This window comes from Pelodiscus sinensis, chromosome 20 (assembly GCF_049634645.1).
Source record: "Pelodiscus sinensis isolate JC-2024 chromosome 20, ASM4963464v1, whole genome shotgun sequence".
NCBI lineage: Eukaryota > Metazoa > Chordata > Testudines > Trionychidae > Pelodiscus > Pelodiscus sinensis.
The window spans coordinates 15,597,808-16,174,523 of NC_134730.1; the positions used below are offsets into that span (position 1 = coordinate 15,597,808).

Sequence of the window (576,716 nt, forward strand, 5' to 3'; positions counted from 1 at the left end):
GTAGCCCCTTAATTCGAACTAGTGGGAGGCTAGCCCTCCCCAGCTTTCCCTGGTGGCCACTCTGGCCAACACCAGGGAAACTCTATTGCCCCCCCCTCCCGGCCCCGGACCCCTTAAAGGGGCACGGGCTGGCTATGGTGCCCGTGCCAGGTGCAAGCTTGCCAGCACCCAGCTAGCAGACCCTGCACCTGGCACAGCTCGAGCCAGCCACCCGATGCCCCCCAGCCCTCCCCCTCTTCCCGGGACCAGGCTGGCGGCTCCCGGGAGCTGCCCGGGACCGCAAGAGGAGGGCACCCACCTGGTCTAGTGCGGACATCGTGGACCTCGTCCACGACCTCCGCACTAGGCACAGGAAAGTGGCGGTCTAGGGCAGGAGAGCTGCCAACCTGGCCACCCAGGAGCAGGTGTGCATGAAAATCAAGGGGGTCCACTGAGACCCCCGACCCTGAGCCCTGAGCTTACAATGGCCGTACTGGGTCAGACCAAAGGTCCATCTAGCCCAGTAGCCTGTCTGCCGACTGCGGCCAACCCTAGGGACCCTGGAGGGGATGGACCGAAGACAATGACCAAGCCATTTGTCTCGTGTCATTCCTCTCCAGCCTTCCACAAACTTTGGGCAGGGACACCACTCCTACCCCCTGGCTAATAGCTCTCCATGGACCCAACCTCCATGAATGTATCTAACTTCTCTTTAAACTCTGTTCTTCACAGCCTCCTGCAGCAAGGAGTTCCACAGGTTGACTCTTTGCTTTGTGAAGAAGAACTTTCTGTTATTAGTTTGAAGCCTGCTACCCATTCATTTCATTTGGTGTCCTCTAGTCCTTCTATTATGGGAACTAATTAAGAACTTTTCTTTATGTACCCTCTCCACACCACTCATGCTTTTATAGACCTCTATCATACCCCCCCTCAGTCTTCTCTTTTGTAAGCTGAAAAGTCCCAGTCTCTTTAGCCTCTCTTCATATGGGACCTGTTCCCAACCCCTGATCATTTTAGTTGCCCTCCCCTCTCCCACCCTCTCTCTTCCCCTCTCCCATCTCCTTTTCCCAGTCTCCCCCAGTTTTGTTCAATAAAGAGAGTTTCTATTTTTGAACACACGTGTCCTTTATTTTGTACATCAGGAAGGGGGGGCTAGGAAGGGGTAAGTGGAAGGAGGTGAGGGAGGAATGGGGTACGAACCCCTGACGAGGAGGACTGGGGTGGCTCTGCGGGCTCCTCGGGGTGGAAACTCACCTGCAGCTCCCCGATTGACCCTCCGGATGGCAGCCTGCAGCAAGTGCAGCAGGGCTGATGGCTGAGTGCTGTGATATGCCAAGTGTGGGCACTCAGGGCACTCCAAGCCAGGACTGCTTTGCAAGCGGGGCACCCCTGAGAACTGTCTGTCCGGCGTGGGGGTCGGGTCCCTTTAAGCACAGCCCTCGGCTAGCCTGAGACAGCAGCTCCACGCTCTAAGTCCTAATCTGATGCCCTGCTGGCATTGCTTCCGGCCATCCTTAACCTCGGTTCAGGGTCCACTCAATGTGGACATGCTAGTTCAAATTAGCAAAACGCTAATTCGAACTAGTTTTTAGGTCTAGATGCACTAGTTCGATTTAGCTTAGTTCAAATTAACTAATTCGAATTAAGTTAGTTCGAATTAGTGCTGTATTGTGGACAGGGGCATATGACCGTTTTGCGGGGCCCCGGGCAGCATAACTCCGCAGGGCCCCCCCTTTGCCACGGCGCGTGCGCCGTGACGCCATGCGTATGCGCGGTGGCACCACGGCGCATGCGTGGGGCTTTTTTAAGTGCGGGGCCCGGGGTGGCCGCCATGTTTGCCCTATATCCGCCACTGATTGTAGACATACCCATGGAGACACCCTCAGCATTCGATTTAACGTGTCTTTACTAGACCCTCTAAATCAAACACTGGAAGATCAACCATCTCAGCATTGATCCTCCCACAAGTGGAGATAGCTAATATATACTGCCGCCTGTCATGTGGCAGTGATGTCTTTTTTTCTGGTAGCCCCTTTTCTTGTTAAGCAGCTTTTCAAAGCCTATCCCAAAACAAACCAGGAAATGCTATTCAGCCTCCAGCTACAGTGCCACAAATGTAAAACCTCACTGCAGTGATGAGGTCTGAGTTGTAATGCTGAAGAAAGTTACAGCTCTCATATCGCAGGGGGGAAATTGAGGCTGTGAACTTTTGCGAAGGTGAATATACACAGAACCATGTGAAGAGAACGGAGAGAAAGCGAGGGAAGCCGAGAAAGATTGAAGGTCAGAGCTATCAAGCTTTGGGCGCCTGTTGGGGAAGAGAAATTAGTGACAGTGATATTGAGCTTTTCTGGAGACACAAGATTTAAAAGCTGCAATTGAAACATCAGCACTTGCCTTGGCACTGGGAACATGGCAATTCTTCTCACAGAGATGCACAACAGGAGCAAGAGTCTCGGTCCACCTTCCTCCCTCCCAACTGCTGTAACTTTAAGGGATGCTTTTTATTTCCTTTAAAAAAAAACAACAGTCCTGGCAGATGCTGGACCTGGCACACTGCCCAGTCTTTCCCCTCTTCTCCTTTTAATAGGATCCAAACCCTGCCACCTTCCTTAATATTAGTGATAGGCGATATGTCCGTAAACGTCACAGCTGACTGGAAACAGAAGCCTTTGGGATATTTTCTTGTTGCTCAACAAAACAATTTTGCCTTAGTGGGAAATCCATCTCCTCATGTTAGCCTTTCAGAGCCAATGTCTGAAGGGCATGATACCAATATGTTTCTCTTTTGGTGAAGTTTATTCTAGCTGTTCAGTCTCAGCTTCACTTAGTCCTGTGTGAACAGTAGGATATGTTCAATGTCTATAACCCTGAGGCTAAAAGGTGAAGGGCTGCTTCCTTCTATTAAATGCCTTGCCAGAATTTAATCTAAGCCTCTGCCTCTAATAGCAGCACTCAGCCCGCTTCATATCTCAAGGATGGATTATGGGTTATGAATAATATTTGTGTACAGCAAGCGGGTTTATTTTATATTTACAGAGACTTTGGCAGAGATTTTTCAGAAGTGACTTGTGATTTTTGTAAGCTAAACTTGCAACACCTTAAGAGTCCGATGTTCCATGGAATGCTTGGTCATCTGCTCTCGGAAAATAAGGCCCTTTCAGACTCATTAGGGTGGACTCTCAAAATCATGAAACACTTCTGAAAATCTTGGACTTGATTTTCCCCCTCCTTCCTGGATTTTGAAGCCTTAGACGTGACAGAAGATGGTCTTCCTGTTAAAAGCAGTGGACTTGGGATGCAAGAGATTACAGTGTAGTTATAGAGAGTAGAGTTTCCTGCTCTGACACAGACTTCCCATGTGATCTTGGGCAAGTCACTTAATTTTTCTGTTGTTGGGCCCCTCATCTAACAGTTGTGAGGAGATAAATTCATTAATTTTTGCAGAATTCTCGGTTACCATGGCAATGTGGAACATGTAAATCCCACATAGGCTTACTATGAGTAGATGAACATTAAAAGGAGGTTTGGATATTGATTACTGCTTTGGGGCAAATATGACTTGTAATGTCCTTGCCTTTGTGATGTTTAAACTCCACATTTGAATTTTTCACTTTGCGCACTTGTTGAACATTGAATCACAGGTGCCTTCTCTTTTTCTTCTTGAAGTATTTCTTTTTGTTAGACCTCAAAAGTAAGTTTAGAATAAACTTTTGTAAATATAAAGGAAATCAGCCTTAAAGACAGAAAGTCAGTTAAAGAATATAAAATAGTGAACCTTGGAAAGTACATAGGAGTGCAGAAGAGAATTTTTGGACACTGATGAAAGAACAAATTACCTAAGAAGAAGTACAGGAGTATATAGACTCAGGAGGTTAAACACACAAAGGAAAATGACAAGACAGATGCAATGAACTGCTGTTTATCATATGAATGACAAGGACAGAAGAAGAAGAGAAGCTGTGTTTTATTAAAAAGGAATTTAAAGAAAGCTGGGAAGACCAAACTAATTTTTGCTAACGGTAGACAAAAGAGGTTATCCGAGTGCAATATTTTAAAAAGGTGCTACTATTTTTTAGTTCATAAAGATAGAAAGATGGATCATTTGAGTATGCAGCAGAAATGGGATTGTTCATGTACATTTTAAGTATAATTTGCTTATTAGTAAGAAATCATATTAAATGTTATTACAGTAGATAAAGAGGACTTGGGAAATCTATAGAGAATTTTCTCCAACTCCTCCTGTTTGTTAATTTAAGACCCAGTTGTCTGGTAGAAACCAATGGCAATACTGGCTTTTACTTCCGTGGTGCAAAACCAGCCATTAGGGGCTAATAAAATGAACCTGCCTGAAAAGACAAATGGTCCTGTAGCACCTTACAGACAAACAAAATATAGTTCAATTTATGCCTAGAATATCTGTGCAGCACTTATTCAGTGGCAGTAGAAGTTCCACCCTTTCCTCCCTACACACAGTCTTCCGTCAATGGGCTTGGGTCCTGCCCCACAGTCTTCTTGCTGTGAGACAATAGTTAACAATTCGTGGAGTGGGTGATGCTGAGCTGCCCTCCCCAACCCTGCCCATGCCTGTCAATGCTCCTTAAGACTAGGGTCTGCAGCCGGGACCCTAAGGCTGGCAACAGAGTCTTCAGAGCTGATGGCTGAGCAGGAGTCCGGGTTGGCTACAGAGCCCGGGGTGCAGAGCCAGTAGCTGAGTGGAGCCCTGTGTGCAGGGCTGGTGGCAAAGCCCCCCCACTCCAGCGACCAAGAGGAATACTGGGTGGGCAGTACAGCCCCTAGACTGGTGGTGGGGCCAGTGGCTGGGAGCCCCATATTTGGGGCAGGTGGCTAACACACTTGGGTCAGTGGTATAGCTCCAAGGTCTGCCAGTGGAGTGGGACCCAGGGCCAGCAGCAGAACCCCCATGCAGCAGCAGGCCCAGAGGCCAGGACAGTGGGCACAAAACCCCCGGGTGCTGTAGCACCCCCACACCCGGACTTCCCATGCCTATAATCCTTAGTATATCTTCTTCATGCTGCCAGCAAAGGAGTACACTGGAGAGGTTTTGTGACGTAGTTATGTAGCCAATGAGACTCCATGTTGATCATGAAATAGCTCTATTCCTTTGATTCATAAGAGACATTTTAGGGTCTGCTTTTCAATAAGTTTGCGAGGAAAAATCCCACATGCTTTTATAAAAGGTCATTAACGTGCTGCTTTACAGGGGATGTTTCACAGACTTTTTCTTCTCTCTCAACTCTTTTTGTTTTTAAAGCATCTAGCTAGTTAAGTACCCATATGCACTTTTATTGTGAAATGTAAAATGTTAATTAAATCTTTGATTAGAGAGAGAATAATGACAGCCACCACAAAAAGGCAAACCCAAAATGGCATTTCAAAGTTTTCTCTGGGGCCAGAAATAGCCTTCAAGAAGGAGAGACTAAACAGTATGTTCTGAAGGAATCCCTCCATCAAAAGCAGATAGTTAAGGGAAAAAACTTTTCCTCTTCCTTCCCTCAAAGCATCTCCTCGCCCAAAAGCAATTATTTCTAACAGATGTGATTTTATATCTCTTTCTTTTTTTTCTCTGCAGCTAATTTTTCTAAGCTTTCAAAGGCTCTTGGATGTAGGCCTGGCCAGGAAGTATGGATTATAAAAAATGTTTTATTGGTATGGCCAGAGAAGTTTTACTAGGTGTGAATCACTAATCGGGAAGAGGGGTGGAATTTTGGTGGTGTATTTACCTATGTTTATAGTAGATTGTTATGCATGCTGAATGAGAGCTGGATGAATACAGTGTTTCCTATAAATTAGTGAGCTGTTGCGGTCCTCTGTGTTTTATGTTACTTAATTGGATTTCATTGAGATTTTTACTGTTTGGGCAGGTAGCTGTTGTACATGAATAACCTCAAGTATTACAGAGAGGCTATGTCTATGCTGGCGGGTTGTTGCACCAGTAGTATGCAAATGAGGCTAAGAGTGGAATATCGCCAAGCCTCATTTGCATATGTAATGAGCTGCCATTTTTTGCAGAAGAGGCTCATGCACCAGAAGCAGCATCTACACTGCCCCTTTTTGCGCAAGAAAAACCCTCTTGCACAATGCCGTTATTCCTGAAAATAATCAGCGTAACAGCATTGTGCAAGAGGGTTTTTCTTGCGCAAGAAGGGGAAATGTAGACAGCTCCTTCTGGCGCAAGAGCCTCTTCTGCAAAAATGGCGGCTCATTAGATATGCAAATGAGGCTCGGCGATATAACATGCTGAGCCTCATTTGCATACTTCTGGCACAACAACTCTCCAGTGTAGACATAGCCACAATGTTTTTATACTTGAAAATGTATATAAAACTCTTCGTAGAACATTGTCTTCTGCTATCTTCTAGCTTTGAAAACCCACTTACTGGCATATTGTAGAACATCTGGTTGTTGATCCAAGTCCATGTGATATTGCCAGTTGCCGGGTACTTAGCATGAATGATGCTCAGAAGTTGCTTTTTTATAGTCTATTGTTTGTTTAAAGTTTCCAGATATAACAACGTTTCCACCAAAGATAATGAGTCAACTTCATTTCCATTTTTTAACGACATATGGAGATGTTTGTACAACTTAGTTTTCAACTAACTCCTTTCCCAGCTTTCCAATAGCCCCAATGCCTCACCATTTTGTAATACTGGTGTATTTTTGGCAAATTTGTCTACAGGTAGCTCTTTGTAAGTGAACACAGAACATGTCCAAAGTTTGCCCAAATGTATGATTTATAGGTCTGATAAGTGGTTGTAATATGCAGAGGACGATATCATTCTTGCTGGATTTGTTCTTTGTTATTACAACAACTTTGGATCTGGCTGTCAAAAGCACAGACATGGATTTAGCATCCACCTTCAATTATCGAAATACAGGTGTTCATATTGCATATAATAGAGAACAAATATGTCAGAGAACACAGTAATTACACAGGTGGCTAAACGTGAGGATGGCCCTTTCAAATGTACGGTCCCACTAATAAAATTCCTGGAGTATACGAAGAAAGGATTGTTCCATGAGCAAATGTCTTTTAAGGAAAACAAGCATTTCTCATGGAAGAATAAACTCCTAGGCTGAACTTCTTCAAAGCAGTCTAGCATAATTAAAATAATTTTGCCTTTAAAATTAAGATGTATCTAAATCTGAATCATGGTCTGTGAGATGAAAAGTGTCTGGTCCTTTGATCACATACAGTTAATCAGAATTCAGCAGGTCCTCGAGTTGCGAATGGTTGACTTATGACCGTTCGCAGTTATGACCGAAGCTGTCATAAATGGCGGACCCCAAGTTACGAATGCAATCCGCGCTTACAAACAGTGCGGTAGCATTTAACTCTATGGGGTCCGACTTAAGAACAAACTGAGTTACAACCAATTGCTTGGTCCATAACCGGTTCGTAAGTCGGAGAGAGGCTGTAAAACGATCTGTGCTAGAAGGCAGCATGCTGCATAGTTAGGTACGTCTAAACTACATGCCTCTGTCATTAGAGGCATGTAGATTAGGCTACCAGACATAGGAAAATGAAGCGGCAATTTAAATAATCGCCGCTTCATTTAAATTTACATGGCTGCCGCGCTGAGCCGACAAACAGCTAATCAGCTGTTTGTCGGCTCAGCGCGATAGTCTGGACGCGCAGGTGGCGACATCAAAGGTATTTGTTGACCACCCAGGTATGCCTCCTGGCATGAGGTATACCTGGGTGGTCTACAAATACCTTTGATGTCGCCACCCGCGCGTCCAGACTATCGCGCTGAGCCGACAAACAGCTGATCAGCTGATTGTCGGCTCAGCACGGCAGCCATGTAAATTTAAATGAAGCAGCGATTATTTAAATCGCCGCTTCATTTTCCTATGTCTGGTAGCCTAATCTACATGCCTCTGGCGACAGAGGCATGTAGTCTAGACGTACCCTATGGCTCACTCTTAATATGCACCGAAGGAAGAGAAGAGAGAATGAAGGTCCTAAGATTGACACCGATGACACCTATTGGGATTGATTGTAAGAACACAGAATTTACTGAAATAACATTGACTTGGTGCTATGCAGGAGGCTGTTAGTGTGGAGACAAGTGATCCTGGTTGCATATGTACTAAATATTTGAGAAAGTTTATCGTCTGTCTATTTGTTCAAAAACTCCTACTAAATAGTAAGAGCTAGGACCACCAAATTCAGTACACAATTCCCCTTTATAACTTACTGCAAGGTAAGAGTTTGGTTGTGCCAGGAAAGTGGGATCTTCCTGGAATGGGATTGCTTCTCATTAAACCATACAGAAAAGAGACAGACTCACCAGGTAGGTGAAAGGAGCTGGCTGGGGGCATGCCCCCCATCTGGGTCTTCCCCAGGCCTGAGCACCCTTTGGTGGGGCGGAGGGGGGGAGCTTCAGCTCCTACCGCCACCCCCCAATTCATAGAGAAACATTACTGGTTGTGGGGAAAGGTGCATAGTTTGCTGCATTCCTCACTTTATCTGGGGAGCACAGTGGGCAGATGTATCTGGACCCGCCCCAGGCAGGGAACATGCACCTCTCCCTTCGCTGTGCCTGCTGGAGCTGTAGCAGTCATGGAGAGGCGCTTTTCCTCTGGCCCCAAGTGGCTACCGTGAGAGTGTGCTGAGGTAGTCCTCTCTCCCCAGGGCAGCCTCATTCTCAGTCCCACCCCAGAGCAAATGACGCATAGACATTTTCATTGTATTTTCTGACAAACAAACATTAATTGAATTAAGGACCCGAGCAGCACCAGGTAAATCTTCCAGTGGCATACAACCAAAGAAAAGTCCGATCTAGAAAACCCAAGATAGCATGTTAAAAACACACAGGAGAAAACAGAATTAGAAGTTTGATACCATTTGGGGAGTGGGCATGGAACGCTAGAGGAAAGTTGTACAAAATAATACGCCAAAAGTGAAATGCACTTACAAGAGAAGTATGCTACCATGTGCAAAGACAGCACATAACATGAACGGTGTTAGTATCTTTAAAGAGGAGCCAGCTATGCTACACTGTCTGAGAATGAGGCATATCTTCCTTGCTCATGACAATGCAAAGTTATTCTGAGTGCATATTTCTTGCTGCAGATAATACCGTTTCTATGCGATACTTCAGATTAGGCTCAGATTGATAACCAGAAAATCTTGAGTACATTCCACTTCCCACACCTTAAAACGAATCTTAAAATTTCTTTAAATATTAATGCCTTTCTTCTAAGGTGAAAGCTGTCAGTGAAGACAAAGATTTAATGGACTTATTTTATATTAAAAAGAGAGACATGGAATATGAATCCCAAATCTGTTGCTCATCCTACATTTTTAATTACTCCTCCTAGCAGTAGGTTTCACCTCTGAAACCTGGTCAAAATTCAGTGCACGCATATCTGCATCAGATGGCCGAAGTGGAAAAATTCCTAAATGTTGCAATGCTTTGCAACACAGTCAAAGGTAGAGGCAGAAAACCAGCACTTAAAAGACTCTGGAATTGTAACCAAGATTAAGTGGAGGAAACAGAACACTGCTGTAGTGGCAGTAGTGAAAAAAGTGGAGATGTCGTATCTGCCATGACTTCGAAGTTACCATTAACCCAGCATGACATTCAGATCAGTACCCTTTACCTAGACTAGATGATATATTTGCCCCCTTAACTAGCATTTCTCCAAGGCTAACCTAGCCCAAGACTAGCTACAAATGGAAATATGAGACAGTGAGGGCTATTAAAAGGTTCACAAACTAGCTAAACAGTTACTACCCAATTCCTAATGACTACAGGGAGAAACTAGCACAAACCTTTCTCAATGCCAAATCACTTTTTCCATGTTTCTCTCTCGTTTTAAGTATTTACTTTGTAATGAGCATTCAGAGCAGCTTGAATTGGGCTTTAATGTTGGTAGATGTCTGTCGTGGAGCAAGGGATGCCTGATAAGTTGACCACTGGGTCAATGTTGCTTGAATACATCTCTGTGGGAGCTAACCGCTGTTTTAATACACTTGGGTAGTTTGCACTTCCAATACCATTGTTAGCTACTTGCAGTTCCATATGCATAGGCTTTTATGTTGCATACAGGCCCAATAGACTACTAAAAGATCAGCAAGTGAGTGTAAGATAACACACTGGTTGGTACCTGGAAGGGAGATGACAAAGAAACATCTGAACACTGCAGGTATTAGTATCAGAGCCAGCAGATGGCATTGTTCCTTCTAAATCTGCCTGGAACAAATACTAAGGGGCTGTGCTCGCTGCTTGCTCTACTTGCCACCCCTCTCTCTCAGGGGGTAGGTGTCTGGTTGGGGGGAGGGGCTAGGAGCGTGCTGAGGGCAGGGAATTTTGCCAGGAGGAAGGGCATTTGACTATGGCAAGGTGGCCTGGGGTGGGTGGGTTGGGCTTGGATGGCAGAGGGGATATGGGGAGGCCCAGGATTGGGGTTGGACGTAGATGGTGGAGGGAACTTGGTGCAGCCTGAGGGGTCAGGTTCAGATGGTGGAAGGGTCATGGGGTGGCCTGGGGAACCAGGGGGTTCAGTTGGCAGAGGGGACCTCGCACTGTCTGAGGGGCAAGGAGTCAGGCTCGGATGGCCGAGGTGACCTGGCATGGCCCAGGGTGAGGGTCAGGCTTGGATGGTGGAGGGGACTCAGCCTCAGCAGCTCCTCTCCAGTGGTGCAGCCCCTGGGGCATGAACCAGGAGACAGAGCTGGAGCAGCCCGTGCCCGGGGGGACAGCACTAAGGCTGGCCACAGCAAACAGCTGAGGGCAGAGGCGGCGGCGGGCCATGGCAGCGGCATGAGGATGCAGATGACATCACTCTGATGATGTCACTCTGTCATCCCGCAGGAAATTTTTGTTATATACATAGAAAGATAACAATGCTGTTGAGGGTTGTGTAGGTAACAATCTTGCTAGAGGTGTCACTTTTTTACCTATATCTACGCTACTGCAGAAAGTCAACTTAAGTTAAGCAACTCCAACTATATGAATAACATAGCTGGAGTTGATGTTCCTTAGGTTGAGTTACCATGGGCTCTACAAGCGGGGGATCGATGGGAAAAACTCTCCTGTCAACTTCCCTTACTCGTCTTATTGGGGTGGAGTAACAGGGTTGACAGGAAAGCAATCTCCATTGGATTTGGCTGGTCTTAACTCCATTGACCACCCAGTGGATCAGTCTCAGAGGGTATGTCTACACTACCCCGCTAGTTCAAACTAGTGGGGTAATGTATGCATACCGAACTTGCTAATGAAGCTAGTGCGAACCCCGTGCCGCGCGGCTACACGCGGCACGGGCTAGATAGTTCGAACTAGCTAGCCATTCCGAACTATCTCTACACCTCGTTCCATGAGGCGTACAGATAGTTCGGAATAACTACGTAGTTCGAACTATCTAGCCCGTGCTGCGTGTAGCCGCGCGGCACGGGGTTCGCACTAGCCGGCTTTAAAAAATGGCGGAGCCGGCTTTATGCTAATGAAGCCCGGGAAATTCAAATCCCGGGCTTCATTAGCAAGTTCGGTATGCATACATTACCCCGCTAGTTCGAACTAGCGGGGTAGTGTAGACATACCCAGAGCTTCGATCGAGGCTGTCATGTAGATGTAGCCTACAGATCCAGGCATTGGAACCAAAACACGAAAACTAATGCGTTTCCCTTGGTTTTGTGAGTTGAGCTGGAAGCCAGATGCTATGCCAAATTTCCATCTCCCCTCAACACTCTAATATTTGAAAACTGCATGGATCTGTGTGAACCGAAACAGAAAATAATGTTGGCACGAACCCACGTAAATAAAGTTAAACCACCAGTTCTGTAAGGGTATGTCTACACTAGCCCCCAGTTCAATCTAGGGAGGCTAATGAGGGTGACCGAAATTGCAAATGAAGCGTGGGATTTAAATATCCCGTGCTTCATTAGCATGTTCCCGGCCGGTCGCCATTTTAGACATTGACTAGCCCGAAGTAATTGCCCGCGTCTACACGCGGCAGTGAAATGGGATTCCGAATTAAAGCCCTAAATCGAATTAGCTGGTAAACCTCATTGCAGGAGGCATAACAGCTAATTCGATTTAGGGCTTTAATTCGGAATCCCATTTCACTGCTGCGTGTAGACACAGGCAGTTACTTTGGGCTAGTCTATTTCTAAAATGGTGACCGGCTGGGAACATGCTAATGAAGCGCGGGATATTTAAATCCCGCGCTTCATTTGCAATTTCGGTTGCCCTCATTAGCCTCCCTAGATCGAACTAGAGGGCTAGTGTAGATATACCCTAACAGATCTAGTGTCAACCACAGTGTGCTGGCCAATCTGCACACCTAAAATTCACCTGGAATTTCGATTAAAATACAGTATCTTGTGCTTTTAATTGTAGGGCAGTACTATGCACAGTTAAACAAAAGCTGTTTCAACCCCACAGGTGACATCATTTTAATGATCTATGGATGCAAAATAATTGATCTTCAGGATCTTTCAGGGGGATGTTTATAAATGGGTGACAAGTTTTAGACGGGTAGAGTTGTTAGTCTATATTCACAAAATCAATAAGGAGTCCTGTGGCACCTTAAAGACTAAGGGTATGTTTATATTGCACAAAATAGCTACCCTGCATCTACACAAGTTGCCCGTTATTTTGAAATATTTTTCGAAAAAACGGGTGTGCTATTTTGCCATCCTGGTAAACCTCGTTGCACAAAGGATAAGGGATGGCTTGAAATAGCTCGTTATTTTGAAATTTGGTGCTGTGTAGATGCGCCAAATTTCAAAATAAACTATTTTGAGTTTAGGGTGCTGTGTAGATGCACCCTAACAGATTTATTTGGGCATAAGATTTTGTGGCTTTTGCCCACACAAGCTTATACCCAAATAAATCTGTTAATCTTTAAGTTGCCACAAGAGTGCTCATTGTTTTTATAAACTGTGATCAGGCTCAAGAAATCTCGAGCATATGAGTAAATGAAAAAAAATATTGATGTGTTTTGCAGAGTTTTAACTTTTCTTTCTCCTCCTCCTCCTCCATTTTCTTTTTCCGTCCCCACATTTAATACTCTATGGCTACGTCTACATTGCAGGCTTTTTGTGCTAGAATGGCTGTTCTGGTGCAAAAACTTATGGACCGTCTATACTGCACGCACATTCTTGAGCAAGTAAATTTACAGTAAAGCATCAAAAAAGAGGGCTTCTTGCGCAAGAGTTATTCCTCTCCCTATGAGGAATAAGCCCTCTTGTGCAAGAGCTCTTGCACAAGAAGGCAGTTTATCAGGCAACGGGTTTCTTGCACAAGAAAGCCCTATGGCTAAAATGGCCATCAGAGCTTTCTTGCCATGGACGCACTCTTGTGCAAGACCTTTTGTGCACAAAACAGTTCTTGCTCAAGAAGCCTGCAGTGTAGACATAGCCTCTAGGTTTCTAATACTTATGGGTTCAACCCTGAAGTTCTTACTCAGATGTTGCAGCTCCTGAAACATATTTTCAGTTTTGACAAAATAAACACTTTAGGTTTTTATTTTGGGGCAGGGAGGTGAGTGTGCATGATACTAACAACATAAAACTTGTATTGTGCTTATAGTTATTGTATATGTCTAGCTCTCCTGCAATATCTAAAATTAAGTTGTTCTTAGTGAAGGGTGAGATATTGGGAGTTTCTTCAGAAATGTAAGCAGATGTCGGCTGTAAACCAGACCGTTTGCATTAGTAATTTTAAAGGAATGTTTGTGTAGGTCTGTAGTTGTTGCTCATTAAAAGGTCAACATTTACCAACAACTGGGCCACACAGAAATTGTTTTCCCTCTATATTTAGAATAGAATCTATGATCATTTCAGTTACCATTAGGTAGTAATTGTTTTCAGAAGCTGACCTTTCATGATCTTGTTCTTGAAAGTAAAATCTACAGTTACAGTTTGTGCAGAAGTTGTATTTTTAGTTCAAAATTGTTGGAGTAAAGCAGTCTATGGAAATTGCTTTTTGCACGAACAAACAAAACCAACAACCCCGCCAAAACAAACAAAAAAAGGCTTTATTGTATTCTCCAGGAAACAGGAAGATTGGGTTATACTTAATGGGTCACCTCAGATGTGAAATTCTTTCAGTGCTGAATAATCTACTTAGTGTATTACCCTTTGAAACGTTGTGAGACTCTGGAAAAAATCTTACTCTTTAGTGGGTTTAGGATTAATGCTAATGATTTTATTTTTAAAAAAGCACCCTGTTACTGAAATTAGTTTTCATCAATTCCAGTCAAGTTTGAACATGAATGAAATTTTGTAAGTGTCTGGTTGTCATTAGATATTGGCCCATATTCTTTTCTATTCATATTCGTACACTGCCTCATTCCTGTGCTGGCTGAATTCGCTGTATCCCTATGCTCTTGAACACAGGGGAAGTTTGGCAGTAAATGGGCGGAGACCTACCTTTGATTGCTTATGCCAGTGGTCTCCAACCTTTTTACACCCAAGAACACTTTTTAAATGACAGAACAAGCCAAGATCTACCGCCCCGCCCCTTCCTTGAAGCCCAGCCCTCTCTATTCTCCTCCTCTCCATCACTTGCTATCCCCAACCCTGATACTGCTACTTTTTTCCCCAATTCTTCTGTAGGAAGAAGTTTTTCCAACATTTGGCCTGTCTAGACTGCTCCAAATGTCAGAAAAACCCCTTCTTTTAGAAACCCCCTTATTCCTCGTGGAAAGAGGAATATAGGGGTGACTGAAAGATCATGTTTGCTCTTCCACTAAAAGAAGTGGAAGAATAAATAGAGTTATTCTGGGATATCTCCGGAATCCTGAAAAACTCCTGCAGTATTCCATTACAAAGCTCTCTTAGGCTGCGTTTAGACAGCGGCACTATTTTGGGATACCAGAAGCATCTCAAAATAGTTATTCCGCATCTTTAAACGCGCCCATTCTTTCAAAATATATTTCAAAATAATGGTATTCCGGCATCCTTGTAACCCTCATTCCATGAGAGTCAAGGGACTTATTGGTATAACGCTTTATTTCGAAATTTGGTGCTGCATAGCAGTGTAGATGCACCCTTACATTTCAGGCTTCTGAGGCTAGATTCAGAAGGGGAACTTAGGTGTTGCCAGGCTCGGCTTTATTACAGTTGATTTTTAGGAGCTCTCCCCAAGCTACAAACATCTGATTTACGAACATCCGCACGTACACACAAAAGCTCACCTGCAGCCTCAGGAGAGCAGGCAAGAGGCACAGGTGGCAGTGAGCAGCTCAAGTGCTGATTGGAGGACTCCAGGGTATGTCTACACTGCACACTTATTTCGAAATAAGCTATTCTGGAATAGTTATTCTGAAATAGCGTATTTTGAAAGAGCACATCTACACTACAGGGAAGCCTCAAAATTAGTCCCAAGCAGGTTTCCCTAATGTAGACGTGCTATCTCGATTTAGAGTTCCAGGAGGCAGCATGGCCCTGATGAGGGGCTATTTCAAAATAGCAGAAGTGGAGCGTCTACACACGCCTTTTTTCGAAATAGCTAGTTCAGAATAGGTGTTATTCCTTGTACTGTAGAATGAAGTTTACAGATTTTGGAATAAGCCGTCCATTATTTTGAAATTATTTTGAAATAATGGAATGGCTGTGTAGACATTTCCATTGCTCTTTCAAAATAATGCGAGTTATCTCGAAATAACGGTGCAGTGTAGATGCACCCGGGAGGAGCAAGGGGAGGTCATGCATCCAGCAGCTGAAGAGAAGCAGTGCTTTGAAGGGGAAATGGATGCTTCTCTTCAGCCACCCACTGCATGGCTGTCACCTGTTCTTCTGAAGCCCTCTGGCACATGCTTATGCTGTTGGCTGCCTCCTGGTGGGGGGAGGTTGGCCTGGAGATGGGGGCTGCTGGAGCCAGTGCTGAGCCCATGGGGTGGGGTGGCTGGGTGCTGGGGCTGGCCACAGGAGCCAATGCAAAGCCCATTGAGGGTGGGAGTGGTGGCAGGAGGATGCCCAGAAGTCCCCTTCAGAATCTCCACCGACCTCCTCATCCCCCTCTAATTAAACCTGCTTTTCCTCAAGCACCAAGCATTCAAGGTTACATTACCCCTCTCCCCCATTTTTACTATTTTTCATTGCAAATATACATACATTTCATTCCAGCTACATTCTGCATTCAATAGGCTTTTGTGGGCTAGCCTGGGAACCTAACTACCCTTTATAACGGTGTTTCATTGGGAAAATGGTTTCCACGTTCCAAACAACCAACTTACAAATGAACTTTTGGAACACAGCCCATTTGTAAGTTGGGAACTTCCTGTAATCAGAACCCCCAAATGAGACCCCATGGGCTCCCTGTGCCTGGGGGAGTTAGGCACCAAGAAAGGGCACCACAGAAGGCAACACACTGAGCATGGAGGAATTCCGACCCTTCAAATAGAGTGAGGCACATAACTTCAGGCCTGAGGGAGGCACTTACCTCTGTGAGGATTCATGGCAACAAACCGTCTCCTGACGTCAATGGCTAAGCCAGTTATTTCTCAGGAAAAGTGGAGAGAGACAAGATGGTGCCTCCTTCATACACAGTCATTAGAACTCTGACCCAAGATGTGCATGATGCTGGATCAGCCCTCCCGGCTCAGTGCCTAGATAAGCATTTCATACAACGTGGATGAGTGACAGCTGAAGAGAGATTCAGCCCACAATACCCAGAGGTTAGAGCATGCAGCTGGGCAATGGAAAACCTGAATTCAAGTCCTTGCGCTGAATCAGGCAGTAGAGGGATTTGAACCCACATATGTTATGTTACTGGTGACTAGCTAACCAGTGGGCTATTGGATAGAAGGAGAGGGGGATGCTGCCTCTTCCTTTTGCGTTCTTTTGTACAGGTTAAGCAGCTTTGAGCACAGCTACTGAACTCTCCTACTGGAGAGTTTGGAGGGAAATTCTAATTCCTGAACATAGATATGAGAAGTAGGTATGCAGGTGGTAAGGAAGGACTGCAGCACCCCCAGGTTTTATACTCAGTTTCCCCAAGCCCAGGGGCCAATCCTGCTGCTGACCCGCTGCTGACCCTGCCCCCCAAGGTTCTGCTTCCCCCACAGGCTCTTCAGCCCACCATCTCTGGAGTCCAGGCCACCAGCTCTGAAAGCTCTGCTGCTACTCGGGGTCCCATAGCACTGCTCCTGGCCTCAGCCTGGGGCTCCACAGCTGCCTCCAGCTGTGGATAGGTCGCCAACTCTCCTGTAGCGGACATTTGCAGCAATTGAGTCTGGTTCGGGAGAGTTGGCAGCTCCAGGTGTGATGCCAGCCTGGGGTGGTGAGGGGCACGAACGGGTGGGTGGGGAGGTGTAACTCAGCACCCACACCCTAAAAACAGTTCCAGAGCCACTGTTTAACTGAGGCACCAAGTAGCTTGATGTGGACTGATGTGGCTTTGTGCATGCCTGCCAGCAGAAATGCAGGTTCCTCAGGGATTTTACTAGCGGAAGCCAAGAAACCTCCAGGGTTAGTGGGCATCAGAGCAATGGTTCTTGGGAATGTTGGATTTAGGGTATCTAAAATAGAAGTGAGGCATTTAAGTCCCTCTTGTGAATCTAGCTCCTATTGTGTTGCAAGATATTTTTTTTAACTTTTCTTTTTAGTTAGTAGCTGTTGAAAGATAGGTGATCGAAATGAAAGTGTCTCAGGACTTTTCTGACAATCGAGCTGGAATCTTCTCCATTATAGTGGAAAGATATTTGTGAGGAAGAATGTAAGGCTGAGATTGATAAACAAATATATTTCAGTACCCTTTACAGCATCTAATTACATTTTTTTTATCACCATGTTGGACTGCAACTGCACCACCAACTATCAGATAAAATGATCTATTGAGCTCCCTCTCCACTGTTCCCTGAAGTGCAGGTTGAGTACTAGTTGAACGACCATGAGCCATAAAAATAAGCTTTGCGGAGATGAGTTAATTATACTATTACAAGAATCTAAATACATTGTTGCCTTTGAATTTGTTTTCACCTTAAAGGGTAAATTATCTCTCTCATTATTTGCAAAACTTTGAATAACTGGGGAAGAGAAAATAGATGCACGAAAAAGAGCTTCTTGACATTCTTGTCAAGATGCATGTTTGGAACTGACAGCATGAGAAATTGTCATATTGCTTTAAAAAAAATGAAACTCCTCAGGGCTCTGAAAACAGAAGATGAAGACAGTAGCATCTGCATGCCAAGGAATTGATCTATGAAACTTTCCAACCATTAGAGGAAGATCAGTGACTGCCACACATGCTTTCCCTTCAAACATCACCACAGTAATTAGCATTATGAAAAGCGTTATCATAACGTTGTGGAGGGAGTTTGCAATTCCTTAACACTGGTTCCTTGGCAAGCAATTAAATATATAGACGCATAACAACCCTGGCACAGGTTTCAGAGGACTCTGTGGTCCGTTTTCCTGAGGAAACTGCATAATGCTGTAAAGCACAGTGTAACTTAACAAACTTACTACCAGCCTACGCATTAGCATGGTGTGCAAAGTCACAGGAAAGTACTTACTGCAACACAAGTTAATTGGGAAGCAATTTTGAATATAAGGCAGGGGGAAGTGTTCTATTAAAGACATGCCAAAATGTAACCACTGCTTGCTATGCTCCAGTGACAGACTGTGCTTTAAGGCCCCTACAGCGGAAGGTCGAATTAAGATTCGCAACTCCAGCTATGTTAATTATGTAGCTGGAGTTGACATATCTTAAATCGCGTTTCCATGCCATCCACACAGCTTCCCTTACTCCTCATAAGGAGCAGGAGTATCGGCATCGAAGGGGGTGTCCTCTGAGTTTGATTTAGCAGGTCTGTACTAAGGATGTTAAGAAGCGGGTAACTGACTAATTGTGTCGTTGATACAATTTGTATCGACTACATGCTTAGTTGATAAGGGGAGGCGGGGTCCAGGAGCTACCCCCGCTGTGTCTCTGCAGTTTAAATGTAGTAGGAGCTGGGTGTGCAGGTAGCCTGGCTCTTACTACATTTAAAAGGCAGAGCTGCAATGGGGATAGGTGTGGGACCCAGCATGAGCGGAACTGTCCTGGCTCATGCCGGGTCCTAGACCACCATGCCTCTGCCTCCCCCGCCACACCGCAAACACAGTGCTGGGGGGAACCGGCTTTTTAAACCAGCTCCTTCTAGCACTGGCTCCTGCTTCCCATCCCCTTGCTGCCTCTGATACAGAGGCAGCAAGCGGGGGGGAGAAGGAGCGAGTAGTCAAGTAGTGACTTGAGTACTACTCAACTATTTGACTAGTTGCTTACATCGCTAGACTATACTAGACCCGCTAAATTAACCCTGGAAGATCGACTGCAGCAGTGTTGCTCTTCAGTATACTGTAGGGCTACATCTACATTGGCCCCTTCTCCGGAAGAGGCATGTTAATTTCCAACTTCAGAATAGGGAAATCCGCGGGGGATTTAAATATCCCCCGCGGGATTTAAATAAACATTTAAATAAGAGATCCTCCGGAAAAGGGCTTTATTCCGGAGGATCGCGCCAGTCTAGATGCTTTTTTCCGGCTTTTCCCCAAGCCGGAAAAAAAGCGGTGGCCATGTTTATTTAAATCCCGCGGGGGATATTTAAATCCCCCGCGGATTTCCCTATTCTGAAGTTGGAAATTAACATGCCTCTTCCGGGGAAGGGGCCATTGTAGACGTAGCCTAGATGTACCCTAAATATCTTGATTCTGGGGGATTTCAAGTCAGACCATAATCCTGGTCTGGCATTCCTGGTTTGTTTTTAAATGTGAGTTTTGATTTTTTTTTCTATCTGAGCCCCATCCTGCATGCTACTCAGCATCCCTCAAATCCTACTGAGATCAGTGGGAATTCCCCCGCTATAGGGCTCAGGATTTGGCTCAGTGTGTGCTGACCGTTCACAGGAACTAGCAAGATGTGCTTGGTGGTATTAATTGTGTGTGGTGTGGAGGACAGAGCTCCATGCTGGTTTTTGAGTTATGTCCCTGGACAGCAGTGGCTTGTCAGCCCAGAGGCTGCTGGGCCCAATCCAATCAATTTTTTTTCAATGGAACAATCACCTTATACAAGGTTGCAATTGCTCAGTCTCTCTCAGCCCAGTGATATCTTGCATTTAAATGCCACTCTCCCTTTCATAGGAGCATAAAATGCTCAATAAGCCATAAAGATAATTTCTCCCTTGAGAATCAAATGCGGCTGCCTCTGGGGTGGGAAGATGCAATGGGAAGCAATATAACAACACAGCTGTCAGACTCATTCTTATCTTTGAGCACATGCAGGGTAGGCAAATTTATGTAGTACATAAATTTCAGGCATGCGCTGAAGTAGTCATTGCACTGCTTCTGGCAGAAGGTAAAAACAAAATTGAGCATGATCGTTTGCAGGAGAAAAGCCCCTCTGTTTCTCTCGTCTGAGCATGTGGGGAGCTGCAAAGTAAAAGTACTGGGTGCTGGGATTTTTGTTTTTAAAAGCTCTGGTATTTCTTTACCTGGTGTTTTGCACTGAGCAAATTTCTCCGTGAATCCAGCTGATGGGTTGGTCAAGATTGAAGAGCATACTTCCTCACCTGAGGATACAATGTATTTGAATGCCATTATCTCTATAAAACAAGTGTTACCAAGAACACCTTTTTGATAAAGCTCCTTCATTGCTTCTACCTACCACACAGGCATAAAAGCAGATAAAGGTTTTGTGGTTTTGTGTTTTGAAACTCTTCAAGGTCATTCTTTGAGTAGGAAGGTAATTGGATTTGAGACACCATATGCCGTGGGATGTTTATAACATCCCTAATGAATGGTACAAGGTACCACTTGTTCCAAATAATGTTGAAATTAGCATTGAAATGACTGTTGTCACTTTCAGGTTTAGATATGAAAAACAATTTGCAGCCAGTCTTTTTTTTTTCTCATTTTTAGAATACTTTCGACGCAGCTAGCCACTCTGAAATGGCACGATTAAACTATCTCACTAACTCTTACACAATTGCTCTCTTTATTGTCCAGCTACACTGAAAGGAGGGCAGGAGACACTTGGCATGGGTTTTAATCAGGTCACAACCTTAATACTAGACATATGGGACTACCTGGCAGATAAAAGTGTACAGTATGGGTAACTCCATGCTCATTGAATATCTACCCTGAAGGCTTCCATTAGCCCATTCTTTTTCCATGCTGTCTGACATGAGACACAATTAAAAGCACCAGTCTCAGGTCAGTCTTCCATAAAATACGGCATGTACCCCAAGCTGGTGGCATATTCTATTATAAGATTTCACCTAACCAGTAACACATGTGCTTCCAAAACACTATACTAGTTAATTAGTCTCCATCAGGCCCTGTAGTTCTCAAATACCAGCCATACAAAACAGACTTCTAAAATACACGATTGTTAAACCCAAGAGTCACACACAGAAGGTTCTTCCTGTGCCAAAGCACCACACACACACCACGTCAAAATATGCTTCAGATCTTTTCCTGGTAGCCAGTCCACTAGTAAACTAAACACTAAAGCATTATTAAAGGGAAGGTGAATGCAACCCCTCACTCCCAACACCCAAGGGCTGTGTCTAGACTGGCCAGTTTTTCCGCAAAATCAGCTGCTTTTGCGGAAAAACTTGCCAGCTGTCTACACTGGCCCCTTGAATTTCCGCAAGAACACTGACGATCTCATGTAAGATCGTCAGTGTTTTTGCGGAAATACTATGCTGCTCCCGTTCGGGCAAAAGCCCTCTTGCGCAAATCATTTGCGCAAGAGAGCCAGTGTAGACAGCACAGTACTGTTTTGCGCAAAAAAGCCCCGATGGCTAAAATGGCGATCGGGGCGTTTTTGTGCAAAAGCGCGTCTAGATTGGCACGGACACTTTCCCACAAAAAGTGCTTTTGTGGAAAAGCGTCCGTGCCAATCTAGATGCTCTTTTCCAAAAATGCTTTTAATGGAAAACTTTTCCGTTAAAAGCATTTCCGGAAAATCATGCCAGTGTAGACGTAGCCATCCTTTTGAAGCTATGCTCTGCGGAGGGAATCATTATTTATAGGGATGTTAAAATGGCGAACTGGATAAATTAGTGTTGAATCTGTTAAACCTTTTAATTCAGTTCCTGCTGTTCAGACCCACTGCGGCCGTGATCATGGGATCACACCACGAGCTGAGATGTCCTGCTGCCCAGCCCACTGGCCCATTGTCCATTGTTTGCCGTTCTTGGCTAACGAGGGTTGCAAGTGGTCATACCTGCAAATGCTCAGGTAAGTAAAGTATCTGGCGGCCCACCAGGGGCTAACCCTGGTGAACTACATCTGGCCCACAGGCTGCTTATTGTCAACCTCTCAGTGTGCCACGGCAGAGAATGAGGGCAGTCAGACAAAAGCGGACAGATGTTGAGGGTGGAATTGCAGACAGATGTTGAAAGTGAAATTGTTAATGAGAGGTTTTGCAGTGTTCCGTTTGTTACATTTTGCAAGTTTTTCAGGTCTTTCATTTTAATAGTAGGGTTTTGTGTTAAAGCTTTAGTGAGGGATATTTGTGGCTGTGTCTAGACTATACCTCTCTGTCAACAGAGAGATGTAGATTAGGCATGTGGAATTGCTAATGAAGTGGGGATTTAAATATCTTGCGCTTCATTAGCATAAATACGGCCACCGCTTTTTTTTGAACTGGAGCTTTTTTGAAAAACACCCGGCAGTCTAGACACGGATCTGTCAAAAAAATAAACCCTTTTTCAAAAGATCCTGTATTCCTATTTACTTATTTTAAGAGGAATAAGGGATCTTTCGGAAAAGGCTTTATATTCTGAAAGATCCCCGTCTAGACTGGCGCTTTTTTCCGGCAAAGCCCCAAGCCGGAAAAAAGCGGCAGCCATGTTTATGCAAATGAAGCGGGGAAGATTTAAATCCCCGCTTCATTTGCAATTACAATGTGTCTAATTTGCATCCCTTTCACGGAAAAGGGATGCAGTCTAGACACAGCCATGGTGTCCCCGCTGGCTACCAACTTAAAAAAGGCCATGAGCTCATGCTGATGGTGAAGGGTGGGGTGAAGGGGGTCAGATCCAGATCCAGATTCTAATAATACTTTCATTGACTGGTGTAGCTCCACTGAAGTCAGACAAGTTATTCCAGATTTACAGCAGTGTGAGCCTGCATCTCACTGGTCCATAGTGTTTCGTTGGTCTTTGGTCTGTGACATGAGGCATCATAACAGCCTATCCATCTACCTTAGCTTTATTTGACAGCATGTTTCCTCAGTCTTGGCTTTCTTTCAGATTTGAAGCCCCAGGCACTGGTCTGTGCAGATGAGCCTTGTGTGAAATGCAGTGCACACAAAAGCATAACACTCTTGAACGCCAATTACAAGATTCTGCAGGTATCTTGCCATTTGAAATTCTTGCCACAGAGGTCAGACTCTGCTTTACCCTTTGGTAAAGGGACCTTTCAGAGAGGTTGTATTTTGTACTTTAAAGAGAGCGATTCATAGGGTCTGCCTTTCCTTCTGCCCCTGTTGAAATGCTCTTGTGAATCAGTTGACAGAATGTCAGTAGTTTAGTTCTTAATTCAAGCATTTCAAACTGAACAGCTCCATCAAAGCAGCCAGGACAGCAGTTGGATAAAATTTCATTTCTGTGGCTTTGTCTTCACTACCTGGAACACAGGCATAGAACATAAATGTTTAATCAATGGGACCATCAGTCTGGCAAAACTTTGGCACCGAATGTTATTATTCCTCGTTACTGTCAAATTTCAAATGATGCCTGAAAGGAATCAAGAGCTGAAATCAACATCTCTTACTGCTGCATTATTGTGCCAATAAAACAGCAATACAGGAGAGGGGGAAAGGGAGAGCTTTGCTTTCTCTTTTGTTTCTATCACATTCTGTATTTTTGCAAACATTTCTCTTCTATGCCTCTGTCTTCCTCATTCCCTCTTTATATAGCCTCAAAATAGGGTTTTTTTCAACTATTTTAATAATTAATATGCCATTTTCCAATAACTTCTCATGTCGACATATCTAGGACTATGCAAAAGAGTTATATTGGTTATAAAAATGTCCAGGACCACATTTCTGATGTGTAGTTTACAGCCGCTTATTTCTCCGGGGTAATCTGGTCTATTGTCCAAGAGGCTTTGGAGCAGGGGGAATTGGTTTCTAAACTATTAGGCAATGTCTAGACTGCATTGCTTTTTCGAGATACTGGAAGTATCCTGAAATAGGAACGCTGCGTCCAAGGAATGTGTCTGCTTTTTCGAATTTTTTTCCGAAAGGATCTGCTCTTTCACCATCCTGTAAACCTCGTTATATGAGGAATAAGGGATGGCTTGAAAGAGCACTTTTTTCTGAAATCTGGTGCCGTGTAGACGTGAGAAATTTTGAAAAAGCCTCTTTCGAAATTAAATTGAAAAAGATATGCAATTTGCGTATCTTTTTCTGATTTAAGAGTGCAGTCTATACGTAGCCTTAGTGTCCAAAGGTGAGGGGGACATATTCTTTGCCTTCTCATATGTGCCAACTGCATAAAGAAATCTTGAGGAAAATCTTGCTTAGACCCAAGACTCAAATGTTAAACCATCTCACCTTCCTTTAAGCCTGTTGATTTTTAAATCCAATTTAAAAAATCAATACTAGCAAATTTCCATATGGATTCTGATTCCCCTCCATTCTCTAGGGTTTAGAAATGTCACTTCAGTTTTAAATGTCTTTCTCATTATTTCCCTCTCTCCTGCTAATGACTCAAGCACTGTAAAACCAATTGTGAGAGCTGTCCAGAGTTCACCTTTATACGGCTAATCTTTCCATATAGTTCTCTGCTCACCCTTTCCCCTGTAGTAAATATTGGGCTCTTACCTTTCTGTGGTTTTCTCGAATTTAAAATTTATAAAACAGCTTGATATACTATCTACAAACTGCATTTTTTTCTGCTCATCTTTATAAACCACTTAACTCTGAATTTATTATACAGATGGGGTTGGACCAAAACCTCAGATCGAAACCTGTTTTTAACATTGGTTTGGTTTGGAATCTGGATCTGCAACCAAGGATGAATGTCATATAGTTGGCCCTTGAATCTATTTCAAGAAAAATGACATTAAGGTGGAAGTAAAGGTAAAAGAGTGGATCAGTAATTTATTGGTTAAAAATAATGGGAATGTTGTAATTATCCCCAAAGCAGCCATTATATACCTAGGAAAGTCACAGTAATAGTTATCTTGATGTGTTTGGATTTTTTTTAGTCTAATTTAAGAAATGCATAGTTATGGTGCCTGAATAACCATAACTCTGCCCTATTGTATTATCATACAAAAACTATGCTTATCATTAGGTATTTTAGATTCATGATTAGATTAAACTGATTTTGAAAAAGAGAGAGATTAGAGTATCTGTAATGGATCGCAGCAAGACTCCCTATCCAAAACTTCTCAAAACATGGAATGTTCAGAAGTCAGGTCAGAATTTTGCAATGTGGCCATGGTTCTGATTTACACAAAATGGATATAAGAACATAAGAACGGCCGTACTGGGTCAGACCAAAGGTCCTTCTAGCCCAGTATCCTGTCTGCTGACAGTGGCCAGCACCAGGTGCCCCAGAGAGGGTGGACCGAAGACAATGATCAAGTGATTTGTCTCCTGCCATCTCTCTCCAGCCTCTGACAAACCTTTTAAATTGAGCTTGTCATTAAAGTGGGAGGGATTCAGATAGCACAGCTCTAAAGCTTTATTGTTTCTTCCAGACCTTTTGGATGTTGAAGTAAAAGTCTCTTCTTTTACTGGCTTTTAATTAATCTCTAAGGGTGGAATTTTTTCATGCAGTGCACCTTGTACAATTCTCAAATGTGGAGTGCTCAGTCATTGTAAATCAGGTTCCTTTAAAGTGTCCCGAGTTTAGCCTCCATACTGAGGCCCTCCAAATCACCTAGTCACATCTGGAAGCCTTGCTCCTTTTTGAGTGTGACCACTCCCATTTCTAACGGAGGAGCAGCATTGATAAGAGGCCTCATTCATGTGAAGACACTGCATTCCTGAAAGCCCTATTCATGCTATTAGGGACAGGAAGGGCATAAATGAGAGTTTTTGGTTTGCAGTGGGCATGAACTGCTTCAGCAGATGTGATTGAATGCATCAGCTGTCTCCCAGTATGAAACTCACTGTTTGTGGAAAGTGCTAGGTATGTGTGGTTTTTGTTTAAACCCTCATGAGGAAAAGCTCGTTTAATGAAAACGTGTACAGCTCCACTCGGGCTTTTGTCCATGCTCTAGCTGTGCTTGCCGAGATCTACGATGAGACTGTGCTTGCTGAGATCTACGATGAGACTGTGCTTGCCGAGATCTACGATGCTAACTGTGGCTGAAGTTTTTTTGCTGCTGATCCTGTGGGACCCTTTGGCTAAACTGCCAATGAAGTGACTCCACCCGGCTCATCTGCAGACTGCAATGGTACCTTCCTCTCTCTCCCCAAGCCAACCCATATTCCTGTTTCTCGCTGCATTCCCCTGTGGTTTCTGTCAGCAAGTCTGATCTATGTAGGGTGATATAACTCAGTGCTTTGGCATAGCAGCCTGCCATTTCAGTGTTTCATGTAGCCCTTTGTCTCCTATCACTGTGGCCGGAGAATACACTGCTATCTAGAGGTCTTGCCAATTGGTCATAGGGGTTATGTTCCATGACTGGTTACGTCTTTATGACATTGTCTGTATGCTCACCTCTGTTTGGAGAAAGAAACTGAAAAAATGGAATTGTGACCTAAATGTTTGCAGCTATTGTGGGTATTGGAGTTCAGAGTTTTGATTTGGGCCACGGTAAAGGCTTCTCCAGTTTTCGAATCCAGATACGAATGTTTCCACATGATCCCGTGTTTTAGTTTGGACTTATCTCTACTACATTTTATCATTAAAAGAAATCTTGCCAAGATGGAGTCCATTAGTTTGCAAAATGGATTTGGAAATGTTGACAAATACATTTGCGGTATCCCAGCGTGATTACTGCATTTCTCTATTTGCAAGTCTTCTATATGCCAGTTTCACTTAATCCAAAGCACAGCATGAATCATCACAGGGACCAGCCTTTTCTATCATATCATTCCTTCTTTCTTAATCCCCTCAACTAGCTCTCGGTAAAATACCAAATAGGTTTTATTACTTATTAAAAGTTTTATAATGGGGACCTGGCTTATCTTTCCTACCTTCTGTCACCAGACAAACTCAGATGAGCACAGCTGTCAGCTATTTGTCCAAAATATAGATTGAAACCTTTTGGACTTTGTACTTTTGGAAACTTTGCTTCCCAACTGGAGAACAGTTGCAAGATTAGGCTTCAAAGAGCAAACCCAAACCTGATTCCATTAAAGTTTTTAAACTGAAATTAAAGATCTAGCTATGCAGGGACTTTTAGTGAAGTGCCTAGGAAACAGCATTAGATTACTGGTACTTGTGTATTGCACTGTCAACTCCTGCTAATTAAATAGGATAAACACTGTAATCTTGCTTTTATTTCAACAGTTGATCTTGACTTTACTAATCCACACTATAAATCGAATTGGCATTTGTATGGCTGGACTGTGGATTTATCAGTCTTTGCGTTAGTGTCCCAGTGCAAAGCACACCGATGTCAATAGAGACTCTTGCTGGCTTAAATAGGCTGTGGATAATCAGACCCTTCAGAGCTGCTAGCAGGATACTGCACCAGGACAATGGGCTTGTTTGCCTCACACCTTGCCACGTGCTATTTTCAGGGGAGCTAACAGCCTCCCCAGATCCCTGGGCAAGGAGATGGGTGGGGCCGGCTCTGTGCTCCCAGAAGAGGTGGGGACTTGTGTGGAAGAGGCGGGAATAAGGGAATAAGTGCTGCCTGGACTGCATTCCCCTCACATCAGCACTGCCTGGAGTGCGTTATGCAGCTCTCTCACCTCTGCAGGCAGACCTAAGAGCTTCCTGGAGTGTGCTGTGGAGTACTCCAGCGGCACTTTAAAGGGCTCAGGACTCCAGGAGCTGTCGCAGTGGCAGTAACAGCAGCTGGAAGCCCCGGTCCATTTAGAAACAGAAGACCCAGGGGCAATTGTGTCCTTTACACCCCCACCCCATCAACAGTCCTGGCTGTTTAGCCCAGCCCTAACTCCTCTGTAAGGGATTCCCATGCACTCATATCAAGAAATAGAATTCTGGCTGGTCTCTGTGCAAGTGTGCTAAGGAGAACGGTTGGCCACTGATAGTTTCATCTTTGGCTTTATCATATGCAACATCCCCATTATGATCACAGCTATCACGGTACATCATAGAGGGATGAGACCTGGCTTGTTGAGAACCAACTGATTTGACAACTTTGACATTGGTAATATACAAGAACATCAAAATATGCACACATCAACTTGTTAAACACATTTATTGAGTTCTTGACAGTAACCAAACACAGTGAATGACCATAATAAACAAGAAAAAAGGCATTAGCTTAACTTGCTCAGCTCCTGCTACATCTGTAAAGAAAATATATCCCTTCCAGCAATTTACAAGGTTGAATTTGTGTGTATCAATCATGGCCTCAAACTGGGGAAAGGGTAATTTTAAACTAATGCATTTTCAGTCGTCTTGTACTTCTGGAGCTAATTCTTCTTAATGATGACCCATGAAATGGAATTAAAGTTACACCAGCTTTGTGAAATGCATTCCTAATGCCATTAGCTCAGTTAAACTGGCTGCAGACAAATGAAGTAAAAAAAGAAATGTAAAGCTGCCACAAGTGCTAAAGGCTTATCATTTCAGAAAGGAAAAAAAATAAAACCAAAGCAAGTGTACTAAATTAATTTGTTAAACACATTTATTGAGTTGTTAACAGTAACCAAACACAATGTATGACCTTTGTAAAACAAGAAACAGAAAATGGATCATTTCTGATCTTGGCAAATCCTACTACAGATATGTGACAAAGGGGGGGATATATTTCAATTTCCTTTATATTCTGCGGTGACATATTTACAATACTTATCTCTCAATTTCTGTCCTTTTTTAAATTAAATAAACAGAAGGATCATAACCTAGAAATAAGTTTCCTCTACAATCTTCTTGTTCTGTCTTGTCAGTATCCGTTAATGATATGGATATAATGAGCTTCCCAAAGATTACTTGGCACACAGAACACAACTCCACTTTGATGCTGTACTGAGCCACCTCTTTTATTTTTTCTTTTGAAGGGGAGGAAAGAAAGAATTTCATATGTACAAAGGCTGAAAAGTCTTTCTTTGTGAAGCTAAATTAGTTCAGGAAAACTGTATCAAAATTGTAATCACATTTACTGTAGTTATTGTCTTTTTATTATGATGAATGAATTTTTAGTTGAGTTTCCATCTTGGCAGCTTTTTTCTTGCAGCACGTTTGCACATACTGTCATGAATCCAAAGAGTGAATGAGGCTGGGTGCATTCTAGATTATGTCAATTCACAGTAGTAGCATTCCACTGAGGTTAGGAGTTCTTCCTGTTTGTCTTAATTACTTGAGGAGCCATTCATTTACTGAAAGAACAGTAATAACAGTTATACTTTACCAACCCCCAAATATAAAACTGCTGTTTGTAAAAATTAAAATGCCTTCAATGTTTGTTTTTATAGAAAATAGTTGTTGAGCAATATCAAAATTATGAATTGAGAATGTGTCCCTTAATCTTAGACAATAGACTAGTATGGTCAAAACATTTTAAATAAAAATATTTAATTGAAAAAGGTCTTTTTCAATAGGAAATTACTTTTTAAAATTGAAAAATGAAATATTTAGTCATGCTTTACTTTTTTTCCAGAAATGTTTTTCCTTTCTAGTCCTTCCTCCCCCTTCATTCATTTTTCAGTGGCAACAGAGAAGGGGGATTATGAACTGAAAAATTTGGACTGTTCCAAAAATCATTCCTTTCGGAAACCCGAGCTTCCTATTTCTGACTAGTTCTACTACCATCTTTCCTGATATTAGTGTTTTTATCAAATGTAGTCTGATTCAAATCTACAATGGCACTTGACTTCTCAGCTGAGCTGTTTAAATATTTGTGAAATCGTATCTGCTCACTTTCAAGACGATCCCATTTTTACGAATGTTTATTCCTATGATCTGTGTGGAGCCAACATAGCTCTAGATGCAATAACATGAACAGATATTAACTGAGTTTCGAATACACAGCGCCTCTTATTGTAGGAAATTAGGGTTGGAAGAGATCTCAGGAGGTCATCTAGTGTAACTCCCTGCTCAATGGAGGACCATCCCCAACAATGCTGTGAAAACCAAAGAGATCTCAGCTAGACAGTCAGAGTTTGCAATTGGAAAAGTCATAATTATACAGCGAGAAGATATGATCTGGAAATTAGAGATGTTAAATATAGTTTAATCAGCTAATTGACTACTGAATGGATTTTCCATTGACTAGTCAATTCGTTGATAAGCGGGGGAACCACAGCAGAGTTAGTTCCCAGCCCAGGAACTAACCCCACTGTGGCTCTGCCTTTTAAATGTATTAAGAGCCTATTGGCTCTTAATACAATTAAAAGGCTAAAGCGCAGCAGGAGGGACCCAACGTGAGCTGGGACAGCTGATTCCCAGCTCGTGCAGGGTCCCCCTTTTAAATACACCAGCCTTTTAAATACATCTGATTGAAGCAGCAAGCGGGGGGGAAGTGACTAGTCGAGGGAGTAGTTGACTGATAAGCTTTTGCTTATCGGATAGTCAACTAGTTGCTTACATCCCTACTGGAAATAGCTGAGATAATCAGCATGGAACTTAACACTACTAAGGGCTCATCTCCACTACACCAGGGTTTGACACTGCATCAATCAATCCACCACCAGCTATTGATTTATCGTATCTGCTTAGACATGATAAATAGATCTCTGATGCTCTCCCATTGATGCTGGTTCTCCACTAGGATGAGAAAAGTAGCTGTCGTTGACCGGAGAGCATCCCCTGCTGACCTTGCTGCACACAAGATGCCGAGGTAAGAACATCAACTTCAGTTACACTATTTGTATAGCTGAGGTGATGTATATTAGGTCAATGGCAGGGGTTAGTGCAGACTAGGCCTTGAAGTTACCTTTCAGAGTAAAAATACATTTTATTTTATTTCCTTGTAACCTTTCTTGCAATTATCATAAAGCCTATTCTTTTAGTCCACTTTATATCGGAATCTGCTGTGTGAAACTTTTCCTAGTACAATTACGTTTTGATTCTCATTTGCATGTGCAACACTTCTTTAAAAAATAACAACGTACAGCTTCAAATTGTCGTCTTGTCATAAACTGTGGTGGTGTTATGATGCTCTGTATCATTATAAAACTTCTTATATTTCAGATATTCTAAACTTGATATCTGAAATCTGACACATTCAGATCCTATTACACCTATTTGTACATTGATTCGCTTTTATATGTCTTATAAAAAACATTATACTAAAAAAATATTATGTAAATCAAATGAGGATCTTCCAAGGAAAGAAACTCAATGTAGGTGTAGAAATTATTGTTCTGGACAGTGCCTCATGGAAAACCTACCTCTATACTGTAATTTCTGTGCTCTGTTGTTTGGACAATCTTTACCCTGTAAACTAAAGTTGATATTAGTTCGGATACATCGATTGTTGAGAGGCTGGACTGGTCTGAAATTGTCACTCATGCTCAGAAATATCTGTGATGGCTGATTCTGGCTTAGCAGTCTTAAAGAATGCATCTGTACAAAACACAAAAGAAGGACTTGTAGTATTTATTCTTTGCTGTAAGTAAACAATATTGAAAACTAATTAGATTTATCATATGCACAGTATTCTAATGATATTTTTGTGATTTGGATACTGGGATGTGTTGGCAGTAATTCAGTCTGCACTAAACATATTTCTAGACCCATGGGAAACTGGGACACCTTAACTAAAGACAAAACCATTTCTTTTTTGGTCATGATTTTGTTTCTCTAAGCCCCGTTGTAAACAAAGTACCCAGTTTTGCGCAGAGTACATGGACATGGCATGAGGGAGCCTTGGCCGATCAGAGAGGAAATGGAATCCATAGCGTTAGATAGTGACAGCAGGTGCAAAGAAAGGGAATTTGATGAATGACAAGTGAAAACTGCCCAAAGATGTTAGAGTATCTTCTTTGGCTTGCTACTGAGAAGACAGCTGTGGGTAAAAGTGCCCAGGTCCTGCTTATGCCACAGAATGATTGGCACCATATCTGTATTATTAAAGAAATTAGTGCTGCTGGAAGGCACAGGACATAACAGTCCTGGAGACTGAAGTCTTCTCTGTTCATTGAAAGATCTAGCTTGGTCAATACTAGTGCAATCATCCCTACAATTCCCTTCTAATGGGCTTTGTCTCTCACCTGGAACTCCTTTATGGGACAGTCTTTCCTTATCATGAATACTAATACAGTTGCCAATTGTGGATATGGTGTTTGTAAGGTAGGCAAATATCCACAACCAACCAGTTATCAGTCTACACTAACTTCTGAAGCAGCAATTTAAGGATTAAAGGGCATTTATCCCTGGTGGCTACCACATTAGAGTAGCAGATAAGTGGGGGAAACTAATGAGTGTGGACAGTTTTGAAGAGAACAGCAGTAGGTGGGTTTTGCATGTTGTAGAAGTGCTAATGGCTTCAAATCTTCTGCCTTGAATCAGGTCTGAGTATACTCTATAATTAGTATGTTTTCCATTACATCAGTTTGCAGTACTAATATCATATTATGCATCTAACCAGTAAAGCCTGACAAGGAGTAGCTACCAAGAGATGATGTCCATTGAGGACAAAAGTAGGCTATAGAAACATTCTGATCTTCATTGTGTACTAAACAACTTGCATTACTGCTGAAATAACAAAAATATTTTTTGTAGAAAGCATGCACATTCATCAGGAAGTTTAGTATATATGATATAAATCCTTTTTCACTCAACCGTGTCCCCTAAATTACTCTACCCATGTAGAATAGAAAAATAAACCATTCCCTGAGCCTATGCAGAATTGGACAGAAATAATACAATGCAGGTGAAACACATTTCATGCTTTCTTTTGGTTTCTTATTGACAGAAATGACAGGACTTGAAACCCCAATATGTTCTTTGAGCCCTGATTTCTCAACCTTTATTTCATTTCTTGGACTAGATAACTTCTGCTGTGTTAGTTAGAGCTGCTTTACTCTGTGGGAGGACAGGCTGTGCTTCTAATAGTTTTTAGGGATTCTACCAGGTGAGAAAACAGCTCTCAGATTTGCTTAGGCCAGGGCTCCATAAGAGTCTCACTGATGGAGAATATGCCAGGCGATGAGGTAAATCCTTGCATCCCCTGACAGACACTTCCACTTGTCACAGGGTGGCAGGCCCCAATAAATTAAGTAGGTCCCATGCTCTGTGCCCAAACAGCTCCCCTTTAGTCAATGAAGAGGGCGGGGAAGTACCTGGAAGACAGAAAAGACCAGGCAGAATCTGAGAGAGAAAGAGGGAGGGACCCATGTATCAGAGCTGCCTGAGTGAGCATCAGGAAAAGGCGCAGGGCACAGCTGCCAGGGGAGAAGATGTTTTCTTGGAAGCATGCTGAAGGCAGGAGAACAGCAAATGGGGTATGCCAGCTGACCTCTCCCAGCCAGAGAACCAGAGTTGGAAGGCTGAAGTGAGGAAGAGAGAGCAGAAGGAGCTGCCTGTTGTTTCTAAGCCAGAGTGCTAATACTGAGGGCAGGGGAGCAGCAGAGGACTAAGGATGTTAAGAGGCAGGAAACCGGGTAATCGTGTAGTGGCTATAATTTGTATCGACGACATGATTGGTCGATAAGGGAAGGCACTCAGAAGGAGCGACCCCCGCTGCAGCTCTGCAGTTTAAATGTAGTTAGAGCTGTGCACAGGCAGCCAGGGCTCCTACTACATTTAAATGGCAGAGCTGCAGCGGGGGTAGTGTATGGACCCAGCGCGAGCCGGGACTGAGCTTGGCTTGCTCAGTCCTTGCTCACACCGGGTCCAGTAGTCTCCTTGGACACAGGCTGCTGCCACGGCAGCTCCTATCTGCGGGGGTCCCAACTCCCCACTGAGATCCCCCTGCAGACAGGGGTTGCTACTGGAGCAGCCTTCCCTGCCCCCCTCGCACTGCTGCCTCTGCTCCCCGAAATGCAAGTAGTCGACTAATCAACTACTCTTTTACATCTCTAAGAGAGACTTCACTGCTGACATTTCCACACCAGAGAGCTGGGCCCAGCGAATCAGTGTGAGGACTGTGGGGGAGTGAGGGATGCTTCTCTGGCAAGGATAATCTCCCAGGAGTGAGGCTGTGGGGGTTCCCACTGGGAAGAGAGGGGTTGCACTGTGTTAGAGGGGCTGGAGTAACTGTCCTAACAGAGGGGCAGAAGGGGACCATCCAGAAGCCTTGGGGTGGTGGTGGTGGCATTAGTGGTTTTCCTGCTGGGAAGAGCGGGGTTTTAAGGACTATCTGAACTGGACTATGTATTGGGACTTCTCTTACAAGCTATTAGAACTGTGCTATGATAATCAACCAAACCCAGAGAGGAGTATTATTTAAGCAAAAGAGACTGAAGTGGGGCTTCTTTTGCTCCCTCAGAAGGGAAAGTGAGGCAGGTGCACTGGTAGTGCCACAGCCTGCTGCAAGATGGTGCCACCCATTGACCTTTGCTCTGATTTCCCAGGAATCCACGCTTGAGGATCTGCTGTCTGTGGGTCTCTCAGTAGGAGTAGAAAGCAACTGACCCTGTCCTTGTGGATTTTATACCAATGTGGTCCCAAGAAGGCAGACACAACAGAATGAAGCTAGCCTCTACTCACTACTGACTCTACACTGTTGTGATCTAACAGGAGTTTTCAATCTATCACCTGGAACCAATGGCCTGGCTTCTACATTTTTTGACACAAATGTGCTGGCATCAATCCTGCCACCTTTTCCTGCACCAGAAAACGCAGACTGGAGCCTTCACCAGAGGCTCTTTGTCCTAGCTACAGTCCCATTGCATCAACTGGCTGCCCCATTTCCCTAGGGATGCATCTATTCTGCACTGTTATTTTGAGATAGCTAATATTATTTTGAAATAAATATGCGAGTGTCTACACAACCACTCTGTTACTTTGAAATAATTTCGAAATAATAGCTTATTCCGAAATCTGTAAACCTCATTCTACGAGGAATAACACCTATTCCAAAACAGCTATTTTGAAATAAGGCGCGTGTTTCAAAAAAGCCCCTCACCAGAACCATTCTAAGTTATTCCTCCCCAGTGCCTCCTGGGGCTCTAAATCGAGATAGCACGTCTACATTAGAGAAGCCTGCCTTGGACTAATTTTGAGGCTTCCCTACAGTGTAGACATGCTATTCTGAAACAAGCTATTTCAGAATAACTATTCCAGAAGAGTTTATTTTGAAATAAGCATGCAGTGTAAACGTACTTTAGGAGACCACAATCCTCACTCTTCTCTCACCTACCATGGAACAGTCCCATTTATGCTTCAGCACTTGGGTACTTTTTAGTTATTCTAACACCCCCTTGTGCACAACTTATAAAATAAACATGTTTAAGATTGAGTCTTGCATTAGCCCAAAGTGATAAACTTAATTTCAAGTATGATGCCACAAACATACATTTAAAATGCTTGTTCTTCTGATGACATTTACTAGATGCATTCTATTAATTTTCATTTACCTGCATCCTTGTTATGTAGACGGGTTTGTTCATTATTATCCAACTTGCTGTTTCATAGCAGGGTGGAATGGTCATTGACCCATCATATGTAATGAAACTAGAGGTCTCTGGATAAAGTTCCTCAATGTTAAGTCCCTGCAGTAAATATGCATCATCTAGAGAATAAAGAGAGAAAACAATTTAGATCAAGCAATATTTTCACAAGACAAATTTTGTCGCACATGGCTTTTATACTAGAACCTCAGAGGTACTGAAATAGAAAGTCAAATATATTTTAATATAGTAACTCTGCTTGGATTAAATTCTGTCCTTGGATGCTTACTCGCAGCTCCTTCTGACTTCAGAGGAAGCTCTGCACAAGCACCTGCATTGAGTATTTGGCCCCATTTTAGGCATTTGGGTTTAAAGCTGACTGAAGTTGCATTTCTTGATTTGGCTGCAGAAGTCTTTGGAAAATGCCGACTTACTGTGTTTATGGAGTGCTGAAAATTTCTGCTCAATAAAACCTTGGGAAGGCCAAGAGTATGAAAGCTTAATTACCCTTGTTTGAGAGACGATTGTTCTGCCTTGTTAAGGTTAATGTATGATGATAAAGCTGCTCAATGAAGCCTGCCATGCTTTAGTGAGCACAGTGGGAGGGGATGCAGTATAAACTCAGAATGCTAAAGCCAGAGATGAGAAAATAAGGTGTAAAGAAACTTCATGGGCTTCCCACTTTTTTCATATCCTCTCTGGTATCAATAAGGTGTCCCTTTGTAGATGGCTGTAGAGGAAGGACATGTGCCAGCATATAATTAGAAATGGATCTATTGTTTAAGAGTCATCAAAGCCGCTCAGCCCCTGCTACAGTGTATGTATTATTGCAGTCATATAACACTGACCCGGCAGAACTTTCTGCCAATCTTTCAAAGCTGTAACTCAGATTTTCCAGTATTCTCTGCAGAATTCCAGACTCCAGAAGTACCTTATTACAAACCACACGGGGGTGCTTTACATATAAATTGTTTCTGCTATCTCCTCCACCCATATCATGTATCTCTGAAGAAGCTGGATGGTAAAATGAAGAACTAGTGAAATCTCAGGGGCTGCTTTCAATTGCATGTCGCGTGTTTGATGTTGATTAATTAGTTAAGCAAATACTAGGTGGGCAAGAAACATGTGTTGCCATGACGCCTAGTAATCCCAGTGCTTTTCCGTTCAGCACATTAAAGGGCCTTACATTGACACTGATGGGGGGAGGAGGAGTATGGAAGCAAGTGCAGTGGAAACCAAATGCTAAGATTCCTGGTCATAGACTAGAGGTCTCAGACTAAAGCACATCACTTCTAATCTCTTTGGGTATGTCTACACTACAGCACTAATTCAAACTAACTTAATTTGAATTAGTTAATTCGAACTAAGCTAATTCGAATTAGTACATCTAGACCTAAAAACTAATTCGAATTAGCATTTTGCTAATTCGAAATAGCATGTCCACACTGAGTGGACCCTGAACCGAAGTTAAGGATGGCTGGAACCAGTGCCGGCAGGGCATCAGATTAGGACTTAGAGTGTGGAGCTGCTGCCTCAGGCTAGCTGAGGGCTGTGCTTAAAGGCACCCGACCCCCCCATCTCAGACAGAAATTTCTCAGGTGTCTCTGCTCGCTGGTCTACCTCGCTGAGGGACAGCAAAGCATTTGTGTCTCGGAGTGCTCTGCTTGCCCTCATTCGGGACACCACGGCACTGCAACATGGAACCAGATCTGCCCCATGGGACTCCGCTGCATCTCGTGGACACGTTGTCGGCAGCCTGGCTGCACTGTCTGCAGGCTGCCATCCGGGAGGACCATCGAGGGGATGTCAGGATCCAGGGGGCCCTGTGGGACAGCTTCCACCCAGAGGAGCGCTAACAGTCTCCCCGGTCTACCCCACTGGGGGGATTATGCCCCATTCCTCCCTCTCATCCTTCCATTTACCCTTCCCTAGCCCCCCCTTCCTGATGTCAAAGAAAAGACACGTATTTTTAAAAATAACAACTCTTTATTCAACACAACTGGGGAGAGGGAATGAAACTGTGGGGAGACGGGGGAAAGGAGGCGGGAGAGGGCAAGAGAGAGAGTGGTGGAAGAGGGGAGGGGGAAAACTAGGAGGAGGGAACTGGAAGGGGGAAGCAAGGGGAAGAAGGGGGAGGGGAAACTCAGGGATCAGAGGTGGGGGTCTCGCTGGGCCAACCGCCTCCCAGCACGGCGAGGGAGGGGGCCTTGGTGTCCCTGGGGGGATGGGGTGGAGGGTGTGGAGGTTGAGGTGGGGTGTGTGGACATTGAGGAGGAGGGTGTGGAGATTGAGGAGGAGAAAGTGGGGGGGGAAGGAGTGGGACAGTTGTTGGGGGGGCAGCATGCGCAGGACCGGCACAGGGCACCATGCTCTGCAGCAGGGCCTGCAGGTTAGCGTTTCTGGCTTGGTCCTCAGCCAGCTGCTCCCATCGGAGCTGCAGGTCTTCCCGCATCCAGGCCTCGACAATGCGGTGCAGGGCTCGCAGGGCCCCGAGGTGCTGGTCCCAATACTCCTGCCTTGTGGTGGTGGTCCGGAGCAGGCTACGGGTGAGGGAGCATGTCCCGGGTGGGGTGGTGCGCCCTGCACGAGCAGCTGGTGCAGCTGTAGAGAAAGAAGAGAAGCGGTCAGTTCTCCCTGGGGACACAGTGGATGATGCCTAGCCTCCGCCCCGTGATGTGAGGGCGACCGTGCCCTGTACCATCAGAGCCGCTGTGCTTGCACAGAGGCCATGGTCAAGATGTCTGGCTCTCCCCAGGACTGGGAGCTTCCCCAAGACTGCACCCATGCCCCTGTGCCGTGTATAGTGTGGGCAGGCCAGGGGGGAGATGTCCCCTGCCTCTGTGTAGAGGGGTGTGTGTGAAGGGAGGGCATCCTGCTGGGTCCCGCACCAGGGTCGGGAGCGTGTCAGGTCTCTTCACACATGCATGTGCCTATTGGGCCACAGCCCTGGGTGTCACGCAGCTGGAGCCACCTGCCCAAGGGTGACATGGCATGTGCTCGCACGTGCACAGGTGGCTTCGTGATCCATGGGAGGCATGGCCCACATGCGCGGTCCCTGGTCTCCCTCCCCGCCTCCCACCTCAGCTTACTTACCCGGTATGGCCTCCCTGGATGACCCTGCCGACTCCGGTGCCGGAACAGCTGGCGGAGACCCCTCTGGTGTGCCTGGGTCAGGGCCCTCTGGTCCTGGCTCCCTGCCTCCCGGGCTGGCGCGGACCATCCCGGCCCCCAAGACTTGGTCGAGGACGGGGAAGTGGGGACAGGTGGCAGCCCCTGCTGCAACGCCGCCTCTGGTGGCCCTGGCGTACGCCTGCCACAGCTGTTTAACTTTCAGGTACACCTGCTCCTGGATGTGTGTCCCTTTCGGGCCATGGTGGCCGCTATGTGGCTGTAGATGGCCGCGCGTTCCTCCTCCTAGTGCGGAGATGATGGACGTTGGAGGCCTGCCCCTAAATCTCAATGAGGTCCATGACCTCCGCACTAGTCTAGGAGGGCACATGCCATCTACGGCCCCTGGCTGGCCCCTGGGTGCTGGGGGACTGGGCAGGGGATGGCTGGCTGTCACTGGTTGCCTGGCTCATCCTGGGGCCACTGGGTCAGGGGCACAGACTGCTGGCAGGGCTGTCTCTGGCAAGTGCCGTCTGGCCAGAGTCTACCCCTTTAAGGGCCCCAGGGCTGGGGGAGAGGAGAGGAGTTTTCCTGGTTTGGCCCAGAGTGGCCACCAGGGGGAACCTTGGAAGAGCTAGCCTCCAGTTAGTTCGAATTAAGTGGCTACACGGTCCTTAATTCGAACTACTTAATTTGAACTAGGCGTTACGCCTCGTAGAATGAGGTTTACCTAGTTCGAATTAAGCGCTCCGCTAGTTCAATTTAAATTCGAACAAGCAGTTTGTATGTATGGCCGCTATTAAAGTCAATTCGAACTAACGAATTAACTTTGTAGTATAGACATACACACAGTGCAAAGTCATGACCATTCTGAAAGGGTATCTGAAGTTTCCTATGCAATATTTATTGTAAACGTAACTAGAAGAAAAAGAGTACATTAATGAAAAATAAATGTACAATCAATACATCTTTTAGACAAGGTATTGGAAAAAGAAAAAGAGGGAAAGATATTTTGAAACTGTAAATATTTTTGATGTTCACTTGTATGAAATTCATGCTGAATTTGGCTAATAAAAGCTAAAAATGTTGACTTCAGATGGCTTCACCTTAGATAGCTGGTAAGTCAGGCAGGTATGTCATTTCACCAGTTACTCTTTTCTATGACAGCAGCAGAAGTAGCCATGTCAAGCATGGTCAAGCATGTGAAGACTCAATGGAAGTAAATTACTGAGTTTGACTGGTTCAGTTACAGTATGTGTCTGTCATATAAGCCACATTTCCCCAGGTGCCACTCACAAAGTAGATCAACTTACTTGACTCATGCTCTGCTTTGTGTCGCTAGTATAATAAAGGCTGTACCTACTGTTTCAATATCCTCATTTACAACCATCTTATGTACAATGCAATTGATCAACATTAATGGTATTACTGCACAGTTAAACAATCTCCATGTATTCCTCCTCTCCTGCCTTCCAAAAAGAAAGCAGAAAAGTTGGAATGATTAAGGAAGCGTGCAAACGGTTACAAAAATGTGATATTTCATCTCCATTTGACAGATTGTTGCTAAAATATAAGGCATATTCAGGCAAAATACTTGTTCTATATTGTGTGTGTGCGTGTGTATGTGAGGGGGTACAGACCCTTTCAGATCATAAACACCTGTCTCAGGCAGTAGATGCTTGGGGAGCCCGGGGAATGCAAATGTGATGGTTTCTATCTTGACCAACACACTGAGGATTTAGGGAGCTAAATGCATGAGTTGCTACAGAAGGAACTAAATGGTCCAGGCTCCCTACCTGTGACTTTCTAGATTCACTAGAAAATGGACCTGGCATTGCTTGGCTCCTTAACTCAATTTTTGTTTTTCTTCATTTAAATCTGGAGTGGGGGTGGAGATGAGGGGTTCAGTGTGCAGGCTGCCCTGGGGAGAGGGGACAACTCCAGCCCTCTCACACCGCAGCAGCTTGGGGCCAGGTGAGAAGCTCCTCTCCACAGCTGCTGCAGCTCAAGCAGGCACAGCTGGGGAAAGGATGCATGTCTCCTGGTTTGGGAAGGTCCAGGCTCAACTGCCCCTTGTGCTCCCCAGCCAGACTGAGGAATGCAGCAAACGGTGCAATTTTCCCTCGCTCCCTGATGAAGGGAAACAGCCAGCAATGTTCCTGTACAAATCAGGGTGTGGGGAGCTTTAGCCTCCCTCTCCCTAAAGGGCGCCTTGGGGGTGGGACGCTCAGGGCTGGCAGTCCCGGATGGGGATGATCTCAGGTGCCCCTAGCCAGCCCTTTTTACCTGCCTGGTGATTCTGTCTTTTTTCTGTATGGTTTTCTGAGGCGCACTCCCATTCCAGGTCCATACCATTTTTCTGGCACGACCAAACTCTTGCCTTACGTTATGCTAAGAGGAAGCTGCATACCGAATTTGGTGGTCCTTGCTCTTACTGTTTAGGAGGAGTTCTTGAACAGACAGACAGGTGGACAGACAGACAGCCTCTCGCAAATATACAGTACATATCCCCTGGGACTGGTCAGAGACTGGACACATTCACCAGTCGGTTACACAAGATCAGGCCTGTTATTTATTTAAAATCTTTTCATATGTGATCTTTATTGTTTCTTGGCTGTGAGAAATGTGAAGTCCCGCTCCTTTTTGTATTTGCAGTCAACACAAATACAGTTCCATATATCAAGGCTGTGGTCTACTAATAGAATGGAACACATTGTTACTCCCACCTACGTGACTGAGTCTATCACCTTTGTTAACATGTTCAGCTTCCATTGGCCCTAAAGCTTGAGATTCTGAATCTGGTTCTGAGCCAAAAAAACATTCCAGGTGAAAGTGCAAAACCATCGCTGCAGCATTACTGAGTCAGAATGGCGTTAATTTTTAACAGCTAGAGATGACTGAATACACCTAAGTCCTATCAATAAAAAAATTAGCAGTGCAGCAATAATTTTGCTGGAATTAGTGAGCATGGAATTCATTAATTTTCATGCCAGTGATTGTTTTGTATGAGTCATTACACACCTCTTTCCCCATATGAACATCCTTCTCATTATGTATGAGCCACGAAGACGGGGCATATTCATTCTAAACGATATGGAATCAATGAGACAGTTTCAAACCCCAAGGGGCAAATTCTCTTACTGACATCCATGTGAACTGCAATGGGTTTGCAACTGTTTAAACAAGAGCAGAATTTGTCTTGAAGTGTCTACCTGGAGACTATAAGAAATTAGTGAATAACTGGGATATTGATCATTTATGGTGTTTTTCCTCACATCTTTTTATTTTACCTGCTCTGCAATAGATGGGCACCACAAAAATTGGGTTAGAAGCAATGCAGCAAGGTAGCCAATAGAAGACATGCAGCCAACTTCATTGTTGGAATAAATGAAAGAAATGCTATTTGTCTCAGTGGAACTGCCCCGGTTTATGCCAATGGTGAATTTAGCCCATTATTCTTAACGTGGATTTTTAAGCTGTGTACATGTAAGTGGCCTATACAGTCACCCAGACAACACTTATGATCTAGGGCAGGAGTGAGCCATATAACAAAGAACTGTCCTGAACCCTGTGGGAGCTCTTGCACTCTAGTGTAAGGTCCAAGAAACCATGAGTTCCTAGCAGGACATCTGGGAGCACATGAAGAGCTTGGTTGATGATGCAGTGCCCTTGGGGAGAATGCAGCAAGTTACTCTCACCTCTGGGGTAGAATTGTAGGAGTTAGACCTGGCCCTCTCTGCATAGGTTAGAACTAGCTGTAGAGTCATTGCATTTCTGGAATGCAAGGACTCCCTTTGTGATAAATTTCTGAATCGGGACAGAGGATTCTTGGGCTGTCTACCTCCCTTTTGTACCTATGCAGGAGTCCCAAGCACCATTTATCCCTAAATCATCAGCAGTGTATTTCCTAGTGTGCCTCTCTGTCACTGTAAGATCTATTTGCTGATGTGATGTAATGCACTCACTTAGTCCCATCTGGGTCACTAATAACTCTGCAGATTCGAAATGCAGTTGTACAATAATAATGCTCTGTGTATCTCATCTAAGAAATAAATGACAGAGCTGTAAGGGGAAAGCACAAGGCTGAGGTTAGCAGGAGCAACCAACTGAACATGTGAGTGAGGGTTGAGTTTAGATCAGCAATGGGCAACCTAGCTTAGTGAGTGGACCGCATGAGTGGCCCTCCTTCATCTCAGTGGGCTGCAAGGTTGTAACCCAGACAGTCTCCTGGGATAGGGTAGTTTTGCTCATAGTGCTTGTGTACCTAGAATTTGCAGGGTGTGCCGACTGACCCATAGCAGTGCAGAGGGAGCGCACGGCTCTCATGGTCAGTGTCGTGTGCAATCACATTAGTAAAGCCAGTAAGAAAAAAACTACGCAGACAGAAACTACATAAAAACATAAGAACGGCCATACTGGGTAAGACCAAAGGTCCATCAAGCCCAGTAGCCAACAGTGGCCAGCATCAGGTGCCCCAGAGAGGGTGGACCGAAGATAATGATCAAGTGATTTGTCTCCTGCCATCCTTCTCCAGCCTCTGACAGAGGCCAGGGACACCATTTCTATCCCCTGGCTAATAGCCTTTTACGGACCTAACCTCCATGAAATTATCTAGCTTCTCTTTAAACTCTGTTATAGTCCTAGCCTTCACAGCCTCCTCTGGCAAGGAGTTCCACAGGTTGACTACACTCTGTGTGAAGAAGAACTTTCTTTTATTAGTTCTATACCTGCTACCCATTCATTCCATTTGGTGTCCTGTAGTTCTTTTATTATGGGTACTAATAAATAACTTTTCTTTATCCGCCCTCTCCACACCACCCATGATTTTATATACCTCTATCATATCCCCCCTCAGTCTTCTCTTTTCTAAACTGAAAAGTCCCAGTCGCTTTAACCTCTCTTCATGTGGGACCCGTTCCAAACTCCTAATCATTTTAGTTGCCCTTTTCTGAACCCTTTCCAAGGCCAAAATATCTTTTTTGAGGTGAGGAGACCACATCTATACACACTATTCAAGATGTGGGCATACCATAGTTTTATACAAGGGCAGTAAGATATTCTGTCTTATTTTCTATCCCTTTCTTAATAATTCCTAGCATCCTATTTGCCTTTTTGACCGCCGCTGCACAGTGTGTGGAAGTTTTCGGAGAACTATCCACAATAACTCCAAGATTCCTGATTTGTCGTAGCCAGATTTGACCCCGTCATACTGTACATATAGTTGGGGTTATATTTCCCAATGTGCATTACTTTACACTTATGCACATTAAGCTTCATTTGCCATTTTGTTGCCCAATCGCTCAGTTTGGTGAGATCTTTTTGGAGTCCCTCACAGTCTGCTTCTGTCTTGACTATCCTAAACAGTTTGGTATCATCCACAAACTTTACCACCTCACTACTTACCCCTTTCTCCAGATCATTTATGAATAAGTTGAAAAGGACTGGTCCCAGGACTGACCCTTGGGGGACACCACTAGTTACCCTTCTCCATTCTGAAAATTTACCATTTATTCCTACCCTTTGTTTCTGTCTTTTAACCAGTTCTCAATCTAAGAAAGGACCTTCCCTCTTATCCCATGGCAATGTAATTTACACAAGAGCCTTTGGTGAGGGACCTTGTCAAATGCTTTCTGAAAATCTAAGTATTCTATATCTACTGGATCCCCCTAATTTCGACTAATTTGCCCGGTACTGCAGTTAGAGTTACCGGATAGGTTACAAACCAGAGATAATAGTTCAGCAATTTCCCATTTGAGTTCTTTTAGAACCCTTCGATGAATGCCATCCGGTCCTGGAGATTTGTTAATATTAAGTTTTTCTATTTGTTCCAAAACCTCCTCTAATGACACTTCAATCCGGGACAGTTACTCAGATTCATCACCCACGAAGGACGGTGCAGATTCGGGAATCTCCCCAACGTCCTCAGCCGTGAAGACTGAAGCAAAGAAATCATTTAGTTTCTCTGCAATGGCTTTATCGTCCTTGATTGCTCCATATATAGCTCGATTGTCTAGGGGACCCACAGGTTTTTTAGCAGGCTTCCTACTTCTAATGTAATTAAAAAACATTTTGTTATTTCTTTTTGAGTTTTTGGTTAGCTGTTCCTCAAAATCTTTTTTTGCTTATTACATTTTTACACTTGATTTGACAGTGTTTATGTTCCTTTCTATTTATCTTACTAGGATTGGACTTCCACTTCTTAGAAGATGCCTTTTTGTCCCTCACTGCTTCTTTTACATGGTGGTTAAGCCACGGTGACTCTTTTTTAGGTCTCTTGCTATGTTTTTTAATTTGGGGTATACATTTAAGTTGGGCCTCTATTATGGTGTCTTTAAAAAGTTTCGTAGCAGCTTGCAGGGATTTGACTCTAGTCACTGTGCCTTTTAATTTGTTTAACTAACCTCCTCATTTTTGTGTAATTCCCTCCCCTTTTTTAAATTAAATGCCAGAGTGCTGGACTGCTGAGGCGTTCTTCCCACCACAGGAATGTTAAATGTTATTATATTATGGTCACTATTCCCAAGCGGTCCTGTAACAGTTATCTCCTGGACCTGATCCTGCACTCCACTCAGGATTAAATCGAGAATTGCTTCTCCCCTTGTGGGTTCCTGCACCAGTTGCTCCAAGAAGCAGTCATTTAAGCCATTGAGAAATTTTATCTCTGCTTCTATTCCTGAGGAGACATGTATCCAGTCAATATGGGGATAATTTAAATCCCCCATTATCATAGAGTTCTTTATTTTGGTAGCCTCTCTAATCTCCCTCAGCATTTCAATGTCAGTATCGCCGTCCTGGTCAGGTGGTCGGTAATATATCCCTAATGCTAATTTCTTATTATTGGAGCATGGAATTACTATCCGTAGCGATTCTATTGAACATGTTGATTCATTTAATATTTTTATTTCATTTGATTCTACATTATCTTTCACATACAGTGCCACTCCATCACCCACCTGGCCTGCTCTATCCTTTTGATATATTTTATATCCCGGTATGATTGTGTTCCACAGATTTTCCTCATTCCACCAGGTTTTGGTGATGCCTATTATGTCAATCTCCTCCTTTAATACGAGGTACTCTAGTTCACCCATCTTATTAGTCAGACTCCTAGCATTTGTGTAGAAGCACTTTAAAAATTTGCCACTGCTTATTTGTCTGCCCTTCCCTGATGCATTGGATTCCTTTATATGCAGTTGTTTGTCGCTCTGGCCCATGGTTTGTCCTCTCCCCTCCTCTCTCTCTGACTACAGCTTAGAGAAACTATCAATGGATTCTCCTCTAAGAGAAGTCTCCCTCCGATTTACGTGCATCTCCGCACCAATCGGCTTTCCCCCATCTCTTAGTTTAAAAACTGCTCTACGGCCTTTTTAATGTTTAGTGCCAGCAGTCTGGTTCCACCCTGGTTTAGGTGGAGCCCATTCTTCCTGTATAGGCTCCCCCTCTTCCAAAAGTATCCCCAGTTCCTATTAAATCCAAACCCCTCTTCCTTACGCCATCGTCTCATCCGCGCATTGAGACTCTGAAGCTCTGCCTGCCTACCTGGCCCTGCGCGTGGAACTGGAAGCATTTCTGAGAATGAAACGACACTAGCAGAATCTATCAACCCTGCATGTGGGCAATGGTACAAAATGTCTCTCAGGCCATGCATAGAATCCCAAGAAGCTTCAAGTGGCCCGTGGGCTGCAGATTGCCCACCACGGGTTTAGATCATCAAAAACCAGACACTGAGGTGAACAGGCACAGAGTTTCTATAACGAATGGAAGTAAAAGTTTAAATACTCCAGCACAGACGAAGCCTGGCCTGGGTGACACTCTGAATTCATGTAATCAGTTAGAAATGAGCTATCTACCAGGTCGTGGGGCCCAGTGAGTGGAAAACTTGGGATTGTTGAGTCTGATGCAAAGCCAGGAGCGGCCTGAGGCCAGATGCAGCAGCTGGCACCCTACGCGGGGCGCTGATTGCGGCGCCTCTGCCTGCACGGCCATCAATGGCCGTGACGTCATCATGGGGCGCTCCAGCATCCCGTGACGTCATCATCGGGTGCCCGGGCCAGCGGCGCCCTAGGCAGACTCCCATTGTCTTTACTGGCCTCTAGATCAGGCCCCATACTGCCTTATTTGCATCTCAGGATCCAGCAAGATACAGTCTGATTCTTTGGGGCTGAACCGTTCATGTGAGAATTATTTGCCCACATTGATGTTTAGGTTAAATTATGTTTAAGTGGTGGTCTATTTTTTCCACTTGAAACTCTGAGCAATGGAACCACTTCCACATCAGGTCCACTGCATCTGTTTTCATCTGGAGCATGTTTATGGCAAGAAAATGAACAGTACCTACAGACCCTCTAAATAGCAACTCATGGGTAATGAAAGAAGAGGTAAAGTTTCGCCTCAGGAGAGGGATGAAGAGTAACGAAGGGTTGGAAGAAAATATTCTAGCTCCTCAAAAAGCAAACATTCAGCTGGGTCTTTATTTGGTCCACACACAACTGAAAATGGGCAAAATCTTGCGGGAAGGAAGCACTGTCTCAGTTTTACAGATGGGGAAACCGAGGCATAGGAATGTGGCCTGGAAAAAAACAACAACCCTATAGCCTGTGGCCCCTTATGAATATTTGCCTTGAACCGTCACCATTTTTCCATATTTTAGTCAAGTTTATTTTCTTGTAAGACTGTAACAAAAATCTTGCATTTTCAATAGTAATCGATCACCACCCTTTAATGTGATGTCTTTTTAAATGTCTAACTTTTATTGAAGGTATAGACTTCATAATGTTAAAAGTTATTCTGGGTGAGGTTTCTCTGCATCCTTTGTCAATATCTTTCTTTAATGATCACCTTCAAACTTTGTTAAACGCTAAGCATCATTCCTATCTGCAACCCACACTCTGTTTATCTTGAGCTGCTTATGCCTCAGGATAATTTCTGAACTCATGAACTTTTCTCTACACAAATTACATTTCATTAGCTTTCACATTAATTTACATAAAGGTCTTGACTCTGACAATTTTCTTAACGGATGGAGAAATTCTCATTCTTTTCTCTGCATTTGTTACACTGATTTTCCTAATCCCCTCCTTCATAGCAAGAACCACACACAACAAAATCTTTAAGAAACTACTTAAGCCACTTACTTCCCTTTATGAAATTAAAAATGCAATACACTAAAACGGTAGGACCTAATCCCAGTGTTGTCAGAGACAAATCCCCTTTGACTTCAATGGGAGCAAGCCTGGGTTTTTGAGTCTGGTTAATTAGGGTGATGTTTTACTCAGAATACAGTGTTCTTTAAAAGCAGCAGTTCCCAACTGCCGGGCTGTGGCCCGGTGCCATGCCACCAACAGCTGCCAGGCCGCATTGGCTCTGGGGGCTAGTGCCTCCCCCAGTGCCTCCCCAGTGTGTCCTGCCCTGCCTCTCAGCCAACCAGGAGGCACTGGAGGAGACACAGAAGAGAGATTCTCTGCACAGTGGGAGGGTCGCATGGAGCCTGGCACGGAAGCCTTAGAACAACCATGGCCCAGGCAGCCGTGCTCAGCTAGCAGCTGGGAGGCAGTGCAGGGCTAGGTGAGTGGGACAGGGCAGACTGAGTCAATGAAAACTGGAATACTTATTTGAGTATTTATTTGAGTGAGGCAGTTAAGTGTTAAGGATTAAATTTGAGGCAGTAAGTCTAAAATTTGATAACTTCTCCCTTTCAGATGGCTTCTCGGCAGCACATGAAGACCAAATTTCTGCACAGAATCACTGGAAGCTTAAGTGCTTGTTTTATCTAACGTTAAGGAAAGTGTGGGCTCCTCTACCGGCAAACTAACGTGGCATATCTCAGTTTTTAAAATCATATTGCTGTTTTAAAAGAAAAGAAAACCATCTTCAGCCTCTCAATTGCCTTACTTTAAACTTTAATATTAAAGTAATTTTTTGTAGAGATATTCAGATAATTCCTAAATTTATTAAAAAAAAACGCAGCCATTTCAACCTGTTCAGATCCAATTCTTCGTACTGAGCCAGTGGCAGAAGAATATTCCAAAGGGGAAAGTTACGTCCATTTTAATCATTAATATTTTCTTGTATTGCACATTCCCCTTTTGACCCAGTTTGTCCTTGGACATATAACACACTAAACATCTCTTACTGCTTCTTTAATCATTGCTTGAACTCTCTCACTTACTGTACCTGACTTTGTACCCCATCTGAACTACTCATTCTGGCCATGTTCCTACAGAAGTAATTGCAACTGGTTATTTTGTTAAGAGTTCACCAAGCTGTAGTAGTGAATCTCTAAAGCGCAAGTTAAAAAATCCCACCTGTTAAAAGCAGGACAGAAATTCTTGTAATATATGGAGTAAAATTATTTTTTTCAGCAATGACACTATAATCCATCACCCAAGGCAACTGCAAAATTACTTTCAATACCTTTTTCACATTCTCAATTTGCACTAAAACCACTTCTAATCAATACTTGTTACTGCAGGAAGTAAACTCATTGTACTGCGGCAGCACATTGTGCACTGTGTGTTATCTATTTATAGTTTGATTTTAATAGCTGTGTGAGTCAATATTAACCATAATTCAAATTTTAAAAGAGGTCCAATAACGTTTGACTATGAAATCTAAAACTACCTACAGTTTGCATTTTCACTTTAATGCCTAAACTCATATCTCATCTCATGACCTAAATTCAATGTGATTGGAACAGATATAGTTCAAGCTCTGTTTTCAGAGAAAAGGAAAGCTAATTGCTGAAAGGTTAAAGAAACATGGTATCTGCACACTACACAGAAATAGCATCCCTCCCATGGATTTGGTAGGGGGATATGGAGAGATGGAAGGGCTTCCTCTGTGGCATGGTCCAAATGTCTGTCTGACCCTGAAGAATATTTTGCTGTCCCAAGAATCCATACTTTGGGATTTGGAAAATCAGCAAGGGGAACACACATCTCTTCCCCACCATTCCATATGGAATCCGCAGAAAAGTTAATGCCTTTATTTCTGTGCTGAGATTTATCCTAACTGTCAGGGTAGTCAAACACTGGAATAAATTGCCCAGGGAGGTTGTGGAAGACCCCCAAGTGGGTCTGGCTCACGAAAGCTCATCACCTAATAAACCATCTTGTTAGTCTTAAAGTGCTACATAGTTCTGTCTTTTGTTTCAATGGATCTTTCAGACAGCCTTGGAATTTCAGGATCAGCCTGAAGCAAATGAGTTTTGCCAGACTTTAAGGTTTAAAATTAATCCTAACCCCCTTTGAGGTAGATGGTGGTAAATTTAATTTTATAGATGGGGAAGCCGAGGCACAGATACCTTAACTAACTTGACCAATGCCAAAGAATGGTAAGAGAACACAAGATTCCTTATTGCCAGTCCCCTAGTTAACAATTGAACTACATACACTTTCAGATTTTAAAAACAAAATGCGTCTAGGATTTCCAAGAGAGATTTCATTTGCTCCATCAAGACATGTATATTTTTCTTGCCTTAAACTTACCTTCATTGGTAGCTGACATTTAAGCTTCAGGTTTCCATTCATTGGTATGGAATTACTGAACACGATCAATTAAATTCATTCCGCATTCAGCAAGGGTACAATACTTACTTTTGTGACTTCTTCATACTATTTCCATTAGATGCAGTAGCCATTCAGTGAAAATACCATATTTGTACACACAATTAATAATAAGAAACCATGGCTGAATATCAAAGAAAACGGGAAACAGCTCCTTGCATGTCAGAAACTGGGAATAGGTGACAGGGGATGGATCACTCGGGGATTATCTGCTCTGTTCATTCCCTCTGGGGGGCACCTGACATTGGCCTCTGTCAGAAGACGGGTCACTGGGCTAGATGGACCTTTGGTCTGACCCTGGCCATTCTTATGTTCTCGAAATACATGATGGTAAATCACAGAATTGGGTAATATTTTGTGAATTAAAATATGTTTTCATTTGATAAAATATGTTCTCATTTCATAAAAATCCACATGTAATGTCCACCATATAAAAACAGAATATGTATATTTGGTGAATTTAGTCTGATTAATTTATTGCTCCTTTAAGCACAACACATGAATTTATACTACAGTCTGATGGCTCGATGGCTCTACTACGTTTGAAGAATCAGCAAAGGGAACACACAACTTTTTCCTACCATCCCACAGGGACTCCTCAGAAAAGTTAATACCTTAACTTCTTCATATTGATCACCAGGTCAGCTGGGAATGATAACTGGCAACAGAAACAAGCCTTGTAGTTTTGTCTATTACTTAATGTGTCTCACACCCTGTGGTTCACAAAATATATGCTTTTACATTTAACTACATGCAGCAGATAATCATGGTGAATAAACTTACTTTTATATGTTATTCTTGTTATGGTGTCTCTGTTTAGCATGCGATTTAGAAACGGATTTGATGATTCAGATACCTAAGGGAGAAAAATGAATAATGTCAAAAACTTTGTTATTACAAGCATCAACTTTCAGGAAATATAACTTGTGTCTGTATCTATGTATGTGTACAAAAAGAGAGAGGAAGAAAACTATGAAAAAAAGCACACGTGATTGTGTGCAGAACTTCTGCATTTATTGTAACTTTTGTGGGGAGAGGAAAAATCAGCTATAGATGAAAATGTCTCTACCAGAAGTGGTCAGAAAGTTTGCTTCTAGGAATAAATTTAATGGAAAAGAGAAGGAAAAGTTAACATGTGGATAAAGATGTGAAATATAGTTTTGATCTCAGCGTCATTGAATTGGATGGATTTATAGGTGATTAGAACTGTACTTGGTATTCTATCATAGAATATGTTGTGTCATATTATGTGACATCTTCTATGGATCCTATTTCAGATTTCATGCACCAGTCTCCTCTCTCTCTCGTGTCTATTGCTAGTCTTTTTTATATTTTATTTAGAATTATACGTTAACAGTGAGATTCCAAGTGCCAGGTTACACAAGCTGCAAGAGAAGTCTGACTGAATTCCATAGTGCAGAGGCCTAATATTCAGAATATGACATGGATTAGCAATTTATTTTTGCTATACAGCCTTGGATATTTTGCTTGGGCCATGCCCTCTAAACTCCTATTTATACGTCACATTTATGTAGCTTGGTTGGTTCTGAACCTGACCTCTTGGTATCTTAATTGATTCGCCCTGCTGTCCTGTCCTCTCCGAATTACATTTCTTAGTAATTGGACGGATGCTGCTGTGATACATTCAGTTTTGGAAATGAATTTATTATGAAGCTTGGAAATATAATATATTGTAATATAACCATTTCGGGTCTGAACCAGAGCCCCACCTCCAAACAGCTCCCAAGCACTGGAAACATTCTTTTCTGGATCCTCACCATTGTGGGGACAGGTAACCTCAGAAATCCTTATCACTGAGTTTCCACAGATTTTTTTCAAGCAGGAGATTTGCCCCAGAATCAGCACATCTCCCAATATTAAGAGGTGGCCAGGGCCAGAACAGATTGAGTGGTATATGGAACAGGATCTGGTCCATTCAATGCTTATATCTGTGAAATTGTTTTAAACATACTGAAATATTTGGCACTAGGTATGTTCAGTGGCCATCAAACACTTTGTATACTTCGAGGCACAATTATTTCAGAGAATGAATTACGCTGCCTCCGACATTCAAAACAAAAAATGGGCAGTCAGTGCACATGGAAGACAAAGACCATGTAGTACCTGCGTGAAGGGAAACAACAAATTTAGTTCTACACTTCACATTACTCATTTCATTAGGTGTGCAATTAAAGTAGTACACAGGAACAAGTTCCGTTTCATATAGAACTGAAAATTGTGGGCAGTGTCCACGAGATGGTTCAGTTCTATTCCTTTTCACAAACTACAGTTAACTCACAGGGTTCACCTCACACACTAGGGATGAAAGAGATAACCAGATGATCTTTCTGACAAATACTTCAAGTATTAGAGCTGTACAAAAGGCAGCAAGGGGATCCAACTTTCCAAAATAATTGGTGAAATACATATTTTAGATATGAGGTTGGTGTGTAAGCCCGATCCTTATTAATTCAGACCAGAGTGCTAAAAGGGATTTTTTAAAAAGAAGATTGCCTATATGATTTCTGGCTAGATTCTTTGAGGTGCAGAGTAAATCAGAGCATTGCTCCCCTCGTAGAAACAGCTAATGTTTTGCAGTAAACACTAAGGCAAAGTGTAGGATTCACAATGGTACAACACATGTATTACCATAAGGAGGCCTTGAATTAAGAAGAAAAGAAGATTCTAAAGTATAATTCAGAATATTTGAATAAACAGTGAGCTCTGAGTATTAGCAATAGATGTGGAGGAATGTGGATGGTATGAAGGCTAATGGATAATAATCATATGTTCTTCCACCTGTGTGAAATGCAAAACTCTAAAAGACATCTAGATTTTTAAGACTCTTTTCATTTTGATGATTTAAGTATAATCTAAGATTTAACCTTAGATTAAATGACATTGGTAGGGAAACTCATTTGTTGATTTATAACCAGCCAGTACTCTTCTAAAATGCAAATGTTCTTTCTCCCTACTCCTTACACCCACGAGAAAAGGATTAATTTTAATTATATGCTCACTTTTGCATCTCTTCACACAGATACCTCAAATCTGCAGTATTAATAACTTCCCTGAGCATTTTAATGTGAAACTATAAACTACTACAACTGCTGCTTATTGTACCAAATATGTTTGTTTCACTGCATCTTACCCATAAAACTTTTCCCTCACCTGATATGTTTCACCATTAGACTGCAGGCTCTGTGGAGCTGGGACAGTCTCTTTCATAATGAATGCACAGTGCTTAGCATAATGGGGTCTCTTGATCTCTGACTGAAGCAAAAGCACCGCTGACACAATACAAATGGCGATGAAAAGGGCTGATTCTAAAACTCTGTTCATGGAAAAATAATCTCAATAATTTAAACACTAGATAATATTTATGAAATTTAAATACTTACTTTCATAAATATAGAAACTACCACCAAGCCATTGGGACTTTTTGCAGCCTCTGTGACATTTGTATACAACTCATGGTTATAGTGGATTAGTTGAACCTAAGAGATATGGGGGAAAAATTACAATTAAACAGTGGAGAATCATACTGTATTTTATCGTCAAATATTTTTTATATATTTTATATATGTACACATAACCCCCATCATGCTAGTAAACTTTGTAACACTGAGATTTTTTCAGAGGTTCATGCAACATGCATGATTTTAATAACTTCAGTGACCATCTGCCTCAAACTGGCAAAGCACCAGGGTGTCGTCTTCTAAATTGCTGTTAAGTGAATTTACCACATATGAGGTGCACTGCAGGGGTTGGTATAATTTCCTCTCTACAACAGCAGTTGCCATAGGCATCAAGTAATATGCACTCTTCAGCACCAGCTCAAAGTCAGAGCTGTCAGGAGTGGAAATACTTGCACAAACATGTCGGACAGGCAGTGTGATTGTGCTGCGTAGCTGCTTCAACCACACACGTCTAAAATTCAAGTGACTAATGTCATTGGCCAAAATTTTCAAAATTGGTTGCCCCGAATTAGGCAATGTCATTGTGAACACTCATCATCCCTTGTTTGTTGCACAATCTGGTTGTACCTTGTCTCAATTTAAAATCGGTATTTTAGATTGTCAGATCCTTAGAGCAGAGAATTGTCTCTCTTCCTATATGTCTGTATGATGCACTGCACAAAGGGCTGAAATCTGATTGAGGCCTTTGGATATTACTGCAATATAATAGCCTGATTTTTCAAGGGCGATGAAAACTCTTTATTCCCAATGTAGTTAGCAGGAACTGTGGGTATTCAACATCTCTGTCAATCAGGCAGCTTAGTGAGATGTCTAGCTCTGACCCAAGACTGAAAAATTAGGACCAGTGTTTCAGCATTTTTAAAAGTGGAGCAGCCTGGTATTTGGAACTTAAACCCCAGCCCCTCAGAGGTCAGCATGACTTAAAACTGAATGAGAGAGAAAAATCCACTGGCAATAACAAACAAACAAACAAAAAAGGAAAATATGTTCATGGCATAAAAAATCATTTTTACATCAATGACTGAACTTACTGTGATTCATTGTGTGCTAACTGGTGTGATATATTATGCCAGACACAGAGCATCATGTATGCTATGCAATACTGATAAGACTTTTTTTAAATAGTCACATCTCATTAAGGTCTAAATCTCGGTCCTTTTTGCAAACCCATAAAAAATGGGATTTATGAAGAGGGAGCTCACCGGGGATTGGGTGAAATGATCTTCTCCCAACATCAGGGCATGAAGCATTCTCCAAAGGCACTTCTATAGCTCAGATTTCATAGTGGCCACTGCTGACTTAAAATAGGGACGTTGGGTAGTGGATTCATATAGCTATAGGCCACATGGGCAGACAGAAAAGGACTGAGCTAGTGAATTATACTTCAGTATCTTAATTGAGAATATTGGAATACTTGGACCTAAGATCAGTACAGAAAATGCACAATAGTCCTTAAACTTGGGAATTCACATTTAAACACTGATTTTAAAAGTAAAAACCACTATGTTACATTGTGCATTCTGTTACACTAGTGAAAATCTGGAGTGACTCCTCTGGTGTCAAAGGAGTTACTCTAGGTCCACATCAGCTGGAATGAGATCACAAACTGACTTTGGCATACTTATATCAAATAATGTGGGCAGAATTAAAGTTGGAATTTTGAACTGAAAAGAAACTTTGAGAAGTTTTGTTTCACTCATAGTTCTTGAACTCACAACATTTATGTTCCACTTAGCTCACAATATTAGATCCATAGGCGATCAAAGAATTTCTTTTACGTGCCACATGGCTAATGTCTTCTACAGTTGGCAAAGAAGCTGCACCATAGATGGCTTCCCTCCCCATGAAATGCTCCTATTCATGGGCTTTGTCTACACTATGAGTTTTTGCCAGAAGAGGCAATGCAAATGAAGCACTGATTAGCATATCGTCACACTTCATTTGCATAATCTCCTCCGATGCCTTTTGCGCAAAAACAGGTAGCGTGGACGTGTCTGTTTTGCGCAAACCCCTCTTTTTCTGGCAAATACTCGTAGTGTAGACAAAGCCATAGAAAAAAATCTTGTTAAAATGTGATTTAATAATCACAATGGACTCTGTCCCTATGACAGGTGGAATGCTTAGTGCCCCAGTCGTGCAAGAATACAGTAGCAAAGATTGGTGTAACAAGACCCACCTGACTTTTTATGATGTATTTATTAAAAATAATGTTAAGACCTTATTTTATCACCAAAATACGTGCGCCCATCAATATGCATGCCAGCAGCAATCAAAGTTATGGCATACATTTATAAATCAAGCATAACCTACACAATTACTGTCTCGTTAATCATAACGTGAGAAATTAATGATGCCTTATAAACTCTGGGAGAATTCACATACCATTTTTTCTTTTGTTGCCTTAATATGCCAGGTATATTTTGCAATCATGTGAAAATGTCTGATCTTGCTGTCCTAATTGACAAAGAAAAACACCCAAGCTGCACATCCATGTTCAATAAATATATCATGGTGCTCAGTCATAAGGATATTGAATGAGCTTGTACATTTCTAAAGGGCACACGAAAAATTTTGCTTTAGTACATTGAGAGGACCTGGACCCTTAGCATAGAGCATTGCCATGTACAACTCTCATTCAACTACCCAAAACAAAAGAAAAAAAATCTGACTGTGAGGGTCAAAATGGTTGACAATGTGTTTGTTTTTGACTATTTTTTTCCTCTGCTGGATTGTGAACTATCAGTTGACCTTTTTACAATGGTCACGGTAGAAAATTTTAAGCAAGACAAAACCAAACAACCTGAAAAGAGGAAGGAAAGAATGTCAATGTAGACAATGAAGTCATCTTCTGAACTCCGACAGCCAGCAGAGTTGGAGGAAGCATTAACCATCCTTTTGTGGCATGTCTTCTAAAGGTCTTGTAAAAAATTAATGAGGGTTTTCACTAAACAGCAACCAGAGGTTCCAGGCTCATTAGTCATCAGCTTGTGATGTTATTGAATTTTTATAACATTTTAGCCACAGGGACTCTGCCCTTGTTAACATTTTTAAACTCTGCAGCATATATTCTGATATTATTTACCAGTATTCACTCTAGGAGTCAAAGCAAATTCGTGATGACATAGATCATGAAATCTGCATTAAGTGGGATTTTCTTGTATAGTAAGTCCCTTAGTTACTCAGGTCAGTTTTGTTGATTTAATGAACCAAATTGTAAGTACAAGATTGAATAAACTAAAGATAAGAGAACAAATTCATCTTCCTTTTGTAAATGCAATCCCTGTGGAGGACAACTTGCAGAAACCATGAGAAAACACTCAGTTCCCATTTCAAAAATAGAATGTGTGGGCTCAGGACTAACAGATCAAGTGAAGGAAAATCATAAAATGCTCAAATGGGATTCTACAATCTGTGTCAAATACCTGGGCTCAAATTACAGGTGATCAGTGGACCTGATGGGAAACTGATTACTAGTTAAATTGTCCATGGTTATATAATGAATCTCTCGTTCCTGTAATACACTCTGATCCAGAGGAAAATTGATACTTAGGGTGACCAGATAGCAAGTGTGAAAATTTGGGACACTTTTGTTTTTTGGGGGTCGGGTAGGGTGTATAAATTGCCTATACAGTAAACTTCCGATAATCTGGCACCTTTAGGACCCAGGGGGTGCCGGATTATCAGATTTGCAGACTATCGGAAGGGGGGGCTATGAGGGGTCTCGGGTGGGAGGGGATGGCACCCCACACCCCCCATAACCCTCCCTTCCGATAGTCCGGCTCTGCCCCAAGCGTCCCTGATTCAGCCGCTGCTGGTCAGTTTCAGCAGCGGCTGAATCGGGGACGCCTGCAGCAGAGCAGCTGGAATGCTGCCGGGTTGGTCTGGTAGCACCGACCCTTGGCGCTGCAAGACCAGCCCGGCAGCACCCCAGCTGTTCTTGGGGATGCCTGGGGCAGAGCAGCTGGGGTGCTGCCGGGTTTGTCCCGCAGCGCCACTCCTCGGCGCTACTGGACCAACCCGGCAGCACTCCAGCTGCTCTGCCCCAGGCGTCCCCAAGTCAGCCGCTGCTGATACTGATCAGCGGCTGACTCCAGGAAGCCGGAGGCAGAGTTGCTCTGCCCCGGGCTTCCTGGAGTCAGCCGCTGGTCAGTTTCAATAGCGGCTGAATCCAGATGCCTGGGACAGAGCAGCTGGGGCGCTGCCATTTTGGTCTGGTAGCGCCAACCCTTGGCGTTGCGAGACCAACCCGGCAGCACCCCAGCTGCTCTGTCCCAGGTGTACTCAAGTCAGCCGCTGCTGAAACTGATCAGGGGCTGATTCCAGGAAGCCGGGACAGAGCAGCTCTGCCTCGGGCTTCCCGGAGTCAGCCGCTGGTCAGTTTCAGCAGCAGCTGAATCGGGGACAGCTGGGGTGGTGCCGGGTTGGGTCCCGCAGCCCCGAGGGGCAGCGCTATGGGACCTACCCAGCAGCCCCCAGATGCTCTGCCCCCGGCTTCCCCGATTCAGTCGCTGGTCAGTTTTAGCAGTGGCTGAATCAGGGAAGCTGGGGGCAGAGCAGCTCCAATGGTCCGGCTGCCCGTAGCACTTCCGGGTTCCTGATGGTGCCGGACCATCAGATGCCGGACCATCGGAGTTTTACTGTATAAGGCAAAACCCCTAGCAATGTTCCCTTTAATCTTCTCTATCCATGTGCAGAATTTTTCCATTCTTGTTAGGAATAATTTTATGTGCACCAAGTCATGTGCGAAAGTGCAACACCAGTAGAAAGAAAAAACCTAGCTGTGGGTTCACTGCTAATCAGCTAGGGGACATTTTAATCTCTCCTGAGCCCAAACTCTTGGTTTATGGCTGCTAGTAGTGGAACATCTGATCACCTTGTTTGTTTGAAACCCCCACACCTGTACCAGTGTTTGTTCCCAGCTCAACGTTCCTCTAGCCCTGCACACATATACATGCAGACCATCCCTCCTCTCTGATGGCTCAAACTGTTTCAGGGGTAGTTCCAAATAGTATATTAAAAAAAAGCAAAAGTTTCAACATGAGTTACAGCTGAACTTTCAATCTTGCTAACTATCACATTGTGGAAAGAACTTCTGTTACTGTAGAGTGCTGGCTGAAAAATAGGAAACTCTGTGAAAATCCTTGCCCCAAAACGTGTCCTTTTCCCCACGGGAAAAACACAGAGATTCAATTTTTTCCTGACCAGCTATGCTAAGTAGGACTCTTGATTAATCCAGCTCTCCCATTGGGAAAACAATGGACCGGGGGGGGGGGGGGGGGGGGAGACCATGATGGGAAAGAATTAGGCTTTAGTATCATTATGGTACCATGATTAATCACTCCACCAAAAAGAAAAAAAGTAAGTTGGGTGAGGTGATATCTATTATTGGACCAGCTTTTGTGGGTGAGAGAGAAAAGCTTTTGAGCTCCACTTTTCTGTGGAGATTGAAAACTTGTCACTGTTATGAATTTATGCTGGACCAACAGAAGATAACTCACTCATCTTGTCTCTTTCATTTCCTGGGACCAACTGTGGCTGCTGCGGCAACACTGCAACCAATACATTGAAACAGTTAAAAAATTAGTTTGTATCAACTTTCCCCATTCTCTAAACTTATATTCTATAAACAAGTAATTCGCATAGCAACAAATCCTCCTAACTACCTGTTAATCAAAAAGTCCCTTTGGATGAGTCTGACCAACACACAGCACTGTATATAATAACAATTAAAACCTTCTAAAACATTCGTTTCATTCCCTTTGTTCATAACATATTAATTAACAAGAATCAATTAAAGATTAGTAATTGCTGAATAGTAATATTGGTAATGTACATCAAATGCAATATTCAAGCAAGCAATTTCCTACATCAAAATCAAACTGATAAGCAATTTAGTTAAAATGGGATGCTAAATAGCCCTGACTCTGCTTGCATTCTTTGCGGCGGCAAAACTCCCATGGGAATGGTCGAGTAGATACATCGATCTTAATTCTCATGGTATTAATTGACTATATCAGACATTTTAATAACCAGACTGGTTTAATTTTTAAGGCAACTAAATTTAAACTCCATTTATAATGACAAACCAACTACTCTAAATCAACTGAGCAGATGGGGGATTGCAGCTGCTTCAAATTAACTCCAGCACAAGAAGTTCATTGTATTACAAATGGTTTTGTAAAAAGCAGCTTTATGCTGAAGATACATCCTCATGTGCTGGTCTCCAATAATGGGATATTCAACTAAAGGCTACTAACTAGTTGAGGAATTAGCTTTTGAAAACGATTCCCGAAATATACAGATATATACAAATTGAATAAAGAAGGGGGGGGGGAGGTACGGCAACAGAGGTGTGTGTGTGTGTGTGTGTGTGTGTGTGTGTGTGTGTGTGTGTGTGTGTGTGTGTGTGTGTGTGTGTGTGTGTGTGTGTGTGTGTGTGTGTGTGTGTGTGTGAGAGAGAGAGAGAGAGAGAGAGAGAGAGAGAGAGAGAGAGAGAGAGAGAGAGAGAGAGAGAGAGAGAGAGTATTAATTCTGCAGGTTTTGCCTTAAAGACCTCTACAGAATTTAATAAGGAATGTTAAACTTTCTACAGAATTTTTGAAGGAGCAAAATGCTTGTTAAATGGTGGTTTCCCTCCGATTCAGGGAGACTCAAGTGATGTGCAGCTTCTATTTTCAAGCATCTTCCAGCTTTATCCACTAAGAAAACAACGGCTGCTGCTCTTTGTTCTATTGCTGCTAGTTGATTTGGAAATACCGTAGCCAGCTCCTGTCAATTATCCAATCCGAGGAGGAAGTTCTGAAACAGAGATGTTGTCTAGACTGGGATTTGTACTAATCTCATCCACCAACGTAGCTGTACCAGTGTAAACTTCTAGTATAAAATGCTACAAAGCACAGATTGTACCAGAGCATTTTGCCTTTTTTTTTCAAGTAGGGCAAGATCAATCAGAGCAATTTGCAGTTTACACTCTCAATAGCAGAAATTTGTTCGCATACACATTGCCCTGGTCTATACTAGGGAATTATTTCAAAACAACCCCCCCTTATTTCAAAATAACAACTCCTCCTGCTTTCCATGAAGAATAACGTTAATGTTGAAATTATTATTTCAAAATAGAGATAGTGTGGCCACTCCATTGCTGCTATTTCGAAATAACTATTCCTCAGAGTCATTCAAAGTAATTACTCCCCAGTACTTACTGGGGCTCTAAATTGAGGTAGCGCTTCCACATTAAGGGAGCCTGCATCGGATTAATTTCAAGGCTTCCCTGTAATGTGAACATGCTATTTCAAAATAGTTATTTTGGGAGTTATTATTTTGAAATAATTTCCTAGTGTCAGACATGCCCTTGGAGGGCTACAAATAGCTGGAACCAAGCCAAATTCCCAGGGTTGTAGTGGGCTTTAAGATAACTTCTTGTATGTGCTTTCTGTATTGTTCAGTTTGCATGGCTCTACCATCTAGTGTTGTCCTCTGGATCTAAGTGTGCCTCCCCTGCATTTTTGAAAAGTATTGTCTTGGTGCATGAACAGACTTTCATAGGAGCAAAAAAATACACAGTTGAAATGAGAATCTCAAAAGGATTCAGCTTAAGAGTTTATAGAGAGACTTCCCTACTAGACTCCATCATATACAAAGGCTTGAATATTGATAATCTCATACACATATTACTGTTGCCTTCCTAATGCGGGAGCCAGATTCATCCCTGGGGCAGCCTGTGTTGGCAGTCCTGCTGCTCCCAGGGTGGGCGGAGTGAGAGGGGGGTGGGACTCCAACTTACAGTCCTGCCCTCCCCAGGCCAATGCCCTAAATCTTGGGGAGAGTTCTTCTGTCAGGATGAAGTTTTCTGTTTCAGGAGAGATCCTTTTACCCATTGGTCCAAAAGAGTCCAGATTTTTTTTAACCTTCAAGGCACATTACAGGGCCTATCAATACTCTTGGATTCTTCCAAGAATAACGAGGCGAGAGGTATTTAAGGTGACTCTATAGCTGAGGTAGCTCTCTGCCTTATAGACTTATAGCTTTGTAGGTTGTCCTGTAGATGTTTTAACAACCCGTTTGTATTCTGTTATTTATCCTTACATTGTATGTTCAATATTTGTCCTGTGGAATTGGACATATGATGAATACGTTTAAGTAATAATTATAAAATTGGGGATTTACCGGGGTGTGGCACTAGGAGCCAGATGTGAGAGATTTAGGAGATGGATGAGGACCAGTGCTTCCGTCCACTCAGAAATTGAGTGCAGCTACCAGAAAACAAAGGTACTACCTCTACCCAGAGCTCCCTACATCCCAGCATTGAAGAGGGTGTAGAAGTGCTCAGACCAGCGGTTCAGGATAGAGTCCTTTTCGGTGAGCAGTTCTTTCCCGTCTGCACTCCACAAGGGGCTCAGGATTTGGTACGAGGGGCCATATACCGCTTTTAGAGCTTCGTAGAATCCCCTGTAGTCGCCAGTATCAGCGCAAAGCTGAGTTCTTACTGCGAGATTGGTCCACCACTCGTTCTGAATCTCTCGAAGCTTGCGCTGGAAAGTGCTGCATTCCAGGCGGAAGGCTGCTTTTTTGCGCAGGCAGGATGGTTGGGCCAGGTGGGCCTGGTGTGCTGACCTCTTGTTTGACAGTAGCTATTGGACTTCTAAGTTGTTCTCATCGAACCAATCCCTGTTCTTCTTCGTGGAGAATCCTAGGATATCTTCAGATGTTTGCAGAACAACGGTTTTGATACGATCCCACAGCACTTTTGGAGCCGGAGGCGAGTCTGCTAGGCAGCTCGGTTCCTCTAGCCTGGATCGTAGGCTCTCCTGGAAAGCTGCCTTGACTGCGGCAGACTTAAGGCTGCAGACTTTGAGCTTCTTCCTCGGGGCGCCACCTTTCCTTGGTGCGGGCTCAAAGTGGAAGCTGAGTTTGCAGCGGACAAGGCGGTGGTCTGTGTGACACTCGGCGCTGGGCATTACCCTGGTGTGAAAGACATCTTTTAGATCACGCTGGCGCACTAGGATGTAGTCTATGAGATGCCAGTGTTTTGACCGAGGGTGCATCCAGGTTGTCTTCAGACTGTCTTTCTGCTGGAAGATAGTGTTGGTAATGGAAAGCTGCTGTTCCACGCAGAGTTCAAGTAACAAGCGTCCATTATCGTTGCAGCTGCCCACACCATGCCTTCCAAGTACGTCTTTCCAGGTTTCCGAGTCTCTGCCCACTCTGGCGTCGAAGTCGCCCAGGATGACAATCTTGTCATCAGCTGGAACATCCTGCAGAAGGCTGCGTAGGTCGGAATAAAACTTGTCTTTGTCAGCAGGGTCTGCCTGGAGAGTTGGAGCATACACACTAAACAGTGTGGCATGTTGCTGGTCACGAAGTGGTAGACGCATTGAGATGATGTGGTCAGAGTGGCTGGTTGGCAGGCTTGCAAGCTTGATAGCGATGGAGTCCCTGATCATGAAGCCGACACCTGAAAGGCGTCTCTCTGTCGCTGGTTTGCCTGACCAGTAGAGGGTGTAACCTGCGCCATGCTCTCTTAGACTGCCTTCCTCTGAAAAGCGGATTTCGCTGAGTGCGGCGATGTCAACATCCAGCCTAGTGAGTTCGTGTGCAATTAAAGCAGATCGTCGCTCAGGTCGAGTGCTGTCGGCTGAGTCTAACATGGTTCTGATGTTCCAGCATGTGAGTTTAAGTCCTTTCCCACCTTTTAAGGCGAGTGGGATGCGCCGTTGATTCTTTTATATAGTTCGACCGCATATGGAGATGCCCGTTGACCGCGGTAAGCCAACTGGGGGAGAAGGAGACGAGCTTTGTTTAGGCCACCTTTTCTAGGCCCCTCTCCGTGTGGAGCAAGCAGTGCTGTCCCTAAAAAAGGCAGCTTGGTCACTCAGGGTGCTGCGAGTGATGATGTCGTCTCCAGGTCATCATCAGACGACCACTAGCACCTGAGCCACCTGCATGCAGGATTGAGACTGCGGCTGCCAGTGTCATCTTACACCTGCCGAGTTCGCCCCTTTCCCATCGCTACAGGACTTAGTGAGACCGGGGGGAGTAGACGTGAGTATTTCCTTCTTGCCTGCGCAAAGGAGCTTTCAAGTGGAGTGCAGTGTGCGCAGAACTGGCTCCACCCTTTAAACCCGGGGTTCAGTTGCCATGGCCTAGCAAGCTGGGATGGTGACAGCGAGGTCCTCGGGCCGTAGGTTTTACATCAGAGTTCCTTCTCCTAGGCAGACGGCCTTCCAGGGCTGAAGAGATCCACCTTCCCTGCTATTCCAAACCATAGCTGGTAGGCCACAGCAGCAATCCACAATAATGAAGTGGCGCGCCTTGGTCCCGAACACTTGGCCGTTGGGTCCTAACGAGACCCTTCCGCCCTGGCCGGTGGCTCTGTCGTGGGAGTTCATTCGCCCAGTGATGCAGTGTAAACATCACCCCCTCACATTGTTCAATGCTAGCCGCTCAGTCCAAGAACCAGTGATTGACCGCATTCCACAACAACCAGTGAAAACTGAACTGGATGTGGCACCAACATTACAAGAGACTGAGGAAGCCATTGAACAGCTGAAGAGTGGTAAAGCTGCAGGAGTTGATGGCATCCCTCCTGAGGTATGGAAGAACGGAGGCCCAGCACTGTACACCAAACTCCATGATTTCTTCGTCTGCTGCTGGGAGCAGGATAAACTCCCTCATGACCTCAAGGACGCAGTCATCATCACCCTGTACAAGAACAAAGGGGAGAAGTCAGACTGTTCCAATTATCGCGGCATAACACTTCTGTCCGTCGCCGGCAAAATCCTCGCAAGAGTACTGCTGAATAGACTGGTACCCGAGATAGCAGAAGATCACCTCCCAGAGACACCGTGTGGCTTCAGAGCCAACTGGGGAACCACAGACATGGTGTTTGTCCTGAGGCAGATTCAGGAGAAGTGCTGGGAGCAAAACAAAGCGTTGTACGTCACCTTTGTGGACCTGACAAAAGCGTTTGACACCGTGAGCAGGAAGGGACTTTGGAAAATCCTGGAAAAACTAGGCTGCCCACCGAAGTTCCTCACCATGATCATCCAGCTTCATGAAGACCAGCTTCGACAAGTCAGACATAGCAGCGACCTCTCGCAGCCTTTCCCTATTGCAAACGGCGTGAAACAGGGCTTTGTTCTTGCTCCCACACTGTTCACCATTTTGTTCAGCATGATGCTCCAGCAGGTCACAGAGGACCTGGACGACGCTGATGGCGTATACATCCGTTTTCGTCTCGACGGGAGCGTGTTCAACCTGAGGCGTTTGCAGGCCCACACAAAGACCATGGAGAAACTGATCAGGGAGCTGCTGTTTGCTGATGATGCCGCCCTCCTTGCTCACACAGAGGCAGCTATGCAGCGAATTACGTCTTGTTTCGCAAAAACTGCTCAGATCTTCGGTCTTGAAGTCAGCCTGAAGAAGACTGAAGTTCTTCATCAGCCCACACCCCACGAGGAGCACTATCCACCAAGCATCTTCATTGAACAAACAGAACTGAAAGTTGTCCACCAGTTCAGCTACTTGGGGTGCGTGATCTCGTCTGATGCCAAGATCGACAAAGAAGTCGATAACAGGCTAGCCAAGGCAAACAATGCATTCGGCAGACTATACAAACGTGTCTGGAACAACAGCAACCTCAAAAGAGACACGAAGGTCAGCGTCTACAAAGCTGTTGTGCTGACCACTCTCTTGTATGGCGCTGAGTCCTGGGTCACGTACCGTCGTCACCTAAGTCTCCTCGAGCGTTTCCATCAGCGCTGCCTCTGCACAATTCTAAATATTCCTTGGAGTGACTTCGTCACCAACACTGAAGTCCTTGAGTTAGCGGAGGTCACCAGCATCGAGGCCATGGTCCTCAAGATACAGCTTCGCTGGGCAGGGCACATCGCCAGGATGGAGAACCACCGCCTACCCAAGATCGTGCTGTATGGGGAACTGTCCTCTGGCTACCGTGACATAGAGGCACCACAAAAGTGGTACAAAGACTCCCTGAAGAAGACCCTCACTGCTTGTTGTATCGATCACTGTCAGTGGACAACACAAGCAGCTGATCGCAACTCCTGGAGGCACACAGTCCACCAGGCCACCTCCTTCTTCGAAGATACCCGCAGGGCCTGTATGGAGGACAAAAGGAGAAGGAAGAAGAACCGTGACCCCTCAGCACCTATCCCGGATCAGACCTATATTTGCAGCCGTTGTGGCAGGACCTGCCTGTCTCGCATAGGCCTCGTCAGCCACCAGCGTGCCTGCAGAAGATGTGGATTTCCTTCCTAGATCTTCGTTCGCGAAGCCAAGCCATGATAAAATTGGGGAGAGGAGTAAATCAATGGGTGTTTTGTTATTCTCACAGAATAACTTGATATATTTTCACTGTGCTAACATTTTAATTATTGAGAAATTCTTCAACGTTAGGCATGGAGATCTTTTCTTTCTACTCTGCTATATATTTGAGAGTTTGTCTGTGAGTCTCTCTCTCTTTCCGGAAAAGGGATGCTAATGAGACACTTCGGAATTGCAAATCCGCGGGGGATTTAAATATCCCCCGCGGCATTTGCATTTACATGGCTGCCGCTTTTTTCCGGCTCGGGGTTTTTGCCAGAGAAAAGCGCCAGTGTAGACGCGATTTTCTGGAAAATAAGCCCCTTTCCGGAAGATCCCTTATTCCTACTTGAAAGTAGGAATCCCTTGAAAGTAGGAATAAGGGATCTTCCGGAAAAGGGCTTATTTTCCGGAAAATCGCGTCTACACTGGCGCTTTTCTCCGGCAAAAACCCCGAGCCGGAAAAAAGCGGTAGCCATGTAAATGCTGCGGGGGATATTTAAATCCCCCGCGGATTTGCAATTCCAAAGTGTCTCATTAGCATCCCTTTTCCGGAAAGGGATGCCAATGTAGACACAGCCTCTGTGTGTTTAAGAACTCCTCCTAAACAGTAAGAGCAAGGACCATCACATTTGCTATGCAGCTTCCTCTTATCATAATGTAAAGCAATATAAGGGTTTGGTTGTGCTGGAAAAATGGGACTGCTTCTCAGAACACCATACAGAAAAGAGACAGAATCACCAGGTAGGTGAAAGGGGCTGGAAGGGGATGAACCTCCCCCTTCTGGGATTGCTCCAGTCTCAAGCCTCAAATCCCCCAGGCACCCTTTAGGGAGGGAGGGTGGGGCTGAAGCTCCTCCTCCGCCCCCGATTTATATGGGAACATTGCTAGCTGTTGCCCTTTGTCAGGGAGTAGGGTGGGAGAAGTGCAGTTTCCTCACTCTTGTTTGGGAGTAACAGGGGGCAGACAAACTGTGCACCTGTCCCAGCTGGGAGACATGCACTGTTCCCCTGCCTGTGCCCGCTGAAGCTGTAGCAGCCATGGAGAGGCGCTTCTCACCTGGCCTCATGCTGCTGCTCTCTAGAGCAGCCTGCATACTGAACCCCTCATCCCCAGACAATTTTATTTTATTCTCAAAAAAACAAAAATTAATCGAATTACCTGAACAACACAGAGTAAATTTTCTAGCTATCACTTTGAAAGCGTCCCATGTGTAGCAGGCCTATACAGAAAAGTCTCAGTAAAGAAGTATATCATTGGTATAGAATTCTATAGGATGACTTTAAAAATATAATTCACTCTTAAACACTATAAATATTCAGAATAGCTGCTAGAGAAACTTGTGAAATATACATTGTACTCTGTAAATTTAATCCCTACTATGTTCAGAAGGACTTTTTCTGTAAAGGGGGGGTGTTTAGACTCTACAGAGTTAGGCTTGATCCTTAGACAAATCTCATCTTTCAACTGATGGTTTTCTTCTTTTTTTAAACAGTCAATACAGTGAGGAAAATCCCCTTCAGTTTTGCTTTTGGTTTCAGGGCTCTTAAACAATACAAAATCTTGTTATATGTTACTGATTTCCTTTGGGAAGATTCTCCCACTAAAATTAATTTGCCATAAAACAATAGATAGTTGTTTTCCTTGAGCAACAGAAGTTCAGTTTTTAAGGCAGAGGAAGGGAATTAAGATTAATCTCTTTCATTTTAGTCAATGAAAATCCAAAATGTGTCCTTGTTCCATCACTCCCAAGACTGTGCATTGGACCAGAAGCGCACACAAAACTTTTTAAACATCTGAGGTTGGTAACATTGGGAATATCAGTATGAGCTGACTACAACAGATTAGGAGTAGTTTACTATAAGTATCCAAGGCACTGAATTGTTTACAGGCACTGCGGAGTCTGGTAAGGCTTCCACGATGCAGAATAATATATTGTTGATATTACAGACCAATTTCTGGCTAATGTGTGGGAAAGGCTCTAATTCTTTCCCCTAAGAATCAGGTAAGCATGTATATATATGTGTGCGCGCACAGTGGGGCTGACAGCGATAGCAGGATCTTTTTTGGGGGGGAGGAGGAAGGGGAGCAAGATGGAAGAGGGGAACAGTTCTGCGCCCTGGAAGAGGAGGGGCCTTAGGTTCCTCCTTCCAGCCCTTCAGTGCCATCCAGGGATCCGGCTGCAATTTAAAGGGTCCGGGACTACTGGCTGCCGCAGAAGCCCCAAGGCCTTTTGAATCACTGAGCTCTGGGCCAGCAGCCCGCTTTGCCCCCCTCTCCATGTCAGCAGACCTGTGTGTGTATATCTTTAAAACACTTATTTATTATGCACCTATATTTTGCCTGAGATAAGCTTGAAATATTTATTACATTGCTCATATGTTCACATGTCAGATGCAGTTCTTTCTGGGTGCCAAGAGATGTTCTGCTTGGGGATGTCTAGACTGCATCCCTCTGTCGGCAGAGGGATGCAGATTAGGCAGGTCGACATTGCAAATGAGGCAGGGGTTTAAATATCCCATGCCTAATTTGCATAAAAATGGCCACCACGTTTTGTGACTCAGCATTTTGTCGGCAAAAAGTGGCAGTCTAGAGGGGGATCTGTTGAGAAAGAAAGCCTTTTTCGACAGATCCTGTAAACCTCCTTGCAGGAGGCATAAAGGATCTGTCGAAAAAGGCTTTCTTTCTCAACAGATCCCCCTCTAGACTGCCGCTTTTTGCTGACAAAGTGCTGAGCTGCAAAACGTGCTGGCCATTTTAATGCAAATTAGCCATGGGATATTTAAACCCCTGCCTCATTTGCAATGTCGACCTGCCTAATCTGCATCCCTCTGCCGATAGAGGGATGCAGTCTAGACATACCCCTTGGCTGCGTCTAGACTGGCAAGTTTTTCCGCAAAAGCAGGTGCTGACCTGCCTAATCTGCATCCCTCTGCCGATAGAGGGATGCAGTCTAGACATACCCCTTGGCTGCGTCTAGACTGGCAAGTTTTTCCGCAAAAGCAGGTGCTGACCTGCCTAATCTGCATCCCTCTGCCGATAGAGGGATGCAGTCTAGACATACCCCTTGGCTGCGTCTAGACTGGCAAGTTTTTCCGCAAAAGCAGGTGCTGACCTGCCTAATCTGCATCCCTCTGCCGATAGAGGGATGCAGTCTAGACATACCCCTTGGCTGCGTCTAGACTGGCAAGTTTTTCCGCAAGCGGAAAAACTTGCCAGCTGGCTACGCTGGCCGCTTGAATTTGCGCAAGAACACTGACGATCTAATGGAAGATTGTCAGTGTTCTTGCACAAATAATATGCTGCTCCCGTTCGGGAAAAAGCCCACTTCCGCAAATGTATTTGCGCAAGAGGGCCAGTGTAGACAGCTAAAAACTGTTTTGTGCAAAAAAGCTCCGATGGCGAAAATGGCAATCGAGGCTTTTTTGTGCAAAACCGCATCTAGATTGGCACGGACACTTTTCCACAAAAAGTGCTTTTGCGCAAAAGCATCCGTGCCAATCTAGACGCTCTTTTCCACAAATGCTTTTAACGGAAAAACTTTTCCGTTAAAAGCATTTGTGGAAAATCATGCCAGTCTAGACGCAGCCCTTGAGTTTTCTTTTGATCCTATACCACAGTATGGATATCCGCATATCTCGTCACTTGGAATGCTTCCGTTGTGCCATCTGACCAAAATCACATGGCCAAGTAAGAAGAGACTGTTTGCTGTGCTAGCCTTCCGTGGCATCACAGATTTTATGGCTTCTATTCAGCAATCTTTTAAAAAAAAATACCTGTGAAATATGGTGGTTTAATCTACTGTGCATCTGTAATCCCGTGACAAACATTACAGCACTGCAAGGGGACAATAGAAGGTTCTTTAACACTGAGATATGGAGAAGTATTAGACTGATAGAATTTAAAATCCCATAGTCCATTACACAGAATGTTCTCCTTACTGCTGTGGGGAGTAATGGAAATAACCTTTGTTCTACTTGCAAGTGTTATAATTGAGTATATAACCATCTTGATTTGTAAATGACAAGGAACCCAAGGGAAGGGAATGACAGCAGGGAACAGCTAATCTGTAACTGTAACATTTTTTATTATACTATGCTGCCCAATAAACTGATGTCACACCTGATTTACAGAGTACACAGCACATTTCCAACCCAGCAGGAAGGGGGAAGCAAATTAAATTGCTCCGATAGATAAGTTAAGTGTTTTGATGCAAAATCTTTGCAGCAAGTAACTAAGATCTTGTTAAGGGGGGAAAAGATATATTTTGAATATACAAGGTTTATTAATAGTTAGAAGAACAGATTTAAATTTGAATTAATTGGCATTCATTAAATAATAGAAGTGTAATGAGTTAAAACCGAGATATAAAGTATTTGATGGTCATATCTTAAAATACAGATGTTGCTACAGTTCTTTTAAAACACAGCTTTGGAAAAGGGGAGGTATCAGAATTGTTTTGTCGCGTTCATTCTCTGGATCTGAAATCAGTTTATTGTTCTCGCTTTGTGAGAGAAATTCTGAAATTTTTCTGATGTCCATACACCTCACCCTCTACTTGTTTCAACAAGTTGTTTTTGGATATGGTCTAAATAAGTTAAAGAAACTGTGTCTTCCAATACATTATGGCAACTGGCCATTGAGTGTCAGGTATCGCTTGCTTGCTGCTCCTTCTTGCCAATATGACCCGTCATTTCAGAACCTGACAGTGATACGATGCAAAGTGCCATCTGGCTGATACTATGGCATAAGGACTAATTCTCCAAGGTTCAAGAGGTCCTAAACACTCAATGGCTTGAATGGGATGTGAAGATGATGTGTTATGTAGTCTTCCCTTAATCTTTGTATTCATGCCCGTCAGTGTGAAAGAAGCTATTTGCATATATATGCAACCACACTTAAGATGCGGCCGTCGGCACTCGGCAAGTGCTGTGAGCATCATTGTGGCCCCCGGAGCTTCCAAAGTTGAGTAGCCCTGCTCTGAGCTTTTTTGATGCCTATAGGGATGGCCATAGGTGTATAAAATATACAGAATCATGAGCTGCTGTGGGCAAAACCTACTTCATCAGATGCTCATCACAAAGCTCATGATACTATATATTTGGTTAGTCTCTAAGATGCCACAGGACCACTCATTGTTTTTAAAGTTACAGACTAACATGGCTACGCCTCTGAGATTTCATAGGTGTACAAGAATATCTGTATCTCTGACTCTTTACTATATAAACAACAGAGTCACTATTGGTAAATTTCAGGTCTTAAAAGTCTTATGGGTTTCTTTGAAGCACTGTATTCTTTGGACAATTTTTCATTTGTTACTTCAGTAAGCTCTTTCTTGCAGTGTGCTTGGCACTATATAAGGCACAAAGATCCTGACACAGTTCCTGCCCAAGAGAACCTGCTTTCTAGTATCATGAACAGCCAGCTTTTTGAAGTTATGTAAAACAGAGACAATATTTCAGATGCCTTTTCCACTAGATCAAAAAATCCACCCTGCTTGGTATAAAGGTGAACAAATCCTTAAAATATATAAAAGAAAAGCTAATGTTTTTGTTTATACTGATCTCAAAAATATTTGAGCCTATTAGCCAATAGAGATCATTCTTCCACCTTAGACCCATAGTCATCCTTAATGAACTGCCTTTTTTCTCAAGGAACAACTCAAAAGCCCTTGTCAAATAATGAAGATACTTTCATAGAGTCTTGGTAACTCCAGATCTACTTCAGAAAGGAGAAGGTACTTTACAGTTTGCCAGGCTGTCATAACCCGGAGCTGCATCTTAAGTAATATTTTTGTCCTGTTTTGCTGCTGCCTTGATCCCATTACTTTTTTAAAGAAGTAAAATGATAATTTTAAAAGTTACATACTCCTTTTTATAATCTTTTCATTGAGTGAAACCCTGGCTCTATTGACTCCAATGGTGAAACTCAAAATGACTTCAGTAGAGTCAAGATTTCACCCTTGAGGTCCAATCCTGCAACGTCTCTCCAAAGACAATTCTCAAGGAAATTAAAGGTTGTACGATTGGGCTCCAACTGGGTACTATAAAACACTGCTGACACCTGTATGTAGTTAAGAGTTATGATGCATGTTAGTTGTCTTTTTGTGAAATTGAAACATCTTTCTTTCACAGGGTGATCAACCAAGAAATATTAATGTTGGTCAAGATGCTATTATACACACACTCTTTATTAATTAATCCATACATCTACCTGTCTTTTGAGGTTTTTTTTTTTGCTAAAATCACAGCAGTGGTATGCATTTATAGTGTTGGTATATTAGTGAAATAAATTTTACATGACCACCTAGTCTTCCAGCAGCTTACTTCCTATTTTCATACTACTGTGTGGTTTCAAGATTAAAGTAAATTAAAAAGATTAATTACATTTAATACAGCAAAGAAACAGAATGCCAAAAACATCTGTTTCATATAATTTTATTTTATACATTTCTAGTACCTTTGGTATCCTCTCTGTATTAAAAATAAGGTTGGTTAGACTCTTGGTGACAAATTGTTTTTTATTGCTTTAGTCGGTAATTATGTGTCTTAAAAAAGCAGCCCCACAGAATGGCATCATTAACCATGGATTAATGGTCATCTCATCATCTAAGTACATAACCATATGCCACCAATTACCCTAAATAAATAAGAAATAATAGGATTCTAATGATTTTCCTTTCAAATAGAATAGGTCTAGAAACATGCAGTTAAAAGAGGACCTCTGTTGTTGATTAACTTTTGAAAGGACATTGTATAAATGTACTAGAAGATTTACCTGGAGTTACTTGGGTCCTTCATTCAATTTCTTTTTTAAATAAAATGAAAATGTGCATGTTTCTTTTAAATCATTGCTCTGAGGTGGGGCTGGGGCTAGGGGTTCAGTATTTCGGCCTCCCCAGGGAGAGAGAACTACCCCAGCCCTCTCTCACTGCAGCAGTTTGGGGCCAGGTGAGAAGTGCCTTTCCATGGCTGCTGCAGCTCCAGAGGGCACAGCTGGGGGAGGGATGCATGTCTCCCAGCTGGGGAAGGTTCAGGTTAGGCTGGGTGGGAGCAACAGAAGGACCACCTGTCACTTGGCAACGTCAGTTCTGGGGCAGCTCTGGGTTGGGTACCATAGCTGGGGGGAGATGCCCCCTCCTCTGTCCCCAGCATGGCATAGATGTAGCCAATTGGAGGGGAAAGGCATCCTCTCCCCATCCCTATCCCGGAGCTGCCATGACTGGGAGGGGGATGAGACATCCCCTACCGTGTCCCCAGAGTGGAATTGCTACAGCTGGGAGGTGGGACACAGCCCCCCACGGGCTCAGTACAGTGCTACTGTGGCAGCTCTGTGCTGGGGCTGGTGGGCAGAGGTGGCATTTTCCACGCCTGCCCTGAGCCCCTGCGTTTCCTGAGCCCTCTTTCAACGCTCGTTCAGTTGTGTCAATTTTGAGGACTGTCCTTAATTTGGTGATTCTGTCTCTTTTCGATTTGGTTTTATGAGAAGCAATCCCATAGGAAATGCAATAGTCAGTAATTAATTCTAGACCTGGTTGTGAAACCTACGCAAAAGAGCTATGCACTGGGAATTAATACTTAAGCTGCAGATGATATCTAAAATTTCATTACAGCTAAACTGTGATATGAACTCTAATTGTTTTTTTAAGCATCACCGACTAATGGATAGCAAGCTTTGTCTGTGATTCCCCTGTAAGGAACTAACCTGATGAATTACTTTCATCATGTACTGTATTATGACCATTTAAAAAAATTAACAGTTGTTACATACGTTGCAAGTAATTACCTCGTTATATTGTGACATACAAGGGAACAGTGAATAAACATCTTAAACTTTCTGGTGCATCTGTTTCAAAAAATTGTGAAGGGCTTTTTCATGAAACCATAAAGGCTAATAAAAGTGGAAAACCAATAGGATATGAATATAAATGTTGGTGACTTCCACATCAAGCTTTTGAAAATAGGCTGAGAACTACAATAAACAAACATTTGAAGCACAGCTTGATTAAAAATAGCCGACAGCATTCTGGAATGAATGTTTTATTAAATTATTGAAGTTCCTTTAGGGTATTAATATTGCAGCTGATGAGATGATATATTATGGAGTTAGATTTTTGGCAAGTGTTTTAAAACATTTCACATTGAGGTTTTGTGTTTAAGGTGCAGAATCAGAAACTACGAAGAGTGGGTTAGATCTACCGTACAGGATGCAAAACAATCAATATCCCTAAATAGTATCTTTGTTTGCTCGCAAGAAATGTCGAGGTACGACAAACTTTTTTTGTTTATGTGAAAGAGAGATTTGTAGAATGAAATTGTGAAGGCACAAAAAATAATTGGCACTAGAAACCAAAAGGACTTGATTCATTTACGGGATAACATATGAGAAAATTTAGTTGAAGGCAGACAAAGGTTGATTGTGTCTTACAGCAAAGAACCAAATAAGGGGGGAAAGCAGTTGCTGAATGAACTGGGTTACATTAGACTTACCAGGAAAGAAAACTGGCACTTAAAGAAAAATTAAACATCGGAGACTAAAAGCCTTAAGGTAGTTTCAGTAGGAAATGAAGTAGAAGGCTGAGATCCACTGCTGGAAGAATGCAGTACAGTATCAGTCAAAGGAGCTAAAACTACGTAAAACACACTGAAGCATTTGCTTATTGTAAAAACACATGCATCAGAGACACTGCAAGAGGGACTGACAATTGTCTTTGGACCTGAGACAGAAGGTGGGAAGAGACGTTCACTCCTGCACATTTTAATTAAAAAAGAAAAGGAGAGGAGTGAGGCCTTTTTGTTACCAAAAACTTCCTAATATAATTAATTATATCTCAGTGGCTCCACCTCATGCAGTCAGAGCACAAGGATTCTCTCTTCGGCCCCACCCGATGGAGCAAAGGGAGCAGTTGCCCTGAGGTCTGGTGATTTGCAGCAGTGGTGGCCAGTGCCCTGGGCTCTTTAAATCGCTGCTAGAGCACTGCGCCATGTGCTCCAAGCAGCATAAAGGGCTGGCTTGGGAAATGGGGGGCACACTGCATTCTGGACAGTGCAGAGGGCTGGCTGCCCTTGCCCCCCCCCCTTTAGGCCTTCAGCCCTAGCCCTTCCGGGAACGTAGAGCTGCTCCCCCCCAATCTTGTCTGGGGGCTGTCGGCTCTCATGGCTCTATTGATACTAATTCACAAGTGTAGCTGTAATTTTTAGTAACTGTATTGTATGCAAACTCCTGCAGACTGTTTCACATCAGCCCTCAGAACTCTCCATATGTCCACAGTAATGAGGCTGCTTCAACTTCTCGGTTTCCGCTAAATAAAGAATCCTCCGATAATGGCTCCAAAAATGGATTCATTACACATTTCAGAACAAAATTCACCTTCTTGCTGACTCAGTGATAACTGACTTCTTGGCTAACTCAACACCAATGCCTTCTGCTTCAGAGTTTATTCAGCTCAGGGTACACGTGCATGCTTTTAAACAGGAACCACCCTGAAATTACCTTCAAAATACTTTTGAGAAGGATAACAATATTTTTTTTACCTCCTTAAAAAAATCAGGAGTACTTTGTTTCTTCTTTTACTCTTCTGATGTTAAACTAAATGAAAAAGGATCAGCAACAATTAAACAAAACTATACAAAAAGTTTACATCAAAGTTTGCTATCTGATGTATTTACATATGTAGATCTGATCAATGAATAATGGGAAAGGTGGTCTAGATGGTTTAGAGGGAGGGGACTGGAAACAAGTTACACTTGAAGGCCTCATCATAAAAAACAAATAGCATTAACTGCCAGGGTCAGCAGAGATACCAATGGCTTAGTGGATATGGAGATGAGGACTTACCAAAAGTAACCTGTGAATTTCTTACATTGAGATTAGATCACCAAAACTTTCTTTACCTGGGCTAGCACGTGAGCTTGCTTTCTAAAGAGAGCAAGCTAGCATGAAATGCACCCAATTGGCATTCTGCACTTCACAATGACTGTAAGTTACATTTCAGGTCTAGTTCAAGGAGACTGTCCATCATTTTGAAAGACCTGAATGAAAAAGGGCTAGGCCCAATTGCTTCCATTTTTTGTGTGTTTAGTATGAACTGCAAAATAAGAGACAGATTATATATCCATTCAATCCTTGCAGACTCCACTGAGGTTGCCAGGTAATACAATTTATTCTTGTGATGAAATCATCAATGTAACTCACGGCCAATTCCCCACTCTCATAAATTCATAGCTTACATAGTCGAAAGTATGGAAGAATGTTGGATAGCGCAACTTGGCTTGAAGCAGGGTTGTTTTTCTGACATTCTGCTTTTCCCTGAATTTCATGAAATCTGGCATCTTGAGGGAGAGAAGAGATGGAATAATGCTGATGGTTTTTAAGCAGGTAAAGCAGATTTTTTTTAATGTTGAAAAAATGTCAAGAAGGTTTCTGTTATGCCAATAGGCAGGTGTGTCCTGATTTACACAAATGGAAGTAGAAAGGATGAACTGTTTTGTTAGTGTAGGAAACAGCTGTCACAGAATTAACAGGAAGAACTGGCCAATAATTTTTGTACTGAAATGTGTAATAAGTACATTTTTGAGACCCAATCAACGAGTCCTGTTTTGTTTTCTACATGACATTGGAATGCCGAGACAGGTTCATTTTGTTGTGGGCATATGGGAGGGCACAGGCATGTAACTGGAGCCAATCACAAAGGGAGTCTTTTGACTCTAATGAGCACAAGGACTATTCCACTAGAGACATCAGGCATGATAAAAAGAGGGTGGCAAAGAGGAGCAGGGAGGAGAGGAAGCCAGGTCAGCTGCCCCCACCCCATACTAGTCCTCTCTGCTGGTAGAATGCAGTGTGGTGTGCGGTCTCCACTCTTTCTGATGAGTGGGGCATGGGTCACACTTGCCCCGTGCACCTGGGAGGCACTGCACTCACAAATGGTAGGACAGGCTCTGCAACAATCTTAATTCACAATAGCCTCTGTACTCTGGGTGTCCCTATTTTGGGACTGTCACGTTGCTGAATTGGAGGGAAGCAGCCAGATCGCTGCTGCACCCCTAGGTGGGGGTGTTGGCCCCAGAAATTGGTGTGGGGGGAGCCATGTGGGGTATTGAATGGGAGATTATTGTTTGTTGATCTTATGTACGCTATTTATGTGAGTGTATAATGTCTATGTGTGTAGGTAGGAATCTGTAATCTGTGTGGAAGCTGAATATTTCTGTGAATGTGGTTGAGCATGGCTATGGACAGGCTGAGTAGTGAAGCCCTGTGGAACAATGGCCCTTGATGGCCCAAAGACACACCTAAAGCAGGAGGGCGGAGACCCAAGAGCTGCCAGCAGAGAGAGGCTGAGGACCAGGTGACCGGCTGAGACCAGAAGAGGCCAGGAAGGAGGTATAAAGAGGCCATGCGGTCGATGCCATTTTGTTCTCAGCTCAGCACTTCATCCCAGAGGCAGCATTGCAGGGATTGAAGAGCCCGGAAGACCTGTGAACCCATCCTGATCGTAGGATGTGCAATAAGAACTTTTAAACCAGCAGCTGCAACATCTCTGCTAGAGCCTGCATTGAGGACTGGGAGATTCGGTGCATGTAACGTACTGTACTTTAATAACCTTACTCTCATGCTTTTCTTTCTTGTAATAATAAACCTTTAGATATAGATTCTAAAGGATTGGCCCAGCGTGATTTGTGGGTAAGGTCCAGAAGGTAAATTGACCAGGGATCTGTGGCTGGTTTCTTGGAACCGGACAGGACTTGTTCGGGGTAGGTGGGATTGGGTGCTAGGACCCCCCACCTGTGTATGAGGCCCGGGGCCATCTGGGGCACGGATATTGCTGGGGCGTCGGAGGGGTTTTGCTCGTGAGGCTTCAGGCAGGCTGCTGAAGCGCTCTGTGAGACTGGTTTGTGGCCTGTGTGGAGAGGTCACCAGTCGGGGGCTGTAAGTAGCCCCGGATTCGAGCAGTTCGCCCTGAGCGGACGCCCTCAGCTGTGCCCAGACACGGCCCGGTCCGTCACAGGGACCACCTATGGTATGGGCCCTGGAAAGCGGAGGCGGAAGGCACTCTACCCTTTGCCTGCAGGCTGGGGCAGGCAGAGCTTGGAACTGCTCAGGGTTGGTTCCAGCACGGCTGGGTGCAGCAGGACTCTGGGGAAGGGGCTCCATGCCCCCACACACAGCCTGCGGGGGCATGGCCTGGTGCAGCCTGGACCCCAGCGTGCCACGTGTGCAAGCCAGCCAGCCCTGCTCCCTCCCAAAGCAGGGGGCACCCCCAGGGATGCACGTGTGCAGCCCTCCTGCCCCCTCCAGCAGGAAGCCAGAGTTGGTGCTCCAGCCTGCAGCTGCACATCTGAGGTTCGAGTCGCAGCACAGGCTCCCCACTGTGCACGGGGGAGAGGAGGGACGGAACTGAACTCCCGCTCAGCGTACTAGTAAAAATCAGCACACATGCTGGGGATTATTGACCACTGTGCTAGGTTGTAATGACAGTATATGAACTTGGATTAGTCTTTCCTTGAACTCAGATATTGTCTTCTATTATAATACATTTTGAGTTACGCAGCAATAGTGCAGATGCTCCATTATCTTGATAAAATATCTAATTATTTATCTACATACAAACAAGAATTCGTTTTGTATGAAATATAATATGAAGGGAGCCATTCGACATCTTCCATTGACACTGTACCAATGTCAACTGTTTGCTAGCCTGGTATGAAGAAAGAATCCTATGTAAGATTATGGCAGTGGGAACAGCATGTCATTGAACTGACATCTAACAAAAGATTGATTTCTGATGGAGGTGTGATGACATTAATCAGTGCAGTTTCCATGCAAAGCATATAGTTCACTAACTGTAATTCATTAATTATATTTAATTAAGCATTTACTGTGCAACAAAATTAGGTGTCACCACCATCTTGCCCTTTACGAAGAGAAAATTAAAGTAGCCAGTGTGATCGTAACCAGTTCATCATTGCAGATATAAAGAGAGAGAGAGATACAGAAGAACATTAAAGAAGAAAAGGATAACTCATTTCACTTTTTAAAAATTCTATTGAAACGTAAGCTCTGTTTAGAGACAGAATTTTGTGTCTGCTATGTTCTCTGATATCCCCAGGAAAAAGTTTCTGAATTGTGTTTAAAACTGCCAGGTTCTGAGCAAGCTGCATGAAGAGGTTTTTCTGGGAGAAAAGTTCAATAATTAAAGTGAGTCAATACCGACGAACAGGAGGGTAGTTTGATCTAGTTCAGAAACTGACACTTTCCAGGAGGAAAAAAAACGCAATATCTATGATAAATTATTTTGTATAAAACAGGAGTCAAGTAGAAGAAAATCATCCCGGAAGAAAAGAGGGCAGGTCACCACGGGAATTGGTTTGTTCAAATAATTGTGAGCTTGAACAAAAGAAATGAGATTTCTAGGACATTTCAAGATAGAATCTGTAAGTCTCCTGGGATGTGATGTAAAATTGTATTCCTAACTACTTCTGGTCATTAAAGATCTGATGGCACATTTTCTGAAAGCCGGGGTGTTGACCCTGGTCAAATTCCAGCTTAGGTAATGAATTTTCTGGTTAAATTTCCTCCTGTTGTTTCAGCTAGATATGATGATCCTCTTCACTCGTCCTATGCTTTTGTGCAGTGTTTATTATCACTATCTGTGCCTGAAAACTGGGGATGTACTTGTTAGTTTTACAAACATTAGTGCTTTGTCCTGTCCTTGTTAACCCACTACAGCAGCGGCGCTGGTGAAAATGACCACAGGCTGGCCTAGCAGATACGCGTATCGGGGAGTGGTCTCCATTAGTCCTGCAGTTACACAACACTGCATGAATCCATGACACAGTCAAACCCATTTGAATGGGTAACTGATTAACTGGTTATCTGTTAAGCATCACCCTTATGTGATGCTTACCACGTATTGGTTAATTGCGGGTGGAGGGCTGTCTGGAATCTCCTGCCACAATTTCTGGGGTAGCCCCAGTGCCCGCACAGAGCTTCTTGATGGTGGCGGCAGCCCCAGCCCCAGGGATCCTACTTAGCAGATTAACCGGTTAAACATTAGGTTAGCCCAACATTTAACTAGTTAGCTGATTAATTGGGATTTTACATCCCTAGTGCCAAGGAAGGAGAAGCCTAAGAGTTGCTTAGATCAGAAAAGGGATCTAATCTCTGAATCCTACCTCTCTCATGCACACTTCTCTTGCCACCAAACAGGGTTGCCAACTTTCTCAACTAGATGAACTGAAGGCCATTTCCAGCAAGATGTCCAGTCAGTAACCCTGCCTCCAAAACAATCTTCATGTCTCCCTTCAATCTCTCTTCTCTGTTTTGCTTTTGTTTTTTGTTTTGTCAGGAATATGACTTTGTAAATCTGGTTACCTTGTAAGAAAAAAAGTGCTCTGCATTGTTAATCAGCTGCCGGGCTTTGCCCCAGGGTAAGGATGTGTGTTTAGTTTATGTTTATCTTATAAATTACACATGCAAAGACTATTTTCTAGGAAGCTATGTGTGATCACATACTGCTACACTCAGTGTGTGTGTATGTGTAAATACACACATACAATATCATTTGCACAATAGAAGGAATGACCACAGAGTTACACATTAAAATTATTTTTATAGATCCAATTTGGACTAATCACTTGATCAAAGTCTACTGGGCTGAGCACACCAAATAAAACTAGGCAGTCAAGAATTCTTCTCTAGACACTATTACTGAATTCTGTTGTTGACCTCAGGCAACTCACTTAACTTCTCTGCCACAGTCGACATATTCTGAAACCATCATGCGGGATAATTGCTAGTTATAACACTGAGTTAATTAATGAACGTAAAACAATTTGAAGAAAAGTGCTTATAGTGTAAGCATCTAAGTAATTATAATGTATATGCCGAATGCCTGTTATTCTCTAGACCTGGGCTACTCAACTTGTTTGCAGCCCTCGGTGCGATTGGGTTTACGCAGAGCTCAACAAATGGCCCAAGGGTGGGATCCTTTGAACATGGCCTCCACTGGGAACACGCTCCACAATGGCACGGCATCTTCCAGGTGGGGTGAGCATTGAAAAACGCAAGCGGACGGGCTGGCTGGAACAGATGGGTACAAGGTATAGGCATTTCTAGCCCCCAAGGAGGAGGTGCGCGGAGCACCGGGACATTCTGGGAAGTGTTTTGTATTCATGCCTGTCAGAGTGAAAGAAGCTGTTTGCATATATATTTGCATGAATATGCAACCACACTTAGTTATGGCCCTTGGCATGTGCTGTGGGTATCATTGTGGCCCCTGGGGCTTCCAAAGTTGAGTGGCCCTGCTCTAGACCTACCTTCAACCAAAATTTGGAGGTTTTGGAGCCAGGTTGTTAGTTCAGGCTGATATCTAATCAAAGGGGTGACCAAAAAGGAGCTAGAGCTCCCTCCAGATTTCCACTACCTTTTATTCGTCACTCTGCAAACATTATGGAACAGATTCTCAGATGGATTAAGTGTAGCTTCAATGATTGCACTACCTTCTGCACCAATAACTTTTCCCTAATTTATTTTTACAACAACTTTTTAGATTTAATAACTGGTGATTCACTCTGAGCTGTTGACTGCTCCTTCCCAGCCATGGACCACAAAATAGTGACATTAAGCAAAGAATTAGTAACTGTAGTTCAAGCTGGCCAAAAATGGGTTGATGATTTTAAGCCAAAGTATTAATAGGTTTACGAGGCCACTTGTTCTTTTGGCCTCCAATTGGGCAAAAATGTTATTTAATTTCAAGTGAATGCAAGTTTTTGCATTTTGCAGCATATACACGTTTTATTTTTGTCCAAAGACTAACAAATGTGAGTGTATCATAGATGCAGCGTTGGTTAGTGTCCTGGGTACTGGGCTGGGAAGCCAGAAGTGTTTACAATATTTTTTCTCTGATGCAGCAATTTACAATTATTTATTAACCTAAAGGTTTAGCCCACATTGCTTGAGTCCTTAACTCGAATAAGTTTTGTATTTCTTCATTGAAATCATTGTTCTGGGGCGGGCTTGGGGATGAGGGATTCAGTATTGAAGCTGTCCTGGAGAGAGAGGCCAACCTCAGCCATCTCTCACCATAGTAGGTTGGGGCCAGGCGAGAAGTGCCTGTCCATGGCCGCTGCAGCTCCAGCAGACTCAGCCAGTGGAGGGGTGCATGTCCCCTGGCTGGGGGACAGACATACACAGACAAACAAGCAGACAAACTCTCTGAAATATATAGTAGATAGATGTCCATTTCTCCTGCCCTGGCAGCCCAATGGGGTCCCTTTCTGCCCCCCGTGGTCACTGTATAGTATAATTGTGCCTCCTACCAGACTCCTCCCATTCCATTTGATGAGAAACTAGGAGGCTGTACCCCCTGCTTGCTGTACTCACCAACCCCCCTCTCGCTGGGGGTAGGCAACCCTGGCTCTCTCCCCCATCCACCAGGGAGAACTGGGCAGGAGCCGCTCGAGCCTAGGTCCCTTCTCCTTCCCCCCACTCCGCCAGCCTGGGCCCCTTCTCCCTCCTCCTCGTCAGCCCAGGACATTTCTCTCCCCCCCAAACCTAACCCCCCGCTCCTGGCCACGGCGTGCACCAGGCCCGGCTCTAATCCCAGAGGCTGCGGAGGGCGAGATGCAGGTAGTGCTGTCTGCACCTGGTGCTCCGGACAACCTGCTGAGGTGGGGAAAGCTGTAGTGCGGGGAGCCACTGGGAGCAGAAGGGAAGGAACAGACAGGTCAGTGCGGTTGTTCCCTGGGACGGCTCTGGGGTGCTCTGGCAGCAGCGGTAAATGCAGGAGGAGGTGAATCTCCATGGGGGCAGTAGGGCACTGCACTCAAGCTCCCCAAGACCTTGGCGGTGGGGGGCACCCCCAATAGCTTGCTGCTAGCCCATAACCCCGGCTGGGAGCCCCATTCCTAGCGCCTATCTCTAAGCTGCATTCCCGAGCACCGCACACACACCCTGACCTGGCTGTCACAGCTGCAATGTGAGGTCTGCCAGCTACTGTGCCATGTTTCTTGGTGTTGAAAGCCCTGTGGGATGGGGGTGAAGGAAGGCAAGTAGGGGCTTGGTTTAAAATAGCAATTCCAGGGGGAGCAGGGAGGTCAGGCTCGAGCTGGGGGAGGAGGGAAGAAAGGGAGGAGGCAGGCGGGATGCAGAGTGACGTGATGATGTCACTCTGTCATCCTGCAGGAAAAACTTTAATATATAGAGAGACAATCGAATTCCAGGGACAACCCATTGTCCTGGCACAACCAAACCCATACTTAGTTTTAATTTATGATAAGAGGAAGTCGCATACCAAATTTCGTGGTCCTAGCTCTTACTGTTAAGAAGTTTTTGAACAAACGGACTCATAGATGGACAGACACACAAGTTTTCTTAAATATATAATAGATATTTTCTATACTTATTGAGGAAAAACAGAATCTTAGAGAGGCACCAATTTGCTCAAATTTAAATAGCAAGTCAATATCAAATGGAGGATTAGAATCCAGTTCCATTGTGTTCAGGATGCCTGATTAATATATTGGACTGTAGTGCTTATAGGACAAGTTAGTTAAACTGTCCCAGCTTCCTCATGTATAAAATTCCAGATTTTATACCCTGCATCTCATTAACAAATGCATGGTCACAGCACAATAGTCAACAACATTTGTTTTATTGAAATTCAGCTTTTCAATGTTCATCAAAAGAGTAGACCTACCAAAGCATTCATTAATGAATGGGAAACTTTCTGGAGACTGAAAAAATAGTGTGTGTGTGTGTGTGGGGGGGGGACTATAACAAAAATCAAGGCTATTCCATCATCAAATGTACTTCCTTTTGAAAAGTGTAGTTCAATGTGAATTATTTATAATAATTGATTTTAGGCTAGTAAATGTACATTCTGCTAAGCTATCAGTTTCAGCAATAGAGCATGCTACCATGTTCTACTGTTAGGTCTCTACCAAGAAGTGAAGTAAGATTATTGGGGTTTGGGGAATATCAAAGTTTGGCTGTAATTGCAAATCCCGTTATCGTACTCACCTGCAGCCACGGCATAAATGGACAATAGCAAATAATGTATCCTGCTACACAGAGAGTACTCATTGGGTATAACTGCCTCTAGTGTGGAGGGAATGCACCAGCTCCACATTCACTCAATATAAATCCAGTTAATGGTAAAATGTATTCCTAATACCACTTGAATGATTTAAGACAAAAGTCTAAGTATTTACACTAGGGATGCATTTGCCTCAAAGATTTAAGTACAGCAAATGGGCTTGCAGAAGCTCTCTGCATTACAATAAATGCTACCTTTTAGGATGTTCTGATGAGCTTGCAGGAGCAAAGCTTCTGTTGATTTTGTTACCAGAATCCCATCACAGCTTTTTGAATGCACAGTTCTTTTACTTCATATAATCTATGTTTCCAAAGGGTAACTTGAAATTGGAAAACCAGTAATGGTCAGCAGCTTTTTAACAATCCGGATTGCACTGGTGTCAGATACAGACAGTGGCAACCCTCATTAGTTTTATGGCTATCACATCAGCCCAAGGTCTTGCGATGACATGAATATCCACAGGTAGCGATAACAAGTGGTTACGGCAACTTGCAGTGAGATGTGTTATTTGTGCTTCAAAATTTTGTGACATAAGATTATAGTGCTTTATAACTATAGTTAGCATTTAGAACTGTCTGCTGATTTAGTATGAGTCCACTGAACTTGTGTTTAGATGCTGTAATCATTGAAAGGCATGTTGGGAGCAGCAGCCATCTGATGAACGTGACACAGTGGATTCAAAAACAATGAGGAGTCCTGTGACACCTTAAAGACTAACACATTTATTAAGGCATCAGCTTTGGTGGGCTTCAGTTACTTCATCAGATGCATGAAGTGAAATTATGCATCTGATGAAGTATGGCAGGGATTTATACATAAATATAAGGATGGAAGTGTTACATTGCTATGTGGAAGATCAGTTCAGTTTGTCTCTGTGCAAAAGAACAAATGGACACAAATCAGACATCAAGAATAGTAACATTCAAACACCAGCAGAAGAGCACGTCAGTCTCCCTGGGCAAACAGACTTAAAAGTTACCCTATTGACCAAAAATCCTTCAAAAACAGACTGCAGTGTGAAACTGCTTGAGCTGAAATTCATATGCAAACTTGGCAGCATCAGACAGATCTGAATGGGGCCTGAGGCTGGCTTGCTAATTACAAAAAGTTAATTTTCCCTTTAGGTATTCTCACCTGTTGGAAGTGGGCCACATCCACCCTGACTGAATTAGCCACGTTAACACTGATCTTCCACATAGTACGGCCGGTCGACGAGTTACGAATGGTCGATTTACGACCGTTTGTACTTAAGACCCAACCTCCCATTAAGTGGTCGTAAAGGCTGTCCCTGAGTTACGAATGTGATCCGTGCTTACGAACAGCACAGTCGCATGTAAATGAATGAGGCCCTACTTACAAACCCTTCAAGTTACGGCCAAGTGTTTGGTCCATAACTCGTTCGTAAGTCATGGACCGGCTGTAATATAACACTAGTTTTTGCTGAAACAGTCTAAGGCCTGGTCTACATTAGACCTGTAGGCTCGGGTTAAGGTATTCAACTCCAAATATGTAAAATACGTAACTGGAGTCATTTTACCTTAAGCTGAACTTGGCACCATATTCACCGAGGGAGGCTGACGGAAGCAAACGCTCCTGTCGGCCTCCCTTACTCCTCGCGACTGCGAGTAATACAAGTGCTGACTGCAACCACTCTGTGTTCAATTTAGCGGGTCTTAACTAGACCCTCTAAATCAAATGTCGGAAGTTTGATTTCTGGCACAGCAAGTGAAGACATGGCCTAAGAGGGCTACCTCTAAGAAACAGCAGATACAAGTTGTTTGTTTGGTCTGTCTGACTCTAATTCTGTTTAAAATTGACCTAAATCTATATGTTGTTCAGGATCAGCTTATTTTAACACCACCACCACCATTAATGTCTGGATATGCTGCAGTGCATGCCCTCAGTTCATTCACTTTTCTAGAATGACTAGCAATAACATAACAGGAAAATTTGTTTGCTAAAAAAAGGGCCTCTTCCTACTCATTTCAATAGGGCTGTTAGCATTGTATAAAGGATTGTGGGAACATGCCCTAACTTGGCTTATTAGAAACTTGCTCAGTTTGAAATATTTCAATATAGTTCTCTCTCTTTATATATAAACCCAAGGCTGGAGATTTAAAATATTTCAAACACATATATATTTCAAATAGGCCATAGCATAAAGGATACTTGGAACTTTAGAGACTGATTTTTTCCCCTTGTAATTTTTCCTTTTATTATCTTGCTTCATTTTTTAGAAATCCCATTAAATTAGAATAGCTGTTCATTAGAATCTGGGAGCAAAAGGGTAGATTTTTAAAATTAAGGGCCTCGGGGAACAGTTTTACCAGTTGTGTGGAAGAATAGTTTCTCTACTGTGCCGTTGGTAGCTGAGAAATTGTGGGGAACTGGGTCTGTAAATTGGAAATCTAAGGGGGCAAATTTTCTTAACTAAGCATATTCTTGGGCTTTACATGAACCAGGTTCTTCAGGAAACACAAGATGCTTGGGATTCATTAAGAAAGAGATAGATGATAAGACAGAAAACATCATATTGCCTCTGTATAAATCTCCGCTTCACCAGCTGCTGCCAGTGAATGCAAGGGGAGCCGTACCCCGTTGCTGGTGCTGGAACCCTAGGCTCACTAGTCTCCAGGGCCAAATTGCTTGGGGGAGGGAATTGGAGGAAGAAGCGGGGCAGAACAAGGGTGGGAAGAGGAGGGGAGAGGGCAGATCTGGGGCAGAAAGGAGGTGGAGCAGGCGCGAGGAGAGGCAGGGTCTGCGGTGGAGGGGTAATGTCCCAGCCCTTCCCTGGGCTGCAGGGAGGTGGTCATGTGACCAGCGTCGCCATGTTTCCCCATGCCAGTTGCCCCTGGTCTAGGATGTAAATTCCCAAATATCTATTAAAATCGTTTCAAGGGTGTCTACCCTACTTCTTTTGCTGAAAGTGTCTCAATGCTGCTACTGGTGGATTAGTTTTTTGGAAGGTAATACCATACCAAGAGCTAGCGTAGACACAGTTCTAGCAGAGCTCTCATGTGAACCAGCATTTGTGGGATGATTTGCATGTCAGCTAATTCAGGCAATATTCTGTAGAGACCAACTCACAACCCAAGGGGAAAGTACATAGTACTAGGAGCCAAAACTTCTTGTCTCATCTCTGACTGCTGCACTTAAAGGGCCCTCACTGAAGAACCCCTTATATTTAGCCTTAGTAGAGTAGTGAAGTGTCTCTCTTCAATTTTAGAAATAACTTAGAAGTTGCCTAAGGTCACTTCAAGCAGAGTTGGGATCTCTCATATAGTATCCACTGAGCTGTATCACTTTTCAAAAGTAACAGGCCAGATCTGTGAGTCTGGCTTACTAGTTGAGCATCCTCACATGCCAGAGGCATGAAGAGAAGCCAGAGCTCCTGAGCTGCAGCATTCTACTGCTGTGTTGCATGCTGGCCAACCATGTAGCTTAATAGCTCCCTTAATAGCTTGCCTACGTAAGGGATAACTACTCCTTTAACTTCAATGGTCCATGCCATGGATCTCAAAGTCCAGGGTTCAAACCCTGATCATGATCTTTTGGAAGAAGTTTTGTCCTTATGCTTGCACATAATGTATTCTGCCCTCCCAGTATTAATCCACAGAGGCTACGTCTAGACTGCTGCTTTCTATCAGAAAAAGCTATGCAACCTGCACTTCGCACATTGTAATCTGCAATTTGCGTACCTTTTCCCGATAGTTTTGTCGGAAGAGGCTTTTCCAAAATCTGGCCTGTCTACACTGGACCACATTTCAGTAAAACCTCCTCTTTCAGTAGATCCCTCCTTCCTCGTGGCAGGAGGAAGACAGCGCTTCTAAAAAAGCAAAAAAATGTCGGAAGAGCAGATGTGTTCCCTGGAAATGGCAGAGGTTTTCTGGGATACTCCATAGTCTAGACATAGCCAAAGTGAGAAAACTTCATTAAAAACTAGCTTGTTTATACTATTATGAAGTAAAAATCAATCAGCAGATTGCAACAAAATGGTATAGTTATTGCAGGCAGTCATGGATTCCACCAGCAAACAGAGTAGATGAAGCCTTTCCTATAAAACTACACACAAAGGTGAGTAAGTGTAAATGAAACTATTGAGACAAGCTAAGAACCAGACTATAAAAAATGGCAGAGTATATGCTTATAAAATGTGTGGATGAGACCAAGCTGGGAGGGGTTGCAAGAGCTTTGGAGGATAGGGTCATAATTCAAAATTACCTGGACAAACTGGAGAAATGGTCTGAGGTAAACAGGATGAAGTTCTATGCAGGCTGTCCTTGGTATAAGTCCAAGATACATTCAAAAAAACTTGGACTTTTAGTGAAACAACTTAAAGTGGGGAATTTTTTTCCCGTGGTTAGCTTCCATTTGCGCACAATGGGAGGTATTTTTGGTGTGATTTAAGAGTGGGGAATGGGAGGACTTATAATGCATGAGTTCTTACAAGCATCAACGACTTTAGTGAGGAATGGATATATACGGGGGCAACTTATAGCAGGGACACCCTGTAGAGATAAATGCAAAGTACTCCACTTAGTAAGGAACAATCATTTTCACACATACAAAATGGGAAATGATGGTCTAAAGAGGAGTACTGCAAAAAGGGACCTAAGGATCATAGTGGATCACAAGCTTGATATGAGTCAGCAGTGTGACACTGCTGCAAAAAAAATAAATAATCATCATTCTGAGATGCATTAACAGGAGTGTTGCAAACAAGACATGAGAAGTCTTCTGCTCTGCTCTCGGTTGATTAGGCCTCAACCTGAGTATTGTGTCCAGTTCTGGGCACCACATTTCAGGAGAAACTGGAGGTCCAGAGAAGAGTAACAAAAAACATGACCTATGAGGCAAGACTGAAAGAACTGGGTTTGTTTAGACTGGAAAAGAGAAGACTGAGATGGGACATAATAGCTTTCAAGTACCTAAAAGGTTGTTACAAGGAAGAGGGAGAAAGGAGACAAGAAGCAATGGGCTTAAATTGTAACAAGGGAGGTTTAGGTTGGACATTAGGAAAAACTTCCTCACTCTCAGGGTGGGTAAGCACTGGAATAAATTGCCTACGGAGGTTGTGGAATCTCCCTCACTAGAGATATTTAAGAGCAGTTTAGATAAACATCTATCAGGGATGATCTAGATAGTGCTTGGTTCTGCCATGAATGCAGGCAACTGGACTTGATGACCTCTCAAGTTTCCATCCAGTTCTAGCATTCTATGAAAAGATACAACTTGGGAATGTGTTTTACAGCTTCAGGCCAGGAGGTGTTTTTGGTAGAGCAATCCGTGACTTGCGTGACTGTAAATAACATATGTTGTATTGCTTTGTACTTCTATAAGTAATTATTTTTATTGAACTTATTTAGTATTAGAAACTTTAAATGAAAATTTATTGACCCTTCCTTTTCTTTGATGAGAAAAAGAGCCGAACTGTGCATCAAGAAGTTTCTCCTAAACCTGATTGATTGTCACAAAGTTCTTGGCACTAGTGAGCCTTTTATCCTCTAAGTCAGAATTCTTGATCTTGGACAAGTGCAGCAAGTCATCATTAATACATACTGCCAAATAAAGATATCTTTTTATTTGCTCCCTTATTTAAAAAGAAAAACACACAAGGTATATTCTTGCTTTGCTGGATAACGTGGTGGCACAAAGCATGTGACCAGAACTTAATTTGGAAAACCGTTCCTTTCCTTTTACAAAATAAGAGTTTTAGTGCTGGTAAAAAGGGGCAGTGGTGACTGGCTGGAAGAAAGTCCACAACAGATTTGCTAAGGTGTCAATCCTGACCTGAAGGTGAGAAAAGTCTAGAGGTGAGCAGAGGATTAGCTTAGATTCATGACCATAAATGCTTCAGGATCAAGTTTTGATTAAGCATGAAAACTGAGCTGCCCCTCTCTTCACCTCTAGACTCACATTGTACCCACATGCTTAGAGTTGAGCATGTATTTAAATTCTTATATGATTGAAAAAAAGAGTGCTCAGCCTCGATCAGTGATTGCTGGGAGGCAAATGGGGGAAGGGTTGTTACCGAACAGAGAAAAATGGACCTTTTAAAGAAATGCCCAGTGGATATCATGCTAAATCTGTTTTTTTAAAAAAGCAGAACGGCAAAGACTAACCTGAAGAATATCTGCTTGAAGGGAATGTGAGGGAGGCGATAACTTTTATTGGTCCAACTTCTGCTGGTGACAGAGCAGTTGATGCAATAATAGATATTACCTCACCCCTCCTTGTAGCTCTAATCCTGGGACAGACAAGGCTACAACAACACTGCACATGCTTGAAGGTCTATCACTGCAGTTGTGATTATAGCTGGTTCTGACCAACATTATGTAGGAAAACAGCTCCAAAATAAGTTATTCCATCATTGGGAGTAGTTTACCACCAAGGGGGAAGCCATGCCTTGTCTAGAAAATATAAATAAAAATAGAAGTGACAAGAGAGAAATTGGTATTGATGGGTTTTCCTTTTCTAGCTAAAATATTGAACTTTATTTGCCTTTGATAGAACTTTCTAAGTAACCAGTATATAATCCTTTTCATGTATCTCTAGTAAAATATCAGTGAGAACTTTTTTCTGTCACTCGGATTTTTTTTTAAAAAATAATATGTACTAAAGAGTGACTTGGCTCAGTCATTCCTATCATTGCTTTTAATCCAGATGTGTGCATTAATTTCCACTAGCTTACAGAGAGATAAGCATGTAGCTAGACAAAAGACAATGCAATATTAAGAGACAAATGGACAGAACACTGACTTGGAAGAAATTTGTTCTATGCTAGTCAACTCTAATCCTTTTATAATGTTATTGTGATGCTTGCTTCTTTCAAGTAATGAATAACCTGAAAAACTGATCCTTTACTGTAATCATTTTAGATAGGTTTTATTATTGTAAGTTAGCCAAAACTCAACTTTGCTCTTCTTTATTGGTTTGAAGAATTTCTTAATCCATAATCTTATATCACAGTTTTTGCCTAAAGAAACTGAGCGTCTTTAAAAAATCTTTTCTTTTTAGTTTTCAAAAAGTATCAATAAAAGTCAACTGGGTTGTAAAATAAAAATGCCTTGAAGGTTAAGTATATTGATTTTATGGTATGTAGTATCTGTCTGATTTTAATTAAGAGAGGAGCACAACAGAACTTGGATAAGTCTAGCCCGAGGAGAGTCAAACCAGCATGGCTTCTGTAAGAAAAAAGCGTAGCTCTGCAAACCGAGAGTTCTTTGACAAATGTAATGAAAAGGAAGATGCAGCTGACATGATTTACTTGGCTTTTTAATAAGCTAATAAAATCTCTCAGAAGAAACTATTAAGCACAAGGTAAGAGACAAGTATCTAGTTAATGCTGTTGAAATAAACTGAAAGTTAGAGACTTAACAATAAAGGTTGAAACCTAGACTGCTATTTATTAGTAAATAATTATAATCTGGAGGAGGGAGTGAATGAGGAGATTGAGGATTTAAGCAAGTTTTTGCTAGTAAAAACTATGGAACAGCCTGAGAAATTATGGATGGGTTTAAACATTTTAAAGTGCCCTATTCTCTCTCTAGATGGCATATTCACACTAGCAAAAAAATAAAAATAAAAATCCTTACTTTTCTCACTTAAAAAAAAGGTCCCTGAGGAAAAACTATTGAGTGTGTTCTCTTTTGTGATGTCCACTTTATAATGTATAATATTTGCAAAGATTATTTGCCTACCTGTTTAACTTACAAACCTCAGGAATATCAAGTCTGGCATCCTCTTAGGGCAAGGATGGTTTGGTGCTTAGAGGACTAGCCTGCTATTTGAGACACCTGGGTTCGAGTCCCTGCTCTGGACACATTTCTTCTGTGACCTCTCAACAAGTCACTTAGATTCTCAGTGTCTTAGTTCCCCATTTGTAAAATTGGGATAATAATCCTTTCCAACTTCACAGGGCAGTTAGGAGGATAAATCAAAGACTTAAAGATACTCACAATTAATAATGGAATTCTGTAAGTAAAATACCGTAGCTAAACAGATTGTTGGAGGATCTCTTGGGGCTGTAACGTTTTTAAATTACGGGGCAAGCAAAAGGTTTTCTATCTTTAACAAAGGCTTCCTTTATCAAAAATATTGGAAATAAATATGTTAGTAAAGAATTTTAAACAGTCAATTGTTCAACTTCCTCTCCCTTGACTTTTGCAATATCATCATTTTGCTAGCTTTCCAAGGCAGTTGTGAATTACTAATCAGAAAAAAATGGTGCCTATTGCATCTCTTTTTGCTTCTTTGTGATATATTAAGAAGGCCTGTAAAAATGTTTAATCCACCCCATATGGTTTGTTTTTCAGTTGTCTGAAGTTCACCTTTGTTGAAGCATCACAACAGAAATTTAAAAGCAAAAAGCACACACATGATACGTGAATGAAGGCAGATGCATTTTAATATTCTAACAATGGTATGTCCTTAACTGCAATTTAGTGTTTAGGTTTCATTTTCTCATTTTTTTCATTAAAAGAAAGCTATTATCCAGAGCATAGGAACAAAAATGGGTTTATCCAGAGCAGAGCAAAATTTGGCCCAGGTGATAGAAACACTACTTAGTACTGCCTGTAGTCAGCCAACAGATTTCACGGCCACAGGTCCTTGAGACAAATAATGCATAAGGCTTGCCACAATAAAAAAAATGTTGTGAAACATTTAAGTTATTTCCATTCAATTTTTTGTAATTCTTTTTTAAATAGTTTTGAATTATCAGTCCCTTCATAGTGCAATATAACAATGTCTACAAGTTTCCCCAAACACAAATAATGTTTCTATTCTGTGACTCTTCTGAACATCCCCAAATTTTGAAAAGTTACAGAGTGGCAAAAGTACCGTCTTTCTATTTCCCATAGAATAACTTTTCAAAAGTTTGGAAAAGTTAGAGTGGAAAAATTGAATAAAGAAAGGAAAAAAGTGGTACCCTCTCCCCTCAGACCTTCTCCCAACACAAACTCTAGCCACATTCAGTCTTTGGCATTCAGTGGTAAAAAAGAAAAGAGCTGAAACCAAAAATTTCAAAGTGAAAAGGAATTTTGGTTTAGTATTTTTCTATAGAAAATAAACTAAAAAGGACATTTTCCCTTTGAAATCTTTTTTCCAGTGACACTCCCCTCCACCTTTTTTTTTTTTTTTTTTTTCAGGAAAAATGTTGACCAACTCTCCAGACTATTAATAACACTTGTAGACATTTAGTTTAAGATGACATGGGAAATCAAAGTTTATTCATCAGGCTGCAAAGTAATCATCTGTGGGGGGGCAGTAAGGAAGTTCACACGGCATTAGCAGAATTACATGATTGACTATAAACAGTGCTGAGTGGGGGGTAAATGGAGTCCAGGACCAGAGTTCTGATTGGCAGAATTGTGCCTGAGGGTCCCAATGAAGAATCAGATAAAGATTACAAAATTCAAGAGGAATTTAGAATTTTATCAGTAATAATTAACAACTTAGTACAGGCAGTCCCCGAGTTACGCGGATCCGACCTATGTCGGATCCGCAGTTACGAACGGGGTTTGCTGCCCGTCTCCCTGGTCTGCTGGAGACCAGCAGACCAGGAAGACGGGAAGCAAAGCCTCTGAGGACGCCGGCAGCGGGACAGCCGCGGCGCGTCTGGGCTGTCCACTGCCCGCGTGCTCCGCGGCTTTGCTCCACGTCTCCCCAGACCAGGGAGATGGGGAGCAAAGCCGCGGAGCACGCGGGCAGCGGACAGCCCAGACGCGCCGCGGCTGTCCCGCTGCCGGTGTGCTCTGCGGCTTTCCTCCGCTTTGCTCCCCGTCTCCCTGGTCTGCTGGTCTCCAGCAGACCAGGGAGACGCGGAGCAAAGCCGCGGAGGACCCGGGCGGCGGGACCGCGGTGCGTCTCGGTCCCCCGCCCGCGTCTCCCTGGTCTGCTGGGCGGTGGGGGGAAGGGCGCAGCTAGTACGCCCCCACCCCAGTAGTCCAGGCTTTTCTCCGGATGCCTGTGGTAGAGCAGCTGGGGCGCTGCCAGTTGGTCCCGCAGCGCCGCTCTGGGCACTACTGGACCAACCTGGCAGCACCCCAGCTGCTCTGCCCCAGGCGTCCTAATTCAGCCGCTGCTGGTCAGATTCAGCAGCGGCTGAATCAGGACGCCTGGGGCAAAGCAGCTGGGGTGCTGGTGGACTGGTCCAGTAGCGCCGAGGAGCGGCGCTACTGGAGCAACCCAGCAGCACCCCAGCTGCTCTGCCCCAGGCATCCCCAAGTCAGCCGCTGCTGTAACTGACCAGCGCTGACTACAGGAAGCCCGAGGAAGAGTTGCTCTGCCCCGGGCTTCCTGGAATCAGCCGCTGATCAGTTTCAGCAGCAGCTGACTTGGGGACACCTGGGGTTCTTAAGTTGAATCTGTATGCAAGTCGGAACTGGCGTCCAGATTCAGCCTGTCGAAACTCATCAGAGGCTGATTCCAGGAAGCCCCGGGCAGAGCAACTCTGCCTGGGGCTTCCTGTAGTCAGCCGCTGGTCAGTTTCAGCAGCAGCTGAATCTGGACGCCAGTTCTGACTTACATACAGATTCAACTTAAGAACAAACCTACAGTCCCTATCTTGTACGTAACCCGGGGACTGCCTGTATTTAAATGACAAATCACACAGTCCTCTCTCAGTCAAAACTCCACTGATTTCCATGGAAGTTTAACTTGGGCAGAAGATGTCACAATCTGGTCCACTGTTTGCTAATGCAAAAACATGATAAAGTTTGCATGTGCTCCTTCCTGCATATTTACCTTCTGTTAGTTGTAAAGTGTTTTTGTACAAATAGTTCAGTAAAGACTTTTCCCCTTCCCTTGGAATGTTACATTACAGGCACTTAGGAAAAAATTTAAACTCATAGAACGTATTATGGCAATATCATTACCAGTTACTTAAAAAACACTGTAAAATGAATAAGGTGTTCTGGCTATGGAGGTAACTTGGCTGTTTAATTAAAGACATATCACCATGAAGCAAGCCAAGTTACCCCTAAGCAAATTAAAATAATCTAAAATCAGGTGAAATGAATACTTCATAAGAGACATGAGACGTTTAGTGTACTGAATGTTTTAATGCCCCCAAAGGTTTAAAAGAGCAAATCCTATGCAGCACTTCCATAAGCAGAAAAAACTTGTTTTATGATATTGGAGTTTAGAAATCAGTCACCAAAAGGAATTTAAATTATATGATGTGACAATCCCAGTCTCACTAGTTTGCTTGCCCTTCCCAGGAAGAGTTGGCTAATGAAATATATATTACTGAATTGATCTAATTAACTCAAAATAGTAAATGCAAAAGCTAGTGTTCCATGCAAGGGCATTTCACAGTTTCATACAAGAGACCTATATTCATTGCTAGCTAATATCGTTGCACTTATTTCTAGTACAGGCAGTCCCTGGGTTACGTACAAGATAGGGACTGTAGGTTTGTTCTTAAGTTGAATCTGTATGTAAGTCGGAATTGGCATCCAGATTCAGCCGCTGCTGAAACTGACCAGCAGCTGACTACAGGAAGCCCCAGGCAGAGTTGCTCTGCCCCGGGCTTCCTGGAATCAGCCTCTGATCAGTTTCAACAGGCTGAATCTGGACGCCAGTTCCGACTTACATACAGACTAAAGAACCCCAGGCGTCCCCAAGTCAGCTGCTGCTGAAACTGATCAGCGGCTGATTCCAGGAAGCCCGGGGCAGAGCAACTCTTCCTCGGGCTTCCTGTAGTCAGCGCTGGTCAGTTTCAGCAGCGGCTGACTTGGGGACGCCTGGGGCAGAGCAGCTGGGGTGCTGCTGGGTTGGTCCAGTAGCGCCCAGAACGCTCTACCACAGGCGTCCGGAGAAAAGCCTAGACTGCTGGGGGGAGGGTGTACTAACTGCGCGCACCCACCCCAGCAGACCAGGGAGACGCGGGCGGGGGACCGAGATGCACCGGGGTCCCGCCGCCCGGGTCCTCCGCGGCTTTGCTCCGCGTCTCCCTGGTCTGCTGCAAAGCCACGGAGCACGCCGGCAGTGGGACAGCTGCAGCGCGTCTGGGCTGTCCACTGCCCGCGTGCTCCACGGCTTTGCTCCGCGTCTCCCTGGTCTGTTGGTCTCCAGCAGACCAGGGAAACGAGGAGCAAAGCCGTGGAACACGCTGGCAGCGGGACAGCCGCAGCGCGTATGGGCTGTCCGCTGACCGCGTGCTCCCCGGCTTTGCTCCCTGTCTCCCTGGTCTGCTGGAGACCAGCAGACCAGGGAGACGGAGAGCAAAGCCTCTGAGGACGCCGGCAGCGGGACAGCCGCGGCACATCTGGGCTGTCCGCTGCCCATGTGCTCCCCGGCTTTGCTCCCCGTCTCCCTGGTCTGGATCCGCGTAACTCGTAAGTTGGAGCCGCGTAAGTCGGATCCGCGTAACTCGGGGACTGCCTGTATATCAATCCCAATTCTGCTCATACCAAAAGGAGTCCTGTGGCACCTTAAACAACACATTTATGAGGGTATAAGCTTTCATGGGCTGTATGAAAGCTTATGTCCTCATGAATGTGTTAGTCTTTAAGGTGCCACAGGACTTCTTGGTTTTGCTGAAACAGACTAACACAACTACCTTTCTGAATCCTGCTAATGGATGGACTGATACTCCTACGAGAATTAGGGGGAGTAGTTCTGCACACAAGAAAGTTTTGTAGCAGAGAACTCCAGTGTATTTAACAATAATGAAGCAAGTGGGGAAAAATACTCCATGCGCTTCTTGTCCAATCATCAGATGTTAAGAAGAATAATTTTTCTCCCTCTTCCTTGTAACAACCTTTTAGGCACTTGAAAGCTGTTATGACCCCTCTCAGTCTAAATAGAACTAATTCTTTCAATCTGCTTTCATAGGTCACTTTTTTATGCTCTTCTCTGGACCTCCACATCTGGTTTCTCCACATCTTTCCAGAAATATGGTGCCCAGAACTGGACACAGAACTTCAGTTGAGGCCTAATAAGCACAGAGTGGAAGAACGACTTCTCGTATCTTCCTTACTATAATCCTGTTAATACATCCCAGAATGATATTTGCTTTTTTTTGCAACAGCAACACACTTGATTCATATTTAGCTTGTGGTTCAGTATGACCCCAAAATCTGATTTTGAAGTTCTCCTTCCTAGACAGTCATTTCCCATTTTTGCCCCCCACCGTAGACAAGCCCTGGGGAGTCACCATTTGGGAAGCACAGCCTCCGCTGGTTCTTGCATCTCCTACAGCCCCAGCCCTCTGTCCTGAGCCGCTCCTCATCACTAACCCTGACTCCTGAACTCCCCCACGCCCACAGCCCCATGCCCTAAGTCTCACCACCACTCCAACCCCGACTCCTGCACCCACCACACCCCCAGTCCTCTGCCCTCAGCATCCCACATCCCCAACCCCTGCCCTGACTCCTGCCCCTCCCCCCATCATGCCCTGAAGAGTCCAAGCAATGTCGGGTAAATCTTTTAGTTTATAAATAAAGTGGGGCGGGGGAATGAAAATGAGAATATGGTTAGTGACCTGCACTGATTACATCTTTAGTTTTACCATACTCCCACAGCTGTTGATTTCTGGAATTAGGATAATTAAGAAGGCTATCATATCCACCAAAGAAAAGTGATTAGTCAGCCAAACAATACAAAAGGGAACTTACTGTAGAATCCAAACATATAATATATTAAAGACAAAAAAAATCCCACTTCCTAACATGGGACACTAAAATGCAGTTATTTACAATGACAGAGCACATGAATTTTGCTGTACTGTATAATATTTCATATTGCTGTATTGAAGAATGTTCCTGTCCCCATTTCCAGGAAAAGTAAATAAAAATTCCTCCTAATACAATGCAATAAGCTTGAAAGCAAAATTTTACTTAATCAGAAACCACAGCTATGTGCACTATTTCAATATTTGCCCTTTTGCTGCTTATTGAAGAACTGGATTTCAATACATTATTTTGGGATTGTTATTACTGCCACATATTGATAGATGTTTAGACAATTCACTTCCTGCATGGAATACCACTCATTTTCACCTTCCAGTTTGAAGAAATCTATCCCTCTGCAACCCTCTAGCATAACTTATTATAGGGCAAATAATCTAAAACCTCCCGCAACAAAGGACAGCAAAAATTAATGGAACATGAAATCAAGTAAATGGAATTGAATGCAGTAATTAGTTCATATTTTAATCTGCAGACCTGTTTATTATCCCTCAACAGACTAACAATTCAATCTGTGTTACTCAGATGCTTCGCTGTGTTTTAGGAAAAATGTTTATGGATATGTCAAAGCAAATTAACCAGAGAAATTTGGGAAGCCAAACACATCGTTTAGAGAGCTTTAATGTTGGATCTTACTGGGATATAGATTGTTGTGTGTTATGACATTTATGGATATTTTATACTTTTTTATAGTATTGTACCCATTGTATTAGTTATTCCTATATAGCCTGCAGACCTAAGTGCTGAATAGTTTTGCATGGGTGCAGTATGGGGAAACAACACAGACACATACACGGCTACCACCATGCAGCACTGCAGGTCACAGACATAATGCTAATCCTCCCTGTTTACTGGGAGCAGGATGGATGTCTGGCAAGTCTAACAGGGTGTTACAAAACGAACAAGAGGGGCAGAGCCACCTCATTCATTGGGCAGTTTGGGGCAACTGCCCAGGGCCCTGCATGGCACATGGAAGTTTGGCAGATTAGAAGGGGACCTGGCACTGGCAGCAGGATTGGTCTTGTCCCTGCACACACTGGTGGTAGAGGAAGCAGAGTGACTACCTCTAGCCCACTCTGCTCCCCCCGTTCCCGGCTCCCAGCCACATCGCTTAGAGGGGAGGGACTTGGGGGAAGTGGTGAAACTCTCCCCCTGTATTCACCAGTGCAGGTGACAGGTGAATGGTGGTGACAGGCAGGAGAACAAGGGAGCCAACGAAAGGATTCAACAACGGTAGTAACATCAACTCAAAGAGCAAGGACTTTCTTCACACTCCGGAGAGACGCAAGTTTTACTGACAGAAATGATAGTGTACACATGGTTTTAGTCTGCAACGTCACTTGGGCCATGTCTGCACTATGGCAGGGCATCTTAGGCACTGTACTGCTTTCTTCATGGACAGGTTTTCCCCCCATTGCTGTAGTTAGTTAATCCTCCTCTCCAAGAGGATGTAGCTAGGTCGATGGAAGAAGAATCCTAACAACCTACTGGTATCATGACTGGGAGGGTGGGTGGGTAAGACACCTAACTATAGTACTTAGGATTCATAAATATTCACACCCGAGTGACATAGCTACCTTGATCTACTTCTTAGACTGTCTGCAAGTCCCATTGTTTGTACATCTGAGAGAGTTTGTTCAAGAACCCCTCCTCAACTGTAAGAGCCAGAGCCACCAAATCTGGTATGCAGCTTCCTCTTACCCTAACTTAAACCAAGGTCAGGGTTTGGTTGTGCTCAGAAATCAGGAAGTGCAGGGAATGGGACTGTTTGCCATAACATGGAAAGGAAGGGGGCAGAGAGAGGAGGGATGCGATACTAAGAGTGGCCAATGGAGACAGATGCAGAACCAAAAGAGTGGCCAGCAGGGCTGGGGCTCCGCCATCAGAACCTGCCTCCATCCGCCCGCCATCCCCGTGGAAAGCCTGCAGATCACAGGGGTGGCTGCTGGAGAGGGGACAGCCCCCCCAGAGCCTTACCCCTCCAGACAGCCTTCAGGCTGTGGACAGAGGAGGGTCCACTGGAGGAGTGGAAGGTCCCCAGAGCTTGCCTCCACAGACAGCCTGCAGGCCATGGAGGGCTAGTTGGAGAGGGTCAGTCCTCAGAGGCTGTCCCCCCGACATACTGTGAGGGGGAGGCAGGGACGGCCCGTGACTATAGGTGGACTTGGGCGCCGCCCAGGGCGCCCGATGATGACATCAGTCCATTGATGGCCCTGCAGGCGAGGGTGCCGATCGCACGTCCCGCCAGGGGCGCCAGCTGCCGCAGCCAGCCTCGGCCTGCTCCTAGGGGGAGGAGCTGCTGGAGGACTGCACAGATCCCAGAGCCTGGCTCTCCCCCCAGACAGTGTGCACACTGTGGAGTCACTGCTAGAGGCTGGGGGCAGCCCCCAGAGCGTCGCCCCCACCTCACCAGTCTGCAGGCCCCAGGGAGGTGGAGGTGTAGCAGGCTGGCGGCAGCCCTTGCAGTCTTGCCCCAATATCCTGCAGACTGTATGGAGGCCCGTGGAGGGGGGAGCAGCCTCCGGAACCTGTTCCTCACAGACAGCCTGCAGATCGGGGGAAGGGGAGCCTGCTGGCATGGGACTGCTGCTCCTGCCATCTGGGAGGAGTCGCTGCCAGAGCAGCGCCACCCTTGCTGCCACGGGCGGCCTCAGTAAGCCCTTCTTACGTCCCAGCCCGCTATGCTGAGCACCTGCCTGAGTCCTGCACATCCCACCTGCCTTGTCTTCTGCACCCCCTTCCCTTGCCGAGCCCCCCACACCGCCCAACCCTCTGCCCCAAGCCAACCAACCCTGCCCTTGCTCACCTCTGAACACTCACTTCAGGCTTCCGTTTCCTTCATTTTTGAAAAATACAATCACTGAAAGAAAACATGCTGATTTTTCATTTATTTAAAAAAAAATTACTTCAAAAACCTGAACAATGCTGGGTACATCTGCTAGTTTTATATATATTTTTAAAAGCTTCCACTGTTTTGAAGATCTTTAAGCATTACAGTTCAATTATCTGCCCAGAGTCCACTACGAAGTGATAATTAGGTGCTAAAAGGCAACCAGACTACTGTAGCTCGCTCACTCCCTCTCTCTCCTTTATCACCTAATTAGACCACAAATTACAAATCCTACAGTGGTGTTTGGATCCTAATCGCTCTTCATAAAAAATTTTTTCCTGCAGGATGACAGAGTGACATCATCACGTCACTCTGCATCACCCCTCACAAGTCTTGGCAGAGCCAGAAGCAGAGGCCATGGCTCAGTATTCTCCCCACTCTGCCTCGGGGGACACCCTGGGTTCCCTGCTGGCCCTCAACTCCACTGCAGGAGGGTCAGGGGGTGACAGCGGTTCCTTGCTACGCTCTGGGGCCTTGGCAAGCAGCAACTCTAGGTCCCGGTACCACTGCCTGCTGCTGGGCTCTGGCTCCCACGGCCCGGTGCTCCAGACTCGTGGCCCGCCCCAAGATTAGAGCGCCAGCACCAGTTTCCTATGGGGGGAGAGGAGAGAAAGTCCCAAGGCTCCGCGCCGGATCCAGCTTGCAGGGAAGTGCATGCGCTGCTGCTTCCCTTCCCTCACCTCTGGCTGGGGACGGCAGTGCAGGGATGTGCTTACTGGAATAGTCCTCAGCAGTGTTTAACGCACGCAAAACTCTTTGGACTGAGGGATTGGGCCCTGAAATAGCAAGAAAATAGCCTTTGGTGGCAATAAAGACTTCTAAGCATGTCAAGGCTACAGTCAGGGTGATCAGCATTATTCCAACCCTCCACTCCCAAAACCAGCTCTGCTTTCACCTCACATCTTTCTCCGCACTCAATACCATGTGATGTCCAACGCTCAGTAAAGTGAAGGGAAAGATTCCCATGGACGTTAAAGGGGGCGGATCCGGCCCTTACTGCATAGAGCATGGCTGATAGCCCAACTTACTACGTTATCAGAAAAACACTTCAGACCATGCTCACTAATCAGGTGAGGTTTTCTTAAGTCATGGCATTAGGGTTGCCAGATGGTTGCCAAAAATACTGAACATCCCCTCCCCCACAAAAAAAAACCACCGGGGAAAAAATTCTGTTGAAAAACAAGGGGGGGGGACCGAAGATGTTGAGCAAAAAAATAGAAAGTAACTAATAAAACAGCATTAAAACAGCATGGCCCCTTTCAGAGTGAGTGCAGAGATAGAACAGGGATAGGAACAGGGGAGAAGTTGAGCACTAAGACCCAGGGAAGGCATTGCTTCCCCTTGGTCTTTTGGATTTTTGCCGGAGGCCATTTTGTGTTCTTGTTCAAGCCAGAACTTAGCTTCCCTGCAGAACCAGGTAAGCATAGGGTCGGGGGGGGCGGAGGGGGTGTCGGGGCCTGGAGGAGGGAGGCCGGGGGCTGGGCCCGGGCACTAGGGTAGCCAGGTGTCCAGTGTTTTCACCTCCTGGCTGGGAAAAAAAAACAGAAAATACCGGACATTTTAGGTGTCCGGTATTTTTTGAATTTTTTTTTACCAGAGAGGAGGTGAAAATACCGGACTGTCCGGGTCAATACCAGACACCTGGCAACCCTACGTGGCATCTGTTTTTCAAAGGGGAAGAAAATGGTCACAGGCATAAGTGATAGTTAAAGCTAGCCCCTAATTGTCTAGTGAGAGGTGCAACAGCGCAACTTCCTACCAACGGTTAGCACACCAACCTGCGTCTCCATGGCGGCTGGCAGCACATTTCTGATCTTACTCAAAGGTCTGAGATTCTGGGGAGCATTCCTTACACAGTTAAGTATTTCACCTTGAAAAACAGACACAACTCCTTTTTTACACTCCCCCAAACATCCAGAAACTAATTAACCTAGAGCTTAACTTCTTAAACTGGAAACGAAAGAGAACCATATCTCCAAAAAAAAGTGAGGAGCTTGAGTTCCACAGGAAAAAAAAATCCAACCCTGCACGGTTTTACAAAAGCCCTAAAACTAGAATATAAAACAAACATATCTATCTTCCACATCTTAAAACTGATGATAAAATAGAGACTCTTTCCCACTCAATACTCCCCCCAACCTTCGTTTTGTTGATATATTAATATTGTACTCTGCTGGGTGAAGTACAATGCAAAAACCTCCAGTGCCTGGGAGTGGCACACCACTCTGTGCAAAACAAGTGCCTCTCCAACTAAACCTTACACCCCCAGCACCCCTTCCCCCCACATCCTCAGCCTGCTCCTGCCCTCTCCCCTGCTCCTGCCCCCTCCTCCTGGCCAGGCACCCTTCCCCCAGCCTGCTTCTGCCCCCTCCCACCAACCAGACACCCTGCCCAATCAGGACCCAGCCCCCATCTGGCCACAGCGTCCTGTCCCAGGCCCCCATCTGGTTGCAGGAAGGGCTGGTGGCTGCCTACCTTCTGCTGTAACATGAGTAGGAGGGGAGGCCACAATCCCACTGTGGCAGACAGAGGGGGTTGGCGAGCGTAGCGAGCAGGGGGTGCAGCACCCTGATACATTTTAAAATAGTTTGGCATCACAGGAAGTCCCCGACTTATGAACAGGTTGTGTTACAAAAGTTTGTAAGTTGGTGGTTTGGAACTCAAAACACATTTTCCCATAGAAACAAAGTTGTAAATGGCAATTAGGTTCCCCGTCTAGCCCACAAAAGCCTATTTAACCCATAATGTAGGTGAAATACTGTATGTTTGCAATGAGAAATTGTAGAAAGTTTTTTATTTAACCTGGAATCCTGGTGCATGAGGCGAGGAGGTGGTAGATGGAGATTCTGAAGGGGACTTCTGGGCATCTCCCAGCAACTACCACCCCTCCCTTGCGTGCTCTGTGCCGGCTTCTACCCTGACATTCTCTCCCCCACTCTCTCCATGTGCTGCACCCAGCCCCCGCACACCAGAAGGCGGCGAGCAGCACGAGCGCAGCCCGGAGGACTCCAAAGGAGCAGGGAGGAGGTTGCAGCTATTTCTCTCCAGCCATTGGCTGTGTGACTCCCACTCCCATTTCGGAATCCTCTAGTCAGCATTTGTGCTGCTCGCCAACACCCGTGCCTCTTGCTTGCTTCCCTGAGGCTGATTTTGTCGGTGCAGATGTTCGTAAGTTGGATGTTTGTAACTTGGGGAGGGCCTGTAGTGGTTGAGGTCTTCACAACGGGGAGCGGGATAGCTCAGTGGTTTGAGCATTGGATTGCTAAATCCCGGGGTTGTGAGTTCAATCCTTCAGGAGGCCATTTAGGGATCTGAAGCAAAATCTGTCAGGGATGGTACTTGGTCCTGCTGTGAAGGCAGGGGACTGGACTGGATGACCTTTCAGGTCCCTTCCAGGTCTAGGAGATAGGCATCCCCATTCATTTTTTTTTCATTTAATTTTGTACAGGTTGGACCTCCCTGGTCCAGCATCCTTGGGACCTGACTGGTCCCAGATGAGAGATTTTGCTGGAGCAGGGGAGGTCATTTACAGACCCCCCTGCTGCTGGCTCCACTTCCTGCCCTGCCACCCTACTGGGCTTCCCAGCTCCTCCCTCCCCATCCCTCCCTGGCAGCCCAAATTAATTGTGTGCCAGGCTTCCTGGCTTCTGGCCCACCCCAAGCAGCCCAGATGAACTGTATGCCAGACACCAGCCCTGCCCCCTCCGCAGCCCAGCAAGGCCGCGTGCTAGGCTCCCTGCCTGCCCGGGCAGAGCAGCTTCATTGTGCTGCCCCCTCCCTTCCCCGCAGCATGCGAGGACTCTCTGATCCTGGAACCACTGTGGTCCTGCTGGACCATGAATGTTGCTGGACCAGAGTGTCCCGGTTTATAGAGGTTCAACCTGTACCACCCTATTGTTGTCAAGCTTGTCCTAAGTATTTGCGCAATTACATTGTCTTCACTAGAAAAATAGATGTGTTTGGACCACGGGGTATGAACACCTTTTTTTCCTGTAGTGTGGACACACCTGTAGGGTCTGATTTTTTTCGGAGATGTAAAGCACCCTCGTGCCAAATTCAGCGGGAGCTCAATCAGCTCAGCACCTTGGGGTTTTTGTCTATACTTAAAAGGCTGCAGGAGCACAGCTGCACCACAATTGCTCTCCAATGAAAATGCTGCCTTGTGTAGGTACTTCCCTTCCCCAAGAGCTGATAGTTATGTTGACAGGAGAAGACCTCCTCTTAACATAACTTGAAAGGTTTGCTACTATAACTATGCTGGTGTATGCTCCCAGCACAGAGACAGTTTATACTAGCAAGAGTCCTTTTATCAGAATAACTTTTATCAGTTCCCTGACAGAATAGGCTATCCAGGCAAATGGATCCCCATCACAACTACCAGCACTGCTAGTCCAGTGGTGGGAAAGATGCTCATAATGTATTTGTTGACCTGGAGTAAAGGGGGCTTGAAATTCATGGCAAACAGTTATTTCCTTCATATGGGCTCCAACGTAACATTTCTGGCTTCAGTGCTGCACCTTGATTCTCTGAGGAGTCTTGATGATTTCACTGGGCTTGCATTCGGACACAATGGATTAATGCGCTTGATGATCTGGTTCTAGGCTTGCATTTATTTTCTCTTAGAATATTCCCAAAACACATCAGCTAAGAAGTGCATTTTCTACTTACACTTCTCCTTTGACCCATATTATCCCATCACTATCATGACAGCTATGGGAAGTAGAAGGCCTGAAAGCATATGTAACCCCTGAAAGTTAGCTGGAAATTAACTAGAGTGTATTTCCGTAGTATCACTGCTGGGAATTGTAAACCTTTTAAGTATCTCTTCCTAGTCCTGAGAGCTTATCTAAGATTACTCTGCTATTATAAGTGAAGCTTGTTGGATGCAAGTTTACACTCCAGGTCAAATTCAGATTGCCCTTTGCTGAGAAGTTGTACCAATTCGATATAACTAGGTAGATTTGGCCCTCTCTTGTGTATTATGGGTAGGGTATAGTATGTGGGAATGAGAGTCAGCTACGCAATAATAGATATTTTATACAAGAGAGGTCCAAGTCCAAGCAAAGCACCAACTCCAAATCTTTACAGATTCAGCCCCATGTTTAATTCCTGATTGTCTTTCCTGTCGTTAATAATGACTGAGAGCGGTCATCACTTTTGCCAATAGTTTTCTTCAGAAAATAGGTGTTGTATCCATTGGCAACTACTGGCTTTAATGGTGACCTATGTATTAAGACAGACATATCAGGACTGTTTTAGAGCATTAAAAAAAAAGTTCTGGAGCTCTGGCTATTCTTTTTGTGCCCTTTTGCTTCACCTCTCTCCATTTCACTTCTTGTTTTCTGGTACTCAGACTCGTTAGTGCTGGTTGTTTCTTTTTTAACATGTCAGCAGTGCTCTTTATTTGTTGGTTCTCTCTGTCTCTAACTGCTCCATCCCCCAAGTCCCACTTAATTTACTTTCCTTCTCTCGTCTGTCAGCTGTACTCTCTCCTTCAGCTCTCTTATTTTGTCAAAGATGCTGTTGAATTTTTTTACCACTCTCCTCTCTCCCCCCCCTTTTTTTGCTTTTGCTGCATGGTATTAAATTTTGGGCTGCAGTGCTATACATTCTCACCTTTCATCTCAATCTATACTCTGTGTGACTTTTCCTTCCAAACAAATAATTTATGGCCGATATATTTCTAATCCATCAATCTCTCCGATGACTTTCTGAAACAATACTGATATGCCAAATCGAGTACAGGGCTGTGTTTCTTGTTTCAGCAACCTACTTTATATTGAATATTGTTTTTACTACTTAGATGCGATTAGCAAAATCAAAGCAAGGCCATATTTATTAAAACACTCAATGTTCACTTATGAGTTAAACATTGGATTCAACATACATGTCCATCTATCACAGAAAAACAAGGCATCCAGTAGTTAGTTATGTAAGACATGAGTAATTTTATGAAAACACTGCCACTGACTATATTATACATCTACGTAGCTTTATCAAACAAAGCAAATGATTATCATCAATTATAATAACATCGTTTGACAACCCTGCAATTAATCTGCTGCTCTTCAGATAACTGTTGTTGCACAATGCCAAAGAAAATGCCATGCATTAATTGACTCATCACCAGAGTCTGTGATAGATGGTACAGATGGTAATGTGATTATTCATCTTCAACAAAATAAATAAGTGCTTTGTTGCTGGAAACAATTTCTTTTGGTCTCCTAAAAGAATGACAACAGGGTATTTGAGATGCCTTTGAAGGTAACTGTAATATACCTATAGTGAGATGTAGTTCTTCTGAAGCATTATTTCAATTATTTACTTAGGAATCTGTAGAATGCCAGATATGCAAGGTGCTTCACAGACAGAAATCAAGCTAATGGGTAATGGGTATAAGCAGGAGCTGCTAAATTTCCTAAAATGAGAGGGGACAGCCCTCTCTCCCCAAACTCCTGCTTGTTCCTCTCCTCCTTCCTGTCTGTCACCACTACAGCCTGATAAAAAGCAATGAGACTATGGCCCATCCCCTCCTGTTCCAGAGCCACTAGATACAGCACAAAGTATGGATGGAAGAATAAAACTTTCCCATTCTTTCTGTGTACAAAGCAGCTGAAAATTGCTCCTTTAGAGCTCAGGCCGGTCCATCGTCTGTAGGCATCACCATGTATTCCAAAAATTTGCTCGAAACCAACTAAGGCATTGTCTATGCTAGCACTTTTGTCATTTGGGGGTGTGAAAAAACACCCGGCTGACCAACATAAGTTACATTAACAGAAGCACTGGTGTGGACAGTAATAAGTGGACAGGAGATGCATAACCATCGCTCACTGGGAGTGGTTTAATTACACAAACCAGAGAGCTCTTTTCCATTGGCAGGAGACACATGGAAGACCTTACAGTAGTAAAGTAGCATTGATACAGCTATTGTAGATACTAAGGGCATGTCTACACTACATGGAAGATCAACCCTGCCTCAGTCAATCGTCTGGGGTTCGATTTCACCAATATAGTATAGACCCACTAGATGGAACTCAAAGGGTGCTCCCATTGATGCTGGTAAACCTGCTCCTCATGAGGATTAAAAGAAGTCAATGGGAGCATTTGCTCCTATCGGCCTGCTGCTGTGTGGACGGCGTGGAAATGTACTGTAAGATATGTCGACACCAGCTATGTAATTTACATAGCTGGAGTTGAGTATCTTACTTAAATCTTCCCATGTAGTGTGGACCAGGCCTAAGATATTGATGTCTAAGAAATGTATGGGATTTATGAGAGACTAATGATAACCATGTATGAGATGCCAGGATCACTATTTTACAGTATCTGTTTGCCCACTAATAGAGACAAAATAATAAATCAGGTCCGGTCTCTGCAAAGATGTACTTGTGGGGCTAACTCTGCATCCCTTGAGCAGAAGCAGTGACATCAATAGGACTATTCACCAGGTGTAATGTTAACCATGTACATAGTCTTCACAGGGTTACAGTGTACAGTAGAAAAGATTTAACAGTGGTAAACAATAAAGGTAGAATTTCCTTAGAAACAATCAATCTCTGTTTTAAAGAATGAAAAATATTGTGCTACAATTTTAGAATATTCTTGGAGAGCTTGTTACTATTCTATTAAAGTTCCTTTGCAAATCCCAACCTAAGAAAGGTTGAAGTTCAATGGGATTTAAGCACCGAGGGTGAAATCTAGGCCCTATTAAGATATTGGGAGTTTTGACACTGACGTCAATAATGCAGAATTATACCACTGATTTTCTTAATCTCCTTGCAAACCCCAGCCTTAAGGCCCAACCTCCTAACTGCAATTTTTTTATTCAACATGTGAGTAGCGTGTATCTACTCACATATCCCCGTACTGCATCGTCCACCTAACAGAGAGCATGCTGTGCTTGAATGATACACATGTATTAAAATGCACCATTAAAATATTTCCCTTTTCATGAGCAGCAATTAGAACTCTTATAAATGGAGAGCAAGTATTTCATACTGGTTCATTTTAAACTTCAAGTACATTGACCTACCTCCCCAGAAAAAGCTTGTCCATTAAGTAGATGTTCTGATCCTTGGCTATCTTCACTTCCAAAGTGTAACCGGATCTCTTCCAAGCGGTGACTGTATGTCATGGGCCCTCCAGAGATGTTCACCAAATGCTCTTTGTCTAATCGTAGAGAAACATGTCTCCCCGTATTATACATTGTCCCACTGACCTAAACAAAATGAATAAACAATATAAAATGAAGACGTTTTCCCAAAACCAGTAGAAAGTCCTAGAAAATAATGTTGCAGACTTCGAGCTTTTGCTCCTTTAACACCTTCAGAACAATCCAACCATAAACCTTTAAAAAGCTAAGAGATGAAATACCCAACTGAAGGGTGTATTTCAAGTTCCACTTTTAAATATTATACTTTATATTCAAATATTTTGCTAAATCCTTATGTACATATTTTAGCCTCAGGCATGTGGTTAACACAATGAATATGATTATTATACCTCTAAATAAGTATACATGAGAAAATATTCTTTGTGAGATCTGAATAATGACTTCATTACAGAATTTCTGTACTGGGAAAGGGGAACATTTCAGCTGATGCATAAATAATTCACAATATATTTAAACAAATCAGAAATTTAACTCATTTTTTTCATACTGAAATATTTATAAGAAAATTTGTCTCAAAGCACAGATGCTACAAAAGCAGAAATATAAAATGTAGATAGAAGCCTTCAGCTCCCGTTGGAATCAATGGTAAAAACTGCATTGATCTGTTATAAGGCTTTCACTTTTCACAAGAATGTACTGTATTTTATTTCCCAGATGCATTAGTCACAATGATACAAAATTAACCTTTTGTGAGTTCTATGGCCCATCTTTTATAACTGATCTTTATTAAAAAAAAAAAAAAAGAATGCAAAATATGCTTTGCTTGTAAAATCTACTACAGGTTGAACCTCTCTAGTCTGGCACCTTCAGGAGGTCAACATTGTCTAGCAGTATTACTAACATTTCCACTGTTTACTGGGCTCTTAGAAGACATTTAGAGGTAAATTAGAGCTAAATAACAATACAGAAAACAGAGAGTCATGGCTGGTGGCTTTAAACAAACTTTATGGGACCAGAGGAACCCTGGCCATACCCATGATAAGTGGACATCCTGCTAACTAAAATCATGTCAGACTATGGATGTTGCCAGACCAGAGTGTGCCGGACTAGAGAGGTTCAACCTGCATATATTTGAGAGAAACAAAATACAGAACTATGTAGCACTTTAAAGACTAACAAGATGGTTTATTAGGTGATGAGCTTTTGTGGGCCAGACCCACTTCCTCAGATCAATATGTGGAAGAAAAATCGGCACAACCATATATACCAAACTGATACAATCAAAGAAACGAACGCATGTGAAATTGACAAATCAAATTTTAGAACAGAGTGGGGATGAGGGGGGAAGGTTAGTTTCTGTGAGGTAATGACATAGGGGTGATAATAGGGGAAGTTTCTGTGAGGTAATGACATTAGGGGTGATAATTGGGGAAGCTATCTTTGTAATGGGTGAGATAATTAGAGTCTTTGTTTAAACCCATACATAAAGTGTCAAATTTAAGCATGAATGACAATTCTGAAGCTTCTCGTTGAAGTCTGGAGTTAAAGTCTCTTTGAAACAATATGCATGTTTTAAGGTAATTGAGGGAATGATCAGTCTGGCTGAAATGGCAAGCAACAGCTTTCTCTCTGTGAGAGTCTTATGTCTGTTTTGTGTGCATTTATTCTTTGGAGAAGTGTCTGAGACGTTTGTCCAATGTACATAGCAGACGGACACTTTAGGCACATGAGGGCATAAATTATATTTCTTGATGAACAGGAATGTGTGTTCTTGATCTTGTAACAGGCATGGTTAGGTCCAATAATGGTGTCAGCAGAATAAATATGTGGACAAAGCTGGCACCAGGGTTTGTTGCAAAGGAAAGTTCCAGGGTTGGTATTAGTGTGATATGTCCTGTGGTTGTTGGTAAGAATCATCCTGAGGGTAGGTGGTTGTCTATAGGAGACTATGGGTCTGTCTCCCAGAGCCTCTCGGAGTGTAGTATCCTGTTCCAGTATAGGTTGTAGTTTATTGATAATGCGTTGGACGGGTTTAAGTTGGGGGCTTCCCCAATTATAACCCCTAATGTCATTACCTCACAGAAACTATCCTTCCTCCCTCACCCCCCCTCTGTTCTAAAATTTGATTTGTCAATTTCACATGCATTCGTTTTTTTGATTGTATAAATTTGGTATATATCATAGAATCATAGAATAATAGGACTGGAAGGGACCTCGAGAGGTCATCGAGTCCAGCCCCCCGCCCTCAAGGCAGGACCAAGCTCCGTCTACACCATCCCTGACAGATGTCTATCTAACCTGTTCTTAAATATCTCCAGAGAGGGAGATTCCACCACCTCCCTTGGCAATTTATTCCAATATTTGACCACCCTGACAGTTAGGAATTTTTTCCTAATGTCCAATCTAAACCTCCCCTGCTGCACTTTAAGCCCATTACTCCTTGTCCTGTCCTCAGAAACCAAGATGAACAAATTTTCTCCTTCCTCCTTGTGACACCCTTTTAGATATTTGAAAACCGCTATCATGTCCCCCCTTAATCTTCTTTTTTCCAAACTAAACAAACCGCTATCATGTCCCCCCTTAATCTTCTTTTTTCCAAACTAAACAAGCCCAGTTCATGAAGCCTGGCTTCATAGGTCATGTTCTCTAAACCTTTAATCATTCTTGTTCCTCTTCTCTGTACCCTTTCCAATTTCTCCACATCTTTCTTGAAATGTGGCGCCCAGAACTGGACACAGTACTCCAGCTGAGGCCTAACTAGTGCAGAGTAGAGAGGCAGAATGACTTCACGAGTTTTGCTTACAACACACCTGTTGATACAACCTAGAATCATATTTGCTTTTTTTGCAACAGCATCACACTGTTGACTCATATTCAACTTGTGGTCCACTATGACCCCTAGATCCCTTTCCGCCATGTTCCTTCCTAGACAGTCGCTTCCCATCTTGTATGTATGGAACTGATTGTTCCTTCCTAAGTGGAGCACTTTGCATTTCTCTTTATTAAACCTCATCCTGTTTACCTCTGACCATTTCTCTAACTTGCTAAGGTCATTTTGAATTATGTCCCTATCCTCCAAAGAAGTTGCAACCCCACCCAGTTTTGTATCATCTGCAAACTTAATAAGCGTACTCTCTATCCCAATATCTACATCATTGATGAAGATATTGAACAGTACGGGTCCCAAAACAGACCCTTGAGGAACTCCACTTGTTATCCCTTTCCAGCAGGATTTAGAACCGTTGTGCTGATTTTCTTCTTCTCTTGCAACAAACCCCGTTGCCAGCTTTGTCCACATATTCACTCTGCTGATACCATTATTGGACCTAACCAAGTGAGTTATCAGATCAAGAATACATATTCCTGCGCATCCAGAAATATAATCTATGCTATCATGTGCCGAAAGTGTCCGTCTGCTATGTACATTGGACAAACGTCTCAGACACTTCGCCAAAGGATCAATGCCCACAAAACAGATATTAGACAGGATCACAAAGAAAAAACAGTTTCTTGCCATTTCAACCAGAAAGGACATTGTCTCAATGACTTAATTACCTGCATCCTGCTTCAAAAGGCTTTTAAGACTGCACTTCAAAGAGAATCCTCTGAACTGTTATTCATGCTAAATTCGACACTTTACGCCGGGGTCTAGTTATCTTACCCATTACAAAGATAGCTTCCCCAATTATCACCTCTAATATCATTAGCTCTCAGACATTTACCTTCCCCCTCCCCCCGCGTCCTCCTTCTGTTCTGAAATTTGATTTGTCCTTTTCATATGTGTTCATTTTTTAAAATTGTATCCTTTGGTATATATGGTTGAGACTATTTTCTTCCACTATTTGATCTGAGGAAGTGGGTCTGGCCCACGAAAGCTCATCATCTAATAAACCATCTTGTTAGTCTTTAAAGTGCTACACAATCCTATATTTGAGAGAGTTTGTCTGTATGTCTGTTCAAGAACTCCTCCTAAATAGTAAGAGCTAGGACCACCAAATTTGGTATACTACTTCCTCTTATCTTAACTTGAAGCAAGGCAAGTGTTTGGCTGTTCCAGGAAAATGGGATGTGCCTGGAATGGGATTGCTTCTTGTGAAACCATACAGAAAAAGATTGAATCACCTGGCTGGTGAAAAGGACTGGCTGGGAGTGTGTCCCTGATCCGGGACAGCCCTCAGCCTCTCACCCCCCAGGCGCCCTTTAGGGAGTGTGAGGGGAGGGACTGAATCTTCCCCCACCCCGATCCGTATGGGGAAAATGCTGACTGTTCCCCTTCATCAGGGAGCAAGGGAAGTGCTCAGTTTACTGCATTCTTTGCTCTTGCTGAGGAGTGCACAGGTCAGACAAGCAGTGAACTTTGCCTTACTCCCTGACAGGGACAGGAAGGTAAAGAGCAAACAGCTCTGGTATGAATCTTGGGGGAAGGGAAGCTTTGCCCCCCTCATTCTCCATCCTTATACACACAAAGTCTCCTGCCCAGAGCCCCTTCTTACTCCAACCCTGATTCCTGTACCCTCACATCCCCCGCCCCCTCCTTAAGGACCTGAGCAATGCTGGGAATCTTTGCAAGTAAAATATCGACAAAAGTGATCCTAAAATTACAACCCAGATAATGTACAATGGAAGGAAAATAAATTTAGTGTAGAAAAGTTTTTCATTTTAAATAAAAATATGCTGTAAAATTAGTAACTATATGAAAAATAGAGTAAGAATATCCTTTAATTTATGCTATTGTAGGGAGAAACATTTATTTGAGTGCAGAATTGAACTGAGGCTGACTTACTAACATTCTGCAGCAATGCAAATAGTACATTTAAACAACATTAATATTAATTAGAAGGAAGTGTAGCAATGGTATGCTTTGTTGCACTTCAATTTAAAATTAAAAGCTTGACAATTATGTTTTATATCTATAGCACATCGGTACTGTAGTAATTAACATAGCTGCAGTGGCATTTTATCTTTAATACTAATTACTGTACTGTCTTTAAATGACCTGTTTTGTTACATAGTATGCTGTAAAAAGTTACATTATACAAACTGTGTGACAGAATTAAATGGTTAAGATTAAATAGCGTCTGTTTCTTTATTTTGATACAGGTGTTCTACATTATTTGGTGTTACTTCAATTTAGAATGAGGAAGAAAATATATTTCTCATGTAACGCAGCAAATGTGAATATTGCCATTTATTGCATGTGTCTGGAATTTTTAATATATTCCCTCCTGTGTTCTAGCTTAACTTTAGCACATACAGTAATTAAATATGAAGTTCAGTTTAATATTTAGAAGCAGGTCACTTTAACTGAATCCAGTTACAGTATACTACTTATGAATGACATAACATTGCTAATCCCAAGTAATGTGTGCTTTCAAATACAAATGGTGGGGGAAATTCTTTAAAGTCATTTTACTTGTTCTCTATTTTGGAAGTTCATGCTTCACTCAACAGTCAACTATTCTTAGTAACTACAAAATATTCACAGTCCATTTTCTTACTCTGTTTGATGCAAATCATAAATTAGGTTACTACGATTGCCTCAAGTAACTCTTTATAATATATATGTGAAAAAGTAAGCCGGACAGACTCCTGAAAGGGGATAACAGTCTTTTGTAATTCCATCTCCTTTCAAAAATGCAACACTTATAATGAGGCCATATTGTGAACACCTTGGAATGGAGGTCCTCTAAGCACATAATCGATGCAGCATGCCAGTAGCTCAGCAAACCTTTCTCATTATACCCTCTCTTTTGACTTAGAGGGAGTAACACTTAACTAAGGAAACTGCTGCATGGACATGTACATAGAAACATCAGCCTTATTAGGAAAGACAGAATTGGAGACCTTCAACTCCATATACACTTGCTCCTGCCACATGAACTACCGACTATGTCAAGCTCCTAGCGTTGCTGGGCACACACAGATATACTAAGCCAGTGTGTTACAACGGACTACTTTTATTATTGAGGATGCTGCAATTACTCTCAACTGTCAAGATGAGGTTCTGGGACAGGTACTTGCCAAGCAACAACTAGACAGAGAACTTGTATTCAATTACTGACCTGGAACACCTCTGAATATGTGACTGAGCTATTGACAAAATCCATGTTCCACTAGAGGGCACTTCTTGCCCTCTGGCTTCCTCGTGCAAGTTTCCGCTGTTCAACAGGCCATGTTTTATTGGTGGCTGGTTGAAAAATATGAAGCCAGCCACAAAATATCTGGCTGAAGCTGTTCGAGAAGAGAGAGGATGATGGTATCTGCCATCTTATGCTGCAGAGATGAAATGTAGAGTTCTACATATAGGATTCTCTCTCTCACACATACACACCCTCGCCATTTTAGCAGTATGAGTTAAGGACAGAAGTGATGCATATGAGTCACAATAACCTATTGCATGAATATTCTGTATTTTGGCCCGTTTGTATGAGGTGAACAAATCAATCAGTGAAACAAACAATAAACAGGAAGAGAAATGAGCTTATGTTTGAAACTGTTGGTGAGTACTTATAGCCTCCAGTTCTGTTTGAACCTAAAGTGTAATGTATGTATTTTAGTCTTGCAGAAGGATCATTTTGCTTCCTTAAAAAAGATTTATCTTAAAATTCATGTCAACATTCTGCCTAGATTGGGTTGCTGCAAAGACTGTGTATCTTTGAACAAATATCTTTTATTTAAAAAAAAAAAAAGTTTACACTTACCATTGTGGTAATAATGAAAATATTTCCTTTCTTAGATGAGATATCTTTTCTCATAACATTTTGAAGTCAGGTTTTTGAAATATACTTAGGTTAAACCATCCAGCTCTCCTCCCCATTTCATTTTCACATGGACCACAGAATATAAAATCATGGGGTGCAGAAAAGGAGGGTCTGAGGAATCAAATGTGAGGGTCTATAGGTAGGGTGTAAATCAAAGGGAACAAAAATTCATCCTCTCAACCACTTGCATATATATTCTCAGAAGCTGGGAATGGACAAACGGGATGGATCATCCGATGATTCCCCGTTCTGTTCACTCCCTCTGGGGTACCTGACATTGGCCTGTCAGAAGACAGGATACTGAGCTAGACAGACCTTTTGTCTGAGTCAGTGTGGCCATTCTTATAGACCAAAAGCACTTATGTCAGTTGGCTGATGCTTCAAAGGCATCCTCTGAAGAGCCAATAAAGATAGCATCTTGTATGGTCAATCTATAAAGACCCTTATGAATATGTTAATAGACCATTAAAAGTCTATTAACTCTCAGGACCTGACTAGTCCCGAACTAGGGAATTTGTCAGACTGGGGTTGTCAATGTGGCTGGTAGCAGAGCCCTGTGGCTACTGGGCTGCACTCACAGCTCCCACCTCCAGCGACATGGGCTGAGCCCCTGCCTCATGGCTGCTGCCAACTGCAGGACTCTACAACTGCCCTGCCTCTTCCCCCGAGTGCCTCCTCCAGTCCTGCCTCCTCCTCCTCACCAGAGCGTCTATGCCAGTGGTCCCCAATGCGGTGCCTGTGGGCGCCATGGCGCCCGCCGGGGCATTTATGTGTGCCTGCCTAGCACTGCCCCACCCCCTGGGCACCCGGCGCATGCGCAGCGCCCACCACCCAAAAAGGTTGGGGACCACTGGTCTACGCTGTGGAAGCCCTGGGTGGGGGAGGAGTTACTGAGCATGTAGCCCCTGGCTTTTGCCCGTGAGTGCTCCAGCTCTGATGTCAGACGGAGGATATTGCCAATCAAGGGAAGTACGGTTTAGAGGTTCAACCTGTCTTGCCAAATGATGCTGTTTTGACATTAGGATTCACTTAGTGTAGATTAAATCAGATTATAAGCAAAGAGCATCATTAGCATAAACATCATTTTTAAATGTAGGTTTTAGATCTCTATACTCTGTGGTGCAATGGGTTGGCTATGTTAGTAAAGAAGACTAGCTGTAGGGAAGAGGAGATCTACTTCACTGGTGCTGTGTTTTAAGCAACACTTTGCTATGATCAAAAGGTTCTAATCCCATTTGCTATAAATTTGAAGTCTGGGAAATGAAGGTGCTCAGCAACTGTTGAGATTCACAATTGAAACAAGGAGTGACTGTAAAAACTGACTGGTTCATTTCAGCTCTCCACAAAGTGAGCAATTATTTTGTGGAAAGCAAAGTCACACACATTGCCAAATTCACAACCAAGTTGCACTAATAACGCAAGATAGGAGGGAGAAAAGTGACATCTCAGCATGAAAGACAAGGTAAGTGAGATAATTTCTTTTCTTGGACCACATTCTCTTGGTGAGAAAGAAGCTTTCAAGCATATGCAGAGCTCTTCTTCAGGTGTGAGAAATGTTGTCAGAGCGCCACAGCTAAATACAAGGTGGAACAGAATGTTTAGCGTAAGTAGTTATTGCATATTTCAAGGGATCATTCAAGGCATAGGTGCCAACTAGAATTGTGCAGCACCCACAGGAAAAAAAAGTTAGTGGGTGCTTAGCAACAACCAGGGAGATAAGCTGTTAGCAACTGCCAAACAGCTATTTGGCATGTGCAGCAGCTCACATCAGCTTTTTGACCCTCTGTGGCCAATCAGCTGTTTGGTGCAAACTGCCTATCAGCATGCAGATGCTAACGCTCCCAGCTGTGCTCCCTGCTCCTGCCTCCTACTGCAGGCAGGTTGAGTGCTTTTAATTTTCAGAGCTAGGGGCAAGCAGCCAGGGCATAGCAGCTACCCTGAGCTAGCTGCAGGAGGTAGATGGGGTGGGCAGTTTCTTGTCTGGCTGCAGGGAGTTGCTGGTGGAAGTACCTGGAGAGGGGGTTTTGTGAGGACCAAGCCTGCTATTCTCAGCCCGCCCTGATGTCTCCTAAATTGCTTTTGTAGTTCATTAACCAGTTAAGATTCTTGTATCAATTTAGGACTGAGTAAGGATCTTAACTGGTTAACGCACTGCAAAGGTAATTTCCCCTCTCTTGATAATCACATTTCCACATCAAATGCTGGGAACGAGACACACACACCCTGACTTGATTAGCCTCATTAACACTGGTCTTACACTTGATAAGCAACTTATTTTGTTGTTCTCATCTACACCCCTGCCTCTGTTATTTCAACTCCAACTCATCAGATGAAGTGGGTTTCTCCCATGAAAATCTGGGCCAATCCTTCACTCTGCAGAAGATCAACACTGCTGCAACTGATCTTCCGGAGTTTGATTTAAGGAGTCTAGTTAACTCACAAAATCAAACTCAGAGGGCACCCTGGTGGCTGGTACTCCTGCTCTTGCAAGGAGTAAAGGAAGGTGATGGGAGCATTTGCTCCTATTGGCCTCCCACTGAGGGGTTGCCACCAAGCTTGGCTTAAGGTAAGACAACTCCACCTATGCTTTCTATGTAACTGGAGTTGCGTACCTTAAGACGAGCTTCCAGGTCCAGTGTTGATCTAGCTTAAGATGCCTGTGATGGGGTGGCTGAGCCCCATCATGGCGGCGCAGCCTCGCCCCGCACTCAGCGCACGCCAATCCCCGTCTTGCATAGGGAATCGGACACGAATCCGCCCACCTGTGCTGCTTGCTCAGTGGCCGTGGCTCAGCTGGGTCATGGCGTCAGCTGGAGGCGGGGAAGCAGACAGCAGTGGCGGCGACGGCCGGGAGCAGCAGAGGGATGTGTGGCAGGACTGGGGGCAGAGTCAGAGAGCAACGTGCAGGGGAACGCAAGGTCAGAGGGGAGGGGCCGGGTGGAAGGACACCTGGTGGGAAGATTAAAAGGGTAAGCCTTGGGCACTCAAGGGGGGAGGGGTGTTTGTATGGCGGCGGATAAGTCAGGCCAGGACCCCCTGAGGTGACAGGGCTTCCCTGCAAGGACTTGCCTGTGCTTGAGGGGTTAGGAAGTAGCCCAGGGCAGGGCATTGGAATATTGAGCCCAATGACTGCTGCATTGCGGCTGGAGCCCCACCAGTCAGACCAAACCCAGCAGGCGTTGGCTCTTAGGGCCCTGGGCTGGGACCCGTGAGAGGGGGTGGGCCCGGGTCCCCCTACCCTCCCTCGTGAGGATACCCCTACTTTACTGAACTGGATTGGCCCCAAGGGCCCTGACTCGTTTGCAAAGACTGGGAACGTGAGATGTAGGTGGAGGGAAGCATGGGCAAGGGGGGTTTGACTAACGGAGCAAGGGGTTATGAGGCGTAAGCCCCTTACAGTGCCCCAGGACTCCTCATTGTTTTTGAAGATACAGACTAACACGACTATGCCTCTGAGACTCTTTCACAACTGTTATCTGGGTTTTAGTCACTATTATGTTACTTCCCACAGAATTTTAACATATTTGATGAGACCATTCATGATCTGGTTAACTGCTTATGATGAACAATTACACCACTGCAGACATCTCAGTGTGACAAAATCTTAATGAATGAGAAAAAGGCATGATTTAGCTAAAATAAAAATGCCATATACAAAAATCTCCAAGCTTTTGCACTGGCAAAGGGCTAGCCAGGACTATGACTTGACCACAAGGGTGACAGGAGTCTTGGGGTTGTCCAAGAGTGGCAAAAGGGATTTTCCATATAATTTTATATTATTTCTAAATTCAAAAGAACATTAATGTAAAACATGATTTATTATATTATTCAGATGCTTTTTAGATGAGTAACTTAAAGTATATACACCTACACAGATATTTTCTCGTCTTCACACATGTTCCTTCGAGATAAACAGAGATAGGGCACCTTCATGGAAAAGTCCTATACAATCCATGAAGGATTAAAAATCCATAGGTTTCTACAGAAATTATTAATCCATAAACCTATAGTATTTAATTTTTACACCATTCTCTAGCACTTAAGATTCTATCGGGTAGCTTTAAAAAACAACAGAAAAAAAATCATTCAGCTCTATAATGCACCAGACTAATCTCTGGTGCAACTCTGCCAAAGTCACGGCTTTTATGTTATTTCATGGCATATTATAGAACAACCTTATTTTATGCTTTCCTATTTGACTTCAACAGAGTTGTATAAAATTACGTATGTGCTAAATGCCATTAGGAAAGAAGAGTACCACTTCTGCAACGGAATGAATGACTACATCCATCCTATGTCCGATGGATAAGTCTGTAATAAATAAAAAATCAATAAGAAGCTGTCAGAAATTCAAATCCAATCACTTCAAAGTTAAAGATGAAGCCACATTTTCAATTCACCCCCATTTCATTTAGATATTGAAAACTGTTTCCCTACAGAGGTAATTTTACTTGTGATAAAATCCCCAGGCACAATGGAGCATATATAGGAGATTTTAACCTTAATTGTGTAATAGATGAGCTTTGATCAGTTTTAATTAAATTATTAACATTTTCCTGATACAGTTTTTTTAATTTAATCTCATTCAATTTAATTCTTGCTTCACGGAGCTTTGTGCACATAATTCCCCTGTTGCATTAATACCTCTCTTTATCTTGATGCAACACAGTGTTAGTGCATGCTGCCATTATATTCTACATTGCATTTGTAAATACAGTTTTAATACAGGCTGAATCTCTAGTCTGGCATGATTTTATTTAGCTGGATGTCTATTTATTGTGGGTGGGGCCAAGTTTTTTGGGCTCTCCTTACCTCTGTCTGACATTGGCAGCCGGGATCCCGGGTAGCAGCAGAGGGGCCAGCACCCAGGACGCCCTGGCAAGTGGCCAGTGGCTGGGACCCTGGAGCCAGCATCAGAGCCCCCGGGCTATAGCTGACCTCCCAAGGTTCAGCAAATTCTGTGGTTCAGCACCAGTCAGGTCCTGAGGGCGCTGGACTAGAGAGGTTCATCCTGTGTATGTACAACATCTGTGCAGTCAAAAAAGGTCCAAATTCTGCTCTTAGTGATAGATGTGCATAGCACAAATGAAGTCAGTGGAGATAAATAAGGCAGTAAATGAGATTAGCATTTAATCCACAGTTGTATCTAAAGATTTGACAGATCATTATAGCCATTACAAAGAAAAAAAATCAATTAATATTGTGCTATCTTGATCTTGTTGGACAACTCCCCCCCCCCCGCCCCCCAGCGGTTCCATGATTTAGCAGTTTTGCAAGTGTTTCTTCCTTAAGGAATTAAAACCTCTTAAAATCATTCTCCCCTGCCCTACCCAGTTCTGAACTAGTAACTTTTTCAGAGGAGTAGGCATGTTATCTGTTACTGGAAAAAACTTAAAAAATAATGAATAGTCTTGCAGCACCTTAGAGACTAACAAAAAATGTAGATGGTATCGTGAGCTTTCGAGGGCACAACCCACTTCTTCAGATGAAACTACTGTCAGGCAGACAGCAGGCTCCAGATCAGTTTCCAGCAACATTTCTTATCTAGTATCAATGCCTGCCGGTGAAATAGGAGTGAATATAAGCAAGAAGGAAAATCAGTTGTGTATGCCTGCCTGCTGTAATGTCTTTGGATCCTATCTGCAAGATCAGATTAATTTCTCTGTTAGAAGCTGAAAATTCAAAGGGCCCAGAGAAATCCCAGCACTGCATAGGGAAGCAAACTGTTGGAGGTGTGATAAAGTCCCACTTTTACATCCTGGAATATGCAAGTTTCTATGTCCTGCCACCTTGTTGCTAGCTCTTTTCCTCTGTCTTCTACGCTCCAGTACTACGAAGGGTACACGTCTAGACTACAGGGTTTTGTCGATAGAAGTTTTGTCGACAGATACTGTCGACAAAACTTCTGTCGACATAGAGCGTCTAGACTACATTCAGTTCTGTCGACAAAGCAAGCTGCTTTGTCGACAAAACCCTGTAGTCTAGACACAATGCTACATGCGATAACATCTTCTGTCGACAGAACTCTGTCGACAAAAGGCGTTATGCCTCGTAAAATGAGGTTTACCAGCGTCGACAAAACTGCTGAGTTCTGTCGACGTTATGTCGACAGAACTCAGCGGTAGTGTAGATGCAGGTATAGTTTTGTCGACAAAAGTCCACTTTTGTCGACAAAACTCTGTAATCTAGAAACACCCGAAGAATCAGCGTGGTCTATCCAAGAGGCAAAAGTCTCATTCCAGTAACAGCATCTAAACTACTAATGATACTTAGAGCATCATTAATTTTGGTTTCTGTCATTATACCTCAGGGGGCTGAGCAAAAGGAGTAGCACCAGGAGCTGGCCCACTGATGGCAGTATGGCTTAAGTGTCCTTATACATTATGTATTTACTACTCTAACAGTGGGCCTGGGAGGGGAACACAAGAGCTGGCTCTCTGCAGCATAGGTGTGCGCAGCACATTTCATTAGGGTGTGCACCCAGGGAATTTTATTTTTTATTATTTTTTAAAGGCGAACATTTATGAATACTCAATCATAAAGGACATGCTGCAAGTGAACACGGGCTTTCTATACATTTCTACAACATCTATATTACGCAATTCGGCGCTTATTGCATAATACAACAATCCATACTTTAAAACTAAAAGAGCGTATCATGCGATTAAATTAAAACACAAAGCCACTTTTTTTTTGAGACTTTAGGGTATGCCTGCACACCCAGCACACCCCCTGCACACTCCTATGCTCTGCATGGATGCCTTGAGATCTGCACACACTGTAAATGGGCTTACCTGTGGATTTTCAGGGCTCTATGCAATTAGGTGACTCTGCCTATTCTCCCTTTATCCAAATGAGGATTCCTCCTCCAGTGATAATGCTTCAGGAACTCCACATGGAGCTGCATCAGATTATCAGTTAATCGGTTAAACACTAACATCCCTAGTTGGGGCAAAGAAGGAAATCATGCCAAATATACAGTTTTGCTACTGTGAGGAGGGAGGGTGGGTATAAACATGCAACCTTTCTCCTCCTATATGGTTTTGCATGGAAGAGAGACTATTGTTCCAAGAATGGAGTGGAGCTCCGTTTTTCCATGTTGCAGTAAGACCAGAGGAACAGATCAGCATCCCTCCTAGCAGAGTATTTTTCAAGCACAGAATACACCCCAAGTGATACTCGCTAGAAATTCTCAGGGCATTGCAGGCATCTCCAACTATACAGTTAGCCAGTCAATAGTTCTCAAAGGCTTATCACACAGGGCTAATTTTAAATTGCTATTTCCTGATCTTGCAAGGCATTGATTATCATCTGAAAGATGGTAAGTATTCTCAACTCCCCTTGACTTCAATAAGGGTGGAGGGCAGAGTTCTCTCTAAACTAGTGTTTCCCCATTTGATGTGGCCACAGAACCCTTTTAAACTCGAAAGAATTTTGTGGAACCCCTGATAACGGTCACATATAGAGAGCTGAAAAAGTAGACCACAAATAAGTAAGGATAATAATAAACAAATGCTAAACAAGGTCATGAGATGAACATTTAGTTTAACTGCACATATTTAAAACATTCTTTTTTTTAAATCATAAAATGCTATTTTAATGGAATTTTCTCGGGGAACCCCAGGGTTCTGTGGAACACCATTAGAACACTGCTCTAAACTATGCAGTAGCACATTTTCCCAGGTGATTAATCAGTCCCACCCAGTCAGAAGCTCAGGGCTCAGTGCAAAGAGCTGACGGGGGTGGGGGTTGGAGAGGGGGTATTGTTAATCACTGGTGGAAGGCATTCTGCAACCTGATGCTGGAGCAAGACCTAAAACTGCACTGATGGGATTTGTGAGGCGATCCAGATAATATGTTGTTATTAAAATTATAGCTTTAATTAATACAAAACTGGACCCTTCCATCTGGGGGCAGTCTCAGATTGGTTTGCAAGCATAAAACACTGAAGAGTCACAATACTCACCACCCCACAGTAGGTAAATATGGTAAATATAACATGTAGTCACAGGACCACCCTAGGTTTTATGAAAATTGGCTTATGAATATGCATAACCCAAAGATGCTTTAGACAAAATACCTAATGTAGCATATCATTTTTAATGTTACAACATGCTGAATAGGTATATCCTATTTTTGTGCATGTATCATTCTTGCATGTGAAGTTAGAATATGAAGTGTAAATCTATTTATAATTCTATATGTTCTAATGAGGGCCATTACTGATGCCCCATAAATTTAATGGCTCAGCAATCAATGATCTGTGAAATAGACTTGTTTGTCCTGTAAGCCCAAACTGTGGTTGGTTCTAGAAAGACATGTGACCATATCACCTGGTAATGGAATCCATCTTGAACATGGTACTTTTCCATGGTGATGGAGGGAGGCAAAAAAGGATTTCTGCTCCAGAGGAAAGTCTATTTAAGCAATGGGAAGCCATCAGCTTTTGTCTTCAGCTTGCCTTTGAAACTGCCTGGCTCACCCTAAAAGGATAGGATGGAGAGAGGCTGTTCTCAGTAGTGACAGATGGCAGAACAAGGAGCAATGGTCTCAAGTTGTGGTGGGAGAGGTCCAGGTTGGCTATTAGGAAAAACTATTTTACTAGGAGGGTAGTGAAGCACTGGAATGGGTTACCTAGGGAAGTAGTGGAGTCTCCATCCCTAGAGGTGTTTAAGTCTCAGCTTGACAAAGCCCTGGCTGGGTTGATTTAGTTGGAATTGGTCCTGCCTAGAGCAGGGGGCTGGACTTGATGACCTTCTGAGGTCTCTTCCAGTTCTCTGGTTCTATGATTCTATGATACTTGAAGAACTCTGAAAAGGTCTAGACCCAAGCCAGAGTAAAGATCAACTCTGAATTGAAGCTTTTGCATGAGATAAGAACAGCAGTTTAGGGTAAGAATTTGCATGTAGCAAATTTCTTAGTGGATTAGAAGTAGCTAATTATTTTTTTGTTCATTTTAATTTAGTAACTTATTTTGATTTGTATTCACTTGCAACCATTTAAATCCAACTTTTTATACTTAATAAAAAACTTATTGTAAGCTTAGTGTAAGCGATTGTTACTTGTTGGGGGGAGGAGCAAGGAGCAGTGACTGTACATCTCTTTCTTTCATTAAGTGAACAGACCTTTTGAACTTTTACGGGGGATAAGATGGATTTGTTTATGGTTTTGAACTTGGTCAGTGTCTATGTTGCTCTGCAGGTAGGTGATAACCCCAGTGCTGTGCCTTGATTGAGGGAGACCAGAAGATGTGGTCCAGCAGGACAGAGTGGTGGAGAGCCCAAGAACAGGAAGGCATGTGTCAGTGTCATGATCAGCACAGCAGGGGACAACTGCAAGGGGATTTCTGTGATTCAACTCTATCACAGTATGTTGCTATTACAATTATAGCTTTAATATACAACTGAGTCCTTCCACCTGGTCTCAAAATTGCTTTGCAAGCATAAACCAATTAAGACACAATCCTCACCACCCTCAGGTAGGTAAATACAATTATGTAGTGTGTAACTTTCTCTCCCATATTAAGGCTAGAATGCCCAGTGCCAAATTTCATCCCTTTACTCTTTGGATTATCCCAATTTAATTCTTTTCTTCTCTGGTGTATACATGCTTAAACAGCTTTATCTCCCCTGAGCCAAACTGTGTAGTATTCAGTTCTTTTAATGTTTCTTGCATTTCTCAATTATTTAATTTTTTTTTTTACTGCTTTGAGTTGAGTATTCTTTGAATTGGCCAAGGTCCCAGTGCAACAAAGCGCTTAAGTACTTTGCTGATTCAGATCCCAGATCTGTACCATGTATGCTAGATGCACCCCAGCACGGCAAGAAATTTTCCCCTTCCAGGTGGACTGTGACATGGGACCTCTGCCAACATATCACATTGACTGCTTTAGTCACCAGTTCATACTGGAAACTTATATTCAATTTCCTATTACCTGTATTCATTTTCACTTCTTATCAAGAAATATTACTTTCCAAGTATCCCTTGCTCAGATTTTTATCTTATACTCAAGTAAGCTGCAACTCACTGTTTTAACCACTTGGTTATCCTTCTTTAGACTTCGTTCTGCCTTTGTTGATGTGCACAACACCTTCCAATTACCATTTATAAAATACAGTAAACTGAATAAATACTTATTAAAAGATACATAACATGAACTCAGGCCTAACATTGATTTCTGAAGCAACCCTATTGTATTACCTCACAACACTATATGACTGTTGTTCCAGCTATTCACTTATTACTCTGGTGCTCTATTACGGAAGTACCTGTGTTTCTCCCAATCATTAATGTATTCCTCTTCATACCATCCCTGTAAAGTAGGAATTATCTCCATTTTACAGATGCGAAGCAAAGGCACAGAAAGACTAAGTTTTGGGAGAAGCAGGGATATGAACTCAGATTCCAGTCTGTCCTCTGGGACCACCCCTCTTCTCATTTCCAATTTTTATAACCTCTCCATCAGATTTTAGGCCAGATTATAATATTCTTATCCTAGTCAAGCTGAATTAATTTTATTGTAATGAGTCCCTCATATACAAAGTTTAGACTGCTTGATGGCTTTATGCCTTATATAGGATTCAGTGTAAGGCTACAACAGCTGAAATCTGACAATGGGCATAGCAATGAAACACCATAACAACTCAAGTCTCAAACATAAAACTCTAATGCACTTTGCTCAGTTTTGTGCAACATTTCCTAATTTCAATGCCAAGATTATACACGCGTATGCTTTCTTAATTTAGGACCTATAGCCTCCAGCTGGTCTCAGAAGGAGTTTTATGTTTTTGTCTTGGTTTCCTAACATGTTACTAGGGGACCAAAATGGAGAACAAATTGAAATATTCCATGTTCTCCTTCAGAAGATAGGAGGTTAGGGTTGTAAAATCTTGTTTAATCAGTTAATCGGCTAAATGCTACATTTAACCGAGGTCCTGTGGGCACGGGGCTGCTTTAGCCTGACTGAAGATAAGCATTGTTGTCAGTATAGCAAGAACAAGTATAAGATAAGGGTAAAAGGCAAGAACGCATAAACAATTCTGTTTACCCTAACGTACTGATCACATAAACAGGGACAAAGAACAAGTAGAACTAGATCAGAACCAGATCAATAACGAACAGCTAAGCCTTACATCAGCACGTAATGAATAACCCCTGGAAATTTCCAAACTGCCAAACAAGGCAGGAAAACTGTATTTAAGGCTGCCTCAAAGTCTAGCAAATTGAACCTCACCGATGGGTCTCGGGTACTGGCGCCTCGGAAGCTGAGACAACCTCCCACTTCGTCTGCAGCCTACCTGGGCTTCCAGGCTTGCAGGAAGGGACGTAAGATATGCTGCTTCTTTGTTATATTGTTCTTCCATTTATGGGGCACAGCTCTTAGTTGTCAGAAAATAAACTACTTGTGTTTGACAGATACCTGTGTGGCATATTTTGTACTTTGAGAACCCAGTGTCAGACTTACTCTGTCCGGCTACAAGGTTGATGAAGAATGGGGTCCAAAGACTGCTACCATCTCGTTGGGGAAGGCTATTGCCCAAAGAAGTGCTTCCGTTCATGGGAGCAGAAGAACTGAAGACTGCCAGCCCTGGAGTCATCAGAAAAAGCTCCTTTTGCTCCTCCTGACAGTTATGCAGCATCTGGCCAGCAGCTGCTCTGAGAAGCAACATGAACATTTGCTCGCTAGTGCCCCAATCATGAGGTCCTTATTCAAGCAAAATTTCTATTAGGTGCAATCCTGAGTGAGGTTTATGCAATGGAGTAAGGGGCCCACAAGTCCCAGCAGGCTGCATAAACTACCATACACTGGCCATTGTGGAGTGGACAGAAGGGTGACTTAACCCAGGCCACACAACCCTCTCAGTCTGTCCTCAGGTGCCTGTCTATCATTCGGGCGGGAGCCTGCTGCTCCCCACTGCCAATGGAGAGGTATGACCTTACACAAGCAGGGTCGCAGTCTCTGGGGATCTTGGCATGGCTTTCATTCGGAGCCATGCCTGAATTAGGATTTCAGAATAGGATCCTGGATGGATATTTGTGATGGGGCAGCTGGTGCTAGACTCACAGGTCACATAAATGGCTGAATTTGTCAACTTTCTGAATTCCATGGGAAAGCAATTTAAAAATAAATACATTTTTTGAAGAACGTCTAAGAATCTTAGCCATTTAACCCTTATGGAAAAACCTAGAAGACTGTCAGAGAAAATAGTAACTTTTCTATGCATTTTCTAAACCATCTTTAAGAATGAGCATTTTGGGATAGGACTAGGATAAAAAGTGCAATAGAAAAATTAGTCTAATAAATGTAATCTACTTCAGATATTGAAAAACATGATTTACAGTACCTCTGGCTCTCAGTCTCCTTGGGCTCAGCAATTGAAATAAATGTATATATTCAAATTATTTTCCACTATGCATAATTTCATGCTTTTTAGACTCATTTCAGATATGTTGCCTGCAACTTTTAATTGCATCCAGCAGAGAGCACTGTGGACCCATTACATACTGCCATTAGGTATATGCCATCGTTAATTCCACAGCCAAGAAAAAAAAATTAAAGCACATCTTTTTGGGTGACACACTTAGAATCCAGGGCTTGCAGTTTCATAGGAGGTGGTATCATTGAGACCATAGTGAATTCTGACTCGTGTCATACACATTACTGGCCTGCAACTGTGTATTTTCAGGGTGCAGCCTCAGCAGGATGCTTGAAGGCCATCGGATAAATGATATACCCAGAGTTCCACTCCTGGCAAGAATCCAGCAGATCTTATGCTGTGTTTGGGAGGGGAAAAAACCCTCAACAAAACATTAAAAACTGCCACTTACTGGGAGGGAGCGCCAACATAATTGCTTAGCTTTGAAGAACAACAGGCAGCAGCATAAATATTTGATTTAGAAAAGGGCTGTGTGAAAAATTAATATGAAAGATAAATGTGAGGCTTAAAATAATCTTTTCATCTTTTCAGTTAGAAATTTTAAAAAAGGAATTGATGTTAATGAGCAGAATTAAACCATTTACCTGCCAAATGAAATGCATCATGTTTCGTAATATTTTTTTAAAAGCAACATTTGTGATGAGACTCTTTTTCCTACTCATTACAGTGCATTTTTGGCTGTTTACTTCCCTAAATGATAGATCTGAGAGAAATTTGGAACAAATATAATAAAATTCAAACTTTCTGGTCAACAAGCATAGCCTGTTAGTTTTCAAGGATCAAAATAATGTGCTTCTATGAGCCCTACTCAATTCTGGTAACGAAAATATTTTAACAGAGAAACCTCAAGGTTATCAAGATATAAATTATATGTATAAGAATTAAAGATACGAAACAATTCCTGGTCTATTGTAATATCTGATAGTGCTTATATACTAAATGCATTCTACCATGGATAACATTTTTTATTATACTTCCAACTATACTGGTACAATGATCTTTGCTTGTTAGTGAATATGAAGGCTAAATCCAATCCAGTAGAACCTGCAAAGCATAATCCCCTGACACAGTAGAAACATACTCTACCTTATCTAAAGCTTTCTAGTTATATTACATTAACAGGAAACATTCCAGAGATGTCACTTTATTTTTTCTTAGTATTGCAATATGCAAATGGGAATGTTAGCTTCCATAGGTATGCCGATGCAGCAAAACTGCTTATGGAGTAGCTTACTTGAGCTAACTTCTATATAGCTATCATGGGTTTCAGCCACAGTCGGGGTATGTCTATACTACAGCGCTAATTTGAACTAACTTAATTTGACTTAGTTGAATCAAAATAACCTAATTCGAAATAACGCATCTAGACCCAAAAACTAATTTGAATTAGAGTTTTGCTAATTCGAAATAGCGCGTCCACACTGATTGGACGCTGGGTTGCTTTTAAGGGCAGCTGAAACCGGTTCCGGCTGGGCAGCAGGTCAGTAGTTGCTTTCTGAGGCTAATCTGAGGCTCGTGCTTAAAGGGAACCCCTGGACAGCCGGTTCTCAGCTTTTCAGCTTGCTTGCCTACCTCGCCGAGGGACAGCAAAGCGTTTTCCTCTCCGCCTGCCTGTGTCAGTGGTTTCCATTGGGGATGCCGCTGCAGTTGGCACCATGGAACCAGAGCTCGCCCTGGGCATGCTGCTGCAAGCCTGCCAGCAATGGCTGGAAGCTGCCTGGCACCATCTGGTGCACATCAGCCCCCTGCCTCTCCCCCAGCCTCCTTGGGGGCCGTGGAGGAGCTGCAGCAGTGCCCGGACGCCAGCGTGCCCCGCCGCATCTGGCGTCTGGACACCAGCAACGACTGGTGGGACCTCATCGTCCTGGAGCGCTAGGGAGACTAACAGTGGACCCAGAACTTCAGGATGAAGAACACCACCTTCCTGGAGCTCTGCGAGTGGCTCGCCCTTGCTCTGCGGCAACAGGACACTCGCACAAGGCCCGCCATTCCCCTCCAGAAGCATGTGGCCATCGCCCTGTGGAAGCTCTCCATGCCGGACAGCTACCAATCTGTCAGGAACCAGTTCAGTGTGGGGAAATCCACTGTCGGAGCAGTGCTCAGGCAGGTACAGCACTCACTGCGGGGGGAGGAAGGCTGTAAGGAGGGAATGGGCCACCCCAGGGAAAACGGGGCGGCGGGTGAGGGGGAAGGAGGCGAAAGTGCCCTGCACGGGAGGGTTCGGTCTGTCCCAGCCATACTACATGCCACCCGCGGGGGTTGCTTCCGGGAGTGGGGCACGGGGCAGTGCCTGGGAATGAACACTCCCAACCACCTGGGCGCCCCAATGATTCGCGGTTTGCTGTCTCTCTCTGCAGGTGGTCAAGGCCATCAACGGGGTGCTGCTCTGCAGGGTGGTCCACCTCGCCGACCCGGACGCGGTCATCCAGGGGTTCAGCGCCTTTGGCTTCCCCAACTGCAGGGGGGCCATTGAGGGGACGCACATCCCCATCCGTGCCCCGGAACACCAGGCCTCCCAGTACATCAACCGCAAGGGGTACTTCTCCGTCTTCCTGCAGGCCATGTCTGACCACCAGGGCCAGTTCACGGACATTAATGTGGGCGGGTCAGGCAAGGCACACGACGCCACGGTGTACCGGAACTCCTCCGTGTGCCAGAGGCTGCACGCCGGGACCTTCTTCCCCAACCGCCACATCAGGGTCGGGGACGTGGACATGCCAGTGTGTCTGGTGGGGGATGCGGCCTACCCCCTACAGCCCTGGCTGATGAAGCCGTACATGGGGCACCTCAACCCCCCCGGCAGGCCTTCAATGTCAGGCTCACCAGGGCCTGCATTGTGGTGGAGGGGGCCTTTGGACGCCTGAAAGCCCGATTTAGATGCCTCCTCACCCGCCTCAACCTCGCTGAGCACAATATCCCTCCCGTGGTGGCAGCAAGTTGTGTGCTGCACAATTTATGTGAGTGGAAGGGGGAGGCTTTCCTGCCAGACTGGATGGCTGAGGCTGAGCGTATGGCTGGCCAGTACACGCAGCCCTGCACCACCGCCGTCCGGGAAGCCCAGAGGGGGCTGTTCAGATCCGGGAAGCCCTGCAGGAGAGCTTCCAGGTGGAGGAGGACTGAACTCTCCCTGCATGCCCCACTGGGGCCTTCTTCCAGCCACCCCTCTTCCCCTTTCCCCTCCCTAGCCCTCCTTCCTAAAGTAAAATAAAAACACCTGTTTTACCAAAAAAAACCCTCTCTTTATTGTATATAACTCGGGTGAGGAGAGGGAGGAATGAAGGTGGCAGAGGGGAGAGGGAAACCTGGGAGGACAGAGCTGGAAGGGGGAGGAAAGGAAGGGAAGGGAAAGCTCAGGGTTGGGGGTCCTCCTGGCTCTCCCGTCTCCCAGCACTGCGGATGCGGGGCCATCGGGGGGAGTGGGTGTGGAGGGTGGGGCAGGAGGGACGGGGGGTGCGGAGGAAGCAGGAGGGGGAGCCGGTGTGGGAGGAGGAGTGAGAGTTGGGGCGGCCGCAGGGGATGAAGCAGGAGGAGGTAGGAACCTGTCCACCAAGGTCTGGAGGTGACCTCTGAGGGCATGGCCCTGCTTCTCCAGCGCCTCCAAGCTCTGCTGATGCAGCCGCAGGTCCTCCCGGACCCAGTGGTCCTGGGTGCGGAGCTGGTGCTCCAGTAGCCGCAGGTGCTGCCGTTGGTAGTCCTCCAGGTTCCTGGTGCGCCTGCTGGCCCGGGTGCAGGTGGCTGTTGCAGGCGGGGTGGTGCGCCCTGCAGTCCCAGGTGCTGTGGCTGTGGTGAAACAAGAGCAGTGGTCAGTTCTCCCTGGGGACACAGTGCGTGAAACCCAGCTCCCCTCGGCAAGGCCAGGGCCCCTGCATGACACCCAGCTGCTGCTCCATGGTGGGCAAGGCCCAGGCACACGGTCCCTGGGATCCCTCTCCCCCCACCTCTCCCATACACATAAGGGGAGCATGATGGCACTCACATGTGGAGCCCTCCCCGGCCTCAGACGACACAGCCGATGTGCTCTGTGGGATGCCTCGGGGGTCCTGGGTCCTAGGCAGGCTCCTGGCTCTCGGCATCCTCTTCCTCCTCCTCCGTGTCCGGGACAGGGCCCCCTGCCCCGGGGTCGATCACCACCCGGGGGGCATTGACTGCTTGAGTCCCCAGGATGCGGTCCAGGGCCTCATAATGAGGGCATACCTCCGGGTCGGCTCCTGGCTGGGAGGCCCTGGAGTAGGCCTGCTGCAGGTCCTTTATTTTGCTGTGGACCTGCTCCTGGGTCCGCATGTGGCCTCTGGTGGCCAGGCTGGCAGCCATGCAGCTCTACACGGCCACGTTCCTGTGGCTAGTGTGGAGATCATGGACGTTGGAGGCCTCCCCCCAAACGTCAATGAGGTCCATGATTTCCGCACTAGACCAGGCTGGCGCCCACCTTTTGTGGCCTCGGGCAGGCTCCTGGGAGCCGCCAGCCTGGTCCTGGGAAGAGGTGGAGGACTGGTTGGCAGCGGGTGGCTGGCTCATGCTGTACCAGGTGCGGGGTCTGCTGGCTGGGTGCTGGCAGGCTTGCAACTGGCACAAGCACTGTAGCCAGACCATGCCCCTTTAAGGGCTCCGGGGCTGGGAGGGGGGCAGAAGAGTTTCCCAGGCAACCTGGGAAGGGCTAGCCTCCAACTAGTTCGAATTTAGTGGCTACCCAGCCCTTAATTCGAACTAAGTGTTACTCCTCGTAGAATGAGGTTTACCTAGTTCGAATTAAGCTCTCCGCTATTTCAAATTAAATTCGAAATAGCGGTTTGCGTGTGTAGCCCCTATGAAAGTTCATTCGAACTAACGGCTATTAGTTTGAATTAATTTTGTAGTGTAGACATACCCTCAGATTGGGATAGGAAGCCAAGTTCATACTCAGAATCTGTCTCAGGCTTGTATGACCTTTGTTGAAACCCATGCTCTGCCATCTTCACTGTTATTGTAAGGTCTGCTAGCTGGATTCCAAAAATGTGGCTAGGCTAGCTATATCTTTGATTGGACAAAATCAGGCTTATAGTTTGATTAGGACCGCAGTCCAGATAGCCATCAAAAGTCTGGTGTGTCATTAGTAAGCTATGAGGATTTCGGCCTAACTGTGCTGGCCATATGCACAAGGGTAATGTCACCCTGAGAAATTTGCTGCCACAGTGAAGTTTCCTTCCCGGGAGTGGGGAAGAGTTTAGATGATAACATTAACCAAGATCCATCAGTTTATCGGTTAATCCAGTGGTTCTTAACCTTACTGCAGCCTGCACCCCTTTGGTTCTCAAAATATGTTCTTGTACCCCCCCTTATTAAAAATCGTTGAAGTAGGTCAGTTTTTTAAACCTAAGATCTATCATAAAAATCTGGCATGTCTTGCACCCCCGGAAAGGGCATCTCACACCCCCAGCGGGGGTGCACCCCAGGTTAAGAACCACTGGGTTAATCGGTTAAACACTAACATCTCTAGTTGGGGCAAAGAAAAATATGCCATATATACAATTTTGCTACTGGGAGGAGGGAGAGTGCGTATAAACACTGCTGTGATGTTTATAATTTACAACCCGCACGTTTCAAGACAAACTAAAAAGGTTACATAGATCTGTGCTGGGTACAGGGCTGATGTGATAGCTCTCTCAACAAAAAAAGTGTTTATTGGTTTTCATCAAAATGAGACTAATAAACATCAGCTTCTTTTGTCATATGTATCTTAGTTCTGGTAGTTCCTCATCATACATGTGATCCTTTCTCTGTCTCAATTAATGAAGACAGCAAGTCAATTAAAATATCTGGTCACTATGCTCCTTGTACATGAGATCAAAGCTGACACCATTTTGTCTGAATTCTGCACAACCTCTTCCCTTTGCTTCTCTCTAACCTAATCTACTTGCCCTTGATAAGAATCAGCATCTAGGTGCCATATAAGGTTTACAAATATTCTCAGAGTTCCCTGGATTCACCTCTGTATGGCTTTCATTCTAACGTCCAGGTAATATTACTTAAACTTGTCAGGGTAAGCCATAAGAACACATTCCTATAGCATGTCTCATCCAAACTGATCTCCCATGCACTTTAAAGATTGTACAGTAACAAATTATATAGAAACTGGTTTGCTCACAACCAAAATACAGTCTTCTTTAGGATGAAAGCAAGTCATTGATCATCAGTAGACAACACTAAGTGTAAGCTATATGCATAAATAATAGAAGCTAATATAACTGAACAATTGCAAGCGCTCAAAGAGACATCTTAGGTAGGTCTACATTGCAAACACACATCCGATGCAGCCGGGGCAGCTGAGACAGGTTAAAAAATTGCTGTATAGAAACTCTGACTCAGACAGCCCCCTCGTGGCTACATGTTTACACCTCGATTTTTAGTCCCATGAGCCCACATCAGCTGACCTGGCCTTGCTACAGCTATGCTGTGGGTCTTTATTCCAGGGTAGATGTACTCATTTTCTCATTAAATAGTGAAAAGACAAAATGTGTGTTTTGCTGGGATGATTTCATATCTTCATCAGAAACATCAGTTGCCAAGAACCACCAACAGCTGGAGTGCCCATCAAACTGTATACCATGAGCATATTTTGTTCAATTTCTGAGGTCAACCTCTGTCCACTAATACTCTGTCAGCCATCTGAGCCACAGAATACAACTTCATACAACTTTCTGCTGCTAGATAGACTGACACCCCCCCAACCCAAAAACTTTTGCTCATGTGACAACCTAAAAGTTTCTGAGAGAATACTAGCTGATTTAAAACACTGCAAATGACTTATGTGTATGATGTGTACTTGAATTTCACTAATCTTGATTTTGAAATAGTGCTAAGTCAATAACTAATTGAGAGAACTGAGGTTGAAGAACTCATTAAGCTAACTTAGCCTAGCAATCAGTTACAAACTGTGTCAGCAGCAATAATAGCCTTCAGCACAGAGAGATCCATAGCATTTAGAATAATCACCTTCTTAGATATAGGAGAGAGACAAGCTAGACTGGAATTTTAAGCAAAAGATTTTAAACATATTTCCGAACTGTGATAAAATGGCATAGAGGCCTACAATACTGAGGAAAATGCATAGAAACTAGAAAAAGCTTTACAGTCTTTACCTCATTATATTTGGGGTCTGATGAGCAGTATTTGTGTGTTCCCATGCATGAAGGTCTCAGGGTCTGACTATTACCTTTGGAAAGGTGACCTGAACTGAACTGACATTCTTGGAAATGTAGATCGTTGTTTTATTACTAAGTTCTGACTTTAGAATTACAGTTGGTTGAACTTTATGAAAATCTCCCTAATTTAACTGGAACATAAGATTAATGGGAAACTGAAAAGGATTTATACTAAACATAAATGGTTGTTTGTTGGCATTAGTACCAAAACTACCTGTCAGGAATTATTCACAATAGAATGAGTGGAGCTATGTAAAAGGGATGTCATAAGACTCTGAGAATTGGTGTGATCTACTGCCTCTTGCTAAATTTAATATCCTATTTTGAATTCATTTGTTAAAACTTTCTAAACACTATCTTTATTTGCTTATTCTTATGTTCTCAAATTCTATTTTTGCTACTAAAACATGTACATTTGCAATAATTCTTCATTCAGAAATGTAGCTAATGAACAAAGTTTGAGAACCATGATTAATTGGCACTTAGGTGATGGTTGCTTAATTTTTTTTTTTTTGTAATCAAATGGTATTTTTACCTCATTGTTCTCACACTTCACTAGCAATAAAAGGTTTGTTAGGATACAGAGTAGCATCTTTTAAACTCCAAACAGATATAATCGGTGTTGTAGCAGAGCACATTACATGCAGGATCCCCACTTAATGAAAAGTATTGTTGCAGGTTAATATACTTTGGTAGGAAGAAAACATTTCTATGCCTACCGCTCCCAACTATAATAATAAGATGAAAAAAATCCTGCTGTTTTGCTATTAGAACATTAGATATGACTGAATAATGAATAAGCATATAGCTACCTGACTAAGGTAAGGGAAATGAACACAGTGTCCTTTCCTTTAGTGATGCAATAAAAAAAAAATCACATAGTTAATACTTATGCAGTTGTATAAAATGTGACAAAACAGGATGTTTTATTTCATTCTCTCTTGGAATAGTATCATAGAATACCAGGACTGGAAGAGACCTCAAGAGGTCATCAAGTCCAGTCCTCTGCCATCATGGCAGGACCCAGTACTGCCTAGAAGATCATCCCTGATAGACATTTATCTAACCTATTCTTAAATATCTCCAGAGAAGGAGATTCCACAACCTCCCTAGGCAATTTATTCCAGTGTTTAACCATCCTGACAGTTAGGAACATTTTCCTAATGTCCAACCTAAACCTCCCTTGCTGCAGTTTAAGCCCATTGCTTCTTGTTCTATCCTCAGAGGCTAAGATGAACAACTTTTCTCCCTTCCCCTTGTGACACCCTTTTAGATCCCTGAAAACCACTTTCACGTCCCCTCTCAATCTTCTCTTTTCCTAACTTAACAAGCCCAATTCTTTCAGTCTTCCTTCATAGGTCATGTTCTCTAGGCCTTTAATCATTCTTGTTGCTCTTCTCTGGACCTTCTCCAATCTCTCCACATCTTTCTTGAAATGTGGTGCCAAAACTGGACACAATATTCCAACTGAGGCCAAATGAGCACAGAGTAGAGTGGAAGAATGACTTCTCGTGTCTTGTGTGCCTGAATGTTCTGTAAGTTTTATTAAGCACTCTAAAATAATTAAATGACTGGTAGGCTTCTACTTTCTGAAACTATCTAACCGCTATGGCCACAAAAACAGACTCAGACATGTAAAATGTATTGAATCCCCTCCAGGAACCCAGTACATACATACCTGTTATGGCGTGGACCAGGACCGAAGCCCCCTGCCAGTATAAAGAAGCTGCTGGGCCTGGCAGTTCCTCTCTGGAGCTCAAACTAGGCAGACCCAGGGAGGGAGGGAGGAAAGGTCAGACTGACTGACTGACTGACTAGGCAGCGGTACCCTGGACAGCTCAGCGTAGGCTGGATTGCAGACTCAGCTGAAGCCCAGGACCAGCGGTTAAAGACCAGCTGTTGTAGGCTACAGCGAACTGCAGAACCCTACATAAGAATGGACATATTGGGTCAGACCAAAGGTCCATCTAGTCCACTATCCTGTCTGCCGACGGTGGCCAGCAGCAGGTGCCCCAGAGAGGGTGGACCGAAGACAATGATCAAGCGATTTGTCTCCTGCCATCCCTCTCCAGCCTCTGACAAACAGAGGCCAGGGACACCATTTCTATCCCCTGGCTAATAGCCTTTATGGACCTAACCTCCAGGAAAATTATCTAGCTTCTCTTTAAACTCTGTTATAGTCCTAGCCTTCACAGCCTCCTCTGGCAAGGAGTTCCACAGGTTGACTACACTCTGTGTGAAGAAGAACTTTCCTTTATTAGTTTTAAACCTGCTACCCATTCATTTCATTTGGTGTCCTCTAGTTCTTCTATTATGGGAACTAATAAATAACTTTTCTTTATTTGCTCTCTCCACACCACTCATGATTTTATATACCTCTATCATATCCCCCCTCCGTCTCCTCTTTTCGAAACTGAAAAGTCCCAGTCGCTTTAACCTCTCTTCATATGGGACCCGTTCCAAACCCCTAATCATTTTAGTTGCCCTTTTCTGAACCCTTTCCAAGGCCAAAATATCTTTTTTGAGGTGAGGAGACCACATCTGTACACACTATTCAAGATGTGGGTGTACCATAGTTTTATATAGGGGCAGTAAGATATTCTGTGTCTTATTTTCTGTCCCTTTCTTAATAATTCCTAGCATCCTATTTGCGTTTTTGACCGCCGCTGCACACTGTGTGGAAGTTTTCAGAGAACTATCCACGATAACACACATCCAGAGCCAGAAGGGGGCACTCGAGAGAGGGCGAGCCCCTTAAAACACCTCAATATGAGCTATATTATCTAAGTTCTAGCAAGAGAAATATAGCAATCATTAACCTGAAAATACAGATGAGGGGATTAATAGAAAAAAACCGTAAAACTCATGTTGCTAAGTTTTGTCTGGGGCAAAAATATGTCCATATTTCTAGAAAAACTACTGCAAGTTTCTGATAGTGATCCAGTTGCAAAACATTATTCACAAGTTAAATGTTTTATACTTCACTCTTATTTATGGTAAGCATTTCTGGAAACATGTAAGAATTTTGCTCAGTGACAAAAAGCTGCCACATGCAGAGAAAAAATTGTGAATTTTTAAGTTGAGTGCCAATTACACAGTTGATATCAAGCTGCTTCCAGTGCTACTGTCACAGAACAAAAAAATGCATAGCTAGCTCAAAATAATTTCCTGAGTCCGTTATGTCTGGAGGTTAACTAGCATTTAGATAATTTGAAATTTGACTTCAATAAAATTCATTGTGTGTCAAGACCAACCTTTTTTTGATTGAAAAATCACAAGCTATTCTGCCTATCAATGTTTCAGTGTTCTTTGAGTTGAAAGAGACCAGTTTAATAAGGCCATTTCCTAGTTCTTTAAACAAGCTGAAGAACAATCTATAATCACAAACATTTGAGATCCTGCGTATATAGGGGAGCAGCTGTATTGTTTTCATGATATCTACTTCAATAGCATTCATGTACCCTTTCTCTTGAGAAAATAGGGGAAATTCTGGTGTAAGGTTGGAAGAGACCTCAGGAGGTCATCGAGTTAACCCCCTGCTATAAAGCAGGTTCAATCCAACTAAATCATCCCAGCCAGAGCTTTGTCAAGCTGGGACTTAAAAACCTCCAGGGATGGAGATTCCACCACTTCCCTAGGGAACCCATTCCAGTGTTTCACTACCCTTCCAGGTAAATAGTATTTTCTAATATTTAACCTGGACGTCCCCACTGCAATTTGAGACCATTGCTCCTCATTTTGTCATCTGTCACCATTGAGAACAGCTTCTCTCCAGCCTCTTTGGAACCCCCCTTCCGTAGCTGAAGGCTGCTACCAAATCCCCCCTCACTTCTGTAGACTAAATAAACTTAAATCTCTTAGCCTTGTCTCATAAGTTATGTGCTCCAGTGCCCTTGGCTGGACTTTCTCCAGTGCATCCACATCTTTTCTGTAATGAGGGAGGGGGAGAATTGGACACAATACTCCAGATATGGCCTCACCGGTGCCACATAAAGAGGAATAATCACTTCCCTAGATCTGCTGGCAATGCTTCTACTAATGCACCCCAATATACTGTTAGCTTTCTTGGCTGCAAGGGCACACTGACTCATATCCAACTTCTCACCCACTCTAATCCCCAGGTCCTGTTTAGCCAGTTGGTCTCCAGCCTATAGCAGTGCTTGGGATTCTTCCTTGTTGAACTTCATCAGACTACTTTTGGTCCAAACCTCCAATTTGTCTAGGTTACTCTGGACCCTATCCCTACCTTCCAGCATATCTACCTCTCTCCCTAGCTTAATGTCGTTTGCAAACTTGCTCTGTAAGGCTGAACAAGCAATTTCCAAATTTTGAACTTATTTTTGCTTTCCCCCAAATTCCAACGCTCCCATCCACCTCAATCAGATCTTTGTAAAGTTCATCATCCCTAGATGGCTGCATAAGGGATATTTAAAAGCTTTACCAGTCACTTTGAAAAGCTATAAAAGAAAAAAAATGAAGAGCAAAGACTAAAGTGTAGCTTAATTTAGCATGTGTAAATCATATACACATGTGCGTAAAAATACAGATCTTTCTGAGACCACACTCTTAACATTATCTTTCCTGTTTTCTCGAGGGTCTTCCAGACCACCATCATGGGTCCTCTCTTCTGCTTCTTTCATACATTCACATATGCGCACACCAGTACAATCTCACCAATTCCCCTTGATTTTGATATTGTGTTTGGACTTCATTCCTGAATACACCTCAGGCCCAGCTTCTCTCCTGTGCCTAATGCCCATTTTTTAGGTGTCTCTTCTTGGATGTTTCACAATCACTTCAAACTCTACATCAGAGCTGTTCATGAAATGGCTCCTCCTTCCGCCTCCGAAAACTTTTGGCAAAAACATTTTTCAGCAACTGAAAAATTTTGGCTGAAAATAAGAAAACTTTCAGTCAACTTTCGGACCCCTTTTCAAGGAAAGCAGATAGAGGAAAAAGTCATTTTGTTGAAAATGGTTTGCTTTAGACTAAATAAAATATTTGAGCCCTAACTCAACTGATCTAATACTTACAATATCGATCATTCCCCCAAGGCCTCTTTCCTCTTTCTTTTTTCTCTAATACCATAGACAGTAAATTCTTCCTGCTTCTAAGCTCGGATTGGGATTCAGAAATGTTTTTAGGGGAAAAAAACAGTATGTTTGTTCTTTTGTTTACTCTTCTGTAAATTTCTTATCTTCTGTAATGCATCTAACACTTTGACAGTCTCCACACCACCCTCTTTCCTCACTCTATTCCACCCAAAATTTAATTGGCTAGATTATCTTCCTTTTTCTACCACTGAGAGCTTGGTGACAAAACTCGTTATTTCCTTCTCAATACTGGCTTCTTTTCTTCTCCCTATATTTTGACATGCTACTCCTCTTCTTCAAAAGACATTCTACATAACTGCCATCTATAACACTATATAACTGCCATCTTTTCTTCCTATCGAGCTACCCACCTATCTCTTCTGATCATTCCCTTTATCACCTGTGGTCTTTCTGAACTTGGTGCCATAAATGTGCAGCATCCTCTTACTAAATGAGTACAGAGCGGGATCTCCTCCTTCAATCAGAAAACTTTTGAAGACGACTAGCTCCCACTCCTGTGAACCATCCCAGCTACAACATGTTCACCACTATTCTGTGTTTGATTCCACTGCATACTATCCTTTGTGGCTTTAGACTTCAAGCTCCTTGGTGATGAACTTGTGTACCGTCTCCTAATCTATTGAAATATCTCCATGGCCATGGGAGATATGTAAATAATTAACGTATAATTATTCAACTAATGTGGAAGCCTGGTACACCAAGATGCTGTTTATCTTAAACCATTTCAAGCCTCTCTCTCCAAAAACAGAGGAATGAAAACACTTTTTTGTCCTGCTCACGCAATATATAAGTGCTGATTGTTTTTGTTTTTTTTTGGGGGGGGGCATGTTTTAAAGATACTTACAATTAGACAATCAATAGCATGATATGTAACCATCCGAAAAAGGCCTCAGAAAAAATATTCCCATGTCATATCCATTTGTTTCTTTCTCTTTTATGGTCAGCATATTTGACCAGAACACAGATTGTCCTTTACGCTTTTCAAGATATTTAGATGAAGAATGGAGCTACTTTAAAATATTCCAGACAACTTTGTTGCTTTAAAATTTCCTCCATGTCATTTTCATAGTTAAGTTGGAAGATCACTCATCTCAGAGTATGTTGCCTTTATTTTCATCCTTTTGGGAAAGTCAGCCTCTCTCTCAATTTAAGGATACGTCTTTAAAAAGCTGCATCTCCAATTCACTCTCATTTTACATAAAGAATGTTATAAAATGTCCTTTCATTAAAACACCTGGGTCACAGCACCGAGCACAATAACTAGTCAGATAGGCATCACTAATACCTCTCATTCTTACAAACTGTAAGATTATTTAAGAAAAGGGAGTTTGAGGATTAAAATGGTCTCATGTGGACATAAATTAGAAGGCCCTTGAACCAAGCTTTGAATTCAGTCCTGCATAGTAGGTTTAGAGTTAGATGAGGGAGATGGAGGTGGCATTAGGAATTATGGGATTCAATTGACCAGGTCTTTGACCTGCACAATCCAGTCTTTAATCAGATCAAGATGGAACTTTGGGACAGAGAGCAAGGGCACTCTGGATCATTCCAACTCAGCTGGATGAGAGAGCATCACTCACACATTTACGGTACAAGCAAGTTATTTGCAAACATGTACACAGAAAACCACAGGCTGGCATTTCACCTTCACCTGGGTGAGTGTTCATTTGGTCTTATTTTGCAGGAAGGTATATGCACTAACTGTGTATACCACATTCATAAATACTGAAATAAAGATATTGTACGGAGCACCAGATAGTATCTGAATTTTGACTTTCAGATTCACTTTTTTTTTTAGAAGTATCCACTTTCCGATGTAATGATGTAATGGGTTGAAAGTATGTTATGATTCATGTTTTATCATTTCCATCCCAAATCTTCCTTAAAGACTCTCTGATGCCTGATACACAAGGCATTTAATCATCTTTAAAATGTCAAACCTATTTGATAAATTGAATTTTCTCCTGCAAAATATTGCAATATTGATCTTGGCACACTGTTTTTAATAAACAGAAACTATGCAGAATTGTTTGCTATGACAATCCTGAAAGTAGGCCACTGACTGACTTAATAAGCAGCTGAATTTACAAGACTAGCTTTTACTAAAACACTAATCAGTAATCTTTTGTTGTTAACATTCTTGTGGAATGAAGTCAACCGTACAAATTCTGCTGTACTTAATTCAGTAAAACTCCCAATCATTTCAATTGGAAAATACGCTCTGACAGTAATTGTTAGAGTGATAGATTTAGTATCTTTAAAATAATGGATAAGTGGAATGAAGGTCCAATTCTTCATTCACTAGGCCTCGTATCAGCAAGGTTAAGCACTTATGTAGTCTCATGGACTTCTGTGAAATAACTCACATGTTCAATGTAGGCACAGACTTAAGTACCCTACTGAATTTGCTAAGAATATCAGTGACTGCAAGGGGAGCGTTGCCACGGTAAAGTGAGATTGTAGGCTTGCAACAGGCCCCTAAATGAGTTTTCACAGGTGATGTACAGTTGGGAGGGAGGGAGGATTTACAAAATTTGCAACTGGGGACATGGAAGGAATGTCATGTTTTCCTCAGTTACAAACAAAAATTTCCCTCAAATTGTTCTCTTCCAGTGAGGAGGAATCATTGGAAACATACATAATGTGTAACAGGGAGAAATATTTTTACCTCTGGAAGAGAGTATTAGTTACAACACGTGTAAAATTTCTAATTTATTTTCATGGCTCATCACATTACTCAAATGAAAAAGCCTGATTAAAGAACAGATGATATATAGACATAAGAGTTAAGAAGCAACCATTTGTCACTTTAACAGTAGTTTTCAAGTCTTATGTTTGAAATCATTTTGCTTTTTTGTGGATGTACGGAAGCTTGCCACATTTTATAGAATGTTTAAGCAGCTTCATATGCCATCTGTTCATATCACTTCCTCACGTGACTCAAAGAGAAACCAGTGCTTGTACAATTTATTTGCATCTTTCCATGATTAAATGGACTGAAGACTGATATTATGATAACATAGGTATTTATAAAGCAAACATTTACATTGAAAACAATATAAGATGCCTGTGCAGATATTGGATTATAATCACATACATGTGATGGTAAACTAGTATAAAAGCTTTAGCTTGAGAAAGAATGGTAGTTTTTGTTCTTCCATGCTAGAGTTGAAGTGAGTGTACCAGTGTAATAAAACAACACTGCACTCTAGTTGTGTATGTACAAAATGTGGACAATTATCCAACTACCCAAATGTCCATTTGCATGTCACAAAGTAGATGTATGTACAGGTACTGCATACTAGGGATGTAAAATCCCATTTAATTGGTTAGCCAGGTTAAGTGTAACTAGTTAACCAATTAAAGGGAGCACGCCGGTGCCACCCCTTTCCCCACTGCGGCCAGGCTGGAGTGGCCCCCTTCTCCAGGCAGGGGCTTCTCAAGCCGAGCTGAAGCGTTTCCCCTCCCCAGCCCACTGGAAACATAGTCTGCCCCAGATGCCCAGAGCAGCCCCTGCCTGCGACACACGTAGGTTATAGAAGATGCCTGGAGCAGCTCCTGTCCATGGCAGGATCCGTGGGGCTAGAGCAGCCCCCTGTCCATGCCTGGCAGGAATCTGCTCCAGCCCCCCACTGGTTAACTGGAACCTATAAGCATCATCCATTAAAGGTGATGCTTACTGGTTAACCTTTCACAGTCTTAACGCAAACTCATTTGGAAATTCAGCCCTTTGGCTTTTGTTTACTGACTAGTGTTCCTTCAACATGAAATGACTTGAAGCTTAACTTTATCTGGGTTAAAACATGTATCAGAGCCATCTAAATTATTTTTCAGCAAAATGGAGTGCTTGCGTTTCAGACATAGGCATGATCCTGAAAAGAGCCAACACAGCCATAACTCTCACTGAAGTTAATGGTAAGAACTTTTTAAAAGACACCAACAACATGGTAACAAGTGCAGTGTAAGCAGCTGAATAGGATTTTAGAAAACGCAATCTTATTTCTGTAAGCAGAATGATTCTATAGTTTAAAATTTACCTAGTTTAAACTTTAGACTAAAACAAATCTCAAATCTGTGGAAGTTGTGGTTGTTCAGGATGAATTAGGTGCTCCTAAAGAATAGTAATGCAGACAAAGAAGGGACTGAATCAAAATCTGTGTCCAAAACCGCAGTTGAGGGAGTTTGAGTGATATTCAAATATTCTTGCATGTTTTTTCTTTAATTTATATCTATAAAAATATGAGTATTTCTAAAAAAAAAAAAACCTCACTCAAACTCACAAGTTCCCAGCTCCCTTCTCTCTAAAAAGCTTCCATACTTTGTAAGACAGTGAGTTGTAGGCAACATTTTCACACTCAGGCTGTTTAATAGAAAGTCGCCTGATTTTAAGAGATGTTGAGCCATCATGACTCTGAAAATCATACTACCCTCATGTAGATGCCAGTTTTTGGAAGCCTATGTGTGAAAATTTTAGCCCTTGTGTTTGATTCTTTAATTCCATCATTTGTAAAGTGGTTTTTCCTTTACCCTAAAGTTACTGAAACTTGTTTAGCTTCCTTGCTGTTATTTTCTATAGATGTATAGTCAGCATGGTTATATTTATCAGTTAGTCATGTTAATGATTTTCATAGCACTCATGCCATGGTGCCCATCCACTTTCCAGGTAAATTACATTTATATGGTGATATCTCTAATGTATTTCATGGAGTTTTCTGTTCTACAGAATGTTAGTTTTATATATATTTATGTGACTTTGTGTAGGAGTCCCTCTGAACACAATTTCCCTGCAGTCTGAATACCAGCAAACACACACACGTTCTGATAAGAGCACTTGCTCTAAGTTTACCACACACAGCTGTGAAAGCACTTAAACTAAACACACCAACAAATCTCTCTGCTGATCAAAGCAGCAGCAAAGATAAATTCTTCCCTTTTAAAGATGTGGATCTGGCAGCGTTGCACAGTATACGGCAGGTCAGAGGAGAGCTAGCTTGGTTTCTGAGTTTAAAGCATATTGCATTGTACCTGTACTGAATTTTGTGCCTGATTCTATTCTCAGTTAAATCAATGGAAATGAAACCAGGTAGTAGCTGAATATATAGTGCCAGATATATTTACTCATCTTATAAAATTCCCAATGGAAAACTCCTATGGAATTTAACAGGGACAAAGCCAATAAGGTTTCTAAAGAATTCTTTGCATAATAATAATTAATTCAGAATAACAAAGGAAGAATAAAGGGATTATGGGTGAAAGCCTGTAAATACCTATGTGAGGAACAATATTTGATAATGGGCTCTTCACTCAAGCAAAGAAAGGTGTAACATAATCCAATGGCTGGATTCAGACATATTTAGACTGAAAATAAGATGTAAATTTTTAGAAGTGAGGATAATAAACCACTGGAGCAATTTACCCAGATTTGTGCCCTGTGCTAGATTTTCCATCACTGCAATGTTTAAATCAAGTCTGTACATCTTTCTAAAAGATCTGCTCTTGGAATTATTATGGGGAAATTCTATAGTCTGTGTCCTACTACAGGTTGAACCTCTCTAGTCGGGCACTCTCGGGACCTGACCGATTCTGAACCAGAGACCATGGGAGGACAATATTGTCTAGCACCATTACCAACATTTCCATTGCTTACTGGGTTGTTAGAGGACATTTAGGGGTAAGTTAGAGCTAAATAACAGCTCAGAACACTGGGAACAAGGACTAGTGGCTGCAAACAAACTTTATGAGATCACAGGAAACTTGACCACATTCATGACAAGTGGACATCTGGCTAACTAAAATCATTCTGGAAGAAGGATGTTTCCAGACCAGACAATTCTGGACTAGAGAGGTTCAACCTGTAGTACTGAGGTCAGACTAGATGATCACCATGATCTCTCTGGCCTTGGAATCAATAAATAATTACAGGATTTAATAGATGATGATACACTTTCTGTGAAATATTTAAAACAGTTATTCATCATTTTCTAGGAGGGGTAGAAGTCTGTCTGAGGTAGTTTTGAACTCTCCAAGAGAATTTAAAAGAAGTTTCTATCCTTGTATTGAATTGTATAGGATGATTTATAAAAAACTTCATAATAAAGTTATAACATCCTATTTAAGTCCATGGGACTGCCACAATAATGGTAACAAAACTAATTGTGTGTCCTTCATTGGTTTGCAACTATATTTTTAGTAATTGTTGACCCATTGATATGTTGTTCCTACCACATCATGTATCAAAGATAAAAAATATGTGATTTACAAAGCATGTTCATAGAGAGCTTGTAATGCCAGACCTTACTACCAAAAGGTAGATTAAAAGGATTAGAAAACAATTAAGAAGCTCCTTTGTGTTTCCTAATAACCTTTTGATCTGTAGGGTCTCCACTACTAATGAGGTTGTGTTAGTGAGCTTTCAAAATGCAAACACTATAGAGCTTTCCACTCTGGTGGTTAGATATTTGGGGTGTATTTTTCAGTTTTTGACTGTCAGATATGTTAGAGGGACAAGATGAATGGACAAGGTAATACCTTTTATTGGACCAGCTGCTGTTCACAAGACACGCAAGCTTTCAAGCCACAGATAGCATTACCTTTCCCAGACCTGAGGAAGAGTTCTGCATGGCTTAAAAGCGTTTTTCCTTCCAACAGATGCTGGTCCAATAAAAGATATTATCCCACCCACTCGGTCTCCTTAATATCTGAGACCAATATGGCTACCTCTAGACTATATCCATCAGCAGTGTTGTAACACTCAATGGAACAACTGGACTAGTGAGGAGGGACACTGGTAGCACTTGCCATGTTACCAGCCTCCCCCTACAGGATTCCTCCCCATGCCATTCCTAGCCCAGGGAGGGCCAGGACATCCTCCCCAGGTCCCACCTGTCCCCTTGCTCTGCCTTGCCCCTTCTCTCTAGCCTCACCTAAGTGCCATCGCTTGGGGGACTAGTGGGGGTCTGGCCCTGGCAGTAGGGGTTCTCCTCACACTCACTGGCAGTGATGGGGGCCAGGAAGTGGAGTGATGTGGCCACAGCCTGCTGTGCTCCCCCAGCTGCCAGAGCAATGGCTCTGCTTCCTTCTGGTGAGCGCAGGGGACAGTCCCTCCCACAAGTGATGCATCTGGCAGCTGGAGGAGCGGCCCTGCTTATGACCTTACTAAAGTGTGCAGATGGCCTGTGCTGCATTGCTTAAGGAATATATATATATATATATATATATATATATATATATATATATATATATATATAGTATCATGAGTTTCAGTGGGCACAACACACTTTTTGTTCCACTTATCTGAAAACTGGGTTGGGCTCATGGTATTTTATTTTTGTTAATTTCTAAGGTGCTACAGGACCACTCGTGTTTTTAAGTAATAGACTAACATGGCTACCCCTCTGAGACACTTAAGGAATGTAATGGACTTACCTTCCCACACTGCAAACTGCTGAAGCAGTGTGTCTCCTTACTAGCCTCAGCAGGGGGAAATGGTGCCTATAAATTACCACTAAGCCCACCCTGATCACTTTTCTGATTCACAACAGCTGGAGAAGGGGGAAATTATACTTTTTTTTTTATAAGTTACAGGTTCCTTAATATATCCTAAAGCTTCAAAATAAATATAAACAAAGAATAATTGGGTTACTTCTCAAGATACTTGTGGGAGTATTTAGCAACTTGTGATACCTGTCTATCAGTTAAAAATGTTCTGCATTTTTGTTCCTAGGGAAAAAAATTACTTTGAAAACCATTTCACTGAAAAATTCTAAGCTGCTGTATTCTACCCTGTGTAATGCCCCAAAAGCTGTTGCTCTCCAAGTATGATATATCTCCCTGCTTCCTTAAGACCACTTTAAGTGCTGCGTGGAACATTTTGCAAGTTCAGGGAGTAAGTTGGGGAAAAACTGAATCTGAGATGTTTATCATGCAGCCACTCCCTTATAGTCAGAAAATGATATTTTCCAAACCTGAAGATCAATTCCACTCTAAAATTCAGCCTTTAACTCTGTGAAAGCATAACTACTAATACTGTGTGTGGAATTAATAGTTTAACTTGCACACAAAAGGAATTAACGTGTCCTGTCTGTAAAAAGATATCCAATAAGCAGGACCCTTAAAGCTTCCCCCACAGAGGAAAGCAAATGTGTTTTATCACCTTTGGGAATATTTAGTTGTGAGAAGGATTCAAAGTAGCAGTGTATCATGTGGCAATGGTAGCCCTTCTGAAAATCAACAGTGACAAAGAACTGCTGAAGAATTCTTTTTGAGAAAGATGAAATGATGTGGTTTCAATTAAACCTCCAGAAAGATTCCAGCAAGTTGCATCATTGCTGACTTGCTGAACAGAAAAGGTTGTTGATTCCTAAAACATGTGCTCTAGCAAGAAAATGACAGTCCAAACCAGGCTTTTGACAGCCTACAAAACAAAATAAAGCAAATTGGCTAATGATAAGTATGCCTAAGTGTTGCTATACGTTTATACAGTATTTTTGAAAATGAATCTTTTTCTAATAATATTCCTAATATATATATAGTAGACAGCATAACCTAATGGATAAAGCACTGGATGAAGACTCAGGAGATGGGAGCTCTATTCCTAGCTTGGCCACTGGACTACTGGGTGACCTCAGGCAAGTCACTTCTCCTCTCTGTGACTCATTTTCCCCATCTATAAAATGGAAATAATGATACTGACCTCCTTGCTAATGTGCTTTGAGGCCTACCAATACAAAGTGTTATATAAAAGCTAAGTATCAGAGGGGTAGCCGTGTTAGTCTGGATCTGCAAAAGCGACAAGGAGTCCTGTAGAACCTTATAGACTAACAGCTGTATTGGAGCATAAGCTTTCATGGGCAAAGACCCACTTCGTCAGATAAATATTTATACCTGTCTCTGGAAATTTCTACTACATACATCTGATGAAGTGGGTCTTTGCCCATGAAAGCTTATGCTCCAATACATCTGTTAGTCTATAAGGTGCTACAGGACTCTGTCATATAAAAGCTAGGTACTGTTGTTATATATACCAATTACTATGAGTCATTCTACTATTGTACAAAAATACTACAGTCTGCTTTTTGATAAGATATTTTGAATCAGTGGGCATTTCCACACACATTGGGTGTGTCTAGACTACATGCCTCCGTCGATGGAGGCATGTAGATTAGACAGATAGGCAAACGGAAATGAAGCCGCGATTTAAATAATCGCGGCTTCATTTAAATTTACATGGCTGCTGCACTGAGCCGACAAACTGCTGATCAGCGGTTTGTCGGCTCAGCGCGCTAGTCTGGACGCTCTGTGCCGACCTGAAAGCCTTTTATCGACATCCCCCTTATGCCTCATAGGATGAGGTTTATGGGGGATGTCGATAAAAGGCTTTCATGTCGGCAGGGGAGCGTCCAGACTAGAGTGCTGAGCCGACAAACAGTGATTCTCAGAACAGTATCACTGTGTTAGAAACTGCACAAAGGAAGAGAATATGAAATCAAATACCCTAATCTGGCAAGTTGCTCTGAATGAATGATCCATCACTCCTTGACTTCAGTGTGGTTAGGTTAATCACATGGCTCAAGATTTCAGAATTTTTTAAAAAATGAAGGGAGGAGAAAATGGATACAGCATACTAACAATAGGCAAAGGGAAGGAGGGGAGGAAGACAGGCATTAGTTTTGGTCATTCCAGATGTTTATTCCTTTTAGCTCCAGAAAAAGAGACAGGTAGGGTAAAAATATCAAAATAAGGAGAATGTTACACACACACACGGCTTGCAAACAGCTGGATAAGATATGGTAGGAGTGAGTCTTAGTAGGAGTTTGAAGGACGTAACAAGACTATCATGGGACAGATGTTACATGCATGGGGGCAAATATATTTTACTTAGTTAGTTAAGAATTACACTGCCAATAATGCTACAACTATATGCCTACAAATCAACTAGACAGACAACCAGTGGACTATTTTCTAGACATACTGAGGGCTGTGAATTCTTACTTAAATCAATTGGAATGGTGGATTAGCAGCCCCTTTGAAAGTCAGGCCCCTCATTAAAATTTTGCACCTGTAATTCATTGTGGGCAAGAAGCATAGGCCCAATTATTTGCAGGTACAAAATTCCAGATGCATTAAAGGAAACAGAGTAATGGTTTAGGTAAACACCAAACCCAGAGAATGTTCTATTCATGCACGTTAAAGTCAGTTACAAACAAATAAAAATATAACAATGTGTTGATATGCAAGAAGGTTGCTTTTTACAATGTTTTTTAATCGTGCTTTTTGCTACGAACGGTTTCAGAAATATTTTAAGGCTGTATGTATTGCTTTGGAAGGGCAACTGATAACCAGGTACTTGTCTGCTTTATCTTTCTTAAGGGAGAATTCTACACTCTTAGCCATTTCACAGCCCTATGAGATATGGAATGGAATAAGATGGAATGAAATTTAGGTAAACTATATGAAAACTGAATTTAAGGAATATCTTATATCCAAAATAATGTATTTTAAATACAAAATTGGTGCAAATCCAGTATCATTTTATCACTTTACTACAAGATTTAAATTCCTGTGACCATCTTATTTATCATAGAAAATATGCCTAGCAGCTGTCACATTGCGCTCTTTCAACAGTTATGTTGCACTTGTGTATAAATAAAATGAATGTACATTTTTAAATTATCTTTTGTTTTAATTATATTTATGTTTCTTCTTTATCATCGGAGCTATTCAACTTGCTTAAATCTTTAAGCTAATGTTTAAAAAGGCCATCTGAAAATCTCAAACTGTACAGTTTTGCTGTGGTACACCCTCCCTCCTATTCTGACATATGTAGACAACTGGAGCACAGAACCTCATGTTTCATGCAGTAAACGAGTTTGTGAGAATTACCATATAAACATGAGGTGAAAAATGACAAATCAGGAAAGGAACTCATTTAAGTATATTTATCACATGATTTCTACTAAGTGGAAGAGACTCCAGGAAGTTTTTGCTGTTTATTTGTACACAGCTGGAGTCTGTTCCTTTTCCCACTGAATAGCTACTAGAGCTTGATCAACTGTTCAGTCAGACTGGATTTACACTTGTGTAATTACAATGGATTAAATGGAGTTACTCCTGAGTTACGTCAACGTGAGAGGAAAATCATGCACAATATTCTGTGTATTTTAAAATGGCCATTGAATGACCAAGCACTCAATATATATAGTTATACACTCCTTCCAAAGCTAAGCAGTCATTCTTTAGAACAGGATATTTCACTTTGTTTCCTGTTTTAAACACTTATTCAGTGATCATTTTAGGCAGGCTAGCATAAACCAGGCTCATCAAATATTAAAAATAAATATACGTGAAGAGTTAGAGTGGAGGTAAACTTTCTATCGGCCTTAGCTACCATGGCTGAAAAATTGTGTGTGTGTGTGTGTGTGTAAAACCATAATAAATTTCTACATTTACATACACAGCTCAGGTGGTCATACACCTGACTTTGTCATTTGCATATGCAAATACATGAAATTTGTGTTCAAATACATGTATCTGAGAATTGGGAGTCATTTGGAAATGTGATCAGATAGCTAGAGATGTTTTTGAAAGGAAATAGTAATCCATTGTATTAAAATATTCTGATTTGCTTTCCATAAACATTCCAGAATTCCTTGGTAAGCTAGTAGGAGATGAAATGACAAATGGAGTCCATCACATAACGTGAATCCTGGCAAATCTGCAATCAGTCTGAGAGATTCAAGGATTACTCCCACAACAGTTGGCTTTACAGTTCTCTGCAGTCTCTGAGAACTAATTAATGCCTGAAGGAGATTAGTTGCCATCAATTACTGCCATTGAAATAGGCCTCTAACATGAACAGGAAAAAGGAAACCCTGCTCTTGCAACCTCCTTTGTGTCTTAATTATCTAGAAAAGCAAGAGGATTCAAATGTTGCAAAGGGCCACATGAGGTAATGCAAAGACAACAGGTTACACTGTCCAAAAGGACTAAAGCAGAACCTCAAAAAAGTTGTTCTGAAAGAGTTGTGTTGGCTTCCTGACTGAACACCAAAGGGTCCAGATAGCAAGAAGTTTTATTCCACTGACCCATACCATGGTTAATGTTAACATTTTCAGAGAAGGCCATGCATGCTCTCTCAGGTCTCAGTCCAATCCATGTTATTGGATTGGATTAATGACGTAATCGTGCTCCGGTGTGAAATAAGAACATCCTTCTATAGATTCAAGTGACATATCACCTTTATTACAAAATGCTATCTCTATGGACTCGCCAGTGACAATGTTTTGTCCCAGCCAATCTGTGGGTGACATGAAGGTATCGGCAGTAGTCTGGTTTATTGCTTTTCATGGTACCTCATAAAAAAACCTGCTCAATCCCTTGTGACTTTATTCTTGAATGCCCACCTACAGTTACTCCAGGCAACATCTTATCAACACTCACTTCCAGAGTGGAGGGAGTTCCCTTCAGCTGTCTGATTTCCCCCAGCCTACTATACTCTCATCTTCTGCATCTTTCCCTAACTCAAAACTTTTTCTGTATCTCCCCCTCCCCCCCGCATCTTTCCTCTCCATGGGCTTTCTATTCAGCACTCATTTTTTCTTGTGTTCCTAACACCTCTCTAGCTATCATCTCCACATGGCTCTCTTTGGCATGCCATTCTTTTGTCGGCTTTCTTTGTTTTTTTTCCCTCCCTTTTTCTTAGAAGTTCAATAGTCAGTCACTTGTCATGCAGAGCAAAATCAAAACGTAATCCTGTGAAGTGGGTAGAGATCTGTCCTTTCTTCTATAGCCCTTACATATTTTAGGCAGTCACTAAGAGAATGTGTGTGTGCATGCGCGTGCGTCAATCTTTTTGAAGCAACACTGTGATCTCTGAGCCTTCTCTCTCTCTCAAAGCAGACCCCCCTTCCCACCTTCTCTCTTGGGAAGCAGCACCACTTCACCTAATCTCCATGTGATACTTTGAATATTAGATGCTTAAACACACCTTACACCTTTCTTCTAAATCTAATTCACTTTGTCAGAATTACTGGAGGGTGTCCCAAAGCATGTGATACAGTGTCCTAGGACTTTCAGAAAGCTGTTGACAAGGTTCCTTGCTAAAAGCTCTCACGTCACGGGTGGGAAACCTATGGCTTCCGACCACTTCCAGTCCACGCAAGTCCCCACACTGTGGGCCATAAGCTCTGAGCCGCGGTTTGCTCCCTGCAGGATTGGAGCTGTGAGCGCTGGCTCGCCCCACTGTGGAGGGAAGTCAGGTTGCCGGGCTGTTAAAAGTCTGATGAGCTTAGTGCAGCATCTGGAAGCATTTGATATGTTCCTATGCTGCCCCCACCCCCAGCACTGTCTCCAGAGCTCCAGTGGCTGGGAACCCTGGACACTGGGGGCTGCAGGGGCGGTGCCTGTGGGCACAGACAGCACACATCATGCAGAACGGTCTCGCTTCACCTCCACCTAGGGGCTAGACATTCAAGCTACTTCTGGGAGCAGTGAGGAGCCAGGTGGGCAGGGAGCCTCCCTCAGCCCCGCTGTGTCACTGACCCAGGAACCACCTTAGGTAAGTGCTACCCAGCGAGAACCCACGCCCTAAACTCCCTGCTCTCATGCTGCACCTGAACTCCCTCCCAGATCCTGCATCCCAAACTCCTGCCTCAGCCCCCGAGCCTGCTCCTGCACTCCAAACTCCTTAGCCCCAGTCTGGAGTTCCCTCTTGTATCCCTACCCCTCACATTCCCACCCCAGAGCCTGTGAGCCCCATCTTACCCCGCTGCAAGGGGAAGCCCTGAGCCCTCATGGGGCTGTATGTGGCATGCAATCTGTGGGTCAGTGGTCCTGACAGAAAAACAAGGTTCCCCACCCCAGTCTTATGCAAACGGAGCATAAGAGAGAATGTCCTCTCATGGTTCAGTCATTGCTTAGGACAGGAAACAATGGTTAGGAATAAAGGTCAGTTTTTACAATGGTTAACAGCAGGGTTCCCCCCCAAGAGATTTTATACAATTAAGATTGGGAGAGAAGACTGTCTCTTTCATCACAAACACAAGGAAAGTTGTCTGTGAGGTAATAGCTCCATTAAGATGAGTTCCATATTGTAAAGTTTGAGAACCCACATGGCGACTGCCAATGCCACATGTTCTGTATTGTTGGAGTTTGTTTCTGGGGTTTATTCCTTCTCTTGTCCCCTTGAGAACTACAAGTGGGTTAGTTTCAGGGAATTCTCAGCTTCCCAATGTTCATAAGACTCCATGTGCTCAAGGGCTGCTTCTGGAACATCCAAAACCCTTTCCAAGAGACAGGATTATGGGGAGGTTTTACTCAGTAGTGAGGCAACTTATGTCTACGGTCACCTAGCTTTCTAGGGTCACCTTCCTTTACCTATTGCTAACACTGCTGCTGTACCCAGAGTCTGAATAGTAACATTCTGAGACCTGAGCTCTCATCAAAGTCACATCCAGGTAAAAGAAGCAACACTGAAACTAGATTACAAGATTACAACACAACTAGATGGACTAGGAACCAAAACTTCCCAATTCCACTTCTCATAACAGAAGCATTATTTCTGTTCAAAGCCTCTTTCAAATTGACAGAGACCCAGCTTTTTTTTAATTTAACACCAGAAACTTATAACACTTTATAAAAAAAATTAAAAAACAAAGAATGGTCCTGTGGCACCCTAGAGACTAACCAAAAAATAGAGTATCATGAGTTTTTGTGGGCACAACCCACTTCTTCAGATGACAAATATGGAGCAAGAAGTCCAGGGTAAAAATATATAGCAGAAAAAGAGGAGAGAGGGGGGAGGGAAAAAAGGGTCAAAGCGTTTCTGCTAAATGAGACAGAGAGTGGGCCATTGTAGAGTTACATCTTTCTCTTTGTTCCCTTCCATCTCCTTTAAGGAGAAACTGTTGCCCCATCTCTCAGAGCTCTGACCTATTTTGTTGACCAACAACACTGACCTCCTGCTCCTGCCCACCACTGATCAATGGGAAGCAGAAATGAAGTCTGCTTCTTGCTGTGCAGCAGAGAAAAGAACGAAGAACCAGCTTGGTAGGAGACTTGGAGCGTGGGAGTTTCCCGGGAAACAGGACATCCAAACCTAGATTTACTTTATAAATGCATCCCTTTTTATTTCTGTGTTCATTTTACCAAGGAGCAGATTCCATCATACAAAAGATGAGCAAAACAAACTGCTCTCATTTCATCCTTGGCATACAACCAATGGAAAGCATTAAGTGGGCTATGCCCACGAAAGCTCATGATACCATCTGCATGTTTTGTTAGTCTATAAAGTGCTACCAGACCATTTGTTGTTTTTTTCCTAATATACAGTATTTCTCCCTGATTCTAGTGAATACTTGAGCATCACAGGTTTCATTTATAAACATGTAAACAAACAATAAAAGTAAGATTCTAGCTTAGGTGTGGGGAGAACTGCTTGAAAACCCAAATACATCCAGGTGAGGTTGGTTTTTTAAAATTTATTTTGTACCAAATACATCCAGGTGTGAGTTTGTTTTTTTCCATTTTGTAAGCTTTTGGGGTTTTTAGTCATGACTCGTGATTTTTTAGAAGGTCAAAGACCTCATTCATGTCACCGTGCTCTAGTTTATTCAATTTATGTGTCAAATGTCTAGAGGTGCCTTTGACTTCTATGATTAACAAAGATAATGTCACTGGCAAATTTTCCAGGTCCCTGAGGGACACCAGAGCCTAGATGAACAGATTTCTGAAATCAGCATGTTTGAAAACAGGTGTCTGAAAACAGACCCCTGAAATCAACCCCGGTGCCAACACTGTCCACACATCTACACAAGCAATTTCATCACTGTACCCAAACCCATCAGCCACTACATCAGGGGCTCATTCAACTGCACATCCACTAATGTGATCTATGCCATCAAATGCCAGCAATGTCCCACTGCCATGTATATTGGGCAAACTGGACAGTCTCTACAGGAAAGAATTAACAGACCCAAATCAGATGTCTGAAAAGGCAACACACAGAAAACTGTTGGAGAAAAGAACGGTTACTTACCTGTAACTGTTGTTCTTTGAGATGTGTTGCTCATGTCCATTCGAAGTAGGTGTGTGCACCGCGTCTTTCGGAGCGTTTTCCCTTGCGGTACCTGTAGTGCCGGCAGGGCGTGCTCTGGAGTGGTGCCGCCATGGCGGGGCATAAGTACCCCTGCCGGCGCTGCCCCACCTCAGTTCCTTCTTGCCGGACACTCCGACGAAGGGGAGATAGGGTGGGAGTTGAATGGACATGAGCAACACATCTTGAAGATCAACAGTTACAGGTAAGTAACCGTTTTTTTCTTCTTCGAGTGGTTGCTCATGTCCATTCGAAGTAGGTGACTACCAAGCTAACCCCACGGAGGAGGGGTCGGAGCAGTCATACCACCAGAGTCATGAAGAGAGGTGAACAATAAACGGATTTATTCGAACAATCCAACACTGATAAGACACATATTAAGAACAATAACAACAGGACATATTTACATTACAGATTCGAGGACTGCAGAGCCTACCCCTGCATCCTCTCTGGCCTGCTGTGGTAGCGCATAGTGCGCTGTAAACGTGTGAAGGGAAGACCATGTGGCCGCCCTGCAAATTTCTGTGATTGGTACCTGGGCATCAAAGGCCACCGAGGACGCCTGCGCCCTGGTAGAGTGTGCCTTCACCCTGGGTGGGGTTTTACCAGCCAGTTGATAACATTCTGTGATGCATTGCACCACCCATCTTGATAGCCTTTGTGTCGAAACAGGCGACCCTTTCACCCTGTCCCCAAACGCAACAAACAATTGTTATGATTTATGGAACGGCTTGGTTCTGTCAATGTAGAACACCAGCACCCGCTTGGCGTCCAGGGAGTGAAGCACCCGCTCCTTAGAGGAGGCGTGAGGTTTTGGGGGGAAAAAATGGGAGATAAATCTCCTGGGACAGGTGGAATGGTGATACCACCTTTGGGAGGAAGGCTGAATGAGGCCGTAGCCTTAGGTTGCTATGTGAAAAAACAAGGTAGGGCGGGTCTACAGTTACCGCCCTTAGTTCCGACACCCTTCGAGCCGATGTAATGGCCACGATGAAAGCAACCTTCAATGAAAGGTGCTGCAGGGAACACATGGCCAGCGGTTCAAAGGGGGGTAGCATAAGCCTGTGGAGGACCACACTGAGGTCCCAGGCGGGAAGCGGGGCCCTCACCGAGGGATACAACTTTTCCAAGCCAGTAAGAAACCTTTTAACCACTGGGTTAGAAAAAAGGGAGACTCCTGCCGTACCAACATGGAAGGCGGAAAGAGATGCGACATGGACTTTGATAGAGGAAAAGGACAGGCCACTAGACCAAAGCTGGAAAAGATAGTCAAGAATAGTTGGAATAGGAGCCGAGGACGGGTGTACTCCTCTCCGGGACGCCCAAGACGAGAAGCGCCGCCACTTGGCGGCGTACGACCATCTAGTAGAGGGTTTCCTGCTACTGAGGAGGACCATCTGAACCTCTTGGGAACATTCCCTTTCAGGTTGGCTCAACCATGGATAAACCAGGCCGTTAGGTGGAGAGACCGGAGATCTAGGTGAACCATGATACCCTTGTCCCAGGGTTGAGTTAGCAGGTCCCGGACTGGAGGGAGTGCTATTGGATCTTGGATAAGCATGTCCACTAGAACTGTCTGGGCCACCTGGGGGCTATGAGAATGATCGAGGACCGAAAAGTCCTCGCCCTGGTCAATACCCTGGAAATTAGGGGAAACGGGGGAAAAGCATAGAGAATGCCCTCTGGCCACATGGTCGTCAGGGCATCCCCCAGGGAATATTTCCCCAGCCCCAGCAGGAAACAGTAGTTCCTGCACTTGGCATTGTGTGCCGAGGCAAACAGGTCTAGGTGGGGATAACCCCACCTGCAGAAAACCTGGCGGAGAGCAGAGTCCTTGAGTGTCCGCTCATGGGCTCCAAAGGATCTGCTCAGCGTGTCTGCTAGCAGGTTTTTGCACCCCGGGAGGTATTCCGCCTGAGGTGTGATATCGTGCATGACGCTCAAGTGCCAAAGTCGCAGGGCCTCTTTGCAGAGGGGAGGCGATCGCGGCCCACCCTGCTTGTTGAGATAAAAGACTGCTGCTGTGTTGTCCATACAAACCAGGATCGAGCGGTGGGAGAGCCTTGGCAGGAAGGCTTCGCAGGCTCTCCTCACCGCCTGCAATTCCCGGACGTTTATGTGTAGGGCTCATTAGGAGGCGGACCAGAGGCCTTGAGTCCTGTGCCGCCCCAGGTGTGCTCCCCAGCCCAGGTCGGACGCATCAGTGACCAGCGTCAGGGAGGGGGGAGGGGCATTGAAAAGAACCCCACTGCGTACCACAGTTTCCTGGGTCCACCATAGGAGGGAGTCCAGAATTTCTGGGGGCACCGTAATTATCGAGTCCCAAAGACCCCTGGATTGGCTGAAGGCCTTCGCCAACCATGCCTGCAGGGGTCTCATCCTCATTCTGGCATGGCGGACTGTGTACGTACACACCACCATACGGACCAGGAGCCTGGAGCAGACCCGAGGGGTCGTGATAGGGGACCGAATTAACCCCGAGATCAGCTCCACTATGGAGAGGAACCTGCTCTTGGGCAGGAACGCCCTTGCCACCTTCGCGTTGAGGAGGGCTCCCACGAATTCTATCTGCTGGGAGGGAGTCAGGGATGACTTTTCGATATTTATCATGAGCCCTAACCTTAGGAAAAGGGCTCTTGTGAGTGCCACATGAGCTTCAATCTGCTCGTACGAGCGACCTCGGATCAGCCAATCGTCGAGGTACGGGAACACGTGCACCCCCTGTTTGCAGAGATATGCGGCGACCACCACCATACATTGTGTGAACACCCTCGGTGCCGTACATAAACCAAAGGGGAGCAACGTAAACTGAAAATGGTATTGGCCCACCATAAACCTGAGGAACCTCCTGTGGCTGGGCCTGATCGCCACGTGGAAGTACGCATCCTTGAGGTCAAGAGTCGCATACCAGTCCCCTACTTGTAGCACTGGGATGACCGATGCCAAGGTCACCATTCTGAACCTGTGTTTTATGACCGCCTTGTTTAAATTTCGGAGGTCCAAGATGGGGCGGACTCCTCCCTTCGGTTTGGGGACAACAAAATAATGGGAGTAAAAACCCCTTCCTCGCAGATGCGGAGGAACCTCCTCTATTGCCCCTTTTTCGAGGAGCGCAGACACCTCCTGGCACAGGATGTGTTCGTGAGGGGTGTCCCTTATTAAGGACGGAGAAGCGGGTTTTGAGGGCGGTGGGCCTAGGAATGGGATAGAATAGCCTCCATTTACTATGTTCAGAACCCAGGCATCCGATGTTATTAGGGCCCATGCATGGGCAAAAAGGGATAGCCTGGCCCCAAACGGGGGGCCAGGGTGGGAAATTGGTACGGGACTCTCGAAAAGGGCGTCAAAATTGGGGCTTGCCCTGATGGGAAGGACCGTGGGGACCTCCCTGCTGGGTATCGGTCCTGGGGCGATGACATCGACCCCTAGCCCCCTGGGGGTGCGCAGCTGCCCCGGAACCTCCATCGAAGGCCTGGGAGCGGTGCCTCCAGTAATCCCCCCGGGGGACCTGGGGCTGCGCTCTCCCCTGCTGCCTATAGGACAGCTGCCGACGCTGCGGGCCCGGCGTGTGGATGCCCAAGGACTTCAAGGTGGAACTTGTGTCCTTTAGGGTATGGAGCCTAGAGTCGGTGTGCTCCAAGAACAGAGTTTTGCCTTCAAAAGGCAAGTCCTGTATTGTATGCTGCACATCCGGGGGAATTCCCGAGACGTGGAGCCATGCCCCCCGACGCATAACGACACCAGTCGCCATAGTGTGGGCTGCTGAATCCACAGTGTCCAGAGACGCCTGGGGAGTGGTTCGCGCGATGACTTTACCCTCCGAGGCAACGGCCGCGAACTCCTGACGGTCCTCCGCTGGGAGTCTGTCTTGGAACTTTTCGACGGCCTGCCAGGTATTAAAAGCATACCTACTTAGCATCGCCTGCTGGTTAGAGATGCGGAGTTATAGTGCCCCTGTGGCGTAAACCTTACGGCCCAACAGGTCCAGCCGCTTAGGCTCTCTTGCCCTTGGAGAAGGACCGGGCTGAGGGAGTCTTTCCTTTTGGGCTGTGGCCTGCACGACCAAGGACCCCGGGATGGGTTGTGAGTACAGGTATTCATGCCCCAAGTGCGGGACGTAATAACGCCTCTCAACCCCTTTTAAGGTAGGGGTCAAGGTTGCCAGTGTTTGCCACAGTGCATTAGTAATTTTTGACATCGTTTTGTTAAGCGGTAAGGCCAACCGTGTAGGCGCATCTTCCGTGAGGATGTCCACCATTGGATTTGTGTCCTCGATGACAGGTTCCACTGGAACGGCCAGGATGGAAGCCATGCGCCGGAGCAGATCCTGGTGCGTGCGGGCATCCATTGAAGGCAGACTCGGTGCAGGGTCTGATAGTCCCTCGTCCGGAGACGACGACAACGAGGACTCCTGAACTGGCAGAGGAATGGTTGTCGCCAACTGCGGTGCCGGTTGGGCAACTTGTGCTCCCGATGGGTCCGCCTCCGGTGCCGGCGATTGCGGTGCCGCTGGATCGGGTTGCGGCGCCCGAAGAGGGGAGGGAGGGTCCTGGGACAGGCACGCCGACGGTTGGGAGCGGTGCCCTGAAGTCTCCGACCCCAGAGAAGGAGGCAGCTGACCTTACCACTGATGGTAGGCCCAGGGGGTCCAAAAGGGCAACTGCGGGTGCGGAGGCCACGTTTGCTGAGTGTAGTCCCTCCGATGTCTGGACCTGGACCTGTGGGCCGAGGATGCTCCCGAAGACCCCGATCGGATGGAGACAGCATCCGAGTCCGAGGAGTAATCGGACTCCGGCCAGGGTGAAGCCGAGGAAGAATGTGGGGCAAACTTGGCCATGGATTCAGGCTTACCCGCATGGGTACGGCGGGGCTGCGCTATCTGCGACACCAGGGGACCCAGACCCGGTGCCGAGAATTCTACGGAACCCAGTTGCGGCACCGGAGTGCTCAGGCCCGGTGCCGATTGCGTCGCCAACAGCTGCGGCACTGGGGCGCACAGGCCTGGTGCCGGTTGAGTTGTGGCCGGCGGTTGCGGCACCGGGGTACCTGGGCCCAGATGAGACCACTGCACTGATGCCGGTGCAGATGAAGGCACGGAGACGGATGCCGGCTCCTGGGTGACTTCCATGGAGGAGAGAGGTGTCTGAGTGGACGCCACATGGCTACAGAGATACGGCACCGGTACCGCCAGGCGGGGAGCTGGCAAGGAGCTCATCTGCAGCGAAGTCTGCGCATGGCTGGAAGCTCCCGAGACTGACGGCTCGGCGTCGAAAAGGGTGCCGAAGTAGCGATTGGTACTGACCCCACATGGGGTGGTCCCGACGCATAAGCCACCTTAGCATGCCGACCTGGGCCATGTGGGGGCGAAGCCGTAGCCAGCCGAGCCTCTGACGATGGTGACCTCGACCCTTCCGAGTCAACCGACGATAGAGGGGAGGTCGTGAGGCTAATAAGGTCCTGCGCCGCTTCAAACGTGTCCGGCGTGGACGGGCGGTGTGAAGGCAGGGGACCAGGACTATCGAGGCCTCCTTGACGCCGACGGTGCGCCGGAGGAGATACGTGCACCGGTGAGCCTGCGCCACGGTGCCCGACCGAAGTTGGCTTCTTTGAAGGGGACCTTCTGCGGGACTTCTTCACCCTCTTGGACGGAGGAGAGTGAGACCGGTGCCGAGACCTTGACGCCGACGCACGGTGCCTGTGTGGAGCCTCCCGCGTGGAAGCTGGTTCGCTGCACACCGCAGGCTGCTCCGGTGGTACCGGTTGAAGCGCTGTCTCCATGAGGAGAAGCTTCAGGCGGGAAACCCTTTCTTTTCTGGTACGGGGCTTAAAGGACTTACAGATCTTACAGGCAATAGCCAGATGAGCCTCACCCAAGCACTTAAGGCAACTGTCGTGTGGGTCGCCCCTGGGCATAAACTTCCCACAGTCAGCGCACGTCTTGAAGCCTTGTGGCCCTACAAGAACTATTTACAAACCAATGTGAGAACGGGAACCATTAACTAACTAAGAGACTAAGAGAGATAGAGATGCTCCAACGACCGTCACTGCGGTAAGAAGGAACTGAGGTGGGGCAGCGCCGGCAGGGGTACTTATGCCCCGCCATGGCGGCGCCACTCCAGAGGGCGCCCTGACGGTGCTACGGGTACCGCTAGGGAAAACGCTCCGAAAGACGCGATGCACACACCTACTTTGAATGGACATGAACAACCACTGGAAGAAGAACACTTTAACCTGCCCAGGTACTCATTAATGGATCTCAAAGTCACCTTGCTGTTTCAGGCCAATTCCACAAGCCAAATACACAGGGAAGAGTTGGAACTTAATTTCATTTACAAGTTTGATTCCTATCAGAAAGGAATGAATAAAGATATTGGCTGGCTCGCACACTACCTTCCACATCCTAATGTCTTAACCAACCAACCAAACAATGGGTACTTATAGAGGTGCAAATTGTTCTCTTGTAATTTGAACAATCTAATTCACTTTTTTTTTTCTCATTCTTCTTCCTCCCCCCCCCCAATCTTCCCTTATTTATTCTTGGATCTGGACTTTTAATACTCCAGTTATCAGAAGAAATGGGTTGTGCCCATGAAAGCTCATAATACCATCCTACGTGTTTTTTTAGTGTTTACATTGCTGCTAGACTATTTGTTGTTTTTTAAGTTTTTCTAGTTACAGACTAACTCTGCTTCCCCTCTGAAGACGTCTGAGATTTAAACCAGGCAAGGTGAAAGGTGCGGATGGTGGCAAGAGGAAATATTTTGAAAAACTGCACAAAAAACATTATTTTACCAACAACTAAGGGGCATCAGTTACTAACCTGCAAAATGGTACAGTAGGCTCTCTCAGGATCTTTTGCTGTGCCTAGACACACACTTTTGGATATACTACATAACAAAAGAGAAATCCTCTTTGAAGATGGAAAGTGCTAAGATGCTAGTTTTATCACCTTTGAATGATTAAAACCCTGCATGACATTGATTCTTTACTGACACTGAAGAAAGAGTTTCACCTTCTGAATCACAAACATGATTTCCTATATAAGACCTGCTTCTGGTCTCCCCTGCATGTGTTAACCAGGCATAACCTGGCTTTGCTCTGTGATAGCAACGGCTGAAGATTTATCAGGATCGTAGCCTGAGGTGGTAGCACTGCAGATCAGTAGGTATTTATTGTATATAACTTTGTTTGCACTGCACATCAAAACTAATTATTGGGAGGTCTAAGACAGCAAAACAAATTAATACCAATTAAAAACAGATGTTTTCAGCTCCAATTAGCAAATTATGTTTATCCGCAAGGGGTAAAACTGGAAAATTTCTAAAATAGACAGGTGTGCAAATTAGCTGAGAAGTATCCAGATTAGAGTTTCTTGGGGGGAAAAATCCTACATGCAACCAAAGCTTTTCTTTACAATACTGTGCTCTAGGGGCTGGTGATACTTCTATGCTTTAATTCACCATAAATCATGTAGTCTTGGGAGTCCACTGGCTTAGGAAAAAACCCCATTATGATACTAATTGTACAAACACCAAACCTTCAAAGCACAAATCACGAAAAGTGATTAAACATTAATGGCTGTGGAATCTAATTACTATATATTAAGACTAATCATATAAAGCAGTTGAATAGCCAGATTCCTTTGAGGAGTGAAAATAAAACAAAGTATTTTTGGTACTAAGCAGTAATTTGGTATTGGAAGGCGCCTGTTTGAAATGTCCTTATTCTAAAGTCCTATAGAACTTAATAGATCATGAGAACCTTCTCCCAAAAAGTTTAATCTAATCCTGTAGGATACTATTGCAGGATATAATTCTCTATTTAATTTTATAGACTGAATTAAACATTTTACAATGAAGATAAGATTCTATTAAAGTATCTATAAAGGAACTGCTGCAAAACCCTTTTCAATTTCTATCGATTACTATTGGTTTCATCCCTATTGCATTCTGCAGGAAGTTTTTTCCATAAGGAAAAGATCAGTTTTTCCACTGTCACATAATACATGCCATCACGCTGGTAGCATGTAAGGAGAATCAGAACAAATATTCCAACCTAGGGATGTGAAGGATGAGTCGACTATCTGATAAGCAAATGCTTATCAGATAGTTGACAGGATAATCGACTAGTTGCTCCCCCCGCATGCAAGAGGCAGCAAGGGTGGGGGGGAGTGGAGAGGGTACTTCAAAGCGGAAGCCGTGCTTGAAGCCTGGGGCCAGACCCTGGGCAGCACATGGCGCTGCCGCTTTGAAACGCTACATGCAGCCTGGGGTCATTTGTAAGGGTAAGGTAGCGTACTTCAGAGGCACTGAGGAACCTGGCTCTTCTGGGTTGCAATCTATTCGCCATAGGCGAGTAGATTAAATTCTTTGTCGAGCCCTGATAATAAAGATTAGGAACCACTGTTGTACAGGCGTATAGCTTTAGACCCTAAGGTTGCAGGTTCAATCCCTCCTGCTGACAACCAGGGACTGTTGATTCTACTATTGGGGGCTTGTCTGTGAGGTCTCAGAAGTTCAGGATGCGCTTCCTCAGCTGAGGGAAGTATGTAGCCCAGAGGCACTGAGACCACTGACAAGTGAGAGTGAAACCCAAGAGCCAATTGGCTTTCAGCTCATGTCAAAGAGGCACATGGCTTTAACCCCTAAGGTTGCTGCTTCAATCATTCCTGTCAACCTGGGTCTGTCAGCTTTACTGTAGGGCTCCTGCTGTGGCCATCCTATAAGGCTTGCCCCAGGGCACAGTAGCTTTAATCTGCTATCAAGGTGCCAGTGATACACCACTGATAGACTGCATATACTGAAGCAGCACAGCCCATGGCCATACCCTTTTCCCAGCCAGCATTGCTCCCTGCAGATGGGAAGCTGTTACTGTTTTCTACTATGGTAACATCTCTCTGGATCAGTATTTCTCAAAGTAGTCAGAGAAACCGCTTTGAAATCCTGCTAACTAGCTCATGTGTATTTACCACCTTCACATCCATGGAGCCTACGGCTCCCATTGGCTCTAGTTCGCCATTTGCAGCCTAGGGGGGCCCACGCTGCTTCCCACGGCTCCCTTTGGCTGCAAAGCGCGAACTGGTGCCAATGGGATTCACAGGGCTCTATGGCCATGAAGCCGGTAAATAAACATACTGGAGTGGTCAGTTAGCAGTTTTCTCAGAGTGGTTTCATGGACCACTTTCAGAAACACTGCTCTGGAGACTTCTCACTGCCAAGGACTTATCATTCTGGCAGAACTAGCATAAGACCGGAAGCCCAGACACCGTAAGACCATACAAATCTTGATGGCTACTTGGACCTTCTGTTTTCTCCTATCTGTAACAAGATATAGTAGAAGAAACTGTTGAGATTTTGTTGTTCTCTCTCAAAAACATGACAATACTGTATATTTAAAAGTGTGGAGACTGTGTAAAGACAGTCATGTATACATGGCAATTAAAAAGGTATTGTTACACACTCTCTAGGCAATGAATTACAGTAACCCAGTAAAACAGTGCAGAACTATTAAGGTCACAGAAGAAAACTGACAACAAATTTATGTAGGACTAACTGTATTAGAGTAATTTAATTCCCCTAAATAAAGAGGAAGAATTGAATTAATGGAAGCATTAGTTTGACAAGTTTGGCTTTGGTTGCTAGAGATATGCAAAGTCATTACTTAAGCATATCATTAATTATGATCAAATCAAGAGCAAATTGACTGATAGCTCTTAATTAGGCTTATGTGCACAGGCATACTAGAGGAGTAATAACATTAATGCAGTCTATAAACATGGAAGTGTTATGCAATACTGTTGGACACAAGAGAGGTGGGTGATGGAAAGGGTGTAATATATGTGAATGCATGAGCTTATGCCATTACATTGTACAGCCTTCACTTGTCTTCTGGGAAGTCTGAGGCTTGTATAAGCGAAAAACACCTTGAAGTGCATGCGATTTTCAACAAATGGGTGTGGTTGTGCCCATCACAGTCAGAGATCTCTTAGACCCCTCATGACAGGTAGCTTTGGGAATTGGGGAATTCATGAGAGAGGAGAGCAAGGTTCTGGCAAGTTTGCTGGAAGCTTAAGGAACAAGATGAAAGAAAATGAATAATCTGAATCGTATCAGAAACAAACACAATCCATTTTTACATTAGGATTTTCTTGATTTCCTACTGAGGTATATGCATCTTCCTATTCAATGCTTTCACTTCCCAAATTACCCCACCACACACAGACACTATACTTAGAAAATGAGAGATGAACTTGCATTAACTGATTGGTTTTATAAACCAGGTTGAAATACGCTACTACACAAACACATGCAAACTTCTTTATTGAACTCTTTAGGCAAGTGGATGCAAATGTAAAAGGCAAGTTCAGTATGATGCGCAATGAGCCTTATAGTATCAACTACAGCATCTCTCGTAAAAGTAAACAAACTTATTTGAACAGTGAGTAGAATTGAGTGGACTTGTTTGCTCTAACGTATTAAATTGTTTTGATTTTGAATACAGTTATGTAAAAATAATTCAACATTTGTAAGTTGCACTTTCATGATAAAGAGATTGCAGTACAGTACTTGCATGAGCCGAACTGAAAAATACTACTTTGTTTAATCTTTTTATAGGGCAAATATTTGTAATAAAAATGATATAAAGTAAGCATGCTACACTTTGTATTCTGTTTTGTAACTGAAATCAATATACAGTAAACTTCCGATAATCCGGCACCTTTAGGACCAAGGGGGTGCTGGATTATCAGATATGCCAGACTATCAGAAGGGGGAGCTATGAGGGGTCTGGAGTGGGGTAGGAGGGGATGCCACCCCAGACCCCTCATAGCCCCCCCTTACAATAGTCAGGCTCTGCCCCAGGAGTCCAATTCAGCCGCTGCTGGTCAGTTTCAGCAGCAGCTGAATTGGGGATGCCTGCAATAGAGCAGCTGGGGTGCTGCCGGGTTGGTCCTGCAGCGCCAAGGGGCAGCGCTACGGCACCAACCCAGCAGCACTCCAGCTGCTCTTGGGGACGCCTGGGGCAGAGCAGCTGGAGTGCTGCCGGGTTGGTCCCGCAGCGCCAAAGGACGGCGCTGCAGGACCAACCTGGCAGGACCCCAGCTGCTCTGCCCCAGGGGTCCCTGATTCAGCCGCTGCTGAAACAGATCAGCGGCTGATTCCAGGAAGCCCCGGGCAGAGCTGCTCTGTTTCAGCAGCGGCTGACTTGGGGACCCCTGGGGCAGAGCAGCTGGGGTGCTGCCAGGTTGGTCCCGCAACGCCAAGGGGCGGCGCTACGGGACCAACCCAGCAGCACTCCCGCTGCTTTGCCCCAGGCGTCGGGATTCAGCCGCTGCTGAAACTGACCAGCAGCATCAGTTTCACCAGCAGGCTGAATCCGGACGCCTGGGGCAGAGCAGCTGGGGTGCTGCCGGGTTGGTCCCGCAGCCCTGAGGGGCAGCGCTACCAGACCAACCCGGCAGCACCCCAGCTGCTCTGCTCCCGGCTTCCCCGATTCAGCTGTTGGTCAGTTTCAGCAGCAGCTGAATGGGGGAAGCCTGTCCGGCTGCCCCAGCACTTTCGGGTTCCTGATGGTGCCGGACCATCAGGAGTCCCAGAGCATTGGATGCCGGACTAATGGAGTTTTACTGTAATTGAATATGTAGAAAAACATGCAATATATTTATAATACATTTTAATTGGTATTCTTTTGTTTAGCACTGTAATTAAAACTGTAACTAACTGCAACTACTATTTTACCCTCATGATTACTTGCAACTTTTTTTTTAAAACTGACAGTCCTACACAAGAGTTGGAAACAGAAATTAGTGCCTCTGAAAAGCAGGCCCTAGGAATACAGGACTAACTAAGGAACAAGAAAAATTTAACACTGTAACCCAAATATTATGAAGAATAATATATTCATTACAAACTTAATCATGTTTTATAAACATTTGATACATAGGAGTAATTAATTCACAGTGTTCATATCACCACTACGGTAAAGCAGAGTGGAAGAAAATCTAGAATAATTATGTACAGCTCTGATTTAAAAAACAAAAACAACAAAGCAAAATACTCCAGAGAAGGAAATTAAACCAAAGGCTGAAGGGAAATGGACTAATGACTATATCTTACATTTAAAGTGAAACATGGGGATACAGAAATGGATTTTGAAATCATCTTAGGTAAATGCCAACATTCTTTCATTCAACTAATTGCTAAAGAAAATAAAAGTTTGATTAAGTAATGTTAATTAATGATAATGTCTGGTTCTTTAGGGGAAAGCAACCTATAGTCAAAGAGAGAAATTGCATAAGAAGTTGTCCACCTGCATTTATAACTGTTTATAAATATCATGCTGTCTTTGAAAAGCAATGATCCAACCTGAGACTGATTTAAATTATAGGAGCAGTTAGAAATGGGTGAAATTGTTAATTTTTGCACTCTTGGGCCTGATTTATGGAAAACCTGAGCACCCAGTCCGCTCGTGTCCTAAAATATTTGAGGCCTAGGTCTCATAGTCTCAAACAAAAGAGGAAGTATCCCACACTATTCAGCCAGCATCCCCCTGAAAGAAACTCAAAATAACACATTAGCAACCCCAACATGAGATGAATATACACTATTTTCACAGATGATTAGTGATTTTAGCTGCCTCAGTTTTTGGTTACCCAACCTCAGGCACCTTAAAAATATCTGATTTTCCGAATGAAGATGCTCAATACATGCTGAAAATCAGGCCTTTTTAAAGTGTCATTAGTTGAGTTTACTCAATCTGCGAAGCACCCTAATTTCACTAACCAATTCTGAAAATTTTGGTCACAGAGTAAGAGTTAAAAATTCTGGACAATGTAAACTTAAGTGGGATGAAATTTCAATGAACAATTTCAAGATGACTCAAACTAAGGAGACAAAATATTCAGAAAGTTCAGAAGAGAAATTGCAGCCATGGGGCAACTCCACAGCCCCAGTTAAAGAGAAAGTTTGGAATGAAGTAACTCATCACCATGAGTTCTGTTCTCACTGGCAACAGTTCTGCATACAAAATAGATTTTTTTTTGGTGGGGGAAGGGGGAAAATATCTGATATTGCTCTGAATGTTTCTGGGGATGGGTTTGCTCATCATGAAGCCAGCATAGTCTATATAGTCAGTTCTGCATGCATTGCAGGATGAAACTTTTTAAAAGGATTGAACAGTTCCAATGGAACAGTACTCATATCAGTTGTATGTTGGAAAGACTGAATGGTGCAATGCTAGATTGCAGTTACAGGTCATCAGATACTTCACCTGTGTGTTAATAAATTTCCCACAATGAATGCTTCATCTCCAGGAAATGGATTTTAAATGCCTAGGAGGTAGAGAAACACCGTGGGAATTATGCAGAAGCTATGCAGTATTTTTTAATCTAATTAACTATGGAATGATTTTGCTTCACTGAAACCACAATTGCACAGGCAGATGTGAAAGAAACAGTAGTTTGCTTTCTTGCTATTGATTTCGCAAAGGGAACTGGAGTAGTCAGATATTTTTACTCTTTTTTTTTTTTTTAAATTCACAAGTAGAGGGCATGGGCCCTGTAAAGAGCTTTCAGTGCTCAGGGAAGAAATCTCAAAAATAATGTTTAAATATCTTGTTCAGCTGTTCTCTCTATTCATACTTCAGGTTCCGTCAGTAAATGAGAATATACACTTAGCAGCTATGAAAACAGGCTGGTCTCTGCTGTACCGTTTCCTTTCTGTTCTGTCAGGATGAGTACTGATTTTGCAGAATATTCCATACCTAAATATGCTGTTGATAGAAGGTAACTAAGCCAGACATGCAAGGTCACCTGCATAGGTGTTCAAGAGCGCATTCCACCGCTTACTGTGCAGCCTGTTTCAGTTAAACTGTCACTATATTGTGAGGAACACTGAAAACATCTGCCAGTTTGTGCGCCAACGGGAAGGCCTTTTCACCCGGAACAGCTGCTTGTCTGTCTGACAATGATGCTAAAGTGCCCATACAGCAGCCTGCTAAAGAGGAAACTCCAGGAGCATGCAGACAAGGCTTCCATTGGCCACCACCTCTGCTGATGAGGGCTGACACTTCTATTCTTGCAGAGAATAGCTGCCAAGGGGTAACAGGCTGTACTGAATTTTACATGAATCTGTCAATACAGAACATCAAGCTATAATTTCAATGTGCCTCAGACTAAAACGCCAAGACATCCCCTCATTTACTACACAAAAATCTTTTGCCTTTCTAATATTAATCATATTCTGCTCTTATTTCAGTTCTGTAACTTTTATTTTCAGAAAGCTTAGTTTACTGCAAAACTAAAGTGTCTATGGATTGCCAAATAGCACTTAACACATTGATGGGCAATAATTTTCACGGGGGTGGAGAGGCACTTAATGAATTTTGCTACGTGGTCTCGAGCTGGCTCCACCCTTGGAAGGGGCGGGGCCTGGAGAGGAAGGGGTGGAGCTGGGGTCTAGCCTCCCCTCAGAGATGTCTGGGGCCAGAGGCTTTGAATTAAAAATATAGCAAAGTGCTTGTGGTTTCTGCCCCTGCCTTGCTGCTACTGTGTTGCCTGGCAACCACCCAGGACGGCTATGGCTATTTAAAAGGCTTATGGCTCTGGCCTCTGCCAGGGTAGCGCTGTGATCGGGAGCCATTTATATGAGAGCCAGCTGCCTGAGCCACTGCAGGAAATTCAGTGGCACGGGCAGCAGGATATAAATAAAAAGTGGCCAGATGAAATATGCGGGCTGGATCAAAGTGTTAGGTGGGCTGGATCTGGCGGGGCCACATTTTGTTCAGCCCTGGCTTAACCACTATCAGCACTGTTAAACACGGGAATACAGCCACTCCCCGACTTACAAACACACTGACTTACGACCATCCGTACTTATGACCAACCTCCCATTAACCCCATTATAATATTTTCGAGGTGAGAAACACGTACGTCAAGTTTTTCAAACAGCGTGGGCAGTGCATTTAAGGGTATTTCCAACTAAGACCAAATCAAGTTACGACCAAGTGTTCGGAACGTAACCCGTTTGTAAGTTGGGGACTGTCTGTATATTTCCTAGGGAGGTTATGGACTCTTCATGATTGGAGATAGTTAAGAGAAGGTTAGATAACCTGTCAGGTCTGGTGTAGATGGTGCAGGGGACTGGACTTGATGACCTTTTGAGGTCCCTTCCATTTCTAATATTCTATGATTGTTGCTCTAAAGTACACTGATGTAAAAAGCCAGAACAACACTGATTCACATGGCATTACTCTTGATTAGCACAGGTATAAATGAAGACAGCATTTGGCTTACCATGCTAATAAGACAAATAATATTGTTTCCCAACATACAGTGTATTGCATTCACTTCCTATGAATTTTAAATGGCTATATCTGCAGTTTAAAATATACAAATCAGTATATGTAGTACTGTCTGAAAACACTACAATATGAGCCACTTATTTTTTAATATACACATTTCTGTGTTTAACTGTGATATAAAGGTTGGTCATAATTAAGAGTTACCAAGTACGGAATGTGCCAAATTCTCTTCAAGCAGTTTCACTGACTTCAACATTATTTCCTAAGCAGAAGGCTTATATTCTTTAACCAATTTTCTGTGTCAAGTGAGAACATTTTTGAACCATGTTTCAATGTACTGCTCTACTGCCATCTTTTTCTTAAAATGGAAAATAGCAGAACAAAAACAATCTCACCTTCAGTGACACATACCAGTATAGCTGAAGAAAGAACATGAATCAGCAACTATATCAATATTCCTGGCTTCGAAGTACAAAGGATGCTTGGAAAGCATGACTGTTTCATAGCCCCAAAGGAGAAGGCTTTTTTTCTGAACAAATAATGTGTTTAATTTAATTTAAATTCAGTTGAATAATTAAGTTTTCTTCTGGTCTTAGACTAGTCCGAAGGGGTACAGCAGAACACAGCATGACCTATTATTTGTAGCAGGGGCAGATGACGATTTTGCGGGGCCCAGGGCAGCACAATTTCGCAGGGCCCCCCCCCTTTGACACGGCACATGCGTGGTGGCGCCACGGCGCATGCGCAGGGCTTCTTGAAGCGTGGGGCCCGGGGCGGCCACCCCGCTCGCCCTGCCCTATATCCACCCCTGATTTGTAGTGTGGTAGCATGGAAGAGTCCCAGTCACAGATCTAATACCAAGTGCTGTACATATAGGATAAAAAGGTGGCCCTGCCCCAAAGATATTTTTCCACCAAATATCATGCATATGTGCTCCTGCCATTAAGCCTATGTAAACACAATAGCATGGATCTATGTACTGAGATTGATCCATCAGTGAGCGATTTAGCAGGTCTAGTTAAGACCCACCAAATCAACAGCAGATCACTCTTTATTCAATCTCTCTACCCTAGACAAGAAGAATAAGGGAAGTCAACAGTTTCTCATGTGGGCCTCCTTGTGATGTAGACCATGCAGAAACATAACCTAAGGTGCATTGACTCTAGCTACGTTGTTCACGTAGGTGGGGTTGTGTAGTTTAGGTTGACTTTCTGCGATAGTATAGATGTGGCTTTAGATGAAAACAGGGAGTGGCTTCTGGAAAACCATCTGCTTTACCACCCTGTTCTCACAGCAGCCTTTCATACTGGCTACCAGACCAGCTGATTTGTGCAAATGGAGTTGGTCAAAGAACAGGACTTTTTTATGTACACATTTTCTGGGAATAAAGTATCCCTTATTTTTTATTGAAAAATTTCAGAATTTGTCACTTTTCAACCAGCTCGGTATTGGAGGCTATGGACTAAATGCCTTGGCACGAGATTGACAGTGTTGCCAATTGTCATCATTTTATTGAGTGTTCTTAGGGTTGTCTTAAAGCCCCAGATCTTGGAGTCCTGTGATTATAGGAGACTTTCAGCTTTCCTTACTAAAACAAAGTAAGTTTCTAAATGAGGAAAAATGCTTGAAAACATGATCTCTAGAGGCTTCAAACCCTAAAGGAAAACAAAAAATAACAGATGCTAGCACTGTTTAAAATCCTGCAACTTTTGGGGAGCTGATTCATGATTTTTCAGTCCTCTGAGTTGGCCATATTGCATCCCCCTGCATGACTTAATCATCACAGCAGTTCCAGGAAGCAGGATCTCTTCAGTTCTTACTCTGTCTAGATAGCAAGCTAACTTGTAAAGGGTATGAAGACAGGGCTCTTCCCTCTTCTGCTGAGATGATACATGGTACACTTAGATTGCATTCTATGCACTCCAAGCAGCTCCTTCATAGGTGGTAAGTGCAACACCAACCAGAAGACTCTTGTACATAAAAGCACAAACTTATATCAAGGTACTTGCCTATAGGTGCAACCATACTCTCAATTAAGGTGCAATGTGTGACTAAACTCATGGTTTAGAGTTTATGCAATGTGTGACATGGAGCAGCTATGAAAAATGTGGTGCAAGCTATTTTGAAACACTCATAAGATGCATATGCAATGTTGGCCATATAAATATGACCTGGCGTGGACTATACAAAGTGATATGATAATCAACTAAAAATGGTAAATCAGCAACACCACTTTACAGTGCATGCTACTTGTCAATCCAAGTCATCTCTTAATCCCTATATATCTGAGTGACAGCACAGCATTTCTTACTCCAGAGAGGTGTGGTTACAGTGGTGTAAACTCTGGTATGATGGAAACATCTTCTCTGGTGGCACCAGATCATTCATCTTTTATGCTCACTGACAACTATCCTTAACTAAGGATAGAATGACACACTGCGCTAAAATACTTACAAGCAGAAGAATATCCTGTATAAGAATTCCTCCCGTATGTAGCTAGAGAGTTTGGAAACTTGACTTGTTTCTAAATGTCCCTGGCTGAAGTTCAGACAACTCCAGAAGCATGAGTCTGGTATGGTATTTAAAAACACACCTTCTCACATAACCATCAAATGAATTCTCCCATAGTCTGACCAGTGAAATAATATGTTCATCCACAAATTTATTACAGAGACATATGATCAAATACTTGGTCTGCTGGGTCATTTCAGACAAGCAAATGTGACTTCCCTGCCACTTTGGGTGTATTAATTTTAATTCATTGCCTTCAAAGGTAGACGAGTACAGTCCCTCTTTTTGTTCCACGTGTTTTATGCAGGATATACAACTTTATGATGAAGTGAGGCACTTAAGAAAAAAATCATATTAAAACCCCCATCTCTAAAATAAAAGTGAAGACACAGTTTTGAGAGAAACATCACAGTAGTATAATATGGCCATATATCATGGTTTGGCGATTTGTAACAGATGAGTCAAGATTTACATTACAGTTTGAAGACATCTGCAAAATGATAAAAGAGCAAACATTTGCTTTAAAATGATCCAATATGTTACAATGACTTCTCTGGTGTCACCATAAAGTATTTCATAATAGTGGATCCTGGTGAATAATTTACACAATTTTGTTTTGGCTTGTAAAGAATTAGATTATTTTTCTAGACTTGAGTGAACAATAAATTTCAATTCTAACTAATGGCAATGCAGATCTAGGCTCCAACCCTACTGCAAGCACCTATGGATATAAGGGCAACATATATCAACATACGTAGGGCTCACATTGTGCTCACTTGGGCTATGTCTAGACTGCAGGCTTCTTTCGAAAGAGGCTCTTTCGAAAGATCACGTCTAGACTGCAGGCGGATCTTTCGAAAGAGAAATCCGCTTTTTCGAAAGAGAGCACCCAGCGAGTCTGGATGCTCTCTTTCGAGGAAGCCCTATTTACATTGAAGAATGCCTTCTTTCGAAAGAGGAACTTTCGTAAGAAGGCGTTCTTCCTCGTGAAACGAGGTTTACCGCCATCGAAAGAAAAGCCGCGTTCTTTCGAAATAATTTCGAAAGAACGCGGCTTGAGTCTGGACGCAGGGGAAGTTTTTTCGGGAAAAGGCTACTTTTCCCGAAAAAAACCCTGAGTCTGGACACAGCCATACTGTAGGTCAAACACACTACAATCACATTGCTTTTCAACAGGATATGTTGTACCAGTTTTATAACTGAGGCTGAGATTTTCAGTCACCTACAGTGATTTAGAAACCTAGTTCCCATTACAATTAAAAAGATTTATGCAAATTTAAAATCTCCGTTTTAAAGCACCTACAGGTGTGTGCAGCAAGCTGATTTGCTCAGGTGGCTGAATATACTAATGACAGATTTTCCAAAGAGAAAGTATCAGTTGCCCAAATTAGTCAATTAGCTTTCCCGTTTGTATTTCTGCAAACAGCTGTCAAAGCATTCTTTGTAATATAAAGTTTGGGTCCACCTAAGATAAAAGGGTACAAGAATGACATGATACCTCTCAGTAATATGGGACAGCATGTTATGTCTGATCTCAGTGTCTCAGTCTGCTTTTAACATACTGTCTGCAGGGTCTCTCTACAATGAAATACATGTCCTATTGTTTAATAATAGCAAGCAGATACTAATATTCTCTTTTTTGTTGCATGCAAATGTGTAACAGCACATCTGAATTGTGTGCTATTAGCCTAAAAAAAGAAATGGTATCAGTTTTTAAGTGTCTGCACATTTGCAAGATTAAAAATGCTCCTGATTGACAAGTACTATTGTATACATAATATCGTGGTAAACACTTTATTACTGTAATAACATTTACTTCTGTAATTTTAAAAACCTTTTATAGGCAAGTTTTTTTCATTGCTTAGCTGTTCAGAGTCATAAAGTTAAGAATGATCTGCAGCATGACTGCTGTAGAATAATGAAATACCTACACTGATTATATCTGTATAGGGAAAACAATTCACTTTTCATAGGCAGAGGCCTGGAAACTCTGATTCAATCCACTGTTCATGCCTACGTGGAATGGATTCCTAGTGGACACAAATCCAACTGTAGCATCATAGTGTAAATTAGCATAACTGATATAATCTAGCTGAAAGACAGATAATTGTGCACTTCAGTGCTGCTGTACACTAGCATTGTGAATATGAGTTTCAGCTTTTAATGCTGGATTTTCCCTAATATTCATAAAGGCATCATCGTCCCCAAGAAAACTCTTAAATGCACCATAAAAGAGTATTTAGAATCCAACCATGTCTTCCATGTGTACTTTAGGGATCCTAGCTAATCAGTTAACCAGTTCAACTTTAAGTTTAATCAGTTAACTGATTAAGCAGGATCCAATTCCTGCCCCCCTCACATGCATGGGGATGCCAAAAGCCCAGGCCATGGGGGCAGGAGAGGGGAGGGCAGCTCCTGCTCTGTTCACCTGTTCACATCCCTAATGGGTATATGGGGAATGCAGGATCAGGAACCATATGTGCCTCAACATTTACTATTTTAATTGATAGCAGTTGTTACTGTCACCAATCAGCTGGATGCTGTACAAGAATTAAAAGAAAACTAACGGATCCTGGAATAATAAACTGCTACCCCTTCCAAATAGAGATTTTGTTTTGCTTATTAAATAGATCTAACATTCATCAGCCAATCAATGACTTTAGATGTAAGGTATTTGTCAAATCAATCTTTGACCACTGAAGTGGCAGTTACTAAAAATAATTTGTACAGAGAGTTGTATACTAGGCTGCCTTGTGCTTATTGTGCATAATGACAGTGAAGTCTGCATTGGACACGATGGCCCCGATTCTCCTGCTGCAAGAGTAAACGGAAGTTACTCATATCAAGTAGTGAAAGAATCAAGCTTTGTTTGACAGTGTTACAAGAATTGTTAAATTACAATCTCTCGTAACGTCACTGTCATTAGCACAGCACTATTATTGCTTTCTAGCATGCACAAAGAAATATGCTGAATGGATTCTAAAACTATGTTGGCACAAACTTTTTTTTACTCCTCTCTAGTCATTTTCTTTGTAGATGTTTCTGTAACTTTTCTTTTTTTACGGATAGGCTTGTTAACCCTAAACCAATCACTTTTACCTTGGAGAGAGGTGATCCAATTTGTTTGGTCTCTACCCTTTGATCTGTCCAGTTTGGGTGACCTTTCCAGGAGCTATAGCTCCTGCTGGCATAGCTCTCCAGGTCAATGACGCACAAGCCACCTCACCACAAGGAATGAACTATCTGCAAAGACGAAACTGCGAATCTTCAACACAAATGTGAAGAGTGTGCTCTTGTATGGATGTGAAACCTAGCATACTAAAAAGTGTTCAAATCACAAGCTACAAACATTCATAAACAGATGCCTGAGGTACATCCTTCACATCAAATGGCAAGATTTTGTCACAAATGAGGAACTTTGGAACAGAGCAGGACAAGAACCACTTGACATTCAAATCAAGAGAAGGAAGTGGGGGTGGCTAGGCCACACTCTCAGAAAACCATCATCCAGCATAGTCCATCGAGCTCTTGCATGGAGCCAGCAAGGAAAACGCAAAAGAGGAAGACCTCGGACAATGTGGAGAAGATCTACTGAGACTGAAGGACAACAATTGGGGTACTCCTGGAGTCAGCTAGAAGTTTTGACTCAAGACAGAGTGAAGTGGAGGAGACTCGTAGATGACCTATGCTCTACTCAGAGTACAAAGGTTTAAAGAGAAGTAGTCACTTTGGATTACTTAGTTGCTTTAGTGTAAGTTAACAATTGCTGTAGTAAAGGCAGATATTATAAAATATTCAGTCACCCAAGATTTTACTATTAAATTGGGTTTCTTCCTGCTTTCACAATCACTCAAATCCCAAACAAGTCAAACTCATCTTTACCTGAACTCCAATGAATTTATTAACAGGGCCTATTGTGTCTTCTATATATTTTTAACTTTTCAATTAATCATGGAAGTCAAACACCTTTGTCAAAGATTATTAAGGGAACAGGGAACAATAAGTTCTGTACTCACTGTTCGTAATTAAAGTGACGGCTAAAACTGAAACACAGCTGGTGAGTTTCAACTTGGAAGAAAGTGCCCTCAAATAATGTTTTAAATTTGAGAAAGGGAACTGTGAATGAAGGAACGTTTTTTTTTCCTGATACTGTATTCCATGTCAATTTCACCGGCTCTTCTTCTATTACTCTGCCTTCCAGCATATTCTGACTGGCGATTTACATTTATCTTCTCTCTATGCACAACTCAGTCAAATGCATGTTCAACCCATGGATAATTTATTCCTAATTATTTCCAGATGTTCAGTCCATGCATTTGGGACCATGCTCATTTTCAATTGTTGTTCTTGGTGATTCAAAAATCATGCCATTTTTTCGTGTCTTTCAAATCAATCATTGCTTTGAGGGCTTCTTCTCAGATAGGCCAGAATAGTATTATTATAGTCAGGAATAATTCTTCCTCCAAAATTTATATAACTGAAATTTAACCTAGAAGGCAGTGACAATACAAATAAAATACTGAGGATTTGTCATTAACAGCTATTTAGGAAGAATGAGTGTAAGATCTGTGTGGATATGGATCTTAATAGTAAAGCTAAGAAGGGCATGGCAGCAAAATGCTATGGGACCGGAGATGAAAAAAACATTTATTACCAAGGAGCAAAGTACATCTTTATTACTAGATATGCACAAGTTGCACAATCAGTTGCTTTAAGTGAGCTTCAGCACTGAGAACGTTATCTAAGAAGAGAGAATGTGCTATCAGTCTGTCTGTCTATCTACACACACACACAGCTCGACAAATGAGTCAATCTACTCACCCATGGCAAGTAGATTTTAAGCCGGTGGGGCCGCGCAGCGCGGTCTGCACATGCGCAGCATGCGCTTCCGTGGGGCTGGCAAATGGAAGCCCTGTGTGCGTGTATGTATGTATATATATGCGCTATAAGTAAGGACTTCTGCATATTGACCTTGCTTCAGCAGTGTCATACTTGATACTTAAGTATGGCCATGTCTCCACTTACTGGAGGATTGACGCTCTGGCTCTGATCCTCTGCTCTGATCAATTTTCCAGGGTTCAATTTAATGGTTACAAAAAATACATGCTAAATCGAACACTGAGGGTTCCCCTATCGACCATGTATTCTTTGCAGTCATGAGGAGTAAGGGAAGTTGACGGGATAGTTTCTCCCATCAAGCTGTTGCTGTCAGGCTGGCCAGAAAACTGATTCCAAGTACATCAACACCATCTATGCAATTCACTTTGCTAGAGTTGTGTCTTGCATCGATTTTCTCTGCTGGTGTTGAGCTAGACTATGTGATTAAGCTAGCAAACAAGTAGCCTCATCAACATCTATAGGAACTCTCATCAGCATAAAGTTATATAATACTTAAATATCATGCTAAAAAGAAAAAAAAACTTAAGCAGTGAATGGTCCTGCAAGCACCTTAGAAACTAACAAAAGTATAGATGGTATCATGAACTTTTCTGGGCACAATTCACTTCTTCAGATGAATGGAGCAAGGGGTCCAGAGGTACAAATGAACAGAAGATAAAGAGGGGATGGGGAGGGAAGAGAAGAAAAAAAAGAAAACCTTGTCAATTAGAGTATCATGCTAAAGAGAGGCCTTAGAGACCAAGCCAATAATTGCTCTAGGAATGCTGTAAAAAGGTCAGCAGATTAGACAGTAAAACTGAAGATCAGACACATTCAAAACTGGCAAAGGAAAGTGAAAGAAAAAGATAGCCTGGCACTTCGGAATTATTGTTCTGGATCTGATTTTCAAAGACTCTCACAGCTCCTGTTTAAGTTGAGCTGAATCCTGGGTACACAGCACTCTGAAAATCAGACCCTGAGTATATAAAATAAATGACTTAAAATGCCTTCTTTAACATATGTGCTGGAACTAGAAGTATGTGGGGGGAGTGGTGCTGTAGCACCAATTGGCTTGAAGTGGTTTCCATTATATACGGAATTTACAGTTTGGTTCTATGGCTCTCAGTACCTCCACTGTACAAATTGTTCCAGTCCTGCTGTGCATTAATGATCACAGAACAGGGCAAGAAACAGCATTTGCTTGCTATTAGCATTTCAAGGCACAGGATTTCATTTCTGTGTCTGGTTGCTCAATATAGTATTCTTATTCTCTTCACCTTATTTGCTTCCTCCAGCCAGTGCCAGCCAGCAATGTGAACTAGCCCTTGCAACCATGTAAATGGAACACGTAACAACAATTATCAAACAGTAAAAATCTTTATAAACATGGGATTATAAGTAGCAATGGATGGTTCTATTTAAAGCCCATGTTACATGCTTTAATACGACCTTATATACTGTTTATGAAGAACCAACAGAAAGCAAAACATGCATTATGCTTTAAATCGCTCCCGCTAGTGTAGTGGTGGCTGTGTGCCCAATTCCTACGATTAAAAAATGGCATCAGGGAAAATCACTGAGAGTTTAAATCTCCTGGATTATCAGTATGAAATGTAGCTTTAATATTTTCCTTTCAACACAGTGTTGGCCTCTCGCGATGCAGAAAGAAATTCATTTAAACTTGAGATCTCACATAGTTAAGTTCAGTGTTCGTCAGTTGCACAGAGAATATCAGGTTTCAGGGATTTCTCTCTCAAGCCGGCATTTGGTTGTGATATCGGAAATGTTTTTGAAAAAAAGTGTATCAAATTATCCTGGATGATAAAACTGTTATGAGCCTTAATACAATGATATACCCAGTGCAAAACTACTGACCTCATTTATGCGGAAGGGGCAGGGGAGTAAGTACAGATGGTGCATCCCAAATGAGTGTTATTCTGCAGGCCTAAGCAGACTGCCTGAGCACAAGTAGGGATTGTCAAGCATGAGGAGAGCACAGTGGGTAAGCTGTGAACCGCACAGCACACATGCCCGGGGTCCAAAAGCTGACCATGGCTTTAAGCCTAAGCACCACACCCCCTTGGACACAGATGGGGAGATTTTCAAGAGGCACTTTGAGTTTCAATGGAAACTGTGATCTGAATTCACGTTTCTGCCTTTGACAATTTCTGCTGTCCATTCCCCAGCCTGGCATCCTCAGGTGCAAGACTGCAATCTTCACTGGCTGGTATGTGGGACAAGAGGATCCTTATGCTTTCTGCCATCACTAATACAGAGAGCAGGATTTAGCCTTTATTGTTTAATAGATGTCTCCTCTAATCTAAAGAGGGGTCTTTTAACCACTTCATATCTGGAGGCTGCTCATCTTGTAATTCTGCAGTTGTTTACTGAGGGAGGTAGACGCTGATAACTTCAGCTACAACTGAAAACAATCACCTACCCATATGATGTACACACATACACGTTGGCCAGCAGTGATTGGACTCAGCACAGACCATGGACAAAGCTGTGTTGTCACATGTTATCTAGTAGCAGAGTAGTCTAGTGAACTGCTCCTAGGATTTCCCATAAGGAATTCCCAAATTCCAATCCTGCCTTTGCTATCAACTCCTTCTGGAGACTTTTGGTCAACAAGAACTCAACCTTACTCCCGCTGTAGTAGACTACTGACCTCACTGCTAATTGGAAGAACAACCTTAATCTCTTGGGCTGTGTCCAGACTCCATGCCTCCTTCGACGGAGGCATGTAGATTAGCCACATCGGAAGAGGGAAATGAAGCCACGATTAAAATAATCGCGGCTTCATTTAAATTTAAATGGCTGCCCCGATCTGCCGATCAGCTGTTTGTCGGCAGATCGGGAGAGTCTGGACGCGATGCCCCGACAAAGAAGCCTTTCTTCATCGACACAGGTAAGCCTCGTGAAACCAGGTTTACCTGTGTCGATGAAGAAAGGCTTCTTTGTCGGGGCATCGCGTCCAGACTCTCCCGATCTGCCGACAAACAGCTGATCGGCAGATCGGGGCAGCCATTTAAATTTAAATGAAGCCGCGATTATTTTAATCGCGGCTTCATTTCCCTCTTCCGATGTGGCTAATCTACATGCCTCCGTCGAAGGAGGCATGGAGTCTGGACACAGCCTTGGACACTGGTACTGGCTCAGTGTGCCATAAATTCTCTATAGGAACCTGCTATTATTGGTTCACATCATTATATCCAAGATTTAAACGGGAAAGTTTCCTCAGGATAAGTTTTGTGAGAGAAGTGAGGCCTAGTATTCTAAGTAACAACACTCCACACTGAGAACAGTCTTATTTTTTGTCATTGGCCAGTTTCATAAGGGAAATGGGTTTTCTTAAGATCATGCTCTGCTTTAGTAGCTGAGTTGAGGGACTGATCTCGGCCATTTCGGAAAGGGGGGAGGGGGAAGCTCTGATAATAGGCATAAATCAAATCCTTGTCCATGGGGTTTGCAAGAAGCTCTGATAATGGGAAAGTGGGTTAGGTTCAACCATTTTAAAATTCAGGGGTGAAATCCCCTCCACACCAGTGTCCACAAGAGTTTTGTTGCTGATTTCAAATGAAGCCAAGATTTCACCTCCAGGTCTTCCAAACTCATGTGAGTGTGTTCTCACATCTTTATTTGCAAAACCTGCTCAAGCCAGAGGTGGTTTAAATGCACAGCTTTAAACGCAACATAGAATGTTTCTTTGGCAGTCAACTGAAGCTAGACTATGCAGTGTATTCCTTCTGTTTTGGCACAAACATGCCCTAAAGTCTGAGCAAGTGTCAAGCTGCATGAAGCTCCAATCTATCACAGTGGAGAAGTTTCCTGCACAAAACAGAGCTTTTAATACAGCTTTATGCACACTACCAATCTGAAGTCACCAGAGCACGTCATCGATTCTACATGAGCACAGCTCATCACTGCAGATCACTTTCTTAAGAGACCCACTAATTTTCATTAACAACATTTTATTAATGGTAAACAGAACTGTTGATATAACATTGTTGATTTTAATGTAAATGAGTGTGCATCATCTGCATATACAGGATGAGATTACAGCAGAGTTGATAGTATTTCTACAGTAAGTCATTTGTTCTAATGAATTTAATTTGTTGTTTCATCTTTTTCTGAATAGGATATCTCCTAACCTAATACAGCTGTCATACATTGCATTGCTTTTAATCTTTCATTGTTCTGTGGAGATTATTTGGTTTTGCAGTGACAGAGATTAAATCTTAAAATTTGAAAGGAGACAAAGAGTTAGGCACCAAACTCACTGAATTTCAGGTGGATTTGAGCACCTGACTCCCTTAGGTGACACTGCAGATCCCAACCTAAATGCTTTTATTGACTGCACTCAGAAGGATTTGGAATACAGTAGGTATATGTTTAATGTCTATACATTTCAGCTTACTCCAGGATATATATCCCTGAAGTATTTTACATCTAATATTCCTGCAACAGCGCAGGTGACTTTCAATGGACATCCACCTCAGATGAAGAAAGTTCCCAGTATCATGTAATTTTTGTTGTGGCTTTGTTTTTAGTGTTTACTTTGGTAAAATCTAGCTTGCAAAACAGATGTTTATAATACCACACTAGGAATTCTCTCCACAAGGAGAAATTTGTATTATCTGCTGTGATTTCAATCCTTTGCAGAGTTGTAAATATAGTCAGGCACTACCAATACCACTCTGTTGTTCTGTATACAAATGTGTATACAACATCTATGTGCACATACCATTTTATTCTTTTCTTTTCTTTCCTTTTCTTTTTTAAAATCAGAGGTATTCCCTCAATTTCTTTGTATATTACTCTTTTGGGATCAGTCTAGATTGAACTGTCTCCAGTCTATGAGATTTAATGATGTGTTGCTCTGGGCTCAGGATTTAAACATGAGGAAGTGAAAAAAATTGTGTTTCATGGGTTTATATAATTTTTTTGCCATTACTACTCAAGGTCAGAGGAAACGTGACTGTTGTAAAATTACTCTCTCTAGACAGGTGAGGGGAGGTTTTCACTCTCTTGTAACATATCAAGGTTGGAGGTTTACATATCCATAATTAAAATACACTAGGCATAATTTATATATTTTAAAATATAACATCAAAACTACTGATTTTGGCTTATCTGTTTCTCAGTGTATATTGCCCTCTTCATAAAAGACTTCCCCCCATAAAAGTAATAATACAGGCATCCCCTTCTATCCCTAAACCTCTAATAGCCAACAAAAAGAAGAGTAAAGATGCTCTAAAAAAGCAAGAAAACAAAAAACAACTCTAACCCAAGCAAAATTTTGAAACCACATAATGAAAAGTGCCAGACATCCCATAAAGACCAGGAGGAACTTTGCAATTGCTGTTTATTTTAGGCCAGGGTGGCCAACCTGTTACAGGTGAAGAGCCAAAATAGTGGTGAATACAGTGCAAAGAGCTGAGGGGAAAAAGGAGGGGGGGGAGGTGCGCGTCGCGCCTCAGTCACCGCCCTTTTAAGAGCAGAGCAGGCATTACCCGTTTAAGGTGGCCATTTAAAACTCTGCATGGGATGTCGTGACTCCAGCTCTGTGTCTTTCAGCCAGAAACGCGCTGCCTCTTTCAGAGCCGTGAGTGCGGGTACGGGAGCCTCAATTTTTTCTTTGAAGAGCCACATGCGGCTTGCAAGCTGCGGGTTGGCCACCCCTGGTTTAGGCGGAAGGCACCTAGGTACTACAATAATGGACAGGAGCACAGACAGATGGACAGGCGTTTTGCTTTTAGAATTGTTAATATTCATTCTTTAGACACTACTGAATGAAGGCCGGGATTTTCAAAGGAGCCAGGTACTCACCTCCCACAATATTTCAGTGCAGAACCTGACTCCTTTTGGTTCCTCTGAGATCAACCAGCCTAACTTAGTAAGACCAGAAACAATGGTCAAGGGTTCATCAACTGCTCTACAATCTGCAGGTACCTCTGAGTTCTATCCATAAGGATTCCAAAGTTTCTTTCTTGAGTGGTAATAGCTATTTTAGACTCCATCATTTTTGTATCTATAGCTAGGATTTTGTTTTCTTATGTACATTACTTTTCACAACACTGAATTCCATCTGCCTTTGCCCAATCACTCAGTTTTGTGAGATTCCTTCATAACTCTTTGCAGTCAGCTTTGGATTAGTCGCTGTTTACCCCTTTTTCAAGAACATTTATGAGAAGTTTAACAGCAGGATCCAAACGCAGATCCCTACTGCACAACACTCATTCCTACTTCCCCCCACCGCCATCTTTTAAGTGGAGTAACCGGCAATGTTTTCATGATGATTTAATTACCTGAATAACCAGCCTTTTGTTATTCTTAATCACTTTGTCCCTCCCTCTTTTTATAACAAACCCCTTGCCCCAAAGGCAAAGCTGCAAGCTGCCCAAACTGTTGCATTTAAGGACAGCCTCTGGAATCAGGGCATGCAAACTCTAAGCAGACCTCAAGCATGAAATCCAGAGGTTCATACTGGGGGGAGGAGGAGCTACTGGTTCCCCACCCCCATAAATGGTGTTCCTTTTCTGCATCACCTTTTAATGGGCTCATTTGCATGTTCCTGTAAAGAGATGGAACAGATGCCTTTATTTATTACATTCCTAGAGGGAATTTGAGAATGAATTGTATTAAGAAGCTGTTGATGTCTTGTGGGAAATCTTTGAAAACAATTTATTTGGAAACCATTCTGAATGTGTCCTGTAGCATATTTCATCTATTTCGTCCCTCTTAGTTTGGAATTCTTATGAGAGCAATTGTTGCATTTCAGAGGTGAAGAGTTCTATTGCTGTCTGATATCCGCCAGGATTTCCATGCCTAAGCTGAAGAAGCAATTAATGCAGACTCTGTGCCCATGTCTCCTACAGGCTAGGAGAGTTGGGATTTTGTTGCTGTTTTTTGTACTGATGCAGAATGTTTGACAGGTTGGCTTCCATAGAAGTCACACTCATAGGGACTGGGGAAGAGCAGAAACATAAATGGAGGTTTGTTCCTTTCCCTGAGGACCCGAGGTATTTTATGAATAGTTCCTGATAGCCCTGCTTTGCACACAGGACTTTAAAATGAGGTTGTACTCTTAAATACGACAGTAAAAGTACATTTAAGTTTAAACAATGCAGAGAAGTACTCATATCAAGACACCAACACGCCGTACAAATCTTAACATTATACAAAATCATATTAGACTGCTTGGAGTTCCATATTCATTGCATCTTATTTTTGTTTGTAGACTGAGCAAGATAAAAGTGTTTAGGATGAGCCAACCCTGAAAATCCAACTTGGTATCTAAAACACTGTCTGTTTTTTTTAAACCTTCCACATAATCACAAATACTAAAGACATGGAATTATAAATTATATCTTAAGTTAACATATGTGCAATGCATTTTCTTCAAATTATAACACAGCCTTGTAAGTCCTCAGTTCAGTGGCAGAGAAGTAATTCTGTCTCTTCTGCAGTATCTTTATTACTGGTTGCTACATACGAAAAGGCAAGAAACCAGCTTGACTCACAACGCAGGGTGAGTTTCCAGGAGTGGAAGTTAGAATAAAACAATCTTTTTATTGGTAGATTAATTAAAACCAATATGGAAACCATGAGAAATGGTAAGTCTGAAACCTTAGAATGCCATTTTTACAGTCACTTTCCAGATATGAGCCGCACTTTAAAGTACAAAAAACAAAGCAAAGGAATTAGTCACCCATCCAGCAAACAGTGACATATAAGCTTATCTTTAAGAATCGGAGCAGTTCTCTTGAGTAAAGAGTGCCTATGCACATGTACAAAGTTATCTGTATGTGCAAGAGATTGCAAAATTGAGGCCCTAAAGCATATAGTAGCTACAGGGAATATTATCTTTTTCATTACGCTGACAACATCATCATGCTGATTTTTAAAATTATATAGTTAAGTTGTTGTTGGATATATTTGACCAAATTCTGCCTTCAGCTTCAACATTCGTGGAACCTCATTGCCTTGGGATTGCACCTAAGTAACTGACGGTAGAATTTTTCTTCCCTCTTCCTCCCAGCCAAGGATCTGGCAACATTCCCAATAGCTTCAAGAGGAGCAGGATTAGGCCAGTTGTATCTTTCAAATCCAATAAAAAGCTGCTTTAATGTGCTTTCTGTACAGATTTGATGAAGTTGAACCCAAAGATTCTGTAAACTTACTTTTGTTTCATAACGCTACATTTTATATAAAGATGCATTTCTGGGACTGTTGCTGATAGCTATTATGCAATGGCTCCCAGGGGAGCTATAGTGATAGAAATGTAGCCGTGTTATAGTCTGGTGTAGCTGAAACAAAATACAGGACTATGTAGCACTTTAAAGACTAACAAGATGGTTTATTAGATGATGAGCTTTCGTGGGCCAGACCCACTTCCTCAGATCAAATAGTGGAAGAAAATAGTCACGAGGGGAGCTATGGTTGAAATGAAATCATTTTTATAAAATAAATGGATGAGCAAATCAATATATAAAATAGGTTAAACCACACAAAGTTATACATGCAAGTTGTATAGCTAACTGGTCAAGCATTTAAGATTTACCCCCCTTCACGTTCAGAGTTGCTTAGTAACTTAAGTGTTACTGTGTGTTTAATAATGAATGCTTAAAACCACCAGGGATTCTATCTGCAAAGCACTGTACAAGGCTTATGCACATAATTTTCAAACTACTGCTGTGGAAATTTACCCCCTGGTGGTATTAGTGGAACTTTAGCGCTGCAAGAATATGCTGTTCTGATAAACAGAAGTATAGCTGTGCCAAGTTAAGAAACCTTTTAATTTGCAGAAAGGGATCCAAAAATATCCTTATAGTCACTGATTTCAGTTTTCAGTAACAAAGTGCATGCGCTGAAATATTTACATTATTTAAACCGTGCTGCCCAAGAATGGATTTGGCATTTTTGGAGCATTAATCTGCAACACCCTGCAGTTTTTCTCTTTAATTTTTAAGTGATATAATTATTATTTTTAAAGTTTATAGCTCTCAGTGGCTATAAACATTCATTATACATAAGTGGAATACATTAGATGCCTTTTCAGAACACAGTCTTGTATCCAGAAACAACAGTCTGCAAAAGTGTCTTCGCAGATTGGAAACGAGCAACAAGCAATAACTCACTTCACTGGTACAGAAAATATATTTTAATCTTGGTTTTTTTTTTTTAAAATGAATTCCAGGAGAGTTACAGAAATAAAACCAATAAGGAAACAAAATGAAGGAAAATGGCATTATTACTCCTAGTGATAAAAATGATTGTTTAACACAATATGAGCCTACAGATGAGAGTATAAAGCTTTTAAATACTTTGCAAGTTGGCTGCACCATGGGGTTTCTATAATCTAACCGCTATTTGTCAGTACAAATGTCTTCGATGTGAATGAATGTGACAGTGTAGGAGTAGAAAAGAATTAAAAGGGGGTCAGATTCTCATCCGCAACACAATATACTTGGTGCAGATGATCACAGACTGTGATGGTCCTGATAGAAATTAGAGCAACTTAGGAGCTGCTCTAACTTATTGATAGCTGGTCATGATCTCTTAGTGACTGAATATTGTCAGGGGAGTGAAGTGTGGCTCTGCCTCTTCCTCATTTCTATCAGACTATCACCAGTCTCACACGGAAGAGGAAGTTACTCACCTTGGTGCAGTAATGACAGCTCTTCGAGATGCATGTCCCTGGGGGTGCTCCACTGTCGGCGTCGGGCTTGTCCCAGCGCCGCAGATCGGAGTTTCCATGAGCAGTAGTCAGCCATGCCGCGCATGAGAGGCGCACGCCTCACTCCCTTCGCACCTTTTGATCTCTCACGCGGTCCTGCTCCCGCCAGTTGCTCGAGTCCACCCCGGTATCTGCAAGACATGAGTCTCCAAAGCGGGGAGGAGGGCGGGTAGAGGAGGGGGGGGGGGGGGGACACATTTCGAAAAACCGTCGTTACTGCACCAAGGTGAGTAACTTCCTTCTCTTCTTTGAGCAGTGTCCCCGGGGGTGTAGCAGTACTTGAGTATAAAGAAGGCGGGTAATGAAGTCACTGCTTATTCACAGTCAAGAGCATGGCAGATGCTACCACAGCGTCAGTAGATAAGTTGTGAGAAATTGCGTAATGTTTCATGAAGGTATCACTGGTGGACCATGTAGCCGCTCAACAAATATCCTTAAAAGGAACTCCACAAAGGAAGGCTGTAGAGATAGCTACGTCTCTTGTAGAATGAGCTCTAAGTGTCTCTGGCAGTGGTTTATTTCATATAGCATAGCACTTTTTAATGCAAGTATCCATAAGGTTTGAGATCCGTTGTGATGAGAGGGGTTGGTCTCTGCAGTGTTCCGCTACTGAAATTAGTAGGCAGTCGTGTTTTGCGAAAGGTTTGAGTTCTATCTAAACAGAAGGCAAGTGATCTACGCCCATCTAGTGAGTGAAGCTGGGCCTTGTGACCACTCGCGTGTGGTCTGGGGTAGAAAGATGGAAGTACGATTGGCTCATTTATGTGGAAGTCCGAGCAAGCCTTTGGGATGAAAAATGAGTGTCGACGCAGTGTGACTTTGTCCTTACTGAAGATGGTATATGGTGGCACTGCCATTAGAGCTGCTATTTCTCTAACTCTGTGGGCAGAGGTGATCGCCAGCAGAAATATAACTTTGAGTATCGTAATTGAGAGTGGAGCAGTTGCTATTGGCTCGAAGGGAACACAGGTTAGAGTATCGAGCACCAGCTCCAAGTTTCACACAGATTGGAGAGGCCTTTGAGAAACTTCCTTGTGGCAGGGTGTGCAAACACCAAAGAATCCTCAATTGAACTGTGGAATGCAGTGATCACTGCTAGATATACTTTCTAAGACGCTAGGGCTAATCCTGTTTTTTAGTTGCAGAATATAGTCTAAAATGATGTGTAAAGGCGCTGGACATGGATCCAGTCTTTCAGCAGCAAACCAGGACAGGAATCTGTGCCACTTGTGAAGGTAAGTGGATCAAGTGGATTGTTTCCTACTATGCAATAAGACAACTCTCACTTTGTCTGAACGGTGGAGTTAGCCTTCTTGGAACCAACAATGAGCAAGGCTGTCAACTGTAGCATTAAAGTCCCGTTGTTCTGGGTTAGGAGATTGGGCTACATGGGGAAGCGATAGAGTGGTTGAGGAGACATCTGATACAGATAGGGGAACCACGTTTGTCACGCCCAGAATGGGGCTATGAGAATCACTGTTGCACCATCTCTGTTAAATTTTCTAACCAACTCTTGGAATGAGTGGAGTAGGAGGAAAGGTGTATAAGAGAGGCCTCTCCAATGGAGGAGAAAGGTCATGGATCTTTAGGGCCTATGCCGGCCCTAGAACATTTTGTATTCTTGTAAGAGGTGAAAATTGAAAATAGGCTGGAGGACGTATCGATGAAGCTCCCATTTGTGGTCCAGGGCAAAATGTCTTCTGAGTAAGTCCACAAGTACATTGTTGATCCCTGGTAAGGAGGAAGCGGTCAAGGTAACCACATTATGGATGCACCAATTCTGTAGTCAAATTGCCTAGGCATACAGTGAATGAGTGTGGGTGCCCCCTGTCGATTTATATACTACATTGTGGAGACATTGTTGGTAATTGCCCTCACTGTGGTTCCTTGGATGTGCAGCAGAAAATACCTGCATGCATTTGCAACTGCCCTGAGTTCCAGTATGTTGACGTGCAAGCTAGGTTTCCCTGATGGTCCATAGACATTGGATGGACACATCTCCCATATGAGCTTCCCATCCCATGAGGGAGGCATCGGTAGTAATCTGTGTGGTAGGTTGATCCTGATGGAATGGAACTCCTGCTAGTAAGTTGTTTGGCTTGGTCAACCACTTCAGAGACGCTAGAACGTTGGTAGGTAGGGTCACTTGCCAGTGTACATCCTGCTTCCGACGGGTGTAAACAGAAGCAAGCCAGAGTTGAAGGCAGTGAAAGTGGAGCCTTGCATGAGCAAGCAACCACGTAAGTTGTAGCTGCCATATGACCCATGAATTGAAGACAAGTAAGTATTGACTCTCTGGGGCTGTTTGTGAGTGTAAATACAAGGTCTTGGATTGCTTAAAATCATCTCAATGGTAGGTACGCTCTTGCCGTGGTGGAATCTAGATGGACTCCAATGAACTCTAGGGTTTGTGCAGGTAGAAGTGTTGATTTCTGTTTGTTGAGAATGAGACCTAAGAGATTGAACATCTGTCTGGTTATAAATATCATATGGAGAGTGTCCATATCTGTTTACCCTTTTATTAGACAGTCGTTTAATAGGGAAAGATCATAATCCATTGCCACTGCAGATATGTCACGACAACAGCGAGTGTCTTTGAAAATAGTCTGGGCGCCGATGATAGGCCAAAGGGTAGGAGAGAGTGTTGGAAAGTTTAGTGATCTGAGAGAGCCCCTTGAGGGTGAGGGAGGCAACAAGGAACTGTATATCTCCAGTTTGGTCTGTGATGCCTATCGTGTCTGAGAGTTTGCATCACAAGTGAATGCAGTGAAGGTGTCAGTAATGATGGAGAGGATGAAAAAGCAAGCAGTTCTGGGCTAAGCTCATGTGTTCTTGGTGATTTGTGAGTTGCCTTCTTCAGTGCCGGGGGGCTAACAGCCTCATCCGGTGCTGGGAGTTCTGAGTCATGCCTCAGAGTCGGTGCCAAGTACATCGGTGCTGGTGTCTGCACCATTTGCATTGGTGCCGGTGCCTGTGGGGTCACTGCACGCGGCACCGGTATTGTGGGTGCCATAGATGATGGTGCCGCAGCTCGCAGTGCCGAATGTCTTGCTGCTGCCGCAGTTGTCAGTACCGTACATGGTCCGTGCCAAATTTTCGGTTCTGAGGCTGTTTTAAACTGCAGTTTTGTGGCACCAGCTGTTCCCAGTTTCTCTCCAACACTTATTCTACTTGTGGAGGCCAGTGGTAGTGAACGGGCCGGGGAAGCCCTTTTACAGGCGGGGGCCGCCATAGGAGAGGAAGCCCTCAGTTTTTCTTTTCTCCATGTCAGAGTCTGATTCCGAGGGCAGCAGGGCTTTGTCGAATAAAAACATCCTGAGCTTCATCTCTCCATCCTGCAGTGCCCTCACTGTGAATTTTGCACGAGTGGACTTTTGAGGCACATAGGATTTGCCCAAACATTTTATACACTCTGCTTGGCTGTCGGAGACTGGCATCAGCTCTAGACATGTGGCACACTTCTTAAATCCCAGCGAATCCGGCATGATAAAGGGATCTGTCGCCATGGTGTTGTCACTCTGGCTTTCTTTCCTTTTCATCTTCCTTTTTTTTGTAATTAAAACATTTAACAGAAAAACCTGTGGTTTTTTTTTTTTGAAGAATGAACTAACTAGAACTTGAACTCTGACTAACAATTGAAAAACTGACTGATTATGAACAAAAAATGAATACTAAAATCCAAATTTCTTCTCTGACTAGAGTAACTGAAGAGAGAAGTCTTGCTCCGTCTGTGACCTGGGGCAGCAACGAGGAACTGGTGGGAGATTGACCGTGTGAGAGATCAAATGGCACAAACAGCGTGAGGCATGTGCTGCACCTGTGCGATCCGGCTGACTGCTCATGAAAACTCCAATCTGTGGCACCAGGACGATTCTGCCACCAACAGCAGAGCATTCCCAGGGACACTACATGAGGAAGTAGTAAAGGAGTTGGCTCTGCCAGCTTTATGTTGGATTAAAATTCCTTTCCACCATGGGATTCTCAACTGGTCAATTGTGGCTAGATTACCTGTTTTGCCCTGCCCAGTGAGCACAAAGGACACAAAACCAGAATTGCAAACTCTTTGGGGACAGGGACTGTCTTTTTCTGTGTTTGTGCCACACATAGAACGATGGGGTTCTGATCCATAACAGGTGCTCCCTAGGTTATAGGACAATGCAAATAAAGAAACAACAACAGAATAAGTCCTGAGAATCTGGCCTATGATATTAAAACATATAGATGTAATATATGCATATGAACAAGAAAATACATAATATCTTCATGCTGTGATTTACAATGTTGCACTACCGTCAATGATAAAAAAAAAATCACACTGTAGTCAGGAATGATCTTGTTTATTCCATTACTGGGATAATTCAGTATCTGAAAGTGAGTTTCTTTTCTGAATATTGGGATTGCTCATAACTTTTCAATTATTTTAGATAATTTGATAACATTACCTCAGAATGTGCAAATACTCCCTGTCCTACATGTAGGGAATATTGAAATTAGGATTTGATTCAGTGCTCATTGAAATCAAGAAAAGTCTCTTACTGATTTCAATGACCACTGGAGAAGGCCTATAATTTAGTAACATCATCCAAGACAAAACTGAAAGGGTTTAGAGTGTGATCACTGTATTTGTCCATTACTTTTAATGGAAGTGTATCACTGGAAACCAGTTTTTGAAAAGTCTATGCATTCACGACAGCTACTGTTACTAATTGCATACTTTCAAGCAGTAATTATTTTGCTTTCTTTTCCAGCTGGTTCTGAGACAAACTTATGCTGTTTAAGGAGTTGATTTGTTATTGCTCTCAAATTCAGCAGAGTGATGCTTTGATGAGCATCTCAGAAGTGACTCTTGCTAGAAACGCTAAGCACTAGGCAAAGTCCAGTCCGCATTTGGAAATTAAAAGGTACTTTGCTGATACTCACTATCCAAAGCTTTTATCTTCAGAATAAGTATGCTTGCTTAGGAAGAGCTGTATTGTATCTTAACTGTAGATAATTATGCTGCTAGAGCCTCTGAGAAGAAGGAAAAACTGATCTCGCGAGGCAGTCTCATTTGTTGAGGAATTCACAGTGTAGATACGGAACTGAGTAGCCTGGAAATATTCCAATCTGGATGGCGAGATACACATGTCTCCTCCCAAAAGAGGTGATGTCTTGGGAGCCTTGGTAGATCATAAAGGGGAAATATATGTACCACTGCCCTCAACTATGACAGTATGTTTTAATAGTTTTACAAAATAAAGCATAAAGGTTAGAAAAAATACAAAAAAAGAAACAACTTAGGAAAAAAATTGTGTCTTAAATTCGTATTCAAATGTTACCTTCAATTACATGGAGCAGAAATGTATTTAAAGCATGAAACCATTAACATGTATTTTCAAAGGCAATTGTTTTATGGAGGGTGGAGAAAAACCATGAAAGAATGACAAGAACAAGCCCTTTCACAGAAGAAAAGTTTCTAAGTTTTGAACTGATTATTTATGATAAATGTCTAGTAACTATTATCTTAACAGGAATCATCTGTGCAACAATTATTTTAGCACAGGGTAAAATAATATTACACTTTGCTGACACTAATTTGTCTTGATTATTTATTCTAATGGTTTTATATTTTTATTGGTGCATTGGATTACAGAAAATGCAGTATAATTTAATTTTCACCATCATACAGGAAGAAATCACTGGAGGCATTATAATGAAAGAACAGCTATGCTAATACCACAAAAAAAAAAAGGATGGAAAATGATTTATGCTACTTTCCTCTCTTATTTGCAGTTCATTAAGTCACTGTCTTCTTATAATGACCAAGTGAAAATTAAAGTACTTCAGAGAAGAACTTTAGGTTCAGCATCATTAGAGGAAGAGAAATGGGTTCTTTGATGAACTTGACTGCAGAAATCTATAGAGCACAACTTAATCAGACTACACATTGATCTTTGATGCTAGAAGGCAGGCTTAAGATTGAATGAATCTTTTAAATGCATATTTTGGTTTTTAAAAGTACATATGATGCATGAGAATCATTTATATTTAAAATGCTTTAAATTCAAGTTAAAAAATGGTATATGGTGCTTTCCTTTGTCCTCAGTGTAAAAACAAACCTAAAGCAACCAGTTCCCCATACTGTAAGATGGTTTTAAGACAGTATTTGTGATCATGAAGAACAGCTACCTACCTAGCCCAAGAAAACAACATATTGGTTATTACTAATGAATTTCTAAATCACTCATGATGAACAGCTTTGTTCATCTGATAAATGACTTTGAGACACAGGAGAAAATAAACAGTATGGATAGTATTTTATACCTTATCAAATAAAAAAACCCACCTTTCTTTGGTCATCTTCCCTCTAGACAGATCCTTAGTCTTATATCCTTGTAATCCTACTGCTTCCACAAGATTGCTACAAGGGTGTAACAACTGAATTTGGTCCTCTGTGGTGGGATGCTCTAGTTATTCTGCTCCAATAACACTACACCACAGCAGTGAGCAGGAGAAAAAAATAACGTCCATGCTTTAAGATACAGAAAGAATTTGGGTCAGCAGAATATAACACCAAAATTAGAATTTTGGCTAGGACAGAAGGGTTAACAGTCCTCTTCTTCACTTGGAATGAATTAATGTTTTAGGACAAAATCTTCAAAGACATCGAAGGTCAGGTCTATACTAGACCTGGAAAGCTGGCTTAAGGCACGCAATTCCAGCTACATAAATAACGTAGCTGGAGTCAACATACTTTAAGGCTTAAGCCGAACCTGGCACAGTCTTTACAGTGGGAAGTCAACGGGAGCAAATGCTCTTTACTAGACTGGCTAAACCAAATGCCAGATCAATCAGTCTCTGGCATGACAAGTGGAGATGTGGCCTAACATAGGAATTAACATCCCAGTTCTGAAAAGGACTTAGACTAAACTCCACTGACTTTCAATAACACTGGTTCCCAAAAGCCAGATTTTTAAAGGTGTAGGTGTCTAACTTCCACTGAAATCAAACTGAGTCAGATGCCCAAATACCTTTAATAATCTGATTCTAAATCCCTTTTGAAAATGGGATTTTAGTAGATTAGCAGGAAATTTTTTCAAAAACACAGAACACCCTTGTATGGGATGGGGGAGTAGTTATAGGATAAAAGATCTAAATTCATCCACGCTGAAATGTTACTGACATCAGCATAATTATACAGGTGGAACCCCTCTAAAAGGGGACTCTCTGGTCCAGCAACATCCAAGGTCCAGCAGGACCACGGATGTTCCGGGATAAGAGAGTCACGATGGAAGGCTGGCAAATGGGAGTCCTGCAGGACTGCAAGCTGCCCAGCAGGACCAGGAGCTTGGAGCATGGCAGCGGGGCAATCCAGTGGGGCTGGGGAGTCCAGTGGGGCCGGCAGAGTAGGGGGATTGGTGGTGGGGCGGGGAGCTGGCAGCCAGGCCAGGGATTGGGAGGCCAGCGGCAGGTGGGCCAGAAGTAAGCTCCCTTGGTCCAGCAAAATCCCTCATCCAGGACTGGTCAGGTGCCAAGGGTGTCAGACTAGGAAAAGTCCAACCTGTACCAGGATCGTATTTGGCAAACTGAGTCTCTACTGATTCTTTTGGTTATTTTCTTCCAGGTTAGTTGTCCAGCTACACCAAAAGGAGGACAGGAAACAGCTGATGTGGATTTAATCAGGCTGCAACTTTATTATTGTGTGGATAGGGTTGCCAAACTTTCTAATTCCAGACTGAACATCTTTGCCCCTCACACTGCCCACCCCTTCCCTGAGGTCCCACCCCTTCCCGAAGCCTGGCCTCCACTCACTCTATCCCCATTTCTCTTCGTTGCCTGCTCTCCCCCACCGTTGCTCACATGCTCATTTTCACTGCAAGGCTTGAATAGGCATATTTATAGTTTAGACAGATGTAAGTTCAGGTTTTTTTTTCAGGAAACAAAAGTTGGCAGCAAAATAGCTTAAAGGGGCAATAAAAGAAATGAAATTTCATGAAGGTTTCCACAATTCTTGCCCTCCCCTCTTCCCATTTTTTTGTAACCAGATTCATGTTTTTTGGTCACTGAAGTTGTTGTAATTTTATGCATAGAATTAGGACCACTGTTATCATAGCTGCAATGGGTCCATTCAAGGTCCACTCCTGAAACACAAATACAAACCCATAGGGCACAACCACCAGAATGCACCTATTCAGATATCCTTAAATTTGTGGAAATTGATTCCCACACCTATTTGCAGATACATACATGTATTCATGTATACATATCTAGCATGCACTAACATATCCTTCCACATTATTAATTATTACATTTATTGTGTAGTGCCAAAAGACCCCAACTAAGATCAGGGCTCAAGGGTGGTAGGTGGTGGACATACACATAAAGAGTCTGCAACAAAGTTTATAACATAGCTAGACAAAGGTGATTTGAAATGTATGATACATTGGCTCTTCTGCAATTACTAGGCAACAACATTCACTTTAAGAAATTAATTTCTTTGAGTTCCCTTTTCTTTTAAAAAACTTGTTATAAAATGAACACACACACTTTGCCATTGTGCACAAGTCTGTAAAAGGATTAAAAATCAGAAGGGTAGGCTACCAATTTTATTGACACATGCATATGGCAATACACCCACCTATACAAAGCTACACAGTCTCTTACACACATACAATGCATGTGTACATTTGCCTTCAGAGAGACTTTTTCATACATTTTTCCAGGGATTATCACCTAGCCTGGAGGAAGGTGAGTTGGAGGGGAATGTTGAGGGGAGAGAGAGAAGATGGGGACTGATAGAGGCCAAAGACTTCAGCAGGATGGAGCAGAGAGAGGAGAGAGTGTGGGAGGTATATGGGGTGGATGGGGATTCAGGAGGAGGCTGAAGGTTACAAGCGTATGAGGATGTGTGTGGGGGGAGGGGGAGGGCATATAGGGACATAATGGAAGTGCAGCAGTATATGAAGATGAATGGGGTGCAAGAGAGAGAGGGGTGAGGGACTTGGGGACAGCGGTTCTGGGAGAAGGAAAGGATGGTGGGAAAGTGCTGTATGGGGTACAGAGTTGGGAGGACAGGATGGGATGGGGAGAGGTGCAGTGAAGGGGGTTACACACATTTCAAGCTCCTGAGTGCTGGCGATGGGGTGAAAGACTGAATGTGCAGACCCCACACCACAGCTTGAGCCCTGCCAGAATAAGAGCATGAGAAGATGGGCAGCAGTGGGAGATGTGCATGCCGGTGCCACTATGTGACCCCTCAACAGCCATCTGCTGTATGCTTGAACAGCGCTCCCTGCACCAGTCCTGACCCAGCCAATGGGAGCTGTGCCTGCGGGGCGGGTGTGGGGGGGGGGAGGGAGAAGGAAGAGGAGGAGAAGGACAAGGAAAGCATACGGACCCCTCCCTGGTAGCTCTTAAAGCTAGGAGCCAGATATGCCACCTCAGCTGTGGGCCCCACAGCAGCTAGCAGGGAGCTTGCCGGCAGCTGTGACCCACACATTCAACAGCCCAGTCAGCAGCGTTCTTTCTTGGACTAGATATTCTGGTCCGAAATGAGACACCTGGTCCTCCCATGTCTGGGACTCTCCCACAGATAACAGTATACACACTCCAAGTAATCTCATTTATCCTGCACTTACCCAGGGGGCTGCCACCAGCTCCCCCTCTTTTTCCATCCAAATCCTACAGCAAATCCATTGCTGGGACCTTATCATCCACTCTCTTTTTAGGAGGGGTAAAGGAGGTGTATAAAAGAGGGGTTTGGCTTCCTGCCATTACAACCACAGGAGCCCCAAACCAAACACCATTCCATTCCTTTAAACAGCATTTCCTTTTAAAGGCCTTTACCAAGCCACTTATCTGGTCAGTGGATGCCTTCATTAAGGAGAACCCACACAGAAAATCTGCTCCACATTTAATTTGCAACAAACGGCCTATCACCATAATAGGCTGCCCTGGCATCCACTGTGGGGAAGGCAAAAAAACCTCCACTCCACCAAAACCATTATGATGGTGAGGGGAAAAAAAATTCCTTCCCAGCTTCCCTAAAAAGGAGCCATTTAGCACAGTGCCTACAGCAGGTTCAAACCCCACCTAATTATCACACCCTCAAGGAGAGGGAGGCTGGGCGCTGCCTTGACTGCTCTGTGGAGAAAGGAGCTTTTAATGCCAGGACTTGCACCTCTAAATCCTTCTGCCCTTACAGTCCCAGGGGCTGGTGTTGCAAACCTACCCATCCCCCATCTTTCTGAAGCACTTTCTGACCTTGCACTCTCAACATAAAGCACCACTACCTTCCCCAGCAAACCTGTACCACTATTGGAAGCCTTCCTTGAGCTGTGGGTCAGTGGACACTTATGTCACCAGGCTAAAATAATCATGTTACCTCCACCCTTAAGTCCGTTTGACTCTTCTAACAAAAGCAACATGGAAAAAAAGTGTCATTCATAAAAATAAATAATGCGCCTTTTTTCATTTCCAGCTTCCCCAATTTCCCCATCCTGTTTGCTCAGAGCACACCCTTCTCCATTTGCACTGATGCCGACAAAGCAATAAAGCTGCTAGCTATTAAATAAAAATACAGTGGAGCATTTTTAATCAGCCTAGTGTGTTTTAATTACAGTAAATGAGATTATTTTTATTGCTTTAAGGTACTAAAAGTGCATTATTTGGGCTGTTTAAAATGGGAGCTTTTAAACAGTCCAAATCCTTTTGAAAACATAAAAATCTCTTATTTTTAGTGACGGTATATTATAGCTATGGATGCGCCGCTGACTATGTATCCAGCAGCATTTTTCTGACAAAAATAATTCTTACAAAGCCATTGAAATTCAATTTAATGCTTACCAAAGCCAAGCTGTCTAAACTGTACAGAAACAAAGAACAAACAGCATCAGTGGCATACTGAACCAAAGCATTCTTGTTCTGAAGATATGACACTAAGCTTCCATTTGGAAACTGCGTCCTTTCTCGGTTTACCATGGATTATGTACTAATATACAGCACACTGAGGATCAATCCTGTGATTGGATTGGGCATGGCTGGAACCTAACACCAAAGGCAGAGTCCCATTAACTTCAACTGGGCTCTTCGTGGGTGGCATCATGCAGTGGCAGCAGTGGTGTCCTGCACTCCCTGCAGTGGAAGGAGCTGCGGGAGAAGAGGAGCACACTGGGAAAGAACACTCGTTCCACTTCCTCATTGTGGCAGGAGGTGTGTGTGTGTGTGTGTGTGTGTGCGCGCGCATGCGCCCCTTTCCCCACCATGTCCCCAAAGCCGCATCGTGGGGAACTGGGGGCGACAGAGGGGAGGGGCGGAGTGACAGCAGGAAAGGGCGGGGTTTGGGGGGCCGGTAATGGACAGCCACTCTCCCCCAGAATTTACAATTGCACAGGCTGGGCCGGGAGTTTGAGACCCCCCTGTTCTAAATGATGTACTTGTCTAAAACAGCTGCATCTCAATCACACAAAAAAACCCACTTTGCCAACAGTGATACAGGTCTGCCTATGACACATTTCTAACCAGGAACACCACAAACCTTGGATCATTTTTATAGCCCTAAATTAGCCATTGAAAATACTTGATTTTTTTTTCCAGGTGAAGTTGGCTCTTCCTCTCCCAAGATAAAACTAACCAGCCTTGCCCCTTCATTTTCAATGGGAGGGGTTGTAGTACAGACATGAAACATAAATCTCAAGTGCAATTGGCTGGTGTGGGAGAAGGCGTTAACAAACCTCTTACTGCTGTTTAACAGGGATACGCTTGTAATCAGCTGAAAAGGTTTCATGTCTAGATAATGTACAATCTTGATTTGTGAGAAGCAAGATTTTTTTCAGCTAGAGTAAGTATAAGCCTGGGATTTCATGTATTATGTCTCATTTTGTATGTAAAAACCACAGATAAAGGGCTTTGAAGGCATAGAAAGAGGATGTGCCACTAGCACTACTAACAACTCAAGACTTTTTCCAAATTCACTTCCAGCTGGCACGTCAAACTGATAATCGTATTTCTATGAGGGGAGGCATGGCAGGAGGAGTAAAAAACAAGGCTGATTTATTTGAACAAAACCAAACCTGTTTAAAACGTACGAAGCATCTTTTTTCTTTAAGACATTACACACTAGGGAGGTCTGACGCGGAGTCATTCAAACACTAAGTAGCAAATATCAGCACTTCTTAGTAGGGGGTGTGATCCTGAGGTGAGTAGACTCGGTCCCATGCCCCAACTGATACCTGAGAATAATCTGCAATAGAGGAACACTGCAGGTGGGCAGCTGCAGAATTTTCTTTCAGTTTTGCTGAGGGGATGTGTGGGGTTTTGATCCTACTCTTCCCACAGAAATGAAGGAGGGCTCAGGTCCTCCCAATCTGCTTTGCTTCACCAGAGGCAAGGGGCATCCATGCAGAATGCTTTTCCCTCTGCACCAACTCCCAGCCCTGCCTCTCACCCTTGACAGCATGACTCCGAGTCCTGCAGGAGCTGTGATGTATGAAACTATCCTCACCCACCCATCCCCCCCAGAACAAAGAGTGACTTTAAAGGTCCAAAGAAGGGAATAAAATCACACACAAATTCCTGCAGACTTTGCACATCCATAATCCCGGGCTGTTGCCCCACCTACTCCTCCCCATCTGAAGATCTAGATTTCTGCAAAGGGGCTTCTGCAGGGCCATGGGAAAAATGTTGCACAAGTCTCTCCCTTCCTATGCTACCCCCTTGCCCAAGCTATGGGCTTTTGTTACCTCCTACACCAGGAAGCAGAGAGCAGTATTCAGATCAAGTTCTTGTTTAGTCCTTAAATCAGACAAGTTATTGACTATAAGAAATAGGGATGTCAGGAACCTGGCTCTGAGTCATTGCAATTTGCTGATCTGCTTTGGGTTAACTGACTGAATTGTGTCTCTCCATTACCATGACAAAAACTGTGTTTCCTGCTGAGGGCTAAGTCTTTGCCCCATTACCCACCAAAATCCGCACTGACATCAGTGTGTGTATTCACTGAGGAGGAACACAGCAGGGGTGTTAAAATTAAGCCCCCTAGGACAAACTGAACACTGGTTGGAAATAACAAGGGTTACAACCAGAACAGTGGGCAGCATTATTTTCTTTTTTCTTCAACTAAAAGAGAGGTGTTTATGGTTTTTCCCCACAGAAAAATTCAGACTAAATATGAAGATAAACAGGAAGATGATTTGGTGTTTAACATGCCTCACTTTACCCTTCTGTGAAATGGGGACAATTCCTACTACACATAAATGATGGGAGGTGCATTAACATTAGCAAACCGCCTTCAGATGAAACGTGAAGGGCAAACAATTGACTTTGTTACTTTATGCTATTAAGAAATGCAGAGTGGTTTTAATTTCTGTTAGTCTTCCACGACGTCTGTTAGGTGATAATTTTTAAAATCCCTGTTGCATTTGTCAGGCTTTGCAAATGTTTTCTTTCAGCAATTTACCAACATTTTCTTCAACTGGTATCGCTATAACTTCTCTACAACAGCAGACTGCATCTGCCTCCTATCTCCAGAGAGGTAGCTTTTAACAGCAAAGTACTCAATTGTAACTAAGCACCACGCCCCCATCACAGTCTTCTCTGTTTAGTGAACTAGAACTCTATCAATTTTTCAGAAATAAATCCGTCTGATTATAAGTCTCTGCCAAAAGTGGATTCTTGACATGGACCTCTGCCAGGATATTACTAGGACATGTGAAATGACAACCTGACAGAAAAATCGCTAATGGAGATTTATTCTGGGAAAGACATTTTTGTCATGATTCTTTTACACAGCAGCAAGCATGTAGAACAGGGATATTTCATAAAGAATCACTGAATACATAGGCAGATGAGTTCACACGAACATGTATCAAACATAAGCAAGTCTGGGAATTCCTCCTGACAGACAAGGCAATCAAGATGGGGAAAATCCACTTCCATCCAGTTTTTCTTAAAAGTAGAATTAACATGGTTCTATTGCATAAAGGGAGGAATGAGGCATACGTGGTATGTAAGTACATATACACAAAATCCTACTTGGCAGCACACAAGGCCAGAGTTTGAGCCACCTAGCATGTACAGACCCTTTGCTCCTTCCCTCACAACAGGGCTACGTTAGGTCACTCACTTGACTGAGAGGCTTGCTGGTTGCTGTTATAAAAAAGGATGGTGGTTGTCTACCCTGTGTTCCTGCAGTGCAGCAGAGGGAGTCCCACCAAGAATGCTGAAGTTTCTATGCAACTTGGTTTAGCTGAAGATAGCTTCCCCAATTATCACCCCTGTCATTACCTCACAGAACTTCCCCTATTATCACCCCTATGTCATTACCTCGCAGACACTAACCTTCCCCCTTCACTTCCACTCTGTTCTAAAATTTGATTTGTCAATTTCACATGCGTTCATTTTTTTTTATTGTATCACTTTGGTATATGTGGTTGTGCCTATTTACTTCCACATATTGATCTGAGGAAGTGGGTCTGGCCCACAAAAGCTCATCACCTAATAAACCATCTTGTTAGTCTTTAAAGTGCTACATAGTTCTATCTTTTGGTTAGCTGCAGTGAAGGTAGTTTCTCTTTAGTATGCTAATATTAAAAGCTGAGACATATAGGCCACTGGCTTGGGATGCGGGTTCTATTCCTACCTCTGCAGCTAATTTAGAGTCTCTTAGCGTGCCACTCTGCAAAATAGCAACAGGAGCACTAACTCTATGCAAACTAAAATGTAGCTGTAGTCACAACTTGGCCTCCACCACACAGTATTTGGGATCTCAACGCTCCCACCCTCAGCTATGTGAGGGGAGGTGAACCAAAATATGCAGAATTCGCTTGCAAGAGGCCTGGGTGATGGGCAGAGCTACCTTCACTTAATTTTCTCTCCCCCCACAGAAGCCCCTGTGCAGGAGCCTTGTGGGGATACAGATCTCTGAAGGAGAGAAGACAGATGAGTCACAGGTGAAGCTCTGAGACTCTGCCTCCTGAACTCTTTCTGCCGGAGCTGTGGATTAGATTAACTCAATTTACATCAAGTCTGAGTCTGTAATTTGTGAGACTCTCTCCTGCTTGATAGAGAGCCCTCAAACTGAGTGCGATTCCAGGAAGCAGCAATGCCCCAAGAGAAACACACACCGCAACTATAACAGCTGTGCTTTTAAAACACTGCAATGATGTGATGTGGTTCATATAGACCTACCCACGCTAGCTTTTATGTAGCTGGTACTGGGAGGAAGAAAGCTGTGGCTGAGCTACAAGAGCCAGACTGCACCCAAGGGGAGCACTAGCATGCTCTGTACCAAGCATATTTAAATGGTAAGACTTTGGGCTCAGATCCAGAATATCCACTGTATAGCCTCTGCTGGGTGAGCTATATCCATTCCTTGCAAGGGGATGGATTTGATGATCTTACAGTTCCCTTCCATCTCTCACTCTAAGATCCTATGATCCTATTTCACTATTGAGAACAACAGTGATGCAACCCACAGTCCCTCTCTTTTGTATCTGCTTTCCCCCACCGCTGTATGCATCTCCCTGTAATAGATATGACTGTATATTATTAACAGATTTCAATGAATTTGCTGGTGTGATCAACTGAATTTGAAAGAACAGAAAAATTCTGTTGCATAATAAAAGAGGATTTTTATAGGTTTTATGTGTTAGGTAATCAGCTTCGCAGATGATCAAAGATTAACTTTAAATGGATGCTGCTAAGAAAGAGCCTCAGTCTTAAATCAGCTTTCCTGCATTAAACCTTCCTCTTTAATCCTCAGCTCCAAGTAATTTTATAAATAGATAAAATTGAAAAATCTCTTAAACCACACAAATATAATCAGATGAATCCCGCTGCAATCCTCCTTTTTCTTGGGATTCCTTTAGTTTCTTTGGAAGGTAACAGTTTGTCCTCATCCGGGTTGCACTGTTCCGTAGTAACAAAATTAATAAACAGAACCCAGATCATAAAAAAAATCCCTTTCACCCAGTTCCATAATGTCATCATAGATGTTTGTGTATAGTAAACCCCAAGCACCCATTAGCCCACAAATAAAGCTCAGAAAAACATTCTAGCTGTGCAGCATTTCTGCTAAAATGACCACGTGCAATGCTGTATTTGTTCTGAATAGTATTGGCTTCAATTCTGCCCATACACAGTGAGCTCTGAGAACAGAAGCCTGTTATCTGTTTGGAACAACCATCCTATAATACAGCCCCGTGAATACTTCTGGAGCTAGAAAAATAAAGTTTAGAAATCAAATATGGGTGAAGAAAAGCATGGACTTGGGAAAACAGCTCACAAATTTGTTCCATTTCAATTGTTTTCATGATTAATTTGGAACACAGGGATCAGATCATGATCTCAATTATAGCGGTGTAAATCTAGAATAACGTCACTGAAGTTACCCCCATGGCCTCGCCACCTTGAAAGCTGACGTTTCATTTGGAATGTGAGAGTGTAACTGTGTACACGGTTAACCAATGAGCCTGGACTCATTGGTTAACCTTCACGGTTACACGCAGGCTCCTGGTACACATGTGAAACTGGCTTAAAAGGCGGCTTCCTGCGTGCGCCAGTGCTCAGGGAGCCACCTACCCAGCCTCCTGCGCTGCTGCCTCTATCAGAGGCAGCAGCGAGAGTGAGCAGGCACACATTGGGTATGCCCCTAAAAGCTGGTTCTCCACACACACTGGATCCCAAGAAGCTGCCTTCCCTCATGAGTAACCACGCAGTTTAACATCCCTATGTTTCATAAGATGAAACTGTTTTAAAACTTTTTCTCCTCAGTCCCCTGCCAAATTGTGTGACATGATATTTACACGGCCTAATTTTTATAACTCTTCTTTCTTGTTGCTGTGGGAAAGACCAACACAAACTAAACAGAAAGCTAGTTGAATATACAGGGGAAAGAGTAAAATTGATTACAATCAAAATGTTGTCAAAGACAGAGACAAACAAATTAGAAAAGAAGGTCCTACCTTTTTCAGTTATAATTACTTTTGGTTTTGTTTGCCACCATTATAGATGCAGATGCACATTTTTCAGACTGGAATGTGATTTTAAATTAACAGAATCTCTCTAGTAGAGAATCAATACAGCTGATTTTTATTGTCACTCACACTAGAGTTTGCCCTTGTATAATTCCACTGATTTCCACGGAGCTACATATAATTTGTACCAGTGTGAAAATCCAACCCTGCATATTTTTCTGACTTGACTGCATACATAGTCTCTCTCCCTCTTTCTATATCTATCTTTCTATATCTATATGTCTATATCTATATATATGGCCATATGACTTAAGGAGGAAACAGGATTTGATTACTTATATTCTTGTTACCACTCAGGAAGTCAAGGAACACTTTACTGGGAGTGAGATACAACCCAGAAACCCAGCAAAAAGCAGAATACGCATTTGGAGGAAAGATCCGTGTAACTGTTAAAAAGGCAGAGGGATAAACAACCTACCAGAGCTGCATGCAGTAATACATACAGTCACACCACACATTTGTATTTGGCAATAAAAATAAAGACACAGTAGGAACGGTCACATCATATGGTATATAGATCAAGAAATGTACACACATCAGGATGAAAATGTGCAGGTTTTGGAACATCCCTAGTAAAAAACAAATACATGTAATAAATAATATTGAGGATGGATGTGCGCACTTAACCTAATTTAAAACTCACTCAAATATCCTGGGTTCAAAAGTTCATCCCCTATGTTAGCAAGTCTGTGTTCTGCTTACCGGGAACTATAAATAAAGAAGCAGAGAGGAAATTCCTAACTGACAAACAGAGCACCCACATGTACCAGCCTAGCTGTAGGCACTTGCTTTAGTTAGTAATAATTGAATATGAGGACAAAGCAATGAATCATTTTAACTGATCTAACTCTAGCATTTTCTAATTTATTTTAAAATGGTATATAATACTTGCATGTGTTACGGGAAGGTGGAAAATAGGGGTCATATATCAAGGTCCCAATCCTGCATTCTTTGTACATTTAATACTCCCACTGAAGTAGAGGTATGTTTTGGATATTCAAGGATAGCAGAATCAGACCTAAGCCAATGCAGGACTGTTCCCTACAGTATACTCTATAGCACTTGCTTTGTCCAGTTATGTTTTTAAGTATATCAGGTGATAGAGTTTTGACTACTCCCTCAGGGAATTCTTTCAGAGCCTAGTACATCTCACTGTCAGAAAGTTGTTCCTGATATTCAGCCTCAATTTTCTTTTAATTTCTCCCCATAACTTCTGGTTATGTGGCACTTATACCCCCGTAGTGCAATGCAGGATCATAGCCCTCGTCTTCCCTACACAATTTTACTGCCTCGCCATAATTAACAGGTGGCAAAATTCACCCAGGGAAATACCATCTAAGAAGAGAAGACATTTCTCTATGTTGGGATTGTTACTTGAGTCAGAATAACCTTTAAAAAAAAAATTACTCCTTTTGGTATGGATATAGTGCTGGGCACAGGATCTGCCATCCTGTCTCTACTTTGCCCACGGGTAGTTTGAACTTTATTATGCAATACACATTCAGGGCCAAATAATACCCCAGTTCCCCATTACAGAGCTACTGGGAAGTATGGTAGAACCACAGAAATTGAATAGTGGTGCTCAAAGGTGTTCTGATGGCATAACAGACAGTTCACATTTTAATTTGAGTTTGGGTCTGAATCAGCATTTGAATCAAATTCACAGGCCTCAAAGTTTTTTAAACATCCCATGACTTTAATCCATGCATTTTTTTCTTTCCCACCCTCTGCTATTTATCTAGTGACAACTGATGCAAATCTGTAACCGTAAGAACATTGCTGTGGCAGCTAATTTAATTTATTATATGTACTTGAATCTCATATTGATGCTGCAGAATAGATTGGAACTGTAAGGAAATAAACACAAAACTAGAATGGAAGTAATTATTCATTCTGCCAGCGAGGGTTACTAGTCAGGCATTAAAACCAAGCAAATGGAAGAAAAGATTCTTTTGCAAAGTTAATACACTCTTGTGGAATTTCTACACTGCCAGGAACATGTTTGCACTGGCCAGTTTCACTGGCAGATAAAGCCATTTTATATGGTATCACAGCTGTCTCTCAGACTCTCACAGCACATACACATTTTAATTCTTTTCTTACCTAATAATAAGGAGAATACTAGATTAATTAGTATTACACATCTCTATACTTTAGTACATAAAAATAGAAATCTGGTCTGCTGCTCTCAGGCCTTACATTTTTGATTTAGTGCTAAATTTGTGATTCTACTATGGAACTTTTATCACTTTATTCATTAAAGTTGAACGCCCTGCCACTAAAGTATTCAAGAATTCTTTACTTAGACATGCTGAAGGAAAAAAAAAACCCAAGAAGAAAAATTAACCAAACCCAAGAAATATAAACAAAAAAGTCCTTGTGCAACTAGAGGCAAACAAAAAATGTGTATTAACTGCCGCTACATACAATGATTCTATGGCCTGGTGCACAGGGCACAGAATTGAATCTCAGGAGACCCAGGTTCTATTTCTAGATCTGCTACTGGTTTGCTGGGTAGCCATGGCTAAGTCATTTGGTGTTCCATGCCTCAGTTTCCCCATCGGTAACTTGGGGATAGTAACACCTCCTTTGAAAAGCACACAGATAAAAAGTGCTATATAGATAATAGAAAAGAACGGTTACTTACCTGTAACTGTTGTTCTTCGAGATGTGTTGCTCATGTCCATTCGAAGTAGGTGTGCGCGCCGCGTTCACCATGTCTTCCGGAGCGTTTTCCCTAGCGGTACCCGTAGCGCCGGCGGGGCGCCCCCTGGAGTACCCCTGCTGGCACTGCCCCACCTCAGTTCCTTCTTGCCGGATATTCCGACGAAGGGGAGGTAGGGTGGGAATCGAATGGACATGAGCAACACATCTCGAAGAACAACAGTTACAGGTAAGTAACCGTTCTTTTCTTCTTCGAGTGGTTGCTCATGTCCATTCGAAGTAGGTGACTACCAAGCTAACCCCAAGGAGGAGGGGTCGGAACAGTCATATCACCAGAGTCATAAAGGAAGGTGAACAGTAACAGATTTATTTGAACCAATAAACAGTGACAAGTCACGAACCCAGAACAAAGACAACCAGATCTATATATTTAAATATTCACAACACAGATTCGAGGACTGCAGAGCCCACCCTTGCATCCTCCCTGGCCTGTTGAGGTAGCGTATAATGTGTTGTAAACGTGTGAAGGGAAGACCAGGTGGCTGCCCTGGAAATGTCTGTAATAGGTACTTGGGCACCAAAGGCTACCGAGGACGCCTGCGCCCTGGTAGAGCGTGCCTTCACCCTGGGTGGGGTTTTACCAGCCAGTTGATAACACTCTGCTATACAATGCACCACCCATCTTGATAACCTTTGCATAGAAATAAGTGAACCTTTTCCCTTTCCCCCAAATGTGACAAACAACTGTTGAGATTTACAGAAGGGCTTGGTTCGGTCGATATAAAAAGCCAGCCCTCGCTTGGCATCCAGGGAGTGTAGAACACGCTCCTTAGGGGATGCATGAGGTTTAGGGAAGAACACCGGTAAATAAATCTCCTGGGATAGGTGAAAAGGGGAAACCACCTTCAGGAGGAAGGTTGGATGAGGCCGTAGCCTCACATTATCACGTGAAAAAACAAGGTAGCGCCCTTAACTCTGATACCCTTCTAGCAGATGTAATGGCTACTATGAAAGCAACCTTCAATGAAAGGTGCCTCAGTGAACAGGTAGCCAAAGGCTCGAAGAGAGGGGACATAAGCCTGTGGAGAACCAGGTCGAGGTTCCATTCGGGGTATGGAGCCCTCACCGAGGGGTACAATTTCTCCAAACCTGTAAGAAACCTTTTAACCACCTGGTTAGAAAAGAGAGAGGCTCCTGCCGTACCGACATGGAAGGCGGAGAGAGATGCCACATGGACTTTAATAGAAGAAAAGGACAGGCCAGAAGAGCGGAGTTGAAAGAGGTAGTCTAGAATAGCTGGAATAGGGGCCGAGGACGGCTGTACTCCTCTCCAGGACGCCCAAGACGAGAAGCGCCGCCACTTGGCAGCGTACGACCGTCTAGTAGAGGGCTTCCTGCTGCTAAGGAGCACCATCTGTCCTGTCGGGAATATTCCCTTTCCGGTTGGTTCAACCACGGATAAACCAGGCCGTCAGGTGGAGAGACTGGAGATCCGGGTGAACCATTATCCCTCCATCCCAAGGTTGGGTTAGCAGGTCCCGAACTGGAGGGAGTGCTATGGGATCCTGGGTCAGCATGTACACCAGGATGGGAAACCAGAACTGTCTGGGCCACCTGGGGGCTATGAGGATGATCGAGGACCTGAAAGTTCTCACTCTGGTCAACACCCTGGAGATTAGTGGGAATGGGGGAAAAGCATAGAGGACGCCCTTTGGCCACGTGGTCGTTAGGGCGTCTCCCTTGGAAAATTTCCCCAGCCCCAGCAGGGAACAGTAGTTCCTGCATTTCGTATTGCGTGCCGAGACAAACAGGTCTAGGTGGGGATAGCCCCACCTGCAGAAAACCTGGCTGAGGACAGAGTCCTTGAGCGACCACTCGTGGGCTCCAAAGGATCTGCTCAGTGTGTCTGCAAGCAGGTTCTTGCACCCGGGGAGGTACTCCGCCTGAGGCGTGATGTCGTGCGTGACACATAGATGCCACAGAAGCAGGGCCTCCTTGCACAGAGGTGGTGAATGTGCCCCACCCTGCTTGTTGAGGTAGAAAACCGCTGCAGTGTTGTCCATACGTACCAGGATGGAGCGGTGGGAGAGCCTCGGCAGGAATGCTTTGCAGGCCTTCCTCACTGCTCGCAGTTCCCGGACGTTGATGTGCAGGGACCGTTCGGAAGGGGACCAGAGGCCCTGAGTTCTGTGGCACCCGAGGTGTGCACCCCATCCTAGGTTGGATGCATCGGTGACCAGAGTCAGCGAGGGGAGAGGGGCATTGAAGGGAACCCCACTGCGCACCATGGATTCCTGGGTCCACCAGAGTAGGAAGTCCAGAATGTCCGGGGGCACTGATACTATGGAGTCCCATAGACCCTTGGACTGGCAGAAGGCCTTCGCCAACCATTCCTGCAGAGGTCTCATCCTCATCCTGGCATATTGCACTGTATAAGTGCAAGCCGCCATATGGCCCAGGAGCCTGGAGCAGACTCGAGGAGTTGTGAGGGGGGACCGGATTAGTTCCGAGACCAGCTCCACTATGGAAAGGAACCTGCTGTGGGGTAGAAACGCTCTTGCCACCTTCGCATCGAGGAGGGCTCCCACAAACTCTATGCTCTGAGAGGGGGTCAGGGATGACTTCTCAACACTTATCAAGAGTCCCAGCCTTAAGAAGAGAGCTCTTATGAGTGATACGTGAGCTTCTACCTGTTCGTACGAGCAACCTCGGATTAACCAATCGTCGAGATACGGGAACACGTGTACCCCTCGATTGCGCAGAAAGGCGGTAACCACAGCCATACATTTTGTGAATACCCTTGGCGCAGTACATAACCCAAAGGGGAGTACCGTAAACTGAAAATGGTGACGGCCCACCATAAACCGGAGAAACCTCCTGTGACCGGGCTTGATAGCCACATGGAAATAGGCGTCCTTTAGATCGAGAGTCGCATACCAGTCGCCCAGTTGTAGCACTGGGATGACCGAGGCTAAAGTCACCATTCTGAACTTGTGTTTTACCACCGCCTTGTTTAACAACCGAAGGTCCAGGATAGGACGGACTCCCCCTTTTGGTTTTGGGACAACAAAATAACGGGAGTAAAACCCCTTACCCGCAGGTGCGGGGAAACCCTTTCTATTGCTCCTTTTTCGAGGAGTGCAGGATGTGTTCGTGAGGGGTGTCCCTTATTAGGGACAGGTTGGGGGGTTTTGAAGGCGGTGGGCCCAGGAACGGGATAGAATAGCCCGAATGTACAATGTTCAGGACCCAGGCATCTGATGTTATTCGGGCCCATGCCTGGGCAAAACGGGAAAGCCGGGCCCTGAACGGGGGACCAGGGTGGCAGACTGGTACGAGACTCTCTAATGCCATGTCAAAATTGAGGCTTGCCCCGATTGGAAGGGCCGTGGGGGCCTCCCGCTGGGGATCTGACCTGGGACGACGACGACGTTGACCCCTAGACCCTTGAGGGTGCGCGGCCGCCCCGGAATCTCCTCCGGAGGCTCGGGAGCGGCGCCTCCAGAAGTCCCCACGGGGGATCTGGGGCTGTGCTCTACCCTGTTGCCTATACGGCAGTTGTCGCCGCTGCGTGGCTGGCGTATGTATGCCTAAGGACTTCAGGGTTGACCTAGTGTCCTTTAGGGTATGGAGCCTGGAATCTGTGTGCTCCGAGAACAAGGCCTTCCCTTCAAAGGGCAAGTCCTGGATGGTATGCTGGACATCCACGGGGATCCCCGAGACGTGGAGCCACGCTCCACGGCGCAAAATGACACCTGTCGCCATGGTGCGGGCTGCCGAGTCCACGGTGTCCAAAGCCGCTTGGAGGGCAGTTCGTGTGATGATTTTACCCTCGGAAGCCATAGCTGCAAACTCCTGGTGGTCCTCCATCGGGAGTCGGTCTTTAAATTTCTCGACCGCCCGCCAGGTGTTGAAAGCATACCTGCTCAGCATTGCCTATCGGTTAGCGATACGGAGCTGCAGAGCACCCGTAGTGTATACTTTGCGGCCCAACAAGTCCAGCTTCTTAGGTTCCCTTGCCTTCGGTGAAGGACCGGGTTGGGGAAGCCTTTCCTTTTGAGCCGCGGCTTGCACAACCAATGATCCCAGGATGGGTTGGGAGTAAAGAAAGTCGTGACCCGACTGCAGGACGAAATAACGCCTTTCTACCCCTTTTTGGGTAAGAGTCAGAGTTGCTGGCGTTTGCCACAGGGCATTAGTAATTTTTGAAACCGTCTTGTTAAGCGGTAGCGCAAACCGCGCAGGGGTGTCCTCAGTGAGGATGTCTACCATCGGGTCGGTATCCTCAATTATGGGCTCAACTGGAACAGCCAGGTTGGAAGCCATGCGCTGTAGGAGGTCTTGATGTGCTCTGGCATCCATTGATGGTAGCCCGGGCGCTGGGTCTGCCAGTGCCTCATCGGGGGAAGAAGACGACAACGACTCCTGGACCAACAGGGGTGCCGTCGCAGTCAACTGCGGTGTCGGTTGGGTGGCCCGAGCTTCCGGAGGGGCTGTCTCTGGCACCAGTGGTTGCGGTGCCGCAGGGTCTTGTGGCGCTCGAAGGGGGGCGCCCTAGACAGGGACGCAGAAGGACGAGAATGGTGCCCTGAAGCCTCCAACCCCATAGATGGTGGTGGTTGTCCCTGCCACTGATGATAGTCCCAGGGAGTCCAAAAAGGCCACTGCAGGTGCGGGGGCCACACCTGCTGGTTGTGGTCCCTTCGGTGCCTAGATCTGGATCTGTGCGTCAAAGAATCTCCCGAAGACCCTGAGCGCACCGACGCCGCGTCCGAGTCTGAAGAATAGTCGGATTCCGGCTACGGGGGAGCCGATGAGGAGTGCGGCGTGAACTTGGCCATCGACTCCGGCTTGCCCGCATGTGCACGGCACGGATGTGCCGTCTGTGGTGCCGGGGGACCCAGACCTGGTGCAGCGAACTCCGATGGCGCAGACAACTGTGGTACCGGGGTGCCCAGGCCCGGTGCCGGTTGCCCCGTCAGTAACTGCGGCACCAGGGTACCCAAGCCCGGTGCCGCTTGAGGCACCATTTGCAGCACCGAGGTGCTCAGGCTCGGTGCCGTGTGCACCAATTGTGGTACCGGGGTGCCTATGCCCGGTGTCGGCTGTGTCACCAGTAGCTGCGGTACCGAGGTGCTCAGGCACGGTGCCGGTTGTGATGCCTGGAATAGTGGAACCGGCGGCGCCTGAAGCTGCTGCACCGGGGTGCCCAGGCCCGGTGCCGGTTGCGCCAACTGGAGCTGCGGCACCGGGGTGCTCAGGCCCGGTGTAGCTTGCGTGGCCAGCAGGTACGGCACCGAGGTGCTCAGGCTCGGTGCCGACCGAGTCGAGCCCGACTGGAACGGTACCGGGGTGCCCATGCCCGGTACTGGGGTAGACCACTGAGTCAATGCCGGTGCCGATGATGGCATGGAGACGGACGTCGACTCTTGGGAAGCCAGATAGCCTTGGGAGTATGGCACTGGTACGGCCAAGCGGGGCTCTGGCAACTTGGAGAGCAACGGCCTGCCATGGCTCGAAGCTCCCTGGAAATGGCGACCTGGCGTCGTGCAGGGGCCCGTAGTAGTAGTGGGAGCCGAACCCACTGTGGTTGGTCCCGACGCATACACCACTGTAGCATGCCGACCCTGGTCATGCAAGGGCGAGAGCGGTGCCCTTCGGGCTTGCCCCATGGGCAACCTTGACCTGTCCGAGTCAGCCGACGACGGCGGGGAGGTCGTAAGGCTGATTAAGTCCTGTGCCGCTTCAAAGGTGTCTGGCGTAGACGGACGATGAGAGGGCAGGTGACCAGGGCTCGCTAGACCCCCTCGGTGCCGATGGTGCACTGGAGGGGAGGCGCGTACTGGTGAGCCGCCGGTGCAGTGTCCAGCCGACGCCGGCTTCTTGGACAGGGACCTGCCCCGGGACTTCTTCACCCTCTTAGAAGGGGGAGAGTGAGACCAGTGCTGGGATCTTGACGCCGACGCCCGGTGCTGGTGTACGGCCTCGTGCGTGGAGGCCGGTGCGCTGTGCACTCCAGGCTGGTCCGGCGGTGCCGGTTGAAGCGCCGTCTTCATGAGGAGAAGCTTCAAGCGGGAAACTCTGTCCTTTCTAGTACGAGGCTTGAAAGACTTGCAGATCTTGCAGGCAATTGCCAAATGGGCCTCACCCAGACACTTAAGGCAGCTGTCATGTGGGTCGCCCCGGGCATAAACTTCCCGCAGTCAGCGTACGTTTTAAAGCCTTGCAGCCCTGGCATTCCTTACCCCCAAGGGGGCAAGGAACAAAACAAAGAAAAACCTAACTATCTAACTACACAACTATTTACAAAGTGAGAAACGGGAACCATTAACCTATCTAAGCCTAACAGCTATAGAGAGATAGACGCTCCAACGACCGACACGGCAGTAAGAAGGAACTGAGGTGGGGCAGCGCCGGCAGGGGTACTTATGCCCCGCCCCGCCGGCGCTACTCCAGGGGGCGCCCCGCCGGCGCTACGGGTACCGCTAGGGAAAACGCTCCGGAAGACGTGGTGCACGCAGCGCGCACACATACTTCTAATAGACATGAGCAACCACTCGAAGAAGAACTAGATTCTATTATCATCATCATCATCATCCAAACTTCTCGAGAGTTTCGGGGTATTTGGATATAGCCTTTTGATTTGGGCCATATTCTAATGCTGGTACATGCCTCACATTGAAAAATGATGGATTCAAGTGGACCAAACATTCCCAGCTACTTATCAATCTGTATTTAGTTAAGCTTCATCAACAATTTATTTCCAAACAAGACTTCCCAACCCTAGAGTTTTCTCCCCAATCAAATGTTGTACAGTCAACTCTGAGTATATCAGCATGTTTGAAATACAAACACATTCAATACACACTCTTAAATATGCTTCCCACTCCCCGTCTCCTCCCTTTTGTGGGATAGAAAGAGAGCTGGCATCGGGCACTGGCCTTGTTTGGCAGAGCAAAGCCAAAGTGACAGTATTACTGCTTAGATGCTCATGTTATACAACACAGCAAAGCAAGAGCTGCCTGAAAATAATGGAGCTTTGTTTATTTTGTGCAGGCAGAGCTGTTGCTGCTTTTCTGGGCTACCTCATCTAATTTACTCTGCATTTTGAGGATTAGGAGATGGTGGCAAAGGTGGGAATTATTTGGCTCTGTTTAAGCCTTTCCAGTGACTTGGGACGTGTGCAGGAGAGGATTCGCTTATAAAGGTAATTCCAATTGGCGGGAGATGCTGATCCCAATATCAATTGGCCTGAAATAAAACCTCAGATTCATCCATTCCCAAGCTTTACAATGCCACAGAGCTGGGGGGTTAAACTCTCCTTTGTCTTTCATAACAGATAGACCAGGGAAAACTCCATTAAGAGAACCTTTGCTGGTTTTTCCCCTCTTGCTTTACCACACCTAGCCAATAACATGTATTTGAAACAGGGCAACCTGATCCCTCACTGACCACTTAAGATACATCTACAATGGAAGTAAAAGCCCATGGCCCAGGTCAATTGACCCAGGCTCACAGCATGGGGCTCCAACGAAGGGCAAGATTCTGCTTTTATTTACAGCAATATAAAACAGGGAATAAACCCTTTATTTTCAGTGGATTTACTCTAAATTAACATCAATGTGAATGAAAGCTTTGGGGACACGATGTCTCTCTTTTGAAACACATCAAATCATTGTCAATTAAGCTACAGTGGATTTACAGGAATGTGGTAACCGAGAATAACTTAGCCCAATATTTTTTAGGGGGCGTTACAGTTTTTGTTTCCATATTTAGTCTCTGTAAATACACACAAATATTTTGCCTGTACAAACCTGGAGGACACTCTCCCAGAACAAGCATGTGCCACATAATAATGTGGCAGAATAGATTACATTTCTGAGATTGTAGTGACAAAGAAAGAAAACCCACCACACACCTATAACGGATGCTGCAGGGAGAAGGAATGGCAAGCTGCTCTTCAATCCGGTGTTTTGAAGTGCAGTACGCCTTTGTAAACACCTTTTTAGATATTGGGAGAACACATCATGAGAGGACTGACACATTTTCTGATTTAACTGGAAGGGCGGCAGTAGTTAAAGATTTCACACCATCTACTCCATTCAGAAAATATTTGTATAGTAGGCTGATAGGTAGGTCAGGCTGTTGACAATGTCCCCTCCAACACACGCAGAAATCATCCAATAAATTCTGTTGTCCATTTGAAGGGGCGGGAGGAGGAGGGGAAAGAGGGAGGGAATTAGCTCCCCAAATAGAGAAAACTGAGGGCTTAACTAGTGTTGGATGGGATGGGAGGGTAAGGGCAGAAGGGCAGGTTAAATCCCAGGTAGCACAGCAATAACCCTCTGCCAATAGCAGCGCCCCGTATGTGTGGTGCCAGTGTCTCTGAGCAGGGCCAGCTTTAGGAAGTGCAGGGCCCAATTTGAACCGTTTCGATGGGGCCCGGGCAGCCAGGATTTTTTGTTGACCCCCCCCCCCCCAAAAAAACTCCACCCACACACAAATTTTGGTTGAGCAAAAAAAAACAGCGCACACAAAAAAAGTCACAGCCCCACCAAACCCAGGGGCCAACTCCCCCTCCCGCAGCACAGGGAAACCCCTGCGTTCAACTCACCCCTCCTGCAGTGCACAGAAGCCGCCACACTCCTCCGGGGCCGATGCCCCCACCAGTAGCACGCCTGCACACTTCCGGATTTAGGGTACAGGGCCCTCTTGCTTTAGGGTGCGGGGCCTGATTCAGGGGCATCGGGTGAATCGGCCTAAAGCCGGCCCTGTCCTGAGGCTATGTCTACACCTCAAAGCTAATCCAGATTGGCAGCCTGGTTAGACTAGACCAGGTGTGAGCCTCCCCGCTATGCTACTGTATCCCCACTCATTCTGCAATGGCCCATGTGTGTCTGGGCACCTACCTTCTGGTTCTATGTGCAGACACATATTTGTGAGCCTTTCCCAGTCAACTGTATGAATTATGGGAGAGCTTGTCTGTCCTTCAGGGGAGACGGTGGTAAGAGAATTAGGGAATTATCAGCACTCAAGTGATTTTGTCTGAATCCTCACTGTCACATGAGTGGGTTCTAGCCAGAGTGAAACCAGAGTGCAGCATCTAATGAACCCCAGACAACTGGGCCAGCTAGCCAAGGCTTAACACATCCAAAACAGGTCAGTGTTTTTTTCCTGTGTGGGCTGTGTATTGTAGGTTAGTGCTACAAATTACTGTTGGCTGCAGCGCCACTCAAAAAAGGTGGTGACTGATAGAAGCAGGTCTCTTTCTGCTGTACCAACAATCCTGAACTCTCCTTCCCCAATACTCACCTCTCCTCCTCCTTCTACCTTTGAGATGTGGAGCTTGTTTATGTGTAACTCATGGCTTTCATATCTAGCTTTTCCCATGGGTGGGACAGGAGTGGACTGAAGCAGCAGATCCTTCGCCATCCAGGGACTGCCTTTTCACTGTGTGCCAGGACTACACAGAGACAATGAGCCATCAGCAAGGATCTCATTTAGAATCAGTTTCTCTATTGTGACCTAGCTCTCTTGGCATGCTCTGATTTATGGGTTGTGGCAATAGCATTCTTGCCCTCACATATTACCTGGAAGTGGTTCAACAGTTTGGTTGGGAAGAAAGACATCTAGCTGCTCAGGTTAAGAGGACTTGTGAGAGGCAAAAGGGCAGCTTGTTCTGTTGGGCACGTAGGTGTGGTCTTAACAGCTGTAACAACAGGATTGGGGAAACGTATAGACCAATGGCAGCAGAGCAGACATTGAAGGATTTCATCCAAACAAAGAGAGTTTTCACCCTTTCAGCTATGAACTAGATGCTGCAGCACAAGGCGATTCTCTGGTATTGTCCTGGACTTTCATCTGGATGGTATCCCCTTCTTAGAAGTGGGAGCCAATAATCCTCTAGTATCAGAGGGGTAGCCGTGTTAGTCTGGATCTGCAAAAGTGACAAGGAGTCCTGTGGCACCTTATAGACTAACAGCTGTATTGGAGCATAAGCTTTCATGGGCAAAGAGCCACTTCGTCAGATGCATGTGATCCTCTAGTTAGACAAAGTGTCAGGGAATGAAAACCAGTTGCAAGGTGTGCAGGCAGGACATGCTAGCTCAGCTCCAACTTAGCAGCACCTGAGGGAGTCTGTTTTAGCAGCTGGGGGCCAGATTCTTATGTGTAATGATAGTGTAATTACAGGATGGCAATTGGGCATTGGCATCTGCAGTACTGTCTGACTTTTGTGGAGCTGCGTCACTTCTCCAACCTTGAGAGGCTGGCAAAAGAGTCCAAGCCACAGCTGAACTGTAACACCCTGCAGTGAATTATTAAGTGTATTTTATTGCCTTCTTCGACTCTGGTTTCACTACAATGGAGCCTCAAGTGATTTGATTAGTGTAAACTTATACTTACTGAAGATAATAGGACTTTAGCTTAAGGATGATATCTTGTAAAGGCTAAATACATATATATTCTGTCCCACCTAGATGAGTATAAGCAGTGCAGAATAGATTTGAATGCATAAAAGCTGTTCAAGAAACCACCTTTATAAGCCAATCTCTTCTCTTAAGAGAGGGCCTTAATTTTTCTTCATCTAGGTTAGCAGATCAGCTCCATTAAACAATTGTTTTTTCTTAGTGTGCCAAATTAAAACAGGTTTTTCTGCATTTTTTATGACCGTCTTGTCTCTCCCTTCTTCCTTCTGCATTTTTTTTTACATTATCTTCCTTTTGTCCTCCCCGTCCCCTCCCCCCTTAACTTGTCCAGATGTGCTGTTAACTATGCCATGTAAACTCTTACCTCTTCTTTTCCTCCTCTATTTTGGAGTATTTCCGCTGGGCATGCAAAAAAGGTCCATATCTGGACAGGTGGAGTCTTCCTAAACAGTGGGCTTAATTTTAATGGATGATCTGCCTCTGCCCCAAAACATTAGGGACTGCACTTTTTAAACCAGAAAAAAACACTGACTATGCTATTTTATAATATCCTTCGCACCCTCCCTCCCCACCGCAGTTTCTAGAAGCCACAGTTAGAAGAATTCCTCTGATTCAGGGGGCTAGCTAGTGAGTTATCTACTAAAAAAAATGAACTAATCCAAGCAGTGGGCAGCAGAATGAATAAGAGAAATAGTGCACTGGAAGATGAAGCGTTTCCAGCAATAAAGTGGAATCTGAGAGAAGGTTTGGTTTATAGTGAACATTTGTCAAAAGCTGGGATAAGCCAGTTGACCAGAACAGTGGCACTGTGAACCACCAGAACTGTCCTCAAAACTCAGAAACTGTCCATATTTAGAAAATGATGGAGGATTTTGCACATATGTTGCTAATGATACAAACTGCTAATGCAAATTGCCAGAGGAAAGTGTATCCATGTAATCATCACTTCACAACAGTAGAGTGCACTTTACATTAGGAGTTTAAACATGTTTAACTATATTCATGCAATTTTACTGGCACAAATTGCGCTAACATACACAGGCAGTCTATTTCAAATAATTAGTTCCTGGATTTTAGACATATGAAGCTGATTGTGTTCTCTGGAAGATGATCAAGTACCTAGGACCCAGCTCTTTAATTTTTGAAGCATCAAGAAGAACTAGCCCATAATTTCTTCTCAAGTATTTAAGTTATATTCACCCTCCACTGACATCACAACTAACGATTTCTCTACTCACACGTAGAATTGCTAAGGGCAAGATCTGCAGATACATCTGTACAGGTTGAATCTCTCTAATTTAACACCCTTGGAATCTGACTAGCGTTGAACCAGAGAGTTTGCCGAACCACAGGAGGTCAATATTATCTAGCGGCGTTACCGACATTTCCTTTGCTTACTGGGCTTTTAGAAGACACTTAGTGGTAAATTGGGGCAAAATAACAGTACAGAAAACTGAGAGCCAGGACTGGTGACTATCAACAAGCTTTATGGGACCATGGGAAACTTGGCCACAACCAGGATAAATGGACCTCTGGTTAACTCAAACCATGCCAGACCACGGATGTTGCCAGACTAGAGAGGTTTAATCTGTATCAACATCCACTGAAGGCACTTAATCTGAGTCAGATTATCCAGGAATATAGCACAGCAACAATTCATGCTATTGAAAACCTGCAATATAGCATTAAAAGGGTTAACGAAGACGATTCATGATATTTTACATGACATTAAATGTCAAACTCTGACCAGATTACTCATTTGAGAAGTCCACTAAAGTCGATAGGACTACTAGGGATGTCAGCGTATAGTTGTGTAAACAATTAACTGATATGCTTACACAGGATAGAGAGGCGGCAGCGCAGAGGGTGAGGGGGCAGGCAGGAACTGGTACATGCAGGGAGAGAGTTTTTAAGCCTCTGTGGGAAGATGGAGCAGTCTCTGTCCACAGGGAGCTCTGTTCTACCATGGACAGAGGCTGCAGCCGCTGCCCTGCATCGCTACCTCTGTATCAGAGGCAGCAGCGGGATGGTAGGGGGCTCCCCAGGAGTGGGGTTGGGAGAACGCTGGCTGCCAGCCCCACCCCATGGAACTATCAAATAGTCGTGTAACTACTAAAATTTTGCACAGTTATACGATTATTTATTTAAACAATATGCAACATCCTTAGTGACTACCTGCATGAATAAAAACGAAGAGGATTTTGATCTAACAGTATATGTTCACTCACTTTCTGCAAATGAAAGTGCATGCTAAAGTTGATTAATCAAATTGAATACGTGGAATGAGGAGTTACGGTAGTTCAAATTAGGATCTTTAATTCGAACTACCTACTCTGGGCCGCATGCAGCTGTGGGCACGGAGTTCGGACTAAGGGGGATTTTAAAATGGCGGCGCCCGGGAACATGCAAATGAAGCCTGGGATATTTAAATCCCGGGCTTCATTTGCAACTCCGCTTGCCTAAATTACCCTACCTAGCTCGAACTAACGAGCTAGTGTAGACGTACCCATTTATAGTTGAGAGCCCAACCCTGTAAAAATTTGTGTCGGTTCTTCTGACAATTAAAAAAAAAAATCAGATATAAGTATTAATAGCAGAAACTCCACTAGCAGGGAGTGCCCTCTTTCATACTAATCAGTGACCAGATCATCAAAATCCCTCAGCATCTCCTAGTTACTTAAACAAGCAGCCATTTTTCAGAGGGTCAGAATCAAGAAGTTTATACTGTTCTCAGCTAGCTCCTCCATTTTCCTTGATTGCACTACATTTAAATAGTTAAAAAAAAGTAGTGAAACTCTCATTCAAATCATTGAAAGTTGTGCTTGCTTATTCCAAAGCTGAATTTGGTCCACCACATTAAAATATTACTAAGAAACTCACACATCATTTTTCTGAGAAAACCACTGACATACTAAACAAGAGAATAATAAAAAATTCATGAAAAGATTACCATCAGAGTCTTTGAACATTAGCCAATTAATCCAACTTCACTTTATTTGGTTCATGTTGGGGACCCAATTTACATAAAACAAATCTAAAATGAACAATGGACACATACAAGTAAAATAAAAGGCAGAATAAAAAATTACTTATGAGTTTAAGCCATATAGTATACTGCTAACCTCTTCAAAACCACACAGTGGAAGTGAAAGATGAATCACATAAAAAGAACTGATTTTTCTTCTGCTTTTCCATGAACAATCTGACTTTTATTCCTTCAAAAGTGCTTTAGCGAGCTCTATATATTTTTCTGCCAAGCAAATAGTTTATTAAAATGAACTGTGGATGACACACAAAAAAGTGTTTGGTTTGCAAAGACTGAACAGACCTCTTACTCCTCAAAAAGTAAAAGTAATATAGAGACAGGAACTTCCTATAAGGAAAGAAATTTCAGCGATAGTCTAGTCAGGGTTACTGATCAGGCAGCACTTCTTGATTTCATAACACATTATATTAGTACAACCTTCACTTAAATGTTTTTATAATAGAAGAATGATTCCTCCTAGTCATTTTCATCACTCACAGGACGTATATCCTTGCAGGTACTGGCAAAAGTTATCTTCAAGAAGTAACTTCTTATCTTCAAAGCCAAAGAACTGACAACCATTGACAGGATGGAGTTACTCTCACTAAACCACCCAGGCAACAGATGGCGTTGCAGAGAAATTCTGTTCACCAAAGTTGCTTCCCGCCCACTCCACTTTAAAATGAAACATGCATGGCAGCATAATAAAAATGTGTAAGGTAAGCAATAAATAAATAAATCATTAGTGTGAAAGAAAATTGTCCCCCCAAAAGATGGGGTTTGGACAAAAATTTTAAACAGTTGGAATTTTTCAAATAAATGTTTAAAAATGTTGATGGGAAATTGTGTAGCTTATTTCAAGGTAAAGGTGCTGTGTAGACACACCCTCATTACCATTTTTTAATTTTTCTTTCTAAGTGGATGCTTTCCTTCCTAAGTGGAGCTTGTACTAGGAAAACATTCATATAAATCAAGAGATGAGAATGAGGTAACAACAAGAGACTAGACAAATAATTAGAGTTATGCTCCTCAAGCTGGTAGTTACAAAATACTATGCAGTCAATAGAGAAACTAAAGCCAATATTTATATTTCTTACAGTTATGCAACAGCTGAAACTGACTATCTGAAATGTATCTAGAGAGTAATGACTTTGAAGAGGCATCCTCCAGCACTAGGGAAAACAGAGCAGCTTTGGAGCTTCCAGCAATATATGTTTATTACATACTATTGAAACAATAGCCCCAAACTATTTGCTGGCTTGTTTGTTGCTCCTTAGGAATAATTAAGACAAACTATTGAAAGAACTGCACAAATTACAGCTAGAGCAGTGATAACTTGGGGTGTAATGAAAGGAAATCAAAACAAAAAGATCAGTAGACTAAAAAATCCCCAACAAGCAACTACAAAGGCTGGTTTAAGCTGTGTTCTAAGATGCAAGTTACTGAGGCAATGAAAAGCATTACTGTGAAGGAGTTCTTCCTTTTCATCACTTCCATTAGCTTGTCATCTTTGGTTACTCTAGAAGATGATAGCCAGTAGCCACAGAAGAGAGGTGGGAAGTGATAAGGGGAAATGCAAAGGAAAACAAGGACAAATATTGTCAAATGAGTTTACTGGTGACTTCTCTGGTTTTAGTAGGGAATGGTTTCTACATTTAAATATCTGCATCTATATCTATATTTATATAGATATAGAGAGAGAGGTTTCATCAGAGTTTATCAGTTAAAACTGAAAATCAGAAGCCCTAATCACTAAATAATTCTCCTTGCCCCTACTACAGGTTTAAAAGGTGTTAACTAATGAGCTTAAAAGGCAACGAAATAACTTTTAGCATGGTGAGAATAAGCCCTAAATGGTCACATTGTTCCACTCACAGGCAAGGAATGCGTAATGTGGTCAGCTGGTGTAAGGTGTGGTGCAATGCTGAGGTTCAAGGTTACCTTAATTGCCTTTTTGGCTTTCTGCTTGCTCTTAGGAAATAAAGTAATTCTCCCATTTCTTGGAAAAATCTATTAATTTTAGTGCTGAATCCCAGTCCAATGATCATTGCCAACAATTATTTCAGTATCTGATTTGTAGCAAGATGGCTGAATTTCCTTTGTTTTCTGTTATACATCTGGACAAAAATGAGGCTAATGTAATTTGAAAATTAAAACACTGTAGTATATGTAGTGACATCAGACTGATTAAATTGCAATTTCAGTAAACAAGGTGGCTGGCCTCTGGAATGATTAGCAAAGGCTCACAGAGAAGAAGGGCATGCAAATAAAAACAGTAGCAGCATAGGTTTTAAGCAACTGAGCCTCCAAATGCTAACTGGTCATTGGTAATCCAGCCTACAGCACATCTGGTGTTGTTCTTCTATATCAAATTGTGGGTGTTTGTGTAAAGAAATCATACTGAGAGAATAAGAGAATCAAGTATAATGCAAGGTATTCAACTAATTTCTAATGAAATCGAAATATTCCCATTATTAACTGTGCAATTACAAGTCCAAAAACAGCTTGATGATCTGCAAGTTCTAAATCAATCAGGTTTTTATAAAGCTGGAATTGTTTGCCTTAAACAATTTAGTCATGTGATTAAAATGAAACAGGTGTAAGATGCAAAAGTCCAGAAAAGATATTCTGTTTTTTTGTTTTATCGGCAAAGCCAGCCATCTCATCTGTGGCACCCGCTCTTTTTTAGTAAACATTAATCTGCACAGATGGTGAAACACAGTAATCTCGGCTACCAGCTGCAGAGTGGAATTTTTAATGAAATGGGAATTTGAAGGTTTCTACAGAAAATACTAGACTCTCTTATATTATTTCCCGTGATGCCCAAATTACTTTGACTGTTATTTGACATATACTGTATCGTACACATAACAGAAGCACTGGTTCGGTCATAACCCAGGTATGGCTGTTTCAGCAAATACCTTTGTTGCTGTCAGAAAAGGAAGCTGAAAGCACCTATGTAAGAACAGCAAACTCTTTCACCATTAATACATCCAGCACAAAATGTTAAATTACAATCTGTTATTTAAAATTTTTGTTACCCTTTAATGAGGTTTAAAATAATTTCAGTCTATTTGTACAAAGTGAAATGAAATGTTTAAAGGAAAGGGAAGTGTGAAAAAGAAATTCAGAAAGTTGTCAGAATTATAATTTGGCTCTACATCTTGTGATTTAAAAGCGGATTGGAGAAATCATTTACATACTTAAAGAAAAATCTCTCTCAATTTAGAGAGAGAAACAGTAGTGGTCTGAGGGCTCAATACCCATTCTATAGATCAGGGGTCTCCAACCTTTTTAAGCACAAGATCACTTTTTTAATTTAAGTGCAATCCAAGATCTACCTCAAATATAAATACCCTTGCCCTGCCTCCTTCCCTGAAGTCCCGCTCCTGCTCACTCCATTCTCCTTCTCTTGCCCCTCCTCACTCGCTTTCATCAGGCTGGGGCAAAGGGTTTGAGGCACAGGCTCTGGTCTTGGATTAAGGGATCTGGAGTGCAAGAGGGGCTCTGAGCGGCTCTTAGGGCAGGCAGTTAGGATGTAGGAGGGGGGTTCTAGGTGCAGGCTCTGTGAGGGATGCAGGGGTGCTCAGGGCTAGGGAAGGGGTCGGGGTGCAGGAGGAGGTTCATGACTGGCATAGGGTTTCAGGATATGGACTCTAGCTGGGCCCTGCTTATCCCAGGTGGCTCCTGGGTAGTGGTGCTTTGGGGCTAAGGCAGGCTCACCCCTGCCCTGGCCCTGGCCCACTCCCTAAATCAGCCAGCAAACTCCATCCCAAGTCCTGTTGTGTCCACTCTCCGCTCTGTGGAAACAGGATACAGAGTGGGAGAGGGGGCACCCTGACATCAGCACCCTCCTCTCCCTCCCCTGTCCTGCCTAGAAAGTAGGAGGGTTCCCAGGGGGAGAGGCAGCTCCAAGGCAAAGGGCAGGTGATAAACAGCAGTGGAGGTAAGAGGCAGCTGAAGTACTCGCACGTGATAGCCTTTTGGCCAAAACAATCAGGATCACTTGCCAGAGGCTCCAAGATCTACCAGTAGATCCCAATCTACTGGTTGGTGACCACTGCTATAGATAAAGTTCTAATTCTGGGAAGTTTTCCCACTAGTGCCTGTTACGTTAAACATGTGCTTGAATTCTGTCCTGAATAAGGATGGATTTAAACATACACTTAAGTACTTCCATGAATCAGGGACTAACATTTTATCTGAATTTCCATTATGAGACCAACTTTTTCCCACATACTACAATCCACAAAGAAAAGGGTATTGGCTTAAAACTGGTAAGTGAGCTGCGGTATTAAGGTAGAACTTTCCTATTAACTGAAATGAATTTAGAGTAAGGGTTCTGAATCATGACACGAGGCATTCAGCAGAATTCAAAAATTTGTTTTGCTACTTTCTTAAGGAGAGAGATTAAATGTAATGTGCTCTTTCCTTCTGGTTGAAATCTCATAACCATAATCAAAAATTAGTTCATTAAACTCTAAATTCTAATTTGGAGTTACCAAAAATGTTAATTATGTAAATAGGGAACATCAGCTGCAAAGGATTTAACTGTCAAATGACTGACCAAATTCCCTTTACTAACAGACATCTCTTTGCTTTTCTTAGCCAGAATTTAACATGAAATCTGGACAGCTGTGAGGCTTGCCAACAAGAGCAGTTTTGCCACCAAAACGAATTTCATCTGACAACTTTGTTGCAAATCAAGACACTAAAAATAATAATACCCACCACAGTTTTTCTAATGTTTACTTTTTGTCAGATTCTAGCTTGAGAAAGGAAAGAAAGACTCACACAAGACATACTTTGAAGTGAATAGGAATTTGACACAGTTATGGACTATGGGAGATAGCTCCCAGAATGAAAGGAAACAGAATAATGGTTCTGATGTGCACTTCAGAAGAACTGCCCCATTTAGCAAGTGTTACTTCAGAGTTTGTTGTACCATGGGCTATGGCAGAAAGAGCTTAGAAGGCATAGGGGTTGACCAGTCTATTGGAAGAAGCATCTAGGATGCAGTTTGTAAGAGAGAGAGATTGCAGAATCCAGACTACACATGAATAACTAACATGCAAAAAGCATTCAGGAAGAAATTCTTCCAACTAAAGGAGATTTCTAAAGCCTCAGAACTCAGGAACTGCCCAAGACCAAACCCTGTAGTGTCTCTCAGGTCAGCACTCCCACTTTCTCTGCATATGCTAAAGAGTTTACAGGAGGGCCAAAGATCATAAAAAAACAAATGAAGCCAAGGTGGGCCTGGGTGCGACACAGGCAAAGGCTGCTACGGCTGGGCAGGAGCATCCCCTGCTTGCAAAAGGGGGGCCGTTCCAGCCTAGCTGTGCTGGCGCAGCTTTCCCGTCTATCCCACCCTTTAATCGGTTAAACATTATGTTTAACTGCTTAACCAATTAAAATGGATTTTACATTCCTAGTCATGATAGAACATTTTGTTTGGCAAATCAGTCATCAGTGCTGCAAGCTCTACTCCCACCTGCTCCTGGCACAGGTAACAGGTATATGGGACGTGGTTTTAAGAGACAGATGGAGGAAGGAACAGTTCACTATAGGTTCAAATGGTGGTTTCCTTATCACTCTGGAACTCCAACACAGTCCTCTCAGTGGAATTGGTTCCTTAGCTGGAGGGATGAGGTAGAAGAGACTGGAGAAGCCTCATCAGAATTGGGTGGGCAAAGGCAGAAACACCCCAATATGGGAGTGAAAGGCAGTGATAACTAAATGAATTTGAACAGAACTCAAGGATAATCCATGATTTTAAAATTGAATAAGTAATTGCATGTGTGTGTTATGTGAGACTTGCAAAGAAGTGACTGCAAAGAGTCTTGAAGCAGGTACATTTTTCTCATTGCAGGTTTCTTATGCTATAGCCTTGTCTGTACCTCTAGGGAGCAGTCTAGTTCTATATAAGAGAGCCACTTAGTAACCATGTTCTAAGGTGATGCACTAAGATGCTTGGGTAGGTGATGGATCTGGACTACTAAGTGAGAAGATTCACAATCAGGAAAGGGAAGAGAGAGTCACAGAGACACAAACCAGCTCTGGAAACCACACCTGTCTCGGCTACAGTCATAGAATCATAAAATACTAGAACTGGAAGGGACCTCAAGAGATCATCAAGTTCAGTCCCCTGCCCTCATGGCAGGACCAAGCATGGCCTGTATCATCCCTGATAGATGTCTGCCTAACTTGCTCTTAAATATCTCCTGTGATGGAGATTCCACAACCTCCCTAGGCAGTGTTTAACCACCCAGACAGTTAGGAAGTTTTTCCAATGTCTAACAAAATTTCCTTCCTTCTCCCTGTGACATCGTTTTAGAGACCTGAAAACCGCTATTAGGAGGTGCCATGAGGATGGCTACTAATGTTCCTTGTTTCATTTGCTCAGAACCTTGAGCAGCAGAGGAGTCAGGAGAGAAGCAACCAGCAGTGTGTGCATCCAAGGAATGATTAGGACACATTCTACTGAGGTGCAACTATGCTTACTCCCATGAGCTGAATCTTCTCTTCTTCACATTGGATGGAGTTCCAAGAGCTCTCTCTGTGGATGGCCCCAAGTAAAACATGTCTCCCAGAACACCCTGTTCTCTTCCCACTCACGGTTGATGCTGAAATGTTGACTAAGGGATTCTGCCACCATGTTCTGTAACCTTAGAAGAGATTGTAATTGCTGAGATTGATATGCGGTGTTGATATGCTCCAGTTCCACAGTTTTATGGATTTGGTGAAGGCATTTGCTTCTCCTTGTTGACTGATATACACTGTTGCTCTGTTGTCCATGTTTATAATGGAGCAGTCCCTGACACATGAAAGAAAGAGCCGGGAATTGTAATGAACCATTGTGAGCTACAATGTATTGATCTGGGTCTACTTTTACTAAGCTGTGAAATTCTGAAACCATGCGCCTCATCCTATCAGGGAGACATTGATGGTGATGAGCCTTAAGGTAATGGACTGTAATTTCAGAACTCAGACAAATACTTTCTGCAGATCCTTCCACCAATGTAGAGAACTGAGAACCCTTCACGGTGCAGACAGCCACTGAGATAGAACCATCTACAGTTCCAACAAACACAATCTGAAGGCACCAGAAGTGCAGTCTTGCTAAAGGTGTCTCAAAAAGTACACACTGCCCTATGGTCCACACGTTGAAGGCAAGCTCTTGCTGTGGTTTGTGGGCTCTGTTGTATAGTTGAGATGAGGCTGGATGTAGAGTTGAATCCAGCCCTACGCTAGTGTGCTCTGGGAGTAGAGGAGTCCAGAATGGCCTCGATGAAGTCTGATCTGTTCATTGAGTGGGTGTGAGAATAGAATTTTCCACATTGAGACAAAGTGAGTGGTCTGTGGGCTGCTGTATGAGCTCCAAATGACCAACCTTTCAGGAACCAGTCATCCAGATAGGGAAAAACAATCATTCCCATGTGACAAAGATGCACTGTGGCAACTGATAAGACTTCTGCAAAAACTTCTGGAGCAGTCTAAAAGCAGAAAAGGACACTGCTGGTGGTCTCTGCCCACCGCAAAACACAGGAAACATCAGTGCAAAGAATACGTGTCCATATGGAAATAAGCATTCCAGCGGTCAAGAGAGACAAAACCAATCTCCTGGGGCAGAAAGGACTGCTTTCAAAAGCACTGCTAGAGACAGTTCCCATGCGGGTGGAGGGGGAATATATGCAGCTTAGAACCGAGATCACGCGGGAGACACTGATCCTCAACCAATGGGCTGAAATGACAGTTTTGAGGAAGTCCCCAACTGGAAGGTGGCAGTAGAGGACAGTCCTTTCCTAATGAACCTACGTTTCTTCCTGGTGGACTCAGTCCTCTTTGCGGACTACTAGTGTACTGGATAGGGTGACCAGATAGCAACTGTGAAAAACTGAGATGGGGTGGGAATAACTGGTGCCTATGAAAGAAAAAAGCCATGACTACCGGGACTGTCCCGATAAAATTGGGACATCTGGTCACCCTCAAACCAGGTGAGACAACCAAGCCATCTGTATTTTTTCCCCACCTCATGTGTATAGACACCAAAATATTGCAGCAGCACCCAGGAGTTCTCAGAAGAGTGAAGTGATCCATCTGTGGCATCACTGAATAACCCGGGTCCCTCAAAGAGAAGGTCTTCGACAGTATTTAGTAAATCCCGAGGCAGACTAGAAAACCACAGCCAAGAAGCTTGGTGCATGAGAGCAAATGGGTCAGCGACATCTAGTGAGGGTTTGGAGATAGTCAAAACTTTTGTTAGGAGGGCCTGAAATTTCTCCCTTTGATCCTGTAGCAGATGTTCAATAAATTTCAGAATCTGGAATAGTCTATAAAATCATATTTAGCCACCAGGGCTTGGTAATTGGCTACTGTGAGTTGTAGTGTGGCCAAAGAGTAGCTGTTCCATCCCATAAAATCCAGACTTCTTTACTGGATGGCATACAACAGAACTGGCATTGTCTGTTCCGGATGTTGATTGCCTTTAATGACCAGTGACTTGTATGAAGGATGGAAAAAGTAACATTTTGATAATTTTGGTAGGAACCAGTTTTTTATATCAGCCTAATTACATATAGGTGGCATTGTAATTGGGGTTTGCCACATAGAACATGCAGCACTAACAGAGCATCACTTATTGTCAACGCGATTTTGCCATGAGGAGATGTATGGAAAATCCAATAAGGAGCATTGGGGTTCCTGTATATCTGCCAGTGACATATACAGGGTTTCATCTGTATGTTTCATGAGGTCCTGAAAGGCCTTGAAATCATCAGCATAAGACGGCATTTCTTCTTCAGGTAGCTCTTGGCTCTTTATACTTTTGAGGGTACACAGAAATATTTCCAATTACTACCAACTCAACATCCTTACTGACCTCTGGCACCAGTGCAAATACAGGACCCCCTTTGGCCCTCATTCTTTACTCAATCACCACTATCAAGATAATTGAATTGACACAGAAGATAATAAATAATAATATATGGAGATATACCTATCCCATAGAACTGGAAGGGACCTTGAAAGGTCATTGAGTCCAGTCCCCTGCCCTTGGGGCAGGAACAAGTACCATCCCTGACAGATTTGTCCCAGATCCCTAAATGGCCTCCCTCAAGGACTGAACTCATAACCCTGGTTTTAGCAGGTCAATGCTCAAACTACTCAGCTATCCCTATCACTTCAGCTGATTCAGAAGCATCTCTACAAGGTCTGTTACATGTGTATAGGCCAGAACCCTGAGGTTCTTAGTCAGTCAATAAGAATTTGACCTGAATAAGGATAAAAACATTTGACCCAGACCTTATAAACTCTGTAAAAGAGTTAGTACTCAAAGCTTTCATCTATAGGGAATTGGGACTCGCAGACAACAACAAACATGCTTGGTTAACCTGATCAACATCAAAAGACTGGAAGTACACAACAATAACCTAAGGGTAAGATAAACAGTTTTGAAACAAATCAAGTAAATGATTTGTGTGGTGTGCATATGCATGCCCTGCATGGGAAAGGGTCCATCAAAGTGCTGGTCAAATCAAATCAATCTGTTAAAATGCTGTAAAATATAGATGCAGAAGGAATATATCAGTGCTCCATGTGAATAATAAAATATACTGTAAACTAAATGAAATAAATCAATCTTCCTTTCATGCATCTACTTCAAAGCATGGTGCATTTCATATGAACGGTGATGAGTACAGTGCAGATGAAAACACAAGTGAAGAAAATGAAGAATAAAGAAAATATTTACAGTAATGAAAGAATGTTACATAATTTAATGGAGGATAAAACTGCCATCAATGATTAATTACTTCACAAAAGACTAGAACTAATTAAATTTTTTTGTTTTCAAAACATTTTTTATGGAAAATGGGCTTGTTTTCCAAAGGGAATATTTTCATAGGAAATGGAGATAATTTACTTGTAACTGGAGACTCTTTGAGAAACATGGTCCCTCTGTGTATGCCATACCTGGGAACTCATGCGCTTCATGCACTTGAGACTAGGAATTTCCAGCAAGTAGAGTCCCTTAGTGTGTATTTCTGTAGTTGCTTCCATCCAAAGGTACATAAGTTGGCACAGACCAACATCTCTCCAGTTCTTCTCTTACTGCAAATCAGAAAGACTCGAACCACTAGGGAAGGAAGGTGGGTACTGGAGTAGTGGAATAGCAACACACCTCTTGAAGAACCTCCAGTTACAAGTAACCTATTTTGACTTCTGGTCTCTTTGTGTACTTCGTATGTGAGTGATTGGCAAGAAGTATTTAAAGCTATGGAAGGAAGGGAAAGCAAGGTTGTAATGGGTAAAGGTAACCGTAATACTGCCCTCCTGACAACTATATCCACTGAAGAGCCCTGGACCAAGGCATATGCGTAGAGTATGCACAGAGATATGTGTAGAGTTCCAGTTAGATGCTTTACAAACAGTCAGTACAAGTAATTCTCAGAGATGCTACAGATGTTGCCTATGGTCTAGTGGAATGGGCCTGCACATTGTGCATGGGAGAAATATACATCCGCTGATGATAAAGGAGGATATAAGCCAGAAATCCAAGTAGTCTCTGAGCAGATGCTTTTTTCATGCCATAGTAATGAGCGAGTGTTTTCCTAATCGATTTCGTTCTTTGCAAATAGATATCAGATGGCTGTTAGCCTTCAAGAGAACAAAATCTCTTCTCCTTTGGAAGCACATATCTATTTAGAGAAATGTCTCTATTTGGCTAGGTAACATTTCTGATAAAGTCTAGGTAACAGGCTCTGGAAGAAGAACATTCTAGGTCACTCACCCATTCAAACACCAGGCTGTGAGATGAAGTGGGTCACCTTTGGGATCTCTGAACTTGACACTCACCTGAGTTAACAGATCCAGGAAGAGGCAAATGATAAGACGACGACATTCATAAGAAGTCCAGAAACCAGAACGGTTTGGGACAGTTGGAGGCAATGAGAATAATCAAGCCCTCTCATGACAAATCTTTTACGGGATTGGTGGTAACAGTGATGTGAGGAAAGGCATACCCTGAGATTCTCTGACCAGGATAACAAAAGGGCTTTTGGAGTCCCTGCCCAATGCTGCTCTGAGCAATATAGATGGAACAACTTATTTGTCCAGGAAACAAACAGGTCCCAGCATGGCATTCTCCACTGAGTGAAGATTTTTCTCCAGGATGGAATTGTGAGAGTCTCTGGAGAAGAGCCTGCTGAGACTGTCCGCCATACAGTTCTGTACACCTGATGGCTGTGTCTACACTGGTCACTTATTCCGGAAAATCAGCTGCTTTTCCGGAATAACTTGCCAGCTGTCTACACTGGCCCCTTGAATTTCCAGAAAAGCACTGACGATCTACTGTAAAATCATCAGTGCTTTTCCGGAAAAACTATGCTGCTCCCGTTCGGGCAAAAGTCCTTTTCCGGAAAACTGTTCCAGAAAAGGGCCAGTGTAGACAGCACAGATTTCTTTTCCGCAAAAAAGCCCCGATCACGAAAATGACGATTGGGGCTTTTTTGTGGAAAAGCGCATCTACATTGGCATGGACGCTTTCCCGGAAAAAGTGCTTTTTCCAGAAATACTTATAACGGAAAACTGTTCTGTTTTAAGCATTTCCGGAAAATCATGCCAGTGTAGACGTAGCCGATAGGTATATTGCTATGTGTGAGATATGATTCCTGATTCACCAGTTCTATAAGCTGACCACTGCTATGTATAAAGGAAGAGATTTCATCCTGCCTTGTTTGCGTGTGTGACAGTCACAATATCTGATGCTATCTGGAAGTGACGGGGCCATATGAATGGGAGGAATGCATAGAAGATTAGGTATATTATCCTGAATACTAGTAGAGTGATATGCATTTCTCAGTTCAGACCTTCTCTTAGGTATACAGCACTTATATGTCATTTCAAAGAGCATCATCTGTTTTAGACGTAACATCACCAACATTCCACACACAACTGGTGCCTTCTCATTTGTACTGCTGAAATTATTTAAACTGGAAACAAAGAATTACTAGAAATAAAACAAAGAAAATAGTTTACTTACACTAAAGGTTTGACCTCACTGCATTTTGAGTTTTGCAAATGAGCAGATGTGTGTTAACCTTTGGGTCTTTGATATGTATCACAGCCAACATCTGTATCTTGGAGGAGTGAGAAGTATGTCTAGGATTCGGTGGAATAAGCTGGAGTTTATAGAACTTTTGGAAGTAGCTTCTCAGAGGCTAAAAGTTCTCAAAAATTCACCTGTACAGATCTTACCGCATATTAGGCTGATAGTATTCACACTACCTATGCTTGTATCTGGGAACAGGTGGCTTCAAATTTCATGGGAAGAAATGTATATTTTTGTACCACCACCATTATTCAAGTCTTTGTTTCCACAGTTCACCACACTATTCTACCTCTTTAAAATGTATTGTTTAAATTGTTCTTCCTAGTGGGAATTGAAAACATTTTTGCCACATATAGTGAATTATTGTCTATGTCTGAGGACTTAGAGACTATTGTTTTAAAAGCTGGTTTCTTTTTTCCAGTGTGTTATGGTATATCTACAACTTGATTATTTTGGAAAAAAGAGTTTATTTTCACTGCTTTTTGTCAGCTTGTTATGAAATTTATTCTCAACTCAAAGGCAGTCCATTTGTTTTGTATATATTGAGTCTCAGATCTCCTGTACTTTTTGTGTAGATATTTTTCTATCATCTGTTTTTTCTTAGCAAACTAATGAGAGCAGTGAAGTTTCTGTGAGGGAGAATAAGATGTTACACATATCTGCATTCAGGAAAACTTCAGTACATGTTTTGAAAAGAGGTTCTTCAGTTTTCTGACCCCTTCTTCCTCATTAGTGCTTTCGACTGCATGTAAACTTTAGTATTGTTATTTTTCCTTTCCAGGCGATCATGAGATTATTATGACACCACTAACTGGTACTGTATATAAAGCGTTCCGCGGAAGAGACTGGAGAAGGGAAGGGATAGCATATACAACTCCTACCAAGACTTTTGGGTGTAACATTTTTTGATTGAAGATGTTGTGAATCTTCAATCAAAAAATGTTACACCCATACGTCTTGGTAGGAGTTGTATATGCTATCCCTTCCCTTCTCCAGTCTCTTCTGCTGAACGCTTTATATACAGTACCAGTATATAAAGTTGAGAAGGCTAAAAATATACCGGGGCTCAAAAGAGAACTACATCCAGTCCATGAAGGATAGATCCATCAATGGCTAATACCCAAAATGATCATGACATAATTGTCTCTACACTAACTGCCAGAAGCTAGGAGAGGACATCAGGAGATGGCTCACTTGATGAGTGCCTGTTTTCTTAATTCCCTTTGAAGCACCAAGCATTGGCCAGGGTTGGAAGACAGGATACTGGGCTAGACAGACCACTGGTCTGACCCCTTATGGCCATTCTTAGGTGAGATCTGTGTACATTAAATGTTAGGAAAGCCCTTCAAAGAGAGGTTATTGAGCAAATATCCAACTGAATACACACACTCTGCAGTTCAGCAAAGCAAGGGTCCATGTAAATGTATATGGGCTTTCCATTAATATTCCAGTTGGAAGCACAAAAATGTGTTTTGCATGAACTATGGTGAGATATTTACGGTGAGATATCCCTTTGCTCTTCAATATTGTGGTAGACTATTTCCATTCTTCGTGTAGGGTCTGCAGCTGGTGTGTTCATATTAATACTTTTTCTAGGGTCATCGATGAAGCCATATTTAATGAAATTGTCAAATTTAATTCTTCTCCTCCGCTTTTATTTAAATCCTCTTTTAAGCTGTTACCCGAACACGTAATTGTTCTAGTGATTATAACGTTAGAAGGTAGGTGTAGCTGATTAGAGCAGCTGTTAATCAAATCTCCTTACAAAACTATTTCCATTTACATCAGCTCCTTGAAACCCTTTACATATGATCCCTTATTAATAAAGCTGATTACAGTAACCTTCTCCTGATGATTAAGTGTGTTGGAGACTGTTACTCTTTAGTTGCATTTTTGCCTCCCATTACAAATTGCTCACTACTAAAAATAAAATTACCATAATATTAATGTAATTTTCATTTAAGATAAGGAAAACTGAACTGCGCTAGCCATTGGGGCAATATTATAATACGTAATATGCTAATTAATCGTTTTTCACATTTCCGCATTGTTATGATTCTAGGATGTGGAAAAGTATGAACTGACTTGAAAGTAAAGGGCATTAAAGTACCTCTTAAAAACAGCACCCAGCAAATTTTATTAACAATGGAAAATGCTACAGCACTGGCATAAAACAAAGCAATTTACATAAGACTGAATAATTCAAAACATTACATCCCTCCCTAAAACCAGTAGTTCACATTATTTTAAGATACAAGGACTACATTTACTAAAGCTATCTAAACATGTTTGTTACATGGTCAATTCAGTGCTTTGGAAAAGTCATTTTAGAGCAGCAGTATAAAGTCTGACGATGAACCTCAGAAAGGAAAAAAATTAGACCCATCTATAGGTCTGTTTATTAGTACCAGAGGCACCTTGCTGGATGAGGACTTTTTTCAATCACTATTACTGTCTAAGCAGGGGTGTTTTGGTTGTACCAAGTGCCCAAGACAGGAGGAGAGAAGGAAGAAGAGGTGGACAGGAAGACAGCCTGAGAATAACCCCAAAAGTAAGAGAAAGAAGCCACATATGAATACTGTATCTGCAATTAAAAGCAGCTTCTCATCCACTGCCCATTCTCCCAGAGCAACTACCGGCAAGAGGAAGAACAACACAGACAGTCACCTCAGCCATGTTGCAGCTATTTGACATCAAACAAGAAGATGCATGTCACATCTTGTTCTTTTCTCTACAAGTGTCAGCCAAGAAACAAAAGGTGGTCAGGTGGTCTACCAGTACACAGATAATATCTACATGGATTAGACTATGGTACTGTAACTATAGAAAGATTAAATGTGGAAGACTGGAAGTGTCTCAGAGGTGGCAATTAAGCTAGGAAGGTCATTATTAAACTAGGAACACAAGGGTAAAGAAACCAAAAGAACAGAATTTAATTAAAGACCTTTGTCTGCCCGCAGAACACAATTTACTATGCAGAGGCCCATATATTCATAATGAGAACGTTTCCTTCTATGTGTAATCCTATTCAAAATCCTAATGAAATCTTTGGAAACACAAACTTTACAGTGACACCAAAAAGAAGCCTTACCTCCACTACAAAGGAAAAGCAAAACAAACAAAAGGACAAGGACACACACACACACACACACACACACACACACACACACACACACACACACACACACACACACACACACACACACACACACCCCCCCCCCCCGAGTGCCCTTTTGGTTTGTGGCTTATTTTTCACTCTATGGTTATCAAGTGGGAAAGGGGCAGTATCAAGAGAGCTCATCTCCTCACTCTAGTGCAGGGGTGGGGAACCTTTTTTGAGTCGAGGGCCAGTGACTCTCAGAAAAATAATTTGGAGGCCACACATGAGTGAGAAGGAAAAAAAAACCCTCTCCAATCATAAAAGGCAGTGAGAAAGCAGACACACCAGTTCACCCCAATAGCTGTAGTAGATGGCTATCCTCAACACCCAGTTGGGCAGATATCAAGATCCTCAGGTCATAGAAACTGACATAGCTGGTCGACACTGCTGAGGCTTCCCAACTTAGGGTACAGCCACACAGCATGTGAGAGATAATTCCAAGCTCAGGTAGAGAGACGCATGCTAGCTCTGTTCAACCTAGTGCCTAAAAGTAGCAGTGTGGCTGCAGCAGCATGGGCAGCAATTGAGGCTAGTCCCTGAGTGTAACTCCATCTAACCCCCATTGCTACACACTTGGGTGACCAATTTGACCTGCTGCCCATACCACAGCAGTAAAATTGCTATTTTTAACAACCTAGCATGAGCTGAGCCAGCTTTCATAGGTCTTTCCTCCCCGGTGAGGTGTAGAAAAATGCTTACTCTTTGCACATACCCCTTTCAGCTTGATCCAACTGTTCTGGATCATGCTTTTTAGCTGAGGTTAACTATGCATAATGTGTAATTATTATACACTCAGGCACCAGATCTGTGTCTCAGTAAAATTGGTGCAAATCCAGATTTATGCAGCTAACCCGAGACAAGAACGAGTGACAATATTTTAGTGACTATTAGAGAAGCCTACATATGCATTGTTGTAGATTAGTTTGTACAACATATATTGCTTCCATAAAACAATAATAAATGAAAACAAGATGAAAGAAAGCAATTTAGTTGAACACCATTTTGAATCTCTGACCAGTCTTTTGTTCAGACTATAACTTGATCTGATGACTGGTGTTTTAACAATATATGGTTTGAAGATATCCTTCCACTCTGAGAAATTTCTATTACTCTTTTCAGATTTGCTTTTGATGAAAGATATAATCCCAATGACTGATCTATAAACAAGAAACTCTTCAATGCAGTTCATAGAGCTATATAGCAGAAATGCTTTGTATATGTGAAGCACCATGAAATATTAAGGATTCCATCTTTTTCTGGTTGTAAAATTTCCATACATATCAACAGAAAAATCAGGATCTGATTTTGTAAAAGGCCTTAACTTGGTATCTATTTGTAGAGCCACAATTTTGTACTAGCAGACAATTGTGGGCACAAATAATATCAAGGTGGTGTCTAAACTATCTGACATTTCTACCACCTGACTTATAGAAATAATTGTGCAGACATTTGAGTGCTAGTATTTGTGCCCATAAATAACTTAGGATACAACAGTGCAGCTACAGATATGAAACTATTTTTCATTTTCACCTTTCATTGAAAATCAACAACAATTTTGCAGTAGAGTTCATTGGGAGTATGATTAGATGTCTAGTCTATACATTCAACGAAAAATGAACACATGTAAAAGACAACCATTATATTTAGAAACCATTATATTTCAGGTAATCAGTTAATAATGACAAAGAAAAAGAAAAGGTTGTTCGTTGGTCAGAGATCAGTTATGTTACAGAAATAGTGAAACTTGTATAGATAAAGGTCTTACAATAAGAAAAATAGTGTGCCCATTCCCATCTCCAACTTATTCATATGTGTCTGAAAGCCTCAGGCTCAAGTATTTGTCATAAGACAACTTTGAAGTGCTGAGAAAAGTAAAGGCAAAGAGAATGTAAGAAAAAGCAAAATATGAAGCATAGAGAATTGTAGCAAGAGCAGAAAAAAAGTTGGGAATAAAGGGAACGCTTGTGGAGGAAAAAATGACTGTCATGAACTTCCAAATTGATTTAAAGGGAGAGGTTTCACTGCTTTTTATCCAGAGCAATTACACTGGAACTATCTCCTGCTCCACCAGAAGTGACACTGTGTAAAACACCCACTTTATTAAAAATGAGAAGGAAAGATTTATTCAGCCAATTGAAGGAATGTATTAGAAGGCAGCACTGCAGAACTTGCCCAGCCCTCACAAGGCCAGGCAAAGGAAAAGCTTTTTATTTAATGCTGTGTCTTGTAGAGCCAGGCTTATCTTTGTGGCACTGGACTATACTTACCACAAACAGTTTTGGGGTTTCTGAGATGCCTTGGCTTTGCTTCAGTGTGTTTAATCGCCTGCAAAAGCTGTTCATTGCTCTGTGTACTTCTTCACCGTGAACATTATCTCTTAAGCATAAAGCATGATCTGTAAAGACTGGGCAAAGCTGGGCCAAATTATGTATGCTGCAGCACTACTGCAGTAATATGCCTGCACAAACAATACCTATCCTAGGGACAATGGATCATGAAATGCATTCTGTATTCTCACAAACAGAAAGAAGCAACAATAATACAATGGTGTGCTTTCCTAGGCACACTGCTCTCACATTCTGCTTAGCCATTAAAAAACCACACAGGCTTGTTTGATGAAAGAGCGACAACTTCAGATGAAACAATCAAAATAGGAAGAATGTGTTCCACAAGACAGCCATAAAGGGTCATTGAAGATAGATCCAGAAAAGTCATCATGGAATAAATGCTGTAAACTTCAGCTCAGCATTGTTTTAAAAAACTGCAAACAAGACAAAGATGCTATAGCAGGGAGAGAGAATATAAATCAGAAAGGTGATACTATACAGAGCACTGGTTAGATCCAATAGTCTGCAGGTACAGGAACCCTATCTTAAGGAGGAAAACGCTATAATGTGCAAGGCACTCTACAAACACAACAAAAAGACAGTTCCCTGTTACGAAGTAAAGGCTGAAGAAGTTGGGCTGAAATTCCTTCATAATGGGAGGGAGGGGGAGAAACGATAGTTGGAGTCAACTTAGTGTTTTCAAAGTTACAAAGCAGATTCATTTGGATAAGGGACACCGATGAATCTGGATAAGAAGTAAAAAGAAAAAAATAAGAGGCACGTTGACCTCCAACTGCGTGATCTGCCTCTCACTGAAGTTAATGGAAGTATAGCCATTGTCTTCAATAGAAGTCAACTTAGCCCAAAGTGCTAGAAGAAGAAATACGGAGAGTGACTAGCATACCAGAGAAGGTCATTGAGATTGACATGCAACCACATAAGCATTTCTAAATCCCATCTCTATTATATTCCAGTCAAATTGATGGACTTCACTGGGGTCAAGATCTGGCCATCTTTTAAGAGGAAGGGAACAGAATAAATGTGGTGAGCAAGATGGAGGCTGCAATTGGGATAACGTTGTTGGACTACATGGTATTTCCTTCTCCTGTGTATTGCAAAGTTCCCAAGCAGAGCTCACTGGCTTCCACAGGACACAATATGGACCTAGGGTCCATCCTAATGGAGAAAAAAATAAAATCCAGCAATCCTAAATGAATCTTTGAATTGAATGAAAAGTCAGTCCTAAAGGAAAGTCCGCTAAGGTTATCACCAAGATCTATTCTGCTCCTCTGGCAGCTGCTATGCACCATAGTGGAAAGCCTGCCACACAGGTGAACATCAGTGATGAGGTCTAGTATGGGGGAGAGAGCAGCAAAAAGCTTCAACACTGCCCAGCTGTTGGAGCCTTTCACTGCACTGAGGAAAGGTTAGGGGTGAGAGGAAGGCAGCAGGGAAAGGCTGAATCCAAGGAAGGGTTCCAGAGTGGGGAAATGGGCAGTCTTTCCCACTGCCTGAGCCTTTCCCTGCAGCAGGGAAAAGCTTCGCAATGGAGAGCTGCCCAAGCCTAGCCTTTCTGCCCCTATCCAAGCCTTTCCCTATTTACAGAGTTTTTTCCTGCAGATGGGAAAAGCTGCACTGCAAGAATGCAGTGGAACTCTGCACTGCTAAAAAGGACAGCACTGGAAGAGACGCAGAGTTTAGGTAAAAAGAGAACATGCAGGGTTATGCACTGGGACATACCCACCCGTTTTTGGCATGCTCTACTCCACTCGTGTAAGTTATATCTCAGCGGCTACAATCTAGTGTACGGTATATTTGAGTGAGTTTGTGTATCTGTCTGTCTGTGCCACTGAAACAATTTCAATAAAGAAAAACAAAACTTATTTAAGTTAGGGATCTGAGCAACGCTATATATTCCCATGGAAGGGGGACTATATGGAAATGTATATGACAGCCAATAAAAGAGATGTGCAGTGCAGATATGCCTGTAGAGAGTTAAGTGTCAAAAAAGCACTGAGCGTATTTTAGCTTGTGCTTATCAAGAGGGGTGTAATTTAAACAGTCTAGGCATAAGAAAATAAAAGCATCACAAGGTATTATTGATGATCAAGGCTATAGCAAGGATTTCACCATCTGATGCCAGCTCTTCATTTACATCAAACTTACGGGTTTTAAATTAAAAAATAACTTACCGCAAAAGAGTAAAACCCAATAAATTCTAGTCAGAGAGGATGTCAAGCTTACAAGTTGAAACAAAAGACAGGACTATGCAGCACTTTAAAAGACTAACAAGATGGTTTATTAGGTGATGAGCTTTTGTGGGCCAGACCCACTTGATCTGAGGAAGTGGGTCTGGCCCACAAAAGCTCATTACCTAATAAACCATCTTGTTAGTCTTTAAAGTGCTGCATAATCCTGTCTTTTGTTTCAGCTAGACCAGACTAACACTGTCACTAGGCTTACAAGTGGATATAGATATTGATACAGAGATATGAAAATTCAATTAAACAAAAATTATCAGGAAATAATACTGAGAGCCTAAAAGTGCAGAAAACGGAAATCCGGGGGGAGTGAATTTTTTGCATCAACTATGAACTATTTTTGAGGTATCAGGAAAAGCAGAAAGATGCTTTTAATAAACAGTAGTTTAACTGGTTAATCCCAGACCTCTTTTATCCTTGGATCTTTGTTGTGTGATGTTACAAAAAAATACTCAGTTGCAGGTTAAAACAAAAATATTCTGCAAAACAGATTATTTAAGGGTCTAAAATACAGTTTTGCTTTGTTGACAAGAGAATAAATTGCCATCAGCAAGCTAACAATGGAACTTTAAACTAATAGTGTCAAAATACTCAAAGTCTGAGTAACTCCAGATTAAATAAAGTTTTCTATAAATCCTACTCTGTGGTGATGAGAAGTCCAGTCAGATCCGGCATTGCTACTATTTTTTGTGAAGGAATCCTTAATCTTATCAAACTCACTGAATTTTATCTCCATCTGTTCATAGACACAGTTTTATTTGAAACCGTCTAATTTTGGTTAAAAAAATGTCCAACAGTCTGAAGTGTTTTGACTGCAGAGAAATCTCTCAGTTTGAGAAAACAGGCGTGTAATGCAGCAAAGAACACAAATCAGAATTCTGCTCAGCTAATGCAATGTCTTCTAGTGCAGGCAATGAGGATCATGGGGAGTAAAAAGGGAGAAGAACGAATGGCAATTTCTGGCCCCAACTGTGAGGCATAACACGGCTTGTAACCCTGCTCTCTCTGTCCCAGAGACCTTGGGGGGCAGATCAGGGTGCTCATAAAAGCAACCCCTTGCTGGTTCCATGCAGAGGAAACAACTGCAGAATGAGTGATGTTTTTTAAAGCTGCTCGCAGGGTTTCTATGCACCACCTGGAGAGAGGGCGATAGGAAATGGCCCCACCTGTCCTTTTCGCCATCTTTATTCAGGCAAACTCCCACTGGTTTCATTGAGGATGGAGCAAGGGCCTTATTGCTGTGGCCTTTGGGTTGTACTTCTAATAATACTGCCTACGTGATGGGCATAATTTTAAGGCTTGGAGTGAGGTGGCAGGCTGACAACCCTAAGGCCTGAAGTTCTGTGATTAACCCACAAAACAGAGAGAGATGGCCAGGGGCAGTGCCTCAGCTGAGACCTGAATAATAAAATCCAAGAACTGGAAGGGACCTTGAGAGGTCATCGAGTCTAGTCCCCTGCCCTCACAGCAGGACCAAGCACCTCACTCAAGGCGTGTTTCTGGGAGGCTATTCAGTTTTTTGGGGCTTGCAGGATCCCTGGCACCTATACTGAGGCTGCTAAAACATGGGACCAGTTGTGATAGAGGTATCTGTGACACTTGTCTATTAGGATAGGACTTAGCTGTAAGATTCATTTCACACAGACTACTGAATGGTTATCAGCCAGCTACAGCCTTTCATGAGAACTGACCTCATCTGGATTCAGGGGATTTTGACTGCCCTTTTAAAATCCATCAGCCGTGATAAAAGAATAGGCATCTGACAAACAGTAATGCCTGGTTAATATACCTTTGCTCATTAGCTGTACAGTACTTACTTTCTTCTTTGCTTATAATTAATACCGTTAAAGTCACATTTGTTACTTTGCCTTACTAGAAATGAATTGAATTTATCACTTAACTAAGCATGAAATTATCTTTTCAATACTAATTCAATAGGTGCTGAATAAGCTGGAAACAATTACATATCGCATAGGAGGATCAGTTTTCACGCAAAGGTATCAAATTCTAGTCACTAAATACAGTAATTGTCCAACTACAGCATATCATGACAGAGAGCTGATAGCTAACTTATCGGCAATGAGTCACTGGAGGAGGAGTAGAGTTATAAAACTTATTGATCGGAATCAAAATAATATCAGCAAAAGCTAATGAAATGTAACAGACACATAATGCCTTGCTAAATATCTGTATAATCCTCTGTACTACAAGGGCACAAGAGCCCTCCCACCTCACTGAAGAGGCATATTCCATTTAAGGTGCAAGATTTATGTCTAGCTGCTGTGTGGGTGTGCAAGGAGCATTGTCCCTGAAATAGGTGTCACCAGTATAAAGGGTGTGTCTAGACTACAGAATTTTGTCAACAAAAGTGGACTTCTGTCGACAAAACTATACCTGCGTCTACACTACCGCTGAGTTCTGTCGACATAACGTCGACAGAACTCAGCAGTTTTGTCGACGCTGGTAAACCTCATTTTACGAGGCATAACGCCTTCTGTCGACAGAGTTCTGCCAACAGAAGGTATTATTGCATGTAAGGTTGTGTCTAGACTACAGGGTTTTGTTGACAAAGCAGCTTGCTTTGTCGACAGAACTGAATGTAGTCTAGACACTCTTTGTCGACAGAAGCTTTGTCGACAGTATCTGTCGACAAAGCTTCTGTCGACAAAACCCTGTAGTCTAGACGTACCCAAAGACAGGGCTCAGTCTTAGTCCTTGTGCTACTCTGCAGTTGCCTTTCATATAGCTAAGGGGGCAGGGAAGAATGTGGCTATGTCTAGAGCCCTATGCAGATACAAAAATGGTCTATGCTTCAAAAGGGCCTGAGGCTCCTGGCCTCTGCTATTGCAGCAGCTGGAGTCCCAGGCCTTTTAAATCTCCACTAGAGCCTTGGGCGGCATGCTCTGGATGGTGCTGAAGGGCTAGCTAGACCCCACCCCTTCTGCATGGAGCCACTCCCCCCCCCCACCACCACCATCCAGCAATTCTGTCAGCTTCACTGCTTGATATGAATAGATTTTGATGTCTCTTGGCTCATCCACAACCAACCCTGCTGCTTCTTCTGCAGGGACCAGCCCCACCCACTTACTCCCTCTTGTCTCCCCAATGGGATAATGTGGGAAAATCTGCAAGGAGCACCTTGATGTTTCTGCCCCAAAGGGCCACTCCCCAGGAAAGATGGAAAATGCTAAGCTGATAGACGGACCAATGGAGCAAATAGTTGGTCCTCTTTCCAAAAGGATTGGCCGCCTAAAAGTCATAAGAGCCAATAGAACTAGGTAAAAGGAAAAGCTGAATGGGATCATTTTAATGTTAAGGACTGCAAGCAAAGTTGGACTATTTGACTAAAGGTGTGATGCTGCACTGATTTAGTTAAACTGGAGGGAAAGGGGGGAGGAGAGAAAGAGAGAGAGAGCGTGAGTGTGTACAGGAATTCCTATCTACTATATATTTGAGTGAATCGGTTTGTGTGTCTATCTGTGAGTCTGTTTGTTCAAGAACTCCTCCTAAATGGTAAGAACTAGGACCACCACATTTGGTATGTGACTTCCTCTTAGAATCATAGAATATTAGAACTGGAAGGGACCTCAAGAGGTCATCAAGTCCAGTTCCCTGCCCTCATGGCAGGACCCAGTATCATCTAGATCATCCTTGATAGATGTCTAGCTAACCTGCTCTTAAATATCTCCAGAGATGGAGATTCCACAACTTCCCTAGGCAACTTATTCCAGTGTTTAACCACCCTGACAGTTAGGAACTTTTTCCTAATGTCCAGCCTAAACCTCCCTTGGTGCAGTTTAAGCCCATTGCTTCTTGTCCTATCCTCAGAGGCCAAGGAGAACAAATTTTCTCCTTGAGACACCCTTTTAGATACCTGAAAACTGCTATCACATCCCCTCTCAGTCTTCTCCTTTCCAAACTAAACAAGCCCAATCATAAAGCAAGGTAAAGGTTTGCTTGTGCCAGGACAACGGAATGTGATGGTTTCTTAGCAAATAGAGATGATTGTGATAGCAGAGACAGTTATACTCCAGAATGACCACAGCTGGAGAAGCCAGCATGAGGGACAGTTATACTCCAGCGTGATCACTGCTCCCACTCCCTGCCTTGAGCCACCAGCCCCCCGTTCTGATCCCTGCCCCACCCAGCTCCAAGCTCTGAGTCTCTCACATCTCCAGCCCCTTGCTCTGAACCCCCCCCCCCACCACCAATTCCCAAGCACCTACTCTGTGCACTGGCCACATCTCCAGCCCCCTTCTCTGAAGGACCCAAACAATGCCAGGTAGATGTTCTAATATCTGTATAACGTTGACCTTCACAGTGTCCCATTAACTAAATGAACATCACTTTTACAGCGATCACCATCAGTATATGCCAAGTCATATGTCCTATTCTCTGGTCTAATAATCTAACCTGTTGTGTTGGGAGATGTTTAAAACCTGCTGCAGCCACCTCTAGGGTGAAACATATTGTAATGATGAATGAAGTAATTCCAGTATATAGTTTGTATCTCATCTTGTAAACCCATTAAGGATGAAATTTGCTGTATAAATGAGGTAATTATTATTATCATCATCATCACGGCTATTCTATTTCTGAGTTCTACGCATATGTAAATGCTCCAGTACTTGTGTATTTCACTTTACTATACTAACATGAACATAATTTTCTCTTCTATCAGTTTTCTCAAAGAACCTTTGCAGAAGTGACACCAATGATTCTGTAAGGAGTGTGTCACAGAGTATAATTAAGGATTTTTATATTGCAATGCCTTTATCCATCATCAAACCCTTCAGGGGAATCAAAGAAATCTCAGAAGTAAAATGCTTGATAGCTTTGCCATTATGGACAGGCAACTCACCAAGGCTGATCTTTTTGGTTGAACAGGACACATTCTCTTTGTCACTTCCAGAGACGCACCTGCATTAACTCACGCTCTGGCAACATTTTTTATTTGCTGATCCTCTCCTCTTCTCATGCTATCAAACAATGCACCTAAGCTAGCAGGAATATTCATAAAATTTGTTGTAATAGTTTGGTAGATGCAATATTTCATACAGCACAGAGGTTATATTCCTCCATTACATACATTAAGGGTATGTCTAGACTACACGGCTCCGTCGACAGAGCCATGTAGATTAGGTTTCTAGACATAGAGAAATGAAGCAGCGATTTAAATAATCGCCACTTCATTTACATCAAAATGGCTGCCACGCTGTGCCGCCAAACAGCTGATCGGCACAGCGCGGCAGCCATGTTGATGTTAATGAAGCGGCGATTATTTAAATTGCTGCTTCATTTCCCTCTGTCTAGAAACCTAATCTACATGACTCTGTCGACGGTGCCATGTAGTCTAGACATACCCTAGAAGCCATAATATTGTTCCTAATCTATATATGGAGTGTTCGGTTAAAGGCTGCCACATACTTTCATGTAACGTGGAACTGGCATGTGATTCAAAAGTGCAAACCCCTCTCCAACAATATCCTCAATACTATTCATAATAAAACAATATACCCAAATGTGCTAAGGATAACAGATTATATCTGTCATAGGCATAAAGAAATGCAAATTCCCTTTTCCACAGTAATCCCTCTTTCTTTCAGTACAACCCTTAAAACATACCACCCTGTAGTGAGGATGATTATATAAAGGTCATAAATGTACACAGCATCAGAAAATAGGTGACCCTGTGTCAGACGCACAGACAAGTCTCAGCATGCACTGTCTTATGTGCTTAAATGGATATAGAAAGAAAAACATATTGGGATATGGTCTTTATAGCTGACGTGCTCCCAGGAACAGGGGGAGTGAAAGGAGAGAGGGAAGACACTAACAACTATGTGCATGGATATCTGATGTAAGCATCATCATCTTAGAGTTGCAAATGAGTGGATCAGGACTAATGTTTATGGAATAAGAGAATCTGAATGCTTCTTGATTTGGTGGGCTGAGTTCTGGGGGAGAAACAAACCTCTGGACTCCCATTAATATGCATTTTACAGTTCTATACTGGTGCCTACGACCACAGTCTCTGAACTACTAATCTGGGGCTCATTTTGAGGAGGAAGCACACTCACAACTGGTATTATTGTTAGCGCTCTCAGCCGAGATGCCATGACCCAAACAGACAGGGTATGTCTACACTACAGAGTTTTTCCATAAAAACAGACATTTTTGCGCAAACACTTGTGGAGCGTCTACACTACAAGCCCGTTTTTGTGCAAGAAAAAGTACAGTACATTGTAAGAACACAGGGCTTTTTGCGCAAGAGTTATTCCTCTATCTACGAGGAATAAGCCTTTTTGCGCAAGGGCTCTTGTGCAAAAAGGCATGTGAGGACAGGCAACAAATAGCCATCAGAGCTTTCTTGCACGAGAGAGCATCCAGAGAGCATCCACACTGCCATGGATGTTCTTGTGCAAAAGCACATGGCAGTGTGGACGCGCTCTTGTGCAAGAACTTTTTGCGCAAGAACTCTTGCACAAGAAGCCTGCAGTGTAGATGAAGCCACATGGAAACTGAAGAACCTTCACAACTGAAGGGTGGGTTTCTCCATGCCCAAAGTCATGCCTTCATTTTAGTGAGGAACATCTGTAGCAAGACAGGCCTACCACCGCCTCTTGCTGCTCTTCCATCATATTGCTCAGTGTAAAGCGGGAAAGGAAGATGATAAACCACTTGGTATACAGAGATGCTAAGTGGCATTTGATGTATTCCAGGGGGCATGAAGTGAAATCTCACTTCAAATAGTTTAAAAAATGTTGCATTTGAAAAATATTAGTCTACTGAAATACCCCGTGAGTACCCAGGACATTCACTCCACCACTGTAGAAGCTTAGCTACAGCCTATTTCAGGATAAGGCAGTACAATATATTGTATATTACGCCACACATTATATTAGTCCTTATGGGTACAAGTGTCCTCACACTAGAATTTACAATGCCTTTCAGAAGATTTCACACTGCATGTTCTCCATTTTGAGTTGATCACACACTCTTCAGATAACAGCAGTGTGTTTACATTCAAATGTTGCCAGTATTTCCACAAGCTAAAAAAAAAGCACCTCATTTGCAGAAATGCGGGTCTTACATTCTATTTTGTTTTTGAGCCAGCACTTGAACATTCTTATCAGTTTTACAGAACTTTTTGCTTACGATATTGAATTTTCAGCAATTCCTCTCTCCCAGAGATAATAAAAATGGTAAATTTCAGCTGTAGAAAGGAGCAGCCAAACATTCAAATGCAGAGCTATGGTACCATTGCAACCTATAGGGCACATTTGCACTATGAACATGGCAAATGTTTTTCTGCAATAGCAACCTTAACCTTTAATGCACGTCTAGCTATGCAATTGCACATTTCGTACACCACACCTTCTCCTCTAAGGCTCCTGCCTCTATAGGAACATGATTAAATAAAATATGCCTATGACAAAAGAGGCTACAATTAACATTCACAATAGTTTCCCATTCCAAAGGTCCTGCTGAAGTGTCACAAACTGGACACTGGAATCACTTATCACTGAAATATTGCTACCTTTGCTACTGAGGAAAATCTGGGTGATAACAGACAGGAGTTTTGCACAGTATGCTGTGTAGTATTTGAGGACTGGTGAATTTGAATGATAGCCAAGGATGCTGGTGCATACCCCTGTTTGTTCAAAAATATACAGTGGGATTTTTTAAAAATACCCACGCAGAAGAATTCAGCACATGTACCTTAGACAAGGATACAACCGATATCCTAGAGATGAGCAGGGAACACGTTACATTGAATAGATTACGGACAGAAGGTATAAAGAGGTGACACTTGAACCTGCAGCTCCGGGCAGTCTAGATACAAGTAAACCTGATGATTAGACCAACAGGGCATCATCTACAAGCTAACTGGGAAAATTACATCAGAAGAATGAAGTGCTGAAAAAAATCTTTGCACTGCTGCATGAGCCATAAGAGGCCATTGTGTCAGGAGGTCCATTACACAACATTTCTATACTTCTAACTGACACAAAAAATTAGTGACAGCTCCAAACTAGTCGAATGGGGATTTACCTGACAATCTGTCAGGGTGCCAACCGAGTCTTAGCAGTGTACCATTGTTAATAATACACATTTTTTTTTCGAAGACTCTATACAGTATGTGTATTCATAGCAGACACTGTGATGGCAGAGAAAGAGCTATTAGTGTCCATCAAAGATATAACAGGAGTTAAGAAACCAGACACAAACATTTACACAGAAGAGTTGTGATGGAGTCTGAAGGGGGCCAGCGCATGTATGTGATGAGAAAAATGTACATTTTAAAAAGTAGCTGCATGACAGACTGAAACAGCACACTGGGTAAACAGATTTATATGAACACTCAGATGGAGCAGAAGCTCTGCTCAATTCTCTCCTCCACTTTTTCTGGAGAAAGCATGGGGAGTATATGGGGACGCATTATCCTTATCCGGGCACCCTCTTTCTTTCTGCACCTTTGACACAAAGCGTTCAAGTGAAGTTTAATTTAGAGAGGGCCGATTCAAACCTTGATCTGAAAAGCCCTCAATTTGAGAGACATTTGCATGCGACTCCAGATCTAGAATCTGCACTTTGGGATGCTTACATCTATAATGGGCTAAATCAAAATCCTGGACAGGAAATTCTTTCAAACAACTTTGAGTACGTTTTTACCTTGCCTAAAACTTTGCTACTAATGGCATCAAAAAACATGAGAATTTAAATGAGAGCTCCAAAAGTTACACATAAAGGATACACCATCCTGTAACTACTGTATATGGTTGTGGGCTAGTCAAAAGGATTTATATCAGTGGTGGGCCCTATGCAGCCCATTGGGATTCTGTGTGTGGTCCAAAAGACATTTTATTTACCATTGCCCACATGCAGGGTTGCAAGACTCCGCTGATTTCCATCCATGTAGGTTTTTCCCTAGTGGTATTACTGAAGTGACATGCATGTAAAGCAAGGGCACGGGAAGTGAGTTGAGTGCTGATGGCACACAACATTGATGGTGAGAGCCCTGCACTCCCTCTGCATCCAGAGCACTGCTCCGGTTCAATTAGAACACCACACAAATTCTAGGTATGGCTGTGCAATAAGCAAAACCACCCAATCCCAGGAGGCCATCTTGGTTATAATAATCTTGTGGCCCACTGAAATGAAGGAGGGCTACTCATGCAGCTCATTCACTAGCCTAGGTTGTCCATCACTGAAGAACAACATGGATCTTTGAGGTATGATGCACATTAAAATCCCTTGGGCAGGCACAATTTGCAAAGTATATTGAAATGCTCAGATAAAGATATAAGTAGTGCAAAGTATTATTAAAATCATTATTTCCTTGATGTTGTTCATCCTAGTCATAGCACAATTATCATGGGAGTTATAATAAAATAATGTGAGATTTATTGAGAACTATTACAGTCTGACAGATCAAACACATAAGTGGATAATTATCGTGTATTAACACTGACTCAGGGACTTCAGAAAAGCCATTTATTTGCCTACAATATTTGCAATATTAGATAAATTACGGTTTGTGTTTCTATTTTACCTCCGGACTCTCTCGCTTTTTTTCCTGTTTTAAATCGAATAATGTTATTTTAACAGATTTCGGAGTGTGAATTGTTTCTTTTTTCTGCTGCCCTAGTATGGAAACGGATATTACAGACTAGTCTATTTATCATTCTGACAGCTCCTGGCTGCCAGAATAGATTTAGTTATGAAGTTTGGTCCCTCTGAAACAGATAAGCTTCGGCTCTCCTTACCCTTCGCCTGTGTTTCAGATACTTCTCAATACTCTTCTGCATGGCACCCCTGGAGTTGGCATTGGTCTATGAGACTGCTGAAGGGCTACCATACATTTAAGGTTTAATCCTGCACAGTGGAAGGAAGGAACATTACATAGGGAGATTAAATGGAAAAAGTTAGAGATTAGTGCAAAGAGCAGCAGAACCTAGTAAGAGTGCAAAATTATTTCTATCCAAAATGAAGCAGGAGGAAACCAGCCAATGGGAGGTACAAGGGCGATGCAGGTGCAGGCAGCATGTGAGGATCCACTCCTCAAGGGAAGCCCAGGCAAAACTTGCCTAAGTAGCCGTCTACTTTAAGCAGCATGTGGGGGTATGGCAGGCAAGCAGATTGCCTGAGCACCCTGCTGAGTTGCTGGCCGGGAACCACAGTAAGTGCCTCCCGGCCAGAGTCTGCACATGGCACCCCTTCTGGCACCCTAACTCACCTGCTATAGGTCAGAACCCCCATATCAATTCCCTCCCAGACCCCGCATGCTCTCCTGAACCCCAATCCCCAGGCTGGAGCTCCCATACTCCCCTAAAATTCTGTCCAACAACCTGCACCATCTCCATTAATCTAGTAGAAAAGGTGCCACTCATGACCACGTACCAAATTCTTGCCAACCCGTCTAGACTCTTGTGGGGTATAATTCTCATATCTAATTCCAGTAGTTGGGTTTAGTGTATGGGCACAGGGGTGTAGGGGTCCCGTGATACATAGACGATCAGACTGGATGATCTAATTTTCCATTCTGGTTTTAAATGCCGACCAGAAGACTGTTTTTAAATAATGATTCAGGAAGTTTCATTCTTCCATCCACCTGCTTAATCAATTAGCAATAATCATTTGACATTGTATGTAATATCAGATATTTATCCTACAGGGGAGAGGATGAAGCTGCAATTCTGTTGATTTTCTATACTGATTTCACTAGAATTGAACATTTTAATTGGATACAGTTCTCTAGCTTCCCAAAATAAATGTCTTGGCTTCCCCTCAAACTTGTGTTCTATGAATGCCTTGGCTTCATTTCATTTTATACGCAGGAGATCATTATTCAGTTACACACCACAGAATATCAATACTGCAATCTGTATTCATGCCTCAGTGGGACTACTGGTGTGGATAAGGGTTCACTGGGCCCCATCTTATTTGCTAGCTTTATCTCCTCATGGGCACACATTATAAATGTGAAGCTATTTTCAAACAGGCAGGTCAGATAAAATACAAATTCAATAGTTTTGGTATCTCTGGTTCATGTTAACAAGAATCCGAATGCAGTCTACATCCCAGCATCAGTTTCAAATTTACATGACTTTATGTATTTATTCCTCCCTAGAAAAATCTTGAAAATAATATTTAACCTTCCTCTGCTGTTTAAATATTTACTTATTGAAGTATTAATCCATATTTGGTATCTTCAGATCAAGTTTATTTTTCTAATAACAGTAAATTACCTTTTTCAAGCATCTGCCACACAGCATATTTATCATCTGTAATATTCACAACCATTATATGTAGTGTTTATTACATTTTTAAAGGCAGATTATCCAGTGAAAGCATGGGAAAACATAAAGAGCTCTAATTAGAACTGGAGGAAAGCTGGAAGGCATGCTATTTTCCATCTATTCATCCTACTTATGTCAACAGACAATAGGATCTGGAGAAAAACAGTACATATTTTTGTAAGAACAAAATTATAGTGCAGAGAAGAAGAGATGGAGCATATAATTTTCTAATATCTTCAAGAAAGAAAACTGATGTTAGCAGAGACATCAGCTTTTTGATATTTTATAAGGCTGCCCACTTTCTGAGTGGGTCTTTATATGCCTAGATGGTTATCCTGTAACTGTCTCTTCTAGCAATGGATAAATATTTCAGCCGGTATTTTTACCTCCATGATTCTAATGAGGATAATACATCTAACAAAAGGCCATATGATCAGACGCATACTTCTATAATGTCATATGGGGAATCAATGTATGTGAATCCTGTTGGACATAACTGGGTTAAATGTTTTTATTTATATGGTTGCCATTTTGGCTGAACTGCCATCTTGAATTGGTAAAAGGACAAAATGGCCTCCATCTTAGTTCCCCTTCTCCAGGCTTTTGGCACCCTTTACCAGTTTGGCGCCAAAAACAGAGGAAAGGCGGGAACATGGAGGGCCACATGACAGTAAATCTGCCTAGCTACTGGAAAGTATATAGGGGAATGTCTGTCACTGACAGGGCTGTGTCTCCTTGGATGCTGTGCAAGCAGGTCATCCCAGTGGGGCACAGAGACCTCCCACAGTGAGCCAGCCTTGTTCAGAGCTAGAGTCAGGGGAGAGAACATCTAGAAGGGACCCTTTAACTTACATCCATGCACAAAATCAGATGGGGAGTGTCCACATACCACACATAGGACCATGTGTCAAGAACAGAAAACAGGTTAGAAGATCGAGGGAAGTCCACTTACTTATTCCAGAGGTTCCTGGAATCCAGTTCCTGGTGTGTCTGTATCCTCCCATGTCATCCCAATATCTACAGGACATGGTATAGTCCTTCCGTATTGTCTTGCTTCTCTATTGTAAGGGTCTAGCTCTGGAGTTCATCTCCTAGGGTAACATCTGTGCCATTATTGTTATGTTGCAGGGAGTCCTAGATCATTTATTTGCGTTATCTAATAAAGATCTTGTTGTTTTATCTCACCTTCCTGCATCTCAACTACACTAAACACCAATGATAGATGCGGAGAGGGTAAGATAATGCAGACAGCTCATCTTCTGATCAGTAAAGCCATAGATCTAACTGTTTTGGGCTCACAAAGCCCATTGAAATTGGGGATTGGGAATAAGGCTGAAAAACCATCCACCTCATTTAACAGCTAAAAGACCCTTGTCTGCAAGAACATCACCTGATTTAGACTGCACTATTGGGGAGCGGTTTATGAGGGGGTGAGAGGAAGCAGCCACTACAGGAAGCAAGCTCCCACGCAAACCTACCTAAGCTATGTGGCATTATCCATGTAAGACAGTGGTGTACAATGCAATATTCACTCCTGATCAATGGCTTCTCTGAGACACAAGGTCATGAGCAGCAACAGTACTGTAGCAGTACATCCAATAGAAGGTTTTGGTCCGTGCAGCAAGTGACAGATTAGGTTCCAGAAAGGCTTGTATTGATAGGATGCATATGATTAGGTCCTGATCCTGCTACCTGCTTCAGATGGGCCATCTCCTGCACACCCACAGAGCCTCACAGTGCAAGCAGGGGGGTTGAAAAATTATTTTCAGTTGAAAGTTATCCACAGTGAACAACGATTATAAATCAGGCACTCATGCACCTGACAGAGAGAACTGGCATACAACTAATCAATACGAGGATGATACATGGTTTTCTGTCACTCTTTTTTGTATAACAATATACTCAAAATAAAAATGCAGAACAGATTAGGCATTCAACTTGTGTTCTCCTGATCTACTTGTAATTCTTACTCCTGCAGCCTCACGACCGGATACACCATCCCTCTCGTAAGTACGGTTTATTATCCCAAGTGATGCATATGTTCTTCCCATACTTGTTATCTACTGATGTTTCCTTTTTGGTTTTGGAGTGACACTGAGCTCAAATTCAGCATCATTTTACCACCAGAATCTCTTACTTGAAGGGTAGCTGCTGATCCACAGATCTGTGATTTGTTTTTTACTATTAAATGCAGTAGACTGACCACCTCTTCAGTTTTATCCTTAAGCTTCTTTCTAGTTTCTAATCCCACAATACATAGTTTAATTCTATCTATAAACATGCTCTGTCTCCCTCATCTGCAATCAGTGACAGACTTTCAGTTCTTTCTAATACCATGATGTTATTCAGAATATTGAATGGCACATTCTACAGCTACAGCAATTTGTATTCCACACGGCCAACTGTGGAATTTATTCCCAGCTTGTTTTAGCAGAATTGACATGTGTTCATTATCAAGTAAAGCATTCTAGTTGCAGAACAGGCAAAGAGCTTTGACAAACTCCATGTGCTTTCTTGATACAAATAGAGAAAATTAACAGAAGGAGCCCTGACCAAGAGAACAACTCCTCAAAGCTGGAGACCCAAAATCCACCTCATCACTTAGGGCCCAGGTCCACACAGACCCGCCGACAGGAGAAAGGGGGCACGACAAAGAGGGCAACTGCCCCAGGTCTCAGTGATTCAAAAAGGCCCAGGGCTCCTGGCCACCAGTGCTGGCTGTCACTGCTCCCACCCCTTCCAGCTGAACCCCTACCCCTTCCAAGAGCACAGAGCCAGTCCCCCCCACACCTTTCCCAGGGGTTGTCAGCTCCCCTGGTTCCACATGCTTGATTTCACGCATATGTAGCTCCACTGAGGCCAATGGGAGTAATCAAGTGTGTAAAAGAAAAGCACAGGCCTAACTTTGTAGGACTGGAGGCACAAGGCCTGATTCTCCACCACTGATATCAAAGTTTTTCCACTGTCCTCAACTGGTGCCAGACTGAGGGGGTGGTCACTATGCCACACCCTCACTTATTAACAAGGATGGTGCATAACTCAACTGTTTCAATTGACATATCACAATAAAGCAAGGTCAAAAGAACTCATAAGAATTACCGTATTTATCATCAGTATGAAATACTATGTACAATTTCAGAGTGGGATCACATTGATGACACTGAGCTAAAAATATAAAAAAGCAGCTTATAGAACGTCTTAAGGTTTGTGTAAATTATTCCTAACTATTTTTGAAACTGTTAAAATGCTGGCTTGCAGCATCTATGGAGTTAGCTATTTTCATTTGATCTTATTTATTGCCTGCAACGTGTCATTGCCTCAAAGGACAAGTGCTTCATTCCAATAATCAGAATATCACTAATATTTGAAAATAGGCAAATTTCATATACCTTTTTCAAACTTAGTGAGAAAACTTTTCATCAACATTCAGTCAATGATTATAAAAAAGTCTGTTTTAACTCTGAAATTTGCTTCTCACATTAGCCTTTTTCCGACAGCTACCCTCTATGAAATGACAGAATATTGTCATTCATTATGGCAGGTGTCAGTATAAAAAAAATTTCCTTGATATTGAACCTAAGAGATCAGCATGCACAATATAATTGCACACCCTTTGTAACAAAAGAGTAAAGGATGAAATATCCATCTGAAACCCATGACGTGTTTTAATGATTCTGAAATTCAAATTATAATTCTATTTGAACCACACATTTCTAGAGACCTATTCACTCTTATTGTGAGATCAGAATCTATAAGAAAGAAAAAAAAATCCTCAATTTTCTTCCATCTTTCACTCAGACAGAATCAAATGAAAATAATAATAATAATAATAATAAAACAGATTTTATGTCAGAGTGTTAAAATAAAAATCTGGACTTGTGCACAGATTTAAAGCAGGATGGAATAAACCCAAAAAGCATATTATCAAAATACTGCATCATGTATGATGCTAAACAGAAAAAGGGCATAAAGAAATAACAATGTGATATTTGGATCTTTTTTATTCCCATTCACTGGATTTTTTAAAATATTATTTGAAAATGAGAACATCCCCTTTTTTTGGTTAAGTTACCCAAACATGGTTGCATTTCTCATTGATATAAAAATGATATAAAAATGACTGCTAGGGTGCGTCTACATAGCAGTTATTTCGAAATAACAGATGTTATTTCGAAATAACGTGAGTCTACACAGTAATTCCATTATTTCTAAATGAATTTGAAATAACGGTCAGCTTATTCAGACCTCTGTAAACCTTACTGTACGAGGAATAACGCCTATTCTGAAATAGCTATTTCAAAATATGCCCCACTGCTGCTATTTTGAAATAGCTCCTCCCTAGGGCCATTCAAACTAATTACTCCCCAGTGCCTTTTGGGGCTCTAAATCGAGGTAGCATGTCCACATTAGGGAAGCCTGCCTCGGACTAATTTTGAGGCTTTCCTGTAGCGTAGAAGTGCTATTTCAAAATAGACTATTTTGGAGTAATTCTTCTGGAATAGCGAAATAAGTGCAGAGTGTAGACAAACACCTAGAGTAACATCACCATCAAGTACCGCAAAACTATATAATGACAAACAGAAATATCCAGGGACATAAAAAATGGTCTTGATCCACACCTTCACTGACGTCGATAGGGCTATGCTGATGTATGCTATTTTTGGATGAGACATGATATTGTTTAAATTCATGTGGGCTTCCTCAACTTCCAGTAGCTCCCCTGCACAAAACATATGGGAACGCATTGCCCTCGTGTTTCAAGTGGACTAACAACTGACATTTTATGCTGCCTTTCACCCAAGAGAATCAAAATCTATGAAAGACACAGACCGATGAGTATGTGAGGATGAAACTTCTGCCTGCAAGTGCAAGTCACTTCAACAGAGCCACTGAAATGTTAACATTTTGCACAGCTAGGGCAGATTTGGTTCTGACCTGACACATGCATATTAATATTTGTTATTTGTATTATTGTAGCAGCTAAACCCATTGTGTTAGCTGCTGTACCACAACAGAACTCAAAAGTCTCAAAGGGTTGTAACTGCGTTAGTTTGTAACTTGAAAATCAAGGAGTTGTCCTATAGCACTTTAGAGACTAACAAAAATATGTATATAGTATCAAAAGTTTTCATGGGCAAAACCACTTCTACAGATGAGCTAAAGTGGAGAAGAAAGGGGGGGACCATCAGAATTAATAACAGAAAAAGAAGGGAGAGGAGGGAAAAACTCCCCAAAAATGTCAGTTGTAGTGCCGATGCTAATGAGGCTAATTGACTGAGCTAGAAGTATCTTATACTTAGCTTTTGATGACAATGAGCTGTTCTAAGGAAAGCTGGTTTTATAATGGGCCACCCAGTTCAAGCCTTTGTTCAGGCCGAGGGAAACAGCATTAAATTTGCATATGAAGGTCAATTCTGCACTCTCTCTCTCTCTTTCTGTAGCTGGCTTGTGAAATTTCTTTATAGAAGAAATTCCTTTGCAGAACTCACAGACAATCCCTGACCCAGAGAATTTGCAATTTAGGTGCAAGACAAGCGGTTAGAAATGGATACATTCTGACTAATACGGGGAAGCCACGATAGGTTCTGATCTCAGTACACTAGCAGTATAACTATTGCCAAGCTCTGCTTTTTAATAGGCCTCATGGCAGAGGTGAGTTTTTGAAGGAGGATAATGAGTTAATTTTGCAGGTGCTTGTGGGGAGTTTCTCTGAAGAGCAAGGGACAGCATGAGTGAAAGCACAAAGGTGCTGGCTTTATAATTTAAAAGGTGGCCAGTGGAGGCCAGGTGCATAGGTGGATCAAAGATGGGAGCTGATTTTGAGATTCTAGATGAGAGATAGAGCAGGGACTGCTCATGAATGACCCTGGAAGTGAAGATAAGTAGCTTGTGTCTGAGAAGATGGAGCCAAAGAGAGATGTGAAATGGCCAAAGCAACAAGCTAGGGAAATGCTCTTTTCTGCAGTCTTCTGAATGGATAGGAGTGGGGAAAAATTGCCGTTGTCAAGCAAGATGAGAGAAAAGGAGGCTGCAGTCATGAATATATGAGATGAGAGCCTAAACAAGGTTTAACTGTGTGGATGGATGTTATTCAGAATGAATCTACAAGATTTAGAGATAAATTAAGCTATGTTTAGAGATAAACAGGGAAGGTTTAGCAAGGAAAGTGCTATTGACAGGCAAAACTTGCCAAAAGTGAAAACCAGTCAAACTGGTTTTTCTGCCTAAGTAGTCTGAGGGGAAATAAAAAATGGCAACCAAGACTGTTCAGCCTAATTTTGCATCACTGGGTATTTCTGGATTTACACAGACCATCACAGATTAGGAAGAGAGATCTGAAGCGTTAAAGAACAAGAGAACAATAGAAGCCAAATTCAGCTGCCTCTTTTTTCAAGTCTCCTAAATTTTGCCTCACTCCCATGCAACATGATTCAATTTGAACCTTGTTTCCTTTCAAATATTCATTTTATTAAGGAAGTCATATTTAGTTAAGGGATCATAAACTTGTACAATTTATATGCCATGAGGCTGTAACTGTGGGGTAACAAGGTAAGTAATGAGAAGATGCTACACACTGCAAGGTGAATATATTAGGTGTTATCTTTGCATTTTACTTCAAAGACAATGATGCTGGGTCTTATGGAGGCACTAATCTCAAAAAAGATTGTATATCTAAACATCCTGTATGCAGAGAGCCTGATCCTACACACCAGGGAGGCAGAATTCTCAGGACCAGGCTCTGTACTTTTAAATGGATTAATCAAGTCACCTTCCCTTTTTTAGGTTTTACAAGTCCTCCTAAAGTTGTCAAATTCTCAGAGGCTCCAGGCATTTCCAGAACAGGATTTGTTTTAGTGAGTATGGCAAACTTATACAAATCCTCCAAGTCACTTAAATCTCAGTTAAGGATCATCCAAGTGATAAGAAAATAGGACCTTGAGGATATGCTCACAAATATTCCTTCAGCATGCATTTTCACATATTTTACAAATAGTAGGAGTGAGTTTAAAAATTTCTTACTCTCCTGTAAAATAGCAAATGACTTAAGTCTGACATGCAAAATTTAGTTTAACTTGCCAAATGTATTTTATACTCTTATGAACAGAGTTCATACATTGCTGTAGGTGTATTAAGGAAGATACATTCTTTGTTTAACTAGTGATAGGATCTCATTTACATTTTTTATCCATTTAACTTTCTGACAGTTGTATTATACTTATTAACTTTCCGATCACACTATACATCAAAGCATCATATTATTAAGTCCTCTAAAATTCACACAAATCAGTTTACAGATGACACTGATGTCTTATTGCTATTCGTTCCCCCTGGACCATTTCTAACAGTTAGTTTTTCATATTTCTACTGTGCTGAAATATGGTTCAAAACAGTATCTGTCCTTTTAGTAATCAGCAAAGCAAAACTTGGCATTTGTCATATATTACACTCTTGAGAAAAATGCTAGTAATACTCAGAATTGATTGAACAGCATGGAACCAGAACCAGCTGTCAGGGAAACCATTTCACTGATTTCAGTTTCTCTCCCCACCCTATTTTAGGTTAGAAAACTGCTAAATAGTATCATTATTTTGTAGCATGTGCCAAATGAATCAATTATTTATAAATATATTATTTTAAGTATACACAATTGCATTTCTTAACGTTCTGTATAAAAGAAAAGATACAAGGGATCCAAGTGAAAATGTTTCATTTACACATATTGCACTACAGAGTTTACATAAATAGCTTTAGGCCAGTATACAATGACTCATTCATTCCCAATAGATCAAAATCAGAGAAAGTAGTTTTTAGCCAACATAAGAAGGCATTTTGCAATAGAACATTATGTGCTTTTAAAAATAAGTTAAGTTTTAAAGCAGGACTTAAAAGGACTAGTAACACATGGCATCACTAAACTGACATGGTTTAATTGGTTAGGATTCACACTATGGGTGTGTTTAGACTACAGGGTTTTGTCGACAAAACTATACCTGCGTCTACACTGCTGCTGAGTTCTGTCGACATAACATCGACAGAACTCAGTTTTGTCGACGGCTGTAAACCTCATTCTACGAGGAATAACGCCTTCTGTTGTCAGAGCTCTGTCGACAGAAGGCGTTATTGCATCTACCCTGTCCTTTGCATCTGCTTTGTCGACAGAATTGGATGTAGTCTAAACGCTCCTTGTTGACAGAAGCTTTGTCGACAGTATCTGTTGACAAAACTTCTGTCAACAAAAGCCTGTCGTCTAGATGTACTCTGTGTGTCTAAAGTACAGGTGGGACCTTGCTGGTCTGGCACCCTTGGGACCAGAGAGGTCCTGAACCAGATTTTGCCTGACCAGGGGAGGTCAAAGCATCCTTCCCAGTTGTCAGCTCTGTTCCCTGCCCCCAGCTGGGGCTGTGCTCCTGCCCGGGTTCATGGCTGCACTCCTCACCACCTGGGGCACCAATCTAGGCTGCTATCCTGGCCACAGGCTCTGCTGTCTCATGCTAGGCTGGGGCTTCTCTTCCTGCTGTGCTGGCTCAGCTAGCGCTGGGCTCCCAGGCCTCACAACCTCCCGCCTTGGGGGTGGGTGAGGTCTGATCTCTCGGGCACCAGCTCTGCTGCCCTCAGCCCAGGTGACACTGCCCTTCCTCTCACAAGCCCCAGCCCGGGCTATGATCCTCACAGCACCAGGCCCTGAACCTGACCAGCTGGGGCTCCTGGTCCTCCCAGACTACAGATGTTGCTGAAACAGCATCCCAGATTTTAGAGGTTTAACCTGTAAATACCATTATTCTAACATGTTGTTAGGGGAAAAAAGGAAAGATGGCAAATGGTAATTTCAACAGCTGGCAAAACATATGGTCTTATGAATTCCATCCAAAATTAAAAAGCACATCAGAGTAATAAAGAATTCTTGAAAATGGGCACTATTAGCAATATGAAAGGCAATATACCCATGCAATGTCTAATGCCAAGAAATTAAAAAAAAATCAAAGTAGAGGAGTGAGACTAGGGACCAGAAACAGTATGAAGGTGAGTTAAAATATATAGACACATCTCTCTCACTCAGTAATTAGGCTGCTACTGTGACCACCGCCAACCACCAGTACTGTCTCATTGGATACAGCCATATAGGGGTGAACAATCTCATTTAATATTTAGTGCTAGTTGCTTGGGGCAGAGACTATATTTTTGGTCTGTGCATCTATAGAATTTGCACAGTGTAGTGTGGCCCATGATTGGGGTCCCTAGGTGCCACAGTAAGATTCATTCTTTATGATTATTAAACTCCATCACACAATGCTCGTTTGCTGCTCAGCCTGGCACTGCAAGGCACTGGGCATAATCTGTGCTATAAACTATGATTTTAAAACTATTTAAGACCCTGGTCCTGAAGAAAAGGGAAAGCTCATGTGTAAATTTAATCACCTGGATAAATGTTGCAAGTATTTGCAGGATTGAGGCCTATCATTTAATAATGGTATCATTTGCATTATATTGTCATTTGCTGTTGACTTGCAGATTATACAAATTAGATATCCACTTGGAGCCAGATTCTCAGATGGTCTAAGTCAGTTCAGCACCACTGGCTTCAACGGAACTCAACTGGTTTAACTAGCTAAGGATCAACTTTTCTTTTTCTTTCTCTTGGCACTGGGCAACTGTATACTTGTTTCTAGTTCGGGCAAGATACCGTGTCTTAAAGTACAGGCAACTCTGATTTAGTAAAAAGCTACCTTGATCACTGAAATTCTACTGATAGTAATTTTTCCTTTCACTTCAAGATCTGTATAGAATAATGGCTTTGGCTTAACAAGCAGGACCAATAGAAGTGTAATCATCAAAATAAAATATTCTAAAGTAACCTCTCTCTAAAAACAATATAAACAAAATAGACGGTGTGTAAAGGTTGCATAGGCACTTGTTTGGGAATCAACTCCCAAGCTACTGTAATTAACAGCAGCCTTTCCTTTAGAACGCCACAATTTGTAAATTTTGGAGAAGGGGCAACGGTGTGAGAAACCACTAAAAAAAAAAGTTTCTCAAGCTGAAAATGTAAGAATGGAGGAAAACTCTTTTGGATATAATATTGGCCAGCACTTCCTAGCTTCAGAAAGATCAAAGTTTTCGATTTAGTAGGCATAACACCAAGTACTATTTCCTCATCTTATTAAAAAAAAAAATCTGAGTTTCTCCAAGGTCTGGCTTAAAACGGCAAAATACGTCCAAGTATCCCAACGCCTTTTCCTTTAGCAAGGCATCCCTGATAGCAATAGACCAAATCCCCATAACAGAATTGAGATGCATAGATTTTTAAGGCCAGAATGAACCTTTATGATTATGGAGCTGAACCTGTTGCATAACGGACTAGAGAATACCACTCCTCTTACAGGTTACTTACTCCCACTCACATTTTAGCCATCTGATATCTTGTTAAAAGAGGTGGATGGCAATGTTCTCTCTAATCTTTTCCATCCATGTGTGGATTTTTTCCCATCCATGTGTGGAATACATTTTGTTATGGGCACTGAGGCATGTATGACTGTGCACCACCAATAGAAACAATAAAACCTAGCTGTGGGTGTGCTGCTAATCAACTGGGCGGCATTTGATTCTCTCCTGAATGGCCACACAAACACTCAGCTTGGGTGGTGGAGTCCTGCTGTCAACCTGCTACACAGGGTCATTCTGTTTTAATGAGATTTTGTGGCCCAAAGTGCTTGCTGCATGAGTGACACCAGATTACACTAATCTCAGTAAAATTATTTTGTTCTTTTGCTGATTGCTGCAGTGCTTATGTGGAGTGAACATAAAGAAAACCAACAAGTGAAATAATATATTTGCAGGAGAGTGGAGGAGCGCGCGCTGTGTATTTAATAAGGGTTTGGATTGTCTATTAAAATGGATTTTTTTTAATCTCCAAAGGGAGATTGTTAAATTCACTAAAATTTATAATCAAGAAACAAAGCCAGGACTATGAAAGAATTGCAACATGTGAAGTGTCTGCAACAACAGCATTCTTACTGGGGCATTCATCTGTATGTAAACTCATTAAGCAACTCAAGCTGAAATTCTGGATCTTGGAATCCAATTATCTATACTAGTGATATGCAGCCTTTTGGAGCTGGAGCCCTGCTTTGCCATGAAATAGAGTAACGGAGAGGACAAAATAACTGCAGAGTGATGCTGGGACAATACCTTGAGATGTCCACATCATGAGTTGGTCACAAAAAAGTGCTCTCGTGCATACAGAGCCATAGGATCATTCAGAGCAGTTGCCTCAGGCACTGTGCTTTGTGGGGCCCACGGTACCTGTCTCAACCATCCTACAGACAGGGCCTGTGGGGCCCAGGGTGGCCCGAGGGATTGCTAGGACGACGTGGCACGAGGTTATTATAGCCAGTGTCTCAGCCTGCTATGCTCTGCAAGAAGCAGGAATGTCCCTCCCCCAGGGTGCTCCATGTCCTGCCGCCACAGTGAAGTGGAGTGCAGTGGCTTGGGAAATGAGTGGCGGGGTGGAGCAGAGCAGGCTGCTGGATCGCTCTGGCTCTCATTGCATGAGGCCGAATCTTGCTACTGCCCTTGCCAGGCCTCCCAGTACTTCCCCAGCTTGTGGTGCTTGGGGAAGGGAATTTAGGGCAAGGGGCACAATGGGAGCAGGGCAGGGGTGCAGCTTAGAGACGAGGTGCAATGGGGCAGGGCCTGGGCCTCTCACCCCCTAGGGACAGTCCTGACTGCAGGGCAATGGTAGGACACCGCATAATGGATTCTTTTTGTGGCTCATGAACATCATTTGAAACAAGGAGCCACATTAATCTTTGGAATATCTCCCCGGGCGCTGGATCATCCATGGCACATCCCATTGACTCCCGGATGCTGGGGGGGGGGGGGGGGGGGGAGGGTGGGAAATGAATGGGAAGATGCACAGATGATCTGTGCTTGCTTATCATGGATGAGCACGACCCCGGAACAGCTGGAGTGATGAACCCCACAAGCAGCTACCCCCACCCTCCCAGTCCCTGGCAAGCAGTGACCCCTTCCTGAAGTTGTTCCTCCTGCCTCTGCCTCTCCCTGCTCAGCTCTGGCTTAGCTAACTTTCAGGGAGAGGGGGCCTGGCCACAAGATGTGACAGAGCAATCTGGGGAGAAATATGACCACTCATACCCACCAGGTGTCGCCTCTGGAAAATGCTCCTTCTCCCACATCCTCTTCAATTTATTCGGTCATTTTAAGGAGAGATGGAACCTTTAATAGCATCTCATCTGCTTTCCTATATATCACAGGTGTCTCTTCACCCCTTCCTGTATCTTGGGAAAGACAAGAGGGAGGATGTTCCTCCAGTCTCCCTTCCGGCTGTTCCTTTTATTTAAGAACAGGAGAGTTATCTTAATGAGAAAGACCTTTTCCGGATGAAAAAGAAAGTCCACAGATGCTGACTGAGCTGTCATACTCATAAAACAGCCGGGTTGTATGTCCCAAAAAGGAGCTAGGACAGGAGAGAAATCTGAAGTGAAGAGACTGCCTGGAGCAGAGGAAAATGTCTGGATACATCTTAAGTGGAGGGGGTTGGAAAACAGTGAGAATTTTGTAATAAAAACTTTTAGAAATATTGTCACTTTTATTGGTTATTAAAAATATGGAAACCTTTTGACCACTAGAGCTAAGCTACACAGTCTAAGTCAACAAAGCACTGAAAGGACAAAGAAATCCTAACAGGTAGAGATCCTGAGGTGAGAAATCCTATGCTTTTTTTACTCAAAGTCCAATTAGTCTTCTAATGATTTTCCAGTTATAAAATAAATAGATCAGAACAGTAGATAAAAAGTGATTGTATTGTATTCCAGACAAAACATGGACCAGGTTTTTCCACTGACTGCAATGGAGTTATTCCTGAGAGGAACTTAGCTCAATGTGTTTGTTCAAAAGCTCTAAAGTTTTTGAAAAAAGACTGAAACAGTTCTTGCATAGCCTACAATTCCTTTAGCTCTCCCAGGCATAATGAAAGGACAAAGTTTGTTAGGAGGAGGCCAGGAGATAAACAATTCTGTGTTAAAAGTGAATTCCTTAAGCTTGTCTAGATCAACAGTCAGTGCATGGCAAAATGTAGCATAAAAGCTACAACACGCTAATGGTCTGAATGGACCATACTACGGCATGCTGAAAGAGGAGTACAGGATCTTTTGAAAAATTGCCATGTTGGAAAAACCACGTCTAAATCGTGGTTTCAGTTTTGAAATGGTGCTTGTTTGAAACAGCGCCAGGATGCAATTATGCAAATGAAGCATAGGATATTTAAATCCCCGCTTCATTTGCACTTTTGATGTGTCTAATTTACATCCCTCTGCCGACAGAGGGGTGTAGTTTAGAGACACCCCTAGTGAGCAGTAGCATGGTCCGTGCAGACAGTTATTGTGTGGCATACCAGTGCATTATATAGCTTTACACCTCAGCACACACTAAACAAGCCCTTAGTTCTAAAGAGAATTTAATTGAATTATTTTAGAGCCATTATGGTCTCATGCTTCTGAATCAGATCAAACAGGCATGTAGCTTCGATGGTTGTGTGAACAAACTAAATTTGCATTTAACAATGGAAGATGTCAGGAAATAATAACAGCACGCTCAAATATGTTACTGGAATTGCTGCAAAAGCGGGACCTGAATCATGTTTCCGCTATGCCAAATTCTCAGTTGATTTCAGCCTTCCTGAAAGCCATCTTCTTAAACCTCCCTTGAACATGGTTGTCCCCCTATAAAGTTTTTAGGCCTAGGATAGTTTACTGTATTTTTTAAAAAGTAATTACAATGTTTCTTCGATTTTAAAAGTACAAGAAAATCAGTTGCCCTTTTACATACCTGAAAAAGACCAGCTATGTTCCTGTTACAAGAACTGATAACTTCACCTGAACCTTCCCCTCTCTAATCTACATCCATGTACCGTAACCGCTAGTTTTTGAAGATTGTATTTAATTATTTTAATTTCACTGCACTACTAGTAGGTTTTCTGGTTCGCTACTATGGGTCTAAGCTAGTGCTTCCTTATCTTAACTCGTGGTTGGAACTACGAGAAATCCTATTTATGATCTCTTGTTATTTGCACTTAATTTTCTTAGTATCAATTCCATAAAATCCCCTACTGCATAATGTGATAATCACAGTTAAGTGTTCTCAAAGCAACTCCTTGGCTGATATCTGGGTTCATTGCCCTGTAAGCTTAAGTGCTACAAGCCACATAAAAGCCACCTTTTTCAACACGGAAAAAAAAAAATCTAGCTCCTGCCAAACTAAATCCTCTGCGTAAAAGGACCATGAAGACTTAAGCAACAAAATCTGTTGAAATATACACTGTGAAAGATAAAACCTTTCCTCCCATCTTAGAGCAATGACAATCAATTCAGTGAACAAAGTGGAGAACTGTTCAGGAAAATGTCTGGATTTTTCCCCAATCTTAAAATCTGAAACCAAAAGGACTATTTGTTATTCCTTTTGCTCAACATTTTTATCACTCCAAGTTCTCACAAACAACAATACTCAACGCAAAACATATCAGTGGTTAAGAACTGATGTATTCCAAGCCCCAAAACAGTAATTCAAGCCAATAAATAGGAAAAATAAATGCATGGAGTTTACTCCAGTTTCACATTTGGACAGCATCACACCAAAAAGAATGCTAGATACTTCAGCTTCTGCCTTCCAACAGAAAATTCAAGCAAAGATTTCTAGCTTGACTTTTAGCAGCTTCGGACAAGCATCAAATCCCTTGGTAGAATTTCAGTAGAAGAACTGCACAACTCACCCGGATTTAAAATACTATGAGAGCTAATGCTCAGATTCAAAGGCAAGACATACTCTTCTGGGTGTCAACCACAGCACTGCTAAAGTAGCAGCTATGCCGGGGTTGGGAAATAATTTTTTGAAGGAGAGCCACTTCATGAACTTCAGAAGTAGTCGCAGGCCTCTGGCGGAAGGGGCAGCTTCAGGAGATTTCACATGCTCCCCCCACCCACAGACTCTTATTGGCCTGGGGGTGGGGGAGCACATGAAGACTTAGCCTCCTCTCCCGCACCACGGCAGGGGAGCGCAGTGGCTTGAGAGAACCATCAGCTGTGTTGAACAGCTAGCAGTTTCCTCTAGGCAACATGAGCCCATGGCAGCAGGAGACTTTGCATGCACCCCCTCCCCCAGGCAAATCAGGGTCTTTACCCCCTGCCCTGTCAGGGGCAAGTGGCACCTAGAGATAACTGCCAGCTGCTGAAAACAGCTGGTGGCCCCCTCTGGTGCCATGTGCTCCTGGCAGGAGGGAGGAGACTTCGTGCGCTCCCCTGTCCCCAGGTGTCAATTGGCCTGAGGGCGGGGGAGTGGCAGAGAGGCCACAGGCTGAATCAAAGGCCATGGCAGGCCGGATCCAGCACACAAAGGCTGTCTTGTCCACCCCTGAACTACTGTATTTTCCGGAGTATAAGGCGACTGGGCGTATAAGACGACCCCCTAATTTTCCAGTTAAAACATAGGTTTTGGCCTATACTCGCCGTATAAGACTACCCCCCCTTCCGAGGCAACACCATTTAATAACATCAGATTTGATTTAAATAATTTTAATTAAAATGGTTTTGACTTACCGGTACTTAAAATCCTTCAAAATCCTCATCATGTTCATACAAAGCCTGCTCGGATTGGCAAAGGTTGTAATAGCCCGCCTCTCTGACTCAGCCAATCCGAGCAGGCTTTGTATGCATTAATAGATGACACCGCTTGCCGTGATTGGCTCAGCGCGGTACATACAGTATCAGCACAGGGACATTCTGTATGTAGCCGAAGCTACAGTACCGAATTAGGGCACATCCAGCAGGCTAAAAGGTAATAATAGGAACGTTCTGTATGTAGCCGAAGCTACAGTATGTTTATACCTGGTGTATAAGATGACCCCCAATTTTTGGGGGATGTTTTTTAGTATAAAAAGTCGTCTTATACGCCGGAAAATACGGTATGTTGTAATTCCCAATGCAACTTCTTGAAAGTCATCAAGTTTTCTAAAACATGAAACTGCACTAGGATTCATATATCTAGAGTCATGAGGGGAAACTATGGATTCTGTGAATCACAATTTGTACTGAAGCTGGATCAATGCAGAGTCAGATAAACATGCCCATAGCCGGATGCTTCCTTCCCTATACATATAGCTTTCCTTTATTTGCCAGTTCATGGGTGTGGGTTTATGGATCAAGTCTCCTTCCTGCCCAATGTAACTTTCATGCCATGGGACCTGAAGGCCCACCATCCCCCCAAGTCATGAATACAAAAACCTAGTCACAATCTGGCCCTGAGACTAGAGTTTCTTTTCTACCTTCACAGTTTGCCCGTTTTAGCAGTTTTTTGTAGAGGCGCGCACGCACACACGCACACACACGCGCCAAATGCTGATCTAATCCATGATAGTAGCACATATTCTTATGTGCATGAGGCAAGCACGATTTGGCCCACTGAAGTAACTCCCATGACACTACTTCTCCTACAGTGTTTTATTAATACCAGAGTTGGTCAAATAATGTAATTCCCATCCTGTAGAAATATCTGAGATTGCCAAATTTTGTGGTGTTATGAATTAGGATGAAAAGTAGAAATTTTGGAGTTTTTTCATTAAATGAAATATTTTGTTTCAGCATTATGAAGCATGTTGTGAAATTTAGATACAACTGTTTCAACTATTTTTTATAAATTGTAGCAAAACATAGAAGTAAAAATAAACATGCAATCTTTTGACTGTAACAAATGAAGAATTTTCATGATTTTGTATAGAAATTTTTGATGAAATCAATACATTCCCTGAAACATTTGCTCTAGTCACAGCAGCATTTTTCAATGGAGAAAAGTGTTCCAATGGAAAATTTCTGACTAGTCCTAATTAACTGAATTGACATAATTGAGTAGTGCATTTTCTCATAATTTGTCACAGATGAAATTGATTTTCAATTCTGTCCATATAAACATTCAGAGCCTCTATGGAAATATATTAAGGACAAATTTAACATGTCCCACATTGTTTCCAACAGCAATGCGCAAAAGAAAAATCACTGCCCAAAACAAGAGGTGAAGATAAATCACTTCAGAATATCTATATCATTGGTTAGAGACTCTCCATCCTCTACGATCTTGGTTGTTTTATTACCTCACATTGTCTATTCATCCATATTATTCCATGCCACTAAAGGTCTGAACAAAATAAGAGAATTACTGTACCGATGTATGTCATGAAATATTAAAATACCATTTTAAGCACTCTTCTGTTAATGGATAATTTATTCTTTCATAACATTTTATTTCTGTGATTGCCAACAGGCTTTACCACATCAATATATTTTATTTTAAAATTAATCTTGAAAAGCACCATACCTACATTTGGTTATTTCCTGTGTTTTTCTTAAACCTTTAGCTGAATACACATTTCTTAGGAGCAATAATTCATTCAGAGTAATCATTAAAATCAGTTTCTGCCTGAGATATGCTTTCAAATAACTACTCACTTTTGAATGGCAATTTTGATAAAAAAGACATTTTTAGAAATGAATTGAATGTGGCTCAGACTTCATCTATGCATTTTTAAACATGTCTGTTCCCATTTGCAGAGTTTTGGGGTGGGTTTCTTTAGTAATCTATGTATATTTATTTTTGTTCTTTTAACAAATGTAAAATGGAAAGAATCAGATAACACATCACAGCTTCACCTAGAACTAAGTGGACGCTATTACTATAAAATTTGTATAATAAAAGAAGTCCTTAGCTATGTTACTAATACCACATTAGATTATTAAAACTGAAATGATGCTTACAATGTAATTTACTTTTCACTTTTTGCATTTGTCTCATTTTCTACGTCGCACATAAAATAATTTCATTTCAGCTTAAAGGATTCAGTTCAACAAAGCACATATGCAAATGTTATGTATTTTGCTGAACTAGAATCGTAAATAATTTCTGACAAATTTTACTTCAAAGTTTTTAAACATTAGTAACAATGCTATGCAGGGCTGTCCCTAAGGGGGTGCAGAACCCCCCCCCCCCCCCGTGCCCCAGGCACAGGGCCCTCCCAGCCTCTTGTCCACCCTTACCTAAGCCTCTCCTTCTCCACCTTCTTGACCCCTCCCCTGAGCTGCAGGAGCCAAGGTATTCACGGTTGCTTAGCACAGGATAGCAGGAGGGGTCCCCTCCCGCTCCCCTGCGGCAGCAGGAAGCCAAGCCAAGCCAAGCCAAGAACTTTGCTTTTTGCTGTTGTGTGAAGAAGAGCACAACGGGCAAAGAGAAGGCAGCAGGACAGAGTGGAGCAGGCTGCCAGGCCACTCCGGCTCTCACCAATGCGCTGAGTGCGGGAGCAGGGGAGTTCGAACCCCTTCTTCTTCCCTACGCCAGGCCCCAAGGTAATCCTCTGTGACCCTTCCATAGGAAATTTAAGGCACCTGCAGCAGGGCCCCCCAAACTGTGGGGCCTGGGGTGGCTGCCACAAACCATCCTATGGACAGGACACCCCAAACCGCAGAACCACAGTGGGATTTGATCCTGGCACAAGCCGGGCTGCCTGCCTAACGAACAGCAGTCCCTGTCTGTGCGGGGTTCCAACTCCCCACTAGGATCCTCCTCTGACCCCTTTGCTGCCTCTAAGAGAGAGGCAGCAAGAGGGGGGGCAGAGACTATGCTGAGGGGAACTGGCTTTTAAGCCGGTTCCCTCCAGCACTGGCTCCTGCTCCCCTCCCCTCTGCTGCCTCTGATATAGAAGCCGTAAGTGGGGAGAAGTGCGAGTAGTCAACTCAACTACCCAGTAAGCCTCGGCTATCGGATAGTTGTCTAATAGACTACTATCTTACATCCCTATCTGTACCCCACCCCCTTGCCGCTAGCTCCCTTCTGCACCCAACCTCAATCACAGATCCTGCACCTCCTACATTAATATCATGAAAGAGTGTAGTCCATGACCACTTTCAAACTCTTGGAGTGGCCTCCAAAATCATTGCCCACCCCTGAGCTGAAATCTAATCCAAGCAAGCTTGATCTATTGGAGTAGGCATGCCAAACACTCTGTCTCAGGCGGAGGTGAATGAGGAGGACTGAGGGTGGTTTGCCCTTGCACCTCTGTATAGCCTAAGCACAGTGCACAAGGATATGTAGGGCACATGCTTGGGTTAAAATGGGCATTGTTACCTCAAATCTCCATTTGAATGTGCATGCACACTAACTGAAGGAGGGAGTAATACTGGAACAATTTACTGAAGATTTTTGAGGTCACCATATGTCCCTACAAAGCGTCACTGTTTCTGTATCTGCATAAGTAATTGACATTATAACATCTTAATAAGGTTCACAAACCCCTCAATAGTCATTCTGACAAAAACCCAGCGCAGAAAAAGAATACACCACTTGTTAGTGATATTGAAAACCCAATCAAATGAAAATAATTATAGATAAAAAGACAAATCAACCTGATAATGAAAAAAATTAATACAATAAAATTCAACAATCCCTCAACGAAGCATAGAGGGTTCGAATGGAGAATCAGGTCTATAGTTTTTAAAATGTATGCAACGTAAAAGCTGCAATTTATTAATAGATTGTGTAGCCAACGTTACCAACACAATGAAATATCCTGACAGAGATATTTACCAATTGCCTCTGATAAAACATGTTTCCCTTAACTATTTTATATTTAAATTGAGATGAAAGCAGTTTCAACCATATCTTCTAGTAAGCATGAAAATCCTCTTAAATTCACAACATTGAAATAATGTGTAAATATAGTTCTCTCATGGGCCTGCCCTTTTCATAATATCTAATCATCATGCAAAATAAATCAAAAGATAATACAGAAGAATAAAAGGCAATGCTAGAAAAGGTCAGGAGGTGACTTACATTACCAAAACATACAACCTGTGTTATGGAATTGTTAGTAGAGACTCTGTAGCTAAGGCTACATTGAGATTTGCACTAATATCTGTCCTGTTTCATACTTCAGTAACACAGAGTGTAATCTCCAAATTGGCAGAATAATATTTCAGACAGCAACTGAATTTCCATGTAAATCATTTTTTGTTTTTGGAAAAATATTATAAATTGCTAAATTTGCAGATTTAGATTAGAAAACCAAGCTGTTCTAGTAATTACACTGCAAATACACCAATGGGCCAAATCTTGCTCATCTTATTCATGAACATAGTCTTCTTGAGTGCAGGTAAGTAAGGTAAATTGTCATTGACCCATCTTTTCCATCGGATCTAATGTGTCCTAAGATTTATTATACATACCTGTGTATTTTTTCTAATCAGTGTATGGCAGAGATTCTTTGCTCCAGTGTAATTTGGTTTTAGGAGTACAAATTCCGATAATCTCTAGAGTATTTAGGAGAGTAGACTGTTTTCTTAACAGACTTATAAGCCTGCCTCTTTCTCCCCAGCTTCCAAAGTGAGCCAAGTAAAACCTCCATTTCATAACATTTAAAACTTGAACCTTCTTTCCTCTTTACTTACAGAAACATTACTACTCTGATTTCAGTGAGTTACTCCTCATATACACCAGCAAAAGAGGAAAATCAAGTTTTCTAAGGCAATATTTGTACTCCTGAGGCTTGAAAATCCTACTTCTATTGCAGGGCAAATACCACTGATTAGAAGCGAGTTTCTATAAACGACAAACACACTACTCACAGGTGACTTTAAAGGAATCAATATTATGTAGCAATTAAGAAGTGTGTCACGAGACCCAAAAGTGTATGGTTTTAATCACTGGTTTTGATCACCCAAAAGTGTATGGTTTTGATAACCATGTGTAATTTGCACAGCATTACATTTGTTAATCATTCTGCCTAAGAGCTCATTGATATTACAAAACGCAAATACTTTATAAATACAGGGAGTGGCACATATTCTTCATCTGTTAATTGTGTTTTTATATCAAGACACGTCAGAAAATTTACCTTTCTGCCTCCTGTGTTTATACGAAGTGGAGTTAAGAAAGGGTCAAAGATCATATGGCTGGTTTCTATATTGACTGGTGATTGCCTTTTTCCAACAGAGCAGAGATTCCAGGCTGAGTTCACCAATCCCCAAAAGGAAGGAACTATAAAAGGGAGAAAAAAAAAGTTTAAGAAAGTATCTGGAGTGAGGAAGAAAAATCCACACAAAACAGATGTGGAAACAATTAAATAGCTTCTTGTATTGTCTGGACTCACAATATAATCAACACTCAAGAAAATTAATCAAGTAACTGAATTTTAATGCATGATGCAGACACTCAAATCTGAGATGAGACATTTTAATATCAACAAAGGAAATTTTCTTTGGCCTCTCTTAAGCTATGTGGAGTTAATCATGCCTCATGTACCTGTAAATAGTTCATCATCATTCATGGTATAGAATGTTTGCTTTTTCTCAACAGGTACTTGAATATCTCATGTCCTTGTGCTCATTTTACATGCATAGACTGCACTTATTCCTTGGACTGAGGCCAAATATAGCGACTAAGAAAATTAAAACAGGTTTCAATATTTAGTACATGTTGACAATAAGAATAATGTATTAGAAAAAATAGGGACATATCACTATTCCACAGAATATTAATGTTCCATAGAGAAGATTGATTCATCTCTTTTTGGTTCACACAGTTCACATACACTTCCCTATCCTCCCCATTTAAGGCCTTAATTTTTGAAAAGACTAGGTTAGAAACATCAGATCTCATTGGCCAGGATGTGCATAAGATCTCAGACTGGCAGCTTTACCACTTGCTTCCCTTTATTGAGTTTAGGACAACATTCATGAAACCAAAGGCCAGAAGTCACCACTGTGATTGTCTTATTTGACTTCCTGTATAACACAAACCATAAAACTTCCCCAACAATTCCTAGACAGATCTTTTAGGGCTCATCTAGAATACGCTAGAGTGTCAAAAGAGGATATGCAAATTCTGTAGTTTAGATGCAGCTTTCTTGGAGACCCCCCCCCCCCCCCCCCGCCTTGTCAAAAAGCCACATAAGCCTCATTTTTTAAGGAAGAGCGGCTTTTCGACAAGGGGGGGGGGAGTCACCAAAAAAGCCGCATCTAAACTACTTTCACTTTCAAAAGTGAGATTGGAAGAAGATATGCAAATTCCCACGGAATTTGCATATCCTCTTTCGACACTCTAGCATAGTCTAGATGAGCCCTTAGAAAAATATCCAATCTTGATTTTTAAAATGGTCAGCGATGGAGCCGTGCTGGCCTCCACTTCCCAGAGCTCCCATTGGAAACAGCAGCCCCTAGGAGCTCTGGGGGGCAGGGCTGTGGAAGGTCAACGTCAGACCCTGGGCTCCACACGGCGCTGCTGCTTAGAAAAGCCACGTGCAGCCTGGGGCCAGCTGGGGTGTCCACTGGCTGCACGCGACATTTCAAAGCGGCAGCACCGCATGGAGCCTGGGATCAGCTAGGGACTCCCTCACTGCCCCCAAGCTCTGTTCAGCACTGCTGCTTTGAAATGCAGCATGGAGCCTGGGCTCAGCAGGTGAGTCTCCAGCTAATCCCGGGCACCACAGGACACTGCTGCTTTGAAGTACCCCCTTGTTTTCCCTCTACCCCTTGCTGCCTCTTTCTGAAAACACAACTCTGCTACCAACTACCTTTGGCATGGGAATCAGAAGACTGAACAAGCACTCTGAGTTTCCAATTCCCTGCAACCAATTCAAGGAAAGAGGATGGCCTATGACTTACAATTTTCTTCCTCAGAGAAGTTTGGCTCAGATGGAAGAAGGCTGTTTATAACTGGTTTGAAAAGTCTCCCCAAATAAGTTTATAATCATACTTTGGCAGGGGTTGGCTCCTTCCTGACTATGAGAACACAGGTGCATCATCCCCCCCCTTGGAAGCATTATTTCTCTCTGCCTTCTCTGTGCCTCCCCAATTTTACATGCCACAGAAGAACTCCTAATTATACTAATGACTGAGGGACCGCTTCAAATGAACGAATTTTACGAAGTAGCAAAATCAGGAACAAAATGTACTTGTACAAAATATATTTTGGAAATTGTAGTTTAGTTTTAAATTAGGTGTCGTGCTTCCTAATTTACTATTAAATGCGCTGTAGCATAATTTCTGGGAAACAAGTGACATTTTAGTACTACAAGGCCTCATTACTCTATTTAAGTTGTCTGGAAGACAGAAAACTCTCATTTTTTCATGCGGGTTATATGCATTCAAGTTTAGCCAAATTCTCATTGATATATGCTAGTAGTATAGCAACTAAAATAAGACTTTTTGCATTACCATGTGCTAATGCAAAATGCATTAGTACTAATGGCGGGACTTCAAACCTATAACTTCAAAGGGTTGGAATATTCATTAGGAGGTTGTAGCTATTGGAATGGCTCCTCAGAATTACTAAGATTTCTGAAAATGAAATGCAGTTGCTAAAGGGATTAAAGACTATACAATGAACACGGTACAATTTTTTACAAGCTTTACAAAAAGGTATTTTATAGATGATGGATAATGCAGTAAAGAACAGCAAGCAAAGTACAGAAGTGGTGGCTTTCATGTTGGCCAATTATTTCAAGAATTAATGATGAACCTAGGAACATCCAGAAAAAAAGAGCATGGAGGCACTATGAAAATGGCTACCATAAGTGCTTATTTTATTATGCTCTTTGTAATTTTGACAGGGCAACCTTGCACCTTATATGCTGCCCGTCACAAAAATGACACCATGCTTTATATTAGTGTGGTGCTCAGCAAAGATTGCGTGCATCACCATGACATTAAATCTGTCTTGCAATTTCTGATTTTTTCTTTACTGCCAAGATGGTTCACTCCTAAGAGCCATACTTATAAATGTATATAGCTGCCTCTATTTCATTTACCATTGCCCTGTCTTCTTTATTTACATTCCCAGGGAATAGAAGGTTGCCCTGGAGTCCTTTCATGAGTACAATGACAGTCTTAACTGAGCAAGTAGTGCTCCTCAAAGGGCAAATCCTCCATTCTGGGTTGTTCTTCACGGGATAAACATAAGAAATGGAGCCAGGACTCCCTGTGCATAATGACAGCAACTGCCATCAATCTACAGCAGTGACTTTCAATCTTCTTTCATTCGCAGACCTCTAAAAAGCTTGGAATTGACAGGCAGACCTCTTCTGACATCTTAGTCTGCGGACCCTTGGGCTCCGCAGACTACAGGTTGTAAACCACTGATCTAGAGGCTGTATTTGTTGCAGCTACTGTAGCTTGCAGAGATGATCTGGCTATCATACTGCCTTCATCAATAAGGGCTTAGAACAGTACACAGTCTTCCTGAGTGTCTGTCCAAAAATTCCAAAAACTTAAGGGTAACTAAGGAAATCATAGTTTGCAAGATGCACCTGATAACAGAACTATAGACTGAAACAAATATTTCTCTCTCTCTGTGGTCCAAGTATTTGGCCTGCTGAAGAGGTACATCTTCTCTGTCTATTCCTTTCTATAGCAGCCTGAACAAGCAGGGAGTTGGGACAGTTGTGTGAAGAAAAACTGCTCTCTGGGGCAGAATAAACTATTTATTTCCCACCCAGTAAGTTGTGAGAGCATTTGATACTGAAGCATGCCACACCACTTTGGCTCACTCTTGGATAGCCTTGTTGCCTACTCTAGCAGGCCTTGTATTCTACAAACCATCCAGGAACCTTTGGAATAATTCTTGGATTTCTTTCAGGGGAATCCAAGGGGTTTTAACAATCCTTCTAAACAACCTCTGAAAGTGTTTGTGATTGTTCAGTGACAAATGTAATGCCGAGGCAATTGTCTTGTCAGGAAAGAGAAGACTAAATGTCTGATAATTTGCCGCTAAATCTGGCTTTTACTTCCTCCTCCCATGGGTTCCAGAGAAAATTCAGGTTGCCTCTCAGTGGAGAGGGATGGTAAGATTCTCACTGAGTAAGTCCACATTAAGGATAATACCTGTATGGTTTCACAGGCCCCAGTATAAACAGTGGGAAGAATCCAGTAGGGGTTTCGGTGGACCCCAAGGCATAGAGTACCAGGATTCCCAGGGAGTGAGGTAACCCAGCTTCCATGGCTGGATCAGGCCCCAGAAGATTCTAGAACATCTATCTGTGCTGCTGGCTCTTGGAGGAGAGGACAACTGAGGAAGAAACAACCTGATTAGTAGAGGGAATAGGAGACTGGCTTCTTTCATAATGTTCATGGGCTCAGGGTGTCATGAACACCCTTGTAAGAATTGTTTCTGATAGTGACTGATTAGAGAGTCAAGATCTGGCAGGGTGGTGATGTCTTCTAAAGTGTCATATTTGTGGGGTCATTGGGGGTCTTCTCCCTTTAAATCCTCCATGTTCGTGCTGATGATATATGGAATGTCAGTCTGCCCTTTCCTGGTACCATCAGTGTTCCAATTTAAGCTCACAAAGCATTTACTAATTTGATGTTGGAGAATCACGTCTTGGAAAATAGAAGGTTCCATCTCAGACCATAAGATAATAAGAAAGTGCTCGAGATGGTCCATGATTTTTCTTATGCTTTTGGATCAGAGCACAGGCACAGACCAAGAAACTAATACAAAGAATTTTTAGTCTCCGGCACAAGGAACACATGCATATCAGTGGAATGCACAAGGAGAACAGCACTTGAAGAAAGGACTGGGTGGATATTGGAAGGCTAGGTAGCAAAATCTATGACTAGCGCATGTTGTGATGGCATAGTCAGGGTTCCCCCGATCCTGCACCCCTGTAGCAGCCAGAACAGTCTCCACCAGCCAGCAGAATAGAGAAGGGTTTATTGATTTTCCAGAATACAGCACAGCATAGATGTGATATGGCAATAGGAGGGGGGCTAGGATACTCCAGACCCCTTAAGGCGGGGTGCCTGAGGCCCTAGTCTCTAAGCCCCCTCCCTGGGCTGTCTCCATCATGTTTCCAGCCCCAGACAAACTCTTCCTGCCACCACATACTTCCTTTGTTCCAACCTCCTTCCCTCCCCCGAGTCAGAACCAGTCACGGCAGTGTCTAGCTCCCCTGCTGGGCTGTGCTCACAGACAGGGCCAGAAGGGGACAGCCCAAGCGTAGCGACCAGCAAGATGCCCCACTACATCGCACGTGTATATTACTGCCCTCTGCTAGACGGAATAAGAAAAACTCAACTGTGGGAGGTAAGAGGAAGAAGGATTTTCCATTATACAACTAAATATTTGTGGATATGCATTTGGATCAGGAAGATCTATTTCCTCCCCCTGTTACTATTATGAATAGTAATCTAAAAATAAAAAGTCATATAAAAATGGAAAGTAGGACAAATTACGAAGGATGAATATAGGCAAACAACACAGGAATGGAAGGGCAAGATTAGAAAGGCAAAGGCACAAAATGAGCTCAAACTAGCTACGGGAATAAAGGGAAAGAAGAAGACTTTTTATAAATACATTAGAAGCAAGAGGAAGACCAAGGATAGGGTAGGCCCACTCGTCAGTAAGGAGAGAGAAACAGTAACAGGAAACTTGGAAATGGCAGAGATGCTTAATGACTTCTTTGTTTCCGTCTTCACTGAGAAGTCTGAAGGAATGCCTAACATAGTGAATGCTAGTGGGAAGGGGGTAGGTTTAGAAGATAAAACAAAAAAAGAACAAGTTAAAAATCACCTAGAAAAGTTAGATGCCTGCAAGTCGCCAGGGCCTGATGAAATGCATCCTAGAATACTCAAGGAGCTGATAGAGGAGATGTCTGAGCCTCTAGCTATCATCTTTGGAAAATCATGGGAAACAGGAGAGATTCCAGAAGACTGGAAAAGGACAAATATAGTGCCCATTTATAAAAAGGGAAATAAGAACAACCCAGGAAACTACAGACCAGTTAGTTTAACTTCTGTGCCAGGGAAGATAATGGAGCAAGTAATTAAGGAAATCATCTGTAAACACTTGGAAGGTGGAAAGGTGATAGGGAACATCCAGCATGGATTTATAAAGAACAAATCATGTCAAACCAATCTGATAGCTTTTTTTGATAAGATAACAAGTCTTGTGGATAAGGGAGAAGGGGTGGATGTGGTATACCCGGACTTCAGTAAGGCGTTAGATACGGTCTCACATGATATTCTTATCAATAAACTAGGCAAATACACTTAGATGGGGCTACAATAAGGTGGGTACATAACTGGCTGGATAATCACACTCACAGAGTAGTTATTAATGGTTCACAATCATGCTGGAAAGGTATAACTAGTGGGGTTTCGCAGGGGTCTGTTTTGAAATTGGCTCTGTTAAATAGCTTCATCAACGATTTAGATATAGGCAGTCCCCGGGTTACGTACAAGATAGGGACTGTAGGTTTGTTCTTAAGTTGAATCTCTATGTAAGTCGGAACTGGCATCCAGATTCAGCCGCTGCTGAAACTGACCGCCAGTTCTGACTTACATACAGATTCAACTTAAGAACCCCAAGCTTCCCCAAGTCAGCTGCTGCTGAAACTGATCAGCGGCTGATTCCAGGAAGCCTGGGGCAGAGCAACTTACCTCGGGCTTCCTGTAGTCAGCGCTGGTCAGTTTCAGCAGCGACTGACTTGGGGACGCCTGGGGCAGAGCAGCTGGGGTGCTGCTGGGTTGCTCCAGTAGCGCCGCTCCTCGGCGCTACTGGACCAACCCAGCAGCACCCCAGCTACTCTGCCCCAGGCGTCCTGATTCAGCCGCTGCTGAAACTGACCAGCAGTGGCTGAATCAGGACGCCTGGGGCAGAGCAGCTGGGGTGCTGCCAGGTTGGTCCAGTAGTGCCCAGAGCGGCGCTGCAGGAGCAACCGGCAGCTCCCCAGCTGCTCTGCCCCAGGGTCCACAACAAAAGCCTGGTCTGCTGGGGGGAGGGGCACACTAGCTGCGGCCCCCCCCCCAGCAGACCAGGGACACGGGGAGCAAAGCGCTGTCGCGCCTCTGAGGCTTTGCTCTGGCAAAGCCTCAGAGGCGCGGGACCCCGCCACGGCTACGGCTTCGCTCCCGGTGCCCCTGGTCTGCTGGAGACGGCCTCCAGCAGACCAGGGGCACCGGGAGCAGCTTTTCTCGCACCGGAGGTCGAGGTGGCGGATCGCTGCCTGCGAGCTCCGGGGCGAGAAAGCCCCGTTCGTAAGTGCGGATCCGACGTAAGTCGGATCCACGTAAGTCGGGGACTGCCTGTATTGGCATAGAAAGTACACTTATTAAGTTTGCAGATGATACCAAGCTGGGAGGGGTTTCCAACTAGTCTGGAAGATAGGGTCATAATTCAAAATGATCTGGACAAATTGGAGAAATGGTCTGAGGTAATCAGGATGAAGTTTAATAAAGACAAATGCAATGTGCTCCACTTAGGAAGGAACAATCAGTTTCACACATACAGAATGGAAAGCGACTGTCTAGAAAGGAGTAAGGCAGAAAGGGATCTAGGGTTTATGGTGGACCACAAGCTGAATATGAGTCAGCAGTTTGATACTGTTGCAAAAAAGCAAACATGATTCTGGGATGCATTAACAGGTGTGTTGTTAGCAAAACACGAGAAGTCATTCTTCCGCTCTACTTTGCGCTGGTTAGGCCTCAGTTGGAGTATTGTGTCCAGTTCTGGGCACGGCATTTCAAGAAAGATATGGAGAAATTGGAGAGGGTCCAGAGAAGAGCAACAAGAATGATTAAAGGTCTAGAGAACATGACCTATGAGGGAAGGCTGAAAGAATTGGGTGTGTTTAGTTTAGAAAAGAGAAGATTGAGGGGGGACATGATAGCAGTTTTCAGATATCTAAAAGGGTGTCATAAGGAGGAGGGAGAAAACTTGTTCATCTTGGCCTCTGAGGATAGAGCAAGAAGCAATGGGCTTAAACTGCAGCAAGGGAGGTTTAGGTTGAACATTAGGAAAAAGTTCCTAACTGTCAGGGTGGTCAAACACTGGAATAAATTGCCCAGGGAGGTAGTGGAATCTCCATCTCTGGAGATATTTAAGAGTAGGTTAGATAAATGTCTATCAGGGATGGTCTAGACAGTATTTGGCCCTGCCATGAGGGCAGGGGACAGGACTCGATGACCTCTCCAGGTCCCTTCCAGTCCTAATATTCTATAAAGTCCTCAATGGTAGGAGCCAAAGAACTCAGTACAATGACAAACATGTCCAAGATGGTCATAGCTTTTGGACAGTAGCAGCAAAACTTTAATCAACTGATCACTCACATTATTAGTGTAATTTTAAAAAATGAAAAATGATTGACAGGATTTAGCAGGATATACACAATATGGAAAAACAAGACAATAAACTTGCATTTTGCTCACAAACCAAGTTACTATGTTTCACTAATGAACTTGAGTTTGTCAACGGTATTTAACAGAGAAATAGAATTGCATAGCTCATGTAAATAAATTTACATCACCCTCTTTATAGGAGAATATTTTAAATCTATCATGGTCAACATCCTGAAGCACACAACACCCTACTTTGCATAAGGGCAAAGCTACCCTCTCATGCTAATTTGTATGCAGTCCACACAGACACTGCAATCTCATTTAAACAAGGTTTTCTAGATATTGGTAATTCTGCCAAAAGGTTCAGTATACCAGTCATGTCATCCCTGCCATCAGCTATAAATCCCAGTAAATTCCCTTTGCTAAAGATCCAGTTTGCCATAGAAATGCGCCAGGCATGCATAATATGTTATTCACTTTTCCAATGCAGGACCCTGGCCAGCTCAAAGTATATCCATTTTTCAGAACTGAGGAATAAAATGGAGAAGTTAAGAGTCTAAAGCTGGCACAAAGATGACTGGTGATGATTTTGACAGTCTTATTTGAATACTGGATGAAAGGGGGAAATCATTTTTATTAGGCATATGCAAAGATGCTGGAGACATTTATCCATGGCCTGCACTACACTGCAGCTGCTGTTTTGATAAATTTGCTGATAGCATATTACACTTTGGGATCAGCATACCACAACAGAATTAAGAATTCTGATCCCTTTTACCAAATTTGAACATGATGTGGATGATGGATCAGTGTCCAGAAAACTAAATAAAGGATAAATTGCTATTCCAGTAGTGATGTATAAAGGAATACTGACTAAGTAATGCCTCTCTCCCCACCAAATGGCAATCAGGGAACAGAGTCAGGTACTTCTACTCCTTTTATAACTATAACAAATACCGAGCTAAATATAATAGCCCAAGTTTTTGGCACCATTCAGGTATGGCCACAAACCAGGAGCATATTGATAGCACACATACAACACTGTGCCTATATTCTGGCAGCCTCTTTCTTTCCCTCCCAGTTATTCCTCTTGGGGCTCAGAAGAATATGTATTTGGACTCTGATTAAAAAAAAATCCAACTTTAAGCCAATGTTTAAACTTGGTTGATTTCAATAAGACTAAGCAAATGCAAAAGTACACTGCTGAAGCGAGGTTTCAAATGTCCAGGTCACAGATGTCTTCAGACCCCTAAGCCCACTCCCAGAATCTCTCTCAGCATCCATGGAGCTCTTACAGACAGTTTCTGGAGGAAATCAGCAGGAGCTAGAATTAGAGCAGAATACTTCCACCTTGTGTTCCTCTACCTGGCTACTACTTTTAGAGCATACCAACAGGCAACCTATAGCTAGAATTTGGCCCATTGAATCCAAGAAAGTATTAGAAGCACCCTGCACGGATTTGTGACAATGAAATACTTGTAGACTGAAATGGACATCCTGACACAAAGGGGAATGGATTCTATGGCAAGTTCATTTTGCGTACGCTGCTCCAGACACAGCTCTCCCTAGAACTCACAACGGGACAGTGCACCCTATCCCAGTTCCAGCTTTGGACTACATTTGTCTGCTACATTCAGACCCTAAATATAAAGTTGCCCATTAAGTGACCAGTGTCTGCTGTGAAAGCCTTGAAGGACATACTCTACCTGGTAGAAAAGTCTCACCCCATCACCTTCCAAACACAAAGCTCTCAACTTCACAAGCTATGGAGAGACGAAAGATATTTGCAGTTACTTTGAAGTATGCCTGCAGCTGGTGAGATGCTGCTCTGCGGGGCTTCTGCATCAACAACATAATCCTCACTTCTGAGCCATAAAACACACAAGTTTTTATTTAAAATTAAAATCACATCTCTCTTTCCCTCCCATCTGCTGATTTACAGTCCCATTCTCAGTCATGATTAATACCTGTTAGGACACATTAATAATATGTTTCAAGTCTAAAAAGAATCCTAATGTTCCCTCCCTTAATGTTCCAGCTCACTGCTCAGATTCACAGCCCTCCCTGTTTTCTGTCCCACTTCATAGCTTACAATTTTTATTAACCCTTTCACCCTTGCTCTGCTGCTGACCTCTTTTACACCTCCCATAAATGCTGTGTCTCAGTGTAAACATTTCATAAGTGGCGAACCTTGTACATATGATAGCAAGAAAGAGAGAGGTACTTTAGCCAGCAAGGAAGCATTTATAATTTATAATAAATACATGTTGTGCAAATGATGTCTCATTCCCAATAGAGCACAATTACATGACAGCTCCAAAATATTCCAAAATCTCTCCATGTTGATGCCAAGCTCACAGTTCAACACCATTTTTTACATGAAGTAAAATAGCATATTTCACAAAGACTGCTTTTCAGGATGCATAAGGGGGGGCCTTGAAGGGAGGGAGGCAGGCAGGCAAGGGGGCTCCTGCAGTGGATAAGGTACCTGCCTTCAGAGCCAGAGGTCAAGGGTTCAAGCTCAAAGAAAGAGCTAGTGAGGTAAAGAGTAGCACAGAGAAATTAATATTGAAGAAGAAAGAAATTTAGACATAAGATATGCTGTTAGAGGAAGGATGGCCCATTTGTTAAGGTGCCAACATATGTATTTGCATCCTTTTTCCACCACAGGCTTCCTGCGGGACACTAGGCAAGTCACTTAGCCACCACTTGCCTGTTTCCTACTTGTAAAAAAAGCCACAATAGCAGCACTGCCCTATTTCACAAGGGTGGTGGTGAAGTTAAGCACATAAGAGTTGTGAGGCACTCAGGTATTATAGCAAAGAGGGCCATGTAACTACCTACAACCATGTCTTCACTACACAGTTAACTCCACTTGACTCCTCTCACATCAGCCTTATTTCAGTGAGAATGGTCACAGTGTCAAAGACCACAAGCAGCAGAGTGATTCAGTAGCTGACAAGTTAGGGAATTCACAGGCCACAGTTCGATGCAGCCTAACAAGCCATGCACTGAGAGGTAAAACCAGCCATATATGCACAGTAAGGGGTTTTGTATGTGTATAGGACTCACATTAGGGACAATTCTCAAGTTAGAACCTCAGGTTTACTAAGCAGCTGTAGCCAGCCAGGAACCCCCCCGTAACATCCATCTTTGCTTGCCTGGAAGCATACAGGGCACACACAGCAGTAAAATCAGCTTAGTCTTTGAAGCCTTGACAGGAGGCCCAGATATGCCAGCTCACCCAGTGACCCTGGACAACTGTAAGCAGAGATAAGAGGGTGGTCGAATTAATAGCTGAGCAAGAGGATGCCGAGGAGTGCCCTTGACTGAAACCCATATTGATACGATAACACACTCGTGCGGGGGGAGGAATCTCCCACCCAGAAAAGAATGTCCAGTACTCCTAATTTAGTTCTCTCTCTCTTAAAAGTGTAAATTATTTGAAACTCTCTTGTAAGAACTGGTGCCACAAAAACAGACCAGTACAATTTGGCATCTTAGATAAGAAAGAGGATACGGGCCCCCTAGGGGTATAAAGGTGGGTCCAGCAGCACACTCACTCTGAGCTTCGATCTGCCATCTACCTGCTGATCGGGTTAGGTGTTTGACCTCCCGAGGTTCCATGGGGACGCCCACCTCGTATTTATCTTTCTGAGGAATTGAGGGACCGACACTGGCCTGACCCACTGGAGTTGAGAGGCACAGAAGGGGGTAAAAATTGTACCTGGATGTGTCCTTTGTTTAAGTATATACATAGTGTTAGAGATCTTTAAAGATTAAGCTGTCACTTGCTACCATTATTTTTTATCTTCCTTTTTCCTTTGTAACCATTTTAAAATGTATATTTGCTAGCAGTTAAGAAGCAGAGCAATAGCCATTGTAACCACATGCTTTATAAGCCTTTTTAATAAACCTATAACTGGTTAAGTTTTAACCTGACTCCTTCAGTTGCTGTAACAGAACCAAGCACAATTTAAAAGAACTCCAGCCAGTCATAAGAGTCAGGAATAGGGAGATCCGGGGCGTTTGGATCGTGTCGCTTCCAGAGGACAGATCCGTGGGGCATCTCTCAGCCTTCCCTAGGCTGCCTGCTGCGAAGGGATCATGTATCCTAGCAGTCAAAATCTGAGGTGTAATAAGCTCTCCCTGTAAACTCTGGGGCGTCTGTCAGTCTGTTGGCCCCCCGGTCAAAAACACGGATGTTAAACTTCTCGGGGCACCCGTTAGCCTCCCTAGGCTGCCCGCTGCGATGGGACCTTGCGTCCCAGCAGTTGAAGACTTGGGTGTAACACACACAGTGCCCTGACCATCAGCTGACAGCAGCACAGACAGTCCATTAGATAAGTCTCAGATAAGTGTTAGACAGATGGATATGGATGGTACATTCTATAAGGCAGAAAGGTACTGAACAGCCTTCTGTGTTGTGGCAGCTCCGGGGGAGAAGGCCGTTGTACCTGAAGTGCCCACCGTGGAACTGAGAAGGAGCTAATGTGAAAACATCTGGGTTGTCATTTCTCTCTCTCCTGTGCAGTCCATTGATCAGGCACTGCCATCTCCTTGTGTCAGAGGATTAAAAAGAAAGTGAATTTTGGGGCAAGATTACAGGAGCTCACTCTCCAACTGGAGAGGTGCAAAATTTCTGGTCTTCGTTTTGTGAGGTTTTGCAGCATACGTGGGACCAGTCTCTCTCCATTCTCCTCTGTACATGGGAGGGACCATGTGGCTCAAGCTCTCAATTTCCAACCCAAAAAGAGAGTTTAAGGGTACTAGTTATTATGCTAAAGTACACCTATTCTTGTTGTAATAGACTTCTGCTGCGGCACTGCATTCTTTACTGTGAATACAGAGGATCAATACCTAATGCCCTCAATGCCAGTGCGCAAGCATGATGTCTTGAAAGAACTGTCAGATGGTACCATTCTCCCTGCAAGTACGGGAAGTGCCACTATCCCCATTTTACAGATGAAGGAACCAAGGCAGGCGGACTAAATGACTTGCCCAAGGTCACCCAGTATGTCTGTGGCATAAGCAGGGAAATGAGGTCAGGTATTCTGGGCAACAAGCAAACACCACAGACATAGGATCATTCTTCCTCTTCGCAGCTGAATTTCAGGGGGAGGTGGTGCATTCTAGCCTGCCTTGAGGATGTGAGATAAAGGAACATTTGATCATCATTATGAACAGACCATTATTGCCATGTGCATCACAAAGCATCAAAACTGATCACAGAGTGCAAATATTGACTTCCTTAACACAGTGATGTGCTGTGTGTTCTCTTGTCTCTGCTGGTTTGCTGTAGGTTTCTGGGAGACGATAGAGCAGACTCTTAAGATCACCATGTACAAAAATTGAAACAAATACAGGTTGAACCCCTCTAGTTTGGCTCTCTCGTCTGGCAACATCCGGGGTGTAGCATGATTTTAGCTAGCCAGATGTCCACTTATGATAGATACAGCCAAGTTTCCCATGGTCTCAAAGTCTGCTGGCAGTCACCAGTCGGGGCTCTGTGTTCTGTGCTGTTAATAGAAGATATTTAGCGGTAATTAGAACTAAGAACCCAGTAAGCAGTGGAAGTGTTAGCAATGCTGCTAGACAATATTAACCTCACGTAGTTCAGCAAATTTTCTGGTTTGGTAATCGTCAGGTCGTGAAGGTGCCAGACTAAAGACGTTCCATTTGTAGCCCACTAACTTCAACTGTCTTCTTGGCATTCTTTGGTTTTCTCTCTTCTCAAATTCACAGCAGCATATTTTTGGGCTATCCATTGAAGTTCTACTCATGAGCTGAAGGCATCAAGGGCTTTAAGAGACACTGTGGGATTGCCTCGTTATCTTTAATGATCTCACAGGGTATTTGTCAAACCCTTGGTGACATGCTTTTTTTTTTATAATTAGAGAAACCCCTTGAATCAACAGCCTAAGTTTTATCTGTGATCAGCTGTCAGGCTGTGGGCTCCCAGAACTAAAGGGACACAGAACTATTATGCTGAGTCATCCTGGTAGGCTAATCAAAGGAGTTTCATTAGGTACAAGTATCAGAGGGGTAGCCATGTTAGTCTGGATCTGCAAAAGCGACAAGGAGTCCTGTAGCACCTTATAGATGTATTGGTGCATAAGCTTTCGAGGGCAAAGACTCCTTATCTCATTAGCTACAGTTCAGGAATATAAGCAGCCAGGAATAACTCGGACTCTAGATGGAAATCATTATTTGGAGAGACTTAAGGACAGGCAGCTCAGCCTCAGGTTTAGGCTTTTAAGTGTAGTCCTAATTCAGGGCTTTGTTACAGAAAGACAACCACCAGAAAAGGGGATGTATTTGGACCACAGGCTTTGGTATGTTTGCTGCATGGACAGCCTGGTGGGAAACACCTGTTTTATTGCTGTTTACACCAGCAGTTGTGAACTCCCAGCAACAACTATCTAACCTAGCTCTGGAATCTGACCATGTACTCCAAGGATGGTTTCTCTAGACTGCAATTACTGCCTGGTTTGAATACTAGTATCAACTTCCTCCCTCCTTCCCCATCTTTCTCCCTAAGTCCACAGACCAAAACTGCAGCAAAGGACAGCAGGGGAGAGAGACATGTTTCATGATGGCTACAATTAATTACACTCCAGGGACTGCAACATAATGATTTCAGTATAGGAGCTAGATGAGGCTGTTTTGCTGCTGTCAGTGTGACAGGTAATAGCAGTGTGCCAATGCCAGAACATAAACTGTGTGGAGGCTTAGAGCAGAGAGAGAAGGAACTGAAATAAGAAAGAAAAGATAAGGTAAAGGTTGAAAGGAGAAGTAGGAGATTAAATCCCTTCCTCCCCCCAAGAGAAATGTGAGCACAGGATTTTCACTTCGCTACCTGACACAGAGGTTTAGGTATCCTATTGACAATGAGCCAAATGCTGACCTCAGCAGCGAAATCTGTAGGACTTAGATGCATGTATCAGATTGCAAAATTTGGCATTTGCAGGAGAACAATATATAGTCATGTATTTTCCTAGCATAGCATGTTTTATTTTAGGGAAAGTTTTTAGGTACAGAAGTTGGCATTAAAAAGTTAGTATCTCCCAACAGTTACTACACAGTGATATCAGAAATAATGTAGTTATTCAGCTTTACAGTGCTAGACCATTCCATTCTTCTCATGCTGCCCTACAGATGAAATGCCACAATCAGACTGTATCTGTGCATCAATTATTCTTGCCCCATGTTGTTATTGGTCCCTTAGATAAAACCTGAAACTAATTTATTGAAGCCAAGAATTGAAACCACAGATAGAAGAAGCTATCTATGTACATCAATAAAGCAGTCCACTAATTATTTCCACCTACTCAACTTGACGAAAATTACCATGCTAATGCCTTTGGATAAGCAGATGACCTGCTCTGCTTTAACAAAAGATAAATGTGAAGTCAAGACAGCCTTAAATTGGGGCACCGAGGAAATGACAGACTGTAGAATGGCATTCATAAAAGTAATTTGTTATAGAAATCTCCAGTGTACAGCAAGACTAGATAATGTTGCCGTAGCTAGGAAATTAGAGAACTCAGAGAAGGAATTCTGATTCCTTTGTAACAGTCCAAGAATTGAAAAACAGTCCAGAAAGCATAAGAACAACATGCCTCTTTCCACCTGTGCACCTTGCACCAAACCAAAAAGGGGGAATATATGTACCACTATAGCTGTACCATATTGTGGATTTTGCTTTCATTCAGCCTGGTACAAATATTTAAGTTCAAATTTGTGCACAAAAATATTTTTTGGTGGTGAGCTGGGTAAGATGTGCAGAACAGAGAAGGAACAATTTAATCACCTTTTTAAAAGAAAAATGAGGAACAGAATTAGCATTGCACTTTAAGAGATGGTAATGGGGCCAGTTTGTGAAAGAGCCAAATACCTTGCAGAAATAAAAACTTGCTGAAGAATGCTGCTAGACAATTGGCAAAGGAATATGAATGCCTGCCTGGAACAGTTACTTAGCACACAAAGAAAACAAGAAGAGGTCTAGGTTTGTTCAGTGGCATTCAAAATGCTATTCCATATAATGCATTTATAATTTATACAACATGTATTATAATAAAACTTTGATAATCTACAGTTCCATTTAGCCAAGGATTTTGAGGAGTTCAGCAAAGTCAAATACCCATCAATGATAGGTAAGAAATAAATGTGAACAGAAAGAGTAATTATTTGACAAGCATCATGCAACAAATCAGTGTTAGTCAGGAACAGAAACCAGGGTCCAAATTCAGCATTATATAGTTTATATGTTTTCTGATTCAGTGTCCTCTTCTGAAACTACTCTGATTCTTTATCACAAGCAAGTCTTAGTGCCAGATATAGATCTTTGACTATGTTTGTTTAAATTAGAAAAGAAAAATAAGGGGGGAAAAAAAGAGTGGAGAAAACAGAAAAGGGAAACATTTGCCAACTAATATGCTAAAAATGTACATGAAAAAGTATGCTCATTCTCTGTTGTGTAAGAAAGAAATACACACATACAATGGAATGTCCTCTTGACTTTAACTTTTAATTATACAGAAATGGTAGTTATAATTAAGAGCATTACCTGGGAAAATATTTAATCATCACAATAAGTGATCTTTGGCCTTGCAAAGTATGTGCTTGTTTTCATCTATGCATTGATGCTTCCAATGTAGAGCACAGAAAGAAGCATTTCTTCCATTATATTGATTGAAAAAGACTAATTCCCCTTTATAAATTGTGTTAATCATGGAAGAAAAAAAAGCAGTTACACAACTTCATGTAATTAGAATGCTTGTGCCTCAATATGATTAGATTTAATTCAACATGAAGGTTAGTATTTGTAAGATTACTTTAGTGAATTCCAACAATTTAGGACAATTGATTCAAATTTTCTTGCATTTTATTTAGAGGAGCCTGTCAAAATGGCTACAGGGAAGAACCATCTATTATGCATTCTCTCAGTACACTATACTGCCTGATATGCCAAGTAGTGGTGGATTTTCCCACAAATGGAGAGGAGATCAGATCCAGCTTTGAATAACTTTGCTAAGAATATCTCTTTTTGTGTTGCCATTGCTATTACTTTGATATTTCTAACATACTTGTCTCCAATTCAGAAATATACTAATCAGAAGGCAAATTTAAGTATCTATTTGAAGAATTTCAGAGGGGTAGCCGATTTAGCCTGTAACAGGAAAAACTTTAAAAACAACAAATAGTCTAGCAGCACCTTAAAGACTAACAAAATATATAGATGGTATCATGAGCTTTCATGGGCAAAACCCACTTCTTCAGATGACCAGAGTATAATAAGTCCAGATCCAAGAATAAAGAACGGAAGGGGAAGGGGAGAGAAGGAAAAAAGGGAGGGGAGGAAGAAAGAGAGAGACAGTGAGTAGATAGTGCAAATAGTTACAAGAGGCTGTTAACCACTAGCACCTCCATTGTTTGGTTGGTTGGTTAAGTCATTAAAAGGTGGAAGATAGTGTGCAAGCCATCCCATATCCCAGTTCAGACCATTAGCATAAGAATTAAACTTGTGAATGAAGTTAAGTTCCAGTCCTGTTCTGTGTATTTGGCTTGTGAAATTGGTCTGAAAGAAAACAGAGACTTGGAGATCTTGGCGTGACTTGAGGAGTGTTATTATACTCGGTTCCCAATAGTTTTATCACATCTATTGTGATAAATTGAAATCGCAGTAGAAAAATGCCAACTCCTGATGGGACAAGTTTGAGAGACTTTGATTTAAAGATTAAAAAGCAACTGAGATATTCAGTGGAGCTAGCACACACTGGTCATCAGAGAGTCAATCTCTGGTGGAAAAACCCTCTAGGTTCAGACAGACAGAAATCTGGATCACATCTCAGTTCTCTAGCCAGTCACACATCAGGCTCTCTTAGTATGCCTGCCAGCGCCTTGGATGCTTGAATTAGCAACTAGCCAGATCAATGACTTGCCACTCAGCTGGCAGTTTCTAAACAAGTATGGTCAACCACTCAGCCATCAATCACTGACAGGGATCAGAATGAGCCAATAATTGATTTGGCAGCTCAGCACCATCTCCCTGTAAGAGCCAAACAACAAGCTGGCAATCACACAGAATACATTTGCCTGCCATTCAATTTAAGGGAAGGGGAGAAAAGAGGGTGAGAAGAGATCATTGGCAAGAAAAGTAGATTGAAAGGGAAAGAGAAGACATGGAAAAGACTCAAGGAGGCAGACTGGCCTGGTGAATACAGCAAAGCACTAGGACATAGGGAAACCTAGTTTCTGTTTCCAGCTCTTCCACTGACTTCCAATAGGAGTTTTGGCAAATCACTTCACTGGTTTATTTCCCCTTCCACCCTTTCTTTGATTACACTTTAAGTTCTTTGGGGTAGAAAGTCTCAGCAGGGGCACCTGGTCGCTTCTACAATAGGAACAACAACAACATTATTCTGTGGCAAGGTAAAGAGTATATTTTTGTAACTGGGGCATGGGCTGTGGGCAAAGAAAAAAGATGGGCAGGGGAAAAAGCTCAAGAGTAAATAAGAGCCGTAGAGACAGGAGTAACATGAGTCTTTTGTTATTTAAGGAAAGGAGGAAGATTGCTCATCTGGCAGACAGTAGTGTCCTGTAGGTTCCGCTTTATTCTGATGTATTTGGGATAGTTATTCCTTAACTGAAGAGTATAAATGAAAGGAGTGAATTTATTCTGGTAAGCACACTTATTAAACTACTATGTTCTCACACCAAATCTTCTCAGGGCAACAACAACTATGTTAATAATCTAGAAAGCCCTCCATAAGAGGTTTAAAATAGGAAATTAACTGTCTGTAGACCAAACCGAATTTAAGTGAGGCATCTTTCCAATAGCATCAACAGTATGAACCTCCCATTCATGAGACTGTAGGAGTTTACAAGGATTCAACCTGGAGAAAGCAGGCATAATCGGATAAGGATCATTGGTTTTGGCATAATCGGATAAGGATTCTTTCCAAATGGCAGTGAAGTATTATATGAAACAAGATGTGTTATAAATGTCTTGCACTCCAGAATAGTTGGTAGAAAAAAGTTTATTAGAGAGTCCTCACAAGTTTCCCATGAGACTCTAAGAGGTACTGACATCAAGCAATGCATAAATTTCCTGGCTCTGTAGACTTGCCATCTCTTAATTAGGTGGTACATACAAGCAGACACAATGAGATCTTAGTTCATCACTGAGTACTGGAGTTACCTTCTGTAATCAGAGGACCTGTCAGTTTAAAATGGCAGCCCTGAAATTCTGTAGTCTGATATTGTCTGGAGTATTCAAATTTTCTTGACCCTTATCTACTGAGGCTTAGAGCTGGAAAGAGGACAGGGCCTGCATTGGTGTCTTCAGGAAGGTGATCAAATCTTTGTGATAGATGGTCATTTTGCAAGTGAGCCAGCAGTTTTGTAGTAAAATCAAGTAAAAGGTATTGCTGGCTCACTGATAGATCCTGATATGCAGGGCTCGACAAACAGCAAAGAAATCCACTCGCCAGTCCCGCACTACGCATGCGCCAGACCCGCATTGCGCATGCAGGCACTGCCGGTGAACGTGTCGACTGGTTGAAATCTACTCACGACAGGTGAGTAGATACACTGATTTGTCAAGCCCTGCTGATTTGTCAAGCCCTGCTGATATGATTGAGAAAAATTGTTTGAGTAGGTTTCTTCTCAGAGAGGTCCCACATTGAGGTGCTGAATATCAGTTCATTTCCCCGAAGGCTGTGTAATTTTAAAAAGGCTGCAATTTTTTCTTGTCTGAAGCAGATCCTACCACCATTATTGTGCTCCAAAAAGACTACAGCGGCTTTCTTTTCTGTTCTGCTTGCATTTAAAAATATTTATTAATTAAAACCTACTGTGACAGGGTGCACAAGCCTGAGGCCCCCTGCTGGAGGCCTTGTGGTTCTGCCATAGTCTACTTCAGAAAAAAGGCAGTCGAGAGGTCCTCCAATCGGGCTAGAGTGGCTGCAGAAAAAGCAACCAATTATGGTCCAGGAAGGCCATAGAAAATGAGCTGCAGAAGAGTGTGGCAGTTAGTTGCTGTGTGCAGCTCAAGGAGTGAAAACTGGCTGGCTAGAAGAGTAGCAGCGTCATGGATAGCTCAGTGAGGAGAGCTCATGGCAAAAAGACATGCCATGAGGTAAGGGCAAAATAGACACAGGGCAGCAGGGAAGTGGCCCAAGGAATTAGAGCAGCAGTGGAACAGACATAGCAGACAGCTGCTACCTACAGGTTCCCTGGGCTGGGGCCCACAATAGAGGGCAGAACTGAGTCCCTCTTAATTCCCCTGGAGGAAGTGGCCTGAATACTGAGGCACCCTGCCAAAGAAATGGAATCAGAAGAGCCCTGAGAGGGTGAAGACCTTGCCTCCAAGAAGGAGCCCTGGGGAGCACCACTCCGTTCCAGGGTGGGAACAAAGAGAGATTACAGAGAGCACCAAAAGTGTGTCTGTTAGACTGGTACCTGGAAGAGTTTTGTTTTATATTTTGTGCACAGATTGTGAGAGACTCGGGCAAAGGGCTGAGTTAACAAAGAGTTTCCATAAACAAAGACAGTGCAGGCGCACACACTTGGCCATGGGATGTTGATGAGGGATGAGTGCAACCCTGTTCCACCTACATGATTAAAGATAACTTTGCTTTTTATATTTTTGTGCTGGCTGATTCAGATCAAAGGAGATATTCCAGGGAATAGTCCATCACTTTGTGTACCAGAAAGAACAGAAATCAGATGTTCTTGGTAAGGCACCATCTACTTTTGAGTTTGCTTTCCCTATGGTTCTAGGTGAACCCATGCTTATATTAGTGTTTGAGTTTATCTACATACTTAAATAAACAGCCTCATTTTCAGAAATATAAGAAACGAGGTAGAGATGCAAACTTAGCTTCTCGAATAAATTGGCCATTTATGTAGATGCCTCAGTTCAGGTACTCTCTCAATTTCCTGGACTAAAGTGTGATAAACTATAAACTATTCTACTGTAAATGGCAACCATATCAATCAATAATGAATTATTCAAAATGTAAAGGAACTGGGCTGGTACAAATCAATCTGAAAATCCCAAAAGCATCTGAAGAAAGATTATATACCACTAGCAGATTTACCCAGCATTGCTCAGGTCCTTAACTCAATATATTTTTTTTATAAAAGGAAAATTTACATTTATTTTTAATTGATTGTATTTTTTTAAAATACAGTGTTATTTTTATGAAGTTAATTTTAGTAATTTTTTAAAATGGAAATTCTATCAAGTATATTCTTGTCTTCATCCCTATAAACTCTTATCATTCACTATATTTTAACAAAAAAGGGCTATAAGTCAATTTGGTTTACAATAACACTGCCTTCTAGTTTTCAAACTTTAAGCATTGATTTAGCTGAGCCAACAAAGAGCATTACTCCAAATGTCTGTTTACTGTAAGCTTCATTGAGAAGAAATCCTATTCCAGGTTCATCCTATTTTTCTGGCTCATCTTGGCTCAGTCTCTTTCAGAATTTGCTCAGTGATGTCAATTTCTGAGGACTGTACTTGATTTGATTATTGTTTTCTGTTTGGTTTTCTCAGAAGCAATTCCATTCCAGGTACATCCTGTTTTCCTTACACATCCAAACGCTTATGCTGCTTTAAGTTACGGTAAGGGGAAGCTGTATACCACATCTGGTGGCCCTAGCTCTTACCATTCAGGAGGAGGTCTTGATGAAACAGACAAACTCTTTAAAGTAGACGTCTAGAAGATTTATCTAGCATTGCTCTGGTCCTTCGGGGTAGGAGGCCAGGGGTGCAAGAATCAGGGGAAAAGCAACTTACCTTAGAAGCTATATTTTCACATGACAAATGGGCAAGTTAAAACAAGGCTGAGCCAGTCTGGGTGCCTCCAACTCTTATTCAGCATAATATGGCAACATCTTGATGACTTTTGTACCATATGTGAATAGCTTTTACTCAAGTGAAAGCTCCATATGTTGTCACAAATATATTTTTACTCACCAAGTCAAGCAGATTTCTTGGTTTTCTTAACCTTTAGCAAACAATGTGGTCACTTCAAGGAAGCCTCCCCCTGCTATTCAGACCTTTTATATTTTAATGTCCATATGTATCTTTCTGAAATATACCAGAGCACTAACAGCTACAGGATTGTGTTTCACACGATATTTGTTCCAATCCACTGAAGAGACTCTGCTCTGATGAATAGGTTTTGTACCCAAATGTATATTTAAGCTTCAGGACAACCTTGCTAAAGTCGCAGAGGCTGCTTTTGGAGAAAAACAGAAACTGCTCAGTTCTTCTGCCAAAAAGGAAACATTTTGCAAATACATTGGCTCTCTCATGGACACAGTGCAATTTTTAAAATACCTATCTACTGCTATATTTAATAGCATGGGTATGCCTTTTCTCGTTTGATTTGAAGACTCCAGAGCAGCTAGTCAAAACATTGGACTATGTTCTCTGAAACTCAAAGAAAAAAGAGTAATTGTTAAATTTCCCAAGATTGCTTCTTCTGTGTACAGCAGCCATGGGCAACCTAAGCTAGTGAGTGGGCTGCATGAGTGGCTCTCCATCTCAATGGGCTGCAAAACTATAGTAACCAAGATGTCTCCCGGGACAGGGTAGTTTAGCTAACTCTGCTTGCGTGCCTAGGATTTGCAGGGTGTGCCAGCTGAATCATAGTAGAGCTTTGATTAGCTGCAGAGAGAGCACGCAGAACTATCAGTCACTGCCCTCACTTCAGATGCCCTTGCTTTCAGTGTTGTTACTTTAGTAATACCAGTAGGGAAAAAACCTAAGGAAAACCTGTGGAATCTGTCAACCCTGCGCGTGAGTAATAGTAAACAAAATGTCTTATGGGCCATATACAACCCTGATGGGCCACAGATTTCCCATCACTGGTGTATAGAAAGACACAAAATGTACCAAAACGTTACCAAGTATTTCTTTTTTCTCTTGCTTTATCTGGAAAACCTTAGTGAGGAATTCTTTTCCCTCCTCCTCAGTGGGGATGTTCTATGCATTTTAAGGCTTGAGACACACAATGCCTGGTAAAAGCCATCTAGTAGTAGAGCATGCACGTAAAGTGCTTGGGTACAGAACAAGGATGATGGCAGACAAGAGACTCTTCTCCATCCTTCATGTAACTCAGGAGTGCTCGCTCAGCTCTCAACTGGAATAGCAGCTATTGGATCTGTGTGTGACGGGGGGAGGGGAGGGCGTCAGCAGTAATGGGAGTATTCCTAGTCCTTTACGTCTCAGAAAAGAACTGTGCATCTCTGTGTTTTTGGAAGGGGCTTGGCAGAGACCACAGAATTGAAAACCCACTGTTATATTATTTTCATACTCTGTTTTTCATGCCACTAACTGACACCCTTCAGAATAAGTAAATATGTAAAAAATGTAAAATCTGAAATTTGATGCCCAGTATGTTAGGCTAAGTATCTGGCTTGTTTCTTTTTCATGCCAACATTTTTTTTCATTTTATTCTAAAAAAAGGAGGAAACCCCTCCAACACTAGAACTAGTGGCTAAATTAAAGACCACACGTCAGCTAATCTCAATCTTCATATAAAGCTAGCCCTTACAGAGTAGATGATGGTCTAAGTTTTTAATGTTCTGTCTGTGCTATGGAGATGAACAATGCAAGCAATATTCAGATGTCTCTGTGTCACTCTGACATGCTTTTTGACATTCTGATTGTACCTGAATGCACCATTCAAATGCACATAAACACTGGGTGATGTTCCAGGATCTCTCAAGAAGTGTGTTATCAGAGCTAACAATCAAACCCAGTTTTCTTACGTCGTAGTCCAGTGTCTACCCACAAAATCATATTTTTTCTGACTGATGCGTCAGTGTTCATCAGTGCAACACATGATGATGCATAAGATCAAATGAAACTCGGGCACTTTCCTGAGCTTTTCTTGAATTATAGATAAGTTATCATTTCCTATATAGCTCACCCTTCACTCAACATGACGGAAAACAAAAAATTTCCAACTTATATACTGCAGTTCATCTGACCCAACAAGCCAGGGTGAAACAAGTTGAGCGAGGCAACACCTCCATTATGCTCCCTGTGCAAAATGATTTATTCTAGGTTAAGTAAAAAAAAAGAGAACATACGGACTCTGCTAGAAAGAAAGCAGAGCGTGTGGTGCTCCTGGCAAGACATCTCTGCCCTGCATGGAATAGCGACACAGCACTACTTTGCAAACGTCAGCCAATTTGCAGAGGGGCTGCTTGCATTTAAAGATGCAAGGCACAACATTCACAACAACATCTCTTACATGCCTACAGTCCATGATCTACTTCGCAGTGGTTTGTCAGAGTGCATGGAGGACTTGTAGCTCAAGAACTCTCACGACAGCCCATCTCTCTCTGTCTGAGACTTTTACAGCTCAGAAGGAATGAACATCAATTGCTTCCAGGGGAGACATGTAAAAGATAATATATGTTACCTTTTTGGCAGCAAAGATCCACCAGGAGAGTGTGCCTGGGAGGCTTTATTACTTGTGACCTTCAAACAGAACAGAATACATCTTATTTTCTGAGTTATTCTAGCCTGTGGATATAGCATTTGATGGCCTCTCTTATACCCTAAGAATAAAAATGTACACTCCTTGGGAAAGAAAGGATTAGGGGGAACAGAATGAAATGATATAGTCCAAATAGAATGGGAAACGTATGCCTACACAGAGAAATAATTTTAAGCTAACTTTAATGTGGAAAAATGGAGTAAAGCTTCCCCTAATGCTTCCAGACTCATACCTCATAAAATTCTTTTGCAGATATTTTGAAGATTAAAAAGATTAATTTAATAATGTAGCTATGCAGCAATATATCACCTAAAAGCCAAACGGTCTCAGAAGTGCTCAATATTTTCAAATGACCTCTATTTCACAGCTTTGCCACTGACTCTAAGAAAGGTAATATGGAAGGATATGAACCTAGAAAATCCATGAACTGCCACAGCTGAAGCATCTACTGCAGAAATCTTTGCCCTGAGATTATTAGGTTTATTATTCAAGAAGGTGGTCTTAAAAAGTACACCTCCTGGAAAAGATTTCAGTGGTTTTGTTACAATAGTTACACCACTGAAACATGGTTTTTTGCAAACATTGATGGACTCCTGCTTGATTCTGGAACCATGTATCTAATAACTATTACGTCCTCTGGCCTTTTCATAGCATGCTTGCCATTCAAAAGCACTTTGCAAACATTAGCGAATTATTCCAATTGATGCTAATTCTGGTCTACTCAAATCTGAAAAATTATGTTCCCAGTTGATGGGGATTTGCCATGGGTGGTTGTTAAACATAACCAGCAAAGGGGATGGTGGTTTGTGAAGCCAGCATAATACAATTAAGAAAGTTTCAGTCTAGTTCTTCTTGGTTCTCATTGACCCTTTCAGCTAGTAGTCATGGCAGTTTAAGTCCATAAATCCAAAAAGCTGCAAGCACCACATATCTCTTACGAGAGATGTAGTGGTCGCAAATGTTACTGGTAGAGACAAGATCCAGATAGAATGGCATACTACATCTAGCTGAATTTGGGTTGTGTTTGGTAAAATTTATTTGTAACAGATGTGTAACTTTAGAGAAAATCTGTTGGAGTAAGAGGCTCTCCAAACTTTAGTCGAGGTCAGAAGAGCGCTTGTTCTCTTTAATGATTAATGCAGTTGAAATTTTAAATGTGAGGCAAACTGTGTCCTCTCTGTTAATTAGCCTGACCAATCCAGACAGAACTGATATATTAAAAGACGGAAGAAAAGAGCCTCCAGTTACTCAAGATCACAAGAAGCTTTGCTAGTCCTCGTTTTATCTTTACACTTGCACGATGGAGGGAAATGAATGCAGATAGTAGCCTGGTAACTTTGACCACATCTACACTAGAAAGTTACCAGCAGTACAGCTGTACCGATGCAGCTGTGCTTCTGCAAGATTGCTCATGTAGCCTCCATGCCACCAGGAGAGAGCTTTCCTGTTGATAGAACAAAACCACCTCCATAAGAGGTGGTAGCCATGTTGGCTGGATAAACTATGCCACGGATATAGCACGGTGCACACCAGTGCTTCTGTCAGTGTAAATTATGTCATTCAGGGGTGTGTTTTTTCACACCCCGAATGTCATGAGTAATACCAACAAAAGTGGCAGAGTGGACCTGGACCTGGTTACCAGATTTTGGTTCTCAGCTGTGACATTGCATTAGGGACAGATCATATATAAAGATACAGGAACAGAGAAATGGGCTGCATCCAGCTCATCAGGACATCAAAGAAATTTATATTCTTGATAATTCTTCGATCAAAAACTTTACAAAGAAATAAAAATTCACTTGTGAATTTTCCATGCTTATACAAAACTGGAAGGGAAAAAAAAGTGATCCTAAGGACTTCTCTCCATTTCTTGAAACATTTTTTTTCCTGAAATGTCTAAACATTTTGGAATAACACAAATAAGTTTGAGTTGCTGCTGTTGCATGTCAGGGGAGGGAGGAAGCTCCTGGGGGAGGCAGTAGAGGGACATGCTTTTGTACTATAACCCTGAGATTCTACCATTCTACCATATGGATCCCATTATGATGTTGCTATCTTCCTATATAATGCTACGGTTACACAGGAGAGCTGTAATGATTATAATACAGGTTCATCTTCTTTAGTCCATCCACAGGCTACAGACCGAGAGCAAGGAGAAAAGAAACAGAAACAAATGCCCATTCAAATATCCCTTTCCTGCCTTAATAATTATTCAGAAACAAGCCCAAACAACCACTAAAATAATCCAAGTCAGGTGGCCTGAACACTGGAATCTCTCTTTTGCAGAAAGGTATCAGAAGTCTAAGACCAGGTTCCATAAGCACAGGGCGGCTTCTGTATCAAGGGAAGCAAAATGGTGGATACTCTTCCATTGTGAATTGTTTTCTGAAATGCTGTCCTGTGGTCACCGCATGAGTAGAAAACCAGGTACCTAAAACTAACAACCCTAGTCAAGCCAGAAAGAGCCTGCTGTTGAGCCTGCACAATGCTCTCTGATCAAGAAGACAGCAGATGCAGTGGTAGACTCCTGAATTTACTGAGTGTGTTGGCCTCTCTCACCGATGCATCCGCTCTGTAAGGACTGATTTTCAGCTCACCGGTTGTGCTGATCATCCAGGCACGGTAGAGGCCAGTAATACTCTTGTCAAAAAGGGTATGAACTATCATAGCAAAGGTTTCTTGAGAGATCAGCCATTGTCTCTCACACTTGACCACAGAATGGGATTCCTCCCATGAATAAGACACGATCTTTGTGTTGGAATAACATGTTCCGTGTTCAAGGATGAAGCATGAGTCAACTTGGCATGCAATAGATTGTATTAATCTGGTACAGCTTTCCTGAGAGACTTAATAGTAAAAGCATCTCAAAGAAGATCTGACAGAACGATGTGCACTAGGACATACAGAATGGAGGTTGGCCAACAGTTCAAACAGCCATAATTACTAGTAAGGAGTAAACTCAGCTTCATGCTGACAAGCTGAGTGTGGCAACATTCAGCTGGTGCAACAAAAACAGAACACACACCCCCCCACACACACACACCAGATGTACAAAGGAAAGAAGAATCTTCTTCCCAAAACGTTTGAGACAGTTTTCGTATCAAGAGAATATGGAAAGAATTTCTTGCTGGCTTGCCCCATGAAGCTTCAGTTGTTCATTTCTTGGATGAACTGCACGGTCATCCATAAGAAATAACTTACAGCAACTGGCAGTCAGCTTAACATACCACACAGTAAGAGGAAGTTACTCACTTTGTGCAGTAATGATCGTTCTTCGAGGTGTGTCCCCGTGGGTGCTCCACGTCTGGTGTCAGGCTGGTCCCGGTGCCAGAAATCGGAGCTTGACAGAGCTGTGTGTGTGTGTGTGTGTGTGTGTGTGTGTGTGTGTGTGTGGCCGGACCGCGCACGTGCAAGCCGGTTTTGCGCCTTTCATCTGCCGTGCGTGGCCCGGCGCCCGCCAGTTCATCTCACCGCCTATCTGAAAGACAGAAAGACAAGATTCCGAAGCAGGGAGGAGGGTAGGTCGTGGAGCACCCACAGAGACACACCTCGAAGAACGATCGTTACCGCACAAAGTGAGTAACTTCCTCTTCTTCTTCGGGTAGTCCCTGTGGGTGCTCCACGTCTGGTGACTCCATAGCAGTAATCTCAGTTAGATGTGGGCTTCGGAATCAGGCTTCTGAGCAGCAGGCAGCACTGCCAAGGCTACCACTGAGTCAGAGGCGAAGTGCTAAACAATTGCATAATGCCTTGAAAAGGTGGAAGTAGAAGACCAAGTCGCCGCCTGGCAGATGTCCCGGAGAGGGACTCCTTTCACGAAAGCTACAGACATAGCAACTGCTTGTGTTGAGTGTGCCCTAGGCTGCGACGTGAGCGGCTTCTTACAGATAGTATAGCAAGTCGTAATACAAGAGACAACCAGTTTAGAAATGCGCTGGGCGAATAAGGGCTTGCCCGTAGAAGGCCCTGATGTCGAAATGAAGAGGCGATCCGTCTTACGTAGAGTACGGGTTCTGTCTATATAGAATGCCAAGGCTCTACGAACATCGAGCGTATGCAGGAGAGTGTCACGCTGAGAGGTATAAGGTTTTGGATAGAAACATGGCAGAACGATTGGTTCATTTATATGAAAATCTGTGCAGACTTTAGGTAGAAAGGCTGGATGAGACCTCAGTATCACTGATTCCGCGTTGAAGACTGTATAGGGAGGTGTTGACATCAGTGTGGATAATTCGCTCACCCTACGTGCCGATGTTATGGCAAGAAGAAAGAGTACCTTCATTGTAAGCATCGACACTGGTACCGTGGCCAACGGTTCAAACGGTGGTCAAGTTAGGATATCAAGCACCAGGTCAAGACTCCATGCAGGTGGTGGAGGCCTACGTGGTGGGTTGAGGTTAGCCAATCCTTTGAGAAATCTAGTCATCATGGGATGAGAAAACACCGACTTGCCTTCAACGGGGTAGTGAAAAGCAGCTACCGCCGCTACATGGACTTTCAGTGATGAAATGGAGAGTCCAGTTGACTAGCTGGAGGACATAGTCCAGTAAGACATGCAGTGGTGAAACCAGAGGGTCTAGAAGCTTAGGAGCGCACCAGCGCACGAATCTAGACCACTTGGACCGGTAAGTTTTCCTGGTGGAATCCCTCCTGCTGTGCAAGAGAACACGCTTCACCTGGTCCGAACAAAGATTCTCAGACTCGCTGAACCATGTACTATCCATGCGGTGAGGTGCAGAGTATCCAGCTTCGGGTGAAGAAGGGAGCCTTTCTGTTGTGTCAGCAAGTCCGGTAGGTAAGGTAATCGGCGCGGTGCTCGTACAGAGAGCTACAGAAGAGTTGAGTACCATGGCTGTCTGGGCCACACTGGGGCTATGAGTATCACTCATGCCCTGTCCATCACGATCTTCTCGAGTACTCTGGGAATAAGTACAACAGGGGGGAATGCATACAAGAGTGATGTGCCCCAATGAAGGAGAAATGCGTCTCCCAGAGAGTGACCGCCCACTCCTGCTCTGGAACAGTAAGCTCTGCATTTCGCATTGGCACGTGTAGCAAAGAGATCTATCACTGGAAAGCCCCACCGACGGAAGAGAGGTAAGAGGACAGCCATGTGGATAACCCACTCGTGGTCTTGAGGGAAATGCCTGCTCAGCGCATCTGCCGTGGTATTGTTCACACCCGGTAAGTATGACGCGACTATAGAAATGTTGTTTTGAATTCACCATTTCCAGAGGCGGATCGCTTCTGCACAAAGTGAACGGGATCGGGCACCTCCCTGTCTGTTCACATAGTATATCGCCACTACATTGTCTGTGAGAATTCTGGTGACAGTGTCTCTTATGTGTAACTTGAAGTGTTTGCAGGCACGAAACACCGCTCGTAGCTCGAGAAGATTGATATGGAGCATCATCTCCGTCATGGACCAATGACCCTGAACTGTTTTTGCGCCCATGTGGGCACTCCAGCCGATGAGAGAAGCGTCTGTGATTATCTCCACTGACGGTTGCGGTGCGTGGAAGGGGACTCCTGACAGCATGTTGTTGTGATTGGTCCACCATAAAAGGGAATCCTTGACACGTGCTGGAAGCACCACAGTCTTGCGGATGCTGTGTGCCTTGTAGGCTTGTACATCATGCTCGGCCAATGCTGCAGACACCTGAGGTGTAGCCTTGCGTGGCGCACTATGATTGTCGTCGAAGCCATATGACCCAGAAGCTGGAGGTATACACGTACTGGGAGCGTTGGAGCTTGCAAGACTGTTTTTATCAGGTCTTGTATTAGTTGAAAACACTCGACTGGCAGATGAACTCTCTCTAACTGGGAGTTGAGACGCGCTCCTATGAAGTTTAGAATTTGTGCTATTGCGGACATGATTTTTGAATGTTCACAATAAGGATGAGGGAATCGAACAAATCCCGAGTTGCGACTACCATGTGATGTGCCTCTGACTGGGTGCGTCCCTTGAGGAGGCAGTCGTCGAGGTAGGGGAAGATAGAGACTCCTATCCTTCGTAGATGGGCAGCCACTACCGCCAGTGTTTTGGAGAACACCCTTGGGGCTGAAATGAGGCAGAAAGGCAGCACCCTGTATTGAAAATGGTCGTCGCCCACTACGAATCTCAGAAAACGCCTGTGTGCTATGTGTATTGTCACATGGAAATATGCGTCTTGCAAATCTAGGACTGCGAACCAGTCTCCTTTGTTTAGTACTGGCATGATCTTGGCCACCATGGTCATTTTGAAGCGCTGCTTTTGGATGAAACGATTTAGACCCCTCAGATCGAGGATGGGTCTCCACCCCCGGGATTTTTTGGGGACTAGGAAATACCTGGAGTAAAACCGTTTCCCCCAGAATTCGTCGGGTACTCTCTCTATGGCTCCGATCTCGAGAGGGTGAAAAACTTCTTCTTGAAGAGCGGCCCCGTGAGATGGGTCCCTGAGAAGGGATGGGGTGGGAGGAGTAGTAGGGGGAATTGAAGCAAATGGAATCGTCAGGCCTGATGATATGACCTCTAGGACCCGTCGGTCTGAGGTAATGGTGGCCTATTGACGAAGAAATGGCCTCAGGCGGTGGTGGAATAAGGTGGTGGCGTGCTTTAGTGTGTTGACTGGTGGAGATGTGTTCGAGTCCCCCGCACAGGAGTCGAACCTGCTGCTTCTGGGAAGGCCGAGCTGAAGAGCGATTCTGCTGCTGACGTTTGTGTTGAGGGCGCTGTCTAAATCTAGGCTGGTCGGATCCACGTTGCTGTTGCTGCTTATAGGAGAAGTAATATCTCCTCTGGAAGGGATAGTACCGCCTGCATTTGAAAGGTGGCGTGTACATTCCTAGAGATCGAAGGGTAGTACGCGAGTCCTTGCCAGAATGGAGAACCTCATCGGTAGTAGAAGCAAAGAGCTTTTGACAGTAAATCTTCCACTTTGGACTGCAACTCCTTAAGGGCTCCCGCTGACAATAACCAGGAAGCTCTTCTCATCGCAATACCTGTTGCCATCGCTCAAGCGGCTGTGTCGGCAATGTCCGCGGCGATCTGAAGCGATGTTCTACATGCAGTGAACCCTTCCTGGACAACGGCTTTAAGGAGAGACCTCTTATTGTCAGTGAGATGTTGCATAAGTTCTGGGAGCTTGGAGTAATTGTCAAAGTTATGGTTTGACAAAAGAGCAGCATAATTGGCAACCCGCAGTAGCAAGGTTGAGGAGGAGTAAACTTCTCGACCAAAATAGTCCAATTTCTTTGTATCCCTATCCGGTAGGGAATTCTTAAATTGGGACATCTTGCTCTTATGGTGAACCGCATCCACTATCAGGGAATTCGGCTGCGGGTGATTGAAAAGAAAATCTAAGCCTTTGGATGAGACAAAATACTTTTTATCCATTTTCTTATTGGTGTAAATTCTTAAATAACTTCTGCTGCTTAACCTGGGACTCAGTAAGTTGCACCTCCTGGGATTGCGCGACACGTTTAAACAGGTCTTGGAATTCTTTAAGATCGTCCGGAGGTGACGTCTTGCCCAGAGACAGCGGTTCATCCTTAGAAGGCAACGGTGAACAGGTATTAGGAGACATGTCTGGGTCAGCTTCCGAGAGTTGCCCTTTCTCTAGGTCTGACATTTGTGATCGGTGCATCGGCGAACGAGAAGGTATCGTACGTCGTAGCGGAGAATGTTTGAGAATCTGTGAATGCACAGAGTGTGGGCTAATTGACCGAAAGGAACATGGAGACCTGCGATGAGATCGAGAGTGACTGCGATGAGATGATTCAACATAGTCCGGTCTATGACGATGCGTATAACACCGATCAGACCCTGCAGGCGACGAACGTCTAGAAGATCTAGCACTGCCGTACCTGACATAATAGGTGCTTCGTGGTGAACGAGTTGGTGAGCTTGAGCGTCTTGCAGGAGAAGGAGATCTAGAACATCTCTGGTGTGAACAGCTACGCTCTCTGTAATAATGGTGACGAGATGAGAGACTGTGGTGATGATAATCCCTGTGATCTCTTGTATGGTGCGTAGAAGCACAAGGGTGAGGAGATGGGTCCCAATACGACACTGGGGGGTCCCAATACGAGATGGGTCCCAATACGACACAGAGAGGTTCCCTGGGTATTTGATTTTGCTGCTGCTGGAGGCTGTGCAGAGCCTGGAGACTGAAGGGTTAAAGGCTCAGAAGGAAGCATCTGGGCAGGAGTATGCTGTTCCCCTGCCAGTGCTGAAGACAGCTCCCTGTGAGGAGCAGTGATTGCAGGCATTTCAGCACTCAGCACCAATAAGACCGGTGCCGCTGTAGCTGGCTCTTTAAGAAGCCCCGGTGCCGGCTGCGGCTGCGGTGCCAGGGGCTGTCGAGATTGAGAAATGCCGGCCTGCTTCTTTGTTGAAGGAGCACGGGTTACCCTCAAGCGAGAGGTACCCGGCTTGTCACCTGCGCTCACCCGCGATTGCGGAGCAGCTGGCAGGGAATGAGCAGGAGAGGCTCTCTTCCTTTTCAGTGAAGGCATAGCCTCAGAAGGAGCCTTCCGCTTTTCAGCCGTGGGGTCTGAGGCAGAGGATCCTGAGGCAGTGGAAGGCATGAAAGCCTTATTGAACAGGATCTCTTTTAAACGATGTTCCCACTCCTTGCGGGCTCTGGTTGTTAGGCTGGCACAGTGGGTGCACTTTTGGGGGAATATGTGCCTCCCCAAGGCAGCGGATACAAGCCAAGTGCCCGTCTGACACCGGCATTGCCTCAGCACAACTAGCACACTTTTTAAAACCGGGGGAGCCCAGCATTTTGAACTCTGAAGGGCTGAGCGTTCGCGCCTCCTAAGTGCCGCCGCTTTGTGTGTGTGTCCCCGGCTTTCTTTTCGCTTGTACTTCTTTATTACAACGCTTTGTCCTCTCTTTTTCACTCTCTCTTTTTTTTTTAAACCAGTGAAGTTAAACAGTAATGATAATGGGGAGAGCAGTGACTGGGGAGACACGTCTCTCCGCGGTTTGCTTGTTTGGATTTTTCTAGGTATTATTTTTCTTCTTGAGGAGTCAGTGGAAGTAACAACAGCAGCTAACAGAAAAAAACACTAACACTACATAGAAGTAGAACTGCTCAATCTCGGTTTTAGGTTTCTTTTCCTCTTTTCTCTTTTTTTAAATGAGCCTGCAACCCAGGCTAAACGAGGAACGATTTTTCCTCTTTTTAACTTTTAAACTTATTAACCTTCCCCACAGACAACTAACTGAAGGGAAAAGGGGAAACTGCTTGAGGAGAAAGGGGGAGCTCCATCTGCGACCCAAGGCGGATGAGAAGAACTGACGGGCGCCGGACCACGCGCAGCAGATGAAAGGCGCGAAACCGGCTTGCATGCGCGCGGTCCAGCCACGCGCGCGCGCGCGCACACACACACACACACACACACACACACACACACACACACACACACACACACACACACAGAGCTCTGTCAAGCTCCGATTTGCGGCGCCGGGACCAGCCCGACACCAGACATGGAGCACCCACAGGGACTATCCGAAGAAGAACAATGGTTGCCACCGGATCAGTAAGGACACTACCAACTTCCTTTCTGGATACAAATAGGTCTTGAGTAAGGTGAAGCATCTCATCTTGAAACTAGCCTGAATTTGAGGCAACTGAGGTTCAACTATCATAATAAACTGTATCAGAATTATTCTTTCCACGAATTTATGAGGAACACAAGCAAGAAATCTGTTTCCTTCGGTGTAGGACCTGGAGGCCCTTGGCGCTCCTTCTGCCCTGCGGCCTGCACCACTATGGATCCCGGTGCCGGGTGGTTAAAAAGATGCTCATGCCCTGCTTGGGGTACGTAGTACCTTCTCTCGACCCCCTTTTGGGTCGGCGCAATGGAGGCCGGCGTCTGCCACAGAGTTTGACAGTTTGTCCACCGTTTTATTCAGTGGGAGCGCCACTCGGCCAGGGCCCGCTGCCGCTATAATGTCCACCATAGGATCTTGGTCCTCGTGGACCTCCTCGTGCTGGACCGCTAGGTTGATCGCCACCCTTCGGAGCAGCTCCTGGTGCGCCCTGGTGTCCATTGACGGGGCCTGGGGCGCAGGGTCAGCCAGGCCCTGGTCTGGCGAAGATGAGAGCTCTCTTGAGGAGACTGCCTCCTCCTCGCCAAGCTGTGCCCCTGGTTCCCTTTGGGCTGAGATGTCCATATAGACTGAGCTCGGCTGGGACATAGCCTCCTGCCTTTGACGACTACCGGAGGTCTTGGCATCGCCACCATGGACGAGCTGTCTCCAGGCGGAGGGGCTGTCAAAGAGGTGGTAGATGGGGTGCTGCTCCTACGGGACGACCCCGCCACCAACACCGTAGGGAGAGGCCCCTGGGCCTGGTGGTATGCCCAAGGCATCCAGAATGACCACTGAGGTTGCCCCTGCCACTGCTGCTGGTCCACTGGTTCCCGGTGAGATGATCTGACCGATGAACGAGACCTATGTTGGGATCGTGACCTGTATGATGACCTGGCCGATGCCACCGATTCGGCCTCACTCCCCGAAGAGTACTCCGATGACGACCAGGGAGGGGCCAATGAAGCCTGCACCTTTCGCTGTGCTGCCATGGCCGATGGCTTACCCTGTGCACCGCACACGGTGCTGGTGGGGGCATAAGTGGAGGTCCTTGCTGTAGCAGTACCGTGCCCAGCTGCATTTGATAGGCCGGTAAGTAACCCACCGGTGCCGCCACGTGCTGCGGCACCGCAGCCTGCTGCTGGGTTGGCACTCCCAGGGTGTAAGCAGGGATCGGTGTCGGGAGAGGCATCAGCGTCGGTGCCATGCGGGGCGCCAGCTGTGGCACCGCAGTCGGTGTGTAGTACGGTGCGGGGCCCTGCACCGCCCAAGGGCCCGTCTGCGGCGCCGGTGCCGCTGGCACCGCAAGTGCGCTCACTCCCGGTACCGCTGCCTGTGCTGCCAGGATGGGGCCCGGGGTCTGTGCCGGTGTTCGTCCCGGCGCTCTTGCCGGCACCGGGAAAAGCTGCTGCTGGGCAGAGGCCTGCCCTTCGCCCAGAGGGTCCCACGACCCGGCTGCCATATCCTGCTGGGGGGCACTTGAGGCCGACGCCGGCGCGGTCCACTCCTGTGGCACCGGGCCCTCTCCTTCGTCCACAGCCATCTGGATGAGGTCCCGGGCCGTCTCGAAGGTTTCTGGGGTGGAGGGACGACGGACCTCTCCTATCCCCGTGGGCTGCCCCGGGCTCTTGCCCTTGTCTGGGCTGTGCCTCTTTCTGGAGGCCTTAGAAGAAAGGTGCCCCTCCTTAGGGCGCACCTTCTGGGCACTCCTCTCTGCCGAGCGTCCCCTCGAGCTCTTGGAGGCCTCTGCACCAGGGACTGCGATCTGTGCCTCGGGGCCTTGTTGGTCTCAGGACGATGCTTGGCCAACACGGGTGCCGCGGATGGTGCGCTGCAGACAGAGTGAGGCCACTCCTCGATCTGAGGCTGCAGTGCCGACTCCATTAGTAGGAGTTTTAGCCAGGAGTCCCTCTCCTTTTTGGTCCGGGGCTTAAAGCAGCTTTCAGCTCGATGGGCCTCACCCAGACACTTTAGGCAGTGGGGATCTCCGCAGGGCATAGGTTTGGAGCAGGAAGCACAGGGTTTAAAGCCCTGGGGCCCTGGCATGCCCTCCCCTCATGGGGAGGGTTCCACTGTGCTCCCCTATCTAACTAAATATTTACAGCACTTAACTACTTAACTAGATAAAAATTCAACTAGAACTATAATACAACAGATAAGGAATACAGCTGCTAAGAGACAGGCTAGCAGCCTGAAAGCATGCTCCAACTACCGTCAGGGGCGGTAAGAAGGAACTGACGGGGTGGAGGGGCCAGCAAGGGTATATATGCACCGGTATACCGGCGCCACTCCAGGGGGCTCCCTGCTGGCCCTATGGATACTGCTAAGGGAAAAAAAGCTCCGGAATCCGTGCACATGGCATGCGTACACCTAATCAGAATGGACATGAGCAAGCCCTCGAAGAAGAACCAGAATACACAATTAGTGAAATAAATACCACTATTAAGCAGCAAGCGGCCATTGAGAAACCAAAGTGCCAGCATACATGTGCCAGGATGGAGTGATTTCAACCCAAGCAACTTAAATTGCTGCTTAAATCATTTTTTAAATAATCAATTTTAATCTAGTTTCTCAATTGTACGTTTGAGCTCTTTTCCTAAAGGAAAAATAGTGCCCATCAGTTAGTTTAATTTGGTACTTCTTTTTGCTAACCAAGAAGATACATACTAGCTATAATTTAAGCAATTATATATCCTAACATACAGTTATTCAGTTTCTTTTTTGTGTTACAATATAGCAAATGATGCATGTCTTATTTACGAATGGATGAACTTGTGATTTATGTCATGCTGCTTTGAACAGAAACTGAAATTAAAATAAAAACCGATTTTAAATTGTTTTCATTATTTAAATAAAGTCATCTTGTATGTGCTGGATACATAAGAAAAAGTAAAGTTATCAACATATCTTCACATTAAAACAGATTCATTGAACAAAGGAATAAGAAGCCCAACATAGTTACATATATAGTAATGTGCCTTAGTATTAGTTAAGCACTTTTGTACAAACAGCTTACAGAAGGCTTATTAAGCAAAGATTAGCTATCTTTAATTCCTTATCTCTATTTAAACTTTCTTTAATACAAGCTATCAAGGCTAAGTCAGTAATCATATTCAATTTTATTAAAATCAGACTCTACAAACGTGTCTTCACAGTATCTAAAGAGTTTTATTTTCATTTAGTTTCTGCAGTACAGGTTGAAACTCTCTTGTCCGGGACACTTTGGTCCAGCAACATCCATGGTCCAGCAGGACCACAAATATTACTAGACCAGAGAGCCCCTGGACCAGAGGGCTGGATGACCATTGGGTTGGCCACAGCAGCCTTGGGATAGCAGCACTGCAGCAGTGCTTGCAGCCTCAAGGAGTGGAGCCCTGGTGGTTCTGGGGAGCAGAGCTACAGCTGCCGCAGGAGTCTTGAGCCCTGGCAGCGCTGAAGCCGGGAAGCTGCAGGATAATGGAGTCCTGCAGCTGCTTCCTGGCAGCCCCAGAGCCATAGCAGCTCCAGCACCCCAGGGTTGTGGCAGTACTGGTGCCTGAGTGCTGCAGCAGCCTAGGGACATTGGAGTCCCAGCAATCCCTGGGCATTGGAGCCCCAGCAGTCCTAGTGCGAGCGGAGCCTGATGGTCATGGTGCAGTAGAATTATGGTGGCAGGGACTACCCATGGGAGTACCCTGGAGACAAGGGAGCTCTACTAGGTCTGTTGACAGACCCTGGGAGAGCCTGGAGTCCTATCAGCAGAGGGATGGAACTGACCTCCCTTGGTCTGCAAACTCCCTCATGTGGGACCAGTCAGATCCCAAGGGTGCTGGACCAGGGAGGTCTAACCTGTACATGCATTCCCTGGAGAAAGGAAAGGAATCAGGATCAGCCTTATTTTTCTCCTCCTTACAGAAATAGAAGACTTATTTCAACATATAGGAAATTGAATCTTCAGGGGGTAGCCGAGTTAATTTGTACAGAAAAAAACAACACAGTCTGGTAGCACTTTATAGAGTAACAAAACATGTAGATGGTATCATGAGCTTTCATGGGCACAGCCCACTTCTTCAGATAACCGGAGTTTTGAGTTTAGAATGTGCAGACCCAAAATAAATGGGGGGGGGGGGAAGAGAGAGAAGGGAAAAAGGAGGGGGGTGGGAGACAGGGAGCAGAGGGTATAGAAAATCAGAAAGGTAGAGGGAATCAGTAAGTATCTAAAGATTGGGTAGTTGAAACAAAGCAAATAAGAATCAAAGTCAATTGATAGTATCCTTCCTGACATAGGAATCTACACAAACAGCTGTTTGAATCTTCATTGAATGTTAGGTTGATAGTGACCCAACCATCCTTCATCGCCATTGAGTCCATTAGCATGAGAATTGAATTTGCAGATGAACTCTAATTCCAATGCTTCTCTGTATATCTGGCTAGAAGAATTGGTTTGTGACAATACAGCCGCTTGAAGATCTTTTAAACAATGATTAGGACAATTAAAGTGTTCCCCAACAGGTTTCTGTATGTTCCCTTCACGTAGATCTGATTTGTGTTCATTGATTCTTTCCCGCAGAGACTGTCCAGTTTGTCCAATACATATTGCAGTGGGGCATTGCTGGCATTTGATGCAATGGTGATGAAGGATGGATGGGACACTATCAACCTAACATTCAATGAAGGTACAAACAGCTCTCTCTGTAGATTCCTATGTCAGGAATGATACAATCAATTGACTGATTCTTATCTGCTCATGATACCATATACATGTTTTGTTAGTCTATAAAGTGCTACCAGACCATTAGGGAATGGAATGAATTTTTATAACTCACAAGGGTTAATAAAACTTAATAAAAATAATCAAAGGTTCTGTCTTGATCCACTCCAGCAATGCATGCAATGACTGCGTGCCTGGCCTTTAAGGAGGACACAGAACAATTCAGTCCTTAGCCTACCTTTCAAAGAGTCATGGAAAATTGTTTACACTGTAGGTGTGTGGAAAAACTTTACTTACTTCTCAAACTGAGTTCAGGATTTAACTTCAGGAAAAATGTCAGTAGTGGTTTGTGACCTCAGCCATGTGAGGTGGCTGAATTTTTAAAGTTACATGAACAGGCACAAAGCTAAATAGAAATGAACAGGAGAATTAAGTGAAGGGGAAAAAAGAAAGCCTCATTAAACCTCAGCAATTAATTTTAAGAACATATTACTACAACAATCCCATGACTGTCATTAGGAACCCTTTCATTTGTGTTCTGTACTTCTATTATCGAGAGCAATTCAACAAATTTGTTCTGTCCTGTTACGAATAGCACTCTTACACCTAGCCAAGTAAACAGCTTTCCATGACAAACAGGCCACACCTTTGAGCCTCCCAGTTAGGGACCTGGCAGTGGTTAACCTTAGCTTCGTTGAGAATTATGCCTTTCATTCATCCTAGTGTATTAATTGTCAATTCAGTGACTGATTTATCTATTATACTATAGAAGAAAGCAAGCAGAGGTGATAAAATGACAACATTTGGACACTTATCACAAGCTAATGTATTTTTGTAGCATAACTTCAGCCAATTTCTTAAACAAATGGACTCCCACATAATCTTGCAAGACTTAACCCAGTCATTTTCTTTATGCTCTTATCCCACAATATGGATTAACGGCTTTTATTGCCTTTTTCATTTAAACACAGAAAAATTCTTAAATACTATAGGAAGTGGCTACACTTACAGGGCAGTAAATTGTTGTTACACCAATGATTTGTTATGATATGAAGTGGACAGATCACTCATTCTATTGTTATCCCACTGTGATTTCAATGTGCTCTTCCACCAAAAGAACACAGCACCACTGCAGTGGAGAGTGAGCCTCCCAGCACAGGTTCACAGATTTGCACAAGTGGGGCTAACAGCCTCAGATGCAATATCAAAACATATGCAACATATTTTTGCACATCCTCTAATGTGATCTATACCATCAAGTGCCAGCAATGCCCCTCTGCTATGTATACTGGCCAATGTGGAGAGTCTCTACGACAAAAGTTAAATGGATAAAGTCAAATGTCAGAAATTGTAATACACAAAAACCTGTCGGAGCACATTTTAACCAACCTGGCCACTTAATGGATTTTAAAGAAGCCATTATTCTACAAAATAATGTCAGAAACTAACTACAGAGAGAAGCTACAGAACTGGCCTTCATATGCAAATCTGACACTCTCTCTCATGGCCTGAATACAGACATGAACTGGATGGGCCATTATATTCAACACCCAAATGACATCAAAAGCTAAGTATGGGATATTTCCAGCCTACTCAATTAGCCTCATTAGCACCAGCACTACAATTTACAGGTATTTTTTTCCTCCTTCTCTCTCCTCTTTTTAGAACATAAGAATGGCCATACTGGGTCAGACCAAAGGTCCAACTAGCCCAGTAGCCTGTCTTCCAACAGTGGCCAGCACCAGGTACCCCAGAGAGGGTGGACCAAAGACAATGATCAAGCGATTTGTCTCCTGCCATCCTTCTCCAGCCTCTGACAAACAGAGGACAGGGACACCATTTCTATCCCCTGGCTAATAGCCTTTTATGGACCTAACCTCCATGAAATTATCTAGCTACTCTTTAAACTGTTATAGTCCTAGCCTTCACAGCCTCCTCTGGCAAGGAGTTCCATAGGTTGACTACACGCTGTGTGAAGAAGAACTTTCTTTTATTAGTTTTAAACCTGCTACCCATTAATTTTATTTGATGTCCTCTAGTTCTTCTATTATGGGAACTAATAAATAACTTTTCTTTATCCGCCCTCTTCACACCACTCATGATTTTATATACCTCTATCATATCCCCCTCAGTCTTCTCTTTTCTAAACTGAAAAGTCCCAGTCGCTTTAACCTCTCCTCATATGGGGCCCCTCCCACACCCCTAATCATTTTAGTTGCCCTTTTCTGAACCCTTTCCAAGGCCAAAATATCTTTTTTGAAGTGAGGAGACCACATCTGTACACAGTATTCAAGATGTGGGCGTACCATAGTTTTATACAGGGGCAGTAAGATATTCTGGGTCTTATTTTCTGTCCCTTTCTCAATAAGTCCTAGCATCCTATTTGCCTTTTTGACCGCCGCTGCACACTGTGTGGAAGTTTTCAGAGAACTATCCACGATAACTCCAAGATCTCTTTCCTGATTTGTAGTAGCCAAATTAGCCCCCATCATACTGTACATATAGTTGGGGTTATTTTTCCCGACGTGCATTACTTTACACTTATCCACATTAAATTTCATTTGCCATTTTGTTGCCCAGTCGCTCAGTTTGGTGAGATCTTTTTGGAGTCCCTCACAGTCTGCTTCTGTCTTGACTATCCTAAACAGGTTGGTATCATCTGCAACGTTACCACCTCACTGCTTGCCCCTTTCTCCAGATCATTTATGAATAAGCTGAAAAAGATTGGTCCCAGGACTGACCCTTGGGGGACACCACTAGTTACCTCTCTCCATTCTGAAAATGTACCATTTCTTCCTACCCTTTGTTTCCTGTCTTTTAACTAGTTCTCAATCCAAGAAAGGACCTTCCCTCTCATCCCATGGCCATGTAATTTACACAAGAGCCTTTGGTGAGGGACCTTGTCAAAGGCTTTCTGAAAATCTAAGTATACTGTATCTACTGAATCCCCCTTGTCCACATGTTTGTTAACCCCTTCAAAGAACTCTAATAGATTAGTAAGACATGATTTCCCTTTACAGAAACCATGTTGACGCTTGTCCAACAAATTATGTTCTTCTACATGCCTCACAGTGCTTAAGCCACAGCCAACACTAAAAATGGGTGTGTATGGTGCTTTGGAGGCTCACAGGCAGAACTCCAGTGGGTTATGGTGCTCAGGTAGCTGCTTTACTCTAGATAAGGGGGAAGCATGCATTACCCCTCCATGTCTGATGAGCTCTGCTGACTAGCCAGGGCCTGTATTCTCCAGCGACATGGTTGCTGCCTTCAGGCAGAAGAGGAGGGAGTTGTTCTCTCAAAGTCCTCCCCCTCGTTCCTTTGTATAGCCCTCTCAAGCCAGCCACGAAGACGACAAATACGGATGGTAATTTCAATTGCATCACCCATACAGTGGTGACTACTGGAATAGGATATCGACTTCATGAGATACTTCAACAACGTCTTGTGACAGCTACTTCATAAGGTACTTAGGAAGCAGCCATTCAGCACTATGGAGAGCATTCTCCCTGGGACTGTGCAGGATCCATACAAAATCCATAATAGTACATGATATCGAAGAACCAATTATATTTAGTCCTATTTCAAGACAGCTAAGACCTCTTAAATCCCTATTTCCCTTATGACACACCTCAAAACATATAAAAGCCAATTTCAAGTTTTTGATGCATGAAACTGATTAGGCAACTGACTGCTGATAAATAGCTTTTAACACTCCCTTCCCTGTTTCTAAGCTGTTCTATCTTCATCCTCACAACATGATCTTTCAACAATTATTTCTTCAGTTCAAGTAGCACAGGACTCACTGTCCTGTGGATACGTTTTAACAAAATAAATTATATATATATTATATATATAAAAATAAAATACAGCCAAAAAAGAAAAGTTTCTCAAGACAGAAGTGTAAAAATACATTAATTTAACTTCTAAGCCTTCTCCCACTGCCATTTTTGTGATGGATGAAACCTAATTAATTCAATAGCTCAGTGGTTTGAGCATTGGCCTGCTAATCCCACGGTTGTGAGTTCAATCCTTGAGAGGGCCATTTTGGGATCTGGGGCAAATCTGTCAGGGATGGTACTGGGTCCTGCTGTGAGGGCAGGGGACTGGACTCAATGACCTCTCAAAGTCCCTTCCAGTGCTATAACATGGTATAAGATTGCCAAAATAGGTTCCTTAATTCCTCAATCTCTCAATTTGGTCCTTGTTATCATTTCTACATCACCCCTTTTTTTAAACTAAGGAAAGCTTATTTTCTTATTCTGAATCTGGAAGCAAGTTCCACGGGTAGACAACAGAGTTTTATAATGTCTTATGTAATGTGCTTAATGGCCCATAATAGGCAGAGCTGGAACCTTCGCCAGCTCATAGCACACACTGATGCATGCTGGGATCCAGGACAAAATACGCTGGGCAGACACAGGCTGACCCTTCATCTTATCTGCTATGAACACAAACGGGGGGGGGGGGGGGGGGGAAGAGAGAGACTTACAGAAAAGACCTAGTCCTCTCTAACTAAAAAGCTAAAGCGCGCCTCGTATCAAGAGTGCGCAGAGCCTGTTCTGTCCCAGAGCTCTGGGGATTAGGGTAAAAAACAAGAAGGAAAATGTCCTGGTGGGAGTAAGAGACCATTCCTGGGCAAAAAGGCAGGGTGGGGACGCAAACTGACCTTATCTTTAAAGATGACCGCACATGGGGGCAGGGAGGGGATGTCCATAGATAGCGTCCTCAGTTCAGACACTCACCTGGCCAAAGTAATGGCCACCAGGAAGGACACCTTCCAGGAAAGGTGCAGAAGGGGGAGACCCATGAGCCTTGTCAGGAGCAGGCTGAGGTCCCAAGAAGACAAGGGCTCACACACCTGTGGGTAGACCCTATCCAACCCCTTAAGAAAGCAGTGCACCATGGGATCTGAGAAAACAGTCCTGCCACCCTAGCCTGAATGAAAGGCTGAGATGGCTGGTAGGTGCACTCATCCTGAGGAAGGGGCCAGACCCTGGAGCCGAGGTGCAGGGAGGTAAATCCAAAATAACCAGCACAGGGGCTTCCATAGGAGAGAGCCCCTTCCCTTCTGACCAAAGAACGAAACGTTTCCACTTTGCCAGGTAAGAGGACCGAGTGGAGGGCTTATGGCTTCCCAAGAGAACTGCCTGGACCTGTTCCAAACACTGACTCTCCATGGCCGTCAGTCATGGAGCTTCCATGCCATGAGATGCAGGGAGCGCAGGTTTGGATGCCGAACAGCTGAGAGTTTAGGTCCTGGAACAGAAGGAGGGTTAGAGGCCACTCTACTGAAAGCATGAGAAGTTCCGGTAATCAATGCTGACAAGGCCATTTAAGGGCTGTCAGGATTACGGAGGCCTGAAATTCCCTGACCCTGAGAATCACTTTGTGGATCAGCGGGAAGTGGGGAAGAGGGAGGCATACAGCAGGCCCCGAGACCAAGGGATCATGAGAGCATCTCCCAGAGACCCCGGGCTGTGGTTGCATAGGGAGCCAACGTGGGGACACTTCCTGTAACCGCAGGTCACAAACAGATGCAGGTGGGGAAACCTCAACCTGCGGAAAATAGACAGGGCTACGTTTGCCCTGAGGGACCACTCGCACCCCTCAAAGGACCTGCTGAGGTGATCTGCCAACCCATTCTGAGCCCCGAAAAGGTAAGCAGCCACCAGGTGAATACCGTGAGCTACGCAGAACTCCCAGAGTAGGAGAGCCTCCCTGCACAGGGGATAGGAGCGATCACCACACGGTCTATTTATATAAAACGTCGCTGCTGTGTTGTCCATCAAGATCGAAACACACTTGTTATGAAGCTGCAGCAGGAAAACAGAGCATGCAAGGTGAAAAGCTCTCAACTCCCTGACACTGATATGAAGGGAGAGATTCAAAGGGCCTCACATACCTTGTGTCCACAGCTTCCTGAGGTGGGCTCCCCAACTCATATCGGGAAGCGTTCGTCACCAGCTGAATGGACGGGGAAGTACTGAGGAATGGAATTCCTTCACAGACCACCTCCTCGCACAGCCACCACTCCAGGGATCTCAGCACGTCTGCAGGCACTTTTACCACCGCGACGAGGAGTCCTGTGGCACCTTATAGACTAACTGAAGTGTAGGAGCATAAGCTTTCGTGGGCAAAGACCCACTTCGTCAGATGCATGACATCTCATCTACATGCATCTGACGAAGTGGGTCTTTGCCCACGAAAGCTTATGCTCCTACACTTCAGTTAGTCTATAAGGTGCCACAGGACTCCTCATCGCTTTTGCAGATTCAGACTAACACGGCTACCCCTCTGATACTTTTACCACCGTGTCTGTAAGCTGGAACACTGGGTTGTGAGTCCCTGTCAGCCAGAGCTGAAGCAGTTGTAACCTGAGCTTGGCATGCTGTACAACGTAAGTGAAGGCTGCTTTAATGTCATAAAGCGCTCCCTGGAGGCTTTGGCCCTCATTGCATCCAGGAAAGCCTCCACAAACACTATCATTTGAGTGGGGACCAGGGTGGATTTAGCCTTGTTTAGGATAAGGCCCAGCCTGAAAAGGGCAGGGCTGTGGATGCCGAGGGACCTGAGAGTTGCCCTAGAGTCCTTTAGCTGTGGAGGCTAGTATCAGTCCACTCCGCAAATAAGCTCCCACCCTCAAAGGGCAGGACTTCGTGTTCTGGACTTCTGGTGGAATGTCAGACACCTGTATCCATGTGCCATAGTACGTGCTGCTGCATCTGTGGAGTCCAGGGCTGCCTGGTATGCCACCCGGGACACTACTTTGCCCTCCTTGGACAAGGCCCTTGTCATAACCACGAGGAATGGGCAGCAGCCTGGGGATTAAGGGGTTAACCTAGCCAGGTAACAGTCAGCCAATAGTAATGCAGGTAGGGATTTCAAACTGAGAAAGGATTTTTAACTTTTCCCTCCTTTGTCTCTGGTCAGTTGACTCTACAGATACGGAGGGGGGACATGTCTCTCTCCAAGAAAAGACTCTTCACCGTCCATAACTAGGGCAAAGTCTAGATAAATCTGTCAGGTTTTATTGTTTTCTGGTTTGGGAATTTGGATCTAAGGTCTGTGCTGCTAGAAATGTTTTTTCTCCCTTCTGTAACTAAGTCCTGAATCCCTCATGAGTTTATTAATTTGTGACTCTTACCATCCAATCACCTTAATCATGTTTGCAACTGTAATATTGTTTTGGTAATAAAAGGTTATTTTCTTTTTCTAAGTAACCGGTATTGGTTCATGTGTATGTCCTGGAAAATCTGTGTGTATATCTACCTGCCTGACAGAGAGGCAGCCACAACAGACTGTAGTTTGTTCTTGTCTTTTTCAAGCTCTTTCGGGAAGAGCACTTGGGGTAACCCAGGGGTTGGTTTCAAGTGTCTATTCCTATTTGTGATTTCAAAAACACTTGATGGTGGCAGTGGATTTTTATCCCCAAAAATCTAGGTTTTTAGGATTTGGGGGGAAGTTTTATACCAAAGCCTGAAGAGATAAAGTTTTGGGGTACTTTTGCGGGCCCTCACTTCTGCATATATTGTGCCAAAGTGGGGAACAGCCTTGACAGACCTAAACTCCTGCCTCGACTCTTGGAGCAGCGACTCACTAAATTTCTTCTACAGCTGCCCACAAGTTGAAGGTATACCTACTCAGGAGGACCTGCTGGTTAGCAATCCTGAGCAGGAGACCCCCCTGACGCAGAGGCCTTCTGACCCAACAGGTCTGACCACTGGGTCTCCCTGTTCTTGGGGATAGGGCGGGTTGGCCTTGACACTTGTGGTGGTTAGTCTGTACCACTATCAAGCCCGGTGGCAAATGCGAGAACAGGCGCTCATGGCCTGCCTGGGGGACAAAGTACCACCATTCTGCCCTCTTGTCTGAAGGTGGTATAGATGCTGGCATCTGCCAGAGGGCTGTGGTGATTTTGCCCACCATCTTATTCAAGGGCAGGGCCATACAAGATGGCACCTCTGCACTGAAGATGTCAACCATCACATCGGAGTCCTCAGAGGCCTGCTAGAGCTGAATCCCGAGACTTCGAGCCAGCCTCCAGAGGAGATCTTGAGGGGCATGGGAGTCCATGGCCAGCATTGATGAAGAGGTCAACCATAGGGCCTCATCCGGAGAGGATGATGAGTACTCACGTACCATTGAGTCCTTAAGTTCATGTGGCCACTTCAACGGCCACCACCCTCTGCCAGTGGCTGAGGGGATTCACCCCATTCACCGCCGAGGCCTGTGGTGCTCAGGCGCTAGGTAATGTGGTGTTCAAGTGTAAGGCCCGGATCCCCAAACACAAAGATCCCACCAGGAAGGAAGTGCTCCCTTGGGCCTAGTGGTATGTCCACATGATCCAAAATGGCCACTGGTCTGGGTGCTGACACTGCGGGGGCCAGGTCTGCAACTGGCCTGAGATACTGTCATGATGCTCGCAGTGCCAGGAGTGGGAGCGGTGCCATGATCTGCACCGATGCCGGGACCTAGAACAGCGCCGGGAGTCTGAGTGGTGCTGAGACTGGAAGCTAGATAGTGATATTCTGGACTGCACCAACTCCACATCAGAATCCGTCACGTAATCAGACTCTGAACAAGGTGGGGCTGAGGCTGGTCCTGGGGAGTGGTGCCTCTCCATGTGCCAAACCATGGATGCTGGCTTGCCCCCATGCCACACTGATGGTGGGAGCATCAGGTGCCTGAGCCACCGGAATAAGGATGCTGAAGCGCTGACTCCATTAGAAGTATCTTCATGCGTGAGTCTCTCTCGCGCTGGGTCCGGGGCTTAAAACTGTGGCAGATTCTAAAGTCAGCCGGGACTTAGGACTCACTCAGATACTTCAGGCATGAATCATGCAGGTCACCAAAGGGCATAGGCTTGGCACAGTCAGTAGTACAGGGCTTAAAGCTGTGAGGCCCTGGCATGCCCCGGGGGCTGGGAGGCAACTGGTGAGTCCCAACCCAAAACCAACTTATCTAACTATCTAAACAGGTATTTAACAGGAAAAGCAACTTAGAAGAACTGAGACACTTAACTACATGCTAACACTGAAGACTTATGAATACTCCTGAGAGCACACTTGCGAACAAGCGAGAAAGGAGCACCAACGGCTGTCACAGGTGGTAAGAAGGAACCGAAGTGCTGGAGGATCATCAAGGGTATATATGCACCAATATAGTAGCGCCATTCCAGGGGGCTCCACTGCTGGCCCGAACGGTACCGCTAAGAGTTAACTCTACGACAATCTGTGCATGTAGCGCGCGAAAACCTACCATAAATCAGTTAATGTAACCCACAGGTTATCCATGTTTTTACCAATCACGCCTTCCCCCCTCCCTCGCCATGGGGTATACATATCCACATCTTATGCAAGTTGATTTTTACTCATATTAAAAGACGACAAGACCAACATGATAAAATCAGCCTTTTATGAAGGTGACAGAAGTCTCTGTGGGTTATGTACGTCCGCGGGTAATCTAATTTTTTTTTAAAACACAATAGAAAAACCGCGGGTAATACACGAATGCATGTTATACATGGACACGGGTTATGTTCACTAATTTACAGTAAGTGGAATGGACATGAACAGGCACTCAAAGAAGTGGTGATGATTTCTCCATCTCAATCTTTTCAAATACAGACTAGATGGTCTTTATGGAAGATAAAGTTTAGTCAAGACAGGAGTAACTATGTTCAAATCTACCCTGGTGGAGACAATCAATGAAAAATTCACTACTCCAGCTGCATGAATTGTGTAGTGAAGATGACCACCTTGCATCGATTTTCTGGGGTGGCATGAGGTCGATAGGAGAGACTCTCCTTCAACATACTCCTCGCGAGAGCAAGGAGTACTACGGTCAACAGGGGTGTCCTCAGTATTCGATTTAGTGGACCTTTATGAAATCCGCTAAATTGAACCCTGGAAGATCCATCACTGGAGCATCGATCCTCCAGTAAGCAGAGACATGGCCTTGGTGAAAATTTATGGACTGTGTTAAATAGGTAGTTAGACTTAGCCTGATTAATGCTCCAATATCAAGTCTACATTGTTTCCCCTTTAAAAGGAAAGGCTGGTACCAATATCCTCGGTATGATCAAATTCCTTTATTCTCCAGATAGCAACCAGAATGCTGATGTTTTGGAGGGTTTTTTTGTAGCATCGTTTCATCTCCTTAGCAGGCTATCTTCCTGTCACTGTTTTGCACTGTCTTCTTTCAGAAATAATAACCCATGCTCCTTCATTCAAAGTGTTATGTCCTATTTTGCTATGCTGAACTGCATGAGACATTTATCCACCTTTTAAACCAAAATTATTCCCATCATTTGTAATTTGAGAATCTATCTTTGCTGCCAGTTTTTGTGTCATCAGCAAATGTAGCCACTATTGAAAGCATTCTGAATGAGGGTATTCATAACCTAACCTTCTGTTTTCACTCTAAAATACTACTCTCTCACTGACACTTTTCCTTGTATCGTCAGGAAAATTCTGAATTAAATTTCAACACAGGCTCTTTCAAAGCACCCTGCTAATTTTGATCAATTTTTGTATGTTGTACAATATTAAAAGCATCTGGAAAAAGTTTCTGAAACCCAAATATATTCACTGCAGAATATTTCTTCTTTAGTTTATCAAATAACGTACTTTGCTTAAATAACTCAAAGCCTATTTGAACAATCCTTTTACATGCATCTTAGCCTAGCATTATGTAGAACATTGTATAGTTTCTTCTCTTGTATTTTTATTTATATTTCATTGATTTTTAAATCTTATATAAAAGACAAAGAAGCTCTAGTACATCTCAAAAGATGACAGCCAGATTTTCGGAAGTGCTCAGCACCGATTTTGGTACCTTAAAAAAAAGGTTTAGGAACCAATAACTCCTCAATATCATCTTATATGAAGTGAGTTTTGCCCAAGAAAAGCTCATGTTTTTTTCTTCCCCCACTCCCTTTATTTTTATATATATATATATATATATATATATATATAAAATTTATTTATGTCAGTCAGTCTTTAAGACCAGATGTACTCCGGGAATTATTTTGAAATAAGTTACTTTGAAATAATTTCAACATGTGCCACAAGACTACTTGTTTTTAAGAAGTTACAGACTAACATGGCTATCCCTCAGACTTTTAATCTCCTCACTGTTTTTCAAATAGATCAAATTTAGCCTTAAGCACACCTTACAACTGGATGAGATCCAAAATTACCAGATGGATTCTTCTGTTCCCTCTCTAGCACTGATTCCTTTCTTTACAAATCAGTAACTTCAAGATCAAGTTCATTAAAACTTTGTCATTTGTTAACACTGTATATGAAAGCACAAACAGAATTCTGTTCTCTGCCTCTTTGCCTTTAGAAACTGTCCTGTATCCTCGCTTGTCCTCATCAGACAACACCAAATTCATCCATTGTTCTCAATGACTTACATCATCATGTAAGTTCAGCCCTGGAGGATATTTTCTTCTCTAAATTAAAGGTGCTACTGGTCCCTTGTCCTGAGTTTTGGCATTGCTTCCTCTTTCCTTGGACATCATACATATCTAGCAAAATTTGCCAATAGCTATTGGCTCAGCTCCAGTCTCTCTGAGGTATTATGAAGTCATTTATATCATCTTCAGTCTCTTGACAGACCGTTAACACTTCCAGGAAATATCTGTTCAAAGGACCTTCCAGCACTGCATTTCACTCTCCAAGAAAATGTGGGCAAGGGCATGTGAAATCTCTGGTCTAAAAATACTATTTGTGTGTTCCTGAACAGCAGTGAAGATTTACTCCAGTAGAAAGAACGGCAGACAAGCACTGCACTGTAGACAGCTGCCATCCCTCAGCAATTCTGAGCTCCATAGGTTCCCCGCAAAGGAAACTGATGTACTGTATAAAGCATGAGAAAATCCTGTTAATAGTCTTTGGGTTAAGTTTAAAGGTGATGTCATGATCAAGTGTCTATTATAGACCACCAGATCAGGTGGATGAGGTAGATGAGGCTTTCTTCAGACAACTAACGGAAGCTTCCAGGTCACAGGCCCGGGTTCTTATGGGGGACTTTAAATCATCCTGACATCTGCTAGGAGATCAATACAGCAATACATAGATAATCCAGGAAGCTTTTGGAGAACACAGGGGACAACTTCCTGGTACAAGTGTTGAAGGAACCAACCAGGGGCCATGTGCAGCTGGACCTGCTGCTCACAAACAGGGATGAATTAGTAGGGAAAGTAAATGTGGGTGGCAAGCAGTGATCGTGCAATGGAGTTCAGGATCCTCACCAAAGGAAGAAAGGAGAATAGCAAAATACACACCCCGAACTGCAGAAAAGCAGACTGACTCCCGCAGGAAACCGATGGGCAGGATCTCTTGGGACACTAACATGAAGAGGAAAGGAATCCAGGAAAGCTGGCAGTAGTTTAAGGAAGCTTTATTGAAGGCACAAGAACAAACCATCCCAATGCACAGTAAGAAAAGCAAATATGTTAGGCAACCAGCTTGGCTAACAGTGAAATCCTTGACAAGTTTAAACACAAAAAGGAAGCTTACAAGAAGTATAAACTTGGACAGATGCCCAGGGAGGAGTATAAATATATTGCTTGAGCATGCAGGGGTGTAATCAGGAAGGCCAAAGTACAATTGGAATTGAAGCTAGCAAGAGATGTAAAGGGTAACAAGAAAGGTTTCTACAGACACGTTAGCAATAAGACGATGGTCAGGGAAGGTGTGGGACCCTTACTGGATGAGGGAGGAAACCTAGTGACAGATGATGTGGGAAAAAGCTGAAGTACTCAATGCTTTTTTTGCCTCTGTCTTCAAAGACAAGGTCAGCTCCCAGACTACTGCACTAGACAATACAGTATGGGAAGAAGGTGGACAGCCTCTGGTGGAGAAAGAACAGGTTAAGAAGCATTTAGAAAACGTGGACATATGCAAATCCATGGGGCTGAATCTAAAGCACCTCAGGGTGCTGAAGGAGTTGATGTGATTTCAGAGCCAGTGGTCACTAAAACTCATGGTAATTGGGGGCGGTCTTGGACAATTGGAAAAATGGAAATGTAGTGCCCATCTTTAAAAAAGGAAAGAAGGACAATCCAGGGAACTACACACTGGTCAGCCTTACCTCAGTTCTAGGGAAATCATGGAGAGGATCCTCAAGGAATCCATTTTGAAGCACTTGGAAGAAAGGAAAGTGATTAGCAATAGTCAACATGGATTCACCAAAGGCAAGTCACTGCCTGATTGTCAACGTGATTGTCTTCTGTGACAAGGTAACTGGCTCTGTGGATATGGGGAAGGCAGTGGATGTGATATACCTTGATTTTAGCAAAACTTTTGATACAGTCTCCCACAGTATTCTTGCCAGCAAGTTAAGGAAGTATGGATTAGATAAATGCACTGTAAGGTGGATGGAAAGCTGGCTAGATTGTAAGGCTCAAGGAGCTGCTGAACACTGCCTGATGTCTGGCTGGCAGTCAGTATCAAGCAGAGTGCCCCAAGGGTCGGTACAGGGGCCGGTTTTGTTCAACATCTTTATTAATGACTTGGATGAGGGGATGGATTGCACCCTCAGCAAGTTTGCAGATGACCCTAAGATAGGGGGAGTGGTAGCTACATTGGAGGGTAGGAATAGGTTTCAGGGTGACATAGGCCAATTGGAAGATTGAGCCAAAAGAGGTTCAACAAGGACAAATGCAGAGTTCCGCACCTGGGTCAGAAGAATCTCAAGCTTTGTTACAGGCTGGGGAGCAACTGGCTAAGCAGCAGTTCAGCAGAAAAAGACCGGGGGATTACAGTGGATGAGAAGCTAGATGAGTCAACAAGAAGCCTAATGGCATATTAGGTTGCATTAGGAGGTGCACTGCCACCAGATCTAGAGAAATGATTAATCCCATTTATTTGGCACTGGTGAGGCCACATCTGGAGTATTGCATCCAATTTTAGGCCCCCCGTTACAGAAAGGATGTGGACACAGAGAAAATCCAGTGGAGGGCAACCAAAATGATTAGGGGGCTGGAGCACGATTTACGAGGAAAGGCTGAGGGGGTCGGGCTTATTTAGTCTACAGAAGAGAAAAATGGGGGGTATTTGATAGCAGCTTTTTACTACCTGAAGGGGGGCTCCAACGAGGATGGAGAGAGACTGTTCTCAGCAGTGACAAGTGACAGAACGAGGAGCAATGGTCTCAAGCTGCAGTGGGGGAGGTCTAGGTTGGCTCTTAGGGAAAACTATTTTACTAGGAGGATGGTCAAGAAGTGGAATAGGTTACCTGGGGAGGGGGTGGAATCTCCATCCCAGAGGTTTTTAAGTCCCAGCTTGAGAAAGCCCTGGCTGAGAAGATTTAGTTGGGGTCAGTCCTGCTTTAGGTAGGGGGTTGGACTCAAACTCCTGAGGTCTCTTCCAACTCTGTGAGTCTATGACATATTCCCCAGCCTTGACCACCGTTTGGTCAGCATTATCTACTTCTGGGATTCCGCTATCAGCATACCCTGAGCGTGGTGTGGTCCTTTTACAATCCTTCCTTCAGTCCCTGTCCTCTTCTGCAGCTGAGAGCCCTGTCCTCAGAAAAATCTAAGCCTGAACCCTCTATAACCAAGGGTCTTACCCTCAAAAATTCTAAGTCACACTTAGGCAGGAAAGCAGAAGCCTGGCTGAAAATGTCTTTTAGAAAAGCAAGTGAATGAATGTGGTAGTGTCCGTTACTCTGCTAACAAATCTCCTTGTGACCATCCCTATTCAGTGCAAAACCTCTAATCGACATCCTGATTTAAATGACATTAAAACAGCTGGATTCGTATTTCATAATTATTTCCACTAACGTGCTCTTTTGTTTAAGAGATGTTAAATAAAGATAGTCAAGAAAGCCGTAGGCCAGCTTACTTGCAGTACCGTTGTACACTAATTAAACATTTTAGTGCAGAGATCAGCATAATTAAAGAATTAGCAAACAATGATGAGAGCACGGGATAATTTGTAATATCGGTGCATGGATGCACTGGGCCTAGATAACGTAATTTTATCAGTAGTGCTTTATTAAATTTTGGCAGCATTTAGGTAGGCTGGGAGCTCCTTTATGAAGCTCTAGAACATTAATCCAAGCTCCAGCTCTCGTTAATACTGATGAGTGAAGGCAGTTAATTCAATTATGTATGAAGTACTGCTGATTAAGTAATATTTCACTCCTTGCTATAGAATTAGCACTGCTTTATTAAGAGCCACTGTTGTCTCTAACACAATGTCAGAGGGACCTTTTCTCAACCATGCCCTTTGATTTTTGCCATCTGTTCCACCCTCCTGGTTACCTATGTACCACTGGTAACTCCTGTCTCTTTGTGCTAGCACTCATTGGCTTTTGAGAACTTCTGCCATCATTCCCAAATGTTTGTCTGATGTCTCAAAACGTTTATTCCCCCACAGAATATACTCTATATGCTTTATAGAAATCTTTAACTGAACTTACCAACACAACATTTTCCTAAAGGAAAAGGAGGAAGTAAATAATACAGACTCTCACATTTCTGACATGTATCATCTTATAAAGTGTAACAGCAGTTTAACTTGTTTTACTATAATTTGAAGGCTCACTGTGCTAGATGCTGTTCGATTACATAACACCATGAAAAGACTGCTTGCGGTTTAAGCAGACAAGACAGAGTAAGAGAAAGGAAGTATTATTAAAATCATTATTATTGGGAAACTGAGGCCCAAAGGAATTCAGTCAACTGAGTCACAATGGAAGTCTGAAGCACAAGCAGAAAATAAACCTGGATCTTTCAAGAACCTGTTCAGTGTCTTCACCAGAAGGACTAAGTTCTGCAATCTGCTTTGACAGATCTTTGTGAATGATCCAAAAGAAGTCTGATTCAAAAGAAGTTAATTTGTCTTTTAAAGGACTGTATGCATTATTAATATCAAGGTATGGGGTTGAGTCTGATCCTAATTACACCAATGTAATTCCATTGATTTCAATGGAGATATTACTGATCTATACTGGCACACGGATTTGGACAATGAACACACAAAAGGTTTCTATGAATTTTTCAGGTGTATGGCAACAGAAATAGCCTTAGTAGGAAATGGAACACGATAAACATACTAAAGAATCATAAATGGGAATACAGAAGATGACTAGCATCAACCACCATGCTAAAACCAACTGCACTAGGAGCTGTACAAAATATTATTTGGTGGAATACGGAGTAAAACTTTTCCCACTTTTGGGTAGCTCGTGAGGAACACCAAATTCAATGGGAGTTGAGGTCACTCAGCACTTGGTAGTATCTATTGCTTACTGTTCTTGCTATAACCAACTCTTATTCAACAGGAATATTCCTGTGATGAGCTTTCTGGTTATGGGTCTGTTCCTGCCTATAGTGATCATGGACAAATCTTCCACTGTATTCAGTAGAAGCAGGATTCAGTCCCATATGAATTTGTTTGTAGTGAAATAAAATACATGCTAAACACTGCAATGTACAGGTGACAGAGAAAGGAAGACATGCAATTCTGTTTCATAAATTGGTAAAAAATGTCAAGTATAATGAGAATACCACAATATGGTATTTTTCATGTATTGCATAATGATACAGGAGCAGCACTGTCCTTGAACAGTGACTTTTTAGAACAGGAAGCCCACAGCAATGACACTCTCTGTACTTTCTTTTCAGTGTAATTGTATGCTGGGCCCCCAATAGAACCATCCTTTGTAATTCATATAAACCACACAATTGAATGAATGGTATGATTGACAGGCAGAGAGGGAAACATTTACTGAACAATTGTTCATTTTGATGAATCAGACATTTCTTAATCCAAACCACAAGCATATCAACTGTTGGGATTAAGGAGGGGAAAAAAGATCTTTAATTAATGTTATTAATTGCTTTGACACTGTCTTTCCCTAGGTAATCTGATAATTAAAATGTTTTGAAAGAGAACTGGCAGCACCACAAACAATGCAATTTTAAGCCTGCTTTGAGACAAATATATGACAAGAGATCACGTTACAAAAGAAATACAAGTTAATGATGCATACATTAGTATCATGCATCTGAGACAGGCAGCATGGTAGATAGGGTACTTCACTACTCAGAGTCCAGAGACCTGGATTCTATTCCTAGCTCTGCCACTGATGTACTGACCTTGAGCAAATTACTCATCTCTACCTCACACCCCATATAGTGCATGTCAGCTCTATTTACATGCTAAGCTCTTCAGTGCAGAGACAATCACATGTGAGACTTGGCCAGTACACTAAGATACTGTCCTATACAAATTTCCTTATTAAAATCTACTATAAAACCTCCAAAAGAAACAAATTGCAGACTAATTATTTTCCACATAGTTTCCATACATTTTGGCAACACCTTCCACCATAGGGAGAGACATGATTGTGCATATGTACTCAATGAACTCAAAATATTAGTTCAATTCAGGAACAGACTATTTTAGCATTGAAATCTAGATCTCTGAAGGCACATGCATTCATAAAAATATATTTTCCCATTTCCTTTCAGTATTTCATTTTTACTGGAATCTATGCAGAAAAACAGTAACACAGAAGTGACCCATACACCCTCACAATCAAGCAAATCAGAAAAAAATAAAATAACTATCATCCTTTGCAATGGCAACCATTTCATTTTGACATTGCTTCACAAGACTTCATTACTCCTTACAACTCCCTGCCTGAGCGAGACAAGTATTTCCTCATTGCACAGGTGGGGAAACTGAGACAGTGAAAGCAATCGACTTGCCTAAGGCCTGGAAAAGAGCTAATAAGAGTTCAGGAAAGCTATTTTGTAATCCTCTGACCAGACTATAGAAATATGCCTCTTGTTTCAAGATGAAATGATATCCTTTACTCTATAAAAGCACTATTTATTAGTAGTAATTAAATCCCTTCCTAATAAATGATGGAACACACCATGATTGGTATTTTTCTTAATTCAAGTTATGGTGAATTTTCATAAATCATAAAAATAAATATTCCACGAGCAAGGAGGCAGAAGGACAGCAGTTGGAAGGCCTTAACATATCTCTCCCTAGTATTAAAATTGCTTAAGAAGAAATATTTTATAGGCACTGATGATTACAACTTAAAGATAGAAGGCTGACTGACAACTGTCCAGAGAACAAAGGAATTAGCTACAGCATGGGCTTAAATGTATTTAATAACCTCCTTTGGATTAACAAAAAACATTCCCAGAACCACTCACAGGAGACACATACACAAATCCCAATTTATGCTAATAGAGTCTTAGCTACACACACTGGCTCCTGCTCACCAACAGCAAAACACATCCAGGAGAATAATACAAAAACAAATTATGCATGGAACCAACAAATAGTTTGTGCACCTCATTACAAATGTAGCAAATTCCTTCACTGATTGCAGAAACACCACAAGCCCACCACCACCACATCAGATATGGGGACAGAATGGGTGAGAGAGAGAAAAGAGTGAGGGAGGTAAAAAGAGCACATTTCCCTGGAAACCCACGTGATCAGCAGAGCCATCTCACCTTGCCCCTGTCTGCTAGAGAACAATTACATTTATCATTGAATAAGGTACCAAAGGGGCCATTCTGCTTTACCATTCACAAGCCATTCAGAAAGAGGACGCAGAAAATTACTTAGATTGTCTCTCATCACCTAAAACTTGGCACACCTTTAAAAGAAAAATTTACCATATTTATCATAAAAATGTGCAGCGAGGTAGCAAGCACTCAAGAGATACAGATGGCCTACGGTCAGGAGATGTACAAAAAATGAGGTGCTTAGTCACAAACCAGTCATGCTGTACATATGAAATTCAATAGCTGCAGTATTTGAAGCTAAATTTAATATAGTCAGTGATTACTACAAATTCAGTAGTCAGATTCCATGTGGTTAATTTTTTCCTTTAAAATAAAATTTAAAAGTTCATTTTAGAGATGATCTGTTCTTTTTAAAATTTAAAAGTTCATTTTAGAGATGATCTGTTCTTTTAAAAAAATAAATTTGATACTGTTGGGCTTGAATAAAGACATTAAACGGTTAACACATTTTAAAGCCAATTTCTCCTGCCTTTAACATCTGCATTCTCACACCAAAAGCTATGAATGGGACACATCAAGTCCACTTAAATAGCCTAATTAACACAAGTCCTAACGACAGGTACTTCTTTTGCTGATTATCTATATCTATGTTGGTTTCTGTTATTTCCACTCCAACTCATTTAATGAAGCAAGTTTTACACACACAAGCTCATAATACTATATATTTCTATTAGTCTCTAAGGATGCATCTACACTGTACCCGTCGCTCCAAATAAGCTATGCAATTAGCGTTTCGCAAATTGCATAGCTTATTTAGAGTGTATTTCGAAAGAAACCAGTATTCTGAAGTGTTCCTTAATCCTTGTGGTATGAGGTTTACAGGGAAGTCGGAATAGCAAGCCCGTTCTTTTGAAAGCTATTTCAAAACAACGGGCTTGTTTTAAAGACGCAGAATAGCTATTTCAGAATTCCGGAAGTATCCCAAAATAGCACCAGAGTGTAGACATAGCCTAAGGTGTCACAGGACTACTTGTTTTTCAAGTTACAGACTAACACGGCTGCTCCTCAGAGACTGTTCTTTTTAAGTCACTTGATTTAATTTTAAATCTGCTCCTCTATGGTCCATCTTTATGTTAAATAAAAAGCCATCTTATTTTCTAGTTTTGTAGTCAATTTCATACCTGATACATCTTCACTGAAATAAATGATGCATACTTACAAGCAGGGCTAACTTTTGGCTTTCACTCCTTCGCCACTGATGAACCAAGAGAAACATGCACTGAAACAGAATAGATTTGGCAGTCTAAACCAGCAGAGGGTCCTGATGCAGGCAATCATGCAGCGGACGGATATCTGAATAGCTGCAGTTATCTGCAAATCAGTTACAACTGCCTGTCAAAGAGTAAACTGGAAAACTACAGATCAAAAACTGTAATGCCATATGAAATAGGACTGCTGACGGTGCTATAATATTACTGTTAACTTGACTACTAAACTAGCAACTATCTGGAGAAATGCTTACATGCTTAAGAGAACAGTATTTTAAAATAATTACTTTTAATGTGTTCATTACTAAGTTTTGTCTTTACAAAAGCAGTTGACCCAAAATGATGAGAAGAGCTTACAGACAAAAGGAATCTCACTAGTTTAAATGTTAAAATATAACTTTACCTTTGCCAAGTATGGACTATTTAAAATACTTTTTTTTTTTTTTGAGAAATATAGGATCACAGGAAAAGGAGATCACAAAAACAGCCACTTTTATCTTCGCTTTTATTATTATTATTCAGAGTTGTTGACTCAAGTCCGACTTAAGTCACCTACGTGACTCGACTTGAGACTCGATTCGGGTTCATTGTTTGTGACTTGAGACTTGCTAATTTTGTTAAATTGACTTGGTGAAAAAATTGTCTGAAAATGCCGATATTGATGGCTTGTACAAAAGTGGCTTGACATTTTTAAAATTAAGACTTGAGATTTGATTTGGGACTTGACTCGAAAGTGATTTTAGGGACTCGAGACTCAACTTGAGATTTGAACTATAGTGACTAGAGACTCTACTTAGACTTGACAATGACGACTTGAAGACAACACTGATTTTTTTTATATATATATATATATATATATATATATATATAGACTGTTGAAGAATCCAAACCATACCCTGATTCTCCCTCTCATTTACAGCCATGTTAATTTGGAGTAACTCCATTGAAAGCAATGGAGTTATGCCCCTGTAAAACTGATAAGAGGGGAGAATCAAGCCCACAGACACTATGCATTTAGCATAAGGAATATGTAGAGAACAATGTAGGCTGCAATAGCTGATTCATTTCCTATGGCAGAATTATATTTCTCAAACGTCAAATATCTCTGAAAAGGTTGCTTCTACCATCTGAAAATACAACAACTTATTTTTAGAGAAATGCCTTGCCTGCATAGCAAATCGGGCATATGCTCCTGAGTCTATATGCCAGTTTTGCAAGAGTTCAAAATTTGTGATTTTTGCTTTAATTAACCAGAATGAATTTTCCATTAATTCCATGAAAGCAAAAAAAGCAGTCTGAACAAAACTGCATTTTACCTTGGACTCAGTTCCCAGCTCCTCAACTACAGATGAAGAGCAAATTGGAGACCCTTCCACTGTTGATGTTTTTACACTGCTGAGAGAGATTCTCTCTCTCCTTACAAAGATTCTGATTTACAAATTAAATTAAGCATACACCTAACACTACTTCTGCCCAAAGTGGACATGCTGCTCCTAAACTTGCCAAGACCTCTAACTCCGTCTTTTCTTCAGCACTATGGCTCTTCCCTCTGCCTGCACAAGAAAACTGTGTACTGCCAGTGCACTTTAAACAAAAATACAAATGTTCACCATCCTATGAACTTTCATCAAATGAAAAATCTAACACCACCCTTTTAATGCCTCTCCCTGGGAATTCCTCATACCAGAAACCCAAAGAGGAGAACTTTTTTAAAAACTGAAATATACTTCTCCTTCCTCATTCCTTTGATCTTTTCTTCTCTCTCTTCTTCCCCTCCCCATTTATCATTAATTAAAAAACAGGACTTTTATCTGTGTTACTATCATCTTCACTGAAAGTTCCCTTGAAGACACTTCTTACTTGCTACACAGAATATTTGTATTTACTCTCTAAAATATCTTTCAGTGAGCCTTTATTTAAACCATTCCATGGGAAAAAAAAATCTGTTCTTAAAGAAAAAAAAAAAGAATCACAAAGTCGTTTAATTCCAGCTTGGTGAAATGTACTCCTTTTTAATCAACTTACTTCAATTATAGACTAGATTTATTTTGCTTCATCTACGGCTCACAAGCCAGCCAGGAAGTTGACAGTAATCATATACATGTCTTTGATTTCTCTCCTTTCACTAGCAATGCACTGAATCTCTCTTTTACTGAAAATGTAATGATGATCTCCACGCCCTCCCCACTACCCCGAAGAATCAGGAACAGTTTCTGGTTAGCAACCGAAGTTCTCAAAGCCGGGGGACCATCACTGAAAGACAAGTGGAAGAGGTTGTGGTCGAACAGTGAGATCAAGACCTGATCACTGAGCCTGCAAACCAAACACCTGGCTTCACCATGCCACGCAAAATACAAATCACAGAAAACAGTGTCAGGGTCATACGTGGATACTGCAGCTACCTACCACACAATGGAACTTGGAGGAGTGACTAATATGTGAATAAGAACAAGACACTCAAACCATGTACACGTGAGAGATGTGAAATCCTGTTTAACTGGCCCAGCTCGGCCGGAGCAGCCCCCTGCCTGCAGACAGAAGTTGCTCCAATCAGGATGGAGCAGTGTGTCTGTCCGCGGCAGGTTGGAGCATCCCCCGCCCATGGCAGGGAACTACTTCAGCCCCCACCCATTAATCAGAACTGTTAAGCATCATCTGTACTGGGTGATGCTTATTGGTTAACCTTTCACATCCCAAGTGCATGTAGCCAACCACTGTCCTCTAAGATCTTCTCCAAAGGAACATCCTTGATACGTTCTGCCACAGTAAAGTGGATGACAAACTTGGATGTCGACCTTTAATGTTGATTTTCAAGTTCCCATACAAAAGTATAACGCACATATATATATATATATATATATATATATATATATATAGACTTGTGGTGGTTTTGTTTCCTAGGTGCTAATGGGAACATTTTCTTCAGTTCTGAGCCATGAAGGTTCAGGAGTTTTGCTCTGAGTTTCAAATTCCACATCAAGACAAATTCTCAAAGCCCTCACCTAGTTTTACTACAAAAATTCCAAATGTTATCAAATCAACAAAACGCTCTAGACACATATTTTTTGAACAAATTGAATTATGGAACCATAATAGACATCATGGACACCATCCACCCATTCACATGTGGATAGAGCCCCTGTCCTCCTCTACACACTCATGTAGCATCCCAATGGCAGTTACAACAACTGCATATATGGAAATTAATATTAAAAATAGATTCCTCATGTTAAAAATTATCTGCTTGAGTTATTCTTCATAAGAAAAACTATGGGCAAAATGTTGAAGTCCCACAATTCAGAGTGCAAAAATAAAGTTTTAGGGATCACTAATACTTTGGATCAATTATAGCAAAAGTTAATCAACGTTAAATAATGAATATTTGGAGTTAATAGACTGAATGCCACTTTGCTACAGCAGAATCCATCTGCTGAACACCTCTGCTGATGCAAACCAAGGGGATTTCACCTTCTGTATTTATCAATGCCCAAAACAACAACTGTATTACACAATGTTCTCTCTCTGAATTGGACACACAGGTCCCTAACATTCTGCCCTATGGAAAGATCCACATGAGGTGAAAGAAACAAAATGGCTTTTCCATTTAGGCACCATCCATGGACCATGGAAAGATTTGCATATGCACAAAAAGGGCAGAGGCAAACTTTTCCCTGATGCAACATAACCATCTCATGAGCCACATACACACTGATAGGTGAATATCAGTCATGCCTCTCACACAGTCCCACAGTGAAGGGTAAAGAAAAGAAAGAGTTGAACGGGCATTGGGATTATTCTGAAGTTAACAGGAAGAGATGAAGTGCAAAGATGCAGAGAGGACACTAAAGATTTTGGTGAAAGCACAATCTCCACCCTGCAGTATAAATAACAAATATTATGATGATGGATTTTTGTTGATTGACATGACATCATATTGCGTAAACTCATCACATTAGCTCATTTTCCTGTGGCTTATTTCTAGGAAATTCATTTCTGAAGGCTTAAATCCTTTCAGAAAGGCACTCACAGTACTTACTCGTGGAAAAATATAAAACCAAATATAAACAGGCTGAAAGTCTCTTGCCAGGACCACTCTGGAAAGAAAATGTGCATTTCAAGGGTCTTTTCCCATCTTAAATAAATAAATCAGAGACTCTCCTTATGATACATGTGCACATATAAATGCAGAAGTGTCCTTTATCATTCACAATGTAATATATCCATCCTCACACATCATATAAATTCACTGAGTTATGATTCCTCTTATAGTATAATTTACAACTCTTGCTTTTCAACTACTAAATTCTAATCATAGGTATACCTTTTCCCCTGTATTACTTCTTAGCTGTAAGCTTCACAAAATAAATGTTACTGATAAATATGATTTAAAGATTAAAACACTATTTACAAGTTAACATACATGTTTTTTGTATATATATCTACTATATATTTGAGTACCTCTGTCTGAGCTAGCAAGTCTGACCATCCATCTGTTCAAAACGCCTCCTCAACAGTAAGAGCAAGTACCACAATTTGGTATGCAACTTCCTCTTACCATAATTTAAAGTAAGATAAGGGCGTGGCTGTGCCAGGACAATAGGATGTGCCTGGAATATGATGGTTTTTCCTAATACTTAAAGGGAAGGGGCTACTAGAGGGACTGTTATGCTATGTAATGACCACAGTGGGGCAGCAAGAGGCCAGAGACCCCTTGGGGCAGCAGTGGGCAGAGGTGGAGGCAAGTTTCTTGCCTCCCTTCCCAGCCAGCATGGCCCCCATGGCTCTCACACACCCCATGCCTCCAGCTTCTTACTCTGAGCCCCTCATAACCCAAACCTGCATCCAGTACCCTCCCTAAACACACAGCCCTCTGCCCTGAGCCCTCCTCACCTCACAACCTTGACTCCTAGAACCCCCCACTCACAGCCCCCTGCCCTGAGCCCCTACACCTCAAACCCTAACTCCTGCTCCCCCACACCCACCCAGCCCTGAGCCCCTCCTCATCCCTCACTCCTACACTTCACACATCCCCAGCTCACTACCCTGCACCCCTCCCCTATGTCCCCAGACTCCTGCCCTGAAGGACCCAGGCATCACCAGATAAATCTTCGCAAACTGCAGATCCTTGTAATAAACTGCATTTATGATTAATCTATAATCTTATTATCTGCACTGTGCCTGCTAGCCTATCTGCCTAGGACTTATTCTAAGTTACTAAGCTTTTCTGCAACTTCGAACTACTGACATTTTCTTTTTTAGAAAAAGCCCAAAATATTTCTATTTCTCCTGAAAAGTGGTATTTTCCTCCCAAATTACCTTGCTCAATAGACCGTCAATGAATCATAGAAATGGAAGCCTGGAAGGGTCCTTGCAAAGCCATCAAATCCAGTCCCTGCAATGAAGCAGACCAAGCAAACCCAATCTCTGGCAGGTATTTGTCCAACCAGTTCTTAAAAACCTCCAAGAATGAGGATTCTATAACGTCCATTGGAAGCCTATTCCAGTGCTTAACTACCTTTATTCTTAGAAAGTTCTTCCCAGTATTTAACCTTAATCTCACATGCAGCAAATTAACTCTATTCCGTCTTGTTCTACCTTCAGTGGACATGGAAAACAACTGAATACTCGCTTCTTAACAACAGAACCTAACATATTTAAAGAATTGTCCCCCAACTAAGGCCACATCTTCACTTGATTGTGGTGGTTGATCTTCTGGAGTTCAGTTTAGCGAATCTAATCAAGACCCACTAAATCAAATGCTGAGGGCATTGGAATACCTACTCCTCATGAGGAGTTAGGGAAGTCAATGGGAGCATTTCTCCCAGCAACTTCTCACTGTGGAAACAGCGCCAGAGGTCAAATAAAGATAGCTGGAGTTGAGCATCTTAAGTCGACCTTCCAAGTGAATACAAATCAAGCCATAGTCTTATCTCAAGACTAAATATGCCCAGCATTTTTAACCTTTATCTGTAGGCCAGGTATTCTAAGTCTTTCATCATTTTTTGCAACTCTCTCCCAGACTCCAATTTTTCCACATTCTTTCCTAAAGCATGGCAACTTGAATTGAACAAAGTACTGAGACGAGGCCTCACCACTGCTGAGCAGAGAGAGACAATTCCCAAATCTTACATGCAACACTCCTGTTAATAAAGCCCAGAATTATTTTTTCACAATTGCATGACACTGTTGATTCATATTCAGTTTGTGATTCCCTACAAGATCTTGGCCCTATTCTGCAGCAGTATCACCAAGCCAGTAATTTCACATTTTGTAGCTGTGCATTTTATTTTTCCATCCTATGTGAAGTACATCACAATTTTTTTTTTTACTCGATTTCATCATGATGAATTCAGACTAATCAATTTGTTAAGGTTCTGTTGAATTCTAATCCCTTTCTCCCAAGTCCTTTCAACTCTTCACAGTTTAGTATCAATTGTACATTTTATAAGCATAATGTCTGCTCTACCATCCCCAGGCATTAATGAAAATATTGGGGGCTTCCCAGGACTGATCCCTAAAGGATCCCCCTAGTTACACTCTCCCAGTTTGACAGTGAACCACTGAACCACTTTTTGAATACAGTCCTTCAACAAATTGGGCACCCAACTTATGGCAATTTTCCTTAGCTGAATTTTAGTAAGGCTTTTGATACAGTTTTATAAAACAGTCTCATAAGCAAACTAAGGAAAATGTGGGCTCTCTATCACATCTACTGCTAACCCCCATCTTGGCCAGGAACCCTGTCAAAGGACCCATGTGCATGCTTAATTACAATGAAGAGTACTATGCAGAGTCCAAGACTGTAATGGCTCTGGAACAGATTCAGGGTTTGATACTCCATCATCCATTGTAAAGGGGGAGTGATGGGGTGTATCTACCCCGCACTAATGGGCAGGGGGGAGTTGCCCTGGCCCAGCTGGCCAAAAAGGCCCCACCCCCACAGCCCTTCTGGGGATGCTCCCAGGGAAGCCAGGGTATAAGCCCAGAGAGCCACTCAGTCAGGGATAACTGCCAGAGGGGAAGGAGCTCAGGCCTGAGCTCCAGAGCACCGGCCTGAGCTCCAGAGCACCTCTGGCAGAAGCAGCTGCAGCCGCAGCCACTCCCGCAGCAGCAACCCCAGCAGCAGCAGCTGCTGTCGACTCAGCAGCCAGGGAGGCCATCTAGGAGGGTCGGACCGGCTGAGCGATGCCCCGAGGGCTAAGCAGCATGTCGGGAATGGTAGAAAATAGCTCATGGCGGAGGATTATCCCCGGGAGTTCGTCGTGTTCCGGCCAGCATCCCTGCTGAGCAGGCAGCGGAATCCTCCACTGCCAACAGGGACCTGGGCTGGGTCCCCCTACCTCCCCACCACACAACAACCCTGCTCCCTAGAATTTGGGAGGCTTCCCTTTGGACTAGGGCTCTAGGCCATAATGACCCTGATAGAGGGAACTGTGCTGTGTCTAGGCCTCGGGATTGTATATAGCCTGATGGAGGTATATTAACTATGAACTGACTGTGCCAGCTGTGCGCGCCCTGCAAAAAGGGAGCCCTGACCCAGACTTTGGGGACTCCTGGACCATCAAGGGGGCCTGCCCCTCAACAGGGGCATTCCCAGCTTATATTGAGCACAAAATACTCAGTATGAACTGAAAATATACTTCGCACAAAATACTTGCTTGTAGACCGGGAAGATCCTTAGATACTGGAATTTATATCTTCCACAATAGTAACAGGATGTATGGAGAAATGTCTTTGGGAAATTGTAAAAGGTTACTGAAATTTTTTATTTGTAATTCTCTCTCTGCGCCCTGCATATTTGGATTGATGAAACAGAGTAGCCTGGGATTTAGAGAGAGGAATACAAAAATCAGCACTTTGTCAAGAACCAGGTCAATGTGAAAAGGTGCAGTAATTTCCACTGATTCACCAGAGCAGTTCCAAACCAGGAATCGAGTCTCTCTGGAAGCAGAAGGACCTACAAAAAGATCCAAAAGTTCCCAGCAGAGAGAAATCCTAAGCTGAGCTCAGGTCAAAGTTTAGGCTGAGGTTTGTTTTATTAAGCTTACAATAAAGGCATGACCCAGAGAAGTGGGTGGATGCTAACCCAGAAGGCCTGTGCTGTGTTGAGGAAGGGATGATGACTAACATCCATTCACAAGAGTCATGGGGGTGTCCATATTTTTTATGAGAATATAAATATGGCATATGTGAAATACCATTGGAAAGGCTGTTCTCCGCTCAATATGATTATCCCATTTCTATGCATGTATCATTTTTGTAGATCCAGTTAAGAATATTAAACTGTGTATCTGTAACTGCATATTCACTGCTTTAGGTTACTCCCACTGTGCGGGAATGGTCCATTAGCAAGAGACAACGGAGCTTAACCTTCCTGTAGACCTGTGGGTCAGCCCTTGAGGTATGGAGACAGGGGCCTTGCAGAAACATGTGATTACCAGTATGTCACCTGATACAGGAATCAACCTTAAACTCTACTTTTCCATGAGAATCTGGGAGGGGGTCAAACTGAAACACAAGACTCCCATCTTAGGCAAATCCAATTTAAGGGTGGGGAGGGAGGTAATCCAGGTGGTCAATTCTCGCTGGCTACGCCACCCAAAATGACAGCTAGAAAAAACTAAGACTGAACTTGGGGAAGGAACTGCGTCCAGGCTGGAAAGGTGTCTGATCTATGAAGATGACTATTAGAACAACTTTTAGGGTTAGAGATTACATAACTAGGTGTTATTTTGATTTTTTTTAAAAGAGTATTAAGCTTAATTTGCATGACCTGCTTTATTTTGCAGTAACACGCGTTGTTCAGTGTGCTCTTTTAACTTTAAGCCTACCTTCTATATATACTAAAGTCATTTACATAAATCCCGTGTAACTACTGTTGCAGGAAGGGGGGAAGGCAAGGAGTCCATCATCTCTCTCTTACATTGAGAGGGGGGAAATTTCATGAGTTTATACTGTACAGATTTCTATACAGCATAAGACAGATTTATCTGGGGTTCAGCTTCCAGAATGGCTGTGCATTTGAGTACTGGGAAAAGGTCTCTGACTGTGCTGCTTACAGTGTGTCTGCAGTCTTGGGAGTATGGCCTTGTCCGTGTGTGTTGACTGAATCAGGCTGGAAAACTGGGCTCTACAAGACAGGTTTACAGACTGCTCAGAGAAAGCAGACTCAGTGGGGGCTCATCACATCCGGTAACTGTTCTACGGGGATCCCAACCCATCACAAGCACACAATATTTTCCTCAAAAATAAAATATCTCTAAAGTTGATTCTGTGCAATGGGCAACCATTACACAATACACAATGGTGAGGTGCGGTATAAAGATTTTGCAGGCACTCATTTGGGATTGTGGCATAGCGCCATCTTGGGGATACCTAATACATCTATTTAGGAAGTGCAGAGGTAGGAAGAAGTAGACTAGAGAAACACTGATTCTCTGAGTAAGACAAATTCTGGTTCCTTCTGTTACACTGTTGTTATAACAGTTAAAATATTTTCACTGAAATCCATGGCCACCTGGCATCTTTGAAATACAGCAAGGATGACCTCTGGTGCTACTCAGGCATGGCTCTACACTCACTTCAATAAAGGTTTTATACCACTCCATCTTAGAGAACATAGATCAGGTCAAATCCTTCAGTGCGGTTTAGTTACAGACAGTGGATTCTGACCATAAACCAGTGGATTCTGACCATAAACCAGTGTTCTCAAACCAAACAGGAACACTCTAGCGAAGGGGGGAGGAGGGGGGGAAGGAAGGAAGGGGATCTCCATTAGCACAGAGACACTCCTATGTTACCCTTCTTCCTTCCAGCCTAGAAAAGGGTGTGATCAAAATGTCCATGTGCTGCTGTACCACTCCATGGCTACAGCTTTGTCTCCTTAGGCCTGTTAACAGCTAGCATAAATGAGAGCTATCCCTAGACTGCTTTATTTTATGTGGGGGATCTGATTGTGTTCACAGAACTCCCAGGATCATAGAGTACAGAGAAATAGGCCTTATACCCCGTTTTCTGTCATGCACCACGGGCATGTCCTGCTCACAGCTGCAGTAAATTCCAAAATCTGTCTTGTCTGTCTAGAAAGTTAAGCCACAAAAATAATGCAGATGATCATATAGTAGAATGCACTGTAGTTTAGGAAATGTAAGTGCAAGGATGCAGTGGATAACAGGAAAATACATCTTTGGAACATGGATGAAGATACTTCCTTATCAAAAGCAATAGACATTCTGATTGTACACAAGTATCCCTTCTTCTCCATTTATAAACAGCATTCCCACAAAACCTCTTGCGCTAAATACACATCCTAGCAATAGCAGCATGAACTAACTAGTGAAAGGTATCTTTATGTGTATTATATGTAAACACTGGAGCAGCTCAGGTTGCATAACAAGGTCAAGCAGGAAATTGAAAATTAAATGCCAGTATTATATTAGCAGTTTTCTAAAGGGCACTTAAAACAGTTTGTCAGAAATCGTCCTAGTTTACCAGAAGAAGTAGTAAAGTCATTCACTTTTATTCATTTCATCATACTTTCTATGACATTCAACGTTCTCAGTGTTTCCTTTTAATGTTCTCTGGGTTTCCTTTTAACATTTTTAAAGTAATACTCAAATAAAATGAAAAGAGCAGGGAATGTTGCCCTATGGATCAAGGCTCACATTTTCAAAAATGCCTAATTGATAATGGAGACTACGGCCAGGTCTACACTAGACCCAGCAGTTCAGGCTAAGGCACACAACTTCGGCTACATATTCTACATAGCTGGAGTCATCTTACCTTAAGCTGAGCTTGGCAGCATCCCCAGAGTGGAAGGCCAATGGGAGCAAACACTTTCATCAGCTTCCCTTACTCCTCGCTAGAGCAGGGGTACCAGATGCCGGTGGGGCATCCACTGAGCTCAATATAGTGAGTCTTAACTAGACTCACTAAATCAAACTCCAGAACAGCAATCATGGTAGGGACGATCTTCCACAGAGCGAAAATGTGGCCTCAGTTAAACTTTCAATACTGACCTATATGGCTCTTTACGGAAGCCTATGCCCCACTGACTTTCAGTGAGACTTAGGAACAGATTTACAGAGGATGTGAGGTGCCTAAACATGCAGCTAGGCACTTTGGCAAATCCCAGTAGGCACCTAACTGCATGTGTAGGAATCTTTGTAAATCTGTTTCTAAATCTCAAGGAAAGTCAATGTTGAATATGGGACTTGAGAACTTTTGCAAGTCTGATCCCAAAACATTTTGATTGAATTTACTGAGGCAAGGAGAAAGCCCTGTTACAAAGCTGAGTCTGAATTAAGTTTCCATTTGCATCATGATGTTATAAATTCTGTGCTCTGGAGCTGCTGTAAATCGTACTCATCGAGTTCTGCAGACATGACCATACACAAATGTACAAAGAATTGCAGCCACAGCACAATCATCCTTAAACACCACCAGTGGATCTCCATTAATTTCAGGAGCCATTTCAAGATTGCTCCTAATATATTTAAAAACCTTTATGGGCTTGCTCCCACTATCATAGATCCTCTTTCCCTGTCCCCTCCCTCAACTAGCACTGGCTTCTTTTCTGGTGCTCTACACAATCTCAACACAATGGTACAAGTGTCCCTAATTCAGGAGAGCATTCTTGTAGCTCTCAGGCTCCCATCTGATTTCAAATATCAGCTGTAAACCTGTTATCTTCCCCCACCTTCTCAATTTCTAACTACCTCTGCTATTATTTTAATTTAACTGTGCCCACTTATTGCACCAAAAATACTACAAAGCATTTGGGATACAGTTTGTATTGAAGATGCTACCTGCAAGAGTATTTGCATTTGGTTGCATTCCTCACTAGGTAAAGAAATCTAAGTGATCGAAGACGGCGTGAATAAAAGGACTATGGCCCAGCCCAAAGACCACTGAGGTCTACAGGAAGACTCCCATTGATTTCATCGGGCTCTGGATAGGCCCCATCTTCTTACACTCATTCTCTCTAGATTTACTAAGCCACAATCCCTGCCTCATAGTAATATGCCTATAAAAATGTTAGAATTACAGCAAGCAATAAATTCGTAAGACAATTTCCCCTACTCATTTTAATTTATATTCCTGTTAACCAATGTACTTTAAAATACTTGGGAGTTTCAAGTCCCTGGATAATTGTAACGAGTTCAGTAGCTTCCTGGATCCTGGACAGGACATGCAACTTAATTGTTTTATGTCTGTCGTAACACCATTAGAATCAAAACACAAAATAAATCACTGGAGTAAAACCCATGGAACAGCTCCAGTGCTCCGCTGCAGCATGAAAGGGTGAGGAGGATTATTCAGTTCCAGACCCAAACCCACTGGGAGCAACAGGATAAACTTTACTAATGGATTCAGAAGGATATTCTGTACCTCCTAGGGTCTGATCCCACACTCCTCACTAAGCATTGAGCTCTCTGCATCCTACACACAGGCACCGATATAAAACTATTAACCTCACACAACATTTTACAGATTGTACACTGTCTCCCTCCTTTCCCAAATCCTCGAAAACAAAGGGTGCTCTAAAATTCCTGTGGAGGGAATGTCGGGAAAGGGAATAATTAGAGACAGGATTGACACGTGAATTTATTGTCTTAGCCCAGTATATGGAAAACAACCTAGGATTCAATATACAGTTGTCTAAATCATGAGTGATTTCTCATGACAAAGGAGTTACACAAGTTTAAATCAATGTGAGAGGAGTCAAGCCCAATACACATTAATGGATTCCTATAGGACCGACTTCTGTTACTCTCACTCAAATCAAGCAGAGACTTTCTCTACAAGTAAATCCTACTAATTTCAGTGGAAACGACACAGACTAAAATAATATTACAGACATATAAGAATGGCATAATCTGGTCTTTTCTTACAAAGATCTGGACGACTAAATTTAGCTTTCAAATTTAGTTTCAGTTAAACCAGACTAGCCAGATTCATTTCAAAGGATTTACACAATTATTAAGCAGAAATTGGCCAACTGTTCCTATAGGAAAACACAAAAGAATCATTTTCTTCTTCTCAGTAGCTAGTAACTTTTATGGAAATGTTATTGCATTGGAGCTCTTGAACACACTGGTCTCTTCTAAGGATGTCAAGGACTAGTCAACTAGTCGACTATCCGATAAGCATTTGCTTATCCGACAGTCTGTCGACTATCCATTTATGAGATAGAGGCAGCGGGGGGAGGGGGGGGCGAAAAGGGGTATTTCAAAGCAGCACCACCGCACAGCTGATCGAGGCTCAGCTGTGCGGTGCTGTCCCTTGAAAATGACAAAGAGCCTTGGAGCGGCATTTCCCCAGAACCCAGGGTTAGTTGGGGACTCCCCAGCTGATCCCAGGTTCTGGGGAAATGCTACACAGAGTCCAGCAGGGTCTCCATGGTGCTGCCCCTTTGAAACACCAAGGCAGCGTTTTAAAGGGGCAGCATCACAAAGCTGAGCGGGGAATCAGCTGTACAGTGGCTGCCCCTTTGAAATGCTGCCTCTGTGTTTCAAAGGGGCAGTCGTGGAGCCCAGGGACAGCTGGGAATTCCCCAGCTGATCCCAGGCTCCCTGCAGCATTACAGCAGAACCCGGGGTCAGCTGGGGAGTCCCCCACTGACCCCGGGGCTCCATGGCTTTGAAATGCACAAGAGCCCCTGCTGGGGACTCGTACATTTCAAAGCAGGCACCCAGGTGCATCCGGGAGTCAACAGGACTTCACGCTGACCCTGGGCTGTATGTGGAGTTCTGCATTCCTCCTTTGAAATTTACAAGAGCCCTAGCAGGGACTCTTGTAAATTTCAAAGGAGGAATGTAGAAGTGCCTATCAACTAGTTGATGGAAATTCCATCCACTACTCAATGAGTCAATTAACCGCAATTTAACATCCTTAGTCTCTTCAGGCTTCTATCAGGTTGACAGATCTGGCTTCTTCCTCTATTGTTCTGTGTAATGTTTCGCCAGGTGTTCCTCTTCCCTCCTCCTCCCCCCCCCCCCCCACACACACACACGTGGTGCCCATATTGTTATATGGTGTGGAAGTCATGTTGGTAGCATTCTTAAAGCATGTCCTCAATATGTCATCTTCTTACTATATTTAATGCTTTAGATTGGTTTTCCTCTGCTTTGAATTTCTGAAACTTTTGGATTCCAAAGATCTACAACAGGGATTTACTTTGGAATGAGTTCATCTTATCAATTTCTATTGTAGATTTCCATGACTGCATAAAGAACTGACATAATGCAGATGCTAAAAAGCTGTATTTTTGAGTCAGTGCCAATCATGCTACTTTTCCAAATCTTTTCTACTTCATGAAAGTTATTTTATGCTTTTGATATTGGTTAGTGATATTGTGCTAGATGTCAAACATGACCACAAATTTCACTCTAGGCAAATAAAATAACTTACCTCTTTAGTGACTGTAGCCAGACAGGAACCCCCCCTTCCCGTAACATCCATCTTTGCTTGCCAGGAAGCATACCGGGCACACAGAGCAGTAAAATCAGCATAGTCTTTGAAGCCTTGACAGGAGGCCCAGATATGCCAGCTCACCCAGTGACCCTGGACAACTGTAAGCAGAGATTAGAGGGTGGTCGAACTAATCGCTGACCAAGAGGCTGCCGAGGAGTGCCCTTGACTGAAACCCATATTGATTGAACACACAGCCATCCGCGGGGGGAGGGGGAGAGGAATCTCCCGCCCAGTAAAGAATGTCCAGTACTCACAATTTAGTTACCTCTCTTGCAAGTGTAAATTAAGTTGAGACTCCCTTGTAAGAACTGGCGTCAAAAAGACGAACCAACACAATTTGGCATCTTAGATAAGAAAGAGGATACAGGCCCCTATGGGTATAAAGATGGGTCCAGCAGCACACTTACTCTGAGCGTCAGTCTACCATCTATCTTCTGGTCTGGTTAGGTGATTGGCCTCCCGAGGTTCCATGGGGACGCCCACCTCGTATTCGTCTTTCCTAGGAATTGAGGGTCCGCCCTGGCCTGATATGCTGGAGTCGAGAGGCACAGAAGGGGGTAAAAATTGTACCTGGATGTGGTCCTTTGTCTGAAGTGTACACAGACTTAGAGCTCTTTAAAGATTAAGCTGTCACTTGGTACCACTATTTCTATTTTCTATCTTTATTTTCTTTGTAACCATTTTTAAGATCTGTATTTGCTAGCAGTTAAAAAGTAGAGCAATAGCCATTGTAACCACATGCTTTATAAGCCTTTTTAATAAACCTGTAACTGGTTAAGTTTTAACCTGACTCCTTCAGTTGCTGTAACAGAACCAAGCACAATTTAAAAGAACTCCAGCCAGTCATAAGGGACAGATACAGGCAGAGCTTGGCATTTGGATCGTGTTGCTTCCAGGGGACAGATCCGTGGGGCATCTCTCAGCCTTCCCTAGGCTGTCCGCTGAGAAGGGATCATGTATCCTAGCAGTCAAAAACTGAGGTGTAATAAGCTCTCCCTGTAAACTCTGGGGCGTCCGTCAGCCTGTTGGCTGCCCGCCGCAAAGGGACCTGGTCCTAGCGGTCAAAGACACGGACGTTAAACTTCTCTGGGTGCCTGTCAGCAATAGCCATTGTAACCACATGCTTTATAAGCCTTTTTAATAAACCTGTAACTGGTTAAGTTTTAACCTAACTCCTTCAGTTGCTGTAACAGAACCAAGCACAATTTAAAAGAACTCCAGCCAGTCAAAAGGGACAGATACAGGCAGAGCTTGGCATTTGGATCGTGTTGCTTCCAGGGGACAGATCCGTGGGGCATCTCTCAGCCTTCCCTAGGCTGTCCGCTGAGAAGGGATCATGTATCCTAGCAGTCAAAAACTGAGGTGTAATAAGCTCTCCCTGTAAACTCTGGGGCATCCGTCAGCCTGTTGGCTGCCCGTCGCGAAGGGACCTGGTCCTAGCGGTCAAAGACACAGACGTTAAACTTCTCTGGGCGCCTGTCAGCCTTCCCTAAGGCTGCCCACTGGGACAGGACCTTTTGTCCCATCACTTGAAAACTGAGGTATAACAGTCACACACACACTGCCCTGACCATCGGCTGACAGTGACTTCTTCATGCACACTAATGGTTATTTCGGGGATAGGGAGCAAAAATAAATTTCCAAAACTTGAAATCCTCAATGACATGGAAATTACCTTTTCCACTCACCTCTGAAGATTGTATTGGGACAAAATGGAGGCTTAGCATTTACTACATTTCTTTGTTTGAAAGTAAAGGGAATTGTTATTTAGGAGAAGCTTTATTACATCTGTGCACTGACCTATGATTGAAGTACTCTGGTGGTTTTGCCTAACATCTCTCCCCTTGCCACTGCATTATGCTACTTATGCCCACCCACAGTTAAATGCATCTATTTTAGCTTGCATGGAGACTTGCTTTGAGAAGTCAACGTATACTCAAAAAATGAAGGCAAATTTTCCCAGACTATCTTTGTCCCAGTCTCTCACCTGTTTTGGAAAAGAATTCTTCCTTGGTATTAATTTTGGTTACAATGCTAAGAATAAAGCATAACCTTTTCTGAACTAAATCCATGTTTGGCACTGTATTTTAAATACTGTTTCTCAACAGGAACATGCATCGATTTTGGAGGTAGCCGTAGCCATCAGTTCCTTATGGCTAGACTCAAGTCTTTGGAAAGAAGTTGCATACTCTTGTTTGGGGGATATAATTTCTGGCCCAAACTGTCAGTTCACTCTTGAGAAGCATTCACTTCTAAAGCAACCCAGAATAACGAGGGACGTGCTTTTAACACTGTCTGTTCTATTCAGGTTCTTACGTTTTTCTTCTCCTTAGTAGTTTAGTGTCTTCCATTATTGTATTGAGAAAAATGAGTAATATTTGTCATTTGTGGTTCATTCACTCTCACATGTCTTCCTCTGGGGAGCAGAGGAAGACCTGTATGTGTAATGTATTGTTTGTTTTGGTAGGGGGGTTATGTGGTTTTGTTTTTACTTGTAAGCTGCTATGGGTTTCTGACAGGGAAGGCAAGGTCAAAGGAACGTGCTTTGCACTTGCCTGTGAAGGGCTTGTTGATCTACACCCTCTTTTTCCTCCCTCTCAAATATCATTCATTTTTTATTGACTAATTAACTGGAGAAGACTGAAATTTCATTCAGAACCTTAACACTTGAAATAATTCTCTGCAGTCACATCAAAACATACTATGCATGAAACAGTATATGAAAGATACTAACAAGTTCACAAACATTCATGACCTTATGTTGCATTTGCAAACAATCACCTTTTCAAGGCCTTCTGCTTCAAATCCCTATTTAGAACACTCCGTTGCAGCCCTTCCTGGAGTATCCGTCAACAGCAGGGTGTTGAGTGACAGGGATGTCTGCCTCAGTTTCCCATTCTGCTGGCCATGAAATAGTTCACAAAGACTTTCCAAGTACATCTCATCCTTGTGAAGGAAACTTAATACAAAAGAAACCCCCGTGCACGTAACCATAATGGAGGTCAAACCACGATGCAGAGATCCCCCAATTTAAGTCCAAGCAGTACATTCAATCTTCAAATTCCAAAAGCACATCAATACACAAGGTACAACTCCAGTATCTCTCACCATGTTCAGACTCCCCAGTACAGCTCCAATGTCTTTATACTCAGCTCTCCAGCATCTCACACCAGGCTTCATCCCTGGCCTCAGCCCTCTGCAGCTTAGAGTACCAGAAGCTTTCTTCCATAAGAGCAGCCATATTGAGTCATACTAAAGGTCCAACTAGCCCAATATCCTGTCTTCCAATAGTGGCCAATGTCAAATGATTCAGAATGAAGAAAGAGAACAGGTAACCATCAACTGATCCATCCCGTCACCCATTCTCAGCTTCTGGTAAACAGAGACTAGGTACACCCTGCCTTGCCCTTCCTGGCTACTAGCTATTGAGAGACCTATCCTCCATGAATTTATCTAGTTCTTTTTTTCAAACCTACCTTCACAACATCCTCTGGCAAAGAACTCCACAGGTTGACAGTGCATTGTGTGAAGAACTACTTCCTTTTGTTTGTTTTAAGGCTGCTGCCTATTAATTTCATTTGGTGACACCCCCCACCTTCTGTTCTTGTGTTATGAGTATATAGCATTTTATCATCTACTTTCTTTAGACCAGTCATGATTCCACACACCTCAAACATATCCCCCCTTTTTCATTTCTTCTTCCAAGCTGAAAAATCCCAGTCTTAATAATTACCACTCTTCATACAGAAGCCATTCCACATCCCTAATAATTTGTTGCCCTTTTCTGAACTTTTTCCAATGCAGCTCTCTCCAGCCTTTTCTTATCTATGGCTCTCTTGCTCAGAAAGGTCAGCAGGTTACCTCCTGCATTGGTCTCCTCACCCTTAGCCATATTCAGCCTTTTGGCAGTGGCGCTGTGGCTCAGGAGGTAAGCAGTCTAGCCACTCCACTGGTTTCCCAACTATTCTTCCATATTCTGCAGGAAAGTTGTATGGAGCTTTGTGCTCTTAGCAGTTTCTCTCAGAGATCTCCTCTAGTCTCATCTCTGGCAGCTCTCACCTAAAAATCTCCCAACTGATCCTCAAGCTACTCATTTACATGCCCTGGGTGCCCTCTCAAGACCGATTTAGGAAGCAGCTGATGAGACAACGGTGCATGGGTCTCACTACCACTTTAACAGGCCATCCTCTATGACACTTATCAAAAGAACTTACAGAGGGGCAGGTGTTGTGCTGAGACCACTTTCTGTCATACCACCCGGAGCGGTTTCCCGCGTACATCTGTCTGCATAGTTGCACTTAGAACATAAGCTTTTTGAGGTAGAGAGGGTCTTTGTTCTGTGTTAAGTTTCCTTTGATGTAACCTACTTGAAAACAGGAATAGATCAAAAGTGCACTAGGGAACTGATGGAATTCAGCAGGTGCTAGTGAGAGATAGATTTGGACCCTAGCTTGCTGCAAATTAAATGTTTGTGCTGACAACGGGAGAGCAAACGGCACATGCTGCAAATCGGTGGGTCCAGTGGACAGCCATTCTAAGGAAAGGTTTCTGCAATGTAGGTCAGCACTGAGCAACTTACTGTGCGATCTGGTATAGTTTTGTGCAGACTTCAATGTTTCTCTTTCTCCGTTGGCTCTGCCTGTTTTGTAGGCTGTTATGTACACATGATTGTGAACTGTGGCAGTGCTATTTGGACAGCTGTAGTCAATGAGGTGTCACATTTCTCATTGTGATGTTACACATTAATTTTCGGGGCTTTCTGTCCTCGGTGTAAAGCTGGTGACAGCTTGGACTGGAAATTATTATTGAACTACTCGTTTTGTAAATAAAAAAATGAAAATGATTAATAAAAAACCCACATTCTCTACTTAAAACCAAAAAAGTGACAATTTCAACTAAATATTCTTGTCACTAGGGAAAAAAAATCAATGTTCAGGAAGTTATCACTTCCAGCTAGCTTGACAGTTTGACTGCAATGCAGTTTACATCACTGGTCAGCTAAGCAGGTGGCTGCACTCAACAGAGAGTGTTTCTTTGCAAGAGATACTAAATCCCTCTCCAGCGGATTGTGCTGGCTCTTCTCACCAGAACACTGCAAGCACCGGGTGGCCATAAGTAGCATAATGCAGTGACAAGGGGAGAGATGTTAGGTAAAATCACCAGAGTATTTCAATCATAGGTCAGTGCACAGATGTAATAAAGCTGCTCCTAAATAACAATTCTGTTTACTTTCAAACAAAGAAATGCAGTAAATGCTAAGCCTCCATTTTGTCTCAATACAATCATCAGAGGTGAGTGGAAAAGTTAATTTCCATGTCACTGAGGATTTCAAGTTTTGGAAATTCATTTTTGCTCCCTATCAGAAATAATTACGACATTCTCTGTGCAACAGATCTAAAGGAAAAGAGTTTCTAAAGGAAAACATTTTATTTTGATCATTTCAAACCAGTCCATCAGGTGGGATTTTGAAGAAGTGGGAACCGAAAGTTGCAATGGAGGGGGGAGCCTCAGAACAGGTGCTTCTAGGCACCTGGAACCGTGGATTCTGGAAACCCTCGGGTCCCTAACTGTGGAGCAAGTCTACTTAGAATGCTGCCCCACAGGTGTAGCCTCTGGAGTCTTCAAGCCTCAGGACTGCTCACCTGGAAACTACCTTGGAGCCAGACACTTTAGCAGCCCAAGGTTCTCAAGAGCTAGCTACGTGAGTGAATTGTTAGGAAACGAGACAGATTTTGAAATCTGCCTGGCAGGCAGGATTCTGCAAAGATGCTGTTTATTTTTCAAAGGGACGTCATCAAAACGAACCCATCTCCAAGGAATGTTTTAGAATGTGCAAAGTTTCAACAACAAAAAAAACCCCATAGACAGCATTTTTCTGATTAGCTCTACTCATCATTATATTTAATGATATCTGAATACAAAATTGACTTTTTAGAAAGATGTGTCCTCTTCCAGGAAAATTTTCATGAGATACAGTGAGCAATTTCATGCTGTCGAGTCAACAGAGATCCAATAATGAAGGCATCTAAGTAACCTTCAAGATGATAAACCATAAGTAAGTATTGCCACAAATCTGTGTCAGCCCATTTTTCAATGGCCAGGTCTCAGATATCTGCTGCTGCAATTAAGCTTCTCACCTGGAAATATTACCTCCAAGACCACCTCCCTTTGATCCCTTGTTACAAGTACCCCAAGATAAACATGATAAATGCTTTTCACAGGATGCTCCACTCCAGATTCAGTTATTGAACTTATAATTTACTATTTGCAATTAAAACTATTTGCAATTAGAACTCTGGTACTGACTATCTAAAAGAGCTCACAGATCTTTTCAAGTTCCGTTTACGGTTCTTTCATAAATCACGAAGTCCAATCCACTCCCAACTGGTCTCATTGCCACTCTGTGCCTGGGCCTCTATCAACCCTGAAGGACTAGTCTCTAGAGAGACCTTTTTTGGGAACGGCAGCAAGCAGGGTCCAAACCACCTATGCTAGCAACTCTTCACTTCCTCCTTCAGTGTTGTCCCTTCTCCAACTACAAACTATCAAGTGAATATTCTATGATAGCACAAAGCAACATAATGGGCCCTCATGAAATCCTCAGTTTCAAACCATTCTCTGACTTGCTTTCACATATTTTACCTCTGAAATACCTCTTACTAAAAATATAACATGCATTGTAGCACCCTCCAAGAGTACATATTCAGTAATTATTTTTTTTTATAACTAGCCTGCAAAAGTTATCTAGTGCTTCATATTTACAAAATAAACCATCATGGGTTCTAACAAGAGTATTAGCACAATGTGTCAGGTTGTCTTCACTTATGCAACTGTACGATTTCCTTTTCCATTTGGCCTGCCCTCTGCATTGCCCCACCAAACTCAACGCTAAATTACATTAAACTGTTTGTGGCAGGCATATTAATAATACTGAACACTTCCACAGTGCTTTTCATCAGCAGATCATCACTGGAAGTCAGTGGTGGGGAAATGAGGCACAAAGTATTTAAGTAACTTGCCCAAGGTCACCCAACAAGCCAGTGACAGGGCTGGGAACAGAACTTAGGAGCTTGTCTCAAAGCAGAGCTCCAACCACTGAGCCATACCTACACTTCATGGTGCAGGAGTTCTCTCTGAGAAGCACACATGACTCTGCCATCACTTTTATCAGAGCAAATAGAAGTTAAAGACTGGTACCCTTTTTCCTATACAGCGGTAGAAAGATGAGGGCCTGAAACAGAAGCCCAAGTAGCACCTGGCGGGAGGCCTAAAGCCTAGCCAACAATGGTCAAGACTTTGCTAATATAAAGCAAAGCTGAGTTGCGATCAAGAGGCAGGCCTCTGCTCACGGAAGTTGGCAAAAACAGGGATGCTACTGTCAAATGGTAATAGGAACAGGTGTAGAACAGTCATTGGTACTAGGTACTGGCTGTAAAACAGAAATTAGTACTGGGCATAGGTGGAAAGCAAATTCCAGAAGAATGGTAACACCACCTTGTTAAAAAGGACCTTGTACCTAAACACTTCCCACAGGTAACAGGGACTTACTGACCCAGGTTCAGGAAAGGGTCTAAAATAACAGCATGATAAAGTTTTGATGATATCACCATGTGCAGGGTGATATTTAGGTAACGTCAACTGGTGGCAACCTGATACACCAGGAGTGATGTGTAACATGTTTGTACCTGTGTATAAAGTTTTGTCTTGCAGGGTGACAAGGCTGTTCTCCACTCTGAGAAGAAGGTGGGGGCCCACAAGAGACATTAGACATTTGCCTCTATAGGCTTCTGCTTGAAAAAGCTACCCGAGGTCACAGATTCCCTGGCCTTGGGAAGTAGCTGCCACTATCAAAAGTAAAACACAAACAAAATCCTTCTTAAATCCAGGAAGACTTGAAAATTTCTTCTAGGGAGGTACTACCAATCTCTTTTACCACATGAGAGCTTGGGAAAAAAACCCACTACTGAAATCTCTGATAGCTGACCTCTCAGTCTAGGCATGCATACACAGACCACCTGCTATCTTCCAGGACACAAGAATCAAATCACCTTCAAAATGAGGTTTTACTAACAAAACAAAAAGATCTACTCAATAAAGCATACGTGGTTGCTAGGTGTTACAGAGCAACTGAGAAAAGAACAGATTAAAACAGAGAAAAATAGTATGGAGTTTAGATACAGTGATGGGGGACGGGGAACGACATGGACTTAGTACAGAGAAGTTTAACAAAACAACAAAACAAAGAAAATTACTTGATCATGACTAAACATACATTTTTTTCCTACTTACTCACCATCCACTTCAAGGTCCAGTCCATTTCCACGCCCAGATTTTCTTGTAGGCATGGTAATTCTGCCTGGTTCAATTCACCTTGTTTTCCCCAGCTCCTCGCTTAAAACTCACACAAAAAGAGCAGCAGGCAGGTATATATTTTCAATTTAAATGTTAACACTCTCCCATTGGCTCTCCTGGCTCCCTGCCAACACCCCTTAGCTACCTGAGTTTAACCCGTTAGTCACTGAATGCTGGCCAGCACTACGCCTACTTATCACAGAGGGGCTGTCTTTGTCCTTCTTAAGGGGCAGCAGGATCTCCCATGTGCTGAGCTGGTCCATTGTCAAGGGGTTTTCATATGCATAGTGGTTTGGGAAGAACCTACTGACAACGATTACTGTACTTCACCTAACAATAAACCTGACCAGGCACCTTCAATACCTGTCTTAGGGTACGTCTAGACTACATGCCTCTGGCGACAGAGGCATGTAGATTAGGCTACCCGACAGAGTAAAATGAAGCGGCGATTTAAATAATCGCCGCTTCATTTAAATTTACATGGCTGCCGCGTTGAGCCCACAAACAGCTGATCAGCTGTTTGTCGGCTCAGCGCGATAGTCTGGACGCTCCCCTGCCGACATCAAAGGGAGTTGTCGACAACCCAGGTATGCCTCCTGGGATGAGGCATACCTGGGTTGTCGACAACTCCCTTTGATGTCGGCAGGGGAGCGTCCAGACTATCGCGCTGAGCCGACAAACAGCTGATCAGCTGTTTGTGGGCTCAACGCGGCAGCCATGTAAATTTAAATGAAGCGGCGATTATTTAAATCGCCGCTTCATTTTACTCTGTCGGGTAGCCTAATCTACATGCCTCTGTCGCCAGAGGCAGGTAGTCTAGACGTACCCTTATTCTGCAGTCTTTGGGGGCTCTCAGAGTCTGTTGTGTTGTATAGAGTTTACACAAATAGTCAACACACAGGAGGAGTACACACACACCCCCACACACTCGAACAACACCACTGACGAATCAGGAGACCTGTCAGGCCACCATAACAATGTTGTCTGATTACTACGGTAATCAGATCCTCCATTGAATGGTGGACAAGAAAGTGCTCAGAACAGGCTGAATCCTCAATCCTCTTCACTCCTAGGGTATGTCTACACAGCAAAGTTATTTCGAAATGATAGCCGTTATTTCAAAATAACTGTACCAGCGTCTACACAGCCAAACAGCTATTTCAAAATTAATTCAAAATAGCGGAGGGCTTATTTTGAAATGGGTATACCTCATTTCACGAAGAATAGTGTCAATTTCGAAATTACTATTTTAAAATAAGTGCTGTGTAGACGCTTATTTCAAAATAGGGGGCCTCCAGCACTTCCCAGGGTGCCCAGGTGGCCACTCTGGGCACAACCAAGAAAACTCCTCCCCCCTGTGCCAAGAGCCCTTAAAGGGTAGACTCTGGCCACAGTTCCTGTGCTAGCTCCAATCCTGCCAGCCCAGAGCCAGCAGTTGCTGCACCTGACCCAGTGGCCCCAACATGAGCCAGGCAGCCAGTGCCAGCCAGCCCTCCACCACTCCCCAGGGCCAATGTGCCAGCTCCCAGGAGCCTACCACGTGCCTGAAGCAGCAGGCACCTGCCTGCTCCAGTGCAGAGATCAGGGACCTAATTCAGGTTTGGGGGATGCCTCCATCATCCATGATCTCCACACTAAACAGAGGAACACAACCGTCTACAGGCGGATGGCTGCCAGCCTGGCCACCAAAGGCCACATGCGAACCCAGGAGCAGGTACACATGAAAATATAGGAGCTGCGGCAGGCATATGCCAGGGCCACAGGGCAGCTACCAACCAGGGGCAGACTCAGACCCCTACCCCTATTTTAAAGCTGTGGACCACATCCTGGGGGGCAGGACGATCCGTACCCTCCAGGCAGTCATTGACCCTGGGGCAGAGTTTGGATCCTCCTGCTGCTCCAGCCCCTGCTGCCTCCCCAGTTACCACACCTCCTCCCACTCCTTCTCCCTGTCCCGCTTCTTCCTCGAGAAGACCCTGAGGGACACCGAGGCCCCCACACCTGTGGTGCTAGGAGACAGTTGGGCCAGCAAGACCCCCAACCCTGAGCTCTTCCTCCCCCTTCTTCCCCTTGCCAGCTCCCTCCTCCCAGGTTTCTCCCTCCCCAGTCTCATCTCAGTTTCATTCCCTCCCCCCCTCCCCAGTTTTGTTCAATAAAGAGGCTTTGTTGTAATGAACACGTCTTTTATTGTACAGCAGGAAGGGTGGGTTAGGGAGGGGTAAGTGGAAGGACATGAGGGAGGAACAAGGCACAAGCCCCCAGTGGGGCATACCAGGGAGACTGTTACTGCCTGCAGAACATGCTGCCAGGCTTGCAGCAACACATCCAGGAGAAACACCAGAGTGCCCAGGGGCGGCTCTGGCTCCATGCTGCAGAGTGCTGTGGTGTCCTGAGTGAGGGCAACCAGAGCATGCAGAGAAAAAAAATGCTTGGCTGTCCCTCAATGAGGTAGGCAAGCAAGCAGGGAAACCTTAGAACCAGCTGTCTTGTGGGGGTCCCTTTAAGCATAGGTCTCAGATAGCCTCAGGCAGAAGCCACACAAGGTAACTCCTGACCTGATGTCCTGCCAGAACCAGTTCCGGACGACCTTAAATGCAATTCAGTGTCCTATCAGTGTGGATGCACTATTTTGAAATAGCAAAACGCTATTTCGAAATGCATTGTGTGTGTAGATACATTATTTCGACATAAGCTATTTCAAAATAACTATTTCAAAATTACGTATTTCGAAATAAAGCTGCAGTGTAGACATACCCCACAGAAATACTATTTGGTTTGTTCAAGCTGTTCTAGGAGGAAGAAATCAGAGTAGGTTTTTTGGTTTTGTTGCTAAGAGCAACACAAACCTCAAATCCATGGGCCTTGCAGTCAGACATTCTAGGAAAATTAAAATGATAGTCCTTAGTGCTATTGTTTCATTTCATCCAGTACTTTGGGGGAACGGAGTTTTAAATTACCACAAGAAATGCAAACTCACTTTATAGCACAGTACATTATAGCACTGGGGGAGCAATTACTGCTACCATCCGTCTTGTGCAAAACTGTGAATCAAAAGGATAAAGGTGTCACAGCAGAGCGCTGATCTCAGATAATTAATGTAAGAGCCAATATTCCAATAAACTTCCATCCCACATGCAGAACTATGGCAGATGCCATGATTGAAGTTCCTTTTGGGTTATTAGCATAGAAAAGCTCGTTGGGCCTCCGAGACAAAACAGCTGAATCAAAGCGAGACACACCGATCTATGTAGCATCCCCTCGTGAGTAATTTGTCAGTACAAGTAGCTCAATAACAGAAGGCAAGCTGCATGTTCTACTCAGCAGTGTTCAAGTTCCGGTAAAAATCTACTTTGGCCAAGCTTTAAAAATTCAGTTCATCTTCATGCTTTTGTTACAGCAGTGAATTTGTTCTGCACTCTAATTCCACACATCTTATTGTTCAGTACATGCAGCCAGTATCATTACAAAGATAAAACAAGAAATCCTGCGGCTCCTTAAAGACTAACCGAGTTATTTGGGCATAAGCTTTCGTGGGTAAAAAACACTTCAAAAAAGATGTCTCCATGCATCTGACTAATCCACTTAGTCAGATGCATGGAGACATCTTTTTTGAAGTGTTTTTTACCCACGAAAGCTTATACTCAAATAAATCCGTTAGTCTTTAAGGTGTTCCTCATTGTTTTTGCACAAACACACTGATGTAATTGAAATCAGGAGGAGGAATATGGTCTGGCAATTAATGCAGTGAAATGAGGCTCAGGGGAACTGAGTTCATTTTGTGGTCCTACCACAGACTTCCTTGTCCCACCTCAGCAGATCACTTAATTTCTCTGTGCTTTTGTTTTATGTATGTCAGATTTGAATAACAACATGGTCGTACTTTCAAGAGCTGCTGTGAAATGCTCAGATAACACGGAGGTACCAGGGACTTGCTCCACTTAAGAAAGTTCTATTCTATTTCGCTTTGCCCCTTTGCCAACCTAATATTCCTGGCTGCCTGATATGCCGTCTCCCAGTAATCCTGCCAGCCTTGTAGAAATTAGCAAGTTCCTAGTTATTAATGACTCAATGAAGAGGCAACATTTCACCTTTTTATCTGTAACAGCTTGATGAAGCAGGGGAGAGACTTTTCTTGTATTTTTCAGCTATATGCATGAGAACTGCTTTGTCATCATAACCTAAAATAAAAGCTGGGGGCAGGGTGGAAAAATCAAAAGATTCCCAACTATACAGATTTATTTATTTTTAGCACAAACCAGACCTTTATAATGCCTGGTGGTATCAATGATGGTAATACATTACCTGCACGCAGAAATGTATAAGTGATCCTGGCCTTTAAACACAGGCATATGAGGATACATTCATCTTGACATGATGAACCTTTCAAAGATGATACAGCAGGATTTGCCAGCCTTTCATTCTTACCTCTGAGTTCCAACAGAGATGGCATAACATTTAATAAAAAACTGTAGCTATATTTAGAGACCACACTATTTGAAGGGGGGGGGGAGAATATTTAGGATGATGGAAGAAAATGGTTCAGTCTGAGAGGCGGAGCGGAGCTATATAATGGCCAACAAATGCTTGCAGCCAGCATGGTCACGTTGTGGGTTAGATCCTGAGTGCTCATGCATGGGAGTACTCCTGCCCCTTGACACTCAGCCTCTGCAGAGGGTACATCCAGAATCCTGCATTTCTTGGATCAAGTGGTGAGTGGATGGAAGAACTTTGCCACTAATGCAACTAGATAACCTAATAAGGATGAGTCCCGTGGCCTCAGTCTCCCCCTTCTACACAAGCCAGTGAGGTGGAGACACTGAAGAGGGGCATTCTGTCCCATGTTACATGCCAGAACATGTGACTCCTAGAGGAGTCACCAATGCACTAGCTGGAGACAGTGTGCCTGCAAATACCCTCTGCAGTCAGAATGCCTTCCAGAACTGTTACACAGGTGCGATGTCCACCAGTTCACTGGCCTTTTTTAAATCTGGCTTTACAGCTGCACTATACCCTTTCTTCATACTGAATAGAGCTAGTTTCTCAGCAAGGTGGAGTCTTAGGAGTAGGAGTTACTTCTTACTAAATAAGAACCCTACGCACCATTACTATCATTTCATGCGCTGTTCAAAAGTACAGAACATCCACAGAAGATTTGACTGTCTATGAATTCAAGTCTTTGGCCTAGAATGCTGCTGTTTCCTTGTGCCAAACAATGGGGAAGCTTACAATGAGAAATGCATTCTGCTGAAATGATCATGGATATTTACTACATTTAACAGCCATCTGATTGAGATAACACAGCTATGTGCATGTATTCCCCCATCGACGCGCACAATCTTTCTCTCATCCACACTTTGTTACCACTCCAAATTGTTTCCTCGCTATCCCTTGCACCTCTGTGGTTCAGACACCACTATATAGCAGTGAGCGCAACTGCAGCATAACAGCCTACACCCCCAAAGAGTCCAACTGACAGGAGACCTTCTGATTCCAAAAACTGATATATAGTGCATGGGATGCTAGGAATGCCCTTGCACATCTCAGGACTTGCAGTCTCCATACAGTGGCCGGGGGAGACTGCAGAGCTAATCGAACGAATGCAGCTCTGAGAAAGTTGCTTGGTGACTCTATAAAGCTAGCTGGAAACTGAATAGCAGGAACAAGAAGATCTTCTGTGCTACTGGAGGAGACTGAAGACACTGTAGAGGTAGAAGTGCAGGAGAAGACAAATAGCATCCCAATAGCAAGCATTGGCTCAGAACACAGCGTGTGTATAACAGACTAATAAAATCTGTGCTGCCGTCAATCTCTGGTCAGTAAAAAAAGGAAACAGCCTAGTAGCTCTGTCAGCGAAGATAACTATCCCTCTTTAGCCAAGTGGCCTTTGCTTCTAAATTTTAATAATGTAAATGAAAGCTAAGGATTCAATATTGCTGAGCACCATGGTGAGGATAGACAGACAAGCATTTAAGATAAAAAGGTACTAAGTATTACTGACTAACACAACTTAATCTAACCAACCAGTCCGATGTAAAATACCTTTTACAATGCAGGGCTCGATTACATGGTATTCGGTGAGATCATGCCCATAAGATCGTTGAAACACCTATAGAGCTACTCTGTTGGGCAGCAACTTGCAGTTAGTCTGTGTTTTGTCTTCTGGGTAGTTTTTAAACACATATATTGTCTTACTTTCAAGTGCCTTCTAAAAATCACTTCTGACACTGCTGCCTTGGTAACCAACTGCTGTTTCCACTTTTATTGCAGTTGCTAGCCAATATTATAGAAAAAATATCAAGGGTTGATGTCCAACTGCTACAAAACAGTTCCATCTTAGTTAACACGGCAGAATTCTCAAGCCCACAGCTAGGCAGTGGGCTCTGTGCTCTAAAAATGTGATGTAGTGAGTCTTTAAACTAAAGCGATAAAAACAGCTGCTGCTTTCCCCCCCCCGCATCACCTGATCAACATCAAGACGTGAAGAAACGATGAACCTCCGCAGACATGAGGCCTGGTGTACTAGCTACATAACCTCCTAACAGTGTATTCCAACAGCATGCTATTTGCATGTAATAATCACCTCCCCAAGGAAGGCCAGCACGCTCGCTCTACATTTTTTTTTTTATATATATATATATATATATATATATATATATATATATAGAGAGAGAGAGAGAGAGAGAGAGAGAGAGAGAGAGAGAGAGAGAGAGAGAGAGAGAGAGAGAGAGAGAGAGAGAGAGAGAGAGAGAGAGAGAGAGAGAGAGAGAGAGAGAGAGAGAGAGAGAGAGACTGACTTTTGCATAACAGTTGTAGAAACCATTTCATATTTGGCTAGAAGCCATCTTGTATAACAGAAACCATTTCAGCTTTTCTCTTTGGCACATAGACCAGTGAACTTTGTCACCCCGTGAGAAGAGGCCTACAGGATGGGCTATTGGAATGTGTTAATTGGACTGGCTGAGACAGGAGATGTACTTCCTCGTACCTGTCTGCCATCTTGTTGATAAGGCTTTGTTTTTTCCAAGTTTAATTGATGATTTCTGTAATTGGATGCCCTGACGTCAGACTGTTTGGCTAAGGGTACGAGGATTGATTGTATTAGCGAGCCTTACTGGGCCCGGCTCTGCTGGGACCACATTTGGCTCACTTGGCTTTACTGATCAATAAAGCTGTATGTTTAGCTGCATAAACTGAGTGAGGCTTTTGCTTCGACACAGGGATCTAGTAAAAAGGACTTCTCACTTTATCTGAGAAGAGAATCCACAATGACCATTACAACTTTGAATATAAAATGTATTGTTTCCTACCAAATCAAGACTATTAAAGTCATAGAAAGCAATCAAGGAGAATATGGTCTAAAGCATCAGGGATCAATAACATAAAAGAAAATTGACATGAATCTTTTTAACAACTCAGGAGAGAAGAGTTCTAAAGCAGAAAACACAGATGTGATTCTGATTCCAAACATTCTGGTTTTACTCCAGAGAGGACAGTCTAAATCTGAGTAAATGCTAATTAAACCAAAAAGTAAACCACTGATTTACACTCACATAAGGGTCCAATCCAGCAGAAACTTCAACACCCTCGAGTCACTTATTTAACCTAAGAGGATCAGGCTCTAGTAATTCAGAATCTGGCTGCAAGTTATCAGCCTAATCATGCTACCAGAGAAATTGCCTTTCTGACTCTATGTACTGTTGTGATTGCTCAGATCAGCTGAGACTTTTCTACCGACACTTCCTGCATTTGAATCTTTGACACCAGCAAGCAGTGCTCTTGATGAGGGCCTGGAGGTTATAACACTCATCTCCCCATCCCTCCAAGCTGTCTACTACAACCCAAATCTGCGACTTCTTTTTAATAAAAAATTAAGTGTGTTTTATTTTCAATATTCATTCCATTTTGTAAGCTCATTTCTAGCAAAATCTCCTCCAGACCTTTTCACTCTGCAATGCATCCCAGTGGGTTTCTGTTGACAGTCTACAAGAAAGAAACATGCACCATGTTGATTGCTTTAGGCTTTAATTAAGGAATCACTCAACTCAGAGCAAAATTATTCTCATTTCAGGCTCACTTGTCAGCAATGAATATTTAGCTCCACTTTTAAATCTTAAAACATTGATGAGTGACTTGAATATAGACTAAGATTTAGAGTTGTCGGTATTCAATTGCTTTGTTAAAATAAATGGGAATTGATAAGGAATAAGATGTACAGATTCAGCTTTTCAAGATAATTGTCTGTTTTCTCCAGACATGATCTTGCATTCTTTATGGCCTTCCATATGAGATCAGCCTAATAACTGTAACACTGTGTCCCACTTCAATGTCAATTGAACTAGAACATACACAGCACAAACACTAAGCATCAGATTACTTTGGGGAGATCTCAAAAGATCAGGAGAACATTTTTTATAATGAGCCTATTATTGAGTTATATTTCCATCTGTCCATTAAATTCCACATCTAGATTTATATTTAAAGGCAGGTAAATATAGAAAACTTCAAATTGTTGCATACGTGGTGTGCTGGAAGCAGAAGATTGAGAGTCAATATTAAAATATTCTTCTCTCTGTATTTCAGCGTACTATGGTTATTAGGTCTATCACCATTTTATTATGTGATGTTGGGCAAGTCACTTAACCTCTCTGTGCATTAATGATCTCTCTCTGAAATGGGTATACCTCTTTCATAAGGGTATTGTGGGGCTTAGACAAGGCCAAAACCTATAGACCTTGCTCTGGAAAAAAATGCACCAACATCTGATTCAGAGTTAGTTCACTGACCTGCATATAACTCAGTTTAGTTAGATGATGCATTAACCATCAATGTGGCCCAAAGTGCATCCCATACAACAGAACTTGCTCATGCATGTACAAAAATTAATTTACAATGAGAAACGTGTTTTGAACAAACCATGAGATCCAAACAGCTCCCAAACTTGGGAAAGTTTAGGTATGAATCTGCTATTTGTAGGGTACCCTCATTTGTGAGAAGGTTGAAGAATCCCAATCCTGCAGACTTTTTCTCTCTTGAGTCACATAAAGGGCAATGGTCTGGCTCACACAAGTAAGGCTGCCCTTTGGGGCCCTTCATTGAGATCTGAAAATTTGGTTCAGCTTTTTAAGAAGATACAAAACAGGTACCGCCTTATCTAAGGTAGCTTGTAACATGCTCTGTCTCACCTAATCTGCTTTCCTCTTCAAAAGTCTCCTGGTTCTGTACTGCTCCAAGGAACGATGCACATAATTTTTTTGAAAATGATGCTGATTTGTACTTGTGTGGATTACTTTCTTTTTAAAGCAAGTTGGCTTGGATTTCCTCCCCAGCCCCATTGTCTGTGTCTGAAGAATTAGTTAAAACAAACACAAACTTTTGCTGTAAAATTAAATTCCTCCAGGAGCCTTTGAGTGACCAGCAAAACTGAAAGATTATTTAAACATATTGCCCTAAGCACCAAATCAATAAGTGATTTCCAGAAACTGTACTCCATCACAGTGTTCCATTATACAAACTTGTAAAAAATATGACTATGAATATTCCACTAAATGATTATAATACACAAGCATCAGTCAGGATGATGAATTCTTCAAAACTTCTCTGTCTTGTTAATTCTTAAGATCATGTGCAGATTTAGAACACTATGGAGGATCAGGAAGCACTTTTTTCTACTGACAAACAATGCATACACAAGTGACAAACTCTCCACTTGCTGTGAAGGCTTCAAATAAACATCGGTGATGTTTCTGGAAGATATGCTAGAGCCAAACACAAACAGTCTCATCCCACAATATCTGGATACAATTCTATGGTGGCATTATGAAACTAGTCAGACTAGATGTTCTCATGGTTGCTTCTGGCAAAGAAATACACCAGTTAGATTAGAGAACAGGACAACACAAGGCACAAGCAATCATGTTCACCCTTCCAGAAATTATGTGGGGAGCTCAGATCTTGAATTTTGACTCAGTCAATCAGGCTACATGGGCCTCAAATTGGACCTCTACACATGAGGTTATTTCACACATCTTTATAAAGACGTTCAGTGGTGATTGAAGCATACTGTAAAATCAAGTTTCCAAAGGAGAAATCTGGAATACTTGGACTGGCTGTCTCAATGCAGAACACATGAACATACTAGAAGGATTGCAGGTGGGGCTTTGGAAACTGGGTCCAGGGCTAACAATTTTTAATCTTCCCCTGGGAAATAACTAGGGATGTAAGAGACTAATTGAGTCACTACTCAACTACTTGTTCCCCCCAGCTGCCTCTGATACAGAGGCAAAAAAGAGGGGGGGGGGAGACCAGGAGCCAGTGCTGGGGGGAGCCAGCTTAAAAGCTGGTTCCCCCCAGCACCGTCTCTTCAGAGGGAAGCAGGAAGGGGCATGGGAGGCAGAGGTACAGCGGTTGGGGACTGGTGCGAACCGACAATTGCTTCAGTCCTGGCTCACGCCGGGTCCCCCGCTGAGGCTCTTAATACATTTAAAAAGCAGAGGTTTAGCAGTCCCTGAGCAGCACAAGCTAGGACTACTCAGTCAGCTTACGCCGCCCCCGGGAGCTAGCCCCACTGCAGCTCTGCAGTTTAAATGTAGTAGGAGCTGGACTGCCTCAAAATTTCATCGACTACTTCATTAGCTAATTAAGTGTTACTTAGCATCCCTAGAAATAACTGCCAACTTTGTACTATGCACCTCACCCTCTTCGAGTGCTTCACAAACATCAGTGATTTAAACCTCACAGTGGCTTGGGACTAAGTATTGGTGGACATTTTCTTTGCAGGAAAATATGCAAGTCTCAATTGTACCGTAGCAGAACCCATAACTGAGAACCGTGGAAGTCCTCCGATCTAATGGGTGTCCCAATGGGACTCTATGCCTCAGGCATGCACAGTGCCACCAAAAACAAACAAGAAACATGGCTAACGTTCCACCTTAGGATTGACTATGTCTTTAATGACTAGTGCAGAGAAGCAACAGGTACTATCCCCGAGCAATCCTTGCTCCCTTCCATAGCAAAATAAGGCTCAAAAGTAAGCTTACTCAAGTTATTTCTACCATCAATAATCAAGATGAATGGATACTTTCTTTAGTTGGTAGGCTGAAGCCTGTGGGAGGTCATATACTGAATTAACTCCACAAGTTAATGAACCAGTTTTTCACTTGCACCTTCCATGTTAACGATGAGCCTCTGATCTCTAGAAATAATGAATTTAAGAAAATATCAAATACTCAGTTTACCTCTTTGTGAGCTAGCCTAATCACGTGTAACCTACAGATAACTGGTCAGTATTTCTACTTCTGATATTGCAACTAGGAATTTCAACCAAGAATGAATGTCTGGTTTGACTGCTTCTTGGATATGACTGAAACAAGAACTGCAGTAGGCATCTGTGTGCTGTGCGGTCTTGCAAATGAATTATTGGAGAATTAATTTTCTTTAATGGAGGAAGAAGGAATCTTGAAATGGCTCAAAAAACCACTCTGACTCTGCTGCATACATCAACCCTATTACAAAGAAAAAGCCACAAGGTGTTATTTTGCAGCCCTTATATAAGAAAAACTTCCACTGAAGTCCCCTTTATTTGAAATTTAGCATAATTCTCACAAGAGAGACCAGACAGAGTGGCTGCTATTAAAAAGTCAACACTTTATTACTGACCATAATGTGGAACCTAAGAAATTATAGCCTCTTATTGTAATTACAGAGGAAAGTCATGGTTTATCAGCTTTCACTGTGCAGCCTCTGGCTTTTTAAAATGGCAATCCTCGCACCTGAAGAAGGTGCTACACACGTGAACTCTATTATTAGAAAAGCCCAGACTATTCATATTTTACCTCTGAAACGCAATTAGGAGTAACATCCCCAAAATATCCTTTTTTAAATTTTTCCCGTGTTCCTACACCAATATTGCTCAACTGTTGTAGGGCCATGGCACAAGTTCATAACAGCAGCAAAACCAAACCAAAAATCCACTTCAAATAATATTTATTTTCATGTGTGTATACCAAACACTTCTGTTACGAAGTCATCTTTGCACTCCTGACTCTTTTCAGCATGTAACAAATTAAAAAATGGAGTAATGGATTATTATGCAAATATACAAGTATGAAGAAAAATCTCCTTCCCTCCTCCATTTCACCACGTTTTTTAAAGTACTTCAGTTCTTGAATTAAATTATATTTTAGAGCATTTCTTGCATTCCATTTTTCTTTGCTTTATTTAGATGTTTTGGTTTCTAGTGAGGTGTAAAGAAACATTGAAGATGTTTTCAGAGGGATGGGCTGTAATCCTCTGGAACAATACCAAAAAACAGTGATAAAATATGGTTCAATTATATAAAGTATTCAAAAGACAAAACTTTGTAAGAGCTGGTGCATGAATACAGATTTTTTTTACTAAAACAGGGCTTTACTTATATGCGTCTGAAACAGGATCAGGGATGTAAGCAAGCAGTCAAGTAGATGACTACCTGATAAGCCTAGACTTACCAGGTAGTCAAGTCAACTACTAGCTCTGCCACACCTTGCTATCTCTTAAAAGCCGATCCCCCCCAGCACTGTCTCTATGGTGCTGCCTGCCCTCCCGCCCCATGCTGGTGCCTCTATTAGAGGCAGCAGTGTAGGGAGCGTAGGAAGGTGAGGCAGGAGACGGTGCCACGAAGCAGCCTCTGTACGCGGGAGGTGCTGGACCCGGCGCGAGCCAGGACTGAGCAAGCCCGGGTCAGTTCTGAGTCATGCCGTCTCCAGGGCTACCCCCGCTGCACCTCTGCAGTTTAAATGTAGTAGCCAGGTTGTCCGCACTCCCAGTTTCTGCTACACTAAACTTCAGCGCCGCAATGGGGTAGCTCCTGTACCCGACACAAGCCAGGATTGAGCAAGCCTTCCCTTACTGACTAATTGTGTACTCGATAAAAATGTTATTGACTACACAGTTAGTGGATTATCCACCTCTTAACATTCTTAAGCAGAATATCACATTAAAAGATCTAGGACCAGAATATTCTAACTTGGGCACTTTATGTTAGTCTCCTAAACCTATATGTAGTCCAGAAAAGCTTCCAAGAATTAACTCTGAGAATTTGCTTTATACCATATCCGTATGCAATTAAGTTTAAGCTCTACAGATGCTGTTTTTTTTTTTAATATAGTACATGGATTTCATGTTCAGAAACCCCTGGTTTAATAAGTTTTGTTTCATTTGTACCATCACTTACGTCAACATCATTTATCACTCTTGGGTTGTCATTTCTAATCTGATCCTCAGATCATACCTGCTGCTTTAACAATGAAGATATCTGATGCCTGATCAAGTTGCAGATTCTTGTTTAAAAAAAAATCTTGCACAATATGTTATTTTCTAACTTGGAGAAAAAAGTTTAGGGGTCTCTTTTGGTACTATGATACTGTCATAAAATAGTGTCACTGTTCCTGATTTCCACTAGAAAAATGTGAGCAGACATACCTTTCAATCATATTTAAAAAAAAAAAAACCTTTAAAAATATCGAAGCAATAATGGCAACAGCTGCCATTTTAGCCATCTACTTCCACAGTGACAGCAGAAGATTAAAGAACTGAACCATAATGAACACTCCTGTTCCACAAACCATTTATCTTACAAGACCATTAATTCTCCAGTCTTACTGAGCTAACAATTACAGAAGCAGCACATATATCAGAGTGTTCCATCAAGAGCATCATCAGTTATGCACCAGCCATTATAGCTGTTGCAAGGTAAATATTTCCTGAGGTTGCTGTGTCCAATGCAGGTTAAAATAGTCACATTTGCTAACAGAGATACATTCCAGTTTTCATTCTTACCTTCCCACAGTTATCATGAGCACTTCAACCACTGAACAGCACAATGTTATATATATTACTACATTTATAACAAAAGTTGGGAAAAAGAGAAAAGACACACATCTCTAAGATTAAGCTACTTGTATCTTTTCACAGGTGTCTCCACCAAAGCCTTATTGTGATATTCTGACTAACTGGTCTTTGTGACTTTTGTGATTCTAACTTATATGTGTTTTGGTTATACCTGGATTCAGCTGGTCTCAATTGTCTTTTGCCTTATTAGTATATCCCCAAGACGCTGCTTGTTTATATCCCTCTAGCATATGCTACGCTCCCAGTGTTTATTGAATGATATCATTCAATTATTATTCAATTATAATGAAGTTAACTTCATGGAACAGCCTTACTCCAGTAAGGGCTGCATCAGAACATTTCTTTTCCACAGTGCTTTTATTTTTTTTTACTGAAATAAAAAACAATGGACCCTGTCACTTCTACAGCAGAGTTATGTTTTCCTCCTTTGCCTTTGTTAATTTACTATTAGGTTTGTAGAGGCTGCTTTGGCTAATACAGACTTGTATCCATAAGCTAAATTCAGCCAATTTACAGTAAGGATGTAAACAAGTAAGTCTTTCCAGGTGATGCTTACAGGGTATTGGTAAACTAGTACCCAGGAGCAGCCCCATGCCTGCAGCCCGCTGTAGGCAGGGGGCTGGTCCAGCCCCACAGTGGTACCTGGCAGCAGAAGTTGGCAGCTGAACATGCAGGGTGGCTGGCAGGCAATGGCCACCCCATGCATGGGGAGACTGGGAGCAGAAGTGGGTTCCTCCACTCGTCGGGCTGCCAGCTCCTGCTGCCAGGTAGTGGCAGCCTGGTATGGGGAAAGAGAAAGAGCAGGATCCCGCTTACTCAGTTAACTGGTTAAACCTTAGGTTTCACATGTTAACTAATTAACCAGGATTTTACATCTCTAATTTACAGTCAGACTTACCTGTCCTCTTTCTCTTCACAAGTGAACGGAGTGTGAATTTTGTTACATTAGCATGAGAACAGTCACCACCAAGATATAACAGTGGCATTAACAATGGTGCACCTTCTGCTTATGAAGAGAGCAATGTTCTTCAGCTGATGCACCAACAAACGTCAAAGAATTCACTCTAATATATTGGTGTACACAAATGTATTTGTCCACTGTGTAATGTAAAAGCACAACCATATATGAAAAGCTTGGACTTTAAAATTGCACTTACCTGGAACAAAGCTGCCCTGGACCACCTCTTTATAGGCCCACCAGCCCTCATGGATTTTTGGTGAATTCTGTTGAGCTAGAAGGAAACAACCAAAGAAACTATAAAACTAGGGCAACATTTAAGGAAGAGTAACACGAGCAATTTCAAAACTATAATAATAAAATCATCATCATCAAACCTAAAGTGACCTAAGACTTCTGTAAGTTGGACACTCAAATTAATGGAGCAGAAACTCAGATGGTCCTGTGTAGATCCCAAATACCGGAGGTAACCAAGTCTCTGCTAGTAACACAGAGTATGGCACACAAATGAGCCATTCTGAGTCCACATCAACAGGAGAAGCTTGGCATGACTGAATTTTATTATACTACATATTTCATCCAAAAGAATTTCAAATTGCTTCTGACATATGCACCAAAATACAGCTGCTTCTGGGCTGGATGAAAGCAGTGGTTGATGGAGGAAGGAGACACTGAATTGCACAAGAGGTAACTATGAGGCTAGAAAAATCATTCAAAAATGGCCAATTGGCTACGTATAGATATGCCTGCTAGGTGCAGAAACTACCAAGGCTTTTCAGATAATCATTCTGAGAAGCGTCGTGCCATTTGAAACACAGTTTCACATGTTCATAGCACCAAAAAGTAATTTGGATCAATCATTGGGTTTTAATGCATTGGGATGGCAGCAAACACCACTTTTCTTCTGCGCCATTGCAGGGTGGAGGCTAGTCATCGAAAGGGAAATAAAAAGGGGAAAGGATGAACAGGGAAAGGGCACGTGTGAAGTGAGGTAGAGGTGAAAAGATTGTGATGAACAAGAAAGGGGACGGTTAGAGCAAACCAACAGCCAATCAGCACAGGGCAGAGGAAATCGGAGAACATTTTACAGTTTTGTTTTGACTGGAATGTCCTGAGGGCCCAAGGTTCCTTCTTTAGCTGCCTCTGACGTTTGAAGTCTCTGGCTGCTGTTAACAGCTATCTACAAAGCCACATAATGGGGGAGAAAGGGAACCCAGTAGCTGGGTTCTTGTCAGGAGTCGGGGGAGGGGAGTCTCCTACACAGTTCAGGGTGAAGGGAGACCACTGCTGAACCCTCTTACTCTCTCCACTCCTCCATCCAATGCAGCAGACCCTAGGTTGGCTCTTTCTGGGTCTACAGGCTGAAGTGTCATATAAAAGAGTATAATTATGCACCTATTCCATAGGCCGTTATCACATGCACAAATGAAGATACAGCTCATTCATGCATAATCATCTGACTATAATAGCTAGACATATACAGACCCGTCCCCCCAGATAATTAACTGCATCCAGTCATGAGAATAATCTTTTTTTTTGGTGTGTCCCACTCACACTTCCTAATATGCAGAGTTGTTGACTCGTCCCCCACGACTTGAACTCAAGTCTGACATAACTCGCCTTGATACTCGACTCATTCATTGTTTGTGACTTGAGACTCGACTTGAGACTTGCTAATTTTGTTAAATCAACTTGGTGAAAAAATTGTCCGAAAATGCCGATATTGATGGCTGGTACAAAAGTGACTTGACATTTTTTAAATTAAGACTCGAGTCTTGACTTCAGACTTGAACTGTACTGACTTGAGACTCAACTTGGACTTGGCAATGATGACTTGAAGACAACACTGCTAATCTGGGTCACAACCCTGCCAACACTTATATCTAGGTTTGTCTCAAATGTATGAGTAGTTCTACCACATCAACAGGACTACTTATGTGAATAAAGTTAAACATGTGAATAATTCTTTGACACGATTAGGGCCTAAATCTCCTTGATTCTATTAGTAAAGGAACATCATTTGTTACCTGCAGTCATTAGATTTTTCAGTCCATGTGTATTTGCCCAAATTGCTTCAGCATCATTAACTGACGGTACAGAAGATTCCCACGTACTGCCCCACCCCTTTTCTTGGTACATTATACGTTCTGTTGAACAGGAGTCGGGAGTGCAACAGACTCCATAAATCACAGTCTATGAAAATGGTCTCTGAACTACAAGTAGTCCTGAGGTGCCTTAGAGACTAATCAAAATATATAGAATCATGAACTTTCATGGGCAAAACCCACTTCATCAGGTGAATTGGAGAGCAAATAACAGAATCCAAAAGATCTATAACAACAGACACCATCATCTTCTTCTTAAACCTTTGTACTACGAGTGGAGCATAGGTCATCTACAAGTCTCCTCCACTTTACTGTCTTGAGACAAAACTTCTAGCTGACTCCAGGAGTTTTGTTGTCCTTCAGACAACAGCAGAAGTAGTACCAGTAAACTGTAGGACCTGTGTTAATGAGGCCAATTGAGTAGACTGGACGTGTCTCATACATAGCTTTTGATATGTAAATGCAGATGTTAATGGCAGGAGAAATTGGCTTTGTAACAGGCCAACCAATTAATGTCTTTGTTTAGGCCCAGAGAAACGGTGCCAAATCTGAAGGTAAATTCCGCTCTTTATCAGAGACACAAAGGCTGCATCAGATCCTGTACCACTGAAGGAAAGCTCTGTGCCAAAAGGAGGTAGGGGAGGAGTCCTACAGTCAGAGCAATACCCTAGGACAGTGGTCACACCAACCAGTAGATCAGGATCTACCGATAGATCTTGGAGTCTCTGACAAGGGAGTCTGGTTCAGTCAAGAGGTTATCAAGTGCCAGCAGGAGCCTCCTGCTTGCTGTGCTGTGCAGGGGATGGAAAGGAGGGCGCTGATGTCAAGGTGCCCTTTCCCACTCTGTATCCTGTCTCCACAGAATGGAGAGGGGGCACAACAGGACTTGGGATGAAGAGTTTGCTGGCTGCTTTTGGGAGTGGAGCAGGGCCAGGACAGGCGTGAACCTGCCTTAGCCCCACTGCAGCACCACCCAGGAGCCACCTGAGGTAAGCAGTGCCCAGTCGAAGCTCACATCCCGAAACCCTACCCCAGGCATGAACCACCTCCTGCACCTGAATACCCTCCCAGAGCCTGCGCCTAGAACCCCCTCGTACACCCCAACAGCCTGCCCCAAGAGTAGCTCAGAGCCCCCCTCAAACTTCAAATCCCTTAATCCAAGAGCACAGCCTGCACCCCAACCCTGTGCCACAGCCTGTTGAAAATGAAGGAGGATGGAGTTAGCAGGGGGCAGGCTTCAGAAAAGGGACACAAAGGAGGCAGGTCAAGCATATTTGGGCTTGAGGTAGATCTCGGATTGCACGAATTCAAAAAGTGATCTTGTGCATAAAAATATTGGAGACATCACTGCCCTAGGAGCTCTGCAGTACCAAGGACAATCAGCATGCACAAATGCACTCCCAGTTTTTTTATTTGTACTAGACCCTGTCTTTGGTTTTTTCTTTGCTTATCGAATTTTGCTTCATCAGATTTTGAGAATGAACATTATCTAGGTAGCAACCGTTTCTGACCAATGTGATCGTCTGGAACCAAAAAATTTAAACTAGAAAAAGGTACTTGTGGGGGGGGGAAAAAACCAAAAACATAACCTTTTGTTTGGCTGTCCCAGGCCTTCATCTGTGAGGTACAGAACAGACCCATCTCTCCTTGAATTCAATCAAGGCACTGTAATGATAGGGATGCTTATATGCCTACAGCACCACGGTATCTAATAGCATCCCAAACATTAATTAGAACCTCTCAGGGATGCACAAGAGTTTCATTATTCTCATTCCTTATACTGTAAACTCTTTGCCATACAGTCTTTTACATTTGTATAGCATAAAGCAAATACTCATTTTATAGATAAGTCGCAGAAGGTAGCCATATTAATCTCTATCTACAAAAACAATGAGAAATCCTATGGCACTTTAAAGACTAATAGATTTATTTGGACTATCTTTTGTGGTTAAAAACCACTTCATCAGATGCACTGGAGATAGACAAATAAATATAGATAAACCAAAGTACAGAGCTATCATGACCAAAGTTTTCAAACCAGGATTCAAAAGGTTATGTTCACATGTTATGTTCACAAAAGGTTACGTTCCCTATTTCATTATCAGTGGGAAATAGGTCAATGGAGGGATGATAGGTGTTACTAGAGAGAACTTTCTGGGTGTCTGGCTGGTGAGTCTTGCCCACATGCTCAGGGTTTAGCTGATCGCCATATTTGGGATCGGGAAGGAATTTTCCTCCAGGGTAGATTGGCAGAGACCCTGGAGGTTTTTCACCTTCCTCTGTAGCATGGCGTACAGATCACTGCTGGAGGATTCTCTGCATCTTGTGGTCTTCAAAGTATTTGAAAGCTTCAATATCTGAGACATAGGTGAGAGGATTATTCTAGGAGGGGTGGGTGAGATTGTGGCCTGTATTGTGCAGGGGGTCAGACTAGATGATCAGAATGGTCCCTTCTGACCTTAAAGTCTATGAGTCTATGTAAAAACTGATTTGGTTTTCAAAGATTCTGTACACCTGAAGATCTCTCTGAGTTTAATGGGATTTATGGGTATTCAGCACTTCTGAAAAATCAGGCCGCTTCTAATTACTGTTCAAGTATGCAATTTAGAAGCTGAAATTGAGGCACTCATATGGGAAAACTTTGGCTTTAGTGACATGTCTAGAGGAACTGAGTGGCATAGCCAGGAACTGAAATCCTACCCTGAGTTGTAGGTAGGGATGTAAGTTAGTAGCCGAGTAGTTGACTACTCTGCTATTGCATTTCCCCTCCCTTGCTGCCTCTGTATCACCGTGTTGCCTGCCCACCGCGCTGCAGCTGGAGCAGCCTCTGTCCACAGCCAGCCCCAGCTGCCACAGACAGGAGCTGCTTCGTGGCAGCAGCCCCTGGCCGTGGGGGATCCCAGCTCCCTGCTGAGACCTGCACTGACTGGGGCTGCTGGACGGCGTGAGTTGAGACTGACCAACCCCAGCTCGATCCCAGGTCATGCTGGGTCTGGGAGCTAACCCCACTGCAGCTTTGATTTTAAATGTAAAAGCCAGCTCAGTCAACTTAAATTGCAGAGCCATAGCAGCGGACCTGGTGCAAGCTGGGACTGAGCAAGCCCAGCTCAGTCCCAGCTAACACTGGATCTGGGACCGTTGCAACTCTGCATTTTAAATATAATAAGAGCCAAGCCAGCTCTTACTACATTTCAACTGCAGAGCTGCAGCAGGGATAGCTCCGGAACCCAATGCGAGCTGGGACGGAGCACTTTCCCTTATCAACTGATCGTGATTAGCCAATTACCTGCCTCTTACATCCTTAGTCCTAGGTCAGAGTCCTAACCACCAGGCCATTACTCCTCCTTGTTCTAAAGCAAATGAGACTCGCGCCAAAAAGTTTAATCACCACTGTGTGAAGCTTCTGTCAACTAAAAATGGGAATGTCCAAATTGCCTGGAGAGTTACAAAAAGACCTAGAAGATAAAGCAAAACACTTACATATGTTCCTGACTTCAAGTATTTTCATATGTTCAGAGAGTTATGGAAACATGAGCTATCCCATGTAACGTTATACTGCAAAACGTAAGCTTGCGTTTATTTAGAAGCTTTTGTACAGTGAGTGACAACTTCTGAAAGCAGACTTGCAGTCTCAAAGAATGTCGGAGTTAGCAGCTTTTTGTTAGTTTCATCTTGAGTTAAGATATTTTCTACAAGAGACTCAATTACCCCTGAGAAAATTCCAGGACTCTAATGATACTACGTTAGTTGATTAAAAATTACAAAGAGGTTGTAACAATCAGACTAAAGAGGTTAGAACACAAGGATCATTACACATTGTTCTGTCAGTCATAGAAATGGTGTTTATTTGGTTTCTCTTGACGATTTAAGTGACTGATTGCAAAGAGCACAAATGAGTGGAACTGAACTCAGTTAATGATACTGACGAAGACAGAAATCTTCTGGTTATGAGAAACCAAAGCACAGCCATTATAACACAGGAATTGAGTGGGGACCCATGGTTCTTGCAGTATTGGGCCTGTGTCAATAAAACAGGAGACATTTAATTGGAATTGCTATTCCACTGTGCACTCTTTATATTTATAGCACATTATTCAACTTTTCTATTGCAGTCTGGAGGCCTCAGAACAGGTGGGGCTTCACTGTGTTAGGCACTGTATAAACCGACAATGACAGGATCCAAACCAAAGAGCGCACAGTTGTTGAACTAACTGGATATCAAGTATTCAGATCATAAACATAGACCCTGATTATGCAGTCTGATCTGTACAGGTGGATCCCTACTCCTGCATATTCCAACAGCTCTGCAGCGCAGGTCCATATAGCCATAGGGTTCCAGCCTGTCCCTATGAGATTGCAGGAAAAATATCTCACTTGGGTAAAACTATGTCTCTACTGGGGTGAAAACGTCACAGCACCTACAAGAAGATAGAGACATGGTCCAGCAGGAGATGTCCTTGCCTGCAAGTCCATACAGAAACAGCTCTCCCCTTTGGTGCAAAGGGGTTCTGAGAACTGTAATTAAAAATTCCATGATGCTTCAACAAGAACAGAGATCAAATTTACAAATTATTCTGTTACTTAAACTCTCACCACCATTTAAAATCACGCTGAACCAGTTTGTTATACAAAGATGCCCAAAAGTGGCCACATTTCAGTAATGGATAAAGTGATACCCTTCTCTCCCCCCCCCGGTAAAGATCTTTGGGATGAAGGGCACTATGCAAGCACACATTATTTATTATAACCAGTATCTGTACACAGAACAGCGAAACCACCAATCCTACCCATTCTACAGCCAATTCTGGAGCTGAAAATACTATAATCCAGGGCTACTCAGCTTTGGAAACCCCGGGGGCCATGGAGATACTCACAGCACATGCCGAGGGCCGCAACACACGGGCTCCATTTAAGTCAGTTCTGATTATATTTATAAAAGGCAATATTTACTCGATTTCCACCTATATGACAGGCACTTTTAATGAGCAATGACAGTCCAGAAATTTAACTACTAAAACGCATATAAACAGAAGACCATTATATTGACTACTTTTCTGTTTTGGATCCCACCCACGGGCTGCAAACAGGCTGGGGGCCGCATACAGCTCATAGGCCTTGTGCAGAGTAGCCCTGCTGTAATCCATTTTAGACCATACGGGAGTGCGGGGGACAGAGATGAAGGATTCAATAGAGTCATCAATACTATAAAATTAATATACCAAAACATACAGACACAGAGATTCTGCTGTGATGTGTCCGACCTTCTATTCAATAAAGCTAAGATGAGAAAAAGCAAGATATTTGCCATCCTTCTCAACTTTTCTGCATTAGCATGGAAAGCCATCTCTCAGCTGTGTGAAATGAAGAAGAAAACTAGGTTATCAAGGCTTTGTACTTAATAATTGGATGCCTGTGCAACTGTTTCAGCTACAGGAGAAGGGCACGACCTGGCATCACTCCATGTATTTCACAGATATCAGATCTTTATCAGTTCAGCACACATGAAAATTACACACCTAAAGACTCGCTCAGGAAGCAATGTTTGAGATACTGCATCACATTCATTTAAAACACCCAAGCTAAGGCAAGAGCCCTGCCAGGCCCCATTGCTGAATTTCAGCAGCCTGTAGCCACCAAGGAAATCAAGAGGAAGGCAGATGTGTTACTTCTGGAAGGCAGTTAGGGATACAATCTCTAGGGCCACACTCTTCCCTGAACCCTGAAACCTCAACATTTAATACCAGATCGGGCAAAACATCATGCAAAAATTGTGCTGAGAAGGTCACTGAACATGACGTTGTGCTCTGCTGCACAGCGGAAGCCCGCCCTGGTGCCAGAGACCTGTTTTAACAGACTCCGCAGGGACTTGCAATGGAATGGTAAAGGAAAAAAACAGACTCAAAGCTTTTAATTCACAGAATGAAGGGGGGAGAGGGAAAAAAAGAATATGTATGCACAAACTCTTCCCCCTCAACCCCATGTGCCAATCACCATGATGCAAAAAGCCAAAAGGTCGTATTAGATAGGCAAGGATTCTGTTCTTTCTTTCTGAAACTTAATCACAACCAAAGCTGGATTAGTAATGGAACTGTGCTATGAACACCGAACTGTTAAATAAAGAACAGGCATATGGGCACTCCTTGTTGGCAATCCTATCTGTGATGCTTGCTTACACCTGACGCACATCCAGTATGGGGTCTCTGCTACCTACAGTCATGCCCATCTGACACGATGGCCTTACGCCTCTCTCAAAGAGATTTGACTTCATGGCTTGGGGATTAATCGCCAAGGAATGAGGATTTTTACATCTGCAGCCTGCATGATGCTGCAAATAGCAGCATTCCCTCAGTGTGCCTCATTTAATCCACTTGAAGGAAAAATGCAAATAAATGTCCCCCTTTACTTTATCAAACTCCTACACCGCTGTGCCACATCAAGGAGACCCTTGGCTTTATTTATTTAGGTATTTCTAGGTTTCCTGCTATGGTAATTAGGCAGTTAATTTCATATGCATCTTAAATACATGTCATAATGTCTCTTTCCCTAGTGGCTGGCCCTTATGAAGGATAAAGGACTGCTACTTATTCATAATTAAAAGGAGTCACTCCTTTAAGCTCAGTTTTTGCCGCTGATGGTTCCAGGTTCCATCCTCCACTTGCATGCATTGTTTTGTGCTGTTTAATCTATCAAAAGGCTATATAATATATTTATGCACAGCACATACATTCATGCATACACAGTATGTGGAATCATCCAAAACCAATTATAAAGCAACAAATGGGGGAGGGGGAGAGGAACCTATACAATTCAAAGGAATATCAACTCACACTTTCAAATTCTCCTTACATGAAATTAGCCTACAACTGTTAAGATGATTTTAATAATAAAGGACAAAAATGAAAGAAACAAAGAACTAAGAGGAGAATGTCTGGAATGACAGTTTGGCACAACTGTAGCCACTAGTTAATATTTTATTTCCAGCAATCCTCCATCCACCCTGTTCATTATTAGGATTACTTTGGTCAAAACATCAACCAACTTTCCAAAAGAAAAGGTCACCTTTAAACAGTGGGGAATATGGGCATGACCACCAATGTAGCAATGTAGGAAAACATTTAGAAGAGGATGTATTTGTGAGGAAAGTTGATGATGACCAATGTCAAAATATCTAAAGCGGTGTATTGTACAGAGCCTTTAGACTTTCCCCCATCCTGGGAAGCATCACTGAATTTGTGGGTCCACCATACAAGTTACTGGCAATTTGGAGAAACTGCCTACCTTTACGAACAGACTGGCCCAGAAGTATTTTTCCAAGAGTGATGCTAGCATAAACATTGCAGTCTGTGAAGACCTTTTGCAGAAGCAATTCCAAGCGCTACATTGCTGTTTCTCTGTGAGGGGGACAGGACAGTGCAATGATCTCCATTTGCCACTAAACTCCCACTCTCAGGACAGAAATCTGAGGTGTCTGAACGCAAGTAGCTGTGTTAGTATACTGCCATTATGTCAGATCCCTGCTTTCAATGCAACCGTATTGGAGAAGTGGGACATGTATACAGAAGAGATATGAAATACCTGTTGCTATTTCATCAGATTACTGCAGATGCATCTCATTTTGGAGGAAAAAGTTGAGGTATGTCACATGGGCAACCTACCTTCAATTCCTTCTCTAGTTCCTTCTCGAATGTACAAAAGGGGAGTCTCAGAGGGAGTCTCTTTGGGAGGCCTAGGGGATAATGGAAAGCCCCATCATTAACTCATCTAGTCCACAGCAATGGGCATGTGTATGCTACTGTACCTGTAACCTCTGAGTCAGGAAGGATATTGGGACCATGCTTGGCTGACCATAAACCTGACCACCTGCCTTCACTACAGAGTCTGTGGATTTGTTGGGCAGTTCAATTGGAGCCTGCTGTACAGGCTAGAGATGTAAAAGTTTAACCGGTTAACTGTTATGCACCAGCTTATCAGTTTGTTAGAGTTAAATTTGCACAATGCAGCTAGCTCCCTGGGAAGAGGGCGGGCAGCCAGGAGCTGATGCATGCATGCAGCTGGCTTATAAGCAAGCAGTCTTCCGGCTGCCAGCCCCACTCCTGGGGAGCCAGCTACTGCCTTGTGCTGCGGGCTCTTATATTGCAGAGCTCAAAGCACGAGGCAGCCGGCTCCCTGCAATCACTGAAAAGCAGGGGTGGGCAATACTTCTGAAGGGGGGGCCACTCCAAGATTTTGGAAAGTGGTCAAGGGCCACGCTCCTCCAGGATATTAATGGAGGAATTCTGGGGTCTGGGATGGAGGCTGGGTGCAGAAGGGAGCTTGGGGTAAGGGACTGGGGTGCAGGAAGGAGTGTGGGGTTTGGGACGGAGTTTGGGTGAAGGGGGCAGTTGTGACCTAGAGCAGGGGACTGGGATGAAGCGTTTTGGGATGTGACCTTAGCTAAGAGGGGAATGTGATCTGGGGCAGGAGTTTGCGGTGCCACATCTGGGAAGGGGCAGAGGATTGGGGTAGAGAGGAGCTGGGGTTCCAGAGGCAGGCTCTGGCTGGGAAACACGTACTAGTAGAAACCTGAGGCAGACTGACTGTTGCAGGCTGCTCACTGCTCCATGTGACTCTGCTCCAGGCACTGGGGGGAGGGGGGCGGAGAGAAGGGGGTCAAGGAGGAAGGGAGAAGGCCTCCTATACTGCCTCTGCACCTAGCAAAAATCCTCAGCTCCTATTGGCCAGAAACTAAGATTGGCCAACGGAAGCTAAGGTTTTGCTGAGGGGCAGGAACAGCATGAGAAGTCTCCCTCCTCCGTTCCCATCCAGAGCAGAGAACAGCTGGATTTTTAAAGTGTGAGCTGTTCTCTGCCTAAGGGTTCCAGGTGAGGAGGCCACAGGCCGGATGCAGCCCGCTGACAGCCTCTTGTCTACCTCTGATGTAAAGACCATAAACAGTTTTGACAGTTGGGAAAAGATCCGCCTCTGGCAGTCACCATTTCAGGAATATACTGCGGAGAACCTGGATGTCAAATCCTGTGAGAAAGGCCTGCTGAGAACACCTGCAAAATCTGGATTGGTACACAGGGTGGAGGATCCTATTGCTCCATGCTTGTTGATACAGAACATGCGGGATATATTATCTAGCATAACAAATGTTATGATTTTGTCTTGGAGATTGGGGAAGTCACAGAATCTGAGACTTCAGCTCATAGCTGGGAACTGTAGGGACCTGATATCTTCCACAGCAGCAGGGAGCTGGTAAGGTGCCCCTTTTACCTCAGGCAGCAGGCCTCTGACCTGCCCGCCATCTGCAGTGGGACAGGCGGCACCCTGGCAGCTCCCCACCAGCTGCTGAAGGGCAAGGTAACCCCTAGAGTGCTGAGCCCCCAGGAGTAGGGGCCCCAAAGCCCCCAATTACCCCCACAGCTGCCCAGTTCCTTCCCATTTTGTCATGTGTAGTAAAATTCAGGGATAGGTCACAGGCTTCCATGAATTTTTATTCACTTTATTGCCTGTAACTCCCTATCCACGACTTTTACAAAACATATCCATGACAAAATCATGCCTCTTATGGATTGGCCCCGCTATGGGGTAGAAATGAAGGCAAGCATTCCTGAAAGCCCTGCATTCCAACAAGCTGATGTGGAGACTGGATTCTTGAGCTACCCAACGACCCTAAGAGTATGGAGGTGGGCTCTCCCTCCTAACAGAGGAACTGCTGTTGTAAAATTCAGATGCGGATGGGCGACAAAGGAATACTGGCACAGACTCGGAGTTGATCCATCCACAAGCCTAAAGAGTCTCTCATTTATAGAGGAACTGTTTCCGGTTGTCCAAGGTGTAATTGAGGGCAGAACAAGTCATTCTGGATCAACTCTGGAAGTCACAAAGGAATCAACCGCCATGTGTCTCAAAAGAGAATTATTGTGACTCCATGGCTCCCTTGAATTGACAAGGTTACAAACCTCAGGGAAGATAGGCTCTAGCAGCTAACAAGTCCACATATGCCCCTGTAAACTGTGCATTCTGTACAGGGGCTAATGTGGACTCTTTTATACACACACACACACACACACACACACACCTGCAGACACAGATTCTAGAACAGAGCAAGGGTTCTCAAGGTGTATGAAAGCACAACTTCATAAGAACAGCCCTAGAGTAGACAGTTATTATAGTACAGGAAGACTAGGATCACTTATTGTCAGAGGTAAGCAGCCACTACTACCAGGACTTTTGAGAAAGCCTCTGGGATCAACGAGAGACTGATGGGAATAAATGGGTAATGGAAGTGATCCTGAAGCTTGTGTTGTTATATGGAAATCGGCATCTGGTTTTCAGCCCTTGACCTCCAAATCTCCTTTCTCTAGTAAAGGAATTCTAGTTGCCGGAGTCACCACGCTGAACTTTTGAGACTGTACAAATTTGCTTAGAAGTCTTAGATCTAAGACTGGTCTCCACTCTCCATCTTTCTTTGAGACAAGGAAATTCTCGGAGTTAAATCCCGAGCCTTGTGAGGAACAGGAGGCGGCTTTACTGCTTCAAACTGAAGGAGAGTTCACTTCTTGTCTCAATAAAAGGATGAGAGCGAGCCCTGCAGAGAAATGGGGGAAAGAATGGAAGGCAGGGAGTGACAAAATGAATGACACAGCCTTATGTTACCACCTCTATGACCCATTTCTCTGTAGCAATCCATTGTCAAAATGTTGAAATAGGCAAGGTGGTTTCCAAAAGACAGGAGAGCTAATGGGAGCAGCTGTAAATCCAGAGTGTGGGGGAATTCAACCCCTGGACCAACCCATCAGAACTATTGCTTTCATGGTATTTGGGTGATCTTGGAGGATGAATGGAAACAGAAGTGGATTTCAGAGATTGAAGGAACCCAGAAAAATTAAGCAGGATGTAATCTCTGGACAGTTTGCAACCTACTAAATGTGATGGGGTGTCCACACCCAGCACCTCCCTGACCGCCATGCCAGCCCTGTTTGGGGCACCGCGAGTGGGGCCACACGCATGTGCGGTGTGTTCGGCGTCCACAGCTAAGCTGTGGGAGGGAGCCGGCTGGAGGAGCATCAGGAAGGCAGATCTGGACAGCGTGCATGCGCAGAGGCTCAGGGAGCCGAAGATCAGCTGGGAGGGCGGAGCATAAGAGGCGCAGGCGCAGCGTGGAGAGGTGAGGAGTTGGAGACAGGGCGGGAGTTTTGGAACGGCCGGGGGGAGTAATCCGGGAAGGTACGGAGTGGAGGGACTGGCAGGTAAAGAGACGGGGAGAGAAAGCAGCCCAGGGTAGGGCAGTTGATTGCCCACGGGCTGGCGTGTTTCGGCAGGACACCCCATCAGCCAGACCAGATAGTGGAAGGTCTGTGACCTTAGGGCCCTGGGCTGGGGCCCATGAGTGAGGGCAGGCCTTGGCCCCCTCTCCATGATGATTGCTGGAAGTCTCAATGGGAGCAATCCCGCTTCAAGGCAGGGAAGTGACAAACTGGAACTTTCTGAACTAGGACAAACGGGGACACAAACAGAACGACAGCGGTAACTGGTGGGGGGATGAAAAGGGGGCTCAACAGGTGAGCACACCTTGAGATCGTTACACTAAACCTTTTCTCATTTGTAGGTGAAGATATGCCCAGGAGCCCTAGAGTCCTTCAGAGAGTGCAAAGACTCGTCCTATAGTTATGGAGAAGAGTTAATGACTGTGGAAAGGGAGATTCTCCCATGATGTTCTCTACTACTCTCCAGCCCAGCCCTCCCAAGAGATGTAGCCACAGTGTCCTGCATGTAAACACTGCAGCATCTGCAACACCTAAGGATGCATGAAGAGCAGTTCTGGCCACCAGCTGGATTGCTGAGATGAAGGAGTGGACTTGCTCCCTATGATCTTGTGGTAAGTGTTCAATCAATTGTGAAAATCGGTTTTAATTTGTAAAATGATTATATGGCTCAGCCATAGTAATACTTCCTTATTTTACAGAGGTGCTGGAAGGCTAGTCATTGGAGACTTATTCTTATTTAAATTAATGTCCCTTTACACCATACAGGCAGAACACAAGAGGTTTTTGAAATGAGTGTCAATTACAAGTGTGCCTGATTTTGAGTTTCTTTCCACTGCCTAAGTGTGTTAAATGGGCCTTAATGTAAACGAGAATCATGCCCACTAATATTAGTAAAGAGCCTGAGATCTTCAGATGGAAAGTTCTGCAGCGCTACTTAATACGAGAAATTGCATACATACATTTTTCTAGGTCTGGATGGTCACAACTGGTAATGAGCACTTTTACTCATGCTTAAAAGATGTGTGCCACATCACAAATTCTGTGTCAGTATTCTTATTAACGAATAAAGCCAAAATTTTTAAAAATCAAGCTTTTAGCTGGAGACAGCCAAAAATGCTTCTGACTCAATTTTCCGAGTACTGAAGGAAATGATGGATTGCACGGCAGGATGCACCATTTTATGTCACTGCACCCAATTTAACAAGAGATCTTGCGCCCTGTAAGTCCACTTATAAAACATCAAGCCTTGCCATCAAACCACTGGGTTTTTAACGAGGCTAACAAATACCTGTGAAATATACATGACGACACAGAAAACAGCAATTTTATCCAGTCCAAAAACAATAGTGTTTAGATAACGTGGGGATAATACAAAAGTGCTTTTTGTAAATGTCACTTGCAGACATTTTTGAAATTTTAGTCAAGTACTTTAACGTTGGGTTCAGAGCCTAAGTTTCAAGCAAACCCAAATGTCTACATAGCTATTTGTAATGTCGAAGCATGAGTCCCCAGAGCCAGATTCTAAAGATTCACACTCTGAGATTCACTTCCATGGATTTCTGCTTCACATATATCTGCACCCTCCTATCTATGGTGGCAATGCTCCATACATGGCTAAACCAGAACACTCTGTGTTGTGTAAGCAGAGGCAATGCCTAACTTGTAGGGATTTATTCAATTATGCCTAGATTTAATGTGGGAAAAGCTTTGGAAGATGATGCTATAGGAAGCTAGGCATATTTTGGCATACATTTCACAACAGGCCTGACCTATAGGATGCTGAGCACCCTCAACTCCCATTAATTTCAATAAGGGACGGGAGCAATCAGCACTAAAGAAATGTCCTCAATAACCTTGAGTCTTCATAGTTCAATACCTTGTTAACACTAATTAATAGGACTTCTTTTGCAAGGAAACTATTTTAAGTCCCTGCCTGAGAGGGCACAGGAGTTATTGACGTCTTGTCAGAGTTCCACTCGGCCTTATTTCCTGAACTTACAGATGTTATCTCTTCTAAACAAGGAAATGGTCAACAGCATATTGCAGCTTTCCATACAAGAAGAATTGTGCCCCGTCACGTGTTATGTACATGTATTCTCTTTCTTTTCCCAGCTCTTCAGCCACAGTGAATGGAAATGGTTTCTTCAGATGTCCTAAATCTTATACAGATTGAACCTCTCTCATCCAGCAAGCCTGGGATCTGTCCGGTGACAAATCAGAGAATCTGCCAAACCAGGGGAGGTCAAAATTGCAGTGAGTGACTCTCTATTTTTATTTCACTAAGGCAAATTAATAAGCAGCATTGCTTTTCCATTTACGTGTGACCATACAGATACAGCCTAGAAGTGCCTACGCTTAGATAAGGCTGATCATCTCAAAGCGTTAGTAGTGATGTTACACTATTTTACTGTATTGGTACAAAGAAATTGGATTCACTGTGCTTTATCTTCCTGAAAAGGTTTGATTGCTCCTCTGGTAACCAGAAACTCTAAGTAAATGTGTATGTGAATACAGGTTGAACCTCTCTAGGCCAGCACCCTCAGGACCTCATCAGTGCTGAACTAGGGATGTTAAATATTGGTTAATTGAATAGTCAATATCAGTTACTCTACTATTCTATAGTCCCCGGGGGTGGGGCCGACAGGCAGTATGCTCCAGCCCCACTCCCGAGAAGCTCCCTGCCACTCCTGACTGCTGCCTCTGTATGAGAGGCAGCAATGTGGGGTGCCAGGAAGGAGCTGGCACGTGAGGGGAGCCAGTTTAAAAACCAGTTCCCCGCTGTGGACCAACTGCCTTTCTCCCTGCACTGCTGCCTCTGATAAGGAGGCAGCAGTGCAGGGTGGCAGCAGCCCCTGTCCAGAGGGAGGGTTGAGCTCCCGCTCCTGGCACGAGCCGGAACTGAGCGGGGCTGCCTGCCTGCCTGGCTCCTAATACACTTTAAATGCAGAGATGCAGGAGGGGTAGGTCCTGGATGCAGCTAAAACCAGGATTGAGCTGGGCTGCTGGCTAGCCTGCTAAAAATGTACTGGCAATGGGACAGGGAAATGTGTGTGGTCTATAGCATTAACCGATAAGCTTTTGCTGAACCACAGAATTTACTAAGCCACAGGAGGTCAATATTGTCTAGCAGGCATTACCAACAATTCCACTGCTTACTGGTCTCTCAGAAGACATTTAGGTGTAATTTAGATAAATAGCAGCACGGAATTCTGAGAGTCAGGACTGGTGGCTGTCAAACTTTACAAGACTGTGGGAAACTTGGCCGTACACCCAGTAAGGGGACAACCAACTAATTAAAATCATGCTGGACCAGAGACCGCTGGACAAGCTTGTACATACAAATTCAGGTATCCATCGCTATTGGAGAAAGTTCAGTGAAAAAAAAAAAACCCTCAGGATTAATCTCAATACTATAGTGTCAGTATTAGGTGCCCAATCCTGCGAAGAATTTAGTGTCTTCTCACAAAGCACCACCGCCTTCAAAATCCATGAACATCAATAGCACATCTGCCCATCTTCAAAGATTTGTAGCTCAGCTTAATTCATAAGTAGAGCCACTGCAAAGATCCAAAATTTGTATCCACATCTAATCTGTGATTCACAAACATGATCCACGGATTTGTGGGGCTTTAGGTATAAAATGTCGATCTGCACCTTTTCGCTATTATCCACAAATATGGTCCATGGAAGCAGACATCCGCAAATTTGCAAGGCTTTACTCACAAGCAAGCTTTCTTAAGAACTACTATGTGTTGACTCTTCAGAAAGACTTGCCCAATCCTGTAAATATCTACCTTAGGTAACGTTACAAGAAACACTTTTAAATAGTAATAGAAGCATACCAAATCCATCAACTACTGACAACTATAAAGAGCACAGGCCAATTATTGTCTGTGTTTTACTAATTGTGATTAATGCAATAAGAAACACTGTCGCAGAATAGAAAGTCATCTAAAACCATAAAGAAACAAAAATCCCTCAAAAGATAGAAGCACAGAGGTGATAAAGTGATTTTGATCACACTGAATTGATTTGATAGGCCTTGGTTTTTAACCAAACTATTGCTGACACATGGCACCAATCCAAGTCACCTCAGTCCAACAGACTGCTTAAATCCTCCAGCATTTAAACCTTAAGTCCTGGCTTTTTTAAGATCACAAAAATAAAAATTATTCTGACCAACTAATACCAGCTTTGCTAGCTTCATTCGGGAACTGAATTTCGAGATGAAGCCTAGGTATGGATTCAGTCTAGTCACTGGTGTAAAGGCAGAAAATTGGAATCGGAAATTTGTGCAGCGAATGCCATCAACATAGCTACAGTAGGTCTTTGTCCTCTCCTATTGCAGTTTCTTAGCGCTAATCAGTGACTTGCTGAAAGCACTGCTGGATATGACTTCAATAGACTGGAAAAATCTGGCTCAGTGGGACTGTTTGCTGTACTACACTGCATGAGCAAAGGTCTCAGCCATATGGCTCTTTCAAAGAGCCCATCCAGGAAACCAGAAATATCTTTAATACAAAAATAAAGCCCACCTTGGCTAGAACAACAACATTTCTGATGTCATCATTGTGACACACTGTATCTTGGGGGGAGGTGCTCGGTAAGCCCCCTATTCCTCATTTTTATATCACCATCTAACATATAAAGTATGCCCTGTAAGGTAGCATGAGCTGCTGAAAGGCATTTCTCTATCCATATATGTATGTCAACGCATATGAAAATACGTGAATGTATGGCATGGTTGTCACTAAAACATGCAGGGTTGGGGAAATTACCCAAATATTAGCTTCCCAGAGACAACAGTAAGGAGAGTAACCAAAGCGCGGGCATGATGTCAATGGCCCCTGTCCAGCAAAGGAGATACAATCCAACGACTCACCTGCACGAGGCCACACCACGGGGATTGTTCCACTTTGCCTGGAAAGTCAGCAATGCCCCCAGACTTGTTCGGACTTGTGCTACTCAAGCATATGGACTGAAGGAATAAAAGCCCAACACAGTGGCCGCTCTCCTGGCCCTCCATGCTGCAAGCAACAAGGACACACTGAAGACTTCAGAAGGGACTGGCCCAGGTTTCAAGGGTGAAATCTGTGTACAACGGATTGCGATATCCAGTGGGACAAGAGACTCCTTGATCTAGTTGTTGCGCAGTCCAGAGTTTAGGACTGCTTGTTTATCTTTTCTTTTGGTAACTTTTTTTTTTTTGGTCTAACACTTATGCTCACCTTTCTTTGTAGGAAAACTTCTTTTGCTGTTTATCTTTCCCAGTGATTTCATATGAAGATAAACTTAAACCAAATCGTCTGGTAGTGCAAGATTAGACTAAATCGGCTATCCCCTGAAGCTTCATAGCATGGCAAATCTGCCCCAGTATAAAGAAAAGCTGGTGTATGGTCCCTTCCCATAGATAAAGTGGTGAAGCAATTAATAAATGAGACAGTATATTGCTGTGATACATTACTGGGAGCTGGGGTAGGTGGAATTTGGCTGGTACCTTACTCTAAGATTTGAGAGTGGCTCTGGGAGCACCCATGCAATCTGCCTGGGTGTGGGACCTCCACATGGGGTTGTGCTTAGTGATAACAGCACCTAGAGGGACTGCTGCTGGTTACTTGCAAGACACTGAGGGTATGTCTGCACTGCCACCCTAGTTCGAACTAGGATGGCTAATGTAGGCATTCGAAGTTGCAAATGAAGCCCGGGATTTAAATATCCCGGGCTTCATTTGCATCTTGCCGGGCGCCGCCATTTTTAAATCCTCGTTAGTGCGGATTCCGTGCCCGCGGCTACACGCGGCACGGAGTAGGTAGTTTGAATTAGGCTCTCTAATTTGAATTACCGTTACTCCTCGTGGAATGAGGTGTACCGGTAGTTCGAATTAGAGAGCCTAATTCAAACTACCTCTTCCGTGCCGCATGTAGCCGCAGGCACAGAGTCTGCACTAATGGGGATTTAAAAATGGCGGCACCCGGCAAGATGCAAATGAAGCCCGGGATATTTAAATCCCGGGCTTCATTTGCAACTTCGAATGCCTACATTAGCCACCCTAGTAAGAACTAGGGTGGCAGTGTAGACATACCCTGAGAGACAGTCCAGGCTGGAGAGAGTTAAGGGTCCACAGGAGTCAGAGTCCTAGACTGTACCCTATAGTATGGGAAACGTAGGCTAGTGAGTGGGCCGCTCAGTGGGCTGCAGACTGTCATAACCAAGATGATCTCCTGGGACAGGGTAGTTTTGCTAACTGCACTTGCACACTTAGAATTTGCAGAGTGTACCGGCTGAACCAAAGCAGCACTTCGATAAGATGCCGAGAGCGCGTACGGCTCTCAATGTTGTGTGCAATCAGCATGCACCTCACCTCATGTGTCCTTGCTTTACATGTGTGTCACTTTAATAATATTGGTAGGAAAAAAAACTAAACCAACAAACCAGAAGAATCTGGCAACCCCTTGCATGGGCAACAGTAAACAAAATGCCTTGTGGGTCACATACAGAATCCCGATAGGCCACATGGGGCTCGCAGGCTGCAGACCACTGCCCTAGGGGGATCCTACCACAATGCTGACCTTTCAAAAGTGTTAAGAATCTGCAACCAACAAGAGCTCTTTATACTATTCTGGCAGGTAGAAGGCCTTCAAGTGGACACACAGTTACTCTACTTAAGGCCCCCTTTATAAGAACGGTCACAATGGATTAGACCAAAGGTCCATCTAGCCCAATACTTTTTGACAGTGGCCAATGCCAGATGCCCCAGAGGGAATGAACAGACCAAGTAATCATCAAATGATCCCACCCCCTTCACCCACTCCCAATCTCTGACAAACAGAGAGTAAGGACACCATTCCTACCCATCCTGGCTAATAACCATTGATAGACTTATCCTCTATGAATATATCTAGTTCTTTTTTTTAAACTCTGTTAAAGTCCTGGTTTTCACAACATCCTCTGGCAAAACCAAATCAACCACAACATGACTTGAACCCTCAATATTCTGATGTAAAATCAGACATTTTATCCACTAGACCACAGTGTCATTTTATCCTGTCAAAGCAATATAAAGATGTAAATAAGACTGAGGCTCACTGGTTTTCATCACTACAGAATATAAGTGCACTAACAGGACCATGAAGTGATGTGTTTGTTGCTTACCTAATAATTCTTTTATGACAAAAACTGAAGGCCCTTGTGGCCAATTTGATGCTATCAAAAATCACATTGGTTTCCTTTGCACCAATCATTCGAAGAACTGAGAACAGACCTATATTATTGGGGGTGGGGCAGAGGAGCCAACAAAGTACATTGTGCTCTATTTCCAACTGGCAAATAAGTCCCCATTGAGATCACAGCCAGGTGAAGCAGGTTAGAGCAATCCTCCAGAGTAAATGACTCCCAGGCAGCTCTGAACAGAAGATTCTGGCCATGGGTATTAAAAACTAGCTAAGATTGCAAAATGATAACAACCCATTCACCTGTCACACCATTAACAAAGTGCAAGCAATGGGAAGCAAAGAGTGAAAGACACCATAAAACTTACACAGACCACATGTAAAAATAGATACATATTCTGCTTCAGTAGCCGTTTACACAAATTTTTCATCACTAAGTGAAAAAAGAGTAAGGCAGTGGAGAATGAAGCCAGATATTCCCTTCAAGGGATTGATTCTGGCTCCCATTCTCGTTGATTATTCCTATTCACTTGAATAATGCAAGTTCAAGTCCCAATTAATAAACAATGCATTTCATCAGTATAGAAGTGACTGTAAATCACAGCAGAGCAGAGAGGAGAAATATGGAGGGGACAACACTCACCCCTCTCCGGAAAAGGCAGATCTAACGCTAACAAGAGAGGATGATACTCAGGAAAGCTGGGGAACAGAGCAGCAGTAGAAAGAGAAAATAGTTTTCTGTAGATCAGCCACCATTTGCCGACCCAACAGATGAAAAAGAACATGCAACATCCGACACAGGGCAGCATCTCGTTGCCTCCAGGGCAGTCACATCAGCAGCTGTAGGACGGATTTCAGTTCAGGAAATGCTGATGCTCTTCTGAACAAGTCTAAGTCATCCAACTGCTCTTAGTTCCAGACAATAAGGATAATCTAATGAATAGGGAACTAATTAAATTCCCCAGTCAGCCACATTTCCTTTGTTAAACTGAGTTATTTGATTTATCCTGTTCCTCAGGTCCCCATCTGTAAAACGGGATAATATTTGGCTCACAGGTGAGTTGAGAATAAAATTAACTATCAGTGTGCATAAACTGTGATGATGGCCATATAGATACAAGATAGAAATTGGTGTTGCTTTTTTTTTTAAATGGATTGCACTCTCTAAAAGTTCTCCTGATCTGGCTGAGTTCTTGATTTATCTCAATTGTTTCAAAAAGACGGAGAATAGCGGTCCTCTGCTTTCATGGCTCCTGTGAAGTTGGCAAAAGGATAAAACACTCCCTCTCCTCCCCACAGTTCTGTTGAATATCCCTCAGAGATTACTTCTATCATCCATCTGTTCATTGTTGTGTTTATCCACAGAGCTTGAATAATGGATACCTTCCCCCGTATCTGGGCCAACTCCTGAGAAGATGGCAGTATTATTCCGGCACTCGGCAGCTATTTTGGTATTTGAGAGAAATGCATTTTCCACACCCAGAAAAATTAAAAAGCCATCCCTACTGATGGGTCGACAGTCTGCTTGGCTAAAACTGACAGTTCTTACTATCTTGGGAGACTGCATAGAGGGCAGCTTATTCTTCTGAACCTCACTATATTTCTTGCTTCACCTATGTCCCTGCAGCTTTTGCAAAGGTATCCCCAATCTCCTCTCATGGAGTCTCTTCTTCAGCCATTATTCAAGGCAATGATGCGGTCCATTTCAATCTCCCCCTTATAAACAAGCTGGAGTGTATTTTCCATTTGCTGTATTGGCCCTGACAATTCCAATTTACTGTTCTAGGATCTTAATCACTTTCTTAATCACTGGTCCAAAGTTTCCATGTGGAAAAAGCCTAACCTGGATATTCTCCCTGCTACAGTCCAGAGTGCACTCTCTTTAAGAGATGAGCTGCTGGACACCAATAAATTCCTTCGTTTGCTTTTAAAAATATTTTGTGCTTCTTAATTTTTGGGTGGGGTGGGGAAGAGCCTCCAGGGAGCTAGATAAAGAAATATGCCTCTGCAAAGATTTCCCCCCTTTTTATGTATGTGGTCCCAGTGCTTCCTCTCTACAAAATCCACTGAAGTTTTGGACAGACAAATCAGTCTCACACTGGAAGCTGCAGCTGGTGTTGGGAGATGAAGGGAAGAAAATAACTCTCATTATCAGGGTAAAATTGACTCAGGAATGGAAACTGCAATTGCAGAAGTTAAATGTGTGTTGCATAGCTCCACGTTTGTGACTTGCTAGGTATACCAAATGTGAAGAGCTATGGCAGTTTTCAATCCCTTTTGAAAACTGGTCATGGATTATAAATAGGATAGGGCATGTTGTACTTGTTATTGAGGGAGACAGCTTTCCTTTGCTTTACCTCCAGCTTTTTTTAGTGCTTGCTTCTATGCCATGGCAGAAACCTGGTTACAACGCTCAATTGCAGAGGAGCTTGGCCTTAAGCCATGTCTACACTATGAGGTAAGATCAAATTTATTAAGATTGATTTTTTTAGCACCAGATTTGGTAGAGCAAAGGTGCACGTCCCCACTATGCGCAAGAGTTCGAAGCAGTGCCTCCTTGGGGGGTGGCCACCATCGACTGTGACAGTAATGTACTGTGTGTAGCTATCCCACGGTTCCTGCCATCCCTTTGCATTCTGGGTTAGGCTCCCAGTGCCTGATGGGACAAAGACAATGGGTGGTTCTGAGTACATATCATCAGCATCCAACAACAACACTCATCTCCTCCTTCTCTCCCCTTCCCCCGCCCCAACACCCCATTTAAAAGCAATGCCAAACAACCTTGGTCATCCATGTAGATGCCATAGCAGAGCAAGCAGGGACCCCATTCAGCTTCAAATTTCTATGGCAATCATTGCAAATCTCACCTTATGCTGTGGTTTGTCCAGATCCAAACCAGGAGTATCCAGAGGGAGGAAGAACAAAGAGGCCACGAATGCAGACATGTATAAAACACTTGTCCGCTGCAATGTGCTGCAGAGCACAGCACATTGCAGCGGACAAATGAAAATCACAGCATATGGCACTAAGCCGGCACACCCAGAAAATTCAGACATCCACCACTAGGAATGTAATTTCCACAAATTAGGGATGCAAGCGACAAATCGACTAGTCGCTCCCCTTTCCCTCCCATGCTGCTGCCTCTATCAGAAAGAGGCAGCAAGGAAGGATAGGAGGGAATGCTGGGGGGGCAGGGAGAAGCTAGTTCTCCCAGCTCCATGAGTGGGGGCAGAGGCGCAGCAGCGGTGTTCCAGGTTCCATGACGTGCCCAGTAGGGACTCTTGTGCATTTCAAAGATTGAAATACCGTGCGGAGCCCAGGGCCAGTGGGGAGTCCTGCTAGGGCTCTTGTACATTTCAAAGCGGAAGGACCGCATGGAGCCCGGGGTCAGCGGGGGACTCCACATGGCATTTCAATCTTGGAAATGCACAAGAGCCTCTGCTGAGAATGCAGCGTGGCACTTCCGCCTTTGAAATGTAGCCCCAACCAGGCTGGCTCTTGCTACATTTCAAAGAAGAAACACCCTTATCAACTAATCGAATAGTTGATGGAAAATCCATTGATTATTCGATGAGTTGATTAATCTAATTTTAACATTTCCTACTGCAAACACCACCTGCATTCAGTTTGCAAATTCTGTTGTCCAAGTGCCCCAAACCAGGTTCTCAAATCCTCTGCAGAACACCCAAACGGTGGCCCTCTGAAAACTCCCTTGAGCACAACTCACCTACAGCCACAGAAAGCCGGGGGTAGGGGCAAGAACAGAACCCTGGTATCCTTCCAGTCTTGTGCTCTAGCCACCGGAGCTCACTGAATTTTATACATAGCACTACATCCGTTCATCCATGCACAAAACTTCAAATTCACTAGAAATAACTTCCTGTCAGACACAGTATAGGAATAAACAGCTTATTAAAAAAATATTGGGAACGTTGAGACTAATCCCTTAAACAAGAGAGTGCGACCAAAGGAAAAATAACCTGGAATCTTATTTTTGAAGCTAAGACGCCACAACTCCAACTAGTAGAAATTGATTAAATATACACATTTCTGTTCTCCCCTTCATGGAGATTCATTCTACACGATCCAATTATAGAAGCATTGAAAATGTTCATGAATAACAAATGAGAATTTAAGTTCATTGTATCTGGCTGGGTGGTTATACAATTATACAGCAAACAGAGGCCGCCCGCTCTGTAAATTTGATTTTGAACTTTGCTAGATTGATATTATAGGAAACACATTGTAGTGGAGGTATCTTTCCACTTTCAACTTCATGGTAAGCTGAAGCAGCACACAAAATCTTGTTTCAATTCTGCTGCAGTGTAAATGGACTTACACTATAAGAAGATGCCTATTTTATTTTATATTTAATCAAAATGATGTTCACTTACTCACGATTGCCTGAAATATACCCACGATTGCCTGAAATATAGCCAAGTACATACCTCAACGGAGCCAGGTGTTTTCATAAAAGCATACGGTTATGGTACGTGGTGTGGTATTTTTTAAAAATACCTTTACATGATGAACAAGAAAAGCTCTAGTCCACACACACACTGTTTATTCCCCCTGAAAATCTGAATAGGTTGCAGAAAAAAAATTAATGCCAGCAATATGCTCAGTTGTCATGTAATAGCACCGAAGAGCCCAGTGACAGGACTCCATTTTGTTATATAAACATAAAAACAAAAAAACAGTCCCTTTCCCAAAGAGTTTATAGTAATCATAGAAACACAGAATCATAGGGGTGGAAGAGACCACAGGAGTTCATCAAGTCGAACCCCCTGCCCAAAGCAGGACCAACCTCAACTAAATCATCCTATACAGGCTTAAAAATCTCTAAGAATAGAGATTCCACCACCCCCATAGGTAACCCATTCCAGTACTTCACCACCCTCCTAGCGGAACAGTTTTTCCTAATATCCAACCTAGACCTCTCCCACCTCAATTGAGACCATTGCTTCTCTTTCTGCCATCTGTCACTACTGTGAACAGCCTTTCTCCATCCTCTTTGGAATCTCCCTTCAGGAAGTTGAAGGCTGCTACCAAATCATCCCTCACTTTTCTCTTCTGCAGACTAAACAAACCCAAATCCCTCAGCATCTCCTCACCCCCTAATCATTTTGGTTGCCCTCTGCTGGACCCTCTCCAATGTGTCTACATCCTTTCTGCAGTGGGAGACCAGAATTGGATGCAATATTCCAGATGTGGCCTCATCAGACCCAAATAAAGGGGAATAATCACTTTTCTAGATCTCTGGCAGTGCTCCTCCTAATGCACCCTAGTACACCATTAGCCTTCTTGGCTACAAGAGCACACTGTTGATTCATATCCAGCTTCTTATCCACTGTAATCCCCAGGTCCTTTTCTGCAGAACTGCTACCTAGCCAGCTAGTCCCCGGCCTGTAACAATACTTTGGATTCTTCCGTCACAAGTGCAGGACTCTGCACTTGTCCTTGTTGACATTCATCAGATTTCTTGTGGCCCAATCCTCTACTCTACCCAGGTCACTCTGAACCCTATCCTTGTCCTCCAATGTATCAACCTCTCCCCTTATCTTAGTGTCATCTGCAAACCTGCTGAGGGTGCAATCCATCTCCTCCATCCAGGTCATGAATAAAGATATTGAACAAAACTGGCCCTAGAACCAATCCTTGGGGCACTCCATTGAAACCAACCGCCAACCTGACATCGAGCCTTTGATCACCTGTTGGGCCTGACAATCTAGCCGGTTTTCTTTCCACCTTACAGTCCATTTATCCAATCCATACTTCCTTAACTGGCTGGCAAGATTATTATGGGAGACCGTATAAAAAGCTTTGCTAAAGTCAAGGTATATCACATCCACTGACTTATGATGAAGTAACTGGCTCTGTGGACATGGAGAAGCTAATCAGATTGGTCAGGCATGACTTACCCTTGGTGAATCCATATTGACTATCCCTGATCACATTCCCCTCTTCCAAGTGCTTCAAAATAGTTTCCTTGTGGATCCCCTCCATGATTTTTCTGGGGACTGAGTTAAGGCTGGCTGGTCTGTAGTTCCCTGGATTGTCCTCCTTCCCCTTTTTAAGGATGGACACTACATTTGCCTTTTTCCTGTCATCCGGGATCTCTCCCAATCTCCACAAGTTTTCAAAGATAATGGCCAAAGGCTCTGCAATGACATTTGCCATCTCCCTCAGTACCCTTGGATACATTAAAACCGGACCCATGGATTTGTGTATGTCTAGCTTTTCTAAATAGTTCTTAACCCGTTCTTTCTCCACCAACGGCTGCCTACCTCCTTCTCATATTGCGTTGCCTAGTGCAGTAGTCTGGGAGCTTTCCATATCAACACTATAGTGAGAATAAAATAGAACTTGATAATGAAGCTGGTTGCAGTCGTTAGGCCTGATCTGGCAAACAACGAAAGGCACAGATGATATTACTCGTGTAAGCAACTCTATACATCAATGGGACTACCCTTCTTTCCCCACCCATGTAATCTTATAAATCTCGCCAATAAAGATGATGTTAAATTTAGTCCTGGATCCTGTAATACATCAATAGGCCTGTTGTCAAGGCTTTTCCCCACTATGGCACTTGAAGTGCAGAAGGCAGGGGCCTAGAAGAAACCTTAAAATACCTTGCCATTAAAGGCTTCTGCTTAAAAACTCCCCAAGGTCACAGATTCCTTGCCCTTGGGTGATACACTGCTGCTGCGCTGCCTACGTGCAAAACCCTCCTTCAAAATTTGGAAGACCCACTTGGGAATTTCTTCCAGAGGGATATCCCAAGCTCTTTTACCACAAGAGAGCCTGAAAAAAAAATTAAGTAACTGTCCCCTCTAGCAAGCACAGAGCCTCAGTATAGCAGCAAACCTTTAACAACATGAGGTAACCGACGTCAGCATTAACTTGGGAAAACACCACAACTCGGATTCATAGACCAAACATGAGCAAAGACCCACCCCTCAGCCACGAATCCCCCAAAGTCACAAAGTCCAACACCCCAAAAGTCTCTCCCCAGGGTTCAAAAGTTCACCCAGCAGGGTTTTACCATCCCAACCTGGAGGGGCGGGGATTGATACACCTTACGTGGTCCACCAATGGCTCCAATAGGGTTCTGCCGCCGCCGTCAACGTGAGTCACTCCGCCACACTCCACCTGTTGTCCAGTGAGCCGCCTCAGCTGTCTCCTGAACTGTCTGGCTCTGCCAGCCATCTCGGTCCATGCCCCTGGACGCCAGCTGGTTGCTCCTGCAGCTGCTCCACTGGCTGTCTGCTACCGCTCCTACCAGCCACAGGTCATCCCCACCAGCTGCTCTGCTGTCCGCCTGCACCCACCGGTCGTCCCAGTAAACCACTCTGCTGTCTGCCTGCACTTGCTGGTTGTCCCTGCAAGCTGCTCTGCTAGTAGCTCAGCAGCATAGCACCAGGCTCCCCACAGCAATAGTGATTTCAGCTCTTCCGCAGTATAGCACCAGGCTCCCCACAGCACACAGTGATTTCAGCTCTTCAGCAAGTTCAGCTCATAATAGAGGAGCCTCACTGCTAGTGCTCCACAGGCCCACAGAGAAGTCAACACTGCAGCTCACAACTAGACTCCAAATGGAATCCAAATTAGTTCTGATATTCCATAGTGGAGAGAGGAGGGGGTGCAATCAGTGTTGTTTAGGCTCTCAGACAGGGCCCCACCACCAGGTACAAGGACCTGTCCCCAGCCTCTCTCAATTTGACTGAGTTTGAAACCCATGCTCCTTGTGTAGCGAGTGCTACTTAGTTTATGGCGAATCCCTCTCAAACAGTTCCACCATTCCATTGTCCCTGATTCGCCTAATCAGGGTAACAACACTTTTATCCCCCCTGCCTCAACAACAGAGAGACTGGGGATTCCACAGTGGCAAAAGTGACCATTTGAGCTGCTGCAAACACATACTAGACGGGGTGGATGTGTCTATGCAAATTGGGATCAGCCCCTGAAGTCTCTTTGCACCACTCACCACAGTTCACCACCAGATGTCAGGGTAGAGCTTACCCTGACCCCGCTTACAATAATATATCCTACACCAGTGTTTCCCAATTTTATTTGGCTGAGGAACCCTTTTCAGCTTTTCAAAATTTCAAGGAACCCCTAGGTTTGTCAAGCAAAAAAAAAGGGGTGGGGTGGGGCGGGGGAGGAGAGAGGGACCCACCAATTCATGAAATTCACATTCCTTCCCCAAGACACCCCCCCCCCATCTCCTTTCTGTGAGGCCTCATCCGCTCTGTTCCCCTCCTCTCCATCACTTGCTATACCCAGCCCTTATACTTGTCTCAACCTAGTGAGAGTGAGGTGTGGGAAGGGGTGAGAAGTACAAGCTCTGGGAGGGAATTTGGATGCAGGAGAAAGGGCTGTTGACTCAGGGAGGGGGCTCTAGGCTGGGGAGTGTTGGGTTCAGGTGGAAGGTTGGGGTGCTGAGCAAGCCAGGGCTTGTGGGTGTGAGGGTGCAGGAGTTTGGGCTGGATATGTGAGGGACTCAGGGCAAGAAGTTTGTGAGTATGATGGGCTCAGGACACAGATTTGTGATGTGTGGATGGTGGAGGAATGTTGTGGCAGAAGACTCAGGATGTGGGGATGCAGGAGTGTGGGGATGTAAGAGGCTCAGGACAGGGGGTTCAAGTGTATGATGGGGTCAGGTGGTGCAGGAGTGTTATGTTGCAGTGAAATGGGGGTTTGGTCCCAATTGGGGGCTTGTTGGCCTGGCTTCATTTTTAAATAAAATATTATGTCAAACTCATTGTCTTTTTATGTGAGAGGGGTGAGGAACCTGTTTTGAGTCAAAGGTCACTGACCTACAGAAAAGTCAGTTGGGGACACACAAGTGAGATGCAAAAAAACCAAAAAAAGCTCCACCAAAAACCCCCACACCTCACTAATATGGTCCCAAATGTGCTGGTGGGGGTAGGGGACAGAGTGCTAGTGGGTGCTGGCGAGAGGGTGCTGCTGGGTGGAAGGATGCTGGCTCAGGTGGCAGGGTGCTGGGGCAAGGTGCTGGGACAGGCAGGTGGCAGGGTGCTGGGGTCAGGGACATGGTCCTGCTGGGCACTAGGGTGACTGGCAGGGTACTGGAACAAGGAACAGGGTGCTGCTGGGTGCTAGCGTGGATGGCAGGGTGCTGGGGCTGAGGCCAGGGGCTGGGGCCAGGGCCAGGGCCGTGCTGAGTCCTGGGGTGTGAGGCAAGGTGCTGGGGCCAGAGCAGTGCTAGGGTGGATGGCAGGGCTGCCAAGGAATGGGATAGGGATGGGGTGCAGGATCTGGGAGGGAGCTGGGGGGGCGGAAGGGGACAAGGTCTGGGTAGGGTGCAGACCAGATAGGTAGGGTGCAGAAGCAGGCTGGATGTAGGGTGTCTGGCTACGAGGGAGGGTGCGAGGAGGGGACTTGGGTAGGAGTTGGACCTCCCTGATCTGGCACCCTCTAGACCTGACTGGTCCCAGATGAGGAATTTTTGGACCAGGGAAGGTCATTTCAGGGCTCCTGGTCCCCCCCCTTCCTCACTAGGCTTCTTTGCACCTCTATCCCCTGCAACCGAACTAAGCTGCCCACCCCTGCTGGTTCCCTGCACTTCCCCCCAAACCATCCCTCACAATCCAAGGGAGTGCAGCACCAGTTTCCTGCAGCCCCTCACAGCCCAGCTGAGCTGCCCGTCTGTTCTGTATGCCCTCCCCCATGCACCTCAGCCCAGCTGAGCACTGCACTGGTTCCCTGCATGCCTCCCCCACAGCACAGCTGATCCCCGTTTCCCTGCACCTCCTCCAAGCCCCACAAAATTGCTGAGCCAAGAGCCAATTCCCTGTCCCTTCCTCCCCTTGAGTCTAGCCCCAGTTCCCGGCACCTCCCTCCTCCTGCAGTCAAACTGAGCTCTGAGCTCCACACACACCCACACCCCACCCCACCGCCCAGCCCAACAGACCTCCCCACTCTGCAACCCAGCTGAGCTCAATTTCCCTGCACCTTCCCCCAAACCATGTAGACATGCTGAGCCAGTGCTGATTCCCTGCCCCTGCCTTCCTCCCTCCCTTTGGCTGTGTCTACACTGGCATGATCTTGCGCCAAACTGGCCGCTCTTGCGCAAAAATTTGCTGCCTGTCTACACTGGCCATGTGTTCTTGCGCAAGTACACTAACATTCTCATGTATGAAATCAGGGCTTCTTGCGCAAGAACTACGATGCTTCCACTCAGGAATAAGCCCTTTTGAGCAACTATTCTTGCAGAAGAGGCCAGTGTAGATAAGCAACATGAATTTCTTGAGCAAGAAAACCCTATGGCTAAAATGGCCATCGGCACTTTCTTGGACAAGAGTGTCCACACTGCCATAGATGCTCTTCTGCAAAAGCACAGTTCGCACATGGAAGAGTGGATGTGTTCTTGCACAAGAAACAACCAGTGCAGACATAGCCTAAGAGTTTCCTTACATGAGCAAAATGAATTGTGTTGTGCACCAGTATTGAGTTCACGTGGCTTGTTTGGATGTGCCACCCAAGTTATTAATAAATATTTTTAAACCTCTACCTTTTCCCTCTGCTGCCATGTCAGCTCCCCTGGTACCTGCTGCCCCCCCGACTCCTCACCCTCCTCTGCTGTCCTGACTCCTGCTCTTCTCACTGTTCTCAGCCCTCCTGCAACCTGCCCCTCTCCACCAACCCTTCTCCTCCCTGTGCCCACTTCTCCAGTAGCCCCACTCTGATCATGTGAGCTACCCCTCTTCATCCCTTCTTCTAACACCTCCCTCTACAAACCTGCCCTGCGTCTCTCCTCTGATGGTGATCCCTCCAGAATCCCCTGGCACCTGCACCTTCTCTTACCCCTGCACCCTTCTGGTGCCTTCCCCTTCCCTCACTTCCCCTGCCCCCTTTGCTCCATTTTTCCCTGATGCCCACCCCGCACCACCCTCTGCCCCCATTCCCCTCATGCCCCTGTACCCCCTCACATGACTTGCTCCATCCCAGCCTTCCTCATGCCCACCCCTTCTTTCAAGCCTTCTCCCAGCATCTCCCCTCACCCCTCTAGCCCCCAGTGCCCTTACCCTCTCCCCTCCCACTAATACCTCTCCTCCTGCCCTTTTCCTCATTGTCTGCGCTTGGCCCCTGCCATTTGTCTCTCCTCCACCCCTGTACCTTTCGCCCGCCGGAGGGCGGGGACACTTGCGCCCCCACGCCGCCCCCCAGCGCCACACGCCCGGGACTGGTGCCCCCCCCCCAAGTGCCCAGAGCGCAGGCGGCCAATCTGCGGCGCTCCCGGGGTGCCTTCCCCTTCCCCTCCGCACAAGCACCTTCCTCTCCCAGCCCTTCCCCTTTCCCTCTGCACAAGCCCCTTCCCTTCCCTCTCCCTCCCTTTCCCTCTCCCGTACCTTCTGCCTTCCACTTTGTGGGGCCGGAGTCTGTGCTCTGTCCCCGGACTCCAAACCCGCAACTCAGCCATGCGCTCATCACAGCGCCCAGCAAGTTTAAAATCCCGGGCTGACATGTTATGTCACCTCCGGGCATCTCTCCACCTGCTGGTTTGAGTGTGCTGCGCAGGGCAGCAGCAGCCAGCCAGGGGGAGCTCAGGGAAGGTCGCGCACGGCAGGGACGGGCTCTCTCTCTCTTTTTTTCCAGAGGGGGCGGGGGAGCACCGGCTCCTCGTGGAATCCCTCGTTGTTCCAATTGGGAAACACTGTCCTACACCACAGAGGACAGGAAGACGTACTCATGCGAAGCTGCGCTTGTTCTATAGATATTTAAAAGACCTGCTTTTCAAAGGCTTAGTCCTGCTCTCACTGAAGTCAATGAAGAAATTCAAATTGACTTCAGCAGAGCAGAATTTAACCACAAGTGCACACCCAACAATTATTCGAGAACTTGCTGAAATGGAGTCTCAAGTTGATATTGTCTTTAAATTTACCATCAAAATATGCCATTAGTCACCAAATAATGATTACTGGTAGCATATACTGCCTTTTTAAATGCCATGTCTTCTACACATCCTATAGGAAATCAGAAATTTATCTTCTCTCACACACAATGTAGGAGTAATAAATATATAATATACCAGTTCCCTAGCAAGGCTACAACAAGATGACAAATGTGACAAGTACATCCTAACAATCTCTTCCATAGTCAGTTTAGCTTATCTACAATATACATTATTTGATGAGAAGTCTCAGCCGTGTTAACCTTTAACTTTGTAACTTATCTGATCACGTGGATTTTACCCACAAAAATTCAGGATCCTATATATTTTGTTAGTTTCTAAGGTGCCATGGACTCCTCATTATTTGATGAGCTACTATAAACAGGAATTGAACTTCAACATCACAAGCTCCCAAGAAGGATGATTCTACTATACAGATTACATATATGCTAACAAAAAATCCCTTTGCCTCTTTACTGACTTGAAATCATCGGGAAAGGTCTGTATGCCTTTTAAACAATGTAGGGTCAAATTCTCCTTTTATACAAAACAATGTAACTTGACTGACTTGAGCAAAATTATTCCTAATTTACACTTATAAACAGAAATAGGCCCTGATTCTTCAAGCATCTATAAATCGGTTGTACTTGGTCCCCCATTAGCGGCTTAGACTGTGTATAGAGGCTAATGAATATGCACCTGCCTGAAACCTACCAATTTATTTCGAGCAGTAAAGGCACGTGCATTTATGCAAAGGTCCAAGGCTCAATCCCCACAGGCAACCCACTAAAGGGCCGTACATCAGGGACGTAAGAGTTTAACTAATAAAGCATCCAAGGGAGTCGGCTGCTGCCCCGCACTGCAGACTCTGATACTGATGGCTCCCAGGGTACATCTAAACTACACCCTTCTGTTGGCAGAGGGATGTAAATTAGACATATCGAAAGTGCAAATGAAGCCGGGATTTAAATATCTCGCGCTTCATTTGCATACTGGTGGCCAGCGCTTTTCCCCAAAACAGGGCTTTAAAAAAAAAAACAGCAGGTTACTAATACAGGTTTTTTCGAAACGGGGCAGAATCTGTTGAAACTAGTACAGGATCTGTCGAAAATGCTCCGTCTCAACTGCCGTTTTTTTTTTAAATCCCCGTTTTACATCCCTCTGACAAAAAGAGGGGTGTAGTTTAGACACACCCCCAGTGTGCCCTGGCTGCCAGCCCGACTCACAGGGAGCCAGTAACACAGTCTCTGCAGAGCCCGCAGCACATGTAACTGCTAAGGTTTTAACAATTACACAGTTACTTTAACACTGTTTACACACCCCTATTAACCATGAAACTCACTGACAACACTCGTGTACATAGTTACTCCTGTGAATACATGGCTGCAGAATCAGGAGCATAAGTAACGTTGGAAACAGTGTCTCAAAGAAAAAAAAAGAGTTTGTGTAGATAAATAGCAAACAGTGGTAAATTCAGAAATCTGGTGTGGGCGGTACACACAGACTATCTTTTAAAATAAGTGTTATCATAGTCATATAGAAGATATGACTTGTTTGGCAATTTTTGACCAACTGCACCTCTTCCAAAATAACCATTTAAAGTAAATTACTGTAATATTTCAAGTAGCATTTACAGTGTGCCGTGCATCAGACCACACCTGATTATTCCAATAAATAACCAAAAAAAGGGGGGGGGGGGAGAAATAAACAAACATTCAAAGAGGAAATCAATGTTTAAAAACATGCTCTCAGTTCATATGCCCAGAGTCAGATCCAACGCAGTCAACAGCAGGCCAGAGTTTAAATTGTAGGCAAAGTCCTGTTCAGTCCCAGGATCGAGCATGCCCAATGGACAGAGCTCCCTATAAGCTGAGCACTTGGGCAGCTGCCCAGGTGAGAATCAAATGCCACCGAGCTCATTAGCAGTGTACCCCCAACCTCTCACTACCAGCAGCATGTGTTTCTATTAGTGGTGCACATCAGCACATGCCTTGATGAACATTTATTCTGCACGTGGATGGAAAATGGAACATTGCTACTGGGGACGGAATTTTAAGGAAATCTGGATGATAAAAATCTAAGAAATCTACTGTGAACATGAACAAATTAGAATTTTTCAAAGCCTCATAACACAGTTAATATTTAAGTAGATTTTCTTGGAAAGGGAAAAGGCATATTCCTGACACACAGGCCACTCCCTCACCCCTGAAAAATTTTAAGTCCCTGCTCCAAAGTATGGGGAACAAGAGCTGTTCAAATAAAAAGTCATCTTTTTTTCCCCCCAACAGGAGTACAGCACATTTTTCCTTATACTCATTTTCAGAAACAACTCAACAGATTTGGTTGAAAATTTCCAGCGAAATTCAGCCTGATTCACCTGCACAGCATGGAAGTTTTCAACCCAAATGAGTAAAGTTTGTACTCAAATGGGAATCGAATCTTAAAATGGGAAATGTCATACAACCTTAACAGGCAGTGCTAGCAACCATGACTGCATTAAAAAAATGTTTCAAGAGGCAGCTTGAAGCAAAACACAATGATTTCAAAAGCCAGATTCTAGTCTAAATTACTCCAAAATGAATGGAGTTGCTCTGAATGTATAACTAGTGTAACACTCTTCTGAATTCAGCTCAAAACAATTTCCTTTATTATGATAGTATTTTGGGCCTGCTACATTTCAAGTTTATCGAAAAAGTCTGCCTATCCTCTCAAGTGCTGACTGCACCATTCTTTTACTACTATTAATTGTTACTTTATCTATATTCATATTCCCTGAAGCCACATCACTGTGCATGATGTAAGCATTGATTACCTTTAGAAGCAAGTCACGGGGCCTGGACTCTCACTACTGTAACGCAGAAATTAAATATATAGCAGAATCAGGCCCATGAGCCTATCACTGAGAAAGCTACAGCTCATAGGACAAGATCCTCAGCTATGGGAAATCAATCTCACCTTATTGAAGTCAAAGCAGCAACTCTGAATTGCATCAGCTGAGGTTTTAACCTCTTGGTTGTGTCATGTCATCATCATTATTTAGTATTTACATTATAGTAGCACCCTCTGATCCACAATTAGGATCAGAATCTGTACAGCCGTATGAACACCTAGAGCAGGCATGGGCAAAAGGCCTCTGTGGGCCAATTAGGGCCTGGGGTCAGGGGAGCGTGCGAAGCGCCCTCCTGCCCTGCCAGAAGCACATGGCACTTTGAAGCGCTGTGTGCTGCTCACAGGACCCAGGGGGCTGGGGGGGGGGGGGGAGAGGGGCAAAGAGCGAAGGAAGGTTTGCACACTCCCCTGCCGCCAGGCCAATCAGGCCCTGGGGGTGGGGGAGCTGCGGGAGGCTTCCTTTGCCCTGCCCCGTCCCCGTGAGGAACCCGCGGCACTCTGTGTTCCTCTCAGGGCGGGAGGAGGCTTCCCACGCTCCCCCTCCCCCAGATCCTGATTGGCCTGTGGGTGGGGGAGCGTGCCAAGCCTCTTCCAGGGCATGGGTGTCTAGCGGGAAGAGGGGGCAAAGAGGCTCTCACCCTCAGACCAATCATGTTCGGGGGGTAGGGTAGCCTCCACCCCCTTCCCATTTAGGCCCCGCCTCTTCCCATTTAGGCCTCGCCCCTTCCAGGGTGGCCCAGGGCTACTTAAAAAATGTTTTGAAGTGGCACCCGGACAAATATTATTGCCCACCCCTGACCTAGAGTCACACAGTCTGTCCCAAAGATCCATGCAAGGATACAGTTACATGCTTCTAATTGGTCCTTCCTTGAAATGGATCCAGATCCAGAATCTGCAGCCTGCAGCTGACTGTTTGCTCCACCAGTCTGGAGCAAGGGAGTTGGTTTTTCCCATCCCCTGCGAAGTGCAACTGCAGCCAATATGCCAAAGGATATAATTCAAAGTCAAATATTAGTATATAATACATACCTTCATCAGTCAGCCCTTAAATACTTGGTAGACTTGTCACTTACAATCCTCCATAGCAAATTTGCTTTCACTCTTTCAGTTCAGTGAACCCTCTCACAGCACTGGGTATGTCTACACTTGCACCCTCTTTCGAGAGAGTGATGCAAATGAAGACATTTGAAATTGCAAATGAAGCTGGGATTTAAATATCCCATGCTCCATTTGCATAATCGCATTGTGGTGCTATTTCGAAATAAAAAACGCGGTGTAGATAGGTGTTCTCCTGAAAGAACCGTTTCTTCTGAAATAACCCTTATTCCTCAAAAAATGAGTTTTAACAGTTATTTTGGAAGAAGGGTGTTCTCCTCAAATAACCGCATCTAAACCGTGATTTGTATTTCGAAATAGCGCCATAACGTGATTATGCAAATGAAGCACGGGATATTTAAATCCCTGGTTCCTTTGCAATTTCAAATGTCTTCATTTGCATCTGAAGCAAAAAATAGGACTATGTAGCACTTTAAAGACTAACAAGATGGTTTATTAGGTGATGAGCTTTCATGGGCAAGACCCACTTCTGGCCCACGAAAGCTCATCACCTAATAAACCATCTTGTTAGTCTTTAAAGTGCTACATAGTCCTGTTTTTTGCTTCAGCTACACCAGACTAACATGGCTACATTTCTATCACTATTCATTTGCATCACTCTCTTGAAAGAGAGTGCAAGTGTAGACATACCCTCCGGGACTTCTCACTGCCTTTAGAAACACTGCTCGCTCCATCTACCTATTTTGGATGACATCTTACACAGCCTCACCCCTGCACTCCTTTTCTGGAGGAAGGTAGGGGTAGGTATTGTATTGGGTATCTGTTATCTTCCTCTTCCTCTCCCCTCTCAGTATCAATTGAGAAGTCTTTTGCGGGTGGGGTGGCCTAGTGCTTATTGGTCTGCCAGAATAGCTTGTCTTGCTGTGTGTTCTAGATAGCTTTTATTTTGTATTTATTATTTTCTTACGTATTATCAGATATAAGATGCTTTGACTTTCAATGAGACTGGGGCTCTTATGTGCCCAATTTAACTTTTGAAAATGGAACTTATGCTCTTAGGGTCATTTTGGTGTTTCTAATGCTTCACCCACTATGCCCTGAAAGTATTAAAGATTTTCGGAGGTGTTAAATCAGTAATATTATTAATATATTAAAACAGACTGTGTCCTACACAATTCAGAGTACACGTGACTGCAGACCTAAAGAAAAGAGGTCTCTGTGTAAGCTTCAGTATTATGTTATTAAATAAAAGAATACACTGACTTGTCGGTTCATGGTAGAATACGGGTTGCTTGTTCGCTCGCTCTGAATAGGCCGATCAATACAGTATTTGAGTGTATTCCGTGAATTAGAAATCAAGTATTTATACTGTTACAATGTCACCCTTCATGTCTACAAATTAAATGAAAAATAGGTTGTGCCACGAAGTGTTCAAACAAAAGTACGGTCAACAAAAGATACAGTGCAAGTAGCACAGTAGTACTACAAATTATGTCTTTAGAAATTACATACAAAAGAACTGAGAACAGAAGGAATAGATGGGGAGGAAGGAAAGTTATATTTTGACAAACAACATCTTTCAAATCACCGTTAATAAGTTATTATGATAAACACACACCATAACACTGCTAGAAAGATTGTAACCTCAACCTCACAGGTTTTCTAGATCTTCAACACACCGGCCTGCCTGTCTGGTCTACTTGAGGCATTTATCCAATAACGGATTCGTCTTCTGAATACCCATTTATGAATTCTTAATATTCTCAAGCCCATACCCTTAATAGCACTAGTAACTTGCACTATCCTTCAAGCAAGAACTCCACTCATCATTACAAAAGCTGTCACGACAAATATTAAAAGTGTCAACCAGTGTTCTCTGTAAGCTGAGTGCTTGGGTGGCCATCTAGGAGAAATTCAAATGCTGCTCAGCTGATTAGCAGAGTGCCCACAAGCTCTCTCAGCCAGCAGCATGTGTTTCTATTGGTGGTACACATCATCACATCCCTTGGTGACATCTGTGCGTGGAATAAGTAACAAAATGTATTCCACACTCAGCTGGAAAAAAATAGAGGGAACATTGGTGTCTATGGAAATCATTCAAAGATTGACCAAAGATCAACAAGCAAGCTTCCAAGTTCAAATGGGTTTGGCATTTCCACCATCTTATGAACAATAGCTTGTTGAGCGGTTTCCTTCCTTCAGGAAGGACTGTGTTAGGTAAAGTGCAGGGGAGAGGAGACCAGGTAAAACCACGTGATGCTTCAGCATATGTTTAACCATGCAAAGGAAAAGCAGAGTGATTTCTTGGCAGGAAGTCACTGTACAAGCCCAAATGAAATAATCTAAGTAAACCATGACCTCCCCAAAAGTGAACCACCATGTAGAGAAGACCTTCAGAGCACTTTGGTTGTAGATGCCTTAAAATGAAAGAAAGTGTTTTAATAACTAATCTGAGTTTTGCTGGCTAAGATTCTATCCTGCCACTCTAAATTCCATAACAGCTCTGACTCTTCAGAAGTTTATACAGGGGCCTCAAGTCTTCTTCGTATTGACATCAAGTTCCTCTTGACTTCCGACTGAGCACTATGGAAGCCAGGGAATTAGTTAAGTGGAATTAGACATACACCTGTCAGGCATGGTCTAGATGGTGTTTGGTCCTGCCATGAGTGCAGGGGAATGGACTTGATGACCTTTCAAGGTCATGATTATCGTTAATGTTCCTATCCCAACTGAACTAATTTAAAACCTAATATGCAGTCTCTCCCAGTTTTAATCCCTCCCTTTATTCTCCTTCATTCTCGTAACTAAAATGTGTGTAATTTGCTAACAGTGTAACTGCTGAAAATTTCAGTGGTTATATGCGGGAGGGCAGCAGCCAGCTCTCCAGGAACCAGTGTGCACCGGGAACCAGATTTTAAGCTGGCTTCCCGCGCATACCAGCTCCCACCTGCTACCACAAGTGGCTGCCTCTGATACAGAGGCTTATGCTTATCAGTTACCCGTTTAAACAGCTACACTCTTAGGGTGTGTCTAGACTACAGGGTTTTGTCGACAAAAGTGGACTTTTGTCAACAAAACTATACCTGGGTCTACACTGCCGCTGAGTTTTGTCGACTGCTGTAAACCTCATTCTACGAGGAATAACGCCTTTTGTCGACAGAGTTCTGTCGACAGAAGGCGTTATTGCACCTACACTGTCATGTCGACAAAGCGGCTTGCTTTGTCGACAGAACTGGATGTAGTCTAAACGCTCTTTGTTGCCAGAAGCTTTGTCGACAGTATCTGTCAACGAAACTTCTGTCGACAAAAGCCTGTAGTCTAGACATACCCTTAGGGCTCACCTAGACAATACTGAAGGAAAAGCGTCTTTTCAAAAAGGGGGGGGGGGGAGGGTTCACCGAAAAAGCTGCATCCAAACTACTTTCCCACGGAATTTGCATATCCTTTTGGCACTTTGGTGTAGTCTAGATGAGCCCTTACATCCCTGCTATTAAACCCTGTCATGCATTCATCCCTCCTCTCAATTCATTCCAATCCACATTCTTTATCACATCCTCACCACTGCTTGCTATCTTCTTCTCATTTTCCAACCCTTTTCCCTTCCACCGTCCCAGAACACACACTTCGTGACTTTGAGAAAAAGACAGAGAAAGGTCTCACGCACCTGCTCTCAAATTTGTCTAGGTAAAGATCAGATGCACTCATGCAACATCCAATGAAATTCTGCCTCCGCAGAAGTCAATGGCAGAACTCCCAGGGACTTCAACAACAAGATCAAACCTCTGGCTGGAACCAAGAATCATTTAGCAACTTTACTCTCCTGTGCATTGTGACTGTTTTAAAAATCTGATCTAATCTGTACTGGTGTAAATCCAGAGTAGTTTAATCGAGTTATTGCAACTCTGCACCAGTATAAATGAATTCAGAATCTACTTTATTGTTTCTATTTATCTATATCATCTACCTCCATGCTAACAAAAGTCAGTGCATGATGTAGGTCTGATCACACTTCTGAGCACTGTACACATTTGTCTGTATTATGTGACAATCTCTATACATTGGCACAGAGCAATGGTGTTAACCTCACTGCACTTCTCTCAGCAGAAAAGCAGGCCTTAATTCTTGAAAACATGTATCTTATGGGAAGCAGAACATCGGACAACTTGTTAGTCAGTGGCTCATTTCCAAGTGCTACTCAACAGCCCAACAAGCTTCCCTAAACTGGATTAACCACTATGGAATCTAAGTCTCTAGGATGAAAAAAGCCACCTCATAAATCTGACTCTAAATTTGGGAGCTTCAGGGTATGTCTACACTACAGAGATTTTTTCGAAAAAACTGCCATTTTTCTGAAAAAACTTTGATTACGTCCAAACTGCAATTACGTTCTTTCGAAAGAAAATCAAAAGAACAGAGGGGTTTTTCAACATTGGTAATCCTCTTTCTATGAGGAGGAAGCCTTTTTCCAAAGAGCCCTTTCAGAAAAAGGTGTGTGGATGGGAAAGAGGGACTTCTTTTGGAAGAAGAGGAAAGAGGAAAAAGCACAGGTGCTCCCGTGGCCACTCCATCCATAATAATCACAGCTTAAATGTGAGATAGCGTCCATTCAGTGTGGATGCTATCTTTCGAAAAAGCAGATGACTTTTTTAATGCACTTCGGCAGTGTGGACACTCTTCCAAAAAAAACTTCTTCCGAAAGAAGCCTGGAGTCTAGGCGTAGCCCCAGATCTCAAGGATTACCTTCATACAGAATTTGCTTCCTCATCCGACAGTGTAGAGGAAATAAGCACTCAAACAGCAATTTTAAAGTTCTAGGTAGAGAGGACTCACTATTACAGAGAAGTTCGAAATTTACTGCTGATTTACAGAACATGAGCATTGTAGAACACCACGCCGAATTAAATTACTGTTTCAAAACTAGCCTGAAATCTTGAGATCTAAAATACATTGGGATTTACTTACCAACTCCATTTGTTTTTAAAAGTATTTTAGGAAAAAGGAAATAATTTCTGCCACTTGTGCACTTTAGAAGAATATAATTTTCTTCAATACCGGGGCTGCAATTTGCTTAATAACCGCTGGTAAACTACATTTCTGATCTTCTCTTCTAGGAATATTTTAAAACACAAGGGCATCTTTGATCTGTGGGAGACACACTAACCTGATCACAATACTCAGTAATTAATGGCAGAGGGAGTCTCTCCAGCTTAATGCCTTTAATTAAACTTACTCTATTCAGAAATTAGCAGCAGCTGTATAAATCTGAGAGAGACCTACATCAGTGGAGCCTGGGGCAGCTGGAGTTCCCACATCACTCACCTGGAGGCCACGTAGAGCCACTTACAAGAAACAATGTGAAAGGCAGATGTGGCAGGAAGCACTGGCCAAAGAGGACAGAACAACAGCACTGCAGCCCTGTACCGAGATCCAGGGCCAGCTCTAGGCACCAGCAAACCAACCTAGGTCCCTGTGAAGGACAGATGCAGGCACCCTCCCCAGACAAAAAAGATTTTTGAGGCCTAACTTGCACTGGAATGGACAATTAACAAAAAAAGGGGGGGCGTGGCCAAAATTTTTTTTGCTTTGGGTAGCAAAAAATCTAGAGCCAACAGTGCTTACTATTTAACCATGAAGAGTGCACTAAGCAACCACAAAGACTTCTAGCTAGCCAGGAGGACAGGGCCTGACACTGCTTTGCAATCACTAGTCTCTGACCCCAGTCGGACGCTGATCCTGACTTCAGCCTAGTAACCACAAGGACCAGGTTAGTTTGCCTCTCTGATCACTTAACAAGAGGATTTTCTTTTCCAGATTTTAAAATCCAAACTGTGGGAAAGTCTCAGAGGGGTAGCCATGTTAGTCTGCAACTTTAAAAAAATAAAGCGTAGTCCTGTAGCACCATAGGGACTAACAAAAATATATATAGTACCATGAACTTGCATGGGCAAAACCCACTTCCTCAAATGAGAGTGGAGAAAAATAGGAAAACCTCTCAATTTATAAAAGAAAAAGAAGGGAGAGGGGGAGAAAAAGAAACACCTGCCAATTGTCGTGTTGGTGCTAATGAGGTTAGCTGAGTGGGCTGTGTCCCATCCTTAGCTTTCAATGTCATTTATGTTGAATATAATGGCCCATCCAGTTTGCGTCTATCTCTCAGGGACTGAACAAAGTGTCCGATTTTGTATATGAAGGCCAGTTCTGCAGTTTCTCTCTATAGTTGGTTCCTGAAATTCCTTTGAAGAAGAATAGCTACTTTTAAATGAATGCAAAGATAAGTTAAAATGTGCTGCTTCAGGTTTTTGTGTATTAATATTTCTAATCCCCGACTTGTATCCATTTAACCTTTGTCATAGAAACTGCCCGGTTTGGCCAATATACATGGCAGAGGAGCATTGCTGGCACTTGATGGCATATATCAAATTACAGGATGTGCAGAAGTGAGGTGAGGACAACACAGGCAAGCTTATATTAAAACAAAATACCGGGGGAGGAGGGCGCAGAATGAAGTCAGGTAAGTGGCACTCTTCAGCAAATAGACCCTGTTGGAGTTAAATGTCTTTGGACACATTGGGTATGTCTAGACTGCATCCCTCTGTTGGCAGAGGGATGCAGATTAGGCAGGTCGACATTGCAAATGAGGCAAGGATTTAAATATCTCATGCCTCATTTGCATAAAAATGGCCACCACGTTTTGCCAACAGTGCTTTGTCAGCAAAAAGTGGCAGTCTAGAGGAGGATCTGTCAAGAAAGAAAGCCTTTTTCGATAGATCCTGTAAACCTCCTTGCCGACAGAGAGATGCAGTCTAGACATACCCATTGAGTAAAACTGGTGCACAAGCCTGTGTAGTAGACACACTTATTTCAATTTATTGTGGTTTAACCCTGGTTTTAATCAACTTAATCTAAATTGATATACACCAGATTCACATCTGATCACACTGCTATTTTTGCACCAGTGTAACAAAACACTGATACAACTTTGCATGTAGATCAGCCCTCGAGCCAATCCAGAATAGTAAAGATAAAAGGATGCTACTGGGATAGTTACTGAATTCCCACTTCTCATTACACCAAGAAATGGAAGTACAATCCCAGTGGGATAAATAGAAAGGAACAAAAACCCTGTCAAATTAAGTGTAAAAATGTAAAAAGAAAAAGAAAAAAAGATTGAGGAACAGTTAGCCAAAAACTAAAAAAAAAACAAACAAAAAAACCCAGCAAAATGTTTAAATACATTAGCAGCAGGAAGTCTGCTAAAAAACCAGTGGGTCCCCTAGACAATCGAGATACAAAAGGAGCAATCAAGGATGATAAAGCCATTGCGGAGAAGCTAACTGATTTCTCTGCATCAGTCTTCATGGCTGAGGATGTTGGGGAGATTCCCAAACCTGCACTGTCCTTTGTCAGTGATGAATCTGAGGAGCTGTCCTGGATTAAAGTGTCATGAGAGGAGGTTTTGAACAAATAGAAAAACTTAACGTTAACAAATCTCCAGGACCGGATGGCATTCACCCAAGGATTCTAAAAGAACTCATATGGGAAATTGCTGAACTGTTATCTGTGGTTTGTAACCTATCCTTTAAATCAGCTTCCGTACCTACTGACTGGAAGATACCTAATGTGACACCAATATTTAAAAAGGGCTCTAGAGGTGATCCTGGCAATTACAGACTAGTAAGTCTAACATCAGTATCGGGCAAATTAGTCGAAACAACATTTAAGAATTAAATTTGTCAGGCACATAGAAGAACATAATTTGTTGGGCAAAAGTCAACATGGTTTCTGTAAAGGGAAATTATGTCTTACTAATCTATTAGAGTTCTTTGAAGGGGTTAAACATGTGGACAAGGGGGATCCAGTAGATATAGTATACTTAGATTTTCAGAAAGCCTCACCAAAGGCTCTGGTGTTAATTATATTGTCATGGGATAAGAAGGAAGGTCCTTTTGTGGACTGAGAACTGGTAAATTTTCAGAATGGAGAGGGGTAACTACTGGTGTCCCCCAAAGGTCAGTCCTGGGACCAATCCTGTTCAACTTATTCATAAATGATCTGGAGAAAGGGGCAAGCAGTAAGGTAGTAAAGTTTGCGGAGGTTACTAAACTATTCAAGACACTCAAGACAGAAGCAGACTGTGAAGAACTTCAAAAAGATCTCACCAAATTGAGTAACTGGGCAACAAAATGGCAAATGAAGTTTAATATGGATAAGTGTAAAGTGATGCACGTTGGAAAAAAATAACTCCAGCTATACGTACAGTATGATGGGGGCTAATTTGGCTATGATAAATCAGGAATGAGATCTTCGAGTTATCGTGGATAGTTCTCTGAAAACTTCCATACAGTGTGCAGCGGTGGTCAAAAAGACAAATAGGATGCTAGGAATTATTAAGAAAGGGATAGAAAATAAAAGACACAGAATATCTTACTCCCCCTGTATAAAACTATGGTACGCCCACATCTTGAATAGTGTGTACAGATATGGTCTCCTCACCTCAAAAAAGATTTTTTGGCCTTGGAAAGGGTTCAGAAAAGGGCAACTAATGATTAGGGATTTGAAGCAGGTCCCATATGAAGAGAGGCTAAAGCGACTGGGACTTTTCAGTTTGGAAAAGAGGAGACTGAGGGGGGATATGATAGAGGTATATAAAATCATGAGTGGCGTGGAGAGGGTGAATAAAGAAAAGTTATTCATTAGTTCCCATACTATAAGGACTAGAGGACACCAAATGAAATTAATGGGGTAGCAGATTTAAAACTAATAAGCGAAAGTTCTTCACACCGCATGCAGTCAACCTATGGAACTCCTTGTCAGAGGAGGCTGTGAAGGCTAGGACTATAACAGAGTTTAAAGAAAAGCTAGATACATTCATGGAGGTTAGGTCCATAAAAGGCTATTAGCCAGGGGGTAGGAATGGTGTCCCTGGCCTCTGTCAAAAGCTGGAGATGGATGGCACCAGACAAATCGCTTGATCATTGTCTTCGGTCCACCCCCTCTGGGACACTTGGTGCTGGCCACTGTTGGCGGACAGGCTACCGGGCTAGATGGACCTTTGGTCTGATCCAGTACAGCCATTCTTATGTTCAATCGGAAGCAGTTCAAACATGGAAAGGATTGACATACTACTTTTCATTGCCACTGGCACGAGCAACAATAATTCCCATACCGGGCCCTGCTGTGACCTCTTTATCCCTATCAGCATATCCATTTCAAGTCAACATTAAAAAATCAAGTTAAATCCTAAACCTTTCATAAACTGTAAAACCAAGAGCAACCTTTCTGGTCTAATGATGACTAAAAATAGAGTCTTCAGAGAAATAAGTTACTATCACCTTATATCTGGTTGTATCCATGTGTTTGGAATTGCTCGCCAGATCCCATCAGTTCCAAGCCACAGTAATAAAGGAGCTAAAATGAGAAACCTTATCCACTAGTTGGATTTTTGCATCTCTCACCACCAATATGAAACAGCTGGAAACTGAATTCCACTCTGACAATGACTTTTGGACTCGCACATCTACAGGCAGCATCTGTAGCGGCAGACATTCAGTACTGAGCGTCTAGACAGAACATCTACAAATTTACCCCATATAAAGTAGGGGGGGAGAGCAAGAACTCTGGTTCATTATAGCCAAGACAGAAACACGCAGGACTGTAAGACTATGTCTAGACTACAGGCTTCTTTCAGAAGAAACTTTTCCAGAAGAGATCTTCCGAAAAAGCTTCTCCTGAAAGAGAGCCTCTACGCTGCCAAAGCGATCTGCTTTTTCAACAGATAGCGTCCACACTGCATGGACACTCTCTCACATTTCAGCTGTGATTGCTATGGGAAGAATGGCCACAAGGCACCTGTGGTTTTTCCCTCTTCTTTTCAAAGAACTCCCTCTTCCCCAGCCATACATGCCTTTTTCCGAAACAGCTCTTTCGGAAAAGGCTTCTTCCTTGTACAAGGAATTATCAATGCCAGAAAAACCACTTTGTTCTTTCGATTTTTTTTTTTTGAAAGAACACAATTGCAGTGTGGACGTAATTGAATTTTTTTCTGAAAAAAAGCAGTTTTTCAAATAAAAACCAAACAACCCTCTGTAGTATAGATATATCCTCAATGAAGTAGCATCAAGAAAAAGAAAGAATAGTGCTGATGACATTTGTATACGGGCACATGAAAATAGGCATCGTGGAATTCCACAAGATGAAAAAAGTCTTACTAAAATACTTGGAATGTACATTCTTTTGGTCAGGGAGCATCTTTTTGTGCTGTGTTTGGAAAACACCTAGCACAATGGAGTGCTGGTACATGCTGTTGTAATAAAAGTTACAATAATAAAATCCAAAGGGCTCAAAAACCTGAATCACAGGACTAGCGATGATTCCATTCTCAAGTTTCTTAAAAAAGACTGACTCACCAACTTCAGATTTATTATTAGCTATTATTGATTTATACTGCATTGTACCAGAAAGGCTTAATTGTCCTAGGCTCGTTACAAGGAATACTGGGGTATTAGACAAAGGCAGGCATTTTGTACTGCAGGTATTTTTCAGCCTTCCCAAGAGTTTGGATTGTCTTGAAAGCCAGTGTAAAAATGAAACCAGAGGGATACACTGCCACTTTTGTGTCTTGTAAAAGGAAAAAGCAACTAAGGAAAAGAAGCCACGGCACAGGGAGGCATAATACTGCTGCTTCTCAGAGGAAAGACGGTACAATCCTACCCAAATCCATCAGCCCCCAAACAGTGCAACTGAGTGTCGAAGGTAGGAAAGTTTTCATTTTCCTTCAAAGAAAATAAATAATGTGAAAGGGCAGGTCTCTAGGAGTACATCAACACTGGGATAACACACCTGCTGCTGACCCATAACACTGACCCAGATGCACAGGGCTCAGACTGTGGGTCATAAAATTGCAGTGTAGACATTTGAGCTTGAGCTGGAACCTTGGCTCTGGGACATTCACCCTGGAATCCAGCCTTAGCCCGAATGCCTACACTACAATTTTACAGCCTAGAGGCCAGGTCTTTGACCCACCAGCTGCAGATGCTTTACTGCAGCATGGACAAAATACAACCCTCGGCACTTATAAGGATGAGTAGCTGGCCAGCCAACAGGGGGAGGGCAAAGGGAGCAGTTGCCCTGGAACCTAGCGATTGTAACAGCAGTGGTGGCTAGGAACCCAGGCCCTTTAATTCGCTGCGGAAGCACCCTGCCACGGGGGAGGCGCACCACCTTCTCCAAGCTGCATTAAGGGCTGCGGGAGGGAGCACAATGCACTCCAGGGAGCGCTAAGGGCTGGGGGGGGGTGGACACATTCTGCTCCAAGGAGTGCCCCCCCCAGCTAAGGTCTTCTGACCTCTCTCTTCTACCCTCAGCCCCACCTCTTTCAGGAGCCTAGAGCCAGCCAGCCAGCCAGCGCCTCCTCTCCCCCCCCCCCCGGCCATACACACCTTGCCAGGGGCCCGATAGAAGCGGTTTGTTCCCCTGATGATGAGTATCTTTATTTACATAAAGAACCATAGCGTTGTTCTCAGCACTGAGAGCTGGACATGTGTAAAAACCAGGATCTATCTACTTTAATGCTGCAGAAAAGCAAGTCTGGGGGCGGGGGAAGAGTTTAAACATTTTCCTACCAAACAGCAGGTACCTGAATATGGACTGTATTAGAAACATCGCACTGAAAGGTCTATTACACTACCATGGCACACCACACACACACCTGTATTTCTAGGCACTTACTGCAGGAAAAAGGTAAAATTCCCAACATTTCTGCAGTTGCTGCAGAGGTGTAGAGTTAGAGTTAAAGAGCAGCACATACCATTTGTTAATGATGCCTTTAAGAGCAACTAAGAAAACAGCGATACCTACAGGGCAGGAGATAGCAAAGGCTTTAAAAATGGACCAGCAATGGAATGTTTTTGCAGATATCAGAAAAGAGGGAAGGAAAGCAGCCAACCTTTTATTTGGCAACTGTTAGGATTCTGAAGTGAGTTTTAAAACTGAATTAGAATAGTTGTACCTGTTATGCATTTGGGCTAATGAAGTCAGCTGGACTGTGCTGGAAAGGCTGGCTCATGGTGACCAGCCACTGGATCGGATTCATCACTGCCTTAGACCTAGGACATTGAGTTCAAGGAAGCTGTGCCAATTCGACCCTTGTTTAGTAATGTGTTAAGTGCATATAAACTAGCACCATTCTGATTTGGCACCATTTCTCACTTACCTTACATAGGTGTAAATAACTACTCTAGATGCATGGCAGTACCAATACAGGACCTTGGTTAGAGAAAATTCCAAACTTGTCAACGGCAGTGCAGACATGCCCAAAGAGTCACAGTGGGTCAAATTTGACCCGACCTCGTCTTTACAGACAGACCAACACAATTGGATGTCTCTGTTTACTTGCACCCACAACTTCAAAAACAACATTAAAGCTATCATGGGCTAGGGTATGGTGAACCACTGAATATTCAATAAAGGGTTATCAACACTAAGCAAACCATGCAGTATCCTTGCAGAAAGAAAAATTACTCTGTACCACTTCATCAAATAGCTGGGTTGTTAATACACCACAAGTTCACGCTGATTAGGCAAGTGCTAAACAAGGAAATGGGTTCAATTCCCTCCTCTGCCACAGAGTTCCTTGGTGACCAGGGCAAGTCGCTTAGAGAATCTCTGTGGCTCAGTTCTCAGTCTGTCAAATGGAAGTAACAGGACTTCCCTACCTCATAAGGGTGTTGCCAAGTACACATTAAAGATAATGAAGTGCTCAGATAAACACGCTGTAGCTCCTATCATCATGCTAAGTCTGCCAAATAAACAGGGGTTTAATTTTTTAATCTTTGTTCATTGTATGACTCTTACCCAAGGGTTCTTCACAGCAGCTTGGGCTAGCTGCCCAAGCACATATGTAGGACTTTGGATGGGATTGCTAGGGATGTAAAAAATGTTAAATAAATTAACCATGTAACCAACCAAAATTCCATCGGATACATGGTTAAATGGGCTCCCCAGACTGCTGGCTCCATGGGTTCCAGCAACTCCACAACCTGCTGGTCACTGCCAGCCTGCACTCCCTAGAAGAAATGAACTGCTAACAGGAATCAATAAGCATCATCCTATTGGTTAACCAGTTAAACTCTTACATCCCTAGACTGTACTTGGGTGGCTAGCCTGTACCACCACATATAGACTGTTGTTACAGTAAATTATCCTGGATGCAGCAAGTATGTGTATGTCTAACTACACAGGGAATCACACCTCCCAAATGCAGTGCAGATGTCCCCGCACTAAGTCACATTGGGTCATATTTGACCGAGCCAGGTCTTTAAAGCCAAAGCAACACAACTGGACCCCTCAGTTTATTTGCACCTACAACTTCGCAAACACAAACCACTTGAAGGTACAAATAAGAGCATTTACATAGCTAATGAACGGATTCCTCACACAAATCAGATACTTCTATGCCTATTATTGGCACCTGCAAGTGTATGTGCAGTCAAAAATATGGCCGCATGGAATACGCTTGCATTTTTAGATATAGTTTTAGAAACTCCTACCTCATACCTAACTCCTTCTGTTGGACTGAGGTTTTTAATGATTCCATGGCTCTCATAAGAAGGTTTTATGTATAAAAATAGCCTCTGTATAGTTCCTGTGGTGCTTTGATTTCAGTTTGGTTGATACCTGGTATCCTCAGTGTTTAGGGGAAAAGAGGTCACTCCTCTCCCAGACTATAGCTTTTCTCGTCTGATTTCTTAAAATTACCCACCTTGGTAACTGAAATTGTTGTTTCTGACCATGTAGCAACCTCTGTTTTCCCAGAGGGAGAGGATTACATTTCCTAATAACTGGCAGTGCAATAATCCCCTAGGGCAAGACCTTACCTTTCTCAGCCACACACACTGCGGTCTTAAATAACTGTTCTTGTTTTCCCCCTGCCGTGTTTTGAAATATTATGAAAAACGTGGGGTTTTTTTTTGTTTTTTTAGGGCAAAATAAAAGATTTTTGAGGCCTAACTTGCACTGGAATAGACAATTAACTCCCAAGAGAAACAAATAATTGGAGGTCCATGGTCAGCCAGTGTCAGAGACAGTTTGAATTATCTTTGGCAACAGTTTACCCTGGACATCTCTTCAACAAGGAAAGCTTTAAAAGTTGTATGCATTTGTTAATCATAGGTGTTATCACTGAGGTAACCATCAGGTATACTAGAATTGGCCAAGTCACAAGGATCAGACACAGAGATGCTACATGATAAAGTTTATTTAATCTAGTTGTAAAACCCACTAATAGAATGATAGCAAATTATAAGATTATTCCAGAACTATTTCTATGCTGAAGTATTTATTCAACAAGTTTAAGGCTAATCCTCCTAAAATTTCATGCAAGATTGACATGCTTTCAAGAAGATGCATTTTTCAAAGGACGTTATTTTGCGAGTCATTAATGTATTGTTTAATGAAGTCTCCACTTTGCTGACTAAAATAATGCAAAACACACATATAGGCCACAGCAGCAAGTTGCAAGTGAAAGTGCCCTCTCACCGATACACTGAAGAGTATATTTCCTATGGTGAATTAAAAAGCAAAAAAAGAAAATAGCCTAGCTTTAATATAAAAACAATGCTCAGGAAAACTGCAACTTTCATAGAATCAAAGAATACTATAACTGGAAGGGACCTCAAGAGCTCATCAAGTCTAGTCCCCTGCCCTCATCGCAGGACCAAGCATTGATCATCCCTGAGATGTCTATCCAACCTGCTCTTAAATAAATCCAGTGATGGAGATTCCACAGCCTCCCTAGGCAATGTACTCCAGTGTTTAACCACTTCAGGAATAGGAACTTCAGGTAGGAATAAGAGATCCTCTGGGAAAGGGCTTTATTCCGGAGGATCACGCCAGTCTGGACGCTCTTTTCCGGCTTTTCCCCAAGCCGGGAAAAAAAGCGGTGGCCATGTTTATATAAATCCCGTGGAGGATATTTAAATCCCCTGCGGATTTCCCTATTCCAAAGTTAGAAATTAGCATGCCTCTTCCGAAGAAGGGGCCAGTGTAGACGTAGCCCAAGTGAGGCCTAATCGTCGCAGAGTAGAGTGGAAGAATGACTTCTCATGTCTTCCTCACAAATGCTCCTGTTAATGCATTGCAGAACAACGTTTGCTATTTTGGCAACAGTGTCACACTGTTGACTCATATTTAGCTTGTGGTCCACTATGACCCTTATATCCCTTTCTGCAGTACTCCTTCCTAGACAGTCAATTCCCATTCTGTTTGTGTGAAACAGATTGTTCCTTCTTAAGTGGAGTACTTTGCATTTGTCCTTCTTAAACTTCATCCTATTTATCTCAGACCATTTCTCTAGTTTACATTAGTTAGCCACAATGCAACAGCTTCAACACGAGCTAAAAATGTTATAAGGTGTCCACCACTGTCAGCTCTTTCCCCGCTTTGTGTTGAGCGAGGCAGGCACTTAACTCACCCCACAAGAAACACCTTTGGCGTCTACTCCACCTGACGCAGCAGTTCCCACCTGTGGATCACTAAGAAGAGCTAGGAATCCCTGCAGCCTAGATTTGGGTGCCAATCTCACAGAGGTGGGCAAAGTTTAGCATGCACTACTCTTGTTGGCATCTGAGGTAAAAGTGGGCCAATATGGTACAGTGTACCGGTAAGAAGCAGCCATTGGTACTATCCCATACACGGCCAACGTTAAAGTGCTGCCGCAAGAGTGCTTTAATGTTGCTACCCATTTGGCTCACTATCATCCCAATCAGCAGTGCTGCCAAGACCCTACTGGGGCTCATGATCAAAAAGGGCAGCTGCCCTGGAGCCTGAGGCTCCCAGCCACTATACCAAAGCAATGGCAGCCAGAGAGCCAGGACTTGCAAACGGAAATGGCAGCCACGAAGGACTAGCAAGGGGAGTCTGACCCCTAGTCCCACCGCTTCCACCCGAAGTGCTGCCCACTACAGGTCCCCTCCCCACATTTCCCAGGACCCCAGCATACCAATAAGTCCAGGCACTTGCCAACCAGGGGAGAAAGTATCTCCTATTGGCCAGCTTAGGCAGGGAGCCGATTCTTGTGGATTGCCTTTTAAAGCAACTTCTTCACCCCATGCATTTGTATAGGGAGCGTAGGCACCCAACTCAAGCTTTCTGGACAGCAGTGTTGTTTCTGTAATTTTTACATGCCTAAATATGCACTAAGCATTGCAACGCCCAGGTCCCTATGGATCCAGGCCTCTGTAAATCAGATGCCTTTCAACCAGCATACAAGGCATGGCCCAATTGAACTATTTCTTATGTCAGTAGCAGCAGAACCAGGCATTCTGGCTGGTAGGAACACCACCACCACTTGAGCTTCACAGCATGGACTAGTTTTATCCCTACCAGGCAAGCCAAATTGTGCCTCCCGTCACCAGCCTTGGCTGCCACACCCAAAGGAGTGAGAATTTCAACTACAGAAGGTAGCTTTAAACAATGCTGGAACTCCATAGGAGACCTGACAAAGGACAGAAGCAGGGATGCACTGATTTCAATGCAGCCAACATCTGTCCAAGTAACTCTCCTCCTCAGCTAGTGCTCTCCAATGTAGAGGTTGTTTGCACTGGCTAAATGGGCCCAAGAAACAACAGCCTACTTCTGACATTTTTAATGCCGGGGCCTGCCTAGTTTGTAGAAAGTGGCAAAAATTGGCGCTCTAAAATTAATCCCAATTGTCTCCTAAATCGCATCGGGCTAGTCTCATCCTACAAAAACTAGCTCCACGTAATTTCAAGTCCATTCCGCTCATGCAACCTGATCAAACATTTTAAATGCTGTTTCAGTTATTCATGCTTATCTTCTACTTTGTGCTTGCCTAAACCCTGTTTTAATGCCAACTTGTGTCCCTATGCAATATGTCTTCCCCCCTCCCTTCCATGGTTTGTTTAAAATAATCCTCTTTAACTCTGCTATAGAAAAATATAAAAAGGGAAAAGGGAAAAATAAGTTTCACTTGCACACAAGGATGTCACAGCAGATTAGGACTACCAAACAAACAAACCAACAAAAAAGGAGGTGTATAAAGTGAGTTATTTTGGCCACATGAAAAATTAACAGATTGTAAAAAGTCATGGAAACATGATATCAACTTCCTAGTGCTTCTTAACTATTCATAGATTTAGACAGTTTAAGAACTGGGAGCTGTGGTTTAGTGGATTAGTCACAACAGGCTATTAATCTCTGCATCCTCAGCATTAATCCAGCCATGAGCAAACTGACTGAAAAATAGTTCTTATGTGACCAGAAAAGCACCTAAGCAATGTTCTCTTACCTACCTGAATCCCAGCAGTTGAGGTCACAGCTTAATGACACTGTTCACAAAAAGCCCATTTTCCTTTTCTGCTTACTTCCCAGAAAACCTGGGGCCAGAATGATCTGGAAGAGTATCGTCTTGCCCAGTTTTAAGTTTTTCATTGTAAACTAAGGTTTGAAATTTTAACGGGAAATAGGAGGGAAGGGTCGGCGGGGAGGGGGAAGGCATAGAAGGGGGCTGTTAGTTTTATATTTCATTTCAATTTCTGTTCACAAAGCGTCCTTTGTTTCCCTGACTGAAAACCCAATACACGTTTCATTTAGGACAACTCTCAGAATTACACGTGTCTAGAAAAATAAAATTCTAAATAAATGTACATCGGTGTGTTTCCAAACAAGTGCCTATAAAAAAAAATCTGACATCAGGTATTCTGCACATGTCACAGTCTATGGATAGGTCTACACTGCAGTCACAAAGTGTGATTGCAGAACATGCAGACACAGAGAGAAAACCTGGCTTGAATAACAATAGTCATGAAAGTGAAACTACATGGGCAGCAGCTATTCCACTATGTATTCATGGTCCCTGGTGGGCAGAGTTAGAATGTCTACAGATGGTGCAGTGAAACCTTACACCTGCAGGACAGACACACCTTAATTAAAAGTATTGTAGAGGGGTTGTTTTAATGTAAAATCTGGTACTGTGTAAAGCCTTTGTCTTAACTTCTGTGCCACAAAAGATAACAGAGCAAGTAATTAAGGAATTCATCTAAGGGTGAACATAAGCAAACCATACAGGTAGGCAGGGACAAGATTAAAAAGGCAAAGGCACAAAACGAGCTCAAACTAGCTACAGAAATAAAAGGAAACAAGAAAACCTTCTATAAATATATTAGAAGCAAGAGGAAGACCAAGGACAGAGTAGGCCCATTGCTCGCTGAGGAAGGAGAAACAACAGGAAACCTGGAAATGGCAGAGATGCTTAATGACTTCTTTGTTTCAGTCTTCACCAAGAAGTCTGATGATGAAGGAATGCCTAACATAGTAAATGCTAGTGGGAATGGGGTAGGTTTAGAAAATAAAATTGAAAGAGAGCAAGTTAAAAAAATCACTTAGAAAAGTTAGATGTCACCAGGGCCTGATGAAATGCATTCTAGAATACTCAAGGAATTGATAGAGGAGATATCTGAGCCTTTAGGTATAATCTTTGAAAAATCATGGAAGACAGGAGAGATTCCAGAAGACCGAAAAAGGGCAAATATAGTGCCCATCTATAAAAAAGGGAAATAAGAACAACCCAGGAAAATATAGACCAGTCACTTTAACGTCTGTGCCAGGGAAGATAATGGAACAAGTAATTAAGGAATTCATCTGCAAACACCTGGAAGATAATAAGGTGATAGATAATAGCCAGCATGGATTTCTAAAGACCAAATCATGTCAAACCAATCTGATGGCTTTCTTTGATAGGTTAACGAGTCTTGTGGATAAGAGAGAAGCAGTGGACATGGTATACCTAGACTTTAGTAAGGCATCTGATATGGTCTCACATGATCTTCTTATCAATCAACTAGGCAAATACAACCTAGATGGGGCTACTATAAGGTGGGTGCATAACTGACAGGATAACCATTCTCAAGAGTAGTTATTAATGGTTCACAATCATGCTGGAAGGGCATAACAAGTGGGGTTTTCTAGGGGTGTGTTTTGGGACCGGTTCAGTTTGATATCTTCATCAACGATTTAGATATTGGCATAGAGAGTACGCTTATTAAGTTTGCAGATGATACAACGCTGGGAGGGGTTGCAAGTGCTTTGGAGGATAGGGTTATAATTAAAAAAACATCTGGACAAACTGGAGAAATGGTCTGAGGTAAATAGAATGAAGTTTAATAAGGACAAATGCAAAGTACTCCACTTACGAAGGAACAATCCATTTCACACATACAGACTGGGAAGCGACTGTCTAGGAAGGAGTACTACAGAAAGGGATCTAAGGATCATAGTGGACCACAAGCTAAATATGAGCCAACAGTGTGATACTGTTGCAAAAAAAGGCAAACATGATTCTGGGATGAATTAACAGGAATGTTGTGAGCAAAACATGAGAAATCATTCAAACATACTGCCTATTAATTTCGTTTGGTGACCCCTAGTTATTTAATTTTTCTTACTCACTTTTTCCATACCAGTCATGATTTTATAGACCTTTATCATCTCCTCCCCCCTTAGTCTTCTCTTTTCTAAGAAAAGATTTTTTAATCTCGCTTCATATCAGACCCATTTCAAACCCCTAATCATTTTTATGCCCTTTTCTGAACCTTTTCCAATGCCAATATATCTTTTTTGAGATGAGGCGACCATATCTGTACACAATATTCAAGATGTGAGCGTACTATGGTTTTATACAGAGGCAATAAGATATTTTCTGTCATTCTCTATCCCCTTTTTAATGACTCCTAACATTCTATTTGCTTTTTTGACTGCCACTGTACAGTGAGTGGATATTTTCAGAGAACTATCCACAGTGACTCCAAGATCTTTCTCTTGAGTAGTTGTAACTAAATGTTTGATAAAAATAAACTTCTATGAATTCTGAATCCGGTACGGTGATGTTCTAGACTATTCTGGTATCAATAATGAAGCAGGAAAAGATGTAGATGACTGTAGATGACAACTAAAGACTCAGATACCTCCTCTATCAGCTCCTTGAGTATTCTAGGATTCAAATCACCAGGGCCTGATGAAATGTATTACTTTCCTAAGTAATTTTTAACTTGTTCTTGTTTTATTTTAACTTCTAAACCTACCTCATTTCCACTAGTATTCACTAGGTTAGACATCCCTTCACCATCAAATTTCTCTGCATTGCCATTTTTTGCTTTTGTTTCTGGTACAGTCATGAGAAAATTGGTATGTATTTCATTGGTGGCCTCTATTAAGTCACGGTACAACTACAGTTAATACATCTGTTTCAACATTTTGAACACACTTGCTCCTACCACATTATTGAAACCAGAATAGTCTAGAACGTTACCATACCAGATTCAGACTTCATAGGAGTTTACTTTAATCAAAATATAGTTTCTGCAGAACTTTGGTAGTTTGATCAAGGGTGGTGCAAATTCCATCTCACATCAAATCATGGAAGGATGGGACATGGAAGGGATCTCAACTGTTCACTAGGTCCAACCACATGCACTCAAGGCAGGACTACATAATAACTAGATCATTCCCAACAGGTGTTTGTTTAACTTGCTCTTAACCTCCAATGATTGAGATCTCCTGTACTCCATAGGCAATTTGTTCCAGTGCTTGACCACCCTGACAGTGTTAGAAAGCTTTTCCTATTGTCTGAGTTAAACTTCTCTTCCTGCAATTTAATCTCATTGCTTCTTATTCTATCCTCAGAGCTTAAGGACAAGTTTTCACCCTCCTCCTTGTAACACACTTTTATTTACTTGAATGCTTATCCCCCCTCAGTTCTCACTTCTCTAGACTCAACCTCATTTTTTTCCCCGAGTCTTTGATCAAAGGTCATTTTTCTAGGTCTTAAGTCATTTTTGTTGCTGTCCTCTGGGCTGTCTCCCATTTATCCACATATTTCCTGAAAAGGGGCAACCAGAACTAGACACTACTCCAGCTGAGGACTTATCAGCATGGAGTAGAGTAGAAGAGCTACTTTTCATGTCTTGCTTACAACACTCCTGCTTACATCCCAGAATGGGCACTTGCAAAGAATTTGCATTTAATTGATATTAATTATTATATTTATCATTTTTAGACCTCAGTTCAGCACACCGTTTAAGCTTTTGCTTAAGTACCACTGACTTCAATGTGAATTAAGCACATGCTTAAATATTCTGCTGCTTCTGAGTGTTAGTGGAGGCACAATAAAAGCTAGATGAACATACCTGTATTTTTAGGATATAAGCATGAAAAACTTACTCAAGGCTTCCTATTAAAAATAAACTACATTATTTATTACTCTATTTTGTATCCCATTCTCCAGCAAGTTAAATACCTGTGACTCTAGGACAAAGCCACAATTACATGAGAAGTCTCGACTGGCAAAGATGTATTGCTGACAACTAAAAAGCAGAGTGCCAGAAGGTTACAGAGGATAAAAATTATGCACCTGCAGATAACTTGTTGTCACATGGCACCCTCAGGTTGATCTAAGCAGAGAGGAGATGTCTGTGGAGACTTTGTAGATCACTCTGTTTTCCAGCAGGAATGAAAACATATTAAAACAAACAATGAGAAATTGCCCATTAGAATTGCCCTTAGAAAGTGTGAAGATTATAGTAGGAGTTATTCAAACAGAAAATTAGATTAATATACTGGAAACACAGACATCATGGGTGAAATACAGGCCATTTTGAAGCCACTGAGCAAAACTCCCAGTGCCACTGGTTTCGAGGTGATCAGTATTTCAACCCACAGTATGCGTGTTAATGGACCAAAGACCAAAAGAGAATAAGTTAGGGCCTGATTTTTCCATTACCTGTACTTCGTGCTGCCATTTACACCAGCGTGGAAAGTAACACACTATCAAATCTGAAGGGCAATAGCTTACATGACCTTTTAAATGATGCATACACTTTGTGTACACACACTGCCTGAATTGGAGTCAATCTTATCTTAATAGCTCATGGCCATTAATATAGTTAATGGCAGTTAACTGGTTAAACATAACATTTAACCAGTTGACTGTTTAAGCAGAATTTTACATCACTAGTTTACATTAGGAAGCAGGTGAAGATAATTCAATGGGTGTAATTACACTCCCCCACACACTCCTTCCTCATACCCAATTTTCCCCCTTCCTGCCAGAAGCTCAAGATTTGGGGCAGGGAGAGAGGAGAAGGATTTTGGGGGTCTTTTAGGTTCTTTCCAAGTCATTTGGCTTTTGGGGGTCAATAGCACAACACTTTTTATCCGCTCCATACCTAAAAGTTTGTGAATAGAACCCCATATTATAGAATCATCAAGCTGGAAGAGACCTCAGAAGGTCATCAAGTCCAGCCCCCTGCCTATGGCAGGACTAATCCCAACTAAATCAACCCAGCCAGGGCTTTGTCAAGTTGAGACTTAAAAACCTCTAGGGATGGAGATTCCACCACTTCCCTAGATAACCCATTCCAGTGCTTCACCACCCTCCTAGTGAAATAGTTTTTCCTAATGTCCAACCTAGACCTCTCCCACTGTAACTTGAGACCATTGCTCCTTGTTCTGCAATCCGTCACTACTGTGAACAGCCTTTCTCCACCCTCTTTGGAACCCCCCTGCAGGGAGTTGAAGGCTGCTATCAAATCCGCCCTCACTCTTCTCTTCTGAAGACTAAACAAACCCAACTCCCTCAGCATCTCCTCATAGGTCATGCACCCTAATCATTTTGGTCCCCCTCTGCTGAACCCTCTCCAATGCATCCACATCCTTTCTATAATGGAGGGCCCAGAACTGGACACAATACTCCAGATGTGGCCTCATCAGAGCCAAATAAAGGGAAATAATCACATCTCTGGATCTGTTGGCAATGCTCCTTCTAATGCACCCTAATATGCCATTAGCCTCCTTGGCTATAAGGGCATATTGTTGACTCATATCCAGCTTCTCATCCACTGTCATCCCCAGGTCCTTTTCTTCAGAACTGCTACTTAGCCAGTCGGTCCCCAGCCTGGAACAATGCTTGAGATTCTTTCGTCCCAAGTGCAGTTCTCTACACTTGTCCTTGTTGAACCTCATCAGATTTCTTTTGGCCCAGTCCTCTAATCTATCTAGGTTACTCTGGACCCTCTCCCTGCCCTCCAGCATATCTACCTTTCCCCCAGCTTAGTGTGATCTGAAAACTTGCTGAGGGTGCAATCCATCCCCTCACCCAGGTCATTAATAAAGATGTTGAACAAAACCGGTCCAAGAACAGATCCTTGGGGCACTCCGCTAGAAACCGACCACCAACAAGACATCAAACCGTTGATCGCTGCCCATTGGGCCCAACAGTCTAGCCAGCTTTCTACCCATCTGACAGTCCATTTATCCAATCCAGATCCCCTTAACTTGCTGGTAAGAATATAGTGGGAGACCGTATAAAAAGCTTTGCTAAAGTCAAGATATATCTCATCCACTGACTCTCCCATATCCATAGAGCCAGTTACCTCATCATAGAAGCTAATCAGATTCGTCACACATGTTTTGCCCTTCATGAATCCATGCTGACTATTCCTGATCACTTTCCCCTCTTCCAAGTGCTTCAAAATGGATTCCTTGAAGATCCCCTCCATGATTTTTCTGCGGACTGAGGTCCCTTCTGCCAGGATAAGTTAATTGCAGCAAGGGCTGGGTTCAATATCTAGGGGTCTCCTCCCAACAACATAATACAATGCTGGCTCGAGCCCCCACCCAGTGACCTGGGAAATCTTACACACACCCCTGGGTGCCTCAAAGAGGCAATTCTTCCCCTCTCGCAAGCACAGAGCCTTGGTATAGCAGCAAATCTTTAACACCACAAGGTAACCGACATCAGTATTGAAGTGGGAAAACACCACAACTCAGATTCATAAACCAGACATGAGCAAAGACCCACCCCCCAGCCAGAAATCACCCAAGGTCTCCAGAAGTCCAACACCCCAAAAGTCTCGAGTCCAGCAACCCAAAAATCACCCAAAGTCCGACACCCCAAAAGTCTCTGACCCGGGTCAGTGCCGCCCCACGGTTCAGAAGTTCACCTGGCAGGGTTTTACCATCCCAACCTGGGTACAATGGAGGGGGCAGGAGTTGATACACCTTACGCGGTCCACCAGCGGCTCTGCCTCTCCGTAGGTTTCTGCTGCCGCCGTTGACGCAAATCACTCCGCCACACTCCACCTGCTGTCCTGTGAGCTGCTCCAGCCGTTCCACAGAGCAGCGTCTGCTCCGCCAGCCCGCCTCAGTCCACGCTCCCCGGCCACCAACTGGTAGGTCCTGCAGCTGCTCCATCGGCCTCCCGTCGGTCATCCCCGCCAGCCGCTCGCCTGCGCCCACCAGTTTCCCCCACAAACTGCTCCACTAGCCATCCCACCATCTGCTCTGCTAGTAGCTCAGCAACAGTGATTTCAGCTCTCAATAGATTTCAACTCTTCAGCAGTATAGTACCAGGCTCCCCTCAGTACACAGTGATTTCAGCTCTTCAGTAAGTTCAGCTCACAGTAGAAGAGCCTCAGTGCAAGTGCACCATTGGCCCACAGTGAAGCCAGCAAGAGAAAAGGAGATGCAATTGGTGTGTTTTGGGCCTCAGACAGGGCCCCACCACCACCAGGTACAAAGACCTGTCCCCAGCTTCTCTCAGTCTGACTGGGATTGGAACCCATGCCCCTTGTCTAGCGAGTGCTACTATTTTATGGCAAAACAGTTCCACTATTTGATTCACATAATCAGGGTAACAACACTTTATCCCCCCTGCCTCAATAACAGAGAAACTTGAGATCCCAGAATGGCCAAAGTGACCATTTGGCTGCTGAGAGCGCATACTAGGCAGGGTGGGCGTGCCTATGCAAATGAATCAACCCCTGAAGTCTTTTTGCATGACGTGTCACAGTTCACCCCCAGATGTCAGGGTAGAGCTTATCCTGACCCTACTTACATGTGTATGTTTAGCTTTTCTAAATACTTCCTAACTTGTTCTTTCCCCACCAAGGGCTGTCCACCTTCTTCCTATACTGCGTTGCCTAGTGCATTTGTCTGGGAGCGGACCTTGTCTGTGAAGACAGAGGCAAAGAAAGCTTTGAATACTTCAGCTTTCCCCACATCTGTCACTAGGTTACCTCCCTCATCCATTAAGGGCCCCACACTCTCTCTGATCACCCTCTTATTGCTAACATGCATGTAGAAACCTTTCTTGTTACCCTTCACATCCCTTGCTAGCTGCAATTCCAATTGCGCTTTTGCCTTCCTGATAACTCCCCTGCATTCTCGAACAATATAGTTATACTCCTCCCTAGTCATCTGTCCAAGTTTCCACTTCCCATAAGCTTCCTTTTTGTCTTTAACGTCACCAAGGATGTCCCTGATAAGCCAATCATGTTGCTTACCATATTTGCGTTTCTTGCTGCACATTGGGATGGATTTTTCCAGTGCTTTTAATAAGGCTTCTTTAAAATACTGCCAGCTCTCCGGAACTCCTTTCCCATTCATGTTAGCATCCCAGGGAATCCTGCCCATCAGTTCTCTGAGGGAGTCAAATCTGCTTTTCTGAAGTCCAGGGTATGTATTTTGCCACTCTTTCCTTCCTTTGCTCAAGATCGCAAAATCTACCATCTCATGATCACTGCTTCCCAGGCTGTCACCCACCCTTACTTCCCCTACTAGTTCCTCCCTGTTTGTGAGCAGCAGGTTAAGCTGCATATGGCCCGTAGTCAGTTCCTTCAGGACTCGTACCAAGAAGTAATCCCCAACATTCTCCAAAAACTTCCTGGATTGTCTGTGTAGTGCTGTATTGGTCTCCCAACAGATGTCAGGGCGATTATAAGTCGCCCATGAGAACCAGGGTCTGCCATCTGGAAGCTTCTCTCCGTTGTCCAAAGAAAGCCTTGTCTACCTCATCCACCTGATCCGGTGGCCTATAGCAGACACCAACCACAACATCACCCCTGTTGTCTCCACCTCTGAACTTAACCCACAGACTCTCAACAGTCTTTTCTTCCTTTATTAGGATAAATATACTGCATGCTGAGATTAATCATGTAATCTGCTGACACCTCTTGCAAAGTGTTGTTCACCTTGAACTCCCATTGAAGACGTGCAAATGGGCCCAGGGATTCAAGGCTTGCCCCACATCTAGCACGGTCAGACGGCTATCGACATTATTATTTATACCATTGTGTCTATTTTAATCCTTGATTTCTCAAAGGTGGTGTTTGCAAAATAAAACTATCATGGTATTTTACTGCCAAATATTTACATTATGCTACACAATCCTGCTTGGATATTTAGTCTCAACATTTACTTTATTACAAAAATAGAAATTTATAATACCTCTATAAACTGAAATGCTTATCGGTTACCCAAACAATCAGACACCAGCTGCCATCCTGCACACCAGCTCCCCAGGAGCGGGGCCAGCCGCCAAGAGTGCACTGGTGGCCAGCCCCATTACCAGGAAGCCAGCATGTAACCTCTAAAATTTTTAGCAGCTACACGTTTATAACAATAACCGGGTTTAACATTCCTAAAGCAGGCTGCATGTGGCCCACTTACTAATTGTCGCTGCCCATCACTGGTTTGCCTTGAGACTCGGGGTAGGGATGCAGGAGGAGCAGAACTTTAGGGCATGAGAGGGGTTGGGGTGCCAGGTGCAGGCTCCGGCCAGAAGTAAGGATGGAAAAACCAGTTGAACTGGTAAACTAGTTAAATGTAATGTTTAACCATGTAACCGATTAAAGGGGGGGCTCCAGCCGGGCTGGGGCTTACCAGTTAACCATTCACATCCCTAGCTAGGAGGTGCTTACTTCATGTGCCTCCCAGCCAGCAGCGCAATGGAAACATCAGGCAGGCTCTCTGCCTTCCCCCACACTCTCTGAGGGCTCATCTAGAGTACAGGGAATGGTCGAAAGAAGATATGCAAATGCCAGAGGAATTTGCATATCTTCTTCCAATTGCGCCTTCGAAAGCAGAGCTTTCGAAACTAAAAGTAGTTAAGCAGCTTTTTCAGCGAACCCCTCCCCCCTCTGTCAAAAAGCCATGAAAACCTCATTTTTTGAGGAAGAGCGGCTTTTCGACCAAAGGGGGGGAGGGGTCACCGAAAAAGCCCTGTCTTAACTACTTTCACTTTCAAAAACTCCGCTTTCGACAGTGCAATCAGAAGAAGATATGCAAATTCCGCAGGAATTTGCATATCTACTTTCGACCGTTCCCCGTAGTCTATATGAGCCCAGCGTGATTGGCTGCAGGATCCATCTGCTCTCTGTATCACTTGGGGGAAGAGGGACCTCTGTGTACATCCTGTACTGCAAGCACAGCCCAGGCAGCTCCAGCCAATGGGAGCTGAAAGACTGTGATGGGGGCAGGGATAGTTCATGAAGCTTCCTCTCCTCCCCCTCCCCGCCATGGGTACATGCCACATTCAGACTCACATGGCCCCCTGCAGCTGGCTATGAGTAGTGTCGGGGGGGGGGGGGGGGTAAGGGGATGTGCAGTGGACAGGGAGCCATACTGAGGCTCACACTGGACCAGGGGATGGTGACGGGAGAAATCCGATGGTTTGGTGGGATGGATCTGGCCCGTGGGCCATATTTTCTCCACCCCTTTACTACACCAATACCATTAGTTCTAGTAGTGCCCCCAGCCAGTGTGTGTGGACCCTTTTATACATAGATGGAGCCTCATTGAGGTCAGAGACCGCACAGGGATTTGCCGTGCAGAGCAGCTTGCCAAATGAGGGCGTGATTCTCACTTATCCCAAAACCCATTTCCATCATAACAGCAGAACAAAGGGGCTTTATAAAATGGGTGTGAATGTCATTCCATACAACCTCAAGCTTCCTCTAACTGACATGCCAACAATAAAGCCAATGATCTTAAGAAGAATTTTTCCCCATGGGCATGAAATTGCCCAGTTAGCCAGTGTGGGGGATTTACAATTGCCTCTGAAGCATTCAGTACTGGCCACAGTCACAGACCGAATACTAGATGAAACAGACTAGTAGATTAATATGATACAGTGGTTCCTATAGTAATTAATACCTGCCTCCAGCACACTTCACTGGAGGACCTCAAGCCACTTCACAATCATTAATGATTTAAGTCTCACAACATCCTTGTAAGTTGCCAAAAATCAGCAAAAATGGTATTCTCTTTGTCATACTACAATTAGGCACTCTCTTTCTTTGGGTCAGCTTGTAAATAGCAAATTACAATAGACTGTTAGTACTTATAAGGAACACCATTCCTTTTTGTTTCCTATTTGTTGTTACCATTATTGTTTGTCTACTATAATGGAATTCTGTTTGCTAGCTGGAATATTTGATTGTTGACAACCACTTTTCAATATGATTGTTTGCACTGTAATATCATCAAACAATGCAAACACAACCACTCTAAAAACAGAAACACTGAATTGGAGCAGTCCATTTAAATCAGGGGTGGGCAATAATTTTTGACCAGGGGGCCACTCCAAGATTTTGGAAAGTGGTCAAGGGCTGCACTCTTCCAGGATATTAATGGGGAAATTCCTGGATCTGGGATGGAGGATGGATGCAGAAAGGAGCTTGGGGTAAGGGATTGGCATTCAGGAGGGAGAACAGGGTCTGGGAGAGAGTTTGGGTGATGGAGGCAGTTGTGACATAGGGCAGGGGACTGGGACCTAGGGTAGAAAGAGATTGTGATCTGGGGCAGAAGACTGGGGTGCCAGATCTGGGAGTGGGTATGGATGCAGGAGGGGGCAGAGGGTCAGCAGAGGGTTGGGGGAAGGGCTGGGGTGCCAGATGCAGACTGTGCCTTGGAGGCACTTACTAGAAGAAAACTACAGCAGACTGCTGCTTGCTGCTCCATGTGGTTGTGCTCTGGGCATGAGGGGAGGAGGAGTGAGGAGGAAGGGAGAAGGCCTCCTACACTGCCATTGCGCAGAGCAAAAATTCTCAGCTCCTATTGGCTGGAAACAGAGAGATTGGCCAATGGGAGCTAAGCGATTTTGCTGGGAGGGTGGGGGGACAGGAACAGCATGACAATTCTCCCTCTCCAGCCATCCGAACAGAGAACAGTTAGCTTTTTAAAGTGTGAGCTGTTCTCTGTCTAAGGGTTCTGGCGAGGCAGCTGTGGGCCAGATCTGGTCGCTTGGTGAGCAGGAGTTGGCCTGCTCATCCCTGATTTAAATTCTTCATTTCTACTTTCTACTCCTCCAAACATGAACTAGAAATAGAATTTAAAAGGGATGGGGAAAATAGGGAATTTATCCCCATATAACAAAAGTTGGTTATAACTGTGACTCTTACCCAGCTCTAATAATGGCACGAGATTGCAGTAAGTATATGATAAAACAAATATATAAACTTTTCTATCAGCAGTCAGGTTTCGAAGGTACTGTCAGGCTTGGACTCTACAATGACTGCAAGGCCTTAAAAATTATTAGCGTAGGATCCAAAGCGCCAAGAGAACAGCAGCTCTGGTTGCAAGACAAAGATATGAAGCAGGCTTAATTTGTCATATCCAAAGAGAAGAATTTATTTAGATGAATATGATTCTGACCAGCAAAGAGACTCAGATTCCACCCTCCCCCTTTTTTGGGCAACTACCACTATTATGGCCTACTATTACCATTTATGCAGTGAAAATAGTACACTGCTTGCCAAAAGAATGTCAATTATCAATGGGTCAGCAACAATGCACAGCTTTAGCTACAAGAAGCCTCTGTTTTCTAACCTTTACGCAGCTGTAATGTCACATTTTACTAATCACAGAAGAGTAGTTGAAACACTAGTCTTATGGTATAGGTTGAACCTTTCTAGTCCTGCACTCTCTGGTTTGGCAACATCTGTGGCCTAGCGTGATTTGAGTTAGCCAGATGTCTACTTATGGGTGTAACCAAGTTTCCTGCCATCCCATAAACTTTGTTTACAGTGCCTAGTCCGGACTCTCAATGTTGTGTTCTTTAGCTCTGATTTGTCCCTAATGGTCTTCTAATAGCCCAGTGATCAGTGGAAGTGTTGGTACTGCTGCTAGAAAATATTGACCTCCTATAGTCCAGCAAATTCTTTGGTTTGGCACTGCATAGATCCCTAGAGTGCCAAACTGAAGACTCCTTGTTGCTTACAAGTTGCATCTCATGTGGCACCTTATAGACTAACTGAAGCATTGGAGCATATGCTTTCGTGGGCAAAGACCCACTTTCTCAGATGCATGCATGAAATGAAATGATGCCCATGAAAGCTTATGCTCCAACACTTCAGTTAGTCTATAAGGTGCCACGTGACTCCTCGCCGCTTTTGCAGATTCAGACTAACACGGCTACCCCTCTGAAACTTGTAAGCAGTTACTCCTTGATCACTGGTATACAGGGAATAGTCATGACACAAAAGCGATAATATCCCCTATTTAAACGCCCTATTCAACATCCAGGTTGTTTGCAAAAGGTATTATGACTGAAACCGCTTGTGAATCTTGAATAAAACCAGAAAAACTAGCATTTGTTGAATAAGAAAACAACTAACTTTAAAAAGTCAAGAGCATCTTCTACATCTATGATCGCTTTCAAGCCCTCCAACTGGGATTGTTGATTATTATTTTAATTTGGTCTTGCAGGCTTTGTTCAGATTCATTAACAAATGAGACAGCACAGCAAGGCCAAAAGATAGATACAACTTTAGGAACAGCAGATTTTAATCATCTTATTTGCAAAACAACTGCAGAGATGACAGCTCTCTTCCCTTAGGGGTATTTGTCTGAAAGAAAACAGTTTGTAATAATATGTGGAAGATTATTCACAATTCTCCATTACCCATATATTCATACTAGTAAAAAAATAAGTACATCATTTTACCACCTAACTGATCATGTGTTCTAGCCAGTAAGCTAATGAAACAAATAGGATAGTTGGAAATAAAAAAAAATAAAAATAAAAACCATGAAAATATTTATAAAAGGCTATTTCTGTAACATTTAAAAACAGGAGCAACTTAACAGGCTTTTAAAGAAATGAAACATCCGTGGCACTTCCAGCACGAGGAAGCATTCAAAACACTCCGAGCATCAGAGCTACAGCGGTCGAATTGTACAACTAGTTCCAGCCTGAAAGTCTTAGAAACCAAAAGCCCTTCCTAATCCCTGCAAATATCTGGCCTCAATCCTTCAGACTGATAAGCACTGAAGGCCCTGAGCCAATGCAGATTTCCCACTACCTTCAGTGGTTCTGCACAAAGCTAAGGGCCTGCCCACACACTTTAGATGACACAGGACTGGGACCTAGAACATCCTACACACATACACCGTGTCTCATGATGGGAGGGTATGCAACTGGTATGCCATGTATGTGCAAGGAGAAAGAACTACACTGTTTACTTATCAGTAGCCCTCTGCCTTCACCAAAAGCAAACCCACTTTTGTAGAAATATTTGAATTTAATCTCCTAGATTTTTGGACCTCAACTATTGAGGTACAATACATAAAATTTTCTCCTGTGACTTACCTCACTTGTACAACATTGAAATTCCACTGATCACAGTTGACATACTTCTGCAGTACACTTGTGGGGGGCAGCACCATCAGGCCTGGCAAGGGAATGTCCAGTAGCTAGTTCAACCACAGCACAATCCAAAGCACCTTAAAAGCTATTCTGCATTATGCCAGTGGGTGACAACTCCCCAAAGACCATAACACCAGCATGAAGCAGTGCTCTAATACTCCCTCTCTGAATCAAAGGGTTGGAAAGGACTTCAGGTCATGGAGTCCAGCACGCTCCCCAAAGCAGGTCCAACCCCAACTAAATCATTCTAGCTAGGGCTTTGTGAAGCCAGGACTTTAAAAACCTCTAGGGATGGAGATTCCACCATCTCCCTAGGGAACCCATTCCAGTGCTTCCCCACCCTCCTACTGAAATAGTTTTCCCTAATATCCCACCTACATCTCCCCCACTGCAACTTGAGACCATTGCTCCTCATTCTGCCATCTGTCACTACTAAGCACAGCCACTCTCCGCCCTCTCTGGAACCCACCTTCAGGTAGGTAAGGCTGCTAACAAATCCCCCCTCACTCTAAATCAGCCAAACTCCCTCAGCCTCTCCTCTCCTATGTCATGTGCTCCAGCCTCCTAATCATTTTGGTTGTCCTTCTCTGGACTTTCTCCAATGTGTTCGCAATCTGTCTGTAAAGGGTGGCCCAGAATCGGGCCTCAACAGTGCTGAATAAAGGGGACTAATATCTTCCCTCCATCTGCTGGTAATGTTCCTACTAATGCACCCCAATATGCCATTAGCCTTCTTGGCTACAAAGGCATACTGTTGACTCATATCCAGTGTGTCTCATCCACTGTAGTCCCCAGGTCCTTTTCTACAGAACTGCTGCTTAGCCAGTCCCTTGACAGCCTGTAGCAGTTGAACAAAACTGGCCCCAGAACCAACCGTTGGGACACTCCTCAATACTAGGGAATGTTCTCTCAGCTTTAGACCACTAAGGAATTCCTGCGTATGGGAAACCTCAGCTGCCTGCTGGATTGTTGCAGAAGGGCTATGTGTGTCTGGAGAACAGCAAAGTCTTAGCAAGGATAAGACTATTCTCAAATAAGGGTTTTGGGGACTTGCACGTGCATTTCGTTTATATAAGCTTTTCACTGACCAAGGACATGATCACAATTACAGTATGGGATGAAATACCTGAGCACGGAGGTTCCACAAACTTGCCTACTGAATGGACCCAAAGAGACAGTGTTTAAGGAGAAACCAGAACATTAAATGACAACTTCAACTTTTCCCTTTTAAATGGAACATATTGCAAAGGTTTGAAAAGAGCATCTTCTATCACTCTTGGTTGACAAATGTCTAAGAATATTACACAAGGTTTATGTAATATACTAGCAAATGAGGAAGCCATTATGTGAGCAGCCACATCCCACCCATAGTTGCGAACATTGTAGCTAATTAATCTACAGTGGTAATCACAAAGGAAGAGAATTTTGGCCATGACAGCACAGACCATAATCCCCTTGCCTCTCGGTGTGAGGATTATCTGCAACTCCACTGAAATAACATCCAGAAGGGATCTTATTTTAACATCCTGTCTAAAGGACAACACCTACATTGGCACTTCATTCTGTCAGTGCCATTGCTGCAGCATCATTAAAGGACAGGGACCTGTGAAAATCATCTGAATCAGACAGACACTATTTACAAAAGAATAAAAATACACTGGTGCATTTCTAAAAGAGGGATGTCATTCCCTTCTATGGAGTTAACATTATTTTTTATTCCAATAAGCCTCTTCTTATTTTATCATTCACACAGACAAAGCTTAGTTCTCTTTAATAACCAGCTTCAAACAGCAAAAATAATAATTCCATGTTCCTACAAAATAAAAGCATCTAGCTTATGAACAATATATGCAAGTGTGCAAACTAAAATACTTGTGAAAAAGTCACTAAATCAAACACACAAAAAAACCACAATTGTTTTACTTCTGCATTCTAGTACCATTCCTCTCAGACCAATCCAACGGAGGCACACAAAGTTAACTGATGAATGAGATACATAGGTGGCAATTGACTGACAATAAGTATTTATTCTTTAAAAAAAGCATACTTGTACTTTTTTAGTAAACAAAATACTGTGTCCTTATCCAAAACACCACTAACATGCTATCAAAATTAAAGATGTCTATCACAATATCAGAGATTTAAAAGATTGTTCCTATTAGTCTTCCTTCTCAACTCAAACTGTCACATGAAAGAGGGGAAATTATGACATCAGAGGGTGGTATGCATGTGCTAACTCTTCAATCTTCATGTTAAATATGAAATAGAAGAACATAACTGGGAAGAAGAACTGGGCTATGATACTGGGCTCTGCTCTAGTCGGTGTTATGTTCGCAAAACATCATGCATATTCAGTACAGGTTTTAATTTGAAATGCATATAAAACTGTCTGAAATACTGTTGAATATATTTCCTAGACAAACATTTTTATTTTATTAGTATAGTCAGTCAACAGATAGGGTACGGAAACCTAGCTTTCCGTATTTAGCTGAAAATCCATGACGTCACTTTGCATTGTAGCCTCTGTAGATATCAACTACATGAAACACAGTCCAATCCATCATTCATTGAAGTTAATGGGAAAGATTCACATTCACTTAAATGAACTTTGAATCAGGCCTTCAGTAACTGCATGTGAAAGATACATATATTCAGCAACAACAGATAAAGTAGTTTCATACTCCATTGCTAAAATAAGCGTCCAAGAAAAATGCTATAATATAAAAATAACCTATTTTTGTGATTTGCAATAAAAGTATTTCTGGAGTACTTTCCTCAATTAGTTTCTTTCTGTGATTATCATACTGACCGCACAACACAGGTTACAAATATAAGGTTGTGGAATAACCTAGAAAAAAAGATTCTGCCATAAATGTTAATTTGGGACAAGTCTCCAGAGGATTCAAAGCCTTCTTGAACCTCAGCATTATTGAATGATCACAGTGTATGCTTCTGTAATATGCTACAGAGCATAGTGCAAGAAGGCCGAAGTGAGGGGGGGAGGGCAGAAGGGAGAGCTGAAGCATTAGTGTCAGGCAGATATCTGCAGATCTTAATCCTTCTTTCCGCAATGACAAGTACTAAGAATTCATGAAAAAGGAGGATTCCTAAGGGGGAAAAAAAAAGTATGGAATTGAAGATTCAATGTATGTAAACAACAACAAAAACAATGAGGAGTCCTGTGACACCTTAGAGACTAACAGATTTATTAGGGAATAAGCCTTTGTGGGTAAAAAAAACCATTTCTTCTCTAAGGTGCCACAGGACTCCTCATTAGTTTTGAACATACAAACTAATAGGGCTATCCCTCTGATTCTGTATGTAGTTGAAACAAACTGAGCCCACAAAGCAAAAATTAGCCTATGGCTCATTGTATTTTTTTTAATCCAAAGAAGGAAGGGACAGAAGGAAGAGATGAAGAGCCAAGAGAGCTCCTGTATGGCTGATATCACTCAGTTTCAGGACGGTTTTACATGACCAAGAATATTCCTCCTTCCCATGCTCACGCCAAGGGGCTCATTATTGCACTGCTTTTTTTTTTGGTCTTTTTTTTTTTTTTTTTTTAAAGATGACGTATAATTTGAAAAGTGCCAGACAGCTGGCAAATCACACTGGGTGAGACAGCAACGTGTGAGGCTTAGACGGAAGAGGCAGTGGGGCGGGTCATGCCATTCTAAGGAGCGGGAGGGCGGGTTACCCAGGTAGCACAGATGAGAGTGGATTAGCATAAGGGCAGCCTGAGATGCTGCCACGAAGATAGGATGCACCACCCAGATGCAGAGGGTGCCAATCTGAATGCCTGGGGTACCAATGCAGGCAGAAGGGGCTGGATTGCTCAGTGGGATGATTCAGGAACTACCAGTCTGGGCACAGGGGGGAAGGGAGGAGATAAGAGATGAAGCAGGTGCAGCTCATGCAAAATTATGTGGCTACTGCCAGTATAGGGGGTGGGGCGCAAGGCTAGTGTAGATGATGCCTGCCCAGCAGTTGAGAAGCAGGACCAGACCAGGGACAGGTGCAGGGAATGCCAGTGCATGCAAGTGCTGCTCTGGAGGGTGCAGGTGCTGACACTCCAGTGAGGCCTCAGTCCAACCTCCCCTGGGGAGTTCCAAGTTCCCTTAAGTGCTCCTAGCTCTGCACTGGAGCTCACGGGGATCTCCCTCTCTGCACTGGAATAGCTGATGCTGCCAGAGTTCCCATTCGCAGGCTTATGCAAGGACTCCAGGGCAGGGAAGAGAAGCAGATCAGGCAGCTTGAATCCCCCTGGTGCCATCCCAAACTAGAAACCTAGCTGCCTCTCCCCCACGGTCCGTTCCTGCAATATAATTATTCCAGCATGAATGACCTCATAAATTAATGAACTAGCCAGAGCTTCTGAAGTAGAAAAGAAGCCCCCCCTCCCCCCAAGAATAAATTGTTCTAATCCTTAACACTAGATATCCTGCTATGCCTACTCATTAATTGGACAGGCTCTGGTGACAACTGAAATTATCTGACTTCTGTAGAATGGAGGAGATCTTTGCAACCTTGAAACTAAAGAGCTTGATTCCCATCCACACTGTTGTTGTCTGGGATTTGTGAAAAAAAAATCCTTTACACAACACAACAAACCTGCATTAAACAGATGCACACTGCTCACTGTTATTCCATCTTTTGCAACTCCTAAAAACTGCAGCACACCAGACCATGAAAACCATGTCAGTTAACTGCAATCTTTTTTAACCCCCCCCAATCAACCGAGTTTTAGGTCTGTAAAAGCCATGCCATGCTGGGATTACTGCAATGTAGCCATCAATTACTGCACTCGCTGTATGTTGGGAATTACTACCCGAGTGTCACCAAAGCGCTACAATTAATTACTGCAACCAATTCACCGTAATTAATGCACTGCTACCGGAGTAAAGAGTGGGGCAAAAGGCACCTAACAAATCTTTTCAACTAATATAGACCCCCTCCATTCCTAGCGCTATCTTTGCCATTTTTTTATTGAATTTCTCAGACTTCTACGGACGGGGAAACCCGAATACACTGCATGGTATTTTCTCCCCTTCCATGTTTGCGTACCTGAAATGCAGACGATGAAATTAGCTTGCAGAAGAAAAAGCACCTCCCAAACAATTTCCATCCTCCGATTCTCATGCCAAGTGCATCCCTCGGCGAAAAGAAACAACAAAGATCAATATCGCAGTTTGAAGGATCCCAGCAAAGCTCCCTTCGGACTCGCAGACTGTATTCCCCAGATGTGCTGACAACACATGTCCGAGCGCTCTCGCTGCACAGCTCAAGCGAGATCCCTTCCCTTCCCTCGCCCTCCAAAAATGACCAAGACGAAGGCAACCCGCGGCTCCGGGCTCTTCCTCCAGGAGCGAGAGAAAAATCCACCAACAAGACATAGACGAGCAACGCCAGCTGATCCGGTCCGGAGAGCCACTATTCCAGGGCAGCTGGCTGCAAGTTACCCGCGAACTCTTCACGCCTCGCCGGGGCACTGCCCCAAAACCCCATGCTTTGGGGAGGGGGTCCTCTCCTGCTTCTACAAAGTGATCAGAAGGAGATTAACACACGGTGCTACGCGGGAGACCCCACCCCACGCGCGTTATTTCGCGGACATCACACGGACTAGAGCAGAACCCAGGATCCCAGCCCAGTCCGCCTTCCCCAACGCTTCGGCTTCGTTAATTCCCCTTCAAGCCTTTCCGCAATACAACTGCAGGGGTCGTTCTTCCCACGTCTACGGACTTTCCCTCGCCTTCTTTGCAGGCTGGGGGGGGGGGGGGGAGAGAGTGGTGGCCTTCGCCCTCCACTCTCGGATTTGCATTTCCCCGTTTGTCCACGTTCATTAAGCCCTCCAAGCGAAAAAACAACGTAGCTGGGGGGTCGTTTTATTTTAAAGATTCCCCCCATCACCGCCTTTAGGGCTTTAGCAGCGGTGGGGGTGCAGCCCTATGCAATGACCTGCCGGGTGTATACGGTGCAGACATACAAAGAGAAGTCTGCGATCCCATTTTATAACTTTAAAAAAAAAAGGCAAACACGTTTGCACAGATTGGTGGGGCGGATGGGTGGCAGAAGGACCCAAGCAAGAGTTTGCAAAAGTAGTTGCATTGCAGGGGATATCTAATTGCTCTCCTGAGTCCCCACGGCTTCTACCTAATTGAGCCTCCCACCAATACACGCACCCTGTTTAGGGCAAACTTTTACTTACCCCGCCAAGCGTCCGTCTTTTCCCCCCTCAGCTCACGTGGGATTGGCACTCCTGCCTGCAGTCCAAAAAATTAAAAAGAGGTCAAGCTCCAAGCAGCTTGCTTGCAGCCACCCAGCCAGCCCCTTAGCGTCTGTGCACAAGGGAACGCGCAATCCCCCTATTATTACGGCTGGTGGGGATGCCTTTGCACGGAGGGGAATATTTTGCTTTGAGTTGCAGGAGGCTCCCAACCTGCGACGCTCAGCAGAGCTCCCAGGACGGCTGCTTGGCAAGGCAGCGCGCGCGCACAGGCGCGAGCCGAGCCAGCGTTCCACCAGGTGGGCGGCGCGCGAGCAAGCGGCAGCTGCAGAAGGGGCCGCCCCAGGTTAGCAGCCGGGGCTGGAATAGCTCAGCGGCCTTTGGGACAAGATGGGGGGGAGGAGGGGTGGAAAATACAAAGTACTCGCTGCTGTTTCTGTAACCTCGGCTCTTCGTAGGCACAGTCCAAAAGCTTCTCCCCACTTGGTTTAAAGCATGCACGCTATTTAGCGTTGCAAAAAAAAAATATCGTTTCAGCGCGTTTTATTGGAGTAGGAAATGGAGACGGCGTTTAAATACAGGGGAAAGAAGAGCAATTTAGCCTAGATTCCGGAGAGAGTGAGGATGCATGAGGTGGAAGACGGTGTGTGGGTTATAGATTCAGCGGCGAACGAAGGGCAGGTGTGCAGGCGTGATATTGCATGAGGCTTGAGCCTACCTTTGATGCACGCATGATGGATTGATCATAGGATGAGCCTGAGGGAAGGGACTGGGCTTGAGGTGATAAACAGAAAATCCCAGCTCATGGCAGGTGCGCAGAAGTGATATTGCAAATGCTCCAGCTGAGGGTGCATTCATAGAGATAATTGATAATACAAATGGGGGCGGGGGGAAGAGAAAGGACGAGGAGCTTTAAGCTAAAAATCCTAAACTAGGGCAGGTGTGCAGAGGTGATATTGCAAACGTTTCAGCTGAGGCGCTATGCATAATGCATGGCGCAGAGGGCCGAGGAAGTTATGCACACAGCACCAATCCCAAAGCATCGGTTTAAAATGCAGCTTTGCGCCGGGGATTCTACTAAGAAACTGAGCATGTCTGGATCCCGGGCTAGAGTAGGGTAGAGGCTTTGGGCAAGCGCTTTCAAAGCTCAGGCAGGTGGTTGGTTACTTGTGGGCGCTCTTGATCAGGAACGTGCAGGACTGATCAGAGCTACCGTGTGTTCAATAGCGGTGACGCAGGTTGGCTGAGTGCAGTTCTCTGGAGGCCTTGCTCTAATGGAAATAGAGCAGTCAAATCGGAAACATGTTGAAGGAATTAATCAGGCGCCTGGTAGCCAATATTATTATTATTTGCATTTATTTTGCTATTTCTTGTGTGTGTCTAACTGCCGGTGAGACTGCCGTAGCCTTTTCTTATGCAAAAAACTATAAGCCTTAAATATACCAACTTATTTGCCAATACTTCCCTTCCAAAACTATTGTGTGGATGCATGGGGACCTATCTTTCTGGTGCCTTTAGAGAGTTGTGAGTTGATAGAAAGGAATTACAATCATTTTGTAGAAGACTTTTAGAAAGAGGCATTTCTCTTTAAGGTGATTGAAGAAGAGTGGGTGTAATCTGACTATATGTATCTCTTAAAAATAAATTAGGAATTGTTTTTCTTAGTTTGAAAATTCCTAGGATTTGGCAAAGTGAGACATCATATAAGGAAAAAGACAAATAGTTTGTGTCACTGTGTTAAGAGGGCTGTAATAATGTCCTCAAACAGTTTTGAAAAATGCTAAGACCAATTTTAAGAAAAAATATTCTGACTCATCCCTCTGTAAAGAAATAAAGATGGGAGCAGCCTCTTAGATTCCTATTTATACCATTACCTTGCTGAAGACATGTCTGGAAGAAGTAGTATGGAGTTTTGAACATGAATTTGCAAAGTATTTTGTTCTGTTTTCAGAACACTAGAAAATGTTACCTCTGCTTAAAATTTGTGGTGTGTGTAGCTTCCCCCCCCCCCCCCCCCCCAAGAAAAATCATTTGAAGTTGCATTATAGAGGGAAAGTATCATCCTCTGTCTATTTTGCTGTGCTGGTCATGTTTATGAATGCCCTAGGAGAAACTCTGCAAACATTCCCACTGTCCTCTGCTATCAACCTTTGTTCAGAGGTGTTTCCAGAGTCTCTAATATGAAGCTCCATTCAGATCGATGTTCATCTTCTTTAGGTTTGGCTGTTTGACCTCCTTTGGGGCTTTCCTGGCTCACTTCTTACAATGTCATCCAGGTTCAGAACAAAATAATTGCTTGGAACATGCTCTAGTGCTCAAAGTTGGAGATTTTGAAATAAAAGTTGCAGTTTTCTGTGGCTGAGGATCCACAAGGATTACAACAGATTGACTTATCGGAAGATACTTAAATAGAATGTTAACTTCCATAGCCCAAGAGTCACAGACACACTAACATTGTCAATGTCTTGGCTAGGTTAGGTACCTATACTGCCTCAACCCCACGTTCCTTTTACAGACACTGAACTGAAGTACAGAGTAGCTAAGTGACTAGCCCAAAGTCATACAGGACATCCAGGGCACAGGAGATCTCAATTCAAATCCTTCTTATGTCCTAGGATATGGCTTTAACCACTGCACCATGCTTCCTGTCTGTTATTGCTCATTGAGCCCTCATAAATCCAGCACTACAGGTAGAACCTCTCTAGTCTGGCAGCTTTGGGACCTGACTAGTGCCAAACAAGAGAATTTGCCAAACCACAGGAGGTCAACATTGTATTGTGTGGATTTTTTTTTAATTTTACCGAGATGAATGAATTGAACAGCTCTTGCAATTCTGCTTAATAATGTATGGCTGTACTAATACACCCTGTATAATGAAGGGTTATCAGCTCTCTTCATAAAGTGTTAGTGGTGTATTAAAATTATGTAACAACATTGGCATAAAGAAATAAATAGATAAAGCATGACAAACATGCTTACATCTAGCAGCATTATCAGTACTTCTAGTCCTGGCTGGTCTCTTAGTTGACATTTAGGGTCAACTTAGAACTAAATAACATCACAGAGCACTGAGAGCCAAAACTGGTGGCTGTAAATAAACTTTACAGGACCATGCAAAATTTGACCAGATTCACGATATGTGGACATCTGGCTAACTAAAATCATGCCAGATCATGGGTTTTGCCAGACCAGAGAAAGCTGGACTAGACAGGTTCAACCTGTTGCTACTTCTATTCACCTATCTATCCAAACTTTGCCATCCGGTTGTCGTGATTTCAAGAGTAAGAACACCTTTTGAGGTATTTCTTCCCATAGGCTGACTCTCACTGAAGGCTCTATTCAGTACAGAGAAATGCCCCCAATGCAACTTAGGATGTTTTCAGACACAAGTAAAAATAAGAAATCTTTGTTGAGATATTCCATGAAATGTAATACTATGGTCCATGAAGTCCATCTGATGTTTAAGGCTTTGGATGTGGTCGGTCTGGATTCAGTTCCTGCTTCTGCCATGTGCTTCCTGTGTGAGTGCAGACAAGATTTTTAATGTTTCTGTACCTAAGGTCTTGTCTATACTTACGTGGAGATCAAGGTTCCGGAGATCAATCTTCCGGGCTTTGATTTAGTGGAGCTGGTAAGAGCTAGCTAAAGCGAATGCTGAGGCCCTTCCCCTTCCCTGTCAACCTTCGTACTCTACAGGGTTATAAGGAATAAGAGAAAATGTCCCCCAACCTCCCACAGTGGGGCCACCCCAGAAATTCAGTTTAAGGTTAAGTTGACTTCTGCTATGCAATTCTCCTAACTGGAGGGCTGCGTCTAGACTGGCAAGTTTTTCCGCAAAAGCAGCTGTCTACACTGGCTAGCTGTCTACACTGGCTGCTTGAATGTGCGCAAAAGCACTGATGTTCTACTGTCCGAAATCAGTGCTTCTTGCGCAAATGCTTTGACGATCCCGTTCGGGCAAAAGCCCTTTTCCGGAAATGGTTTTGCGCAAAAAAGCCCCGATGGCGAAAATGGCGATTGGGGCTTTCTTGCGCAAAACTGTGTCCAGATTGGCACGGACACTTTTCCGCAAAAAGTGCTCTTGCGCAAAAGCATCCGTGCCAATCTAGACGCTCTTTTCCACAAATGCTTTTAACAGAAAAACTTTTCCGTTAAAAGCATTTGCGGAAAATCATGCCAGTCTAGACGTAGCCGAGTTGTGTATCTTAAATTGAATTGCTTTCCCAATGTAGACCTGGCCTAAGATTCCCAGCTGTAAAAGGGAATGCAGTATTTTTCTATATTACCAGGGTTCTGAGAGGATAGATTTGCACATTTATGAAGTGTCCGTAAATTACAGTGATGGATGCTGTGTTTGTAGACAGGCTGCAGAGTGAATATACCTAGCTGTGTCTGAGTGGCTGCTTCAGTCTTCTCAAGATTTCCGTTTACTGCTCTCATTTCTTTATGATGGTGGTGCTCCAGTAGTGCCTCAAATCCCTAATCAGCTCTGAGGCCTTCTTTCACTAGTCACTAAATGAACAAAAGAGAAGATGAGTGCTTCAGAGCTGGGACAAATAATCTAAAAAAAGGACAGACACAGGGGTCTCACAACAAACGAACAAACAAAATATCTTTAAAGTTGTTCTTTCTCCTCAGTTTTCCACATCCCATCCCTAATATACCTCTCTCCTATTTTTCTCCTCTTAGCTGCCCTTTGTGTTTCAATTGGGCAACAGTGATATTTTCTGTCACAGGACTGTATTTACATAATTTGCTATAATTAAAATACCATGCCAGGAAAAGTTGCCCAAACTTTACTTATCTCTTTCACTCAACAGCTGAGACATGGTTTAGGCTAGCTCTACACTAGACCTGACAGCTTTGCTTAAGGTACACTACTCCAGCTACACAGAATACAGTGCTGGAGTCGGCTTACCTTAATCCGAGTTTGGCGGCATCTTTACAGCAGGAGGTCAACAGGAGAGGTTTCCTTTACTCCTGGCATGAGCAGGAGTACTGGATGCCCACGGGAGCATCCTCTGAGTTCAAATTAGCTAGTCTTAACTAGATTTGCTAAGTCAAACTCCAGAAGATCGATGACAGCAGCATGAAGACATGGCCTTAGTGTTATTGTTTGGATCAACAGCTGTGAATAGTGACAGGCAAATACGAGGAATAGGATACACAGTCTCATACTACCAGTGAAACAGGACTTCTTACAGAAGAACCAGGAATGTCCAAAATACTGTAATGGATGATGAATTGGCACTTTGGGACAGCAACTAATTGGCACTTTGGAACATAATTTGTTGGACAAAAGTCAACATGGTTTCTGTAAAGGGAAATCCTGTCTTACTAATCTGTTAGAGTTCTTTGAAGGGGTTAACAAACATGCGGACAAGGGGGATCCAGTAGATATAGTATACTTGGATTTTCAGAAAGCCTTTGACAAGGTCCCTCACCAAAGGCTCTTGTGTAAATTACATGGCCATGGGATAAGAGGGAAGGTCCTTTCTTGGATTGAGAACTGGTTAAAAGACAGGAAACAAAGGGTAGGAATAAATGGTAAATTTTCAGATTGGAGAGGGGTAACTAGTGGTGTACCACAAGGGCCAGTCCTGGGGCCAATCCTTTTCAACTTATTCATAAATGATCTGGAGAAAGGAGTAAGCAGTGAGGTCGTAAAGTTTGCAGGTGATACAAAATAGTTTAGGATAGTCAAGACCGAAGCAGACTGTGAGGGACTCCAAGAAGATCTCACCAAACTGAGTGATTGGGCAACAAAATGACACATGAAATTTAATGTGGATAAGTGTAAAGTAACGCACATCAGGAAAAATAACCCCAACTATACGTACAGTATGATGGGGGCAAATTTGGCTACGACAAATCAGGAAAGAGATCTTGGAGTTACCGTGGACAGTTCTCTGAAAACTTCCACACAGTGTGCAGCGGCGGTCAAAAAGGCAAATAGGATGCGAGGAATTATTAGGAAAGGGATAGAAAATAAGACCCAGAATATCTTACTGCCCCTGTATAAAACTATGGTACGCCCACATCTTGAATACTGTGTACAGATGTGGTCTCCTCACCTCAAAAAAGATATTTTGGCCTTGGAAAGGGTTCAGAAAAGGGCAACTAAAATGATTAGGGGTTTGGAACGGGTCCCATATGAGGAGAGGTTAAAGCGACTGGGACTTTTCAGTTTAGAAAAGAGAAGACTGAAGGGGGATATGATAGAGGTCTATAAAATCATGAGTGGTGTGGAGAGGGCCGATAAAGAAAAGTTATTTATTAGTTCCCTAAATAGAAGAACTAGAGGACACCAAATGAAATTAATGGGTAGCAGGTTTAAAACGAATAAAAGAAAGTTCTTCTTCACACAGCGTTTAGTCAACCTGTAGAACTCCTTGCCAGAGGAGGCTGTGAAGGCTAGGACTATAATAGAGTTTAAAGAGAAACTAGATAATTTCATGGCGGTTAGGTCTGTAAAAGGCTATTAGCCTGGGGATAAAATGGTGTCCTTGGCCTCTGTCTGTCAGAGGCTGGAGGGGGATGGCAGGAGACATAATTTCCCTTTACAGAAACCATGTTGACTTTTGTCCAACAAATTATGTTCTTCTACATGCTTCACAATTTTATTCTTTACTATTGTTCCGACTAATTTGCCCGGTACTGAAGTTAGACTTACCGGTCTGTAATTGCTAGGATCGCCTCTAGAGCCCTTTCCAAATATTGGTGTCATGTTGGCTACCTTCCAGTCATTAGGTACGGAAGCCAATTTAAAGGATAGGTTACAAACCACAGATAATAGTTCAGCAATTTCCCATTTGAGTTCTTTTAGAACCCTTCGATGAATGCCATCCGGTCCCGGAGATTTGTTAACGTTAAGTTTTTCTATTTGTTCCAAAACCACCTCTAATGATGCTTCAATTTGGGACAGTTCCTCAGATTCATCACCCACAAAGGACGGAGCAGATTTGGGAATCTCCCTAACGTCCTCAGCCGTGAAGACTGAAGCAAAGAAATCATTTCGTTTCTCCGCAATGGCTTTATCATCCTTGATTGCTCCTTTTATATCTCTATCGTCTAGGGGACCCACATGATTCACTTAAATCATTGCTTTGAGGTGGGGTTGGGAATGAGGCTGCCCCAAGGAGAAAGGACTGCCCCAGCACTCTTCCAACTGCAGCAGATGGGGATTGATCAGCAGCTTGGGAAGCATTTCTCTATGGCTCTTGCAACTCCAGTGGGCACATCTGGGAGAGGGGTGCATGTTTCCTGGCTGGGGAAGGTTCAGGTTCATGTTCATGTTCATTTACCCTCTGTCCTCCCCAGCCAGAGTGAGGAATGCAGCAAACTCTGCACTTCCCCTAAGTGCCCGACAAAGGGAAACAGCCAGCAATGTCTCTGTATAAATGGGGGAAAGGGAGCTTCAGCCCCACTGCCCTCCCTAAATGGTGCCGGGGGGAGGGAGGGGTTGAGGATGCTCAGAGCTGAGGCAGTCCCAGATTGGGGGGTAGGCATGCCCCCAGCCAGCCACTTTCACCCTGGTAATTGTCCCTTTCTTTATTAATTTTTTTTGCATAGTTTCATGAGAAGCAATTCCATTCCAGGCACATCCCATTTTCTTGGTGCAACAAACCGCTTAACTTGCTTTGTTATAGGAGGCAGCTGTACACCGACTTTGGTGATCCTAGCTTTTACCTTTGAGGAGTTCTTGAACCAACAGAAAAACTCTCTCAAACATATAGCTGCATTGATCAGTTAAATGGGGCTACAAAGGTAAGTAAAAAATAATTGCAAAGGGAGAAAGAGACAAAGAGGAATACACAAGCTAAACAGATTTTTTCAGAAGAAGAGCTGATGAGACAGATGCCTGCAGATACAACTGTGGATGACAAGTGGCACTTCCTCTGTACAGTATATTGGATTGCAGGATCAATGTTGCTCCCGGTGCATTGTGGCAATTTCTATGTTTCGGCAATAGATAGAAAACTTTTATGTCAGTATGGCAAGAGAAAAAGGAGGTCAATGCGAAATAACCAGAGGATGGTTGGAGCAAAATTAAGAGTCTTAATTTCTTATCCTGTCCATGTGTGACTGGTCCCAGTTATATTAATGGAAGTGTTTGCAGGAGAAAGGACTAGTCAAGTGAGTAACAGGGTTGCAGGATCCAGTAGTAACTATGAGGAAGAGTTTCTCCAGATGGCAAGCCTGACTTTAGTATCAGAATTGATCTGCTGCTGAAAGGATGTGCTGTCACTAATTCCGTTTTCTGCTGGATTAATGGATGGGGAAAAGCCTCAAATTTAGCAAAGCATTTAACCATGTGCTTAAATATGTTCAAGCGCAGCAAGTCCAACTGATGGCAGTGAGACTTCTGTATGTGCTTAATTTTAAGCCCACGCTTAAGTGCTTTGCCAAATCAAGGCCTAACAGATGATTTCAATGTATGCATAGTGAATTCTCTCTCTCTCTCTCTTTTTCCTACCATGCAACCAAATGACATCATCAGTCTCTCTGGCCGTGAAAGCAGTCAGAGAGAGGGGGGTTGGTGAGCATAGCCAAGAGAGGGCTCGGGGCCAGTGGGGGGGAGGGGTTGGTGAGTATAATGAGCAGGGGGCAGCCCCCTAGTATATTCTTAAAAATCAAACTATGTGTAACGCAGCATCTAGGGGGTCACCGAATGAAAATAGGGAGTAGGTTTAAAACAAACAAAAGGAGGTATTTTTTCTACACAACGTACAATTAACCTGTCGAAATCCTTGCCAGAGAATGTTGTGAAGACCAGGACTTTCACAGGGTTCAAAGAAAGAGCTAGATATATTAATGGCGGATAGATCAATCAATGGCTGTTACCCAGGATGGGTGGAAATGTCATCCCTAGCCTCTGTTGGACAGAGGCTGGAAATGAGTGAAAGCAGATATATCACCTGTTAGTTACCTGTTCTGTTCATTCCCTCTAGATCACTTGGGTTTTGCCACTGTCAGAGACAGAGTATTGGACTAGATGGACCTTTGGTTTGACTCCGTATGGCCAGTCTTCTGTGAGGCCCAACCAAAACTAAATTATGAGGTTTCTACTTTTTAGAAAAATTATTTAAGCAAACACAAGGAAAATTTAATGTCTGCTTTATGGCCAAGTGCCCCAATTTTGACTTACGTTTTTCCTCCTGGATTTTTTTTTTTTTTTTTTTTGTAGAATGAGTGTAAAACCATTTTCCTTCTTTACACACCTTTTATGTGTTAATTCACAGTGGCCTAACCAGAAGGGAATAACTTATGATCTCGCAATGATAACTACATTTTATTCTTTAAGCAGATTTATAATAAAGGAAAATTGGCAGCTGTCCTTTGAAATCACAGACCATAAGAACAGCCATAGTTCTTGTTTGATCAAATGTCCATCTAGCTCAGTATTTTGTCTTTTTACTGTAGCCAATGCCTGGTGCTCCAGAGGCAAAGAACAGAACAGGTAATCATCCAGTGATTCATTTTTGACTCTCATTCCCAACTTCTGGCAAACAGAGGCTAGGGACACCAGCCCTGCTTATCCTGGCTCATAACTAGTGATGTCCATGAATGTATCTAGCTCTTTTTTTTAACGCTGTTGTAGTCCTGGCTTTTACAACATCCTCCAGCAGAAGAGGCTAAAGAAATAGGCTATTTTGTCATTTCATCTAGAAAGATTGTGGCCCTGAATGTCTATCTTTAATTACAACACCACTGACTGCTACTGAGCCTTACAGACTGGCTTTGAAGTCATTAAAGCCATATTGGTTCCTGGCAGAAGTGGTACAACTACATACGAGTTTGGGTCCATAATGCTGAATGGCTGTAAATAGAGGCCTAATTCCAAATCCACTGAAATCAGTGGGAGTCTCTGCTAAATTTGATGAGATTTCAGTTGTGCAGAACTGGTCACAATATTTTTTATCTAAAAAAAACCCAGATCAATACAATATAGTATTTTTAGGTTAGGAGGAAAGAGTGCTAGGATAAGAGGATAGCGCTCTTGTGTCCTGCCAGATGCTGCAGAACTATTTGTTGTTTAAGTTTGTGTACTACAGTTTTAAGTAGAAAATAGATTAAAAAGTTGGCTGTTGTACTGAATCAAGTTCCATCCTCAACACCTGCTATAACTCACTAAAATGGACGGTTTCGTTATTTACTCTGCATATTAAATTTATATCCTTATTTGTGTGGTTGTCTAGACTTGAGGAAACAAATTAAGATATAATTCTGTCAATCTTTCAACCCAACTGGAGTCACATATCTGGAGACTGTAGCGAGTGGTAAGTGTTTTTAGAAGAAGTCTCAAGTATCGCTATAAATTTTTAAGCAAGAGGGATTCATTGTCTAGACACGGAGGCGTACCTACTTATTGTCATGGTCCCCCATGCTTTATGAACATTGACTTATGGATATGAATGCACAACAATCAAAGATGCTTTATGCAAGACAGGTCATGTAACATCAATTTTGCAGTTACAGTCTGCATACCCTATTTTTTTGCATGATCGTTCTTGTAAGTGAAGTTAGAAATATGAAGTGTAGATCTCTTTATAGTTTTAAATGTGCAATATCAGTGATACTTTTAAGTACTTAATGACTCAGTACTCAAACCAACGACCTGTGAATGGTTGTGTTTGTTCTTTAAGCCCAAACTGCTGTTGGTCCTAGAAAGATATGTGACCATACCACCTGGTACTAGAATCCATTTTGAACCTTCTATTTTTCCATGTGGATGGGAAGAGTGAAACAAAGGATTCCTTCACTGGAGAAAAGTCTATTTAAGCAACGAGAAGCCATCAGTCTTTTGCCTTGTCTTCAGTTAGTCTTTGAAACTGCTTGGCCCACCCTAGTAGGATATGTGAAGAACTCTCAGAAGTTGTAGGCCCAAGTCAGAGTAAAGATCAACTTGGACTTGAAGTTCTGTACCTGAAATAAAAACATCTCTTTAGGGTAAGAATTTGCATGTAACAAGTTTCTTAGTGGTTTAGAATTAGCTAAACATTTTTGTTAATTTTTAATTTAGTAACTGACTTTGATCTGACTGTTTTCACTTGCAACCACTTAAATCCTAATTTTTATACTTAAAAAACTTCTGTTTATTATCAGACCCAGGCTCATCTGTTAACTGTGTACTTAGATACACATTCACATCCCTACTCATTGATAAAGTAGGCAGGCCTTATGAGCTTTCTCTGAGTAAAACTTTTACCGAATAAGATGGATTTATTTGGGGGCTGTGATCCCCTTTGGGAGTTGGTTTCCTGGGGCCGAGCCCTTAGAATTCTGTGCATTGTCTGGGAGAAGATCAGAGAATGTGGCCCAGTGGACAGCATGGTGGGAAGCCCCAGAGAGCAGGAAGGTGGGAGGCATGTAAAATCCTATGTAATTGGTTACCTGGTTAAATGTTCTGTTTAACCCATTAACCAACTGAACAGGGTAAGTGGGGGCCTCCCCCACCTTCCACAGCCAGGCTGGAGCCTCTCCCCTGCTCCACCATGACTGGGCTGGAGCACCTCTCACCCACAACAGGTCCCCTGGGGCTGAAACAGCCCCCTGCTCAAGGTGGGGGATTTCTCCAGCTGCTCCTCCCTCCCAGTTAACTGTAGTCAGTAAGCCTCACCCTTAGGGACGTTGTTAAGGGCCCAAAAGCAAACAATTCCGCTGTGTAGGAAAGATAGAAAATATGGCAAAAGACCAGCTTGGCTTAACAAGGAGATCTTGCACGATCTCAAAATAAAAAAGGAGTCATATAAAAAATGGAAACTAGGACAACTAACAAAGGATGAATATAGGCAAGCAACACGGGAATGCAGGGGCAAGATTAGAAAGGCAAAGGCACAAAATGAGATCAAACTAGCTACAGGCATAAAGGGAAACAAGAAGACTTTTTATAAATACATTAAAAGCAAGAGGAAGACCAAGGACAGGGTAGGCCCACTGCTTAGTGAGGAGGGAGAAGCAGTAACAGGAAACTTGGAAATGACGGAGATGCTCAATGACTTCTTTGTTTCGGTCTTCACCGAGAAGTCTGGAGGTGTGCCTAACGTAGTGAATACAAGTAGAGAGAGGGTAAGTTTAGAAGATAGGATACACAAAGAACAAGTTAAAAATCACTTAGGAAAGTTAGATGTCAGCAAGTCACCAGGTCCTGATGAAATGCATCCCAGGATACTCAAGGAGCTGATAGAGGAGGTATCTGAGCCTTTAGCTATGATCTTTGAAAAATCATGGCAGACAGGGGAGATTCCAGAAGACTGGAAAAGGGCAAATATTGTGCCCATCTGTAAAAAGGGGAATAAGAACAACCCAGGAAACTATAGACCGGTCAGTTTAACGTCTGTCCCAGGGAAGATAATGGAGCAGGTAATTAAGGAAATCCTATGCAAACACTTGGAAGGTAATAAAGTGATAGGGAATAGCCAGCATGGGTTTGTGAAGAACAAGTCATGCCAAACTAATCTGATAGCTTTCTTTGATAGGATAACGAGCCTTGTGGATAAGGGAGAAGCGGTGGATGTCATATACCTAGACTTTAGTAAGGCATTTGATACGGTCTCGCATGATATTCTTATTGATAAACTAGGCAAATATAACTTAGATAGGGCCACGATAAGGTGGGTGCATAATTGGCTGGATAACCGTAGTCAGAGAGTTGTTGTTAACGGTTCTAAATCCTGCTGGAAAGGGATAACAAGTGGAGTTCCTCAAGGGTCTGTTTTGGGACCCGTACTGTTCAATATCTTCATCAATGACGTAGATATTGGGATAGAGAGTACGCTTATTAAGTTTGCAAATGATACCAAACTGGGTGGGGTTGCGACTTCTTTGGAGGATAGGGACATAATTCAAAATGACCTTAGCAAGTTAGAGAAATGGTCAGAGGTAAACAGGATGAGGTTTAATAAAGAGAAATGCAAAGTGCTCCACTTAGGAAGGAACAATCAGTTCCATACATACAAGATGGGAAGTGACTGTCTAGGAAGGAGCATGGCGGAATGGGATCTAGGGGTCATAGTGGACCACAAGTTGAATATGAGTCAACAGTGTGATGCTGTTGCAAAAAAAGCAAATATGATTCTAGGTTGTATCAACAGGTGTGTTGTAAGCAAAACTCGTGAAGTCATTCTGCCGCTCTACTCTGCACTAGTTAGGCCTCAGCTGGAGTACTGTGTCCAGTTCTGGGCGCCACATTTCAAGAAAGATGTGGAGAAATTGGAAAGGGTACAGAGAAGAGCGACAAGAATGATTAAAGGTTTAGAGAACATGACCTATGAAGCCAGGCTTCATGAACTGGGCTTGTTTAGTTTGGAAAAAAGAAGATTAAGGGGGGACATGATAGCGGTTTTCAAATATCTAAAAGGGTGTCACAAGGAGGAAGGACAAAATTTGTTCCTCTTGGTTTCTGAGGACAGGACAAGGAGTAATGGGCTTAAAGTGCAGCAGGGGAGGTTTAGATTGGACATTAGGAAAAAATTCCTAACTGTCAGGGTGGTCAAATATTGGAATAAATTGCCAAGGGAGGTGGTGGAATCTCCCTCTCTGGAGATATTTAAGAACAGGTTAGATAGACATCTGTCAGGGATGGTGTAGACGGAGCTTGGTCCTGCCTTGAGGGCGGGGGGCTGGACTCAATGACCTCTCGAGGTCCCTTCCAGTCCTATGATTCTATGATTCTATGATTAATGGATGAGACTTGGCTGTTAAACATTCACACCCCTAGTCAGTGGCATAAGGTTGTCCCCTGGTGTGCTGATTAAGGGAACTTCTGATTTCAAACCTATCATGCTTATAAAATAAGAGACACTGATTTGGATTAAGCATGGAACCTTAATTCTAATCCTGATTATGCTAAAGTTTTGCTGGGTGATTTTGAACAAGTCCCCTCATTGGCCAGTTCTCAGTGTCTTGTTTCTCCCATCATCCTGTCTACAAAAAGGGTATTATATCACTTACCTAATTTAAACCCCGAGTTAGGAAGATACTTAGGTAGCTACCCACCTTTAAGCACTTAAATACTTCTATTGAATAAATACACACCTTAAGTACTCTTGATTCTAGGACTTTATTAGTTAATGCTTGTAAGGCACTAGGAATGTGTGAGATGCTAGATAAGTGCTAAATATTGATACTTAGGAGATGAGAAGCATTGTGCAAATACTAAGAATTACTATTATTGTTTCATTTTATATATTGCTACAACCATAAATTTTTATTTTCTGAGAATAATGTAAATATTTATAAATAGTGCCATACGCTCACTAAGAAAAGTGATAAAATCCAACATAATCATTATAAAAAGCAGCTTCTAACAATCCATCAATACCAAGTACATTAAGGCAATAATCTTCCTCTGTTTATGGTCTTTATCAAAATTTAGATGAATTTATATTTTACTGGTAAAAAATACCCAATTGATTTACAAGTTAAAGACATTGCTCAAAATAAGATAATGAGGAAGCAGATTGACAACTACTAAGATAATCAATGTTTGTTTACCTGTGAATTAGTCTGCAAATTATTATCATAAAGGCAAATTGTCAGTCCAATTTACTCTTTCATGTCTGTAGACCATTAAATAGTGCGAAGAGACCAAATGTGTGTGTGCAATAAATAACATTCCTTTAATTTAAAAAGACAGAAGTAAACTAGTGCCACTTAGATTTTCCAGAAGTGAGATATTAGAGATTCAGAGAAGTATTTAAAGCATTACATTTTCTTACAGTCCTTATGCAGGGAAAATTGTGACTTGGATGAGAGTTTTGGCTGCTTACAGACTGTGGGAGGAGTCCTTATTGAATAGGACATATGGAGAGGGAAAATTCGTTTGCTGTTAGTACTGAAGTGTCTGGATAAATCTGGATTTATATCTCCAGAAGATAGTGTATCAGAAAACTTTCCTGTAAAAAGAAAAATTTAATACTATGGCCTGAGTTATAGTTGAAGTGTGTTGGGGTATGGACGGGGAAACATTTGTGTGCCTTAAAAATGGCTTTAAGAAACCGTTCCACTCATGATCCAGAGTCCAGACCAAACTGATCTTCTTGAGCAATTTAGAGTGCCCTGAGGGCCACTGTAAATTATTCCAGTTGCTAGTAACTAGAAGGGGGTATTCCAGCCACCAGAAGTAGATAGGTGTGACGTGGTGAGGGTGCTGCCTGCTTTGTAACCTGGTGTCCCCACGTGGCTGTGCTGTGATTCCCAATGACTCACCCCACATGTGTATTGGTCCAGACACGTAGGTACCAGCCTGAGCAGTTAACAAGGCTCTTCCCCAGAGGGAGAGACAAAGGAAGGGAGGCGGGAAGCAGGAAGAAAGCAGACTAAATCCAGTACAGGGAGGTTTGGGGGCCTGTGAACCCCCCCCCCCTCAAGAGAACTAAGGTTGTCTGCTCTGGCTCCTATGTGAATATTGAGCCTATACTGCGGTGTATCTCTGAGAGCCAAAAAAATCTCCTATTCGACTGGCTGACTGAGAGTCACATCTGGCTGTGGACAGGGGTTCAGGGTCTTCCTGATGCATCGTCACACAAGGATGACTCATCCATGACTTCTTTCCTTGGGCTGCACACTGGCGTCACCCATTGGGAAGTGGTATCATGTAAGACTCTTCAGCCCCTTTGACTTACCCAAGGATCCTCTGTGCCGCCTTTGCCACATTCACAGCAACTTTGTGCATGAAGAGAAGCATGAAGCTTCCCTATTGCTTCTGACCATTTCTAAGGTTCCTCTTGGAAGCTGCAAGAAATTTCTTTTACTGCAGACAGAATTTTCTGCTCTTGTTTTTCTACCTCCATCCTTTCCCCTTTCAAGCAGAGATGAGAAATCAAAAGCAATATACTATTTTGAGTATGATGATTTCTTAACTACTGTGACGGGGTCCACTATGGGCGCGAGCTCATGCCCCTCCCCGAGGGTCACTGCCCAGCGAGCCCTAGTCCACCCCTTCGGTCCGGGAGGTGTCGGTCCCGCCTCCCAGGGGTCACTTCCTACTCCGGGTCCTTGTCTCTAGTCCCCTGTGCGGGAAAGTGTGCTGCGTTGCGGGCGGGGGCTAGGGGGACCTGGGCCCGCCCTCTCCACCGGGTCCCAGCCTGGGACCCTAAGGGCTTGGGGGTTACCACTCCCTCACCCGGCTGACGGGGTTCCAACCCGTAGCGCGTCAGCCCACGGGCGCCAAAAGGTCCCTGTCCCAGGCTGCTTCCTAGCCGCCCCCGTGGGGTCGTCCCTGCCCCCCGAATCGCCTGGCCTCACCTCTTCACCCACGGTGCAGGGTCCTTGGATCGGGTCCTCGCCCGCTGTCCTGTTCGTCCGGCTCCACCTCGGCGGGTGGGATCGTCTCCGCGGCGTCCCTCCTCGATGCCGGATCCTTTTAAATGCCCCACTTCAGCCCTCGGCGGCGTGGGCATCCCCGCGCCGGCACAAAGGGGGCGGGGCCGTCTCTCGGCGCGCCCTGCCGGAGCCGCGCATGTCCGGCTCGCTCCGCCGGCCCCAGCTGCCTGCACCGGCCGCCAGGCTTTGCTCCCCGCCGCAAGCGGCGGGCGCGTTTCCCCACTGGTGCACCAGCGCAGCCGTCCCTCCCGGGGTTTCGGTCGGCGGCGGGGCTGTTGCCCGCCCCATTCTAGTGCGGGCCGCCGCTGGCCCGTCACAACTACGAATGTCCACAAGTTGACTATATGATCAACCAATAAACCTAGGCTTGTCGACTACTCACATTTCGTCCCTCTGATACAGTGGCAGCAAGGGGTCAGAGGGAGAAGCTGGGGACAGCTAGCTTAAAAGCTGGTTCCCCACAGAACCAGCTCTGTGGGGCAGAGGCAGCAGCGCTGGGGGTGAGGGTAGGGGAGGCTGCTGCAAAGCAGTCCCTGTCTGGGGGTGGGAGAGGGAGAAGGGGAGTCTGAGCTCCCCGTGGACAGAGGTTGCTTTGTGGCTGCAACCCCTGACAGCAGTAGGTCTGAGCCCGTTTGCATGGGGAACTGGCTTTTAAACTTGCTCGTTTTGCGGACCGGCTCTGGTCTCCCAGCCCAAAAGTGGGGCTGGCCCTGCCCCCAGGGACTATTGAATCCTCATGTAGCCATTAAGGTTTCATGCACTTACACGACTATTCAGTTATGCGATACCTAACATCCCTATTCTTAACAGCTCATTAAAAGCAGAGGAGATCACGCTGCTAATATTGAAAATGGTTCTGATGGGGAACCGATTCCTTATTAGAGTTTGACTTTCAGTTGTCATCTGGTGACTATTTCACATGGCTTGTTATGGCATTTAGAGTAATATTAATTGGCTAAAGCAATTACTATTGTACATATGTGATTGTTAAAGACTCTATATTAAATTTCAGAACAAGGCAAGCTTTCTGATTCAGAATTCTCTGCCATTTCTTGCCGTGCTCTAGGGGGAGAAATAGTGTGTGCCCAGTAGCAGGTTGCTTCCCCCGTGTGTTGTTGGTGCACTGGGTGGGAGTGAGGACTGGACTCCAGCCTCTTTCCATTCCAGACACCTGCATGCCCGTACATCTCCTGATCTCTGCTGCGACCTACCAGATATCTAGGCAATCTAGGAGGAAAAAGATTAAGGCAAAGGGCTATCTTATACTGTTTGCCATTTCTTTTAGGGCTACAAAGACAATGTAAGATTGAGTTGATAATATTGATACAGGAAACATTTTTTCCTAGGGAATTTATTGCCATGATAAATATAATTTAAAAAGAAGGAATTTGGTTTGCTGAGTAGCATCATTCAGTCTCTTGGGTTTTTGGGGGGCTTTATATTTTGCATTCATGGCTTCTTGTTTTAACTCATGCAGGCAGATGCTTCACTCAAAGTTAAGACAAAGTCAGCCCACAGAAACCAGATCTGAAACTGATCTGATTATGGAGTTTGTTCTCAGCATTTAGAAATTGTTTCTTTCTACTTTTGTTACACAGGCAGTCCAGAGAGCATTGAATGGGGCCTGAATCTGCTACCATTGATGCCAAAGGAAGTTATGCCTGTTGACTTCAGAGAGCAGGACCCAAATCCAGCAGAGCTCTTAAACACCTGTGGAACTTCAAGCTTACCGTATATTCCAGCGTACAAGACAACCTCTGATGTTAAAAAACATCCCCCAAAAATCGGGGGTCGTCTTGTACGCCGGATGCCCCGCCGCCGGAGCCCCTCCGCGGCTTTGAAAGCCTCGGGGGAAGCCGGCGAGGGGCATCCCAGGCGCGCATGGGCTGCCCCCCCCCCCCCGCCGGAGCCCCTCCGCGGCTTTGAAAGCCTCGGGGGAAGCCGGCGGCGGGGCATCCCAGGCGCGCATGGGCTGCCCCCCCGCCGGCTTCCCCCAAGGCTTTCAAAGCCGCGGAGGGGCTCCGGCGGGGGGAGGGGGGGCAGCCCAGGCGCTCCTGGCAGCTTTGCTCCCGGTGCCTCTGGTCTGCTGGGGACCATCTCCAGCAGACCAGGGACACCGGGAGCAAAGGAGGCGGAGGGGCGCTGGGGTATAAGATGAAACCCTATCTTTTAATTATACGCCGGAAAATACGGTATGTGTAATTCCATTGCCTTCAGTGGAATTATGCACATAACATTCAGCGTTTACACGAATGCTCTGCTGGGTCAGGTCACAGTCCAAAGTGATGCCAATTTTCCCAACCAGACACCGTTGCGGCGAATAGCATCTGGCCTGTTCAGTCAGGCAAGCTGGCAATTGTAGGCCCAAGAGGTGACCTGCAGTGTACTATCTTGTACCACTCATGGCTAGAGGCAACATGGTTGCTTGCAGTTGTGAAAATAGAGTAGTTACAGAACCACTCTCCCTCAGCTAAACCCCAACCCAACAATACCATTCTAAAGGAAGACAGACTTCTCCCACACAACGGCTGAGAGGAAACTATTCCTCTCCTTTCTCCTATATGCTTCCCAAGCACTGAGTTACTCAAACTGGAGGCTTGGTGTTACATTGGCCCTGCCTCCTTCTCTTATTTCTTCTGCAAAATGGAGCTAATACTTAGCAGATTGTTTCTCATGGAGACAGAAGACTCAATCAGTAAATGAATGCAAAGTTCTCTGAAGAGATAGAGCACTACTTAACTGCTAAGAATTGCTGTTACTGAAATAAAAAGAACAAAAAACAGGACTGTGTAGCACTTTAAAGACTAACAAGGTGGTTTATTAGGTGATGAGCTTGCGTGGGCCAGACCCACTTCCTCAGATCAAATAGTGGAAGAAAATTGTCACAACCATATATACCAAAGGATACAAATAAAAAAATGAACACATATGAAAAGGACAAATCAAATTTCAGAACAGAAGGGAGATGGAGGGGGGGAAAGGGAGGAAAGGTAAATGTCTGTGAGCTAATGATATTAGAGGTGATAATTGGGGAAGCTATCTTTGTAATGGGTAAGATAATTAGCGTCTTTATTCAAATTTGAGTGTAAAGTGTCGAATTTAAGCATGAATGACAGTTCAGAGGATTCTCTTTGAAGTGAAGTCTTAACAAGAAATTTGTGCCAGACAGCCAGTCAGTAAGTTATTAGTAGAATTGCAGGACCAGTAAAACTTAAATAATGTATTTCTCTAGAAAGAGAGTGGGAGTTGGTATCTAGCACAATTCTAAGGGTGAGAACAAAACCTTCCGGCAGAAAATTCAGCTCTTTTATTACATTTAGAAATCTTTGAAACCAATACTAAATGGTGTTTATAAATACCTTGAAGGAATCAAAACTTAACTCCTCTCTGTACAGTGAACCACTTAGAAGAGAGGAGATTTGAACAACTGTAGCCCTAGAATGTTATGAACAATACCTAGGACCAAAGGGGGCTGTAAGATGGAAGCTTTCACAACAAAGACATCATTGTCATCTATCTAGAAATGTACACAGTTGTTGTAAATGTCACATAAACCTACAGCTAAGTGATATATCACAACTTTTTGTATTTTTCAAGTACTCCTGTTGAGGAACATTTTAACTCCTGCACAAATTGATAACAGTCTACATCGGTTTTCCCAGTGCTTGCTTTCTGCCCATGGATCTAGCATCACTGACAAAAACCACACTGAATGTCAATCCACCACATACAGAATGTAAAAATTCAGCTATGCTCTGCAAAGACAAACATAATTAAGAAGGAATTTGAAAAACTGCAAAACCCATTTATAATTTTCATAAAATTTCATTTTAAAGCTGTGGAATCCTCCCTCTCCATTTAATAGATACTAAATGGTCTGCTAAGCTATTTGTTGAGATTCAAGGACTAAGTTCTGCCCCTATTTAGGCCTTGATTTAACACAGAGTGCTCTTAAGCATGTGTTTAAATACATCCCTATTTAGGCCATCAAAGCATGTGCTTGGATCCCACTGGAGACAAAGTTAATCCTGTGTCTGTGTGCTCTACTGAATCAAAGTGATATTCTCTTTGCAACACTATGAAAATCAGTGAGTTTGCACAGAATGTACATCAGGGTAGGATTTGGCAGCTTAGAGCCTGATCCTGCAAACACTTATGCGTATGCTTAACTATTACTGAGTGGTCCTGTTGAAATCAAAGGAACTACTCATAAGAGCAAAGTTAATCACATGCACAAGTGTTTGCAGGATTAGAGCCTTATTTTTCAAATACAGTCAATCACATATATGTTGTCTCACTCTCTCCTGCTCTTATTACACATTGTGGGTATTCACAAGATCATTACAAAGCGCAATGGAAGCAGGCCAAAAGAGGACATATTAGGGTAAACATTTTCAAGTGAGCCAAGGTTTGTTTTCCCTTCTCCTTTTGTGTGGGTGTAACTTATCTGTAACTTGGTTACACATAAGTACCTACACATGGAACAGAAATGTGGTAAGAAGGCTCTTCAAACTAGTAGACAAAATATGACAAGATTCACTGGCTGGAAGCTGAAATGAGGCAAATTCAGATTAGAAGAAATAAGGCATCAGATTAGATGATCACAGTGGTACTTCTTTGACTTTGAAGTTGTGAAAGTAATATTCAGACTATGTCTACACTGCAGACTTTTTGTGCAAGAACTTTTTGAGCAGGAGTTCTTGTGCAAGAGCGTGTCCACATGCCATGTGCTTTAGCGCAAGAGATGTGCTTTTGCACAAGAGCATCCATGGCAGTGTGAACGCTCTCTTGTGCAAGAAAGCTCTGATGGCCATTTTAGCCATAGGGTTTCTTGCGCAAGAAACCCCTGTCCCCGTCCACACTAGCCTTTTTGCGCAAGAACTCTTGCACAAAAAGGCTTATTTCTCGTGGGGAAAGGAATAACTCTTGCGCAAAAAGCCCTCTCTTCTGACGATCTGCTGTAAACTTTCTTGCACAAGAACAGGCTTATAGTGTGGATGCTCCGCAAGGTTTTGCGCAAGAAGAGCTTTTTTTGCGCAAGAAGCCTGCAGTGTAGACATAGCACAGTGTAGACAGTGCTAAGGGCTGTCCAAACAGAAAAAAAGACCCCAATCAGTTTTGAATCAAGGTTAAGCATATTCCCAACTGATCAGTTCATTAACATTTAGGGGACTAATCAGGTGGTTTAAACTGGATGCATATACTCAAGTGCCTTGCTGAATTGAAGCTTAACTCGTTTTTTGTGTTTACTGACTGAGCCAGCATGATAAAGCAATCTAAATTTGCCACCAAAATCCTGACTGATGTTATACCTTCTTATCTCAAGATTTGATATGCTGCCTTTTCCATTAAAAATGAAAAAGGGGTTTATATTCAAGGCCAAATCCTGATTGCTTTACATGTAGAGTTACATTTAAAGTCATTGACTCTTTATAAAAACTCTGGCAAGCAGGACTTTTGCCCAGTGCAAGGGAATATTTTGCAGGATATGTTTTGAGTAATGAGGACTAACAGTGTTAAAAATATAGAATGCAAATTCTCTCCCCCCCCCCTCACACACACACTAAAGAAAGGAAGAGCTGCATTTATTCTATTTTAAATGATATGCAATCACCTTCCATTTTTTTCAAAGCCACAAGGACAAAAAAAAGCCATTTGGTTTCTAGGAATACAGAAAATGAGATGCAGGATGGCAATTTAGTAATCCCTGCTAAAACCCATTTTAAAATAATTAGCTGTTGCATGGTATCTAGATCTACATTAAACCTGCACCCTTGCATATCACATACTTGTTAATACAAGTCTACAGAGCTAGGGACAGGTTCTGCTGTCAGTTACATTAGTGCAAATCCAGTTCACTTAAAATCAAGGAAGTTACAGCAGATTAAGCCCACCTTTTTCAGGTATCAATCAGCTACTATCTCACACAGCAGAACAAGCAAGAAACGTGTATTTTGGAAAAAAGGCCCCCAATTCAGCACCTTTTAAACTCAAAGGCTATGTCTACACTGGCACGTTCTCATGCAAAACTCTTTTGCGGAAGAGTTCTTCTGCAAAAACTCTTCCAGAAGAGAGCGTCTACACTGGCATGTGCATTTGCGCAAGAGCATCCATGCCAGTGTAGATGCTCTCTTGCGCAAGAAAGCTCTGATGGCCATTTTAACCATAGGGCTTTCTTGTGCAAGAAATTCATGTTCCCTGTTTATATTGGCCTCTACTGGAAGAACTCTTGCACAAGAGGGCTTATTCCTGAGCGGGAGCATCAGAGTTCTCGCGCAAGAAGCCCTGATTTTATACATTAGAACGTCAGTTTACTTACACAAGAACACACAGCTAGTGTAGACAGGCAGCAAGTTTTTGCACAAGAGCAGCCGTTTTTGTGCGAGATCGTGCCAGTGTAGACACAGCCAAAAAGTCTTGCCATGGACTTACTCAGGTACTGGATCAGAAACTGAACTTTGTCTTCAGAAGGTCTAAACTGGCATAATACCATTGTCCTTCATTAGTTCTTAATCAGCTGCAGAGTAGCCCTGACTGTGTTGATTTACAGCAGCTGTGGATATGGACCATTGTTTGGGGATCTTTTCCCCTATTCCCATATTTCTTTGTAGCTCCCTTTTCCTTCTCTACATTCCTCTTCCTATACCCCCTTGGTTTATGCATTATGGTTTATACTATCTTCTTACAAGCCTTTTTTGGACAGACTAGGTAGCTATTATTTCATTAGTGCAAATTTGGTGCTAGCTTCTCAATTGCCCTGCACCTCATTTAGGCATGCACAACCATGTAAAGTAGATATAAAATGCACCCTTCCAATGTAGCCAAATGAGTTTCATTTCCCATTACATTTCATTCAAGCCATTATCATTGTGATAACCCAATTTTTGCACATCGTGCTTCTCTTTTTCCCCCCCAGGTGTCTCTTGTATTTACTATTAGCAGATTTACCTGGCATTGCCTGGTGGAGCCAAAACAGAGCACTACTCCAAATTCCTCAATTTTATCTCTTTTCTGTGAGACTTATTGAGAAGCAATCCTATTCTATGGTCTGGTTCAGTCTCTTTCAGCATCTGCTCAGTATGTCAGTTTTGTGGATTGTACTTGCTTTGGTGAGTCTGTCTCATTTTTGTTTGCTTTTATGAAAAACAATCCCATTCTAGGCACATCCCTTTTTCATGGCACAACAAAACCCTTCTGTTGCTTTAAGTTATGATCAGAGGAAGCTGTATACCATAAGAACATAAGAATAGCCATACTGGGTCAGACCAATGGTCCATCTAGCCCAGTATCCTGTCTGCCAATAGTGGCCAATGCCAGATGCCCGAGAGGGAGGGAACAAAATAGGTAATCCTCATGTGTGTGTGTGTCCCCCCCCCCCCCCCCCCCCGCTGTCAACCATTTCCAGACAAACACAGGGTAGGGACATCATTCCTACCCATCCTTTGTAATAGCCATTGATGGACCTAACCTCCATGACTCTATCTAGCTCTTTTTTTGAACCCTGTTAAAGTCTTAGCCTTCACCATATCCTCTGGAAAGGAGTTCCACAGGTTGACTGCATGAAGAAACTTCCTTTTTTTTGTTTTAAACCTGCTGCCTGTTAATTTCATTTGGTGACTCCTAGTTCTTATATTGTGGGAATAAGTAAATAACTTCTCCTTATTCACTTTTTCCACTCCAGTCATGATTTTATAGACCTTTATCTTATCCCCCCTTGTCTCCTCTTTTCTAAGATGAAAAATCCAAATCTTTTTAATCTCTCTTCATATCGTACCTGTTCCAAACCCCAAATCATTTTTATTGCCCTTTTCTGAACCTTTTCCAATGCCAATATATCTTTTTTAAGATGAGGCAACCACATCTGTATGCAGTATTCATGATGTGGGCATACCGTGGCTTTATATAGAGGCAATAAGATATTCACTGTCTTATTCTCTATCTCTTTTTTAATGATTCCTAACATTCTATTTGCTTTTTTGACTGCCGCTGCACACTGAGGGTACGTCTAAACTACATGCCTCCGTCGACGGAGGCATGTAGATTAGCCAGATCGGCAGAGGGAAATGAAGCCGCGATTAAAATAATCGCGGCTTCATTTAAATTTAAATGGCTGCCCCGCTCTGCCGATCAGCTGTTTGTCGGCAGATCGGGGCAGTCTGGACGCGCCGCGCCGACAAAGAAGCCTTTCTTGATCGGCACAGGTAAGCCTAGTGAAACTAGGTTTACCTGTGCCGATCAAGAAAGGCTTCTTTGTCGGCGCGGCGCGACCAGACTGCCCCGATCTGCCGACAAACAGCTGATCGGCAGAGCGGGGCAGCCATTTAAATTTAAATGAAGCCGCGATTATTTTAATCGCGGCTTCATTTCCCTCTGCCGATCTGGCTAATCTACATGCCTCCGTCGACGGAGGCATGTAGTCTAGACACACCCTGAGTGGATGTTTTCAGAGAACTATCCACAATGACTCCAAGATCTCTCTCTTGAGTAGTTGTAGCTAAATTAGTTGCCATCATATTGTATGTATAGTTGGGATTATTTTTTCCAATGTGCATTACTTGACATTTATCAATATTAAATTTCATTTGCCATTTTGTTCACTTAGTTTGGTGAGATCTTTTTTAAGCTCTTTCCAGTCTGCTTTGTCCTTAACTATCTTGAGCAGTATGGTATCATCTGCAAATTTTGCTACCTCGCTGTTTACCCCTTTCTCAGGATAATTTTCAAACAAGTTAAATAGGATTGGTCCCAGTGCAGACCCTTGGGTGAGCCCACTAGTTACCTCTCTCCACCCTGAAAACTTACCATTTATTCTTACTCTATGTTTTCTGTCTTTTTTATCCGGTTATCAGTCCACGAAAGGACCTTCCCTCTTATCCCATGACAACTTACTTTACTTAAGAGCCTTTGGTGAGGGACCTTATCAAAAGCTGTCTGGAAATCTAAGTATACTATATCCATTGGATTCCCCTTATCCACATGTTTATTGACCCCCCTCAAAGAACTCTAGCAGATTAGTAAGGCATGGTTTCCCTTTACAGAAACCATGTTGACTTTCCCCCAACAAATTATGTTCATCTACGTGTCTGACAATTTTATTCTTTACTATAGTTTCAACTAATTTGCCTGGTACTGATGTTAGACTTACCAGTCTGTAATTGCCAGGATCACCTCTAGAGCCCCTTTAAAATATTAGCATCATATTCGCTATTTTCCAGTCATTAGGTATGGAAACTGATTTAAAGGAGAGGTTACAAACCACAGTTAATAGTTCTGCAATTTTACATTTAAGTTCTTTCAGTACTCTTGGGTGAATGCCATCTGGTCCTGGTGACTTGTTACCATTAAGTTTATCAATTTGTTCCACACCCTCTTCTAATGACACCTCAATCTGAGACAATTCCTCAGATTTGTCACCTAAAAAAAAAAGGGATCAGGTTGGGGAATCTCCCTAATATCCTCAGCCATGAAGACTGAAGGAAAAATTAATTTAGCTTTTCCACAATGACCTTAATCTTTGAGTGCTCCAAATTTGGTGGCCCTCGCTCTTATTGTTTAGGAGGAGTTCTTGATCAAACAGACAGATAACCTCTCTAAAATATATAATAGAAAGGCTGTTTAGGAATTGCCTCTGACCATTTTGTTGTAGTTTACAGTATTTTCCCTCCTCCTAAGAGTATTCCAGAGACCACTTAAGTATGTACAAATGTCCCTCTCCCTATGCATGACAGTATTTAAGCACATGTTTAACTTGAAGTATGTGGACATTGATTTTAGTGGAATTTAAGCACATGCTTGAATATTGATGCTTTCCTGAAATGGGTTCTCTTTTCTTTTGTGCCTTTTCTCTTTTAAAGCCTTGCTGCTTTACTGCTGAATATTATTTTGTGCTCTGCTGTCCCATTTATTTATTACAGATAATTTCCCTGGCTTATGTATGGCACCTCTTATTCTGTCACCTCATCTCCGTTAGTTTAAAAATTTAAATTCCCTTCCCCTGCTCTTCATTTTATATCTTTTCAGCTATCAAGTTTTGTTTACTTTTTTATTTGGATGTAACCAATCCCACTTGTGTAAACCCAATTTATTCCAAAAAGAGACTTAGTGCACCATAAAACTAACAGGAATATTGCTCTCAAGGTGCTCAATAAGCTGACACAGCACACAGGTTATGTTTTTATGGCAATATCACTTCATGAAATACTACACCCTGCACTGCTTGCAAATCACACAATAGTTATCCATTTGAGGCTCTTAATCACCAAGGCAAGTCACTTTGTCAATAAACAAGCAAAAATAAACTTGAAGGGTAGGAAAAGATAACTTATAAAGACATCCAGTAGTTGGAGTCCTTTGAAAGTTCTCTGCAGTGCGCTATCCCAAGTTGAACTCGGCAGCTCAGACACAGGAAACAAAATAGACTTGACCAAGAAGTTTAGGTTGCATCTATTTGTTGTTAATTTTCCTCTGCGCAAAGCCTTATTATGTAGTCTTACTAGTTAATTCTCCCTTGAGATCTGGCATTATGTTGTCAAGTGTTTTGGTAATTTAAGATTGGAGTGAGACATTATTGCATTGAAATCATAGTATTCTAAGGGAAGGCACCATAAAAAATGAAAAGAGCTGTAATAACAAAAATTGGCAGGGAAAAGGACTGATATGAAGCTAAGAAGAGGAATAGCACGTTCTTATTTGAGTCATGCACATTAACAGCACCACAGCAAATTAAAACACTAACTATATTTAGCCTGTTCAAAAAACAAACACCTACAAAAATCACAATCAGTAGGTGATTTACCAGCCATAATGCAAACAATTTTTTCAATAACATTCATGTATCCAAATCCTTTCCTTCTGACTCAGCAGTCCTATCTTCATGCTATACTATTGGCATTAAATGTCTAGTAGATGCAGTGGCTCAATAAACCTAAGAATCATCTTCCATCTTTCTTTTGATGGGGGAAAAAAGAGAACTACTGGCACATGTTCATTGCTAAATTTGTATGTAAAGAGTTGAGCCAAATAGAGCAACTCTTTCTTACTCTGCCATGACTTAGGCCCACTGCTTAGCCAGCATAAACATCTTGGATAGCAGAGTCCTTGATGCACAGGTTAAATAGTTTACCTGGAAAATGACAAGTTATGGTGACAAGCCTTTCTTGGAATAACAAATATTACAATTAAAAGACTTGATGCTCAGACAAAATTCTTGTTAACACCCATGGGAATTTTGCCTTCAAAGAACAGACAGTTCAGATCCCTGTAGTCCTGTTGTCTGTGATCTCGAATAGTATCACATTTCCTGTTCTTTACAGGATTTTTGGATTTGACCCTGTTTTATTTGCACAGCCCAACCTCCCATTGATTTGAGGGAGTATTGCATGCAGAAAAATAGGGATCCGTGTCCTGGTTATGGACTTACTGGTCTGAAATATCTTTCCAACTTAGACTTCTATGCTGGCAAAATCATGGCTATTACTTACATTATTTCAGGTTTACTTGGGAAGTTATTTCACTGGTGTTTGATCCTGTCATTGTCAAGTCTTATTTATTGAGAAGGGGGTTACTGAATTGGAGAATGGTCACAAAGATATCCAATCCCTAATTTCTGTTGATTTCAATGGGAACAAGGCACCTAAATACTTTTTGAAGATCTGGGTTGGTGTGATTACTAAACTAATTTCCTCTTTTGACCTGTGAGCTCAACACAAAAATAAAAGTATACTGCACTAAAGCAATGTACCTCTTTCTACTGGAAAATAGTGATATAATCAAAAATACTTAAAGCCTTCTAGAAACAGTGATTCACTGTGTATTCTTCTATTAGAGAATTTAAAAGGCCAGTAATTGTACAGTTGGTAGAAGACACACACCCCCAGCAAGACTTGCAGCTCTATCCTTAAAGTTTGTGTAGTAATTAATTGATCCTGCAGAAGATGACACACATGAAATCTAGTACAGTCTAATAATTAGAAAAGGGCCTGGAAAGTAGAACATTTATTTAGGTTGTATTTCCCCACTCTGCCACTGACTCATTCTAAGTGCTTGGTCATGTCATTTCAGCTCTTTAGCCTTAGTTCCCTCAGCTATAAAATGATGCAAATACTTACTCAGCTTTATAAAGCACTTTAAGACCCTTGGATGGAAGGAGCTGTATTAGTGGTTGTTTCAGCACCATTGGTATACTCTGTTGTTATAACTCACCTTGAACATGCAAATACAAACCTTGGGCACACACAAATGGGTGCCCAAAAGTGGAGGATGGCTGATAATCTCTCCCATTACATATCTCACATAAACCTTTTAATTCACCTTGAAAATGTGGCCAAACTGAAACTGACTTAAATAGTTAAATTAGAATGGAGTTATTCTTTTTCAGAATGTTTTTTTATTGCCAAATGTGCTTCATTAGATTACTGCCTGAATATGCTTTATGGAGGGTGTATTATTAGAATATGGGCATATGAAACCATATAGCATATGGATACTTTCAGTGCACTGTGAGTCACAAGGCCTATAAGGATGAGGGTGAAAAAAACCTCCAGCATCTGAAATATAGAGATATTTCTGTGAGGCTGCACACCCTGAGATCTGTTTTTTTTTCCTACTCATAAAATGGTATAAATATGTCATCAACCCTATATCTTACTGATTACTGGTAATCTCTCTGTGAAGTGTTGTGACTTCTTAGATATAGTTGTGTGGGCAGCTGCATAAAAGGAGAAATAAATTGTAAGAGTGGGAAAAATTTGTTACCAGAATATTAAAAGCAAAGCTTTGGAAAAGGATGCTCGTAGTGAACCAGGATACAGCAAGGATATTTGCTCTGTGCTAGGATTCATGTGCTTTCCATCTATACACTAGTTTTATCCTGAAGACTCTTCTAAATCTTGTCTTTCCCCCTCCCCCCTCAACAAAATTTCCCCCCTAAGTTTTAATTTTAAGCTTGGCTCTCCATTACAATTTTGGAAACCATTTCCATAACGGCAGGGCTATGAAGCGGAAATTCCCCAACTAAAGGCACTTCAGATTAAGAGAGAGACCATTCAGATACATGATTCTTTAGAGAATTGTCAGACATGAAGCCTAAAATGGTATAGAGATTGAGGCTTATGAAGGACAATATAAGAATAACAGAAGATTTACCCAGTGCTGCTTGGTTCCTTAACTAAAATAAGTTTTGTTTGTATTTCATTTAAATCACAGTTTTGGGATGGGCCTGGGGATGAGGGGTTCATTATGCTTGCTGCCCTGGGGAGAGAGGATAACACCAGCTCTCTCTCACCGCAGTTGGGTGGGGCCAGGTGAGAAGCACCAATCCATGGCTGCTGCAGTGGGCACTGGCTGGGGGAAAGACAGACAGATACACAAACAGATAAACTCTCTGAAATATATAGTAGATAGCTGTTCCTTTCTCCACCTTTGCCCCCTGCTGGCCCAATGGGGTTATAGTTATCCTGGTCCCCAACTCTGCCCCCTGGTGCTCATTCTACATTATAACTGTCCCTCCTACCATATCTTCCTTGATGTTTTATGAGAAACAATTGAATTCCAAGCACATCCCATTGTCCTGACACAACCAAACTCATATCTCGCTTTAAGTTCTAGTAAGAGGAAGCTGAATACCAAATGTGGTGGTCCTAGCTCTTACCATTTAGGAGGAGTCCTTGAACAAACGGACTCACAGACGGGTGGAAGGCGCTTCCAACAGACAGCCTAAGTTTCTAAAGTATATAGTAGATAATTACATAACAGTCATACTAGGTCAGACCGAAGGTCCATCTAGCCCAGAATCCTGTCTTCTGATGGAAACAAATGTCAAGTGCCCCGGAGGGAATAAGCAGAACAGGTAATCAGCAAATTATTCATCCCATCACCCATTCCCAGCTTCTGACCAAAAGAGGGTAGAAACACCATTCCTGCCTATCCTGGCTAATGGCCATTGATAGACCTAACCTCTATGAATTTATCTAGCTTTTTTTTTTAACACTGTTAAAGTCCTGGCCTTCACAACATATGTTCCCAATTAGTTTCCCATCTCGATTCATGCCCTGCCCAAACTGGGATCAGAAACTTGTCAACTATAGCTACGTTTCAACATGGTTGTTGCTAGCAGGCTAGTCTTACTCTTCTCAAAAGGGACAGAAGCAGCTCTGTTTCCTCAGAATACAGGAAACCCCTGACTTCTGACTTCCCTAGTTATGACCCCCCACAATTACAACCATTTTTGTAAGTGTGGAAGGGGCTGAAAACCCCAGACTGCACGGTGCTTATCGTAAACGAGGGTTCGAGTTACAACGCCCCCAACTTGCGACACTTCCCCAGGAACCAATTGCATTGCAAGTCGGGGACTACCTGTAATTGGGATTTGCTCCTACTACTTACAGAACTTAGTGACTTTTACTGCCATCTCATCATTCACTATGCTTGAATGTGATATTCCTTTCTCTTATCCTTTCTCTCTCTATTTAGACGATAGGTCCAGCTCCACAAAGGTAATTAGCAGCGGTGCACTGAGAGATTTTCAGTCAGGTGTGCAGTTCTACACTTGCATGCAAAATGGTATCCTGCATGTTATGTGACCACACGTGGTATGTTTGAGGTTTTGCTGTCCTGAGGATGCCATTGTTCTACAAAATGGCATACTCCATTCACATGGGGGAGGGCGGGTTGGAATTGTCTTGTGGGCACAGCCAGTCCTGGTGCATGCAGTACATCTGTTACGTACCCATATGGCACATCACTGGTAATTAGGCTCCTAACGGCCATTGAGGTGAATGGAAGTCAGGAGCCTAAATATCTTTGTGGACCTGGGCTTACGCTCTTTGGGGGCAAGGAATGACTCTTTGTACTGATCTTAGCACACTGAATCCTAGTTTTGCTTGGCCTCTAGGTACTGCCATAATTAACCTAATACATAATAATATATACTACTTCCACTGATAAATGTGGGTACTTCACTCCTTTAGCCTGCAAGTCTGACAACTACTGAGATCTCAGTAAGTGCAGGTGACAAGGTTGTTTCTATTGGTTTCCCTTAACCAGGACTGACACAGAGTTGCCTCTAAAGGGTGTGTGGGTATGTAAATTGAACAGTTCAGACAGGAACAGGGCTCAAGTGAACATGGCATCAAACTTTAACTTCACAGAGATTTTGCAAAAGGCCTTCTATGATAGGGAAGAAGAGGAATTCTGGGAAGTATAGTTGTAGCTAACACAGGGCAGAAGTCGTTTGTTATTTGTATGGAGTTTAAGGCCATAAGGGACCATTAAATTATATATTCTGATATCCTCTATATCACAAGCCCTTGAAAAATTTCAGCCTCTGAGTGAACATTGAAAAGCCTTAGGTCACTATTACAACTTTTTCAAGTTGCACATCTGACTCCGTTTATCTGCTCTGTGGTTTAAATGTGGTCACTCTGCCCAGTATTTTGCCCTTTAGCCATGTATCTTAGATTATGTCTTAACTAAGGGATATGGGAGAGGCTTCTTTTGTGTAACTCTCCATTACCTGGAAAATATCTGACCATGAAGAATACATCATTTGTAGACTCTGCCTGTGAAGTCATCCCTTGAAAACTGGGGGAATCCCACAGCAAACAAAGTTTCAGGAATAGCTAGTGTCCCACTATTCCTTCTATGCTGTTTGGATCAGGGAATCCTCACAGCTTCATTTGAAGGTGTAGAAAAGCTTTGTTTTAGTTTTTAAAATGTCTTATATCAATAAATGTTAATAATTAAGCTAGTAAAAAGCATAAGAAGATTTGTGAATAGATTTAGTCTATCCTGCCGCATCAAGCTACATTCACAATGCATTATATTAATTTATTATTTAAAATGGTAGGAAGACAATGCCTTAATGTCCTCTACTGAATGTGGAAATTAATTCCAGATATACATCTGAGCTGGGACTGCAAAATCTCATTGAGCTATTCTAGTTGTCTGCACCCTCCACCACAGAAAAAAATGTCATCGTCCTCAAAGGCTCATTAGACAGAATTTTCTACTCTCTTCCCCCTGTATTATAGTGAGACTTTTACTTATGTAACAAGATGTTTTGATTGATTGTATTGTTCTTTCATTTGCCACATCTTCCTTACTTGCAACGCCAGAGGTGCAGATATCTAATGGAGCTAGGCAACCTGATTCGCTGGTGGCCTGCATGCTGGGTGGTCATTTCACCAATGCAAAGTGAGTGTAAAATTGCTTCATTTCAGATCTGGTAGCATTTTAATCACTTGGCACGGGGGGAGGGGGGAAACAGAGAATCAAACCCAGTGTTTCCTTACATGGAACCTTTTATCAGGAGCACCACTGGGAATGTCTACACAGCATTTTGGAGCAAGTCTCCCACCCTGAGTTGACAGTCCTGGGCTAGCTGGGCTCATGCTAGTGCTCTGAAAATGGGAGTATAGATAGTACTTTGAAGTGTTGGCACAGGCCTCCAAAGGCTAGGATCATACCCAGTAAAGCCCCAATCTTGCAAAAGCTCATCAGCACAGCTAAATCCAGCACCCTTATAAAGCCAAGATAAGGTCAGAGGGGCTCCTGATGAGTATAGAAGTCTACCCAATTCAAAGTGCTGTGCAGGATCAGGGTCAGTTCCAGATTTGCCACAAGGGAAAGAGAGGTAGAGAGAGATTAAGTGATTTGCCCACCCCCACGCACAGGACATTTGTGTCTCGGGGGGGTTGCCGTGTTAGTGTGCATCTTAAAACAACGTTAAAGCAATGAGTGGTCCTGTAGCTCCCTTAGGGTATGTCTACACTACCCCGCTAGTTCGAGCTAGCGGGGTAATGTATGCATACCGCACTTGCTAATGAAGCCCGGGATTTGAATTTCCCGGGCTTCATTAGCATAAGCGGGGAGCCGCCATTTTTAAATCCCCGCTGCTTCGAACCCCGTGCAGCGCGGCTACACGGGGCTCGAACTAGGTAGTTCGGACTAGGCTCCTATTCCGAACTACCGTTACTCCTCGTGAAATGAGGTGTACCGGTAGTTCGGAATAGGCACCCTAGTCCGCACTACCTAGTTCGAGCCCCGTGTAGCCGCGCTGCACGGGGTTCGAAGCAGCGGGGATTTAAAAATGGCGGCTCCCCGCTTATGCTAATGAAGCCCGGGAAATTCAAATCCCGGGCTTCATTAGCAAGTGCGGTATGCATACATTACCCCGCTAGTTCGAACTAGCGGGGTAGTGTAGACATACCCTTAGAGACTAACAAATATATATAGTATCATGAACTTTCATGGGCACAACCTGAACTTTGTGGACAGCAAGGAGTAAAACCTATCCCCCTGTCCAGTTCTATGCTTGGGCCATGTAGCAGGGGCCTTATCCATTTCAGCGTAGACCCCCACCACAGCTCCGGTTTCTCCTGCTTGACCTGAGGATCACTCTCCACCCTGAAAATACTTTCCCAGAAGTGCAGTGTTTGTAAGAATCTGGTTCAGAACCACACAAATCTTCTACCCAGCCTATGCAGCTGGCTCATCCTCTTGGTACAGAGGTTCTTAGTCTTGCCTCTGCTGATGCTTTCTTTATGGCAGGCCACTACACCATTTGCCCAGCCCTCCTGCACAGTGTCTTTCTCATTGCCCTCCTGAATGTGGGAAACTGTCCCTTATTGACCTCAGGTTGTTCTTACCTCTCACAGCAGGCCTGGGTCTGATTTACATGCTCCATCATTTCATCCTCCTATTCATTCCTTGTTCCTGGGGAGATGGTCTAAGCCCAGCACACGTGAAGCTGAGCCCCTCAGGGGTCTGCTCACCCTGTAAGAAGCCACTTGATCATGTTTTCTTTACATTTGTTTGTTTGGGTATACAATGTGTACATCGGAAGTCAAATGTAGACAAATACTTGTATTTAAGTATTAACAAAAAAATCAAACTAATACGCATATTTACAAAGCCACCGGTTAGCATTACTTTTGATAGCCTCAAGGCCACTCCTAATGCTTTACATTTGCTTTCTGATTTTACTGCCGGTAAATGTACTTCTTAACATGAAGGATATACATGGAAAATAATAGCTTCCTATTAAACAATATACACTATTCACAAGCTCAGCTTCCATTAGCTTACCATTACTGTGGCCTTCAGAAACCTAACTGACTAATTCTCTTTCCTAATCCGCATCTGACTTTTTCTGAATTTTCAGCTATACTCTCAATCCATTCCTTCCCACTGCCAGCACAGACATAATTGTGAGGATATTAGTATCATGCATATCACCGTTGCATTGGAGATCTAAGCAACCCACTTGCCTCCAGGGTACTATCTGTTAGACTTTCATGCCTTCATAGACTTTAAGACTAGAAGAGACCGTAACGATAATCTAATCTGACCTCCTACACAACATGGGCTGAAGAACCTCACCCAATAATTTCTGCATCAAGCCTCAAGGATAACCCATTCTTCCTCAGGGCTTTGGCCTTGCTCACCATTTTCCTTCATCCTTCAACACTATGCCTACATTCATCAAAGTTTTTGATACAGTCTCCCACATTATTCTTGCCAGCAAGTTAAGGAAGTATGGAGTGGATAAAGTGGATGAAAAGCTGGCTAAATTGTTGGGCTCAACAGGTAGTGGTCAATGGCTTGGTGTCTGGTTGGCTATCGGGATCAAGTGAAGTGCCCCAAGGTGACAGTTCTAGGGCTGGTTTTGTTCAACATCTTTGAATGAGGGGATGGATTGCACCCTCAGCAAGTATGCAGATAACACTAAGCTAGGGAAGAGGTAGATATGCTGGAGGGTAAGGATAGTGTCCATAGTGATCTAGACAAATTGGAAGATTGAGCCAGAAGAAATCTGATGAGATTCAACCAGCACAAATACAGAGTCCTGCACGGAAGAATCCCAAGCGCTGTTAAAGGCTGGGGACTAACTGGCTAAGCAGCTGTTCTTCAGAAAAACACCTGGGGATTACTGTGGATGAGAAGTGGATATGAGTCAACAGTATACCCTTGTAGCCAAGAAGACTAACAGCTTATTAAGGTGCATTTGGAGGAACATTACCAGCAGATCTAGAGAAGTGATTAATCCCCTTTATTCGGGAGGGGTGAATCCACATCTGCAGTATTGCCTCCAATTCCTGGGCCCCTATTACAGAAAGGTTGTGGACACATTGGGGAAAGTCCAGCAGTGGGCAACAAAAATGATGAAGGGACTGGAGCACATGACTTACGAAGGATTTGAGAGATTGGAGGGACCGGAGACTGAGGGATTTGGACTTACTTAGTTTATAGAAGAGAAGAGTGAGGGAGGATTTGATAGAAGCCTTTAACTACCTGAAGGGGTATTCTAAAGAGGATGGAGAGGGGGCTGTTCTCAGTAGTGAGAGATGATAGACTAAGGAGCCAGGGTCTCAAGTTGGGGGAAGTCTAGGTTGGATATTAGGAAAAAACATTTTATTAGGAGGGTGGTAAAGCACTGGAATGGGTAACCTAGGGAGGTGGTGGAATATCCATCTCTAGAGGTTTTTAAGTTTCAGCTTGACAAAACTTTGAATGAGGAATGATGTGTAACAGTTAACTCGAACTAAAGATCAAGCCATTTGTCTCGTGCCATCCCTCTCCAGCCTTCCACAAACTTTGGGCAGGGACACCACTCCTACCCCCTGGCTAATACCACTCCATGGACCCAACCTCCATCACTTTATCTCACTTCTCTTTAAACTCTGTTCTAGTTCTAGCCTTCACGGCCTCCTGCAGCAAGGAGTTCCACAGGTTGACTATTTGCTTTGTGAAGAAGAACTTTCTGTTACTAGTTTGAAGCCTGCTGCCCATTCCTTTCCTTTGGTGTCCTCTAGTCCTTCTATTATGGGAACTAATGAAGAACTTTTCTGTATGCACCCTCTCCACCCCACTCATGCTTTTATAGACCTCTATCATATCCCCCCTCCATCTCCTCTTCTAAGCTGAAAAGTCCCAGTCTCTTTAGCCTCTCTTCATATGGGACCTGTTCCAAACCCCTGATCATTTTAGTTGCCCTCCTGTCTCCCACCCTCTCTCTTCCCCTCTCCCACCTCCTTTTCCCAGTCTCCCCGAGTTTTGTTCAATAAAGAGAGATTCTATTTTTGAACACAATTGTCCTTTATTTTGTACATCAAGAAGGGGGGCTAGGGAAGGGTAAGTGGAAGGAGGTGAGGGAGGAATGGGGTACGAGCCCCCGATGGGGAGGACTGGGCTGGCTCTGTGGGCTTCTGGGAGTGGAACCTTTCCTGCAGCCCCCCAATTGCCCCCTCTCCCCAGATGGCAGCCTGCGGCAAGTGCAGCCGGTCTAATGGCCGAGTGCTGTGATGTGCCCAGTGTGGGTACTCTGGGCAATCCAAGCCAGGACTGCTTTGCAAGCGGGGCACCCCTGAGAACTGTCTTTCCAGGGTGGGAGTCGGGTCCTTTTAAGCACAGCCCTCGGCTAGCCTGAGACAGCATCTCCACGCTCTAAGTCCTACTCTGATGCCCTGCTGGCACTGCTTCCGGCCATCCTTAACCACGGTTCAGGGTCCACTCTGTGTGGACATGCTAGTTCGAATTAGCAAAACGCTAATTCAAACTAGTTTTTTTAGTCTGGATGCGTTAGTTCGAATTAGCTTAGTTCGAATTAACTAATTCGAACTAAGTTAGTTTGAATTAGCGCTATAGTGTAGACATACTCTATGAGTTTGCTCTACGCTCTCCTGGTGTTTCTTCTGCATGGCTATTTTTGTTGTTCCTCTTTCCCTCTAAACTAAGATTTTCCTCTGCTCTAGAGTTCTTCCTTATTTCTGGCACTTACAAAATTTAAATTGGCCTAAGTCTAGACACAAGATTGGAACTTCAGAGTGTGTTAGGTCTTATTGTTACAAATGGCCCATATCATTATAATTGTGGAAAAAATAAAACAGATAACCCCACCTAACCACAAACACGTGGATCTGAGCTCCTCTGAACTTGAGATGACGGCTCAAGATTTAGAAATAGATTTTGCAAGTCCCCATCTCCAGGTTTAATGCTGCTGCTTTATTGCTACCCTGATTCTTCCAGAACCTATCAGTGTGCTCATGATAGCTCATTGCGTGACCGTGGGACTGTGAAAGGCACTGTCACTGAACATCACTCTTCTCATCCCGTCCTTGCAAAATAGCACTGCATGCAACTCAAAGCTCAAAAAGTTGTTTCTTAAGGAATTTTTTAATCTCTAGGCCCAGATTTTCTTCTCTAGTCTCTAAATGTCCCCACCGAGAAGTTCAAGTGATATGAATGGGTGGAAGTGCATTTTGTAGCAGTTAAATGTCTACCTATCTGATGCTGTATTATATTTATTTATCATTTATACTGTGATAACTGTCAGAGTTTGTAACCAGGTAAGGGCCCTGTTGTGCCAGATTCTGTACAAACAATATAATAAAAGATAGTCCATGCACCAAAGACCTTATCATGAGTCCTTGAATTATTATAAAATGCTCCCATAATGATTTGTGCATGCAGAATCACGCCTATGATCAATCTGGGCCCGATTCTGCCATCCACATTCCAAATGAGTTGCATCTTACTTTGCAGAGAGTCAGTTGGAGCTCAGTGGGATTATATAGCAAAGTACAACTCAACAAGAATATCCAAACCTGACTCATAGTAATTGCAGAATTGAAGGATGCTTTTACAAAGCAGAGCACTAATATTTAATGGAATGAATGACTATTCTTCAGGCTGCAATTCTTAACCAAATAGAATATGTAGGATATAACTTACACCGGGGGTTTTCAAACTTTGGGTCGTGGCTTGTAAGGGTAAGCTGCTAACTAGCCACGAGAGCGACCAGGAACAGCTAACAGGAGAGTTTGGAGAGGGAGTTCTCCAGGTAAAAGAGGAGTAAAAACGGGACCCTTGTGGTAAGTGGCTGTCTGGAGTGTGTGTTTGTGTGTGGGGGAGTTATTTGCAGGTTGCTGAGCTTGTTTGTCTGTTTGGTTTGTTTGTTTGTTTGTTTGTTTGAAGGAGCTTCTAAAAGGTTTGAAATCTAGAAGCCTCTATTAATTGGCTGAGCCTCGGTCAGGGGGAGGGGCTACCAGAGCTATATAAGCCTGTGACTCAGCGACCAGGAACAGCTAACAGGAGAGTTTGGAGGGGGAGTTTAGAGGGGGAGTTTAGAGGGCACTAGTGACTTCTGACCTTCTTTAAAACATAATTCTTAGAATACTCTATATTCCAGAGGTTTAAAAAGAATCCCAGTTTATACTTAAACTTATTCATTAGAAAAATGGAGACAGAAGCCCAGCAGCAGAGTGGGGGCTATCCTGTTTATTGTGTCGAGTGTAACATGTATGATTACCTGCCCTGTGGGCGGGTGGCGTATGTGTGCATCCGTTGCAAGGATCTCCTGACCCTCAGAGACCGAGTTCGGGCTTTGGAGGCCAGGGTGGCTGAACTGGAGGAGCTAAGGGAGGTAGAGAGCTATGTTGATGAGACTTTCCGGGACACTGTAGTACTGTCCCACCTCCAGTCTGAGAGCCCCAGTGCTCTTAAGGAGGATGAAGTCTCAAGGGAACAGAGCATTCAATGGGAGCAGAGGGAAACCATCCCATAGTTGGGACCCTCCTCCCAGAGGATGCTGCGGTATCCTCTCGCAATGAAGATACCTCTAAGGGGGAGGGAATGCCAGTTAGGAAGAGGCAGGTGTTAGTAGTGGGTGATTCGATCGTTGGAAACATAGATAGTTGGGTTTGTGATGACCGGGAGAACCGTATGGTCACTTGCCTGCCTGGTGCGAAGGTTACGGATCTCTCGAGGCATCTAGACAGACTTATGTGTAGTGCTGGGGAGGAGCCGGTGGTCGTGGTACATGTAGGTACCAATGACATAGGGAAGGGTAGGAGAGATGTCCTAGAGGCCAAATTTAGGCTGCTAGGAAAGGGACTGAAATCCAGGACCTCTATGGTGGCATTCTCAGAAATGCTTCCAGTTCCACGCGCAGGGCCAGGTAGGCAGGCAGAGCTTCAGAGTCTCAATGCGTGGATGAGACGATGGTGTAGGGAAGAGGGGTTTCGATTTATTAGGAACTGGGGACACTTTTGGGAGAGGGGAAGCCTATACAGGAAGGATGGGCTCCTCCTAAACCAGGGTGGAACCAGACTGCTGGCACTAAACATTAAAAAGGCCGTAGAGCAGTTTTTAAACTAAGAGCTGGGGGAAAGCCGATTGGTGCGGAGATGCACGTAAATCGGAGGGAGACTTCTCTTAGAGGAGAATCCATTGATAGAGATTCTCTAAGCTGTAGTCAGAAAGAGAGGAGGGGAGAGGGCAAACCATGGGCCAGAGCAGACAAACAACCGCATACAAAGGAATCCAATGCTTCAGGGAAGGGCAGACAAATAAGCAGTGGCAAATTTTTAAGTGCTTGTACGCAAATGCTAGGAGTCTGACTAATAAGATGGGTGAACTAGAGTACCTCGTATTAAATGAGGAGATTGACATAATAGGCATCACTGAAACCTGGTGGAATGAGGAAAATCTGTGGGACACAATCATACCGGGATATAAAATATATAGAAAGGATAGAGCAGGCCGGCTGGGTGGCGGAGTGGCACTGTATGTGAAAGATAATGTAGAATCAAATGAAATAAAAATATTAAGTGAATCAACATGTTCAATAGAATCCCTACGGATAGTATTTCCATGCTCCAATAATAAGAAATTAGCAGTAGGGATATATTACTGACCACCTGACCAGGACAGCGATACTGACATTGAAATGCTCAGGGAGATGAGAGGCTACCAAAATAAAGAACTCTGTAATAATGGGGGGTTTTAATTACCCACATATTGACTGGATACATGTCACCTCAGGAAGAGAAGCAGAGATAAAATTTCTCAATGGCTTAAATGACTGCTTCTTGGAGCAACTGGTGCAGGAACCCACAAGGGGAGAGGCAATTCTCGATTTAGTCCTGAGTGGAGCGCAGGATCAGGTCCAGGATATAACCGTTACAGGACCGCTTGGGAATAGTGACCATAATATAATAACATTCAACATTCCTGTGGTGGGAAGAACACCTCAGCAGTCCAGCACCCTAGCATTTAATTTAAAAAAGGGAAATTACACAAAAATGAGGAGGTTTGTTAAACAGAAATTAAAAAGCACAGTGACTAGAGCCAAATCCCTGAAAGCTGCATGGAAACTTTTTAAAGACACCATAATAGAGGCCCAACTTAAATGTATACCCCAAATTAAAAAACATAGCAAGAGACCTAAAAAAGAGTCACCGTGGCTTAACCACCATGTAAAAGAAGTAGTGAGGGACAAAAAGGCATCTTTTAAGAAGTGGAAGTCCAATCCTAGTGAGATAAATAGAAAGGAACATAAACACTGTCAAATCAAGTGTAAAAATGTAATAAGAAAAGCAAAACAAGATTTTGAGGAACAGCTAACCAAAAACTCAAAAAGAAATAACAAAATGTTTAAGTACATTAGAAGCAGGAAGCCTACTAAAAAACCTGTGGGTCCCCTAGATGATCGAGCTATAAAAGGAGCAATCAAGGACGATAAAGCCATTGCAGAGAAACTAAATGATTTCTTTGCTTCAGTCGTCACGGCTGAGGACGTTGGGGAGATTCCCGAATCTGCACCTTCCTTTGTGGGTGATGAATCTGAGGAACTGTCCCAGATTGAAGTGTCATTAGAGGAGGTTTTGGAACAAATAGAAAAACTTAATGTTAACAAATCTCCGGGACCGGATGGCATTCATCGAAGGGTTCTAAAAGAACTCAAATGGGAAATTGCTGAACTATTATCTGTGGTTTGTAACCTATCCTTTAAATCGGCTTCCGTACCTAATGACTGGAAGGTAGCCAACGTGACACTAATATTTAAAAAGGGCTGTAGAGGCGATCCTGGCAATTACAGACCGGTCAGTCTAACTTCAGTACCGGGCAAATTAGTCAAAACAATAGTAAAGAATAAAATTGTGAAGCATGTAGAAGAACATAATTTGTTGGACAAAAGTCAACATGTTTTCTGTAAAGGGAAATCCTGTCTTACTAATCTGTTAGAGTTCTTTGAAGGGGTTAACAAACATGCGGACAAGGAGGATCCAGTAGATATAGTATACTTAGATTTTCAGAAAGCCTTTGACAAGGTCCCTCACCAAAGGCTCTTGTGTAAATTACATGGCCATGGAATAAGAGGGAAGGTCCTTTCTTGGATTGAGAACTGGTTAAAAGACAGGAAACAAAGGGTAGGAATAAATGGTAAATTTTCAGGTTGGAGAGGGGTAACTAGTGGTGTACCCCAAGGGTCAGTCCTGGGACAGATCCTTTTCAACTTATTCATAAATGATCCGGAGAAAGGGGTAAGCAGTGAGGTAGTAAAGTTTGTGGATGATACCAAACTGTTTAGGATAGTCAAGACAGAAGCAGACTGTGAGGGACTCCAAAAAGATCTCACCAAACTGAGTGATTGGGCAACAAAATGGCAAATGAAATTTAATGTGGATAAGTGTAAAATAACCCCAACTATACATACAGTATGATGGGGGCTAATTTGGCTATGACAAATCAGGAAAGAGATCTTGGAGTTATCGTGGACAGTTCTCTGAAAACTTCCACACAGTGTGCAGCGGCGGTCAAAAAGGCAAATAGGATGCTAGGAATTATTAGGAAAGGGATAGAAAATAAGACCCAGAATATTTTACTGCCCCTGTATAAAACTATGGTACGCCCACATCTTGAATACTGAGCACAGATGTGGTCTCCTCACCTCAAAAAAGATATTTTGGCCCTGGAAAGGGTTCAGAAAAGGGCAACTAAAATGATTAGGGGTTTGGAACGGGTCCCATATGAGGAGAGGTTAAAGCGACTGGGACTTTTCAGTTTTGAAAAGAGGAGACTGAGGAGGGGATATGATAGAGGTCTATAAAATCATGAGTGGTGTGGAGAGGGCCGATAAAGAAAAGTTATTTATTAGTTCCCTAAATAGAAGAACTAGAGGACACCAAATGAAATTATTGGGTAGCAGGTTTAAAACTAATAAGCGAAAGTTCTTCACACAGCGTGTAGTCAACCTGTGGAACTCCTTGCCAGAGGAGGCTGTGAAGGCTAGGACTATAATAGAGTTTAAAGAAAAGCTAGATAATTTCATGGAGGTTAGGTCCATAAAAGGCTATTAGACGGGATAAAATGGTGTCCTTGGCCTCTGTCTGTCAGAGGCTGGAGAGGGATGGCAGGAGACAAATCGCTTGATCGTTGTCTTCAGTCCACCCTCTCTGGGGCACCTGGTGCTGGCCACTGTCGGTAGACAGGCTACTGGGCTAGATGGACCTTTGGTCTGACCCAGTACAGCCATTCTTATGTTCTTATGATGCTTTGTTTGCCTGAGCATCTGCAGGCATGCCTGCTTGCAGCTCCCAGTGCACCACTGTCACTATTCCTGGCCAATGGGAAGTACAGGAAGTAGTGTGGGCTGTGCCACCACTTCTTGCAGCTCCCATTGGCCGGGAATGGTGAACCACAGCCACTGGGAGCTGCCAGTGGCTATGCCTGCAGACATTCAGGTAAACAAAGCACCTGCGGCCAGACAGTGGCTTACCCTTCCTGCAATCCAAAGTTTGAAACCTCTTGATCTAGACCTAACAACCATTAAGTACTACTAATATCTCTGTGTGCAAAACACTCAAGTATTATAATATTTTGTTGCAAAACAGAAGACACAAAGTTAGCTGCAAGCCAGACCCACCACCTAAGCAATGAAGAGGATTGATATTTAAATGGAAGGACTTGCAGTCTGTGGTTAGAGCGGGGGACTGGAAACTAAGATTCTTATGCTCTCCTTTCGGCTCTGGGAACCACAGAAAATCATATAATGTCTGTTGAGGGGCCTCATCTCTAAAATAGATATGACAAGGCAAGGGAGTTGTGAGTATGAAATAATGTTTTGAAAGCATTTTGAGCTCCTTGGCTGAAAGGTGCAATGGAAGCATAAACTACTGTGATTATTATAAGAAGACTGCTTCCAAACTACCCCTTTTTAAATCCCTGAACAATTTAAATGCTTCAGTATTCCCAGTAATTTCTCTGATCCTGCAATTATCTTGGTTTCTTTATTGAATATGTTCCTCAGTGAATAATAAGACAGAAGGAAGAAATAGTAGGAATGATAAATAAATCCACACTATGTAGGTATAATTGTGACTAAACCATAATGCATAGATATGGCTGTAATGAAGTGTGTGCCTGTAATCATGAAGTCTGCAAGTAAAATGGGAAATTAACATCAAATATTATTAGGTGAACTTGATCACCATTATAAGTAGATGTCAGAATAGCCAAAGCTGCAACCACGCATGTTTTCAATGAAATGTCTTGAATCAAAGGCCTTCAGATGTATCTGAAGTTCTGAAGCCAGTTAAGTAATTCTTTTCTTCAGAAAGAGTCATTGATAGAATAATGGATTATTTAAATTTTTAGATAAATGCCAAACATGTTCAATCACTGATCACAAACATTATCACTTTCCCCCTCTGACACAGAGAACATCACAGATACCAGAAGAACAAGCCTTAAACACAACTGCTTAACTGCTGAACTATAAAGTGTCTGTGATTTATATGTTTGAGCTGAATAGTGAGAGAGCCAGATTAAATGAGATCACAACAGTTGTAGGAAGCACATACTGTTTGAGATAATCAAAGCCAAATGTGACAGTTTATATCTGAATACAACCAGCTGTTGAATGGAGTGTTGTGTTTTGTTTTGTTTAAATCAACTCTGGTAGAGGCTCATTACTTGGCTGTAATGAAGTGTGTGCCTGTAGTATTATATTTCTCAAGAATTGGGATGCTTTAAATCTTGACCATGGAATGATTAGAGTAATGAAAAGTACATATAAGATTATGACCTTTAAGGTGTACCATGTCATATATGGACAGAAGAGGTTAGTAAACCTGATTTTGGCAAAAGTTCACAATATGGACTGTAATATATTTTAACACCATGTAATACATTAAAAAAATTCTCTTACACTCAAGTTTTATGAAAGAATTTATATGATGTTGATCTCTGACCACGACTGGAGATACTTGCTGTGCTATCACTATGTCAAAATCACCACATGCTGAGATCCTTACACAATATTCATTCACTACTTAAGTCCTGTTTTGAGAAGGTAAGTGGTGTATCAGCCTGCACAGGCTTTGTGCACGAGAATGAATTTCACTATAGGTGGTGCATGATCAGACTTTTGAATGTGTGTCTTTTAACATGTGTTATGTTGATATAGCTTTAAATGCTCCACTCAAAACCTTTAAATGAATATTGCTTTTGTGGGCGAGGTGAGAAACTGGACAAATTTTCAGAGCAAGAGCAAGAGCACTCCCATTAATACCGATAGGAACCATGCATCTGACTCCAAAGCCTGCCACTTTGAAAATGGCCTTTTGCATCCTGCCTTCCACTCCCCGAGTACACTATGCTCAGAAACACAAGCTCTGTTTAATCTTTTTGCTTATTTCACAAATGGACAGAACTTAAAATCAATTGGAAGAAATTAGGCCGAAGGCTTAGTGCTTTCATCACCTGAAAGAAAAATCTCCATCTTTGCCTGTGTGGACTGGAGAGTGTTATTGATCTTATAAAATGGCTTAGTAAATTTTTAATAGTCTTATATTTTAAATGTTATATTCCAGATATTCTTCCACTCCTAAAAGAAGTTCTTGGCAGGATGGTGAAACCCAATCTCTCTCTCTCTCTCTCTCTTTGTATATATAAATTCCCTACGGAAAGACAGTGATGTCATCACATCACCAGCGTCGCCCCGCCCCCAGCACGAAGCAGCTCCTCTGACCCTTACATTGCTCCCTCATGGGGGGGGGGGAGGTCATCTTAGGCCACCACCACCAGCTCCTGCCCTCACCCCCTGGCCCTGGCTGCCTTCCGCACTGAACAGCCTCTTCCCCCACAGCCTGCTGACCTTCCTCACACTACGCTACCAGAACAGGCCCGGAATGTGCACCTCCACCTTGCATGCTGACTGGCGTCTTCCCCCACAGCCCTACCGGCTGCAGCCACTCCATGCACCACACTAGTATCACCTCCGGCCAGGCCAGCCCCATAACCCCAGCCTTGCGTCCTGCTACCGTTGCCACCAGCAACCTTTCCCAATGACCGGCCTCTTTCCCTGAACCCCTACTAGCCACAGCCCCTCTGTGCACCGCCCCCAGCCCCCTCACACATCACCATCCAAGACTGCACACCCCCAGCCCCTGCACTCACCACCTCAAAGAGACTGCACATCCCCAGCCCCCTCACACAATGTAGTTCTACTTCCTTACCCCAATAAGAACTATTCCTGGAGGCTATTTTCTTTGTTTCAAGATGAGTAGCCAACTCGAACTACGGTAGAGTATCCAGAGCCTGAGTGATGGACAGCTAATTTGGTTAAGGGCAGGAAGCTGGGGGACATCTTGATTTAGGCCTGAATCCAGGCAGGAAGGCAGTTGCTAGGGGCTGAAACAAGGTAGCCATCTTTGCTCTGGGCACACCACAAAACTCAGGTATTTTTGACCATACATGACTTCCTTTGGACAGGGCAATATATGAATGCGTAGCCTCAGCCATGTACCATATATTCTGAAATGGCTGTGCATTGCATACCTTCACTCTGCCACCTTCATTGTTTGCACCAGAACCTGAACTGCTGGCAACACACACAACGTTAAAAAAATTGTAGAATATTGTTAAATCAAGATATTAACTTGTTAAATCTCTCTCTATGTATAAATATTAAAATTTTTTCCTGCAGGCTGACAGTGACATCATCATGTCAATTGCATTGCTCTCCTTCCCCACCATGGCAGAGTCAGAATGGGAAGGGGCATCCATGGCTCAGGGATGGACAGGAACCCTTCACTGTTGGGGCTGGAGGGATTTCCCCTCCTCCCCTCCCCCAGGAGTGAGGCAATTCCAGGTTGCATAACTAGCTTAACTAGGAGCACCATGAACATGTCCAGAGGGCAGAATTAGACCCATAATAGATAGGTGGCTTCCAAACTTTGTGAAGTGCTTTGGGATCTTCCTCAGCAAAGGCCTGTTGTGAAAATGAATTTGTATCATTTAAGTCAATGGGAGTTGTGCCACAGACTTTGACAAGCAAACGATGAAGCCCTTTAGACCAACGTCTGCAGTTATGTTGATGTTCCCCATCACAGTGATATGTCTCCTGCTGTCACTTTCCCAAAGAACAGGCCTAGGAACCAGAATAAAGAAAATTTGTGCTAATGGCAAGGTGCACTCACCGCACTCAACCACATTAAACAAGCCGAGGCGTTCCAATGTACATTTAGAACTGGCGAAAAATCTTCCTGGATGAATGCCATTATGAACAGCAAAACAAAACCTTCTTGACATGAAAGGAAATACAAACTGCAAATTGTGTTCCACTTCCCCCACTTGATAAAATGTTTCAAGGGATCAAGGTACAGTGGCATTTTTTTGAATGCTGTTCAATTAAAGGGATTTCTCTCCCCCTCTCCAGTTTTTCTTACAAAAGAACACATCACATTAAGAGATTTATTCACTCTCTCTTTCTCTTTTTGTACAAAAAAATACCCTATTTGATAGTCCTCCTTTAGGCAGCAGCTTGGGTTTTGTCCAGCACACTTAGGGCTACAGTATCGATGATGGTGGAGAGAGTAACCTTGGTAGAATGAAGAACAGGAATGATTTCCCCATCAAATGTTGCATTACTGGAGAATGACATTGTTTGATAACTCCAACTTTTCTGTAATCTTGTCTTTGTTGGCAGAACACCCCACCTCTGGAGCCACAAGTGAAAGAAAAACAAACATTATACCCAGAACAGATAAGCCATTGCAGTCAATTTCACTCCATAGCACAAGGTCTATATATTTCTGTCCCCCCCCATAGTCTTATTTTCAGGCCACTGATGCTTTATTATAGGGAGATGGTTTCTAGAGTAATATTGTAACACAAACAGACCCTGGTTATCTGTGGGTGGAATTGAACCTGGGACCCCTGGAGCTTAGTGCATGAGCCTCTACAGTGTGAGATAAAAGTCAACTGTTTATTAGCTAAGGCTATAGAGCAGACTCATTCTCCCTGTAAGGGTGTGTCTACACAACACTGTAAACTTGAAATAAGATATGCAATTTGCGCTATGCAAATTGCATAACTTATTTCAAATCTATTTAGAAATAGCTTATTTTGAAATTTGGCGCATCTATATTTCAAGCCATCCCTTATCCCCCATGCAACAAGATTTACCAGGATGGCAAAATAGCACAGCCTTTATTTCAAAAAATATTTTTGAAAAGCCCTTTTTCCGGAAAAGCGTCTGTGGCCAATGTAGACACGCTTTTCTGGAAAAGAGCCCCGATCGTCATTTTCGCGATCGGGGCTTTTTTCCGGAAAAGACTACTGGGCTGTCTACACTGGCCCTTTTCCAGAACAGTGTTCCGGAATAAGGACTTATGCCTGAGCGGGAACAGCGTAGCTTTTCCGGAATAGTGGCTGATTTTGTTCAGTAGAGCATCTGAAACTGTAAAGCCACAGAAGCAACATTTGCATCTGAGCATAATTGATGATGATGTTAAGTCATGGAAACAGACCTGCTGTCAGTGCAGAGAGAGAGAGAGAGACACACACACACACACGCAGAAAGAGAGACACACACACACACACACACACACACACACACACACACACACACACAATGAAAAAGTTCAAAACAGGCCTCCATTCTCCTGCCATGTATGCAGTCTGTGACTTGAATTAACAGCTCCTCCTCACCCTTTACATTCTCATATTTTATTGAGGAGACAATGCTATTACACAGGAAGACAGTGCAGCACCAAGCAATAGAAATAATACATTAAAACACAAAGGCCTGCGATGCATAAATATAAGTGAAGGTAAAATACAGCCATATTAAAATTGCTGTATTAAAAAATAAATAGGCCTGAATCTTACTTGTTACCAAGGCTGCCTTGTACTGGCAGAGTATTGAGGCCCTAAAGTAAAGTGTGCATAATTGCAGTTATGCCTTCTTTTAGGACCCTTTAAATTGGCACATTGGAATAAATGTGAACCAATTGTAGGTTCCTCTCAGTTCCAAATGCATAATACAATTTCAAGCAGAAAGGGGAAGTATATCTCATAATTCCATGGAGGATGTGAAGATCACTGTGATGGATTTTAAGGGTGCGAGCGCCTCCCCGCCAGCAAGGGGGAGAGCCCGGCCGACCCACCATCTAGTCTTTATAAGGGGTCTGAGCCTGTGATGGACTTTTAAGGGTGTGAGCACCCCATCCCAGCCAAGAGAGGGGCCCAGCGGATCCACCGTCTGGTCTTTGTTAATGTTATGGGGTCCCTTGCCCCTTTTACATGGCCCCTCCCCGGGGTCCATGTTCTAGTGACCTCTGGTCCTGTGCTCACCTGGACTCGGCGCCCAGTGTTGCACGAGTGAGGGCAGAGTGATTGGGGGAGGGGGGGTGAGGAGGAGGGGCTAAAGGGACTCTGGCCCGGCCCTCTCCACCTGGTCCCAGCCCGGGGCCCTAAGGGTCAGGGAGTTAAATCCCTTACCCAGCTGATGGGGTTCCACCCTGAAGCACGTCAGCCCACAGGTGCCAGAAATGCTCTGTCCTGGGCTGCTTCCTATCCCTCTCCCTGGCTACCAGCCTGGCTGGTGGGTCCCAGGGGTTTACCCATTCACTGTCTTCCTCGGGCTCGGTAGGGCTTTGCCGTGTTCGGGCGCTCCCCTTCGTGCTCCTTCAACGTGGTATCCCACTTGGAGGCCAGCCAGCGGCTCCTTCCTTCTGAGCCGCCTCACTGCCTCTGTCCCAGCTGCTTTTCAAATGGCCCGGGTAAGGTCAGGGCACTGTCGCGCCCCGCCCCCTGGGCATCCTCACGCCCTGGGACATCGGGTTGTGAGTTCGGGCTCCCACCCTGAGGGCCTTTCCGGGCCAGCTGGTGACGCGGAGGCCTCCTCCCTGGCAGGACTCACTGCGCCTTGCCGTGCTCAAACTCGGCCCCAGCAGGCCAAGTACCAAGAGTGCCACTGCCCCTCGCTGCCCTGCCCTGTCCCTCTGCAGGGAAAGAGGGTGAGGTCCTCCCAGGGGCAGTGAGGGTCCCGACGGGCCCGTTACAGTCACTAAAGTGAAATTCTTTTCTGCTTTACAGGTTATGTAAACCAACTGGACATGACTTGTGCACTTCCTTGAACCTTATGCCATCATGAAAACCTGTAAAAGTTGGTGTGGAATACCACTAAACTGCAATGCTAGCATTTGATACTGAGGATGTTTAGTATCAGATAATTGACTAATCGTTCCCAGAGAGTAGTTATTAATGGTTCACAATCCTCCTGGAAAGGAGTAACAAGTGGGGTTCCTCAGGGGTCTGTTTTGGGACAGGTTCTGTTCAATATCTTCATCAACAATTTAGATATCAGCATACAGAGTACGCTTATTAAGTTTGCAGATGATACCCAGCTTGGAGGGTTAGCAACTGTTTTGGAGGACAGGGTCAGAATTCAATATGATCTGGACAAATTGGAGAAATGGTCTGAGAAACAGGATGGAGTTCAACAAGGACAAATGCAAAGTGCTCCACTTAGGAAGGAACAATCAGTTTCACATACACAAAATGGGAAGTGTGATAGAAATGTAGCCGTGTTAGTCTGGTGTAACTGAAACAAAATAGAGGACTATGTAGCAATTTAAAGACTAACAAGATGGTTTATTAGATGATGAGCTTACCAAGCGACTGTCTAGGCAGAAAGGGATCTAGAGGTTATAGTGGACCGCAAGCAAAATATGAGTCAACAGTGTGACGCTGTTGCAAAAAAAGCAAATATGATTCTAGGATGCATTAACAGGTGTGTTGTGAGCAAGACACGGGAAGTCATTCTTCCACTCTATTCTGCGCTGATTAGGCCTCAGTTGGAGTATTGTGTCTAGTTCTGGGCACCACATTTCAAGGAAGATGTGGAGAAATTGGAGAAGGTCCAGAGAAGAGAAACAAGAATGATTAAAGGTCTAGAAAACATGACCTATGAAGGAAGACTGAAAGAATTGGGCTTGTTTAGTTTGGAAAAAAGAAGATTGAGAGAGGACATGATAGCGGTTTTCAGGTATCTAAAAGGGTGTCATAAGGAGGAGGGAGAAAATGTGTTCTTCCTGGCCTTTGAGGGTAGAACAAGAAGCAATGGGCTTAAACTGCAGCAAGGGAGGTTTAGGTTGGACATTAGGAAAAAGTTCCTAACTGTCAGGGTGGTTAAACACTGGAATAAATTGCCTAGGGAGGTTGTGGAATCTCCATCCTGGGCTCTACATGGCGCTGCTGCTTTGAAATGCTGCGTGCAGCCTGGGGACATCCCAGCTGGTCCTGGGCTGCATGCTTTTCAAAAGGGCAGCGCTGAGTGGGGCCCTGGGGTCTCCCTTCCCCCCTTGCTGCCTCTATCAGAGAGAAGCAGCAAGGTGGGGAAGCGAATAGTTGACTATCTTGTCGACTATCTGATAAGCATTTGCTTATTGGATAGTCAACTAATCCTTCACATGCCTATTTGATACTGCATAGTTTATCTGCTTGTAATTGGCTACTCAAGGAGAATCAGGGTATGTCTACACTACCCCGCTAGTTTGAACTAGCGGGGTAATATATGCACACCGAACTTGCTAATGAAGCCCGGGATTTGAATTTCCCGGGCTTCATTAGCATAAAGCCGGTGCTGCCATTTTTAAAAGCCGGCTAGTGCGAACCCCGTGCCGCGCGGCTACACGCGGCACGGGCTAGATAGTTCGAACTAGCTAGCCATTCCGAACTATCTGTACACCTTGTTCCACGATAGTTCGGAATGGTACAGATAGTTCGGAATGGCTAGCTAGTTCGAACTATCTAGCCCGTGCCGCGTGTAGCCGCGCGGCACGGGGTTCGCACTAGCCGGCTTTTAAAAATGGCAGTGCCGGCTTTATGCTAATGAAGCCCAGGAAATTCAAATCCCGGGCTTCATTAGCAAGTTCGGTATGCATACATTACCCCGCTAGTTCGAACTAGCGGGGTAGTGTAGACATACCCTCAGAGCCATTGACTCTGGTGGAATCATACAATAGGTAAATCAGTTTAGAGGAAAGTTGCAGATCATGGGGATGACTGAGCACCTCAAAAACAAAAAGAAAATGTTGCAGCCAGGCAAAGTAAACCTTCTCTTGCAAAATATCTGAGGCAGAAATCCACCCTCAATGTGCATGGCTATTGAAATTAAAAAGAATTGTAAATGAGAGCAGAATTGGGCAGCAAACCCATAAATCAGTACTTCCATCTATTCCATGACTACAAAACAGATGATTAAAGTTATCTGTCACTTAAGTTCCATGATACTTGGAATTCTATCAACAGGGTTTGGGCTAACTCCTTAGAATGTCTCAACCTCAGGTTGACTCTAGGCCCTGGTGTACACTAGGGTGTTATTTCAAAATAACCCTGTCGCGGGGCTCGCCCCCGCCCCTCAGCTGCACCACAAAGTTAATGCCTCTCTGCCGGGGGTAAACGCGGCTCTAACAGCCGAATCTCCAAAGTCAGTGACCCCTCTACCAGGGTAAATATGGCCTTTGAGGCCTAGCCGCCCAGAGAAGCCTCTCCTGGACCAGGGGTTGATTGTCCAGGGTAGGGAAAATGGGTGGTAGGGGACCCAGGCCCTCCGTCTCCATCAGGTCCTAGCCCAGTGCCCTTTAGGCAGGGACTATGGCTCCTTCCCGCTCGGTAGGGAATCCAGCCAATACACACCTACCCACACTATCCGTCCTTTGCCCTGAGCTGCTTCCTACCACTCCCTGGTTCCCCTGTGGTCTATTTGTCTCAGAGTTAGTACTTGCTAGGGCTGCCATCGGGGTTGTGGGTGCGCTCCTGGTTCCCTGGGGTTGGCGGCTGCTGGCTCTTTTTCAGGGTCGGACACGGGCAGCGACTCCGGTCTCAGCTGCTGCAGAAACACCAGTGCGGCCTGAGCTACTTCTTCATCCTGCAGCCACAGAGGCTGCAGGGCTCTCTCTGCTTTTATACCCTGGCTCTGCTGGGAGCATGCCCAGCAGGGCTGGAGGGGTGTGGCCTTCTCAGCCAGCTGGGCCTGGGCTACTCCCTGCCCTTCAGTGTGGGGGCCTGTCCACCCCAACACAAACCCCCCTTAGGTTGAACTTATAAGCGGAGCGTCCATACTACCAAGCCCTTTATTTTGAAATAATGGGCCACATTTTGAAATCTGTACTTCTGCTTTCCTTGGGAATAACACTAATTTCAAAATAGTTATTTTTAAAATAGTGTTAGTGTGGACATTCCGGTGCCGCTATTTCGAAAAAACTACTCCCCAGTGCTTCCTAAGGCTCTAACTCAAAGTAATGTGTACACATTAATGGAGCCTGCCTCCACCTAATTTTGAGGCTTCCCCATAGTGGGGTCACACTATTTTGATTTGGTAAAATCAGCAGTTAAGCTGAATTTAGTTATTTCAAATTAATTTCCTAGTGTAGACATGGCCTAAGAGTGCTCTAACGTGTTGAGACCAAAAGATGTCTTTGTTTCATAGGATAAGGAGGCTTTAAGCATTTTTGTTCCAATGGTTTACAAAATGACACAGCCATAGCAAGTTTCAAAAATTTTTAAATGCATTTTCTTAATTTTGATCACCGAATCTAATAATATCCCTCATGAGTTTCAAAATTATATCTGTCTCCTTGCAGACTTGCCATTTTGTATTTTGCTGGTTCAGGATTTTCCATTTTGTATTTTTTTGGTGCCCCTCTGCACAAGTGCTGATGATTCCTGTAGTGGAAATGGCAGCGGTCCCACTTGGAGCTGCAGTTATGGTTGCGTGTTTGAGTCTGCAAAGCTATCAAAAGGGCCAACGACTATCATATTGGCAGCATCAATTCATAGCACCAGTCTGAGGGTGTGGGGGATTTGAAGGCTGCTTTCATAAGAGTTCTTCCCCTTGTACATTTTCTTTTGAATGAACAACTGGCCTTCTGTGGCAGCAGTTCTTAGAGATCAAAAATGTTGAATACCATGCAGAGCATGTTCTCAGCTTACATAATAAATGTGACTCTCTCAGAGAGCTACATTTAAAATAAAAAAGAGCTCTCTGGGGATTGGCTGAGGTCAGAGAAGCTGGGGATTGAATGAAAATTTCTGAGAAGGACACTGAAAGGCAAGTGGGAGATGCGACCTTTCAAGATTTTCCTTTTGTCACTTCCCTTACCACAATAAAATGCGGGCAAGATGTGTGCAACATTTCACAACTCCAATGGCTATTGTTGAAACATCCACAAATTATACAAGCTCTGTTGCAGTATAAAATGTGCTGGCATGCTCAGTTAAATAGCTCTGGCTGCTTCTGTGTGGGTTAATGAAATCCCATCCTTTGCCGTTGGTACAATCCATTAAATGGTGACCCACTGCTTTACTCAGAATACTAATATTTCTAGATCTCCCTCTCTCTCAGTGGAATGACAAGGTTTTGCAAAGAGGTTCTTATATTTATTGAAGCAAAATACAGGACTATGTAGCACTTTAAAGACTAACGAGATGGTTTATTAGATGATGAGCTTTTGTGGGCCAGACCCACTTCAAAGTAGGAATAAGACCCTCCGGAAAAGGGCACTTTTTCCGGAGGATCGGGGCCAGTCTAGATGCTCTTTTCCGGCTTTTTTAAAAGCCGGAAAAAAGCGGCGGACATTTTTATTTAAATGCCGCGGGGGATATTTAAATCCCCCGTGGATTTCCCTACGACGACTAGTGAAATTTACATGCCCCTTCCGGAAAAGGGGCCAGTGTAGACGTAGCCTAGGTGACTGTGGTGCTTAAAAAACAAAGGCTAACACAGTACCCATCTACAAAGGAGACCCAGCAGAAACAGAAGTAGAGCCCTGGTCTAGACTAGGGAGTTATTTCAAAATAACTCCCCTTATTGCTAAACAACAAGCGGAGCGTCCACACTACCAAGCCCGTTATTTTGAAATAAGGGGCTGGTTATTTCTAAATAATAACTCCTGCTTTCCACAAGGAATAACACTTATTTTGAAATACTTATTTTGAAATAGTGGTAGTATGGATGCTCCACTGCTTATATTTCAAAATAACTGCTGCCCAGAGACATTAACAGTAATTACTCCCCAGTGCTACCTGGGGCTTTAAGTTGAGGTAGCACGTCCATATTAAGGGAGTCTCCCTCGGACTAATTTCGAGGCTTCCCTGTAGTGTGGACATGCTATTTCAAAATAGTTATTTTGGGAGTTACAGGTGACCCGCATTTATGACCACCGTGCTCCAACTGCCGCCCCCACCTGCCACAGCCCCCAGCCAGCTTTGCGAGCAGCTCGCGCCGCGCCACCTCCACCCGGCACAGCCCTGGCTGGCTCTGCGAGGAGCTTGCACCGCGCCACCTCCACCCAGCACAGCCCCCAGCGCGCTGGGGACTACAACTCCCAGGAGGCAAAGCGAACCAGGAACAGAACCTTCGTTTTAGCACCGTGCCTATGGGAAATAAGGGTTCAACTTATGTAGGCTCATCCAAGAACCAATTAGATCGTAAGCGTGGGGGTCACCTGTATTTCAAAATAATATCCTAGTGTAGACATGCCTTGAGCATTTTGTTCTTACACTGGAAGGGGAGGTGGAGGGAAGAAAACCAGCCACAGCTTCTATCTCTGTTTGAGAAATAGCAGTGCTATGAGCTTTGACCTTTTATTAACAAGCAAGTCACTTCCTAGGGGACAATGATTCATTGCAGGACATCTTATCTGCATGTGAACAGACTCAGCCCCAAGGTATTCCTTTGTCATATATTGCATGTGTAGATGGCAATAGATTCTATGTAGCAGTGAAAGTAGGTTTACAAGTTTAAAGTGCTACTTTACTCTATCTGGAATAAGGAACAATCATTAATGAATTTTAGAAAATTACAGTGAAAGCCGAGTTTGACCTTTGTAAGAACACATATAGAACCATTGCTAACCAACATCAGTTGTCATGATCATCTCAAGAGACTTAGGGATATCCTTCTTAAATTATGACAGCAGTATTTGAAGGTGGTATGAAGGCTGAAATCTCCCATCTGCATGGGACTGAACAGAATGGCTCTATTGATCTTACTAAGTACATTTAGCAGCCCTACTCGAGGAAAATTTTCTCCTTTGTATCTACTATTGTCCACCCTGCATGTAGATAAAAATACTGTTCTTCAGTCAGGAAAACAAATCATTCCTATTACCCTTTCAGGAAAAGCTTAAGGTGCTCTTATTAGGAACAATGTTTTAGGGCAAATAAGTCCCTCCGTATTTTGTACTAATTAAGTAACTTAAGGAAATATGCTAAGAGGTATGAACTAAACAATGCAAAAGTAACCCAAAGGGGCTAGATACAATTCATTTAAAAATTGACTCATGAAATTATCAGCATTTATGAATAACAATGCTGCTCTGGCAATAACAATATAATTATGATTGCTAGGATATTAAATTAGGTGAAAGTTTTCATAAATAAAAGGTTTAGTTTGGTTCTCAGCATAAGTTATTAGCTAATTGTCCACTTTCTAATTCACTTTCATATAAAAGATATGATCAGTCTGCTTCCCTTATACAGTTCCCATGGAGAGAAATTAATTAAGTGGAATTTAGGTTCCACGTGAGACTTATGATTTGCATAGGAATGAATTTCTCTTTGGCATTGAATCTCATCTTAATTTTCAGTGAGTGTTAAACTTTGCATACGTGACATACTGGCTAATGTATTTGTTCTGCTCTGCTGCCTATTGGATGGAAAGTCAGATCTGCTCAAATCAATAGAATTATTCATGGAAATTGATATTGCAGAATTGGGTCCTTATCTTCTAGTCACTTTGTGCTATGAATACGTACATCCAATGATATATATGTCAATATTGCTTACTAGAATCTATTAGAATCAATGTTTGAGGATGACCTAAGGTTGCTGAATGTTATACATTATTCAGATAGACCATGATTCATCGAAGTACTGAAGTGCATGTTTTGCCTTAAGGCAGGGGTGGGCAATAATTTTTGCAGGGAGAAGGGGGGGCACTTCACTAATTTTGGTACATAGTTGCTGGCCACTTCTGGGCCCCCAGATGGGCAGGGCCTCAAGCAGAAGGGGTGGGGCTGGGGGCTAGAGAGAGAGACACACACACAGAGTTTGTGACACAGATTGAGTGAGTGCCGCAGTATGTATGTGACAGTGGCACAGAGACAGTGTGTGTGTGAGAGTGACACAGAGAGTGCATGTGCTGGTTAGGTGTCTGAGAGAAGCCATGTGCTGTCTCTTTAAGGGAAATTTGTTCTGGTCTCTTGTCTCCCCTTCCCCTGCTCTGTATTCCTCTGAGTCACTTAACATCCACACTCCACGATGTGTCTCCCTCTCCCCAACCCCTGCTGTGCAGAGATGGGGTACAGGGGCACGGGAACACCATGGCTACGGCTACACTGTAGCCTTCTTCCTTATTTTTTCAGGAAGAACAACGCTTGCTCAAGAGGGGGTTTTTGCGCAAAAAGGAGCCGTCTACACAGCTCCTTTTTGCACAAAAGCCTCTTGCGCAAAAGCGGCTGCTAATTAATTATGCAAATGAAGCATGGCAATATTCCATGCCATGCTTCATCTGCATAAGCTTTTCCCGAAGAAGGCTACAGTGTAGCCGTAGCCCATGACTTCAGCACACTGCTTTCTCCTCCTGCCCCCTTCCAGCTCTGCACAGCTTGTAGGAGAATCCTGGGAGCAGCTTGGCTGGAGCAAGGCAGGGAGAGGTGCAGATGAACACATGCTGCAGGCTGTAAGTACCCATGCTCTGCTAATCAGCTGGATGGGTTGGAGACAAATGCTTGGTGGGGTGGATCTGGCTCATGGGCTGGATTTTGCCCACCCTTGATATAAGGCCACCCATAATCCCATCTGTATTCAGGCAGAAACGGGGGGGAGCAACTAATTGACTATCCTGTTGACTAATCCTTCACATCCCTACCATTGAAGGTCCCTCTGCAAGGATCCCAGAGACATGTATGGATCTAATGTAAGTGTTTACAAGGCACTTTAGTTGTTGAGAAGGTGAGTTAATGTCCATATTTTACAAAATCCTCGGTTTGGTGTCAGAGGATACTGGGTTCCATTCCTACCTCTGGCACAGAGCTCTTGTGTACCCTTAAGCTAGCCATTTAACTTCTGGGTTAGTCACTCATGAATTTCCTGAATACTAGACATTCTGGTATCACAGGAATGGTGTTGGCTGGCGTGAACTGGCTTGCATAGTGCATGCAAAGTCATGCCTCACGGAGGATGCCACTTTGAAAAGTGTGTGGCTCTGTCCACAAGCGTGACCTTCTGTAATGCTGGCAAATCCTGCTCATCTGTAGGCAGAATTGAACCTGGACTTCTGGAGCTTAGTGCATGAGCCTCTATCGCATGAGCTAAAAGCCCATTCACTATTAGCTAAGGCTGTAGACTGATTACTCTCTCTGTAAGTGATCTCAGTGTTATTACATGAGAGAGTACCCCACACAAAAAGTGTGTGGGTGACACTTGCACGCACACTGTGTACGAGAGGTTACGCTGGACGGGGTAAAGTGCCACGCACTTCAAAATGGTGCCCCCCACCATCTGGTTTTGGCTCAGTTCCAGCGGGGACAAGCCATCCAAAACCAGGACAGTCTGCTTTTAAAGCAGATGAATGGCCAGCCTATCTGTGTGCCCTGTTGCCTGCTTTGTAAAATATTACTAGTGCTTACCTCAATTAAAAGAAAGCTATGAGGCTAACGGCATTAATTAATTCTGTACCATGCTCTGAGATCCAGTCCTCAGAGGGAGATATTGTATCATACTCTTTTATGAAAGAAAGATTAATCCACCACTTAGAAGCTCTTTTTAGTGTCTTTGCTTTTTCGCTCTGCAGTAAACAGGGCCGTCTTTACCCATACACAGAATATGCAGTTGTGTAGGCACCTGAACATTTGGTGTGCCACAGGGTCTTAACGTCTACTCACCCACCTTATACTATCTCTGATCTGTGGCTCTGCTTCCTCTGGAGAGGATCTTGTTAACTTAAAAGTGAAAAAGCTGGCCAGACCTATTAGCAGACATTGAACCTATGAAAGAGCCATTTAAGAGGTAAGAAGTCCATTTAAGAGGCACTTGCCAACCTCCTCTATATACTGTCATTTTCTGAATTTACCGTGTCAGTTTACGGGACTTTGGTTTAAAATTTGCGTAACAACTATTCCATTAGAGTGTTACTGCCAATTATAAAATCACATCTCTAAAAAGTCATCATTCTCCTCCCCCCAAGGTTGCCATTGGGCAATAGGGGACTAGCTTAATAGTACCGTGTAAGGTCCCATGAATCCTAAGGCTAGTGTTGAAGTGAGGGTCAGATTTACAAAATGTTTTAGTACCTGAAGATGTAGGGCAGTGGTCCCCAAACTTTTGGGGCTGCCAGACGCCTGGGGGCAGGGCCACTCACGCGCTGCGCATACGGGGGCGGGGCCACTCACAGGCCACGTGACTGGGGGCGGGGCCAAACATGTGCCGCACACCAGAGGCCGGCAGCGGCATGTGCCACGATCCTGGGGAGGGCCTGCTCAGGTTCCGCGCAGCCGGGGCCGGTGCGGGCACGCACGGCACCCCCAGGGCCAGGGCCAGGGCCAGGGCCGGCAAGGGTACGTGCGGCGCCTCCGGGGGTGGGGGCAGAGGCGGGGCCGGCAAGGGCATGCGCGGCGCCTCCAGGGGCGGGGCCGGGGCCAGCGCCAGGGCCGGCAAGGGCACACGCGGCGCATCCGGGGCCGGGGCCGGCCATGCGCCCAAGGCTGGCACCTGTCGCATGCCCGGGGGCGGGGCCAGCCCAGATTGCTCCGCAGGCGCACGTAAAGGGCCCGGCGGGCGCCATGGCGCCCGCGGGCACTAGGTTGGGGACCACGGATGTAGGGAGATGCTTAGTGAGATTTTCAAAAATATCTAAGTGAGCTAGGCATCTCACTTTCACTGACTGCCAAAGGGAGTTAGACACCTAAATTGCTTAGGTGCTCATCTGCATCTTTAGGCACCCAAATACCTTCATATAGGCAGGCCCCAAGTCACATCCTTTGCCTTAAAGACAACTGGGAAAATAAAATTAAATGCTTTAACCATTTGAAAATATAGGCTTCTCTGCTATAGTAGATTAGTATTTTTAATATATATATTTTGGAGTGAGACTTGTTAATATCTCCCTCCACCTTTTGTTTCTGGTCTTCCATATGCACTGGCAGAGTTAAAACCATTTCAGTGTTGACCAGTTCCGTAAATCAACTCATTTAACTTTAGAATTAGGTGGACAGGAGCAAGGAGATTAAAAACAAGAAAAAATATAACTATCATTTATTCAGATGCAGGTTCCTTTGGGATGATGAGTACCGAGGGAGAGTTATTCCCTTTGATTGGAACAATGATATGTTGCTGGGGCTGTAAAAGGCACTTATCCAACTGGAGGAAAATTCCTCCAGTCCAGGCAATATGTTATACAGCCCTTTGCAAGTTCTGGAGTGGCTGGGGCATGGAAGTGGAGTCCCCATGGCATAAGCTATTTTGGGGGATAGTCTGGCTGCCCAGTGGAAATGGGCTATAAGTCAGAGCCACATCTGGCTACTCTGCTTTAGTGTGTTGTGTTGTGTATCAAGTCCTCCACAGTAACCTACAAGCAAATATCAGAGGGGTGCATCTGACGAAGTGGGTCTTTGCCCACGAAAGCTTATGCTCCTACACGTCAGTTAGTCTATAAGGTGCCACAGGACTCCTCGCTGCTTCTACAAGCAAATGAATGCAACAGTGGTTTAAAGTTTCCGTTTCCTCTCTTCTTGCTGGGCTGTGACATGCTTTTCTGTCTAATTGACCTTCTACTAAAATCAATGGCACCTAAATACATTTGCAGATGTAGATCTCAGATATTGTGATGATTAGCATTGTATATAGAAGCGGGGGGGATCGTCATTGTCAATGATTTTGGTGTCTTGCTGCATGGCAGAACTAATGCTTGCTAGAAGGAAAGCAGATCGCCAATAGATTACATAGCAGTGAAGTGCAAGATAGGGATGTTAAAATGCGATTACTTCCCTAATCGAATAGTCAATAGATTTTCTGTCAACTATTCGATTAGTCGACAATGTTGGCGTGAGCAGTTGTGGTACTCAGATTGACTCAGTTTGGCTTGCACCGATTCACAGCAAAATCTCCCCAGTTGCACACATCTCTCTCTCTCTCTCTCTCTATGGGTATGTCTACACTACCCTCCTAGTTCGAACTAGGAGGGTAATGTATGCATACCGCACTTGCTAATGAAGCCCGGGATTTGAATTTCCCGGGCTTCATTAGCATAAGCGGGGAGCCGCCATTTTTAAATCCCCGCTGCTTCGAACCCCGTGTAGCACGGCTACACGGGGCTCGAACTAGGTAGTTCGGACTAGGGTGCCTATTCCGAACTACCGGTACACCTCGTTTCACGAGGAGTAACGGTAGTTCGGAATAGGACCCTAGTCCGAACTACCTAGTTCGAGCCCCGTGTAGCCGCGCTACACGGGGTTCGAAGCAGCGGGGATTTAAAAATGGCGGCTCCCCGCTTATGCTAATGAAGCCCGGGAAATTCAAATCCCGGGCTTCATTAGCAAGTGCGGTATGCATACATTACCCCGCTAGTTCGAACTAGCGGGGTAGTGTAGACATACCCTATGTGTGTATGTGTGTGTGTGTGTGTGTGTGATATGAATGAAAAGATCTGAGGTAGTCCCCTTTCATGGGGAGAATTCATAGTTATTTTGGATTTATACATTGTGGAAAATGGGTAGCTCTTTTATATACATTATTTTGATCTGGACCTAGAAAGGGACTTAAGTGCTGCATTTCACTGAATGTTGCAATATAGAGATGCAAGAGTTTAACAAGTTAACTGATATAAATTAGCTTATCGGCTCCAGTACCAACAGCCCACAGCACCGGCAGCCACTGGGAGTTGTGATGCTTGCAGCATTTAACCAAGTAACTGATTTAATTGTAATTGGTTACACGGTTAGTAATTATTTTACCATTTTTACATCCCTATAGCAATGGCGACCATTTAGGTGCTTAGAAAATCAGAACAACACTGTGTTGTTGGGTTCCTGAATTGGGCTCCTCTGTTCTCTATGTACTATATGGGGAAAGATAAGTGCCTCAGAGAGCCATCGACAAAAGCCACCATGCTAGGTAGGGAGCCATCTAAGCTAGCCAATGGGCAATGCTGACTAAAGGAGTATGTACTAAACCCCACCCCTTTCAAGGAGTTAGGCACCTATCACTGGGAACCCTCTTCTGGAGTCAGGTTGCCTAGGTGCCTAAGTTATTTCTTATAAGAAAGAGCTGGGTGTCTGCGTTGCTCGTCACAAAATGGCTGGAGGAGGAAGTGGCTAAGGCACTTGTCTTTGACTGAGCAGTGCTGGGTTCAATTCCTCTCTGCCTGAGAGGGAGAAAGGGTCTGAATAAAGGTCAGACTCTCCTATAGCTCATAGGTTATGGGGGCTCCTTTAATCTCTCCTGCTCAAGGTGCTATGTTCAACTGTGTCATGGGCAGCATGTGAACTGCCCCGTTGGGGGGAGGCTAGCTCCCCAGCCTGGCTCCTTCTGCCCCAGGCCACACTCCTCCCCCACCAGAGTCAAGTGCTTCCCCACTATAGCCTCCCAAGTGCACTCAGCCCCAGAGCACCGGGCAGGTGGGGCAGGCCCAGAGCACCAAACAGTGCAAGCACCATGCCCAGCCACCCCAAGTCCCAGCCGTAGGCTGCCTTAGCCCCAGGTGAGAGGAAGAACAGGAAGCCAAAGAGGCCTGGAGCGGCGTGAGGGTGGGGCCTTCACAGGCTGTTTTGGGAGACTTAGCCTTTTCCGGCCTGGATACCAGTGTTAGGATTGAAAGTTTTATTCTTTTTATATTTCTTATTTTAGGTATAATAATATAGTAGTAATGTAGCAATAATATAGCAACATAAGACACACACACACACACACACACTATATATATATATATATATATATATATATAATATTTTACAAATTAAGTCCTTTCAGTTGAAGGTGTATTTTCTTTGTTCTGAAGCTTAGTAAATGTTCTAAAGTAGAAAAACAGTTCCGGGTATTGTGGCTGTGTTAATAAGATTAGAGGAATTCTGCTAATGTTGAAGGCCAAGCCTTAATTGTTTAATTTTCAATGCTTTTGCTTTGCCATGCAGATCTGTAACCACGGAAAGCTGTGGATGTAAGGAGTGTGAATGTGTCAAGATAAGATGCAAAGTTTTATATGGCTTTAGAACCAGATGGCCAAAGAAGGGGGTTGAGCGAGTATGGGCAATGCCAGAGCACGAGACAACCTGGCTGCAGAGGAGCCATTTATAACCATCGGTGTATACCCCTACTCACAAGAAGATTGGATAATTGGCAGATTGACGACCTTAAAGCGGAGCAAGCACTCCGAAAGGACGATTGATTACAGGATGAACCTTCGAGAGATGTTTTGGGAACGATTGACATCAACAAGATAACATTCCGGTCACAAGGTGACAGAGCGGGATCCATGGATTTCAACAGAGAAGAAGGATTATAAATAGCAGGGTGCTTTGCTATGGAACTTTGGGTTTGTCTGCCACACTGTCTCGAGAGGAGTATCAGATCGATTGACCGACAAGGTCTGGCTCCCCCCTGTGCTCAATCAAGCTGGCCACCAGATTGACACAGACTCTGGACTGGTAACTATGATATCATTTGGCAGAACTGTGTATGCATGATGTTTTGTGTGTGTGTGTGATTGAAAAGCATACACAACTGTGGTATTCTCAATAAATGCGGCATACTGCCTTTTCCCCCATAAAAGATCTCATGTGCTTCATTTAAGCATAACACCGGCTGGCCAAGAACTGTGAATAAATAAATAATTATTAGAGCAGGGGGATTAAACCACAGCTGGTCTAAACAAGGAGAGCCTTCCTTGTTACCCTAACCGTCAGGCAACTGAGTCATTCTCTCTCTGGCTCACTGATGAAGTATTTACTAACAGAGAGACAGCAGCAGAAAGAAAGCTGGAAAACCCACATCAGAATAGCTAGTGGCTCAGCAGAGCATTCACCTGAGAGGTGGATCACTCTTATTGAAATCCTTCCCCGCCCCCCCAGGCAGAAGAAGGAATTGAACCTGGATCTTCCCCATCCCAGGGAAGTGCTCTAATCCCCAGTTGGAAAGGTATGAGGTATATGAAACCCCATCCTCCTCCAGTGAGAATCTGAATGGGACACAATTCAGTAGGTAGTCTTTGAGCATGGCTACCAGATAGGCAGGGGAACTCCTATCTTCCTCTAGTTCATGGATTGCTCTGGGGTTTAGGCGAGGGAGAGGTGTACAATTACTTGCAGTGGGCCAGGAGTATATGAAACCACAAGGCATCAAGAAAACTGGCTAATTTGGCAGACGTAGAGTTAAATATCTGGACAGTGTTGCCTGATGAGCCACAGGTGGAAACCCAGCAGAATACTCAGAGGGTAGTTATCAGGCAAACAAGCTTGTTTGGGTGAAAGTGTGGCTTGAAGGTTAGAGAAGCAAAAAGAGGATAAAGGTGAGGTTTACTCAATGCCTTTTGTTGAGTGCTGGGGCTGTTTGTTTCAAACATAAAGCCATTGTCTTTTTGTTATAGTAACCTCTCACTGAAACTTGTACCCTTTTGGATTCACTGTGCTTTATCTTCCTGAAAAGGATTGTTGCTTTGCTGGTGGGTTGCTCTGATGGTAACCAGAGACAATAAGTAAATGTGTATGGAGTACAGGTTGAACCACTCCAGTGTGGCACTCTCAGGACCCAAACCAGAGAATTTGCCAAACCAGGGGAGGTCAATATTATCTAGCAACATTACCAACACTTCCACTGCTTACTGGGCTCTTAGAAGACATTTTGGGGTAAATTAGCACTAAATAACAGTATAGAACACTAAGAGCTAGGACTGGTGGCTGTAAACAAACTTTATGGGACTGCAGGAAACTTGGCCTCACCTATATGTAGACATCTGGCTAACTAAACTCACGCCAGACCATGGATGTTGATGGACCAGAGAGTTCTAGACTAGAGAGGTTCAACCTGTACAAGAATCTAAATAAAGTTTTCCAGGTGGTAGCACCGTTGTAACTGATATATGGGTTTCTTGCATGGGTTTGAAAATCCACTCATGAATGCCAGAGCTGATCATCTTTTACATGAAACCATCTTAAATGCTTGCAGTTCCTTGTTATATGTATGAGTCACAGGGAAACATACTGCACAGATTCACAATTAAAAATAAGATACATCTAAAAACACATACAGTCAGGATTCTAGAGGAGAATTCTGTGACTTTAAAATCTAAAATAATAATCCAATAATCCTGATGAATACACAGCTACATAATATCATTGATGTGGTTTCCCTGGAAAAACATTATTAGCTGTAATGGAAGTTTTGCATAAGTGTGCACTTCAGTATCCAGCCTTCTTGATGGATTCTACAGGCAGCCACCTCTACTTAAAATCTGGGGAGAATGGAAGGGAGGAAGAAAGGGGGAAGACAAACTAGTGGGTGTGGTGGATGGAGTTGTGAGAACTTGCAAAGATTTGCCTAGATAATTTTATATATCTCATGAAGTGAAGAAGATCTTCATTATAGGTGCTGCTGTTACTTTACATTCATTCCTTCTTTGATGATGCATCTGTAGGATCCTGCTCTGATGATGCATGCAAAAGAGTAGGTATATTTTTCTTTCTGTTTTATTTCTTTGCAAGAGCTATTATGACTTTTATCTCTGAATATATTAGTTGACTTTTAGGAGAACCTACAAGGTCAGTGGTTTGAGTGACAGCTATCTTGGTCATAAATAGACTAATAAATGAATTTGATAAAATGGGGGGGGAGGAGCAAGGGAAGGAATCAATGGCTCTAAGGCTATTGTACTATGAGCTTCCAACAACACAATGTTAGCTTCAGTAGGAGTAGAGCAGGTATATGAATCCATATGGGGCAAGTTCCTTTCATTCTTACTCAAGTGAGTAGTCCTATGTAAGTGAATGACCCTACTTTGTGTGAAGGGTTTGGCTCATTCTCTTTTATTATACTAAACCTAACTTTAACTGTACCAAAACAGGTTAATTGAAGCTGAATTTCCAAAAGTGCATAGTGATTTTTTGGTAAATACTTGAAACATGTTAGATAGAGCAGGTGATAGGCATTTTCTGAAAATCAGGCTCATGAAATGTGTCTGAAGTTATGTACCCCAAAATCACTTGTCACTAAAAAATTTAGATTTAAGCATCCTTGTTTCTGTAGTCATTTCATGCACTGATTCATGGAAATTAGTGTGTTCTCTTGGTAGAAATCCTAGAAGTTCAGGCCCATGTCTCATAGACTCATAGACTTTAAGGTCAGAAGGGACCATTATGATCATCTAGTCTGACCCCCTGCACAGCGCAGGCCACAGAATCTCGCCCACCCCTCTCAGAATAATCCTCTCACCTATGTCTCAGATATTGAAGCCTTCAAATACTTTGAAGGCCCCAACATGTAGAGAGTCCTTCAGCTGTGATCTGTGCCCAATGCTACAGAGGAAGGCGAAAAACCTCCAGGGCCTCTGCCAATCTACCCTGGAGGAAAATTCCTTCCTGACCCCAAATATGGCGATCAGCTAAGCCCTGAGCATGTGGGTAAGACTCACCAGCCAGACACCCAGAAAGTTCCCTATAATGAATGGTCAATTAGTTACCAAGATCATGTTATTTCATCCAACCATCCCCTTATCATAGAATCATAGAACTGGAAGAGACCTCAGAAGGTCGTCAAGTCCAGCCCTCCGCTCTAGGCAGGACCAATCCCATCTAAATCAACCCGGCCAGGGTTTTGTCAAGCCGAGACTTAAACACCTCTAGCGATGGAGACTCCACTACTTCCCTAGGTAACCCATTCCAATGCTTCACTACCCTCCTAGTAAAATAGTTTTTCCTAATATCCAATCTGGACCTCTCCCACCACAACTTGAGACCATTGCTCCTTGTTCTGCCATCTGTCACTACTGAGAACAGCCTCTCTCCATCCTCTTTGGAACCTCCCTTCAGGAAGTTGAAGGCTGCTATCAAGTCCCCCCTTACTCTTCGCTTCTGCAGACTAAACAGACCCAAGTCCCTCAGCCTCTCCTCGTAGGTCATATGCTCCAGACCCCTAATCATTTTGGTTGCCCTCCGCTGGACCCTCTCCAATGCGTCCGCATCCTTTTTGTAGTGGGGGGCCCAGAACTGGACACAGTACTCCAGATGTGGCCTCACCAAAGCCGAATAAAGGGGAATAATGACATCTCTGGATCTGCTGGCAATGCTCCTCTTAATGCATCCTAATATGCCATTAGCCTTCTTGGCTACAAGGGCACACTGTTGACTCATATCTAGCTTCTCATCCACTGTAACCCCCAGGTCCTTTTCTGCAGAACTACTACTTAACTGGTTGGTCCCCAGCCTGTAACTATGCTTGGGATTCTTCCGTCCCAAGTGCAGGACTCTACACTTGTCTTTGTTGAATCTCATGAGATTTCTAGTGGCCCAATCCTCCAATTTGTCTAAGTCACTCTGGACCCTATCTCTGCCCTTAAGCGTATCTACCTCTCCCCCTAGCTTAGTGTCATCTGCAAACTTGCTGAGGGTGCAAGCTATCCCCTCATCCAGGTCATTAATAAAGATATTGAACAAAACCGGTCCTAGAACCGAACCTTGGGGTACTCCACTAGAAACCGACCGCCATCCTGACATCGAGCCATTGATCACTACCCGCTGGGCCCGGCCTTCTAGCCATCTTTCTATCCATCTTACCGTCCATTTATCCAATCCGCATTCCCTTAACTTGCTGGCAAGAATATTGTGGGAGACCGTATCAAAAGCCTTGCTAAAGTCAAGGTATATAACATCCACTGACTTTCCCATGTCCACTGAGCCAGTTACCTCATCATAGAAGCTAATCAGATTGGTCAAGCACGACTTGCCCTTTGTGAATCCATGCTGACTATTCCTGATCACTTTCCTCTCATTCAAGTGTCTCAAAATGGATTCCTTTAGGATCCCTTCCATGATTTTTCCAGGAACCGAGGTAAGACTGACCGGCCTATAGTTCCCTGGATCGTCCTTCTTCCCTTTTTTGAAGATGGGCACTACATTTGCCTTTTTCCAATCATCCGGGATTTCGCCCGATCTCCACGACTTTTCAAAGATAATGGCCAAAGGCTCCTCAATGACATTTGCCAACTCCTTCAGTACCCTCGGGTGCATTAAGTCCGGACCCATGGATTTGTGTACGTTTAGTTTTTCTAAATATTTCCTAACCTGTTCTTTACCCACCAAGGGCTGTCCATCTTCTTCCCATCTTGCGTCGCTTAGCACAGAAGTCCAGGAGCCGACCTTGTCCGTGAATACAGAGGCAAAGAAAGCATTGAGTACATTGTGAAGAGTTTTATGTACAGTGTCTTTCCATGTAGATTTAATGTTCAATTAAGATTTATTTTTAAAACAATCTTTCCTTGCCATTCTTAACCACAAACTTTTGATACCCAACCTTTTGGGGGAACTTCACAATAGTTTCAAATGTTCAAAAAGCAAACAAGACAGAGTTCTTTCCAGAAAAGTTCCTCTCCTTTTACAGATTTCAGCTCATCCCTTCTGCCTGGGCCCAGCTATGCAAATTAAATGAAGATGTCTGCAGTCACACTCAGCTGAGGTAGGAAAACAATGTCAACAGTAGGTAAATTTGATGTAAACCCACTGAGTTGACAAACATGAAGTCATGAATTGAATCCCGATTGAGATACTTAAAACTAGACTGTATAAAGCATTAGAGAAGCGTAAGCAAATGACAGGGAGGGAGAAAGATTATTTGAAGATACAAACATGTTTAAGCGGAGAGGAGAGGAACAGGGAACATTTAAGCTGAGTATCAAGAAATCCTTTTACTCCATAAAGCTGTGGAATAGTATTGAAAGTGAAGAGGTGGAAGTCACACTCAATGACTTAAGATGAATTTGGAAAAACATTAAAAAGTGTACTGTATCCTTCACTGAGAAATAGGCTGTCTAGACTGCATCCCTTTTCTGTAAAAGGGATGCAAATTAGACACATCGCAATTGCAAATGAAGCGGGGATTTAATTCCCCCCCCCCACTTCATTTGCATAAACATGGCTGCCGCTTTTTTCCGGCTCGGAGGTTTGCCGGAAAAAAGCGCCAGTCTAGATGGGGATCTTTCGGAAAATAAAGCCTTTTCCGAAAGATCCCTTATTCCTCTTAAAATAAGGAATAAGGGATCTTTCGGAAAAGGCTTTATTTTCAGAAAGATCCCCGTCTAGACTGGCGCTTTTTTCCGGCAAAGCTCCGAGCCGGAAAAAAGCGGCAGCCATGTTTATGCAAATAAAGCGGGGGGGAGGGATTTAAATCCCCGTTTCATTTGCAATTGCGATGTGTCTAATTTGCATCCCTTTTACGGAAAAGGGATGGAGTCTAGACACAGCCATAGTGTAAATAACTTAATATGCCTTTCCCATTCTGATCTCCTATGGACCAGATTCTTATAGCTGGTAGCCCCACAAGTGGAGTGAGGTCCTGTGATTCTTTGACCTTAGTAGTTTATTAGAATAACTTTCTGGAAAATCCCTAGTTCCAGTTGTGTGCATTACTACGTTGCACACTCTTAATTTCATAAAAGAAAATGAAACCTTTGTCGGTTCATTTGTATTCTAGTAACACCCTACTCCATGACTGAGACTCAGTTATAGTGTGCTGTGCTAGAGCGACTGCCCCACGCTGGCTGGAAGGGATTAATGAAGGCTAGAGGGAGCCTGTGCAGAGCCCTGGCCAATTAGGGAGAGGCTTTTAAGAAGCCAATATGGTTATAGCTTGCTGGGGGAGCCCTGTATATATGGAGCTGCTTAGGAGACAGTCAGGCTCTGACCAGGGAAACTGTAGGACGTGGTTCCCTCAGAGAAGGCACCTTCAAGAGAGCAGTGCTGGGCAGGCTCAGGGGGGCTAGAGAGTGAGGTTCCAGCCTGTTACTTGCCAGGCTGCTGACCTTGTTACAAGGACCAGGATGGCACAAAGGGTCACAGGGAAAGTGGCCTAGGGAACAAGAGGCAGTGAAGACGAGGAGGCCAGCCAGAAGGGGGTGCCCTGCTGATGAAAGAACTAATTCCCCAGAGCTACCAGCAGGAGGTGCCGCAGTGGTGAGTCCCACCCAATGACGTGTATTCCAAGATACAGCTCTGAATTCTAGGCTCAATCCTCAGCTAGTGTAAGTCAGTATAGCCCTTTAGCTCCCCAGCACAGGCCACACGGGCTGAAGGTCCGTCCCTGCAGTTTTCTCCATCTTATACGTTAGTGCATTTTCTTTCGCATGTTTGAAGCACTTTAATTCATATAACAAAAATCGCCCGGGCATGTCAATTCTGAAACTTATGGAGTCTGCTGTCTAAATCCCCATGAAGTGTGACAAGATTCCTTTCATCCCTGACTTTTAAAATTGAAAAAGCAGGCGACGCAGAGAAGGGCTTGAAGGAGAATATGGAATCGTCTCGAGCCATGTCAAATCTTTTTTTTTTCTCTTTTTTGACTTTGATTCTTTCTCCTCTGCAATGAAACTAAACTAATCAGGAACATACAAATCAACATGACCCATGCAGGGAGAGAGTGACTAAGTACTAAAGAGCTGCGTGTTTTGTCAAGTCCTTCTCTGCTGGTGTTAGTCTGCTTTAATAGTACCTTCCATGCTGCAGCTACAGTATTGGCAGTGGAACCATTAAGGGCAAATGTTTCTGAAAACTAAGGATGCTCTTTATTTTTGCAAGATATTATTAACTGATGACTCCTCTAAAAGCAATTTAGAGGCTTCTAATCTTTGCAATACAGAGGATAGTGGCTTGTACCACTGCCCTCTATTGGAATATAATAACTCTGCTAACATATGGCACTTCCTTTGATGATCTAGACAGTGGAACATCTCCTTTAGCTTTCAGCATTTGTTGAGAGCCAGAAGTCCTGTCCCTAAATGCAAGGGGAATTCTAGTACACAGAATGTAATTACCAGAGTTGGCACTTGGCCAGGACGCTGGGGTTAACAGGACTTCTTTTAAATAGTGTTCCAGTAATTTTAATAACCAAAGGTTTCTTATTAATACTTACTGTACAACATGCATTATAACAGGCAGATGCAGTTCGGTTCATGTACTTTTCTCCATATGTGTTAAATATTAATAATTTAATATTAGCCAAAGCAGGTCAAATAGTATGACATGGTATAGAGATTTAACTAAAGTAAGCATCCCATAATTATGGCAGGGATTTTATTGGTGCTATAGCATGTAATCAACGGTACTATAATTCTTTTCTTTAATCCTTAAAACAAAAAGAGGAATACATACAATATTTTAATTCCTATTCAGATACAGCTATTGTAATGGAATGAAAATGTTTGCCTTGTCATATCTAATAGTTTGTCAATCTTTTTAAAATAGATCTTTCGTTAAAAATAACCTTAAAAGCATTTATCAATGATTGCTTGTATAGCCGCAGATGAATTGTTTGAATACTGTGTGTGACTAAGGTTTCTGTAATAGATGGTGAATTTAATTTCAGGATTTCACATAAGAACATTGCTAATGTAATAATGGAACAATTCTCCAAAAAAAGGCTCTAAATTATGATTATTCTATTGTCCTGGTAGTTCTGTGTGATTAAATGATTTATGGGCAGTTAGTTTCCTAAGCTTCTGTGTGCCATGCTGCATGAACTATGTCCTTGGGTGTAAAACTTAAGGGTTCTCAGTTGTTTCCTGCTTCACTTCTAGTTAATGGGGGTATCCTTTTAGCTGTTGTAATTCTGCCAGTGAAGACTTTAATGCATCCTGCTTGATTATGAGAGCTTTTTGTCCATAGTCTGGAGCCTTAGAACCTTCTAAAATGTCACTTGCAGGGCTGGTGCATAAGGGAAGTTGGAGAGAACTACTCCTCCACCCCCCGAAAAGGGGTCATTGCATTTATCAAAAAAAAATTAAATAAAACCCTGAAAAAATCCACCAGCTTCCTAGAGCAAACTTGCTTGAATTCTCCCAGATGAAACTTTGATGCGTGTGTGTTTATTAAGTCTGGAGATGTGGTTATGTCCTGCAGAGCCTTGATGGAAGGTCAGAGATCTCCTGTGCAGAAAAAGTCAAAACCCTCTGCAGAAGCCTCTCTCCCAAGACTGGGGTAGGACTGTGCATGCAGGTGGGTGCAGGACATACATCATACCCACCTGGCCCCATAGAGATAAGGTACTAACTATTTTATATCTCTCCCCTTCTGTAAAGCCATGGGGACGGGGAGGAATAGCTGCAGCCCACTTCATTGGAGATGCTCTGCCAATGTGTTAAAACTTGCACAAAATTATGCCTGTTTGTCAATAGTTGGTTCAAAACATGCCCAAAACCTCAAACATCTCCCTGCAGGTGGACCCAGAGGCCCAAATGGAGCACTGTTGACTTTAGTGGGGCCCTAAATCCCCCCACAACTGTGTATAGAATTGGGGCATATGAAACACCTTGGTTTTTGTGGGGTTTTTTCCTATACATAGCTAATGATATCTTAAAAGAATGGAATTTAATGCAATATTACCACCCTGCTCTGGCCCTTTGGGGTGCTGATTCTGTTCCTATTAACTCAGATGGCAGCGGATTTGAGCTCCATGTGACATGCTACAAAACAGAGAATGAAAGGAGCTTCCCAGACTAAGTTGGGAACAGGTTTTTAACTTGAATGTTTGATTGGCGCAGTATGTTAACAAAACCTCCTGTGGCTCTTTGACAACTGCTTATAAGAGTTTGCTTTGTGCATCTCCTACAATGAAAGGTAATTTATGTGCTTATTTATGCGTCTTTACATCTGTAGCACAGCTTAGAAATGTTAAGTAAGGGTGCAAAGAAATAAGGTATCAGTCACTAGAGGGGAGAATAATGTACACTTTTAAGACTTGGTACTGCTGCCATCGGCTGTTGTTGGCTGCCTTGAAGCTTGTAAACTACCAGAACTAAATAGTATCCCTGGACTGTACTATATTTAATAGATGACAGTTGGAGACTGGTTCCCTCTTCCACAGTAGTAAGCTGTTGGCAACATTGTGACATTCTTCCTGCATCAATTGTGAAGGAAACTAAAATGGAGGGGTGAAGCATTTAATCACTCACAACTGTCAGGAGTCATTAGATCAACCTCTGATATGCTGTGTGCTCTTCCTGACGTGGCAAATGAGACTGCGGAAGATTTTATTCATGCACACGATTCTGTTCAGACCAGTGCTTTTCTTACTGATGAAAGAAATCTTACAGCAAGTGCTGCCGTCCAGTAATGATAATGAAAGCTATCAAGATGGAATCATGGAAACAGATGATTGTGTGTGTCAGTTATGAATACAGCAAAGGAGGCAGCTCAGATCCCGCATTCACTTAATGCTGCAGAGCAAAACTTCCTTTAATTGCCTATGGGTGGCTAACCACTTGTCACCTTTGGGTGTTAGGACTAGACTTTGCTGTTGTGTATTTACCTTTCCGTGCTAGATAAGGAAAATAATCAAATATTTTATCAAATCTAATAAAGAATGTTCATGTTCTATGGGTTGTTCTCGGTGTGCCTTGTGACTCTATAAGCCAGCTGAGCTGATGAATAGTTCACCTAGAGATCCCTCACCTCTAAGGAGAATCCCTGACACAAGAGGTCTGTATGCCAGGCAGAGAACTAGCTCTGCATTTCTAGTTCAGCCTTAGGTTTTGGCTATCATTCAGTGTGGGACAGGGGCACAGTGGAGTGAAGTTGTATTGGGGGTGCATTGGGATATAAAAGGTGTGGCTGGATCACACCAGCACGCTTGCTGTGATTCTTAGGAACTACTGAGGCAAGTATGCAAGTTATTGCATCCTCAGCACTGATGGTGGTGAACTGAACTGCTTCTCAGAGCCCCTGCATAGGGGATAATTACCTGATACCCTTACATAGCCTTTATCTTACACATGTAGGCTACGTCTATTCTGGTATGATTTTCCGGAAATGCTTTTAACGGAAAAGTTTTCCGTTAAAAGCATTTTCAGAAAAGTGCATCTAGATTGGCAGGACACTTTTCCGCAAAAGCACTTTTTGTGGAAAAGTGTCCGGGGCCAATCTAGACGCGCTTTTCCGCAAAAAAAGCCCTGATCGCCATTTTCGCGATCGGGGCTTTTTTGCGGAAAACAAATCTTTGCTGTCTACACTGGCCCTTTTGCGCAAAAGTTTTTCGGAAAAAGACTTTTGCCCAAATGGGAGCAGCATAGTATTTCCGCAAAAGCACTGACAATCTTACATGAGATCGTCCATGCTTTTGCGGAAATTCAAGCGGCCAGTGTAGTCAGCTGGCAAGTTTTTCCGCAAAAGCCGGTGATTTTGCGGAAAAACTTGCCAGTCTAGACACAGCTGTACAGTCACAGCTGTTGCAGAGTTATATACTGCAATGCAAAAAAGTAGGCATCTGATACAAGTGGTTTAGCTTTCCTTTCCAGCATACTCACCCATACTTCATCTCAACAGGATTATCCTCTGGATGCAAAGTTAACCAGAAACCTAAATGATTGCAGGAGCTAGATCTTGTGGTAATGAGATGCAACAGCGATGGAAAGGCTGGAGCATTTTGCCTTCTGGAATTAAGTCTTTAGGGTTAACTTGCTTCATATTTTAAAGCTTTACTCTGTGGCCATGGGGGCATGGAAACTTAATTGGGGGGAATAAGCTGAGATTCACTTGCAGTGTCATGATTCCAACATCTGGAGCTTTAAGTAAAAAACAGAAATCATTTCATTGGTGATTTCATTTGAGCTGGCAATGCTGTAAATAAGACGGTCTAACCTATTCCAAGTTTTTTCCCAAGACTTCTCGCTTTAGTGCTGCCTTGGGTCTCTGCATGTATTTTTCTAGCCTCCTGAGGGGTTGATGGTGGATGGCTACCAGGAGCCCTACAGATTTCCATCCAGTTTCTCCAAGTTCATGAAGCTTTCTCTTGGCTCTATTCCTTACTTTTTTCTGTCTAGTGCACAGGTGTTGATGCAGTAACTTGAGCACTGAGTGACTCACTAGACTGGTGATGGCCAATAAGCGGCCTATGGGCCAGACAAAGTTCACAGGATTAGCTCCTGGTGGGCCTCCAGAAGCTTCATTCACCTGTGTGTCCTCAGGTATGGCCGCTTGAAGCTCCTGTTGGCTGCATTCTAGCAGGAATTTCCCGCAGCTCCCATTGGCCAGGAATGGTGAACTGCAGCCAATGGGAACTGCAAGCTGCTGTACCTGTGGGGACACAGGTAAAGAAAACGTCTGGCAGCCCATTGGGGGTTAACCTGGGCAAACTATATCAATCCCATGGCCTGTTTTTGCCTGCACTAGTTAAAGTGCATATGAAGTATTTAGATTGCATCTTAAAAGGTTAGGGCTTGACCCAATCAGCAGAAGTCTCTTCAGGACTTTGATGGGCTTCAGCTGTAATCCTTCTGACCTGTTCTTGATACAAGTATCAACATTATATCGGATGAAATGTGTCGGATCACCTTGTGTGCACCTATTTTAGGCATAGATTAATTTATAAAATGGCCAGTCATATAATACTGAAAGTTTGGAATTCTTACAATTCTATTTTTTTAAAAAGTCTCCATTTGTTGTAAATTTGTTCTAAATTGCTGGTCAGTTGGAAGCTTGACTAAAATTATATGAATTAACAAAGGAATTATAACATGAAAAACACAGATTGCTGAGGTTTCTAGATCCATTTCTTCACAATTTACTATCTTCAAGGGGTACAATTTAACATTTAAAGAGAAATTAAGCTAATTGCTGTGGAAGAAAATTAACTTGAAGAGGCTTATAGCAGATTACTTAAATTCAACGTGTGCCTAATTTTTGTTGGTGGTTTCAGCAGTTTATTCAATGTCACACACCTTTTATTTCTTGTACATACTCATCTCACAAAATAATTATAAATTCAGCTATATAAATGGAATCTTTACTACAGGTTTTAAACAGATTACAGAAAAAAAATCGGGATAGAGTCTTAATGCTTCAGGTAGAGCCTAATAAAAATAAAACCTATTTCCCTCGTAAGAACGGTGCACCGTTGAATATATTTGCATAATATTGTACTTAGAATTATGTAATCACAGATTTTTGTCTGAACACAACTAGCTGGGTGTAGATACTCACTTTTAATAAGAAATTGGCAAAAGTCCAAGTAATTGTTTCTGTTGGAAAAAATGTCATTATCTCTCTAAGGAATTACAAGATGAGATGAGGCAGATTGAGGGCAAGCATGTGGTAACAAACAATTTTTGAATAATTTCATTACCATTCGGTGATGACTTTGAAAAGTTTTCAGACAAAACACAAACTTTTAAAGTAAAACACAGAAACAATCTGCTCAACAACTTTAAACAAAAATTGTTATACTACTATTTATGGCTAGGAAAAGCAGGGCAGTCTAAAACAGGGTGTGGAATCTCAGGCCTGGGGGCCAGATGCGTCCCCCTGCTTGCTTGGATCTGGCCTCCAAGGTGCTCCAGTCTCCCCATCCACTGTCCCCCTATGGAGCTAGAGCACACAAAATCTACTAGCTCGGTTCCCCCAATGTGCTAGTAAAAGGGGAATGTGAGGAGTGTCTTTCTCCCTCTCATTTGGGGGCCACATCATTTTTTTTAATTTGCTTCTCACTTGGGTGCGACACCCAACTGATTTTTCTGTGGCTTAGTGGCCCCCGACTCAAAAAAGATTCCCTACCCCACTCTAAAATACAGTTCTCATTATGAATCAATAGATAATTTGACTATCCAGAAAGCCTTTGAATTACTTCAGTACATTCCTTTTCTGAAAGAAATAACAAACACAAAACCAATACCATACCTTTCCCAATTAAATTGTCTTACTATTTGTTCAGTGATTACTTCTTCCTTCATTTAGGTGAAATTTTGCAGGTGGTATATTTATTAGGCAAATCAGGCACTTGAATATTCATGTAAATTCTCAGTAAGGAGTAGTCCACTCAAATTCTTCTGAACATGCCTTAACAGTTGCCGTAGAAGTGTAAACCATCTGACTTCATCTATCCACCTTTGGAAGAATCCAGGTTTTCAAACCTCAGGCTATGTCTACACAGCAGCGTTATTTTGGAATAACTGATGTTCTTCTTCGAGTAGTGTCCCCGTGGGTGCGCCACTGTGGGTGTCGGGCTCGTCCTGGCGCCGCAGTTCGGAGATGTTTTAGCCGTTGTCCGCCAGACCTCGCATGCCCAGTGGCCATTTTGTGGCTTTCGTGTCATTTCTGCTTGCGCAGTCCGGCCCCTCTAGTTCCTTTTGACTGTCTTCGGGTGCAGACGGAGAAATAGCTCCCTCTCGCGACCATTCTGTCAGGATTCAAAGAGAGGAGAGTTTGTACATAGTTTATTAGTTAGTTAGTGTTTTTATAGTTTCTATACTTGTTAGTTTAAAAAAATTAAATTAGGATTAATTGTTGTTTAGTTTCAACTATGCCCGGGTCACCGGGCTTCAAAAAGTGCCTAACATGCTGGGACTCTATGCCTCTTTCAGACGGGCACTCCTCCTGCATCAGGTGCCTTGGGGAAGGCCACATTCCCCAGAAATGTCAGTACTGCTCACGGCTGACGGCCAGAGAACGGCACGATTGTGAAATGCGCCTTAAGATGCTCTTATTCGACAAGGCACTCCAACCTCAGACAGGAGCTGAGGAGCAAGTGGCTGGAGCTCGCCAGCCCTCTTCTGTGGCGACGAGCTCTCAAGCAAGTTGTTCCCCTTTGCGTTCCTTGCCAGCGATGGGGTTGAGCTCCGGAGACAATCCAAGCACCTCCTATAAGGTGGCAGCTCCAAAGCAGTGCAAGGACAAGCCGGTCCGAAGTATATCGGCACCGAGCTCTATGGCACATGCGGCGACGAAGCCGACCTCGGCGCCGACGCCAATTTCGTCACCAAAGGCGACCGCAGGACCAAAGGCGACCTCGGCACCGAAGGAGGTTCGGGCAACTCCAGCACCTCTCCCCACACCGGCACCGAGATCGGCACCAGAGGGGTTGACGACTCCGCATGAGAGCTATGTGCAGGCACCGTTACGAACAACTCAGTCGGCACCGGCATCCCAAGCACACCTTACCGCGTCTTCACACGTGGCACCGGAACTGCCGGCACCGCTGACACACTTGACGACTCCATCATATTCTCGGAGGATCTCTACACCAAGCGCTTCTCCACCCACACCCTTGATGCAGGCGTCTCCCTCCTCAATGAGTGGGCTACCACCAGTGAGCCCAGGACTGATGACTTTTTCCCCAGAACCACTGTCTCCACCATGGCACCACGAGCGACACAGTGTTTCCTCTCCATCAAGACACTGCTATTACAGTCGCTATCGATCGCCATCTCCTTGCTGCTCTCATCACAGGTCTAGGTTTCCGAGATCCCCCTCCTATTCTCGTGATTCCAGATACAGGGACGACTACAGGCGCTCACATTACTCTAGACATCACGACCACTGAGACTGCTATTCCCGCTCGATTCGTTCATCGCCATCTCCGGCTCCATCACGTCTCACTCGCAACAGTAGATCTTCCACTCTGGCGACACTCAGACCACCTACCCCATCCGGTGACTTACCTCCCACGCAACAACCCATAGCGGAACCACCACACGTTCCTGAGGTGGAGGCACCACAACAGCTCTCTCCCACTGCTTCCTCTTCTCTGGACGACGCCATCCTCACTGGAGATACGTCACCCTTTGATGACCTCAAAGAGTTCCATGACCTTTTCTGCCGGGTGGTGGACACACAAAACATAAAGCTCACAGAAGTTCTACAGAAGCAACACCATCTGCTACTTAACCTACACCCTTCTTCCCATGCTTCTAAGGTTTCATTGCCTCTGGACGAGGCTATATTTGAAATTGCCAATGCTATCTGGCAAGCACCTGCCACGGCCCCACCAACAAATAAAAAGGCCGATAAGAAATATTATGTCCCAGCCATGGGGATGGAATACTTGTTCACCCATCCCCAACCTAACTCGCTGGTCGTGGACGCAGCACAACAACATGCCAAAGCTCCACAATACAAGGCAACTGCTGGGAACAAAGACAATAAATGCCTCAACCACCTCGGGCGCAAAGTTTACTCTTCAGCCACTTCCATTCTCCAAATGGCCGACTACTCTGCGTTGCTGGCCAACCATAACTTCAACAATTACGTGAAGTTGGCCCAGCTACTTGAGCATTTGCCAGATACAAAGTGCCAGCTGCTTAAGGTCATCATCCAGGAGGGCTATACGGCTTCCCGTTCAGCGCTAAACATAGCCCTTGACACAGCAGATGCAGCAGCTAGAACAACGGCAACATCCATTGTCGTGCGTAGGGCCTCCCAGGGAACTTCAATCTAAAGTTGAAGATCTGCCTTTTGACACCCAGGGCTTATTTGCGGAAAAAACAGATCAACTTCTCCATACTGGCAAGGACTCACGTACCACCTTGAGAACCTTAGGCTCACATTACTCTAGACATCACGACCACTGAGACTGCCATACCGACACAAAAAGTATACACCTTATCAAAGACAGAGGCCGTCCCCCTTTGCACAGACACGGCACTATGAACAGCAGCGCTTCAAACAACGTCCTCAAAAACGACGTCTGCAGGCTCGAAGACCGGCAACTCGGCCACAATCCAAGCAGCAAGTTTGACGTGCTGCTCGAGGGTTTGCAAACTATCCCAACTCTTTTTGCTGCAAATGCCAACACTTCTCTTTTCCATCACCGACTCCGGCCCTTCCAACATCGTTGGACCGCAATAACAATGGACAAATGGGTCATGCAGCTCATAACAACGGGCTATATAATCCCTTTCACTTCTCATCCACCTACCACACTTCCCTGTTTCTTTTCAGGGACCCATCTCACGAGCTCCTCCTCAAACAAGAGGTGGACCACCTCCTCAGCATTGGAGCTATACAGAGGGTACCTATACCTTTCCACAGCAAGGGATTTTACTCCCACTATTTTCTAACACAGAAAAAGTCTGGTGGCTGGAGACCCATATTGGACCTCCGCGGTCTCAACCAATACGTACGGAGGCAACGGTTCAAGATGATAATTCTCACCACCATCATTCCGGCATTGCAACAAAAAGACTGGTTTGCATCCCTCGATTTGAAAGTCACCTATTTCCACATCACAGTCCACCCCACTCACAGGCGCTTTCTTCGCTTCCTCGTAGGTTCCGAACATTACCAATACAAAGTTCTCCCATTTGGTCTTTCATCAGCATCAAGGGTGTTCTCCAAGACACTTGCAGTTGTGGCAGGTTTTCTGCGACGTCTGGGAATTATAATCTTCCCTTACTTGGACGACTGCCTCCTCAGGGCTCGCTCCTCTCATGACGCTTCTGTCACGGTGTCCACGACAAGACTACTTTTCGACAGTTTAGGTCTGATAGTCCATATCCTGAAATCGTCCCTCATTCCTCAACAGTCTATAGATTTTATAGGCGCTCGTCTAGACTCGGTGATGGCACACGCCTACCTACCCGATACCATGATCCAAGACCTGGTCCAGGTTCTTACTACCAGCCGCACAGTTCCGGTCCTCACCTGTTTGCAACTGATGGGGCATAAGACGTGACTGCCATATGTCGTCGCGCATGCACGCCTTCATTTCAGATGTCTGCAACAATAAATAGCAACTATTTACACACATCACAAGCGCAACATGCACAAATTGGTCCCTGTACCAAATGCAGTCAGACAGTCCCTGAAGTGGTGGAATAATCACCGCAATATGCTAGCAGGCATACCATTCCACACCCCCAGCCTACTGTCCAGATTACCTCGAATGCCTCCCTTCTCGGCTGAGGAGCCCATATGCACGACAAACAGGTAGAGGGCCATTGGTTGCCACAAGAATCGCTCTGCCACATAAATCTCCTGGAATTACGAGCAGTATACAATGCTTGCAACCACTTTCTTCCCTGGATACCGACCAGTGTGTGCAAGTTCTTACAGACAATATGACAACAGTCTATTACATAAACAAAGCAGGGCAGAGCCTGCTCCCGTATGCTCTGCAGAGAAGCTGTGCATCTCTGGGAATGGTGTATATGCCACAACATCATAATTACCGCCGCATATCTCCTGGGAGACGACAACACCACAGCAGACATGCTCAGCTGACATTTTGCACAGCAGCACGAATGGGAACTACACCCAAAAGTTTTAGAGAACATATTCCAACTCTGGGGCCACCGAACTACGGATCTTTTCGCCACGCAGTACAATACAAAGTGGAACCATTCCTGCTCCAGAGCCGGCATAGGCCGAGAATCGAAGGGCAATGCCTTCGTCCTCCACTGGGGCCTCCTGTATGCGTTTCCACCCATTCCCCTAATACACAAGGTCCTAGAGAAAGCAATAGCAGACAGAGCAACTCTAATCCTTGTAGCTCCATTCTGGCTGCGCCAGATGTGGTTTCCTTACCTTCTCCACATGTCATCTCATCCACCGTATCGCCTTCCCAATTGGCCCAATCTTCTGACGCAGAAACGAGGGCAACTACTTCATCCGCAACTAGATCATCTCGCTCTATCTGCTTGGTTCCTGACTCCTGCCAACAAAAAAGATTAGGGACCTCGGCAGCGGTCGACCATGTGCTCCTGCACAGCAGGAAAACTTCCACTTACCTGTATAAATGGAAAAGGTTCACTCAATGGTGTGCACACAAGAACATGGACCCTCATAACGTGCCACTATATTCCATTCTCGATTACGTTTTACACCTCAAGAGCAGTGCGTTTTCCCTATCGTCCCTGAAAGTCCACTTGGCGGCCATCACAGCCTTTAGACAGCCGATCGAGGGCTATACCATTTTCTCGCATCCCACTACAAAAAGATTCCGCAAGGGTCTACTCAACCTCTTTCCAGAGCGCAAACCATCCCCTGATCCGTGGAACCTTGAATTGGTTCTAGATACACCTATGCGGCCACCCTTCGAACCATTGGCCACGTCCGATTCTAACTCTCTCACCATGCAAGTTGTGTTCCTACTAGCGATTACATCTGCTCACAGAGTAGGGGAATTGGCAGCTTTATCAGCATCACCCCCTCTACACGATTTTCACACCATAAGCAGTCATTCTACGACCACAACCAACGTTCTTACCCAAAGTCAATTCCAGCTTCCATATAAATGAACTAATCATTCTACCGGTGTTCTATCCTAGATTGCACACCTCTGAACACCATACTATACTCGACTCGTTGGACGTCTGTAGAGCACTCGCATTCTATATAGACAGAACTCGTGAGGTATGGAAAACTGACCATCTATTCATCTCTGTAGATGGCCACACCAAAGGCCATTCATTATCATCCCAACGAATATCAAAGATATTTGTGTCATGCATCACCAGGTGCTACCAAACGAGAAATGTCACATTTCCCCATAGGGTCAGGGCCCACTCTACCAGGGCAGTATCATCCTCAACAGCCTTCCTTAAAGGAGTCCCTATGAAGGACATTTGCGAACCACTATGCACTTTCCAGGGTCATCGCCTCAGACACCGCAGTAGCCAGTGCCGTCCTTTCTTCAGCGGCACCAACTTGACTCCGACCCTCCTCCGTGAGTTGGCTATTGCTGTGGAATCACCCTCAGTGGAGCACCCACGGGGACACTACCCGAAGAAGAAGAAGAAGAAGAAGTTACTCACCTTGTGCAGTAATGATGGTTCTTCGAGGTGTGTGTCCCCATGGGTGCTCCATGTCCCACCCTCCTCCCCTCTTTGGAGTCTCTTGTTTTGTCTTGCAGACCTCGATGGTTGAGAGGAACTGGTGGGGCCGGACCGCGTGAGCAGAAACGGCACAAAAGCCACAAAATGGCCGCTGCGCATGTGCGGTCCGGCGGACAACGGCTAAAACATCTCAGAACTGCGGCGCCAGGACGAGCCCGACACCCACAGTGGAGCACCCACGGGGATACACACCTCGAAGAACCATTGTTACTGTACAAGGTAAGTAACTTCTTATTTTGAAATAACGTACTGTGCATCTACACAGCAAGCCATTTTGAAATAATGTCAAGATGGAGGACTTCTTACTCCAACTCCTGTAACCCTCAATTCATGAGGAGTAAAGGAAGTTGAAGGAAAAGTGTTCCTGCTGTGTAGACCGCGCCAAAAGCCAAATTAAGGTATTTTGACTTCAGCAACACAATTGACATAACTTAATCTATGTATCTTAATTTGACTTTTGCCCTGCTGTGTAGATGTGTCCTTACTTTCCACCATTTGTTGCTGCTTCTCACACTGAGGAATTTTGATACTGTACACAAAAGTGGGCTGGTCTTAGAAAGCTTGCATTCAAAAAGGCATATTGCATATAATGCCCATTTTATAGATGGGAAAATTGAGACATGAAGGTTACAAGTTATGCCCCATTGTCTTAGAGGGGCCAATGACAGTGCCCGGAATAGAACTCTCATTCATTATGGAGCCTGGTAACCTAGATACTGGAAAACACTCTTACTCTTAATTGATCCAAAATTAGACTCTAAAATTGGAGATAATTGAAGAGAATACATTGTCATCATTCATCAAATCGCATTTTTTTCACTATATTTTACTGCTTAAAAAAGAAACACCCAGGCTGAAATGACAGGAGTTAATCAAGAGAGGGGACCTTGCTGTGAAAGCAGCAATTAATCACTCATTTAACTCTGCCCCATGTTAGCCAGTGATCCCATTATAGACTGCTATATTATAGGAACCTTTTGTGTGTGTGGCATTATGTTCCACTATCTACTGGGCCATTGTGGACTCTCTTATGAAGACATAATATGTTCTTTCACCACCCAAACAGCTACCTGCCCTCCTTGCCTCTGGAGTTTCACCGGCTCTCAGAACCATAATTAATACATAAGAACATAACATAAGAACGGCCGTACTGGGTCAGACCAAAGGTCCATCTAGCCCAGTATCCTGTCTACCGACAGTGGCCAGCACCAGGTACCCCAGAGAGGGTGGACCGAAGACAATGATCAAACGATTTGTCTCCTGCCATCCCTCTCCAGCCTCTGACAGACAGAGGCCAAGGACACCATTATATCCCCTGGCTAATAGCCTTTTGTGGACCTAACCTCCATGAAATTATCTAGCTTCTCTTTAAACTCTATTATAGTCCTAGCCTTCACAGCCTCCTGTGGCAACGAGTTCCACAGGTTGACTACACTCTGTGTGAAGAAGAACTTTCGCTTATTAGTTTTAAACCTGCTCCCCATTAATTTCATTTGGTGTCCTCTAGTTTTCTATTTAGGGAACTAATAAATAACTTTTCTTTATCGGCCCTCTCCACACCACTCATGATTTTATATACCTCTATCATATCCCCCCCTCAGTCTCCTCTTTTCTAAACTGAAAAGTCCCAGTCGCTTTAACCTTTCCTCATATGGGACCCGTTCCAAACCCCTAATCATTTTAGTTGCCCTTTTCTGAACCCTTTCCAAGGCCAAAATATCTTTTTTGAGGTGAGGAGACCACATCTGTACACGGTATTCAAGATGTGGGCGTACCATAGTTTTATACAGGGGCAGTAAGATATTCTGGGTCTTATTTTCTATCCCTTTCTTAATAATTCCTAGCATCCTATTTGCCTTTTTGACCGCCGCTGCACACTGTGTGGAAGTTTTCAGAGAACTGTCCACGATAACTCCAAGATCTCTTTCCTGACTTGTCATAGCCAAATTAGCCCCCATGGACTTCAATACCATGGACTTCAAAAGAGTGCAACCCTCCTTGCTAGCCTGACTCATCTCTTTGGCTAAATCCTTCATGTGGAATTAAGAGGTTGTTCATATTCATTTTCTTCCACCCCCTAACTATTGCTCTCCTTGTTCATATTCCACATGTCTTCCAGGACAGTACCTGAGGCAATCATGATATATTTTTGCTTTTTAGTAGTCCTCCGCTATTAACTTTCCATTTCTACAGCAGGTAATTTTGTCCTCTCAGCACATCACCATCCCTTTTTGGATGTGAGTGGTGGAGTTAAAGCAACGTCCATCATTCATGTCACTGCTTGCAGGAAGCAGATGCCATCACAGTGGAATCAAAAATGAACATTGAAACAGAGGTAAAAGATGGGGGAGGGAGAATATATTACCCTGGTGCCATTATAGCATCATAACAGAGAAACTGAGAGGAACAAAATGAGATCTTATATTTTCCTTAAGTTCACTAAACCATTCTTCTTCACTTTATGGATGTGGTGAACATCGATAAGATTGATTAAAAAAGGCAGTAGGATGTTAAAATTATACTGAAATGCTTGCAGCTTCAGTATTATTCATGTTCACAATGGGCCATTACCTATACATTGTTCCTCACGGAGGAAAACAACACATTAATTGCTTCCTTTTTATCTAGCCTAAAGTTTGTCAACAACTTTTTTTGTAAAGGTTGTTGCAATTACTATTTGCATAGTGAAGCCATCTTTTTCAGCTTGGCAGAAACTGTACCATAAGTATGGCCGTACCATATTAAAGGTCCATTTTGGTCAATTTCCCAGTTATGGGATTTTTAAAATGGTAAATGTTATGAGTTCAGATATTTAAATCTGGAATTTCATGGTGTAATTGTAGGGGTCCTGACTCAAAAAGGAATTGCGCGGGGATTGCAAGGTTAATGAATGGGGTTTGTGATATTGCTACTCTTACCTCTTTGCAGCTGCTAGCAGCAGCATTGCCTTCAGAGCTAGGCAGCTAGAGATTGGCATCTGCTGGCCAGGAATCCAACTCTGAATGCAGAGTTACCACCAGCAGCAGCAGTGCAGAAGTAAGGATGCGGTTAGCGGTAGCTGCTTGCAGAGCTGGATCTGTATGACATCAGCCATGCTCTGGCTGCCCAGCTCTGAAAGCAGCAATGCAGAAATAAGGACGACATGGGTTTGGTATTACTGTACAATGCTCACTTCTACGATGGTCCTGGTGTGGGGCTGCTTTCAGAACTGTGAAATCAGACAACATTGCAATCAACGCTCTCCAGCTGCCCAGCTCAGAATACAGCACAGAAGTAAGGGGGGAGAGGCAATACCCCATTCTCCTTAAAAATAACCTGGGGATTCCCTTGCAACTCCCTTTTGGGTCAGGACCCCCAGTTTAAGAAACGCTGGTCTCCCCCATTAAATCTGCATAGTATAAGGTAAAAGCACACAAAAGACCAGATTTCATGGGAGGACACCAAATGATCTTTTTTGCATGGCTGTGAGTTTGGCCAGGCCCTTGCCATAAGCCTGGTTTCTCCCAAACAAATGGCTTTGCTTACACGCCACCTGCTGCTGTTTGCTTGGGATATAAGGGGTAATGTGTACCAGGGACAGACTGCAGAAGCTCAGGGAAAGAAACCAAATGGATCCAATCTTGTCCCTGCTGAATGTATTTGAAGTGTTGGTGTTAATCGTAGAATACTAGAACTGGAAGGGACCTCGAGAGGTCACCAAGGCTATGTCTACACCACGCTTCTTTTTTGGAAAAAGGTATGCAAATTGCACTCTGCAGTTTGCGTGCATTTTTCTGATTCTTTTTTCAGAAGAGGCTTTTCTGAAATTTGGCCTATCTACACTGGGCCAGATTTTGGAAAACCCTCTTTTGGAAGAACCCTTCTTCCTCATGAAATGAGGTTTACAGGGCTTCCGAAAAAAATTCCATGTGGCACTGCCGCTTTGAAATGCTGCGGGAAGCCTGGTGTCAGGCTCCTCATGTCATTTCAAAGCAGCAGTGCCGCTTGGTGCCCAAGATCAGCTGGGGATTCCCTAGCTGAATCCAGGCTCTGTGCAGCGCTGAGGCTTTGAAATGCAGCAGGGCCCCAGCCCAGCGTCGGGCTTCCAGCGGCACTTCAAAGCGGCAGTACCAGGTGGAGCCTGGGGTCAGTGCTAGGTCTGTTGCTACACTTCAAAGGCGGAGGAGCCTTATCAACTAATTGAATAGTTGATGCAAAAATGCATTGACTACTCGATTAGTCAATTACCCAATACTTAACATCCTTAGAATGGGTGCTCTGTTAATCAGCTAGGCAGCACTGGGATCTCTCCTAAGCGGCCACACAAGCACACAGCTTACAGGGAACACTAGTTCTGTCCCCATTTATCACATGCAAAGAGATTGCACAGAAGGTTCAGTTTCTGTGTAGATCCACCTTGGTTACTGCAACAAATGGCTCATATTTGTGCCAGTTCAGGCACATTATAAGATTGAGAGTGTGTCTCAACCTCAGGGAATTAGGAATAGAGGAGGTTCTGCATGGAGGGATCCTAGGAAAAGTCAAAGTGATGGAGAAGCTGAGATGGAGGTCTGTGTAGTTTAAATTAGTAATTAAGATGACTTTCTGTGTGTGTATTATGTTAAGAGCAGAACAAGAACTCTTCCTGACTTCTTAAATGTTTCACTGCTTTTCTGTGGTGATGAAAATATTTTGGAAATAGCACTGTGTCCACTTAAATTCTACCTTCCCTCTGCCCTCCTGTTTTAGTGATAGAATTGCCATCATTTCTTGCCATAAATTGCACAGCAAACATTGTTTACAAACAGCAAATAAATACTAGCAGACAGCTGTCATATTTTGTTTCAGAGGTGGCTGCATTTTACTGTAGGTGAAGTGAGTCATTCATATACTTCATGCAGATATTGGGAATCCATGAGAATGAAAAATACTATTGAGCTCTTTAGAGGTGTTTTTTAAGGATTTTTTTTAATTGCCAATAAGCGGCCCAGGCAATTTTCTTTTCCTTTGTTTTTTCTTCATTTAAACAATTCTTGATAATTCCAATTCTCCTTAGGAATCCAGCCAGACTCAACAGAGAGTTCTGCAACCCATCCACGCTTCAGACGAGGCCTGGGGGCCCGTGGGCCAAACTCCGAGCGACGCTGGCCCTGGGGAGGGGGCAGCCAACAGGCCCAGTGCGGAGAAGGGCCCAGGGTGGGCAGCGCGCGTGGCCCTCACTCGGGTCTCTCAGACCCCTCCCCTGGTACCCGGAGCTGCAGAGAGGGGAGCAGCTCCAGCGCTCGGCATCGCTGTCCTGCCTCGCTGCAGCAGGCAGGCCCAGGACAGGCGGCTGCGGGGCGGGGTGGCCAGTGCTGCAGGGCAGGGAGTGGGTTCAGACTCAGACAACAAAGTAACCAATTCGGTATTTTCATCACAACACCCGCACACACATACACACACAGACAGAGACGTGATTTCCTAAAGCTGGCTCGTATGCTGGTTCAGCGTTACCTTTCTATGTATTCCTGCCATTTTTATTGTCATGAGAGGTATTTAGCCTCTACCACTCTAATTAAGATCACTAGAAACCATGGGTGGTCAGCAGTGCTCAAAGTCAGGACCCTTAGTATCTCAGGCTGGAATTTACAAAGGAACTTTAAAGAGTCAGATGTCTAACTCCCTTTGACTTTGAATTGGAGCCAGTGCCTAACTCCTGAAGGCATCTTTGACAATCTCAGCTAAAGTATCTTTACTCTTGAACTCCCCTTGCACTACACATTGCACCTAAGAGCCATGCTTCCCTCCTTTTCCAGTGGGGTTTCAGTGGTTTCATGAAGGCTGTTTATAGAAGTGCTAGGAATTCTTGTGTGATGGTTATGTATTTTGACATGCTCCTACTGCACTATGTGACAGGGCATTAAAAATGCCAATGAAATTAAAGTTTAAAAGGCATAAATAAAGAAACCAGATTTCTCTGTAGCAGTTAGGACAGGTTCATGTTCAACTGTATCAGCGTCTGTGGAATGGAAGAGTTCTTATAGAGCTAGCTAGCCAAAATGTTTTAGGGCAATTTAATTTGCTTGACTAATATAGGGCATGATCCTCTGCCCCTTTAACAGAGAGTGTAATTACAGCCAGGTTTCAGTGGTAAAGATGGGGCATAAGCCAATGAAAACTAAATTCATCCTTTTTAAGTGACTTTACTGGCAAGGTGAATTTGGATCCAACAACTAGTGACAGCTTTATGCTTATCCCTTCCTTCCCCCAAACATCTGGAGCAGGAGTATAGTGTAATAGCAGAAGAGAAAAGACTGATGAAGTCATATGGGTGCCTAAGTCTCATTGTCTTAGGTCTTCTCTAGAAAATAAAAAAAGTGGGGGAAGAGGAAGCCTAGGCTGTTAAGAGCAGTGACCATGATTTTTAAAGGTATGACAAAAGGAATAGCAATTTTTTTTTAAAGTACATCAGAAGCAAGAAACTGGCTAAACAACTAGTGGGGCTCCTGGATGAGCGAGATGCTAAAGGAGTGCTCAAAGATGATAAGGTCATTATGGAGAAATGAAATGAATTCTTTGCTTCGGTCTTCACAGTTGAGGATGTTAGGGAGATTCCCAAACCTGAGCCATTTTTTTAGGTGACTAATCTGAGCAATTGTCCCAGATTCAGGTGTGACTAGAGGAGGTTTTTAACACTAATAAGTTACTGGGAACAGATGGCATTCACCCAAGAGTTCTGAAAGAACTCAAATGTGAAATTGTGGAACTATTAACTATGGTTTGTAACTGTCCTTTAAATCAGCTTATGTACCTAATGAGTGGAAGATAGCTAATGTGACACCAATATTTAGAAAGGGCTCTAGAGGTGATCCTGGCAATTACAGACCAGTAAGTCTAACGTCAGTACTTGGCAAATTAGTTGAAACTATAAAAAAGTATAAAATTGTCAGACACATAGAGGAACATAATTTGTTGTAAAAAAGTCAACAAGGTTTCTATAAAGGGAATTCATGCCTTACTAATCTGTTAGAGTTCTTTGAGGGGATCAACAAACATACGGACAAGGGGGATCCAGTGGGTATAATGTACTTAGATTTCCAGAAAGCTTTTGATGAGGTCTGTGACGGGGCGGACAGGCCCCGCACTGATGAACAGGGGATAGCCCAGGCCCAGATGGTGGAGAAAGCCCCGCCCCTCTGACCCTGCTGGGCATGCTCCCAGCAGCGACCAGGTATAAAGGCAGAAGGAGCCCTGCAGTCAGGGAGACCGCAGGGGGAGGGAGGAGACCAGGCTGGGCCAGTGTTTCTGCAGCAGCTGGGACCAGAGTTGCCGCCTGTGCCTGACCCTGACACAGAGAAGGCAGCCGCCGACCGCAGGAGTGCGCCCACAACCCTGGCAGGTACTGCCTCAGAGGCGAATGGGCCCCAGGGGAACCAGGGCATGGTAGGAAGCAGTCCAGGGCAAAGGATACAAAGTTTGGCTCGGCGTGTATCAGCCGGATCCCCTGCCGAGCCGGCAGGAGCCATAGGCACTGCCTAAAGGGCCCTGGGCTGGGACCCGGTGGAGAGGGAGGGCCTGGGTCCCCCTACCACTGATTCCCCCTGCCCTGGATAATCAAACCCCGGGCCAGGAAAGGCTTCTTGGAGCGGCTAGACCTCTAGTGCCATATATGCCCTGATAGAGGGACCTAGACTTTTGTGTTGGGACTTTGGGTACCGTATATACCCTGATAGAGGGACCTAGACTTTTGTGTTGGGACTTTGGGTACCGTATATACCCTGATAGAGGGACCTGGACTTTTGTGTTGGGACTTTGGGTACTGTATATACCCTGATAGAGGGACCTGGACTTTTGGGACTTTGGGGTACTGTATAGGCCCGGACCGAGACACGGGCCAGTAGGAGGGGGCCACAACCTCCGTCAGGGGTGTACTCCCTGACAAGGTCCCTCACCAAAGGCTGTTAAGTAAAATAAGTTGTCATGGGATAAGAGGGAAGATCTTCTCATGGACGGATACATGGTTAAAAGACAGGAAACAAAGGGTAGGAATAAATGGTAAATTTTCAAAATGGAGAGAGGTAAACTAGTGGTGTCCCTCACAGGTCCATACTGGGGCCAGTCCTATTCAATCCATTTATAAATGATCTGGAGAAAGGGGTAAACAGTGAGGTGGCAAAATTTGCAGATGGTACTAAACTGCTCAAGGTAGTTAAGACCAAAGCAGACTGTGAAGAGCTTTGAAAAGATCTCACAAAACTAAGTGATGGGCAACAAAATGGCAAATGTAAAGTAATGCACAATGGAAAAAAGAATCCTAGGTATGCATACAATATGATAGGGACTAGTTTAGCTATAACTACTCGAGAGAGAGATCTTGGAGTTATTGTGGATAGTTCTCTGAAAATATCTGTTCAATATGCAGCAGCAGACAAAAAAAGCAAATAGAATGTTAGGAATAATTAAAGGGGATAGAGAATAATACAGAGAATATCTTATTGACTCTGTATAAAACGATGGTATGCCCACATCTTGAATACTGTGTACAGATGTGGTCACCTCATCTCAAAAAAGACATGGCAGTGAAAATGGTTCAGAAAAGGGCAACAGAAATTATTAGGAGTTTGGAGTCGGTCGCATATGAAGAGAAATTAAAAAAGACTGCGAGATTAAAGGGGTATATGATAGAGGTCTATAAAATCATGACTGGGGTGGAAAAAGTGAATAAGGAAACCTTATTTACTTGTTCCCAAAACATAAGAACTAAGGGTCACAAAATAAAATAAATAGGTAGCAGATTTAAAACAAACAAAAGGAAGTTTTTCTTCACGCAGTGCACAGTCAACCTATGGAACTCCTTGCCAGAGGATGTGGTGAAGACCAGGACTTTAACAGGGTTTGAAAAAGAGCTAGATAAATTCATGGAGGTTAGGTTCATCAATGGCTATTAGCCAGGATGGGTAGGAATGGTGACTCTTGCCTCTGTCAGAGGCTGGAAATGGATGAGAGGAGAGGGATCATTTTATTTTCCCCTGTTCTCCCTTCCTCTGGGGCACCTGGCGTTGGCCACTGTCACAAGACAGAATACTGGGCTAGATGGACCTTTGGTCTGACCCATTATGGCCATTCTTATGATAGAAGAGGCTTTGTCTATCTGCATGAGTCCGAGTGTTTCAGATCATGTTAGGGTACGTCTAGACTACCGCGTTTTGTCGACGGAAGTTTTGTCGACAGATACTGTCGACAAAACTTCCGTCGACAATTTGCATCCAGACACATGGAGTTCTGTCGACAAAGCAAGCCGCTTTGTCGACAGAACTCTGTAGTCTGGACGCAGTGTTACAGGCAATAACACCTTCTGTCGACAGAGTTCTGTTGACAGAAAGTGTTATGCTTCATAAAATGAGGTATACCAGCGTCGACAAAACCGCGGAGTTCTGTCGACGTTATGTCGACAGAACTCCGCGGTAGTGTAGACGCTGGTATTGTTTTGTCGACAAAAGTCCACTTTTGTCGACAAAACTAGGTAGTCTAGACACACCCTTAGATAAATTGATTTTATTTTTCACTTGAAGATTTATCTGGCGTTATTCAGGTCTGTAACTCGGTTAATTTTTCTTTTTTAGAAAATAAAATAAAAATGTACATGCATCATTTAAGTCATAGCTCTGGGCTGGGGCTGGGGATGAGGGGTTCAGGATGCCGGCTGCCCTGGGGAGAGAGGACTACCTCAGCCCTCTCTCTCACTGCAGCAGTTTGGGGCCAGGTGAGAAATGTCTCTGCACGACCACTGCAGCTCCAGGGGCACATCTGGGGGAGACATGCATGTCCTCTGGCTGGGGCAGTTTCCGGTTAGTTTGCCCTTTAAGCCCCCCCAGCCAGATCGAGGAATGCAGCAAACTCTGCACATTTTCCTCATTCCCTGACAACAATGTCCCCATACAAACTGGGATATAGGAAGAACTTCAGCTCCCTCTGCCCTTCCTAAAGGGCACCTGGGGGATGGAAGGCTTAGGGCTGGGGCAGTCCTGAGGAGGGCACCCCCAAACAGCGCCTTTCACCTCCTGGTGATTGTATCTCTTTTCTGTATGGTTTTCTCAGAAGCAATCCCATTCCAGGCACATTCCATTTTCCTGGCACAACCAAATCCTTGCCTTGCTTTAAGTTATGATAAGAGGAAGCTATATGCTGAATTTGGTGGTCCTAGCTCTTACTATAGAGGAGGCATTCTTGAACAGACAGGCAAACTCTGTCAAATCCATAGTAAATTATCTAGCCAAACTGCTAGATGAATGCATTTCTCCTGAGCTTTGGTCCAAAGGGCACGTGTTTCCTGTTCAGCATGACTAATTTCCTGCACACAGTGTGCACTCTCATCATCTAGAGAGAGCTGACCCAGCATCATCAAAGTGATTTGTGTTTTGCTGCTGACTCTGTTTGGCACAGCATGTGGTCATCAATGTCTTCTTTCCAAAAGAGCCCTTTTAAATTAGACACAGCACAATGCAGATTTTTCCCCATCAATGTCCAGTACAAGAACCTGCCCCTTGTGTCATTAGACCTAGAAGCAACAACAGTTATTAGCAAACCGCCTCAAACATTCATTCTTTAGTGTCATAGGCACTTTTCTTTTCTCACCAAAAGCAGCCTAACTCCACTTCTGTTATCAGAGGAAAGTAAAGGAGAAACTCTATTCTGGTTCAAGAACAGAACATTTCATCCTCATCCCTTACCAGCCTTCTTTACTAGCATAGCTCCTGCCTCAATATTCTTGGGAGAAGTCCTTGCTCTTCCAAAGAGCAGTGTTTTACATCCCAAGTGCCGTCCTACTTGATAACTTAAATCTTCCCTGTTTAGAGTCTGATGCTGCCTTCCTGAAGTCAATGGGATACTTACTATTGACTTCAGTAGGCTCTGGATACATGAAGCCAGAAACTGAATATTCCCACAACCCCTCAGACATTTTAAGTAAAGAGCAACAAGTCAAGACATGAGGAAAATGGGGGAATGAACAATCAAACAGGAAACTGTTAGAAAAGGAAGGAGATATTTTTATAATGCCCTAAGCATGCTTTGTACTTTACCGGCCAAATCAAATGGCATGATCAGTAAACAAGGTTGCTGCCTGATGCCGATGTGAAACACCCTTAGGGAACAGCAGTATATGAGAGAAGCCCCAAGCAAGACATGGCAATGTAATTTGTGAGTCTCATCTTCAAAGGGCCTTCCTGTTTGCTATAAATCATTGTGACTACATTTGTGCAGTCTAATGTCTAGGCTGAGACCAGTGTTGTTCCCTGTAAGCCAGTGTTTCTTGTGTGCCATGAGGCAGTTGGAGGTGTGCCACGGAGAACAGAATTCAAAATGGCTGCCCTTAAACTTAATAACTTTTCCCGACCCCTTTTTTCCTTCAATATAACTTTCCCCCAAACCCTTTTTCTCCCCAATCTTCTTTTTTTTCCCTCAACAAAAAATCCTTGGTGTTTCCCATTAAAAAAAAAATTGTTTGGTGTACCCCGGTCTTAAAAAGTTTAAGAAACACTGCTGTAAGCTGTGCACTTGTGCATCTGCTGAGGAGAAAGTCAAATGTCACCCAGCTGATCAGCAGAGCCCCCACAACTAGTTTTGTGTTTCTACGGGTGGGGCTCATTTGCACATGCCTCGGTGCATATAAAAATATTTATTCTGCACATGGATGAAAAAGATAGACGGTAACATTGGATGAGACTCTACTGAAAATCAAGCCTTGCTTGTCATATACAGTTGTGAATGTTTTAATTGAACACAGTAGTAGGATGTGATGATGCAATGTTGATATGCTCTGATATGCTGGTAGCCATTCATTCCTCTTCTTGCTTCACTTCAAGTTGAGATGTGCCCACTATTTGTGGCCTCAGGCAGCTTGCCAGAGCAGATGTTCATGGGCATTACTATTTGGGCTGGAAACAGAAAATCTGGCACTGAGCAATGATGAGTGAATCCAGTAAATTTGCAATGCTTAGTTATACAGGTCCAAGAATATTAGGAACTCAGTGTGGGTGAGCAATATCATTTTATTGCACCTACTTCTATTGATGAATGAGACAAGCCTTCCAGTTCAATGAAGCTGTCCAGACCTGAGTAAGAGCTCTGTGTAACTGGAAAACTTGTCTCTAATGCTAACAGAAGTTGTTCCAATAAATGGATTACTTACATCTATAGTCTCTGATTCAGTGTGGCTGTTTTGGAGGATGAGTCTCTAAATGAATTCTTTGAACATGCTTTATTTTAGTATCTTCTTGGACCTCTTAGAGGAAAGCCTAAAACTGAGTAGAGAAAACACTGTCCTGATTTTCAGCAGTTTTTTTGATGGACTACATAAATTTGGAGTCTGCTTCTACTTCTACTCATGCCAGTATGACCCTGTTAACTTAATCTAAGGCCTTGGAAGGTCAAATTAAGATATGGAGTAATGTACCTTAATTTGCGTTTCTGCATGGTCTCCATAGTGGGAGGTTGACAAGAGCAAATGCTCCCTTCAACTTCCCTTATGCCTCATGAGGAGCAGAAGTACGAGCACCAATGGGGGAGCCCTTGGAGTTCGACTTAGCAGGTCTTTACTAGACCCGTTAAATCAAAGTCTAGGAGATTGATTGCGGCAATATTGATCTTCCCCATAGTGAAGACAGGACTGAGTGATTCTTGCTTCAGATCAATATAAATTGTTTAATCATTTGTATTAATGATTTAGGCTCTAACTGAGATTAAGATGGGTCAGTACTAGGCACCATACAAACACACAAGGAGAGTCACTTCAAAGCTTAGAATCTAAGGTCTTGTCTACACTACAGGATTAGGTTTACTTTAAAATAATTTTTAACCCGATTTTGTAAAATCAAAGGTGCATGTCCCCACTGTACACAAGAGTTCAATGTAGTGTGTCTCTAGCTGCCCCTTTGCATTCTGGGTTAGGCTCCCAGTGCCTGATGGGATAGTGGGTGGTTCTGGTTACATGTAATTAGCGTCCCATAATGCATTTATCTCCTCCCTCCTGCATGAAAGCAATAGCAAACTATCTTTTTATGACCTTTTTCCCCCCTGGTTATCCATGCAGAGGCCATAGTAGGGCAAGCTGGACCCTATTCAGCTGCAAAGTGGTATGGGAATCATTGCAAACACCACACACTTTGTTTTTCCAGAGCCTAGGCAAGAGCAAAGAAGAATGTGAGGCTGGACACACAGACATATATGAAACACTTGATTGGAGCAATGGGCAGATGCTGGCGGCAGTCAATCCTTTTGACACAGTAAAACATCGATTCTGGTGCTGTCAGACAAGCAGGCTACGTCTACACTGGCCCCTTTTCCGGAAGGGGCATGTAAATTTCACGAGTCGTCGTAGGGAAATCCGCGGGGGATTTAAATATCCCCCGCGGCATTTAAATAAAAATGTCCGCCGCTTTTTTCCGGCTTTTAAAAAAGCCGGAAAAGAGCGTCTAGACTGGCCCCGATCCTCCGGAAAAAGCGCCCTTTTCCGGAGGCTCTTATTCCTACTTCAAAGTAGGGGGGCCAGTGTAGACGTAGCCGCACAGACTGGTGGGATTGCATAGTTATGCAGCTGTGGGATGATCAGCAATGGTGGCAAAACTTTCACATGTGTACGGTCACTTTCACTGAACATTGCAAATAGCTTTCCCCCAACCCTGAAGTGAAGTATCAGAGTGAGACCTGCTCTGATAATTGATAGCTCAGTAGCATAACCCTCTGGAAGCTTGCAATGCCAGGAGAAGCCGGTCAGTTGGGAATCATTTTGGAGTGGGGAAATCTACAGTGGGCGCTCTTGTGATCCAACAGCCAAAGCATCAAATACCCATCTGCTATGAAAGATATTGACTCTGGGAAATGTGCAGGGCATGGTGGAGGGCTTTGCCACAATGAGGTATCCTAACTGGTGTGGGGCAATAGATGGAACGCAAATGCCTATCTTGCCACCCGATCACCTTGCCAAAGAGGTACTTCTCGATGGTGTTGCCGGTACTGCTGGGTCACCAGGCCCATTTCACCGACATCAATGTACGATGCTCAGGAAATGTGCATGATGCACGCCTCTTTAGGTACTCTTCAAAAAGCTGCAAGATGGAACTTTTCTTCCCAGAACAAAAAATTACCATTGGAAGTGCCGAAATGTCAATAGTGATCATTGGAGACCCAGCCTATCCCTTGCTCCCGTGGCTCATGAAATCATACAGAGGCAGCCTGGACCTCAGTAAGGAGTGGTTGAATTACAGTCTGAGCAAGTGCAGAATGGTGGTACAATGTGCTTTTGAATGTTTAAAGGGAAGGTTTTGCAGTTTATTGACTAGGTTAGACCTCAGTGAAAGCAACATTCCCATTGTGGCAACCTGCTGTGTGCTCCATAATACCAGTGAAACTAAGGAGGAAAATTTTATTTGTGGGAGTGAGGTAGGATGGGGAGGGGGGGAGATCACTTGGCCACTAATTATGAGGAGCCAGACATTAAGGCAACAAGGAGAGCACATCAAAGGGCACTGCAAATCAAAGGCTTTGAAAAGCCACTTTGTGAATGACTATATAGTGATATTACAGTTATGTATGTTGCTCTTAATGAGGTACCCCCTGCATTTAGTGTGCTGGCCTGTATATCCTATAAATTACCCCTTCTCCCCACCCCCTTATAATACAAGCAATAAATATACTGTTTTTGAGAAGTCGTGCATTTTTATTTAGGGAACACAAGGAAGCAGAGTAAAAGAGCGCAACTTTCCTTTCCCTCGGGAGCCTGTGAAGGGAAGGGTACAGGTATGGCAGCAGGGCAGGGTCTCATATGATCACCAAGAAGCCTGTGCGGGAAAGAGGATGTGGCCATGGCCACAGGACAGTGGCCCAAACCATGCTTTGTTGGGGGATGAGCAAATTGAGGTGTACTGCCTGAGTGGTATCCGTTACATAGCTTCCCGTGCTTCACCCAGGTGGTCATGCACAATATCCGTGTTCTCTGAATCACACAGAATGATGAGTGGATTCTGACTAAAAGTGAACATAAGAATGGCCAGAGTGGTCAGACTAAAGGTCCATCTAGCTTGGTATCCTGTCTTTCAACAATGGCCAATACCAGATGCCCTGACAGAGTGAACAGATCTAATCAACTGATCCCTCTCCTGTCATCCATTTCCAGCCTCCAACAGAGGCTGGGGATACCATTCCTACCCATCCTTGCTAAAAGCCATTGATTGACCTAACCTCCGTGAATATCTAGTTCTTTTTTTAACCCTCTTAAAATCCTGGTCTTCACAACATCCTCTGGCATGGAGTTCCACAGGTTGACTGAGCGCTGTGTGAAGGAAAAGCTTTCTTTTGCTTGTTTTAAACCTACTGCCTATTAATTTTATTTGGTGACTCCTAGTTCTTATGTTTTGGGAACAAGTAAATAAGATTTCCTTATTCACTTTTTCTACTCCAGTCATGATTTTATAGACCTCTATCATATCCCCCCCCCTTAGTCTCCACTTTTCTAAGCTGAAAAGTCCCAGTATTTTTAATTTCTCTTCATATGGGACCCATTCCAAATCCCTCCTCATTTTTGTTGCCCTTTTCTGAATGTCAATATATCTTTTTTGAGATGAGGTGACCACATATATATGCAGTATTCAAGATGTGGCCATACCATGGTTTTATATAGAGGCAATAAGATATTCTCTGTCTTATCTATCCCTTTGTGGGATATGTGGGCAGACCTGGATCTTATGCTGCTATGCTTTGTATTGCAATGATGCCGGATCACTTACTGCTGGTTTAGCATGGAAAGATGTCCTCCTGTGCAGGATTAAATAAGGCAGGCCTCCCCAGAAACCTTTTGAGAATGACGAAAGAGTTCCTCTGAGAGCTTTATGGAGAGGTAAAAGGAGGATTCCCACTTCATCTCCAGACATGTTGTTAAACTGTTCTGAGGAGCCTCCTCTGTGTAGGAAGAATGACCACTACAGATTGCACCCAATTGCCTTAACCCACTTATAGAATGATTAAAAATGCACCAAAAGGGCCCAGCAGCAACATATTCTAGAGCATAGGTTCCCAAACTGGGGGGCATGAAGAACAGGAGGTGACCTAGACCCCGCTGTCAATCCCCCACCTCCCAAGAAAGAGCCTGGTCTGTCCGATTAAAAAAAAAATCAGAAAATACCATGTGAAATGTCCGGTATTTTCTGTTTCTCCTGGCTTCGGCATCCACCGGAACATGCACAGCTTGGGCTGGCTGGGGCGGGGGGAGGATGGAGCATCCCGGGCAGACTTCAAAATGGCTGCAATGCCTGCTCTGCTCTTAAAAGGGCAAGTTTTTTTTTTTTTTTGGCTCAACAAGTTTTGCTGCTATTTTTTGGGGGGAGGGGGATGAGTATCTCTCAAAAATCAAAAAGGGGGTGTGGTGCTGAAAAGTTTGGGAACCACTGTTCTAGAAGGAGAGGACTGGCTCCAAAGTTCAAGGTCCTGACATGTTTGCAGCAATGACCCAGATCATCCATTTGCTTCCATTGTATGCCTGCCTGAGCTCCTTTATTTTTATGTGGCACTGCTGGGCATCCCTGGTGTATCCTTTTTCCACCATGCCCTGTGCAATCTTTGGCATAGATATCAGTGGGGTTTTTTTTTTGCTGCTTTGTAGTTCTTCCTGCAGAGATTGCTCTTCCCACATAGCAGTCAGGTCCAGGATCTCCTGCACAATCCATGCTGAAGCTCGTTTGCAACCCTGGGCTTTTATGGGCAGGTATGCTGCTGGAGTGTGCTGCCTGCTCTGATGTCTTCTCATCACACAAGCCAAATAGGAAATGAAATCCAAATTTTCCTGGGCTTTTCCTGTGCTCCTGGAGAGCAGTGGCCAGAGTGGGGAAATCTGTGGGAAACCTGCCAGATTCCAAGAATGTTGACTTTCACAGTGCTTCATCTGCACTACCCGAAAGTCTGATAGGCAAAGTCAAATTTACCATTACTCCTTGCAAAAAGCATGATTGATTTCAACAGCCCTTAAAGTCGGCAGGACATGTTTGGTGGTATGGATTCAATGTTTAGAAAATGGACCGAATGTGGCTAAGTTTGATGTAAACTCATAGTGTAGACCAAGCCTAAGATAGACAAAATGTGGGAAAAGGGAAGTATTACTCTTATCTTAGTAATAGGGAGCTGAAACACAGTAAGATTTAAGGTTGGTTTCTCAAATTATCCTTTTGGAAAATAGAACTTAAATGCCTTGTCAAGGTCACCCAGGAAGTCAGTGGCAAAGTTAGGAATTAACTCAGGAGTTTTGGAGTCAGATGTGGCCCCTGGGATACCTGTTCAGTGTCCCTTAGGATGCCTGTAGTAGAGTGATATAATGCTCAACCCCAGATAGGTGCATGAATAGTCTGTTAGCATGCTACTTTCCAAAGCTGTCAATCCAGTAACATGATCAACTTAAAAATTAAATGAAAAAGAGGGGAGTCTGTTTACTGTCATGGCTTCTTCAGTTACCATTTCTATTGAAATGGTAACTACTCTTTTTGTTTAGCACTATCTTTATGTTATGCAAAAATAGACATCCAAGTTATTCTATTAAAAATCTACATGAATTTTTCATGTTGGGAAAGGCTTGATTTTTCTGCTTGTTTACCATACTCAGAGAATGTTTTGGTCTGTTTCCCTTTAATTGTTTGTGCTGCTCTAACATTACTTTTTTTTCCCTCTGAACACAGTCGCATTGAAATCAGTTAAATTATTCATTTCAACAGACTTTGCAAAATAAAACTTCTCTGGTGCAGACTGTAAAATTTCATTTTTTTAAATAAATACACTTAAATTGCTCTTGACAAAAAAAGCCTCAAACTAGAGGCTCCATCTGTTTTTGTTGCTTAAATAAAAAATGCTGTAACTGATTTACAAAAGTTACTTATAGGAAAACTTGCCTCTGCAACAGCAATCAAATTTCAGCCAGATGTGTTCTGAAATGGCTGCTACAGCATGATGATGAGAAAGCTGTAAAATGTTAGTAGGGCTGGGATGTAGAGGAAGGAATTAAATGATACTTTCAACCAACAAGATGTGGTGATACTATTGTGCAGTAGTCATTGATTAATGTAAAATTATTCTGGTAAGATCATGCAGGGATGTAAAAGGGGCAAAGGCACAGGGAAGACAAAATCTTTACATATATTTATTTACAGAATCTTCTATAAAAACACTTATGTCTCTACAAAACTACACATCCATCAAATCATATTAGCAAACAAAAGCTATTGTTAGTCACAGTTAAGGATGAGACAGGGTACTCCTCATCTCTTTCTTCTAGCTCTTGCCCCCAAACAACTCTTAACTTCTTATTTTTAAGCTTTTGAAGGTAAAGTCTTGTGCATTCCTTTCTACCCTCATATTGCATACAATACTGTCCGTACAGATGATGCTCTAATTGTCCATTACAGTCTCATGTATATCTCCAATATATATCCAAAATCATTATGTACCCCACCTTCATTTGGCGTGCCTGCTAATGCAAATCTTTAATTATGACCCCATATACGTCTGTATCAACTGTGATCGGATCAGAGCTGGGGAGCTCTGAGTGTGGTTTTAGTTGGGCATTAGGAAAAACTTCCTTTCAGGATAGTCTAGCACTGGAATAAATTGCCAGGGAAGGTTGTGGAATCTTCATCATTGGAAATTTTAAAGAGCAGGTTAGATTAAACACCCAGTAGGGTTGGTATAGGTCGAGGGCTGGCAATATTTTCAAAACAAAGAGCTAAACTACATCAAAATTCAGAACAAGTGGTCAACAAAGAGCTGTATAAGAATGCCCATTTGCATGACTGAAAATCTACAACTTAATATTATTGATAATTGACATAATGATTAATAATAGCATAAATGAAACATACAGACTTTATTTAACGGGACTTCTGCTGCTGCATCTTTTCACACTTTTCTTTGAAGTTTACATCATAACTGGTCAAATCCAGGTTCATGCACACATTCAGGCTGTCTTCTGTCAATCTTATGGCAGGGTCTGGGGATATGAGGGTGTGTGAATCTGGGTTGGAGTGTATGAGGAGCTCAGGGCAGGGGGGTTCAGGTGTAAGATGGGATCAGGTCACAAGGTTGGGGTGTGTGGGGATGCAGGAATGTTATGGCAGGGTGTTGGAGATGTGGGAGTGCAGGAGTCTGGGTTGGGGTGTATGAGGGGCTCGGCATATATGTGGGGAGTACAGGTGTTATGGCAGGGGACTGGGAATCTGGGGGTGCAGGAGTTTGGGGATGTGGAAGTATGAGGGGGGCTCAGTGCAGGGAGTTCAGGTGTATGATAAGCTCATGGTTGGTGTATGTATGTTGGTGGGGTGGGACAGGAGTGTTATGATGCTGCAGCCAGATGGGGGCTAGGTCCCAATTGGGAGCTTGTTGGCCAGGCTTCATTTTTAAATACAAAAATATTATGTTTAACGCAAAAGGTGACCAGAGGCACAGAATTGGGGTACAGGAGTTTGGATTATGACCTAGGCAGGAGGGCATTGCGATCAGGGGCAGAGGATTGGGGTGCAGGGTGTGGAAGGGTGAGAGGGTATGGGCTCAGGAGGGGGCATAGGGTTTGGGTTATGTAGGTTGGGGCGGGGGAGAGAGGAGCTCAGGTGCCAGAAGCAGGCTCTGTCCGGGAGACTTACCAATGAGACTCCAGAGCAGCAGCTCAGCATGTTTCTCAGGAGCCTGCCCTGTCCACCGCACAGACTGCAGAGCCATGTGCTCTGTGAATAAGAGCCTGAGGGGAGGGTGGATTGGTGCTTGGCACACTGCCTGTTCTTAAAACAGGCAGCTTCCATTGGCCAGAAACCAGCCAATGGGATTGTGCTGGGAGCGGGAGCAGCTGTGAAGCACCACGCCCTTCTCCCCTCTGGGCTCACAGTTTGTGACTTTTCTGAGTGGGGTGCGGGGGTGGGGCAAGCAAGGGAGTCTGGCTGGGGCCTTCCTACTGGGTCCATACACTGGATTGTTTTGCCTAGGCCTGCTGTAGCACCAGCGTAGGCTCCCTGCTGTGGGGGAAACAAAGGGAGACTGGGCTCAAGCTTCAAAAGAGCCACATTTGGCTCCCTAGTGAGCCATATTTGGCTTGCAAGCCATAGGTTGCCGACCCCTGGTCTCGATGGTGATTGGCCCGGCAATGACTTCAGGGGATTAGATTAGATGACCTCTCAAGGTCCTTTCCAGTCTTATGATTCTGTGATTTTAGCCACTGAATGTTGAATGCAGCAGACAGAAATGGGGAGATGGTGGAGGCCAAAGCGAAAGCGGTTATAGTAGTCCAGGAGAGGGAACCATAATATGAGGCCTTGAGTAAAATGGGCCATTCACTTACATTCCCGTGTCAGCATGTTTTGGAGGGTAGTTAAAGAGAAAGATAGGCTGGAAAGTTGCTCAGAGCTAAAATGCAGAGCAGCAGGAAGATCCGATTCATTGTTGAGACCTGTTCTAGGAACTTGTGACTTTCCTGCCCTGTCTTCTGTGAAATATTAATTAACCAAGGGATGAATCTTGCTGCTATTAAAGATGCTGGGAGTTCTGCCTTGTGTTTAGCAGAACTATTCTTTAAAAACCTTTTCACCACTTTCACTTTAGTCTCCACCATCTCCCCATTTCTGCACACTCTTGCAGCCTTCTGTACGGGCAGCTGTTAGAAATATGGGCTGTAACAGGTGGGACCACTTCCTGCCCTTGTCTGAGAGCAGGCCTGCCATCTGCAGAGGGAATACAAAGGAGGCAACCGCCCCTGGGCCCAGTGATTTAAAAGGGCCTGGGGCTTTTGGTCACTACTGCGGCACTGGCCGCAACCTCTGCCTCTTTAAATCACCACTGGAGCCCCACACAGCATGCTCTAAGCGGCACTGAGGGATGCCTGGGGAAAGCTAGCTCCAGCCCTGCTCTTCCAGGAGTGCAGAGGCTCCTTTCCCCATCTTGCCCATGGGCCCAGGTTTTTTGGTCCCAGTGTGTGAGTTTGCTATGCTGCGTGGGCATCTCGGGGCAAAATCATAAGCCTTGTCTATTTCTCTCTACTCATTCATTTATTTGTTAAGCCAGAAGGGACTGCTACAATCATTTAGACTCCCCTCCTGCAGAACAGAGGCCACTGAACTTCCCCCAGTGATGGTGGCCTCAAGCCCATCATTTCTAGTTGAACTAGAGCAGTGTTTCTCAACCAGTGGTGTGAGTACCCTTCGGGGATACTTGAGAGACGTCTGGGGGGTCCATCAACACAACTGAAATTTGGAGAAAACTGAATTTTTGTTTTAAGTTTTACAGCGTTTTATTATTTTTGTACTTTTTACACCCGCCCAGCTATGATTAAGTTGTTTAAACAAATGTGTTGCAGCGGTTTAAAAAAAAAAGCATTGTGTGTGTCTGAAAACTGTAGGTACTGGGGGTACTTTTTTTTTATTTAAAGGGGGTACTTTATGAAAAAAGGTTGAGAAATGCTGAACTAGAGCATAAAAAATGTGCAACAAATGTCCTAACTTCCACAAGAGGTATTGGAGGAAGTCAGCTGTTGATCTTTTACATGCAAAATAGGATCAGCAACGTTACTCTTTCTACCCATTCTCTCACTAAACTTTACAAATTCCAGCTAAAAATAGACAAAATGCTCCATACTGTGCTACCACAGGAAAAATGGCCTCTTCTGGAAATCATTTATTTATGTATAGTTTCATCATCCAATCACAACTTAAAACCTCTTTTTGTTAAGTGGCAGCTACAATTAATTTTTAGCTTTATGCTTTTCCCGTGTTTCTTATGAACAGGTTTCTAAACACACTTTGGCTCTTATCACTCTTTGGGAAGTCATGTTCCCCTGTTCTTTCACCAGTCTCTTCTCGCAGTCTATCCAGTCCCCCCACCCATTTTGTTTTAGATTCTGTTTCAATTCCACACATCTGAGGTGGTCTAATTGTTGTTTTGTAGATGTCCGTTTTTTGATTTTTTTTTTTAAAGGAGAGCACTTACTTCTCCTGAGTACTCAACTTAGGAGCTTGATTTGAATTTTACAGCTCAGATAATTACAAAGTGATTTTTTTAATGACTGCATTATACAGTCATTAATAACTACTGCTTTCTTTAATGACTTTCCAATTTAAATTGTATGCAACTTATTTTCACTCTATTATGGAAAAATATTCCTTTTTTTTGACCAATGGCTTTCAACCCATTTTCTCCCATTTGCGGATCTCTAAAACATTTAAAATGGAAGTGTGACCTCTTTGGCAGTCTTAGACATATTCTGTGCATTCCCAGAGGTCTGTGGACCATAGGTTGAAAACACTGTTCTAGACTGTTGTTGCAAGGGGATGTGGATTGCAACTGCTTTAAACACTAAGGAGAGGGGATCACCACATAGGAGTGTAAAGGATTTGTTTATTCAGTTAAAACTGAGAAGGGAGGGGAAATCTTACTCATACACTCAACCACACTTACAGTCCTAGGCAGGATGATAAGGCGAGCAGAAGGCAGTTCATGTTGTTTGATCTTCCCAAGTTGACTCCTAAGCTGGTCCACTGGCCAGGCGATCTGAGCAGAGGGTGTTCTGGGAGGCTCCACTTGATGGTCAACCCTCTATGTCTCTGTCCCTCTCTCCTTTAAGGATCAGCCACATGCAGCTTCTGAGTCTCTGGGCCTCTTGGGGCCGTGTGCAGTCCCTGCAGTGGGGCATGTGCACTGTTGTTTACTCCTGCTGTTTACCTCAGAGTTTTCCACCTCTGGTGTCCACCTCAGACATTCTTCTGCATTCACTCACGGAAGGGGTAGGGGATTAACCGATAACACTTCAATGGTTTAGGGAACCAAATAACATCATTAACAGGTGAGAGAAAGAACAACATCCATTTTAACTCTCCCCTTGCTCCTCCTTTGCCTCCAACAACTGTAACTGCCTGAACATTAATTTCTTTCTATTAAAAGCTGAGTATTTTTAAAACCAGTCCTCTGTAGATTTAGCATAGCATTTATGGAAGGACTCTACTTTAGCTGCTTCCTTTGCATAAATTACAATATATGCTCATTTTACCACAAGGTAAACAACATTTACAGGTAAGTTGATATGAAAAAGGAAAAAGATACGGGAGCAGTTGAGATTCTCAACAAAGGGATGCGGACAAGAAAGTTGCTACCATGGGCTATTTCTAGTCTCCTTTCTGACTTCAGAATTTCTTAAGAAGTACTGGTGTCAGAGGGATAGCCATGTTAATCTGTATCTGCAAAAAACAACTAGGGGTCATTAAAGACCAACAGATTTATTTGGGCGTAAGCTTTTGTGGGCAAAGACCCACAGAAGCTTCATGCCCAATAAAGCTTATGCCCAGATAAATCAGTTAGGGTATGTCTACACTTGCAGCCTATTTCGGAATAGGGCTGCAAATGTAGGCATTCGGAATTGCAAATCAAGCCCGGGATTTAAATATCCTGCGCTTGATTTGCATCTTCCCGACCGGGCACCATTTTTGAAATTTACAAGCCCGGAATAACTGCCCGCGTCTACACGCAGCAGTGGAATGGGCTTTCGAAATAAAGCCCTATTTTGAACTACCTGTTGTTCCTCCTGCAATGAGGTTTAACAGGTAGTTCGAAATAGGGCTTTATTTCAAATGCCCGTTTCACTGCCACGTGTAGGCGCGGGCAGTTATTCCGGGCTTGTAAATTTCAAAAATGGTGCCCGGCCGGGAAAATGCAAATCAAGCCCAGGATATTTAAATCTTGGGCTTGATTTGCAATTCCGAATGCCTACATTTGCAGCCTTATTCCAAAATAGGCTGCAAGTGTAGACATTCCCTTAGTCTATAAGGTGCCACAGGACTCCTTAAGAAGCACCTATGTAGTTTATGCTCTAATTTTTAGTAGCATTCTAGTCCTGCCTGCTACAGTGCATGTCTACTTCTTATATTGATGCTTTCTTTGTGACGATTATATGGTCACAAAACCCTGTAAACCAAGAACCCAAGCCTAGATTGTGCTTTGGGGCACGATGCTGCAATACTTAGGAAGCAGAGGAGCACTGACAGAGGAGCTTTTTAACCGCTACAGTATTGGGGTCCTAATTCAAGGAAGTTCTTAAATGCTTTAAATAGGTGTTTAAATTCAGTTTACTTCAATGGGCCTTAAGCACCTGCTTAAAGTTAAGCAGATGTTTAATTGTTTTGCTGCATCAAAGCCCTAGCCATTGCTCCACCCTTATTCCTCCTCCTTGACAGTGATCACATGAAGAAATGGCTGGATTTCCCGGGCATATTGTGACTGGCTCCTGCACAGTGGACCCAAGCAGGGGAGCAGACAGCTATGCCAGGCATCTGGGTAGGATGGGGAGGGCCGGCTCTGTGCTTCCAGAAGAGGCGGGCCCTTGGCAAGAAGGGGCAGGGTTGGAGTCAGCCAGCCTTCAGCGCTGCCCAGAATGTGCCACACCAGCTCCCCCAGCTCTCAGAGCCACCTGGAGCACACTGAGCTGTGCTTTAGTGACGATTTAAAGGACTCAGGGCTCTGTGCATCACTGTTGCCACCGCAGCAGTAGCTGGAGTCCCAGGCCCTTTAGAATTGCCAGGCCCTGGGGCAACTGCCACTTTTGACCCCTCCTATCTATGGGTCTGGACCCAAGTGATTAGGAAAAGGCTCTTTGCACCATGTCCCTCCAGTTACACACCCAGAAAGGGACTGCATAATCTGACACTAAATATTTGCAACATAAAAATATCCATCATGCAATGGTGCATTTCAGTCCTAAGATAAATTACAACAACTTGTTTTTTGTGTGTTGTCGGTTAATATGTAACGTGAACATGAAATATTGTACAATTCATGAAATGAATAGTACAGAATCTGAAATAGTTTTGAAATACCTGGCAGGGAGAAAATGTAAAATAGGATGATTATGTACAAATAAGCTAGCAGACTTACCCGGCCTTATCTGGGTCATTCAGGGCAGGGCCTTGGAGATGTGTGGGGTACAGGAGGATGGGGTCAGGGGTGTGTTCTCTCTTCCAGGAATCCCCAGCTCACCAGGGCCTGTTCTTTCATCCTCCAGAGGCCCTGCCTGTTAGAAGCCTGTTCTCTCCTCCCCCCAAAACCCCTTCAGCCAACCAGGGGCATGTTCTCTTCCCCCCCACAATCTCCCACTTGCCAGGTGCCTGTTCTCTCCCCTCAGGGTCTGCCAGGGTCCTGTTTTTTCCACCACCTGTGGTGCTGCAGCCAAGGGCCAGGGGGAGGGGGAAGGGTTTGGAGCAGGATGGCTACTTACTCGGTGTACTGGTAGGCAAGATGGCAGAGCCCCAGCCCTGCTGGCTGCTTGCTTGGTGGTATGGTTGCTTCCAGTGGACACTCTGCAGGACAGATTTCCCCTGCAGTCTCGCTGTCCCCAGTGGCTACTCATATCACATCCCTCTGAACAGCAGCCCCTCCCTTTGCATGCTATGGAAAATAGTCCTTTTCCTGGGGCTTCCGGTTGTCCTGACACAACCAAATTGTGACCTTGCTTTAAGTTAGAGGAAGAGGAAGCTGAATACTGAATTTGGATGTCCCTAGCTACCATTTAGGAGGAGTTCTTGAACAAAGGGACTCAGAGGCTGTGTCTACATTGGCATGTGCCTTTGCGCAAGAGAGCATCTACACTGGCATGTGCCTTTGCACAAGAGATGTGCTTTTGCGCAAGAGCATCTGTGCCAGTGTAGATGCTCTCTTGTGCAAGAAAGCTCTGATGGCCATTTTAGCCATCGGACTTTCTTGCGGAAGAAATTCATGTTGCCTGTCTACACTGGCCTCTTGCACAAGAACAGTTGCGCAAGAGGACTTATTCCTGAGTGGGATCATCATAGTTCTTGCGCATGAAGCACTGATTTCACACATTAGAACGTCTGTGTTCTTGCTCAAGAACTCCCTGCCAGTGTAGACAGGCAGCATGTTTTTGCGCTAAAGCAGCCACTTTGGCGCAAGATCATGCCAATGTAGACACAGCCAGAGAGACATACACACACATATTGTGACAGACCCAGACCAGCCATCTGCCCTTCACTGGTAGAGGGAATACATGCTGGAGCTTGAGTAAACAACTTTCTTTTCCCGGAGTTTAAAAAAAGGCTGAAGCCTAAATCCAGCATAATCAGGCAGGCAGGCACCTGGTGTCAACTGGAACTTGCTAGAAGCCACAGACTGATTAAACACCTGCAGCCAATTAAGGTCTGTGGTGCTGCTTTAAAAAGTTTCTCTCCTCCCCTCACCCAGGCAAGGAAATGAAAAAAAATTGAAGAAGAGGAAGAGCTGTGTGTGTGGAGGACTGATGAGCAGGTACCAAAGGAAAGGTCCTGGGCGGGGGGGGATTGTTTGGGGAAGAGGCCTGGGGAAAAGATGTCAGATTGAGAGTGGCAGTAATCCTGCCTGTTAGTGCTGCCTTAGAGTCCCTGGGCTAGAACCCGGAATAGTGGGCAGGCCTGGGTTCCTCCCAACCTCCTCACAACATCTCAACCCCTGCCTCAAGAAGGGAGATCAGGACTCCAGAGGGGATTTTTACCCCAAACTGATGAACTAGCTTGTGATGAGCAGGGCTCAACAATTAATATAATCTACTTGCCATGGGTGAGTAGATTACAAGCCGGCACAGCCGCGCAGTGCGGTCAGCGCATGCGTAGCGCGCCGAACCGTGTGGCTGGCGAGCGGGGCTCACCGCGGTTTGGTGAGCCCTGGTGATGAGTATGGGTCAGTAGGCTGTGATGCCTGCCTCTAGTAAAGAGAAAGAGGCTGTGTGAAGGGCCACAGAGGCTAACACTGTCCACCAGTAGGGTGAGGCCCACAGAGAATAGCAGGAGCTTTTTATATTTATCTGGAGAGAGAGATTCTTACACTGTATATCAGTCATATTAGAATAATGGAAAAAATAGTGACTTTTCATATTTAAATGTGTGGAGTGCATGAAGGGGATTATGAAATGTTATGAAGTGTTTTGTACAATTCAGTGTCTGAGTCAAAGCCGAGACACACATGTTAAATAAAGCAACTTTCAATTTCTCCTTGGAGTCGGTACAAGCCACAGAGTTTGAATATGGAATTTCATATGGATTTCTCCAGACTTTGAAGGTGCTGAGATTGACAGCTTTAATTTGGGCTCCCTTTTAAGAACCCACTTACATGTATGCTTCATTTTAAGCCTATGGCTGTAAGTCATCGACTGACGTCAATGAAACTATTCATACACTCACATGCTTTGCTAGTTTGGACAACCCCTGAACTAATCTCGAAACACATTTGTTTTTCATGACTTCAGATTGATTTGATCTAACTATTAACTGCAAAATAGTTTAAATTATAGAGCTAATGGTAAAGCAGCTTCTAATACCACAGCACAAGGTCAGCAGAGTTCGAGATGGACGAGTAACTTAGCAATTGCAAGGAGCTGAGCCTACAAGATCCTGAGCAACTTGGAAGAGGTGCTGCATGTCTTCTATTCCCATTGAAGTTAATGATAGTGGAAAATGCTCAGTATCTTGCAGGAATGTGGGTCCACAGTGCCAGGTAGGGAATGTATCCGATATTAAGCTGTTTCTGCACTGTATCTTGCCCCAAAAGCCATGCTATAAAATTTGTTGTTGTTGTTGTTGTATGAAAGATTCAATTGCAGCATTAATCTTGTCAAAGGAAAACATTTTATGTGTTGCATATAACAGCTGCACATCTGTTCTTCCTTATTAAAGTTTCTGTGCCCCCAAAGGCTTTAAAATAGTTTTGTAAGAAAAAAATAGACTTAATTGCATTGCCTTTTAGGGTCTTTTTTCTTTCATAACTTTTCAAAATACTCTTTAAATTAAGTGACATTTTACTTGGAAATTCCTCTATCATGAGATAATGATCACTGGAGAATAAATCAAAGTAATTGACAAAAATAAGTTTTATACTGGGACGTTAATTGTCTAAGCTAATGAATCCGATATAGTGCTTGGTCATATCACCCGAAAGAAAGGAACAAGACTCCTTCATTTTTAATATCAAATTCCTTATTACAAGAGTAGATTTATAGCATAATTGCTCTAAATTAATCACTCTCACCCTATGTCTACACTACCACAGAAAGTGAATGACCTAGCTGGAGTGGACGTACCTTAAGCTGAGTTACCTCACCCTTCTCATTGGGAGTACAGTGCGCGGGGGATGACCACAGAGTGATTTACGATCGTTTTGGTGGGTCTTCTCTATATCCACTAAATCAGCCACCTGTGGAGCAGTCTCAGAACGTTGATCCCTACTGTGGTGTAGATGTAGCCTCAGTTAGTCGTTTTCAGCAGAGATGGTCAAACTAGGGATACTTACTAACAGGAGTGCCTATTGGATTAGCAATCTTGAGTTCATTCAAATAGCATGCAGGATTGGTATGGGAAGGTTCGTCTGTATCTGCAAAAACAATGAGGAGTCTTGTGTCACCTTAAAGATGGACAGATTTATTTGGGCATAACATTTTCATGGGTGAAAACCACTTCATCAGGTGCATGGAGTGGAAATCACAGAGGCTGGGGTATAGATATGTACTAGCCCTTCAAAAGAAACATTACTTATCAAGTGTTAAGAAGCCAATTCAATCAGGGTGGATATTGCTCCCTCCCAGCAGTTGATGGGAAGTTCTGAATACAAAAGAGGAAAAATTGCTTCAGGAGTACTACAGAAAGGGATCTGGGAGTCATAGTGGACCACAAATTAATATGAATCTACAGTGTAACACTTTGAAAAAATCAAACAAACATCATTTTGGAACATATTAACAGGAGTGCTGTGAGCAAGACACAAGAAGTCATTCTTCCACACTGCTCTGCACTGATTAGGCCTAAACTGGAATACTGTGTCCAGTTCTGGGCACTACATTTCATGAAAGATGTGGACAAATGAGAGAGGGTCCAAAGAAAAGCAACAATAATGATAAAAGATCTAGAAAATATGACCTATGAGACAGGACTGAAAGAATTGGATTTGTTTAATCCGGACAAGAAGACTGAGAGTGGACCTAGTAAACATTTTCAAGTACATAAAAGGTTGTTACAAAGAGGAAAGAGGAAGATTATCTTCTTAACCTCTGATGATAAGACAAGAAGCAATGGTCTTAAATTGCAGCAGGGGAGGTTTAGGTTGGACATTTGGAAAAGTCTTTCTAACTGTCAGGGTGGTTAGGAATGCATTGGAATGCATTGTCTAGAGAGGTTGTGGAAGCATCATGATTGGAGATTTTTAAGAACAGGTTAGAGAAACACCCATCCTGGATGGTGTAGGTAATACTTAGTCCTGTCAGGAGTGTAGGAGATTGAACTAAGTGACATCGCAATGTCTCTTCCAATTCAATATTTCTATGGTGCCCACATCGGGCAAGTGGATTGGCTGGTGCAGGAATGGTCTCTCTGTAAGTACCACATTCAGGGTCATCATGAAGAATAGGGGCCTTAGACCACTTTCAGGTTTCCTGTGAATAGATTTGTGGGTCAGCAATCTGTCCTGAGGCCAATCCTACAAAGCTTGTATGTCTGTGAATCAGTAAATACTAGGCAGAAGCAGGTGAAGGTGAACACCTATAGCACTGTGTTGCTTTTTTAGTTAGAACAGTTAAAATACTGCATTATCTTGTACGTTTATGAGAAACCTCAATTCCCACTGATTTCATTGGCCAGTGAGAGTTGATGATAGCACTGAACTGTTGCTCCGCACCTTTCAGGATCAAACCCTTAAGCCAGTGGTCCCCAACGCGGTGCCCGCGGGCGCCATGGCGCCCGCCGGGGCATTTGTAGGCGCCCGCCAACAACCCGGGCTGGCCCCGCCCCCCGGCACGTGGCGCACTGGAAGCGCCGGCCCCAGGCGCGCGACACTCACCGGCGCCTGGTGCGCGGCGCTCGGGCGGCCCCAGCCCCGGGGCACATGCGGGCGTGCGGCGCCGGTGCCAGCCCCAGGCATGCAGCTCGGGCGACGGCGCCAGCCCCGGGCCCACGGCACAAGGGGCTCGGGCGGCCCCAGCCCTGGCGTGCCCCAGGACGCGCGGCCCCGCCCCCGGGCGCCCGGCGCGTGAGTGGCCCCGCCCCCGGGCGCCCGGGAGCCCGTAAAGGTTGGGGACCACTGCCTTAAGCAATAAGTTGATAGTTCCTGCCCACCCCTAAATTCATTACCATATGATAAAGATCAAGAAGAACCTTAACAGGTAAGTTCACGCTTATGCCTGAATTATGCATTGTTAATAAATAAGTTGTGAATCCTTGGCAGGTCACTAGGTGGCATGTAAGCTGTAGAGAAATTAAGCTGGGTATGTTTTAGAGACATTGTGCTGGAGGTGTCTGTAATGGCTCTGTTCCCATAAAGAAACATTTGGGTTAATCCGTTGCCATCTGTCTTTATTTTGCTCACCCACTTGATTGGGCAATGCATGCAAAATGCCACTGCAATTTGTGTCTCAAAGAAAATCTAAATAAAATTATTTAAATTTGATAAAATCCCCTGCAAATCTGTTTCTGATCAAGTTGCAGATAGTTGAATCTATTTATGACAGGGCATAGGGAACCATGGTTTTTTTTGTGGTGTGTGTGTGTGTACAAAAAGGTTTATTTCAGTGGAAGTTGTAGATGCATAGCACCTCTGACAAACCGGCTACTTTTATTTCATAGAATCATAGAATACTAGAACTGGGAGGGATCTTGAGAGGTCATTGAGTCCAGTCCCCTGCCCTCATGATACCAGATCTTAAGTCTACCATGGAGGCAGGATTCAGTCCTACATACTTTACATCTCAGCTGCATGCTATTTTGGAGAAATTTCCGCATTACCTGGGATTTGGGAAGATTTTCTCCAGCTGCATTTCTTTTAAAGGGTGACTGCTAAAACCTGCATATACATTTGGAATGTTAGAAGACATTTTGGTGGAGATGGAGCATTGAGCAGAGTACAGGTGAAGAGAGGTATTGGTTAAGAGAAAATGTCTTCCTACGGAGATCTCTGTAAGCCATGTTCATAAGAGTCAATTGTGAGCAAAATTTTACATAAGAATGACCATTATGGGTCAGACAAATGGTTCACTTAGCCCAGTATCCTGTCTTTTGACAATAGTCAATGCTAGGTGCTTCAGAGGGGATGAACAAAACACATATTCATCAAATCATGTATACCCTATTGCCCATTCACAGCATCCTGGAAAACTGACGCTAGGAATGCTTCAGAGCATGGTTCTGCATCCCTGACTGTCCTGGCTAATAGCCACCGATGGACCTATTCTGTGTGGCCTTATATGGTTCTTTTTTTGTACTTTGTTATACTTCTGGCTTTCACAACATTCTCTGGCAACAAATTCCACAGGCTAACTGTGTGTTGTGTGATGAAACACTTCCTGTTGTTTAACACCCACTTTCCATTGCACATTCTATAATTCTGCATCCCTGTGTGAGAACTTTTATTTTTTCCACAATTAGTGAAGGCAACTTCTTAAATCAGTTATTCCAATGTTTCTTCCAGTCCTATCCAATTAATTCAATTGAATTCATATTTTTACATTTAATACTTTGGGAAGTCAATGTAGGATATTTTTGATCATTTATTGAATTGAATACACTATATCACATACTAAAGTATAGGCACAATGTCCTTCAGTGACCCCTAGTTTTTGTGTTATGAGGAGTAACAATTCCTTTTTTTTGCATCCCAGTCATGATTTTAAAGACCTCAATCATATCCCCCTATTGAAAAAAATCTTCATGGAGTTATTTTTATGCTGTATTTTACAGAGTTAAATTGAGTAATATACTTAATGTGGATGTGCATTCTCTCTTTCTATCTCTCTTTTTGTGTGTCTTTTTTCCAAGCTGAAAAGTCCAAGTTTCATTAATCTCTCCTCATATGGAAGCTGTTCTGTACCCATAGTCATTTTTGTTGCCCTTTTTTGTACTTTTTCCAATTCTAATATATTTTTAAGATAGGGAGACCTGATCTGCATGCAGTATTGAAGATGTGGGCGTACAATGGATTTATATAGCAGCAATGTGAATTTTCTGTGCCTTTCCTAGTAAATCCCAACATTCTGTTAGCTTTTTTCACAGTCACTGCACATTGAAAGGATGTTTTCAGAGAACTATCCACCATGACTCCAAGATCTGTTTCTTGAATTGTAACAGTTAATTTAGACACCATCATTTATATGTATACTTAGGATTATGTTTTCCAATGTGCATCAATTTTCATTTATCCACATTGAATTTCATCTGCCATTTTGTTGCCTACTCACCCCATTTTGTGAGATCCCTTTGTAACTTTTCACTGTCTGCTTTGGACTTAATTGTCTTGAGTAGTTTTGTATTATCTGCAAATATTGCCACCCCACCATGTACCCATTTTTCCTTTTAATAAAGCGTGTAAGAGCATAGGCACTGTTTACCAGCAGGAAGTACCCTAAATATAATTTGTAGTGCCATGACTGCAAAGTGCTATGCACATCTGTGGCTCTGTATTTAGGTAGCTCCTGTTTTATGAAAGTAATACTGCTTAAGGTTTATTTTGCTCAGTGAATTCCAAGCTTGAAAACTGTCAAGTAACTAGTTCAGCATCCTCCAGTGTTAACACCCGACAGCCTGTTGGAATGAAGGAGAGATAAAAGGCCTGTTGAAATCTGCTGGAGTAATAATAATAAATACAGACTTTAAAATTGTTAAAATGTCAATGAAAAGCTTATTTTTGTACATGGTTCACTCTGAGACAGTTGGGTAAATTAATGCACTCGCCTCAGGCTTCTGTGTTAATGACCCCTGGCTATATAGTAATGAAAGATCTAGTACTGAAACTTGTTTCCTATTGCAAAAATTTCTTCATGGAGTTACTTTTTTATGCTGTATTCTATAGAACTTAAATTGAGTAATATACTGAACGTGAATGCTCTCTCTCTCATGGTGAAGTGTGTTTATACGCCAGTAGATATTTATCGGGGGATTGAACCCTCTGGGCAGCTAAGATTGTTGCACTATAGTTTACTGGATATAAGGCTCCTAACTTTTGAAGACTCCCTATAAATACAAAATTACAAAATGCAGGTACGTGAATGGATTAATTCATGCATTTGTCTACAGCTTGTGATTCAGTCGATTTTTTTTTTTTACTTTGAACTTCCTTTGTTTGTTGTGCAGAAGAAAGATCACATTGTATCACACATCATCAAGCCCAATATCCTGTCTTCCGATAGTGGCCAATGCCAGATGTTTCAGAGAGAATGAACAGAACAGGCAAATTATTACACTCCCAGCTTCTGGCAAACAGAGTATAGGGACGCTCAGAGCATAGTGTTGCATCCCTGCCCATCTCGACTAGTAGCCATTGATGGACCTATCTTCTGTGAATTTATCTTGTTCTTTTTTTTACGCCTGTGGTAGTTTTGGCCTTCACAACATCCCCTGGCAATGAGTTACATAGGTTGTCTGTGCATTGTATGAAGAAGTACTTCTTTCTGTTTGTTTTTTAAACCTGTGCCTAGTAATTTCATTGTGTGACCCCCAGTTCTTGAGTTACATGAAGGAGTAAATAACATTCCATACTCACTTTCTCCACCTCAGTCAAGATTTTATAGACTTTTGTCATATCTCCTCTTAGTCACTTACTTTCTAAGCTAAAAACCTCAGGATCCAAGTAGTTGTTTAGGAGCCAAAGAAGCCAGTGGAAAGGCAAACTTAGGATATTTTTCCTCATTCAAGTATGCCCTATTTGGGTTCATAATCTCAAATCTTGTTAACTCTAATGGGTATGGACATTTCAGATCTCATTCTCTGAACAATATCCATTTATCAGTGTGACATCATAGGCAGCCTAAGGCCAATCCAGAGGAAACGGAATTCAAGAGTGAGTTGTGATTTATGTTTATGTTCACCCTATTTCAGTTCCACAGTAAAAATGGCAGTGCTCCTTGTCCTTTTACAACATGTGCTGCAGGTTAGTTCTTCAAAAAGTGGGGTGACTTTTTTTTTTTAACCAAAATGCACTTTCAGCAAAACGTAATTCTGGTGAAATGAAACATTTTGTGAATTCATGTTAGCTTTGCCAATTTGTTTCAGTTTTTAGGGAGAAGACTCCATTACATTCTTTAAAAAGAAATGGTTTAGTTTTTCATTTTTGAAACAAAATATTTTAATTTGCAACATCTTTCCATTTTTTTTTCAATTTTAGTGATTAGATTTAATACAAAGAAAAAGCTCAGTCAAAGTTGGGGGTGGGGGTAGGGGTGAGTGCGTGAGAGTGAGAGATTTGGTTTGACCTGAAATTTGTTTTTGACTTTTTGATTTGCTAGCCATTTCATTCTTGGCTTGACTTAAACAGATTTTTTCCCTCACTTTTTCAGACTTGTCAGCAAACTTGAAAAATCAGTTATTTGCATAGGAATGTTTTGATACGGTTTGGACCAACTATTGTAGGTCTAGAAGGATGTCATTTAGCCTGAGACATTCTAGACCATAGGCTTCTGTTTGTAAAAATAGAGCACAGTGTTCTTAGAGGCTCAAAGTCAGTGTTCAGGGGAACTGAGGCATCTGCAACTTGGGATTTACTGCCAGAAGCATAGAGCAAAATAGTGTGGCCACAGAAGTGGGTTGTGCTTGCTGGGGTAGTGGGTCTGTCAAGGGCACCTTGGGCCTCTCTTGCTTCAGCTTAAAGCTCTTCTTCTTAGCAGCCTCCAGGTGTAAGTATCCCTGGTATATTGGTTTTTTGCTGGTGCAGAGTGGGAATAGTTTGTACCTGTCTAAGTGAACAGGGGTGAATGATGCCTGAGGAGCTTGTTCTTCCATATTGAGACTGAGTAATTTTCTCAGCAAACCGTGTTCTTTGTTGGTTTCCCCTTATAGTGGGCAAAACAATTTTTGGGATGCGGAAGTGGTAAAGTAGCAAATGCTGGGTAAGAGACCCTGTAAGTAAGAAAAAGTTTCTACAGGGCTGTGCTGTGCAGATGAGCACTTCAGTCACTGCTACTGACCTTGTGGTTTACTGAGACAAAAGTGAAATGCTTTTCAATGTCCAGACCCAGAAGGTGTGGGGACAAATAACATTTCTGGCAGTAGATTTTGTATGCCAATCTCAGCATTTATCAGTTAATCTGTAGTAAACTATGGTACAGGTAAGTATCCTAATTAAAAATAGAAGAAGACCTCTTATGTCCTCCGTCTACCAGCACAGCAGAGGGCTGGATTTAGTCCTAAATCAGACTTTTAAAAAATGCATTTGTATCTTTCAATTACCATTGCTCTTGTCAGATGAACAGTGGTAATTTCCTGCCCCCTGCAGATAGTGATCTGTATCCTGTGTAGGGCCACAACTTGGTTTGAATTCAGTGGTTGGGGCAGATTTCAGAAGCACCCAAGTGATTTTGCATCACAAATCCCTCTGACTGCCCATTTCAAAATCTTCCCTGTTGGCTGATCCCTTCCGTGTTGCCTGATCCATCTCCAAGTATGTTTGTTTACTGTATTCATTGGTGGGGGACTCTCACAGCAGGAGGATGGCACTCAGATTAGATATTCATCATCAGTTTTGTTGATTAGGATTATAGTCAAATTCAAGATATTAAATCTGGGGTCAGTAGAGAGTCCTTCCATCTTCTTAATTGATAATCTGTCTCAATAACATAACAACACCCTACTTGTTTGTATGAAAATGGCACAGTGCTTTTCCTAAACTCCCTGATCCTAGAAAAATACAATATATTGATTTACAGACTGATGTTGGAAACTTAAAAACATGCTTTAATAAGGCAAGTTGTTTTTGCATGTTAACAGAGTGAACATGATAGGCAAAACAATCAGCAGCTAATCACTATTAATGCCTTTGGCATTTATGGCAGTGACATTAATTATGATAGACTTATTTGGAATAGAGCTAATACTGTCGAGAATTCTACAGTAATTTAGTCCTCATTGTTCAGTTAATGTAAAAATGTAACAGCCCTTGATGTTTTTAGGGTGACTGATGAAAGCTTGGATACAATGAATGTTGTTGTTACAGAAAATATAAGAGTACCTGAATCACTTGATCACTTCATGTATTTACTTCCTCTTTGTAGCGTGGCTAGTGAAACTAGAGAAAAAGTCAGGTTTTGACAGGGACCCAACTTGGTGTGGCAGACTATAGCCTAGACGCTAGCTTGCTATCAGACAAATATAGGCCGCTCAGCATGTTACAATGTCCTCTAGGTATACTCAGTAAGGATTTCTATGCTACAACTCTGCCTGCCTGCTGTGTCACTTATTGCTAATGAAACATACTTGTTACCTATACTGGTTAACTATTTACAAGGGCTATGGAACTCTATCAACCTCTGCCCACTTGTGACCCGGAATGAAACTCCACATTCTATGGTCCCATTATTTCCTTGATCTACTGTGAATTAACACTGACACTTAAATTTCCATCCTGGACTTCAGCATTAACACCTCATTTTGACGGATGGGCTAGTTCAGATGAGAACTATTGTTCTAGGCTGCCTGCAGATGCAAGCAAACATAACTGTCTCAGTTTGCATTGGGTTTGCAAGATGAAGCCCTAGATGCAAAAAACTAAATTCATTTGCCTGAAAGCTTAGATTCTGGAAAACAGAATGGCACCAGCCTCAGAAAAATATCCGTGCAACTGCCAACTCCAACTTCTGTTCTCCAATTTCTTTCTCTCTTACTCTTTGGGCTTTTACAAAGCTGAGAGAGAGAGAGAAAGAGAGATGGGTAGCAAGATCCGTGAGCTATGTGAAGGGATGCATTTGTATTTAGCATACACTCTGTGCATTGCCTCCTGCTGAAACTCTTATGAGGCTGTACTGATTTAAACACACCTGTTCAGAAATATAAAGAAAAGTGGTTTTGACATTTTCACACATTGTTTAATTAAAAATGCTTAAAAACAAATAAATATGACATTTTCCATGCAAGCCTACCCATGCACCATAACTCCCATTGAATAGTTTTGGCAGGCAGATGACATGAAGCAACTATGTTAAGTGTCGATAAAGTGTTATACTGTTTATGGCTTTTGGACATAATATGCTATTAGTTATTATTATGTTATTTATAACAGTACTAATAAGTCCCAATAGAGCATGACTGAATAAATCAATATTATATGTGAACCCCCCTGGATAGCATAATGTAAGTTTAAAAAGTGACCGGTATTGCTAAAGCATTTTGAAAGAATTTCATTTTAAAGCTCAATTGTGTAAAGCCCATCCTTTTACATACTTTTAATATGTAAAAAGTACCAGAAGTGAAGACAAATTAATTGATAACAGTTGTCAGCTGACCATTAAGGTATCATCTAGAAGAAACATGGGCTTTTCTGACAATTTTGAATAGCAAGAAGGGGTCCTCCTCTGTGTAATCTGAGGAGCAGTTTTTTCCACTTGATTCTGAGTAGGGCCTTTCTCATCAAGTAGAGATTTCAACTGAACTTCTAATAAAGTAAGGTGCTAGTTTGTGTGAGGAAGGCTTGCAGCATTGGAGGGTATGTCTAGACTGCAGGCTTCTTTCGGAAGAAGTTTTTCCAGAAGAGATCTTTCGAAAAAACATCTTTTGATAGAGAGTGTCTACACTGCCAAAGCACATCGAAAAAGCGATCTGCTTTTTCAGCAGCGTCCACAATGAATGGATGTGATCTTGAATGTAAGCTGTGATTACTATAGGTGGAATGGCCACCGGGGGTCCTCTTTCCTTTTCCTCTTTCTTCTTCTTGCGAAAGAACTCTCTCTTCCCCATTCACACATGCCTTTTTCCAAAAGAGCTCTTTTGGAAAAAGGCTTCTTCCTCATAGAAAGATGTTTACCAATGTCAGAAACCCCCCTCTGTTCTTTTGATTTTCTTTTGAAAGAATCAAGGAGCTAATAGAGGAGGTATCTGAGCCTTTAACTATGATCTTTGAAAAATCATGGAAGACAGGGGAGATTCCAGAAGACTGGAAAAGGGCAAATATTGTGCCCATCTATAAAAAGGGGAATAAGAACAACCCAGGAAACTACAGACCAGTCAGTTTAACGTCTGTCCCAGGGAAGATAATGGAGCAGGTAATTAAGGAAATCATATGCAAACACTTGGAAGGTAATAAAGTGATAGGGAATAGCCAGCATGGGTTTGTGAAGAACAAGTCATGCCAAACTAATCTGATAGCTTTCTTTGATAGGATAACGAGCCTTGTGGATAAGGGAGAAGCGGTGGATGTCATATACCTAGACTTTAGTAAGGCATTTGATACGGTCTCGCATGATATTCTTATTGATAAACTAGGCAAATATAACTTAGATAGGGCCACGATAATGTGGGTGCATAATTGGCTGGATAACTGTAGTCAGAGAGTTGTTGTTAACGGTGCTAAATCAAGCTGGAAAGGGATAACAAGTGGAGTTCCTCAAGGGTCTGTTTTGGGACCCGTACTGTTCAATATCTTCATCAATGATGTAGATATTGGGATAGAGAGTACGCTTATTAAGTTTGCAGATGATACCAAACTGGGTGGCGTTGCAACTTCTTTGGAGGATAGGGACATAATTCAAAATGATCTTAGCAAGTTAGAGAAATGGTCAGAGGTAAACAGGATGAAGTTTAATAAAGAGAAATGCAAAGTGCTCCACTTAGGAAGGAACAATCAGTTCCATACATACAAGATGGGAAGCGACTGTCTAGGAAGGAGCATGGCGGAAAGGGATCTAGGAGTCATAGTGGACCACAAGTTGAATATGAGTCAACAGTGTGATGCTGTTGCAAAAAAAGCAAATATGATTTTAGGTTGTATCAACAGGTGTGTTGTAAGCAAAACTCGTGAAGTCATTCTGCCACTCTACTCTGCACTAGTTAGGCCTCAGCTGGAGTACTGTGTCCAGTTCTGGGTGCCACATTTCAAGAAAGATGTGGAGAAATTGGAAAGGGTACAGAGAGGAGCGACAAGAATGATTAAAGGTCTAGAGAACATGACCTATGAAGCCAGGCTTCAAGAACTGGGCTTGTTTAGTTTGGAAAAAAGAAGATTAAGGGGGGACATGATGGCGGTTTTCAAATATCTAAAAGGGTGTCACAAGGAGGAAGGAGAAAATTTGTTCCTCTTGGTTTCTGAGGACAGGACAAGGAGTAATGGGCTTAAAGTGCAGCAAGGGAGGTTTAGATTGGACATTAGGAAAAAATTCCTAACTGTCAGGGTAGTCAAATATTGGAATAAATTGCCAAGGGAGGTGGTGGAATCTCCCTCTCTGGAGATATTTAAGAACAGGTTAGATAGACATCTGTCAGGGATGGTGTAGACGGAGCTTGGTCCTGCCTTGAGGGTGGGAGGCTGGACTCGATGACCTCTCGAGGTCCCTTCCAGCCTTATGATTCTATGATTCTAATGCAATTGCAGTGTGGATGTAATTGAAGTTTTTTTCAGAAAAACTCTGTAGTGTAGATATACTGAGTCACAGACATTATACAGGATAGATGTTTTGTATAATTTGAACTGGAATAGTGTTGAAATATCTAACTTGTACCTAAACTTCTAACCTCCAGGAATTACTTCTCAGACAGGATTTTTAGACCTAAATCACATGACTTTGTTTTTTGAAATGAATTTAAGGCTTGTGAAAGGCACTAGAATGGTAGTGGTAGAGTCCTTCCCTTCCCCCATGCTAGATAGAGCAAAAATGAAGGCTTCTTCATGCTGTCCCAGCAGTGTGCCTTTACCCTGCACGGGAGGGACTATTCCTTTTAATTTTGCACATTTTTTTTTATGGCTCTTCCTCCATCAGGACACTGACTGAAACCATTGCATCACTTTGGATAGCCCACCTAAAAGCCATAGGAGAAAGTTTTCACAAGTGCTGAAGTTATTGGTCTCAGGTTTGAATCCACCCTGTGGCAGTTACAAGTGGGGGGCTTGTCCGGGATCTCAGCTGGGTCTCTGAAGTGCGGAACGCACTTCCTCAGCTAGGGGAAATATGTAACCCACATACCTAGTGTGGTTCACTGTCCAAGGTAGTGGCACTTAGACCACTTGCAGGGAGAGATAAGAAAAAGGGAGCTCTACAGCCTAAGATAACACCCAGCTGGCTTTATAGCTCAAGCTGTAGGGGCTCCCTGCACCAAGGTCTCTTGTTCAAATCCAGACAATTACTTAGGTGAGCAAGTCTCCAATTCAGAGCTGAGTTAAGTTCCTATGTCCCATTGACGTTCACTGAGACTTAGCTCCTAAGTATCTATCATTTTTAAAAATGTGATTTGGGCTATTAAGTTTACTTTGGTGCATTTAAATATTTAACCTTTAATCTTATCATGAGTCAGATTTGAAAGGGCAGTCTAGAGTTTTTGGGAAACTCCCAAAAGTGTCATTGAATTCCTACCCTCACTGAAGTCATCCTTTGTTTGCGCCACTTTAAAATACATTTTTCTGCGTGCCTTTGTTACTCCGTTTTTGTTACTATTGTCACTTCTAATTGAATAGGAAATGCCATTTCTGCATATTACATAAATCAAAGTTATAAGTAACTAATAATCTGTGGTTACCATCAGGAATTTTTACTTGTACTCTGGTTGTTCTTTAATAATGTACTACATTGATTCACCATTCTGGAGCGTACATATGTTGTGTTTATTACTGAAAAATATCCATAAAAATATTAATAAACCAATAATTTTTAAGTGCCTGGTTCTAAAACATCTGCTTTGTTACCATCTGCCCAAAGAAAAACAGGCTGGTAATTTCACATAAATGAGTTTCTTTAATGCCCCTGTGCTTAATTCATGACTGTGGATTGCCAGTTTTTATCAGTCACCTTCGAAAGCTATCCAGCTCAGTTGTCATGGAGATGCCTAGGATGCTGGTCATATACCAGCAATTGTGGTATGGATTATTTAAAAAGCCGACCTCCTTCCCTGCATTTTTTCAATTTATTTTTTCAGATCCCGTAAAGGGCTGATGACCCATAATTACCACTGATATCCTAGGATCAGGTCCTCAGTGTGCAAAATGGTCTCAAAATTCATTAGCCTGTTCAACAAAATAAAGCCATCCCCCCAACCTTAAAGGAATGATGGGTGTAGGCGAACACTGTTCTGTTCTTTAAGGCCGCCTTCCCCATTTACACCCCTTTCAGGAACTAATCCTGTAATGTTCTGCGTACCGTTACCTCAAACTTATCTGAGGAACTTCAGCTGGACTTCAGCTTATGTGATAAGAACTGGCTTGCTTAATGACAGCTGTAGTTTAGTTGTCATTGGTTTTTATTTGGTATCCCCTGAAGCAGACTCTTTTTAAAGTTTGAATAAGTAAGACAGCTCAAAGTAGATATCCATGTGAAATGCCAGGCCTAGGATATGACAGATGTTGCCCATATATAATTGTGCATTATGAATTGACACACATACAAACAAAAACATTCTGTAGTGTGTCTGTCTGTGAACGCTAATGTATTTTTTTAAGTATTCATTTATTCCACTTCACTTTTGTCCTTTTTGCCATTCTGCTGGCTCCAATAAAGAAGATGACCCCAGGTATTCAGAACAAGACTTGAGTAATGTACTAATAAAAATTCATACTGTTTTTTAAAAATCTTTGTTCAAGCTCCATTTGAAATGTACAGCTTATCCTAACACACTTTTAGCAGCAGGCTACTTCTTTAAAATAGCCTTTTGTGTGGCACCCACTTCACTCCCTTAGTATTATTGACTAAATGTTGTCCTCTCCAAAGATGATCAAAATTACTGTGTAGCAAAAAGATGGTAGCTGTTAAATTTCAGATGTGGTTTAGCACATCATAAGCATTAGCTCTCTCAAATCTGATTTTGACCCCTTATTCTTTGACGATTCCATATTACGAAGATCCCCCATAACTTAAACTGTGAATAAATGGCTGTACTAGCAAAGACTTGCATTAGTTCAAAATGTAACACCATAGCCCTAAATAGAACTCCTAAATAGAGCTGTCATGGGGTAGTAAAGGGCAGAAAAAAATACAGAAATAAATGTGGACTTCAGGACTGGTATAATGTATCATATCTGATAGATAGCACGTCTCTAGTAACTATAATTTCAAAGGGGGCGCTTGCATTTTAGCAGCTCTTTTTTCATCTTTGGGGACTTGAATTGCTTAAAAACAAGTTACATATTTATGAGCCTCTTTGATTTAAAATATTACATTGCTTTCAAAGATTACTACACTGCATTTTACTAACACCATCCTCTGAAACTTTTCCTTTCAAGTTAGTCTTTTTGAGTCTGCTGTCTCAGTATGCTGGCGCATGTATATAAATCAGGTCCAGTTCTTTAAAGCTGTTGTGTAGTCCGTAATTTATTTTTTTCCACTGTTATGCTGGCTCTTGTCTCACCTATGCTGCAGTGGTTTACCCTGTGTTTTGTAAAGCACTGTGAACACTTTTAGTACTATGTGAGTTCTTATGTGATGTATGTAGCTCTCACTTTCACAGTGTGACTCTGTGTCCCCCTGTACTAATGACTAGACCACAAATGCCTTGAAGTGTGCTGCTGGCTGGGCACTAGCAGAACTGGCTTTTTAAACTTGGGCAGCAGAGACTTGTGCTCGTGGATCAATTGGGCTATAGGTTCAATCTCTGCTGGTGGTGATCCCCTTGTTATGCAAAGAAAATGAATACAGGCTGCACACATTCTGCTTGGCTTTCTGACATGACTACAGGTTGAACCTCTCTAGTCCAGCACCCTTAGGACCTGGTTGGTGCCAAACCATAGAATTTGCTGAACCACGGGAGGGCAATATTGTCTAGCAGTGTTATCAAAATGTCCACTGCTTCCTGGGCTCTGAGAATACATTTAGGAGTAAATTAGAGCTAAATAACAGCACAGAACACTGAGAGTCAAGACTGGTAGCTGTATACAAACATTATAGGACCACGGGAAACTTGGCCACGCCCATGATAAGTGGGCATCTGGCTAACTAAAACCAGGCTAGGCTAGACCACGGATTTGCCAGACCACGGAGTGCCTCTCTTCTGCCTAATGAGCTAATTAGCCCCTTAGTTCTTCTCAGCCTATCCCAAGATCAGGTATGGTTCTTAATCGAGTCTACTCTAAAGCAATTAATTAGAGTTGCAGTGCTCAGAGTGCCAAAACAGCAGCAGCGTTTTGCCATACTCATGGATGTACCTGGCATTGCTTGGGTCCTTAACTCATTTTTTTTAAATAAAAGGAAATTATACATGCTTTCTTGAAATGAATGTATTTTTCAAAATAGTGTTATTTTTATGAATTTAACTTTAGTATTTTTTTTTAAATGGGAGTATTTTCTTCATCCTTATAAACTCTTATCATTCACTAAATTATAATAAGAAAGGGCTATAATCAATATGGTTTCCATCTTGTTTTCAAACCGGAAGCATTGCCAAAACAGAGCACTACTTACAGAGAAATTATATCTCTTTTCTATAAGGTTTATTGAGAAGCCATCCTAGTCCAGATTCATCCTCTTTTTTTTCTGACTCAAATTGGTTCAGTCTCTTTCATCTTCATTAAGAGATGTCCATTTTGAGGACTGTACTTGATTTGTATCAGAGGGGTAGCCGTGTTAGTCTGAATCTGCAAAAGCGACGAGGAGTCCTGTGGCACCTTATAGACTAACTGAAGTGTAGGAGCATAAGCTTTCGTGGGCAAAGACCCACTTCGTCAGATGAAAGCTTATGCTCCTACACTTCAGTTAGTCTATAAGGTGCCACAGGACTCCTCGTCGCTTTTACTTGATTTGGTGATTCTGTCTCTTTTCTGTTTCGTTTAATGAGAAGCAATCCTATTGCAGGCACAAACAGGTTTTTCTGGCACAACCAAATGCATTGCTTTAAGCTATGATAAAAGGAAGTTGTATACTGAATTTGGTGGTCCTAGCTCTTACCATTTAGGAGGAGCTCTTGATCAAACAGACAAACTCTAAAATATACATAGTGATAGAGATGTAGCCGTGTTAGTCTGGTGTTGCTGAAACAAAATACAGGACTATGTAGCACTTTAAAGACTAACAAGATGGTTTATTAGATGATGAGCTTTTGTGGGACAGACCCACTTCCTCAGATCAAATAATGGAAGAAAATAGTCACAACCATATATACCAAAGGATACAATTTAAAAAAAATGAACACACATGAAAAGGACAAATCACATTACAGAACAGAAAAAAAGCAAATTGAAAGAGCCAAACGAATACCTAGAAACCATCTACTACAAGACAGACCCAAGAAAACCAACAATAGAACACCACTTGTCATCACCTACAGCTCCCAACTTATACCTGTCCAACACATTATCAATAGATTACAGCCTATACTGGAACAGGACACTAAACTCCAAGAAGCTCTGGGAGACAGACCCATAGTCTCCTATAGACAACCACCTAACCTCAAGATGATTCTTACCAACAACCACAGGACATACCACACTAATACCAACCCTGGCACTTTCCCTTGCAACAAACCCCGCTGCCAGATTTGTCCACATATTCACTCTGCTGACACCATTATTGGGCCTAACCAAGTGAGTTACAAGATCAAGAATACATATTCCTGCGCCTCCAGAAAAATAATCTATGCTATCATGTGCCGAAAGTGTCCGTCTGCTATGTACATTGGACAAATGTCTCAGACCCTTCGCCAAAGAATCAATGCCCACAAAACAGACATTAGACAGGATCACAAAGAAAAAACAGTTGCTTGTCATTTCAACCAGAAAGGACACAGTCTCAATGACCTGCTAACCTGCATCCTACTTCAGAAGACATTCAAATCTGCACTTGAAAGGGAATCCTCTGAACTGGCATTCATGCTAAAATTCGACACTCTCCGCACGGGACTTAACAAAGACCCCAGCTATCTTACACGTTACAAAGATAGCTTCCCCAATTATCACCTCTAATACTATTAACTCACAGACATTTCCCCTTCCCCACCTCTAATATCATCAACTCACTGGCATTCACCTTCCTTCCCCTTCCCTCCTCACATCCCCCTTCTGTTCTGTAATGTGATTTGTCCTTTTCATGTGTGTTCATTTTTTTTAAATTGTATCCTTTGGTATATATGGTTGTGACTATTTTCTTCCATTATTTGATCTGAGGAAGTGGGTCTGGCCCACGAAAGCTCATCATCTAATAAACCATCTTGTTAGTCTTTAAAGTGCTACATAGTCCTGTATTTTGTTTCTAAAATATACAGTAGGGCTACGTCTACACTGGCATGATTTTCTGAAAAATCATCCGTTAAAAGCATTTTCAGAAAAGCACGTCTGGATTGGCAGAATGCTTTTCCGCAAAAGCACTTTTTGTGGAAAAGCCATTTTCGCGATCGGGGCTTTTTTGCGGAAAACAGTACTGTGTTGTCTACACTAGCCCTTTTGCCCAAAAGTCTTTCGGAAAAGGACTTTTGCCTGAACGGGAGCAGCATAGTATTTCCGGAAAAGCACTGACGATCTTACATGAGATCGTCAGCGCTTTTCCGGAAATTCAAGCGGCCAGTGTAGACAGCTGGCAAGTTTTTCTGCAAAAGCAGATGATTTTGCGGAAAAACTTGCCAGTCTAGACACAGCCTGGATGATGGAGGCCGGTATAAATATCAGCCTCTCTGCTACATACAAGCTTGTAAATGAAGGGTTGGGCAGTGCAGATCTATGTTATACAGCTACTTACATGTCTTTTACAATTGTGAGCATGGTCTCAACAATATCTCTGGAGCCACTGATGTTATATCTGTCTATTGATTTCCTCTTGGTACCAATGTACTATTGCAATCTGAGCCAAATGATGAATTTATACTAGAGTTTCTAGGCTGGACAAAGAGAAGAGAGGGAAAGAAATCACCCTCAAGTTGTGGATGGGAACAGGTGAGGAGCTGCTCCTTAGAGGCAGCTTTTACTCAATGATTGAGGTAGCCACCATGCATCTTCTAATGGCTCCACTGCAGAAGCAGGGTAGAAGGATACTACTGAGGTGGATTCTGAGTCCATATATGCCTTTCTCTCTCCTACTGCCTGTGCCCTGTTTATGGAGAATCCTTGGCTCCCAAAAGGATACAAATCCCTTGTTTGGCCATTCCTGCATATTAAGTCCTCTTGCCCAGAAGTGAAAACGTGTCTCTCTGGCCAGAAAAGAGCAGGGACGCTTTGCCCTGATACACGGGTACTTAAAGATCCATTTTTCTTCTGTTATAGAAGAAGCCTTCTGACTATTCAATAAAATGGATTTTAAAAAAACCCAGGGAAAGGGGTGTAGAAGATAAAGATCTGAACTTGCTCCAAGAATAACAGTCATTCAATGATAAATCTAAAGTAGATTGCAAGTGGTTACAATATTGTAATACTATACAGCCATTAGCCATGGAACTTTTCACTAATTCTGCCTTGGTCTTAACTAAAATAAAACTGGTTCTCTGTGAGCCCTTTGCGAATGAGATCAATCAAGTCCTTTAAAAGATTACCAAGAGAGTGAAGTCATTTTTCAAGCATCACTTCATAGCGATAATGAAAGGGCCTTTACCATGCACTGAGCTGCAGAGGAAAAAACTCTGCTTTCTTGCAGCACTGCAGACACTAGCCCTCAAGTGTCACTGAGAAAACATAGTCTGACTCTTTCCCATTTACCCTGGGTAAGGAAAGTGCAGGCTGGAATTTGATGAGCTCTGTATCTGAGGTGAACGCTAGAGAACTTAGCAAAAGATGAAGTCTTGCAGCTGGCAAGGTTTCAATACACCCAGGAATGTGAATCTGTCAGAAATGGTGTGATCATACCATGAAACCAGCTGAAGTGGAGGGGAAAAAGTATCCTTTGGCATATTATTTACTATTAATTTTTCATGGCTTTTTCGCTTTCTATTTATGCCATAGTGGTGGTATTCATGCTGTCAGTGGGTACAGATCACAAAATCACAGTTAGAATTTATTGCTCTTGTTCATCGATATAGTAGAGCACAGTTCCACTGACTTTTAGTATAATTGAAGCAGATTAATATAATAACTAAAATTTGAACATTAGCATTAGCTGAAGTGGGAGTAAAATTGCTCCCATTGCAAGTTAAATGACTGCGTCTTTTCATCAATTTTAAAACACTGACTCTGAATTTCTACCTGCATTTTTTAAAAATCGTTCTCTTTCTGTTATTTGCCAGTAGAAGCTCATGCAGAATTTCATCAAGGCAGGTATCTGTAGTAAAGATGAAGGCAAACTGCTTCATGGAACACTTAAAACAGAGAATATTATCTCTGTGTGGTCCAGAGGGAGAAAATAACATGGACTATAGCCTCATCTGGTGTAAATTGGCTCAATTCCATTGATTTCAATGGAGCTCTGCTACTTTACAGTTGATGAGGTTTTGGCAGATTGGTTATGTCTTGCTGTCAAGTTGTTATACAGGAATTCCCCAACTTACGAACGGATTGTTCCAAAAGTTCGTTTAAGTCAGTTGGGGTATGTCGACACTAGCTCGTTAGTTCAAGCTAGGTAGGCAAATGAGGGCAACCGGAGTTGCAAATGAAGCCCGGGATTTAAATATCCCGGGCTTCATTTGCATGTTCCCGGGTGCCGCCATTTTTAAATCCCCCTTAGTCCAAACTAACTGCCTGCGGCTAAGGGGGATTTAAAAATGGTGGCGCCTGGGAACATGCAAATGAAGCCCGGGATATTTAAATCCAGGGCTTCATTTGCAACTCTGGTTGCCATCATTTGCCTCCCTAGCTCGAATTAACGAGCTAGTGTAGACATACCCTTGTTTGGAACTTGGAATGCCTTTTCCCATAGAAACAATGTTATAAATGGCGGTTATGTTCCCAGGATAGCTCAAAAAAGCTCATCATGTAGCTGAAATATTGTATATTTGCAATGAAAAATAGCAGACAATTTTGTATTTAAGTTTGAGTGCTGGTGCTTGAGGAAAGGCAGGGTTAACTAGAGGAGGTAGGTGAAGATTCTGAATGGGACTTCTGGGCATCCACTGGGACTCCTGTGGCCAGCCCTAGCCTATGGCTCTCTTCTCCTCCGCCCCACCGTCCCCACATGCTGAACCCAGCCCCCACTCGCCAGGATGAGGCAAGCAGTGTTCATGTAGGCTGGAGGACTCCCGAGGAGCAAGGGGTGGCCATGCAGCTGCAGTCTGGAGAGAAGAAGCTGTTTGCCTTTCAAAGTAATGCTTCTTTCCAGCCGCTGGCTGTGCACCTGCCCCCTGCTCTTCTGGAGCCCTCCAGCTATCACCTGTGCCTCTTGCCTGCTCCCCTGAGGCTGCAGGTTTCTATGTGCGGATGTTTGTAAGTCAGACATTTGGAACTTGGGGAGTGCCTGTAGTCAGTGCTACACATGTAATCCACACCCCTCCATGTAGCTCTATCCCCCTCTAGTGGTGGTTGGCACAGCTTTGGTTGGCAGAACTGTGTCCTCTAGCTCAGGTAGTTGAGGCTAATAGTTCTAAATCTGGATGTCGCAGATTCAGTAGTTGTTGCTTCCTGCCCGCTCAGTGGTATGACTTTACAACACACACAGTGTTTCTAGGGATACAGACAATGGTAAACATGGAGGTAAATTTCCACAGATGAGAGTGACGCGTGCTGCTAGTGCAGTGTTATTTTTACCACCTTTCTTATGATGTATCAATAATATATTGGTAACTGTAAGAACCTAGGGAGGCTCTCCAAATGCTTCAGAAACCTTGATTGTTCATCATAATGCTGCTTGGAAAACTGATGTTTAGAGAGGTTGTGACATCCAAATCCTGCCCCTCTGACTCATGCAAATAGTCCCATTGACTTCTGTCAAAATCTGTATTTTTCAAAATATTTCTGTTAAACTACATCCATCACTTCATCTTACGCCTTGCCATGCTAACCTGGCTGTGACTCTGCCATACATATTGTCCAGATAGCTTTGTCTCTGGCATAGGAGGGCATCTGCATGGAGTAGGATTTAACCAGTTAACTGAATCCTCCTTCTTATGGCTGCACTCAATGGATTTGATCCTCACTTCACTTACACTTTCTTCATGCGAGGGTAACTCCATTGAATTAAAGGGATTTACTTCTGACTTAAGTTAGTAACAATGGGAGGAGACTCCAACCCTCCCTCAGTATGTGGCTGCCACCAAAACACTTGATGGCACTGATTCTTACAGAGTTCAGTTGAGTAGGAGCTCTACTAGCATTAGCATTGTAGTCCTGCCTGCAAGTTAGGGCTCTGTGCATTAAAACAAGTGTGGAAAGCAAACACAGAAAGGATGGAAACTTAGTCAATGCAGACTTCTCTAAAGAGTTTTATGACATATTAGCTCAGCTCTACGTTGAGCCTTTTTCTCATTACTGGTCAAATGTAAAACAGTGTCGAAAGCATTATTGAATGTCTGCAAAGGGGAGCAAGCTGGAAATGGCAGTGCTTCGAGGGATGGCAGATCGTTGCATATGAAACCTCCAAACATTGCATTAACATTAAACATTGATGTGTAGTAGGTTCGTGCATGAGCCGAATCGGCTATCTTCCCAAGCTGGGCTAGGCATGGCTGTTAATTTTCTTAATGTTTATTAAAATTAAAATTTAATTATGAAGCATTTGTTATGAAGTTAATTTTTCTTTCTCCTCTTTGTCTTCATGTTCAGGCTGAGAACCGGGGACTGAGGATTTGTAAGTAGTTTAATTTAATTAGCAATCTCACGGCAAATGTTCCATGGAGCATTAGTAACTGACCTGTGTCCTGGCATCGCTGGACTGCAAAGTAAATACCCATAGGGAGAAAATGTGGTGAATTAACAGATTTAGCAATGAGAAATAGAGTGCTTCAGTTTCAATTCTCCTTCTCTCCTATCAAAGTGCCGGTTGGGTATAT

The 576,716-nt window shown here is 43.4% G+C and overlaps 1 protein-coding gene and 2 long non-coding RNA genes across 10 annotated transcripts; 2 read left to right on the plus strand and 1 right to left on the minus strand.

Moving 5' to 3' along the window:
* Positions 1–28,284: 28,284 nt before the first annotated feature.
* On the minus strand, positions 28,285–445,324 carry CA10 (carbonic anhydrase 10). 8 transcript variants are annotated; one of them, XM_075903810.1, is made up of 12 exons: positions 445,139–445,324; positions 444,678–444,732; positions 443,537–444,005; positions 370,786–370,860; positions 274,104–274,246; positions 108,786–108,971; positions 56,134–56,205; positions 53,674–53,769; positions 51,056–51,128; positions 35,568–35,722; positions 31,437–31,611; positions 28,285–29,423 (listed from the first exon to the last, which is right to left on the minus strand). In XM_075903810.1, the coding sequence occupies exons 3-12, from the start codon at positions 443,595–443,597 to the stop codon at positions 29,401–29,403; spliced, it is 1,059 nt and encodes a 352-aa protein (XP_075759925.1). In that variant the 5' UTR covers positions 443,598–444,005; positions 444,678–444,732; positions 445,139–445,324; the 3' UTR covers positions 28,285–29,400. The 8 variants fall into 8 exon arrangements, with proteins under 8 accessions (XP_075759925.1, XP_075759924.1, XP_075759923.1 ...); XM_075903809.1 differs by having other exon boundaries at positions 445,120–445,324; XM_075903808.1 differs by lacking the exon at positions 445,139–445,324 and adding an exon at positions 444,909–445,109.
* On the plus strand, positions 90,446–97,948 carry LOC112546132 (uncharacterized). The gene is made up of 4 exons (XR_012896965.1): positions 90,446–90,504; positions 91,294–91,489; positions 92,485–92,591; positions 97,010–97,948. It is a non-coding gene; the product is annotated as an uncharacterized LOC112546132 (long non-coding RNA).
* A 67,409-nt stretch (positions 445,325–512,733) lies between the features above and the next one.
* LOC142819075 (uncharacterized) lies at positions 512,734–517,636 on the plus strand. Its single transcript, XR_012896774.1, has 3 exons — positions 512,734–512,810; positions 516,245–516,387; positions 516,777–517,636. It is a non-coding gene; the product is annotated as an uncharacterized LOC142819075 (long non-coding RNA).
* Positions 517,637–576,716: the final 59,080 nt, after the last annotated feature.

Coding starts and splice junctions, on each gene's coding strand:
- CA10 (XM_075903810.1), bottom strand. CDS start 443,597: ATGGAAATTGTTTGGGAGGTGCTTTTTCTTCTGCAAGCTAATTTCATC. Junction 56,206..108,785: donor GACAAGCTTTTTCTGGGGAG/GTAGGTCAATGT, acceptor TTTGTCAATTAG/GACAGCAAGATCAGACATTT. Junction 53,770..56,133: donor AGGCAACAAAAGAAAAAATG/GTATGTGAATTC, acceptor CATATCTCTTAG/GTTCAACTAATCCACTATAA.